This window comes from Balaenoptera ricei, chromosome 21 (genome assembly GCF_028023285.1).
Source record: "Balaenoptera ricei isolate mBalRic1 chromosome 21, mBalRic1.hap2, whole genome shotgun sequence".
Lineage (NCBI taxonomy): Eukaryota > Metazoa > Chordata > Mammalia > Artiodactyla > Balaenopteridae > Balaenoptera > Balaenoptera ricei.
In genome coordinates this window covers 6,509,498-7,086,213 of record NC_082659.1, presented here as the reverse complement: position 1 = coordinate 7,086,213, position 576,716 = coordinate 6,509,498, and the positions used below count along the sequence as shown (strand labels likewise).

General features: G+C 43.5%; 4 protein-coding genes, 2 long non-coding RNA genes, 1 other non-coding gene and 1 pseudogene across 18 annotated transcripts; 2 read left to right on the top strand and 6 right to left on the bottom strand.

Annotated features, from left to right (window-relative positions):
• Positions 1 to 100,023: 100,023 nt before the first annotated feature.
• MCPH1 (microcephalin 1) lies at positions 100,024 to 397,895 on the top strand. Of its 6 annotated transcripts, none has more exons than XM_059909406.1 (12): positions 100,024 to 100,136; positions 101,181 to 101,272; positions 104,522 to 104,640; positions 123,328 to 123,415; positions 126,419 to 126,533; positions 127,708 to 127,851; positions 131,068 to 131,157; positions 132,637 to 133,806; positions 147,157 to 147,266; positions 171,995 to 172,032; positions 198,325 to 198,402; positions 201,746 to 201,863. In XM_059909406.1, exons 1-12 carry the CDS (start codon positions 100,097 to 100,099, stop codon positions 201,765 to 201,767), a joined length of 2,106 nt encoding a protein of 701 aa, XP_059765389.1. In that variant the 5' UTR covers positions 100,024 to 100,096; the 3' UTR covers positions 201,768 to 201,863. The 6 variants fall into 6 exon arrangements, with proteins under 6 accessions (XP_059765389.1, XP_059765390.1, XP_059765386.1 ...); XM_059909402.1 differs by lacking the exon at positions 201,746 to 201,863 and adding an exon at positions 326,636 to 327,012 and having other exon boundaries at positions 100,025 to 100,136; XM_059909407.1 differs by lacking the exons at positions 171,995 to 172,032; positions 201,746 to 201,863 and adding an exon at positions 397,839 to 397,895.
• On the bottom strand, positions 200,389 to 254,896 carry ANGPT2 (angiopoietin 2). Of its 3 annotated transcripts, none has more exons than XM_059909409.1 (9): positions 254,105 to 254,896; positions 225,383 to 225,538; positions 222,057 to 222,178; positions 217,198 to 217,430; positions 215,144 to 215,274; positions 209,883 to 209,984; positions 209,162 to 209,328; positions 204,712 to 204,842; positions 200,389 to 201,492 (listed from the first exon to the last, which is right to left on the bottom strand). In XM_059909409.1, exons 1-9 carry the CDS (start codon positions 254,390 to 254,392, stop codon positions 201,332 to 201,334), a joined length of 1,491 nt encoding a protein of 496 aa, XP_059765392.1. In that variant the 5' UTR covers positions 254,393 to 254,896; the 3' UTR covers positions 200,389 to 201,331. The 3 variants fall into 3 exon arrangements, with proteins under 3 accessions (XP_059765392.1, XP_059765393.1, XP_059765394.1); XM_059909410.1 differs by having other exon boundaries at positions 215,144 to 215,271; XM_059909411.1 differs by lacking the exon at positions 204,712 to 204,842 and having other exon boundaries at positions 201,379 to 201,492.
• TRNAG-UCC (transfer RNA glycine (anticodon UCC)) lies at positions 280,103 to 280,175 on the bottom strand. Its single transcript has one exon. It is a non-coding gene; the product is annotated as a tRNA-Gly (tRNA).
• On the bottom strand, positions 312,343 to 446,885 carry LOC132356552 (uncharacterized). The gene is made up of 7 exons (XR_009499913.1): positions 444,768 to 446,885; positions 317,977 to 318,077; positions 317,112 to 317,221; positions 314,698 to 314,861; positions 314,556 to 314,612; positions 312,827 to 313,038; positions 312,343 to 312,526 (listed from the first exon to the last, which is right to left on the bottom strand). It is a non-coding gene; the product is annotated as an uncharacterized LOC132356552 (long non-coding RNA).
• A 201-nt stretch (positions 446,886 to 447,086) lies between these two features.
• Positions 447,087 to 506,212, top strand: AGPAT5 (1-acylglycerol-3-phosphate O-acyltransferase 5). 2 transcript variants are annotated; one of them, XM_059909481.1, is made up of 8 exons: positions 447,088 to 447,676; positions 465,226 to 465,295; positions 470,498 to 470,613; positions 473,762 to 473,851; positions 483,646 to 483,736; positions 497,408 to 497,569; positions 503,353 to 503,476; positions 505,869 to 506,212. In XM_059909481.1, the coding sequence occupies exons 1-8, from the start codon at positions 447,458 to 447,460 to the stop codon at positions 506,092 to 506,094; spliced, it is 1,098 nt and encodes a 365-aa protein (XP_059765464.1). In that variant the 5' UTR covers positions 447,088 to 447,457; the 3' UTR covers positions 506,095 to 506,212. The 2 variants fall into 2 exon arrangements, with proteins under 2 accessions (XP_059765465.1, XP_059765464.1); XM_059909482.1 differs by lacking the exon at positions 473,762 to 473,851 and having other exon boundaries at positions 447,087 to 447,676.
• LOC132356712 (protein SEC13 homolog) lies at positions 479,335 to 480,418 on the bottom strand (annotated as a pseudogene).
• A 27,525-nt stretch (positions 506,213 to 533,737) lies between the features above and the next one.
• Positions 533,738 to 546,012, bottom strand: LOC132356493 (uncharacterized). 3 transcript variants are annotated; one of them, XR_009499892.1, is made up of 4 exons: positions 545,946 to 546,012; positions 544,583 to 544,685; positions 541,407 to 541,601; positions 533,738 to 536,970 (listed from the first exon to the last, which is right to left on the bottom strand). It is a non-coding gene; the product is annotated as an uncharacterized LOC132356493 (long non-coding RNA). The 3 variants fall into 3 exon arrangements; XR_009499890.1 differs by lacking the exon at positions 545,946 to 546,012 and having other exon boundaries at positions 533,738 to 536,303; positions 536,807 to 536,970; positions 544,583 to 544,799; XR_009499889.1 differs by lacking the exon at positions 545,946 to 546,012 and having other exon boundaries at positions 544,583 to 544,799.
• A 1,032-nt stretch (positions 546,013 to 547,044) lies between these two features.
• Positions 547,045 to 573,004, bottom strand: XKR5 (XK related 5). 2 transcript variants are annotated; one of them, XM_059909268.1, is made up of 7 exons: positions 572,917 to 573,004; positions 569,849 to 570,032; positions 562,996 to 563,180; positions 561,994 to 562,203; positions 560,270 to 560,439; positions 555,278 to 555,389; positions 547,045 to 551,246 (listed from the first exon to the last, which is right to left on the bottom strand). In XM_059909268.1, exons 1-7 carry the CDS (start codon positions 572,972 to 572,974, stop codon positions 550,117 to 550,119), a joined length of 2,049 nt encoding a protein of 682 aa, XP_059765251.1. In that variant the 5' UTR covers positions 572,975 to 573,004; the 3' UTR covers positions 547,045 to 550,116. The 2 variants fall into 2 exon arrangements, with proteins under 2 accessions (XP_059765251.1, XP_059765252.1); XM_059909269.1 differs by lacking the exon at positions 569,849 to 570,032 and having other exon boundaries at positions 572,917 to 572,973.
• Between the last annotated feature and the right edge of the window lie 3,712 nt (positions 573,005 to 576,716).

Genomic DNA, 576,716 nt, shown 5'->3' with positions numbered 1-576,716 from the left:
TGCACATGCATTACAGTCAGTCATAAGAAAAGTTTGCCATTAGAAACACTACGGATTCCATTAATGGAAAAAAATTAATATTGAAGATTTGCTTTTTCAGAAGCTCAAGATCTGAAAAGGGCCTTGGAGAGCATCTGGTCCAGGAGTGCCCAGCTTCCAAGTCATCGTGGCCTGGGGTGCCTCACGCTCCTCACACATGCACCTCCAAACTTTCATCAGTGGTGAAAATCGGTGTCTGCTACAAATAAGGGTAAATAATGTTTCAGCAACGTGTGTCAAATAGAAAGTTGAGAGAAGGTCTCACACCTTGGGTCAGAGTAGGCAAGAACTTGCTGCAAGTTAGGGATGGAGAACCAGAGTAAGTGCACGCTGGGGCCAATGAAAGATTGTGAATCAAACAGACCAGGGTGGAGCTGTACCTGGTGGGTAAGTCAAATGCCTGTCAGGGCAGCAAGCAGTTGGAACCAGAGCACAACCATTTGCTAACGGTTCAAAGTGTCTCAGGGATTCTAAAACTTGCCTTTAGTTTTAGGCTCATGTTTACCTTTCTTTCCATGGCTTCAATCATCCTGCATAATATCCTAATATTTGAAAGTGTGCTAAACCCCAAAAGGATGAGTTCCGCTAATCTCATCCAGTAATTCCCTTTTACAGATCAGGCAAGTCGGGCCTTGACAGATTAAGCTTCTCACCAAAATCACCTCTCTCGTAGGTGAAATTCTGATGGGTATTTTATTCAGAGCTCTTTTTTCCTCCACTTTATAACCTGTAAGAAGCCAAGGCAGTGCAGACACCACCTGGACCCCAACCACTTAAAGAGAACTGAGGAAAACTCATATATTTATGGCACTATAGCAAAGTGCCATAAACTGAGTGGCTTATCAACAACAGAAATGTGTTTCTCAGAGTTCTGGAGGCTGGAATTCTGAGATCAGGGTGCCAGCATGGCCAGCTTCTGGTGAGAACCCTCTTCTGGGGCCTCTTGTCACTGTGTCCCCACTTGGCAGAAGGGGTGAGCTGGTCCTCTAGGGTCTCTTTCTAAGGACACTCATCCCACTCATGAGGGCTCCATCCTCATGACCTAACCAGCTCCCCAAAGCCCCACCTCCCAATACCATCATTTTGAGGGTTAGGATTCCAACATGAATTTGGGGGGACACATTCAGGACCTAACAATAAGTTACATCAAAATTAAGCTATGCCTACAGATTCACTCCCAGAACTCACTTGCTCACCCCATTCCTTGGCTAGGTCTCCCATGCTCCTTTCCTTCTTGGTGAATCTCTATGTGACATCTGCCCTGGCATTGTCCCTGGGCTCCAACTCTCATTCCACACTCCCTGACCATCTATCTTCTAAGACCCTTAGACATGGCGCTCACAACTGAACTTGGCCTTGCTCTGTTCCCCTGGACCATGGCCACCAGCTTCTTCCCCAGAGCGACAGCCTTTTCCAGCAAAGACAATGATTCTATAACAACCTCTGTAACTGCTCCCACCCCACCCCAAGTAGGGCAGCGCTAATAGCAAGCCCAGGGTTCCTGATGGTCACTTTCTCCCACCCTGTGCTGGGGTGGCCCAGGTGCCTCCTTGCACCTGCTTCAAGCTCTCAAGTCCAGCATAAATCATGGATCATTTGGCTTAATGCATTTATATATTTATCATGAATTTATGTCATCGTCTGGCATGTGCCAGGCACGGCACTGGACACGGGGGACCCGGGAAGGATTAAAGCAAAACACAAACAAAGAACAAAAACGGGCCCTGTCTTCAAAGAACCTGCAAACTGAGAGAGAGAGAAGCGAATGCAAGACTTGAAGGGCTGAAGAGTGACCAACCGTGCAAAGTGCAAACGTGCAGAGGAGCAAAGGCAGCTCAGAGGCAGGGACCGTCAGGAGGAAGGTGAGAAATCCAGGAGGCAGGGGCAGCTAAGAGGGCAGGCGAGGCTTCACACACGATATGTGAGTTGAATTTGATAGGAGAGCAGACGTCTCCCAGCAGACAGAGAAATCCCACGCAGAGGGAGCCGCAGGAACGTCCGCAGAGAGGCACCAAGCAGCCCAGTGTGTTCAAAAGACGCCAGGCACTTGAGAGAGGCCTCTGTGCTCGGGGCTCAGCCGCAGGAGACTGACATCGCCTGGGACGCAGCTCTTCTCCATCTCCCTCTCCATCATCCCTAACGATGTGCTGCGGCAGCTGTGAAACATGTCTGCAAAGTCTTGGACACTCATCTCATCCCAAAGCTGGTGCCTGGGGGCTGAGGTCATCCTGAAGTCTTCTTCCCTCACACGGCTGATGCCTGGGGTGGACGATAGGACGGGGGTGGTGGGAAGGAGAGGGGCAGAACCCAAGCCCCCAGGACCCCCTGCTCTCATCGGTTCCAGGGCCAGGCTATTTGCACCTCCCCAGGAATGCTTTCTACTCGCCATCTCATTAAAAAACGGACCAACCTTACAGGGAGGGGTTTCCATTAGCGTCCTCATCATACAGACAAGAATACTGAGAGAGGTTCCTCAGTGGGTAGAATCAGGACTAGATCCCACGTGTCCATGCATTTGGCCGGAGCTTCCCTCGCCCTCTCCCTCCACCGCTGCCCCATCTCCCCTGTCTGCTCCCCACTCCATGCCCCACCTTGTGCCGGTCACTGTCAGAGGGACGGGCTGGGTGACGGTGAGTAAGAAAAACAAGGAGAAGCAAAGGAAAAGCCCCTCCAGGCAGTAAGGGCGCAGGGGAGGGGCAGTGCGACCTGCGCGAGACCACATGGCTCCCCCAGCTCACAGCCACCCCCCTCCCCGGCACCGTCTCCCACCCCCACGGTGGGGGAACTGGCTGAGCAGAGGAAGGGAAGCTAGAGAACACCCCGCAGGGGGCCTCACCCTTCCCACCCCCTCACACCCCCGCTCCCACCCTCTCCTTGGGGACCTGTTTCCAGGCTCAGCTCCTACCAGGAAGCCCCTCTGATGCTCCCCCCGGGCTCCCTGGACCACAGACCAGCCCCTCCTCCACGCCACACCTGCTGGAACCAATTCCAGGCAATTCTAAGCACTGTTCAGGAACCAACTGACTTGCACCTGGAGACCCTACTCCCTGGGTCCCATGACATTCTGGGGGTGGTATTTCCACATCTCTATGACACGGGGGCACTGTTTCCATGTCTCGGGGCACTGCAGCCATTCAGGCACTGCTCGCTTATAGACACACAATAACTTCATTCATTCTGAAGTTAAACTGGCTCTGATGGACTAACTCCCAGCTCTAGAACTACTCCATAGACACGTTTCTGTAGAAACAGGCTTGGTGTTCTAAACACTTTCCAATCAACCACTTGGAACACAGAAAGGCTATACATCATTTGCATGGTTAGTCTCCTTTAAGCTCACTGGCTCCACAAACATGAATTGAGGGCTTAGTAGGTCCTAGGTATTGTGATGGCAATTGGGATGCAAACACCACAGTGAAGGGCTCACGTTTACAGCTGAACATCTACTTCAGTGAAGCACCCTGGAGGGCAGCGGAGGGATGACTGGCTTCTGCTGGGGTTAATGGAGCAACAGTTACCAAGGCGACTGGGGCTAAGCACGGAGAGAAGGGAGGCGAAGGGTCTTCAGGCTGGGGGAGCAGGGTAAGCAAAGCCCAGAGGCACTCACAAGCCGAGCCTTCAGGGAAACAGAAAGTGACCCTGTGTCTACAGCAGAAGTGGGAGTGGAGGACAGAGCAAATGTGGCCGGGGAAAAAAAAGCTTTGAATGTCTTGTTTAGGATTCTGCACTTCACCTAAGTCTGATGGCAACTGAGAGTCATCAGGAGATTTTAAGCAGGGAGAATCATGATCAGCTTGGTGTTGTAGAAATACAGCTCTTACAGTGGAGTGAAGAATAGCTTCGTGGGAAGAAGTCGGTCTGGGAGTCAAGATAAGTCAGGGCCTCTGCAGTCTAAGCCACCTTCCTACCTAGACCCTGAAATGTGTCCTGAACTGATTCTTCAAATTGCCACACAAGGATAACAACCCAGTGAAAATTATAGCATCTGTATCCACCAATTTAAACTCCATTATTATAACCGTCCAGGGCAAAGGGTGTTACTATTTCAAACAAAGGGGTGCCATTGATACCCAAGGCAGGTCGTTGAGCTTCCTGATTGGAGATGCTCACGGCTGCAATGATACATTCACGATGCCGGTGGCACGGCATTTAATCAGAATGTTGTTCCTTCCTCTTGTCTTAAGAAGTGCATCCCTCCTACTCCACAAGTTCCCCCTTAGCGCTAATATTCTCGGGGATTCTGACAGCTCGTGCAAAATGCACTTCTGGTTCAAGGGCTTAAATACTACTCTGGCTGCTTTTTTATTTTTCTCTTTTGTTTCCAGGCAATTGAAATTTATCACCGTGGTCACTTCAGAATGTCAAATTTTCTCTTTCTACCTCTTTCCTATGCATATTTGCAGTCATTTTCATGGCCACCCTTTCGCTGGCTTGCCTCTACTCTGCAGGTGGAGTTGACGGCTGCTACTCTTCTTCGTGTCTCCTGCATCACTTCCTTTTGTGAACCTCCCAGCCCCGCCCCACTCTTCCTCCCTGTAGTTTAAGGGGGGCTGATCCCATCCCCACCCATGTACAGGGGCTGGCCCATGACCCGGGCCTGGCCAATGAGTCTATAATCTCCCGAGACACAGGAGTCCTTCAGGGATGGGCAGCTGACCACGGCTGGGCCAATGAGCGTCATCCCTGGGATCGCTAGAGATACGGAGAGATTTTATAGATTTGGATTCTAAAAAATCATGGAGGTAAAATCCACACCCAAATCTACTTATTTGAATCCTCTACCACATGACATCCCCAGGGGAATACATGTTTCTCACCTTCGCAGTCCTCCTGGGGCACTAAATACATAACACCCCCAGTGACTACCTTGAGAAAGAAATAGAACAGAGATTGGCAGAACTCTGGAGGAGCGTGGGAAGCCCAGGAAAGCAGGAGGTCTTCCTGGAGGAAACTCTTTAGGAACATCGGGAAGCGGGAGGTCTTCACGGTAGATCAGAGGTTTTCCTGGGGTATCGGTGTTCAGGAAAGTTTTTGCCAAGGAGATTTGGGGTTTTGAAGACTAAAGAAGGCTGTTAGGTGAAGAAAGATTGGAAAAAGCATCGCAAAGAGAGAAACCCACTCAGCAAAGACAGGGAGGAAAAGAGAACACCACAGTGGATTGGTAGACTCAGCTCTCTCGCCACATCAAAAGAACCGGCAGTTTGGAAGAAACGTCTAAGAAGCTGGTATGGAGGGAAGGAGGCACCATCTAGCCACCTAAATCAGTGGGCATGGCCACCAGATGGCCCTCATGGCCCCCAGCTGACACCTGTCACCTGTCATTCAGAAAGGTGACCCTTTGAGGAGAGGGAGTTGCAACAGGGAAAAGAAGTAGTGGCTGGACCAGTTAAGAGGCTGTTTCGACCGTTGGAGGGGATGCTGGTCAGACGCTGAAGAAGGTAATGGACAAGGAAACAAAGAGTGATGCATCTCCTGGCATCTTCTCCTCACATCCGCCAGTCCCCCGCCACAGTGCCAGGGCCCCCGCCATGCAGGGACTGAGACCCCCGGGGCTCCACTACCTGTTCCAACTCCATTTCCTCTGCAGACTTCAAACAGAAACTCACTTCTTCAGGGAATGGCATTTAGAATCTCTCACCTTCTAAAGGTGAACCACACTCTCCAATACTCGTTTGGATTTCTTACTCTCTAGCAATGTGAAGGGTCTATGCTCCTCCTAGACTTACTCAAGGACATCCTTAGTTACACTGTTTTTTAATTCCGTATTTTTAAAAAATTCGCCAACATGGAAAATCCTGACAGAAAGACACAAATGCACACACAAAAAGGCAGTAGAAATTTCCATTCTCCCTAAAAAAAAAAAGAAAAAACCTTAAGAGATGTACGACAACCCACACCATGACACAGAGCCTTGATTTAATATTAGTAATTATGGTATTGCATCTTGAGTCCAACACATAGATTGAGATATCCATTTTGGATATAAAATCATTTAACACAATTTGACAACTCTATGCCCCAGCAATTAATTAATTTTGTTAAAACCCACCGATCAATAAGCACAGAACCAGCGCTAACTGACGATGACATCACAGCCCCAAGGCCATTGCTGGGCTCTTCTGAGGAAGAGGCTGGACCGGCTCGTCTGCCGGCGTTGTCTGCAGTCAAGTCAATAGCCAATGGAAGTGCCAAGTGCAGTGGGAAGATGCCCAGCTGGAGTCTTATCCTCTGTCTGGCCCCATTCGCTTTGGTAATTACATTCTTCCTATCTAATTTCCCCACCACCAACCCCCTTGAGTCTCAGCTGGTTAAGACTTTAACTGACTTCGTCAGCTTTCCGAATTTTTCTATAGCTCAACTCAGAGGGGAAGAAAATGGGAAGCATTTGATACATGCAGACACTGGGGCCAAGGCTTCCTCTTGCTCCCTCCCACACCCCTGAAATTAAAATGAATCTGAGTGGAGGCTTTGCAGAGCAAGGGAAGAACGCAGAAAGGATGCAGCAGGAAGGACAGAAGGGCATAGTTTGCAGACGATGGAGTTAAAGAAGTGAGCAGATCAGCACTTCACTTCCGGTTATATAAGGTTATATAAGAAATGAAGCTGATATTTCACTCCAGACAACACTCCCTCCCGGTGGAAAATCCACCATCCCATTTGTGGAGAATCTAGAGGACTTTCTGATTTACCATGTAGTCAGAAATTGGGCTTACACTCTGCGTCAAAGATGGAAATTCTAGGAGCCACTCCAAACAGAAACATGAGTAATAGTTTCTGTACAGACTTAAAGAAGTGCAGACACAGACTTTCAGAACCACATCTGTGGTGTCTGAACTTACACTGTTGTATTTAACAACATTTTTGCTGTTAAAATAATCACATGGGACAAAGTGAGGGGCTCAGGACCACTAGGGCCTGAGAAGCAGGCTTTATCTCAGCTCCTGAGGACTTTTCTGAGGGCGTCTCGCTGCTTTCCTTTCCCCACCAGATGATAAATGCCTCCAGGGCAGGAACAAACTCCAATTCATTTTTACAGCCTAACCTCCCTCCACCCACTCCCCACCTCCAGCGCTAAGACCCCCCACCCAGCATGTAACACGGGCCTTTTATAAGAGTCTTAGTAAGTACATGTTGTTTGACTTGCCTCAAACACTAAAAATTGCAGTCATAATTTTATTTTGTGAGGTATGGCAGGCTTAGCAGAAAGAAAGTGCACTTTTGTGTAGACGAATTATTCCAAACCATCATTAGTTTTCCAGTTCAGTCCATGAACTATCAGGCCTGTAAGGTGGTTGCAACTGTTCTGCAATGCCTTTCAAATACCCACAATTAACCAAACTAAAGGATAGTTTACCATGAAAGAGCTGATTTTAAATGCCAACAGTTGAGTAATAACGATCAAACTAGAAAATGATTTGGCTGAAGGAGGACTTCTGCGAAGGTTCTGAATCTTAATGAGCCTCTTATATCTAATGTCCCCTATAAATGCCTGACCACACTTTCCCCAAGCTACACACTCGTCAACCTATCAGCCGATTACAGGCACATTTTACTCAGTCGTGGAAAGAACAGAGAGAGAAGTTTCAGAAATAAGTGGAGAAGAGAATTTGAGAGAGGAAGCAGATAAAAGACATCACGTATGAATGTGAGTGACGGGGTTAGCGTTAGTTGTGCTATGAGTTCTCAGAGAGAGAGGGGCATTTGGATAGAATCCTAGAGCGAGGGAAAGACGAGTGAACTTCCCCTGTACCAACCAGCAGGTAGGTGAACTGACTGCTATTTGGAGGTGGAGGTGGGTAGAGCTTGTACCAGCCTCCAGCCTCAGGAAGATTTGCAGAGGAAACTGTTCAACTGGCAGCAGGGCAGTGAACACTGCTTTTTTGCCCAGAAATTCTGTAGGAAGAAGCCTTTCCCCATTCTCAGCTTATGCGGTTCAGGTGGGGCTAACCTCTCCCTGATGCCAAGAATGAGCACGTGACCCAGGCCTAGCCAATCAGAACATGCCACCTCCTGGGCCATAAGGATCCAGCAAGTGGCCCCAGCCCTTCCTTGGGGAAGCATCTTGGGATGTTTCTGGAGTTATCTGGAAGAAGCATGCTCTATCTTCTGAGGTCAGTTTGGGGACCCTGTAAACACACACTACTTGGAAACCATGTGGAAAGCGTGCCTTGAATATAAAGGTAACCCAGAGGGAAGGAGAGCTGATAGAAAGGCCAACCCTGATTACATTCGCTCTATGAGATCCAGGTGTGCCTGGCTCAGTACGGCTGTAGCCCTAACTTCCTAATCATGGATGGAAATAAGTTCTTTTTGCAGCTTGTGATCATTTTAATTGGGATTCTTTTATTTAAGTAAAACTGTCCTACTAATATAAGGATATTCAGACTGTGGGTGTCCACAATTAAAAGAACATCTGTAAGACAAGTTAAGTCCACGAGTGGAAGAGATCTAGAGGGAAAACCACCGGAGCCATTGCTGGGCACACATTAAAAATCCTCAGTAGATGCTTACAGAAGAAAACAAACTTTAGGAAAAGGGATAGAAAGCCGTGAGATTTCAAACTGCAGAAAAGAAAACTTCCATGTTCTAAGGAAGAGGGAAATTAATTCCTTAGAAATCAATCTACAGTCAATTAAAATATTCAGTGATAGATCTCTTGGATGTAATATGGAAGAATGTCAAGGGAGATGGTGAGCTTCTTAAGGGCTTAGCCTGGGTCCTGTTCATCGAGGACCCTCACCCCCACCATTCAGCACAGTTACTATCTTGGTCAGCAGAACCTTCCTTTCCTTTCTGAGATAAATAACTTCAACTATTTTCCAAGTTCCTCTGGGTCCCTGAGCTGATTCTCTGCAGCCCTTTCCTAATAGAGTCATCATAACTCTTTCCATGATGTTAAAGTCCAGATAAGAACCCAATCCCGGGCTTCCCTGGTGGCGCAGTGGTTGAGAGTCTGCCTGCCAATGCAGAGCACACGGGTTCAAGCCCCGGTCCGGGAAGATCCCACATGCCGCGGAGCAACTGGGCCCGTGAGCCACAATTGCTGAGCCTGCGCGTCTGGAGCCTGTGCTCCGCAAAAAGAGAGTTTGCCATAGTGAGAGGCCCGCGCGCTGTGATGAAGAGTGGCCCCCACTTGCCGCAACTGGAGAAGGCCCTCGCGCAGAAACGAAGACCCAACACAGCCATAAATAAATTAAATAAATAAATAAATAATTTAAAAAAAAAAAAAAAAAAAAAAAAAAAAAAAAAGAACCCAATCTCCTCCTTCATGACAGCAAATGCATTATCCATGTTACTAGCTATTTCCAGTTTGAATTTCCAGAGAAACTGAATAACTTCAAATAGAAGATGCTCACTGGTGCTCTCTTCCCCAACACATTCTCAATGTATACACACTCCTTTGCTTTAAACAGCAATGAAATTCTCTGTCAGGTCGAACCAAAATTCTAACACTGTAGGACCCTGCTTGAATGATGGTCAGTCCCCTGTGTAATAAACTCACATCATGTACACATTCAGAAGGGTTCTTTGTTGCTTTGTTTATTTTTACTAAATAACTTGAGGTAAAACATAGTCTTGCTCTAGATTGCAGGCAAAAATGTTTCACCTTTAATATTCCAGTAAAATCATTTGTACTCTATACCCTAAATCCCACTCCCTACCTCTATAAAATGATCCCTGAACTCGGATTATTATGTGAAATTATACTCTCACTGTCAAATAGGCAAATATACATGACATTTAGTTTTCTGGTGCTAATAAGTCAGTAATCACACTCTCTAGGAAAAATTCTCTGGGTTGGCAATTTGGATACGCATTTTTAGATCATGAGGCTATCACACCTGATTTCTTAAAGAATTAATTAATTCCAAAAGAAAGATATTAATTCTGGAAGGCTTGTTTTTAATTATTAAGAGTACTGTAAACCATCAGTAAAGCTTGGCAGACTGAACACATGTACTGACATGGTTTCCTCCTGAAATCCCACTAACAGGACAATAAGTAGATATCAGAAACACACACCAATTCACCTGCACAAGGAGAGGAGAGGAGATTGCAGCAGTGAAATGATGGAAGCAGAGACGCTGCTTGACCTGGCAGACCAGGACACCTGACACTTACCAGAGGCGTTATTCAGAAGAGGTGATTCACGTTGCCTCCGAAGTGGAAGTGAGTGTGTAGGTGAAGTCAGAATTGCTGAGTCAGCCCAAGGAACCGAGACGACCTGCCCTCCTTCATGTCCCAGAGGAGTAGAAGCTTATTTCATGCAGCCTATGCCGCAGTAGCTGTGTCCTGGCATGGTTACCATGTTAGAAACAGAGGGTTTTGGGGGAAACCTGCACACTGACCCTTGAGAACCCCTCTTGCCCTCACATCACTGGCCTCCAGGCTCACGCCCTTGAAGGATGCTAGAGGACGTCTCCCTCCAGAAACTAAGAGCTTAAGAGAAGAGACCTACAGGTACGACAATCAGGAAGACCCAGAGCAGCTGTTCATCATAAACACCTTGGAGCACCGTCAGGTCATAAAGCCCACCACACTCACACATTTCAGTCAGCTTCTCAGCGCCTCACTCTAATATCAGATCACCACGTAGGAGAAAATCCTAACACAAAAGAGACAAAAAATAGCTCTCGGAAGAAGCATCCATGAAATCATGAAATCAAAGCAGGAGACCTGTTTCTATTACAGTATCACTCACATCTGGTAGGTATCTGGTATAAAGAACATTAAAATCAGCATAATTTTTATAAATGCTGCTTAATGACATTGAGAGTAACTAACATCTCGAGGGGCCAAAGCTGAGAAAAAATGAGAACTTATTAAGAGGAGACAAACACTCTGTCGCTCTTCCTCTGAAATGCCTGTCAATTCAGAAGCATTGCGGGAGAGGCTGAGAAACCAGGCAGAGGGTTGCAGCTTAGGGCCTGCAGTGTCCACAGAGATGGGAAAACAAAGGCTGGAGCTCATAGTTATCCAAACAGCCAGGATTTTAGTGAGGAAGGTCTTGGAGAAAATAGGAGGCTTGTAGCAAACTTACTCCAATAGTCCTCTAGACAGCGAAGCTAAGCAGAAAATAGCAACCAAAAGACTGAAAATCAAAATGGAGTGTCAGCAGTCTTGTATGTTGGGAAAACAAAACCAGAGTTCAAGGTGAGCACAGGCAATGCCCTGGGAGCAAGGGCAAAGAGGAAATTGATCAGATCCCACAAGGACCTCAACATCCTCAACTCACCTTGGCTGATTAGACCAGAGTGAGCTACACTCCTCTAACTGCCTGCCAGAAGGAAACCACATCCTTTTTTGGAGGAAGATAACATCATCCAGAGGCTCTTACATTTTTTTTATACCCAAAACCTTGCATTCTGTAAGAATTATTAAAAATCAAGAAAAAATAAGTAAGGAAAGCAGACACACAGTTATTAGATATGGATATTAAAATACCTGTGATTAATGCATTCAGTGAAATAGGTGACAAGAAGAAGAGTTTTGCCAGAGAACAGAAATTTATTTTAAAAAATCAAGTAAAAATTCTAGTACTGAAAAATACAATAACCAAAATAAAGAATTAAGTAGAAAAGTTTAAGAGCAGAATAGACCCAGTAGAAGACAGTACTAATAAAATTAAGGTAGCTTTAAATAAAATATACTTACTGAATACATAAAAATTAAAATATGGAAAATACAGATAAGAGCAAAATTTACAGCAGTCACTAAAAGGTCAAGGGTGCATACTTTAAATTCTAAAATAACCACTAGAGAGATCATAAATCTTGTTTAAAATAATAACAAGCTAATTGAGAAAAGGAATGGACTAAGAAGAAGCTTATTATCAATGCTAATTAATACTGCTAAACCTCCAAAAGTCTTAAGAATTGGAGGCATGCATAAATCACCTATGAAGCAGAGGTGATAGTGTGGCTAAAATCAGGAAGTTTACAAATTTAAAACAATTATAATAGGAAAAATAATAAAAAAGAGTCGGAACAAATAGAACACAACTAATAGTATGGTCAACTTAAACCCCAAACTCAAATATATTGATAATTACATTTAATGTAAATGAGCCACACCAGTCATTACAATAAATATAGAAGTACTAAATTCTCTAATTAAATGAAAAAGATTAGTTGGCTACATTTTTTAAAACAACAATATTATGCTTACCTATTTAAAAATGGAAAATTTAAGTACACAGAGATGTTGGAAGTAAAATGATTAAAAAGATACATCATGCAGACATTAACCGAAAGAGAAAAGATATACCTACACGAGCATGAAACACATTAGAATTTAAGGCAAGAAGCGTTAATAGAAATAAAGAAGGATATATTTCAAAATGATAAAAGCATTAATCCTCCAGAGAGATAAAATCATTTAAAATTATTACACATAACAACTTAGCTCCAAAAGCTGAAAAAATTAAGATCCATGACAGACTAGGAGATTTTAATGATTCTCTCTCAGTAAATGATAGATGAAACAGACAAATAGAAACAAAAATATAAAATATTTGGCAATGCAATTAACAAATTTGGACTAATCTACATATATTGAACACTGCACTTAATAACTGCAGAACCACATGCTTTTAAAATGCATACAAAACATTTATCCAAATTGATTACATGATGAGACATAAAACAAGACAATAAATAACAAGGATTTGAAAGATATAGAAACTGTTCTTTGACTATAGTGAAATTTGCCTAGACATCATTAACAAAAGGATAATTAAATAAATTCCCATGTGTTACAGATTAAGCAACATTTTTCTATATGACCCATGGATCAAAGAAAAACTTGCAACAGAAGTTAGAAAATATTTTGAACCTAATGATAACAAAAATAAGATACGTCAGAACTAAAATAGAATGCAGCTAAAGTCACAGTGAAAGTTACTGCCTTAAAATGTATATTTGATAAAAGAAGCTGAAAAATTAGTGATCTAAGTACTTATCACAAGTTAAAAGGATAGAAAAATAAACAGAAAGATATCAGAAAGAAGGAAATAAAGATAAGAGCATAAAATAATTTCATAATAGAAAAAAACCCCACAAAAGCCGAGAGTTGACTTTCTGAAAAGACCAATAAACTGATAAACCCTGGCAATTTGTATCGAAATATAGAGATAAATAAGTAATTACAAATATTAGGAATGAAAATAGACAACACTTAGGGTTCTAGAGGTATTAAAAAGATAATAAGAGGATATTATAAACAATTTCATACCATTAATTTAGAAATTTTAAATAAATTGGACTAATTCCTTGCAAAACACAAATTACTGACACAAAAAGAAATAGAAAAGCCAAGGATGATTACATGTATTAAAAGAATTTAATTTATAATTTAATACCTTCCCCAAAAGAAAACTGCAGACCCAGATGGCTTCACCAGTTTATTCTTCCTACTATTCAAGGAAAAAATAGTATCAATAGTATCAATCTTATCTTACATAGGAGTTTTTAAAAAGGAAAAAGTTGAGAAGCCAACTCTTTTAATGAGGCCCATGAAACCTGGATTCTAAAACCTAAGAAGGACACTGCAAGAGAGAACAATGAGAGGCCAGCAACAGTCATGAACATAGGTGCAAAATAATAAATAAAGCCATAATGGATCAAATCCAGCAGTACACAATAATGATAATACATAACACTGAAGTTGGGTTTATTCCAGAAATGCAAGATTAAGATTAGAAAACGCTGGATAGAATTCTCCATATTCACAGAATAAAGGATGAATCCAGGATCGTAGTTGGAGCCTGCACCATCGTTTATCAGAAAGGAAGACACAGAAATCTGTAAGATCCAGCAAGCAGAAATCAGTAAGACCATAGATGACTCAACAACTCCATCAGTCAACTGGAGATAATGGACATCTATAGGCTACTTCATCCAACAACAGAATCCACATTCTTCTCATGCTCACATAGAGCATTCACCAAGATAGACCACATTCTCGGCCATAAAACACGCCTTAACAAATTCAACAGAATAAAGAGAAACCAGAATAGTCATCAGCACCAGAGTCTGCACGTGATAGTGGTGGTGACACCTATTCCACGGCTAAAAATAAATTTGAGAACCACTGTCTTACAGAAATTATTAATAACTGTCAAATAACCCCATTACAGTTCCTTCCCTTGGCAGTCTTACCTCCACTGGAAATGATAACCTCTCTTTGATTACAGAACAGCTCTGTCCACCTTCCTACCATCATTCAATTCCTTTTTAAAGAATTTTAATTGACAGAGCATGAGATTTGGAGTCAGCAGACTTGGAGGGAAGTCACAAGGCTTCTCCAAATTGAAGATTCCTCATTACTAAAAGGGAGATGCCAGTGTCTGACCTGTTACATTACAAGCAATGAATTGAATAATGCTTGACTAATGATGAAACAGTGCAAATACTAATCGTTATTATTTTACCCTTCCAAAATTTAAGTAAAGCAATTAACGGTGACAGAGATTGGGTTTCACCCAGGATATAACCTCCTCAATAAAGATTATTTTTATCTATTTTACATATGGAAATTAAAAGGGGTTATGGTCCTAGATTGAAAAGTGGGTGAATACAGATGATAGGAATGCAAACAATGAAATGAACCAAGTAATGATGCCTCAGTCGTTTAAGACCCAGAATCCCCTCCCCTCCCCCATAGACAGCCACTCTCCACCCCACCTCCCTGCGGAGCTCGGTAACTGCTGTCACCTCTTTTACTTTATTCATGCAGGCAGGCTCAGCACAGAGAGACAGTGTTGTACAGCAGTTAAGAGGTTAGGCTTCAGAACTAGACAAATCCGGTTTAAATCCCTGCTCCATTACACAGTGTAATCTCAGGTAAGTATCTGGTTACTCCAACCCTATTTATAAAAGTGAGGATTTTGAAACTTACCTCACAGACCTTTTGTAAAAATTATTCCGAGAGAGGGCATGTGATAAGCTTTGCATGATGCCTGGCAAACAGTCATCACTTTATAATTTATCACCATCATTATAACTATTTCATGCCAGACCCAGATTTTTATGAGATGAAATAGGGTAATTTAGATAAGGGAGATTTTACTGAATTGGAAGAATCAAAAAAGATTTTTGAGGCAACGGTCACCAAAAGGATCCAAATGCAGTTTACGCATTCTTTTTTTTTTTTTAGTTTACACATTTCCAAAAAAGCTTTGATACAAACGGATTTGAGCAATCTTTTTTCTTAGGTTTTCTAAGTGATTTATAACTAAGGGATTTTTTTTTTTTTTTTTTTTTTTTTTTTACAACTGCTTGGCTAGAACTGAAAGTTAAGGGGATATAGTACCCACCTAATTATCAAATGCCTGAATATATTACCTTGGGGCAGCCTCCCTAGAGGCCGATGAACCTACCAGGTCCTAGGGAAGTGGCCTTCCATGATGGGTACTGTGGTTTGTCCATCCAATGACTTTTCTCTTTGAAATCAACCCCCACCCCACTACTGCACAATGTCCTGGGGTGAGGGTGGAGATGTTGTATCAGACTCACCCCAACCCCAGACAGCAGGACCAGAATGCAGCTGGTCAATCAATGAACTCCATCTCCCTGGCAGGGATGATTAGAGGCCATTAGAATCTTGGGATTTCCTATGTGGACTCTGGGAAAAAAGAGTGGCTTTCTCTTCTTTTTAGAACAAGTCTGGGACTCCCACTGGGCCATAGTCGTCTTTGCTATCATGCAACCAGAACATGCCTGAGGATGAAACAAACACATAGAGAAACAGAGCCAAGGTAAGAAAAGAGAGCCACGGGCCCAATGACACTGAACCCCCAAACAAGTCACACCGAAAACTGATCACATTTACCCCCTACCCCATCAATAGTTTTATAAGCAAACATATTACCTTTTCTACTTAAGCTACTTCAGTTTCTATCACCTCTAACCAAAAGAGTCCAATGAATGTACTCATTGGATCAAACATTTCCCAGAATTTCCATTGCCTCTCAAGAGGCATTCTTCCCATCTATATAATAGCCCCCAAAACCATTTTGACCAAAATATTTGCAAGAAGATCTATAGAAAGATCTAGAGTCGGCCGGAGTTCTCGCTGTTAGTTTGTAGGGTTTTTTTTTTTTCCTTCAAGTTAGGGTCATCTTGATGGTGCCTTAACTTTGTATCTCCTTATAGAGAGTTTTTTTTTTTCTTATTGTGTGTAAGAGACAACACTGCAGTAGCACATAAATATTAAACAGCAATGGAAAATTTTAAAATTTCAAGTATATTGTCATTTAAAAATCACTCAAACGCTAGCAAAAGGAATATCACGTTTTCAATGTCTTCAAATTCATTTCTGAAAATGTGTAACAAATGCATTCAGAGGCAGAAATGGCTCTTTCCTGCACCGTGGAGTTTTGTACTCAAAAAAAAAAAAAAAAAAAAGAAATTCCCAGTGGATCTAACAACCATTCTATTACAGAAGAATTAGGACTCCCAGAAAGCAAGTAGAAAAACTGAATTGGACTTTGACTCAATTAAGTTATAGCTCAGAGGAGACTGACGTCTGAGATGAATAACTGATCTGGACTATTTAGCCAGCTTTGCAACTGTTTATGCACATCGTGAAAATATCTCACGATTTATTATCAGAAATGTAACATCTTCTTGTGGTAAGAATAAATGAACCATACTGAAGCTTATGAAATAGAAAATAAAACTCTACCCCTCCTCAATTCATCCCTACTCCCCAGTGATAACCACTGGATTAATATCAATTTCCTTAAGCATCATTTCTTTAATTCAGTTGCACAGATGCTGGTCATATACAACAGAAGAATTCCGTCTGGAAGGTACCTCTGATTTAACAAACTTAAAAGATGTATAAAAACCAGAGCAAAATTCAATGACTACAGCAACACAATCTATATAACTATAGCTAAGAATCCTATCTCAAAAAAATGAATATAGGGTGATGTCACAACTGGGCAGCTTTGCAGGGTCCCTGAGGATAGTTTCCTGTGACAATAACATGTATTCTGTTTAGAAATAGGAAGGAGATTGTGGTTTAGTTGATCTCTAAGGGAAAAAACCCTGCAGTGTCAGTTTGTAATAAAGTCTCTGAGAGCATCCGAGGCTGACCCTGGTGCTTAAGATCTAAGAGAAAAGTTAGAAAAATGTAGTTTATGAGATTGTCCCTCCTACCAGAATGGTGAACCAAACTGTGTCTTGAATGACAGCAGGAAAATGCAAAATAAGTTCAGGGAGCACGTGAGCCTCCTGGCAGTTAAACCATCCATTGAGTTAGAAAAACCTCCTGAAGTGGTGAGGGCAGGAGGACAATTTGCTGAAACATCTGCTGAAGGAAGAGGTTCCAGCTCATTGGAACTTCACTTCCCGTGCACTTGAATGAGTCCCAGAAAAACAGAAGTCTATGCATCATTACATATGCAAGGAAGAAACATGCACAAAAGTCACTGAGCCGACAGCCACTCATAGCCCAAGATCAGCCAGTTTAGTTTTATCTCCCTCAGCGCAGCCCATGTAAAATGAAGCGGGTGCCAACAGACAGGGCTTCCTGTGCTTGATCTATGACAGGTGCACGTGTCAGGACAAGAAATGGAGCCCTGATCCCTTTCCCCAACCGCAAGCAAGGTAATATTAACATGTGCCTCTATTTCCATAAGGCACCGTCCATTCATCCAGGCAAAATAGCATGCAGACATTAGTGTATGTCACAAGATGTCAATGTAACACATGTGTGAAATATGTCTCAACACTATAAATACCAAGACAGCTTCATCTTCACCTTTTTTGCTGAACTGTGCTCCCAAAATGAAAAGGTCTTAGTGGATCACATTCTCTTTCTATCAGTGGGCCCACCTGCCGATCGCAGTAGGGAATTAAAGAGACTTAAGGGTTTACTATAGATATACTGTCTATGCATCATTTACTGCCAAAAGAATTTTAATTTCTTTCTTTCACATGTCAAAGACATTATCCAGTGAGTCATTTCAAGATAATAGAGGTGGGACTTCCCTGGTGGTGCAGTGGTTAAGAATCCGCCTGCCAGTGCAGGGGACATGGGTTTGATCCCTGGTCCAGGGAGATCCCACATGCGGCGGAGCAACTAAGCCCGTGCGCCACAAGTACTGAGCCTGCGCTCTAGACCTGCCAGCCACAACTACTGCACCCGCGAGCCACAACTACTGAAGCCCACGTGCCACAACTACTGAAGCCTATGTGCCTGGAGCCCGTGCTCCTCAACAAGAGAAGCCACCGCAATGAGAAGCCTGCACACCGCAACGAAGAGCAGACCCCGCTCGCCGCAACTAGAGAAAGCCCGCGCGCAGCAATGAAGACCCAACGCAGCCAAAAATAAATCAATAAAATTTTAAAAAGAAAGGAAAAGAGAGGTGAAGGCAAAAATGTCTTCTCAAATTACAGGGAGTTTCTGAGAACCCCATAAACCATACTGGTTTCGTACGACGCTGCCACAACTGCTCCTGGAAGGAAACAGGATGCATAATTATTTTCTAGCCAAGTCTGCGACGAAAAGAGTTTCGTTTTTGCTTACTTTCGGGCTCCTTTATCAGCTAAGCTTGCCTGGTTATTTTCTCTTCAGTCGGTGGCTGCTATCTGTCTAGCAAATCCGAGAACAGAGGCTGTTCTTTCCTAAAATGCTTCTAGTTCTTTTCTTAAACTTTGGCACAGACAAGCACAGTTTCTGATGCACCTCCTGGCTGAAGAGCATCGTTTAGGAATCTGGAGAGACACTGAATTTTGGCAGACGTTAAACAAACAGCCGGATGGATCCCTTTTTCTGCTAATCACAGGGAGAACCCTTCTGCCCCAGGCCCATGTCTCTCGCAGGGAACTGAATACAGCAGAAAGGAAAAGGAAAGGTTATTGACAGCTGGGTTTGGAAGAACTATGTTAGTAATCAAGTTTATGGTGCATAATTAGATTCCTATATCTCCCTTCCCATCAGATTAAGATTACCCCATTTTATATTCATTGCGTATCTGTACAACATCTTTATAAATATATGTACTGGAGAGATGGATTTGTGCCTGAGTTGGCTGTTGCTTATTATAATATTTTAAGCGTTAGCTGTCTTTTCCAGAATCTGTATCAGGTTTGAGCTACCAAAAATTAAAGAGGGGGCCTCTGTGTGATGTGACCAGGATCCCAGGAGGCCTAGGGAAACTCAGTACACAGCCTGGCCTGGTTTAGGGCTCAAACTCTGGCCACTCCAGCCACTGACCCTGCAGGGGCGAAAGCACTGATTTGGCATCAAAAAAACTTGGGTTAAACTTTTATCTCTGACAGGTATTAGTTGTTTGGGTTTTCCCAGGTCACTGGATGCTCCTGAAGCAACTTTTCTCATCTGGCAAATTGGAGACACTAATACTTACAGGGCTCAGAGCTCATGGAAGAGAAGGTGAGTGAAGGTTCGCCATGAGAATGGCGTTTTCCTAGGAATCAATGTACATGAGTTGAGGTAGATGGTGGTCTCTGTTTTGGCTGAAGGTGGAGATTTTTACATGATAGAGAAACAGGGGAAGATGCAGAGGCGAGAGGGAGACAGAGAACAGGATGTCCGCCAGCCGACCCAAAGCCCGGGAGGGCCACTAGTCCTACACACCCAGTCTCCACGTGGGGTCAGCCTGGAGACCCTGCCACATAGTAATAAGGTCTTACAAGGATGCAACACTGCCACAGAGAGCATGGGTAAAGCTAGCAAGGCCCAAACGCCTGTCCGGAAAGAGCGACAGGCCAAGGACATTCCTACAGGGGCAAAGCAGAAGTGTCAGAGCAAATGTGTATTTACACGTATGGTCTCCAACTGCTGTTACTCTACGTCAGCAGGTAAGACCTGTGGCGGCGGGAGGGAGCCTTAAAAATAACGGAATCCCATCTGTACTCACAAACCGTTAGGGCCCAGGGAAATCGCTGTTGCAATTATATGTAAAATATTTAGGTTATAATGACACTTAAGAAGAAATTTCCAATCTTCTCTCAAGAGTCTTCCTTTGGCCCTGGGGCAAGCAGTTCCCAAATGCAGTTAACACGGGGAACTCATCCATTCTGGAGAATCAGGGAAGTGGTGAGCAGGGCTTGGAACATTCCCTGCATGTGTGCTCTCCAGTTCTGCCACCATATGGGCCGCAAGCCAAAAATACATCCAGGGTAACTCCAATAACATGTCCTATAATTGCTGGGAAAAGTACACACTCCAAGTTCCCAGGCAATATTGATAAGAGGGGGCATTTATGAATGAGAATGAGGGAGATAAAACCGCTGCTGAACTAGGACCCATAACCACATATGTCAGCTTATTCAGATTAACCTCATGCGTTCTAATGCTGGGGTTCAGAAAATATGGTCACTGTGCCCAAGATATGCTCATTCATCACTGTGAAAACTTGTAGTTTGTGTTCCTAGTACTTTTCACATGAAAAAGCCATTATCTTAGCCCTGCAATCACAATACCTCCCCTTCCCGTAGCCATCCATCCTGCACTGTAATGATTCGAATCATTTCCCCCATAAGGATATTTAGAGTAATTCCATTGTCAGGGTTTGGAAACCAAACTGGCACCACCTGCGCTGTCACCAAAAGAACCCCAGGAAAAGACTTGGCAAAGCGAGCGTATATAAAGGCAATACAACCAGCTGGGCCCCATTTAGCCCTTGCCAATTCTAAGTTGTCGTTATTTTTATTGTTTTGGGCTTTCTATGGCTAGCTTTATGAGTTCAGGCAGGTCCTGAGGATGATTTCACATTTAGGAATGAAGAGATAATACTAGAAGCATAAGATTAATGGGAAATTAGATTAAACATTATACTCCAATAAAGATGTTTAAAAAAAATTTTTTTTAATCAACATTTACTATAAGGAAAAATCGGTTCCTCTGCTGTTCAATATCACATCGATCAGCAGCAGTTCTATTTCTGGAAGAAAATTCTTTGAGATAGTCGACAGTTTCATAGAGAAGATTTCATCTTATTTGTCAGTGTGGAGTGTGAGGTAGAGAAGAATCAGTTCAGCTGGGAGTGAGCTGATACCACAGAAATATCAGACTAATACAATAAAGGGTTTGTTTAATTGTTTCTAAATCAGATCAGTCAAACCCATAAAACAGAAAATAATTAACAGTTAACGATTCAGTGATGAAAAAATGTAAGCAAACAAGCCTTCGTATATACAGACATATTTAAAACTGATCATTCTATGTAAGTTGGTACAGCCGCTATGGAAAACACTATGGAGGTTCCTTAAAAAACTAAAAATACAGTTGCCCTATGATCCAGCAATCCCACTCCTGGGCATATATCCAGAGAAACTCTAATTCAAAAAGATACACACACCCCAATGTTCATTGCACTATTCACAATAGCCAAGGCATGGAAGCAACCTAAATGTCCTTTGACAAATGAATGAAGAAGATGTGGTATATATACAATGGAATATTACTCAACCATAAAAAAATGAAATAATGCCATTTGCAGCAGCATGGATGGACCTAGAGATGATCATACTAAGTGAAGTCAGAAAGAGAAAGACAAATACCATATGATATCACTTATATGTGGAATCTAACATACGACACAAATGAACTTATTTACGAATCAGAAACAGACTCACAGACATAGAAAACAAACTTATTGTTACCAAATGGAAAAGGGGGTAGGGGAGGAATAAATTAAGAGTTTGGGATTATAATACAAACGCCTATATATAAAATAGATAAACAACAAGGTCCTACTGTATAGCACAGGGAACTATATTCAATATCCTGTAATAAACCACGATGGAAAAGAATGTATAACTGAATCAGTTTGCTGTACACCGGAAACCAACACAATACTGTACATCAACTATACTTCAATTAAAAAAAAACACTGATCATTCTGAAACCATCTTTTTAATATTCAAATTCTTTACTACAATGTTCCTTACATCACTTTCACTTAAATATTCAGGAGTAATTGTCTGTATGTATTAGGGTTCTTCAGAGGAACAGAACCAACAGGATATATTGAGAGAGATCTGGAGGATATCTGAGAGAAAGAGAGATTGATTTATTATGAGGAATTGGCTCAAATGACTATGGAAACCAAGCCCCATAATCTGCTGCCTACAAGCTGGAGACCCAGGAAGGCCGGTAGTTTTAGCCAAGTCTGAGGGCCTGAGAACCAGGAGAACCAGTGATGTAAGTCCCAGTGTAAGGGCAGGAGAAGACCAATGTCCCAGCTCCGCAGTCAGGCAGGCAGTGAGCTCTCCCTCCTCCGTCTCTTGTCCTGTTCAGGTCCTCAGTGGATGGATGAGGCCCACCCACACAGGTGAGAGTGATCTTCTCTACACACTGATTCAAATGCTGACCTCACTGGGAATCACCCTCACAGACACAACCAGAATAATGTTTGACCAAATATTGGGCACCCCATGGCCAAATGACACATAAAAGTACCCATCACACTATAGAAAACTAAAAGCTAAAAAACTAGCTCCCAGATAAGGTTGCTCTGTGAACATGTTGGAAACTCACCCTCTGGAAAAACGCTGAGCATTCTGGGAGCACATCGATGTGCTCAAGGTCCCACAGAGAGAACCACACCAACAGACACCCTTGTTCTCATGCCCCAGCTGCCTCCGGTCAGTAGGGCAATGTACACAAGGCCCTTCTGGAGGGAGTGTAGTCACCGGGGAGGTGTGATGTGCTAAGGTTTTCCCACCAAGAAACTCTTGGCTCCATCCTGTACCAAAGTCCTTATTTCTGTGAGTTTGTGTGTGTGTGTGATAAAATATACATAATTATATAATGTAAAATGTACCACCTTAACCATTTTTAAGTGTACAGTTGAGTGATATTAAGTACATTTACATTGTTGTGCAATCATCACCACCACCCATCTCCAAAACTTTTCTATCCTCCCCAGCTCTGTACCCATCAAACACTATCTCCCATCCCCTCCCCCGGCCCCTGGCACCTGCCATTCTACATTCCGTCTCTATGAATTTGGCTACTCTAGGTGCCTCACGTAGAGGCACCTAGACTCCTACAGCCTCTGTCCTTTTGTGACTGGCTTATTTAATCTGGCATAGTGTCCTCAAGACTTAGCCATGTTGTAGCATGTGTCAGAACTTTCCTTTTCAAAGGTGTATGATATTCCATTGTATGTATGTACCGTACCGTGTTTTGTTTATCCATTCATCCATTGGTGTGCATTTGAGTTGTTTCCAACTTTTAGCTATTGTGAATAGCGCTGCAGTGAACATAGGTGTACATGAGAATTTTTTAACTTTTAAAACTTGATGGCATGGGTAAGGCAGGCTCATTTGGGAAACAGTAGATGGTAGTGGTTCAGAGGATGGGCTCTTAGGTGAGATGAGCTTGAATCTCAACCCTGTCGCTTACTAGCTGTGTGACCTCTGGTAGGCTACTTGACTTCTCTGTGCCTTAGCTGCTGAATCCTTAGTATACGATAATCATGTCTATTTCCTAGGGCTGAAATTGAGCAATGTGTGCGAAGTGCTTATCACAGATCTTTGCACATAGTAAGTTATGTGCAATATTAGCTGTTATCTTTACATAGAAAAATTAGGGAATACAAGCAAGCTAATGAAAGAAAATAAATTTTTTTTTAAAATCCTCTATCTTGAAGATAATTCTTATTACACATTTTAAGGTATATCCCTCTGTCTTAGCTCAACTGTTAAAACAAAAATACCATAGAGTGGGGGGCTTATAAACAACAGGCACTTATTTCCCACAGTTCTGGAGGCTGTGAAGTCCAGGATCAAGGCACCAGCAGATTGGGTGTCTGGTGAGGGCCCCTTCCTGGTTGATACATTTTCTGACTGTGTCCTCAATGGCAGAATGAGCCAGGGAGCTCTCTGGGGTCTCTTTTATAAGGACACTAATCCCATTCACGAGGGCTCCATCCTCATGGCCTAAACACTTCTCGAAGGCCCCACCTCCTAACACGATCACATTGAGGGTTAGAGCTTCAACATATGGATTTTAGGGGGACACAGACATTCCGCCCATGACACCATCCTCAACTTTTCTTACAAAAGTTAAATACCATATACACTGTTTGGTCAACTGTGTTTTCCACCAAACCTTTGTGAATCCATAATTATATTTCTAAATCATCACTTCTAATCCTTTGGGGGGAACCTACAATTTATTTAATTAATTCTAGGTCTGAGGTCTGTCTTAGGTTGGGTTCCTCAGAAGCAGATCCTGAGGTAGGGAAATGCTCCCAGAGGACACCAGTAAGAAGGGGAGGAAGCAGGATAAGGAGAGGAAGGCAGCCGAGCCAGCGTGTGACCTCTGCAAAGCCCACAGTGGTGGCTCCTGGCTGATCCGTGGGTGTGTGGCACCTTGGAGTATCCCAGGCCAAGACAAGGATGCCGGATTTCCATCCTCATACAGCTTCCAGGCATTGGGTAAGACCCACCCAGGGCCCTTTGAGCAATGCCAGCTCCAACAGCCTGAAGGTCCAGGTGATGCTGCCGAAAGCAAGGGTTAGGGTTAGGTTAGGGCTGTGCTCAAGGCCCTACACACACACACATGCACACACGCACAGACACATGTATGCATGCACATGAACATGAATGTGCAAGTACACATGCATACACGCTCACACGCATCTATGCACACACACGTGCACGCACATGCACGTGCATGCACACACACATACACAGTGAAAAGAGGTCTGGGCAGAGCACCAACGTCATGGATCCCCCAGGGGTCCCAACGTGTGAATGAAATTGACACAAACCAATAAACGTGTGCAAAGAACATATGCAAGTCCAGCCGTGGGTTTTATACCCCTTTTTCCAGAAATCCTCCGGAACACCTCCTGCTCTCAATAGCCACACTCGACTCCTTTCCCTCACTCCCTGATCATACAGCCCTGCTGGTGTCACAACTCAGCCTCTTGTCTGCAACTAAGAGACCGCCAGCCTCATCCCAGCCGAGAGCAGCGATCAGACCAGGTCAGTGAGTTACCAGCTGCCCTCTCTCTTCAGAACTACGACTGGCAGAACAGCCACCCTCTGCCCAGATCAGGGAGCCGTAAATACCAGCTAGAAACGCAGGTCCTGTCAGATTCCTCCCAGAGTCTATAAATAATCTCAAAAAATACCCAGGGAGGGACACTGGGAATTTGGGGTGGCATTAATTTTTCTTGTCATTATCAAATTACTTTTAATACTTTTTTATCACACAAGGGTCTTGCTTTTCCCAGCTTCCAGGGGTTGGAGGAAGATTGAATATAGCACGATAGGGACTTCACACCCTGGCACTGTGTCCACACAGCACACGGACACAGGCCAGGCCGCCTGCTGGAAGGAAGCCAGGTTCCTCGGGAAGAGCAGGACATGTGCGTGTGAACCCCAGCTTTGCACCCCACTCAGCCTGAGGCTGGGCACCCAGAAAGGAGCTTGGAGAACTAGCAAAGGGGCAGCCTCGATGTGTTGTGTTACAGGTGGCACTCGGTCCACTTCTCCTGGATTAGGGACCATGGCTCAGAGATCTGGAAGGACTGGGAAAAGGCAGAGACCTGTTTCCATGGCACCGCCCCCTAGCAGAGCACTAGGAGATGCACTTGGACAAGAAGCAATGTCGCTTGCAGCCCCTGGGCTCCTGCTGAGGCACTGAAGCCTGAAGGCTCTGCTGGGTCCCTGATATCATCCTCTGTTAAGGCTACTACCATTACGACACCGCCTGGATGCGACCTGTGTTAGTGCGGGAGAGTGGGGGGACACAGGGAGACAGGAGGGACACTGGGCAGGTGGAGACGCACGCACACGCACACACACACGCACACGCACACATGCACACAAAACATGGGAATGAGCACAACTCACGCATCGGACCAGGAAGAGAGTCATTTGACATGGAAGCTGTAGGCACAGAGGAAGTGTCACTAGATGGACGATGAGAACGGCGAGGGGTAGTTCCTGCTCAGCTGGGTGACCAGCGTGCCCTGGGTTGCCTGGGACCTTCCCATCCTGGCAGCGCCCTCAGTCCAGGGCCAGCGTCACCCCCCCTGACCCCAGTGCATGATGTGGTTGGTTAGTACTGTGGACGGAATGCTCACGTCCCCCCAGGTCTGTAGGCTGAAGCCTTAATTCCAAACGTGGTGTTTGGAGGTGAGACCTTTGGGAGGGACTCCCTCCTGAAGGGATCAGTGCCCTGATGAGAAGACACGAGTGACCTTGTTCCACGCTCTCACTCCTCCCCACGTGAGCCACCTGCAGCCCGGAGAATGCCCCCACCTGAACCCCACCAGACTGGCACCCCAGTCTATAGTTTTGTCTTTTCCAGAACGTCATTGAATTGGAATCACCTCATATGTAGCCTTTTCAGATTAGTTTCTTTCACTTGGTCATGTCATGTGTATTCATGGTTCCTCCATCTCTTTTCATGACTTGATAGCTCATTGCTTTTGGCACTGATTTTTCTCATTTTCTTATGTGTGTTATGGGGATACATGGTGATGATAATAATCATATCCACCTTGCAGGCTTGATGGAAGAGCTAAATGAGTTAATATAGGTAGACCATTTAGACTGACAGCTGGAGCACAGAAAGTAAACCAGGTCAGTCGTGGCTGCTGCTGTTATGAGCATGGCCGTGTGTAGTAAGAACCTGGGCTAGAATCCCAGCTCCACCACTCAGAGCTGAGCAATGTACTTAATCTCTTAAAGCCTCGATTTCTCCAGCTCTTATATGGGGATAATAATACTTGTCTCATAAGTTCATTTTGCTTATTAAATGAACTGGTGAGTGTAAACCGCTGAGTACAGTCCCTGGTACACTGGAAACTTCCTCATCAGCAGGAGAAGGCTTGGTTTTCTTCTCATGTCTTTCCATTCTATGATTCTGGTTTCTCCTCTAATTCAGGTAAATCATGTGGAAATAGGCGTTTTTACCCCACCCCCGGCAATGGGAGATACAAGACGGAAAGCAGAGCTGTGAGGCTATCAACCAGAGTACTGAGGGGATGTTAGCTTCAGTCAGTGGTCCAGGACACAAAGCCCAGAGCCCATCACAGTTGAAGCGGGAGGTCGCCAGGAAGAGGCACCCAGACGGAGGTGAGGGCAGAAGAAAGAGCTGGGGGTCAGGGACTCACCATGGTGAGAAGGGCGGCTGTCTGGGAGCAGTTCTAGGATGATCTGCTAATTGGGTCAGGCTGCCCTCTTTCCTGGAGCTCTCCTGAACGAGGATGTGCCCTCTTACAGGTACGTCTGAAAAGGACTCAGGGACCTGCTGCCTTGAGAGGCTTGTCATACAAAGTCCAACCGTGGCTCGTAATTGAAAACTCTACACTCAACACAACCGACCTACAAGCAACCTTTTAGATCCTAACCCATCTTAAACTGAAGACTAGGCTGATATAAAATCCAGCCCACTTAGGTTAGAAGTTAAAGTCATTGTTCTCTGAAGTCAGTAAATAATTAAACACTAACATTTCTACAGGTATTTTCCATTTGTAGAGAAGATAGGTAAAATTGTTTTAGACAACTTTGCTATATACTCCAACAAAGAAAAAATACGTATAACATATTTCTCAAGGTTAAAGAAAATATAAAGATTTGAAAAATAATCTCTGATGATTTCTAAAAATAGAACCTGTGTTTCCTAGTCTCCATCAGGATACTACCTCTGCTTCATAATATATATTATCTATTTAAACTAAATAATCTGAATTGAATTTTATATTACAAATTAATTTTTAATCCACATATATTAAACCCCTACTGAGTATAATGAGTTTCACTCCTAAACAGTAATGAAATCAAAATTTCCATTGGGATGCTGAGCATATTAACTATTGTTGTCCCATTTTTCTTTTTCTTTACTTTCCTATCCTTGACTTGAAAGTATTCCAGACCACAAGTGCAAAGAGAGGCAAACATGATCCTCCTTTTGCATTTTCTGTAAAATAAAATTGAAATATAGAATGCTATTTATCATCTCAGGGTTATGCAGACTCTGTCTCTCCTTCCCTCAGCTGATTCCCTGTAAATCAACCATTTAGCTCCATGAAATTGTCAATGGGACAACCATCAAACTTTCTAACTTAACATTTGTGCAATATTTCCTGTGCTATCACTAGCTTCTGAGAGGGAAATGCTTATAAATAGGTTAGTAACAGCTGGTGTCACAAGAGAGAAATTTTAGTTATGGGGGTAACTAGTAAGGGGACCATGATCAATTTGCCTTATGATACAGACAAAAGCTAGTCATCCAATTAACAGCCTGATATTTTACTTTTTAAATATTTCATTGTTCAAAAATAAAAGCGGCATCCCCTTTTGGTAGGGGATGAGTGTCCAAACACACAGGGCAGATATCATTGCTCCAAATTACAACCAGAAAAGAACCAGGAAAAGCAAAAAAAGAGAGAGAGAGATAGAGAGAGAGAGGGAGCCACCTTGAAACTGATTTATGTGTGTGTCTGAGTCAGCTTGGGCTGCTATAACCAAAATACCACAGACGGGAGGACTTAAACAACAAACATTTATCTCTCATGGTCTGGAGGCTGGAAGTCCAAGATCAAGGACCAGCAGATCTGGTGTCTGGTCCCAGGACTTGCTTCCTGGCTGATAGATGCTATCCTCTCACTATGTCCTCACATGGGGGAAAAGGTGAGGGGGCTCTCTGGGGTCTCAGAAGGGCACTAATCCCATTTGTGAGGCCTCCACCCTCTTGACCTACTCACCTCCCAAAGACCCCACCTCCCTATATCTTCACTTTGGGGATTAGGTTCCAACACATAAATTTGGGGGAACACAAACATTCAATCCACTGCAGCATGAATTTCAAAATACTATTATTTAGGCATATCTTCTCTATGGATGCTCTTTTACTGCTTTTGCAATTAATATACGTTGCATGTCTAGGCAAAATTGCTACAGAATCAGAAGATGATAATATTAAGAAAAGAAACAGGATACTCCATGTGTGAAATATATGTTTTTAATATTGTGGGGCAAACTAGCCTTGCAAGATCTTCCATCATCTTGACAAAAATTAAAATATTATAATTATGAATTATCCACCATCCCTCATTTCTCTCCAGGCTTTCCTCCATCTCTAACCCCAGGACTATTACAATTGATTTTTCAGACTCACCATTCTTTTTTTTTATTGTTCTAGGCTATGGGAGCTGGAGAATGGAAAATGGAGTGAAAGCCCATTCAGGATATAGGTCCCCAAATTAGGGGTGCTGTCAACAACAGAATACTGTCAGGAAGGATGTACATTGTGAATCAGATTACCCATGGGCCTCACACTCAAACTAGCACAAAACACCAACCACTGCTTCCATTTGTCAGCTCCAAGCCTGTTTGGAGTCCTGGAAGCCAAAGAAGTGACAATAGCATCTATGATAGACAGAATTATGATCCTCCCAAAGACAGCCAGGTCCTAACCCCCAGAACTTGGGAATGTATTACTTTACATGGCAAAGGGACTTTTTATGATTACGTTTAGGACTTTGAGATGGAAAGATCCTCTGGGTGGGCCCAATGTAATGACAGGGGTCCTCAGAGTCAGAGAAGGAGATGTGACGACAGAGAAGGTGTTGGGGTGATACAAGGAAGGGGACAAAAGATGAGAAATGTGGGCTCCTCCAGAAGCTGGAAAAGGCAGGAAGCACTTTCTCCCCTGAAACTCCCAGGAGGACTGCAGCCCTGCCATCTCCTTGACTTGAGCCTGGTGAAACCCTTTTTGGACTCTGACCTCCAGAACTCTAAGATACTAAATTTGTGTTATTTTAAGCCACTAAGTTTGTGGTAATTTGTTACAACAGCAATTGGAAATTAACACAGCATTTGCGGGTCCAGGGAAGTTGGGCTGGACAGGAGCTCTTCAGAAAAGGTGCTTGGGGCAATCAAATTTCACATTCCACCCTCGATGCCTGAAATGCCATTAGATGTGAAGAGTCCTGGACACCACCTGCAGGAGCTGCGGCACTGGCCTGTCTCCAGGCCTCAGTGGGGAGGACTCACACCCATTTGTACTATGGGCAGTACTCTTTCTTAGTGCCTGATACATGCCCACATGAAATGACACTGTCCATTGATGGATGACTGGATAAAGAAATGTGGTACATGTCCGCAATGGAATGTTACTCAGCCATAAAAAAGAATGAAATAATGTCATTTGCAGCAACATGGATAGACCTAGAGACTATCATACTAAATGAAGTAAGTCAGACAGAGAAAGACAAATATCATATGATATCACTTATATGCAGAATCTTAAAAATAAAAAAAAAGAGACACAAATGAACTTTTTTCTAAAACAGAAAGAGACTCACAGACACAGAAAACAAACTTATGGTTACCAAAGGAGAAATGGGGGTTGGGGGAGAAGGATAAATTTGGAAGCTGGGACTAACATATACACACTACTTTGTATAAAATAGATACCCAAGAAGAACCTACTATATAGCACAGGGAACTGTACTCAATATTATGTAATAACCTATAAGGGAAACGAACCTGAAAAAAATATATATATGTGTGTGTGTGTGTATGTGTGTGTGTGTGTGTGTGTATAACTGAATCGCTGTTGTACACCTGAAACTTATACAATATTGTAAATCAACTATACTTCAATTAAAAAAATTTAAAGAAAAAAGTGACATTAATCATGGCCAGCCCCATCCTTCACTTATTTTCTTCAAAAACATGTTTTAATCATCAGTTATGCACATGGCCCTGTGCTTGGTAACACAAGAGAGACAAAGATAGATAAGTCCTGAACATTAGGTGCAAAGAACTTTAAGTTTCATTGGACAGAAGGGTCACAAACATAACTAACCAGAATGCGAGGTAGATACTGCTAAGTGCCAGCAGCAGGGTGAAGAAGAAGAGAAACATGCAAGAAAAGCATTGCTGTGAACCACGTGCCCAACAGACAGGGGACTTAGAACTCCAGTTGGAGGAGTCAAGGATGATTGGGAGAAAGTAGAATTAGAGCTGATTGTTAGAGAATAGCAGCTTTAATTATTGAAAAATGAGAGAAAAGAACATTCTACGGAGAACATGAATAAAGACACAGAATCAAAACAGAAAAGCATGGAGCAAGTACATACAAGACATGTGCATTAGATTTTAGGATCCATGAGAGCAGGGACTTTTGTGTGATTTGTTCACCGCTTGCTATGGAATGAATGTTTCTATACCCCCAGAATTTATAGTTAAATCCTAACCACCAAGGTGATGGTGCCAGGACGTGGGGCCTTTGGGGGGTGATGAGGTCATGAGGGTGGAGTCTTCATAATTGGGATTAGCGCCCGGTAACAGGGACCCCAAAGAGCTAGCTCCTCATTTGTACTGGGCGTGGTGGCATCAAGAAGATGCCATATACGAGGAAGAAGAGTCTTCTCGACACCAAATCTGCTGGCGCCGTGATCTTGGACTTCTGGCCTCCAGAATATGAGAAATAAATGTATGTTGCTTCTAAGCCACGCAGTCTGTGGTATTTTTGTTGTAGCAGCTGGAAAGGACTAAGACTCCACTCCATAGGCCTAAGGCAGCTCCTGGCACAAGTAAGTTCTCAGGAAATGTGTACGGAAGGAAGGGAGGGAGGGTGAAGAGAGGAAAAGGAGGGGAGAGGGAGATGAGATAAGAAGATCCACATGAGGATGGTACATGGAAATTGCAAACCAACTCAAGTCTAGACATACACCAGATAGATGCTCTTTAGAAGAGCATGGTGTCCAACACAGCACGATCTGTTCAGGAACCTAGCCCTAGAAGTGCATGCCCGAGGGCGTGGAAGAGCAGGTCACAGTGCCTGAGTGTTTGCCAGGAGCCAGACACGAGTCTCCATTCTTAAGGTTTCCCTGGTGGAGCAGTTGTTAAGAATCTGCCTGTCAATGCAGGGGACACGGCTTCAATCCCTGGCCCGGGTAAGATCCCACATGCCACGGAGCAACTAAGCCCTTGAGCCACAACTACTGAAGCCCGCACGCCTAGAGCCCGTGCTCCGCAACAAGAGAAGCCACCACAATGAGAAGCCCGCGCACCACAACAAAGAGTAGCCCCCGCTCGCCGCAACTAGAGGAAGCCTGCAGTGCAGCAACGAAGACCCAACACAGCCAAAAATAAATAAATAAAAATTTAAAAAAAATGTAAGTGTTAAAACGAGCAGATTGAAGTGGGTGTATTTAAAATTCAATTCAAAAAGAAAAAGGTTTCCAAGTCCAATGCATCAATCACTGGATCTTCTCCAAAACTCTAGGAAGTGCAGATGCCTGTCATGCCCACTTTTAGGTGATCAACTGAAGCACAGGAATGCTAAGTAACCTTGCCAACGTCCAACAGGCACCAACTGCAGGGCTGGAATCCAAATGCAGCCCTGGACCTCAGAGCCGATAGACAGTACCTAGCAGACAGGGGTCGCTCTCCATAGCACCTGGCCACCCTGCCCCTGTCCTCCACTGGTCGGCCTGTCTCGCCTACTCAAAGCTTCCACTTACTTTACTCCCCCACCTCTTTCCACTGTCTCCCTCCACGAGATCTGGGAACACACCTCTCCAAAATGTATATGCCTAGTCCTGACATGGCCTGGCACTCGGGGTGCCCCCTCCAGAGAGCCTAGGCCAAGAACGTCTCAGTGTCCAGACAGTTACTGTGATCTCTCATGTCATCAAAAAACGTTAATTAAAAAGAGTTCATTTGTCCATTCCATATTTTTAATAGCATTTAGTATTGATAAGTGAGTAGGAAATTAACTACGTCACACGCTGCCTGAGGGGTTCTAAACGGGTGGACATTTCCAAAGAAGCAACTTGACACGAGGCTACAAAACTGTTAGCAACATTCATGATCTTGACCCTGGCTGTCAAATGTCTGAGAACAGGTCCTAAGAAAATAAGCAAAGATGCATATGCCAGAATGACCATCACAACATTTCTTATATTAGCAAAAAATTAAAATCAACCTAAATATTCAAAAATAATATAAGAAGAATTAAATAAATGATAGGACTACATATTAATAATGTGGAGAAGTACACACAAGTCATTTTTAGGGAGAAGTAGAGGCATACAAATGATTCCTCAATTTTGAATTAAAAATGTATGTGCATGCACAGACCCATTTTAGCTATATATACATATAACTATATATATATGACTGTATATATATATCTGTGGCGTGGATAAGCATGTAAAAGAAATATATATATATATGAGAAAAGAGAGCAAGAAAATGGTATGGAGATTCATCTTCATGGAACATATGTAATGTATGTATCCTATTAGCAGTTATTTGGAGCATAGTACCTGGCACATGATAAACACTCAATATTAGTGTGATTGTTTAATGTTGGGTGGGTTTTATTTTTTTCCTTTACTATTTTCTGTTTCTTCCATGCATTCTCCAAGAACATGATTTCTTTCACAGTCAGAAAATTAAACGATTATAAAAAGATATCTGGGAATGCTGGTCTTAAATATTTAGTGGTCATTCAGATGTAAGGCTAGTCTGCAAACGTTTACGCCCGAGACACGGATACAATGGTAGTATTTTTAAAAGACCTGTTCCATAAGGAAATAGAAGAGAAATTCACATAAAGAACCAGAACCAAAGAAACAAGGAGCATGTAATAAAGGTGATTGCCAAGATTTCATATATAAAGGGAAAAGAGAGGATTTGACCAAGAGATTGGTCACTGTTTTTCCACCAGCAGTTTTCAGGGTTTTGTGTCTTCTCCTCCTCATGAAGTTTCCCAGCATGAAATGTAGGGAGATATCCCACTGGTGACCAGTTCCCAAGACAGTCCCACATTTTCCAGTGTTTGATCATTAATATGAGGTGAGGCAGTTCTCCAGTCCATTTTCAGCTTTCCATTACTCAAACACTGCACCTCAGCACACTTCTCTTCTCTCACAGACTCCACAGTATCTTCATAGACTAAAGATTTTAAGAAGAAATATCGAGTACTCCAGAAGATGGCAGAGGAGTAAGACGTGGAGATCACCTTGCTCCCCACAAATACATCAGAAATATAACTCCATGTGGAACAACTCCTACAGAACACCGACTGAATGCTTGCAGAAGACCTCAGACTTCCCAAAAGGCAAGAAACTCCCCACGTACCTGGGTAGGGTAAAAGAAAAAAGGAAAAACAGAGACAAAAGAATAGGGACGGGACCTGCACTTCTGGGAGGGAGCTGTGAAGGAGGAAGTTTCCACACACTAGGAAGCCCCTTCGTGGGCAGAGACGGATGGTGGCAGAGGGGAGAAGCTTCAGAGCCATGGAGGAGAGCGCAACAACAGTGGTGTGGAGGGCAAAGCAGAGAGATTCCCGCACAGAGAATGGGTGCTGACCAGCACTCAACAGCCTGAAAGGCTTGTCTGCTCACCTGCCAGGGCGGGCGGGGGCTAGGAGCTGAGGCTCGGGCTTCAGAGGTCGGATCCCAGGGAGAGGACTGGGGTTGGCTGCGTGAACACAGCCTGAAGGGGGCTAGTGCACCACAGGTAGCTGGGGGGGAGTCCAGGAAAAAGTCTGGACCTGCCTAAGAGGCAAGAGACCATTGTTGCGGGGTGCGCGAGGAGAGAGGATGCAGAGCGCCGCCTAAACGAGTTCTAGAGACGGGCACGAGCCACGGCTATCAGCGCGGACACCAGGGACGGGCATGAGATGCTAAGGCTACTGCTGCCACCACCAAGAAGCCTGTGTGCAAGCACAGGTCAGTCTCCACACCGCCCCTCCCGGGAGCCTGTGCAGCCCGCCACGGCCAGGGTCCCGTGATCCGGGGACAACTTCCCTGGGAGAACGCACGGCGCGCCTCAGGCTGGTGCAACGTCACGACGCCTCTGAGCTGCAGGCTTGCCCTGCATTCCGTACCGCTCCCTCCCCCCGGCCTGACTGAGCCAGAGCCCCCGAAGCAGCTGCTCCTTTAACCCCGGTCTGTCTGGGTGAGGAACAGACACCCTCAGACGACCTACACGCAGAGGCGGGGCCAAATCCAAAGCTGAACCCCAGGAGCTGTGCGAACAAAGAACAGAAAGGGAAATCTCTCTATGCAGGCTTGGGAGCAGCGGATTAAATCCCCACAATCAACTTGAGGTACCCTGTATCTGTGGAATGCCTGAGTAGACAACGAATCATCCCCAAATTGAGGCAGTGGACTTCAGGAGCAACTACAGACATGGGGTTTGCTGTCTGCGACTGACTTGTTTCTGATTTTTATGTTTATCTTAATATACATTTTAGCGCTTGTTATCACTGGTGGATTTGTTTATTAGTTTGCTTGCTGTCTTCTTTTTTTAAATTACTTTTAATTTTTTTTATTTTAATAATTTTAAAAAGTTTTTAATTTTAATTATTTTATTTTCTTTTTCTCTTTCCTTTTTTCTCCCTTTTCTTCTGAGCTGTGTGGCTGACAGGGTCTTGGTGCTCTGGCCTGGTGTCAGGCCTGAGCCTCTGAGGTGGGAGGGCTGATTTCAGGACACTGGAGCACCAGAAACCTCCCAGCCCCACGTAATATCAATCAGTGAGAGCTCTCCCAGAGATCTCCGTCTCAACACTAAGACCCACTCCACCCAATGGCCAGCAAGCTCCAGTGCTGGATGTCCCATGCCAAAAAACTAGCAAGACAGGAACACAACCCCACCCATTAGCACAGAGGCTGCCTAAAATCATAATAAGTTAACAGACACCCCAAAACACACCACTGGACGTGGTCCTGCCCACCAGAAAGACAAGATCCAGCCCCATCCACCAGAACACAGGCACCAGTCCCTTCTACCCAGAAGCCTACACAAGCCACTGAACAAACCTTACCCACTGGGGGCAGACACCAAAAACAACAGGAACTACAAACCTACAGCCTGAGAAAAGGAGACCCCAAACACAGTAAGTTAAGCAAAATGAGAAGACAGAGAAACACACAACAGATGAAGGAGCAAGGTAAAAACCCACCAGACCAAACAAATGAAGAGGAAATAGGCAGTCTATCTGAAAAAGAATTCAGAGTAATGATAGTAAAGATGATCCAAAATCTTGGAAATAGAATGGAGAAAATACAAGAATCGTTTAACAAGGACCCAGAAAAACTAAAGAGCAAACAATAAATGGTGAACAACACAATAAATGAAGTTAAAAATTCTCTAGAAGTAATCAATAGCAGAATAACTGAGGCAGAAGAACAGATAAGTGATTGGAAGATAAAATAGTGGAAATAACTACCACAGAGTAGCATAAAGAAAAAAGAATAAAAAGAATTGAGGACAGTCTCAGAGACTTCAGGGACAAAATTAAACACACCAACATTCGAATTATAGGGGTCCCAGAAGAGGAAGAGAAAAAGAAAAGGTCTGAGAAAATATTTGAAGAAGTTACAGTTGAAAACTTCCCAAACATGGGAAAGGAAATAGTCAATCAAGTCCAGGAAGCACAGAGAGTCCCATACAGGATAAATTCAAGGAGAACATGCCAACACATGATAATCAAACTTTCAAAAATTAAATACAAAGAAAAAATATTAAAAGCAGTAAGGGAAAAGCAACAAATAACATACAAGGGAATCCCCATAAGGTTAAGAGCTGATCTTTCAGCAGAAACTCTGCAAGCCAGAAGGGAGTGGCAGGACATATTTAAAGTGATGAAAGGGAAAAACCTACAAGCAAGATTACTCTACTCAGCAAGGATCTCATTCAGATTCGAAGGAGAAATTAACACCTTTACAGACAAGCAAAAGTTAAGAGAAATCAGTACCGCCAAACCAGCTTTACAACAAATGCTAAAGGAACTTCTCTAGGCAGGAAACACAACAAAAGGAAAAGACCTACAAAAACAAACCCAGAACAATTAAGAAAATGGTCAGAGGAACATACATATTGATAATTACCTTAAATGTAAATGGATTAAATGCTCCAACCAAAAGACATTGACTGGCTGAATGGATACAAAAACAAGACCCATATATATGCTGTCACAAGAGACCCACTTCAGACCTAGGGACACAGACAGACTGAAAATGAGGGAATGGAAAAAGATATTCCCTGCAAATCGAAATCAAAAGAAAGCTGGAGTAGCAATTCTCATATCAGACAAAACAGACTTTAAAATAAAGACTATTACAAGAGACAAAGTATGACACTACACAATGATCAAGGGATCAATCCAAGCAGAAGATATAACAATTGTAAATATTTACACACCCAACATAGGAGCACCTGAATACATAAGGCAAATGCTAACAGCCATAAGTGGGGAAATCGACATAATACAATCATAGTAGGGGACTTTAACACCCCACTTTCACCAATGGACCGATCATCCAAAATGAAAATAAATAAAAAAACACAAGCTTTAAATGAAACATTAAACAAGATGGATTTAATTGATATTTATAGGACATTCCACCCAGAAACAACAGAATACACTTTCTTCTCAAGTGCTCATGGAACATTCTCCAGGATAGATCATATCTTGGGTTACAAATCAAACCTTGGTAAATTTAAGAAAACTGAAATCATATCAAGTATCTTTTCCAACTACAACACTATGAGACTAGATATCAATTACAGGAAAAAATCTGTAAAAAATACAAACACTGGAGGCTAAACAATATGTTACTAAATAACCAAGAGATCACTGAAGAAATCAAAGAGGAAATCAAAAAATACCTAGAAACAAATGACAATGAAAACACAATGACCCAAAACCTATGGGATGCAGCAAAAGCAGTTCTAAGAAGGAATTTTATAGCAATACAATCCTACTTCAAGAAACAAGAAACATCTCAAATAAACAACCTAACCTTGCACCTAAAGCAATTAGAGGAAGAAGAGCAAAAAAACCCCCCAAAGTTAGCAGAAGGAAAGAAATCATAAAGATCAGATCAGAAATAAATGAAAAAGAAATGAAGGAAACAAGAGCAAAGATCAATAAAACTAAAAGCTGGTTCTTTGAGAAGATAAAGAAAATTAATAAACCATTCATCAGACTCATCAAGAAAAAAAGGGAGAAGACTCAAATCAACAGAATTAAAAATGAAAAAGGAGAAGTGACAACTGACACTACAGAAAAACAAAGAATCATGAGGGATTACTACAAGCAACTGTATACCAATAAAATGGACAACCTGGAAAAAATGGACAAATTCTTAGAAAAGCACAACCTTCTGAGACTGAACCAGGAAGAAATAACAAATATAAACAGACCAGTCACAAGCACTGAAATTGAAACTGTGATTAAAAATCTTCCAAAAAATAAAAGCCCAGGACCAGCTGGCTTCACAGGTGAATTCTATCAAACATTTCGAGAAGAGCTAACACCTATCCTTCTCAAACTCTTCCAAAATATAGCAGAGGGAGGAACACTCCCAAACTCACTCTATGAGGCCACCATCACCCTGATAGCAAAACCAGACAAAGATGTCACAAAAAAAGAAAACTACTGGCCAATATCACTGATGAACATACATGCAAAAATCCTTAACAAAATACTAGCAAACAGAACCTAACAGCACATTAAAAGGATCATACACCAGGGTCAAGTGGGGTTTATCCCAGGAATGCAAGTATTCTGCAATATATGCAAATCAATCAATGTGATACACCATACTAACAAAGTGAAGAATAAATAACATATGATCATCTCAATAGATGCAGAGAAAGCTTTTTGACAAAATTCAATACCCATTTATGATAAAAACTCTCCAGAAAGTAGGCCTAGAGGGAACTTATCTCAACATAATAAAGGCCATATACGACAAACCCACAGGCAACTTCAATCTCAATGTTGAAAGACTGAAACCATTTCCTCTAAAATCAGGAACAAGACAAGGATGCCCACTCTCACCACTGTCATTCAACAGTTTTGGAAGTCTTAGCCACAGCCATCAGAGAAGGAAAAGAAATAAAAGGAATCTAAATCGGAAAAGAAGAAGTAAAGCTGTCACTGTTTACAGATGACATGATACTATACATAGAGAATCCTAAAGATGCTACCAGAAAACTACTAAAGCTAATCAATGAATCTGGTAAAGTAGCAGGATACAGAATCAATGTACAGAAATCTATTGCATTCCTATACACTAATGATGAAAAATCTGAAAGAGAATTTAAGGAAACACTCCCATTAACCATTGCAACAAAAAGAATAAAATACCTGGGAATAAACCTACCTAAGGAGACAAAAGACCTCTATGCAGAAAACTAGAAGATACTGATGAAAGAAATTAAAGATGATACAAACAGATGGAGAGATATACCATGTTCTTGGATTGGAAGAATCAACATTGTGAAAATGACTATACTACCCAAAGCAATCTACAGATTCAATGCAATCCCTATCAAATTACCAATGGCATTTTTCACAGAACTAGAACAAAAAATTGCACAATTTATATGGAAACAGAAAGGACCCCAAATAGCCAAAGTAATCTTGAGAAAGAAAAACGGAGCTGGAGGAATCAGGCTCCCTGACTTCAGACTATACTACAAAGCTACAGTAATCAAGACAGTATGGTACTGGCACAAAAATAGAAATATAGATCAATGGAAGAGGATAGAAAGCCCAGAGACAAACCCATGCACATATGGTCACCTTATCTTTGATAAAGGAGGCAAGAATATACAATGGAGAAAAGACATCCTCTTCAATAAGTGGTCCTGGGAAAACTGGACAGCTACATGTAAAAGAAGGAAAGTAGAACACTTCCTAACACCATACCCAAAAGTAAACTCAAAATGGATTAAAGAGCTAAATGTAAGGCCAGACACTATAAAACTCTTAGAGGAAATCATAGGAAGAGCACTCTTTGACATAAATCACAGCAAGATCCTTTTTGACACTCCTCCTAGGGAAATGGAAATAAAAACAAAAATAAACAAACGGGGCCTAATGAAACTTAAAAGCTTTTGCACAGCAAAGGAAGCCATAAATAAGATGAAAAGACAACCCTCAGAATGGGAGAAAATATTTGCAAATGAAGCAACTGACAAAGGATTAATCTCCAAAATATACAAGCAGCTCATGTAGTTCAATATCAAAAAAAGAAACAACCCAATTCAAAAATGGGCCAGAGAGCTAAATAGACATTTCTCCAAAGAAGACATACAGATTGCCAACCAACACATGAAAGGATGCTCAACATCACTAATAATTAGAGAAATGCAAATCAAAACCACAATGACGTATCACCTCACACAGATCAGAATGGTCATCATCAAAAAATCTACAAACAATAAATGCTGGAGAGGGTGTGGAGAAAAGGGAACCCTCCTGCACTGTTGGTGGGAATGTAAATTGATACAGCCTCTATGGAGAACAGTATGGAGGTTCCTTAAAAAACTAAAAATAGAACTACCATACGACCCAGCAATCCCACTACTGGGCATATACCCTGAGAAAACCATCATTCAAAAAGAAGCATGTACCACAACGTTGATTGCAGCACTATTTACAATAGCTAGCCAGGACATGGAAGCAACCTAAGTGTCCATCGACAGATGAATGGATAAAGAAGATGTGGCACATATATACAATGAAATATTACTCAGCCATAATAAGAAACGAAATTGAGTTATTTGTAGTGAGGTGGATGGACCTAGAGTCTGTCATACAGAGTGAAGTAAGTCAGAAAGAGAAAAACAAATACCATATGCTAACACATATATATGGAATCTAAAAAAAAAAAAAGGGCTCTGAAGAACCTAGGGGCAGGACAGGAATAAAGACGCAGACATAGAGAATGGACTTGAGGACACAGAGATGGGGAGGGGTAAGCTGGAACGAAGTGAGAGAGTGTCATGGACATATATACACTACCAAATGTAAAATAGATAGCTAGTGGGAAGCAGCTGCATAGCACAGGGAGATCAGCTCAGTTCTTTGTGACCACCTAGAGGGGTGGGATAGGGAGGGTGGGAGGGAGACTTAAGAGGGAGGGGATATGGGGATATATGTATACATATAGCTGATTCACTTTGTTATACAGCAGAAACGAACACACCATTGTAAAGCAATTATACTCCAATAAAGATGTTTAAAAAAAAATAAAGATATCTGGATATGCCTATCAATATCTTAACAGCCATTTCTATTTGCTCTGTCCTGTGCAAACATGAGTGCTTCCAGAAGGGAGCGGCCACTGAGGTTGAAATGAATCCCCCTACAGGGGGCCGTGGAGCGGGTATGCAGCTAAGAGGAAGGGGAAGCGCTAAGTGCTGGTGTCTGATCTTCCTCCACGCCCACATCCCTGCAAGTTGCCTTCCCTCTGATGTAAGCGGCCCCTGCATTGGGTCAGCCTGAGAGGCATGGGGCAAGCCCTGCTGTTCTCTCTCCCCCACAGAGCTAGAGGGTCCCGTTCCCGGAGAACATGCACAGCCTGGGGAGACACGGAGGCTGCAACACCCAAGCATGTCTGCTGTGAGATGCAAACAGCAGCGTTAAGAGTTTATCCAGGTCGAGAACCTCATCAGATGTGACTTCCCAGGGTAGATATTTGCATTCTCAATATTGATCACTAAAGCTTTCACTCTCCTCATTATTTCTTTCCTAATAGTTTACATTGCAAAGCCCACTCCGCAGACAAAAAGGATCAGAGGGTCTTTCTCTCAGACTCTCCCCTTCAACAAAGGGGGGTGGGGTCCATGTGCCCCCTGGAACCACCCTCCAATTTTAACGCAGCCGATCTGGAAAGGCTCTCTGCCTCCCCGCCGTCACAGAAGAGTGATTCTCTTTCTCCACCTTCCCCAGACATTTGTATTCCTGGTGCGACATACGGCACACGAGTCAGGAGACGATCCTGTCTGAAAGCAGCCTCACTTTGCTGTAGCTTTAAAGGCAGATGAAGCAGACCCATGGAGGAAGGGCTCCCTCTTCCAAACGTGTATTATCTGGATCTACAGGACGGTTAATTTGTGTTAATTGGCTGGGTCATGGTGCCCAGATCGTTTGCCAAACAGTATTCTGGGTGTTCCTGTGAAGGTGCTTTGGATGAGATTACCATTTAAGTCAGTGGACATTGAGTAAATCAGAAGGCCCTCCATCATGTGGGTGGGCCTCCTCCAATCACTTGAAGGCCTGATCAGAGCAAAAGACCAACCCTCCCCTGAGTAGGAGAGAATTCTCCAGCAGACAGGGTTCAGACTTGGACTGGGACATAGGCTCTTTCTGGGTCTCCAGGTTGCCAGCCCACCTGCAGGTTTGCACTTGTCAGCCAATTCCTTATAATAAACCTATTTCTCTCTGTATATATACATCCTATTGGTTCTGTGTCTCTGGAGAACCCTGACTAATACACTCTACCACACACACTCTCTAGATTCCTTTGCTTTGTGTGTCCTTGGCAACCCCTGAGGACCTCAATCTTAGACTGTTACTCAACCTAACATCTTTGTACAGACTGTATGTGTCTTGGATATCTTGTCTCCTGACCTGAGTCAGTCCCAGATCGGCTTTTGCCCTAACGACGGCCCCACCTCAGTGTCTAACCTCGGCCATGCCGTGTTTTCTTTTCAGATACCTTGTCTTGCATGAAACAGGATGACCCACTAAGAGATGCCAAAATAAAGACGAAATTCCTAGGAGCGAATTTCTCCACTGTTGTATATAATTTCCCTGTTGTGTTCACACTTTCTATCCACATCAAATGATATTCTCAGACCTGCTACTTGATTCCACATAAGTGGAGAGCTCACTCAGCACGGATTCTGCTGCCCTTTTGGTAGTGTCCACAGCAAACAATGCAGAGGAGCAGCGTGTCCTGGAAAAGGCAATCTGATAGTCCTTCTGAGGATGAGAGGTCAGGGGAAAAGGACCTCTGTAATCATGACCGTAGATTATTTTACAGAGAACTTCAATGCCTCAAGGATTTTCCAGTGTTGACATTTTTTTGTCTTCACAGCAGAGAAAGATTTTTCTGTTTGCTGGTTTTGTTTTGTTTTGTCTTTTGCACTACGGTAGCTATAGTAACTAAATTTTCATTAGTGTGAGCAGCTTAATTGTCTTAAAAAATCATGAATTGATTATAATAGTGATAGAACACAGCATGAATAACTAGGCATTGACAAAAGGCATCATTTTTTCAGGGCTTAACGCTTAGGGGGAAATGCAGAGTTGAAATATTTTTTTTAAAAAATAATATTTGTGATTTTTACTCATTTAGTTAACAAATACATATTGAGTATCTTTCGTATATAACCAAAAATAAATACGCCTTTCCTAAGTCTGGCTGAATATACATCATACATTAAACCTCATCTTAAATAATATAATTAGAAAGTCTTTATCATCATCTTAATCAACACAGGGTTACTTAGACCAAAAAAAACAGGGGGAGGGAGAGGATTTCTTAAAAGAATACTTGATTAACATTTTAATCCTGCAGAATCCTTGCCTTTAAAGGAATCAAGTACCTATAGGAATTATATCTAATTCAAGAGTGTACCTCATAACTTGCCATCAATGGGTAATTTCATCAGAGCCTTGTATAATACTAATTTATACTCCTTGGCTGAATTAAACCTAAAAGAAACACTCTCCAGAATTTCAATACCTATTATAGATCCAAAAATGCGATGGTGCATAGCACGCAAATACTATTCCTCAAACCTTACAGTCAATAGATCCAGAAGAGCCCATAGGATTCATGTAATCAACTGGAGACCCAACGCAATAGCTCAGGGGTAAGATAAAGAACAATAGAAATTCATTACCTGATAGAATAGTTTTCCCTGAGGTGCCTGCAGGTCCTAAAGGGCAGGTTTGTACATAATTAAATATCCAGGAGTCCAAGGGGCTCTGAAGAACTCCCCCTCTATCTCTTCTTCAGCTGAGTACTGCTTGACTAAGGTTACATCTCAGAGACAATCATCTACTTCCCTGGAATTCTCTTCTCTACACCACAGTGAACACAGACTAACATGGAGTCTGAATTACCCAGTAAAATTCAGAGTCAGAGAGTATAGCTGGGTCCCAGGGAACTGGCCACAGCCCCGCCCACTGGCTGGGCCAAAACCCTCCCCCAGAGCCCCTCCCCTTGTCACCAAGCCCAGGGTCTGTTTCCGAGATTCTCCTCCAGCACATCTTACCCACTCTCACCTCTCCCCCACTTGATGGGCCTGACTGTGCTTCCCCACAGGGCGTCCTTCCTCAGACCTCAACATCAACACCCTTTGTCCTGTGTCTGGTGGACAGGCCAGTCTCTCCCATTCCAAGGCCCATTCCTCTGTTCCAGAGACTCCAAGTTGTCTATAAGGAAAAATGGGCAGCTAGAAGCAGGCAATAAATAATACATCTACAGAACACTTTAGATATGAGTTCTGAAGCAACTGTATTAAACTGGGTTACCATGGAGCCCTGGGGTTAAATTCAGGTGCTTCAGGGCACCGAACAATGTATCTTGACCTCTATCTCACACAATGTATTAGTCAGGGTTCTCCAGAGAAACAGAACCAATAGGGTGTGTTTCCATATATACAGAAAGACGTTTATTACAAGGAATTGGCTCATGTGATTAGGAAGGCTAGCAAATCCAAAATCTGACGTGACTGGAGACCCAGGAAAGCCAATGGTACAGGTGAACCCTGAGGGCATCTGCTGGAGGATTCTCTTTTGCTCAAGGAAGTTAATCTTTTTATCCTATTTGGGCCTTCAACTGATTGGATGAGGCCTACCCACATGTTGGCTGGCAAGGTGCTTAATCAAAGTTCACTGATTTAAATGTTCATCTCATCCAAGAACAAATTAACTATCACACATCCTAATATTGCAGGTCTAAAAGTAAAAAATAAGACAATAAAGATGTTTTAAAAAACATAGGACACTCTCTTCTTGCCCTTGAGGTAGGGAAATATATGAAATAAGATACATACACATTTTTTAAAAGTGCTATGCAAAAAGAAAACATTGAAAAACTATGTTGTATCACTATACGCTAAAATTAAAAATTTCTGTTCCTCAAAGACACCATTAAGGGAGTGAAAAGCCAAGTCCCTGGATGGGAGAATATATTTGCAATAAATATATTCAATAGAAGTATTCACATCCAGAAGACATTTTTAAAATGTCTGTGAATTGGTAAAGAAAAGACAGACAACCCAATAGGGGGGAAAATGGACAAATTACTTTAACAGGCATGATACAAAAGTAGTTACCTAATTGGCAAGTAAATAGCACAGTGTGATCCCACAACCTGTCACCAGCATGGTTAAAATGAAAAAGGATGATAGTTCCAGGTCTGGGGAGCATGTAGGGCAAAGGGAACTCTTACACAGTGATGGGAATATAAATTGATCTGACTCCTTTTAGGGAACTATTTGGTATGTAGAAGTCAAGTCGTATATTTGCATATTCTGCACCTTAGTCATTCAGCATCTCTATATAAATCCAACAGATAGGCAGGCACATCTGTATCAAAAGATTTGTATAAGAAAGTTGATAGCAGCACTTTTCATATTAATCAAAAATAACCCAAACGCCCAATAGCAGAATGGAGACATAAATTGTAGTGTATTTCAATGAGAATAAAATGATCTACAACCACAAGCTACACATGGGTGAATCTCCCAAACATAAATCGGACTGAAAAGAAGCCAATACAAAAAGAGTAACTACTGTATGATTCCACTTATAAAAAGTTCAAAAGCGAGGAAACCGTATGGGAAGTATTAGAAGGCAAGAGCAAGGTTACCCTTGGGGAAGGTAGCTGTTGACAATAAGTGGCTCAAGAGAGCTTCTGGGGTTCTGGCGTGTTCTTTTTCTGGGTCTAGTTGCAGTTTCCATAAGTCTATTCACCTTATGAAAACACATTGAACTGTGTATTTTTTCAAATATATTTTATACTTAAATTTTTCACAAAATTATCAATACAAACGTTATAGGAGAATACAGGGCAATAAACAATATGTCACTAGAGGAAAAAAAGACAACAGAAGATCTACATTCAAGATAGATTGCTACAAAATTCAGAATCTGAATACACTCTATACCTAGCTTCTAGATAAAGACACAGAAAATTGCCAGACACTCAGAGGCCCCCTGGTCCCATTCCAGTGACTCCCCTTAAGGTTTACTATTGTTCTGGTATGTAACAAAAAGATCACTTTACCTGTATTTTGTATTTTATATAAATGTTATGACACAGTATAACCACTTTTGGATAGGGCTCTTTTATTCCTTATGTTGTTTGTGAATATACCTATATGGCTGCCTGTTGTTGTGATTATGTATTGACCCTGTTGCATAGGATTCCATAGTGTAACCATTTAACTACTAATTAATTTATTCCAATGTGTATTACAATATGAGTGATTTTTAGTTTGTGTCTGTTGAGAATAGCACTGGTATATAAATTCTAGAACTTGAGATTTGGTGGTATGTGTATAAATTATTGTTCAGTATACATGTAGTAGTAGAATTTTCGAGTCATAAAAAAAAAAAAGATAGATAGCTACTACTGCTTCCTTTAAACCCACTAGGTCTGTCCTGTCAGGGAGCAGTTACAACCGCAGGGTAAAATTGAATTAATCTGCATACAAGTTGACAAGGTTTAGGAGGCTTCATGTATTGATTCTGCTGATAGATGGTGACAGGCCAGTGAAAGCACTTCTTAGTAACTCTCTTTTATTTTTTTTATTAAGGCAACAAAACAGCACTTAATAATTTAGGAGTACATTTTCCTGGGGATAAGAAAGTCCTCCATGGACTTCATTTTTAAATGACACTCACAAATCACCTAATCGTTTTATCCCAATTGGTGCCAAGAGTGGAACCATTGTGCTTCTACTTATTTCAGTGGGTCTAGTTCATCTCATATTGAAAAGGAGATCAGATTAGGTACCAAAGCCTCAGGAGGCGTTTAAGGAGATACAGCCCTAAAAGGAAACATTATGGAGGCCCTTAGCCCTTTGGAAAAATCAGACACTAATGGAAATACAAAAGACCACTCAAATTCAGAGACCTGCCATGTATTTCTTATTTTAATATAATTTACTTAATTGTAGTTTTGTGATAATATATACAAACAGAAAATTTACCATCTTAACCACGTTTAAGCATACTGTTCAGGGGCATTAATTACATTCACACTCTTGTGTAGCCATCACCACTAACCATCTAGAACTTTTTCTTCTTCACAAACTGAAACTCTGTCCCCGTTTCCATAATCCCTCCCCATGTTTCTCCCTTCCAACAGCCCCTGGCTACCACCATTCTACTTTCTGTCTCTATGCATGTGACGATTCTGGGCACCTTGTATCAGAGGAATCCCACAGTATTTGTCCTTTTCTGACTGGCTTAGTTCACCTAGCACAACCTCTTCAAGGCTCATCCATGCTGTAGCATCGTCAGAATTTCCTTCTTTTTATGGCTGATTAATATTCCACTGTATGGAGAGACCACGTTTTGTTTATCCATTCATTCACAGATGGGCATTTGGATGGTTTCCACCTTTTGGCAATTCTGACATATTTTTATTTTGGGGTTATTTGTGATCAAATAAAATGGCCACAAATTCTTGGACACTTCTCCCATGGAAAGGTGGGATTGATGTCCCCTCCCCTGGAATCTAGGTGGGCTCTAGGCTTGCTTGACTGATATAAGAGAGCAGAAATAAAATGGCTAGTGTCCATGCCCAGGCTTAAAAGCTGATGGCCCTTTCCTGCTCCCTCGGGGGCCACCATGCTGCAGAGACCACAGGCAGGTGTCCAGCCCACAGTGGCAGCTGAGCCCTGCCCTCCAGTCATCCCAGAACAGGCACCAGACATGTGAGGAAAGCTACTCTGGACCCTCCGGACCAGCGCTTCTGCCAGATGTAAAAGAAACCCCCATCAGGGCCACCTGTAGCACAAGAATCCCCAGGCTGGACCAGGCCCAAACTCCTGGCCCATAAAATCCTTAGATATAATAAAATGGCTCTTTTAAGTCAGTAGGTTTGGCGTAGTTTGTTATACAATAATAGATAAACAGAACAATCTTGACTCTAAAACAACAGAACACCTGCAGCCTTGCAGTGGAATCTCCCACTTAAGGGAGGATCAGCTCTTTCAACACGCAAATCAACGCAGGGCAAGGCCACCCCAGGGCCAGACTGTGAAATAACTGGGCGATCCCAGACAAGTTGGAAGGATCATCCAGGCCACAAGAAACATTCTGGAACTGTGACCCTATGTTCCTGAATTCACTCATTCATTAAATAAAGTATCAGTGAGATCCTTTAGGCATTGTGCTCAGCACTGGGTGATGAAGGTGAGTAAATCACACACCTGCCCTCGTTTCCATTAATGTCCACTTCTGCCCAACACCACACACCTGGGCTATTTTTTTTGGCTGGTTCACCATCCTCCAACCCCCTCCCCCCGCCAAACGTGTTGCAGAATCACAGAAGTGCTCACAGCTGCGGTGTGTCCCTACAGCCGGGACATTGTGTGGGCCTTCCTGTTATACTCAAGTGTAGCTTCTAATATCACGTATCTCTCCCAGACAAGAGCCACCTAGCCTACCAACAAAAGAAAAGAATGAAAAAAAAAAAAAAAAAAAAACCGAGAGAGAGAGCGCCAGGTGCTACATAAAAATAGCATTTTCTAGTATTTTCTAACGACTTTAGTTGGGTACATTTTGATTGTACAGACGGCTGGAAGTTACCCACGAAGCATTTAGAATTCATGAGAGAGACAGACACTCACTGTTACTTCGGAGTCTCCGAGAGTATCGCGAATTCAAAGGGAAAAACCGAGCAGAATACCAATAGCTCTTGGAAAAAAAAAAAAAGAAAATTCTGACTTTGTACCAGAAGACACACCAGATCAATTGTTTCCAATAGGGTTTGGACGGCTCCCCAAGCTTCGCGCGACCAGCTTACCGTGTTCAGATTTGTTCCAGTTCAGAGGGAAGCCCTCGGAGGTTCGCCGGGTGAGCTAGCTTACCTGACGTCGCACCAGGTCGCTCCGAAGTCCCGAGCGTGCACCTCCGGGCTCTCCCTTGGGGGCTGTCATCCTGCTGCGGCAGTGACGTCAGTGCGGACTCAGCCCTTCCTGTCCCGAGGCCATCAGGCGGACACTGGCGCAGGTGAGGAGCCCCGGCCGCACCGGGGCGCGTGTCTACCGTGAGTCTCGCTGATATGCGCCAGCCCTGGGCCGGAAGGAGGAACCCCGAGCGCCCGCGCGCCTGCAGACCTGCACAGCCGTCTCTCCTTTCCGGCTGATGTGCTCAGCCCTGATACAGGAGCTTCCCTCTCACTTACAATTTACCTCCAGTGAGTTGGAATAGAAGCCCTGTCGCGAACTTAGCTCAGCTTAGTGCCCCCCACCAGTTAACAGTGACTGTAGGTATTTAGAATTCCTACAGTGTGCCGGAGACCCCCTCATCCCAAGTACCCCAAATTCAAAACATGGGGCTGGCGCTCCCCCAAGCCTGGCAGAACTCGCAGCCCCAACTGTGAACCCTTTCACACTCCTCACGTCATCCCTGAGCAATGCCTTCAGACCCACATGGTTGCTCGAGTCCCTCCAGATCAGACCTTAGATATGGGCACAAACCCAGATGAAATAGAGCCACCACCGCCTTTGACTACAGGTTTGGTCAGCTGGCTTTGGAATCGTGTCTAGAAGCAAATCGGCTCCTTCAGCTCTGTTTATGTCTAATTCCATCTTCCCTTTGCCATGAACCCCACCACTGAGATTCGAGCATCCTTCCCAACAGATTCTTTCCAAGTTATGGCTGGTGGATCTACCCAAAAATAGGCTTGCGATTAATATGCGTATTAAAGTAGAGGAAAATGATCACTGACAACCCTTGGCTTGGTTATTACGTGATGATGGTAATAAAGATTTTTTTTTTTTTCTTAACTGTTTACTAAGAGTTTCTAGCCAGGTCCCTAAACTTGAAGGTCTAAGCATAAGAAATGACTGGTGACAGATGAGTGAAGAGGCTGATTTGGAGCCGGGGGTGCCTGAGTGTAAATCTTGGCTCCACAGATCACTAGCTATGGAACAAGGGCAGGGCCGTCACCCTACGCCTCACCCCTTCCCATGTGGAAAGGAGTAGTGACACGTTTCTATGGGAAAGCTGTTGTCAGGATGATATATGAGTTGGCATAAAGCACATACACAGTGATGGAATCTCTAGTCATTTTTATCATTATCATCATTAGCCAGGTTTTTCTTAGTCACATTTTATTAACCTCACCCATGTGCACTATACACAGAAGGACCAAACGGTGACTAGGAGTTTCATTAAAGGACATTAGGTGTTGGGACTTCCCTGGTGGTGCAGTGGTTAAGACTCCACGCTCCTAATGCAGGGGGCCTGGGTTCAATCCCTGGTCAGGGAACTAGATCCCACGTGCATGACACAACTAAGGGTTCACATGCCACAACTAAGGAGCCCTTGAGCCACAACTAAGGAGCCCTCTGCCACAACTAAGACCCAGCATAACCAAATAAATAAATAAATATTTTTTTTAAAAAAAAAAAGGACATTAGGTGTTATTTGAGCAAAGTATATTTTTCCTATTCCAATAAGATGTCCCATTAGGGCAACAGCAGAATGAAAGCTGTTTATGTAACAAGAACCAAGGTTTTATATCCAAGTCCTCCAGGCCTCCCCCCAGGGGAAAGCAAAGATGATTCTGAGTTTTAGAAACGTAGGTAGTTTTGCAAACTTATGGTTACCAAAGGGGAAACGTGGTGGGTGAGGGATAAATTGGGAGTTTGGGATTAACATACACACGCTACTATATATAAAACAGAAAATCAACAAGGCCATACTATATAGCACAGGGAACTCTACTCAATATTCTGTAATAACCTATGTGGGAAAAGAATCTGAAATAGAATGAACATATGTACATATATAACTGAACCACTATGGTGTACATCTGAAACTAACACAACATTGTAAATCAACTATACTCCAATATAATTAGTTAAAAAATAAAATAAAATAAATTTAAAAAATAAAAATTTTTAAAAAGAAACTTAGGTGGTTTTTGATATCACTGGACTTTATATTAGGTGGACAGGGAGAGAAGCATTCCAGTTCCAGAAGACCATCATAAAATTCTCTGTAATAAATAAAATACTCTGTAGGTGGAATGAGAGATTCCACAAAGAAAATCTGTAGTAAGTGTTTGGTCATTTAATGATATCCCACCTTCAGAAATGACTCCCAGATGCTGGCAGAGAATAGGGAAGAGGTTTGGGGAAGGAAGAAGCTGAAATTCAAATATTTTCCTCTTGGCCTGCGTATCAAACTCCGTTTGAAATTCCTAAACCTCTGAGGTTTTAACCGGAGGGGCAGCTCCCCGGAGGTACCAGTTCTGAGAGATTCTGTAAGAAGGATGTATCTTCTTCCCTCGCCCCCTGTTTGCGAACGCCTATTTTTTTACATAAAGTCCCCACTCCCACCCCACATTTTAAGTATCGCCTTTATAGAAATGTAAAAACATACAAAGCTCTTCTGGTAACGTTGGTTGGAATCGAACGTGGAGAAGGTGCTGGTTCACATACCCCCTCGTCAGTGGGGGGCGGAGACAGACGGTGCAGGGAGGGGTGGGGGGAGGTGGCAGTGGGAGGTGGCAGGTGGCAGAAGGAAGGAACTTACACTTGAGGCTTGTCTTGGGCGCCGTAAGACCAGGAACTCTCCACGCCCGCCCGCCCGCCCGCCAGAGCCTGCAATTTCTGTAGGGGTTTTTTGGGGGTCAGTCCCGTCCCCATCCCCGTGGTCTCGGCATCACCTGCCCACTGGGGGCTGGGCTGAGGGGACAGTGGGCAGAGCTGCATCCCCGGGACGGGCGGGGCAGGGAGGGGCTGGAAGCCTGGAGCTGGGGTCCAGCTCTAGGGTCACCCAGCGGTCGTGCGCTCCCAGGGACCGCCCCACAGAGGGGTGCTGGTGGTCTGCGCACTGCAATTTGTGATCCGGCCCCTGGTTCAGTTTCAGACTGAAAACAGTTCTAGCCTGTAGCCCTCCTTTTTTCACCCCATTTGAAGGAGTGTTGCCGAAATCCAGCCTCTGTGCACCGGTGCCGGGTTAAATCTCGGAGACAGAGTTTGGGGTGAAGTGGAAAGAAATAGCTTTATTGCTTTGCCAGGGGAAGGGGGGCCACAGCGGGCTACTGCCCTCGAGACTGTGTGTCCCCCCTGGAGGGGTAGTGAGGAGTCTTACAGTGTCCAAGGAGCAGGGCGTGGTCAGCTCGTGGACCTTCTTCTGATTGGTTGGTGGTGAGGTAATGGGGAATCACCATCATCGGCCTTCTGGCTCCACCCGGTCCGCGGTCTCCGTGCTGGTGGGCAGCATGCAGTTAACTTCTTCCACCTGGTGGGAGTTTCAGTATGTGCAAAACAGCTCGAAAGACATGGCTCAGAGTGTTATCTACAGCCCTTGAGGACGAGCTAAACGTCCTTGACTTTGTTCAGTGGCTAAAGTATTATTATTTTGTCTTGCTTGACTATTTTCCTTTCTTTCTGCGTTTTCTCGCTTCTCTGAGGAAATTTATTCTTTGACCAAAGTTTTTCTACAGACAAAAGGCAGGTGGAGGACACAGGTGGGGGTCTGTTCTGGGAAGACCTCGTAGGGTCCTGCTCGGTTACAGGAGACGAATAAGAGGTTCAGGGTGTGGAAGAACAGAAAGCAGAGGAAAAAATTGAGTCCAGGGTGAAGCCGTTTACATCCCCTGAAAATCTCTGCACCTCTTCCTCTTCAAGAGGATATATTGGGCATCTTTGGTGTTCAGATGTGTGTAAGGCTCCAGAAAAAACTGTGAATGACACCCCATGCTCTTGCCTCCTGGGGGAGGGTGGTCCCCACTTCTCGGCTATCTCAGCCCTGTCACCATTCAGTTGCACAAAACTATTTCCAATGAAAGAGCTGGCTTTTGTGAGTCTACCTGAAAAGATCTCAAGGAGAAATAGCCTCCTTTAAGATACTGACTATACTGGGAAAACAGGAGGCTTAATTGGTGTTGCAATATCACTATTACACATTTTTACCACTAACTGTTTACAAAGATTTTAGATTTCTGGTGACAGATATTCTTTAACAAAACATCTTATAATGAATACTTCGGAATGGTTCCTGTCTCTTTTCCCAAATAAATATTTACCTTGATTTCTGCTCATATTAACACAAAGATTTTTCTCCATCACCATCCTGAACACTATGACTTGCCTCCAACAAGAATTCTGGTTTTATCGACTCAAGCCCGTGGGGGAAACTGTGTCCTTTTATTTAGCTTCTCAGGTGCTAATCAACTACTAATTGCCCTGAACCCTATCGACCTCCTCCCAGCGCTTTCACCATAGAGATTAATGAGTGACATTATATGGAGTGCAATTTCATGCACTGAAAGGAATGGGTTCATGCATTATTCACTCCACATAAATACATGCACTTTTATTTGGAGCTTTCAAAGTTCTCAGAAAGAAACACGGAGGAGACATACAATCTGACAAAGGCAAGAACTGGGACAGAAAAATTATATTCGAAGGAAATGGAGAAAAACAGACCAATCTGTGCAGAAAAGAAGCTGCTGGAAAGGAAGTAAGAACATGAGGAAAGACGAGACCAGTAAATGCCTCCAAGTGTGTGTTAGACGCATGATGTGGGCCACGACCTTGACCCCTTGACCCCTGGGCAGTCCTCCCTGCTGGGTCCCAGTGAGGACATCCACAAAGAACAATCCAGGCGGTGGGCCCTCTAGGACCATCCTGAAACCGGTCCCACCCTCTCTGGCTTTCTACTCTACCAGCCAAGTCAGTCCATTTTGGGTATCAAAAACTTGCGTACTTTTGTGACATAAACAGCATAGCCTCAAAACCTATACAAATAACAAAACACAATACAAAACCTATACCAAAAAAATATTGAGAAAATTACAAGGAAAATGGTCAAATCTACAGTCATGGTGGAGATTGTAATATACCATTCTTCACAAATGATAGAACAAGCAGAAAAAATAATTAAAGGATAGAGAAAATGTAAACAAAACAATAAACAAACTCATGCGCACATATTGAACCCTGCACCCACCGATTAGAAAATACATTTTCTTTTCAAGTACACATGGAACATTTATAAAAACTGATTAGGCAGGGACTTCCCTGGCGGTCCAGTGATTACGACTCCGTGCTCCCAGTGAAGGGGGCACGGGTTCGATCCCTGGTTAGAGATCCCGCATGCCGCATGGTGAGGCCAAAAAAAAAAAACTGCTTAGGCGCTGAGTAGCGCAGAAATTCTCAACCAGTGTCATTGAATCGACCATGTTCTTTGACCATAAAGCAATAAAATTAGAAGTAAACATCCCAAAAGTACAACAAAAAGAGAGCCATATATTTGGAACTTAAAAGCTTCTGAGCGTCAATGCAAACAAAGCTTTGTGAGTCAGCATTTTTCTCCTCTCCTCCTGGAAATCATAAAAAAGCAATAAGGAGAACAGAGCCATCTTGTAAACTCCATTTTTTTTCCAGTGAAACTAGAAGACAGATCTAACCCACAGACTGCAAATTATGTATAGACTGCAAAAGGGACTTCCCTGGTGGCGCAGTGGTTAAGAATCCGCCTGCCAATGCAGGGGACACGGGTTCGAGCCCTGGTCCAGGAAGATCCCACACGCCGCGGAGCAACAAAGCCCATGCGCCACAACTACTGAGCCCGCGTGCCTAGAGCCCGTGCTCCACAACAAGAGAAGCCACTGCAATGAGAAGCACACACACCGCAACAAAGAGTAGCCCCCGCTCGCCGCAACTAGAGAAAGCCCGCGCCCAGCAACGAAGACCCAGCACAGCCAAAAACATAAATAAATAAATAAATAAATAAATAAATAAATAAATAAATTTATAAAATTAAAAAAAGTAAAAAGAAGAAGAGGGCACAGCAGCAAGAGGTGAATGTTAAAAAACACCAGCACAAATGCACCTTCTGAGGGTGAAGGAACAAGGCACCAGTTTCTATCCATTCTTTGCATCTTGGGTGGGAGCCGAGAAGAGCAGGGCTGGCAGGGGGAGATCCCCAGGGTGGCGCAGGTAAACCAAAGCATCAGGAAGCACTCAGGTGAGGCAGGTGTGCAGTCTGTCTCCTCAGCAGCCAGAATTTGTCCTAAGTACGAAAACTACTCCAGACAGCATTGTTCCCATGAGACTTCCCGAGGAAATTTATAAAGGCTGAAATTCAGCCAAATGAGTTAGGCAAATACCAGCAAAAACAAAAAACTCTGTGGTGTTTAAATAGAGAGCTAAGACGTAAACAAATACAAGGACTAGGGTACTAGACTGCGATATGTATGTTGTAGGCCCTGAAACAACATAGAAAGCGTCCAATTAGGAGAAGTGTGGCAGAAAAGGGAAAGAAAGATGGGAAATGAGAACAAGTTCATTGAGTGCTTAACCCTCAAGAGCTGGTGGGAGGAGGGGTTAAAATATAGCTTAAAGCCGATAAGGTAACTAAAGCATAAACATATATAATTGTGCAAGACAAAACTAGGAATAATCATATTAATAAATATAAAGTAAGTGGCTGAGGAGTGAGATTGGGCTAATTGTATCATTGTTCTTTGAAGGGAACTAATACACGTTAGTTAAAGAAATAGAGTCCTGAGGTAATTATAGGATGCTATAAAAGTAATCTTTGAATAAAAATACCAGCGTTACTAATTTACAAAATAATTAAACAGAGAAACGAAGCAAAGAGGTCACGTAGTTAATAGTTAATAATACGCTTTTAATGGACTACCTTTTAGTGCAACTTGGAGTTTACAGCAAATTGGAGCAGAAAGTACAGAGGGTTCCCTCACCCTCCCCACGTGCACAGTCACCCCTCCTGTCAACATCAGTGACAGTCAGAGAACCCCGCCAGCATAATCACCCAAGGTCCACAGTTTACATTAGGGTTCACTGGGTGTACGTTCTATGGGGTTTGATGGATGCATAATGACGTGCGTATGGTCAGGCCACTCGGAATGGCTGCTCTCTTGCTCTCTGTCCGTCCCCTGCCAGGCCAGGGCCTGCTTCACCTACACCTCCCCACACGGCTGACCTTCCTGCCTACTTGCCCCAGGTCCCAGCTGCTGTTGTTCCTTATCAAAGGGCCACCCCTGCCGGTGTCCCTGGTAACTAATGAGCCCACCCGATGTCCATTCCCCTGTAACTGGTGATCTCCTGGTCCCCGTCCCCCCCCAGGAGCAGAGACAGCCCCCTTGTCCTGCCCGCCATCCGCTGCCCACGGGGGGTGTCACTCCAGGAGCTGACGTTCCCCCACCCGTGAAACCACTGCTGTCACTGATGCGGACTCCGGGCTCTTTCTTCGGTCTTGAAGCTGGGCGAGCGCAGGCCTTGTAGGTGCCCTGTAGACCTGCGGCGTGCAGCCCGACAACATGTATCCGTCACTGTAGTGTCATACAGAGTACTTTCACTGCCCTAAAACTCCTCTGTCCTCCACTTATTCATCCCACCTTCCTCCGCACCCCTGAGGACGCTTGATCTTATACCGTCTCCAGAATGTCAGCTGGTAGGACTCACGGAGGGGCTACAGTGGGGTATTTCCCTTCCTCTGGATCAGTTAGGCTCTGATATAAGCCCAGCACGTTCTGGTCTAATAATGTCTCCTGAGGGCACACATTGCTGAGAATCGAGTGCTCTGGCATATTTTAAACCATTCCTTTTCCCTCCTCCTGCTGTAAGCACGAGGGAATTTTTCCCTGATGTTCACTGTGAGAACCTGGTAAAGGTCCACAAGGTAAAACAACAGGGTAGGGGCTCCCAGTGACGGGGCTTCCTGGGGTGTTTACCTGTGAGTGTCCACACAGCCTCCAGCGCTTCATCAGTAACGGTCCAGGTTCTCCTGCCCCGGCCCTGGTTCCCACAGCTACTTCAGCTCCTGAGTCCATGCTCTGGTAACTTGTGATTCTCTGTATCTGTCTGTTGGTCTTTCCAAACCTGGGAGCAGTGGTTTGCTCTGTGACCTCACTTGTCTCACATGTCTAAGAAGAGTTGTTGGTATTTCATTTCGTTCAGCTTCTTACTCGTTGTTAGGAGGGAGCAGGGACTTCTAAGCACCTTACCAGCTGGACTGGTAATGGAAGTCCTCCCCCCGGTGTGCAGTCCTTTAAATTTACCTTTTTCAGTCCCTAGCAAATCAAATACACTAAAGCAATAATGATAATGTGTATAGAAAATCCATTACATAATGAATAAGGTATATCTTATTGATATATCTTAAATTCTATACCCAATAATGGAAAATAACTTTCCTTTTCAAATGCCATAAACCATCAACTCAAGAAGAGATCATCTGTTAGGACTTGTTATATGTTATCAATAATCAACACATTAAAGGTGAACTTTACTACAATTGGTGCCAGAACTGTAGACTCTCCAATGGAAATGTATAAAATTCAGTCACTACACAAAGTTGTAGAGTCATTCCTAGAATAGTCAAATTCATAGACATAAAGTAGAACGGTAGTTTCCAGGAGGAGAGAAGAATGGGAAATTGGCATTTAATGGATATAGAATTTCAACTGGGGAAGGTAAGTCCTGGAGATGGATGGTGGTGACGGTTGCCCAACAATGGAGATGTACGTAATGCCACTATACTGTACACTGAAAAATGGTTAAAAGGGTAAGTTTTATGTTATGTGTATTTTACCAAAATTTGAAAAAAATAAGACATCAGTACTTCAGTCATGAATGACTATGTTTTTAGCTCAAGACAGATAGCAGGACTGGGGAAAGCATGGTCCCATTCATTCCATAAGTATTGTTCAAATGCCCAGTCTACACCCCATGCTATGGTGGGTGCTTGACAGTCCATTTGGAGGACAAGCCAGGACAAAAGCAATTATAAAGAAGAATGATAAGTGCTATGGGGCAGGGGGGAAAAGGAGAAATTGCACATTGAAGATGATTAAGAGGATCTGCCCCCCACCAGCCGCCGACAACTGTACATGCCATGTGTACGTGGCACAGCGAACCTGGCCTTGATGCCGTGTGCATGCGGCCCAGTGAAACCGGCCTGCAGCCCTTGCCTTCTGAAGAGTGCTTACATGGCTGCGATGGGGAGGGGAACCAACCAAGTGACACTTTCAAGCGTCCATGTGTAGATGAGACGCTTGCTTAAAATCTGGATCTTTCATGGTATATTGAGCTTGGTGTTTCCTGCAAAAGAAATATGCAAGATCTTTTCTCCCTTAAGCTACAGGTAAGGAATCTCATTAATAATAATGTTAGTTGGCTTTTTGCAAAATACTTGTTAGTGACCCAGAAAGGGCACTTCCCTCACATCTTTTAGAGATGATAGGGACCTTCCTTTGTTGGTGCCCCTATGCAGGTGGAGTGAGAGTACACATGGAGACAATTTCCCTTGATATCACCCTTTCCTCTCACAGAGGACGAAACAAAGTTGAACATGAGTACAGAGTTCTTGTTCCCGCCTTTGATTTAATATTAGCATCAGTAATATCATGTGTGGTCCAGGAAGAAGAATACTTTTCTAGATTTTCTTTCGGATATATTCGTCATCTCTTGGTACATCATAGGAAAGCGTTGCAATCTACTCGTCATGGCATGAACACCGTAGGCACAGTTCTTGCTTTAATAGTATTTGTGAATTTGGGGATCCAGAAAGGTCTCTGGAAGTTCCTTCTAGAGGATCAGGAATCTCCTATATTCTGGACCATGTTCTTTTTAGCGAGTAGGGCCTGTCTTGCTATTTAAACCATTTTGCCTGGATATGTCACATCTTCCCTTCTTGGTACTAACTTCCCAGGGCAGATAGGTGTTAGATAGTCAAGTGTTAAGCCTCACTTTATATTCCTATGTCCCTGAGTGCCAGCACTAATAAACCACAGCGTCAATAAGTGCCTTCCCTCTCTGAGGTACCAAATAGAGGCCTCCAGAAAAAGGTACACAGATATGGGAGAAAATAAGGAAACTGAATAGTGCTTCATAAAAATCTTGGGAGGTGTGACACAGAACAATGATATTTCCAAATACCAAAGAAAACCCCACTATCAACAATCGAGAGATATTATAAATAACCTACAAAGAAGATTTTAATTATATTTAGAGAGTTTTTTCTCCTAAATTGAATAGTATATGTTTGATGTTAAAAATAATAATAATACATCTCTCCATCTAAAAATCACTTATAATCTCAGCCTAAAAGTCATTAAAATCTCAGTATATGTCCTTTTAATATTTTAAATGTTAAATATTTAATATTTAAAAGCTTGTGAATGTGTGACTATATATATGTGTATGTATATATATATATATATATATATATTTTTTTTTTTTTAGAGATATATGACCATGTTTTTGCCAGTTGCTTTCTTTACTTGGCAATATATTATTACTATTTTTCCAAGTCAAGAGACAGTGCCCTTTAAAATAATTTAAATGAATGCATAATATTCTCTTCCATATATTTAGAAAAATAGTACCATAATTTACTTAACCAATCCTCTATTGATAAAAATTTTAATTATTTAAAAGTGTTCCACTTTTATAAATCAGGCTATGATAAATGTACTCACACATATATCTTTATACAACTTTACAATTATTTCCTTAGGATAAATTCATAGAAGTAGAATTACTGAAATATCTCTCTTTTTCAATGCTTTATTTAGAAAAATGACCAACCTACAGAAAAGTTGTACGAACAGCACAAGAATCCTTACACCATTCATCTAGATTGACCAACTGTTAACATTTCTCTCCATTTACCTGTACTTCTCTCTTATCTGTTATTTCTCTCTCTTTCTCTCTCTCTCTGTCTCTCTCTCTCTCTGTCTCTCTCTCCCCGTCTCTCTCTCTCAACATTTCACACCTAATATACTTTAGTATCTTTTCCTCGAGAACAAAGATATCCTCCATAACCACAATAAATGATGAAGCTCAGGAAATTTAACGCTGATACCACACTATTATCTAACTTGCCCACCATGTTCAAACTTCCTCAGTCGTTCCAAAAATATCCTCCACAAAACAAAGATCCCTCCTTGCACCTGTCACTCCTTTAACCTAGATCAGTTACCCCCGATTTTTTTCATGAAATTGATCTTTTTCAGATCAATTGTTTTTCAAAAGTCCCCTCAATTTAGGTTTATTTGATTGTTTATAATTTGATTCAGGTTAAACCTTTTTTGGCACCAATATTTAATAGGTGATGTTGTGTCCTCAAGACACACATCAGGAATCATGTGATGTCAATTTGTTCCTGTATGGTTGATGCTCAATTTTTGATTGTTTGGTTAAGGTGTTGTCTGCCAGGTTATTTTTCCAATTATAAAGATATCTTTTCCCCTTTACAACTAAAAAATAATCTGTGAAATGACACGCACTCCTTTTGGGAGAGGGAGCTTTATTAGGTTATTCATGGGTCAGGCAGCATCCCATCTAGTGACTACAAGGGCATTCCCTGACATGCACTTTTTAATGTTTTGGTTACGTGTTGCCAAGTTCCCCTCCGAGAGGTTGGCCCATTCCTAAATGATAACTAGGCATTAGAAAAGTGATTCACTGGTTTCCCTGGTGGCGCAGTGGTTGAGAATCTGCCTGCCAATGCAGGGGACACGGGTTCGAACCCTGGTCTGGGAAGATACCGCATGCCGCGGAGCAGCTCAGCCCGTGAGCTACAACTACTGAGCCTGCGCGTCTGGAGCCTGTGCTCCGCAACAAGAGAGGCCGCGATAGCTAGAGGCCCGCGCACCGCGATGAAGAGTGGCCCCCGCTTGCCACAACTAGAGAAAGCCCTCGCACAGAAACGAAGACCCAACACAGCCATAAATAAATAAATAAATACTTTAAAAAAAAAAGAAAAGAAAAGAAAAGTGATTCACTGGGGAAGACTGTGAGACAATTGGTTGGAAACCTTGGGTGTTTCTAAAAAGATAAATTCACTGAATTTATTTGAAGAAGTGTACGTACTTCTATTTTCTCCCCAAGAAAACCAGGAGCTACAAATGATTCCTTCTTCTTCTTTTTTTTTTTTTTTTTTTTTGGTTGCACCTTGTGGCTTGTGGGATCTTAGGGATCAAACTCACGCCCTTGGCAGTGAAAGTGTGGAGTCCTAACCACTGGACTGCCAGGAAATTCCCATGGTTCCCTTTTAGCTCTTTTGATGTGAGAGATGAATGATGCTTGTGGGTAGGTTGTTGCTGCTGTTGTTTTTATTGCCTTTTCCTATAATAAGAGAGTTTGGTAAGTCAAGAATCCTGGGCAGCTATGGTCTGAGTCTCAGGATAACAGCGTGTGCCTGGGTAACACACCCTCTAACAACCTAATCTTCAGCTGTTCTGGAGGCTGGGAATCCAGGGTCATTGTGCTGGCAGATCCCGTGTCTGGTGAGTTTTCTGGTTCGTAGATGGTGATTCTCCCTGTGTCCTCACATGGTGGAAGTGGCAAGGGAGCTTTCCCAAGCCATTTTTATATGGACACTAATCCCATTCTGAGGGCTCCACCCTCATGACCTAACCTCCTCCCAAAGACCCCACCTCCTAATACTATCACCTTGGAAGTAAGGTTTCAACATGAAGTTGGGGGGGGACATAAGCATTTAGACCATAACATAGCTCTTTCTCTCATCCCAGGATATGGTCTCCATGACAGACTGTGGCTTCAAAAGACTGACCCAGGATAACAAGAGTTGGCTGAACTCAGCAAATATGGTCAAAACACACTTGCTAGATTATGAAGTGAATGATATAGAATAAGATATGGTAGAAAGACACTGGTTTTCAAAAACTTGGTCCAAATTTTCTTCTTATCCTACAAAAATTAGGACCTCCCCCCAAAAAATGATATATAGAAAGAGGGAGAGACAGAGACAGACTTTCTGGTTTTTGAACTAAATTACATGTATAACCAGACTCAGAATTCTTGTTAGGCCACCTCTCTGTAGTCCAGGGCAAGAGTTTGGCTTGTCCATACTGGATACATACATGTTGTCCATCTCCTTTTCCTCCAGCACCAGGGCATCTACCCACAGCTTCTTCTAGCTTCTACCACCCCTTAATTTCCACCTGTTTTCTCCCCCTGAAGCTAGTGATCCTAGCTAACTTCCAACCACAAACCCTGTTTAGCTCCTGTCATGAAGCAAACTGTTGGCCCAACTCCAAACCCCATTCCTGTGTTGGGGTCTCTGGTTCACTGAAGCCTGGTCCCTGCTAGTTGGGTCTCTGACCTATGTTGTCCAGTGTTCCTGTGTTGGGGTCTCTGGTTCACTGTAGCCTGGTCCCTGCTAGTTGGGTCTCTGACCCCATTCCTGTGCTGGGGTCTCTGGTTCACTGAAGCCTGGTCCCTGCTAGTTGGGTCTCTGACCTCTGTTGTCCAGTGTTCCTGTGCTGGGGTCTCTGGTTCACTGTAGCCTGGTCCCTGCTAGTTGGGTCTCTGACCTCTGTTGTCCAGTGTTCCTGTGCTGGGGTCTCTGGTTCACTGAAGCCTGGTCCCTGCTAGTTGGGTCTCTGACCCCATTCCTGTGCTGGGGTCTCTGGTTCACTGTAGCCTGGTCCCTGCTAGTTGGGTCTCTGACCTCTGTTGTCCAGTTACTGTTCTGTCCTCCTGCTGACTTCCTGTTTGCCCACCCTCTGCCTGACTTCCGATTCAGAACACACTTTTTCCTAACCTGGCTGGCCAGCTCTTATATGAATGTTTGTGAGTGTCCTAGCAATGACTAACTCATGGTCAAGTGATTAACCTCATAATGTAGTTTTCCACTGTGAGAAAAATAAGCCATAAACATATGGCCCATTCTCTCATACTCTTCATGCATTATAACGAGAGTTGGCAAACTTCTGTAAAAGGCCAGATAGGAAATAGTAGATTTTTCAGGCCAAAAACCAAAACCAAAGATATTTTGTGGGTATTATATAATAAGAAGTAAAACAAATTTCTACAAATTTTTAATTGATGAAATTTAAAATATAATAATAATCCTTTTTTGAAGAATGGATAACCGTTCACTTAATTAGGAATCAAAGTTAGTATTCCCTATCATCAAAATTTATTATAAATGTTAGTGTTGATCTGTAGTGAGATTTCATTAATCTGATCTTTGAAAATGTCTTTTCACAGAAAAATAACATGTGTTGGGAGGATGGGAAGGTGTGGAGAAAAGGAAATCCTTGTGCACTGTTGGTGGGGATGTAAATTGGTGCAGCCACTATGGAAAACAGTATGGAGTTTCTTCAAAAAAATTTTAAAAATAACTACCATAGTACCCAGAAATTCCACTTCTGGGTATCTATCCAAAGGAAATGAAAACACCAACTCAAAAAGATATCTGCACCTCATGTTTATTGAAGCATTATTTTCAATAGCCAAGACATGGAAACAACCTGAGTGCTCATCGATGGATGAATAGATAAAGAAAAAAAAATGTAGCATATATATATATACACACATATATATATGAAATATTATTCAGCCATAAAAAGGAAGGAAATCCTGCCATTTGCAAAAACATGCATGGGCTTTGAGCACATTATGTTATGTTAAGTGAAATAAGTCAGACAGAGAAAGACAAATACCATATGATCTCATTTATATGTGGAATAAAAAGAAAAAAAAAACTGAACTCATGCATACAGAGAAGAGATTGGTGGTGGCCAGAGCCAGGACATGGGGCATGGACCAAATGGATGAAGGTGGTCGAAAGATACAAACTTCAAGTTATAAAATAAGTAAGTCCTGGGGATGTAATGTACAGCGTGGGGACTATAGTTAATATTACCATATTGTATATTTGAAAGTTGCTAAGAGAGCAGATCTTAAAAGTTCTCATCACAAGAAAAAATATTTTTTAACTATGTGTGATGACGGATGTTAACTGGACTGAGTCTGGTAGTATTTTGTAATATATATTTTCATCAAATCATTATGTTGTACACCTGAAACTAATATAATGTTAAATGTCAATTATACCTTAATAAAAAATAAAATAAAATAATTTTAAGGACTGGAAGAAAACAAAAAAATGCCTTTTCACACAGATGGGAACTACCAAATACTGATATAAATCCATGAACATGTAATTTTAATTGAGGATATATATCACTTGAAATCATTTTTTTAGAATTCTGTTAGATTCTTCTCCCGATAGCTTTAGCATGTTAATATGTTACAGATGAATCACTCCCAGTTAAAGTTTAGGTGGATGTTCCTTAATTGCACAGTTAAATGGATTTTGAAATATGGAAATTTCCTTTGTTCTTTCATCAGGGTTCAAAAAATGCTGCTGGAACTGCCGATAGCCCCCAACTTACAATGATTCGACTTACGATTTTTCTCCTTTACAATTGTAAGAAAGTATGTGCATTCAGTAGAAACCGTACTTTGAAGTTCTAATTTTGATCTTTCCTGGGCTAGTGATCCTCTCTCATGATGCCAGGCAGTGGCAGTGACCACAGTTCCCATCAGCCATGAGATCATGAGGCTAATCAGCCAATACACATACAACATTCTGTACCCAGACAACCATTCTGTTTTTCTCTCTCAGTATAATGTTCAATAAATTACATGAGATATTCAACATTTTATTATAAAATAGGCTTTGTGTTAGATGCCCAACTGTGGGCTAATATAAGTGTTCTGAGAACGTGTAAGTTAGGCTAGGCTAAGCTATGATGTTCGGTAGGTTAGTTATATTAAATGCATTTCAGCTTAACGATATTTAATGAGTAGCCCCATCATAAGTTGAGAAAGATCTGTATAGTTTGAGCTTAAAAGTTATATCCACTACAAAATTGTGTAGGACTAGAGATCTTACTTCTTGCTTTAACTTTTGACAACTCTGCAAGTGTTCTAAGTAGGTTGATGGTATTTGTGACTCAAATATTAGTTGTTGTCAAAATTACTTTACAGCAATGTAAGGTTTGCATATAAGCCCCATTTTGCCTTGTAATTTTAGGCTGAATTCATTTTAAAATGTCATCAGGTCTGCAGCAAAAACTAATATTCAAAGCCATTCAGTGTTCCACAGTAGTGGTCAAGAATAGATCTTCTTATTCAAAAATATTTCAATTTTGACCCTAAGCTAAAAAATCACAATAAAACTTAACCACTGCTGAGCCGTCAAACCGCTATAAGGCAGCACAAGTCAGGATATTCCGCTTTAATTTCTAACGACATTTTACAGAACTGACAATGGTTAAGCCTATGAAAGCAAATGAAATTTACCACTGATACGACTGGTTCAATAACATATGATATGATATATTCAAATATTTTCTGCATAGTACTTGCTGAAGAATAATAAAATAAATAACCATAGGCTTTAAACACTTCACATTTTCACAAGCTTGTAAGTTTGTCCAACTATGACTTTTGCTCCATACATATTTTACCAACCTCAGTTGTAACACATCTTAATAGATTCCCCTTCAGGTTGTACTTAGTGTTCTCTCAATTTCTTTTAATGTATTCTCATTAGAAGTCATCACACACACACACACACACACATACACAAAAGAAGTCGTAACACAAAAACTATTCAGAGGCTAATTCTTTCTCACTCTAAACTCAGAGTTGATTCCTCAGAAAACAATAACTGAGTAGTATAGGTAACATCTGTCAACTCACCAAGAGCCAAGGGAAGCTACTTAAAATCACTTGCTTTGTTTTTTGACTATTGATGTTACTACCAAATTCCTCAACACTTCGTGCAACTATTCTTGCTAAAAGGCTGATAGTCTTAAAAAGGTTTTTTTCTCTGACACATTCCTTTGACTGCCAATAAAACATGATGTCATTCACTCACCATCGGTAAACAGCTTTCCTTGCTTAGCTAACAACTGAGCCACTCAGAAACTTACTTTTCCTGCATCCTCACTTTCAGTGTTAATCTTTGCAAAGAAATTCTGCTGTGATGAGATATAGTTTTAAATTTTCTAATTTTTTAGACCTTTGCTTTCCTGTGAGTTAGGAACATTGTGATGAGTGCTTAGTCTGATAACGACGGCCCACAGTATATTTCTTAGCTCATCTGTAGTGCCATTCTGTAATAAATACAATTCTTCACCATCTAAATCAATAAAGTAATTGGCACTCTACTGTGCCTTGAAAGTGTGACATTCAAAGTCCACTTCTGCCTTCCTTTTTTTTTTTTTTTTTGAGATGAAGTGTATGCATTGGGTAATAAAAAAAAAAAAAGATGTCGTGGCATGGTTGAAATGCTGAGGTTATAACTGAGTTCACTATGATGTGCACTGAGCTTAGCATGAGCTAATGAGAGGTCCACATATCCAGACTCTGCTCTTGTCACCCAAAAGCAACCATAGACAAACATAAATGAATGACCATGGCTATGTTGCAATAACACATTATGCAAGGATGCTGAAATTAGAGGTTCATATAATTTTCATATGTCACAAAGTATTCTTTTTTTTCAACCATTTAATAATATAAAAACCATTCTTAGCTCATAGACCATATAAAAACAGTGGTGAGTGGGATCTGGTCCATAAGCTGTAATTTGCTGACCCCCATATTAAAACAAAGAGTGAGCAAAAGTTAAAAGGATATCACGTCTGGTGACATTATATCTTTGCCAAAGTGGGTTTTTGAAAGTTGCTCTGATAAACAGCAAGCACCGTACTAAATCAATATGGAATAAAAAATGAGGGTGATGGTGTCTAATCTGATTCCAACATTTGAGAAATTGTGCGGTAGCAGTGCCCAACAGACATACACATTCCATTTGTAAGTAATTGCTGTTATTTAAGAATGAAATATATTATTTTTCAACTTGTTTGTCTTTTCCAGTGGGTGATAAATTGGTAAGTTGTAAAAATTAATTTATTTGAATTTTATATAAAAAAACAGAAACGTTAGATTTTTTTTCAGACCTTTTCTTTTTTAGAGCAGCTTTAGATTTACAACAAAATTGACAGGAAGGCACAGAGATTTCCCGTATAGCCCCTGTCCCTCCATACACACAACCTCCCCCATTATCAACATCATTCACCAGAAGGGTACATTTTTTACTAAGGATGAACTTGCAGCGGTGCATCATAATCACACAAAGTCCATAGTTTACCTTACAGTGGACTCTTGGTGTTATACATTCTATGGGTTTGAACAAATATAATAACACGTATCCATCATTATAATATCATACAGAATAGTTTCAATGCCTTAAAAATCCTCTGTGCTCCACCTATTCATCCCTCTTTCCCGACAAACGCCCACCCCTGGCAACCCCTGACCTTTTTACTGTCTCCATAGTTTACCTTTTCCAGAATGTCACAGAGTTGGAATCCTACAGTATGGAGTCTCTTCAGATTGGCTTCTTTCACTTTGTCATATGCATTTAAGGTTCCTCTACATCTTTTCATGGCTTGATGGCTCATTTCTTTTTATTGTTGAATAATACTCATTGTCTGGATGGACCACAGTTTATCCATTCACTGACTGAAGGACATCTTGGTTGCTTCCAAGTCTGGGCCATTATGATTAAAGCTGCTATAAACGTCTGTGTGCAAGTTGTCTCATAAGTTTTTGACTCTTTTGGGTAAATACCTAGGAGTATGATTGCTGGGTCATAAGGTAAGAGTATGTTTAATTTTTTTAGATCTATTTTTGAGCCTAGGAATTCCATGAAACAGTTACTGAGACACTGAGGGATCCATAAATCTAACAAGTTTGGGAACCTCTGGTCTAGACTGTGACTTAGGAAGAGCCAGCTCCTCCAGAAGAGGCAGGTCCTCCTGGAGACGTGCAGCATCCTCCCTCACAACTCGTAACCCAGGAGAAGGAAGCAGCATCCTTGTGCCTGGGACTCTTCTTTTCCTAATAACTTGGAACCTGGGGGGGAGCAGGGGAGGAATTGGGAAAGAGAAATAACCCAAAGAAAATAAATAAGAATAGAAAGGAAAGCAAATCAAAAAATGAAGACAGGGGAACCATTATCTCTCTGCTATCATGCTTCCTCTTTTCCATCTCCATAGATGCCCTGCCTCCTCTGCCTTGTGTTTCCCAACCGCTTCTCATCTCAGGCTTGTTTGTTGATTTGCTTAGGCTGTTACAGTGGAATTTGGTTTTATTGAATTCTCAGCATGAAAACAATCCTTGCTGAAAGCAAAATGGTGTGAACAACTGTCTCTTCCTTCGAGACAAGCGATATGAGCAACTTCCAGGAGCGAGCCTAATCCCTTTGCGGTAGGTGGGTCACTGGACGTAGATATTGGATGGGACATCCACACTCCCCTTGGAGGTGTTCATGGTGCCTGAATATTTCCACAGTGACAGAGCAGCAAGGAGAGGGGGCAGAGTGGGGCAGAGCCGTGGGAGGACTCACCCCTCTTGTGTTTATTCAGGATGCCTTGCCCCCTCATCCACGGAGGTCTGGGTCCACGTACCGTCTGGAGTGTCAAAGAGCCCTGGCACCCGCGTGTCCTGCCCATGGACATGCGTGTCGCGCCTCTGCCGTGTCAGTCGTCATGCAGCCCAGACAGCAGCGTGACATGCAGTGCTCTCTGCCTAGGACACCATTCCTCTGTCCGTCTGGTGAAAATCTAGTCTTCTTCCAAGAGCAAGCACAGGGGCTGCTTGACCCCCGTAAGCCAAATAAATGGTTGCTTCTTTCCTGCCACAGCCAATGCTCACACTGGGTACCTTCAGCTGGTGCAAGTCGCAGGGAACTGCAGTCTTCTGCTTATGTTTCTGTCTCCTCTCTTTGGATTTGACCTCTTGATGACAAGCCTCTGTCTCTTCTCTTTGTCTCACAATTAATTGCCTAGAACAGTTACCAGCACACAAGAGACTCTCAGTGAACGTCTGTGGATTGAATAAATGAATCATTGAATGCCGTCAGCAGCTTTCCAGAGCCCCGTGCTGTAGGGGAAAGCTTAGGAGGTGGTCAGCTCTCCCATGGTATGATGATGAGGAGCTATTGACAGAAAGGTAGAGCCTACAATACTCTGGTCCACACGCATCCATTTAGCTTTTATAACAGCTCTAGACAAAGGAAGTACTCTTATGGCCATTTTAGTATAATTTCTAAAATGAAGTTTAGAAACATTATGAGACCTACCCAAGGACACACAGTTATTCCTTCAATGATAACATTTGCTTTATGAAATCATCCTCCTACCTTGTGCGAGTAGCATAAAGCTGTGTTTCAGTCAGGGCTCCTTGGTTATAAGTAACAGCAACTGACTCAGATTAACTTAAACAAAGGCCATTTATTATAAGCATGTTGGAGCTTCACAAAATATATGAGAGGCTGAAGAACAGGCAGCCCACCCAGGGAAACTAGGATGCAGAAGCCACAGCCAGCATCTCCCAGCAAAAACACCTGCAAGACACCCAAGGTGGTGAGACCGGCACAACTTTCTTTCATCCTTGAACCACTCTTTCAAAGAGTCAAAGTCTTGGGAGATGGTCCAATTGGCCAACCGACTGCTTCTCTCTAGCTGTTCATGGTGGGGAGAGAAGGGACACGGACACTTCAGCTCCAGGAGTGGGAGAAGGGCACCTGGACCCACTGCCACCCCTGACGGCACAGACTGCGGGATGGTGATTCCCCAAAGGGAATTTGAATTGGTTGAGAAGGGGGCAAAATGCCAGATGACAACAAACAAAGGAACAAATAAATACAGCACTCAAGTTTCACGTTATTATTGGGGGCATTTTACATAAAAGAGAAAGGACAATATGTTTGTATTGATTTTTTTTTCCTGGATGGACCTATAATAGTCATAATTACCAACATAATCACTTATATTTAGAAGTCAAATAATAAGATTAAAATATACACATTACTATATATAAAATAGATAACCAACAAGAACCTACTGTATAGCACAGGGAACTATACTCAATGTTTTGTAAAAACCTATAAGGGGAAAGAATCTGAAAAAGAATATATATATATATATTTTTAAGTGTAAAATTCAATGGTTTTTAGTATATTCACAAAGGTTTAAAAACATCACCGCTATCTAATTCTAGGACATTTTCTTCACTCTAAGAAGAAACTCCATATCCGTTATCATTTTCTCTCTAACCTCAGCTAATTTCCTTAACAACAACTAAATTTACTTTCTATCTCAATGAATTTACCTATTCTGGACGTTTCATATAAGTAGACTCATACACTATGTGACCTTTTATTTCCGGCTTCTTTCCTTTAGCAAGCATAACCTTTCTAAGATTTATCCCTCTTGCAGCATGTATCTCTGTATTTCACTCTTTTTTATTATTAAATAATATTCCATTGTACAGGTTAAAAAAATAAAAATTAAAGTTAAATAACGTTGCTCTCAACTCACCCATGAAATGTCAAGAGATTGGGGCTGCTGTGCCATGGAAGCATAATGAAGTACAGTTCTTTCTTTGTAAGGTGTCTACATTACATGTTGTAGTCGATGGAGAGTTTATCTCTCTAGAACTCTTGCCTCATTTGATAGTATCTTTTTTATAAATACGTAAAACTTTCTGGTTTTTATTTACTTGACTTTGACAAGTTTGTTTTCTGAATATCCAGATACTTTGGAGATTAAGTTTCTTCCTTTTCTTCCCAGAAATCATCAGGCAGCCCTAGCTTTGCAATACCCAGGATTGACTGAAGTCCCAGATGCCCCTTGATTTAGGTGTCCGTGTCTCATGTACCTGTAACCTGGATGTGACCTTCAATAATTTCTAATTGGGGAATTTTTTTTTTCTTTGCTTGAAGCGTTATTGTGGAGTTTGTTTTGTAGATACTGGCTACAGCAAATGAGTCAGCCTGGGTACCGCTCAAGTTTCTACTGATCAGTGAAATCTGGAGGGGGAAGAGTCAATAATTAGCAATTTCCTTTTCTTTCCAACATATTGAAGAAAAGAAAGACGTGCGATCCTTTATTTACTATTCCAGTTAGTACACAGTCCTTGAAAGTTTAACCTACAGTCACTTAATCGTTTTGTGTTTAATGAGGCGCCTGCACTGGCTTCAGCATCAGGTCAAGTTGACTGATAGCCCTGGGACTTCCCAGATCCCTTACCCTCAGTTGTTTAGTTACAGGAACTGGAAATGACTTTGGAAGGTGCTTTACAAGGAGGACTATTGTCCTCTGAAGTCTGACCCATCCCAACCCCTGCCATCCTATGAGAAATAGGAAGTAGGACTGGAATCAGGGGGGTTTTAATTTTTTTTTTTTTTTTTTTTTGGCTTCCAAGTTTTGCTTTAGTTGTTTTTTTTTTCACACACACACACTGTATTTTATTTTTACAAGAGATAAATAGACTGACACCAAGCATTGTACGTGGATGACCACAACAAAAGCAACAATGATTGCAACTACCAAACACGAAACACACTCTTACTATGTCATAATATTGACATTCAGTCCAGTAATCCTCCACTGTAACAGCTCCTTTACCTTGCAGTGAAAATTGATTTGTATATTTTTTGCCTCTGAGTCCTTGTGGGATTTTTTTTTTTTTTAATTCAAACAGAAAGTCACAAAAATTATAACCATCCTCATCAGTTCACTCAGTCCCATGTAATTATTTTTTTTTTCATCTTGATCTTTTGTTAGCACTTTTAGGAATTCATCAGTTTTCCATTAGAGTTCTGAAAATGCTTATTCATTCAGTTCAGCAGTATAATCAGTTACCAGAAACCTGTACTTGTCAGAGTCTTTTCCATGAATTCCTTGAAGATGAAACCCTTTTATAGGAACATACTTGCAAAAGCATCAGAGTACACCCAGAACTGTCTGTAAATGACAAAAGACTTAGAAATGACCACGGTTAAAGATTTGATGAAAGTTCATAATAATGCAGTTGACAAGGAAATTTAGTTATTTCTGAGATATACATCTTAAAGTAATAACTAGAATTATGACTTATAACATTATACCAGAACATATAAGATTTTTAGAAATTTCATGTAATGTCTGAAACATTTATATTAACATATTTCCATACAAATAACCCAAAGAAAGTTTAGTATTAGTTGTTTTTTGTTTGTTTGTTTGTTTGTTTGTTTATACTGCAGGTTCTTATTGGGTTCTTTTAATTTTAAAAGACTTACTGCAGGTATTTCAACATCCATAAAATATGCATAAAGCATCTATTATAAACAGGAATTTGGTTACACCATGAGAAATTGCCATTTTCGTGGGTTAGGCCCAGTTATTGGCAATTTCATGGGTTGCAGCCCAAATAAAGCTATCCAGAGGACAGAGCAGAGAGCAAAGCAGCAGTGAGGGTTGCCCTTACGGCAGGGAAAGCTGACCTTGGACATTGTTACAATTATGTCGCGGGCGTTGCCACCGAGAGCAGGTAGCAGAGGAAACTTCCAGTGACCGGGCAGAAGCAGGGGCAGATGGGGGCATTTCAGGAACCACTCCAAGAAGGACTGGCTGAGGTGTGCAAGGACTAGGAAAGATGTAAGAACACATCAGAGTGTTACATAAGGTTAGTTGTGAGGCAATAGCCCTCAAGTAAAACTCCAAGTGAAACATTATAGAATTTTGAATATTTTATAACGGCATTTATCTCCAGAAGGAACGAAAACGCTATGGTTGGTGGAAAGACCAAAGAGAACTAGCTATGCCATCAATAACTTTGCATGGTACTGAAATATCTTACAGAGTTAATTCAGGGTTTACAAAGGGGAGATCTCAGTCCCTCTGATTTAGGAATTTTACCATTTATAGATTAGAGTGTAGTGATTTTTCAGGTGCAATGAACAGAACAGGAGGAAGCCAAAATCAATCTTTCTAACAAGATTCACTATGCTGCTTCCAAGCTTTTATTGTTCATCGAATAGACGTTTGGGGTTATTTTTCCCCCCAGATGAATTAATTCACCATTTTCTGGTTTAAAATATTTCCTTTCCCGCTCAGCTTTCTGATCTCTGAAATTCTGTTTTTTGTTCTTTGTCTGCTGTTACTAAGACTGTCCACCTAAAATGAGCCCTCTAACACAAATTCGTACATACCTCCTCCAAAATCCAGACGCTTCTTTTCTTTAGGAAGGCCACATAACAAAGGGCTTAAAAATAAAAACAAACAACAACAACAAAAACTAACTTTGGAATCAGCATCCCTGGTTCTGGTTCTCGCTACTATGTGATGTGATTTTGTACAAAACACTTGATCTCCCTGAGCCAAAATTTTTTCATTTATAAAAGGAAGATAATTTTTTAAAATATTAAATCCAAATAATAGAGTTTTATGAACAGTAATTGTGATAGTGCATATATTCACTTCATAGAAAACTTGGCATGTATTGGGCTTATTAAACAGCAATCATCATTTTCTTAAATATTATGTGTCACTTTTCTTATGATTTTTCTGGATAATATAATAATAATTACCTTTATTGAGCATATACTCTTGGGCTAGACTCTACTCTGGAAATTTTACGAGTATCATCTCATTATTTTAAACCCCTTCAAGGTTGATCTTATTTTTACCAGTTTTACAAATGAAGCAGTATAGTGCAGTTTCAAAAGCAGTTTTCAGAGCCACACAGACCTGGGTTCCCTTACAGATTCTAAAATTTACAATTTATAAGACCTTAGGTAAGTTGCCTAATGTTTCTAGCTCTTTGTCTCCTCATTTGAAAAATAGGTTATACTACTCAGAAGTTTATTTGGACTTTGTGGGAACTGAATGTGATATCATATGTAAATAACAAAGCACGGCTCTTAGTGTGTAATAAACATCAACAAATCTTAACCATTTTTAAAAATTTTCACAAGGAAATTGAGTCTCAATGAGAATAAGTAATTTGCCCCAGGTAGCAGAGCTTGTAAATGTCGAAGCCGAGGTCCAAAGGCAGGTACAAGTCCAAAGTCTGTGTTCTTTCCAGCATATCACCGGCTGAGGTCAGTAAACTTGACCCCTGTCATTGTAAATACTGAAAAGCTTTTCTACTTGCCTTTACTTTTGGATACAAGTTGGTTAATAGATGGTGGTCATTCAGCTCCCATATTCACTTAATTTATCAGCTGCCTGTTTTTCTCCTAAGGGTGGTTACTTATGCCTTACAAAGTCATCTATCTTAACTCCAGGCCTTTGCAATAAGAAGCTGGATGAGAGACAAAGAATACTCTAGCCACGGAGAGAAATACACGAGGCCAGGAATTGGCTGACCTCCCACAAAGCCCATCATCTTAATAAAAGTGATATGAGCGTGCCATAGAGAAGGAAGAGCTATTCTGCTTAGAATCTTCCAAATAAGGCTTACTACCTATTATTGTTTTCACACATTAACTGAAATAAAGGCAGGTCTATGTTAAACATGTTCATATTGTCATTAGTTATTTATTTCAAATACGTATATCTGCGAGACAGATTACATGGTAAAGAGCAAGGTACCCTCAAATGTGAACTTGAGGTTCAAACCTACTTTCCCTAATAAAATTAGAGGGAAGGGCTTGTAATAAATAACCCCAGTCATGTGTAGAAGGAATTACCTGTCCCAAGTGATCATTTGTACCACTGGAAGTCATCTAGAAGATGTTGCTTATAATTGAAGAAAACTTACGTTGTACCCTGTTTGAAGAATAGTGCTGTCTTAGAGGATGAAAAGTTAGGATAATCTAGGTACCAGTCGCCATGCTAGGATTTTCCTATATTCTTTTTCATTAAATTTCCACAACAATTTGGGAAGACCTCTACTGCACAGGTGAGAAAATGGAAGTGCAAGAAAGCTACGTAATTTGCCCAAGAGCACAGAGTTGAAATTTAAAGCAAGGTCTGACTCCAAATTCCATAACCTTTCAATAGAAAAGTAAGAATTTGAATGTCTCCAAAACTGTCCAGAGAAAAGTACAGTCTCAGTGGTGGATTCTGGTTCCTTTAGAAGGTAATTCTCTGTAGCAAAATTGGAGTTCTCAAGCTCTCATTGCTTGGAAGTCACTGACCAGCGGGGCCATCAATTGCTCAGATTCCCAGAGCATCAAGCAAACATCTGTCTCACATAGATGCTCCACGTGCTTTTCCAGAGGGCAAGACACCAATCCCCTTAGCACTTTCACTTTCATGGTTAATTAGCAAACGGTCTTTCTGATTTATCCACCACCTTCGTGCTAGCTTGATCACCGAGAGTCATTCTCCAGACTCTGTGAGTCTTGATGAAATAAAATTTATATTTTAAGGCAGGACAAGAAAAAATTAAACATAAAATTCTCTCTCTGTGTTTGTTTGTGCCGTGTGCATCTGCATTACACCTTAACCAGAGCTCCTCAAAGATGGGAAGCCCTGCTCAACCGTACAGATCAATTTTTGTCTTTCTTCTGACACTAGCAATGTAACTTCTTAGAATAATAGTGTTCTTTCCCAGCTCTGTAGGGGGTCATGGTGACCTGCTGTTCACTTTGCATGTGTTTACTTGGACTCTGGATCCTTGATGAACTTTACGTAAAATAGCATCATGTCATTTTGATGTGTGATCCTTTGTCTCAAAAATGTATATGACTGTGCCTTCGACTGCTAACAGGCAGAGCAGTTCTCAAAGCTTTATGAGAATCTGCTTCCAGAGTTATAATCCTCAGTTTGGCTCCAATAAAAATTCCCTTTTTTCTTCTTAACTTGTTAATTAATTGAATTTTTGTCAACAGTTCTCCCCCCCCCACCCCCCAGTAATGGAGTTTCCGGGCCTGTGAGAGCTTCTCTATGGCACTTGTCATCACTGCAGCCAATTTCAGTGGTGGTAACAGGGAAATCCAGCCTATCTGTCTAGGTCTGTCTCTACAGGACATGGTGCTTAGTTGGTTAGTGTAAAGTCAGATCCCCTAATGCTTAAGCAACACTTACACTTTCAACAGTTCCATAAAGAAGTCAACTAATATTTTTCAAGCATCTGTGGGCCCAGACATCATACTAAATACAAAGAACTATTTAGACTCTAATTCAAAGAGATTCACTCTTGGAATCCACTCTGGAAACCACAGTCTAGTAGAGGAGCTCATAACTCCTCATTAGAAGATCACAAGCCATCTGAAGGAATCCAGGGAGGTCAGGTGTTCTTAAGAACAGAATAGAGGGACATCCAGTTCAATAGCTCCAACGTAACCCAAGGCTGCCACAGGCAGCAAGTGTAAAACCCAGTGTCAGGGGAAGGGGGACGCCACTCTCTTCCTTCCAGGTGGAGGTGGAAGTCTGGGCTCCCTACGCAGTCTCTGTTGACACCCCAAGGTGGGAGGAACCCCTCATTACCGCTGGGTGGGAGATGGGGTCCAGCTCCCTCTGTGAGCCTGTGCTGATACCACCCTGGCACCATGATGTCCCAAGGTTCCAGGTCCTAGCCAGTCTGCCTTCTCCCCACCTTCCAGAGTCTCCTCAGGTTCATTTTATAGATAATGTCCAGTGTTTTTAGTCGACTCAGCAGGAAGAAGAGAACAAAGTACTGCTACTCCACCTCCTGTACACCATGTGTCAATCCAGAAGCCAGCCTGCCCCCCGGGGACTCTGCTCAGCCAGGGTTGAAGGTTGTGTCAAGGTGATGTATCCCCTGAGGGAGGGCTACCCCATGGGTGTTTCCCTCTCCTACTCCTATCTGGACCCTCGGTCTCACGGCCAAACCACATACCGTAAGGACCCAGTTCCTGGCAAGGTGGAAGCCCTGGGAATTGGATGAGAAAACAACCATTCATCTCAGCATTTAACTTCTGTTCTCGCCAACTACCACAATAATAAGCCATATGCCGTACTATATTCCTGGCTAATAACCAGCAAGGAGGAAATGAGCACATTTATGTATTATCCCATTGTTGTTCTTCAATGTGCAAATCCAAGTGTTATTTTAAGTAATTTCCTTGTCGAAGTAATCATTTCCCACCACGGATGTCTCGTTTTGAAAATAACCTTAGAGATTATCTTCTTTATATTACATGTACATCTTTACATTGTAAATCTCCTTTCAACCTACAAAGTTTGATTTTGCAATGGCCACTGGCTTACAAGGATCAGTGCAGCACCAACTAGATAAAAAATACACTTGCTCACCTGTATGCAGTGAAAACAGAAAAGCAGTTACTACCAAAGTCTGTTTGGAGAGTCAACGTCTTTGTAAATACATCAAATAACAGTTGTGACATGAAATTAAAGCACATTCAGATATATTGCTGAAAAGACTGTCTTTGTAGTAGAAGTCAATGCTAAATCCTCACAAACATGATAAAGTAAAACAAAACACCCTCATGAATGAGAAAATGTAAAAAATCAGGAACTGAACAGAAAACTTGGATTTACTCTTTATTCTTCAGTGTCTTCAGATCTTGTCTATTTGTCTTCTGCATGACCACTGAAAATTGCCCAGTCTGGTTCATTTTCCATAAGCTCCTGAGTTATGGTATCTTTGTTATTATATTTTGTCAATGTGCAAAACCTTGGGGACATGCTTATTCCTGAAGAAGCCCAAGCCTCCTCCTGCCTTCCTTCCCACTGAACTTGAAGACATCCACCGTACAATGTAGGAAATGATGTGAACGTGAGCCGCTGGGGGAAGGCAGATGCCAGCCAAAGAGAAACAGTCAGGTTATGTTTGAGGTCTTTTCATCTCTTGTGAAACCTTAACAAGAGCAGTGTGTCTAATTTTGAGTCTTACAGCTGTGAGAAGAGGATCCAAAAAGAAAAGCTTTCCACTCCTACCCTCTAGCTAAAATTAGCAAATAAACAAAAAAATCTGTCATGGCTTCTGATTGGCTTGCAAATTCAAATACCTTTTCTGATTCTTTGCCACCTTTCCTAACGCAGCCTCACGACCGGACTGCCTGATCCACAGGAAGCCTGAGAATCCAGTGAGCCAGCTCACCAGTCCCTGTGCCCCCTATGCACCATCCACAGGCCACCGTCATTCACCCACATTTGCTTAAGGTCACTTTTTTGCAAATATAAACAAAGCATTTTCTCTATGTCAGGTACCATCTTAAGTGGAGGAGATAAATATAATAAAATTCAACCCTGGAACTGCGTGCCTCACACTCATTTATTCTGGAATGTTCTCCACCCCTGCCCAAATGCCACCCTTCCCCAGAAGTTCTATTCCTTCCATGCAAAACTCGCTTTGATATCCTGTATTATTTTCATGCATAAAGGAGCTGAAACTCCCCACAAACACACACACATTCTTATGATGCTGTAAAGGGGTATCGTGTGTGTACCACCCCTACCCCGCATCACACCTCCACTCCCGACCCTCCACAAAAGAGCTCAAGGGTTATTTTAGGAGGAGAGTTTATGTCCTACAGCAGGTGGTAGAGTGGAAGTCCAAATCCCAAACTCTAAGACTGTCCCCTTTCTAGACAAATAGGATCACCAAGTTTTATCCCTGGGACAGGATAAGGGGATTAACGTTTCTTGAGACACTTTAAGTACATATCTCATTTAATCCTTTCAGCAATCCTAATAGATACCATTATCTCCATTTTTTACTCTTATTTTTATTGTGGTAAAACACACATAACACAAAATTTACCATTTTCACCATTTTTAAGTGCAGTGGCACCAAGTCCATTCACATTGTTGTGCGACCATCACCACCATCCATCTCCAGAGCTTTTCACCTTCCCAAACTTAAACTTAGTACCAATTAAACAATAACTTCCCATCCTCCTTCCCCAGCCCCTGGTGACCACGATTCTACCTTCTGTCTCTGTGAATTGACTGTTCTGGGTCCCTCGGATGAGTGGCATCATAGAATATGTGTCCTTTCATGAGTTTCTTATTTCACTCAGCATAATGTCTCTAAAGTTCATCCATGGTATAGCATGTGTCAGATTTCCTTCCTTTTTAATGTGAAATAATATTCCCTTGTATAGATGGAATCCCTTCAAGCTTATCCCTTCATCCATCTATGAACCTTTGCATTGCTTCCACCTCTTGATTATTGTGAATAATGCTTCTACAAACATGGGTGTGCTATTATCCCCTCATTTGAAAAGTGAGGTTTTCTTACCATAGCTCTGGGGATGGAATTCAAACTCAGGAGAGTCAGACTCCAAGATACACATGTGGCTCTCACCCAGGTTGCCTCTCCTGCATTTATGCAAAGGAATTTATCAACGCTGTCCTCACCAGGCTGCAGAGGAACAAAAAGATATAAGTGTCCCCTGCAAGGTGCAGAGGTAGAAAGTACACTGGTGGTTACCAGGGGATGCAGGGGGTGGGGGGGGGGGTCTGTTTAATGTGTATCGAGTTACAGTTACACAAGATAAGTAATTTCCAGAGATCTGCTGTACATCATAGTGTCTGTAGTTAACTCTATGGTACTGTGTGCTTAAAATTTGTTAAGAGGGCAGATCTCATGGTCAGAGTTCTTACCACACACACACACACAAAAACCCACAAACGGACACAAGGAAACTTTTGGAGGTGATGGATATGTTTCCTTCTCTGACTGTGATGATGGTAACACATGTGTATCCGTATATCCACACTTACCAAATTATACACATTAATGATGTGCTGGGTTTTCGTATATCCATTATACTTCATTAAAGCTGAGGGGAAAACAAAGTAAAGAGAATGAACAATGAGACACCTTCTTGCTGAGATGCTGGGTTGGAGAAGAAATGAAGGTCATTGGCACTGAAAAAGTCTGAATTTCATAAACAGGGAGGCTCCAGACTCCTGAACCCAGAGCCCGGAGTGAAATGGGAGCCTGTGCGTGAGGTGAGATGGAAAGATCAATACTTTATCAAAGATGAAAACTGTATAAACGTTGTTCTACAGGCAAAGTATTCATATTCCCATATTTTATTCTTCTCTCCAAAATATGTCTTAGTCAGGCTACTTTGTGCTCAGTAGAGAAAGCCCTTGATAACCATTATCAGAAGAAAGAAAAGCTAAAATCCATTGTTGTACAGGGAAAAAATAAAATGAGATGGGATGGAGAGAAGGAAAAATAATACTTACGTGTAAACCAAATGATAATAAAATTACAATATGAGTCAAATAGTCTGTGCATAGAAAATTTTTTAAGTAATACGAAGTGGGGACTTCCCTGGTGGTCCAGAGGTTAGGACTCCGTGCCCCAAATGCAGGTGGCATGGGTTCCATCCCTGGTCGCGGAACTAAGATCCCTCATGCCTCGCGGTGCAGCCAAAAAATAAATATTAAAAAAAGTAATACCATGTGGTTGTTTTGTATCCTCCCAAACAATATTTTTAAGAAAAGAGAGTGTTTTCTTAGGGATTTATTCTGATTAAAAATTTGAAAACAGAATTTATAATCCAGAGACAATTAGTTTTATCCTTTTATTCACGATAAAGGATACAGATTGAATAATAATAATACCTTCTCATTAATATATGAATTTTTAAACAATAAATATGTTGCCTGCATTTGAACTCTAGATGGCCACTTACTGATTGACAGTAAAGGAGGACAAAACGCTCCTGTCCACCCTCTCTCTTAATCGGCCACCGTCCTTATTTTGAGAAACATTCATTGAAGACTTTTTGCTTCACCCTGCCTCACATGTAACTTGTAGGAGACACTGCAGCTCACAATTTCACACCCAATCGTCTGCTCACTTTTCCTTCCTTGCAGAAGTGGGTTACCTACTACACTGTAATCAAAATACTGAAGAAATGGGAATCTTAGTTAGAAAAAGGCAGTAACTCTGTATATGAGATAGCTTGGCCTAAATACTTTCACGATTTAAGTGAAATTAAAAATAACTTTAGATCCCTTTGCAAAGGCTGGAAACTCAATGATTTAAGGGCAACAGATGCGGTCAACATGAATCTTTCTAGCTTTACCAAGGTGAAGCTAGAGCAGCCATAGCTGCTCTAAGCCATAAGCCATAGCTCATAAGCCATAGCTTATGGCTGCTTATGTGAGCAGCCATAAGCTAGAGGGACTCACCCTGTATGTCCAGGAGGAAAAACAGAATTCTCCTGTGTCAGCAACTTTGAGTAAAGAGAGAGAGATATACTTTGCAATGTCTCTACCTATGAACCCCTGATATAAAAGCTGGGAAAGAAATTATTAATTAGTAGCCAGTGTCTGGACCAAGGCTCAGGCAAGCTAAACTAAAGGTTTTACAAATACTTTACAAAATTTACAAACAGTTTTACAAATTTTACGTCAGTCCTGTTCTGGAACACCCAAGAAATTTTCTGCTTTGTACAACTCTTCTACCAGAGTCGGATTCCCTGGGAAGCCAGGTGAATCTGGGGGAGATGCAGGAGAGACAAAGAAACTAACATTTGTTGAGTGTCTTCAATGGTCCAAACTGTCTCCATATGCATTCTATAATTCCCAATAAAGAAAAAATCCTTCTATTGATACATTGGTAATATCACTCCCACTCGGAAAAGTTGGGTAACTTGGCTGAGACCAACACAATCTCACTAATAGTAAACTACAGAAAAGAATCAGACCCAACAAAGCTGCTTGCCCACCTCACTGACCCTGCCGTGAACAAAGGCATCACATGTTTGCCCTTCCCCATGAATCATTAAGTGAAAAGACACTCCTGAAAAGTAAATTAGTCCAGGAGTATCATCAAGGCCACGGAAGAGAGATCAACACTTTACACGTCTCCTAATGTATGTCTTCATGGAAATGGTGATAAACACACCTGATTTACATTATATCTTCAATATGAGTTTCACTTGACTTTGCATAATGAATTTTAACCTTCAACTTTGGGCACATGAAATTTAGATACAAAAGTCAAAGCAGTGGAGTAAAGCATGTCTTAAGGAAAGGAGAAAACAAAAAAATCAGCCCTTGCCAGACTCCTGGAAGATATGAAAGAGAAAGAGCAAGAGTTCTTTGGCTCCTAGAGAGGTGAAAATGAGAAAGCAAGTCAGAGATCATGACAAAGATGAAGCAACTGGAGGTCGAACTAGATAATTTCCAAGGTTTCTTCCCACTCAACAACCTATGATTCTATCGTATGAAAAGGGAAAATAGAGAGTAAGGGTCCCTTTGTAGTGAGACTTCAGTGAGCCCCCTGCTCCCATATCTCCTTCCTGAGCTCGAGAAGCCAAGCTGAATCTCTGAATCCTTCACTCAGAATAATGAGCTATTTTGGCTCTTTGTCCAAGGAACCCAATCTTCCAGAACCCAAGGCACTTCCTGATACCTCAAGAAAGAAATCATGAAAAGGATAGAAAATATTAACCCAATTAGATTCAGAATCGGCCATATTTATTGAGCATTTTTAAGAGCCAGATTCTTACAGATGTTCTGATGGTAATTCTGAGTGATGAGCACTCCCTATTTTCTTTTTAAATCATCTATATTGAGGTATAATTAATATCCAATAAAATACATCCATTTTAAGTGTACAGTTTGATGTGTTTTGATAAACGTAACTACCAAGACAGGAAGACACAGAATATGTCCATCAACCCATAAAGTTGCCCCATGCCAGCCCCAGGTGACCACAGATATGCTTTATGTCACTGTAGCTTATTTTTACCTTTTCTAGACTTTCATATAAATGAAACTGTATATAATAATGTTTTCAATGTTCACCCATGGCATTTCATTTATCAGTACTTCATTTCTTTTTATTGCTGAGTAGTATTTCACTGTACACATTATATGGATATACTGTAGTTTATTTATACATCCATCTGTTGATGAACAATTTGGGTTATTTCCAGTTTGAGGCTCTAATGAAGTAACATACTATAAACATTCATGAACAAGTCTTTGGATTGACACAAGTTTTGCTATCTCTTAGGTAAACACCTAGGAGTAAAATTTCTGAGTTTTATGGTATGTGTCTGATTAATTTTATAAGAAACTATTTTCCACAGTAGCTGTGCCATTTTGCACTCCTACCAGACGTGGATGAGAGTTCTAATTGGTCTACAGCCTCATTGACATTTCATATAGTTAGTCTTTCATCTTGGCCGTCACTGTGGGATCACATTGTGGTTCTAGTTTTCATTTCCCTGATGACTAATGATGTTAAGCATCTTTTCATTGGCCACTTCTTTATCTGTATTCAAATCTGTTGCCCATATCACTTTTTTATGTTATCTTACTAAAGAACTTTAAGTTATTTAAATATTTTTATATACATCCTGTGTCAGATATACATATTATGAATGTTTTCTCTCAGCCTGCGACTGCTTTTTTGTTTTCTAAATAGTGTCTTTTGAAGAGCACAAGTTTTAGATTTTAATGAAGTGCAATATGTCATTGTTTATATAGTTCATGATTTTTGTATCTTATGCAAGAAAACTTTGCCTTCTCTAAGATCACTAAGATTTTCTTCTATGCTTTTCTTCTAAATGTGTTACAGTTTTCATGTTTACATGTAGTCTAAGATATATTTTGAGTTCATTTTTGTGTATGATGTGAGGTAGGGCTTGGGGTTAATTTTCCCAAATGGATATCCAGTTGCTCCAGCACCTTTTGCTTTCAAGATTATCCTTTCTCCCGTCACATTATCTTGGCCTCTTTGTTGGAAATTCATTGATCACATATCTGTAGATTGGCATTTTCTTCTTGACAACAAAGAAACCATCTGGAAATAAAATGACTTCCCCTGGGTCACACTATAGTTCTTTTACTTGTAAATTTGTTTATATTCCCAACCTTTTGGAAAGTTTTGAAGCAGCTTACTGAAATGCTTACAGCATAAAAACCAACAGCTACTAAGTACAGCTAAGATTCAACCCAGGTGTTTTCATTTTAAAATCTGTGCTTTTTTTCTTTTTCCTAGACTGCCATACTATACAGACTACTACTTCTCAGGCTCAGTCCGTGAATAAGTCCCCACCATATTCCAACATTATTCCAGGGGCTGAGGATGGAATCGTGAAGAAAGCAGAGACTTTTGCCCTTAAGGAGTATATATTCTACTAGAAGAAGTCAGAAAATAAACACACAGTGGATATATAGAGAGCTAGAAAAAAAAATAGAGATAGATTAAAAATTCAGGCACTGACAAATTCTCTGAAAAAGATAAAATGAGGTATTATTGGTAATATGTTAGGAGAATGGCTGAATAAGTGTCATCACCTCTTTATGAAAAGATGACATTTCAGGGGAGACTGAAATGATAAACAGGAGTAAGAAAAGCTAAGGGAACACAAAGTGCAAAGGTCCGTCTAATCAGAATGGTGTGTTGAAGACACAGAAAGAAGGCCAGGATTTGTCACTCCTGGCTGCCCTGTGGGTCGTGGGATGAGAGAAGGAGGTGTGCTGAAGCCAGGAGGACCGACCGTGAAGGAGGCTGCGGAAGCTGGCCATGAGAGATGAAGGCGGTGTAGACTGGGGCTTTAGCCGTGGAAATGCTAAGTGTGCAGGGTCCATATATACTTAGAAGGTAGAGCCATCAAGATGTACTTCCAGATGGAATGTCGGGAAGAGGGTAAGAGAGGGGTCGGGGTGTCTCCTAAGTGTGTGGATAGTGCTGCCTTTTGCTGAGACGGGTCTGTTTAGGTGGAACTGGATTTGGGGAAGGGAAATGAAAGCAAATCATCTCTGTTTGGACTGTATTAAGTTTAAGATACTTGAGATGTTTAAACATGGATTCTGAGTAAGCAGTTTGATATATAACATGGGAGCTAAGGGGAAGAGTCCAGCACAGAGATGTAAACTTGAGGGCATCAGCTAATATTCGAGGCCATGGGAACAGATGAACTCACCTAAGAGTGTTGCTGAGAACTTATCTTCTCACATGAAGATTTGGGGAAGAAAAAGAAGATTTTTATAAGAGACAACTATGGGTGTGTTATGGAGTAGAGTTCAAAAATTATAGAATAAATTGTGTCTACCATCAGCCATTTCTGGTGATGTTCACTTGCTCTAATGTCTAACTATTAGTGAATTGTCAGCACTCACTGGTGTATACTATATGCCTGAAACAATAAGTGAATTATACAATATCTCCTAAGGAGACAGATACTGTCATTATCCTCTTTTACGTGTAAGACAGTTGAGCACTAGAGAAGTTGAATGATGTGTCTCCCACAGACAGTGTCACTTCTGAGTCTAAAGTTGGCAAAATTTGACCATTACTCTGTACTACCATCAGTATAAGTGGTTTACATTTGCTATCTTAATTCCATCTAATCTAAAATGTCATTGATCATAGAATGCACCATTGTTTTATGTTCCATGGAGACAGAAAAAATTTCTGCCTATTAAACTGTGGCACAGTTAGGCTTGGAATTTTTATATATAGTTCTTGAAAGAACTCATTTAGAATTAATTAGATCGAGATTGGTTTCATGCTAATTTTATAATACAAGGGAAAATAAAAACAAAATATATCATTAGGGTTTTTCTAAAACTTTTTCATGTTTGAGTCCAACTCTTCTGAAATACTTTTTGTCTCAGAGATACACATTTTTTTTTTTTTTACCCCAAATCACCCTTTGTACCATTTGAAGTGCTGGTGATGTAACACTTCTTAAAAGAATCCATAACTCAGCTGAAAGCTATTATTTCTGAGCTTTGAAGCCTGCTTTGCAATTATGGAGTACTGGTCTACTTTTGATCCTGACTCAGGAATGTTGACAAATACACCTCTTTCCCCATCTTTCCCACTTTCTCCCACGACTGTTTTTTCTCAGGAAGTTACAGATGGAGACCTTGGCTTCCGGTTTTTTCAGCAAAGGTTGTCACCTCCTGCTCACTGATAGCCATGCCAGCACTGCCCCCTGGCCCTCAGAGGCGGTAAAGCAAAAACCAGTAGTAGACTGTACCCCAATTTCAGAGATGCAAAAGGTAAAAACATGTCTGCAACGCAGAACTGATGAAATCCAGTATTTACAGCAGGAGTAAGGGGGAAAATTAGGAAGACTAGCACTGCCCCAGAACAATATGAAGGACCAACAGTGTTAAAAGCAGGCAACGTTGAGGGCTCTTTTGCTTTCCTTGATTTGCAATATTCCAAAAGCAGCCAGGCTTGCTTTTGTAAAAGCTGTGTTGAAAGATTGTAAATAAATTTGTTATTTTGATAATCTGAATTTTCTAATTTTCCTAAACTGAACCTAGATTATTTGTGTAATATTTTTAAAGCAATATTAAGTGATTCAATGTTTTCTTGTTTCATCCCGGTTAATTTCACTAGTTCTTGTATATGTCCTAATCTATATATAACATATATATATATATAGTTCCAAATATATAACATACATATTTACATATACATATATATCATACAGTGTGTGTGTGCATATACACAGCACAAGGGCATCTGCGTACAGAATGCTGGAGGTTGAAATACGTGCTTGTGACACACTTTTCCACAATGGTCACCTTAATCGTAACATGCACGATGTTGCTAAGCGAAAGAAAGTCAAATACATGTTTACAGGTAAAAGGCGCTGGTTATACGTCTGTTTCTTGATGAACTCTTGCTGTGCGTGCTTTCAGTCCTTAAAATTGTCAAAGCGGAGCAGCGCCATCTGGCGGTGAAAATCAGAGCTGCAGGCAACACATGCCGTGACTCCAGGGCAGGTCCTCGGTTCTGCGTCCCTTTCGTCGAGAAGAAAATTATAGCCGAATTTGTGTGTCTGTTAGTGATCCAAGTCTTATAAACGATCACCAAAATGTCAAAAGCCCCAAACTCTTCCTAAGTGGTGGCTTTACGTATCCAGTATTTCCTGTAAACGGTCGCAATAACTTTTCAAACCTTTTTACAAATTGTTGGATTATGTTGGCAAAGTCAGACACATTTTGCCTAAAGATAAACATGTTGTGATGATGAAAGGATTGTTTGTCTTATAGAATTACATCACAGTGACTTTTAGCCTATAATTCACTTGTTCATGTTATTTTACAAATTACTGATACATGCAAGAGTTATCACTATGCTGATGGGAGTGGGGAAATCCACCATCATTTTTGGTCTGGTTCACCTCTATAGCTTTCAAAATACTTTCTTCACATACGTCATCGCTCTTCTCCAATGCAGCCGCTAATGTGATCTTTTTATCACCCTCAATATTGTTATTACTTTCTTTTAAAATGTAAGAGTGGGACTTCCCTGGTGGCACAGTGGTTAAGAATCTGCCTGCCAATGCAGGGGACACGGGTTCAAGCCCTAGTCAGGGAAGATCCCACATGCCGCGGAGCAACTAAGCCCGTGCGCCACAACTAGTGAGCCTGGGTGCCACAACTACTGAAGCCCACACACCTAGAGCCCGTGCTCCGCAGCAAGAGAAGCCACTGCAATGAGAAGGTCTCACACCGGAACGAAGAGTAGACCCGCTCGCCGCAACTAGAGAAAGCCCGTGTGCAGCAACGAAGACCCAACACAGCCAATAAATAAATAAATGAATAAAAGTTTTAAAAAATAAAATGCAAGAGTAATACATGAATATGTGCTCACTGTCAAAAATGATTTTAAGCACATAGGGGAAAAGTGAGCATCTACCTTGACTCCACCATAAAGCCATTCCTCTCCCCAGAAGGGATGTCCAGTTTGGATCCTTTTCTGTGCGTTTCCATGTGAAGGTGAAGAAATGAACATACCATCAGCAGAATGTTTTGGGCCATCTGTTTCCACATGAAGTTGTCGTTGTAACTATATACCCATCATTACCAAGGACTGTTGTAGCTATGCTTACAACATAAAGTCTTACTGGAAATATCACAAGGATTTTTTGTTTTGGAGTCCAAAGTATTTAAAGAACTTCCTGCTGGACTTGAACTAAAGCTTGGACTCTGTTGACCTTTCCCCAATTCCATGCTGAATTCTCCTCAGCTCAAGCCCCTCCATGAACATGCATGTTCCCTTAGCTTAAAACTTGCATATTAAAAACTGAACTCACTTCTTTACTGAACACAGACCTTAAGTCCCACATCAGCCATTCTGCTGAGTCCAGCTGATCCTGCAATCTGTTCGTCTCTCCACACTTGAGCTGTGTAGCTCTGCAGGCTGAGAGAAGGGGTCCATCATAACAAGTAGTTCTGGGATCCCCACGTCATGCTCTGATCCCACCTTGCAGAAACCTTGACATTCACTTCTGTAGAGTACTCAACAGAACTGAAGGAGGTATCAATAGTTCTAATAAAGTTACTTCGATCAGTGCTCAGATCATGCATTTTCTGTCATCAATCTCATCCCCTTCCCCAAGGAGGTATCAGAGTGCAGAAAGCAGGGTCCCAGGTGATCTCATGGAGCTGGCCACATGTCTGATCCTCAGAAACTGATCAGCTTGAGTTTTTAAAGTCTATTCTGATACATCCCTTATTAATTTTATAATTTTATGAACAATTTTGAAATATACTATCAAAACCATTGAAATTTTTGCTGCCCTAATTCTCCAATCAGAATATTTTAAAAGATTGCTAGGAAAGTATGAGCCCTCTAGGTAATTCCTCTTCTAGAAAATATTAGCAAATGAAATTGAAAGAATAAAAAAATATTGACTCAAAACATAAGTGATACTGTTCAGTGTTTCTGCCCCCCAAAAAATTGATGACGATCGTTGTTCCCAAAGGCATTTCCAACAGCGTTTCAGGGAAGAGCTCTATCTAACGTGTTTTGTAAAAGCACTTTTATATAACTTTTTAACCCAGATCTTATATGAAAAGTCACCTAAAATTTTAAATGGGAACATAGATAACACTCTCCCCCGCAATTTAAAAGTAGTCTTTTCATTTTCTCTCAATTTTTTGGCTTCAAATCTTTCCATTTTCTACCCACTTTTTATTTGGTCGTTTTCAGTTCTTCAGGGCTGTTGAAACTGAATACTGCTCCCTGAGGTGTCGTATTTATACTACTCTTACCTGGCTGACTTATTGTACCTCCTCTTTACCACAGAGTTAAGTAGTAAAAAGGCTAAGAGACAGTGACTGGAGAAAAAAAAGATGTCAAAATATAATCCTGACATTTGTATTTGTATGAAATAATGTCCAGGTTTCTTTGTTTGGCCCAGGTGATCATTTATTTATCAGCAATTAAAACATGTAGAGAACATACCCTTTTTAAAAATATTTTTAAAAGATTCGGTGACTGGACTTCCCTGGTGGTCCAGCGGTTAAAATTCCACGCTTCCACTGCAGGGGTCGCAGGTTCAATCCCTGGTTGGGGAACTAAGTTTGATCTTGCATGCCTCGAGGCATGGCCAAAAAAAAAAGAAGGAAAATATGAGGGAACTAATTGTCAGAAGATCCAGCAATTCCAACTCTGGGTATACATCCAAAAGAATTGAAAGCAGGATTTCATAGAGATGTTTGTTCATAGCAGTGACAGTCAAGAGGTAGCGATCCAAGTGCCCATCGAAGGAAGAATGGACAAACGAAATATGGTATTTCCTTATGATGGAATATTATTCAGCCTTAAAAAGGAAGGAATGGAAATATAAGAGCTAACACCTATCCTTCTCAAACTCTTCCAAAATATAGCAGTGGGAGGAACACTCCCAAACTCATTCTATGAGGCCACCATCACCCTGATACAAAAACCAGACAAAAATGTCACACAAAAAGAAAACTATAGGACAATGTCACTGATGAACATAGATGCAAAAATCCTCAACAAAATAAAGCAAACAGAATCCAACAGCCCATTAAAAGAATCATACACCATTATCAAGTGGGCTTTATTTCAGGAATGCAAGGATTCTTCAATACATGCAAATCAATCAATGGGATACACCATACTAACAAACTGAAGGAGAAAAACTATATGATAATCTCAAAAGATGCAGAAAAATCTTTCAACAAAATTCAACACCCATTTATGATAAAAACTCTCCACAAAGTAGGCATAGATGGAATCTACCTCAACATAATAAAGGCCATACATGACAAACCCACAGCCAACCTCGTACTCAGTGGTGAAAAGCTGAAACCATTTCCTCTAAGATCAGGAACAAGACAAGGTTGTCCACTCTCACCACTATTATTCAACATAATTTTGGAAGTTTTAGCCAATTAGAGAAGAAAAAGAAATAAAAGGAATCCAAATCTGAAAAGAAGAAGTAAAACTGTCGCTGTTTGCAGATGACATGATACTATGCATAGAGAATCCTAAAGATGCCACCAGAAAACTACTAGAGCTAATCAATGAATTTGGTAAAGTAGCAGGATACAAAGTTAATGCATAGAAATCTCTTGCATTCCTATATACTAATGATGAAAAATCTGAAAGAGAAATTAAGGAAACACTCTCATTTACCATTGCAACAAAAAAAATAAAATACATAGGAATAAACCTACCTAAGGAGACAAAACAACTGTATGCAGAAAACTATAAGACACTGATGAAAGAAATTAAAGACGATACAAACAGATGGAGAGATATACCATGTTCTTGGATTGGAAGAATCAGCATTGTGAAAATGACTATACAACCCAAAGCAATCTATAGATTCAATGCAATCCCTATCAAACTACCAATGGCATTTTTCACAGAACTAGAACAAAAAATTTCACAATTTGTATCTAAACACAAAAGACCCCGAATAGCCAAAGCAATCCTGAGAAAGAAAAAAGGAGCTGGAGGAATCAGGCTCCCTGACTTCAGACTATACTACAAAGCTACAGTAATCAAGAGAGTATGGTACTGGCACAAAAACAAAAATATAGATCAATGGAACAGAAGAGAAAACCCAGAGATAAACCCACACCCATATGGTCACCTCATTTTTGATGAAAGAGGCAAGATTATACAATGGAGAAAAGACAGCCTCTTCAATAAGTGGTGCTGGGAAAACTGAACAGCTACATTTAGAAGAATGAAAATAGAACACTTCCTAACACCATACACAACAATAGACTCAAAATGGATTAAAGACCTAAATGTAAGGCCAGACACTATAAAACTCTTAGGGGAAAACATAGGCAGAGCACTCTTTGACATAAATCACAGCAAGATCCTTTTTGACCCACCTCCTAGAGAAATGGAAATAAAAACAAAAATAAACAAATGGGACCTAATGAAACTTAAAAGCTTTTGCACAGCAAGGAAACCATAAACAAGACAAAAAGACAACCCTCAGAATGGGAGAAAATATTTGCAAATGAATCAACGGACAAAGGATTAATCTCCAAAATATACAAGCAGCTCATTCAGCTCAATATCAAGAAAACAAACAACCCAATCCAAAAATGGGCAGAAGACCTAAACAGACATTTCTCCAAAGAAGACATACAGATTGCCAACAAACACATGAAAGGATGCTCAACATCACCAATCATTAGAGAAATGCAAATCAAAACCACAGTGAGGTATATTACCTCACACCAGTCAGAATGGCCATCATCAAAATATCTACAAACAATAAATGCTGGAGAGGGTGTGGAGAAAAGGGAACCCTCTTGCACTGTTGGTGGGAATGTAAATTGATACAGCCACTATGGAGAACAGTATGGAGGTTCCTTAAAAAACTAAAAATAGAACTAGCATATGACCCAGCAATCCCACTAATGGGCATATACGCTGAGAAAACCATAATTCAAAAAGAAGCATGTACCACAATGCTCACTGCAGCACTATTTACAATAGCCAGGACATGGAAGCAACCTAGGTGTCCATCGACAGATGAATGGATAAAGAAGATGTGGCACATATATACAATGGAATATTAGCCATAAAAACGAACGAAATTCAGTTATTTGTAGTGAGGTGGATGGACCTAGAGCCTGTCATACAGAGTGAAGTAAGTCAGAAAGAGAAAAACAAATACCGTATGCTAACACATATGTATGGAATCCAAAAAAAAAATGGTTCTGATGAACCTAGGGGCAGGACAGGAATAAAGACGCAGAAGTAGAGAATGGACTTGAGGACACGGGGAGGGGGAAGGGTAAGCTGGGACGAAGCGAGAGAGTGGCATGGACATATATACACTACCAAATGTAAAATAGATAGCTAGTGGGAAGCAGCCACATAGCACAGGGAGATCAGCTTGGTGCTTTGTGACCATCTAGAGGGGTGGGACAGGGAGGGGGGGAGGGAGACGCAAGAAGGAGGAGATATGGGGATATATGTATACGTATAGCTGATTCACTTTGTTATACAGCAGAAACTAACACACCATTGTAAAGCAATTATACTCCAATAAAGATGTTAAAAAAAAAAGGAAGGAAATTCTGACACGTGCTACAACACGTCTGAACCCTAAGAACATTCTGCTAAGTGAAATAAACCAGTCACAGAAAGACATAGTACACGATGCTACTTATCCGAGGTCCCTAGAGGAGTCAAATTCATAGAGACAGAAAGTAGAATAGTTGCCAGGAGATGGGGGAGAAGAAGGAAGAGAGAGTTAGGGTTTGATGGGTATGGAGTTTCAGGGTTGCGAGATGAAAAATGCGAATACCTTTAACACTACATCTCGCACAGCAAATTGTCGTGCAAAGCGCAACTTATACTTGACACCACTGAACTGTTTACCTGCGATGATGTGATTTGGAATAAGAATAATCAATTTGGTCTTTGTCCTCATTTCCACGGCAAAGCTCCTAAAACCTTGGAATTTCCTGTGATGAGAGTGACAAAGTTGTCTTTTGTTGTGTTAACGAGGTGACTTTTGGCCCTGAGGGTGGGAACTGGTTGCAGGTAAGCCAAACAGCGTGATTAGAGGTTGGAGTTTTCAGTCCCAGCCCCTCGAGCTACTGTTGATGTAGCACATCTGTCATTTGCATTTAGATTGTTTCCAATAATTTCTTAGGTCTTGACACTTGCAATTACATTAGAAATCAGCAAATCCCACTGTCTATATCCAAGATAGACCTATATTCTGTGAAAAAAATCTCCAGCATGGGCACAAAAATACACTGAGTGTTCACCGCAGCGCTGTGATTTTTCTCCTTCACTAGTGGTTTGCTGAGTGCTGGGGGCTTTGTTGCTGCCATATAGTCTCTGCAAGCAGCAGAAAGTGGCAAAGCAGTGCCCCATCTCTTCAAGGGACAGCCCGGCCTCATTACCACGGCCACTCTTTGCCCGAGCTGTGAACACGGCCCAGGGTAGTAGATAAGGTGGCATACAAAGGAGCCGGGGCACTGGATCAATTACACTCCCTGCAGTTGGAGGCCAGTGAAGTGTGCCATTTTTAGGGTGCAGTGTAAACCTGGATCCAGTGGCTCTTTTACGGTGCTATGTCCCCTTCTAGTCTATCTTTTGATAAATACATGGATCTGAGAACTAAGGGGTAAAAGCAGGAGTGGCCTTGCTCCCCATCACTCCCAACGACTCGCTCAGGGAATTCGTGTGTCCCATCCCCCCACAGGCCTAAGCTCTGTGGGTCTGGAGGTCCTGCTCCCAGAGGGAGGGTGTCTCTAACCAGGGCACAGTAAGAGTCACACAAACTTTAAACTGTAAGACTCACACTAAACAAACGTTGACAACTTGTGCCCAAAGACTAACAGGATATTGGTAGGGAAAAGAAGCATAGGATGGAAGTCAATGACGGAAGTCAATGACGGATAACCAACTGAAGACTTAAAATAGGATGGAGAATTTTTCATGAGCATATATGCTTCAAGATATTCAAAGCAACAACTCATGAAACTGCGAAGGAGAAGTCATTGGCAACCATAGTTAGAGATTTGCACACACCCCACTCAGAACCGGATAGAACAAGCAGAACATAAGATTGTAGGAAACTATCACAATCATTCAGTGCCCCTCTCTTACACTCAACCCCTGTGCATACAGACATCCATCAGGGCCCTTTGCAACCTCCCGTGGGAATCAAAGGGCATGGGAACCAACCAGCTCAGAGCTTTGGTTGACGCTTTTGTTGTGAGTAATAAAGTCCTATGTCTCTGACTCAGGAGTCCTGTGTTTTCTGCCAGCATCCATGAGGCAGTGCAGGCTAATTTGTTGGCTTGCAAAAAGATAAAATCCCAGACCCTGCCCAGTTCTTCACACAGGCTCAGAAGGTTCATCTACTCAGACCTTGCCATCTCGAGTTTCAGATCCCATTCCTTCCCTGTCAGGCATTTACACCCCTGTGTAGCCCCTTCTCTCGAGTCTGGCCTGGCCCTGTGAGCCATTGCCTACCAATTAAATATGGTGCAAGGGGCACTGTGTGTCTTCTGAGACTATGTCACAAGAAACCTTGCAGCTTCTGCAAGGGTTTCTGAGAACACTTGCTCTGGGGGAAGCCAGCTTTCCTTTAAGAAGTCCAAGTAGATAAAGAAGATGTGGTACATATATACAATGGAATTTTACTCAGCCATAAAAAAGAATGAAATAATGCCATTTGCAGCAACATGGATGGACCTAGAGATTATCATACTAAGTGAAGTAAGTCAGAGAAAGACAAATACCATATGATATCACTTATATGTAGAATATAATAAAAAATGATACAAATGAACTATTTATAAAACAGAAACCAAATCACAGATCTCAAAATCAAACTTATGGTTACCAAAGGGGAAACGTGGGGAGATGTGACAAATTAGGAGATTGGGATTAACAGGCACACACTACTATATATAAAATAGATAACTAATAAGAACCTGCTGTAGGGCACAGGGAACTCTACTCAATACAATACTCTGTAATGACCTATATGGGAAAAGAATCTGAAAAAGAATGGATATATATATATGTATAACTGATTCACTTTGCTGTATGCCTGAAACTAACACAACATTGTAAGTCAACTCTACTCCAATAAAAATTAAAAAAAAAAAAAGAAATCCAACTATCCTGGGACCACCGGGTTTGAGGAAGCCCCAAGCCAGCCACATGGAGTGGGAAGGAGATGCCACACAAGAGCCCAGGGACTTCAGCCACCCCAGCTGAAATGCTAGGAGGATCCTTGAGAGGGTTCTCAGGAGCCCAGCTCCACCTGCCATCTGAGGGTAACTGCATCGGAGAATGCAAGTGAGAACCACGAAGCTGAGCCCGGTCAACTCACAGACCATCACACACTGTCATAAATGGTTGCTTTCAGCCACAGAGGTCGGGGGTGGTTTGTTACATAGCAGGAGATGCCAGGAGCAGGGAATGAGGGGGCAGGATCAGCAGAGAAGCCAACCATGGGCGAGCAGGTGAAGCGCAGCTTCAGCCTAGCTCCACAGGGAGCTCTTGAGTGCAGATCATTCAGTGCGTCTCTGTCCCGGCTTTTGTCCAGGGCTTTTGAACTCAGCCTCCCTCACCGGAGGGACGGTCATTGGCCAAGGGGTGGGGCTGGAAGGTGATGCGCCTCCCAGCGGTCAGGGCGTCAGGGGTGTGAGCGCATCCCCCGGAGCGGGGCAGGTGGGAGCCCTCAGCCAGCGCACCTGTGCTGTCAGGGGAGGGGCACAGCAAAGGAACAGCGAAAGGGGGTCAGGACACACCAGCAGTGTCTGCCACTCTCCCTCTGACAGCACCCTCTTCCAAACACCTCCCGCCTGGGTCCCGGAGGTAGCATCTGACTTGTCTTCCCAATTCTACCCTCATGGTCCCCCATTCTCCACGCAGCATCCAGAACCATCTCTTGCCCTGAGTTTAATCTGGGCACTGGGCTGGAAACCTTCCGCAGTTCTCCCATTGTGCTTCGATAGAAGTCCGAACTCCTCGCCCCGCCCTACAAGGAGCCCAGTGGCCTGGCCCCGCCCAGATCTTCACTCCAACCTGCACCGCCTTCCCCACTGGCCTTCCCGGGGCTCAGACTCCCCAACCTCCGCACAACTGTGGCTCTTCCTGCAGAATTTGTTCTCCAGCTGTCCTTGCATGAGGGCTGGGGGAGTGAGGTTGTGAGTCACAGTGAGGGACGGAGGAGGAGAGAGAGAGTGAGAGAGAGAGAGGGAAGGAGGGAACTAAGGGGGGGGGGGGACAGGGAAGGAGAAAGGAAGGGAAAAGTGAGGAAAGGAGACGGAGAGAATGAGTGAGTGAGTGAGTGAACAAAAGCATTTTTATTCTAGAGAAAAATTAAAATCTGTCTTAGGAGGCAAGAGTCATTGCTGTTAGGTTGGGTATTGGGAAAAAATCCCAATGATTTCTGCATATAAAGAGGCATAATATATAAAATATATATTTTAAAATAATATATAAAATATATTTAAAATATTTATAAAAATATTTGCCGAGGCGGCAACCAATGGAAATGGACATTAGTAGAGGTTTAGAGCAGATCCCAAGGTCCCCACACTGGGCCCGGTGTTAATCCATCATGGGGAAGCAAGATGGAAAGGGGCAGAGGTAGTGCCGGGAGAGAGGAGACAAGCAAAGCCTAGGGAGGTTCAAGACCACAGCTGTTTTCCAAATGATCCAGAAGTATCCAGTATTTCAGGAACCAGTATCGCTGTACTGATGTGCCTTGGCTTGAATATGTCCCCTGAATAGAGACTTTTTAACAAATTTGAGGTCATACCATATATAACTTGGTGCCCTACTTTTTTCAGTTTAACGGTATATTGTGCACATTTTTCCATGGTGGACACTTTTTGGGTTCAGCCCTTTGCTTCCAAAAAGGATTTCAGGCAATTTCATTTTGAATCAGAGTGTTCAGGGGCACTTACTTCAGGCCACAGGAAATTCTTTTGAACGACCTGCTTCCAAATGGTGCGTCTACTCCCCTTTGTAAGTCGCTGGTCATTGGACATGGTAAATAACTGTCAATAAATGAAGGAAGAGGTAGATACTAAGTGCAGTCGAAGCACCAAGGGCGGGGAGAGGCGCTAACTTACGTTTTATAATTGCAGCTACTGGGGTAACTGAAAACAACAACATTAAAAAAAAAGCCAGCACTGGCAGAGAAGCAATTCCCTGGAGATCTGTCTCACTGTGTTTCATCTGTTCTACTCACAGAAGGGCAGTATTGTTCGGTTTTTCTGATTGAATTTTACATAGATCCTGGGAGCAATAAAGATAATGAACAACACATTTCCTGGCAATTAAGCGAAGCGGCTGGTCTAGGTAAAAACTCCCCTCGTAAGGAATCCTTATATTATTTGAACACATATTTGAGTTTATTAGGATAAGAACATTACTTATTCAGTCAGCTATAAAGTTCTATTTTTATTGCTGTAAAACATGACCAAGACACAAAACTAAAATAATTCATTATTGTTCTTGCAAATCATTTCAGTTCTTCAATTTTTCATTGCGTTTTTTTCCCTTCTTCCTTTTTCAGTCATTCACTTAATTCATGTATTCATGGTTTTTACAATTTTTTCATGTTTTTGAGGGCAAGCATGTTAGTTATTCTGTACCATCAAATAATAATTTTGGAACACATCAAACCTTTATTTTTAAGAATTTTAAGTTTGAGAAAAGCATATTTTGCTATTATTAAAGAAAATGCTAAATTCCCTTTTAATACTAATAATTAGAGATTTATATTTTCACTAGGAGATAAAGTTTTAAAGTTTTCTATTACATTTAATGTGTTCTAGTCAAGTCTCTCTCCACTGTCTTTTTTCCTTTTTGTTGTTGTTTTTGTTTTGTAGAAACACCACAAAGGAAAATGTAACTCAGCGATCTGTGCCTCACCTATGAAATTCATGAACTCCTAGGAAAACAGATCCACTTCTGCCCTAAATGTTGATGCAGTACTGTTAAGAATGGAAGATTCCAGGGCTTCCCTGGTGGTGCAGTGGTTAAGAATCCTCCTGCCAATGCAGGGAACACAACACAGTTCGAGCCCTGGTCCGGGAAGATCCCACATGCCGAGGAGCAACTAAGCCCGTGCGCCACAACTACTGAGCCCACGTGCCACAACTACTGAAGCCCCTGCACCTAGAGCCTGAGCTCTGCAACAAGACAAGCCACTGCAATGAGAAGCCCATGTACCGCAGCAAAGAGTAGCCCCTACTCGCCACAACTAGAGAAAGACTGTGCACAGCAACGAAGACCCAACACAGCCAAAAATACATAAATTAATTTATTAATAAAAAAAAAAAAGGAAGATTCCAGAGGGAACTTCATACTCCGGGGCACCAGGGTTTCCTTCTGAAGACCTGGGCCCTGTATCTGACTTGTCTGCAGGATTTCTCAGAGATGGGCTCATCCCAATTCCTGTCCAAAAGTGGTCAGTTGTCAGAAAGGAACCTCTGAACACCTACCACCTGCTGAGCTGAAGTGTGCATCTCAGGAAAGTCAATATTTTCAGCTTCCCTTTGTCCTGAGTGTGTATAAAGGGATTTCAAGTATTTATCCCTTTTATTGTGAGTGAGTACTGGCAGAGAAAAATGGCTTTCATCTTTGATCCTTTTGCAGAGAGCAAAAACGTAGAAGCACGGATAACTTATTTTAGACTTTACTAGATCCTTTCTTTGGGTTATTTTATTAAAAACCCCAAATAGAAATACAATGACAAAAAATAAAACTACACTATATTAGTGCCAAGGTCACGTTTCTTTGAACCCAGTAGTTTAATTAACTTTGTTCTTAATGGTGAGGTGTACATCAACTTAGATGATAGGGTCTCCTTCTGATGTGAAGAGGTAGTCAATCAAATCAGAAGAGGGTAACTAAAAGCTTGGAAATTGAAACTATGGATAAGGGGGGACTTCTGTACACTGTATTTTAACCTCATGAGACTATTATTATTGTTTTATACAATCCATTTTTGTTATTGTTATTTAGACCAAGTGCATTTAGATTTACCCATATTTTAACGCTTTTTGTTATTTGCTATTCCTTCTTGAGCTGAGTTCACACTCCCAAGTAGACTGTGTCCCCATTTCCTCAGAGTAGAGTTTATTAAGTCAACAATTTGTGATAATGATACAGTTATTGACCAGAGATTTGAGTCCAGGAAGTGGGGTTTGGCAGCTGCATATACTCAAGGTGATTCTTTAGAACCACAGTGGGCTCGTTGGATCCTGTTAACAGCTGATATAACAACTAGGGATGAATGAAGGAATGAAGGAATGAAAGATGAGCAGTCAATATTCTTGTACACATACCCTGCCACTGGATGTAGTAGAAAGAACTAAACTTGTATAGTTTCCAGTTCCAACCAGCATCATCTGTTACTAGCTGTTTGTTGCCTTGGACTAGTCAGGTAACCTCTCTTGAACCTGATTACTTATGGTATAAATTGTATAATATTGCTTACTTTCTACCTAACAGGGCCCATTGTAAGCATCAAATGACACAAAGTATAAAGTAAGAGAAAGCTTTTTTAATTGTAAAGGAGAGGGGGGTGGGCAAAGGAGGGGTCCACTGTTAGTCTCCAGGTTACAATAATAAATACCTATAAAAATAGCAGAACTTTAGTGAGAATCCAGGAGGAAATACATATAAGTGCTATATAATAACAGTCACCTCATAGGAAGGATTAACTTTGATAATACATCTAAACTTGGATCATACATCACTTACATGATAAGTGCTCGCTAAACATTAGGTATTATCTCTACTATTATTATTGCTTTTTTATGAGAAAATGAAGCTTGGAGAGTGTTAGTAACTCATCAACATCTCATAGCTAGTTAGTGGCTGATATTAGCCTCCAAACTCCAAGTCCAGTCTGATTTCAAAATGAAGCCTGTTCTAACCATTCGGTTATAAGGGAATCCCTTTAAGATTACGCTTTTCTTTAAGCTTGGGAATAGATTATATCCTACATGGTAGAACACAAAGATGGTACTCAGGTCATTGAAAATGAAACTTTTTACACTACAGACGGCATGGGTCCTTTAACTGATTCGGTGTTTCAGGGAGATTAAACAGAGAACTTATCAACAGGTGGGCAAGACCTTCCCCGCCCTAAACGTCACCGCCGGGAAGCTGGGGGCTGGGACAGTCTCCCCCGGGGCGCATGCGCGCAGCCCTCGGGGGGGGGGGCCCCTGCAGGCGGGGGCGGGGCTTGCAGGGGAGCGGGCGGGAGGTTTGAAATCCGGAGGCAGAGCGGCCGGCGGCCGGGCTGCTCCTGAGAGTCGGGCTCGCCCGCTCCAGCCAGGATTTATCTGCTCCGGGATTTGCGGGCGCAGAGCTCGAGGGGGCGGCCAGGCAAGCGGGACACCCCCTCCCCCGGGCGGGAACAGGAGATCCGGGGCCCCCTGCGGATATCGGAGGCCCGAGGTCCCCGTGCGTGACCTGACCCGCAGCGTAGACCTGCGGGGGATGCGAGTCTGGGCAAGAAGAGCTTGTCTCCACTTCTCGCGAGGGTGGGCCTTAGTCCCCCCCCCCCTCCGCGCCCTTCCATCGGCGGTTTAGAAAACGCGGAGCAGCGGATTTCCGCGCAGCCGGAGCTGAGCGGCGCGCGCCCGCGCTGCGCATGCTCAGCGCCGCCGCTCCGTCAGGCTCGCGGCTCCGCAGCGGCGCGCTCCCCGCCGCCCCTCATGGCGGCCCCCGGGACCCTCGGGGGCCCCGTCCTGAAAGGTGAGCGGGTGGGGGTCGAGCCGGCTTAAGGACGGGTACCGGGGTCGGGAGGTGCGGGGACCGGGCTCGCGGGACGCGCGGGGCCTGCTGCCCGGCCCTCCCGGAAGTCGGCCCGGGGGGTGGGGGCCTGTCCCCGGCCTCGGCGCCGGGACCACCCGTGTGGGGTGGGGTGTGTCTCCGAGCCCAGTGCCGGGGTCGCCCCACGTGGGTTCGGTCCGGTGGGGCCGGCGGTGCAGACGCGCGGCGGGGCGGGAGACGTGGGTGGATTTGATTTTCAGCGTTTTCTGGGTTCTGGCGTCTCTGGCCAGGTGGATTTGGGGGGGGGGTAGGGGCAGTAGTGAGATCGGGGGAAGAAAGGGTAGCGCCCCCCGCGTGCCTCTGTCAGCGTTGGCGTCTCGGCCGCTGAGTGAGGAATCACCGCCTCCGGGCACACCTGGAGAGCATCAGGGTCGGAGCGGCGCCCGTCAGCTACGCTCCCTGCCCCTTGGATCCTGCCTGATGCTCGTTTTCTGTAGGGCCTGCCGGTGAAGAATGCTTTTTGCCTTTTTTACATGGCTTGGGGCGGGGGAACAGAAGACGGGAGGACAGATGAAAATTATATCAAACCCAGACTGCCTTGTTCGCAAAGTTTTGATGCAACACAGCTATGCTTGCCCATTAGTGTGTTGTCTTTGGCTGCTTTTGTGCGACAGCCGTGAAATTGAGTGGCTGGTATGGCCCTCAGAGCCTCAGCTGTTTGCTCTCTGGTTCTTTACAGAAAACAGGCTCTTGCACTAGAAAAGGTTCGGCTTTGGTTTTAGGAATTTGGGAAGACCATCCAGTTGAGAATGTAAACGGTGACGTGTGTATGAGTAAAGTTGTTTTCCCTTTGAAATTTTAAAAACTCTAATAGCACTAATACTATTTTGAATAGGCTTTTAACAGAAGAAATGTAAAACTTACTTTTGAATGTAAATAGAACAAGAGAAAAATCTATCGAAACCCTTGGGCGAGGTATGCTGGAATATCAGATATATTTCACGCTAGTATCTTGTTTATTTTCAGATGTTGTGGCGTATGTAGAAGTGTGGTCAGCCAGTGGAACAGAAAATTATTCAAAGACATTTACGGATCAACTTGCGGACATGGGGGCAAAGGTAGGAAATTCATTTTACTAGTGCCCCGTCTGACAGCCCTCTGAAACATACGGAGATCTACTTGCATTTTCTTATTTTGAGAGTTTTTGCTTAGAACACGAAGGACAAAGAAGACAGTGGGTAAATGGCAGGAGGAAGAAGAAAGCCATGGTATGAAGAATTGAGAACAGTTGGGCTTGTGGGTGATGGGAGAGGAGAGCTTGAGGATAAAAATATCGGTCCTGCCATTGGCTGCATGATGCTGTTGATGAAAGTGCGGGATACAGGAAAAGGAACTGTTCTGTAACGGAAACGTTGTGGATTTGGGGTATACTGGAAGTATCTGATGGACATTCGGGTGTACAAACCTGGAGCTTGAGATTTTCAGGGCTAGAGATGATGGTTTAGGCGTCAAGGCCTTAAGGGTCAGGTGAAGCCACTGGTGTGGTGATGACCCAGGTAGTTAGCGTGGAAAGTGCTGCGGGTGGAGCCTATTTAGTATTTCAGGGGCCGCCGCCGGGGGGAGCCATGGAACCAGGCGGAGAAGGATGCCAGGAGAATCCAGAAAACAAGGCTGTAAGTTGGAGGAGGGACGGGCTTCAAAGATGGACTTTTAAAACACTATCGAATCTTAAGATTGGGAAGTATTCTTCAGGCTTGAGAACTGTAAGGTCAGTGCTGGGCCTATCGCAGTTGTCAGTGAACTGGGTGAAGCGGGTGGAAATTAGCCCCGGAATCATGGAGACCCGAGGAACGGAGATGGTGGAGGCAGACGCTCTCCGAGTGGGTTCAGCTGTGAACAGAGTTTGTGTGTGTGTGTGTGTGTGTGTGTGCGTGTGCGTGTGTGTGTGTGTGGATGTTGGGATCTGGGGGAGGGTGGCCGATAGGCTGGTGAAGGGAGAGATTAATACGGGTAAGATAGCATTGAAGGCAGGGCAGGGATTAGGGTGAAGCAAGGGCATAAGGTAAACTGCAAGGCGGCATTCACCGTCAGGCAGTACGTGCTCCCGAATTTCCCTTGACTCACCCTAGTCCCTGCCCTGACGAGACCAGATGTAAAGGCCGGGAGCAGATAGGGTGGAGGACGGTCAGAATGCAGGGTGGGGCTTGCTTGTGAACCTGAGAAGACACCTTTTCTCTGACACTGGAAGGTAGGAATCCGGGAGAGCTTCCGCCTGATGATACCGACCGCAGACTTGGGCTGTACATGTTACTGTGGCTGAGAAACAAAGCCGTGGGACACAGGAATTGGCAGAATGGCTTTTGAGAGTAGTGCTAAGGTCTTAGATCTCTTGAATCTTTTTTTTTTTTCCACCTTTATTTAGAAAATTTTCAAATAGAAAAATTGAAAGAATAGTGCAGTGAACATAGATCCAGCAATTAACATCTTTACATACTTGCTTTGACTCTGTCTCTCTGAACAGTATATTTATATGTGTATTTTTTTCCTCAGCTATTTGAAAGTAGGTTGCAGGTAGGATAATTTGCCCCTCAGTATATTTCGTCTGCATCTTTAAGAACAAGGACATCTTCTGTGTGATGGAAGACCGTTGTCACATCTGAGAAAACTATCAATGATTTCCGAGCATTTTTCTGCAGTATTTGAATCAGTTTATCATTCTGCCAGCATATAAAAGCTCCACTGCTGTATCTGCTTGGTTAGGTCTGTCTTTACCTTCAGTCATCCTGGTGCATTTCTGGTGGCATAGCATGGTGGTTTAAATTTGCATTTTCCTTCACATCTTCACATATTTATTTTGAAAACCCTGTTCAAGTCTCCAGCTAATATTTCCATTGGGTTTTTCTTTTTCTTCTTGATTTGTAAGCATTCTCTATATTTTTCCGTTGACCCTTTTGTCAGCCATGTGAATTGCAGTATTTTCTGTCACTCTGTGGCTTGCCTTTTCACCTTCTTAACGGTGTCTTTTGATGATAATTGTAAAGTAGTTTATTCTCTATTGTGAGCTTTTGTGTGTGTATCTTGTTTTAAAAAATCTGTTTCTCCATCGAGGTTATGAGGATTTTTCTCCGTTATTTTCCAGAAGCTTTATCATTTTGCCTTTCACATTTAGATTTAAATTTTTGCATATGGTGTGAAGTAGTTTCATTTTTTCCCATGTGGGTGGTCATTCATCTCAACACTCTTGATTGAAAAGACTGTCCTTTAGCCAGGCTACACAGTAACACCTTTGTCATCAGTCAGGTAACCATGTTTCTGTGTCCATATAGTCTGTTCTCACGACAAACCACCTTGTCTTAATTACTCTTTATAATAACTCTTCATAAGTCTTCTCCTTGTTCTTCAAGGTGTCCTGGCTATTCTTAGCCTTTTGCCTTTCCAAATAACATTTTAGAGTCAGTTTGTCAGTTTACAACATGAAGCTTTTTTGGGATTTTGACTGGTATTGGATTGACAACAACAGACTAGTACGGAGAGAACTGACATTTTTATAACATGGAATCTTCTAACCCATGAACATGATGTATGCCTTTGTTGATTTGGGTTTCTTTAATTTTTTTCAGGAATGTTTTATAATTTTCTCCAGTTATTTTTGATGCTGTCATAAATGGTATCTTCTGAATTCTTTTTTCTAACTGCCACTGTTACATAGAAATAGTTCATTTTTGCGTAACCACCTTGTGTCCAGAAAACGGTAAGTTTTCTCAGTGAGTTTCTCACAAACTCATTTATGAATTCTGTGGTGTTTTGGGGATTTTAACAGTGTGCACAATTGAATGTTATGTGCACAGGACTGTTTTATTTCTGTTGTTTCTACTCCTAACACTTTTTATTTCTTTTTCGTGCCGTACTGCACTGGCTGGGGCCAGTTGAATAGAATGGAGATACCTGGCACCCTCATCTGGATCCTCTTCTCAACGGAAGGCTTTTAGCATTTCCCATCATGCAGTTTTGTACCAACTTTCAGATCCTAATTTACTATGAATTTTCCTCATGAATAAACTTTTAAACTTTAATGCGTTTTTGGCATATATTGAGATGGTTGTGATTTTTCTCTTTTACTTTGTTAATGTAGTGAATGATAGTGATTGACTTTTTGTTGTTAACCGACTTTGCAGTCCTGGAATAAACTCAAGTGGTAGGAATGTATTATCCTTTTTGTACTTTGATACTGTTTGCTAATTATTTTGTTGCTTTTTTTTTTTTTTGCAAATGCAGTGTCACAGGAGTGACACTGGCTTGTACTTAAGAAACTGTGTGAAAATAGTATAACAATAATTTACCTTTCGTTTTCTGCATTTTGTCTGCAGGTTTCAAAAACTTTCAACAAACAAGTGACTCACGTTGTGTTCAAAGACGGGTACCAGAGCACCTGGGCCAAAGCGCGGAAGAGAGGCGTGAAGCTCGTCTCAGTGCTCTGGGTTGAAAAGTAAGTCGTTTCTTTTGTTTTTTCACCCTTAAGTTATCTAGTATGGGTAGAGTATGGAGGTATTTTGCGTGAATCACTGAACCAGATAAAGTTTGATTGCCATCTTTTCTCTGCCTCTTACTAGGGTCTTTTAACATCCTCAGTTTCCTGAGTCGCAAGATGGGTGTGGTATAACTCCTAGCCTGCCCAGAGGCCCTGGGAACGGGGTATGTGTGGTGTGTTCAGGAAACAGTAAGGAAGCAGATTGTGTTAGTCTGGTAGGGCAGCTGTAACAGAATACCACAGACTGCAGACTTAAACAGCAGAAATTTATTTCTCACAGTTCTGGAGGCTAGGAGTCCAAGACGAAGGTGTCCACAGGGTTGGTTTCTTATGAGGCCTCTCCTTGGCTTGCTGATGGCCATCTTACTTCTGTGTCTTCACCTGGTCTGCGTGTTTCTTTGTCCTCATCTCCTCTTCTTATAAGGACACCAGTCTCACTGGGTTAGGGCCCACCCCAATGACTCATTTAACCTTCACTGTCTCTTTAAAGGCCCCATTTCCAACTACAGTCACATCCTATGGTACTGGGGGATTAGGACTTCATGTGAACTTGAGGGACACAGTTGAGCCCATGCAGGAGTGGTCGAGAGAAAGCTTAGGAGGAGGTTGAGGTCAGAGGTAATGGGGTTTCAGATGATGTAAATCGAGTTCCCTGAAATCCAGATGTAAAGGAGTCATACTGCTGCTTTTCTAGAAAACTAGAGTGAATTTACATGAAAGCAGTGATGTAAAATGTAAGGCATAGACTTTGGCTGTTGATGTGTAAAGCTGCTCTAAAAGGATAAAGGCTATTAATTAAAAAAACTCTAACAGTAAGGCATGGCCATTGATTCCATTTCTTTATCTTCTATGGCCTGGGCAGTTTTGAAAACTCCAGCCTCACTCTCCACCCTTTTGTTTAAAATGAGATGTTCTTCATTTTGGACGTGACCTGTGCCCCATGTTTAGACTCAGGTTATGGTTTCCCACCCAGAAGGCTCCACGAATGAGGTGTGCCTACCCAGAGACCTGCAGTGTTCATCTGCATGTTAACTTTGGTCACCTGGCAAGGTGTGTGCTGCTTTTTCCGCTGTGTAGTGACTGTTGTTTCCCTTGAGACTGATAAGCTACCTGTGGGAAGGCAACTGAAGATCATGCAGACATTCTGCTCCCCCTACCCTCCAGGTGTAGCGTCGGTGATGATTCTTGCCTGAACCAACCTTAACTCTGAATCTCACAAGACAACTATTTTCCAAGTTCGGCACTTCCTCCTGTTTCCCCCGGCTGTGCCCAGCTGTGTCCAGCTGTGTACTATAGTAAAGAGCGTTCTCTTCTCCCACACTGATTGATTAACTGGTTAGTGTCAACTGCCAGGTTCCTATATTTTTCAGGGGCTTGTAGTTCATTACTGTCTGTTTGGTGCTCAGATTGTTCAGATTTGGATAGAGGGAGCCCCTTCAGCTGATTCTTGTGTCATTGTGACATGTCCCGTCTGACACCTTGTACCTGCTCTACCCCAGCCTTGGCGTCAGCCGTTTCTGCAGAGACCGTGATTCCTTTGAGTGGGGAATCGTGTCAGAGACTAAGATGTGGTGCTGGTGGGCTCGCGGCCGGGGAGGATCACTGCTTCTTGGCCTTTCGAGCAAAGGCAGGAAATAACATTTGTTCCTTTCTTCCCTTTTCCTTCCCTACTTTGGATTATTTGATCTGTTAGTTTTTAAACTAAAACTCTTTCCATTCTTTTTTTTTATTTTTAGTGATTGCTTTAGGGATTACAAAATAGATGCTTAACTTCTGAGTCTACTTAGACTTAATATTGTACCACTTCACGTAAAATATAGAAACCTGGTAATTGTGTCCGTTGCTTCCGCCCTGCCATCCTTTATGTTAGTGTTGTCATGTGTTGTCATATTACATCTATATGCATTATAAGCTCACAGGGCAGTGTTGTCATTTTGCTCTCAACAGTTGTCTGTATTTTAAGTAAACTAAGAGAAAAGATTGTCTCGTATTTATCCATATATTGACTCTTGCTCTTCATTTCTGAGGATCTGAGTTTCCTCTGGTCTTATTTCCTTTCAGTGTGAATTATTATGTTTAGCATTTCTTCTTTTTTTTAATTAAGATAAAGTCCACATACCATAAAACTCACCCTTTGAGTGTATAGTTCAGTGGGTTTTAATATATTCTATTCACAAAGATTTGTAGCAATTACCGCTACCTAATTCAGGAACATTTGTGTCACTCCAAAATAAGCTCCATAGCCATTAGCAGTCACTCCCCATTGTTCCCTCAGCCCCACCCCCTGGCAACCGCTAATCTACGCTTTGTCTCTCTGAATTTGCCTGTTCTGGACATTTCATGTAAATGTAATCGTACAATATGTGGCTTTTTATGTTCGGCTTCTTTCACTTGGCATATGTTTTAGAGGTTCATTCGTGTTGTAGCCTGTGTCAGTACTTTATTCCTTTGAGTGGCTGAATTATAAGGATGTACCATGTTTTGCTTATCTTCAGCAGGTGGACCTTTGGGTTATTTGCACTTTTTAGCTATTATGAGTAATGCTGCCTTGAACATTTGTGTACAAGTTTTTGTATGAATATATATTTTCAATCCTCTTGGGTATATATGCACCTAGGAATGAAATTGATGAGTCGCATGGAAACTACTTGTTTAGTTTTTTGAGGAACTGCCAAACTATTTTTTGGATTAGATGCATCATTTTACATTCCCACCAGTAACGTATGAGGGTTTTTATCCCTCTTTTATGTTTATAGACATTGTCGTGAATGTGAAGTGGTATCTCACTGTAGTTTTGATTTGTATTTCCTTAATGAGCAGTGATGTTGAGCAGCTTCTCGTGGTTTTACTGGCTTTTTGTATATCTGGAGAAATGTCTATTCAAATACTTTGTCCATTTTTTAAAAATTGGGTTATTTTTCTTGTTGAGTTGTAAGAGCTCTTTATCCTGGATATAATACCCTTATCAGATATAATATTTACAAACATTTTCTCCCTTTCTGTGCGTTATTTTTTCACTTTCTTGTTGATATCCTTTGAAGCACAAAAGTTTTTAAATTTTTCTTAAGTCCATTGTATCTATTTTTTTCTTTTGTTGCTTGTGTTTTAAATGTCACATCTTAGAAATCATTGCCTAATCCCGGGATGTAAAGATGTACACCTATGCTTTCTTCTAAGTTTTATAGTTTTATCCTTACATTTAGGTCTGCAGTTATACTTGAGTTAATTTTTGCACATGGTGTGAGGTAAGGCTTCACCTTCACTGTTTTGCATGTGGTTGTCCAGTTTTCCCAGCACTATTTGTTGAATAGACTATTCTTTCCCCAGTCAGTTGTCTTGGTACCCTTGTTGAAAATTAATTGACCATAGATACATGGGTTTATATCTGGATTCTCAATTCTGTTTCATTGATCTGTGTGTATCTTTATGCCAGCACCACAGTCTGGATTCCTGTAGCTTTACAGTAAGTTTTGAAGTTGGGAAGTGTGGCTCCTCCAATTTTGATTTTTCAAGATTGGTTGCTTCTTCCAATTCCCTTGCATTTCTGTATGAATTTTAGGATTAGCTTCAACTTCAGGGGGAAGAAAAGGGCAACTAATATTTGATAGAGATTGCATTGAGTCTTTAATTAGGTAGGTGTTGCCATCTTAACAGTATTTAATCTTGCAATCCATGGCCATTGGATGTGTTTTCATTTTTTTGGCCGTCTAATTTCTTTCAGTGATGCCTTGTAGTTTTCAGGGTGCAAACCTTATACCTCTTAGGTTAAATTTATTCATAATTTTTTTTTTTCTTTTTGATGCTATTGTAAATGGAATTGTTTCATTGTTTAGTTGTTAAAATATAGAAATGTAACTGACTTTTGTATGTTGATCTTGTATTCTGCAAGTTTTCTGAACTTGGTTATTAGCTCAAAGTGTTTTTGTGATTTCCTTGGGATTTTCTGTATACAGTGTTGTGTAATCTGTATTTAGAGATGGTTTTACTTCTTCCTTTCCAATCTGGATGCCTTATATTTCCTTTTCTTTTCTAATTGCCCTGACCATAATCTCCAGCACGACATTGAATAGAAGTGGTGAGAGTAGCCATCCTTGTCTTGCTCCCAGTCTTCGGAGAAAAGCTTTCTGTATTTCTCTATTAAGTGTGATGTTAACTTCGGATTTTTTTGTTTTTTATAGATGCCCTTTGTCAGGTTGAGGAAGTTTCCTTCTATTCCTAGTTTTTTTTGTTTGTTTCAGTTTGTTTATCATTAAAGGATGTTGGATTTTGTCAAATTCTTTTTCTGCAATTATTGAAATATTCATGTGGTTTTTTTCATTCATTCCATTAATGTGGTGTATTAGATTGATTGATTTTATATGGTGAACCAATCTTGCATTCCTGGGATAAATCCTGCTTGGTTATGTTGTATACTTTTTTTTTTTAATTGCTGGATCAATTTGCTAGTACTTTTATTTACTTTTATTTTTGCATCTGTATTCATAAGGGATATTGGTCATACTTGTGATGACTTTTTCTGGTTTTGGTGTCAGGCAGTATTGGCACCATAGAGTGAGTTGGGATGTGTTCTTCTGTCTTTTGAAGTTTGTAAGAATTGATGTTAATTCTTCAAGCATTTGGTAGAACTTCAGTGAAGCCATCAGGGCCTGGGCTTGTTTTTGTGGGAAGGTTATTGATTACTAATTCAAACTCTTGTTATAGGTTTATTCACATTTTCTATTTCTTGAGTCAGTTTGAGTAGTTTGTGCCTTTCTAGGATTTGTTCACTTCATCTAGGTTGTCTAATTTGTTGGCATATACTCGTTTGTAGTATTCTGTAATAATCCTTTTTATCTTGATAAGGTCAGTAGTGATTCATTCTTGATTTTAGTAATCACTTCTCTTTTTGTCTTGATCAGTCTAAGCTAAAGGCTTGTCAATTTCATTGATCTTGTCAAAGAACCAACTTTTGGTTTGTTGATGTTCCTCCATTGTTTTTCTGTGCTTTTTAAATTTCCACTATAATTATTATTTCCTTCTTTCTGCTTGTTTTGGGTTCAGTTTGCTCTTATTTCTTTAGGTAGAACATTAGATTATTCATTTGAAATCCTTAGTCTTTTTTAATATGTGTTTATAGTTATAAATTTCCTTCTAAGCACTGCTCTAGCTGCATCTCTTGAAATTTGGTATATTGTATTTTTGTTTTCAATTATTTCAAAGTATTTACCATTTTTTCTTGTGATTTCTTCTTTGACCCATTCGTTATTTTGTAACTTCTTGTTTAATTTCTACATATTTGTGAGTCTTCCAAAGTTCATTCTGTTTTTGGTATCTAATTTCATTCTGTTATGGGTAGAGAACATATATTATTTCAGTTTTTTTTTTTTTTAAAGTAGTTGAGACTTGTTTTTATGCCCTAACATTTGATCTGGCCCAGAGAATGTTGTATGTGCACTTGAGAAGAATGTGTATTCATTCTGTTGTGGATGGAATGTTCCATATATAGATGTCTGTTAGATCTAGTTGGTTTATACTGTTTTCTAAGTTTCTTGTTTGTTTCTTGATCTGTTTAGTTCTTTTTTTTTTAAATTAATTAATTAATTAATTTATTTTTGGCTGCATTGGGTCTTCGTTGCTGCACGTGGGCTTTCCCTAGCTGTGGCGAGCGGGGCGTACTCTTCATTGCAGTGCACAGGCTTCTCATTGCGGTGGCTTCTCTTGCTGCGGAGCATGGGCTCTAGGTGCACGGGCTCAGTAGTTATGGCTCGTGGGCTCTAGAGCGCAGGCTCAGTAGTTGTGGCGCATGGGCTTAGTTGCTCCGCGCCTGTGGGATCTTCCCTGACCAGGGCTCAAGCCCGTGTCCCCTGCATTGGCAGGTGGATTCTTAACCACTGCACCACCAGGGAAGTCCCATTTCTATCCGTTACTAATTGGGGTATTGAAGTCTCCAAATGTTTTTGTTAAATTGTTTATTTCTCCCTTCAGTTCTGGCAGTCTAGCATTTCTTTTAATCAGATGACAGTAGATTTCCATGGTTTTCTCCATCTGAAAATGTCCTTATTCCATCATCATTTGTGAATAGTATTCTCAATGGATATAGAATTGCAGGGTGACAGTTTTTTTTTCCCCCCAACTGCTTAAAGGTGTTTTCCCAGAGTCTTCTGTCCTCTGGTATCTCATGAGAAGCCTGTAGTCTTTTAAATAATTTCTGTGTTGTAAGTAATGTGTCCTTTCTCTCTGGCTTCTTTCAAGTTTTTCTCCTTATCTTTGGTTTTCAGAAGTTTCAGTGTCTAAGTGTGGTGCTTTTTAACTTATTCTGTGAAGATTTTGCTGAGTTTTTTAACGTATGAGGTTATACATTTTTTTTCTAAAAACATGATTAGTTTGGGCTGTTGTTTCTTCACATATCTTTCCTGCCTATTTTTCTGGTACTACTCTAGCTGCATATCAGGAATTGGCTAAGTTTCTCTGTAAAGGGGCAGATAGTAAATATTTTAGGCTTTGTGGGCCGCATGGTCTTTATTCAGCTGCTCCCTGCCCTGCCCTGGAGAAGAACAAACAAATGGGTGTGGCTGTGTTGCAGTAAAACTTTATTACAAGACCTTGTGGTGGGCCGGGTGGCCTGCGGGCCATGGTTTGCCGGTCTCTCCTGGGTGATAAAGTTCTTGAAATTTTCCCACTTGTCCCTAATGCCCTGGTTTTTGTTTATTATTTTTCAGTCATCTTTTTTCTCTCCAAGTTGATCTTTCTTCAATTTCATTGACTCTTTTTTCCATCAATTCCATTCTGTCATTAAGTCCATTAATTAAATGAATTTCAGTTCGAACATTTCCATTTGGTTCTTTTTTGTGTTTGTATGTTTTGTTTTTCAGCTGAGATTTCCTGTCTTTGCTTTCCCTGTCTTGCATTACAAGTGTACCTTCCATTCCCTGGTGGAGGATAGTTGTAGCCATTCCTTGTCTGGTCCTTTCAGCATCTTGAGGCTGGTGGCTGTTGATTGTTTTTTCCTTGAGCATGTGTCACATTTTCCTGACTCTTCCGTAAAACAACTTTGGGTTGTATTTTGGGCATTGTAAATGTTATATAGACTCTGGGTTCTTTTCTGTTACGCCAAAGGGTATTGATTTTGTTTTAGCAAGCAGTTGAATTGTTTCGCTGTAAACTGGGGACTGTCATTTTACAACCTGTGCTTGCATTGCTTGGGTTTGCTCAGTTCAAGCCTTAGCTGCAGGTGTGTTTGTTTGCCCCATGGACATGTAGATCAGGGTCAGCCAGGGACTTGGACTTTTATGCTCAGAATCTGAGGTTCCCCTTCTCTGGTTTTTTGCTTCCTGGATCCTTGCATCATTTCCTGGTGGCCTTAGCTGCCCAGGCTCTTTATCTCCAGTTCCTTTGGCCAAGACAGCAGCTGCCCATCACTACCACTGCCATAGAGATTGTCATGTTTTACTTCAGGGTAAAGCCCCAGATTTTTTTTTTTTTTTTTTGCTTCCTTTCAAAATGTGCTTGTTTTTGTTTTTTGGTTTTTGGTTTTCCCTAGCCTCCAAAGCCTTCTGGTAGTTGGAGGCTTTTTTTGGTATTTGCAGAATGTGTGGCTTATAGTTTATAGTGTATTTATTTGTGGGAGATTTGGTTTGTTGGGAGTAAACACAGTGGAACTTAGTATGTTCTTTTTGAAGCATCTGGTGCCAGTCTAATTTTTTTCTCCTTGTAAATTATTCTTTCTGCTTGGGGGCTGTAAGGATTTGGTTTTTTTCTTTTAAAGTTTAATGGTCTTTTCTTACTGTGTCTCTAATTGATCCAGTTGATCATTCTATTTCTAGATTGGCCTTTTCAAGAGATTCAGGTCTTTATTTCTGAAAATTTTTCTTGGATGATTTAAGTATTACTCTGTTCCATTGCTTTGCTTTTCTTCTTCAAGGGCTTAAATTATATGTATGTTGGTCCTCCTTTACCTGCTTTTTATTTCAGCCATTTTGACTCTGCTTCCTTCTCCTTCTGCTTCACCCTGTTTTGGACTTAGCTCCTTCATGTGTGTCCCATTTCAGGGTCACCTTCCCTGAAGTGCTCTCTCTGTTCTCCCATCTATAGTAGAGCCCCCTTTGTTACTCTCTTTTGTGCTGGTATAACTTATTTGTTCATTTGTGTGTCTATCTACCTACCAAATCATGCATTTGGTCTTTCCATTATGATGTAGACTGTACGCACAACCTCCGTGTTTGTCATCTTCTGTAGTTGTGTTTCCACTAAGCACCTAACACATAGTAGGTGCTCAGGAAGTATTTGTCCCAACAACTGATGAACAGAGGACATATCAGAGCTACAAGTAAAATGTTGTATGGATACGTGTGTACAGAAAAATAGACCTTTACTGAAAGCTTGAAGTTAATGGAGAAGCTTGGGCAAACATGTAACCTGACAGCTGGGCACTCCTGTCCTGAAGTGAGGCCTCCAGCCAGTCCTGACGTGGGACCTCTCACCAACAGTTTTTCTCCTGCTATCCTGCTCCTTTGCTGGTCTGTTCCCTAATTTCCTTCCTCTTTACCCCCTTTCTCATCTCTGCTGCTGCTTAGCTCAAGGGGTTCATAGAAACTACAAAATAAGTGTAACTGTACCCGAAGGCAATCTCTTAAGGTCTCTTTAATTTAATCACATTTTTAATACAAATTCTTTTCTTCTTATTATTGTTTGTTGTAACACAATCAGATTTTAACTATTACATACAATTAATTACTGATTTTTAGATTTCCTTCTGCTATCTTGAAAACAAACTTTCTTTTGAATTAAATATATTTATATTTAAATGTGTGCTATTTTTAAAGTGAAAAATCCCTACTTAATCTACCTTATGCCTTATCTTCCAGCACTCCCCTCGGTTGGGGGAAACCTACCATTGAGAATTTGGAGTATATAGTTTCAGATTCTTTTTTACTGAGCATATAAAAAATGTGTAATCGTGCATGTATACACTCACATTTATATATATACATCCAAGTAAATAGGTAGGTTTTTTTTTTCATGGAACGCAAATATGCTTTTTTAGTTAACAGTATAAGAGAGAACATTTTTCCATGTTTTTACATAGAGGTATATCTTATTTTTTAAAACATATATTGGTCTTTTGTAATAGATACCCAGTAATTTATGTAAAGTATCTCCTATTAATGAGTATGCAGTTTTCCATTTCTTTCTTCTTTTTCTTTCCAATCAGAAATAGAGCAACATTGAACCTTTGTGTACATTACTTTCTTGCAGAGGTATAAGTCTTTCCATAGGTTTAAATTCCAAAAATGGACTTTTGGGTTCAGAGGGCTTACATAGTTAAACTTTTGATAGATGCTATCAAGTTACATTCTGGAAAGAATGTGCCAAATTCCGTTCTTTCTAGCAGTGTGAGTTATCAGACTTTTTAATCTTTCCTACTTTGTAGGTGAAATGATAAAGTTGATTTCATTTGCATTGCCTTGATTTTTAGTGAGCTTGAACTTCCTTTGACAGAACTTGGAGGTAACAGCCAAGCTGACCTTTATTTTTTGTGTCATGTATCCGTTCTTCTTTCGTTAACTGCCTGTGCAGACCATTGCTCGTGTTTTCCACTGAGGATGTGAACTTTCATGAAATACATAAGGTCACTAGGTGTCACTAGAATCCCGTTTTGTTGGGTTATTTCTGGGTGTGTTCTTTCTAAGAGCAGACAACTGTAACTGCAGTTGATAAAATTCTGATGTTTCCTTTGGACACACATTTCCATATTGAATGAAGAAGAAATAAAGGTGAAAGGAATGAAGGTCAGCTTGACCATCACCTCTAAGTTCAGTTGGAGAAGGTTGTTGAAGTTACATTTTTTTAAACAGTCACAGACAAACAGAAAACTGGGGACACAGTTCTCAGGTGACATCCCTGCGTGTTTGAGAGTCCGCCCCTCACACCTGCCTTTAGTGCTTCCTACACACAAGCATGTTTCCTTGCACAACCACAATGCGGCCGTCCACGCTGATCTCACCGGCTGTTCAGTCACACACTTGATGGCCATTGACTCCACTCCAGAAACCCACGTTGTGTCCGGTTGTTGCATCTCCCCGTCTTTCTCCCCCGGAGCCCTTCCTCGGCCTGTCTTTGGCTTTCCTGCCTGTGATGCTGTTGAAGGCTATGAATGGGACTGAGTCGGGGACTGTCTGGTGCTTCCTGGTGAGATGATCCAAGTTCTGCGTCTTGCAGGGATGACCTGGGACTGGTGATGGGTGGTCCCTCTCTGTGATGGTGGTGCCTTCCAGGCCGCTCCACTGGGGTGAATGTGCCCCCTTGGCAGTTAGTCAGTGTGGCTTTTGACGGAGGGACTTTCACACTCTGTAAATAACTCTCCCTCATCACACTGTGTCTGTCTGTACTTTATCCAGTGGGTTATAATCCGTTACTATCATTGTTCCTTTTAAGGTTTGAATTGTCCTCCATTGGCCAGTGGTAGCCCGTTCAAGTTGACTTTTGTCATTGTCATTATTTTATCATTTCTCCATCATTCCCTGAACACTTCTTTTCTCTTCTGGCACAGTTTAGTCCAGGCTCAGCTTGTACTTTCTCTTTCCCGGCCCTGCATGCAGCCTTTTCTCCAAGGAGCGTTGGTTCCTTTTAGTGGAAAAATAGTACTTGAGTCCAAAACCTGGGTGGTGGGCATGCTCATTGCCGAAGGGTGCTGGTCCCACGCCTTCTTGTGGGCAGAGTTGGTGATACGTTCCTGTATCCGTGCCACGCATTTGTTACTGCAGCCATCCGTGTATAAACGAGTCAGTGAGTTCCCACGGACACCTGCCATTCCAGCCCAAAGATGCGTTTCCCGCCAGCTCGTGACATGGCATTGCGAAGCGGTTTTGCGGTTTGACACATGCGGGGGAAAGGCCCCTTGAGCACCAGCCACTTGCTTTGCTGTCCTGGGTGCCCCTTGGTCTGCGCAGCATTTGATGCAGCACTTGGGAGGCGGAGAAGGCAGTCACCCCCACCCCACTCTACAGGGGGTCTGCACTGCCGTGCTGGCCAGGGTACGTGGTTTAAAGCCTTATTTCACTGTTGACAGCAGTGCTGGTGATAGACCAAGGCATGTGTACTGGGATTTGACAAAGTAAGGCGGGTCATCACACCAGTCACATAAATTGTCCCTACTTTGTGCCAGAGGTTTTTATTTCCCCAGCATGTTCTCTGATACGGTTCAGGACGGAGGTGGTCGGCCTTTTACCGGCAAGTCCAAAGGCCCCGGGGTGGGCGTCCGGGGGCGCCTGGCGGAGGGGCCGCGGGGGTCCGCGCGGCCTGGGCGGAGTCGGGGCTGCGGGTGGAGAGCAGAGGGCCTGCGGGAACCGAGGCCTCCAGGCAGCCCTCGGGAGGCGCCTAGCGGCGGCGGGGCTGGAAGGTTTCCTGCCGCCAGCTCTCCGGTCTCCCCGGCATGCACCCGCTCTCGTTCCAAGATCGGCGAGCAGCGGCGGGCACAGTGACGAGCCGCTCCTGGGAGAGGACGGGGACCGGGCCGGGCCTGGGGCCGACCTGCTGCTGCGTGCGCATCGCGCAGGCGCCCGAGGGGCGCGGCACCAGCTCCTGGGGCCGCCGGCGCTCCTCCGTGCTCTGCTGCTGCGTTTCCCCTCCGGTGCCCCTCCCTCAAACCCAGGTCTGAAACTCCTCTTCTCCCCTTACGGCCTCGTCCAGTCCTGCCTCTCCTCTGGTCGCTTTCCAGCCAGCAGCCTGGAGCGCAGATCCAGGCCGCGGGCTGTGGCGCCCACCGGGCCGGCTGCTCCCCGCCTGCGCCGTCGGCGGTCGGTGCTCTGCCCGCAGCGCTGCCCCCCAACTTCTGTGGCCCCTCGCCTTCTCCCCTGCGCCGCTGGTGGGGGTGGGGACGAGACCTGAACGCTCTGTCAGGACTGTGTGCTTGGAGCCTGGCGCCTCCTCAAAGTTGCCCCGGTCCTTCGTCTCCCCTGGGCGCGCAGCCCTTCTGCTGGGCATCGAGACCCTTGTGCGGAATGACTGGCTGACCGGGCTCGGGGTGGCCGGACCCGAGCAGGCGGGGCGGGCAGTGCCGCAGGTCCCGCCGCTCCCGCCGCTCGGCCCCGGGTCCCAGGCAGGACTTCCCGGGGCAGGGCCCGCGTGCTGGGCTGAGCCCAGGGCTCTGAGAGTGGCAGCCAGAAAACGGGTGAAAGGCTCGTCCTGCTTTTAGGGGCATCTCTTGAAACTCTTCTCTTCTTAACCACTAGGTGGGGGGATGATGTCATCATTGTACATTTCTGAAGAAAAGCAGAAATGCAGCTGGTGAGCTTTTTCTGTTTATTCAGTAGATTTTGATTGCGTGCCTGATAAACGTGCTTTTGAGGTAGAGGCTTCAGTATTCTCCTCCGCGTGTGGGCGCACGTTATGTTTGTATCGTGGAAGGACCGACGTTCAACCGAGTGGGTTCAGGGAGTGTGTCCACGCCAGGCTCCATCCTACCCCGTGGGGGGCGGGTGGTCGGGAGCCTGGGGTCGGGCGCACCTCCAGCCCGATGGCTCGAGCCTTTCCAGGTTCCTGACTAGTAGAGGAGGCTGGTGGTTCTGTAAACTCGGGCAGATGGTCTTGTGTGAGCCTCCGTTTCCTCGGTCGTTCAGTGGGGGGAAAGGTACTGCTTCCCCACCAGGCTGGAGTGAGGCTTTGCAGGAGCTGACTGCGCCTCATGATGCTGCCGGTTATAACTTTCCCGTCGTCTTGGTGATGATGGGATGATCCCAGGTCTTCCCATCCGAGTCTTCCATCCGGGTGCTTCCGGCCACCCCTTTTTGGCTATTTTGTTGCTTATAACAGTGGGAAATGGGTGACATTTCTCCTGAGCGGGAGGAGCTGGTAGACACTGCTTGAGGTAAAAATTGGTGATCAAAGGATTTTTTTTAAAAAAAGAGGCATCCTTAAGAAACCTCTCTCCCCTGGTCTTCTCCATCCTTGCTGCCCGTTTCTCATCTTTTTTCATTAGATCCATAATTCTGCCCAGCTCTTAACTGTAGGCTTCCTACAGGCTTCGGTGATTAGTTGGTTTTTTAAAAAATCAACTTTATAAAAATGATTTTCATAGATGAAATATTTCCATTTTAGGTATATAGTTCACTGAACTTTGACAAAGGTACATACCCATGTTACCACCATCACAGTCAAAACACAGAGCATTTTCATCACCCCAGGGGTTCCTTTGTGTCCCTTTTTAGTCAGCTTCCCCGCCCACACTCCCCGCTCACCTGGTTTCTGTCAGTATTGATTAGCTTTGCCTGTTCCAGCATCTCGTATAAATGCAGTCATCCGGTGTGTATTATGTTGTGCCTGGCTTCTTTTGTTTAACGTGATGTTTTTGAGATTTATCCATGTTGAGATTTATCCATGATTTATCCATCATCCCCCCATCGATAATTTCCTTTCTTTTCTAGCAGAATAGTATTCTCGTGCATGGATATACCAGTTTGTTTACCCATTCACCTGTTAATGGACGTTTGGGTAGTTTTCAGTTTTTGATTGTTACCAGTAAAGTTCCATGAACAGTCATGTGTGTGACCTTGTATATCTTCCTGCTCCTGGGTCATTACCCAGACTGTTTTCCAAGGCGGTTGTGTCACTTTACGTTCCTACCATCAGGGCACGAGTCTTCACCAGCACTTTGAGTTTGTCAGTCTTTAATTTTAGCTTTTCTAGTGGCTGTGTAGTGGTATTCATGTGTTGTGGGTTTTTTTTGGTAGTGGTTTTTTGGGATAAAATTCAGCCAGTGTACAGTTCAGTGGTTTTTAACATACTCACAGAGCTGCGCAGCTACGACCACGATCAGGTGAAAGCTTTCTCGTCACCTCAGAACAAAACCTTTGCATCGCTGATCCCTCTGTGCCGCCCAGCCCAAGGTAGCCACTGGTCTACTTTCTGTCCCCGTGGATTTGCCTGTTCTGGATGTTTCATGTAAACAGAATCATACAGTATGTGATCTTTGGGCCTGGCTTCTTTCTCATGACCTGATGTTTTCAAGATCCATCCATACTGTAGCCTGTGTCAGAATTTCATTGCTTATGATCAAACAGTATTCCGTTGTATGGCTGTCTCACATTTATCCACATTGTATACGATATGCAGATATTTTCTTCCATTCTGTAGGTTGTCTTTACACTTCCTTTACAGTTTCCTTTGACGCAGAAAGATTTTAATTTTGATGAAGTCCAGTTTATTTATTTTTGATTGTTTCTTGTGCTTTGGTGTCATTTAAGAAACTATTACCAGATCCAAGATCACAAAGATTTACTATCTCTTTTCTAAGAATTGTATAGTTTCAGCTCTTACATTGAGGGTTTTGTCCATCTTGAATTAGTTTTGTGTACGGTGTGAGGTCGGGGTCTCATGTCTTCTTTCTCATGTGGTTGTCCCACAGTTGTCCCAGCCCCATTTGTTGAAAAGATTTACGTTGTTCTTTCCCCAGGGACTTGTCTTGACCCTCTTGTCAAAAATCAGTTAACCATAAATGTGAGGATCTCATCTGGTTTTAATTATATTTTCCTGATGTCCAGTGCTGAACATAAGATAATGTGCTTAGTGAATCTTTGTGTATTGTCTTTGGTTTAAATCTTTTGCCCATTTTTTTTTTAAAGTATTTTTTTTAATTAATTAATTTATTTTTGGCTGTGTTGGGTCTTCGTTTCTGTGCGAGGGCTCTCTCCAGGTGCGGCGAGCTGGGGCCACTCTTCATCGCGGTGCGCGGGCCTCTGACTGCTGCGGCCTCTCCCGTTGCGGAGCACAGGCTCCAGACGCGCAGGCTTAGTAGTTGTGGCGCACGGGCTTAGTTGCTCTGCGGCATGTGGGATCTTCCCAGACCAGGGCTCGAACCCGTGTCCCCTGCATTGGCAGGCAGATTCTTAACCACTGCACCACCAGGGAAGCCCCATTTTTTTTTTAAATTGGGTTTTTGTCTTCATAATATTGAGTTGTATGTGATTTTTGTATATTGTACATACTAATTTCTTTGGTCAGATTCACATATTGTAATTATTTTCTCTCAGTCTGAGACTTTTGTTTTCTTTATTGTGTCTTTCAAACTATACAAATTTTTTGTTTTGTTGAAGTCCAGTTTTTCATTTTCTTCTTTTGTGCTTTATGTTTTAACATCCTATCTGAATATCTTTGCCTGCTTCAGAAGCATGAATTTTTTCGTGCATTTTCTTTTAGGAGCTTTAGGTTTAGCTTTTGCGTTTAGTTCTATGATCTGTTTTGAGCTTCTTTTTTTTTTTTCTTTTTCTTTTTGGTGTGTATGTACACGTATGGTGTAAGATAAAGAGCTCAACAGTGTTTGTCTTTCTACAAACTACTCATTATTCAGAAAATATTTTTGAGTGCTTACTCTCTGCCAGTCATTGGGGTTACAGCTCTAACTAGACAGGCATATTTACTGCCTCCCGGGAACATACTTTTAATGAGGAAGACAAGTTTCGTAAGTGCAAGAAAGGTTTTGTAAAGGCCCTGGAGGGCACAGGAGGCCCCCTGGAGTGGGTTGCCCTGCTTGGGCAGAGCGCTTTTGGGGGGGCCAGGGGGCTCTTGGAGTCGGTGGGAAGCTCTGAGCTGAGGCAAAAAAGACAGCAAAGGAGCCAGTCTTTCCCTGAACTGGGGGACCGTGTCCTGGGGGCAGAAGGTCCGGCCCGAGGCCGGACAACGCCGGAGGGTCAGTGGCTGGAGTCTAGTGAGAGAAGGAAGCTTTGGGACAGAGACCTGCTCCTTCAGGACCTGGGTGAGGGATTAGAATTTTACCCACATCTGTCTTTATCCTAGTACATCCCCTAAGCGTCAGAGCTACGTAAGGGGTTGCCTGCTAGATGGATTTGCTTGGATGAGTCATCGGGGTTTAAATACGTCCAGAACTGAACTCATTCCTAACCGCTTCTAAACTCCATCTTCTGTCTTGGTCTGTGGTGCCGTTTTCCTGCCTGTTGTGTAAGCCAGAACCCTTTGAATCAGGGTGCTTAGTTTCCCATTGCTGTCCTGTTAGGAAGGGAGAGCTGGGTCCCACACACACCGCAGAGAGGAGAATCAGCTCGTCTTACAAGGCTCACAGCGAAAACACTAGCCCCTTTTTGTCCCAGTTCCTGTTCTCTGGAGGTGTCTCCTTTCCACTCCTGCAGCTGTTTCTAGAGCTCTGACTTACCTCCGGATTCCTCATTACTGTGGCTCCACCGCTGCCTTGATGTTCGTTTTTGATGTTGTCTAATGACTTTTTGGTGTGGAGGTGAGACTTTAGCTTTCCAACTAGCTGCCTTTGGGGGACACACCCCGATGTCCCCATGTACATGCATTTACCGCGTGCATATACTCTCCACACCCCCCTCCCCGTGATTGTTAATCCTCTCATTATTCCAGTGTACGCGATCAATTAAATCAGTAGTTTTATTGACATTATTATGACTGTGAAAGTGGTTTTAGCTGAATCTGAAAATGCACCACAAATACATTTCGTTTCCTGCACATCTTTGTCCTGCCGGAGCTGGACCTGGTATCCTTAGTCCAGTGTGTCTTCGGTCCGCGGCATCTGAGAACAGAACCCATCACCTCTGCTCCGCTGGAGGAGCGAGTGGGGTGCAGCGGTTAGGAGTAGAGCTGCTGCTCTTCAGACCCACCCTGGCCTCCCTTGAGGTGCGAGGAGAGGAATCCGGACCCTTCTGGTCGACCCACCACCCCCAGCTGCAAGGCTGGGGTTTCCTGTTAGTTTCTCAATCCCCCAGATTCTCTCTTACCTACTCTTTACTTCTGTTGGTTTGTGTCCCTTTGTTTTCTTTTACTGTCATTTGATTGGGGTTTGGCGGAGGGAGGAGAGAGACATGTGCTCAGCCCATCAGATCTAACCAGAGGTCAGGCGTGCGCTGTTTTTATTCCGAAGTGTTGCTCAGTTATGGGTCCCCAGCCCAGCCCCACAGCGTTGCTGAAATCTTTGGCGTCTCCTACCCCACTAGCCCTGGCTGGTCTTGGTGTCCCTGTCCTGGAACTCGTCCCTCAGAGGCACCTGTCCAGGGCCCCTGACACCTTCTCAGGCCCGGGAGCCCTCAGGACGAGGGTGTCATCTTTGCCACTGTCTCCTGACTCCTGTTCATTCACTTCACTCACGCCGAGTGCTGGATGTTTTCCCGAAATTATCACCCTCTTCACTTCGCTGTGCTTTCGTCTCTGCTCCTCCTCCAGACAGAAGACCTGCGTCCTCCCACGTCTGCGTCCTCATCCGATTCAGCCTGGTGGTGGCCTCTGACCTGCAGCCTTTCGTGACCCTGTCCTGTCACCTGCGCCGTCTGGCTTGTGCTCCACCTTGCGGCTCTTCTCTTGTCCCAATAATTGTGCTGCCTTCTTTTTTTTTACATTTTTGACAATTTCTTTCACGTCTGGCTTAATAGAAGACAGTTGCATTCTAACATCTTCTAACATCCGCTTCTGCATCTGGCGTGTGGGGGTGACCCACGTCATGCAGCTTCAGCTCCACCGTGTGCTCTTGAGGGTGAGGAGTGGAACAGGCAGGGGATGTATGCTTATCATGATAGCAGTAGCTTTGACCTCGCATCAGGCGTCTTCTGTGTTCACACTTTGAGATTCACAGCTGTTGAGTGCTGTTGACATTTTGGTGTGTCATCTTCCAGACTTTTCTTAAAGTGAGAAATACTTCACTGTACAATACCATACACATGCACATTTCATTCTTATTTTAGAGACCTTTCTATATCATTAGGGATAGATTTGCCTCATTCTTTTTTTATTGCACTGTATTTTATTATATTTTCAGCTATTATTTGTGTACTAAATGTTGAACAGTAATAGTCTTATGAAATATAGTTGGAGACGGGGTTAGGGGCCTTATTTTAAAAAGACTTAGATTGGTGACATGATTTTGTAAACATGGGAGTGATTGATCTGGGTTATGGAGAGATGAATAAAATGTTTTAAGATGAATGTTTCAGTATTATATGAATGAATCAGAAGAGGAGAAACCGTAGGGAAGGAGATCATTTAGAAAAGCATTGTAATTGTTTAGATTTGAGCAGCTGAGTGCTTAGAAGTGGGTAATGGTCGAGGGATTCCCAAGGCAGGTAGGGAGGTGAAGGGCGATGCGGGAGGGGAAATGGCAGATGTGAGGACAGACGGGCTGTGGAAGCAGGAGGTACAGCTCAGGGTCGCTGGGACCGCAGAGCTAGGTCTCCAGGTGATGGTGGTGCCTTGACAGAAACACACAGGAAGGAGAACTTGGTTTTGGAGGTTAGATAAGCTTTCTGGCCTCAATTTCTTTAGGACCCTTCTAGCTCTAGATTATTCATTTTATGGCCTGTTTACTCTTAAGTTGTGCCTTGAATAGCGTGTGCTTCATGAGTGCCACACAGTGACCATTTTGGAGTGTTTCATGTCTCACATTATTGCATAAAAATTGTACTTCCTGTACCTGCCTCTCACTTCTCTTCTGCTCTTACACTCAAAAACACCAAATAGAGAAGGTTTTGGAAAATTGAATTTTTATTGCCTTTTGTGTTTGGTAATAAATGTACTTATTTTAAAGGACATGTCTGTTAGAATGACCTGTGTAGGGATTTCTTTCATTGCTAACTGACACGTGTGCAGATTTAATGTTGTGTGACTCTAATAGGAACATGCCCATTACCGTTTGTTTTGATCACACAGATGCAGGACAGCTGGAGTGCACATTGATGAATCGCTGTTCCCTGCAGCTAATCCCAGTGAACACCTACCAAGCCTAATGAAAAAAAAAGTAAGTACAGGACTTCAATGTGGACTCTGGCAATCATCAATTTATTCATTTTTTTCTTCCTAGAAAATAAAACTTTTAGAAGTATGTTCAAGAGTTGTCTGAATATTGCTATTGATGGTATTATTCTTCTCACACAGCATTTTTTAATGAGTTATAGAGCTTACTTTATCCCATGAATGCTTTGATGTAGTTTGTGATAAATGGAAGAGAGTGCTTGTCCAAAGGAGAACTAAAAGTTGCCAAGAAACCAGCATCCTTTCAGGTGCTCTGGTAACTACTTCAGGATTCAGGTTGTTAACGTCTGTAGTAAAATACATTTGATCTGTTTGGCTGGAAAATCTCAAAAGTCTGAGGCAGAAATAGCCAAGTGTGCACAGTTATTTATTACAGAAAATCTGTGCAAATATAAAGATGCTGCTTTCCTTTGAGGTCTGGTTCACATTTGAACCACAACCCTTTTGGTTTTTTATTATTTGAAAGTTTTAATTGATTTCTGTATCTGAGGGTAAACTGTTCACTGTGACACATCAGTCACTTTGTTGTCACGTGAGAATCCCTGTTGGAGAGAAGATTTACAGACTTTCTCCACACTGAGTGAGGCAGAGGAGAGCTGACGATTAGGGAAGACATTCCCGTGGATGTCTCCAAGCTTTCTGAAATAGTAAATCCTGTGTCTCCATCACATTTCATCTCGGACAAGCTGGAACGCACCTGTGCAGTGATGGAAACTCACTTGTCTCCGTCCAGATTGTGTCGGACGGTAGTGAAATGGAGCGTCTCATGACTCTGTGATAGACCAGCAGCAGCTGGTAATACGTTGAGTGAACACAGATCAGGCACATCGCTCCTAATTTCCCTTCCCTCAAAATAAGCAGTTTTCAGTTTGACTTGGGTCCTTGCTGATCAGGTGGTCTTCAGTACATGTGCTTTGAGTGAACGAGGTTCTACTACGTTACGTGTACTGTTTGGTGGGTTGCTTTTTCTCCTTCACTTAACCGTGTGTTTTCATATCAGTGTGTGTACGCGGCTCCACTTCCTTCTGCTTTGTGTTAAACAGCGTGAATGTGGCTTGGATTCATGCACCCTTAGATCATTGACGAGTTTTACTAAGTATGTTGTCTGTGTGATGTATTTGAGTTTATTTCTGTAAGCGGAATATCTAGAAAGGGACTTAGAGTTCCACCAACAGTGTACAAGGGTACTTTTTCTTAACACTGACCACTGCTGGATATTATTCATCTTTTAAATTTTTCCTAATCTGAAGCATTAATAATGTCTGCTCATACCCTTCACCACTTAAGGTTTTATTAGTCCCTACAAGCATTCCCTTTCCTTCCTTTCTCCAAATGCAGTTGCAGGTTAAACCTGACTCCAGACCTTATTCTTTTGGTCTTTGGGGAGGGTCTCTGCTTCGCTCCCCTCACTCTGCTGCCAGCCTGACCCTCTTGCTTGCTGTTCTTCAAACATACCACGTTTGTCTGTGTTTTAGAGCCATTGCATTGTCTGTCCCTCTGTCTGGAACACACTTCCCCCCATCCATCCACAGACGGTTCTCTGACTTCGACAGGGCTTTGTACTGCTGGTCCTTTCTCACTAAGCACCGGCTCACTCCCCTGTCTACAGTGGCAGGTCCTTCCCACCACGCCAGCCGTCCTGAGCCCCCGGCCTGCTTTTTCCTTGTTATAGTACTTGGCCTTTGCTAACATACTGCAGAAGTGTGGGCAGCCGGGCTCTCGCGAAGACCCCAGAACCCCACGTGGCGGTGCTTCCGAGCCCAGAGAGCGCCTGCTGGTCACCTGCCCCTGTTCTAACTGCGTTACCTCTGCCAGCGACGGGGCCCTCCCACTGGTGATGGGCAGTGTTGACGAGCTTTGGGAGTACAAACGCCCCGAGCGCCAGGGGCCCATAGTTACAAAGCAACGCTGTTAATTAGTGCCTTGCATGCTGTCCAGGTACTTTGGCAAAAACAGTTCAGGCCGGCTCCAGGCCTGCTGGAACTAATCCTCCTGACACACATACGATGTAGTTTACTTATTTGTTATGTGTATTTTCTGTCACTCCTTCCTAGAGTATAAGCTCCCTGATGCAAGGATCTTTCTTTGTTTCCAGACCAGTGACTGACACACAATAACATTTTTGTTAAATGATGAACGAGTGCGTTACTAACAGATAGAGCAGGGTGCTGAACAAGAGCACAGTGTAGCAGCAGCCTTGACTGGCTAAGAAGTCCTTCCTTTAGACTGGGACGCACGTGAGCACACTTGGGCTGGGCGCCTAAAGAGGCCTGGACAGAAGACACGCTTCCCTAGCGTCCTTCAGAGACCCTCGGGTGTAGGAGTAACCGTAGGTGAAATCGGTGTCAAGCTCAGCTTTTGTATTTACGGTGGCGACCTGCCCAAATGGGCTCTTCCACAGGGGACCTGGGGGCCTGCGGTGTAAAAAGTGCTAGGAGATGTGAGGACGGTAGGGTGAGACGGTGACCCAGACGTCACGTGTCCGAGGTTTCCTCATTCCCTACACTTTGGACGTGTGGTCACAGGTTTTGTTTTTTACTGGCTGAATGGAGTTGCTGTGATGTAAAGACAGTAAGACAAGATTAAATAATGGTTCTCTTCTTTGGTAGTTATAATTACTTTTGTGTTTTGTTACTGTGTCATGACTTTTTGGGGGGGGGAGATAGATGTAAAAGTAGCAAAAAATAAGGAAAAGGAGACTAATTTCGTTTAAGAATCTTCATGGAAACTAAGAGTGCTGGGGTCCTGAAAATGCCTCAGAAAACATAGCCACTTAGTGTGTAGCTCTTTATTCAGTCTGAAAATTCTGTCCATATTCTTAAGAGTTATAGGAAGAATAAACATTACAAATTCACATATAGTGAAGAAATATCTCTTTAAGTAGGTTGTATTATGGATGTTACGAAAGATATCAGGAATGTGTATGGAAGGGTTCTTGTCTTACACAATCACAATACAGTATTATTTTTTTTATGTCCTTTTTGTACAGCGCAAGTGTATGCAGCCCAAAGATTTTATTCCTAAAACACCAGAAAATGATAAAAGACTGCAAAAGAAGTTTGAGAAAATGGCTAAAGAGCTGCAACAGCAGAAGACCACTCTGGGTAAGCTGAGAAATGTAGGGCAGTCCCTGGTGCTTGTGTCTGTACTTCTGAAGCAGCAGAACTGAGCAGAACCCTTAGCCTGCATGGTGCTGCCCGATGCCTTTCCAGAACATTGGCTGAACCCTTTGCCCTTGCGCTCGGGCATCCCACTGCCTGATGAATCGAGCCTCTCGGTGCCGTGCTGGTGCCTCCCTGACAAATCCCGCGTGACTGTCTGGTCTGCTGCCCCAGACAGACATGGAGTTCTCCTTGGCATCTGTCCGCCCTGATGCCTGTCACCCGCCTGGACCCCAGACCTGCTCTGAAGTGGTCTCCCAACTCCTCCTCTGCCCTCTTCGCCCAAGCCTGCAGCACCCCATGCGGGCGTCCGGCAGCGCCTTGGCTGGCCTTCCCGCCGCTGTGTCCTTAGCCTCTGTCTCCCTGCTTCAGTCAGAAGGGTGTACGTCCGAGCTCACGTGGACACCCCGCCCGGGCTTTAACGGTCCTCAGTGTCGTCCTAAGGAAAAGACACTTAGGGTAAAATTCTGTACTTCACGTGTCCTACAGCCGCCCACGTCCTCTCTGATCTGCCTGCCTTGCGGCCTCACCTCAGCTCTGCCCCTCTCTGCTGTCAGCCTTCACACCTCTGCCATTCGGCCATCTCTCCTGCACCAGCGATAGTGTAGTTGAAAAGAGTTCAGCAAAATGGTAATGATAGATTTTAAAAAGTTCTCTTTTTAGACCAAATTTATGTCTGAATTGTCTCTTAAAAACTACAACTATAAGGTATTAAAGATTCAACTAATGTATGTCTGCATATTGCCAGAAGTGCAGTAAAAGTTGTGCAGGCCTAAGAGTTGCAAAGGAGAGGCTACTGAATGATTTGTTGTGGTCTGTTTTTTAAGCGGGGCCGGACAGCTGGTCAGGGTCCTAAAGTTCTTTCATTACCTGCAAGTTGTGGATTCCAGGAAGCACACCACTGTTCACCCCACCACTGAGCCCCTTATTTCATGGCTCAAGGATCCTCTGACCCCCTTCCTGCCGCCGAGTTCACGTGCGGGACTGTGTGTGTGTCTGTCAAAAGGGAAGAGGAACCCATGGAGTAGGGAACAAGGGGTGTCCTTAAGAGGAATCATATTGTTGAAGGAGGAAGGCATTTTTTTGAGATTAAAACTGGGTTTTTGTTTTTTTTCAGGTAATGATGCTCCTGTTCTCTTGTTCGAATCTAATGGCTCCCTGGTGTACAGTCCCCCAGTTAGAATCTGCAGTGGCCACCACAGTGCAGCGGGGAAGAGACTGCAGGCGATGCAGGCGAAACGGGAGGATCTTTTCCCCACCTGTAAGTGACACTTCGTACGATGGAAATTATGAAGTAGGTGAATACAGTGTGGAAAGGCTTTTTTTTTCCTTTACATAATATTTTAGTGAATTTAGATTATAATTTTTTTTTACCTCTATCAGTGTAGGCTTTGTTGATATTTTTTTCCAGAAAATCTTATGCTTTGTTAAGATTTTTAAAGAGTATATTGGGTATGTAGTATTCTCCAGGTTTAAAATCCTGTTGTTCCTTTGTAATTTTTCATATATTCGGGATTTTTCTTTCTTTTTTTAAAATATTAATTGGTCCCCTCTTTTGAAGGAGTTTGCTTTAGATTAAGTATCTAATGCTTCAGTTTATGTTTTCCTTTATTTCTTTTATCTTGAAAATTTTTAAGTAATATACAGGCATATTTTCATAAAACGTTGACCAGTAGTACATCGTTTGTAGTAAACATCCATCTTGATTCCCACCTCATTCTCCTCTGCCCCTGGGTAACCCGTGTTTTATGTTGATGTGTTTCTCCAGATCTTTTTCAGTGGGTCACATGTCTGTGTATACGTGAAAAAGATAAGGCTTCTGTATTTTTCTCTGTGGTGGTATAACTTTTCTTTACCTAAATTGGATCATGGCATACCTCTTATTTTCAGCTTTCTTTTTTTACTGAAAAGTGTATTGGTGTGGACCTACATCTTTTTAAAATTTTTTATTTTTAAAGATGTTGCATAGTAGTCTAGAGTGTTGATATTGAATCATCTGTCTGTTGGTGGATATTTTTCCATTTTTTCTTTCTTTTTTTTTTTTATTTTTGGCCTCGCCTTGCAGCTTGCGGGATCTTAGTTCCCCAATGAGGGGATTGAACCGCAGGCCCCAGGAGTCCTAGCCACTGGACCACCAGGGAATTCCCCCAATTTTTATTTATTAGAAACAGTGCTGCAGTTTTTATTCTTTTTAAACTACACGGTATGGTGGTTCTTGCTTTTTATGTAACCGTTTTCCTCTCTGGACATAAGGCTTTCCCCCCCACTGTTTACTGTTATAACCCACACGCCAGTGGACATGCTTCTATATGAATCTTTACGTTCCTCTGTATTTCATGTATTGCAATAATAATTCATAAAGGCAGAATTTAAAATTTTTGATAGATATTGTCAGATTGCCCTTCAAAAAGTTTGTGCCATTTTACCCTTTGCCAGTTGTTTATAAGAACTGCAGTTTCACACCCTTGGGAAACTAGATTGAGTAAGATACACGAACTCTGTGTTGTTTGTCATAATGCAGTGACTTTTGAGAAACAGAAATATTACGTTTAAGGTAGACAAATCTGTTCCGTTTGTCTTTTCCTTCTGGCCTCTAAGATTCCTGTGATGCTTAGAACTCCTCCACCACAAGGTGTCAAAATTGTTGTATTTTCTGCTATTACTTGTATGGTTTATTTTTAAGGTTAGTTGTTTCATCTGTCCTGAATTTATATCTGTATATTTATGCAGTGGGCACGTGTATCAGTTAAGGTTAGTTGTGGCCGCCGATAACGGATAAATGCAAAAACAGTGCCCGCGCTTAGATAGAGTTGTGTTTCTCTGTCCTGCCAAAGAAAGAGGCCGGCAGGGTTTGGGGAGGCTTCCCGCCTGGCCTCCCCGGAGCCAGCTGCCTGCAAGCAGGCGGCCCCACCAGCTCCTGCCTCCTGCTGCTGCCGAGCGCCGCCGGCCAGAGCGCGGTCCTGTGGCTCTTCCTGCTTGCAAGCTAAGTGCGGCCATTTATGGCCCAGGAGCTGCAAAGGCAAAACACCGCTCTGGACGAGCCAAGAACTACAGTACAGTTCTTTGTGTCTGTACATCTAATTTAATCTGCCAGTTTAATTTATAATGGGCAGTGGCATTCAGGATGGCATGGCTAAGGGGACTGCAGTAGTTTTAGCCTAGGAAGTAGGAAACAAAATACAAGTCACCTACAGGGCACTGCAAGCAAGACTGAAGTGTAGTCTTAACTAGGGTGTGTGTCTGCGCTCATAAAATCAGGGTCTGTTGTAAGAGGCAGGTGGGAATGGCCACTGAGCTAGGTAACTAGCAGCGTTCCAGGGGACTATCCAGATTGTTTCGACAAATCATTATATATGTGTGCAAACTAATTTGCCTTGGACTTTATTCCACTACTTTGCAGTGTTAATTCTGCTACGTAACTGCCTCCCGCAGTTAAGTTTAAATTCAGCAGTCGAAAATGTTATCTGTGTGCTTACCTTTCTTAACTTGGTTTATTCTCATTTTCTAATTGTTCACCTAAGTTTTCTCAGAAGTGTATCCTTTTCAGTCTCCTCAAAAAACATCTCTGACCGTGAGACCGAGATCTCTCTTTTGTCTCTGGTCTGTTGCATGCACAGCCTTTGAAGGTGACGCCTGTGGCCTTAGCTGTTGAATCGCTGATCTCCTGGATGTTGTTCTGTGAAACCTCCGCCCTCCGGACACTTGGGGCTGCATAGTTCTTTGTTGCTGGGGCCGTCCTGCGCCTGGCAGAGCGTTCCGCAGCGTCCCTGGCCCCTGCCCACTGGATGCCGGCAGCATGGGGCCGTCCTGTGCCTGGCAGAGCGTTCCGCAGCGTCCCTGGCCCCTGCCCACTGGATGCCGGCAGCATGGGGCCGTCCTGCGCCTGGCAGAGCGTTCCGCTGCGTCCCTGGCCCCTGCCCACTAGAGGTCGGCAGCATGGGGCCGTCCTGCACCTGGCAGAGTGTTTGCAGCGTCCCTGGCCCCTGCCCACTAGAGGCTGGCAGCATGGGGCACAGTCCACCCCAGCCCCACCCGCGACGTCCAGCAGCATCCGCAGGCGCCAGGCCGCCCCTGGTAGAGAACCACCGCTCTGGTCATAGAGGCAGCTGTCTGTGATCATCATGAGAAAAGCCTTGATCATCGAGCAGTGAGACTGACTGAAAGGTTCTCTTTACCCGTATCGAGCTTCTGCTGAGGTCTAGGCCGGCCGACTTTCCAAGAGCCCTTCCAACTTTTATTATCCTAGGATTCTGTGCCTTTTTTATGGTATGATTTGTATAAATTATATTTTAATGATTCTCATCATCTGTAATAGATTTGAGTAAGAAGTCTAGAATAGCACGTATTAGGAATAAGTCCTCTGTGTGTGTGTGTGTGTCAGTGACACAAGAGTGGAATGAGTGGACCTAGTACTGGCTTCATCTACTACCAGAGATCAGAGCTGTCATTTAATGAGGAGTTTTGATTATGTTTTCAGCTTCCCAGATGGTTGAAAAGTCTGACGATAACACCGTTAACTCTCTGTGTGAAGCATCTTTGAACCTTTCACATGATACTTTGTGTTCAGGTAAAACTTTTTAACAAAAGCTTTGTTTTGTGCATGGTTTATTCTTTAATATCTTTGGTGTGTGTGGAAATTATTTGCCCACGTATCTTAAATAGTCGCCATCTTTTTATTTCATACCTGATGCATGCGTTGCCTGTAAGTTGGAAACAAGTGACGACAGTCACTAGCTCAGTTTCATCGTTGGCTGTGCTGTGGGCGGGCGCTGCTCGCGTGTCTGTATCTCGTCTGATTCTCCCGTTAGCCCCGTGACGCAGGTGCCGTCGTTGTCCCGCTCCTGCCGGTGAGAAAGCCCGGCCAGAGAGAAGTCAGACGGCTCGTAAGAGGTCACACCATTTGTGAGCGTCTGACCCGGGCTCCGAAGTAGGCAGTCTGACTTCAGAATTTACTCTCTTATGCCGTGTCCTGCTGCTTGCCAGCCTTTTGAAAAGTGAGCTAAGCTTATTCAGCTGCTAAAATTAAACATGTCCTATGTCCCAGCTGCCGACTTAGAGACACGCAGCACCACCCGCCCGCTGGGCTTCTCTCTGCTCCCTGGGGGCTGCCCCTCCCCTCCCTCTTTAAAAGCAGAGCCTTAGCGGTGTCAGTCAGTAAGTTAAGACACCTCTGTTGCCTCTGGTGTGGAGTTTCTATAAACTGGGGCTCCTCCATCTGTTCAGCAAGCGCCAAGCCCCTATCAGAGGAGCCAGTGCTGGGCGAGCGGCTCCAGATTCCAGAAAGCCGTGTCTGTGCTGGGGGCGTCTAGGCCGGGGAGGGGGGCGGATAGGAGTATAAGCGCAGGGTGCTGACACACACGCTCTTCAAGGTTTGGGTGCAACTCTGGGTGGCAGAGGAGGGCGTGGGTGACCAGAGCTGGTGGAGTCTGGGAGGATTTGCAGGGGTTCTGACGTCCGAGGTGGGTTTCGAAGGAAGGGTAGTGTTTATCCAGGTTAGAGCGTGCAACAGGGGGAGTATAAACCCAGCTTTCAGGAGCTGGGCGGAGCTTCACGTTACCCTTAGGAGACGTGTAAGAAGTTGTGTGCAGAGTCAGAACCCTGAGATACGCCAGGCGGCTCCTGGCATATGAATACAGAGTGAGGCCTTCGGCAGGCGGCAGGGAGTCTGGGTGGCCGAGTCCATCGTGGTCGACTAGAGCCTGAACGCATGGTCCTTCCTCCTAGGACAGCGGGCCTCCTCGAGGCTTTAGTGACGGGGCGCGGCGCTCTTCGTGGAGCGGGGCACCCGGGCGTGAGAACGTGCCGAGCGCTACTGCCTCTCGGACCCCACCTTGTTCCGCGCCCACGGGGAAGCCCGGGCCCCTGGCTGGCAACGCCGGCCGGGAGGGCGTCCTCGCCTGTCGTGAGAACTGGGCGTGGGCGCTGCCCTTCCGAACCAGGAGCTGGGCTTAGCAAGTGCCGCTTTATCACGTTGCGGGCGGACTGAGAATTAGTTTTATAACAGTGTAAACCATTAAGAAGTTGCTTCTTTATTAATGTTTTCCAGAGGACTTCTTTGCTGGTGTTCTACACTTGTCTTTTGATGATCTTTGTGGGAGCTCTGGATGTGGGACTCAGCAGAGGAAATTGGGCGGATTCCTTGACGAAAGTAGAAGCGCTGCGTGTGCTTCCTCAGCTGTGCTGAAAACGAGCAGTGTCCGTCCGCCAGCATCTCCCGGTTCCCGCGGTCAGTTAACCCTTCACCGGTCCCCCGGCAGTCTTTCCGAGGGAGACACCCACGGGCAGAGGGGTGCTGCGGGCCGAGCCATCACCCCCGACGCGAAGCCAGCGTGGGAGCCGGCTCGGGGGGCGTTCGACGGGAAGAGGGGCCTGTCTCCTACGTCATCTGTAACAAAAGAGCCCCCCAGGGGCCCTTCATGTCCCCAGAGCTCCTCAGCCACGGGAAGAAGGGTGTCGGCGAACTCCAGGCCACCCCCGGAGGAGAGACTGAGGAAGAGGCGGTCCCTCGGGTGGCCCCCCGCGCCCCGGCTGCAGCCGGAGAACAGCCCGAAGTGCGCGAGCCCCTCTGCCGTTGAGACTCTGGGCCGCGGGGAGTCCTCGTACGATGATTACTTTTCTCCCAATAATCTCAAGGAGAGGGACTCGGAGAGCCTCCTTCCCGGGGTCCAGCCGCCCGCCGGCCCCGCCCTGCTCCACTGCACGAGGAGCCTTTCCAGGAGGGAGAGGACCAGCCTCCTGGAGAGGGCTGACTTCTCCTGCATCGGCAGAAACCCCCGGTCAGCCGGTGGTACCTACTCAACAGTGAAGGCTGGCTTCCGTCTCCAGAAACCTGCAAACTACGGAGCTGATCCGGGCTTGAGCAGTGTGACTTCTAGGGAAACGCCTGCTGCCGAAGGGACCCCAGGGGACTGTCCCCGGGCCGAGGCTCAGAGACGGGGAGACGCCTGCCCGGGCGGGAGTGACTCTCCCCATACCCTCGATGGACTCACTCCTCAGAAGGGACGTCGAGGTGATTTTACTCCTTTGAAAGGAAGCAATAAAGAAATGAAAGGATGGATTGACATAAAAAGCACACAGAAAGAAGATACTCCTTCTAAAATGGTGAATTCCCCTGAAGGTGAAGCACTAAGTGATTATAAGCTAAACTGTGCAGGCGACTGTCATGTGGAGAAGTCTGCAGAGGCGAGGGAAGAGTTACCCCGAGGACGCAGTGAAAGTACGTGCATCTCCTGTTACCGGTCTCTCCACTGTAGGAACATGCAGTAGTGCGTCCGCCTTCCACGCTCATCACAACTGTTTCATAATTAAGATTTCCTTTTTTCCCTTTTTTTAAACTTTAAAGAATGTATGTTTGATATTTACAGCGATAAATTCTTTAACTTCTTGAGGAGTAGACGGCTTACTGCCCCATGGAATTTCTAGGTTCCTTGGTGAAACCTGTTATTAGGAATACATTTCTCTAAGTCTTATAGGTGAAAAGAAGAAGTGGTGTCTGGATGTCTTGTGTGAGTAATGGACTAGAGTGAGCGCTTTTCCTTGTTTCAGCGCAGCCTGTCACTGCAGCATCACTGCACAGAGGCACGCGAGTGGAGGTCTTCTGAAACTACCAGTTTGTAATGGTGAGGCTGTTTATTTTAGAAGGGAAATTGAGGAGTGTAAGCCTTTCATTCTGTTAAGAAAAGATAAATAAATGTGGAAATAAGTTATCAATATTTATTTTTGAAGAAACTGGGCAATGTTAGCTATGAAGAAATTTTTTTTTAAGTATTTTGTTTAAATAGTTCATTGTAACAGGCCTTATTAGATTTCTATTTATTTGCTTTAAGCATGTCATTTAAATAGATATATTCCTATCTGTAATTTAATTGTAACCATAGTAATGAACTATGTCATTATAGCAAAAGTAGCAACAATTTTGCACTTTCTGATTATAAGCACAGACAGGTTTCAGCAATCAAAAGTGAAGAAATCTTGAACTTAAACCATCTTCACCTAAAGATTGGGTTAAAATTTCGATAAGGCCAAGTTTATTCTTTATTGTTTCTCTACTCCTTGAATCATTTTAACCACGCTTTTCAAGTTGGAGAAGTTATATGGATTGAAATAATCACAGATGTATTGCATATCTTTTCCTTGGGTATGAACTCCCCGAAATCATCTCACAAAAAGAATTTAATTCGTATATCATTAACCTTCTTTTTATGTCTGAGCTTTCTGATATATATAAAACTTTATTATATATTTATAAAATATATAAAATTTGACATAAAACTATGTTTTATGTTCCATTAGGGTTAGTATGTGTTTTCAAAATATTTATTTTAAAATTATGTCAAGGCTAAAATTAATATAACACAGTGGGTGTACAGAATTATTTCGGTAGCTAAGAATATCCTGTTCTTGAAGCTTACATTCTCATTCTTCTCAGTTTTCATCTTGTGGTTCTTTCAGCTTTTGAATAATACCTAATGATGTGCAAACATAAGTCAAGTAAAAAAAAAAACAAAAAAAACCTGCTTTCAGGTGGTGTGGAGCACCGTGCAGCCCAGCGTTGCGCCCCGCGTGACGGTCCTGCTCCGGGGCTCACCGCCACGCCCAGGGCCCCGTGGGGTCTGGGGCACGTGTGCTGAGGGGTCACGGGCTGCAGGCAGGGCCCTGGCGTAACTGAACCTCAGAGACGGAATCGGATATTCTGTGTGCCCTAACGTAAGGACATGTAGATTCGCCTTGTTTTACGTCATCCCAAGAGAGAAAATCATTGAATTTAGGACAGGAAAAGACTTAGCTATTGTCTAGCCTAAACCTAGCCCTTTGTTTTATGGTGGTAAAGTCAAGACCCACCGATGTCTTAGATGGTCCACAGTCAGCCCACCTGGCATCCCACCTCTCTCTGGGACCCCCCCCCCCCAGGTAAAGGCACATGGCCTGCGGGCTACCTTAGACATTCGTAGATGCCGAAATTGCGAAGCGGTGAAGCCCACTCTACTTCAAGCTGTACCTCTCCAAATCTTTTATGTTGCAATAAAAGTCTTTTTTCAATTTCTGTTTCCGTTCACTTTTACTCATCGCCCTTGTCAGTGTCTAAGATAGATAGTGTGCAGCAAAGGTTGTGAGAAGAGGTTACAAAGACACTCAGTGATAAACGTTAACAGAACAAGAATGGAGAGAGAAACTTCTGATTTTTAGAAAAACAATAACCTTTGAAATCATATTAACCAATAATTGTTTTCTTTCTAAGCTTTTCATTCTCTAGTTTCATAAAAATACACAAATACATGCTCAGTGTAAGAGAAACTGCTAAAAAGGGTAAAATCATCCTGTCCTGCTCTCCTCATCTACCCCTTTTCGTTAGTTCATTTAACAGGGGTTTTTGTGCACCTGTTGTGTCCCAGGGTCCCTTCTAGTTCCCAGGGAGACGGCAGAGAAGGAGGAAGCACCCCTCCCCCCCAGGGGTTACATTCTAGTGAGGAGGGGACAGTAAGTGTACGTCAGCATCATGCCAGGTAGCATGCCGCGTGAGACAAGTGCGCTGGTTAGGTTAGGGAAGGCCTCTCGGAGGAGGTGACGTTGGCTCACAGGCCTGGGCATGGGAGAAGAGGTACCTTGTGGCTGGGGATCATGTTTCAGCCTGAGGAAACAGCAAGTGCAAATGTCCTGAGGTAGAAAATGCCCACAAGCGCCGCAGGGAAGCCACCGTCGCGACAGCTCTCTGGGCTGAGGGAGACCGGGAGGAAGTGCAGTCAGAGAGGCCCCGACAAGCCTGGGGTGGCTTTGTTTTGTTTTCAGGTGTGATGAGGAGCCACTGGCGGGTTTTAAGCGGGGAGTAACCAGTTGTGATTTTTGTTTTGGACGTAACCCTGAGAGTGTCCGCTAGAGGCAGTCCGCCAGCAGTTGTGTTTCCTTCCAGACATTGTGTGTGTGTGTTTGTGTGTGTGTGTACAAACACACAAGTGCAAGATGATGTTTTAGGGGAATTTTTATCGCATACATAGGATTACATTATCCTATTGCCTTAAAATCTGGTTTTTTGAAAAATATGTTGTTTCCATATCAGTATCAACAGAGCAATAGATCTACCTCATTTTAAAATATGTTTGAGGAGTCAATGAAATTTTTCTATAATGAGTCATATAGTAAATGTTTTAGACTTTCTGGGCCAGGAGGCAAAATCAAGGTACGTAGGTAGGTATACAATGAGAAAAAGACATTTTTACAAAATTTTTATCGGCTAAACTCAAAGTTGAGTACAACTTTTTTGTAATACAAGTCTAATGAGAGTAGAATTCTACTTTGGGGGAGGAATAACTTAATTGGGGTTCAGATTGAATGATCTCATCAAAATTGATTGCAAATGTTTATTAAGGCTGACGTGTAATAAGATTTTACGTATTTCACCTTGGAAAATGCCGTTTCACACGGATAGGCTACCACCCCCAAAGCAGGCGGGTTTCATCGAGCACATGCTTGCCTAGGAAAGATCTACAGGCTTTTATTAGCGTGTCCCCTGCGTGTGCCCTGTAGCAGGTCCTCCTGGTGCAGGTGAAGCTCCTCCGTGTGCAGTCGTGTGGGTTTTGAGTAAATCCCCTTTGCTCTTGCCTCAAGGTCTGTAAAACGTTGCTGGAACTGGAGCTTGCTTGTGGGAGATACATCCACATCAAATTAGCACGACACTGGAGATCTTCTAACTTCTGGCACCGCAGGACAGGAAGTATGTAAAGCTGCTCGATGTCACTTACGTGTGGCAATGGCTTTCCACCCCCTGTGGCATTGCTGACCACAGCTCTTCAGATGACCACCTGAGGTCGGTTTTCACTGTCAACTAGTTAAAGCCGATTCATCATCCTGAATTAGCGCACAGCTTGGCCGATGCTCGTTTCTCTGTAACAAAGGTGGCTGGAGTGGTTCCACGGGTGCCGCGTGGCCACCGGCAAGAGCAGAAAGAAATCCTTTCCACGCCCACGCCCTCACTCTGGTCCCTTGGTCTGAGAGAGGCTTTGCTGTGGATGATGGAATTGCGTGTCAGCACAGACACGTGCCTTATCTAAACAGTTTGGCCATGTCCAATTATTAGGTTCTTTTTGGTGAATAATAGTTGCCAGTAGAGGTTGATGAAGACTAGTTTGCCCTCTTCTGCAACCTCTGTCTACCAGCTCTTATTGAAAGCAAGTCTCCAGACACGCAGATATTATAAAACATTGGCATGCAGATGGGGTACTGTCCACAAATCAGACCTATAAGCTGAAGTCCCAGGTCTTGTCCTTTAAGTTAACTGTACCTGATGTGAAAGGTTTAGCAGAGGCAGACGGGATTCTCGGGGCTCATTTCCGGGAACTGGTCAGCATCAGGCCACTAGATAACCCTCAGCCCTGCAGTTTCTCATAGGACCATTTAGGGACCAAGTCTTGCATATGACCCCTAGGTACCAGCTATGGCACATGCCCTATTCATACGTGGGTAGGAGGGTCCTGTGATATTTTAGCCAATCCATGAATTTAACTGACAAACAGTCCTGGCATCCATTACTCTGATTAACAAGCCGATGATATCACCAGCTACCACTCATTTCTTTCATCCATTTTGCCAGTTAACAAAGCATCTAGTATTGGGCGGGAGGGTTTATAGGAGTTGTCTCCAAAGTGTGATGTTTCTGTGAGCTCACCACTACTGGCGGGGGTGTCTTGATAGAGAAGCACTAGCACACGTACTTCATGTCATACGGTCTGTGATGAAATGTGCTAACTTACAGCCTTCACGACACTATGTTGCTCTGTCTTAGTGCACTAATCCTTGGGACAGAAATGGCAGGAGGGGTCTGTGCTGGCTTTGGTGGGTTTGTTGGTGGTCACTGCCTGTGTCTCTGAGTTGGGAAGGATTATGAGGCTTGGTCTTGGCTTTGAAGGACAACGTGACATGAATAGTAGTGTCTGCTTAGAGAAGTGATTAACATGCTTCAGTAGGGGGTTTATCTGGATTATCACTTTATTTAATTGGTGGAGAATTATAGGCAAAAATGCTGTAGTAATTGTCTGTAGAAGGTATTTTGTATATTTCTTCATTCGTAACCCCAGGCAGGGAATTGCTTTTATAGTTTCAGATTTGTTTTGCAGCCTTTTGAGAAAGTGATAATCTTATTTTGATGTAATTGATACATCTCATTGAAGTCATCAGCAGATATACCATTTTCAATTGAATTAATTAAAAATATTTCATACATGTTTTACGAAAACAAAGCCCAGCAAATTATAAGCACTTAGATATTCAATGTAGAATACTTTGCATTCTGAATATTTCTTCATTTAAGAGAAAGTATGATTTACTATTGTACCAAGTAGGTAGGCATACGTGTACATGTATTCCTTAAGTATTTAAAATTGAAGATGAATTATTGTACTTCTGGGTAATTCAAGTAATATACAAATATATTCAGAAGAGTGTTTCTCCTCACCCTCTTCTCCAGAACCTCCCAATCCACTCACTGGATGTAAGAAGTCCTAACAGCTTGACGTAGGTTACTCAACCTATGTGGCTACAAGGAGGGTATTAGAACCCACTGATTATTTGACTGCTTGATTTGTTTATTTGTATATTTATTCATTTATTCGCTAATCACCTATGTCCAACACATAAGCACACGGGGAGTTAATGATGTAAAGCTCTGTCCCTTTTCCTTCAGGAGCTTAGATGTGCAGGGAAGACGTAGTCAAGTTAATCCATATACGAGGATCAGGCAATTCAAAAGATGGAGAGATGACCCCCCAATGGGAGAGGTTGTATGGTATTAAAACTGATATACGCATTTAAAATCCAGATTTTAATTATCTCTACAATGATTATAAAGGAAAAGGTTCCACATCATCATTTGAAGATCGTGATTAGATTTTATTTTTGTTTTCTTGGTTAACAAAGTGAACTTGATATTTTAGCAGATGAATGTGTGTGTGTGTGTATTCTCTTGTCAGCTGAGTATTGCTTGTATAGAACTTGTGAACTGGCAAGTATCCAAATCCCAAAAGTATATATGGAAAGGATTTTTCCTGGGTGTCTTTTAAGGCGCTTGCCACAGTCTTAAAATTCTGCATTCTACATTGTTCTTAAATAATTCATTTTTCAGATTTTAGGAGCTCAGAAGAAATTTCCCACTGGGACTGTGTTAACATTTTGTATTGATTAGTGTATGCCTTTATTGTTAAAATTATAGATTCTTAAATCAGCCTTCAGAAGCCTTTTTTTCTTTGATATAGTTGATCTTACAGAGTGTCTTGTACCTGTAAATATTAATTGCTTTAATATATTATTAGTAATAGTATTATTAGTCTTAATTCTGTGTCTTGGAAGTAGGAAAGTAGGATATGCAGGAGGATAGATTGTTGGGAATAAGTTTATTTTGTTTTTCTCTGCCCTAGACAAAACTTTGACATGGACCAAGTTTCTTTTTTTTTTTTGTAACATCTTTATTGGAGTATAATTGCTTTACAATGGTGTGTTAGTTTCTGCTGTACAACAAAGTGAATCAGCTATACATAAACATATATCCCCATATCTCCTCCCTCTTGCGTCTCCCTCCCACCCTCCCTATCCCACCCCTCTAGGTGGTCACAAAGCACCGAGCTGATCTCCCTGTGCTATGTGGCTGCTTCCCACTAGCTATCTATTTTACATTTGGTAGTGTATATAAGTCCATGCTGCTCTCTCACTTCGTCCCAGCTTCCCCTTCCCCTTCCCCGTGTCCTCAGGTTCATTCTCTACGTCTGCATCTTTATTCCTGTCCTGCCCCTAGGTTCTTCAGAACCTTTTTTTTTTAGATTCCATATATATGTGTTAGCATATGGTATTTGTTTTTCTCTTTCCAACTTACTTCACTCTGTATGACAGTCTCTAGGTCCATCCACCTCACTACAAGTAACTCAATTTCATTTCTTTTTATGGCTGAGTAATATTTTGTTGTATATAATATGTGCCACATCTTCTTTATCCATTCATCGGTCGATGGACACTTATGTTGCTTCCATGTCCTGGCTATTGTAAATAGTGCTTCAGTGAACATTGTGGTACATGCTTCTTTTTGAATTATGGTTTTTTCAGTGTATATGCCCAGTAGTGGGATTGCAGGGTCATATAGTAGTTCTATTTTTAGTTTTTTGAGGAACCTCCATACTGTTCTCCATAGTGGCTGGTATCAACTTACATTCCCACCAACAGTGCAAGAGGGTTCCCTTTTCTCCACACCCTCTCCAGCATTTACTGTTTGTAAATTTTGTGATGATGGCCATTCTGACCGGTGTGATGATACGTCATTGTAGTTTTGATTTGCATTTCTCTAATGATTAGTGATGTTGAGCATCCTTTCATGTGTTTGTTGGCAATCTGTATATCTTCTTTGGAGAAATGTCTATTTAGGTCTTATGCTCATTTTTGGACTGGGTTGTATGTTTTTTTGATATTGAGCTGAATGAGCTGCCTGTATATTTTGGAGATTAATCCTTTGTCAGTTGCTTTATTTGCAAATATTTTCTCCCATTCTGAGGGTTGTCTTTTCGTCTTGTTTATGGTTTCCTTTGCTGTGCAAAAGCTCTTAAGTTTCATTAGGTCCCATCTGTTTATTTTTCCATTTCTCTAGGAGGTGGGTCAGAAAGGATCTTGCTGTGATTTATGTCATAGAGTGTTCTGCCTATGTTTTCCTCTAAGAGTTTGATAGTGTCTGGCTCCATTGTATATGCTTGCCTCCTTTATCAAAGATAAGGTGACCATATGTGTGTGGGTTTATCTCTGGGCTTTCCATCCTGTTCCATTGATCTATGTTTCTGTTTTTGTGCCAGTACCATACTCTCTTGATTACTGTAGCTTTGTAGTATAGTCTGAAGTCTGGGAGCCTGATGCTTCCAGCTCTGTTTTTCTTTCTCAGGATTGCTTTGACTATTCGGGGTCTTTTGTGTTTCCATACAAACTGTGAAATTTTTTGTTCTAGTTCTGTGAAAAATGCCATTGGTAGTTTGATAGGGATTGCACTGAATCTGTAGATTGCTTTGGGTAGTATAGTCATTTTCACAATGTTGATTCTTCCAATCCAAGAACATGGTATATCTCTCCATCTGTATCATCTTTAATTTCTTTCATCAGTGTCTTCTAGTTTTCTGCATACAGGTCTTTTGTCTCCTTAGGTAGGTTTATTCCTAGGTGTTTTTTTCTTTTTGTTGCAGTGGTAAATGAGAGTGTTTCCTTAATTTCTCTTTCAGATTTTTCATCATTAGTGTATAGGAATGCAAGAGATTTCTGTGCATTAATTTTATATCCTGCTACTTTACCAAATTCATTGATTAGCTCTAGTAGTTTTCTGGTACTATCTTTGGAATACTCTATGTATAGTATCATGTCATCTGCAAACAGTGACAGTTTTACTTCTTCTTTTCCAATTTGGATTCCTTTTATCTTTTTCTTCTCTGATTGCTGTGGCTAAAACTTCCCAAACTGTGTTGAGTAATAGTGGTGAGAGTGGACAACCTTGTCTTATTCCTGATCTTAGAGGAAATGGTTTCAGGTTTTCACCATTGAGAACGATGTTGGCTGTCAGCTTGTCATATATGGCCTTTATTATGTTGAGGTAAGTTTCCTCTATGCCTACTTTCTGGAGAGTTTTTATCATAAATGGGTGTTGAATTTTGTCGAAAGGTTTTTCTGCATCTCCTGAGATGATCGTATGGTTTTTCTCCTTCAATTTGTTAATATGGTTTATCACATTGATTGATTTGCATATATTGAAGAATCCTTACATTCCTGAGATAAACCCCACTTGATCATGGTGTATGTCCCTTTTAATATGCTGTTGGATTCTGTTTGCTAGTATTTTGTTGAGGATTTTTGCATCTATGTTCATCAGTGATATTGGCCTGTAGTTTTCTTTTTTTGTGACATCTTTGGTTTTGGTATCAGGGTGATTGTGGCCTCGTAGAATGACTTTGGAGTGTTCCTCCCTCTGCTGTATTATGGAAGAGCTTGAGAAGCATGGGTGTTAGCTCTTCTCTAAATGTTTGATGGAATTTGCCTGTGAATCCATCTGGTCCTGGGCTTTTGTTTGTTGGAAGATTTTTTTTTTTTTAATTTATTTATTTTTGGCTGTGTTGGGTCCTCGTTTTCTATGCGAGGGCTTCCTCCAGTTGCGGCGAGCGGGGGCCACTCTTCATCGCGGTGTGCGGGGCTCTCACTGTCCTGGCCTCTCTTGTGGTGGAGCACAAGCTCCAGACACGCAGGCTCAGCAGCTGTGGCTCACGGGCCTAGTTGCTCCGCGGCATGTGGGATCTTCCCAGACCAGGGCTCGAACCTGTGTCCCGTGCATTGGCAGGCAGACTCTCAACCACTGCGCCACCAAGGAAGCCCTCTGTAAAGGTTTTAAGTTCTCCATCACATCTGAATGAGATCCTTGCTGGGTAGAGTAATCTTGGTTGTAGGTTTTTCCCTTTCATTACTTTAAATATGTCTTGCCACTCCCTTCTGGCTTGCAGAGTTTCTGCTGAAAGATCAGCTGTTAACCTTATGGGGATTCCCTTGTATGTTATTTGTTGCTTTTCCCTTGCTGCTTTTAATATATTTTCTTTGTATTTAATTTTTGATAGTTTGATTAATATGTGTCTTGGAGTGTTTCTCCTTGGATTTATCCTATATGGGACTCTGTGCTTCCTGGACTTGACTGACTATTTCCTTTTCCGTATTAGGAAAGTTTTCAACTATAATCTCTCCAAATATTTTCTCCGTCCCTTTTTTTTCTCTTCTTCTTCTGGAACCCCTATAATTTGAATGTTGGTGCGTTTAATGTTGTCCCAGAGTTCTCTGAGACTGTCCTCAATTCTTTTCATTCTTTTTTCTTTATTCTGCTCTGTGGTTGTTATTTCCACTATTTTATCTTCCAGGTCACTTATCCATTCTTCTGCCTCAGTTATTCTGCTATTGATTCCTTCTAGAGAATTTTAAATTTCATTTATTGTGTTGTTCATCATTTTTGTTGTTGTTGTTGTTCATCATTGTTTGTTTGCTTTGTAGTTCTTCTAGGTCCTTGTTTAAAGTTTCTTGTATTTTCTCCATTCTGTTTCCAAGACTTTGGATCATCTTTACTATCATTACTCTGAATTCTTTTTCAGATAGACTGCCTATTTCCTCTTCATTTGTTTGGTCTGGTGGTTTTTTACCTTGCTCCTTCATCTGCTGTGTGTTTCTCTGTCTTCTCATTTTGCTTAACTTACTGTTTTGGGGGTCTCCTTTTCACAGGCTGCAGGTTCGTAGTTCTCATTGTTTTTGGTGTCTGCCCCCCAGTGGCTAAGTTTGGTTCAATGGGTTGTGTAGGCTTCCTGGTGGAGGGACCTGGTGCCTGTGTTCTGGTGGATGAGGCTGGATCTTGTCTTTCTGGTGGGCAGGACAACATCCAGTGGTGTGTTTTAGGGTATCTGTGAACTTATTATGATTTTAGGCAGCCTCTCTGCTAATGGATGGGGTTGTGTTCCTGGCTTGCTGGTTGTTTGGCATAGGGTGTCCAGCACTGGAGCTTGCTGGTCGTTGAGTGGAGCTGGGTCTTAGCGTTGAGACGGAGATCTCTGGGCGAGCTCTCACCAATTGATATTACGTGGGGCCGGGAGGTCCCTCGTGGACCAATGTCCTGAACTCGGCTCTCCCACCTCAGAGGCTCAGGCCAGACAGAGCACCAAGACACTGTCAGCCACATGGCTTTTGGGAGGTCTGAGGTCTTCTACCAGCATTCAGTAGGTGTTCTGCAGGAGCTGTTCCTCATGTAGATGTGTTTTTGATGTATTTGTGGGGAGGAAGATGATCTCCACGTCTTACTCCTCTGCCATCTTGAAGCTATGTCCCCTAGTCTTCATGGACCAAGTTTCTCTTAATAAATTTAATGGTTTTCTCAACCATATGTTCTCATGCTGCCTTCGCCTGCTTCTGCCTCCAGAGAGATCTTCCCTTAGTATCAAAAGTATCTCTTAATCCTGCTCATTTCCATTGGGTGAGGGAAGGTAGTGATTTAACTAATTCACTCTGAGAGGCGAGTGAGTTCACTTTCTCACCTTGATGTATCAGTATTTGATGATATTGATGACCCAGACAAATTTCTAAATGGTGAAAATTCAGGCAACATAACAGTGATAAACAGCCTGGGGTTGTGAAGTTCTTTTCTCTCTGTATTTGATCATTTTTTGAAAATGGAGGCAGTGAATCACTTATATAATGAAGAATGAAAATGAGGGGAGAGAAGAGTCTAGCATTTATGACTTTGGTCCTGGATGGTTGATAACCCTCATCACCCTGGGATATGTTGAAGGAAGAACAGCTACAGGGTGGACCGTGGCACGTCAACTGAAATGTCTCAGGGGCATTCATGATAGATGTCCGTTAGGTGGTTGGGTTTATCAAGTTGCACCTCAGGTGGGAGGTCTTAGCAAGGGACATTGAACTAGGACCCTTCAGTAAAGGATGACTTCATGGGCTATGGTGAAATCACCTTTGAGGCGATGACAACCCACTTAAGGAGCAACCATAGCAAGAGTCTCCACAAGGCAGAGAGCCAGGAAGATGGGGGTCAGTGTTTGCTCAGTGATCTGCCTGTTCTCGCCTTCCTTGGCACTCTCAGCTGCTTTGGGTTTACTGATGACATCCTTAAAGAGAACGTGTTAGTCAATGACTGTAGCTGTTGTGAAATGCTGTTTTAACGTAACCACATAAGGAATCATTTGCTTATATCATTTTGTGACTGCGTGATTGTGAAAACACGTCATTAGCAATGTCAGTCTGTCTTAAGTTTTAAATGGCTATAGTGCGTACTCTGGATCTTTATGTCTACAAAATGCTTTACAGCCTATTTCATTGTTCTCAGCTAGGACTGAGGCAAAATGAGTATAAGTGGGAAACTTAGCATAGCTAGATCTTAGCACAAACTGTTGTATGCAGAATGCCCTTTTACGTGGCAGCTAGATCTTACCACAAACTGTTGTATGCAGAATGACCTTTTACGTGGCAGCTAGATCTTAGCACAAACTGTTGTATGCAGAATGCCCTTTTACGTGGCCTACTAACCCATCCACTCCAAATAAGGTCTCTATTTAGCTAGCTGCAGCCATCGCCGGGGTTGGCCAGTCACCTGGGACTGAAATAGGACTGGGAGGGAAGTGAAACACAGGGAAACATATGAGGTTGCTGGGGAGATGGTGGGGTCTGCATGTGACTGGTTCAAGCCTCCGAAGGAATCCAGTATTGGGGTTTATAGGTGGGTCAGAACCTGACCTTAAAACATTTTGGGGGACCAAGTTGAAGATAACTAGTTTGAATTCAATGAAATACTTAACAACTGTTGTTCTGCATTTTGTTTTCACTGAGCTAAAACCCCATTTTTGAAAGAAGAGTTAAAAGTTTCAAATCAGATCCTCCAAACTTAATTATATCTGTTTTATCAGAGCATCCTATTTTATGGAAATACCTGCACAACAGTCACTCTCATGTTATATGATTTTTAATTCCCAAAGGCTCTTAAATCATTTTAGCCTTGTCTCATGTTCATTTCTCTATGTCTACATTTTGTGTTGGGTTGTGAGCTCCCTAAGGGCGGGGACAGTATTTGTGTATCTTCGCATCTCTGGTGGGCAGCCCCTGAGCACTAGATATTTGTTGATAAGCCCATCAGTGACAGAGGGGGATGGCGTGGAAGGTGGGTGTGTGGCATGGCAGTGGCTGGGACCTGAGCATCCCCGAGGCTGCTGTGTGCCCTTCGTGTCAAGGTGCGAATTATCCTACCGAGACCGTGTAAGTGGTGGCTGGTACGCTTAGTCCTTCTTCAAAGTATCGACTAAGTCAGACATCAGGCAAACTATTTGGGGAGGAAAGAATGAGAATAGGGAGCACAACATAAAAGTAGTAGCAGTGAATGAATCAAACATTTCACACTCCATCGTTGGCTACTTAGGGTTTCTACACCGTTTAGCATCTGACAAAACCGAATTTCACGTGATGAATATCTTCTTTTTGGTTTGTGTGTCTTCATGACAAGAGGTTGGTCTAAGGTGGAAGTTTGTGGGGAGTAAAATCATCACCTGTCATTTGTAGATTGTAACCTGAAACTTTGTACTGAAGACTGTTGGCTGGAGTAACTCAGACTCACCCCCAAAGCTAAGGTTACTTATTTCCTCTAACACAGAACTGCCTTCTCTGAGAAGCTGGGTTTTGATCATTACGTAAAAACCTAAGAATTGGAGTTTGAATAGTGCATGAGGTATAGGCATCATTTTGCATCATTCATTGGATGCATGGGTTTCTGTCAAACTAGTACATTTTCATGTGACAGGCACAGTTGTTTCTGACCCTTGAGTTAGTGAATTGCTTGGGATACTGGAGTGGAATAAACTGAATGTTCTAACTAGATCTCAACAAGCAAGGAGTATGCAATGTTTATTTTAAAAGGCTATACTTTCTTATTACCAGAATGCATAAGTAAATTAATTAAAAGTTTTTCATTCAGCTTAAGTTGCGTTAGTATTCAGTCCATGTAGAGTTCTAACTAATCTTCAACCCACTTGGGTTTTAGGTGTTAAAAGAGGACCAACAAGGCATGATGTTTTGGATGGCTCATGGGAAGGCTTCAAGGATCTCATCAGACCTCGTGAGGAATCAAGGAAGAGAGAGAAAGGCCAGAAGGTTGGTGTGTGAAAATATTGTTTTAAGCTTTCCGATGCTGAGGCATCATGATGTACTGCTCTGGGTTAATGAAACATAAACTCCTCTGCCCAGCTTGTATTTGATTTTAAAAAATTGATTATGGGTGGATGTTGGGAAACTCCAACAATAAAACCAAGAACGTTGGTCACATTCAGGGCAGAGAGTTACTATTGGTGGAGCAGGCCTCCTCTTGCCCCTTTGCCAGGGCATTTCTCGCTTGTAAAAATGCCACCAGCTTCCCTCGAGCAGGGAAGGTTGGTCGTGCCAGCAATTGCTGTTGTTCTATAATCTGAATAAACAGTCACTAGGTAGGAGGTGAAGAACCCAACCATCTTCCATTTGTGAGCTAATCATGGTTTGACCCGAAGCCATCGGAGGGAAAGGTTTTTGTACTGAGGCTTGGGCACCCACTCCTTTGTGGCTGCAGCCTCGGAACCCGGCTCTTTCTCTGAGGCTGTGTGGTGCTCTCATTGCACTGGAGGCTTACTCGGATAATGTGGGGAGGACTTTACATTTGTTGATTCTTCAGCATCTACTCTCATTGCTGAACTTTTGAATTAGCCACTCATGATCTTGGTACAGCTTTTGTACCTGCCCCGTGGGTGACCTCGGTAGAGAGCTGGTGCCCTGCGGCTGCATTTAGGTTTTGTTGTCCTGTGTTCCAGTCTTCTTCCTAGTTGCAGCGTGGCCACTTAATGTTTTTCCTTTGGAAAAATTAGGGAAAAAACCTGTTTGGCATTCATTCCACTGATACTTATGAAGTGTGCGGTACTATCTATGTCCTGCTCCTTCGGAGGTGTTCCATCAGTGCTGAAGGGAGTGGTCACTGCTGGTTCGGTGTGAAAGAATCGCCCGGAGGACTTTTTTTTCCCAAACTCCTAATGTGCCTCTCACCACCCCTCCTTCCCCTTTGGTAACCATAAGTGTGTTTTCTACGTCTGTGAGTCTGCGTTTTGTAAATAAATTCATTTGTGTTTTAGATTCCACATGTTTTAGATTCCACATGATTCCACATTCATGTTTTAGATTCTACATATAAGTGATATCGTATGATATTTGTCTGTCTCTGTCTGACTTCATTTAGTATGACAATCTCTAGGTCCATCTGTGTTGCTGCAAATGGCATTTCATTCTTTTTTATGGCTGAGTAATATTCCATTGTATATATGTACCACATCTTCTTTATCCATTCATCTATTGACGGACATTCAGGTTGCTTCCATATCTTGGCTATTGTAAATAGTGCTGCTGTGAACATTGGGGTGCATGTATCTTTTCGAATTAGAGTTTTCTCTGGATATATGCCCAGGAATGGTAACTCTATTTTTAGTTTTTGAGGAACCTCCATACTGTTTTCCATAATAACTGCACCAGTTTACATTCCTACCAACAGTGTAGGAGTGTTCCCTTTTCTCCACACCCTCTCCAGCATTTATTATTTGTGGACTTTTTGATAATGGCCATTCTGACCAGTATGAGGTGATACCTCATTGTAGTTTTGATTTGCATTTCTCTAATAACTAGTGATGTTGAGCATCTTTTCATGTGCCTGTTGGCCATCTGTGTGTCTTCTTTGGAGAAATGTGTATTTAGGTCTTCTGCCCCTGGAGGACTTTTTAAATGTGCAGATTCTCTGGTCCTACTTGAGACCCTCTGAGTTGGCATTTCCCAGGCGATGCTTACATCACAGCAATGAGCTGTGAAAGCCCCACATGGAGTAGAATCTCCTTCTTCACAGGAAGGAAACCAGTACTCAGAGAGGGCAGAAAATTCACTGTGGGTACCACGTCTCCCTCAGGGCAGAAGGAACAGAACCTGGATCTACTGTCTTCCACGTGGCCTTCTTCCTAATCCATTTCTTATCCCCATTCACTGCACAGCCTTTTCTCTGATGAATCAAGAACTCGTCATGCCTGAGGGCAGTGGCCCCCAATGTTGCCCCACATTGCAATCACCTGGGGATCTGAATTTTGTCAAGATTCCTGGCTCATACCCCCAGACAGCCTGATGTCATTACTATGGGGTGCATGTTGGGCACTAGGATTTTTTAAAACTCCTGAGCTAATTCTAACATGAAGCAAAGTTTGGAAACCACTTTTGTGCCTTAGGGACTTTGTCCAGCATAGTTCAAACAAGTAATTTATCCTGGAAGAAGTTCTGTTTGTTTCTAAACACGTCTCATATAAACGGATTTTATTGTTTAGACTTGTAAAAAACAAAGACAAAGACTTAAAATCCTGATTTGTTTGCTTATGGGATAAGCGTTTTTAAATTTAGATACCAATATAGAGATGAACGGTCATGGTTTATCATTGCACAGGTTAAAACAAAGGACAATAGAAATTTCTTAAAATGCAATTTAAAATTTTAAAGATATAGCTTCCTGGCAGTTTGAGATCTTGGAGTATGGGTGTGGGGAGTGGAGTTTATATTGTTATGTTATAGCAAGTCAGCAAAAACACTAAGTTTAATTGACTGGTATTAAAAGTCTACTATGGAGCTGCACAAGGATTGTGAATTGGTGAATTAAATACAGGTCTCTGATCTGTAACTTACAAGTATAATGTTAGTCTTGAGGGTTATGATAGTATCCAGTCATTCCCTTTTTTCCCTACCAAAACTGAGGTCTTACCTGCTTGCTTTTGTTCCTTATTAGATTTCAAGACAACCTGTGTTAAACTGAAATTTCAGACTTTTTAACATAGTCATGTTTTTATGTATAAGTATATATAAGGGATTAGATTCCATCAAGCACAGCAATTGTTGACATTTCCTAAAAGATATCTTGTAATTGGATTTTAATGTTGAGTAAAGCAACTTTACAGGAAATATCTTTCGTCAGCTAATTATTAAAGCACATGCCTCTACTGAAATGGAGAACTCTTGGGTCTAGAGTATAGGATCGCATTTTTACATTTTCACATGGGAGCTGGCGTCCATGCTGTTTCCGTCATTATGAAAACGGTTTGAAGCGGATGTGTCCCAGGACCCTCGTGATCTTTTTAATCTTAAACTTGACGTAGCACCTACGGGTAATGTCCTTTCTGGGCAGCCCTGGAGAGCAGGCCTGTGAAACTGTGAATCCTAAGTTCTGTGCTGTGTAACAGTGCAGCGTGGAAAGCGGGCAGCCTGTGGGTAGGGACCACAGCCTGGGTAGAAGGTGTGGCCTGGGAAGGATGCTGGTGCATCCAAAAAAGATGCTGAAATCAGCCCCAGCAGGTTCTGGGTGAACTCTTCTCATTCTTGGTTTTCTGTAGTTTTGCTGCAGCTCTGCCCGAGTGTTGCTTTTGTCGTCAGCCTGATGCAGGGTCGCAGGTCTTCAGGTCTTCCATCTGCTTTGGAGAAGTCTCATTTCTCTTTCTTCCACTTCTGGAAATTCACTCACATGTGTTACCTGAGCCTTCTGTATCCCATGCCTCATGATTTTTCTATATTTCTATATTTCTCTCCTTTTTTATCTCATTTCGTTCTGGGTATTTTCTGCTGATTTCCCTTTCACCTCTCCCTCTTTATATTATAGGTGTACTCTTATGGTAAACCTATATATTGCATTTGAAAACTTCATTATTGTATTTTTCAGTTTTCGTTATTCTATTTGGATTTTTAAAAATTTCTAGCTTTCTGCCAAAATTATTAATTTTGTCTTTTATTTCTTTATGCATAATTAGCATATTTATTTTGAAATCTAAACCGGGTAACTCCATTTTCTGGATCCCTTAGTTTCTGTCTTTATTATCTGTTGTTTCTCTTAGTTTTCTGTCGTACGTTCCTCTAATATGCTTTATTATTTTTGGCATGTCTTCCTACCAGGAACTGAGATGATCTGAGGCTGAGCCTCTCTCTCTGTGAGGCCAGCTCTCCCCTTGCTCACCTGAGGGTTTCTCTTCCTCCTGTGATTCACTGTCTTATCAGCTCAGCAGTGTCTCCGAATCGTGGGTTTGTGTCCGTCCAGCTTTACTAACTGTTCACGATGGGGAGGTTGTTCTGAACTACTTAGTCGATCCTTCCTGGAAATAACGGGTGAATTTTAATGGCCATTAAAAAAGGGTTTTTTTCTCTAATTAGAGATGGGATAAATCCTTCTCTGAGAAAAGAACAATGAGAGACCAAGTCAGCAGAATTTTTCAGATGAACGTGCAAGTCATTGGTTGCAAAAGACACACTAACCATCTCTTAAAGAGGGAAAACAGATATAATTCAATAAAGAATTACAAAATCTCAGAGCTATAATTTCCATTAGAGATGATTTGGTTTAGTACCCACTTTTAGTGGGAAGAGTCATTTTGTACATCAGTGGGAAACTATCTTTTTTAGACTTATTACTTTAAACATATGCTTATAAATTCATTGAACCTTTTTTATTTTGAGACTCCAGTTAAGCAATATCATCACCTCCATAATCTTAGCTTACAATACATGGGTCATTGACAAGGAAATCTATTTCTGCCATCTTTTCACAGGGAGAAATATAAAATTTTATGACAGATCATAGCCTGTCTTGTTTGTTGCTTGTTTAATATTGTCAGACATAGAACCTGAAGAAGGTAAATATAACATTAATGCTAGTGATACGGTGAACGCATATGAAAATGTGGGGTTTTTCTACTACAAAGTGTTTATTCTACTACTTCTGTTATTCGTGTTATTGTTGTTCAAATATTATTATCATTAACAAAATTTTTCTTCTTTTTTTAAAAATTAATTAATTAATTAATTAATTTTTGGCTGCATTGGGTCTTCGTCGCTGTGCGCGGGCTTTCTCTAGTTGCGGCGAGAGGGGGCTACTCTTCATTGTGGTGCACGGGCTTCTCACTGCAGTGGCTTCTCTTGCTGCGGAGCACGGGCTCTAGGCACACAGGCTTCAGTAGTTGTGGCTCGTGGGCTCAGTAGTTGTGGCACATGAGCTCAGTAGTTGTGGCTTGCAGGCTCTAGAGCGCAGGCCCAGTAGTTGCGGCACACGGGCTTAGTTGCTCCACGGCATGTGGGATCTTCTCAGACCAGGGCTCGAACCCGTGTCCCCTGCATTGGCAGGCAGATTCTTAACCACTGCGCCACCAGGGAAGCCCCCAAATTTTTCTTTTAAGGTAAGTCATCCACTGGACAAGAAAACCCAGCTTTCCTTAGTGGCTGTGGTTTTAAATCTTGCTTTGGGGCCCTCTCTGCCAAGCAGGACTGCCCGTCATAGGGTGAACTCTGGGTCAGAGCACAGGAAGTGTCCAGGTGGCTCTCACAAGCTTGGAGGCTTAGACAGACATGAAGGGCCAAATACTTCAATTTGTACAAGTAAGCTTATTTTGACCGTGGTTTTAAAAATAAAAAAAAAGAAGACACTACACACTAGATCAAGTGCTTAAATATCCAAGTTTCTTAAACAGAGTAGAAAACAAATGATGAATAACGGTTTTCATATGTTCCAATAATTGCTTGTTCTCACATTTTTACTAGGATATGAGCCCCCTAGGACACAAGCTTTAATCTTTTAATACTCATCGTAATACAGTATAACACACAAAATTGGTGTTTAGTAAATATTTGCTGAGTGAATAAGGGCTGCACGAATTTCCCTTCTGCTTTTTGAGTTCATATCTTACACCCTTTCTGGTGCTTCTAACCATCACACAGTGATGTTGTAATCATCATAGTATATACCTCATTTCTTTTTGAATATTCTTCCTAAACTTGTGAAATGGCCTCGTATTAGTGAAAGAAGGAAGGTTTCCATTGCAGGACATTGTTGCCACAAGCGTTGATTCCTGAGCCAGACTCCACTATGTGGTGGTTCTGTCACATTGAACAAGTAAATTAGTATTTCTGTGCCTCTGCTTCCTTTTATATTAAACAGGCATAATAATAGTGCCAATCTCAAAGGGTTTGTGCTAATTAAATGAGTCAAAACCTGCAAAGAGTTGAGGACGATAGATCCCTGATATTCATGGGCACTCAACAAAAGTTAGCTCTGTTTTCCAGCACAAATGTGGGTGAAGATGACATCCACATACGGACTCAAAGCAGACTGGGGGGGGTCACTCTGCCACCCGCTTCCCTAGCCCCCCCAGAGACTGGCACGTGTCTGTAATGAGAATGGCCCTCAAAGTTCCAGTATGGCCCAAACTATGTCTCTTCCTGGATTCACTGACCACAGTCATGCGCGGGCCAAAACAGCACCTCAGGGCATGGGGGGGAGGGAGAGCTGGGGTGCATTTTTGAGAAGCCCCCCACATGGTTCAGACATGACGATCCTCCTCCCAGGTGAGAACCTGTGTTACAGGGTTAGGTGGAGCCTCGTCTCTTTACGTCTTTAGCGTGAAATCAACCCCCGTCACCTCACCCGGAGGCAGGCGGTGTGCGTTTCCCAGTCCCCGATCCCTGCTCTGGCGATTTGCTTCCCTCTCTCTTCTGGTACCATTACAACTGTCTGAAAATACCCGGGCTCTCCTAGGAGACCTGCGTGAGGTGTACATAACGTGCTCACTGTTGCTACTCATAGTGGCCGTTCCTCAAGCACCGAGACCTCTTCCAGAAAGAGCTTTCCATCTCGCCATCACGCGGAGGTGCTGGAGAGAACCTCGAGCGAGCCCTTCTTGGGAGGGCAGTAGGTTTGGAATCACAGCTTATCCGGGTCGGCCTTCTCCGAAGAAGGAAGCTTGCAGCCAAGAGAAGGTAGAAGAGAGGCCACAGGGGCGCAAGAAGATATGCTGGGCCGTAGGGCGGACGTGAGGGCTCGAGCGCAGGTCCAGCCTGGGTGGGCTGTCTGGGGGCAGGGACCAGGAGGTCTGGGGAGACGGAAGCCTTCCGGAATAAAGAAGTCGGGTATCTGAGCCACGTTTTGTGTTCTTTTCCCTAGTGTCTCCTCTCCTCGAAAAGGTCCCTGAATGAGCACTTCACAGCTCTACTGGAGACTCCACGATTTCATGAGTGTGCTTTTACAGTCTGCAGTAATTCCAGGACTTTGGCTCTTTGCCATTAGATAGTGTGCTTGGCTGGAAGCGTATAATCTGGTAGGCCGCTTTGTTTTTAAGTTTAACTTTCAAGTTGAAATAGCAGTGACTCATCCACATGACAGGTGATATTTATTTTGTTTCTTGACAATTCCGCACGAGCATGTTGTTACTACTCGGGGGAATTGGCACACTTCCTGGAGGATGACACCCTCTGTAAATTCCACGGAAATAACTCCCCAGTGTTCAGACACCTCCTGCCTCCCCTGCCGATGGGGCCTGTCTCCTGGGGGGGCCTTTGAAGACAGATAATTAGAGAGATGAGCTGGCAGAGACTGCAGGCATTCTAGATTTCTAGCACGGGTGTTTCAAGGATCTGCCATCCCTTGGATGAACCGTTTCTGGCAAAGCGCGCCCAAAGCTGGCAATGGGGGCGTGGGAAAATGTGTTCGTTATGACAGGTGTCGCTCCCGCCCCTAGATGTGACTCCGAAGCCCCGGAAACCCGCGGCCTCATGGTGGTGTAGCAACTGCTTTTGGCTTTGTTAGCGTGTTGTTTTCTTCTTGTTGTGTATGAGAAGAAAATATTTATAGAGAAAACATTCAAAGAGCATCTTCAAGCGGCAGCACCTTTTCTTTACTGTATTTTCCGTGCCCCGTGGCTGCCGTTGTGTGTGGTCTAAGGTGTGTGCTTCAGAAACCCTCAGATGTGTCCCGTACGGGAGGTGGTTGGTGTGAGGGCCACTGGGCTGGCGCTGAGGCCATTCTCCTGGGCGCCCGCGGTCATCTTGGGCCACGTCAAGGTAGGGGCCAGGGTAGAGCCCCCCACCCCCTGCGGAGGTCACGAGGCCGAGAGAGGAAACTGCCAGAAATCCTGTTACCATCTGCCGGCCGTCACTGGGCAGGCTGGGCCAGTTTGAGATGCACCTTCCAAATGTGAACAGTCACAGCTGCCGGTTCCTAAGGTCTAGCTTGCTAAGTAGGACCTTTGGGGGATGTTAGCCAAGCGATAGTAAACCACGGTAACCTAGCTTAGAAATATCAAATTCATCTCTGTAAAATATGCAAAACCAATGGGGGCTTCCCTGGAGGTCCAGCGGTTAAGACTTCGCCTTCCAATGCAGGGGGTACCGGTCCCATCCCCGGTCGGGGACCTGAGATCCCACCTGCCTCGCGGCCAAAAACCCGAAAACATACAACAGGAGCAACATTGCAACAAAGTCAATAAAGAGTTCAAAACGGGTCCGCATCCCAAATAATCTTTCAAAAACATATGCACAACCTCAAGCAAAACAGTAACTTGCCGAAGTAGCAAGCGTGAAACTTTAAAAAAAACCCAACAGAACGGCTTCTTTGGGAGTAAAGGAACCGAAGAGAAGGAAGAGAAAGACACGGGTGCAGTCCCGGGTCCACCTCCGCCCCCCCCGCCGCCCTCCCCGTGTAAATACTCATTCTTCACCGAGCTGCGGCGCGGGCCATTCCTGCCGGCGAGTCGGTTACAGGCCCTCGGCCCTCGCCCGGCTCCCCGGCTCACACCCGCTCTCTCCTCGGACCGCCCGGCCACTGCCCCCCGGCTCACACCCGCTCTCTTCTCGGACCGCCCGGCCACTACCCGTGGTCGCTCTGCTTCTCTTAGCAGCAGCTGGTTTGGGAATATGACTCACTTCGGCCCAGTGAGATGCGAAGGGAAGTCTTGCTGGGAGGTTTCTGGAAAAAAGCCTCCTCTCACTTGAGACAGCCCTGGGAAGAGAAGCCCTCCTGGTCCTCCGAGCTTTGTTATGGCTGGACGCGCCCCGGGGAAGGAACCGCGCAGCCCGAGGACCCGGCCAAAGAGCGGGCCCCGGGGAGGAGGCGGGAGGGGGCCCTCCGATCTCACGGCTTCTTTCCACTGACGTCAGAGGGATGTTGCGACAAGGGACCCAGGGCTGCGTCTGAGATGTTGCTAGGCTACGCCAGGACGCACACATAGGGAGACGCAGGGCTGCACCCATTTGTCCGCAGAGCTGGAGCTCACTTTAAACGTGGGTGGTTTTCCCGAGCAGGCTTTTCCTGTCTTCTCTGTAGGAGCGGCGCTGTCCTCTCCAATCACCAGATATTTATTACTTCTTTCCTTAAGTCTCTTCAGCTCTCTCGACTCGGGTTCAAAGTTATTGCTTTCCAAATAATACTTAAGAATATGAATTATGGGATATTAGCAGTTAAAAAAAAAGAAATGAAAACAGCATTATTCAGATGGAAAGGAGTTAAGTGGAAGAATGACAGATGAAACCACAACTCAGAATCAATGAGGCATTATTACAGACTGTTAGAAAATAAAATAGGAGGCATTTCAAATAGATTTTGGCATATGCCTTTGTGGCTTTTGGATAGGAGTTCAGATTTAGTTCATCTATCAATGGTGAGTCAGTGTAACGTACAATGGCTGTGAAACGGGGCAGCCTGGTCTGGGGGGGTCCTTTCTCTGGTCTTCATCATCAGTGACTTTAGTTTCAAAAACTGTTCTTTTTGAATTTATGCTATCTTATTTTTCTGCAGAAATGTCTTCTGCTTTTTACTTCTGAATAAATTCACGAGTTAAAATCTAATTCTGTTCATTTTTAAAAAGGCTCTGAAATCTTTCTCAGCATTGATCAGATTGCAGCTTTTTTCTTTGTTTCTGGTATTTTTTACCATGTTCCTCCAGCTCCTCGGGTGAAGTTTGAACACAAAGGTGGGACAAAGGATGGGAAACTAGGAATCAAAAACCACGGCGGAGGCTGCGGCTGTGGTGGGAGCCCGAAGGACCAGGGCCGGGGCGGGGGGTGCCTTTTCTTTCTTTTTTCTTTTCTTTTCTTTCCTTTCCTTCCTTCCTTCCTCCCTCTCTTTCTTTCTTTCTTTCTTTCTTTCTTTCTTTCTTTCTTTCTTTCTTTCTTTCTTATTTTTATATTGGAGCATAGCTGATTAACAATGTTGTGTTAGTTTCAGGTGTACACAAAGTGTGTCTTTGTCTCAAAGTAAAAGCTCTAGCCTGGACATCCCATGAAGTTGCATGTTTTCCCCAAAATCTACCCCTCTTATTTCCTAAGGGCCAGACTTGGTGAGTTTAGGGTATATTGAGAGTATATGGTGAAGGAACTTCTGCCCTTCACCGGACCTGAGCAATTAGAGCAAGTTTCTTTCAAAGGCCACACGGCAGGGGTCGAGCCCTGAAGCCCGTCCTTGTCTGCCTACTGGAGACGGGCAGGGGATGAGAGCCAGGCTCAGGCCAGCCATCTGCCCCTGCCCTCCTGGATGCTCCGTATGTCCCTTCTCCCTCCACGCGCCCCACGGACTCAGATTCTCCCGTCATTCGGCGGGTTGTCATTTTTTCAGGTGGGTAGTCCCAGGTTGAGCCTGTGTGAGCTCCTTGGAGCTACCCTCTCCCCAGCCCCTTTCCCCTTCATGCACTTCCTTCCCTTCTAGAATACTCAGATGACCTGGGCTCCTGCTTCCTTTCCTTGCTCTGGCCCCGTTTCTCCATGAAACTGGTTCCCTTGAGTGGAAAATGGATTGCATAAAAACAAGATGGGGCGCTCTCGGTGTCTTGGTCTGCTCAGGCTGCTGTAACGGAATTCCACAGACCGGATGGTTTATAAACAACACTTCTGGAGGCTGAAGTCCAACATCAAGGCCCAGCAGGTCTGGTGTCTGGTGAGGGCTGTCTTCTTGGTTCATATCTGGCTCTCTTCTCCCTGGGTCCTCATACAACAGAAAGGACGAGGGAGCTCTCAGGCGTCCCTTTAATAAGAGCATTAATCCCACTCATGAGGGCTTCACCCTCAGAAACTAATCACCTCCCAAAGGCCCCACCTCCTAACACCATCAGCTTGGGGTTAGGATTCCAACATAGGAACTTGGGGGGACACAGACATTCCGTCCATAACGGTGTGCTCCTTGATATTAGGGCTTCATTGCCTCTAGTCCCCCATACGTTCAGGGCCAGGAGATGGGTAGACGCATAGACCCCTGGGAGTTTCAGTGTTAGATGTTAACTTTGTTAGATAAAGCATCTTAATAAGTGAGGTGATATATGTGTATTTTTTTTAACAAATTGGGTATTGATGCATACCTCAGATGTACATTTTCTCTATGCTTGTTTTTTGTACTGTAAACATTCATCTTTATCCAACATATGAGTATTCAAAACTGATACTGATGCTTTACTGATCAGTTTTATTATTGCATTGTTTGAGAACATTTAGAAAGGTATTACATTGTTTAGAAAAAAAAAAAACCTGAATATTAAGAGTCTCTATAATTCTCTGCAAAAAAAGATATAAGGAAGGGATAATTAAGTTACAAATAGATTTACATAAGAACGTTAAAGATTTCTGCCCCAACTTCCTGCAGTGAACCCAGCTTCAGAGCATAGACTTTATCATCAAATTAAAGAGGGGGAGAGGGGTATCAACAGTATGAAGGACACATCTAGTGAGCTGCTTATTTTAAAACGCTGGGACCTCTTGTATCCGTGGATTGAGTCTTTCTGAAGACACTTAAATGACATAGCTGCCAGGGATCTAGATAATAGAATATCCTCAGGATGTGATTTGAAGACATTTTCTAGAATCTGTTTTGTCCTATTTGATTTGCTCATTTTTACTTTTCTCTATAGTCAGAATTCACGCAAACATGCTATTCTGGCAGCGCCCCTGTATCTAGATGGGCTTATATTAGTAGTGAACAAAATCAATAATTTCGGCAAATGTGTGGATTATCTCTTCACTTCTTTTTTTAGGAGAAGCATTTCCACTGTTTACTTATGAAGTGGTACCTAAAGCCAAAACATTTCAAAGAATGTTTTATTTTTAAAGTTTCTTTTTTATCACTAATAAAACAAGTACGTTTGTTTAATTTGACCTCCCTTTGATCTTATTAAAACAGAATCAACTAGACTATTTCCCAAATATTCATCTTCAACACCCCCCTCTCCACTCACCACTTTAGAACTTCCAGAAAATGCTTTTGCTAAAATTAAGTACAACGTTTCATATTTGTGAGTTGTTCCTCACTGGTTAGTGGATTATTTCACATGATTACCTCTCAGTGTTTGCTTTGATTACCTTTTGTTACTGCATAGCTGTATTTGGACAAGTGTTTTCCTTTTAAGGGACAGGGTGCTATGTTTTCTTTTGTCACGAACAAACAACAATGTTAAAAACATAAAAGGGTTGTTTTTCTTCTTTGTAATGTACATTCTATAATAGAAACCCTGAAATGCTTAGCCGTGCTTAACCGTGAGTAGATGTGAGCAGAATAAGAGTGGGAAGGTTACATTTTATATTAATATGCTGCACATGATAAGATAAAGGTTTCCACTTTTCTTGAGGTCGTCCATATAATACAGTTTCACTGTATTTTTTTCATTGGTGAGACCTTCATGCTTATAACTAAAATGTTAAGATCCATGCTTTATGCTTCTGTTTCTTCTCATGTCTGATGAATGCAACTAAACCCATGGATAACCCACGAATACACGTAAACTTCCTGGACCTCCAAGCCATGTCCCGCTAGAGGCAGTGCTGGAAGACATCAGAGGTTGTACCTTGAATTGTCTGGTGGTTTTGTTAACTTACCATCATAAGCTATAGCAGATGATGAAAGAGTTCTTAATGTCGTCTCAAAAATAAGGAGAAAATCAGTGGTACCTCCCACAAGACATATAAACTAAGGGGTATCATTTCCACCGTCCTATTAAGAATTAGGAAAAGTCTTCCCTCTGTGAACTCCTACCATTTCCAAGTGATTTGTCTTATTCTGAATGTTGGTCTCCTAAGTGACATCTTGGTGCATCCATACAAACTACTCTCAGATTCCCAAAGGAGCCACTTCCTGTCACATCCATTTCTTTGTGTAGTTGTCCTCCTATCTTACCCTACCTGCCAAACTCCTCCTCCTCCTCCAAGTCTTAGCTTGGTCACATTTTCCTTCAAGATTTCCTGACCACTTTCCCCCTTCAGGCAGACAGTTTTCTTCCCTTTGTACTCTCAACTATACGTATATCTGATGATACCTGTAATTTGACTGGATTATAATTTATATCAAAAAGCTTGTCACCCTCTTAAGGGCGGGAATCATTGTTCTTTGTGTCTCTGGTGTCTGGTTTTGTGCTTGATAGATTATTCTGGCTTATTTAGTATTTATTGACTAAATGAATATTTGGTATCTGACTATATTCTTTCTTAAGGATAGGATCATTCTGTTTCCATTAATTATTCAAGGATTTCCTCATGTTTTCATGGGTTTATATTCAAAACTGACCAAACAGGACAAACTTGACATTTGAAATTAAAACACTTCAGTAGAAGATCTAATGTGACAATTGCATCTTGGGTATTCACAGCCTTTCTCAGAACTCTGTGCCCAGGCAGTTAAAACAAAACTGTAGCAGTTGTGAGAGACAAAATGCACTGGAAATTAGGGAGCTGTTTGTATTCAGACTGCTGTAATATGGAGCTCGTTCTTTAATGGGGAACACTCAAGGGAAGGAGCGGGCTGGGGTCTCACAGAGCCGGGTAAACAAGGGCGTCACTAGGGGTCTTTGGGAACGAAGACAAGAATGAAGATGGTCTCATCTGAGTCAGTGGAGGAAGAGAGGTGGTGCAGGTCATGGAGAGCAGAGTGGTCCTTTGGGGTTAGCCTCTTCAAACATGAGGGTGGTGTGTTTCTAGCCAGTACTATTTCCCAGGAGCTCAGGGCTCGGGTTCCATGTTCTCAGTCCCAGAGCAAAGGATGTGGTTCCTCAGCAAAGAACTTGGAAGTGATCATAAACCTTCTGAGTGAGGCAAAGCTGAGTCTCATAGTCTCCAGGGGATTCTTGCTGGTGTTGGTTCCATCTGTTGATGGCAAATGTTGGTTGCTTTAGGGTCCTGGATATCAGACATTGTGAAAGAGGGATTACTAAAGTGAAAAGGAGCAAAACAAATTGATGTAGAAGGTTGTATTATAGTGAAGACTCAGGAGCTGAGCCCTGAGGGACCTGGTCTAGGGGGTCTCAGGGTTGCTGGAGGAGCATCTGTTGGTTTTGCAGGACAGCTTGTCAAGTGTCCTGAGGGTCTCGAGTGAGGCTGCCACAGGCATGGTTACCTCTCGCACAAAGGCATGTGCCAGACTATCCTGTGGCCTGTCCAGAGAGGACCCTGCCCACCTGTGGTCATGTTGTTGGGCTGCAGTGCCCAGGGCTCCTTCAGATCCTGGGGAGAAGCGCCAGCTGCAAGATAACTGGAGTCCAGATGGGGAGTCCGGGCAGACTGGTGCCAGCTCCTGCTGGTGCCAAGACATTAGTTTGGGGGCCTGTAGCCAGATAGTGAAGGAAACCCGAAGAACTGGCAATTTGGTAAGAATGGGCAATTTGGGCAGGGTAACAAGATCTGGGCCAATATGCAGATAGGGGTGGAAACTGGTTTTTCCCTAGAGGAAAAGGAAGTCAAGTAAATCTCTACCAGACAAAACAGAGTTTTCACATGCATCAGGTCCCTGCAGTCTACACAGAGGTGCAGAATAACTCAGCGAACATGGCTAGACTCTGAAGTCCTGGAATGGTGTGCTGTAAACAGTGCAGAGTTTCCCATAGAAACAAAATTTTTTTCTATAGTCCCTCCCCCAATAATCAAAGAAAGATTATTTATGATCACAGAATAAGGCTGGTCTCATTAGCTGTGTTTACATAGGGGCAGCAAGAATGGTAATTTACCATCTAGGCCTTAGGTTTGATTTGCAGGATGTTTTCATAAGGAATCTTAGATTGTAACATTTAAAAGCCTCTTGGGGCAAGGAAGCCAAGCCAAGGGCTTGCTGTCAGATTTCACCTGCGGTGCCTATAAATTTGGGTGAATTCCTTTCTTCTGAGGTCCCCACTGTATCCTATAGTTCTTGGGCCTGCTGCAAAGTTATTCCCTTACTCTAAGATCCCTGTAAGCCAGGGACCCGGCTCGTCATAAACAAGCTGCAAGGATATATTGTACAGCACAGGGAATATAGCCAATATTTTATAATAACTTTAAGTGGAGTATAATCTATAAAAATTTTGAATCACTATTTTGTAACCTGAAACTAATATAATATTGTAGATCAACTATACCCCAATTAAAAAAAAAAAGAAAATAAGGAAATCAAAAAAAATTTTTTGAAAGAATACTCTTTTTTAGCTCTGTTTAAAATACTGAGAGTTCAATTTCCTTAATATTTGAGAATTTTAGGAATATTCAGTTTATAGGCAACTTATTTCTAAGTCAAGAGCTTCTTTAAGAGATTTTATAATCTCAATTGGTAACAACATCTCAGGATGCTTTTCTCAGGATGAGGGAGAATGGCCTTTCTGAATTACAGGCACGTGCGTGCACACACACACACACCCAGAGCTTGTAATTTCAATTTTAAAATTTCACTCATAGCTCAAAATTTCTCTCATGGCATAAACACAGAAATACAAAACTCAGTCCAGATATCTACTCCCTCATGGCATGAAATTCTTAATAGTTTTGAGCTGAAAGTAGGAAAATAAACAGAAAAAACTAAGAAGGCAGATTCTCTGTCATCTATCAGGCAACAAAGACAAGATCTCTGTGAACCATCAACCAGTTTATGGTGATCAAACCATGAAACCAAAAGAAGCTGGCACCAGAGTGAACACTCAGAAAGAATAAAAATCAAATTCTTACCATGGTATCAATGGACAAGAATCTGGACTTCAGGACAGGATCTGGACTTAACACTGGGACCCTGGGTCACCACTCAGGAAAGGTGCACAAGGACACCTTCAGCCCTGGTTACCTGGGTGGGGAGACGGGGCCAGTCCCTTCCAAGTCACAGCACCAGAGCCAAGAAAATGGGAATGCACAAGACAATGAAGATCATTCTATTCAGACTGATGTAATAGGGAGCATGTTCAGTAATGAAGAACATTGCAAAGAAAAGGCGGGGAGCCTGGGGCTCTACAGAGACAGGTAAACCAGGGGGGTCATCAGCAAGTCTCGTGGGAATCATGGGGAGGATGGAGGAGGGCTTTTCTGAGTCACTGAGGAAGAGTGCTGGTGGGTCCTGTCTCGGAGTAAGGAGAGAGCAGTGTGGTCCTTTCAATTATGCTTTTCTAAGAACATAACAGGGTGGGAAGAGCTCTTTACCAGTGTTCTAGGTTCTGGGGCACAGGGATCAGATAAAGTTCAAGTTTGTTATGGAGAATCAACTTTGTTTTTTTTTTTTTAATTTTTATTTATTTATTTATTTATGGCTGTGTTGGGTCTTTGTTTCTGTGCGAGGGCTTTCTCTAGTTGTGGCAAGCGGGGGCCACTCCTCATTGCAGTGCGCGGGCCTCTCACCATCGCGGCCTCTCTTGTTGCGGAGCACAGGCTCCAGACGCGCAGGCTCAGTAATTGTGGCTCACGGGCCCAGTTGCTCCACAGCACGTGGGATCTTCCCAGACCAGGGCTCGAACCCGTGTCCCCTGCATTGGCAGGCAGACTCTCAACCACTGCGCCACCAGGGAAGCCCAGCCAATCAACTTTGAATAGACTGGGAATGCATCTTATAGGACAGGTAGATCCAGGTCTCAGTCTTAAAGGACTATTTAATTTTTCAACACTGAATATGGTTGGTTCTAATAAATGTTAGCTGGTCTTTCTTGGTCTTTTCCAATAATTTTAAATAAAATATACTTTTATTAGATTTGTATGCTATGAATATCACCTTACATACAGATTTCATGGCCGGGGTGGAGGAGGGTCAGATTATCATCATTAACAGAGAATAAAGTGGCCGAACTTTCTCCCCATTTTTATTACCTTCGTTGAAATGTGACATGTAGCAAAGGTTACATAGATAAAGGACTAACTTAAGAGGTGGCTTGGGACTTCCCTGGTGGCACAGTGGTGACGAATCCGCCTGCCAGTGCAGGGGACATGGGTCTGGGAAGATCCCACATGCCGTGGAGCAACTAAGCCCGTGCGCCACAACTACTGAGCCTGCGCTCTAGAGCCCGCGAGCCACAACTACTGAAGCCCGCGTGCCTAGAGCCCATGCTCCGCAACAAGAGAAGCCACCTCAATGAGAAGCCCACGCACCGCAACGAAGACCCAACGCAGCCAAAAATAAATAAATAAAATAAATAAATTTATTTTTCAAAAAAGAAATGGCTTGTATTCTCATGAAATTACATACTGTGAAGGTTCTAATTTGAAAAACTGCTAGGGTTAATATCTGTTCTCAACAGAATTATTAATCACGTAGCACCCTAGGAGTAATTCATTGTCTCGTTTCTTAGATGAGACATGTGAGGTAAGGAAAGGCCAAGTGGCCTGTCAAATACGAAATCGCTAACAAGTGAGCTGCAAAAAGTTGTCCTGAATTACAGTCTTATTCTGGGTCTACTAGCATCTGATTGTATTTCTTATGCTTCATATATTCTTTTTGTATAATTGACTGTTATAAGGTATTTTCCAGTAGTGATAGCATTCTAAGAGGAGGAAAAATACCTTGACTTTTGTGTATAGAAATTCTGTTCCACTCAACAGAGCACGCTGAATGCTTGCTACACCTCAAGTACTATAAGGGATAATGTGATACTTGACCCTTTGAGTTGTTTTTGCAACAGTTGTCATATGCCTTGCCAGTTAACAAAATATTCACCTGAATAATGGTTTAAACTTTTTTCTTACAAAAATTTTCAAACAGAAAAAAAGTGAAAGATTGTACACTTGTTATCGAACCAAACTTGGGTCCACTCACCCACCGCATAGCAAAGCCAATTTACTGACACTGGCTGTGGTGAGGGAAAGTCCAGCATCTGTTGCAGGGCCCAGCAAAGAGGACATGCTCGGAAGACCCGAGCTCCCCGATGGCTTTCAGAGAAGGGATTTTAAAGGCAGCGTTTGGGAGGAGGGCTGCAGGATGCGTGACTTTCTTTTGATTGGTTGGCGCTGAGGTAACAGGGCGGTAGTTTAGGAGTCTTAATCACCAGCCTCCTGGTTCCAGCCAGTCTGGGGTCTAAGTGCTTGTGGTCACCATCCTCCACCTGGGTGGGGGTGGGAGGGGGCTTAGTTCTTGCGGAACAGCTCAAAGATACGTGTCAGATCATTCTGTGTGTCCCTCGAGGAGGAACTAGGACCCAGTTTTATTGTTTCTTGACTGATTTTCCTTTGTTTCTGCATCCCCTAACTTCTGTAATTAATAACTGCCAGAGTCTGCTCTTTGGAGCTCAGGGAAGGCCTAGGAGACTGAAGCCTTTTTCTACAAACAGGAAACAGGGGACACACAGGGGATTTTGTTCGCAGGAGGGCCCTGCAGGGTCCTGCTCAGTTTCCACTGTTTCCACTGATAGAGAATAATTTAGCTATTAATGAAATGAAACAGACAAAAAACTAGCAGAGAGGACAATTAAAATAGAAAAACGGAGAGTCAGCAATGTTCTGTTGCCACTGAATTCACCTGTGGAGCCAGTGAAAGGTGTGCCTGGAGGTAAGCTGCCCATGGACTGTCCTTCACTGGTGATGACGTTTACCGACCTCTTCTGATAAACCTGCTGGGCATCTCAGTGGGAGACCTTCAAGACTGTTGAAAGATAAGTTTTTCTAAAGGCACATCATAACTCTCTTAATAACAGAAAGTGAATGCATTACTTAACTCATTAATTAGTGATGGAACCAGAAAGCTCTTTTGTCCTGTTCAGAGGAGAATCCACAGAGCAGACACATGGATGGACCACAGGAGTTCTGAAATGGCCTTGTTAACACATCCAGAGCTGGCTTTCTTCCCCAATAGTCAGTTAAACCTCCTTGGGACAGACTTTGCATTTCTATAGATAAGAATTATTTGCATTACTTTCAGTTTTCTACACTAAACAGAGTTGTAAAGTAGCTCAAAAACAACGAAAGGCATAAACCCCATAGAATCAGGCAACCCTGAAGGGTAAGTGTGACAAACAGTGCACAGTTTTCCACTGAAGACACCCAACAGTCTTTTGTTCCATTTAAAAGTATTTCTCGGGGCTTCCCTGGTGGCTCAGTGGTTGAGAATCTGCCTGCCAACGCAGGGGACACGGGTTCGAGCCCTGGTCTGGGAAGATCCCACATGCCGCGGAGCAACTAGGCCCGTGAGCCACAGCTACTGAGCCTGCGCATCTGGAGCCTGTGCTCTGCAGCAAGAGAGGCCGTGATAGTGAGGGCCCCCCCGTGCACTGCGATGAAGAGTGGCCCCCGCTCGCCGCAACTAGAGAAAGCCCTCGCACAGAAACGAAGACCCAACATAGCCAAAAAAAAAAAAAAGTATTTCTCAATTTTTTCTTCCAGCCTTGATTCTACAACCAACTCTCTTTTTCTTTTTTTCTTTTTCTTTTTTTTTTTCTGACCGTGCCACGAGGCTTGTGGGATTCCAGTTTCCCAACCAGGGATCAAACCCGGGCCCTTGGCAGTGAGTGTGTGGAGTCCCAACCACTAGACTGCCAGGGAATTCCCAACTCTTTCTTATATTGACTTTATAATATATCTATCCATTTCTCCATCAACCATCTTATTTTATTGTTCATTTCTAAGTAACTTGCTGATATCAGTACAGGTCATTTTTTAAGGAGCTTCCTTGATTAATCAAGAGAATTATAATGGATATACTTTCCAATTTCTAATTTATAAGATCAGATAAGGGGCTTCCCTGGTGGCATAGTGGTTAAGAACCCGCCTGCCAATGCTGGGGACATGGGCTTGAGACCTGGTCCGGGAAGATCCCACATGCCGCGGAGCAACTAAGGCCTTGCGCCAGCCATAACTACTGAGCCTGCACTCTAGAGCCTGTGAGACACAACTGCTGAGCCCGTGGGCCACAACTACTGAAGCCCACACGCCTAGAGCCTGTGCTCTGCAACAAGAGAAGCCACCGTGATGAGAAGCCGACGCACCGCAACGAAGAGTAGCCCCCGCTTGTCACAACTAGAGAAAGTCCGCGTGCTGTGCAGCACTGAAGACCCAACGCAGCCAAAAATAAATAAATAAAATAAATACATTTTAAAAAATAAGATCAGATAAGCAGATACATTTACTCTTGTAAAGGGCCTTGTACTCAGAGTGAGATGTGACGCCATTGGAGTGAAATGATCTAAGTCTAAATAGTACGACTCTGGCTTCTATGTTGAGTATTGAAATTGGAGGCTCAGGATTTTAGCAAGGAGGTGATTTAAGGGGCTTTGACAGTAACATCACTTCATCTGTGTGAGACATGGGATGTTAGGGGTGGAGGTGATGAGAAGGGGTCTGACTTTGGATACATTTGGAAGGTTGAGTTGATAGGATGTGTCAATGGATTGTACATGAAATTAATAAACAGAAACCCCATCACGCCCTGCAGTGATAGCAGAGCCCAACAGGAAGAAGAGGGACTCCTTTTCTTTCCTGGCAGGGACTCAGCCAGGGACAAGCCATGGACTCTGTTGAGATAGCTCTCCCAATTCAGCTTTCGCTCTATAAAAGCCATTCTCCTTTGTTTGCCCCAAGGGGACTTGCACGTGACCCGCCGTGGTTGCCCACGTGGAATTGCAATTTTCTGCGGATCCTGAATAAACCCCTCTTTGCTGGAGAAATATCTGGCAGCCTTCTTGTTTCAGGTCACAGTTGCATATGTGGGGCATGAGAAAAAATTAGAGAGTCAAAAATGATGAAAATGCTTTTGACCTGAGCAAGAACAGAATTGCCATTAACAAATGAAGCTGTGGAAGAAATAAGTTTGGGAGAGAAGATCAGTAGTTTCATTGTTTTCTTTTATCATGATAAAATATATGTAACAGAAAATTTTGCCATTTTTAACCATTTTCAAGTGTTCAGTTTTGTGGCAATGTTCAATGTTGTACAACTGTCACCGCTATTTCCAAAACATTTTCCTCAATCCAAACTAAAACTCTGTACTCATTAAGCAATAACTCCCGGTTCCCACCCCACCCCCAGACCCTGGTAACTTCTGATCTACTTCCTGTCTCCATGAACTTACTTATTCTAGGTATTTTATAAGTAGAATTACACAATATTTGTCCTTTTATGTCTGGCTTTTTTCTCTTAAGCGTGATGTTTTCAAGCGTCATCCATGTTGTATATATCAGAACTTCATTCGTTTTTGTGGCTGGATAATATTTCATAGTATGTATCTGCCAAATTTAGTTTATCCATTTACCTGTTGATGGACACTTGGGTTGTTTTCTCCTGTTGGCTCCTGTGAGTAATACTCTTGTGAAAATTCACATACAAGTATATGAGTCCTTGTTTTCAATTCTTTTTTTTTTTTTCCCTTTTATTTATTTATTTATTTATTTATTTATTTATTTATTTATTTATTTTGGCTGTGTTGGGTCTTCGGTTCATGCGAGGGCTTTCTCTAGTTGCGGCAAGTGGGGGCCACTCTTCATCGCGGTGCGGGGACCGCTCTTCATCGCGGTGCGCGGGCCTTTCACTATCGCGGCCCCTCCCGCTGCGGGGCACAGGCTCCAGACGCGCAGGCTCAGTAGCTGTGGCTCACGGGCCCAGCCGCTCCGCGGCATGTGGGATCTTCCCAGACCAGGGCTCGAACCCGTGTCCCCTGCATTAGCAGGCAGACTCCCAACCACTGCGCCACCAGGGAAGCCCTTCAATTCTTTTTGATGTATTCCAGGAGTAAATTTGCTGGTCGTATCGTAATTCTATGTTTAACTTTTTGAGGAACCACCAAATGTTTTCTACAGTGGCTGCATCATTTTATATTCCAGCCTGCAGCATATGAGGCTTCCAACTTCACACCATCATCAACACTTGCTGTTTTGGGAGGTTTTTTTTTTTTTGGTTGTTGTTTTTGTTGTTGGAACCATCCTGGTAGCTAGAAAGTGGTATCTCATTAGGTTTAGGTTTGAATTTCCCTAATGACTAGCGGTTTTCATGTGCTATGGGCCATTTGCTTATCTTCTTCGGAGAAATGTCTATTCAAGTTAATTTTTGTATATAGTGTAAGGCAAAGATCCAGTTTTATTCTTTTGTATGTGGATATCCAGTTCTCTCAGCATCATTTGTCAGAGACTATTCTTTACCCATTAATACTCTTGGCAACCTTGTAAAAAATCAGTTGACCATGGATGTGAGGGTTTATTTCCGGAGTTTCAATTCTCTTTTCATATCTATCCTTATGACAGTACCATACACTTTGAATACTGTAGTTTTGTAGTAAGTTTTGTTTTGTTTTTATAGATTTATTTATTTATTTTTATTTTTTTTGGCTGCGTTGGGTCTTCGTTGCTGCGTGCAGGCTCTCTCTATTTGCGGCGAGTGGGGGCTACTCTTCGTTGCGGTGCGTGGGCTTCTCATTGCGGTGGCTCCTCTTGTTGCGGAGCACGGGCTGTAGGCGTGTGGGCTTCAGTAGTTGTGGCTCGCGGGCTCTAGAGTGCAGTCTCAGTAGTTGTGGCACACAGGCTTAGCTGCTCTGCGGCACGTGGGATCTTTCCCGACCAGGGCTGGAACCCGTGTCCCCTGCTCTGGCAGGAGGATTCTTAAGCACTCTGCCACCAGGGAAGTCCCTGTAAGTAAGTTTTGAAATCAGAAAGTGTGAGACCTCCATCTTTGTGGTTCCCTTTCAAGACTGTTTTGACTACTTGGGTTTCCTTGGAATTCCATGTGAATTTTAGGATGGATTTTTCCATTTCTACAAAAATTGCCATTGGAATTTTTATAGAGATTACATTGAATCTGCTTTGGCAAGCATTGTCATCTAAATAATATTAAGTCTTCCAATTCATGAACACAGGCTGTCTTTCCATTTATTTAGGTCATCTTTAATTTTTTCAGCAATTTAAAAAAAAATTTTCAGTGTACAAGGCTTGCATCTTCTTTATTAAATTATTCCTAAGTATTTTATTCTTTTTGATGCTATACAAATGGAATTGGTTTCTTAGTTTCCTTTTCAGATTTTTCATGACTAATTATAGAAATACAACTAAGTTTTGTGCATTTTTTTTGTTTCCTGCAACTTTGCTAAATTCATTTGTTAGTTCTAACAGTTTTTCTGGATTCTTCAGGGTTTTCTGCATGTAAGATCTTCTCATCTGTGACCAGAGGTAGCTTTATTTCTTCCTTTCCCATTTGGATGTCTTTTCTTTCTTTTTCTTGCTTAATTGCCTGACTAGAGCAGTGGCTTGGGTTTGGGCATGTCACATTTGAGATCCTTATTGGCCCTCCTGACAGAGGAGTCAGATAGACAGTAGAGTCTTTGAGTCAGGGCACCAAGGAGCAGGTCTGAGCTAGAGACGTGGAACTGGGACTGCTCGGCCTGTTGCTGCTGAATAAAGCCCAGAGGCTGTGTGAGAGGCCACGTGGGGAGTGAGTGTAGGTAAAGAAGAGAAGCAGCCTGAGGTGCGGTCACGGAGACGAAGCCTAGTGATGCCGAAGTCAGGAGAACTTCCTCTTCCCATTCCCCTTCATCCCTTCGTTCTAGAAATGAGTATTTCCCACCGATGAAACCTTACAGGCGTCCTTTGGATGGTTCCCCAGAAGAAAGTAGGTGCCTTGGAATGGCCTCCTTCTGGGTTTTGCTTGGATGTGGCCACACCACTGGGCCTGTGTAGTCATCATTCCAGGGTGACACTGAAGCCAGACTCTTACGAAGAGAGACTCCTCCGTGAAGGCTTTGTCTCCAGACTCGACCCAGGGAGCTGTGCTCACGTTCCACGCATACCCGAAACAGAGGAGAGCTGACACAGGATGATCCAGAGGGTTATCTAAAGGATAGGGCGGCGCCATCCATTGCTGGGTTGCTCATCTGCCACTTGTGAGAGGGCCTCCTTTGAGTATCTTTTTCATTCGTCTTATCTCTTCCTCCACGCTCCCTCAATACACCCTTGGGGCTCACAGGCCCTTCAGTCCCATCATGTGTCCCCAGGTCCTCTGGGTGTCTTTGGTTCCTCCTCATTCATGCACAGGACCATTCAGGGCACCGACACGTGTGCCATGGTGGGTTCGTGGTTATACCAAGCAGCTGGATGCATTTGAGGTACATCATATGAGCTGAGAGAGTGTATGAATAAGGTGTGTTCACATTTGTTTTTTAAATAAACAGAACATTTGGCTTAATATATACCAAATTATTGATATTAAATGACTGTCATTTCTGGCTGGTGGAACTACGGGGGAGTTTATATATCTAATTACATATTTTTAAAGCATTTAATTCTTTGCCATCAGCATGCATTTCTTATACAAGTAAAAAGTATTTTTAAACTTTTATTTTTAAAAATTTACATTTCCAGTTAATAGGAGATGCCAACACATAAATAAGCAGTCCCATTATCTGTGCTTTTGTGTGGAAGGAGTTAAAGAATTTGCTTGACTCAGGTACACACATTACTGTGTACCTGTGTCCAAGACAAGAAAATGGTTGCCTAGAAGCCTTAGGAAAAATGGTTTCTAAGCCTGCAAGAAAAACGCCTTTCTTACCCTCTCCTTCCTTGGAAGGTTATTCACAGTTTGGCACTTTGGGAGGTCTGCTAGCCAACTGGTAGGACGAACTTCAGGAGGGAAACTTTTTTTCTCTTCCACCTCATGTCCTGGATTATTTTGGGTTGGTTTGGGGATAGTATCTGAGTTTCTATCTCTTGGGCTGTTTTTTTTCCAGGAATATAAAGTTTTTTTCCTTTGATATATGCTTAAATGTTTACTTTTAAGTGATGTAACTTTTCAGAAAACATATTAAAGTTTATTTCTGTGGGAAAAATATTTTTTATATTTTTGACTGTTTTTTGTTCCTTCTCTTTTGACATCTCTAGCCAACAAGAACATTAGTCATGACAAGCATGCCATCTGAGTAAGTACTCATTGTTTTGATAACTTTCTCCTCAATATAAAATTTTAGAGTTTTCGTTCATATACTGTGCTGCTGTGCTCTTGGGCGGCTCATACCTCTGTGCTGTATTGCTGTGACTCTAGATACTTAGTATTGGAGTTAGAAGATCACTGGAAATAAAAGAGGTGGTTAAAAGACTGTGAACAGTTTAGCACTGAAGACCTCTTGAGTGGTTTGGACAGCATTTGGAGGCGTTATAGTATTTACTGTTCTCTTGCTTGTCTCGTACCTATTGGCTCTGCATGTCCGCCATCCCCACCCCATGAAGGCCCCGTAAGCGGAGCCTCACTGGTGGAAGCATTTCCCTTAAAGGTCTTAAAGAAACGCTCTGGTGGTAAGCTTTCTACCGCTGTGTTAAAGCAGCTGTGTGCACATCTTGTGGGAGAGTTCACAGCTTGCTGGCGTGCTCTTATCACCATCCTTAAACTTTTAGCACGATATAGAACATCCAACAAAAATACAGTGCCATATTCTTCGCAACAGATTTTTGAATTCTCGTTCAAAGGGGAAAATTGTGTTTTTTATATCTATCAGAGGTTTTAGGGCTTTAAGACATTGATCAAAACATTGGGGCATCTCAGTGAAAAACAGGCTGCAAAAAGAGTGCATGCTTCCAACACTTTCTGTAGTGGGATCCCTTTCCACCTGTGGCATGAAGTTAAAAGGACTGGTTGTTCAAACCACATTATCTAGTGAAAAAGGAGCACACTCACAATTTCTGTTAATGTCTTGTGAAATATATTGGTCATCCTAAATAGTCTAATACAGAAATGAATATTGAATACAGGTCTAGCATTTTTAAGAGTCTATATTTTTGCCCCAAATTAAAAAAAAAAAAAAACTGATAACTAGTTATTTTCCCAGTTGAAGGTTTGAAAATCAAACTCTTCATTTAGGCCATATTCTCTTTTTTATTCTTTCTTGCGCCACATATACTTCTTGTCTGAAGGTAAGAACAAGACCTAGACGTTCTGAGGCCATATTGATTAGCCCTGTCTTGAAAAGATCCTTGTTATTGATTAGCACATCTACAAATAGCCAGCAGCTCCCAGACTTGGAATGAGAAAATCATAGATATGCAGGAACAAACGAGGTTTCTGAAGAGCCTCTGGGTTAGAGGTTTTCACTTCTTTTTGTTTTTGTTTTTGTTTTCTTTGCCTTTTGTCCCCCCAATTTAATATTTTCCACAACCCCAATAAGCACAGATCCTCTGGTTGAAGGGGTGATGGGACCCGACCTTGACCCATCCATCTTCTGTACCCTGGGGATCCCTGAGAACTTCTCACCAGGGTAGAGGTCAAGCCTTTCATTTCACAAGTGGAGAAACGGGTCCTTGTGATTGGCAAACCCAAGTTCATTGGTGATAAAAATAAGAAATGCTGTAAAGTGATGGGGGATTGTCAGAGACGGTCTGCACAAGCATGGACAAAACTGCCTCCTTCCCTTTGGAGTATAATTTTTGGAGAAGAGAGAAGTTTATTTCTTAACTCACTGTTCACGTCATAGTGTGGCTCAGAAAGCCTACATATTGTTTGTGTTTCATCGGGGATTTCCAAAGCTTGCCTGGAGACCGAGGGAGAGGAAAAGTGGAGAGTTGTTTGGGAAGGAAGTTAGAGAGGAAGACTATTTAAAGAGAAAAAAAGGGTTCTTAAAGCATTAGTGGAATGACAGACCAGAAGATAAACACTGATGAGCTTTGTGAAATTTGCCCTGAGATTTGATCCGATGACTTAATAAAAAGGACCCCTTTTTCCCCCTCTTAGTAGAAAAGCGATGTGTTTGACTCTCAGCAAATGTTATATTTTCCAAATAAAACGAGTGAGAAGCTTGGTCCTGACCATGCACAAATTGGTTCAAGCGGGACACAGAAGTAAATAACTGCCGTGGTGTCTGGGCAGGTGTCAGGAGGTCTGCTGTGGGATGCTGGCCTGCCCCACCCCGGGCACATGGGGAAACCCCTGGTAGCGTTGGGGCCACCGTTTTCTCAGCCATTAGAATAGATGGTTGGAGTTGAGATCTGAAATTTTTTATCTCCCCACATTTCAAGTCATCGACGGCAAAGAAATTGACATGAGCGCCATAGCCGACATCGATGCAGAATTCTTCCGGTTTTTTACGTTTTAATTCATTGCCATCACCTCGATGTTTCTGCTCGGGAAGCACATCCATTGCGTTGGTTTTTCTTCCTATCTGGCAGAAAGCAGAACGTGGTCATCCAGGTTGTGGATAAACGGAAGGGGTTCTCCTTGGCGGGGGAGGTGTGTGGCCGCCCCACGCACGTGCTCGCCGCGAAGCCCCGCCGCACCCAGAACGGGTGCGTTCTCTTCGCACGCGGCGGCTGGATTCTCTCCTGCGAGTGGGAAAGCCGCTGCGTCAGCGAAGCACGCGTCTGGGTTAGTGTCCTGAAACAGGGCGTCCGATGGCTTTGGTCAGGCCGAGTGGTGGCCCTGCATCAGTGTTATCACGCTTCCTCTCCTCCTGCTCTGGTCCCTCTGGCTCCTCACCGCCAGCCACTGCTGGTCCCCAGGAGGACGGGCAGGTAGCCTTTCCAGACACAGACCTCGCAGCCGCGGGCAGACACAAGATCAGGGCAGACTTGGACGGAAAACGTCCAGTGCATGTTCTCACAGTCAAATGCACTTTCTTCCGTTTTTGACCAAGAAATAATGTGACCTATGTTAACGATGGTTTAAAAAGCCAAAGGAATTCAGTGATTGTTTTCACAGATGGATTTACTTAGGGTGAAACATGTTCATTTAATCCTGTTTGGATATGTTTTATCTTATGCATATCTATCTTTAACATTACTTGCCCTTATTTCTCTGCGTTAAATGTAGGGTTTGGGTTTGTTTTTTTTTTAATTATTATTTTTTAATTTTTTTTAAGAATTCTTTTAATTTATTTATTTTTATTATTTTTTTTTAGCTGTGTTGGGTCTTCGTTTCTGTGAGAGGGCTTTCTCTAGTTGCGGCAAGCGGGGGCCACTCTTCATCGCGGTGCGCGGGCCTCTCAGTGTCGCGGCCTCTCTTGTGGAGGAGCACAGGCTCCAGACGCGCAGGCTCAGTAGTTGTGGCTCACGGGCCTAGTTGCTCCGCGGCATGTGGGATCTTCCCAGACCAGGGCTCGAACCCGTGTCCCCTGCATTGGCAGGCAGACTCTCAACCACTGCGCCACCAGGGAAGCCCCTGGGGTTTTTTTTTTAAATCATTGTTTTCATTATTCTTGAAATTGAAATTGTTTGTTACTCTTTCTGTTTTTACTTTGATCCCCAACCTGTGGTCACTCCGAAGCGTTGCTGTCTGAGGGTAGCATCATTTGTTACTTGCGTTTCCATTTTGCATCCGCTAAGTACCCACCCTCCCTTCTCCTTCCCCTAAGCATGGTGTTATATTAATACTGTGTTAATTTAAACTGGTAGAATGATAATACACAAGCAAACTGTAGATATATTTTCAAGAACAGCGGTGGTCTTTTTCCCTCGTCATGATTTAACCCTGCATCGGTCCAGTACAAGAGGTTTAGGACATTAGTGCTTAGAGTCATGAAGTGGAGAAGGCTGAAATTCCCCCCAAAAGTCCTATTTGCATAGGTGGCAATTGGGGATTACCTTACCTAATTATGTCTGAGTACCGATCCACATTTATTTGTATGAAATGTCACTAATAACTCCAGCTTCCGTGCATGAATATCCTATTTGCCTTCTCTCCAGTTCACAGTGTCTCTGTCTGTTTATCAGTCACCTCTTCCTTCCCTGGTGTCTCAGAGGGAGAGATGTTCTTTATCTTTTATGAGGCCAGGCAGCTGTTCTTGATTCTGTGCCCAGCCTGTTCTCCTGGAATGTAGAGCCAGCAGAGAGGTCAGGCATGAGGGCCGGCGTTTACTGCTGCCAGGCGTGGAGACCGCTGCCTGGGTGCCCCCTGTGTTTCTGCTTCGTGTCCTGCCAATGTTCTCCCACTAATCACACATGGAAACGGAGCCAGGTGCACATTTAACTTCTGGTAACCATATGTGGAATTAACCACTCTCTGTGGGATTAACCACTATCTGTGAGCAAGGCAGGAAGTAAAACATGTTATTTGATAAAATTCCAGTGCTCGGACAAGACTCCCCGCCTGGGCCTTCCTGCCCTGAGGGAGGAGCCTTGCCCACATGACGTAAGTGAATTGATTAAGTGCAATAAGGCAAGAAAACGAAATAAAAGGCATTTAGGTTAGAGGGGAAGAGGTGAGACTAGCTCTGTTCTTAGACAGTATGATTGTTTATGTAGACAATTGCAAGAAATCTATACCAAAAAGCTCTCAGAACTAATAAGTGAGTTCAGCAAATTGTCGGGAAACAAGGATACAGTAATACAAGGTCAACAACGAGGTATTTATGTACAAATCTAACAGAAAAAGATGTGCAGGACCTGTGTGCTGGAAACGACAAAACGCTGATGTAAAACAACAGAGAGACATACTGTGCGCATGGATTGGAAGACTCGGTGTGGTTAAAATGCCACTCCTCCCCAAAATGATCTGCAGATTTAACACATTCCCACTCAAACTCACGGGAGAATTCTTTGATGATATGGACAAGCTGACTCTAAGATGTGTATACGGAGAAAAAGGAACAGAGTAGATGAAACAGTTTTGGAAGAGAAGGACAGAGCTGGAGGCATACGCCCCCGGCCCCTGGCTTCCAGGAGTAGGAGCTGCTTCCCCTCATCTGGAAGGTGACGGAGCTGGGAGTGATGACCCCTTCTGGAAGGGGACCCTGTCCGCTTGGAGAGCCTTCACCCAGCCTGACCAGCCAGAGAGAACAACTTCAGACTAGAGAGCCCAGCTGGACGGGGGTGGGGAGAGGCTCCGACTAGCAAGGTTGGCTGGACTTTGTGTGACAGCAGGACGAAGTGGAGCAAAGGAAACCCCATCTACCCCTCTACCCAGGTGTCCCTTCCACCCTTGCTCCTTGTGCCCATCCTTTCCTACTGGCCTCTCCAGGTGATGCCCTAAAGTAAATTCCTCTTCAGGGAGAAGGTCACAAGGAAGGTCCCATCTGAGCAGTCGTCCCCCACTCTTGTCTTTCCCTGTATTTATTTCCTGAGTCTGGCCCAGACTCTGGATTCAGGGATACTCGCCTCTGCGTGGGACCCTCAGACCCGCCCGCATCTGCGCTTCTCCCCCTGAGGTGGGGAGTCACAGAGCTGAGCCTGCCCGAGGGAATCAGAGCCGCCTGTGCAGACTCAGAGTCCAGGCGCTCCTCCCGCTGCAGTGGGAGCAAAGCAGCTTTCGCAGAAGCTGCGGCCCCTCCCCACCCCGGTGGCAGCTCAGTCTCTGCACTGACCTCCCACCAGGCAAAGGTGGTCATGGGCTCCCCACGCGCAGCCCCAGAGCAGGTTGCAGGCCCCATGGCGTTCCAGCGGCCCCTGCTCTTCCTTCCCTCACTTTACTTTCCAGAACAGTGTGTGAGACTCAGCTCAGACCTGTGCAGGCAGGAAGTTCTCCCGTCCATCATCCAGGAGAGGTGGGCTGTGGGATGTGACCCCCTCTGGGGCATCAGGCGGTGTAAACCTGCCACCCCCAGCTCCTGATCCGGTCTCACTCCTGGGCTCTGGTGTGGTTCAGCCTTGGCCCAGTCTCCCGGCCTGAGATGGTGGCTAAGTTCAGGGGCTGCAGGAAGCTGTTTGCTCTGTTTGGGGGCAGGAGGTATGTAGGGAGCTGGGTCCTAGTCTCCATTTATGAGAAACAGAGAGATTAGGGGCACGCAGGTCACTGAACCCACACTTCTGCAGGCTAAGCTGGATGTGTGCGGGACTGCGGTCGAGGGGGTGGGCGGTCTGGGTCCACTCGCAGACTGCAGAGGTCGCTCTGTCCCTGGACCTCGCTTCCATCCTTTCCCCCCCTCCTCGCTTCACTGGCCACGGGGTCTCCCTCCAGCCCTGGGTGTGCGGCTCTGCCATCCTCACCCGTCCCGGGGCAGAAATGAGGAGCAGTAGCCTGGGAGCGCAGAGGCAAGCAGAAGGCCAGGGAAGGACCAGGCCTGGAGGGCACAGGCCCGTCTGGGCGTCCTGCAGAGGGGCCCACAGAGACCAGGAGCTCCCCAGGAGGAGGGTGACAGCCACTGCCATCCAGGACAAGCGTCCAGCCATCTGCTTGCCTCTCCGATTGTCTCCAGTCTTCCCACTCGGCCCAGAGATGGGGCCACGTGAAGGTGTCCTTGGCTTCATCCTGCTTCCCCTTCCCCACCCTGTGATGTTTATACACACAGCCTCAAGGAGCAGGGCCAGCGATGAAAGGACATACCTGCCGATTCATAGCCGACATCCAAACGGATAAAACCATGGAGAGAAATGTGTGCTTCATTAGTAATTAATGAAAGGAGAGCACTTTTCCCGTAGCAAAACGTAACAAAAAATAAGACGCAGTTATCGGCAAAGTAGCACTAAAATAACACCCCACACATTGCATATGGGGTACCAAGTGGTCCAGGCTTCCTGATGTCAGTTTGGTGATAGTGGCAAACATCCTAAAAGTTTCCATGGCCTTTGACTTCATAATTCTACATTTGATCATTTATCTTAAGGAGATCATTAAAGATGTACTTATAGGATGTTCATCCCAGCATTGCAATAGAGAAGAAAAGGAAAGCGACTGATTGGGGGTTCGTTTCTTTTCTGCTGTAATGAAAATTTTCAATAGGGAATTGCTGAAGTAAATTATTGTGTATCCAGCCAGATGGCGGAGTACTGCACAGCCCTTAAAAGTCACGTAGAAGAACATTTGACTAGAAAGAAAAATGCTCTTTGAACATTAAAAAAGGTTATAAAAGTAGTGAGTATTATGTAATCTCAATTTTGTTTTTTTTAAATATAGGTGTGTACTTGTGTACATAAAACAGATAAAAAGACTGAGGACATATTCCAGAATGTTAACAATAGTGGTTATCTGTGGATGGTGGAATAAAGTAATTGTAATTTTCCTCTTTGGTTTTCCTGTTTTAGAGGAAAATTTTCTAATATAGAAAATTATAGAAAATTTTATAGAAAATTTAGAAAATTTTAAATAAAATTATTTTCTAAATAATATAGAAAATTTTATTAGAAATTTTATATAGAAAAAATTATTTTCTAAATAATATAGAAAGTTTTCTAATATAGAAAATTTTCCAAATTTTCTATATTACTTGTGTATGACTTTTGTATAATAAATAAAATTTAAAAGAAAAAAAAAGCAGTTGGAGGTATAACACTACCTGATCTTAAGGTGTCCTTTGACACGTCAATAATCAAGATGATGTGGTCTCAGCAAAAGGTCAGACATAATGGAACAGAGAGTCCAGAAATACACCCAGGCAAACGGCCACTGGTTTTGATGAACAGGCAAAGGCCATTCAGTGGAGAAAGGACAGTCCTTTCAACAAATGGTGCTGGAGCAACTGGGCGTCTATATACAAAAAAATTAACCTATAACCTTACGCTCTGCACAGAACTTACCTCAAACTGGATCACAGACTAAAATGTAAAATGATCAAAACCATAGGATAAAAATCTTCATGACCTTGGTTTACAAGAAAAGTTCTTAGATACAACACCAAAACCATGATGTGTAAGAGAAAAGATTAACGTTATACTTCATCAAAATTAAAAATTGTTACCCTGTGAAGAATATTATGAAAGGACCAGGAGAAAATACTTGCAAATCTCATCTGACAAAGCACTTACATCCGAATATATAAGCTGTCACAACTCAAAAATAAGAACACAAACTACCCAGACAAAGGGTGGTTCTGCTTAGAGACTCCTGTATATTTCCACGGCACCCTGGGCCTCCAGGTGTTGGGCTGTTGGCATTCCCAGATGGGTCCTGTGAAGTTGGCACTGCAGACCCCGACTGAGAGCCCCCAGGCGTTATACCAGGGCAGAACCCCTAAGCAGGAATGGTGTCTTTGAGGAATAACAAGAAGGTCGGATTGCGGTACGCCAAGAGAAAAAGTAGCAGAAGATGAGATGGGACAGCCAGATCGTGACGGGAACGGTGGTAAAGTGCTTGTGTCCTATTCCTTGTGTCGTGATAAGACAAGGGAAGGTTTCTATCCTGGGAGTGACGTGATCTGACTTGTGTTTCTCAGAGGACGTGGCTGCTGGGGGGAGAGCTCCCTGCAGGGGAGCAGGATGGCATCAGGGAACCCGCTGGCAGCTGCTGGGGTCAGTATTCCAGTGGGAGAGACTGCAGCTCGGAGTGGGTGGCAGGAGGGCTAGCGGTGGCAAGACGCGCTCTGATCTGGATGCGCTCGTGCCGGTCGAGGTCAAAGGCTTTCTCATGGATGGGCTGCAGGTTGCGAGGGCAGAGGAGTGGGATAATCCCGGGGTTGTTGACTTGGACGACCACATAACAGTTGATAAGAAGATGACTTAGCAAAGATCCATAATGATTTAGAGGGGTGCGTGTGGAGGCTTCTCTTTCCTCCTACGCACCCAGGCAGACGTCACGGAGCTGTGAGAGGCACCAGCGCAGGAACGAGCCATCCACCCGGCGCCAGGCGTCACCGGATCCACGAATCCGCCATGAGTGGCCCTGCAGTTTGACACAGCGGCTGCCCCTGTTCCCCCCTGACTCCCTGCAGCTGAGCACAAGTGACGGTAGCCCCAGGACCCCCCGTGTCACCCACGGGACCCTTGCCAGATAGTCAGCCCACTTGGCCGATTTTCTTAAATAACACAAGGTAGCATCACCTTGAATAATTTCTTCTGCTTCAGGATCCATGGTACTGTATTAGTTTTCTCTGGCTGCTGTAACAAATTTTTCAGAGGCTAAAAAAAAAAAAACCCACAAATCTATTTTCTTACAGTTTCAGAGGTCAGTAACCTGAAATAGGTTTCTGGAGGCTCTAGGAGAACAGTTATTTCCTGCCCTTTCCAGCTTCTGTAGGCCACCCATGTCCCTGGGCTCGTGTCCCCTTCCAGCGATTAGGTCATGACCTCTGCTTCCATAGTCAAATCTGTGATTTCCTGCTTTCGTCTTTCACTTATTGGGACCCTTGTGGTCTCATGGAGCCCACCTGGATAAACCAGAGCATCTCCCATCTCGAGGTCAATAACTTCATCACATCTGTAAAGTGCCTGTCACCGTGGAAGGTAACACATTCACAGATCCTGGGGACCCGCCTGTGGACAGCTGTGGGCGCCATTATCCTGCCTTCTCCCACATGCACAAATGCATTAATTCTATAAAGGCCATGTAACACTGTTTATTGTGTCCCCGGCTGATGACTTTTAATTGATTTGAATTCTGTAAGGGCAGGCTTTCTAAAAGTTTAGGAAGACACAGAAGGAGGAAGACATGTGAAGAGTAGAGCTTGGAGTGACGCGTCTGCAAGCCAAGGAGCCCGAGATTCCTGGCAGCTCCAGGAGGGAGGCCTGGACCACGTTCTCCCTCAGAGGCCCCCCCCAGCAGGGACCCTGCCCACGCCTTCATGTAAAATTCCTAGTCCTCAGAATGGGCTTAGGTCCTTGTAAATAAGGAGACAGACCGTTCAGAAACAGAGCACATTGAGAAAAATTAAAAAGGAAACGCTTACAGAAAGAATAGAGTAGGTTGCCCCGGGCCTCCAACCGTCCCCAGTCTGTTCATGTCCTTCCTGACGCGGTGCTCACCGGCGGTGCTGGCCCAGAGCGAGGCTGACCCACGGGGGAGGGTGGGGTGTGGACCCCCCAGGACAGGAGCAAGGGCAGGACTGGGGTGGGGCTGTCATAGAGCTGAGCCCGGAGCCTTCCTCGGGGTTTTAACACTAGTGCAGGAAAGCATTCAAGTGGTAATTTTAAACAACACATTTTACTTACCAGTATAGTGATTTCAAACAGTGGCAAAGCAGCTGCCTCAAAATCTAAGAGTATTTTGCCCTTGCTAAGGCACTAATTAAGCCACTGGTTCTTCTGTAAGATCCAACTTCCGACAGGTCCTATGTTTTGTCTGGTATCTCATACATCCAGTGCCTTCTACTAAGAAGACAGGAATCAGCAGGTAGCTGTTCAGAGAGAAAGAATGGGATGACAAGGCCCTTAAATGATTGCATTGAAAACACACATCCGCACACAAATGTAAATCCATACGTGCTTGCTCTGTGTGGAGGTTCCCATATATTTCCATTATGTCGTCATCATTTTCCACGTATAAATCGGCAGTGCGTTTACCTTATTTTGAAATAGAGGAAGGCCCATAGAACTATAACACAATGTCCAGGCCTCCAATGTTTTATCGGTTGCAATAAAAAAAAAATAATTCAGTACGGGACAGTTAAATGGTGAGCCACCTGGCTGCCCCGGGATTTGGGGATTTAAAGTTAATCCATCCCCACATAAAACGGGAATAGACTCTGCTGGGTGGCGGGAACCTTCCCGCAGGGCAGCCTTAGGTAAGACGCTGCATCTCACTGAGCTGCAGCTCCTCATCTGGGAGACGGACCTAGCAACAGGATGTCCTTCACAGGATTGTGTGAAAGCTAAGAGTTAAAGGTGTGTGGTGCGCCTCACGGTGACTGGCAAAAAGTAAGAACCTAACATATGTTAGCCTTACAACAGAAGTAACTTATTCATCCCCTGCAAGAGCTGTAAAAATCACTTCTTACATCCTGTTCCCGTGGTCTTATATACGGAAAGAACGTATTGACCCTAAAATTGACAAAAGACACTTGCTCTGGACCAGTGAGCCCTTGGCCGTGGACCCGTCCGTTCCACGGCTGGTCCTGGGGAACATCCACAAAAGCTTGTAAACGCTGTCGGCGCTCACAGGAGAAGAGGCTCCGGGGCCCCTTTATCGAGGAAGGGGTTGTGAGAGAAGGCTGGAACAGGGGTGGTCTGGGTGGACAAAGGGAGGAGCATCTGCGTCTGGCCTTTGGGGGACCCAAGAACAGACTCTTTCCTGATCCTGCGGATTTCAGTGTATTTGAGACACCACTTCTCCTAAAGCCACCGTGGTACTGATTTTCATATATTGTTATTTTAAGCTTCTCCAGAACCATCAGAGTCCTAGTACTCCAAGTGAGAGCTCTCAGAGTTTAAGGATAGTTTTGGGATTTGTGTTTCTCTATGAAAACAGCTTACCAACGATGCCCAAACACTCACTATTTGTGAAAAGCACCAACCCCTGGGAAATCAAAAAGCACAGGATGCACTGTGGCTTAAAGAAAAATGCCTGGTCATGTAATTGTGATGACTCACAGGTTTCCTCTTGCGGGCATGACGTGTTCATTGATACTAATATAGATTATTGCCTTAAAAAAAAACCCGTAGAAATGAACTGAATCCCTTTCCCTGTTCAGCTCCATCTTAAATAAGACAGACATCCTCGCTGCTTCTTGAATGGCCTCCTCCATTAATTTTCTAAACAAAATCAATCGGACGAACATGATAAACTCTTTTGAGAGACAGAAGTTGCCCCTGCCGCTTACAAAGCCACACCAGCTAGTTTCTAAAGCTTAGTGCACAGTTTAAAACTCATCTGCAACTTGTTCACGACTTTGGACAGGAGCTTCACAGGCGGCAGCTTCTTTTAGGGTCAAAGTTTGAAGACTCCACACACTTACTTGAAGGGTCATGTTGCCTTTGTGCAAAAGGAGTGACTCTCGCCCTGTGGTCTGCCTCCTTTTTCCTTGTCCCCAGTGCAGTTTGGGGGGTTCTTAAAATACTCCTCTTGGCGAGCGCCATGGACTTGCCTCCAAGAAAAGCATTGCTGGGAATGCTTTTATTCCAGGGTTTGTGTGGTATTCTCTGGAAATTTTTTGTGAAGGAGAATTCTAGCAGCTCTTCAAAATTAGACAGTTGTATGTGGTCCAGTTAGTCATAGCCAAAAAATCATGGTGATTTTATAACACAGTTCAGTTTGAATTTTTACTTAATCTGGTGTGTGTGTGTGTGTGTGTGAGTGAAAACTCTGTTGGCGATTTCTGCTTGTTTACGGTTCCCACTTCCATTGTTAACTCTGCTGTTTTCAGCAAAGAGAATAACTTGTGCTTTTCCTGCTTCGTGACTGAGTTGTCTATCAGAAACAGAAATTAGGCCTATGTCCTGTTCACAGGAGACAGGAAGTAACACAACAGAAAAACAGAGAAATCGGTTTGACCAAAGTGTCCCTTTAGACTGAAGTGTGTTTGTTAGTTTTTGTTCAAGCGTGGGCTCTTCGAATTCTTTAGCAGAATTGCCTCACTTTCACTTGTTTGGTGTCTGCCACACTCCTCCTGACTCACCTGTGATTCCGCTCTGCCTACTTGCCACCTCTGTCCAGGGAGGGGAGGGGCCCTGTCACCTCTTCTCCCCTCTGCTCCCAGTACATGTAGCTCTGTACCCCTTTCAGAGACACGCAGAGGAGTGACTCAGCCTCTATGTTCAGGTCTAAAAGTGTTGATTCTGACTGCTTTTGAATAAGGCTTGATAGAGGGTCTTAGAGCTAAATCACCTGTAAATGCAAATCCAGGGCTTAGAAGCTAAATCAGTTCTGCAGCCACATTTCAAGGCAGTGAACTCAACAGAAGAACAGAAAAACACTTTATAATCAAGTGTTTCATAAATCAAAAAATGATGTCATAGTGGGTCAATTGTCTTGAAATAATGTGATTCAGTTTTGGCTTTCTCACACTGAACTCAGTAGGCAATGAGTTTGATAAGACGTATTGTACGTTATTGGCGTGAGCACGGAATAAAACAACCGAATTAGAATGAAACATAGTTCCTGCAGCCCATGCCTGTCGTGTTGCTCTGAAGACTGCTTAGTCACCCTTCTAAAATTACAGCCAGTGGTAGAACCAGACTGGAATCTGGGGTTTTCACTGGTGTTCTGGTACATCCCTGCCTTCCCGGGACTGTTCAAAAGGAATCGTCTTGAAACTATTTTCTCTCTTACTCTTTTTGTTTTTTAAACCTTAGGTTGGCGTATTAACTTTGAATAATTTTTAGACAGAATGTACTTTATACACCACACTTGTCACCAGGGTTTGTGAGCTGTTTTCTTAAGTTCTCCAGCAAACATTTATTGGCTGCAACCACATGCTGGGCGTTGATGACATAAGATCTCCAGCTTGGGTCTTTGAATCTTCATTGGCTTAATTCAAGTTATTTTCACTCTGCCGCAGATTATACCTCGATGAAGTACTTATACTTTAAAAAACGTTTTCCCATCCACTGTCTCCGGGACCCTGTGAGATAATAAACATTGTTCTGTTTAGTGGTGGAGACACTAGGAAAAATAGCTCACCTGACTTGGATGTGAATCTTTGAAACAGTCTTGATAAAGGTATTACCCTAGGCACTGGCTATAAACAGTCATCTCAAAGTATACCTAATTTAAAAGTTTTCCTCATTAAAATAATGGATTCTGTTTGTGGACAGACACAGAGCCTGCCGCCCTCTGCTCCTTTCACTTGCAGTGGATCCTGGAAGGTGCCCAGGGTCCTTCTCTGCACACCCTGGGGCCACGGGAAGTAGTGGATCTGTAGGGATCCTGCACCAGCTCTGCCATCCTGTCGTCCCAGCCAGACCTGGGGTACTCTCTCCACCCTGGAGGTGCTGTGCTCTCCCAGCTGCATAGCCTCACCACTGAGGACAGATAGGAAAAAGTGATTCGCCTAGAAAGTCCGGGGCTTGGGTGTTGCCCTTCTCGAGAACCCTTGGAAAGTTGTGTGAACAGGACTGTGGGTGTCACCTTGGAGTGACCCGTGCTGGAGTTTAAGGGGTGAAAGTCATCTTTAGGGGGAGGAGGCTGTGAAGTCCTGGACCACAGCCGTTGACTGTGTTATGAGTGAAGTTCCACCGTCATTTTGGAATTCGTAGCTTCACATCGATAATTGGTTCTTCTGCTGTGCAGAGGTGCTGGATAGGTCCCACGGCTGAGACTGCAGGAGACACAGCCCGGGGCGCTTAGTTAGGACGCAGAGGACAGGTCTTTGGCTTCGTAGGTCATGGCCAGGAGCTTGGGAAGCCACCGGGGTATTTTAACAAGAGGGCGGCCGGCTTTTTTCTCTCTGGCTTCGTGTAAAGAATGGATTGCAGGGAGGCAAGAACAGAGGGACCTGAAGCAGGCAGTTAACGATCGTCCAGGTGAGAAAGCACCATGGCCGTGACCGGGATCAGTTTGGTGCGCTTTCTAGGAAGATCTGACAGGGTTGGAGAACATAGGTGTGTGGAAATAGAGAAGTCAAGGTGCCTCCTGCCTAAATGTTTTACTTGAGCAGCTGTAAATGATTGAGAATTCTGTAGGGTAGGCAGCGGTACCAGTTACTGAGATGGAGAATACTGGGGGAGAAAAATGTTTGCAGGGTTTGGGGTACGATAAAAAAATTCTGGGTTATACATATTAGGTTTGCGATTTCTATTAAACAACCACATAGAGATATCACATCAAATTGTATAAAATATAAATATCAAATTATATTTTCTGTAATTCAGTATTTATTTGTTTGTTTATTCAGGGTTAGGGCTGTAAATATCCAATTGGGAACCATTAGCACATAGGTGGTATTTAAACTGTGGTACCTGGGGAGTGAGGAGGGAAGTGAGCTTAGGACTGGGCCCTGGGCTGTGCCAACCTGTAGAAGTTGGGGAGAAGGAAGAAGAGCCAGCAAGCGAAACCAAGAAGGATCAGGTGGTGACAGAGGTGGACCACCAGGAGGACTGATTCTCAGGCAAAATGGGAGCCGTCTCAGAAAGCAGAGCGTGTTCAGCGGTGCCAAATTCCACTGAAAGGCCAAGAGGGTAAGGACAGAGAAATGACCATTAGGTTTGACCAGATGGATGTGGTCAGAGACCTTGGAAGCATCAGGCTTAATGATAAGGAGGGCTGAAGAGTTAACAGTAAGAAAAGAAGTGGAAACAGTGAGTGTAGAACTGTCTCTGCACCTCCTGGTGTCTGGACGGGGCAGCATGAAATGTGACTCAAGTCTCGTAGCGTGGCACATTGAAAGACAGCATTCCTGGGGCCTGACAATTTGGTTTTGTTATGATGAATTGGAATTGGTCTGGTGAAGCACCTGAATCTATTGGCTTTAGCAGGGGAAAAAAAAAATACTAGATTAAGGTTGTGTATGTTAAAGCAGAAGTTACCGTATTTGGCAAACACTGTAAACGCACGAGGCTACACATGAGAAAACCCAGTGATTCCCCTTGTGCGGGGCTTGTTGCTTTTCAAAATACGGCCTTCCGGGGTCTCACTGCTTCTGTTTTGTTTTGTTTAACTAGGGGCAGCTAAGTAGAGATGCCAGTTCTTACCTTTTCTTAACCTCAGATTATCTCTTCCTCGCTTTATGCTTGAGAATTCTAGGACCTCAACTTAGTCCATGTGGAATGGGATCACAAATTCAAAGTTCATTTTTAGAAAAAACTTCAGTTATACCTAAAGGTACATATTTATTATTTAACCTTTGCAACTTTGAGTTGAATTCCTGAACTTTCACCTGTGTTTCTGGCATCCCAGTGAAGCAGTGCTCTCCTTAAACAGCAGCACAGAATATCTTACCTTCAGGTTCTCATCAGAAAATGCAACCATGATTTCATTCTGTGGAACTTTTCGAAAATTAGGGTCAGCTCTCCATCACTGAGATTATCTGTCGGTGACCTTGGGGACATTGTTAACTGTGCATTCTTTTAGGTTTCTAAGCTCTATTCCTGAGTTAGAATAGATTGCCACAGAACATCATACTTGAGCTCTGTTCATCCCTGCACAAGTACCCTCTGTGAATTGGACTTTAGTGGAAATATTAGGTTTTTGAAGAGAGAGGATGTAAGAAATACTGGATTTTAAAAAACTATTGTATGTTTTTCAAAAACTGTAATTGACAACATTTTGCTACCTGATACTTTTTATGTATGATCCACACAATGCGTTTCTCCTAAAATTCATTGCCCTGGAAGGTTCTCTACAGAAAACCTTTTAGGCTCTTTTTTTTTAACTGGAGAATAAGAAATACGTAACTGAAAGTGATTTTGTCGGGCTTCCCTGGTGGCGCAGTGGTTAAGAATCCGCCTGCCAATGCAGGGGACAAAAGTTCGAGCCCTGGTCCGGGAAGATCCCACATGCCGTGGAGCAACTAAGCCCGTGAGCCACAACTACTGAGCCTGCGCTCGAGTCCGCGAGCCACAACTACTGAGCCCGCGAGCCACAACTACTGAAGCCTGCATGCCTAGAGCCCGTGCTCCGCAACAAGAGAAGCCACCGTGATGAGAAGCCCGCGCACCTCAATGAAGAGTAGCCCCCACTCACCACAACTGGAGAAAGTCCGCGTGCAGCAACGAAGACCCAATGCAGTCAAAAATAAATAAATAAAATAGTTATTTTTTAAAAAAAGAAAAAAAGTGATTTTGTCAACTGAAATAGCAGCTTGCCTTAGATGCCTGATAGACCTACTTCTTAGTTCTTTTAAATTGGTCCTTGTTCTTTTGCAAGAACAAATATCCTGTGCTTGAATATTAAAGTTCTGCATAACCTAATAATTTATCAAACACTGGTGGTTCTCAGGGAGTTCACAGACTTGAGACATTAGCCTTGACACATAAATGCAGTTGTGTGATCTCTGGTTGTGGGCTCTCGTGACGCTGGGGCAGAATGAAGTGCTTCCGTCCTTCACGTGGTCCATCCTGCCTTCCTTGCAGGCTGCCTGCTATGTGCCATATCGCACACCATTGGAGAGGGTCCTTCAGTGAATAGGGAAGCACATCTCCACTGAACTTTGTTTCCTATAACTCTTTTTTATTTTGGTTTCGTTGGATGACAGCAAACCAAGAAAGACTAGTATACAAGCATTAATACTATGCACAGGACTTTTTTCCTTTTAGGCATTTCTAATATTCTGTGGATGCCTATCGAAGTAGAACACTTATTTCAACGGTTAAACTGTGGACAGTATTTTTGGTAGTAAAACTCACGTAGAACAAAAAACAAAAAAACCCCAAAAACAAAACAAAAAGAAAACCTCGCATAGAGACAGCCATACCCCTTCTTAGCCCAAGGGACTGGGGCGAAACAGAGACGGTTTGAAACATTAAAGCAGCCCCTTTTTAGCAGACCCTGGTTATTTATTTAGTGATTACAAGCTCTTTGAGGGCAGAGGCTGTGCCTGTCTTTACTTATGTGGCCCAGGACTCAGGATGGGACGTGGAACACAGCACTTTCTAGTTGAATCAATGTGTGAGTTGATGGATGACTAAACCTACTGTTATTTCTTTTAAAAATCTTGGAATTTATTCTTGCCTCTGATGAGCTAAAAATGTCGTTTAAAAATACTGTACATCATTATAAATTACAGAAATGTCCATGTAGTTCATGTGTTTCTCATTAAAATTCATGAAAATAAGATGACCTGATGCTCATTTAAGAAAAAAATCTCTAGAACTCAAATTCACATAAAGAACAAAAAACAGAGATTGCTGTTAGTAGCCATAATATTTGGTTTATTGTCAGGGATGGTAATAATAATTTCTACTCTGTTTTCATACGGCGAAGTGATGTTTCTGCTATTTATTTTAGTTACATTGGAATGTGTTATATTTATTTCTTTGTTTTCGTTTTGATAAGAAAAGTGGAGCTTGTGTTATTTATAAAGATGTTTGGACTTCACATTTAACTACACTGGTAAAATTCTGGGTCACCCTGCTCTCTACTTAGCAATATGTAAAAAGTGGCTAATCATGAGCAGTGAAGCTCTGAAATCCAAGAATAATCCGTTTTTCATTTTTGCAGCCTGAAAAGATGGGGTAAAATATAAGCGGAATAAATCTAACTTGAATGCCTGCATATGATATAGCCAAACTTGTTTGTAGGAAGGTACATATCAACATGTAGCTTCTCTTTCCTCTTACCATCTGGTATTTAGTCTCTGTCAGTTAATATCTCTTAAAAAGAGAGAAGAATTCTTAACTACTTATTTTTAGTACTTTATTGCTTATTTTTTCCGTCTTGGTTAAATACACTGTGTTAAGTTCTGGGTTTCCTTCTGTGCTCCTCCCACCCCCTTTTCTGAGACAGCTGGAGCAGTGCTTTTTAAACCTTAGTAACATGTGAATCACTTGGGGTTCTTATTAAAATGCAGATTCTGATTCGGTGGGTCTCGGGTTCTTCATCTGCTCACAGCTCCCAGGTGCTGCTGGTCCCAGGACCACGTAGGGAGGGGCTGGCGCCCAGTGAGCGTGTCTGACGGTGGAGATGGTGCTGCTTCCAGAAGATGCTAGTCACGTAGAAAAGTTAAAGAGGTGGGGCCGTCTTGTCAGGAGACTTACCTACGCTCAGCTTGTCAGTATAACAGTCCTTTGTGGAAACCGAGACTTGAACAGTTCTGATAAATTGCTCACGATCACAGCGCTTGAACATGGTGGATTTTGGATTTGAATTCAGCTTTCCTCCATTCGTAGCCCACAGACTTTCTGGCATCTACTTCCAGAGATAGCCTAGGGGATATTTTGATTTTTGCTGCCTTACACTTTGATGTACTCATTCTGGGACTGCGCACCACCTTGTGTGTTTTTAAAAGGTTAACGGCTAAGAGAGTGAATTTTGCTGCCACCCTTGCCACTCGCCAGCTGTGTGACGAGGAAGACAGTGAGTGTCCAGTGGGCACTCAGGTGATATTGATTTACTAATATTAGTAGACAAGACTTTTTGACACCCGTCACTAGTCTTCATTCAAATCATAACGCGTGTGAACCTTGAAAGCACGATGCCAAGTGAAAGAAGCCAAAAGATCACATACTGTGGGGTCTCTTTCCTATGATGGGCCTGGAAGGGGAAGATCCTCGGACAGAGGCCGATTAGTAGTTACCGGGTTGAACCGGAGAGGATGAGGAGTAATCACTTAATGGGTGCGGGGTGTATTCCTGGGCTGACGCAACAGTTTCGAAACTAGAAGGAGGTAGTGGTTGCACAACGTGGTGAATAAACTGAATGCCACTGAGCCGTACACTTTAAAAGGGTTACTTGTGTATTATGTGAATTTCACCTGAATTTTAAAAATCACATGGAAAATTGCCTCATTGAGGGAGACTACTTAGGTTTGTATTTTTAAAATGACTTGATGGCATTATAGAAAGCATTTCTTGGTGTTCTGAGAAGTGTTGGAAATACTTATTTTGGAACAAACATAACATCGTTACCTTGAAACTTTGCCAGTTCACGTTGGTCCTTCTGGGAGACTAGACCTCCTCTGCTTTCTGGCTCCAAAGTGTTCAGGACTTAAGCACCCTATTATATGGTTATTAAAAGTTATGCTATTGATAGCCCCAATTTTTTCTCCTGAAGCTTAACCTAGAAACAACTTTATTGCCACAGCAATTTCATTAACTACACAGATATTTTTGTAATCTATGATGATGTATAATGTTTTCGTGTGACAGAAAGGTTAACTGACTTGCTTCTTGTCACAAAACTGTGAAGAGATGGACATTGCTTTAACCCAGTGGCCTGGGTTCTGTGTTCTTAACCAGTACATTATACCATCTGTTTGTGGAAGAAACACAAAGATTGCTATTCTCCCTCTAGAAAAAGTCGAAACAATGGACCTAAGTAGCAGATTCTCTTAAAGTTTTGTTGTTTGAGAGAATCAATTACTCTCATAACTGAGGCAAAGAGTCTATGAGATCTGACAGGAAAAATATAATTTAATTTTTATAATTCTGTTGTTAGCTAAAAATAGCAAAAAAATTAGTGAGGACCGTTTTTGTTACTCTTGGATAGGAAAGAAGAAATTTGCAAATGCTGAATATATGTTTCTATACCTCCACAGACTCTCACAACCAAGTTTTTTACCCCAGTTGGTGTGGGGAAGGGTGGAAGGGCATAGGGTGATGAAGACAAGCCCAATCTCTTTTCAATGAGTAAAGGAGAAAATAACGTGTACTTTCGACCTGTTTGAAATTAACAGGATTCCCATTGGTTAAATCTGTGGCACAAGTTTCTAACCACCAGATTTGAATTTTAATCGCTCAGTTGGCATTTTATACAATATGAAGTCTTCTGTATGCAAAGAATATTATTGACTTTTCCCACAAAGAAGCCCCCCCCCCATTTTTTTCTTTAGCTGCTATGTTCTCACTGGTATTCTTAGTACCAAAACTGCAGTTGAATTTAACAATTATATATGGTAGGTAGTATGGTCTGGAGAGAAGTCCAAAAATAATGATTGGTTACCCTGGCTATTTAGAAACTTGGAATAAACAATATTACAATTACAGTAAGACATTGTGAATGTTAATAAATGGTTTCAACACGATTAGTAATACTCTCAAGTAAGTTAAATCAGCTTCCTATTGAAGTTGTAATTATCGACACCAGCAGTGAATCATCATCATTCAGTTTTTCAAGTGCAACCTAATATCCCTCTTACAGGTTACTTTCTGCTCATCCTTCTCACATCACTTGTACATGGAAATAACTGTTATTTTCCCTCTCTTTAATTTTTTTTTTGAGAAACCAAAAATTAAGGGTACCTTGTTTAGTGTTTTTGCTTATTAAATGCTCTGTGAATAAATTAATTTTTAAGACAGCTGAAGAAAATTTCTTGGGAAAATTTCTCAAAATATTGAGAAATGAAAATGAATGTTAAAGAAAAAAATTAATTTGGTTCTGATCCAGAAAGTGGCATTTAGTTCTTTTGATCCTTCAGAATGTTCTAATTATTCTATGAGGAATAGAGAGTTGAAGAACCTAATAAAAGCTTGTGACAGTTAGCCAGCACCAGTACCAAATAACAATAGACCATTTTTTACTTAAACAAACAAACAAAAAAACTCCTTGTGCTTTACATAGACACATTAATTTATAAACAAGAGCAATTTGGGTTTATGCTATTATAGTAAACCAAATTAATCTGCCTCACAAAGTTGTCCAAGCAACTTTAATGCTCTCACTGCTCCTCTTCTGCATTGTATTGGAAGTTCTAGCCAGTGCAATAAGGTAAGAAAAAAATATACACACAGATTGGGAAGGGAAGAAATAAAACTGTCTGTTTACATAAGACATGATTGTCTACCTAGAAAATATCAACAAGTCTACAGAAAAGCTCCTACAGCTAGTAAGTTGAGTTAAGCAAGGTTACAGGATACAAGGTCAATATACAAAATTTGGTTGTATTTCTGTGTACTGGCAATGAACACCTGGAATTCTAATTTTTTTTAAATGCCATTTATATTAGCAACCCCAGAAGCTGAAATATTTAACTTTAGGTCTGACAGAATATTTGCAGGATTTGTATGCTGAAAACTATAAAATTCTTGAGAAAGAAATTTTAAAAGACCTAAATAAAAGGAGAGAGATACTATGTTCATGAATTGGGAAACTCGGTATTTTTTAAAGCTGTCAGTTCTCCCCATTTTGAACTCTAGAATCGACTCAGTTCCAGTTACAAGCCCAGCAAGATGTTTTTGTAGATATTGACAACTGGTTCTAGGTGCAAAGCACTTTTGAAAGAGAAGGTTGGAGACTCACACGATAGAGGAATCTAGGTGACCAGTAAATGAGAACTCTCTGTACTGTTGTGGCAACTCTTTCGTGAGGGTAAAATTACCCAAAACAAAATGTTTTCAGAATCAAGTGTAATTTATGAGGCCTCTTATAGAAATGGCACTCTCTGCCCTGCTGTTTCCCAGCCCAGATTCTCACCCCTACAATATCCTTCCGATATTTAATTTACATATTTCTAAATAAAATGCTTTTTCTGCTTTTTTTTTTTTTAATTATCACTTTTAGACGTTATCTATAGGCTTCCTTCTATGGAAGATTAAAATATGACTGTATAGCTTTCACTGTGACATACACGTCCCCTCCCCATCTAGCCAGTATGGTTCTGATTTTTGTTTAACATGTTATATATGCATATAAAGACATACTTGTTCACATTTACATGCACACATGGATGACTATGTGAATGCTGTTTGAGCTGAGCCATAGAGTGTACTATGATTCTATTCCATTTCTGGTCATTTTTGTTTGTTTTTTGTTTGTTTTGTTTTGGTTTTTTTTAAATGGGATTTATTTATTTATTTATTTATGGCTGTGTTGGGTCTTCGTTTTCTGTGCGAGGGCTTTCTCTAGTTGCGGCAAGTGGGGGCCACTCTTCATCGCGGTGCGCGGGCCTCTCACTATCGCGGCCTCTCTTGTTGTGGAGCACAGGCTCCAGACGCGCAGGCTCAGTAATTGTGGCTCACGGGCCTAGTTGCTCCGTGGCATGTGGGATCTTCCCAGACTAGGGCTCGAACCTGTGTCCCCTGCATTGGCAGGCAGATTCTCAACCACTGTGCCACCAGGGAAGCCCCATTTTTGTTTGTTTTTGTTGAGCTAATCATTGACAATCATTTTCATTGCTTAGTTTTCTATGTACCTATCACTAACTCACCACAAGAATTTCTAAAAAGCGTTGTAGTTTTTCTCCAAAACTGTCTACACATTAAATAATCTTCCAATCCCATTTATTTCTCTTGGAGACACCACCCATGAACCCCTTTGTTGCTCTGCTCCCTGTGAGACTGGTTCTCCCTAGGTCTACAGAGCAGCTGTTATCCTGGGACTTCCCATCACTGTGATCCCAGGAATCCCCTTTTTGTTTGGTCTGGTCTCTGTTTGCATGCTAGAGGCTTTTATCAAATGGGTAGAAAGTTATGTTTAATATTGAGGACTGAAAAGCTGATTGAAATTCTGTTTATCTGAGTGTATAGATCATCTGATATGATGGAGGTATTTGATAGAGGGGGGTCCACGTGTCAGTATCTGTAGGTCTTTTTTCCCTGGGCTGATTTGTTTCTCCAGAAAAGAAAGGCCCTTGTCCTGCCATGGGGTTCTGTGCTCGTGTCTCGGGGTGAGGGCTGTGCTGGAGAAGTTTCCCCTGCTACTTCTCACCACTGCTCCCAGAAAAGCCTGTCTGACTTTACTTTTGTCTTATTCCAGAGGAGGGTGCGCAGGAGGGTGGAGGTAGGAGATTTCTCCTTTTCACCCTGTTCTACACCGCATTTTCAGAGCTTTCTAGTACCCCCAATGTCCTGGCCTTTCTGGGAATCTGCGGAGGGAATTGGATGCTTCCTACTGACTCCCTCTCTAGACGTTTAAGCTCGAGATTTCTTTGCTCTTCTAAGTCAGTTACCATTTATCCATTTACTTTGCAACTTTCAAAACATCATCAGCTTTTATCTGCAGTGGGCTCTTTTCCCATTCCTCTTAGCTCCATCATTTTAGCTGAGTCTTGTGAGATGGTGAAAATAAGTTATGCTCACTTTGCTATGTTTACATAGTTGGCTTCGTTTTCTCCTTTGTGTTTGATGCTATTCTTGACTTGCATTTACTCTCAGAGCCCTTGTCTGGCTTGGGTTGACTCTAGTTACTCTCCTCACCCTGTTCAAGGAGAACGATTAGGTGGATATAAAACGAGAGAAAACCATTTGCATTTTGCCTGGTATGGAATTAGTTGCAAAGTCAGTCTTACATTATGGAAAGCTGTCTCATCATTAACTATTAATCTAATAATAAGGCAAGAAAATGGGTCCTATTTAAATTCATCAACAAGGTCCAAGTTTTACAAGTGATAATTTTACAATGCCAAAAATATCATATTCATTTGCAGTGGATGCTGAAATAACTCAGCCCTCATTTTAAGGGCTATCCACATGGGATTTGATCCTCTGTATTCATGCAACCCCATTCCTTGCTTTATATAGCTTCTCAATTATTTTCATTCTATCACGTATATTATTATAAATATCTCAGGTTAACCTTTTATTTTTAACTACACTTGCAGCCTTAACTGCCATCTTGCAGAGTAGATTTTCCCTATTTTGAACACTCTAGTAAGGTAAAGATAAGTCTAGCTAATGAAAGAACTAAAGCGAAAAAATTTACACTCTATTTCTGATTTGATGATTTCATTACAATCAAATTAGTGTTTTTTTGCTATCTCTGTACAGTACTCATTCCTGGGATGCCTACATAAATTAAATTTATTAATTTACTTACCAAAATGCTACTGTAGATGCCTTATGGTTTTATTTTTATAACATTTAGAAGTGGACAAATTCAGAGAACATACATTTTCTCCAAGAGATTGTTTAAATTCAGTTGATATTTTAATGTGGCTTACATTTGAACTCAAATGCCACAGCCATTTTTAAGACTGGTTCCCTGGACTCTCTCACTACTACATTGTGTTTCTCACTATACTAGTCTTCCACATGCCTCATGTCTTGAAGTGAACCTGATTTTGAAACTTTCCACAATTTACTTCCTGGGCTAATCACATGAGTTTGTAGGGAACTAGTGTGTCTTCTGTAAATGATAATATACATCGACTGATAAGAGTAAAGTAAACACTGTTACTTCAATGGGTTATTTTAACCACCCATTAACCATGTTTTCTGTGTGTACAAACATGATTTCAGTGTAGAGTTACCAATTTTCTAATACCTTCTCTCATTGGACTTATTAAGGTAAGTTTTGTTTGTTTTTTTGTAATGTTTGTTAGACAGTAAAAATCAGGGGGAAACCAAAAGGGACTTCAATGACAAAATGCTTGTCTACACACAAATCTATTGAAGATTGAACAGGGTCCCTGAGAACCCAACTCATTGCTTTCCGTCTCTCTATATCATCTTGGGCCCAGTGCCCATGGAGCTGTTTGTCCTGTCTTTCCTGGCTTGTCTTCTGATTCTCCTGCCCAACAGTTGTGCTTGCACTGATGTCCTCAGCACACAGGGGTAGGACAGGGTATATTATCATACCTTCCCTACCATATGCAGCCAGCCAACCCTATTTTCTTAGCACTTCTTCCAAAGCTCCCTCTACTGCAGCCAAAAAAATAGAAGCTACTTTAATCCTGGCTTGGCACATGGTATTCTCCCTCTTCCAGAATACCCTCTCCCCTTCCCACTGTCTATCTCTTTGCCTGATGAGCTTTTACTCAGTTTAAATGTCGGCCCCTCTGTGGACCCTTTCTTGGTTTTCCTAGCCCGAGTTAGTTTGCTTCCTACCACAGGTTTGCACAGCCCTGCTTTGGAGGAACCAGCATTTGGTTGCTGCCATGCCTCCTGCAAGAGGGTAAACCCTTCTAGGTTTGGGTTTGGGTTTCCAGGACCCAGCTTGGACTCTTATTCATGGTAGGCTCTCAATAAGTTGTTCACAGATGAATGGATAGTGAGCAGAAAGAAATAGTTGTTGAACAAGTAAATGCATCTATTGAAAGTAAGATCCGGGCCAGTGCTGAGAATGATCATTCAGATTCTGTATTCCGTTCTTGTCTTTATTCCATTATCATGCTCACTTTTTCTTAGAAACAAAACATTGCTGTCTCATGTTGGATAAGTATTAGGTTTAATATATAAAAAAGGAAATATTTCAGACTGATAGCCCATAGATGGTTCTGAACTTTAGGAACTACCAAAAAGGAAGACTTATACCTCATTCCTGGTAATTCAGCAAAAAAACCCTTGAGTTTTACATAGCAACTCTAGGGCCAAAAAAAATAAAATGGATTTACTGAATGTAACAAAGAAGGAAATTGCAGATAAAAGGATCAGTGTGAGTTATGTAATTCAGCTTGATTATTTTAGTTATAAAATTCTACTGGTACATAGAAACATACAGCTTTTCAAGGAGTTTGGTCATAGAGTAGAGATGAGCGCAGAATCTCAAATGTTGAATTAAAAATGAAAACATTGTTTTGATTATTTAAAAATGTGTGGGTTCTAACGATGATGATGAAAGCTTGTTTATGAGACATTTTACTCTTCCAAAGTGTGAGAAGGATTTCCAAACATGTATGTGGAGAACTTCTCCTAAAAACATTAGCTAATGATAGAAATAAAGTTACACACCAAAAGGTTTGCTTTTTGAATTTAGACTTATGATCTATCTTCTCCTAATACATGGGTTTTTAAAATTAATAAAACTCTGTATTATTTACTAAGGGTTGTCTATAATGACTCCTTAAATTGGAAACTGGAATTTAGGAAGACGTAGTATTTCATATGTTTAGAAACGGGGTGGTTATCCTCACTAGGATAATAACCCAGACTTCTAGCCATCAGGAGACTTTTTTCTTAACCAAGCATTTATTAATATTTGTAACATTTTTGCAAGCTGAAGATTCTGATGGCACTTTGGTGTTCAAGACACATGTACTTCAGATCGATGTAGTATGTAGTTACTGCTAAGGTTTTTTTGTTTGTTTATTTTGGTTTTGCTATATCTTCAAAATGGTTTATTGTCCACTAAAAGCCTAATAAGTCTATAAAAAATGTTCTGCTTCTTCTGTCACTTATAGGTACTGTGGTCTTTGGAAATGGGTCATCGGATTTCTGAGGAACCGTTCGAACAGTCAAACTACTTCCCTGCAGCTCCTGTAAGTCACATATTATTTTATGGTGGTAAATACAATTTGGTATTTTCAGGAAGTCATTATTAGCATAGTTATACGCTCAAGCTTTTTAAATTAAATCAAGAGCAATTATGCCTATAACTAAAAAGACATATTTGCAGAACTTAACACATTTTGTGTGTTTGTGAGAATAAATGTGAGAATGTGAGGACATGCCTCAAAAAGTTGTGACAAATGTAATCTCAAAAAATTTAATTATAAAAGTTCTCAGGATTGAGAAAAACAAAAATGAAAAAAGACTAGATTCTTGAGAAGATACAATTATATATTGCTTACTGCCTCAAAAAATAATGCTGTTACTGTTAACAGAGATAGAAGTGATAGGTATAAAAATTGTGGCCTGCTAGCATTATGACGTGGTCTTTCTGTTTTGATATTTTTCCTGAAACTCAGCTTCAGCTTTACTGATTTTCAGGTATTTCAAATGCTTAATGGGAAAGTTCCAGGTTCTAATTGTTTTAAAGATTAATAAGTAGGTAATTTCAGATTTAGTTGGAAGCAGGATTGTGCAGAAGTTGGCTTTTGTTTTCAAATGTTAACCAGTTTGTGACGTTTTATCCTTTCAAAAGATTAATACCTGAAAGGTAAATGATGATTTGTAATCTGTGAGTGGTCTCCATGTTTTTTAATTGTTTGAGTATGCCATATGACTATCACATAGTGAGAAGTTGAACTCTGCCCTCCAGTCGCTGTGGTTTTCTAGTTGTTGGGTTGTTTTTGTTTTCATTTTTGAGATTGCTGTTTTGATTTGCTCTGGACTTTATAAATGTTTTCTTAAGGAGAGAAAAAATTCCTCTCAGCAAGACTCTTTGTTTGAAATACCGGGTAAGGAGTTGAAGTGTAAAGTAAAAATGCAAATTCTCCCCCACTCGCTGTCATGAGAGAGTATACGTAACTCTGAATAACATAGTAAGGTTTGTCTTTGAAACTCACCTTATCTGCCTACGTGGGCAAGTGAATATAAATTAAGTGTGTTGTTGCCAATTTTTCCTGTATTATCATTTCCCCACCTTGGTGTCTGTCATGTGGTCATTGAGATGTCATGGAAATTTATTGTTTCTTTTGAGGCGGTGATATTTTCTTATTATCAGATGTCTTTTAGCTTGATACAAAGCTGTGTATAAATTCAACCTCTGTTAACTTTATGATGCCTTCTTACATGTAATAAGAGGACCTGTTCTGGGATGGGAGGTTATGTTCTCATTAATATATTTGTTGGGAAAGTGCAGCATGGTGGAAAAGCAGAGGGCCTGACTTGTCCAGAGTCCATAAGTTAACTCAGCAACACCTGAGTGTCATAAAACTAAGCTGGGAAGAGGGGGGTGTGGGGATAAAATAAATTAGATAAGAAAAATGGAATAAAGAAAAAAAATAGTGGTAGAACAGTATAAGGTGAAGACAGACACAGGTAAACGCTGGCTGCAAATTTGGCTCTAAGCGTCCTAGTAGCTGACTCAAAAGCGAATATATGAGAAATTGCTTCCAAATTATGAAGCATTACTCAAATGTTCATTAGTATTAATTGTACGATGAAAACTTCAAACGGAGTTAAAACTCTAGGAGTTTAAGGTTTCGCAGTCCTGAGCTTGAATCTGTGCTCTCAAAATTTTCTGTAAACATTTGAATATGCTATAAATATCAGATTTTGGTTTTGCGCCCCAGAACACTTTTATTTTTTATTTTTTTAAATTTGCTGGTGGTTTAAGCCTAGTAAGATTTAAGTTAATGTTACTAACGCAAATTATTTTTTCCCCTAAATAACTTCCGGGGTGAATCCAGCTTGAGAAGTATAGCTTTGTAAGTGTTTTAAATGGAAGGGTTTTCTCAACCACAAACTACATTGTAGCCTACTTCCCTAAAATACATCTTAGTAGAAGAGAAAAAAGACTTTTGTATTAGAATAGTGAGTAAAATATAGGAAAGCCTCTTTGTCATGAAATTAAATGTATAATTTTCTTCATCATTAAAAGTCAAGATTTTCCTTGTCACAAGGCACAATCATTTGTTTCAGAATCATGTTACAATGTTGTAAATATCATAAAAGTTAAATGCGGTCATCTCACCTAATAAGTTATATTTAATTACTAAAAATCCCTTCATATTTAACAGCGAGGCTGAAAAAAAATAGTACAATCTTCATATATACTAAAAGAACACGTTTCTATTAATAATTTCAGAGATCCTGAAAGTTTTCACCATAGAAACTTGAAATATATATATTTGAGCATTAACTTAAAACTAACCTATCAATGCCTATGCAAATATGCTGTTCTCAAAATGAAAATTTAAAGCACCTACGAGGAGGAGTAAAAATGCATTAAGTATGTTTTTCCTTCTCCAAATATTAAACCGCTAATAACCACTTCTCATAAAAATCCCTGAATATATAGTATATTTTTATGGCTTCGAGAATTTTTCCTTCCTTTTAATTACGATAGTGGTGCTGAATTCAGGACATATGGATATTTACACAGTCTATAAACAGTGCTCAGAAGAATGCAGTTCCAAGGTTATCTCTACTATATGGCATAAGTGTTCTGTTTTCCAGTTATTTACTGATCGACTCACACATAACATTCTTGGTTGTGACAACAGAGCCTGTAAATTGTCAGTCTCATTCGCAAGCTTAAATTTATCTTCCCGTAGGCTTTCTACCAGGTCACCATGCCAGGCTGTGGCTCGTTGGGGGTTGTGCTTCGGTTCGTTGAGTGATGCGGGTTTAAGGGGTGATGTTGATGGGGCTCTAACTGGGAGCTCGCGGGTCCCCTCGGTCTGGAGCGCGGGCAGTCTGTCCGAGCTGGATAGGGAGGCAGCATGCAGCTGTGTCTTCCAGAGCTTTGGGATTAAGTCTTTGAAAACTGGAAGACACCGTTCCTCAGGTGTGCACAGGCATTTAGAAATCTGCTGGGCGGATCATCATGGTCGTGGCCTTGAGCGAGTAGCCGGACCCTTTCCAGTAGTACCACTTAATACCATTGAATTTATTTGTGTTCTGCCTCTGTGGGTAGTACATTCCGTTCAGGTTGGAAGGACCACAGGCATCAAACCACCAGCCTGTGAAAGTGAAACACAGAAGGAATTAGGAGCCAGGTGGCCCTATCTCACCGCGGAGTTACAAATCCTGGCTAATCCGCGAGTCACATCCTGCTCATTTTAAGCAGGTGTGTGTGGGCCTTCTTGAGAGTGGAGGGGGCCACCCTGGCAGGTGGCAGTGTGGTTTTCCACCTCTACACTGGCGGAACCGTAGCCCCTGGGGCACATGTTTTTACGCGCTTTCTTACTCCTCTTCCCCTGTGCTGTGGGAAAGGGCCAGTCACCCACAGACATGACTAGGAGACCCACGGGACAGTTGGAAGTGTGGAAAAGTCAGAGCCCGAAGAATCGATGGGTGGCTCTCATCGGCCCAGGAGCACCTTCCATCCAGTGCCAGCAACACGGTGGACCAGGCTGCTTCAGGCTCCCCTCCGCCTAACAAAGAAAGTCTTTTTGGGACTTCCCTGGTGGCGCAGTGGTTAAGAACCCCCACTGCCAATGCAGGGGACACGGGTTCGAGCCCTGGTCCGGGAATATCCCACATGCCGTGGAGGAACTAAGCCCGTGCGCCACAACTACTGAGCCTGTGCTCTAGAGCCCGCAAGCCACAACTACTGGAGCCCGTGAGCCACAACTACTGGAGCCCACATGCCTAGAGCCCGTGCTCCGCAACAAGGGAAGCCACCGCAATGAGAAGCCCGCGCACCGCAACTAGAGAAAGCCCGCGCGCAGCAACGAAGACCCAACACAACCAAAAATCCATTAATAAATAAATTTATTAAATAAAAAAAGTCTTTTTGTTTCAAACGTAACCCCAAATTTTAAGTACTCAGTGGAGCTAGATAAAAAGGAAACCTTTAAGTCCCAGAGACAGAAAGGAAATGTAAAGCTATAGTGGTGTGTGCACTAAGGTAAGGTGGGGACCTGGGAGGCCGCTGCATGGCACAGCGGTGGGGCAGTGGGCATCCGCACCTACACCTGAAGGACTAGGCTTGGGCTTTTAATACCCTTACCTAGAGGCCCGGGGTTTGGGAGGGGAAGGAATGACCTCAGTCTACAAGCATTAATCCAGATAAATCTTTGAAAGATTGTGTTGGAAGGACACATACAGTATGATGCCATTTATATAAAATTCTAAAATACAGAAAAAATAACTATTATCGATCTCTCCATACCTAGTAAAAGAAATAAATAATGTGAACGTTACAGGTATTGGTAGGGCATGTTTTATTTCTTTAAAAAGGATTCTGATGCAGTTATTATATTATTTATACACTGGAATGTGATCACCAGTTATTACATCCAAGTGCCTAAGTTTTTTCCTGATAGTAACAGCTCCATGACTTGAGTTGATTCAGATTAATGTTGATTTGATAAGACATTTGTGTGTGAGACTCATAAACCTTCAAAATATTCAAGAATATTGCAGATTTATAGATCCGTCCATTCCAGAGCCTGTTGTCTGACTCAACTATAGAATTTACTGTCTAGGCAAAAATCTAGCTGGTCATTAGGCTGGTTTATCTGTGGTCCAGACCACGGCTTGGAATCTGACCTCTACAGTCGGGACCGCTCTGCTGTCTCTCTTGGGCTGCGTTTCTTCTCCCCAATCTCCTTTCCACTTCCACTCTCAGCCCTAAATCTTGATCTGAGTAAGTAAATATGTTGTTTCCTTGGTTATTAATGCACTGATACTCTCTTGAGTAGCTCTTGACATTCGGGTGGTCTGAAAACCGCCACCCTCTGCGTGGACAGCTGGGCTCAGTGTGGGAATGACAGGCAGGAAGAAGGATTCGGCTCGCTCCCTCCCCTCCCCCCTCCCCCCTCCCCCCTCCCTGCCTCTCCCCCCTCTCCCCCGGCTGGCTTCAGAAAGGATTACTGTGGTGGGATGGGAGAGACAGGCAGCTTTTACACGATCAGCGTAATAGCTTTCTCTGGTCGAAATAATTACTGAAGTTAAGTATGGCTAATAGGGAAGACCTAAGTCACCAACATATATTTATACATGAAATATATTCTCTAAGGAACCATAGGACTGATTTTCTTAATGGAGCCTAATTCTCTCAGTATCATTTTAACGACTTGAAAATTACTGGGTTTCAAATTATTTTTGTAAATAAATCCTTCCTTTTGTCCGTAAATGATTCTTAACTGCAGTACAAACACATGACAAGTTTAGACCCTTTACTTGTTTATGCAGTACCTCGTATTTATAAGATACATTGACTGCAGCTCTTTCCTCTGGTTTTCCTGGGTGAGTAATGAATGAATTTTTGGTGATACAATTCATGGTCTCTACAAATTAAACCCTGCCAATTTCCTGTTTGCCTCTGCATTTAGTCTACACTGTTGGCAGAATTTTTGTTGCTGATTTCAACCTTTCAGTGTTTTTAAGAACTAACTCCACAGCATTTGCCCGACTTTTTTCCTGGTCTCAATCACAATTAACTGGTTTTGGTTATTCCACGTTTAAACTTTTAGGAATCGGAAGAATAAGTTTTCTAACAGTTGGTTCCTGTCACTAAACTCTGAAACGTTTCTGAAAACTCATCTGGCCATTAAGTGACTGTTATATCACATTTTCTTATGGGTATGGTTTCTTTTTGTTTGTTTGTTTTTTGTTTTTAAGAGGTCTAACATGAAAGATAGAAGGCAAGAAGAGCCTGAAGATAAAGGCCTTAAACTGGACAATCATTCATTCGAATTTGATGCACAGAAAAGGAGCTTGGTTAATTAGTTTCTGTGCATTATTAGTATTTGCTGTATATTAATGAAATACTTTAAAAAAAAAAGACAACTGAAAAATCCTTGTTTGAACAATAAATTATTAATTGGAAACATTTCTATACTAATGAATCTATATCACTGTTTTGGTAGCCATTTTTAATTTTTAACCTTTTTAATACAGCAGAATGGAATTAAACCATCATGCCAACATCTGATACTCAGCACAAACTCCAGAGAGCTTGCTGAGTATTACATGGCCCCTCTCCTTGCCAGGGGTAGGTCCTGAGGAGACACAGTTGGCCTGCTGACAATTCTAGCTCAATATCACATTTGTGTGTAAAACTCAACAGTCTGAAAAAGCGAAAAACCAATCTCCTTGTATTGAGCAAGTAAGTCTATTTATGAAATTTGGACATTGTCACCAATCACAGGTTGAAGTCCAAAGAGCCAACCTTTCCCTCTATGAAATCCTTCCTTGCCAATACAAATAGGAAGAGAGAAAAGTCTTCCCACCTCCTGTGAGCATTTGTGAACATTTGCAAATACATTTGTCGTTGTCTGCGTCCTTTGTGCTAAAATCATTTCCTGGTTGGCTTATGCTGCTTATTTTGCCGGCTGTCCCCGTGAGTCCTTTAAGGTGAATCCTGTAAGCATGCAAAGAAAAAAAAAAAAAAGGCAAAACATAATTGGCTTGGGTGGTTGATTTATCATAGTGGAAAGTTTTTTACAATGAAGAATTTCATTCTACAGAAACACGTGCTATGCTGGTTAGTGCACTAATGCATACTCCGGACAAAATGTTTTTGCGCTGGTATAAACAGGAACCAACTTATCATCAAATCCTTAGGCAAAGAGGAATGTTTTCATGAAGCCTTCAACGCATATCACTTGCACAAGCATCAGCGGGGACTTCGGGGCCCTGTAATTTATTTTCCTGCTGCTTTTAAGTAAACAAAAGAGGGGAAAACACATCGTGATGGGATCCTCTTTCCACGTCTCCAGGAATCATCCGTATGTTGTAGAAGTGAGAATCCAGGATGACTGGTGGCTGTGGGGAGGACAGCAGACAACAAGGGATGACCACTGAATGTGGAGTAGAAATCTAGTGAACTGCGTGGAAAAACAAACCCTTGTGGCTGCTTTGCCTTGTTTCTGAATAGTATTATAATAAACCTGCCAGACATTGAGAAAGAATAAGCGTCCTATTAAGTTAGACCCTAGATAATAGCCCAGGCTTTTAGAAGATTGCGGAAATCTGGCTCGCCCCAGCAATGTGCCTGCCAAGGAGGAGGGGAGAAGGGCAGGGGCAGGTCTGTGAGCCCGACTCCAGGAAAGCCCCAGGCAGACGGGCTCCGGAGCTCGGAGCAGGGTCCAGGGGACGCGGGTGCCTGTGTCGAACTCCATGTCACAGTGTGGCACTTGGAGTGTGGAGACCTGGGGCGTGGGGGTCTCCCCGTCCCAGGGACCCTCCTGCTGTACTTTAAGCCCTGCCGACGCCGCTCATCTAGGTAACACCTGCTCACGTTTGCTAACAGCTATCTGGGAGGGAATAGAATCTCCTGGAATTCATGTTGGAACAGAAGGTGGAGCCGAGAGGAAAGGTTCTCCAGGGGCGTGTCTCTAACCCGCCCGTGCCACTCGCTCTCCCGGGCCTGTGCACGGAATTCCCAGACCAGCCCCGAGAGGCAGGCGTCACCCCCCCCCCTTACACGTAAGGTCGCTGAGGTTCGGTTCGGAGGCGGGAGCTCGTCCACAGTCACGCGCTGTAAGTGGTGGAGCTGGGACTGACAGCAGCTGGGACTGCACCCCGGCGAGGGCTCCACGCTGGTGCCCCCCTTCACAGGGGCGCTTGGTTATCGAGGAGGCAGTTGTGCAAAGGGGGGCACGGGGGCATATCCAATGAGTTCCATAAAGCGTTGGTCCTGAGTAACGTTTGTGTTGGTAACTCAGATTTTTAATTGTTTGTAGTACTGTAGCTCTGGAAGCCTCATCACAGGCATTGGCCGAGTTTCTGAATTTCAGGGTTATCCTCATGCTTCAGAAATGACGCTGGGCCCTAGCTCAGCCTCTGCATACCTGCTGCAAGGTGTTCCTGTAAGTTCTCCTCACCACTGGGATTTTGAAACACTTTAATTTCTGTCCAGGCCCTTCTCATTAATCGTAGGTGGGACTGAGATGAACTACTCCCCGTGCTTTTCCTCCTTTGAACTCCTGTCTCCTTTGAACAATCTCAGTTCTAGTGGAACGCATTAAATTTCCCCAAAGCAAAAGAAGGGAGAGTACTATATTTTATGAGTCTCTATGAGAAGACTTGTATCTTTTTAGATCCTTCTGCTGTGTGGCCCATTGTTTCATTTTATTTTTTATTTTTATTTTGTGGCTGCGTTGGGTCTTCGTTGCTGTGCGCAGGCTTTCTCTAGTTGCGCTGAGCGGGGGCTACTCTTGGTTGCACTGCGCGGGCTTCTCATTGTGGTGGCTTCTCTTGTTGTGGAGCACGGGCTCTAGGCATGTGGGCTTCAGTAGTTGCAGCATGCAGGCTCAGTAGTTGTGGCTCACGGGCTCTAGGGAGCACGGGTTTCAGTAGTTGTGGCTCGTGGGCTCTAGAGCACAGTCTCAGTAGTTGTGGCGCGTGGGCTTAGTTGCTCTGCGGCACGTGGGATCTTCCCGGACCAGGGATCGAACCCGTTTCCCCTGCACTGGCAGGCAGATTCTTAACCACTGCGCCACCAGGGAAGTCTGGCCCATTGTTTTCAAGTTGCCTTCTTGTACAATTTGATTATTAAGAATAGCCACGTTCTTGAAATTACTTTAAATTGGTACCCATTGCTTTTATATCACAGTGGAGTGAAGGGAGAGGTAATGCCAACGTTTAATAATTAAATCTCGGTGTTTGTATAGAATTGCCAGAATGTTTGTGAAAAGTGACCAATTCTTAAGGTCTAATATACAAATAGTTTTTAGTTTTAGTAAAAATAATCATACTCTATTGATGCATTTATCCCTTCGTATAACGTGTATTTTTTCAGTTTTCCTACATTTGGGAAAAAATTCCTTTAGTGAAAAACAACTTAGCTGCTACATACAATTGGCATTCTGAAACATCTGTAGTTATTGTAAGTTTTAGTCACATCCCAGTTTTCTTATCACATTGACATGTTTTATTAGGATAATAATTTTTTCAGTGTAGTATCTGTTTTATACTGCCAAGTAAATTAAACTGAGCTTTAAACAACTGTGTGCTTTTTAAAATGGCATATCCAAAAATTGATTGCACTTCTAAAGGAAATATCTGTTAAGAAGCATCACAGTTTAAAATATTTTTATAATGTCAGCATATAAGGGTAATGACCCATATTGTAAAATCTTCTTATATAAACAGTCTAATCCTTAATTTTCGTGTTTTTTTTTTTTTTTTTTTTTAGTTCCTGTGTTGTAGATTCCTAACTGTTGCCAGTTGAAAAAATATTTAGCTTGGAGGTCAAACAATGACCAACCACTCATGTCTAAAAATTCATTGAAGTTTTGATCTGTGGAGTCAACTCTGGGCTGCAGTGAGGCCCCAACACCTATCTCTTCACTCAGCTGAGCTCCTGTCGGCCCTGGACAGCCGGCTCTTTCTGTAACGAGAGCTGATGGGCTGTTTCACTGACTTCTTAAAAGTCGTGTCGAAGCTTGTCGTACGTTATCTGTTTTCAAAACATGCTTCTGAATTTCGGTCCACTGTTTATAAAGCAGGACACTGGACATCGTGCAGTTCTCAGGTGGCTCTCAGTAAGCCGGCTTTCAGCCCGTTTTTCCATGCTGTCCATTGCGAGCCTCCCCAAGGAAGCCAGCTCAAGGACTTCGAAATCCTGGGTTTTTCCCAAACTACTCAGATCTTGGAATTTCTGTCGAGCAGAGGGTCTGAGTCGGGCATCAGCGGGATTTAGACGGGGCGGCAGGCCAGTTGATGCCTGTCTCCTGTGACGTTCCTATGGAACTTGGCTTGTTTATTTCTGACTTCAGAGTTGGTGTTTCATAACGTGTGCTCCGTGATCACCCAAACCCCCAAACACCACCAGTCCGAGCTCTCTAGACTCCCTCAGGGTGTGTTGGTGCCTGAACCCTTGTGTTGTGCCTTCTCAGACCAATTCCCGTGTGGCCACCGGGCACCCCATCGCCCTGCTCTGCCCCGCCGTCGACACGCATTTCTGAGCCCCTCTCCCTGTAAAGCACAGATGCACGTGCCTACTGCCCTTGCCTGGCACAACAGGTTGTAAAGATCCCTCTGCTCTGTCTCCACTCTCTGGGCGTTTTAGAGCCAAAGCGTAAATTCCCAGTCAAAATTGCCCGTGCTTTTCTTGGAACATTCAAGATTAGCTGTGTCCAATGGGTGGGAGGAGGTAGGTAAATACTGAGGCAGTGCTGTGAATCAGCTGGTCTTCCTATAGCAGAGGGCAGAGGGTCTTGCTACCTACTGCCCACCTAATCCTTCCTCTTTTGAACTTGGCAACTCATCCTGACTTTGGGATGAAACATAACAGTTGAATGTGTTTAAACTTCAAAAAGATAGATTTAACTTTGAAAACCTTCTGGAAGAAAACAATATAGTCATGGGTATACATCTGTTGTGATATTGGCATGGCATTTTGTAATAGGGACACAACATTCACCTGTTCTACAGATAGTTGTTAAAGGCCCATTATCTGCCAGGCAGGGTTCATCTGTGCCCTGAGGATACACAGAAAACACACCAGGCAAAAGTCTGTCCTCATGAAGCCTTCCTTATATTGTTGAAATTAAAGTTAGAATGTTGAAACTAGAGAAACTTACCTAAAGGCAGCAAAGAACTCTAAGAAACAAGATGTTTTTCCCCCTTAAGGTAGCCTATGAGTAATTTAGATTCTGGTTAATACAATGGGGTTCTGACTTTCTGGAGTCAGCAAATCCTTTAACTTTTTTCAGTGATATATAATTTCCTTACCTGTAATTGAGTTCTTCGCTTGAGAGATAGAAATGATCGTACAACGAGTAAGCCTCATTCCCTTCCCAGTCTTTCAGGTGTATTTTAAGCACGTAGCGTTTCTGATTAGTCACTTGTGAAACAAACTCATTTCCCAGCCAGTGTTCGCCTGAAGGGTTCCCAAATCCCTGAAATCCAAGTTGTAAAATTCACTTACTTCATTTATTTTTTCTTCATGTATTTGAAATCAATAGTCCATCAATTTGACATGGAATAACCATTCAATATTCAACAGAAATCCCTTCCCGTACCATGAAACTTTGGGGTCTTCCATATAAGAAAGATTTTTAAAAGGTCGGTTTTAGGAAACTAAGCTGTTACCAGAAGGAAATTAGTATTGGAATAATTAGAACAACTTGGGGAACCACCAATATCATAAACAGCTCAGTTTATAGACGTGTGAAACACTATGAAACAGTTTACCAAGAAATGCTGAGCCCACTGTTAAAAATAAGCCTAACTTTCGCATGCCTTTGTTTTGATATATAGTTTACATCACATTGGCAGGACCATTCTTTAACGGGGAGACTGAAACACCAGTTAAAAAGAACCCTTTGGTTAAAAAAAATGGTCAAAAGTCATTGGTTGGTTTTAGATTTGTGGGTGGTAAAGTTCCTGCACATTCTCAAAGTTAGTTTTCGCAAAGAAAATTATTTTCAGATGGTTTAAAGAGTATTCATACCACTTTATATTCTTTCCAAGTCCTCTGAAAATCAACACTGCCATCTTCACGTCGCTGAATAACTGTCCACCCACCTCCAGCTGTTTCCATGTCACAGTAAGCCTGCAAACAGGAACGCACAATTACTGCCTGGGAAACGTCCGTGACTTGGGTCTTTGTCTTAAATAACAGAAACGAGATGAACGGAGATACTTATAATAAGACCAGGGCTGATGGGGTTCTCTAGGGTAAATCTTTGTGGTCTTCCAAGAGGCAGAGGATTTTAAAGAAATTGAAAACCATAAATTTAAAATGATGGTGAGAAATAAACAGTAATATAACATGATGTGTCGATGAAACTAGGACCTTGTCATCATCTGTTCTAGGCTAAAGACCCACCCCGATAGCTGACCCTGAGATCGCTGTTCCTTAGAGATTTGTTGGGAACGGGACATGTTGGCAGATTGCCCCAAACCTCTCATCTCCAGCCTGTAGAAATCCATCGCCTCGTGTTCACAGCCCTGAAAACCTTTATGATGGTTGCCAGTCCCGACTGACTCTCCAGAGAGGGGTGTAAAAGGGAGACTCTTGCATTGTGGGGTTTCCAAGACTCCTGTGATGCCGTGGGGCTGTTTGGCGTCCTCCATGTGTGGGATCAAAGTCAGGTTTCCTGGTTCATCCCTCAGAACAAGGGACCGGGGGCTCCCGTGTACCCAATGCGCGTGTGTGACCTGAGGGGGCCTGGCAGCTCCACCCCACAGACCCTGACTTCATGCTTCTCTACACTTTGCTCACTGCCCCTGTTATTTCTCTTCCCAGCTCTTTTGATTTCTGCTTTTAAATGGGCTTGGTGGGTTCAAACTTTGTTCACTACACAGGATTCTTTCTTGGGCTAAGAACATGCATGCTCAATTTCAACTCAGCTGGAGTTTTATTATGAAATTAAAAACCCCTGAAAATAAGATTACACAAATAGTTTTAAATAATGAGATTATAGTAGAACGAAGGAGTTTTCCAAAAAGTTAAGATGCATTTCCTTACAGGTTATAAGGTAGTAAATGTGAAAGTTAAGGTTCAAAAACAATTAGAAATAGTCTTCCTTTGTTGTCTTCCATGGTCTTTGGGGGGAATAATGGAGATAATTTTGGCAGAGTAAGTTTACACGTCAAATCTACTGCATTTGTGAGCCGAAATCCTGGAGAATGGGGGCTAAAGGAGAACCCAGAGTGCACCTAGACCTGCCCTTTCATTGTAAGCGCTCGTTGGCCGTCCTGTTTCCAGTGGAACCAAGAGCAGCAGCTGGAACCCAGCACTGGTTCTCCTGTTGCGCTCTCTGCACCTCCATTCCAGACTCTCTCCAGGATGGACACTCGGCCCATCATCACTTTCCCAATGATCCTCATGTTTCGAAACATGTGTTCCATGAAAGAAAATTATATTTATCAAGAATAAAATGATTTCCCCATTTTAAATTAATCAGCCATATGAAATTGATCTGCTTAATATAACCCCTTACTATCTCTCTGTGTTGACGTGATTATTATTATTATTAATTATCGTTGTTATCATTGCTATGCATCACTCTGTTCCAAGCACCAGGCTAGGTACTTTCCGTATGTTATCTGTAATCTCACGGCAACTCTGCTGTGATGCTATCATTCTGCATGTTTGAAAGGAGAAAAGATTTGGTAAAGTTAGGTTAATTTGATCAGAGTCATTCAGCTATTAGGTGGCATATAGGATTTGAATAAGGTCTCTTTAATTTCCTAATTCTGCAATGTGTTTTCTACTCCCCCACGCTTCCGAAAACAGAGAAACCTGACTCTTTTGTTAATAGGTCAGAAGTCCCTCCATGCAGCTCCAAGTTGAAATCAGTTCATGAATAATACTGCCTCTCACTCGCCTCTGGTCCACAAGATGGTCAGTACTGTTCACTTCTGTCAACGTGTCTAGTAAACTAGCTGAATAAGCTCCATTGATCTGAGCAGTCCTGCGCACACACGTTAACTCCCCTGTATCCTAAAAGGCGTGCTAGGGGGTAAAAGGACTGCACACTGTCCTCAGTGAGCCTGTCCTCATTCTAATACTTGCTTCTTCAATGTCAAAATCACCCTGATGAAGTTGCTGATATTCAAATCAGAGAACAAGTCCATCTTGTTGTGGAAATCAGTGGAGACCAAGAGCTGGGGTCTGAGCCATAGTATCCTCTAACCGCATTAGGGACAATGACGGGATCATGAGAACGTTTTCTTAATATTACTTTGTCCAGCTTAAGAAAAAGAACAGAGCGTTTATAAAAACTGAAGTATTATGGTTAGTTGGCTCGTGAGGCTTCCAGAGGAAGATAGTGTTCAAGTAGAGTTCTACACGTAGCCAGAAGGTACAGATGAAAATGATGAAGTAGATTATATCAGGGTCGGAAAAGCATAAGTCCTCGGATAATGCCTATGACCTCACTGCTCAGTTACAGCAAACCTGAGGGCGGTTAATACTTTTGATGAGCACACCATGGTGTGGTCCAGGGACCTGATACCTCGCTCTAAAGCTTGATTTCTTTCAGCAAATAGCGCTTGATTGAAATGTTATGCTTCGGCTCTGAGGCCATGGTGAATGCGTGATTAAAGATCAACATTAGGAGTCAGGTATCCTGGGAAATTTAGGGAAGGAAACTATTATGTCTCCAACAAGCAAAAACGTAACCCTAATGCTTCTGATAAATGCCATCTTGCAATGTCTATCTTGTACAAAAACCTAATGAATTCTTCAAAAATGAAGTTGAAATGATATTTAGGCCTCTTTGGGAAAGATCTGCGCAGAGATCTGTTGAACGTTCTTTCCTTGAGTTAGACGAAGCAGGCCAAGCTCGGGTGCCCTGGCCCACGGAGAGGTCCTTGGGTCCTTGGTGCTTGGGTGTTGCATGGATGGCAGGCACCGAGCCCTGTCCTGGGTGCTCATCTCCATCATCTCCCCGAAACCGCTCTCTAGGACAGGGGGCACCGCGTCGCGTTGCAGATCAGGAAGCGGAAGCCTCACGCAGGTGCAGTGACGTGCTGAGAGGCACACATTGGCAGAGTCAGAATTTAAACCCAAATCTATCGGACTTCCTCAGATTGAATTATGGAGTCTGAAGTCTGGAAGGGAATCCAGAGGTAACTCATCTGGACCATATATTTTAGAGATGAAAAAATTGAGGCTTCAAAGATTGTTGTTCCCAGCTGTGTCAATGAGTTGTTTTCACTGCGTATGTGTAAAAGGCATATATAAATCCTAATGTTTCCAGCCGTGGCCTGAGACCACATCACCCCAGAGCTGTATATCTTCTTCTCCCGGCAGTGAGGCCTTTGGGGTTGGTACGGCGAGCTGGGGCAGGGACGCGCACTAAGGCAGGAAGCGTTACACAGCGGTAGGAAGCTGATGGTCCCTCTGGGTCTGCATCGGGGAGCATTCCCACTTTACTCTCCATCCTCCTCCTCCTCACGTCACTCCTGTCCCCTTACCTCCAGACCAAGAACAGACCAACATCTGGTGGCAGACAATAGCATACAGAGAGCTGCCATGAGAACCAGATAGCAGAGGGGACTGAAGGGCTTAGTATAGAGTCTGCTCATTACTTGTTCATCTGCAACAGAATATTTGGGTTTTTTCTCCCCCCAGTACACTGCTTTTAGGGTGCTAGGGACATTAACTGATTTTCAAGGTTGATTTAAAGCAGCATGAATGAATTAGAAAGATTTCTTTGGAAAGTCTTATCGTGAGTAATAGCACAAGAATATTGTGCTATTATTCAAGATAAATCGAATATTTATCTTTTAAATTCAAAATCAAGTGTATGTTACTGTTTGAAATTCCATGTCTTTAAGCCCTTGTTTGTATTTTTAAAGTGTTTTTCTTTATTACCATGTTAAATACTGAGGATAGCCCTGAGTTCAAAGAGATGATACTTTCAGGAGCCTTTAAAATTTCCATTTTGATACAGCGTCGAGTGCCTTTTCTGTAAGTGTTTCTGTTCATTCAGTGTGTAGCTGCTTTTACAGTTAGACGTAAACATATTTATAGGCATTTAACATATACAGTCATCCCAGAGTTATATAACACTTCACACTGATTCTCATGTAATGTTGTTTTACCTTATCAAAGCCACATTGAAATATTCCCTGGGGAAGTGACTTTTTTTTTTTTTCTCATCTAAAGCTTAACATCTCCCAAAGCAAGTTCAGGAGGCATGCTCCCTGAGAAATCCAGAATATCCAAGAAAAACCGAGCTAAGCTGTACACTAGCTTCTCCTGATGGTAAATTCTGATTCTTGGTTCACTTTTGGGCTTCCACCTTGAAGGAAACTCCAGGTACTTGGGAAGAAAATGACCTGCTCTCATTGATGGTGTGATTTAAGTCTTCCAGCCCATCAGATGGGGTAAGAACGGCCCACCCAGGGAAGCTTTGAGCCCCCTGCAGCAAGTTCAAAGGGTTGGAACTGTCTCCATAACCATGTCCTTGGCCTTTGGGGCTGTGACAGCATTTGCACTGATGGTACGAAAGCACTAGTGGGTGAAACTGCCAGCGCCCTAGAATGAACTAAGGAAACAGCGCAAACCATGCCGGAGTCACTGTGTTCCTCAGTCACACACTTGCAGTTTGGGGGGAAAAAGCCAATTTCACTTCAGGATGTCTCTGACAAAGCAGTACAAAGTATTAATTTTATTAAACCTCTACTGCTGCAGGCACGTCTTTTTATATTCTGTTTGATGAAATGGAAATGAGTATAAATCACTTCTGCACATCAAGGTGCCATGGCTGTCTCAAAGAGAAATTTTGTGTGACTGTGTTAGCTGCAAGTTGAACAAGCCTTTTGTTTTTTGGATGGAATACCACTGCTGCTTGAAATAACGATTGAAACATAAACTATGGGTATTCGAACTCTGGTATTTTGGAAGACATTTTCTTTAAAGTTAATGATGCGAGTCTGACACTTCAAGGCAAACAGCTGACACTCTGCATGACTAAGCCAAATGCAAGGAGAAAATACGTAGATTATCTTATATATTAGGTAGACACATATAATAAGATGGATATTTCTACATCGTTCATACGTATCGTCAGTGTTCTCTGCCCAGTGGCTGGACTCGGAGCCCTTGGTGAGACCTTTACGTGGGTCAGTGTTTCTTGCTTTGCTCTGAGTGGAGCTGGGATGCATCCGGGGTGTGTGAACTATGTCTGCAGTTGCTCCACTTCTAAAACGACTTGCTTCAAGCCAGGGAGGTGAAAATGGGAGACACTGCCTTACCTTGATCTCCTCCGTGGAGTTAGGGAACGTCAGCGTGTAGATGCCACTGGTGGTCAGTCCTGATTTGAAAGCTTCCGCGCAATCTCTGAAGATGATTTGTTCTTCCTTAGCAATGAGGGAGTGCTTAGCTGCTTTTTAAAAATAGGAAAGCTTTTAAAAGGAGTTCGTGGAAAGATAAAAGTATGTTATTTCGAGATGCACTGATTTGCTAAGTTTTATTACGTTTGAATTCTTACAGTAAGTAAAAGGGAGATGCTAGTATTTTAGCCTTTCAGAAGTTACTCTTTCAGCCTGTTTCGTGTTAACTCTCAAAGATTGTTACCAATAATCCATACTTCCTTTTTCTTCTCATCAACTATATGTAATGCAAGTACTTCACAATCAGCCTTTAATAAACTTTTACTTTTTAAAAAATCTTCCATCTTGAGTAGAATCAGATAAAGTTATTACAGAAGAATAAAAAAGAATGTACCTAAAACTAGTGTTGTCTCTACGGTGGCTGCATCCATAACCCACTAGCCACGTCCTATCTAGGCACTGGTGTGGATGGTTTTCCTTTCTTTTTGTGTCTCTGAGGCCAAGTCTTTATACATTTCTTTAGACCGTTGGGTGAAGACATTTAGTATTCTTTGGATTTTTAGCAACCGTCTCATAATAGCTTGCGTTAAAGAGGAACCTAACATTTATTTATCTGCGTCTTCCTTTTAAGTCTAAAAAGTCTAGGACTATGAAATTCTTTCAAATTTTTATCCTGCTCTCAACGTTTAGACTTCCCAATCCCTTTTTTGCCACATTGAAAAAGTGTTTGTGTGTATGTATTCTTGCAGGTATGTGTTTGTACGTCATTCTAGAGACGGACAAAAGCCTAGGTGTCTGGACCAGGTGGCGTGGGCAGGCATCACAGGTGGGGGCTCCCGTCTGCACACGAGCCGGAAGCACACGGGGCAGACGAAGCCTGTTCTGCTGCTCTTTCTCCTGTGCTCATTCGTTCTGCCAGGACCTGAGCTGCGTGATTTTCTCTACTTTGGCTTATCCAGGCTAATACCTCACACTGTCTTGGTCCCACCAGACATCAGATAATTGTCTCTTCCTTTTCTCTGAACGTGAAAAAATATATGATTTTTTTTTAAATTATAAGAGAGTGAAACTCTAGTTGGAAGGCATACGCTGCACACTGGCCACCTGGTGTGAAACCTGCCACTTAGCACAAGGTTGTGCTACTGTTTTTGTTTGTTTGCTTCCTTGTTTAAGTAGAAACCTTGTTTAAATGTTTCTGTAATTAAAGTGGGGATAACTGTATGAGTCAAGGAAAATGTGAGAACATATTTCTTAGGGAGGTGAAGAGGGTCTCTACACGAATCATATGTAAAGTGCATCTGTGTCAAAAGAATACAGTTGAAAGGACACTATGAAGCAGACCATAGTAAGAACTAGACCCAATGTTTAAGAGAAAAAAAAAACAACTTAAAAATACCACACAGGTTGTGTATCATGTCTCTAATTAATGACTGAAGATGCATCCCTCCTTCCCTCTAATATCGAAGAGAAGTTGAAAGGTCAAACAGGAATAAGGAAGGCAAGATGTAGTTAAGGATGTGGTGAGAGAAGGAAACTGGCATTTCTTGGGTACCAATCTTATGCCAGTTACTGCAAGTACCAATATTATCTCATTTTATCTTCACAACAACCCTACGGGCTTAGGATTGTTTCTCCCTCTTAAAAAATAAAAAAAATGTCCACTATGGTTTAGTAACTTACCCAGCCCCAAACATCTAGTTAGCAATGGAACTAACTAAAAGTAGACTCTCTGAGCCCATGAACAAAAGTACGTTTGGGTTGGTTTGCCTCATAATAATTAGTATAAATATATATTCCCCTTCCCCTCTTCCTCCTTTTTAATCGATTCCATATTGAGACCCTATAAAGCATTCATATGAAATATGTAAGAGAAATGTGCTTTTTCTGAAAGATGAGAGTTTTTTTGTAATTTTGAAAGATTCGTCGACTATTGGCAGATAAAACTGAAGAAAAACGTATATGTAAACTTTACTTACAGTTTGATGTCGATATCATAGTCAGTAAATTATGCACTGTCTCCATCAGATCATGTTGCTGCTTTTGCAGAACTGAGTTATTCACCGTGGCCGTCACCAATTGTTTTTCTAGTTCTTCAATGATGGAATTTTGCTTGGATACTAACACCTGGAGCTGATCTTTCTCTTCTTTGATTGACCGAAGTTGGACTATGTGCTTGTCTTCCATATCTAGAACTTTCTTTTCCAGGAAACTTGTAAAGGGAAATAATTGTTAGTTAGTGAAGGGTTCTCTGATCACCATCAAAGCCAAGTGCTTTGTAAACAGCTAATCAGTTTCATAATCCTTATACAATTGTTTATATTTATTGAATTTCTGCTTCTCCAAGGCACTCTGTTAAGATGTTAAAGGAGTTATAAAGTGACAAGATGTTGCCACAGCCCTGAAGAAGCTCTCAAACTTGCTGAGATCAGATAGAGGACATAGATATGACATGAGGAGAAAGTACCCCAGTGAAAATGTAAGGTTCATAACTAGAAGTTACCGCATGCAGTGCATTTGAAGACCATGGTTCCGCTGAAGAGGAATGTGGACAAGGACAAGGAACCCTTGGTTTGGGGACACCTGTGGGTCAGTGGGGGGAGCCCCGGGCTGAGGACCTTGCCTCTGCACGTGACCGCCTGGGTTACCTGGGGCAGGCCATCCCCTCCTTGGATCTCAGGTGTATACCTATCTAAGGGAAAGTCCACCTCCAGCAATAAATCTCTATCCATAGTGAAGGCATTAGATTAGATGATGCTCTCTGAGACCCCTTCTAGTTCAAATAATCCATGGGTCTGTTGTTCCTTTTTGGGGGCAGTAACATTTCCTGAACCTTTAACCCTGGAAACAACATTACTCAGCCAAGGGACAAACTACCCATTACAGGTCTTACCTATGAGCATTAACAATCAGTATTAATAATTATTATTATTAGAAATCAGTTGCAGTTCTTAAATTTATCCCAGTCCAATAGTCATTGTAAACCAGTGTGTGACAATAAGTGTACTGTCAAAGTACCAAGTCAAGAAATAATCCGTTACCGTGATGCAGACATTTGCTTTCGACTTTCATCAGGTTCTCCATATCCATTTTTTCAACTATTATTTCTTAATATTTTTACTGATATCAGCTAACTTATTTTTTTTAACTTGTGTATCACTTTCATTGATTTAAAAACCAAGATGACTTACCATAAGCAGAAGGTAACCTAAAAATAAATGCATAATTTTTTTCTTTTCTACCTAAAATCATTTCTAGGACCATCAGCGTACAGGCAATAGGATATGCTCCTACAATGCTTCACATAGACAATTAACATAAAATGTACGGACATTTTAAAATCACTAATCTATACTGCCTTCAAAGTGATGTTGCTGAAATTTGTTATCCAGCCAATCTTTTGTTGTCTTTAATATTCTATGAAGAGGCATAAAAGAAAGATGTGATGATCACACGGTCCACAGTGTGAATGAGAGTGTGAATACTCTGGGATGGATATTAAAAAAAAAAAATTTGTTTCTTTCTGCCAAACCTCTACCAGTATAATCCAGAGGTCAATCACATCCTGATCTAAAAGATTTAATCTTAAGATTAAATACGAGCAGGTACTGAAGAGTTAAGCCCAGCATCGGGTCATCCCAGACCAGGCTGGTTGTGAGCAGCACCATGTATCATTGCAGTTAAGGCTGTAAGGCGTCTCAGAGATCAGATTTTAGAGCAACGTTTTGCAAAATGCACATCTGGACCTGTTACTGGCTTGTGCAGTCAATTTAGTGGGTTGCAATAAGCTTTTCTTTTTTTTCTTTTAATAAAAGGGCGTTAAATAAACGGGATAAAACAGATGAGAATAGAGCAGAAACTCATAGCAAGAACTTTGCGCAGCGCAGCAAATGCCATGGTCAGTGTTGACGGGTGATGGGAGGAGGGTGGGGCAGGGTGGAGAATGCCTGCATTGCCTGACACTTTGCTTATTAGCATCTTATTTGAGTTTCTGATACAGGATGATCAATTTGATCATCACCATAACAGTTGGACTTAGGTACAGCTTAACTTTATATTAACATAATTCACGGTCTGTTGAGAAATGTGGGGAAATATCCTTGTTGGTGGAAACATCAAGGCTGAATCATGTTTCTTTTATGAGTTTGTTTTTTTTTTTAATTATTTATTTATTTATTTATTTTTATGGCTGTGTTGGGTCTTCGTTTCTGTGCGAGGGCTTTCTCTAGTTGCGGCAAGTGGGGGCCACTCTTCATCGCGGTGCGCGGGCCTCTCATTATCGCGGCCTCTCTTGCTGCGGAGCACGGGCTCCAGACGCGCAGGCTCAGTAGTTGTGGCTCACGGGCCTAGTTGCTCCGCGGCATGTGGGATCTTCCCAGACCAGGGCTCGAACCCGCATCCCCTGCATTGGCAGGCAGATTCTCAACCACTGCGCCACCAGGGAAGCCCCCCTTTTATGAGTATTTATTGCCTCTCTTCAGAAGGGGACAGTGTCAATGACAACATTTTTCAATAACAATAATCATATAACAATATCACAATTTAACTGAACTGGTACAAGTAACCCCTAAATCAATCACTTATTTTAGAAGAAAAAACAAAAAAGGATGACAAGATGAAAAAGGCATAGTAATTTTCAACTTCAGCTGGTGAATCAGAAAGTGTTATAGTGGCAATTTTCAGAAAAATGTTGACTCTAATAAGTACTTTGACTTCATTGGAAACTGTTCCATGAAGAAGGCAATTGTACATTGGGGGAATTATTGAAGATAATTTAAAATGTGGTTTGTCAAACGTGCAACACATTCACATATTTTTGTAATGATGTTCCTGCAGATGAAATCTTAGGCTAGTCAAAATTTAAGGCACCTGAAAACAGCACGCCAAACTCACTGAAAGATGTAGAATCATCAACACAATTTTCTTATTTTTATTTACTTACAGTTGTTGATGAAAAAAACATTATTATTGCCATTTCATTTCATATTTGTGACAAAAGAGAGCGTGATTTCTGCAGCTGCTAAAATGATTATTCTTCCTGCAGGTATAGATTTGGATTTGTTACATATGGTTTTTATAAGTCAGCTGATAAAAGCTATGCCTTTCAGTGTCTGCACTATGGCAGCTCATTCAGAAACAGTTCTTATGCAACTCCAGTCTGAGTTAGATGTTTGCTGTCTAAGCTGTGGTGCTCTGGTGCTGCAAGTCATGTAGGATTTTAGTTTGTTAGAGATGTTTATTCGACAAGGTAGTTTTACGGAGAAAATGTTGGGATGTTTAAATATAATTTCATATAAAAATGGAGTGAAATTATTGGAAAAGCACACTACTGGTCAAATGTCAATTAACCTGGGAAAAATTGTGAAGGATTAAGGAGAAAAAAATGTGAAGGATCATTTAAGCAAGAATTATCAGAAAATACAGCAGGTTTCTGTGTGGTTGCAATCACTATTTTGCACATTGTAAAGCTTTAACATACAAAGGAATTTCATCAAATCGTGGATGATGAAAAAACGTAGTGAAAGTTGTCAATTGTTTTTTACAGCAATTCAGGTTGACTTTGTATAGGAAAGTTTGCACCTTGTGGTAAATGAAAATATTAAGCAGTGTGTCTTGATTTGGGAATAAGATGCACACTTTTTTAGGCAAAGGGCAATACAGTTTGACAAAAATTTACAAAGATGGTGCCTGGGTAACGTAACTGACGTGTGTAAGTGATCATTTTAGCATCCTTGCGTACTAACTTAGAAAATTATGGTGGGAACCATGTCCAATACCAGGGCGTCCAGCATTACTGCAGCCCACTCAAAAGAACATTAAATAAGGCCATTTTAACAACATGAAACTAGAGAGACTGTTATATCTCAATTATTGGTCTCAGACTTTTATTTATTACTTTGCAGAAGAGAAAAATTTGGAACGTTAAGATATTTGGAATAAAAATCTACTTGATTTTCAAAACCCTAAATCATAATGAGTCCAACTTGTTACTCAAAAGACAGAATTGTTTCAGCTTCGTTCTTGATTAACAGGAAAGAATGATTATAAGACAATGAGTTTACAGTCATTTTTGGTTAAGAATAAAGAATCATTTAATTGTGAATTAGAGTGTGTTGTTGCCTGACCATTCTCTATGTCATATGTACATATCCCGATTAGAAACAAGGAGGTAAGCACACCTGGAATGTGAATAGAATTATCCTCATATGTCCCCACCTGGAATAAACCTATGAAAACCATCCCCATTGGTCATCCATAATCTTAGTTTTTGTATTGGTTTTCTTGGGATTTTTTAATATTTATTTAGATATTAATATAACCATATTTAGTATTAACTTTTGTTTTTACTTTATCATATGCTTTAAGAGTAAATACTGCATCATGAAATGTGCATTGGTTTACAATAAAGTGTAGTTTTCCTGCTGTAGACGGTTTTGCATTGGAATAAACTAAGTCCTCAGAGGCAAAGAACTTGGTAAAGTTAATATCAAAATGCCCCAGCCAGTGTGACTTTTACTGCACAACCCTGGCAGTAGTTTTCCATAGATTCATGCATAATATTGAGGTAGAATTTGGAGGATTAGTGTAAGAGAATCCTTAAGGGGCCAGAAGATTAAAAAACAAAGTTGAGGACTGTTTTAGAAGGTGATGCCCTTCCAGTATTTTTCTCCAAAGCCTCTCCCTACCTTCCCCTCACAAGGTTTCTGATCCTTGTATTATACGTTAAGAAATTCAGCATTTTGGAAGCCACACTTATAATTAATAGTCATATGAAATAGGCTTTCATATCTAGAAAGTGTACAGTTCTGGATTATACATTTCTTTGTATTTTCATTACCTGTTCTTATCTTGCAGTTTGTTTATTTCACTGGTCTGATCCAAAATCTGTTTTTCCAATTTGTTTGTAGATAGGGAATGTTCCAGAAGCTGAAGTTCAAGTCTTGTTGTCTGATTTAATACCTAAATGTAACAAAATAAAATTCCTATTTATTATTTTTTAATTAGATATAAAGTTATCTAAATTATAGGAAAATATAACTAAAATGTTACTTACTTACCCAAGCATCTTAATTTGGCATATTTTTCATTTTCAGAAAAGGCTTGTTGTGCTGGATTATATCAGAGTGTGTTAAACATTTTTTTCATCACGTATTTTGGAAAGGGTTTAATAGTTCTGAACAATGGTGTTTGTGTCAAATAATGTTCATTTTCTTGTTCTGCCATGTTTTACCATTTCACACAGTGAGATAATTGAGAGTATAAAATGGTCATATTTAATATATCGGAAGTTGTTGATAAATGAAACAAGGCTTTTCCTCTGCTCAAGACAAAATGCTGTTTTCACATCTGTCAGTAGACAAAGTGTTCAGAAGTCACATACTTCCATTCTATAAGAACGTAGCTCATTTTTAGCCCAGCATTTCCTTGTTTGTATTCACTTGTTTAGTCTTTCTTTCTTCCCCCCCCCCACCCCGCCTTTTCTATTGCTCTTTTTCCTATTTTAAAAATCATGTAAACCCATCAGGAAGCAAGAACATCAATATGAAGTAGGAGCTCAGTTTTGCTTTGTGGGCCTTTCTGACATAGACCACGTGCGGTATCTCTGTTCCCATTGTGTTCAAACAACTTAAAGAATGAATTCTTTCGCGTTTGGCTGCGTTTTAGCAGGAAGAGTCCATGACTCACATCCTCTGTGTCATGGTTACTCAGGATGTGACATCATGTGTAAGTGTCAGGCAGAATTGTTGCCCAGAATGAGGGTCCTTGAAAGAAGCATTGTTTGCTCGGGGTCTGTGTCATTCATGAAAGCGGCAGCCCAGCCCCACCGTGCAGGTTTAGGGACGGTCTGGTCCTTAGTCAAAGCTGGATGCCTTCATACCATGAGCACTTCTGCACATGAATAAAGGCATTGGCCAACCTCAGGGTGTGATTTAATATTAACACCCGAAATATAGATTTGGCCTACATCTTCTCTGGGCCCAGACATTCTGTGTTGGTTATTGATAGAAGGACCTGGAAACTCGGTCTTTTATTTAGCTCCTAAGAGCTATAAAATGAGTTCAGTGGGGGAGGGGTGGGAGGATGGCGTGTGGGTCCTGACCCACCCAGGACCAGTGGCAATGTTTTCCATCACTTTTCCGAAGGCCTCCAGCTGCAGGTGACTCTAAGTTACCCAGGTCACGTGGTTGTCTGTTCTCTCTGAGTTCTCAGGCCTCCAACCACCCCTCACAGTCTGGTTTAATAGTCTGACACCCTGACAGGCTGGAAGAATCTTCATATCAGAAATTTTCATGTTTGGATTTAACCCATTTCACATAGTAACTACCCAGCAGGTGCCTTAAGTAAGTTGGTATGTAATTCGGCCCCTTGATGTCCTTGCTTGGGCTCTGCCGTCTTAATGTATTCAGTTGGACATTATAGGCTGTTTTCTTTCCAGCCATCTTCCTATTTTCCTGTTATCCTGGATCAGGTGATATCTAGTTTCACAATAGATTGTTTATATCATGTGACCCAACAAAACCTCATTAAATGCTAGTAAGCCTAACTTACACAGGATGGCAAAGATTTACATCATTGCTCTGTATCTTATACTTTTTTATTTCTCTTATCTGAACCATAGGCAATGTTATACTTCCAGGACAGCTTTCTGAAGGGCTTAATTGCTCATCAGTTTTACTACCCAAAGGTGGGATGTGACCTAAACATTACTAATTTATTCTAATAATTGGCAATGGATATGTTGATATATTTACTTTTAGATTTTTGTGTCTTCTCCTTTTTGGATTTTATTACCTCTGGGGATTACAGTTTTCAGTACCTTGTGACCTGTTGTGTAAGATACTTATATTTGTCCTAAACTGCTCTGATGTTATGGAAAGATGTGGTAAGCAAATAACTTCTTATTCTATATTCAGATAAAAATCTTTTATTCTCCTACCACCCCCCTGCTGTTCTCTCTACCTTATCCAGTAGTTCTCAGATAGACAATGAAAGAATGCTGGTGCCCTTCTCAACGTGGGCTTATTACAGTTGGAAGGCTTATCGGTTCCTTTATTTCTTATCCCCTCCTGACTGATGTTTGGCATTTCTTGGTCTTTTAGCTTAAGTAGCACATAAGACTATGTCATGGGGATCGTTTACAATTAAATCTACATTTGTTTGGTTTTTTGGTTTTTTTTTAGCATTATTTATAACTCAGGGTAGGAAGATACTAACTTCATAAGCCTATAAAGAAGCTAGGGTTAGGACCCAGAAGGCCATTTCACCGATGACAAGGCTTGAACTTGAAGCATCTCTGTAAATCCCCCCAGCAGCACTTTTTCCCCACCCGGACTCTTCTTATTGGGTCACATATCGCTTGTCATTCAGCATGGCTCCAGATGAATTTTGTTTTAATGTTTTGCTGTTATTCTTCTAATATTTTCATATTTCATATTCTTCTTTCCTACTACTATTAATTGATAGCTCATGGAATCTTAAAGCTAAAAGGGAACTTGGCAGTCAGTCACCTGGCCAGTCTCCCCATTTCATAGTCACAACCTTGGAGGCCAGGGAAAGCTAGTGCCTTGTTGAGATTTGTGCATCCAGTTAATCATGGAACTCAAGGCTCTGGGCTGATGGCTAAACACTCTCCGTGCCTCAACCACTTCTTCTTACTTTTCTCTTTGCTTCTCTCTCTATAAATTCACACCACAGATTGTACAAACACACACCACAAATTGTTTTGGCAGTTCTGTGAGACTTAGCTTTCATCTTAACTCAAGAGTTAGGGTTAAGCACAAAGCTTCTAGCACTCTGCCTCAGTGCTTTTCATGTCTCAGATGCACAAAAAAGGGAAGGGCTCAGAAATGGAAAGTTTATCTCAAGTCCAGAAAATACCAGTGAGGCAGAGGAACATCTCTCTTGTAGTCAAGTATGAATAACATGAAAATGGTTTGTATGTCCTCGGTAGAAAAAAGGTAATATAACTTCAGTAGTAAAAATGAAAATATATTTCCTGATTTTAAATTTCTATCTAGACACAAATTCTTAATTTCCTATCAATTCATCCTTTTTTCCGCGATCCTCGCGCTTTCTCTGCTTTTCCCTTGTTTCATCAGGTCACGATGTTGCGCTAGTATTTGTCTGGCTGGGCCAGTCTGTGTTTCCTATTTCACGACTTACTTGGGCTTCAACATCAGTTAGCTTCCGGGTCTGCTCTGCGGTTTGATTTAGCAGGTTGGTTCCTATTTCTATCATCACAGCGGTCTGGTTCTGCACTGCGTTCTGTTGTATCTCCACCATTTCCTTCTTCATGTTGTCCTGGATGTAATTCTCAAGCTAGAAGAGAACAAGCGTCAGGAAGACGGTCATGAGTCGAATGATCAGAAACCTTATTCCTAATTAGTTTCCCTGCCTTTTAAAACACCTCTTGGAAGTCTCGTGCCTTGCTCTGACTTCGCAATCTTGCTGGGTTTTTTTTTATCACTAGCAGTAAAAGACAGTGTGATTTTATGTTAATTCAAAATCTGGCAGCTCAGTAACAGCATGTGTGGGAGAGAGACGGTTCAGATAGCCCTAGAAGTGCACACAGGCAAGGGAGGTGGTAAGACCACAGCTCAGAGGTGGGCAGATGGCCGTGCCGTGCGGCAGGAAGGGCCACCAGGATTTCGCTGTGTTGCATCCACGTTACGCAGGAAATGAAAATCTGGTACAAAGAAGCATCACTATTGCTACCACTTTCTAGAATTGTGGTTTCTCAAAATACAGGCTTCAGAAGACTCTCTAAATAGAGTATGAGGAGGGATGCACCTTTGGATTTTCCCTGTAACTCAGGGCCGCGTTCTGCAGAGACCACCCCCCTACCTTCCCTCTTACTGAGGTCATCACACATTAGACCTGTTAAGTTCTCCTAACGTGTGCATTTTTCACGGTTTCGTCATTTTCTCTATCAGGCAGACTTAATCCTAGTCTAGTCTGTTCATTATCTCACATGACCGTCAGGATTGGTTCTTCTCCCATGGACCGAGGGCATGCCTGCTCATTTCAACACTCGCTTACATGCAAGAGCGTCAACAAGCTAATTCACTGCCATGGGTATAGATGCCTATGTCTTTGGCAGTAAAAATATACAGTTAAATACAAATGCAGGGACTTCCCTGGTGGCGCAGTGGTTAAGAATCCACCTGCCAATGCAGGGGACACGGGTTCGATCCCTGGTCCGGGAAGATCCCACACGCCGTGGAGCAACTAAGCCCATACGCCACAACTACTGAGCCCGCAAGCCACAACTACTGAAGCCTGAATGCCTAGAGCCCGTGCTCCGCAACAAGAGATGCCACCACAATGAGAAGCCCGTGCACCGCAACGAAGAGTAGCCCCCGCTCGCCGCAACTAGAGAAAGCCCGCGTGCTGCAATGAAGACCCAACGCAGCCAAAAATAAATTAATTAATTAAAAAAAAAATACAAATGCAGGCCAGCCAGGTGTGTGGGAAGGAACATGTGGGCTTCAGGCTGTGCACACCTGCTCCCCTATTTTCCTTGGACTCTAGGTAAGTCGCTCAACTTTAGGGGGGGCCACAGTGTCCTCGTATATATAATAAGGGTTTCGGTTTGGTCAGAGGAGTGTTTTAAGGATTAATTAAGCTCTGCTTTTAAAGGCATTGTGCATGTATAACTCTAGGTACTTAAAATTTCATTTCCTTTCTTTGTTTTTCTTAATGATCCAATCATGGGAGCCACAATTCCAGTCATTGGTCTGAACTATAAGGTCATGAGGACAGAAACCTTATTTTAATTTTCATTTCTTTTTCACATAGTTATAACTCAAAAAATTTTTTTTATTAAATTGGATACTTGAAAGTTGATTATAAAACTGCTTATTTATAAACAAAATCTGCTAATAGTGCCTTTCTTTACAACTCATGATTCTCTGCAGAGAAACCATTCATAGAGCTAGTCATCAAACCTTATTTCTCCTAAAGTGTTAACCCCTGAGTAATTCTATGCTTCTGCCTATAAGAGTGAGAAAATGGAACGGACAGGGTCGAGTTTCTCCCGACAATCAAGGGCTTCTTTGTTGGTGCAGCTTACACACTGTGTCCTGAGTGGTGGTGCAGGGTCGGGGTTGGTGTGAGAGCTGTAGGGCTACTGTTTCCATGTTGGTTTGCATCGGCTCCATCCCACGCACTGCCCGTCTCCCTCTGTGCTGGTTATCTTGATGGTTCACAGTCACCCCCTGGTTCTCCCTTGGTTTGGGCAGATCAAATATAGCATGAAACCTGACAATTACTAGAATCCTGATCATTTGTAAAATCTTGTAGTTGAAGCCTTTACTTCTTAATATGAGAAGTGGTCAAAATAGAAAAGACCACCGTAGGAAAAAAATCAGGTACTACTACTTGGCAGTCCAACAAACATGTATAATATAGACTTCATATATTCTGGAGCGTGATAACCCTTGTTACCCTTTTATTAACTAGCTGGTACTAACTAGCTCAGGCCTTTTGGCGGTTGTGGTCTTTCTTTCTTAATTCATTGTTTCCTTTTTCCTTTCCCCCGCCTTTTAAAAATTGTAACTTTTTACAATTTAAATACATGATATAAAACAGCTCATGGATAGAAGTTTGTAATTTCTCCTTCCCTCCCTCCCTCCCTCCGTGTCTCCTCCCTCTCTTCCTCTCTCTCTCTCTCTCTCTCTCTCTCTCTCTCTCACTACCATGGGAATAATGGAATTTTTGAGGTTAAAGTTAAAGCTATGTAAGTCATCCAGAAGAGTTGTCTTAGTTACTCTTAACACCCAGCAAAGATAATATTTAGAAAGACTTATTCTGGGAAGTTTCGAACTAGTAAAGATATACTTAAGCTGGGGTTTGGTTTAAGTACATACTCTGAAGTAATAAGTTACAAACTAGTAGAAGTAAGTCTTAATCTTCTTGTTGATTTGAGTACTTAAGAGCTAAATAAAAACGGTTCTATCTTGTTTCGCTCTAAATCGCATAACTCGAAGGGGAAAATGAATCCTTCATCATCCTCAACCCCGACTGTAGAACTAATGAGTCAAATGTGGTTACAATCAACAAGACACATGAGAGGATTGTTTATAATTTGACATTTTAAAGTCAAGTTCCAATTTAAAATTAGACTCAAGAACTTTAAGACATAAAAGACCTAACTTTTTAAAATAAAATTTCTTAACTTTATGGCCACATCTTTCTCTAAGCTTGAAAACAATAGAATATAAATGCTTTTTAAGTCACTATTTTTTCAGCTTTTCAGGATGACGAAGTCTGTGTACGAGTTATGTGTGTGTGAAAGTATATGTGTATGGTATGTTGCGGGGCGGAGGTTAATCTTACACTGAAGCAAGTTACAGATCTGTGTATACACATGATATGTGTATATAGATATTATATATAGTATATACATATATAGTTTCTTTATATAATATGTACAACTAAAAAAAGTAAAATTCTATATGATACTGACCCAATTGCTAACTAATTGAAGTCTTTGAGAGAAAAGTAAAACACAAACAGGAATATCAAGTATTAGATACTTTGCGTTGATTCTCAGCAAGATCTGTGCTTTCACACTTGACGCAGCAAAATTAAATTAAGGTTTTAAGAGAGATGGGTGATATGACAGTTGAGTACTCTAAGAATTAAGAACATACTTAGGGGCTTCCCTGGTGGCGCAGTGGTTGAGAGTCTGCCTGCCAATGCAGGGGACACGGGTTCGAGCCCTGGTCTGGGAAGATCCCACATGCCGCCGAGCAGCTAAGCCCGTGCACCACAACTACTGAGCCTGCGCATCTGGAGCCTGTGCTCCGCAACAAGAGAGGCCACCATAGTGAGAGGCCCGCACACCGCGATGAAGAGTGGCCCCCACTTGCCACAACTAGAGAAAGATCTCGCACAGAAACGAAGACCCAACCCAGCCAAAAAAATAAAAAATTAAATTAAATTTTTAAAAAAATTAAAAAAAAAAAAAAAAAAAAGAACGTACTTAGTCCCAGAAACGGTAGCAGCAGTAACAACCACAGTAACTCTAGTTGATGTTTGTTGGTTGCTTCCATGTCTCAGTTACCGTGTTCATCTCTTTCCATGGACCACAGGTGCCCAGTCTCACATGGGCACTTCTGGACTGGGGTGCCTGGAGCAGACTGGTAGTTCAACCCCGAGGGCACACCGCACTTCCTGCCTTTTAACAGCCAAGAGTGGTACATCCCAAAATTGATGTGAGCGTGCCTTCCAATGTCCAAGCTTCTCAGTGCCTTAAAGAAAAAGATAGACCACCTACCACATAGTTAAGGAAGGAGAGGGGGTCATTTTTACTAATAGAAAAGCCTAGATGTGAAGACTACCAATGATGATTTTTATCTCCTGGGACATGACAAATGGGTATTTTTCACCCCCAAAGACTAGTAGTAATTTTTAGAGAGAAAGGCTCTGAACATTCATTACGTAGTGTGAAAATTGCCCATTTAATGCAGGCTTTCCCTAAATCACTGCATGTGCCTGAGCATACGACCAAATCTAGAAATGAAGCCAGTTTGGCTGATCCACACGGATACATGTGCTTTGAAATTCCCCCATCTCTTGAGGTTGACAAATTAGTTCTTTTCTAGTTTGTTGCCTAAAAACGTCTTTGTTTAGTATCTCCTGTATTTAATTGTCTGCAACTGAAACCCAGAAATCTAGAAATCGGCCCAATGAAAGTTCACTCTAGTATAAGGAGGTCTCAGTACAAGAAAGAATATGAAGCAAATGAGATCTTTCCTCTCGCTGGCAGCGTCCAGCTCCCCCTCTCCTGCAAATGTTTCCCGTCCTTGTTGTTTGCGCTTAGCCACTCTTATCAAAACAGTTCCAAGACACTTGAGCCTCCCCAGGGAGGGATATGGTTCTTTCTCGTTTCACATGGGTGGCTTCACATACTCATATTTTGCAGGAATGTTTGACATTGCCCTCATGTCTGAAGATGATTAGGCAGTGATTCTCATTTGTGGGTCCAAGTGCCTCGGAAAGGTTCCCATTACAAGTTAGAAAGAATTGTGTGGACGTTCATTTTGTCCTCATCTTAATTAATGGTCCAAGCACGCTTCCGTGTGTGGGTCCTTGAGCTCTTTCTGTTTCCTTCGGGTTCAGATGGATTATCCAAACTTAAATGAACCTCGTAAGGCTATTGCTATGCTTATACTTGCATAGATTCTTGCTTGATATTATTTTTTATTCGCTAAAAAGAATTACACCCTAAACACCATCTTTTAAAAGTTGGCCACACATTGAAATTCAAGCAGCCAGAAGAAAATATTTTAACACAACATAGGCATATATATTTTTTTCAATGTAAAATATGTCCTGAGGTTTTTCATTACTCCCCAAACATTTGGAAAGATCAAATTTGACAGGAAAAATAAGTCCATTTACGAAGCAACTGTGGCAGATTGATTACACACTAAAATATTTCCCTGGCTATCTTCCTTTTCACCAAGATTATCATCATCATTTTTTGTACCAAAAGGAAAGTAATCTCGGAATTGGCTGGGGAAAGGAAAACATAGATAGTATACAAAAATCATCCCTAACTTCAAGATTTTGATGTTGGTCCCTTACCAACTATATAGATCCTGGTTGAGAGATCACTTCTACTTAAACAAAGCTCCGTGTCCTGATGCCTTTTAGTTCATTAGGTTTTGTCCATCTGAATAACCTAATTTCCATAGGAAGTTAACAAATAACTTGAGGTTTCATTGGAAACATTTTATTCTATAGCATTTCAATTTGGAAACAAGATACTATAACTGTTGTCTCTTCCACTCACACCCCTTCTCCAAAAAGGATGTTTTTTCCTACCTCACTAATCCCTCCGACTTGATCCCTTCTTCCCACCAAGGTCTGCCCTCCTTTGTCTTCTGGGTTGTGACGCAGCCCCTAACTCTGCTTCCATCCCGCCTGAGAGTCAGGTCGCTGGGTGCAGCTTGATCCCCCTGCAGCTCACGTACTGCACTGCACCTGCTCCCGTGAGGCAAAGCGCAGCGCACACCCTTCTTGGCCTGTGCCCTGTGATCTCCTTGCCTCACGTCCTGTGCTCACCTGCCTCCTGGATGTGCCAGACCACGTAGGCTGCTTCATCCCTCCGGCCTTCGTCTGCGTCTCCTTTGCCAGGAGGCCTTGCCCTTTCTGCAGTCAGATGCTACACCATTGCCCGCTCTCTTCAAAGAGCCCCACGTCCTTGTGTGTTGCGATTTGATATCAAAAACATTTCGTTTTTGTCTCATTGATTTTTAAACCTCCTAATACTACAGGTTTACGTTCTTCTTTGCTTGGGATACAGCAATCCTGAAGCCGCTCTCCAGCCATCCGCACTAGTAACAACGAGCAAAACATTTGCTCCGATAATTAGTTTGGAAATGTGAACGCGAGATCATTAAATCAAAGGATATTCTGTTTGGAAGGCTTATGACCCAATGTTCTTGGTTCCCTGTCATGAGGAAACTAAAACATCTTTGGAGGTCTTCAGACAGAAAAGTGGCAAAACTGGGCTTTCTTCTCCCTCCATATAAGGTTTTGTTTTGTTTTGTTTTGTTTTGTTTTTTAATCTGGACATTTGACTGCCCAAGCAGTTGTGTCCTCAGCAGTGTTTAAGGAGAGATGCAGATGTTAAAGGGGGAAAGGCTGGGAGACGCACGTCTCAGGCAAACCTTTGTCATCTCAGACCTTGCAAGGGACTAGGGGCAAATGCGTTGCTCCACATTTTGGAGATGATGATCAAATACCCCATGAGCTGGGGAGTCTCTCCATGTCCTTTTTGTATTGATGCCATACTTGAATTCATGTCTCCCAGAAGAGCCCATATCAAAGCCACTTGCCTTCCATTCTGGCCCTTTCTGTCCTCTCCAGGGTCCGGCAGACAGGATATAAAGGGAAGCTAGGCCCTGACAGCACAGGTTTTCTGAGTGGTTAGTAAGCACACCTGCTTCTGTCCTCCATAACTGCATGGACCCCACCCCACAGAGGATCATTCAAGCACTTCCTACAACTAATTTGTTCTGACCTAGTTTTCACTTTTTTCTATTTATCATTTGTGAATGACATTCTGTTCTCTGATCCTGTGTCTAGATAACCCCGTTCCGATTTTCACTAGTACAGAGAGACTAGAAGTGTGCCCTGTGCTCACTGTAAACTTGGAAGACGTGATAAGGCAGAGCACCGTAGTCACTAGTTGCTGCCGTACTGAAGTTCATAGCTTGTCCCCCTCCTCCTGGGACAGATAAAGTTGTGAATAATCTGAGTTCACCAGTATATCTGTGCTCCATCAAGTCATATGTCTTTGCTTTTATTTGTGGGCGTAACTATATATTCCTTTTCATTATTTAATTGGGGTTTTTTTTTTTTATCACATACACTATCTCTTTGCCTCTTTGTATGTTGCCCTTACCATCACTCCAAAATCTAAGGAGAAAATGTATTTTTCCCCTCAAAATGTTCCAGTCATTTCCTACTGATGAAAAGGCTATTTTTCATCAATAGCATCCCTTTTAAATTTAGGCAAGCATAATGAGGCTGGTATAGCAACATAAATTTGTTTGGGCATTTCATATAGGAAAAGGGGTCATGTTTTACACAAGATACAGCTCTTAAGTGGGCTCTTAAAGTACATACCTATTTACCCAAATATCTGCTAGGGCTCTGGTTCACAGCACTCACAGATACTTGTAAGTCAAGGAGCAAATAAAATGCAGCAGATGCTGTTAGGTCATATATACACTCATATACAGCAAGGCTAGTTATAGCAATTGACACCTGTAAAATGCCTATCTGTATCTACATCTATATCTTATCTATCTTTCTATGTATATCTATATGTGTATGCTTAATCTCCTTTGATTCTCATGCTGCCTTAGCTTGGGTTTCCCCCAAAGCGGAGCCCGAGACAAAGGCACACATGCAGGAAGTTTACTTGGGAAGTGGTCCCAGGGAGCAGCCTAGGGGGACAGGCGAGGGAAGGTGGGTGGAGGAGGCCGGCACACAAGCGGACACCCTTGACCACCGCGGTGGCATTGGTGACAAATCCCGCAGGACCTTCTGAGGATCCGTAGGAAATGTGTTTCAGAACCTTCCGCCTGGGGCAAGAGAGAGCGCACTCCCATCGCTCGCGGGGCAGGGCGACCCCCGTGCTGTGCTGCAGGGGCCCGCGGGTGCGCCGGCGTCCCCACGGCTGGGGGTCAGGCGGGGAGTGGGCGTCCGGGGGCCTGAAGCCCACTGACCGCTCCCTGTGAGACTGGCTGGCAGGGGGGTCGCCCAGAGGACGGGCCGTGGTCTCCAGATGTTCTGGGGGATCAGGGGCCACCCCCGGGCCTCATTCACAGAGCAGAAACCCCAGGCCGGAGCCCTCCCAGCCTCACCCGCAGCCGCGTGCACCTGACTGTGCTGTGATGGGAGGTGAGGCCAAGGTGAGCGGCTCCAGGCCCCAGGTCGTGTGGGATCACTGGCTTAAAGCTCTGGCATGTGCAGTTTGGTAACGTTGCTGACAGAGCGGCTGTGAAAGCAGCTCTCCTGAAAGTGGCAGTGTTTATAACGGATTGGAGAAAGGGTGGAGCCGGAGACAAAAGCGAGGCCACGATCACCGATCACGTATGCAGAAGGTAGAACATGAGCTTAGCAGGCCAACGCAACTGAGAGGACTTCCCTTCAACCTCAGCAAATGCCCGACGGCACAGAAGACATTCTGCAGGCTCCGTCATTGGGCTGGTGCCTGGGACACTTTGTTCTCAGCCTAGGAGATGCAAGTGATGCTTCCTACAGAGGTAGAAAGGGAACATACGGCTGTTCTCTCGTTTATAAAAGGAACTGAATTGTCAGTTATTACAATGGGAGCCGTTGAAATTCAGCTCTGGGAACGAGATTTGATGAATTTAGATTACAGTATACTGAGGATTTCTTTTTTAATGAAACTAAAGTGTTCTTGCCTCTCTGAAATTAAGGTGCACCGAGAAAAAAATAAGGTAAGTAAATTATTTCAGTGTCTTTCTACGGCAGGCAGAATCTTTGAAACATTATGTGTATATTCATGAACATACATATTTATAAACATGTCCTCAGGTGTGGAGATAAATGTAGATACAGATATATCCATCCATTGTCACCTGGCTCTTGGGTGACAGACCTTCAAAAACTGGTTGGGGAGGAAGGCTTTGGAAATCAATAACATTGTTGAACTTTCTCATTATATGAATGAGGATTCTAGGCCCTGGATCACAGTGTTAGCTGGTAGCGGAGTGACAATTAAAACCCTGGTGACCCAATGCCCAGTCCAGGACTCTTACCACTGCACTGGTGTACCTGTACTTACCTGAAAACTTTGCTACCAAGTGTTAACAATGTTACTTTTTCATTTCTGTGATGAAGTATTCAGATCGCAAAGGTTACTTATGCCTGTCCCATTTCTGCTCTTTCTGTATTCTGTGGGTTTGCAAAAATCCTGGGTAGATTTCTAGGGACAAGATAGTGTGATCGGGCTTCCCTGGTGGCACAGTGGTTGGGGGTCTGCCTGCCAGTGCAGGGGACATGGGTTCGAGCCCTGGCCCGGGAAGATCCCACATGCCGTGGAGCAACGGAGCCCGTGAGCCACGGCTGCTGAGCCCACGTGCCACAATTCCTGAAGCCTGAGCTCTAGAGCCTGCAAGCCACAGCTGCTGAGCCCACGTGCCGCAACTACTGAAGCCTGCGCGCCTGGAGCCCGTGCTCTGCAACAGGAGAAGCCCCGACAGTGAGAAGCCCACACACTGCAACGAAGAGCAGCCCCCACTCACCACAACTAGACAAAGGCCGCACACAGCAACGAAGACCCAACACAGCCAAAAATAAAATCAATAAAATCAATCAATAATTTTTTTAAAAAAATGATAGTGTCATCATCTTTGGAGCAAAAGCAGATTTTTTTTTTTCCTTTTTAACATGAAATAAAGGTACACTGTCACAATTACTATACTAGATGGCTATGAAAGGGAAAAGACTTAAAGAATTTAAGTGATTTTTTTTCTTGAAGATACTTTCAAGACAAACTAGTGTTTTAGAAGGAAGGCAGGAAGCTTGTGTTGTTTCTTTAAAAGAATGGGGGGAGGCGCTGGGAATGCAGATGGGAATGCCTGGGAACTGTCAGAACGGGGCCTTGCACGTCCTGCTGAGCGCGGCACAGCGGAACAGAGCCCAGCCAAGCCCCTCTGCTGCCTTATCTCCTCTGCTAGCACAAGGTGGAGAGAGTTCCAACGGAGAACGCGAGGGTACTACTGGAAGGTGCCCAAAGTACACTCGATCGATTTGCATGAAAACAGCGATAAAGTCTTCCATCCCTTGTATATGATGATGTGCTACTGATGTACCATCAGCAAAAATGTGTTCTTACAGTATTTTCTCGGTACGGCTGGCAGCTCTCCTTTGAACTGTTCGTGTTCTCTTGCCCCAAAACCATTCTGTCTACTTTATGGTGGATTTGAATAAATGGACACAACATGTATGTGTATACTCTCTCCACCGACTGACGTTTCTAAGAGCCGAGTGTGTGTGACGGTGCCTTGTGTGTGGTGAGGAAATGGAGAGCTTCATCCAGCATCACGCTCTAGTCAGACTTGCTGCAGTAACAGTGCTGGGAAATATTTAGACAAGTGTGTTCATTTTGCTTTTCATGTTCATAAAGCTGTAGCTGCAGCTTTTTTAATTTTATGATTGTATAGCAGCTAAAGTTCATGCTTTTCTGAACCATTAAGGAGGGAGAGTTTACCTCATCTAATATATTAGATTATCTCTAATTTGACCTCTGGTTCAGTCCTCTCAAGGGTTTAAAGCTATAAAAGTTTTCATATTTTTACATTTATTTACATAATTCAGTGGCCTGTGTGCGCATACTTTAAGGAATCGTATTACTTGCCGGCGCTTTGCAAAAGCAAAGAAACTTAAAAGTGATCAATCCTTTTTTTAAACTCACATTAGAAATACAGATTATTTGTTTAATTAGGCTATGTTTTGCAGATTACTCTTTAAACTGTAATGCATTTTTAAGCATTTTAACAACTTATTTTAAACCTGATAAACAGAAAAAAAATTTTTTTTCTAATCGAAAACAATGCAACAAAAGCAGAACAATATTCAATGACCAAATTAAGTGGCAAATAGAATAGTACAGCTTTTTTTTTTTTTTACTAATTGTAACTCATCTTTATTTCTTGATCTGAAATTTGATAACTGTATCAAGTATATATCAAAGTATTTACTGTTCACCGATGAAATATTTTGCTAGTCCAGCTGGGACTGCGGTTCACTTTGCAAGGCCATGGGGAAGCTTTACGCATGTCCCCCCTTCTGGCTGTGGCTTGCAGGCCCTCAGAGCTGCGGACGGCTGAAGTTTGGCTCCACAAGAAGAGAACCTCCACCGGGAGCTGCAGATAGTGACTATGACTTCGGACAAATCAGTGACCTTCTAATTATGTCTTCCAAGACCTCCAGACCCAAAATAAGAGTGTCTTGCTACAAAATATATGTTGTATCAATCTTCTCTTTACACAATACCAGTTCTAGGGATGGTGTTGTTTCTGACTCATTTTTAGAGGGAGTTTATTTCTGTCATTTGTTTCAGCGGCATGTCATTCATGTGTAGGGAAGTCACCTTCTCTCCAGTGGTTAAGTAAGAATAGAGATGCAAAGTTTGGCCATAAAGTGAAGATGTCACTTTAAATGCACATTATTATATTTCTACATGGTTAGTTACTTATCACCCTAATTTTTGAATAAAATTTCACTCTAAGAAGGAATCCATTTAAATAGACACCCAGGGACTTCCCTGGTGGCTCAGTGGTTAAGAATCCACCTGCCAATGCAGGGGACACGGGTCTGATCCCTGGTCTGGGAAGATCCCACATGCCACGGAGCAACTACTGAGCCCGTGTGCGCCACAACTACTGAAGCCCATGCGCCTAGAGCCCGTGCTCTGCAACAAGAGAAGCCACCGCAGTGAGAAGCCCGCGCACCACAACGAAGAGTAGCCCCCGCTCACCGCAACTAGAGAAAAGCCCGCGCACAGCAACAAAGACCCAACGCAGCCGAAAATAAATAAGTAAATAAATTTTTAAAATAAATAAATAGGCACCCATATAGATTTACACCTTGTCATAAAATGAACCTTTCTTACATACTAACTTGCTCAATATAAAACCTGTCGAGCTGCCCAAATCATGAGGATTGGGAATGTTTTGTGGCCAAGCCTATGATACCAAATTGAAACTGCTAAATAATATTCCTTTGTGAGCACTTTTCACTGCTTTCTTTCTCACAATAGAGTATTATTTTGACGTGTAAATATTGCTCCCTGGGGACTGGTTTGATGTGTTAGTGCACTACGTCTCAATTTTTTTAAACAACAGATCGCGGGTAAAATTAAACACATCACGGGCAGCCTGTGGAGCAAAAGGAGCCCGTGCAAAAGAGTACCTACTATATGATCCCATTTATATCAAGTTCAAGAATAGACCAAACCTATGGATGGTGACAAAAGTCAGAATAACGGTTTCTGGTTGGGAGGCGTTTAGGAGTGTGCAAGAGAGATTATTAATGGGGAAGGAGCACGAGGGGACCTTCTGGGTGCGGGAGATGTTTTATATCTAGATCCCAGTGCTAGATACACAAGTAAATTCATATTTTAAAAGTTCACGAAGCTGTCAATTTAAGGTTAGTACACTTTATACACTTCTCGTGTTTTAGACCACCTCAATAAAAATATTTTTAAAGGCACGGGTATTAAAAATGAAATGTTTGATAACTTTTGCCGTGACACTGCAACCCTAGTTACTATAAGTGATTTTATTTACCTCTGTCTGCAGCTTTCATCTGGTTGTACCTAAGTACTACCTAAAGAAAAGAACTTTGAAAAAGTGGTTTTAAAGTGACTGTCTGCAGAGAGTGTAGATTAAACCGTTCCAGCTGCCCAAAGAGGGTTAAAAGTATTCAGTTAGGTAAGTTAGTAATTTAACATTCCGAAACTCGATTCTTTCCGGATCAAGCATAAAAGGCATTTGCTCTCGGAAGACCGAGAAAGAATTCATGCAGTTCCCATTAGTCTAAAAATAAATAATAAATAAATAAATGTCTGAGTCATGGGTTGCATTTTGATGGAGTTCAGTGGCTTCAAGCATAGGAAGAAAATGATTTATCCTTTGAATAGCTGTGCTACCCATTGGGATGAATACAAAATTACTCTGAAAAAAGTAAAATAAATGAATTAATCTATTGAATTTAATTGTATTTTGAGTTATTCCAATTAAAGCAGCTCTTGCTTTTGAGCAGCATTATAAAAACTTGAATAAAGTAGCTTTGTGTTGGATTCAGGTTGGAGAGAAGTTACATGTGTGATTTTTGAAGCTGTTGTAGGGCCATCATTATGGCACAGGTTTTGGGACTCGGACACACCTGGGTGTGAATCCTAGCTCAGCTGCATACTAGCTGCCAGGTCAACTTTTTTAACCTCAGATTTCTCGTTGGTAAAATGAGTATATAAATGCATTCTGTGCTACGTTCGTCTGAAAATCAAATGGGACAAATGAATCAGAGCTCCCAAGCTGTGTGCCAAGCCTCCCCAGGTCCCTGCAGCAAACTCCTAAGAACACTGGGGACAGTTCAAATATTCAAGGGAAATCCCACAATATTTAACATCTGTCAGCTACTGGAAGAATTAGTAGCCCAAAGTAGCTCAGTTTCAAAACTATTAGATGGTGCCACCGGGCAAAGCTGGGTTTTTAGTGGTTTGCTGTTGTTAAAAGCAAGAGCGCTACAAAAATCAGCATGGAACTTAAAATGGGGGTGGCAGTGTCCGACCCGATTCCGAAGTTTGAGGAGCTGGGCAGTGCCTAACTGGCAAACAGAGTCCATAAGTATTTGGGGTTACTTGAGTTTTAGAGCATCCTGTATGGAACCTTGCATTTGGTAGGGTGTAAGCCCAATCCAGATACTGCCTTTAATTGCCCTATGATTTGATAATATTTATCGGAAAACCAGTAAATCAAAAAGACTTATTAAATCATATAAGACCTTCATCAAGACGTGTACTTGAACAGTTTCCCAACCTCAGAAACCATTCAGAAAAACAGCCACGCTTCTCGCAAGCTTGTTGCTCGGCCCGGTGTCTGCTTTCAGGCTAACAACTTTCGTAAGCGCCGTGCACTGGGGGAGAAAGCTTCTTAGAGCACACGGTGCGTGCGTTCTGTGGACGGCGTGGCAGCCTCAGGCCGACGTGTTTCGGGTGGTGTAGTGGGAGTACCGAGTGCGTGCCAGTCTCACGAAAGTAACGTGGTCCATTTCTGCGTGTAATTTACAGCTTGCATGCCTGCCACCCTCATTCGTTCAAAGTTGAACTCGTTTTACGGCGCGCAGAGAAGCCCAGCTTACTCGAACACCAAATGTTCAGCGTGATTCTTCAAACGCTTGTGGTAAAAGTACGAGGGGCTTGAGTCATTTTCCCATAATTAGTCTCAGTTCTGTAGGCCAGGCCCCTCTCCCCAACCCTGCTGCCTTGCGTGTACGTCTATTCCAGTGGAAGCTAGTGGAAAATTCCTATCCCCTTTCACTCCGCTGCCATGAGTTATAAAAAGCATGTCATTCAGGATTGACTTTTTCTTCTGCAATGTTGAATTTTTACTCCAATTTGAAGGGGAAAAAAAAAATAATCATTTTAAGAGAGATTTCTCTGTCAGTGGCGGGAGGGGCCACGGCATCACTTTGAGCCACCGGAGAATGGCTGACTCACTTTCCTTCATCTTTAGGGGGTCGTGCATTTATATCAACGAGTGCTTTCTGAGGGGTAGTATATCAGAGTGCAGCATACCGCCTTGTCTTTTTCAGGGTCCCATGACACTCGTTCACACAAGTCACTTAAGATCCACATGTCACTGAGTAATCAGTGGGCACAACAAGCTCACATGCACGTGCGGCTGGGGAGTGAGGGCTCATACAGGAGGTGGGAATGAGGGGCGAGGGCTCACATAGGAAGTGGGGGTGAGGGGCGAGGGCTCACACAGAAAGCAGGGAACAGCGGCAGAAGTTTTCCTATTGTTAGGGTTCATTTGTTTGTTTCAATCAAAATATGAGTCATCTTACCCCCATTTTTAACCAAAAATCACTGTGGTCACTGCTGTGATTTGGTCTTGACGCCTACAGGCCGGTTTAATTTTATCAGTGGTAGTGAATTCTTGAAAGCTTCCCTCAGTCGTAGAAATCTGGTTTCAAATTAACGTGGTCCACATGCCAGCTTAAACTTTGTGGCTTAGCGTTTTTGTTGAATCCCCTCGGCGGAAGGACCTACATTGGAGTTTTGGCTGCTTTTTGGGACTCAAATTATGAGTAGTTGGTTCCACTGGAATCTTGGCCCTCTCCTGGAGTGACTCTAGGAGCATTTTGGCTTAAGGAGGCCAAAGATAGAACTTAAGTGAAGGTTTTTTCCCAAAACGCCTATCCTGCATCCCAGCACTTTCAGGTGGTATGTGTAGACCTCTTTTAATCGTTCCTGAACCCCTAAACCATTGGTCTGCTGGAGTGTGATTGGCTTTGGGGGGGAAAGTCCATGCTAGCCTGGGAAATCTCCTGAAAATGACAGTGGTAAACTCAGAACTGGGGTACGAACCCTCATCTTAATCCTTCTCCCTGGGGGCCACTAGCTCTCCTCCGGCCGACCTCAGGGAAGCATCTCTTGGTTCTTCATGGCCCCGTTGCTGTGGTCTCGGTGGTCCCCATAACTGCTCAGGAAGCAAGATGAGGCCGCCCACGTGGAGAGAGGGGCCGACATGCCCCATGATGCAGAAAGTACACCTAAGGGGTTTTCATAACGATGACCGTAAGTCGTATGCGTTCAAGTGTAATACCATTTAGAAAGATTTGAAAAAGGAAACATCCGGGTGCTCCCAAAAGCAGGCGCCAGTCTGGAAAATGGTTTTGTTTAGAACCGTCTGTCTCTGATGCTGGAAAAGAAGGTGTTGTCAGGGGAGAGGCGAAGGTAAGGCCAGAGGGAATGGCAGGTCGTACTGGTCAGGCCTGTGTTTTACGTCCAGGCTTTCTTTTCCGTTGAATGTTTATACAGCTCCTTCTTTCCTCAGGTGTCTGCTGTACTATTATTGAATTATCTCTTTGTTAGCCTCCCATTGTAACCTTAACGGAATTATGTTTGACCAGTACTTAAAATACTCCTCAGAAGTCCTTTCTGAGCACCTCGGGAATAAACACCAAGACCACTCTGCAACGTATGGAATATTTTCTGAAGAGCAGGTTTCATTAGAAGGTAGATTAGTCTTGGAAATCATTCAAGGAAGCTTTAAGTCAGTCCAACTGTACAGGTTCCAAAGATACAAGAAAGACAATACACAATACTTGGGTTTGTCCAGTTAAGAAGTGTCAACTTCCATAAAAGAACACAAGTATCCATCTACAGTAGTACGGTGGGCACATAAATTGTGTCATGCTCCTACAGTGAAACACTACACAGTAATGGAAAAGGGCAAATTTTAATACACACAACAACATGGATGAATCACAGGAATAATAATTTTTAAGAAAGACTCAAAGAGAATACATACTGTATTCCAATTACGTGAAGTACAAAACTTAGCAAAATTAACCTGTAGTGGCAGAGGGCAGAATAGAGGCCAGCCTTGAGAGGAGGGGCTGCAGGGTGGGAGGGGCAGGAGGGAGCCCCCTGGTGGTCATTACACAGGTGTGTACATCTATCATCAAGGTACACGCTTCGGATTTGTTAATTTTATTCTAAGTTATACCTCAAAAAAAAAAAGAAAGTGCTGGATTCCATAAAACAGAGCCAGCTCAGAGTCTGAGGCATGTCTAAGCCAGCGTCTGAGTGAATGAAAAGCAAGGGCTGAACTGGTCCAGTCGAGTGTTTGGGGGAGCAGAGGTGCATGTGTGAATGGACCGAGTTCCTGCTCTTCAAAGCTTCTTATTTTGCCCGTCCCTTGCTCCGACAGGGCTGTCTTGGGAAGAGTTACATTTCAGTTTCTTATTCACTTGCTTATTCATGAATCCCTCCCCATGTCTGAAAACAGAGCCATGTGTGTGCCACTGTCTGCAGATTCAGCAGGTGCCATCTTGCTGTGTCCTGAGATGCCAAAGGGCGACGGCAGCTGCCATTTATGCAGCGTCGCCCTCCTAGGGAGGCTTAAATCATCCGGGATTGACTGTTCCGCGTATCAGCCTCGGTTCCAGTCCTGAGAGTGAGAAAGCAGAGCTGGAAGGAGGGGAACAGTGCTCGGAAACAGGACAGACGTGGGTTTAAATCCCTGCTCTGCAACCTCACAGCTCTGGAAGCTAGCAAGTCACTTAACATCTCAACACTTTTCAGCCTTCCCCGGGGTCAATGAAAACAATAACGTCGACCCAAATTGGTCTTCTCACAACTTCCAATATTTGTTCTTACTCCTGGCGGTGGACACACTCAGGGCGTGACCGTTGTGTATAGTATCAGAATGGCAGGTGTTAGGGGACCCCCGTGAAGTGATCCACGCAAAAAGATGTCTTATTATAAGAAGCTCGGAAATAAAGACATTATCCTAGTATTGCTAACTTTCTGCCATCTGATACCACTCTGAGCTTGAGTTTCCTCAAAAGAAGAACAGGGTATCTACCTTCAGTAGGCTGTCACGAGATTAAACGAGCTGACGTCAGCAGGTCATGTGCACCTGGTAAATGCCAGCTGCTATGCTGACAACCGGCAGCACCCTGCCTCCGTCACTTCACAGTAACGACTACACCACAACAAAGGGGAGAAAGAGGCCTTCTCTGTTGTGAACTCTCGTGACTGCTGTCATATGAACAGGATCCTTTTTGCAAGAAGTCTGTAGACTTTTTAAAGAAACCAGCAAAGTATGCTGGCGTCAAAGTAGAGCCGAAAGCCCCTCCCTTGTTTGGGAAGAGGTGAGGGCGTGGTGCTGGGTTATCTCCACAGCTGCTGTGGTTGACCTGTGTTCCCGGTTTAGGATTTTGAATCACTTAAAATTGAAATGGATAGAGAAAGGGCCCCAAATAAGTAGAGAGAGTTGTTTATTCACCAGATATTTTTATCCTTTTTTTCCCCTCATCCAGAGACCATTTATATTAATGGTAGTGGTATTTCAGGTGAAGAAGGGAAAGGAAAAGTAGCATACTGTCAGACTACAACTGTAAAACCTAAGTGGCATAGGGCAGGCTAATCATGTAGCAATAAATAAATGATGCATAGTAAACATCGTCCAATTAGAGGGAAAGCACATATAGATTTATTGTGCTTGTCATAACCGAGAAGGGAACCGTATTGGAAAATATGGACAATTAACTACACATCACAAAATAAACAATTGTTTTTGAGGGGGTGGTGTTCTGATTAATGTTGATTCTTTAATTTGTAATATAATTATCCCAACCATCACTGCTTTTAAGAGCATTTCACTGTTGAAGTTAAGTTAAAACCAGTTCGGGTCAGGAATTCCTGTTACTAATACTTTCTTGAATTAAAACTGAATAAGTTTATTTTATTTTATTTTTTTAGGAAATTTAAGAACCTATTTCTTAGTAGCTAAAAATAATAAGGAATTTCATACACGAAAACCAAATGTTAAACATAGATAATTGGCTTGTGGTCGGAATCTGATTATTTTACGTTACTCAGCAAAATATCTTCTCTCCAGCAGCATTTTTGTACCAGTATTTCCCATTAAGAAGACCATTTTGCTTAGAGAAATTTTAAGCTACATCTGTATGTAATAATTTTTCAAGATTCCAAGGACTAGATAGTAGTTAATAAAACTCAAAAGAATTCTTGAATTATCTTCAGACTAATGATTATAATTATCCAGCAAGTAAACAAGAGTTGATAATACCTTGTTGATTCTACAAATCTAATGGCAGAGAAAGTGCTTGCAGGAGCCCAGAGGAAACGATACCTCTTAGGAATTTTGAATCTTTTCTACCAAGATGTGCAGGTTGACTAGTGAACCCCAGGCCACCCGCTGTTCAATATTCATATAGTTCCTGCCACTGTCTTCTATAAAAACGGAACATACAGAAGAGTAACATTGCTCTTAGCTTACTGAACGCGGAAGTGATAATAATAAGTTTAAGCATAAAGTCTGACTGTTTTAATGGGCTCATGGCATTACCTGCAAGCACAATGGGGCACAAGTAGGGTGGTTTAGGAGAAGATGCCACGTACGATTTTGGAGCTGCGTGTTTCAGGTACTCAACCACCTGTTATAATCAGGACCGTCTACAAGCACACTTAACAGCTGTCCTTTTCCATGATGAAAGGAAGTTCATTGTCTTACAGAGTGAAGATGTGCCTTGAGGCATAAAGTCAGATCATTTAACCTGATAAGATTGAATGGAGTTACAATCTTTAATGTGAGATAATAGTACAGATCTTGATAAGTATGTTTCTGGTATCATTATTAAAATTAATTATAATGATAGTCCCCGAGTACTGTGACATCTGACAGTTTCCAGCACACTTGTGCATTCATCATCCTATTTGAAACACGTAATAATCCCCTGAGGTCCCTGCTGTAGGTAGGAAAACCTTACGTTTCTGAAGGTACACTGTGAGGGTTTTAGCTAGTTAATAACTTAGTTGAATAATCAAGGTAAGGGGTCACTGAACAAATGTACAGTTAATCATGCTTTAAAAAAAAAAAAAGTCATTTACTAAGTGAAAGAAGGCAACTTGAAAAGGCTGCATACTGTGTGGTTACAACTATATCACATTCCGGAAGAGACAAAACGATGGAGACAGTAAAAAGATTCGTGGTTTTCAGGGGTTGGAGGAGGTGGGGATGAAGAGACAGAGCACAGAGGATTTTTAGGGCAGTGAAACTACTCTGCATGATTCTGTAATAGTGGATACAACGTCATTATACATTTGTCCAGACCCATCGAATGTACACCACCAAGCGTGAACCCTAATTATCAACCGTGGACCCTGGGTGATGATGTGTTCGTTGATTATAACAAAGGTACCATCTGGTGGGGTCATTGATAACGGGGAGGCTGTATATGTGGGGGGCAGTAGGGAGCATGTAAGAGATCTCTGTACCTTCCCCTCACTTTGGCTGTGAACCTAAAACTGCTCTAAACAATTCAGTCTTTTTTTAAAAACTATCATTTGCTACATATAAGGAGGAACAAATGAAATGAAAAGCTTGCATTCCCTAGCTTCAGACTGCACCAGTTAACCCAGCCAGCTCTCCCTGGCTATATAGTTGTTTCATGGAGACACAGAGACGCAGGAAAATAACAAGCCCGCCCAAAGGCACGCTTGTTAACAGTGATGGCATGGACTTCACGCGTAACCACGGTTTCTTTTAGATTTAGATTTCTTGGAATCTGACCAAGTGTGTCCAGGAGATCTCTTCTGTTGGTATAGAACCCCTTTATTCCAAACTCAGGAGAGCAGGAACACATCATTCCCTTTGCTCTAGTTTGGCTCAATTCCTGGGGCTGCCTTGGGCCAGAAATGAAACCCCTGGAATGGTCTCAGTTTTTTTCACCTCTATCCTTTTCCTTCAGGGTGGTGGTCTTGAGGGCCCCAAAGGCTCCTCAGACAGAGGGAAGGGGGCAGCTCCTGGTGTAGGAAAACTGTCCTTATCAAGTCCCACACGACTCAGCAGGTTATACCAAAGAGCGTGGCCTGCTTCCTGAGGGTTCATGACATTAGACAACTTTGCTGTTGAACCCAACCACCAAGGTGTGCTTCTGGCGGCCACAGTGGAAATCTCCCATGTGACGCACGCTCAGACCATTCCTAAATGTTAATTAGCGACATACAGAGGCTGACCCACAATTCGGTTTAACCTTCATCCCCGGAATTTGCTGGAACTGTCACAATGAATGTGCTCATATGTATGTCCTGAGTACTTATCTTAAGATGGGGAGATGTCGGTGGCAGGTTTTGTCACCAGGTTAATCAGTAGATTAAGTCACCCGGGTGGAATAGTCCCTCTCACATCAAGAAGACTTAATATGTGAGAAAGTGTTAATATGGTCTAGATAGAATGTAACAAAATCGAGAAATGGAGAGGTTGAACGCTTGCTTCCTTTTAAGACTTGATTAATATTCTCTACCTAAAAGACCAATAACTACTGTGAATATTCAGCACATACAAACAATGGGAAACTCTAGGAAACTGTGTCAACACAATAAAATAGTGTATTTCCCAAGACCTCTGTATCTGAATATCTCTTCCCTTAAAAATCACAATTGTCCATGAAAAAATATAAAGTCACATATTTTCTAAATGACAGGTTATATTCTTAATGTATACACTTAGTTTGCTTGATTGCTAGTTTTTTAAGTATTAAACATTGGAAGTGAATACTTGGTAGTGTTAAGTTGTCAGGTTGATAGATAGATTCTGAAAGTAATTCTCAGCCGGGTAAAGGGGTGCTCAAAGGAAGGAATGAGGCTGATTTTGGAGGAAAGTAATTACCGGCCAGGCACCCCCCCCGAGGTGGGTCCTACAGAGGTTTTCATTAGGTTCTACTTGAATTGCCAGGATAATGGTTTTAGCTGGTTGAAAGGGTGGTGATGGTAAAAGGACCAGGCCCACTTCTCAGAGATTTCTAGTGCATTTCACATCTTTAGTCAGCGGTGCATGCCAAGATTAGGATGAGAAAGAAAGGTGATTTCATGGGCAAATATCTAATTAAAATATTAATTTAAAGACAGCTAGCACACCTGACTTTCAGTTCAGGTGGCTGAGGAGAGCTCATCCCTTTATTTTCAAACCGTATATAAAACAGTCATTTTAATCCTGATAAATGTTGAAAGTTCTATTCTAAAACAGTACCCATGAATTTTTTTTTTTTTACTGTAATCAAAAGATCACATCAAATTGTTGACCTTGACATTACTTTCTCATTTTAAACATTAACAGCATGCATCAAGGTATTTTTGTTTATATCTACTTGTAGAATGCTAAATGAGAGATACACCCTAGTTGTTTTTTAAAATCAAAGAGAGGCTAGGGCAGGTCACACGTTACTTTCCTGGGACTGAATTTTATTTGCCTGGACTTTCAGGTGGTACTGGGAAATTCAGGCTGTCGCCCTCAGTCAACTTCCAGAGAAGGGTTGTTACTGCATGTACGGTTTGTAAGAATTTGTATACTTTCTCTTGGTTATGATACAGTTTGCTTTTACTCTTCTGAACTACAGAGTGGAATTTCATGTGATTACTTTACACACAGGATATTCCCGATTGCTTTTTTTTTTTTTCTTAGCAGCTTTGGCACCAACCCCACATAGGAAGGACTGCGAATGTTACCCGATGACCAGGTTGTCCACAAGCTGGTTGGGCCCCAGAACACCTGTGCTTGTCCTCAGACAGGACTCACAGGTGGTGGCAATTGCCTCTCTTACTGACTTGGGATGTCAACCAAGTTACTTAACCTCTCAGACCCACTTCTTTTTATTGTTATTAGAATAGATAAAAGTTATCAGATAGGTATAGGTGTATATAATGTTATAGCATATACAGCGTGTTTTTAAAATAGTCATCCCTGTATAGGCGGATTTATGTACTGAGTAGTAAGGTGCTTATTTCAGAATGCTAGAATTATACATAATATTTTTAATGCATGTTCTGTGTATGTGTTATTTCCTGCAATAGCCACCTATTACTGATGACTTTGGTGATCAGGAAAAATGACCATTCTGAAGTAGTTCCAATTGATTGTCCTTTTGTAAAAGAGGTTTCAGTGGAGTGACCACGCTGTCTGGCACTGCTCCCCACTACCCTCACCCTCCAACACTCCCCATCTCCTGCACCCGCTCGTCTGTCTCGTTTCACCCGATGTTCTGTGGGGCGCTTATCACCTTCTGACCCACACGTTCCAACAGGATGTGGTGGTGTAATGCCGCGTATCCCCACCAGGGCAGACCCTAGTCTTTGTCTTCGCCCCAAGCACCTAGAGCACTGCCTGGGCACACATGGGCCTTCAGTAAATATTTGTTGAACAAATAAATGAACTTCAGTGACGCCTGCCCTGAACTGGAAACACCCCAAAAGGAGTGGGAAGGGTACAGCAGTGTTCACTCATTTATGTTAATGAGCTAAGAAATAACACGATATTCATATTCACTCACACTTCTCCCAGTGATTTTCTGCGGTCTTTCCAGCCCCGTGGAAAAGTCTGCTTTTTGTCAGAGGAGGGATGTGCGTGCTCTTCCGTGTTTGTTTTTCCTCTCTGGGTAACGCATGCAAGACTCCTACACTGCAAAGCACTCTGACGTTCCCTGACCCGTGTTCATGAGTGGTTTTAAAACAGGTGGGGTTATATCCACCATGTCTGTGCTCTAGAGGGGTTGCTGGGACGGAATGAGGTAAGGTATGGAAAGTGCTTTAAAATTATTCAGTACCACTTGATTGCCATCCCCCAATTACTACTACTGCTTTAGTGATAAAAGTGTCACTGGAAAGTTGAGTGGCTCTCTTTTTATCAGAAAAGTTCTAGAAAGATTTAGAAGAAAAACATTATCAGGTTCCTTCAAGTCAAAGAAGGATGTAGTGAAAAGAGAAAAAAAAAATACACACACACACACACACACACACACACATATACACATACACAGTGGACCCTTAAACAACATGAGTTTGAACTGCATGGGTCCTCTTATACTCAGATTTTTTTCAATAAATACATACTACAGTACTACACAATCCACAGTATTTAATATATATATATATGACTCATATGAATTATATTTTATAGGTATAGATGTGTATAATGTTATATAATATATACTTTTTGTATACATTTACAATAAGTATGTATACATATATAATTATTATAAGTATATATGTGTATAGTTATTATAACAGAGAGAATAGTTTGATGATTTGTCATTATCAGTAAGTAATATAGATGCTCTGCCAACTATGAGCATCTGATCTGGAAACAATCTGTATATGTTCATGATTCATTGCCTATACCCTGTTGATCTCAACCCAGGAAATCCAAAGCTGTCCAGGCCCTGGTACCATTTGGTGTCCAGAATATGGAACAATATAAGCCGCCACCTTTTTGTCAAAATAGCCATCCCATTTACTGCCCCCTTTCCTGTGTTGATAGGTGATAGATTCCATCACAGGTAGTCTCTCCTTTTTCTCCTTCCCCCCATGTCTCCTTTTCTCTCTAATACATACACACACCCCTTTGATCCATATTCTCCTTTTCCTTAGTCTTCCAAATTTTGCTCTTTTCCCCTAAATAAAATCTTTCTTTCAACCTCTTTTCATGTCACTTGTGAGCCAAAAAAAAAAGAAAAAGAAAAAAAGATTTTGATCACTGTATAATACCACTGTACAGGTTTTAAGAAGAAGGAAATTCGTTCATTTTGATATTAAATTTGTCACAGTAAAGGGCTAGTATACATCTCTAAGTGTTCATCTTGAAGAAAGGGGCTGAAGTTTGAGAGGAAGGAGAATTTACGTCCTATTTTCTACTGTTTTAAAGGTTTGACTTTGTAATTTTACATGGCCCATATATTACTCTCATATTTTTATTTTATTGTTAAGTTATCCATCTGGTGGTAGGGTTGATTGGAACTGTTGTTCTTGAATTACAAATATACAAAGTTTCAGTTATTGTATGGATTAAAATAAGCACTATTTTAATCCATAAAAAAAATGGGCCAGCTTGAGCATCTGATCACCATTTATAAGATTAGTATCCTCTTCAAGTTCCATATAGTACAGTAACTGGCTTACAGATAAACTCCTGGATTACAACCTGTTTGTAAACTGTAGAGGACCATATTGGTTAAAATCAACCAATTTTCAAAATACAGTAAGGAGACTATATGGATTATCTAGTGTCTAAACAGAAAGTCAGATATGATGGAAGGTGTATGCACAAGCCCATTTCCTACTTCGTGACTGCAGGCAAGTCTTCATCTCCCCACAGTGTGATACCTGCATAGTTAATCCAGGATGTCACACAGCCCCGTTCAATAAGCAGAGGCCACTTGACCATGGAAAACAAATACTGTATATATACTATATATATATATATATATATATATATATATATATATATATATAATATAAACTATATATAGTATATGCATATCTTATATAATATATGTAGTACGCACATATTGTACTATACATCGTACATAGTATATAGTAAACAGTATATTAAACTTGCATTTTCCAACCTTAAATATGTGTACTTCTCCTACCACAGTGAAACTTTAATCATCTCTTCCTTCCTTACAATAATGATATTAATAGATAATTAAATAATAGTAGTAATCATTTTCTTGCAGTCTTAAATAGGAGGTTTAGTCAGCCTATCTGAATGCACAGAATTTGCTTCTAACACTAAACACAATCATGTTTCATGATTCAGGAGACAGCAAGGCAGTACAGGAATGGTGGGTTTATTCCAGTACTGTAGTAGAACATTGGCTGTGGATACAGTGGGAAATTTTTCCTTTCCTTTATTGAACCAAGCTCTGGTTTGTTTGTTTATTGTTTGTTTGTTTGGATATACAGCTAAGGAGTGTTTTGCCACCACACATGATCACACACACACACACACACACACACACACACACACACACAATCAGTCCCTGGCAGGGGTAGGGAAGGGGCTGACGGTCTGAGTTCATCTGAGCTTTTCTCACCGTCAGTTTTTCCCATTGACAACAGTTTTGGTTTTAGGAGCAAAACTGGATTGTTCCCTATACATCAGCTGATGAACAGTTCTCCTGCTTTATTAAAAGGATATAGTATTATTAATTTTAAAGAAAGAAAAGGATCTCAATTCAGGTTTACAGCTCCCAGCCTGTGCTGCTGTCGTTAAAAGAAAAGTAGGATTACGAGGAAATGTTTACATCAACTTAACAGGCATTAGCTTTATTTTTCAAAACACTGTTTTAAAGCACAATAGACTTTGCAGTTGTTGATAACTTTAAAGTATTCATCAGTGTGAAATAACTGTTTATTTCCTTTCCCTGTTTCTTCTGATCGGGGGGAAAAAAAAAATCTAGTCTCCTAGCAAGATACAATCCATTTTGCTAAGTTATTTGTCAGTTTTTATAAAGTGTGTTTACTATCACGGGGGCAGAGGTTTACAGTAGTTGCGGGATTAGCAAGGGAATGTGACATATAGTGTTTTTTAGGTCACTGTGGTGTATTTGGTGTCCTAACTATCACTATTTATCTTGTCCTTGTTTAACCGCTAACCAGAAAGTGAGCCTTCCCTGTATTGCTCCATTCATGTTCCTCTGCACTCATTCAGAATTCTGACACTTCCTTTGCCTGGCAGATTAAAGGGGCAGAGTGGCATCTTTTGATGATGTGCGAAACAGCTTTCTTAGTCCAGGCTGCTGACGGAACGCCAACCACTCAGACGTTGAAATGCTATTCATCTACCCTGAGGTTAACCAGAAACTCGGTCTTATTTTCCTTCTTGACAAGTTTTCTTAAAACCTTAAAAGTGTTTTGTGTTTTTTTTTTCCCTCTCATTTTTAGTGTTGATCAGGGAGAGAAAGGAAATATGGAATCATAAAAAGCAGCCCTAAAGAAAAGGAAATATGCAAAACACAGAATGGTGCTTTTTCTTCCTGTCATAATCTATCAATAGGGGTTTGATGGTGATGTTGATCATGGTGGCTTATCTATCATCCCATTATATATTATTTTCTCCCTTATGAGAAAAGCAGTGTTTATTATCACAGGTGACAAAACACAGGAATAAAAAACAAGCAGAGAGGTTACATTCAATCACTTTAGGCGGGTTTCATGTTTGCTTTTTTGCTTTCATTCCCAAACCAGAAGCCAGTAAACCAAGTGAGAGCACAAACTGACTTTCTCAGGTGCACGTTACCCAAGAGGCCCACAGGACAGGTGCTGAGCCCGCGAAAAGATAAACATGAAGTCATTCTTGGTGATATTTAGCTAGATGGCTAAAGAAAGAATTTAGAAATACCATTGTGCTACTGTTCAAATATTTACTGATTGAACCTGGAAAGGAAAAAATGTTGGTCATCTCATGTAGAATTCCTTGTCCTTTTCCTTCTTTAAACAGCCTCTCAAAGATCGAAAAGAAGGGGGTTATTTATCTAAGAAAGAAATACGAGCTCTGTATGTGGAGTTTCAGGTATACCTAATGTGGGCTTCATTAAGCAAATACAATTCAGCGGTCTTGATTTGGCAAAACATTCTTTTATGTTCCTCGACTGTTTATTTTACGAGATGACTTACCAGTCGGGCAGATTAGAATGTTTACTACGAATGACGCGTCTTTCATCTCTCACCGTGGCCGTCAGCCCTGGCATTAACCGTGCCATGGGGAGCATGGCAACTCAGGGAGAAATGGGAAGTCAGAGTGAGCAGATGTTGAGGATACAGTTTGTCTTCCAAATATTCGAACCTGTGTTGCTGCGTACTTTTTAAGTTTAACAATATTATTTGCACATCTATGAATGTTAGGAGATTTTTAAAAGCACCGCAGGGAACTTCTTAGGAAAAGAAAGAAAATTCTGGAGAATTTGCTCATAAGGGCTAGTGCTTATAGATACGACTGATGAGTTTCATATTACAGGGCGAGTCTTTCTGATACGTTTTTGTTTTCTGTTCTTTGATTTGAAGCGACCCCTCTTGTTATACTGAATGCAGTGCCGAGGGCTTTCATTCATCTCAGCTCAGGACCAGAGTAATAACTTGGTCATTTCCCCTCTGAAGGTAGGAGAGCTAATGAGAAACACAGATTCGGAGCCAAGATCTATTCTGAGATTAAGATAAGGTGTCCTAACAGAAGGTTTATGGTGAAATGAAAGACAGGGGCAAAGTTTTGAATGAGGGGAATCGGCTTGTTGTTAAAGTTCCCATATGGCTTTAAACCGTCACGTTCTCTGCTGTGTAAGCGTTGTGATGTGATGTCATTGTAATAGTTAATGATTAATCTATTTATGCAATTTGTCTAAACCTCCTGCAGAATATATAGAGTCCACATCAAGCAAAATTCCAGGGTGATTTTGGGGTTTGTATAAATAGCTTTACATGTGAAAACGATGGCTTGTAAAAGAAAAACTGAGCTTTCAGTGTCCTATTTCAGTTAAACTCTCTATAAAAAGTCTGAAACAGTGGGATCGTGGTAACCCCGTGAACACGACTGTCTTGTCACGGCGTAACTGCAGCAAAATGCCCTGCACGCCTGCCCCACGAGGGGTCCCCTTCAAAGCCCGTGGTGGAACTGAAGGGGCCGCAGCGCCGAATCCCCTCGGAGGCTTGGAAAACCCACCCCTACCGACAAATGACACACCCTCGGGGTAAAGCCCCCCGGGTTCTGAGAGACGGAAGGTCTGCTTTATTTAATTTCCTCTTGTTTACCAAGAGCCCCAACGTATTTTAGTAAATAAATTCAGGAAATTGGTAAAGCACTTCAGTCCATCCGTTATGGATCAGTAACTAAGGTGATTGTCACGTTTTTCCGGGCTCCGTCGCTGCTCTTGCGCGCAGCTCCCCTCCCGCGCCTGCAGCCGGTTCTATAACGTCCCTGGCAAAGGATAGCACCGCGTTTCAACCACTCGCACAAACGAAACAGGCTACACGCTGTGCAGAGAAGTGCACTTCCTCTGTGCGTGAAGACCCCTGACTTTAGGGGCTCCCCTCCATCGACCCTGGCACTCCCTCCCGGCAGTCCTTGTCGCTTTTCACCCCCGACCACTGTACGCGGCGGGACAGACTGCAGCAAGTGGCAGCTCGTGCGGAGGCGCCAGCCACCAGCTCTCTCCCGCTCTCATCGCCCCCCTGCCCGCCCCGCCAGGCGGGCTGTTAAGCCCGAGCCGCTCGGAGCCGTGCACGAGGGGCGGAGGCTCCCTTACCTTCATGAGCCACTGGGTGTTGTTCTCCATGATGTTCTCCAGCACCTGGAGCCGCTGCACGGAGTCGTCGTAGTCGAGCGGCGCGTCCCTCTGCACGGCGTTGGGCACGTAGGCGCTGGGGGGCGAGCGGCAGTTGTCCGTCTCCGGCAGGAGGAACGTGTAGCTGCAGGAGCCGTGCCGGACGTGATACTGCCTCTTCCCGATGCTGTCCATGCTCTTGCGAAAGTTGCTATAGGCTGCGGCTAGGACCAGATCACAGCTCAGAGTAAAGAAAACAAGCTGCCACATTCTTTCTTTCTGTCGGTAATAAACCACCCAGCTCAGCAAACTGCAAGGCGCATGAGACTCCCGGGCGCTAAGCTGCCCTCTCAGACACGGGGCTCTGCGGCCATGGCTCAGGGTCCATCAGTGAAAGTCTCCTCTTCCCTCCTTTCCCAGCGGTGACCTTGATTTCTAAGGCTGTCTTCTCCCCGGTCCCGGTCCCGCAGTAAACTGTCAGATCGCAGGAGGAAGAGTAATCCTGCTCCCTCGTGAGGGCTGCATTCGCCTTACAGATCAGCCTCAATGCTCCTTTGTCTCTCTTCCCCCAGATCCTGCGGTGTCAGGATCCGAATCAATCACTTTCCTTTCCTCATATGATAAGTTGATAACAGCAGCTAGACATGTGTAGCTGGCTGCTCCGCCCTCCCGGCTTGTCCGTTATCTTCCTGTAGGGGGGTCACTAGCCAGGCCACAGGAAAAATCTCTGCATGATGTGTACTGTCCAACCAGGACTGTATATGCTGCAGAAACCCTCTGGGAAAAACCGATCAGTTACAGGACCCCTGGGCATTTCAGAGGCACCACCCTAATTGAGTATTTCCTAGAGAGAGCTTGCCGGTCTCTTGTGTCTGAAACTGATTTCACAGGGCTAAGCTGGTAAAATATCTGGGGCAATAACTTTAAAGTACAATGAAAGTTCCTGTTTTTTCCTTTAGGAATAAAAATACTACAAATATGTCAGGACTTTGGTTTATTTTTGTTATTACAAACAAAGAGGAAGAAGTCTCGCTCTTGTAAACGCTTTGCCTTTTCATAGGGAAAATAGTTTTCGTTGGTATTACTTGATTTTTGAACCATTAGCCAACTATGCAAAACTTTCATCTTAAAACAGTTGGATAGGAACATCTCGCTTTATTAAATCGTGTTAGGAAAGTCAGTTTCTGAGCTCTGACATTTCATCTTTTAAGCAAAATATCCACTTCAGTATTCAAAGTAAACTTAAAATATACTGGACTGATTCATGGCCCGCTAAATTATAATCCATAGAGAAATCAGAATTTAAATAAGGGGAGGTTGAGAGAGGCATGCCTAAACTTCTCCTTCGTTAGGTCAGGATTTGCTCAAATCCCGTCATTTTGTAACACGTTATCCAGGATCAATTAAATCAGCCCCGCTCAGTGTTGGACTCAGGCAAGTCACTTCTTTTTAGTTAAGCTATAAAGTCCTCATCTGTCAAACGCAAGGGTTGCATTAACCCCCAAGATTTTTCTATTTCAATTCTGTGGCTCCGTAAACCCCCCAGGGTACTTCCTCCAATGGCTAAAACTGAACGCTGCGGAGACTGACAGTGTGCTTACTCACCAGCCAGCTTGTGCAAGGAGGCGGCCGGGGGAGGGGGGGCGGCTTGGAGCCCTTGCGGTGGTCTCTTAATGCTTCAGTGCACGAGGTTTCTCTCCAGGCAGTGGCAACCTGTTCAGCACTGACCTGATGGACCTCGTCCATCCATAAAGCCAGGGTCAGTCTAATCATGCAAGAGCAGATTTCAGGGGACTTTATGATTTTAATTCTTGGATGACTGAGATTTGTATAGTGAATTGTTTCGAGAGACCTAATTGTACCTTTAAAAACGTCCCTCCTATGCATGGCCTGGCTCCGAGGTTACCTCCAGAGCAGGGGTTCTTGACCCGAGGTCCCCGGACAGAATTCCTGGGGTCCACGAACTTCGACAGGAAAAGACAACTTTATTTTTCACTGAAGTATAATTGAAATATAGCCCTTCTTTTAGGTGTGAATAGGTCACAAACAACAGTGGTCAGTAGCTATGGCTCTCTCACAAATAGGAATTGCAGATGTTTTTATTACGATATCTCAAGCTATTACGTGCACTCAGCACTACATTGTCATTTGATCTATCCCAAGATCCTGTTATTTAATCTCCAAATAAAACAGCCCGTGTCATTTTCTGAGAAGGGGTTTGTAGACTTCCCCAGACTCTCAAAGGGCTCAGTGGCTCAGGAAAACTAGAACTTGATTCTGGCACATGGTTTCCACTAAAGGAACGAATTAAAGAAGATATACTCAATTCAGACTGCTAACTGTAGGCGAACGCATGTAGGATTTGAAGACGGGACCTGCGTTCGAACCCTGATTCACTGAGATCTGAAGCAAATGCTTAACTTCGCTAAGCCTCAGTGTCCCTACTTGTGAAATGAGATGATTCTTTCTCAGTAGCACCTTTAGAGTTATAATGATACGCAATAATGCATGTTCCTTAGGAATATTACTTTCCTTTCTTTATCAGCACTTCCCATTAAATGAAAATTAGCTCTTGCACCATCAGATATTATAACTGCGTTATTCTCTGGCTGAACGTGAAGCAGAAACATGGGGTGCACCTTTTTTCTTCTTTCTTCCTCGTTTGAAAGCGCATATTATAAGGCATTAATAATGCATATGTGGTTTTAAAAATCATCCATCAGCCTCGCAGGCAAATGTGGTGGTTTAAAAAGAAGCCACCGGAAGAGCGTGTACCACAAGTACTCCTTGTCTTCTGGGTACTGGGGACCATGACGGAGTGTCAGACATAGATAAGCAAATAGAGGGCGGGAGACCCCCTCACCAGCGGGATGTGGTGAGAGGATGGTGAGAACACCCAGCAGGAAGACAGCACTGCTTCCAAGGGCACTGGTCCTGCAGGCACTTGGCTTGGATGTTCCTTATCCACCCTCTCAAGGTCAGATGTGCAGCGAGCAGCTCTTTGTAGGTACCTAAATGGAAATTCTTACCCAGGAGTTGGGGGGAGGCTCTAGTTAGACCAGGGGTTGGCAAACGTTCTCTGTAAAGGGTCAGATAGTAAATATTTCAGGTTTGCGGGCCACACGGGCTCTGTCACAACGACTCAAGTCTGCCGTCATAATGTAAAAGCAGCCGGAGACAATCCACAAACGATGGGAGGTGGCCGTGTTCCAACAAAGCTGTATTCGTGGACACTGAAATTTGAATTTATTATAATTTTGACATCATGAAATAGTCTCTGGATTTTTTTCAGCCTTTTAAAGATGCGAAAACCATTCTTAGCTTACTGGCCGTTCCAAAGGGACCACGGGCTGTAGTCAGCTGACCAGAGGGAGTCGCCAGGGGGTGTGACATGCTCGCAAGGTCACTCTTAAGGCACAGCTAGTGTAAACAGGGAACCTCCCATGTCTCGAGCACCGCCCGGCTTCTTCAAGAGTTGAGGAGTGTGAGACAGGCCAGGGAAAAGGGACGTAGGGAAGGGGCAGGAACGTTTGACCACAAAGACGGTGCCACTTCGAAGCTGGATCTAAACTGTAAGACGAGGCAGACGCACTAGGAGAACTGACCCCGGTGTACACATCCACCTGTGCAGGGCCAGCGCGGGCGGGGCCCCGAGCAGAAACCGATGCCTTCCGTAGTCAGGGCTGGACACGGGGCCGAAGCGAGGCGTCACTGAGGAAGCATAGAGGAGATGCGCCAGTCCGCTGTGGCCGACGTGGGAGAGCCAGACGGGGGCAGAGGTGGGTGGGGGGCTCTGAGGGCAGACCGGCGGGAAGACCGCCCCCCCCTCGGTTACAGACCCGCCCCCCCGTACTTGTTTGTTTCCTAAGCACCAGGCAACCGGCAGCTGCAGGCTACTTCCATCCAGGCCTAGGGACGGAGGCTAAACACAGCCTTGACTGTGGTTCTCAGAGCTGTTCAGTTTCAAAGAGAATCTTGAGTTTCCTTCAGTGACTTGCTGACAGGACCGCTAAAGGCAGATGGGACTAGAAAACGAGAAATATTATTACAGCCTTCCCAAAAGCTGCCTTCCTGCCCAACCATTTTTTTTTTTTTTTGTCCTAACAGTTCTGCCGAACAGCTGTGTGTGGTGCTATTTATTTTCTTAATAACGTTTGTTTTCTCCCCCATACTGTATGTCATCAGCTGAAATTTCGGAGGCTCCCATTTAATCACCTTAGCACGGCCTCAAGTTCTCCTTTTAAGCTTTGCCATCATGACGTAAATCTTCATTTGATGGCACCAGAAAGACCACGTGACCCTCTTCCCTGAAAGAAAGAGGTCAGCCTTACAGAGAACTTTGACGAAGGCCCCTCCGCTTCAGTGTGCCCTGTTGAACAAAAGGCTTAACGTGTGGCGAAAGCCCAAGCATCTCCCGCTGGTCATGGCCCCAAAAATGTAGGTCAGATGTCGACGTGGATCCACTTCTGTCTGGATCATGGCATCCGACTGACCCCAACCTTCCGGAGGCTCCAGGTCACCCAGAGCCACCTGTGAGGCTCTCTCTGTGTAAGGGTGGCCCTGGAAGCCAGAAACCAAGATATGGTGCCAGCTGTAAACCAGTGCAAAGTGGGGCAGCCCCCGAGGCGTGGAGCACCAAACAGGATTTGGGGAGGCCTGCATGACCTCTGCTCTTTCCAGGGGGCCCGTTTAATACTCAGTATCTACCGGAATGCGTACACGGCTGGACAAAGGAAGGGATGGAAGTGGGCCGGCTGGCCCGGGGAGGCGGGGCTGAGGGGGCTCCTGCCTTCTGAAGAGCCAGCGTAGAGGCAGCTGTCCCCGTCGAAAGCCCGTAGCTAATTGGGAAACACGGGGTCACCACTCAGACGTGCTCGGAGAGGCACACTGGTCTCCCGCATCTACTGACGCTCTGTGCCAGGGTCTTTCTCCATCGCATCTGGGCACGTCCCCGGACTCGGTCTCACACCTGCCCAGTCACCATCACGCCGCGCAGTGACCGCCGTCCTGTCGCCACTGGCCGCAGGCCTTGGAGACAGTGATTGGGGCCGGCTCTGGGGCCGGCACGGGTTTAAGTTCTGGAAAGTGCTGTGTTGTTGTAGGAGGAGCTCTCAGTGCCGAAATACCCCACGAAGTGAGGCTGGGGCGCTCTTGGGTTTTGGCCGTTTCCAGGCAGTGGGGCTACTTGGGGCTCCAGGCCCCTGGCAGGCTGGGGCTGGAGGGGCTGTAGAGGCTTCTCACTCATCTGCCTCCCTGTTCCGGCCTCTTTAAAACTGGCCAAATTAGATCAACATGTTTACAACTTAGTGTGCAGTGCACGGGGAAACCATTAGGAAGTTCACTGGACATAAAATTGTTGCTAAAGAAGAAGTTATTCTTACTACCTTTTTTTTTTTTTTTTTCCGAATTGTGGGCAGCAACTAATGAGAGCTGAAGAAGCAGCCACATGGGCAACAAGGAAAGAAAGGCAAAGGAGGGAGGGAGGGAGGAAGAGGGGAAGGGAAAAGGAAAAGGAAAAAATGAGTATTTCAGCTTCCGAAAGCAGGCTCCCTCTGTGGTGATTCACAGAAGAGCTCTCTTTCCACTACATTCTGATGTTTGTCAAACTGAACCTGAAGAACCGTAGGTGGCGTCTGGAGCCGTTTTGCAGAAGCTTTGGTGCGGCCTCTCCCCAGAGCTACTGACCGTGTGGAACCGATATTAAACCCTGAGTCTGGCAGGCTGCGAAGGATAATCCCCAGCCGTGGGATCTGAAAACAGTACCAAAGAGAAAGCCCCTTAAAGTTACCGTAAAAACAGCAAAAAGAGTAAAAGCGTAAATATCAACACGCACACGTGTAGCCGTGGAAAGTAAACCTTGCCCCGACGATGGACGTGGAAACCACGGCTCCGTGAGGCACGATGACAAGGATTCCGTCAGACTCGCTTGTGCCTTTCTTTTACATTCATGCATTTTAAGGAGAATTGAAAGCAACGGGCGTCTTCATCCCGCTTTTACCATGGCAAAGGTCAGCCTTCTTTGAGACTCTGGCTGTCGCCTCTGTGCTGCACAAACACACACCCCGGAGACAGAACCCATTTCACTGCCAGACCTTTGGTGGCCTTTGGTCACCTGAGCTGGGACAGCCAGTCACAGGCGGGGCCGCCACGTGCCCGCTTCAGTATCCTGGACCCGCGGCATCTGTGAGCGGGGATAGTCCGCTCAGAAGTGCACAGGGCAATGCAGGCTTAGAGTCAGATTGAACTCCTCACTGAGGACGGAATCTCTGGAAATCCAGCCTCCTGTCTGACTGCATTAGTTGTGCTTTATATATCCACTCTTGCCACCTTTCTGATTTTCTGGCGTTGACAATTTTTTTTCTGTCTTTGCCTCTTTAATTTCATCTGTTGTAGCAGGCTACAAGAGTGCGATATACCTTTGAGAATACATAGTTTCTGAAATGAAGTATGATGCCTAGTTTAGCACGGTTCCCTGTGCTGGTTGCAATTAAACATACATAGCGTTTGCCATAAAATAGCTGGCCCGTGCTATTTAGAGGAAAATTGTCATCCACTTAGAATAGGGCATTAACTCCACAGAATTCACCTTGACAGGAGGTGAGGAAATGTATATTTTGTTAAAATAAGTGTCTGCCTGCCAGAGGCGGAGAAAAAGCCTTTGCCAGATGTGTTTTCAGGCAATTTCCTTTCCTGGGAAACAGCCATTTCCCCTGCATGACCCTCGTGTTTTCATTCTCGGAGCAGACAGAGTAAGTGCCGGGCAGTAAAGGGCAGAGGCCTAGATACCATCGCCTTATCTGGGACAATTATCTTCCTTCTCGCAGCTGCGTAACTTCTGTTTGACAGGGAACCATAGGAATCTACGTGTCAGGGGTTAGTATTGATGGAAGAATCAGAGTTAATATGGAGAAAAACCTTTATTTGTCATTCTTATTTAGGTTATTGGCTGTCATTCTTATTTAGGTTAGTTTAATTAAGAAGGTACCAAATACTCATTCATTCTAACTTATCTGAGTGTTTATTGCGACATTATGTCTGAAAGACATTTAGAGAAGACAGTTTTGTTTTGTTTTCTTTTTTTAAAGGAAACCTAAAAGATTCCTGAACCTTTTACAGTTTGTGCGGCCATGAACCAGCGCAGCACCTGCTCAAGAAAGTTTGTTTTGTAAAGCCACATTGTATACAATACGTAACCTTAAGGACTTTGACAAGCCATAAAGCTTTTTATTTGCTAGAAACTTGGGAAATATCCAAGTTACTATTTTTTTTTAAGATTTCATCATGAATTCCCTGAATTTTTAGGAATATTTTAGTTTTTATAATTCTCCTGTTAACACGAAGTTATCGCAAACGCCGTTTGATTTTTAAATATTTTCATCCAATATTTTTGTGGAATATTTTATCTTTCCATCAAAAAAATGCCTAAAAGGTCAAGATACAAGTCATAACTGTAAAAAGGCAGTGGATGAAATTCTAAAACAATAGATGAGTGCATTAGCCTGATAATATTTTTGCCAGTAATTCTGTGTCCTGTTTTCTGCCCGTACACAGAAAAAAAATGCTAAACATTCCCTTTCAGTGGATTGATGTCAGTGATTACTGTTTTGCCCATGACCAACGAAAAGTCAATAATATCTTTCCTTTGACTAACACTATTGTGTTAGTCATCAGAGATTTTGAGGTGGGCCTATGAGTTATAATTTTATATTAAATGTTCCTAAATTCATTTCAGCAAAGTTGTAGAGAATTCAAATCCTGCTGCTTGTGAAAAATGAGTCTAGTCTCTTTGTCATAACCATTCTACTAAAGAACTATCCAAATTCCTCTCAGAATGAATTTTCTCTTGAAAGTGGCCTAATGCCATCTAGATTAATCTTTGTGTAATCTAAATTTATAAAAATTTTATCTTAATTATTGAGAAACCTTTTAAAATAAGAGAGATAAAAATGTCATGTGTGTTATTTCCATTAAGATATATTATCTCTCTTGGTTATAGGTTAACATAAATAAAATTGCTTATGTCAAAGAAGTAAAAAAAAGTAAGAGCACATGACCCCCTTTTGGTATTCCTGTCTGTCTAACTGACTTGATATAAAAGATCTTCCTGTGGGAAATTAGGCTTGATTATGGAGTTATTTGTACTAAAAGTCATTTTTGAAGAATTATAAGAAATAGTTATGCATAAAAGGAAGTGATGTTTGCATTCAAGTGTATAAAAATACTCCCCGCCATTCTTGTTCCTCCGTGAATCTAATTATGGTATCTACTGGATGATTTAAGTCTTTCCTAATAATCTCATATGTATATGCTCTACTTTTTCTCTTAACCCCTATCTCAAGCAATCTCTTTGGTACTCCTTTAATAATGAACTGTACTTCCAAAAGTGTTTCATTTTAAGGAAAAGGTCTAAATTCAAAGAAAGACTGATACAAAAGAAAAAATGAAAGGAAGTAAGCTGTACAAAGCCTGTGAAGAGAGGACATTTATAGCAGGATTAAGATACCTAGTTCCTGGCATCTGTTTCCCTCAAGAAAAAAAATTTCAACAATAGTTTTTGAAAGCCCTAAAACTATTCTAGTAGAATATTTACAGAAAAAAAAAATATATATATATATATATTATTTACCTTTCCCCAAAATCCTGATGTATCTTTCAGTGAGCTTTTTAATTTAGAGGTCAAAAAGTCTTGCTTGACCATAATAAAAATTAACAAAAAGCTGCTAGAGATGATACCTATAAAATACACATCAGATCTGCTTGTACTACTCACCTGCCCCCTCTGCTGGCCTCATAACAGGTAACAGGCAAAATTGTCCATGTTGTTATTAAAGTCATCAATACAAATGATAGGCAATTTAGGACATAAATCAGTAGCAACTAATACACAACCCAGAATGCTTTCATTATAATTTTAGTGCAAAAGAAGACCACACCAGACGTTAAACACCTACTGTGCACACCCGCGTGCACATGCACACACACACATACACACACACACACACACACACACACAGTGAAAAATACTTTTAAGCATTTGTTTAGCACACACAGAGCCAGAAGCTGTTTCTCTATCATCTGGTGATCAGATTGCTGCCCAAATGAGTGAAGCCATACCATTCCAACAGTAGAAAAAGTAGAGGTCTGTGCTGTCCATCTCTGTAAAGGATGAGTTTAGAGACCTGACCCTGTTCTTAGCAAGTTGGTAGAGTCTTAATGAGGTAGATCTACTTCCCAACACGCAGGGACAGTGCCGTGACACCTCCGTGGTGATCCTGGGTGGTATTGGGCAAGAGTGCCCCATGGGGAAGGCTCCTGGATGGAGTGAACAGCCAGAAATACTTTCAGTGATTGTCTAGACCTAAATGCCTCACTTATTTAAAAAGAGCCTTCGCATCCCTTCCTCAAAATAAAGAGACTAGAAGTGAAGGAAATTACATTCCAGGCAGTGGAAAGCTAGTGCAGTAAATAGGAGACCATGGAACGGATGGGAAATTAACTCTGTAATTCAGCAAAGAGCCAGGGAAGGCAGGAACCCTGGAAGACCCCACTGGAACTAGCTCCAAAGCGTCCGCTTAGGCATTTGGACTTTCCCCCGAGGGAGTAGACTAGCCTGCTATTGAGAGGCCCCTGGAGAGCCGTGCAGAGTGAGGTTGGAGGGAGACCTGGGGAGAAGCTACGTGGTGACTCAGGTACCTGAACTAGAACATCAACCCAGGGCCAAGGGTGTGTGAGAGGGAGAGTCAGCGGGACCAGGTTGATTGGCCGTGCAGGTTCCAGTGATGGGGTTGGTTTGGTATTGGGGTTGATTCTTCCCCTTAACTAAAAATTCTGGGTAAAATAATTTCAAAATCACTTTAACAGCATCAGTGTAATGATAAGATGATAAGAAGACATCAGGCTTAAATTTAAGTGGAGGCAGGAACCAAGTGCATCAAGTGGGATGTTAAACAGCTGGCCAACCCGGGCCTCAGTGGGTGGGGGGCGGAGCCAGAGGCCAGGGCCCTACATGGTGGAGAGTCTGAGAGACTTCCTTCCATGAACGTGGGACCCCAGAGGACTCCACCCGCAGCACCCAGGGAAGCAGGAGTAAACCTGTCCACCCCACCTCTGCAAAGAATGCAAGAAAACAGAACAGAGGCGGACCTGATGTTAAATAGAACGGGGTTGGAGGGGGGGGATCCGCCCCTGGGGATTGTAGCCACGAGCTCACCCTTTTAGTTTTACAGTAAAAATTAGGTGGTCGGAAAGAACCTGCAGCCCTGGAGCATTTTTCTAAAGTGGTCCCCAGCTGGTGCTGTTAACTCCTCCCCATCTCCCAGTTCCATGGCAAATGTGAATCCTTTCTAAAAGAATGCACCTTCACCATAGGTCTCAAATTCTTACAGATAATCTCCCAAGGAAAATGAGCAACTCGTAGACAGACTAAATGAACGTACAGGAAAACGTATCGCTAGCAAGTGTCAGCAGAAAGAATAGCAAAAAGAGACTGGCAAGAGCTTCGTGATTGGAAGCTGTCGGCCACATTTTATAAAATAAGGATCCTTACTGTATATGTCTCTTAGGGCTGCCGTAAATACAGTCATCCCTTGGTATCCACGGGAGAATGGTCCCAGGACCCGCTGCAGACACCACAATCTGTGTACGCTCCAGTCCCTTATACAAAACAGCATAGTATTTGAACATAACCTGCACGCATCCTCCCATATACTTTCAGTCATCTCTAGATTCCTTATATTACCGAATACAGTGTAAATGCTACATAAACAGTTCCCAGTACACAACAAATTCAAGTCTTGCTTTTTGGAACTTTCTTGAATTTTTATTGCCCGAATATTTTTAACTCCCGGCTGGTTGAATCTGTGGATGCAGAGCCTGTGGATATGGTGGGCAGACTATTCCACAAGCTGGGAGGCCTAAAGCAACAGAAATGTATTATCTCACAGTACTGGAAGCTGGAAGTCTGAAATGAGGGCCTTGGCAGGGCCATGCTCCCTCTGAAGCCTGTCAGGGGAGTCCTTCCTTGCCCTGCCTGGCTTTTGGTGGTCTGCTGGCAATCTTCGGCATTCCTTAGCTTTCAGCTGCACCTTTCCATTCTCTGCCTTCATCGCCACATGACGTCCTCCTGTGCATGTGTCTGTGTGTCCTCACGTGTCCCTCTTCCTGTAAAGACACCAGTCAGGTTGGACTAGGGCCCCACCCTATGCCATTATGACCTCACCTTAACTAGTTACATCTGCATCAGTTCTGTTTCCAAACAAGGTCACATTCTGAGGTACTGGAAGTTAGGACTTATATCTTTTGGAGGGTCCCAATTCAACCCATAACACCATGCTTAAAGATATAAAACTAAATTTTGTAAGTACCTAAAAGAGGCAGAAAACTAAAGTAGAAAAAATCTTGTAGATTTTAAAAGAAACTTAAAGAAAAAAATACAATAATTGAAATTTAAAATTCAAAGATCATGTTTAACAGAACATTAGACACATATGAAGAGAGACTCACTGAGCTAAAAGATAAATCAAAAGAAGTCTCCTGAGAACAGCAGAGTCACAAGGAGATGGGGACTAGGAAGGAAGGGGAGGGACCTGAAGGATGGAGTGAGAAGGTCTAACCAAACTCCAGGAGGAGGACGGAGAGAGAACAGGGCAGACGGTATGGGAAGAGACAGTGGCTAAACATTGTCCCTAAATGATGAAAGACACCAAGCTACAGATTCAAAAATTCCAGTGACTGACCAACAGGATAATAACAAGCCTGGATAAAGGAGTAAGAGATGGGTGATGCTGGCAGCTGGCTGCCTGGTGACACATGAGAGTTCAGGCAGGGAGGTGACGGATACACCTTTGTACAACCCCAGTTTTAATTGATTGTGTAACACCCAGGTGGAGTTTTGCTGTTGAACACGTAGGTCTGAAGCCCAAGAGAGTGATCTGGGCTGGAAGCAGCAAGACCTATTTTCATGATCAATATTAGTGCCAGTTTCATTAAATAATCTTAACTAATATTAAGTAGTATATGAAAATAATGAAAAAGAACAGCTTTGTAAATTGCATAAATCTTAACAGTCTAGGTTTTTCTAGATAAAATTAAATAGCTAAGTAACCTCCCTCCACCTTGACCCTTGGAGTTTCAGTGGTGCCAGTTCTGTGGATTCTGGCATATTGTGCTGTTCTCTAGATTTCTGCTCTGGAAGAGATAGATAATGATAGTAAATAAAGAAAACCCAGTCTGGTCAGTAAAAAGGTACTTCATAGTGTCATTGAGATGTTGCAAGTGATTGAAATAAAAATCTGCAAGATATAATTAGTAGCATGTAAGTTTTTGTAAATCTGTCATTGCTTTGAGAGTCTTTGTCATGGTTGAATTGTGTCCCCGAAAAATTCATTGATTGAAGTTCTAACTCCCGGTATCTCTGAATCTGGCCTTATTTGGAAAGAGGGTCATTGGAAATGTAATTAGATAAAATGAGGTCATACCGGAGCAGGATAGGCCCTGATCTAATATGACTGGTGTCCTTATGAAAAGGGGAAATTTGGAGACAGACATATCCACGGGGAGAACACCATGTGAAGATGAAGGCAGATATCAGGGTGATGCTTCTGCCCACCACGAACCACCAAAGGTTGCCGGCCACCACCAGAAGCTGGGAGAGAGACTGGGACAGATTCTCCCTCACGGCCTTCAGAGGGAACCAGCCCTGCAGACACCTTGATCTTGGACTTCCAGTCTCTAGAACTGTTACAGAATAAGTTTTGGTTGTTTAAGCCACTCAGTTTGTGGTACTTAGTTACACCTGCCCTAGCTCCCAAAAAATATCACCAGAAAGGGAATTAAAATCTGTCGCTGCCTTGCAGGCTTCACCAAAAACTGTTAAGTATTTGGTGGTTTTGCTTGCTATTTAATCTAACAGGGGGGAAAATCCAGGCAGCCCAGATATTTTAATGTGGTGGTAACCATGCAAAGCTTCATTTTGCAACAGTAAAACGATTTCTTAGAAATCCTAAGGCTCTTTAATTGCATCCGCCCTTATGTAAGGCTGTGCTCCTTCCTGGAGGCCCCGTGCCATTTCCTAGAGGAATCCTCCCTCGGGTCTGCAGGAAGAATGTTGGATGCCACCCTTAGGAAGGCCCCTTATCTGTCCACGCTGGTGGTACAGTGGGGCTCCTTGACAATGGCTCGTTACCCCCACTGACCGTGAACTCACTGAAGCCCGAGGCCACGCCTCCTTCAATGGCTGCTGCTGTTTCAACGTGGCATCTGTGCGTTCACCCCAGCCACACCTGCTCAAAGACAACGGCCTATAAAGATGAGATCTGAGCCACGCCCCCATCCTGCAGATTCTCTCTCTCTGCTGCCTGTTGTGACAGGCCCCCTTCCCCACCGAGCCGAGGGTCCTGCCAGCGGATCCCACTCTGGACGAGGTGCAGGATTCTCCCCTCTGTCCCAGCCGTCCTGCTCTCCTGTTGCAGTGGAGGCGGCCTGGATGTTGGGAGGTTGGTGCCAGTCCTTGGGCTAAGTCTTTTCTAAGTAGTTGGATGCCTTTCCCTCAGACCATCTGCGGTGCTTGCGCCATGGCCGCCTTATTGGCGGCCTTCTGTTCTTTAAACTGAGGTCCTGCTGGAGTTTTTTCGTGGGGCCTCTGTCCTATCACCTCATTTTCTCTGGAGCCTGTTGCATATGAATGAAGCCTCTAAAAACGCAGGTAAACACCTCCACATTGGATTAAATTATCACACGCACAGCACCTGATACAGAGTAAATTGGCCCCAAATAAGCACATTCACAGATTCTGAATGCACAGAGCATGACTGAGTGTCTAATAAACATACTAGAACTAACATCGAAAAGAAAGTGTTGTCCTTCAGGATAACTTTTAAGACTCTATGTGCTTACCTTGCTGCCCCTGTTCAAAACATTTCTTTTGGGCTTCCCTGGTGGCATAATGGTTAAGAGTCCGCCTGCCAGTGCCGGGGACACGGGTTCGAGCCCCGGTCTGGGAAGATCCCACATGCCGCGGAGCAACTAAGCCTGTGTGCCACAACTACTGAGCCTGCGCTCTGGAGCCCGCGAGCCACAACTACTGGAGCCCGCGAGGCACAACTACTGAAGCCCGCGTGCCTAGAGCCCGTGCTCTGCAACAAGAGAAGCCACCGCAATGAGAAGCCCGCGCACTGCAACGAAGAGTAGCCCCCGCTCGCTGCAACTAGAGAAAACCCGCATGCAGCAACGAAGACCCAAAGCAGCCAAAAAATAAATAAAATAAATAAATTTATTTTTTTTAAAAAAAGCATTTCTATTTTTTTATTTGAATTTTATTTTATTTTTATACAGCAGGTTCTTATTAGTTATCTATTTTATACATATTAGTGTATACATGTCACTCCCAATCTCCCAATTCATCCCACCACCCACCCCACCCCACCCGGCTTTTCCCCCTTGGTGTCCATATGTTTCAAAACACTTCTAGAGCTTCTTTTCAACAGCCGCTATAAAATTGCAGTTTAGTAGGTGACTAAACACAATAATATTATTATAATCCTATCAGTTTTCAGTGTTTTTCCTTTTATTCAATTCAACAAATACGAAAGACTGTGCTAGTTATTAAAAAAAAAATAACAACACACAAATTAAGGAATTCTCGATTCTCTTATAGTCTAGAAAGAGCTTAGGATGACTCTCGTGAATTTTCGTTGCAGGATCTAAGTGATCCAGAGCCTAATTAGTCCAGAATCTATGTCTTCCACCTGCTGTCAAAGTAGCTGTACAAACAAGCCAAACCAGCCCAAGATTGGGTGTCACCAAGGTCTCCTTTGCGTGAGAACCCTCCCATGAGACACAGAATATCTCCTATTTCTGAATTGGAGATGAGTGTTTTCCTGCCGTGTTGGGGAGACCCTCACTCACCCTCTGGGTACATCAGAAGTGGCCTCTCCTTTCACCAACAGCTAAAGATACCACCCTGGCATTGCTTCCCAGATGCTCGACTGTCCTGATAAACTTTTGGGCCAGGATCTTGGAGAAGAATAAGTTTGAGCCACTCTGAAGGCTCATGGGAGAGGGAAAAGGGTGGAAATTCTTTCCCAAAGTGGTATTTCTAGGAAAACACTCAGCCAGGACCTGCAGCTGTTCGCTATCCAATATCAGTTCTAAACAACATTTGAGTTGGCAAAAGAAAAGTGAGAAAACAATAAGGCTTGAAGCGTAAAACTTTGGGAAACCCCTTTCTATAATGTGCTTGTTTAGGGCTTAAAATATTACTGTTTTCAGAACATAAGATCTATTTTCCAACTTTTCTAGGCCTTTTTTTTGTTTGTTTTTTAGAATATTATTAAGTGCTTTAACGATTAAAAGAGAAAAATACTTCTTGATCATTTTATAAACACAATCTAAATCTCACTATTTAATTGGAGTTTTTCCCCTTCTTTTCCAGAATAGACTAGTTCATTACTACCAGAATGCCAATATAGGTGGGAGAAAATAGAAAGAATAGAATTAATGTAATTCAGTCAGAAACCAAAACTCTGCATGCAAGATGTATACTTTGGGCATCTGCAACCCAGGGATGCTAACAATTTCAAAAGCTCTGTCATCCACAGAGAGGAGAGTTCAGGGTAAACAGACCCATCTGAAAGGTTCTCAGTGACAAACTTGGGCTCATTTCAGGGCCTGAGGAGATGTGTAGCTTCTCAGGGGAAGCCGGGAAGATGAACAGAAAAGACAGATGACGCCTCGTATGGTTCAAATTCTAATTCTAGCTCATTTGAGATGGGTTAGGTGTTGGGAGTAGAGTTTGGCTTCTCTGGCCCATAGACTTGATTATTCCTGGAGCTACTTCACAGGGCCAAGTCCATGGGTTTTAAGCAGAAATGACCCAGGAATCCTAGCAGAGGGCCAGCCCTCCAAGAACCAGCATGGGAGTTGGGTGATGGGTCTGGGATGTTTCACACCAAGACAGAATTCCAAGACTCTAGTGGACCGGGGATGCCTCAGTCACTAGGACCTGCCCCAGATGGAGCTGCCTCCAAGGGTAGAAGGACCTCTTTCGTTTCCTCCAGACCCTTGTCCGCCTCAGTCTTACCCACCTGCAGCCCCTGCCCTCTGCCTCTGTTCCATGGGAATGAGCGGCAAAGTGATCTGGAGAATTCAGTGCCGTTGATAACATGGGGCGCCGTGTCTGGTCCGTCGGTTAGAGCCCTTCCTCAGCCCATTCCCCATCTAATTATCAGAGAAAGATGGCCTTCACGAATGCGACATCTTGGATCATCCCCTTGAGACGTGACAGCAGTCAGCCTGCCCATGGGTCTGACTTTAGGTGTTGAAACCCCTCTGTCCTAACGTTGGCAGTAAGTAAAGTATTCCTCTTGGGTTTCTTTATGAAAAGAGCTGTGCATATAATTAACAGGTAGATTTTGGACACTTTATATATACTTTTGTTGTTCCTGTGAGTGTGAAATTCACCCCTTAATTCAGCACTCACTGCCAAGTGGTTTGCCTATTATCCTGACTGAGAAAATAAGATAATGAGATGGTTTTAGCAAGATAAGACAAATGAGCAAAGGGTACCCGACAGCGCTTTATGTCCCCAAAGCACACGTCACCAGCAGTTACAGAAAGGGTTCTTAGTTATAAGTGAGGGAAACCGATGCTTTCTGCTTTATGTAAAAATGGAATTTTTTGAAAAAACACTGGGTAGTTCTAAAAATAATCACAATAGTAATGAGTCTGTGTAGCTGAAGCCACAGTCAGCTCCCACCCAGACTGGCCCGGGGAGGTGTCACTTCCCCGCTACCCAAGCAGGAGCCAAGATGTGCAGCCAGCCCCAACCAGCACCACCAGCTCCGAGCTGGGTCCTTCTGCCCCTGCCAAGAGCCTCGCCCCATGCCTGCTTCTTTGGGTCACTGGCATCAGATTCCAGCCCCTAGGTGGGTGGGTCTACTTGGCTCAGGCTGGCTGGTTGACTGGACCCTAGCAGCCAAGTGAGCAGCTGGGCAAGTGAGAATCTGGCATCTTCAGACTCCACGGTGGGCAGGCGGCCCTACGTCCCACCGAGACTCATGAGATGGGGGCCGTCCCAGCAAACAAGGGTGCTCAGATACCAGCCAGCCACAGAAAACGGTCCCCTGTCCTACTGAAATGACGCGATGCCCGCCAACGCTTCAACACTTAGTCGCGCGATAATTCAAACGCGAACTGGTATCAAGTGCTAGCTCTTTCTTGTTTCAGCTTATGGCCCCTTATCACATTAAACCGAAAGAATCTCAGAGCTGGAGAGAGACTGAGAAAGAGCCCTCATTTACAGATAGAAAACAAAGATGCAGGAAGGCAAAGTGACTTCCCCAGAGGGCGTGACGCTACCCAGTGTGTCACAACTGCACGTGTGATACTTTTGTACGTTGAGTGTAAGTATAGTTATTCCCTCACCGTCCATAGCTGCATTACTGTCATTAGTTTTTAAGGCGGGGATACAGTTGCTGATAGTACTTACTTGCTGTCCTGAAATCTAATGCCCCTGTACTGTTTGTAACCACGGGACCAAGAAGGGCAATTGAACAGAACACATGAATAGAACCCAAAAGAGCACAATTTAGGGGTAAAAGCAATCACTCCCTGTCGTTCCCTTGGTTTTCTCTTTGATCATTAGCGTGTAACACACATCAGGATCCCGTGTGAAAACACAGCAACGTGTTCTAACAGTTCTTACGAGACATTCTTACAGGAAAGGAAGGTTTAGGAAGAAAACACCCTCACTGTGTGTGGTTGAATGTTTAGTACCTGGCCGGCATTGGCTCCGATCCGACTCCCACTGGCCTTGGGCAGCCTCCAGCCCTGGGCTCCGTGATTGCCGGGACGGGGTCTGAGCGGGAGGGAGGGGGTCCCGTGCGGACACCTCCGCCATCACATCCAGTGTCAGCATGCCGAGAAGCATACGTGGCCGCTGTGATTCTTTTGAGCATGTAAAGCACTTGCAGTGATGCCTTCTTCGTAACAAAGTGCTCCATAGATGCTGTTACTGGTCGTTTACCAGCCACTTTACTTCCATGATCTCTCCCTCCCTCAGTCCTCACAATAACTCTTCCAGGCCCCGTTTAACAGCTGAGGAAACTGAAGCTTAGCGAAGTTCAGTGACCTTGCAGAGCGAAGTTCAGACCCAAGTCTGACTCCAGAGCAAATAACCAGTCTGTGTGTGTATTTACTCGCTCACCCGCCGATGCGCAGAGTGGGATTAATCACAGTCTTGACTTCATTGCTCCGTGCATGGCCTTCCTTTATCTGTGGATTTTAGGATTCTTGGTTTGTTTTTAGTAATGCAGTGAATACTGTGAACTCACGCTAGACACAGGAACCGCAGCTCTGACGCCCACCTCTGTCCCCGTGCTGCCCAGGCCCTGCCTTCTCCCCATCCAGGGACCCCGTGGTCGGGGTCCCTGTCACCCGGGCCCTGCCGCCTTCTACTTCTCTACTTCTTTCCCATCACAACACTGTGTTTCCAGGAAGTCATGGCCCACCCGTCTCCCGGCCTTGGCTCCTCTACTGCTCTTTCTTCTAGAGCCTTTGTCCACATGAGGTCATTCTCTGCTTCCAAGGCCGTCCCACCCCTCAAGGCTCTACTTCTTTCCCACGAAGTCTTCTCCAGGGGCACAGTCCTTGGGGAGAACTCGCCCTCTCCTCTGAAGGGCTGCGCTCACGGGCACAGCCAGGCATTTGGGCCCATATGGTCTGGTTGTGTAGTTCAACTAAAACTCCTCGGGGAAAATGCTACTTTCGCCTCTGCACACCCCGCCCTGCCTAGCTCAGTGCCGGCTGATGATTGGGCCCCCCCGGGGCTCTGGTTGAGCAGGATTCAAGGAGAAAGGGTTGAGGCCGAGAACAACTGACAGAGTGTCCCATGGCAGATTTTCCTTGGGTGTTAACAGGTACACACAAACACGCACGCATGTGTACTGAACGTGGAGCGTGCACCCGCAGGGCACTGGTTCTAGAACGATAAACAAAACATACGAAATCCCTGCCGTCCTGGGGCGCTGTGTTAACACTAGAGCAGCGGAACAGATAAACGAATAGAAATACACACACAAAGTGAGTGGCATGGACATATATACACTACCAAACGTAAAATAGATAGCTAGTGGGAAGCAGCTGCATAGCAAAGGGAGATAAGCTCGGTGCTTTGTGACCACCTGGAGGGGTGGGATAGGGAGGGTGGGAGGGAGACGCAAGAGGGAGGGGATATGGGGATATATGTACACGTATAGCTGATTCACTTTTTTATACAGCAGAAACTAACACACCATTGTAAAGCAATTATACTACAATAAAGATGTTTTAAAAAAAAAAACACACACACACACACATACATATATGATGTCCAGAACGGTAAATCCTTACAATAAAAAGAAGCCGGTGAGAGGAATAGAAAATGATGGAGGTAGGTGCCGATTTGCAGCGTGTGATCACCGGTATCTCAGGTGAGACCCCTGCGTGAAGGACGGGCTTGAGGCACTTGGTGGGTTCCCGGAAAAGGACCTGCGAGGAGGAGGCGGAGCAGGAAGCCAGCTGGGGGACGCTAGGAATGGGTGAGAAGGGAAGAAGTGAGGCCGTCTGGACACAGTGGTCCTTCCTACATCGTAGAAATAGAGTCTGCTGAGGCGGGCTCCTCTGTGGAAGAGGCGCCTAGGCCAACCTGACCCCAGAGGCCCATGCGTACAGCATCAGTGTCTCCAGGTCCTGTTTCCTCTAGGTGGCTGTCGGGTTGGTTGGTTTGCTTGTTTTTAGCATCGTCTTCTTTGGCACTTTGTACGTACCTTCTGTTCTAAATTTTGAGTTTTTACCACCTTGACGTGGGTGCACTTTGTTTTGGTGGCTCTCGCGGTTCATTGTATAAACTTGTTTCTACTGTGAAGTTCTCACCAGCCTAATGGATACATTGGTTTTCCTGCAAGACTTGCTCTCCATACACTGCCTCTGATCACCTTCAAACCCCCCTGGGCTTCCTGCCGTGGTCACTTCTCGGAAACTCTTGCCAATTCCCAGGCTTGTCTGCGATTGAAACCCTCAGATCTGCATGTTGGATTTGTCGTTAAAATTACAAATTGAATTCAGAATCAATACACACTTTAAAAATAATACTACGGATTTAGAACCTCTGGTAGGAAGGAACTCTCAAGTTCATCTGTGATGTGAATTCCTCCTCTTCCTAAATGTTTGTATTCCTATCACAATCCAGGGTTTAGTGAACCATAAAAAGTTGGAAGTTAGTGCAAACAAAGTCACCCACAAAAATATTTCAACTGATTTAAAAGGAGACATAGCAGATGGAGATTGTTGTTAAAAGAACTCTTACGGCCTAATGCTTTTTTATTTTAATCTCTACTTATCCCAGGCCTTTTTGTCTGCATGTACTGATACATCCAAATCTACCATAAACTTACTGCTAGGACACAGTTCCTTCTAGCCGGGTATAACTGGGGGAGGAAATTTTTTTAAAGGTTATCTTACAAAGCATTTCTCAGTGTTGGCTACAGCTTCACTTAGTCTTTTCCAACATTTGACAATACCCGAAGCATTTCGTAGTGACTTTACAATAAAATGGTCCTGTCCTGCTTGCATTTTCCAAATACACTCATATTCTGACAAGAAGTGGCTACTTTGGGCAGCCCCTGAAGGCAAACACGGTTCTCCCGCTCAGCAGGTTGGGTCAAACTGTGTCCCCCAGTTACAGTTACCCCACTTTTGATTAACAAATAGGGATCAGAAGACAATCTCAGAAGTGCCTAAGAGTCTGAAAGCCCAACTAAAATATAGAAAGGTTCCTGCGGAGTCTAATTGGCAAATTTGATTAATGGGTCCCAAGAATTACTAGATAGCCCCCCATCACCCTACCCCACTTCCAGCATTCTTGACAGCACGGGAGAGTGATATTTTATAGACATGGACGACCCTCCAGCAGTTCAGTTTTGAGGACTGGGGGTGAAACTGTGTTTTCTAGCATGTCCAAACTAGTCCACAATGTCTCTGTGGCAAATGAATGACTTCTCCGCCACGCACAGAGGGGTCTTTGCCCTGCCTGGGACTCCACGGGGAAGGAGGCCTGGGTTTAACCACACAGACACCGGGCAAACACAGTGTGCGTGACGTGGCGGGCTGTGCCCACCCCTGGGCAGCGTGGCCTGAGGTCGCCCCGCCGGTTTCCTGTTTAAATGAGGCCCTTTGGGTGAGCGCTTCGGGAAGTCGAATCTGACTGTGGTCGCCCCAGCCGGAGGTGCGCCCTCACGCGGACGCTCCCCCCTCCGACTTGGGGCCTTACGGGGCCTCCGCCCACCCACGTTTGCACCTCATGTTACTTCCAGTAAATAAGACATGTAATCACGATATCTTAGCCCTAAAGTCCTGGAAGCTTTCCCTTCCCCTCCACCTCAAGGTTGCCTCTCTCAGTGTTACAATACGGGAGATCACTCTCGGTTCTTTTTTTTTTCTTTTATTGAAATTTATTTGTGGCCTTAGGTGTCGCTTTCACCCCCATCATTCTGCGTGGATTCTCCTGCACACTTACACGTCCCTCTTCTGTACTGCCCGTAAAAAGAGAGGGAAATTGCTGTTTTCTCCTCTTTATAAAATGAAGCCTGCTGGCTGAGAACCTCAGTCTGTATTTTATCCTTTATGACCGCTTATGCCTGGGGAGTTGCAGGGCAGATTTAAAAAAAAAAAAACAAAGGTACCTCCAGTTTCTGAGCAAAGTTACTGAGCGTCTGCTCCGTGCCGGTCCTAGGGTTTAGAAGTACGCGCACACTTTGTTTTGTGTTCTGGGAGAGAACACAGAACTAAGGTGAACAGGAAGAGAAGTTCAGGGTAGAGATAGGAAACCATGAGCCCCCCAGTATGGGCCTAGGGACAGAGATAAATCTGGAGAAGGAAGAGGCGGGCCGTTCATGTCTGTGGGCAGCAGGGCCTTGGAAAAGCCATGGGCACAAAGCAGTGAGCTCGTCTGGCAGTGCTGTTTAGGGTGGGCTGAGGGATGAGAGGTTTGGAAACATGCCTTCCGAGTCCCATAACTGGCTCTGCCGACCGTGACGCACCTCCTTGGTCCCACAGCCTCCCGTGAGCCGGTCATCCTGGCTGGAAGCCCCTGGTGGTGACCCCCCTCTGAAGGAAATACTCCCAGAGTGAGGGAACCGGGGCCTGCACACCCAGCGCTCTTCACCAGCCAGGAGCCAGGACACCTGCGCAGTTCCCACTGGTTTGGGTTGTGGGGGACACGTGTGGATGGGGTGTGAGCAGGCCTGAACAGCTCTGGTGGTCTGAGCTATGGAGACCAGAAGTCTGTACTATGGCCCTTTCTTTTACGAAACAATCTGAAAGGAAAAATGACTCACTGGAGTCTGGCAGATGTAGGGCCCTCCGAGCTGACTTCTACCTCGGCCACGTGGGATTTCAGCTGGATGTCCTCCGACTTTGCTATCCCAAGATCTCCTTCTGGTTTAGATTTTGGTGGTTGCTTCAGCTCGTGATTTCTTTTCTCCCAGCCTTATCGAGGTTTGACTTCCATGCAGTGCGATTCACCACTTCCAGGGCCTCGTCGATGACGTCTGGCAGCTGCACGGTTGTGTGAGCGCCACTACACCCGAGATCCAGAATGTTATTTGTTTCCCATCTAGTGATTGATGGACTTCTGAGTCGTTTCCAGTTTTTGATTGTTAGGAATCTGATTACAACTTTTGGCATACATTTGTGTGTGGTTGCATATCACTTGGTAATTTTTCAGGAGGATAGCAGTCTTGGGACTTGGGTGGTTCACTGTGGTCTTAAACATCCCCCGGTGATAAGGCTGAACTCAGGGCTTCTCTGTAAGAATGCATTTTTACTGGCAAGGGAGCTTTGGTAAATGAGAAAGAAGGCGAATGCTTGTGGAGCTCCTGTCTGGAGAACCCAGACAGAGGGCTGTGAGCTAGCCATCCCCAGAAGCATACGGCGGGGATGCTTCGCTCTGTCGCCTGAGCTGATGGCGTAACTTGTGCCGAGCGTGAGCTCTGAGCAGGTGAGCGTCCTCTGACTGACGTGAGTCTAGCCCACTTGACAAAGGCCTTCCGGGGACAGGGGTGCACAGAGTTCAGGCTCCCTGCCGTCCGGGTTATCTCTGAGCCATTCTGTCTCAAGCTCCCCAAAGTCTGGCCATTTTGGGAAACAGAGGTGAAGGAAGAATTTCCACTTTGCTGAGGGAGGCTATGAGGGGACAGAGCAAGGGGCACGTCCATGGCAGTGAGGGGGGTGCCGACCAGCTCAGGGCCGGTCCTGAGCAGACTGGCCTCCACCGGGGGAGGCACGGGGGCCCCTCACCTTCACCTCCATGGGGAGGCGGCTGTGTCGGCAGCTCCCAGGCTGACCTTGTGCTTGGGAACCAGGAGGAAGTTTGGGCCGAGCACGAAGCTGTCAGTCTATAACGGGCAGCAACCTTTATTGGAGCAAGAACTGAATTCACTTAAACTTTAAAAAAAAAAAAAGGAAAGAAAGGAAAAAAAAAAAAAAACGGTTTGGAAAAGGAGAACTCTGAAAAGAAAGTTGCATTCATGAGAATGTCCCTGGGAACACAGGCCTTGCGGTTGGAAGGAGGAGTTGAGCAGCTCCCTGCGGGTAGGAGGACACCCGTCCCAAGGGAGGGTTCCATCGTTTGCGGGGTGGAATGGGTCAGCGTGGGCCAGCACCGGATTGCTTAGGACAGTAGAAACACCCTGAGCCCTGCCCTCTCACTGTCCCCCAGATAGACGCTGAGCAGAATCATTCGTTGGTCCACATGCTTGAGACATTCCTGGTTACTGGCCTTCCCAGGACACTGTGAGCCTTGGCCAGCCCTTGGGCTCATGGTTTCTATCTCTGCCCATCTCCCCCAGCTGTTTGCGGTCCGGAGTCATGCCTTGCACCGCCTACTAGCACCATACTGAGAGGGCAGGAATCCCAGTTCTAGTGGAAGGGACTCCAGTGGGAGACTTCACATAGTTTGTAATCGGCTGTTACTTATAGGACATCAGAAAAAATGATCCACTGATGTGTATAAAACTGATGCCTAATAAGAACCTGCAGTATAAAAAAACAAACAAAACAAAAAAAAAAAAGAAAGAAAAAATGATCAAAAGGGTAAAGGGACAGAAATTGCAACATTGAAAGAATGAAAGGGCAATCACTGAAAGCAGACTTTTGCTTTTCCAAGCAGATTTTTCTTAAATAATCAATGTGTGAAAAGTGGAGTATAAAAGTCATCAAACTACCTAGATAAATCTACAAGAATTTTCCCCAGACATCTGTCTTCCTGCTGGTCTCAGGAGGGCAGGTTCGTTCTGTAGCGACCGACATTAGAGAAATGTTAGTGACACAGAGGTATATTTAATGATGTTTTTTCACTTATTAAGGATTTCTTTTTTTTTTTTATTTTTCTTTTTTTTCCCTTCTTGAATCACTGACACCTCAGTTTATAGGAATCTTTTTCCATGTAAATTGAGGCTGGGATAGTGAGTGAGGAACACTTATATGCTATACTTCCTCTCTTTCCTCATATTTTATTACTAAGGATATTGACATGAAAACAGGATCTTAGTATCCAGTGAGCTCACCTACTGCTGGTTTCCCACCAGACATTCCAGGCTTTGTGACATCAGTGTGTATTGCTCTGGATGTCATTTGAAGAGCAGGCATCTGGAAATGATGAAATCCTGAACAACAAAGTTTTGTTTTCAGGAAGACAAGTTCGTGGGGGAGGGAAAGGAAAGGAAACTTCCTCTGAGTACCTACTATGTGCCATACGCTTTGCCTGTCTTCTGGTTGTGATGCTCTGCTAAGGTGTCCGATGAGAACAAATGAAAGACCCAGTTTTCCTCAGTAACTTTTCAAATGTTGCTGTTGTATTTGTCCTAGCTAAATAAATTACATGCAAAGTATCAAGGATTTATGAATTCTTAAGTCAGTGTACAGCATTTGAATGCTTTTATATCTTATTTGTCATAAAACCAAGGTGTGATGATGCAGCAGTATCTATTGGATAATTCTCAGTATATATGCTTATTGAAATGAAAATAATTCAAGAGAAGTTTCCATTCATAAATATTTTTACTTTAAAATACCTGAAAGACATGCATTAAAAAGACACACGTGGTCCCTATGAGTTATCTTGTTCTACTGAATTTCAAATGCTACCCTCATTTTAAAACTTTTTGCATTAGAAAGTTCTTTAGGAGAGCAAAAAGTCAGGCAGTGAGGGACAAGCATTCATTACCAGAAGAATGACTGTAAATTATGCAGAGTTTGAAAAATTATTTTTGCAGAGGGTTTTCAATAGCATGGGAGTGTGTTATGACAGCAAGTAAAAAACTTAAGGTCCCGACTGTATCATCATTACACATAGAAATAAGAGTGAAACATAAAGCAAAAAGGTCAGTAGTGGAAGGAGGGGAGGGGAATGACATTGTCTTAAATGTTATCAGTCTGCAATCGTTTCAGGCATGGAGAGAGTGAAAAACATTCGGTTTATGTTTTCTGAAAAGTTTTGTAAGCCAGTGCAGCCGAAGACAAAGCAGTGACCACGAAGAGCAAGACATCCTGGGTGGGAAGAGGAAGAGGTGGGCTCGTTCTCAAACTCAAGTCCAGTTGGCCCCGGGCCACTGGAGGATCTATTGGTTTCTGGGTTCAGATTGACAAAGGGCTGAATCTGGAATGTGGCTCTAAAACCAATTTTCCTCATGTGGCTTGTCGGGTGCCAATCTGTGTTGAGACGTCGTCACAAGCAGTAAGTTATCACAGAAACGTGACAAAGCGAACTAGAGGAGCCTACGGAAAGGATTTGGCGTCAGAGCTGTGAGGTTCCAACGAGCAGGTCGTAATCTCTTAAAGGCACTGATAGAAAAGATCTCTCACAGCCATCTTCTGTGAAAGACTGCCTGTTCTTTTTTTTTTTTTTTTTTTTTTTTTGCCTGGACCACGCGGCTTATGGGATCTTAGTTCCCCAACCAGGGATCGAACCCGGGCCCCCGGCAGTGGAAGTGCCGAGTCCTAACCACTGGACCACCAGGGAAGTCCCCAAAGAGCAGTTGAGAGTTTCCAAAGTTCATCCTCGCCCCGTGTTCCCTGATTCAGCTCCTACAGTAATTCTATGGGGCGGGTATGAGGATGAGCCCCGCCTCGTAGAGGAGGGAGCTGGAGCTGCCTGCGGCCACTCTGACCCTCCTGGGGCAGTGGAGACCGGCCTCAGACCTGGGCCTTCCTACCCCGCGGCCCCTCACTCGGTGCCGTGACCGACTATCCGCCACTCTGGTCGGCTGCATGCCTGCCGCTGACGTTAGCTGGGCCCGCTGTGCTGTGGGCTCTGCGGCGGCCGAACGCTGGGCTGTTTGATCACTAGGGTCTTGCTCTCCCGCGCTGTGTACACATTAGCAGACGTCGAGGAACAGACCCTGGTAACAGCGATTCCTCACTCCTGGCCCCTGAGGTCAGTATATGCGCCGATAATGGAAATTTCCCCCCTGAAATCAACCCCGGTGTGGGATGAATGGTTAGACTGACAGGTGTTTTTCTCTCCCATCCTCTAGGCTTTAAAAATTCCTAAATGTCCTTAAACACAATAGTATTTTAAGAGCCCTTTAGAAACCTCTTTGGGGGTCTCCCTTCCAGCGTGCTTTGTCAGCTGGGTAATAAGCTATAGATAAACACTGCGTTCCAGGACATATGGCCCTTAGAGAAGCAAGTAATTCTGGCACCTCCTGCTTCAGGATCACTGGTGAAGTTTGATGGTTGAATTTCACAGAAATAACACGAAGAGACTCAGCTTCTGCTTTGGGTTTCAATAGAAGGGCATTCAAATTCGACTAGTGGCAACTTAGTCTAAAACCCAGAGAATTCTTCATTTTGATCCGTGGCAAACTCTATGTTTATTGAAATGCAAAAGAAGGAGAGGAAACTTACTTTATGTATATATATCTAGGTAGTGGGTAAATTGTGTTCACGGTAAAATTCTTTCAACTTCCCTGGATGTTTGAAATTTTTCATAATAAAATGCCAGGCGAAGCCTGCGGGACAGAAGGGGGAAATTCTATGAGGCAAACTGAGAACAGAAAACTGTGAACCTCTACCAGAGTATTGTTAGTAATTTTTTCCTTTATACATACATTTGATGAAGTATTTCAAGCTTATAGAAATAAAATAGTAGAATATAAATGTCCCCACCACTCAGCTTGATCAAATTTTAATATTTTATTGCCATTGCTTCCATTTTTTTGTTTGCTTTTCATAAATAAAATATTGCAAATTTTACAAAATATTACAAAGTTAGAGCTCCCTTTATATCCCCCCAACCCCATTCCATTCTCCTCCCTCCCTCCCTGAATGCAACAGCGAGCCTGAATTTGCCGGTCATCACAGAATTTTTCTGTGATTTTTCAGACAAGGCGGTTACCTGCATCGGGAGGTGGGCGCTGGTTTGGAGTCCAGTGTAGCCGGGTAGAAAAGCAGATGTTAGTACTTCCTAGAAAACGAGTAAGTTTCTTCAGAGCCTCGGCTTCTCCATCTGTTAAATGGGTATGATAACCCCAACACACAGGGCTGGTGCGAGGATTAAAGGAGACGTTTGAAAGCACCTGTGCAGCTCCTGGAGTGATAAGCACCTGGTGAGTGGTGGGACAGCAAAGCCTTAGGTTCTGAAAGTCATTTCAAAAGGAAACAGCACAGGACTCTGACTCGATGCTCGTAAATCCCGAGGGGACCTTCTCAGTATCAGAGTCCTTGAGCTGCCCTCTCGGTTTGCAGATAAGGAAACTGAGTCCCAGGAGAGGAAGGGGCTTGGTCTCTGCTCAGACCTCGGTTGGTGGCCCAACAGGATGAGCAGTGACCCCCTTCTCAGGGCTCTGAACCCCAACACAGAACCACCAACCCAGCAGCCACGGAAGGGAGCATCTGCTGAGAAACCCCCTACCCACTCTTGCTTCTGGTTTACACTGGGCTCCGTACCACGGATGTAAAGATTTGCTATCATCTCATTTGCTTTTAATTCGAAGATAAAACGGTTTCCCTGCAGTAGTCAGTTTCTCTTTCCTCTTTTTAAGTCAAAGTCAATCTATAATGTTTAGGCTGTACTTATTTACTTTTAAAGTGATGTAGACCCTTGTTTTTCTTTTGTTTTGTTTTGTCTTGTTTTTTTGTTTCTTTAGGGCCTTAGTGTTCTCAATTGGCTGCCTCAAGGCTGCGGTTCAGACGCTATTTTTCACTGAGGATTTCTGTCTTTGCTCAGACTGAGAGGAGGTCTGGGGCACCTTTATAAACCCAGTGTGGGGAATGTTATCAGTATATGTTTACAGAGCCTGTGCAGTGCTGTGGAATTGCCGCTGAGGGCTTCTCGAGTGGAGAAGGTCGCCTTTCCCCCATGAAGGTTTTTCTCTGCTAAGATGGTAGTCATCTGATAAAAGCAGGCTCTGTTTCTTGCTTTCTTCTTCTGCGAATGCGGATCCTGGTCTGGAACATCTGAGCTGCTCTGCAGTCTGTCTGCGGGCAAACAGAAGGTCTGGAGAGAAAAGGGGTGATGGTCCCCGGCCGGCTTCACGACATCCTCATCCCTGGGCCCCCGTTTTCTTGAGTCGCTGCTGTGACCGGAGGGAGATGAGGAGAGCCGGGGTGAGGCCATGTGCAGCGCCGGGCCTGTCCCCATGGCCTCCCTGCCGCGTGCTCTGCGTGGACCTAGTCGGGCATGTTCCTTGTGCAGGATCCCGGAGAGGGTTTATTGTAAAGGATGGTTTGTCTTAAGAAAATTCACCAAAGCACATCCGCAGAGCAGCGAGAGCCAGGTGACGACGCACGACCAGTGTTTTACCCAGAACACCTCCTTACGATGGGAGTTGCAGTTACAGAACGTTATCGCTTTCACTGCGATCCGGCCCTGAGATAGGACCCCACTCCCAAGGGTCAAGCAAATCCTTCCTTGTGGCCCTACCGACTCACTCAGAGCCCCTCCAGGCAACTCCTAGGGCATTACCAAGAAACAAGCACCACTGCTTATGTCCAACTGATTTTGAAACAGTGGTCAAATGGGAAGGTTTCTTTTCTTTTTCCTCTTTTACAAAAAAAAAAGTACATTTTTGTGTCCTTCCAGACACAGTTTTTTCACATGCTGTTAGCATACATTCCCCAAGCGCCGCTTCTGCTGTGTTATACTGAAGGGGGTAAGCCGCGAGTGACGTATTTTTAACCTAAATGAAGAGGAGGTCGGAAGGTACTTTGATAGTTCTATTGGACTCAGATCCTAGCTCTGCCTCTAACAGGGCCTGTGCCCTTTCCCAAGTCCTTCATGGCCTCGGGGTTGAGTTTCGTCGCCTGGGAGGCCAGGGGAAGAATGCAGTGGGTTCTCCCGCTGTAGCTCAGGCAGCTCCGGAGGGCCTCACGGGGCGGCCCTCTGCACCGCACGCCCACGGGTTATACACAGTAGAGGAGGTGAAGGCATCTGCTGTAGCTCAGGCAGCTCCGGAGGGCCTCACGGGGCGGCCCTCTGCACCGCATGCCCACGGGTTATACACAGTAGAGGAGGTGAAGGCATCTGCTGTAGCTCAGGCAGCTCCGGAGAGCCTCACGGGGCGGCCCTCTGCACCGCACCCCCACGGGTTATACACAGTAGAGGAGGTGAAGGCATCTGCTGTAGCTCAGGCAGCTCCGGAGAGCCTCACGGGGCGGCCCTCTGCACCGCACCCCCACGGGTTATACACAGTAGAGGAGGTGAAGGCATCTGCCTGTTGAGGGGAGCAACTCCACATCCAGGACGGTTGGCCCCATCGCTCATGACAGACAGGGAGGTCCAGGCTTTGGAACAGTAGTGACCCCGTGACTGAGGACGGACGAGGCAGTAGCCAGCGGGAGGGGGCAGGCGCACAGAAGAGCCCGCCTGCGGACGGGCCGTGGACTGCAGAGTCTAACACGTATGCCCAGCGACCAGCGCGGAGCCTGGAACACAGGAGACGCCAACAATCTAGAACTGAAACAACCCAGCCAGATCCAGGCCAAAGAAGCCCCTCGTGTGCTGGGATTCGCAGTCTTCTGGAGGGTGATACAGTGCAGTGGAAGATGATCAGTATCAACCGTGAGACGGCCAAGGCCCAACCCAGGCGACGTAGAAGGGCGAAAAGTGAAGAATGAACGGTAGGTCTTAGGTGTTCCCACCACCCACAGTGGTGGGTGTGTTAACCAGCTTCCTGCGGTCGTCGTCTCAACGTGTACGTACACAAAACATCACATCATACAAGCTCAGCGTATACAGTTGTGTACACAAAACATCACGTCATACAAGCTCAGTGTATACAGTTGTTGTTTGTCAGTTATTCCTCGACAAAGCTGGAGGGAACAAAAGCAAAGGATGAACACAAAAACCCTATTATGTAGATGCTATGGTAAGTCGTAGCTTTACAGTTGGTCCCATAGGTAAATTCAATCAGCAGAGGACCTGAGAGGATCCTCTAGACCTCTCCGCACACCCCCGCCCCAGAGGACAGGAAGGGAGCGAACCGCCCCCAGAAGGTGACAGTGGCCGGGAGCACCGGGTTGGGTGCCCCACGGCTGCACACAGTCCCCTCAGTTCCCGGGTGGACCAGCACCCGCCGTCACCTCCCTGCACCTTGGCGAGGCCACGATCTCACCTGCTCTGAGAACTAAGCGGACAAGTCGCTGTGCTAACCTTGGTCCCGGGCGGCGTGCCGGGTGCCCATAAAGGCTCCGCAAAGGTTATCTTTACCATCATCACCATCAATAGGGAGAAAACACTGAGGAAAGGAGACAGAGGCAGGGCGCGGCGTTTCCCTCCGTCCTCTTCCTGGGCCTCGTCACACAACTGGAGGGGCCTCATTCCAATCCAGTCCGGAATACAGACTCTAGAGCAGGGATTGGTCACTTTGTTCACAGGTGGTAAGCCTGACACGTCAGGTGGACTTTACGTGCCGGTGGCAGGTGCCCCTCGGCACTGAGATACCGGGGATGAAGGAGAAGAAACGCCCCGGGCCAGAGCTCACTCCCTCCCGGCGCTCACCCGCCGTTCTCTGCCTGGATTGTCTCTGGGAGCTGCTGGCGGGAGCCCAGCGCTAGTGGCACCTGGAAGGGGGACGGGGTGAAGGAGAAGGAGCTCGTCTCTCTTCCTGGTTCGTCTGGTTCCGGCAGCGTGTCCTTCAGGATCGTCAGTCCCGCTCGCCTCGGACTCTGACTTCGCTGCGCTACTTCCGAACTCACCGCTTCCCTAAGCGCGCCGTGTTTCGCTTAGTGAACCCGCCTCCCCACCCCCAGGTGGGTACTCACCCTGCATTTAGCAGGAAGGTGAGCTTCCGAGGACAAGTCCTTGCTTTTGGTCTCTCTGCCCCCAGCACCTCCGGAGAGTCTCACATGTAGCAAACGGTGGTCAGCGCGGGCTGAATAATAAACAGTCACGTTGCCAGGGTATGCGGCCCTTTTCCAGCCAACACGAGCTTAGCGCGTCTGCACGTGTGTAAGGGCACACCTCGTTTGATTGTACTTCTCAGATACTGAATTTCTTACAAATTGAAGGTTTGGGGCCGCCCTGCGTCGAGCAAGTCTGTTGGCACCATTTTTCCAACATCTGCTCACTTCGTGTCTCTGTGCCACATTTTGGGGAAATTCTCACAGTATTTCAAATTTTTATTATATATATATATTTTTTAATTTATTTTTTTGGCTGCGGTGGGTCTTCGCTGCTGCGCGCGGGCTTTCTCTAGTTGCAGTGAGCGGAGGCTACTCTTCGTTGTGGTGCACGGGCTTCTCATTGCGGTGGCTTCTCTTGTTGCGGAGCACGGGCTCTAGGCGCGTGGGCTTCAGTAGTTGTGGCTCGTGAGCTCAGTAGTTGTGGCTTGCAGGCTCAGTAGTTGTGGCTCGCGGGCTCTAGAGCACAGGCTCAGTAGTTGTGGTGCACGGGCTTAGTTGCTCCGCGGCATGTGGAATCTTCCTGGACCAGGGCTCGAACCCGTGTCCCCTGCGTCGGCAGGCAGATTCTTAACCACTGCGCCACCAGGGAAGCCCAAATTTTTATTACATCTTTATGGTGATAAGTGATCTTTGGTGTTACAATTGCAAGGTGTGCCTGTATTTGCCCCTGAGTCCCCCAACGAGAATGTCTCACACACAGAATTTGCAGAGGGGCAGGAGGAAGGTACATGAAGGCAGCGGGTCACCGGGAGAGATGGCATGCTCCTGCCCCTGGCCGGGAGTCCGGGTTGGAGAGTCTGTACTCGCCCGGGAAGCAGTGCCACCTCCAGCCTTTGGGAAGCCACCATCGGGGCAGAGCTCAGAAAGGGAAGAGGGGCCAGGAGAGAGCGAGCAAAGCAGAAGCTCCCGACACCAGAGACAGCCCGGCGCCAGCCCCAAACAGCAGAGAAAAGGAGTCCGGGCTCCTCACCTTGAGAAGCTCGTGGGTCAGCAGTGAACACTGTCGGCCAGGCCCCTCCCGTGCACACCGCTCGGGCAAGTGGCCGCGCAAAGGAAGCGGAGGAGTGGAGGGCACTGCCCCCAGAAAGACTGCCTGCTGAGGTCGGTGCTCTCGGTGCTTTAGGGCAGGCCAGGTAACTGGTGCCGGTGACCCCAGGTGACCCCGTCTCTGCAGCCCTCCCAGCTGAAGCGCGCACGTCTGCACCGCGTTTAGCTTTGGGTCTGCAGGCAGAGGCGGAGGGACACCCGCACCTTGTATGTTGCCGCCGCGGCACATCCCCCGGGGAAGGAGGGTACAGGGTGGGTGCAGAGTGAGCAGGTGGGCTTTCCCTTGCCTGCTGTAACCCAAGAATAGCAAACTGGAATCTGAAAAGGGTTGGCAACAGATGGGAGTGGAAAAGCCTCGAACTTTCCAGTTTCTTATTGCAGTAAGAACTTGCTCGTTTCTTATTGCAGTCACACCGGAACTGCAGCTTTCCCCTTGGGTGCAGCTCAGATTTTGACTTTCCAAAATACAGTGGTTTTAAATTAAAAGAAAAGGAGCTTTGGCTCTCATTTGCATAAAATGCACACGTGTATACACAGGTATTCTCACGCGTGCACACACACACACCCCCTACTTAACTGGGGAGGAGCAGGAAAGCAGTGAGATCCTAATTGTGATTCAACCATGCATTTTAAAAAGCATTGCACCTATTTAGATGGTACTTCTTAGAGCGAATATATGGCTTTTAAAAGTTTTGATAAACGTGAACATTTAAAGACTCCTGGGAAATGAGAATATTCCTTTCAACTTGGGCTTGCGTGGTTATAAATAGGAAGGCCTCTTCTAATCTCGGAATCTTAAAAAGAAACCTTGATGTTGTTACGTGATGACCTAAAGGAATGCCTTCCTCTTCGGCCCGGAAGGATATTTTTAAGAGAATGTTAAGCTTGTGACAGGAATTATTGATACCTTTGGAATTAATTCTATTCTGCAGTGACTCAGGCCTGCTTCAAGTCATTACCTGGGAATTAGCCTGGGACTACATGACGCCAGTCCCACGCTGTTCAAAGTGGGGCAGAACCGCGAAAGAATGAAAAAACGAGGATGTGCTTTTGTGCATTATTCTTATCGTGATGAATGATGCTTGTTTTCCTCTCCACTTTAATTAGAATGTTTCTACATTTGCCAAAGAAAATGTTGGAATGGAGACAAAAACCTGAGATTATAGGAACAGGGCTTGATGTAATAGCTTATTTATAAAGGAAACACAACTTGTTTGGTATTTTATTGAAACAGGAAGTTCAGAACCTCGGCACATACAAGTACAACAAATTCTCAGGTGCTCGTTGAGTCATCTGTTGTTGGAAATAGTCTCCTGGTAGTTTTCCCCTGGATTTACTTTTTATCTTCATTTTGGTATTTTTTAAGCAGTGAGACTGGATGGGTATAGGAAATTGCATAGAGATTCAATTAGAGATTGTGTACTTTTTAAAAAAAATATCCGCTATCAAGACTAAATAAGTAAAGCAGGGGGGAATTCTCTCCTTATACATTTGTATATATGCATTTTTGGTAGCTACCTGTGTACAAAACATAAGGGAAAACAAAGTGAAACAGACATTTACCTCAATGCTATTGCTATTTCAAAAGTAACCCTTGGTCAGGGGAATGGATTTGAGATTAATAAAGGTGAAAAGCATTGTGGATTCATGTTCTAGTTGCTATTGTTTAGTAAACATTTAATAGCAGAAGCTAGATAGCAATTTGATTCCTAGTATTAAAACCTTATAGGAATGACTTGAGCTGAGTTTGTGTCGACACAGAAATCTTTAGGTTTAATTTCCCATCCTTTTCTGGAAGATCAGGCTGGGACGGTGTTTTAAAACAGGCAGAAGCTGCAGCCACCCTGGCAAGCGCTCAGGTGCACTAACAAGCCAGGTGCTGCTGCCAGGGGAGCTTCGCAAGGAGTGCAGGACGGGGTCCCCGGAGAACGCCTGGGGGGTCAGGATTCCTGCCGGAGGTCCCCAGCCCTTCTCTAACTTGTGCGCCCTGGGCCTCAGCCCTCCGCCAAATTCGGACGGTTAACAAATGCGCTATCCATTCAAAGCCACCTCAGAAAGATGCAGAGATACAGTGGGACAGGAGGCCTTGAAAAGGGGCAGGTGCTAAACAAGTGGTACCCCTCCCAGAAGCAGCTGTGCCGCTCCTGTTTTTAACTAAGACTTCTTTTAAGAGCAATTTTAGCTTCAGAGCAAAACTGAGGGGAAGGTACAGAGGTTTCCCATACACCCCCTGTCCCCCCCCCCCACACAGACTCCCCCTGTTAACAGCACCCCCACCAGATGGTACGTTTGTTACAGTTGATGGCCCTCCATTGACACATCTCATCCCCCAGAGCCCATAGTTTACGTTAGGGTTTGCTCTTGGTGTTGTACATCCTACGGGTTTGGGTACGTGTATCCATGATTACAGTATCGTGCAGAGTAGTTTCACTTCCCTAAAAACCTCTGTGCCCCACCTATTCACTCCCCTACCAACTCCTGGAAACCCCTGATCTTTTCGCTCTCTCCATAGTTTTGCATTTTCCAAACTGTCATAGAGCTAGGATCATACAGTATATAGCCTTTTCACATTGGCTTCCTTCACACAGAAGTATGCATTTAAGGTTCTTCCGTGTCTTTTCACGGCTTGATAGCACACTTATTTTTAGTGCTGGATAATATTCCATTGTCTGGAGGTACCCCAGTTTATTTATCCACTCATCACTGAAAGATATTATGGCTTCCAGGTTTTGGCGATTATGAACGCAGCTGCTACAAGCATTCGTGTGCAGGTTTTCGTGTGGACATAAGTTTTCCATTCCTTTGGATCAGTACCGAGGCGTGTGATCGCTGGACTGGACAGTAAGAGTATGTTTAGTTTGATGAGAAACCAGCAAACTGTCTCTCAAAGTGACTGCGCCATTTCACGTTCCCACCAGCGGTGAGTGAGAGCCCCTGTTGCCCCACAGCCTTGTCAGCCTTTGGTGCTGTCGGTGCCTGGAGTGTGGTCATGTTAATGGGCGTGCAGGGCTACCTCACTGTTGTTTTAGCTTGCATTCTTCTGATGACACATGATGCGGAGCATCTTTTCATACGCTCCTTTGCCATCTGAGGACCGTCTTTGATGAGGTGTCCGTTAAGGTCTTTGGCTCACTTTCGAACCCAGGCAGTACCTCCTTTTCAAGTCTGCAAGCCCGCTGCCGTGGGCACGTTTACGAGATTGCAGCACCGTGGACATAACCCTGAGGTGCGTGTCCTGCTCACACTGAGCGGGGCCTCAAAGCCTCCGTCCAGCAGGAAGGTCTGGGCTTGCAATGTCTCACCTCCTGCTCTTAGACTCGCCCGAGACTGTAAATGTGACAAGGCAGAAACTTTATGGTTCTGTGTTGAAAGATTTCTTTTGGTTTTAGGTTTTCTTTTTTCCTTCATTGACTGAATAACACTGAACAAAACAATATTACTATGAAATGAAAGTAATACACCCCTCTGAGTTTGTATAAATACACTTTTTTTTTCTTTTTATCATTGTTTGGATCGATAAACGATGCAAGAGATACCTAAGATAATTCCCAAAATGCTATGAGGCAATATGGAAAGGTCTGGAAGCCCACCCCTCCCCCAAGATGCTTTCCGGTTGCTTTTACAGCAACAGACCCCCCACCTAAAGGTGGGCGTATTGCTAAGACTTAATCTCCACCTCAGCTACACTGCTGAACAGAAGCGCCACCTGGAAAAAGCGCAGCACGGCGCCTGTTAACACGGCTGGATGAGCAAACCTTGAGGTGAGAGAAAAGCAGGGAGCGGCAGTCCATAACTGCTGAATGCGCCCACGCAGAGAGAGAGAAAATGGCCATTAAGAGGTGACGAGGAAGAGACGTGGGCTTGCGCGCCCCGGGAAGGAGGGGCTCCCGGAACTGCATCCGGAGCCCTGCAAGCCACGCACACCAGAAACCCCGGCGGCGTCTTGAACCCCCGGGGGCTGCAGGGCACGCCAGCTGTGTCCTCCAGACGTCGCCTCCCTCCACTTCCGCTGTCACTGCTTTCTGTCCCCCTTATAGATGCGTCTCTGGAAGACACAGATCTCATCATGTTACGTTTCAGGCGACTCACCTTTGCCTGCAAGATCAAGTTCAAACTCTGCAACAAGGCATGCAAGACCTTTCCCAACACTTGTTCTCAGCCCACCTTCCCACCATCCGTTGCCTCCCGGCCCCTCAGTGCCAGCTGGCTAGCCGGGACCCACTACCATGCCTGACACCAAGCTGTGTGTGTCTGTCTCTCCCCTGCCAGGCCACACCATCAGCATCCCCCATCACACCACAGACACACACACACACACACACATCCTTTTCCTAATTATCCTGGGACAAGCCTTTCTGGGAAGCAGTCCCCAGACCTTCCAGGAAAAATTAATTTCACCCTCTATTATGGTTTTACAGTATTATTTTCATATCACCGGTATAAATACTATAGTATAAAAAGGATAATTCATATAACTTCGTTTAATTAATTGTTTATGTATGTCTCTTACTGGGAGATTATGAGCTTCTTGAAAGCAAGGTCCACACTCTTGCTTTCTTTTTTTTAATCCCCTGCATCATACATTGAAGACACCTATAATATCTTGGGTTAAAACTGAATCCGATTGGAAGGGGGTGACATGGCAGTGGTTGCCATACGGGTCGAGGTCTGGAAGGCCGGTCTCCTTGAGCAGAGAGATTCAGGACAGGTGCTTGTTGGGAAGGATGGAAGGTCTTCAGGGGCCACATGGTAGAAGCCTGAAGACCAAACCAAGGTCGTTGCCAAGGTCCTTATACTTTTACCTGCAGCGTTTGGAGCCAGAGAGGGACGTGGTCCCCACAGTTTTTGTGAGGATTTCTGGGCAGTGGAGTGAAGGCAGATGAAGTTAGATCTGAGAGCCCTGATGGGAGGTGGCCTGACAGCCACGTGCCATGTGAAACCAGGATCTTGATGGTGGCCCTGCAAAGGGGATGAAGAGCACCAGGGAGCTGGGGAGAATGGACGGGCGGGAGTTGGGGGAGGAGGGCCGGGCTTGCCCATCCCAGCGAGAACGCGCCAGTGGGAAGGTTCCCCTGCCTGTCTACTTCCTTTCCTGAATGCACAGCGAATTCCTGGGCCGCCTTTGTTGTGAGCTGGTTTAGTTTGTCACTCTCCCGTTGTTTACAGCCTCCAGGTATTTGTAGACAGATCTTATCTCCTTCCCTCTTAGTCACCACTTGGCCCAACTCTGCATGTTTTACTCTTTTAAACTCTGCCCCTGGGGCTGACCTCTCACTACCCTCTCAAGGAGACTTGTTTGTGCTGTTGGAATCTATTCCATTTTGATTATTTTAAGACAAGCGGTAAGCTAAATATGGCCCAGCAAGTATGGTCTTGAAGTAGAAAAAATAAATCTTATGCATGTATATGTTTATATATATTTGTGTGTATCAAGTGTGTTATAAGCCCGAGGCAGCTGTGGCGCTTCCCAAGCATTAGTCTGCAGCCTGTGTTCTCCCAGTTGCCCCACGAATGAATTCACTCTAAATTTTTTTTTAAAGGAAGAAAAATCAGAAAGTGATAAGTGCCTACTGCCTCCTGATTCTCCTTTAGGATACATCTGTTTCTGTGAGGTCTTGGGGTTTATAGGACTGTGCTTATTTTCATGATCCCATTAATATGCATGCTTATCAAGAGGGCCAGCTCTATTTTGTCACCAAATTTCTCATCCTTTTTCTTAGTTTTTCCCTCCTCTTCCCCATTCCATGTCTGGTCTCTAGTGAGGTTTCCATACGTTACACTTTTGTCAAAAAATGCTGGTTGAAAACACTTCTAGAAAACAATGTAGGAGAAAATCTTCATGACCTTTGGGTTGTGTATTTCTTAGGACACAAACCCAAGCACAAGCCCTGACCATAAAAGGAAAATTGATAAGTTGGACTTCATGAAAATGAAAAGTTATGTTCTTTGAAAGACACCATTAAGAAAATGAAAAGGCAAGCTCCAGACAGGGAAGAAACATTCATATTCCATATTTTTGAAAAGGAACTTGTATTTAGAATGTATAAAGAATTCTTAAACCCTATCCAATTTCTTAAAAATGGGCAAGATGTAAGAACAGAACCTCACAAAAGAAGTTATGTCCATGACAAAGAAAGCACATGAAAAGATGCTGAACATTATTAGTCATCTGGGAAATGCAAATTAAAACCACAGTGAGCTATGGCCACACTCACCCACCATGGACAAATTAACGCCAAAACTAAAATGCCAAGTTACAGCGAAGACGCAGAGCAACTAGATCTCATACTTTGCTGACAGGAGTATAAAACACTGTAGAGAACTGTTTGGCAATTTCCTACTAAAGTTCAATATATACCTAGCAAATGACCCAGGAATTTCACTTCTAGGTATTTACCCAAGAGAAAGGAAAGCATCTGTCAACAAAAAGATTTGTAACTGTTCATAGCAGCCTTATTCATAATATCTAATAGCTGGAAAAACCCAGATGTCCATCAGCTGGTGAATGCATGAAAACTATGGTATGTTCATCCAACAGCACAACAATAAATACGACCGTAAAAAGGAGCAAACAGCAACGTAGCTGAATCTCAAACACTTGTGCCGAGCCAACGAAGGCGGTCACGGCGCGGGGCCGTGTCCTTCCCTTTATGGGACCTGCAAGGACAGGCCACATTAGTCCGCTGGCCCGTGGTGGTCCAGGGATGGGGGCAGCAAGGAATGCAAAGGGACACAGGGGACGTTGGGGATGACACGAACACGCCCACCCTGATGGAGCTGTGACTGCGTGGGTGTACACGCCTGTCAGAAGCATCAGACTCTGTGCGTCCAAGCTGGGAACATTTTATCCTTTGTAAATTATACCTCAATAGAGTCCATTTTTAAAAAGCTAATCACAAAAGAATAAATTAAGCACGTACGCGTTGCCAGAAAATGAGACCGTTGGTGGTTTACGCGTTCACGTGAATTTAAGGCAGCGCGTGCCCTGCGCCAGGGACGTTTGCATTGTGAGATGTAGTTGACGGTGAAGACATTGGTGGGGGGTTGGGCTGGGGATTTGGGCGTGGAAGCATCTCCCCACCTTCAGTAAGTTACATAGATATGACTTATTTACAAGGTTGGGCTGGGTTTCCAACAAACAGATGGGAAGTAGGCTGCCGGTAACTCTGAAACCATCCCGAGTCACCCTCGTTCCTGAACTTGGCGCAGTCACTATTCCGTATGCGGTGATTCTATGGGACACTAGAAAGCAGGTGTAATAAGGTATTCGTATTCAATCTCCGTTGAAGTCAGTGGGCATTTTGTAACGATTGGGCTGGAGACCTGGGCGTCCTGGTCCTTGGACCGCCCCCCCAGCTCAGCCGTCCCCACTGCCTGTCGCTGCAGCGGCACACACGGTGGCAGGCGCCACAGGCATCGCATGGCTACCATACTGTGCCTTCCGAGTGACAGCTCTTGCCAAGGCCAGCGGATGTGTGCGCCCACTAGCCCGCGATGTTTTAGCCAAAAGCAAAGCCTTTGAAAGTGCAGCAGAAACAAGACCATTCAAATCTGGTCTGTGTAGGGACTCCAGTACCCAAATGATGAATTCAAGGGAAAAAAAAATAATTCTGTAATAAACCTCCAGGACTATTAGCTTGAGTGGGTTACAATACGATGAAACGTTCCAGTGAACATCTGAATTCCCCAGCGTATTTTTGTAATCCGGACAGAACTTCTGAGAATTATAAACTTAAGTGCAGTAGAAGCTTTTGGAATTAGCTGGGGGGGGGGGGGGGGGGGTGAAAGGAGTCGCTATAAGTACAAAGGAGTAACAGCAAAGAAGTTGATCAAAAGGAACCATCGAATCCAAAATAGCCACACGAGAGAGCATTAGGAAATTATCCAGCACCATCGCTCCACGTTATAGGTGAGAACTAAGCCTGGAGAAGTCGTTCCACCAACTGCAGCCCCTTGTGCTGTTTCCTGGAAAGCCGATCACTCCTTTTCATGCTTACGCCTCCCCTGTAAGGAATGCAGGGTCAGGTGAAGCGTCGGGACCGTGACCCCGCAGCCGGCTGTGAGCAGAGAACCAGAAGGAAGCCCGGCCTCCCGGCACCCAGCCCCCCGTTCTTCTTGGGCTCCTACAATCTAGAACCATCATCATGTTTGGGACATTTTCTATCCCTTTTTCCAACTGTTGACATCCTGAAGGGATCTTTCCTTCCTGTGAGTTTCTCAGTTGCCCTTTTTCTCCTCCCTCCCTAGGCCCCTACTCCATTGGGGCTTCACACCCATTGAAGAAGAACTTGTTTTGTCCAGGGATAACTGTTTTGAAACTTAAGAGCCGGGGACCCCTGGCCTTTCGCTGTGACTTGTTCCCAGAAACCACACAACAAGGCAGATCATCAGAAAGATGTTACGGCCCGGGTTGCATTTCTGACCAAAGACTCAGCAGCAAATAAATCACAGATGTGAACAATGCTTAAACCCCGGCGTAACGCAGCAAACCACTAGTATCTTCTGAAACAATCCTCTTATGCTCTGAGCAGCTGGACCCCGCGTGCTGGCCTCTGAAGGGAGACATTTGCCTTCCAGGTTGTGTCTTGGAAGGGAAGGGGTCTGTGGACACTGGCCTGTGCCGTCATTCGAAGGATATAGAGAAGTCGTGTTTCATTCTTAAGCACTGGGAATTAAAGAAATTGTTTCCATAAAATAAAAAATGTTAATTTGCTTTGTAAAAAAATAAATCTAGATTGGTAAGTTTTATTTTAATAGGAAAAAATGTGTAAACAAGGTTTTAAATATTTGGTAAGTTCACTGGTGCCTGTCGGCAGCCCACAAATTACTAAATCCAATAGCACTCCAAGATTCTGGAGGCTGCTATTTTCCCTCATACTCTGAAGAATATGCCTGATTGTAAGCATAAGGAAAGATAAGTTTTTGAAACCTGCAAATGACAAAGTTCTTTCATTTGTCTGTATGTGGAATAAAATATCTAAAAGCATCTAGCAACCCTCAAAGAAGAGGGGGAGGGACCTTTTGAGAAAGCAAATGTAATCCATCTCAACTCAAACCTGCAAACTCACAATAGTGGATTTTAAAGTGAACTAAAAATGAATGGTGGATATAAGTTGACCTAAGAATAAAATTCACAGTAGGTCATTTCATAAATCTCAATCCAAAATATGGCTTTGAATAAAAGCTTCATTAAAACACCTGACCTACGTCAGGTGCCACGGTCATTTTCTATGAAAACGCCGTGGTGCTCCAGTTAGAGGACTTCCCCAGTCAGGCGGCCAGTGATGGTCCCCCCCAGGGAGGGGACAGAAGGAAACGCCTCTTCTCTCCCCACAGTGAGCGGCAGCATGGAATGGAGCTTCCTCGGGGGGAGAAAACGTGGAGACCAAAACGAAACCCAGAAAAGGATTGACAACCGTGGGAAACCAGGAGGCCCATGTCACAAAGCTGGGTCCTGTCCAGGATGCACTTGGCAGGGAAGCAACCAAGTATGCCCGCGAGAAGCTGGGCTTCGGCCGGGCTCTGGGCGAGGAGGGCCAGCCAGGTGGATACCGGCCCTGGTCGGGCAGTCCCGGGAGGCGAGGGCTGGCCGGAGCTGCAGGGAGGGCAGGCCTACCTGCCAGGCTGGCACAGCAGCTCAGAGCCACCCCGGACCCCTGAGCCACCAGCCCCAGACCGTGCCTGCTGCCGGCAGAGAGCCTGACTCCCGGGCCTGAGGACGCCTGACTAGGAGAGGAAGGACGACCCAGAGAGAAGACCCCGGCGAGAGGACACCCCGGCGAGAGGACACCCCAGCGAGAGAACACCCCAGCGAGAGCGGAGAACAGAGCCCTACAGAAGGAAGCTCATCTCTGCCCGGGTGCTGATTTGCCTTGGAATTGACATTGCATTGGCTGAACTGATTTAATGTCAGGATTTTTCCCCCCTCCTCTTTCAAGCTTTTTGAGTCATGGACCGTATTTTATTCCTCTCTGGGCGCTGGATCAATGTAGGGCGACTAGGGCCCACTTGCTACGCATTTAGTACAGATGCCTTCTCAGCCCGTGGCCGCTGGAACTGCACACGGGCCCGTCCAGCGGGAAGCCGCCCGCTCTGCAGAGCCTCTAGGATTATAATACGGTGGTTCTCACCCATTAGGATCACCTGGGGGGGGTTGTTGTGTTTTTTTTTCAACTCCTGCTACCCAGGCCACAGCTCTTTAGTGAAATCAGAATGTCTGGATTGGGACCCGGGCACTGGTATTTTTAAAACTCCCCAGGTGGCCCGCAGGATGCAGGCCAGTTTAAGAACCAGGGTTGTGATCCTGTCTCAGCCCAGCAGCCCACCGGAGTCACCCAGGGGGCTTTAAAACTTCCTGAGGCCAAGGCCTGCACCCGCCAGGTGCTCTGACCCGACTGCCATGGGGTGACGCCCTTGCAGTAGTATTTTAAAGCTTCCCAAGTGATGCCGGCACGCAGCCCAAGTTAGACTGCTCCGTACAATCAAGACCTACGGAGCCCTGCCCGCGCACTTGGTTTTTCAGCCCTTTCCAAAACTTTGCCAAGAACCCCCAACTTTAAATTACACTATGGACTTGCTCTAGTGTTCTTATAAGTTTGCAGATTTCTTGCCAACTACCTGACAATTTTTAAAGGATCAAATTAAGAAGTTCTCCAAAGCCAAGGAGTTATCTCCATGTGTATTTTATCAGGATTTTTTTCTTTTATATGAGCGTTAGAGCAATGAAAAGCCATCCAGAACCAAGTACAGCTTGAGAGCTGATGTGGTGGCCGGTAAAGCGTGTGGAGCAGGCCTGGGGCAGCCAGCCCGCAGACACGGGAGGGAGAGAACCCACCGTGTTCCAAGCTTTGACCTATTTCTTGCAGTTGTTGAAAACTATGAGGCGTGAAATCCAGATTTATGACTTTTTAAAAAGTTAGTTGTGGATTCCCTAGACGATTATGTTCCCATCACTTATGTAGCTTTTAAAACTCAAATGACGCTTTGAAAAAATCCAAGTTTGGCATGCTCCGAGCTCCAATGTCGGTCGTCTTAATTCAGTAAAAGGAAGGGGAAAAATGCCTCTGCCTTTGCTTAAACTACGGTTTGTTGTGAGGGGCAGACAGGAAGTCTCATTCATGTGTAACTTTGGGGAAAGCTAAGCCAGGGGTGATTCTCCTTGGGCACTTTATTTCTCTGTCTGCATAAAATGAGAATTTGAGGAAAACGTCTTAGGAAAGTGGAGGCTTCACGCTGATGTGCGTTTCCTTTCATCTTTTCCAATTTTATGTTGACTGGGAGTTTCATAACCGAGAGATGTCACCCGTCTCTGCCAGGGCCAGGTGCGCCAACACCAAGGGTTACTGTATATGCCTCTCCTCTACCCTTATCTCTCGTTCGTTTGTTTGTTTGTTTTGGTTTTTTTGTTTAAATTCTTCGGAATTTCTCTCAACTGTTTTTATAAAACATTGTAGTGTGAAAACCTCTGCTGATTGCATATCAGTTATATCTCAATAAAGCTGGAAAAGGATAGAAAAGAATGTTAAAAGTTCAAAAACCAGCGGAGATTTATAGAAACCATTCTGCATGCCTGGCAACACACGCTTCTGCCTGAGGCTTTTTCTGCCAAGAGCCCTAAGGATTCCTGAAGTCATTCGCACCGTTTTTTACTGGTCTCCGGTCTCCTTGCTTGGTGGTGCTCTGATCTCCCCATTGCCAGACTGTTACAGCTGCCTGCTTCCACTTCTCCTAAATGGACGCAGATGTGAGGGTGACTGGCCACCAGGTCGCCTCACCCACCGACAGGAGCTGCACCTGCACGTCCGCAGTCAGACGTGGGGAATGGCGGGCACAGGGTGTGCCAGCCGGCTCACGTGCAGGCTGCGTTCTCCGCCATGGGCTCAGCACGTTGCGCAATGCGAGGTTCCTTAAGGACGTGGATCTTGTTCTGACCCCCCGGGGGTGCTGTAATTTTCTTGGAGCGCAGGCTCCGAGCCCCAGTTGCCTCTGTCTCCCTCGCGACACCCCGGCCAGCTCCCTGCCCCGCCCTCGCGCTGTGCGGGGCCCGTCGGGTACCAGGCACTCTCTTGGGCTCCTGTGTGACGGTGAGAAGAGCGAGGACAGAGACGTCGCGTAGCCTTGGGATGAGGAGCCGGGACTCCGCGTGCAATCTTCGTAAATCCCAATCCCACGTTAGCAAGGAAATCGAGCTCCAGGTTGGACTAGGGGAATGTCATGATTTCAGACCTACCTGAAAGGCAAAGATGGCTCTAGAATAGAAGACCTGAGCATCCTCAGATAATTCCTGTCACAAGGACTGATGGGCGTGAAACGACGGCTCTACTCTGGGCTTCCGAGGTTGCTGGTCCTCCCTGGGCGGCGCAGGGGTGTCATTTAGAGCAGCACACGGTGCGGTGAAGGGCATTAATGCAGTGAAGGGCTCTGCGTCTGTCACGACGCGTCTGGTTTGGATGCCCGTCCGTCCACCTGACGACACGGCACCTTGGCCACGTTCCTCAGAACCCCGGTTTTCCAGCTGTGGAATGTGGCTAATGATGGTCGCTGCCTCACGGGACTTTTGTAGCAATTAAAATGGGATGCTCTTCGGAACACAGCTGGAACAGTTTAACAAACGTGCTGTATGCAAATGCTCGGCAGATGTTGACTATCACTTAGCATCTCCATTGTTAATTTGCACAACCGCTGCCTCCCTAACCTCCACGAATGGGACCCCTAGTCAGCCAGTTATGCCCACCGAACTCCTCGGCGCCCCGCTCTCGGGGACATCAGCCAGAGAGGAAGCAGGGCCTGCACTGAGGTGGAAGGGTGACAGCTGGCCTTTATTAGCAGCTCCCTGGGAACCAGGCATTGTGCTGGCACGGACTTTCACTCTGCCTTCCAGCATTTCTGCTAGGTAGACAGGATGACTGTGGACACTTGTAGAAGCTGAGACTTCAGAGATTTCAGGGCGCACGCGAGGCCACTCGAGCCTCCCTGGCGGCCGACACTTAAGCCCAGGTTCTTCCTGGAGCCCGGCCTGCTCTGGCCTCCCCGTGTCCCTTGGCCTCCGGGGACGGGCACTTGCAGGGAGGTGACGCAGGAGCTGTCGCAGGTAGAGGGAGAAAGCAGAGGCGCTCCTGAAGTCTTGAGACTGAGTGACTGAGTAAGGGAGACAGGAGCGGAAGGAAGAGGGCTCATACGGGAGATGCGTTAAGTGAGACGTCCGCAGACTTGTGCAACGGAGCCCGGGGATGTGTCACATAGGACTGAGTTAGTAACAGAGCTGTCGCCTCGCGGCTAGTTTTATAGCTTCAGCTTCCAAGTGGCATCTCACCAAAAAAAACCAAAATGTGCCCCTGCAACATTATAAATACATACACATGTACATATACACACGTACACACACACACACACACACACACACACACACACACATTCATGGCCACCAGTAAGCTACGAGGTACCTGGGCTGTGTCAGCTGAAAGTAAGAGCCGACGCCCATTCATTCATGCAGCTGTTCGTTGAGAGCCTCCTGTGGGCCAGGCACCTCGCCTGGAGTGACAGGTGCGCGCATCCTAGGGGAGCTCGAGGGGAAGCAGTGTGGCCCCGGGGGCCGCTGGATGCTCCAGCAGCTCCGTACCCGTTAGCTTTGCGACCCCAGGCAACTTACTTCCTCTCCACGTCTTCGGTTTCTCGTATAGAAAATGAGGAATAATAATAACATCTGCCTCGTCACATTTTTATGAGGATTGAAAGTATTCTTTTTATTGGAGTATAGTTGATTTACAACGTTGTATTAGTTTCAGGTGCACAGCGAAGTGATTCAGTTATATATTCTTTTTTAGATTCTTTTCTTATTGTAGGTTATTACAAGATATTGAGTAGAGTTCCTTGTGCTGTACAGTAGGTCCTTGTTGTTTATCTATTTTATATATAGTGGTGTGTATATGTTAATCCCAAACTCCTAATTTATCCCTCCACCCCACCCCTGGCTAGCCCCTTTGGTAATCATAAGTTTGTTTTCTCTGTCTGTGGGTCTATTTCTGTTTTGTAAATAAGTTCATTTGTATCATTTTTTAGATTCCACATATAAGCGATATCACATGATATTTGTCTTTCTCTGTCTGACTTCACTTAGTATGATAATCTCTAGGTCCATCCATGTTGCTGCAAATGGCATTATTTCATTCTTTTTTATGGCTACTATTCCATTGTATACATGTACCACATCTTCTTTATCCATTCATCTGTCGATGGACACTTAGCTTGCTTCCATGTCTATTTACATGGCTATTGTAAATAGTGACGCAGTGACCACTGGGGTGCATGTATCTTTTCAAACTAGAGTCTTCTCCAGATATAAGCCCAGGAGTAGGATTTCTGGGTCATATGGTAGTTCTATTTTTAGTTCTTTAAGGAACCCCCATACTGTTCTCTATAGTGGCTGTTTCAATTTACATTCCCACCAGCAGTGTAGGAGGGTTCCCTTTTCTCCACACCCTCTCCAGCATTTATGATTTGTAACCTTTTTAATGATGGCCATTCTGACTGGTGTGAGGTGATACCTCATTGTAGGTTTGATTTGCATTTCTCTAATAATTAGCGATATTGAGCATCTTTTCATGTGCCTGTTGGCTATCTGTATGTCTTCTAAAAGTTAGTATTTATAAGACGTTTAGGACAGAGCAGCGTGCTTAAAGGCCCCGTGGCCAGAAGGAGGCTGGCAGGAGACGGGTGTGACGGAACAGAGGCGGGGCGGAGGGTGGAGATTCAGCTGCAGGTAGAAGTAGGGGCTGGTCCATGGAAAGCGTTTAGGAGTTTTGGTTTTTGCTCCAAGTAATGGGAAGCTGTTGGAGGGTTTAAGAGTGTGTGTGTGTGTGTGTGTGTGTGTGTGTGTGTGTGTGTGTGTGTGTGTATACACAGCGTGTTGAGCAAAAGAAGCCAGAAACAAAAGAGTATGTGCCACATGCCTCCATCGTTGTGGTCGAGTCTCAGACGGGAAGCATCGGCGATGACAGAGCTCAGAAGAGAGGTTATGTCAGTGGAGGAAGCAAGGGGAGAGTTCTCTGTGGCGGGCCCGGGGGAGCCCCCTGAGGCCTGGAGACCACCACCTTGGTGGCCGTGGTTAAACAGGTAGATGCGTACGTAAAAACTTAGGCTGTGGCTGAAGATTAGTGTACTTTGTGCACTTAACCTGTATGCATTTAATACCTCAACGTAAAAAAAGAAAAATGGTGAGTGACGAGGATGTAGGGGTGCATTCCCGACCCAGTTCGTGGGCTCTTTCAGTCACCCGGAGCAGAAACTGGAAACAGGGACGAGGTTTCAATGAGCTACTTCACATCAAGCGCTTAGAAGGGCTGCACACGGTAGGCTCTGAGTAACTGTTAGCTGTTATCTAATGGGACCGGGCTGGGGAATGAAGACCTGAGTTAAGTTAGACGTGTGGAGTGTATAGTGCCTGTAAGTCGTCCAGAGAGAGAGTTGGTGGGGCGTTGCTCTGGTCGCAGAGCTCAGGGAAGGTCAGCAGCGAGGACAGAAGCGAATCGCTGGTCGTCTGTTGCCAGGACGGCTCTAACCGCCTGGGCTGTGAGCCGTCCTCGGGACCTGATGGCCCGGTGGGGAGGACGAGCCCAGACAGGGGAGGGGCCCGGGGAGAAAACCAGGGGTGACGGGTCCCAGGGCCAAGGGGACATGACACGAGGTTCAGAGCAGGGAGGGGACGTCTCCAAGTGTCGAAAGCTGCTGAGAATGCAGCCAGGATGAAGGCGTCTTCTGCCACTGTTCTGAGCACCTTACCTCCATGGCCGTGGCTCCCGCCCTGTCCCCACCCCCGGGCAGCCCTGGAATCGCCCAGGCTGCACAAGCTGAAGCTCAGGGTCGGCCGTCGGTGGCAGAGAAGGATCTGACTGGGGGGAGCGTCCTTGTTTTATCCCCGTCGTCTTCCTCCCACCACGAGCCCGGGCGCCACCCCAGTGGGGACCTGGGAATCGGGGTCCCGGGCCCGTTGTTCCGCACGCATTTATCTTACTCAGATGCAGTCCCGTGCACCTGCCTTGCTCTGCTTACCAGTCAGATGAAAAAGGTGGACTCGAATAATCCTTTTCGTGTTGGAGTCTTCCATTGTAAATGTGAGCAGCTTTGAGAAGTGTGCTACTTGTAGACGTTACTGCAACTGTGCTTTTTACACTGAGCTCTGTGCCCGATCTCTCTCGTGTTTGTTATGTCTACTTACTGAGAAGTAATTTAAAACATGTTAATAGTAAAACAAGCAGATATATTACAGGGCAGAACAACTACATACGAGAGCCTACAGGAAAATTACTCTACAAGGGCTGCTCTGTGCTCTGCTGTCACAGGGTTTGGGGAACACTAGCCCCGGTGAAATGAAACTAAGAAATTGTTCGTTACAATTAGGTGTGTTTATTCATGGGTTTTGACCTTTTTCTTAACCCTTTCAAACCGTCTTCTGGTTACTGGTTAGAACACACTGTCCTCACGTACCCTAAATCTTCTGTGTCCCAACGCTCTCAGAGTTTAGGGTCAAGGCTCACGGTACGCAGTTAGCTGGTCTCTACAGCCTTACTAGTTCAGCGTTTGGCCAAAGCCATAATCTTCCTTAAATCAGATTCCTCTCAGTGATGACAAAACTAACCAGAGAGGGGAAAGCTCCTACTTTCCTTCTTTCCAGCTCCCTGGTTTAAGACTGTCTTCTTTCCTCATGATAAAAGACAAAAAACAAAAAACTAACATCATCTGCTTAGAAAATACAGCCCTCTAAGACCATTTCCAGCCGAAGGAAGGATTTTTATCAGCTTCCCCGTGGGTCTCGCCAGCCCGGAATCAGCAAACCCATTTCTTATGTTCCTGGGGTCATTTAAGATATCTCTTAGCCCATTTCCCCAAATCTGAGAATATGAGGCATGGGTTTTTCTTACAAAAACCCTTTCTAGGCCTTTTTAAAAGTGTTTCACTAACAGTGTTACAAATTACAACATCCAAACCTCAAACTTCTGAACTTCCAACTAAAGCAGGAAACGATCCCATCCCCTCACGGCTCTGCTGTCCCCTCCGTTCAGGTGGCTCCTGGGCCGGCTCTCCAGTTGTGAGCTACCTTCCAGAACCGTCCTCCCACCCCCCCGACGTGGTGACGCGCTGCCCCGTCCGATTCCGCGTACCTAGAACCGAGCCCGCACCCTCCCGCCGGCTCCCCGGTGCCGGCCCAGTTCTCCCAGTGGAATCACTGCCCTTAGGATCGCCCGACCAGAGAATTAATCAGGAGCTCCCCTTCCCTCTGCGATCCTCTGCACGCTGCGATCGATAGTTCTTGTCTCCTAAGATCTACCTTAGAGCCACTGCCTTCTCTGCTCCGTCTGCGACGTTTCATCCAGACCCTCACCCACTCTGCACCTTCCGCACCAGAACCTGCCCTTTTTTAACATCTTTATTGGAGTATAATTGCTTTACAGTGGTGTGTTCGTTTCTGCTGTATAACAAAGTGAATCAGCTATATGTATACATACATCCCCATATCTCCTCCCTCTTGTGTCTCCCTCCCGCCCTCCCTATCCCACCCCTCTAGGTGGTCACAAAGCACCGAGCTGATCTCCCTGTGCTATGCGGCTGCTTCCCACTAGCTATCTGTTTTACATTTGGTAGTGTATATATGTCCATGCCACTCTCTCACTTCGTCCCAGCTTCCCCTTCCCCTTCCCCGTGTCCTCAAGTCCATTCTCTACATCTGCATCTTTATTCCTGTCCTGCCCCTAGGTTCATCAGAACCATTTTTTTTTTAAGATTCCATATATATGTGTTAGCATAGGGTATTTGTTTTTCTCTTTCTGATTTAATTCACTCTGTATGACAGTCTCTAGGTCCATCCACCTCACTACAGATAACTCAGTTTCGTTCCTTTTTATGGCTGAGTAATATTCCATTGTATACATGTGCCACATCTTCTTTATCCATTCATCTGTCGATGGACACTTAGGTTGCTTCCATGTCCTGGCTATTGTAAATAGAGCTGCAATGAACATTGTGGTAGATGACTCTTTTTGAATGATGGTTTTCTCAGGGTATATGCCCAGTAGTGGGATTGCTGGGTCGTATGGTAGTTCTGTTCTTAGAAGAACCTGCCGTTTCTGCCGCATCCTCTGCAGATTCTATTCCGGACTCCTAGACCACCATCTCCCCCAGCGGAGGATCTGCTCCAGCAGCCCCGGCCCGTCCTCTGCTCCGCTGCCCACCTCCCTGCCCACGGTGTCTCCCTCTTCCCCACCCCTGAGGTGCTCGATCTCCTCTCGGTGCTTCTCCATTTCCTGCTGCTTCAGGCTGGCTGAAGGCCCTGCCGCCCGGTGGGACTCTCTCCGGGCTCCCGCCCACCCTGAGTGCTGCCCTTGTTCCGAATCCTTTTTGTCTGGTCGCTGCTGCCCTGATCCCCCCAGGGGGTAAGTTTGGCTTCCCTAACTGGAGTGGAAAGCGAGTCTAACTTAGAAGCAGGGAGACCCGTTCCGCGGCGTTGGTCCAGGTAAGAGGTGGCGTTGGCCGGTCTTGGAGCAGAGAGCACGGCACCGAGAACGCCCTGGTCCGCGTGTATTTGGAGGTTTCCGCACAGCGCGATGGGAGGTGGGAGGAGTCACGGCGACCTCACGCTTCGGGCCTGGGCGCCTGGAAGGATGGCCCGGCCAAAGCTGAGCTGCAGAAGGCGCAGGTGGAGGCCCGAGGGCGGGGGAGAGGCCGGGACGGGGTCTGCGGCGTGCAGGTGCCCCGAAGAGAAGGCAGCCGGGCCTGGGGTCTGCAGGGAAGCGGCTGCTCGAGTCACCGAGGGTGGGTGAGCGCGGGGAGGGAAGGACCAAGCCCTGAGCCCGGCCCTTGCTGTGGAGCGTCGGGACGGAGGCAGAGACCCAGCGCGGCGGCAGCCGCCGGGGAAGCGGACGGAAACCCGGGGCGTGTCGTGTCCCGGAAGCGACGGAACGAGCGGCCTCGGGGTCCCCGTCCGGATGGCGGCACGAGGTCCTGGGGAGGAGACAGCTTCGCGGCTGGCGCGAGCAGGAGGGGCTGGGCGAGGACAGGGCAAGGAGAGAGGCAGGCAGTGTGGACCACGCGCCGCGGGGGGACGCAGGGACGCGGGGCCGGGGGCGTGGAGGACAGGGAGGGAGGGATGCGGCAGGACGACAGGCAGCGGGGCCTCGGCCTGGGAGGGGCCGCCGGGGGCCGTGGGATCCGCTCAGGAGGGCCGGCCCGTCCGCGGGACCAGGTGCAGCAGGGAAGCCGCGGATGTCCGGCACGACGTCCCCATCCCGGGCCGCGGGGCCGCGGTGTGCGCGCCGCCGGCCAGGAGAGGGACGGGAGGGAAGGGACAGCGGCAGCCGGCCGCATTGAGGGGCGGCTGGCCCCCGGCTACGCTGCTGCAGGGCCGGGTCAGCTGGCGGCTGGGGTCAGCCAGGGCTGCGCTTCGACCGCGTCTGGGGGTGAAGGCTGGCGTCACAGGGGCTAATTACGGCCACTGACCACGGGTCGGGGGGCAGAGGGCACCACGGGGGTGACCGTGAGAAGGCAGTGGCTGCCGGCAGGACGGGGGCGTGCGCCTGGGAGGGAGGAGAGTCTGCAGCTCCCGGGGCTGAGGCTCGGGTGAGGGGCCGTGGACAAGGTCACCAGGAAAGAGGGGTCCTAGGAACTGAGAGGACAGGAGCGGTGATGGAGGGGACAGGGAGCCCGGAAACAAAAGGTCAGAAGTGAGAGGTTCTGAGCTGGGGAGGGGGGTCTGGAAGCTGCAGAGAGTAGCAAGGACAGGTTTACATGGAAAATTGTGGGGATTTAAGCAGCATTTTAGGGATCATTATCTTTTCCTCATTTGAAGACCTTGTCTTTATTTTTATGGGATTTAGGCAAATATCAGAATTGTTAAAGGTGTGTTCCATTTGTTTCTTCAGCTTTTTAAAAATTTCCCAGGACCACAGACGTCATTTGTTCTTTCTCTCTGGCACAGGCAGCTCACTTTACCTGTGATCTATTCAGTCCCCCTAATGCGGTCAAGTGTAGGCACTGACATTTTTTTTTTTTTTTTTTTTTGGCTGCATTGGGTCTTTGTTGCGGTGCGTGGGCTTCTCACTGCGATGGCTTCTCTTGTTGCAGAGCACGGGCTCTAGACACGTGGGCTTCAGTAGTTGTGGCACGAGGGCTCAGTAGTTGTGGCTGGCAGGCTCTAGAGCACAGGCTCAGTAGTTGTGGCACACGGGCTTAGTTGCTCTGCGGCATGTGGGATATTCCCGGACCAGGGCTCGAACCCGTGTCCCCTGCATTGGCAGGCGGATTCTCAACCACTGCACCACCAGGGAAGCCCGGCACTGACATTTTTAGAAGGTGAAGCTTCTAACTATATTTTGTGTTTCCAAACAGTTGCCTTTGGGTGTACCTTTTTCTACTTTGAGACAGCACTAGGATCTGTTTTCTGAGATGTGTCCTCCAGAGCTAGCGGTTTCACTGGGGCCGATTGCCTGGGGGAGTTACAGTGAGAGCCACTCAGGTCACTGTTTCAGAGATTTGCCTTCTCGGTGGGTGTCAGAGAGGAGCCCCATGTGTTCCCATGGTCTCGTGCCGCCTCCCCTCTCCGCTCCCCCCCCAGGAGGGGAAGACCAGCTTCTCACACTGGAGGGTCTGCAGGGAGGAGTGGGGCACTCTGACAGCCCCTGCAGTTGGTCCAGTGCCAGCTGCGGCCCCGGGGTACCTCCTTCCGGGCAGGGCCAGCAAGCTCACCGCACCGCAGGTCTAAGGCCCAGGTGTCCAGCCGGCTTTACGAATGATGAAAGCGGGTTTGATCTCTGTTAGACACCTGCGTCTGTCTCCCGGCTGGTATTGAACCCAGGGGGAAAGAGAGGCATTATTTATTGGAACCTTTAGAACCGCAACAGCTGAGCTTCCCTACAAACGTGTGCACCTAACCCCACACAGTAATAGGAAGCTTGAAACAGGTTCATTGCATCTAGAATCCATGCCCTTCCCGCTCCCCGTGCCGTGCCCGACTTCATTTCTTGCTGAAATCACTGCAGTCCTTTCCTTGGAGTCTTCTGTCTCTGACCTCAGCCCCTCTGTACCGTCTGCAGCATGATCTTCCTAACATCTGGATTTCGTGCCCCGATCTGCCCACGGTTCTCATGGCTCCCCATGAACTAGATGTCAGGCAGTAGAATCACGGTCCGTCTGGTGCCTGCTTACTCAGCCTCATCACCTGGGTACACACTTACAGGCTTGCTTTTAACAGTGAACTTTTGTCATGGTGGCCCCCGCCAGGCCCTTGGTCCCACGCACTTCACCCCCAGTGATCTGAAGCTGTTGGTGCCAGCGTGTGCGATCCCAGACACCCCCGCCCCACGCGCCCCTCCCTGAGCAAATATCCTCCTGTCCCATCTCCAAATCACATGCCGCCTCCGGGAAGCCTGCCCGGCTCTCGTTTCCCATCCCACGAGGTGACGTGTCCTGTCCTGCTGTGATTTCTAGGATGTCCTGGGGAAGCAGACACTGTGTCCTTGCGTTGCTGTATCCTGGTAACGTAGCCTGACACTCAGACAAAGGAATAAACAGGTTACGTCGTGGACCCAGCCCTGATGGTAGGATAGCGGGCGGCGGTTCCAGGATTTTGTACCTTAGGCAGTGCAGGCAAGCTCTGCTGTGACGTCAGATAAGGAACTTCGTCTCCTGGGCCTCGGGTTCCTCGTCTGTGAAGGCGAGCCGCGCCGTGGCTGGGGCCATCTCCAGGATCCTTCCCGGCAGTCGTGGTCCCTGCTGTCGTCTGTGACAGCCCCCCAGCCAGAAGGTACCCAGCTGAGCTAAAGCGTCCACCGTGGCTCGTGGTCTGCCTCTGCCCCCTGTCTCCTCCCGGGCCCTCTCATGTGCATCTCTGGGCTCAGCAATAAAGTGCAAGGCCACGTGGGACACGGGTGCAGCTGTCCTCACAGCGAGGGGACACTTCACCGGCTCAGCCTCCTACCTGGACCCTGCGACGGGGCCTGGCACTGCGTGTGGTGGGTGAGCCACGTCTTCTGGGGTGGGCATCTTCAGCTATCTGAACTACGTAGTCACCTTTTTATTATTGGAAAGTACAAAGGAAAAGATCGTAGAATCACCCTCCCATGTGACGCGTCTCCTCCGGCGGGCACCCTTCTTCTGCCTGGCTCACCCCGTTCCTCCTTGACTCTGCTGTGTTCACAAGGGTTCTCGAGGACCAGAACCAGTCGGAGAGACAGATACACACACAGAGATCGCAGGAGGAGATTGATTATAGGGGTGGGCTCGCACGATTCCGGGGGCTGAGAACTCGCAGGACCTGTTGTCTGCAGCCCAGAGAGCCAGGAAGGTTCAGCCCAGGTCCGAAGGCCCAATGCCAGGAGCTCCGATGGCCCAGCTCAAGCAGAGAGAACAAATTCGCCCTTCCCTTGCCTTTTTGTTCTATTTAGACCCTCAAAGGCTTGGAAGTTTCAGAGACACCCTCACATACACATCCAGAAATCATGTTTCACCAGCCCTCTGGGCATCCCTGAGGCCTCCTCCCCCACCAAGCTGACACATTAACTATCACATCAGTCACGCGTTTTCTCTCCCTCGAAACCTCTGCAGCTACAGCAGCTACAAATGCCCTATCGACTGTCGTCACTGCGAGCCTGGCCTCTCTGCACCACTACGATTATGGCCACTGGTATGTGCTGAGTTCCAGTAAGTGGACCAGTCTGCGCTTGATAGGATTTTAGAGCAGTGCCCTTCAGAAAAGCCTCCACAGAGGAAGCACTTAAATTGTCCTTGAAAGAAAAATGGGATGTAGACAAACATAATGCTAAAACAGTATACTTTTTAACTGTTATTCTGTCTTTTAAGTTAACCGTAAAAATTGAGTCTTTTTGGTGTACAGATAAGTTTTAACATACATAGATTTGTATAACCACCCTAACTAAGCACGGGGAATTGAAGAACACCCAGGCACAAATTAGAGAGTTCTGTGGTCTATTTGGCCAATCGGAACCACACCCCATGGTGCGGTGTCAGCCCCATCCTTATGTTATGGTTGCTAGAATGTGGGAGAGTGCGTCTTAGCTCTGAAGAGGTGTGGCATCATTTCACAGATGGGTATTCCTGTCCCTCTGTTGCCACAAAGAGCAGAGATCATGTGAAGTTCTGGGAAGGGCCAGGGCTTTGGGGCCTGACCCCTCAGTTCTGTGGTGTGTGATCTCAGGCAAAACAGAAAAAGCCAACCTCGCTGAGCTGCGGGTCCCACACACGGGAAATAGTTTGCCAGGAGAATTCCACAGTGAAGGATGTGTACCTCCTTTTCCCCATACGGCTCATAACTACCTGCGGAAACTAACTCGCAAGGTGCGCTCTACCCAGAGGGAAAAGCAGAATCGCTAGTGAACTCTAACACCCACGTCCGGAGTAAATGAACCATCAACACCCTCCTCCCCTGTTTGGGGTTCAGGGTGGGGATACGTCTGGGTCGGGGATGAATAGCCGGGCGTCACTGAAGCTAGAAGCACAGGGTTGGCAGGGGGCGGTTCCGCTCAGCTTTGCTCTGTAAACAGCGTGGTCCCCCTTGACTGACTTCTACGTGAACAGGCTGGAAGGTTCTGAGCTAACCTATTAAGTCAGTATAGCTTTTTTAATGAAGACACAAATGCAAAGGCCACTTTTTATAAAGCAGAGCCAGTGGCTCTTTGGCCTTAACTGAGACCCTTTAGTAGTAGCCCTGATCCTCTACAACCAAGGGTTCAAACGAAGATCTCATGACAGAGAGAGATTTCTGCCTCCTACCAGCTGCCTCCTTGTCATACATGTACACATGCATCCGCACACATATCTGTGTAACGATCATCTTATGCCGCCATTCACAGAGAAAAGTGGCAACTCCACCCCAAATTCACCCAGACTACTGACCTGTCCTGTTACGTTGGAGGCTCCTTTAGTCCAGAGCTATCAGTAAATTCCACTTAATCCTCTTTTCTTCCATGATCTCCTTTAAACAAGCATCCTGGGCTCTGGAGGGAAAAAGTTGTGCTTCACTGGAAAACTATACTTCTTAGACCACGCACCCTACACCCCATCCCCAGGTTATCTGATTCCAGCTTTCATTGCCTTTGAGCTGTTTCACAACCCTAGGCCGTAAAGGCCTACTGGCAACGCACACGATTCTTGTTTGTGGGCTAGAAGTCAATTCTGTCTGGTGAAGGGAATATCTCCCTACCCCACGGAAAAGCCAATATTTTGGTCCGTTTGCAACTTCATTTCAGTATTTCTAATCTACAAATGTGTTATCTGTTTCTCCTTTGAACCAGTATAGCGTCTGTCAGAGTTAAATAAAATGAACACATCTTAAATGTTCATTTTACACTGATATGAGTTATGATTTTTTTAAATTGTCTTTTAATCCTTTTTAGCCAGAACCTTCTAAGTCAACATGGATAAACCTGGTTATCTCTGAGGTCACCTTAGAGGAAAGCAATAACACACCACCATCCACCACCCTGTAATAATGCCCACATGCCCCACCCACACTCCTTTTTCTGGCAGTTGGTGGCGGGGGTGTGTGTGTCGAAAAGTTTGAAATGAAATTAGGATTTAGAGCAAATGGCCATGGATTGTTGTACCAAAAGGCTTGCAGTGAAAGCAGGCCTGTCGGGGGGAAGCTGGATCGAGGCACATGTCAGAGGGCATGTAGAGCTTTCTCGGCCACTCTGTTAACCTCTGCTGCTTGCAGCCTCACAATTCTCATTTTTTACAACGTACCCGTGGGGACAGAACGATGCTTTGCTAGACAGGAAAGTTGACTGCCTCAGTCAGAACCCTTAAGGCAATGTCAAGGGCAGTAGCAAAGCAATTTTATGATCTGTGCCTTCAGAGCAGAGCGTGGGCTCCAGGGTGAGGTTGCACTGGTACATCTGAGGCCCATCAATCACGAGGACCCAGGAAGCAAAAGCGCGGGGACTGAGGACAATAAAGGAAGTATTGGGGGAGTATCCCATACTTAAACTCATTTCAGTAAGCGGAAGGTTTTAACTAAAGCTCAGCAATAAGAAGAATCAGGTGTCCTATTATATTTATAAAAAACCTTGCCAATCATCTGTTTCTATGGCAATGAACTCCTATACACACATGTCCTTATATACATCAGGGAGTGTATTTGGAGGATAAATTCCCAAATTTAATTTTAAGTAAACTAAATCTTGATTAAACTTCCCCAGAAATTATTTTACTTAGGATTGGAAAGTCAGCATGCACCTAGTCTCAATTATTTTGAGTGAAGAATCAGATCCTTGTAATTCTTTGCTTCCTCTGATTCCAAGCTGAATAAATAAATAAAGGGAAGCATTTTCATTTATTGACTTTTGCAGTACGTGCTTTAAACTGAGGTCAGGGACTGCGTCTTAATCAGCTTTGCTTCCTGGCACTTTGCACGTGCCTGGTAGACAGTAAGTGTTCAATAAATGTGGGCGGGAGAAGAAGGAAGCATCAAATTAGCTTCCGAAGTCACATTCTAAACATGAGAAAGGCTCACTTACGTCCTTTCTGCTGGATTAAAAACAGGTTGAGTTACTGCTTTTCTGTATACCAAGATATATCCTTGATTAAGAAAAACTGTATCCCAAGTACGTGTGTGCGTTGTACAGAATTTAGAAAAATACACAGCAAACTCTCACCTCTGGTAAGGGGCAGGGTCGTGAGAACTGCAGCATTTGGTTGCTTGGGCTTCTGCAAACAAAAACCTCAACAAAGAGTAGCTTAAAAATCAAGATTTTTTTTTTCCTGACATTAAAAGGACAAGAGGAGGACAATTCCCGGTTTGGTCAGGCCAGTGACTTAGAAGCATTTGTTACCTAGGATGCAGGCCTTCCCCTCTTCCCACTTGGTTGTTCTCAGGGTGTCCGGGGTCCTCGGGTGGCTTCAGGAATTCTGGGTGTCCTTTGTCGACAGGACAAAGTTGCTTATGTTAGTAGGTGAAGAAAAACTGCCCCCAGCAGGCTCACTCTCAGGTCCCATTGGCCGGGATCGGGTCCAGCCCACGCTTGACCCTGTCCTTCGAAAGGGGATCCCTGTGGTTGGCTTGGACCCAGCCAGGGCCTTCCCCTTGGGCTGGGAAGGGACCCCTATCTTGAACACATGGCCCTGCAGAAGTCAGCACCCAAAAAACCACCACGCCTTGCCGTTAAGGAGGAAAAGACAGGAGTGGATTTGAGTGACAGAAAGCCCAGGAACACTCACCTTACTGTATTCCTTTCTGTATCGTTTCAGTTATCAATCTCTGCAGCTAGTTTTTAGGACGTGTGACTACATCCAACTTTAGTAAGATTCTTGATCCCCAGCTTCAGGGCAGGGTGGCCCAGTGACGCACTGAGTTTACAGATGGTGGGTTTTTCCTTGCAGCTCGAGTCACGTTTAACCAAAGCAAATCTCTTCTGCCCCAGTATCTTCACCTGCAAAAATTAAAGGAATAACCCTTTCCACTCCCTGCGTCTCAGGGATGTTGGGAGTAACTGACAGAGTGAACGAAGGTACCCCACGGGGAGAATGGTCATTTGTCCTGTTAGGTACCCAAGTCGAAGGGAAGCTGTGAAATGTATCAAAGCTTATGGCGAAATTCAAGGCTGGGGTGAGAAGAGAATGAGTCCACGGCCTTGTTTAGCAAATCAGTCCCAGTGGTGTTGCAGTGGGGTTTCGGGGGGTTTTGTTGTTGCTGGTGTCACTGTTACAGTAGGATCGGCTTCTTCAAAAGGAAAGGAGCGTGAAAACCTAGTAGGGCGACAGTTTCTTCTTTCTCGGACTTTGTCGGAGTGAAGGACTGAGGAACACCTTCTTCGCTGCCTGCCCCCCCGGGGTCACCCCTCTCCCGTGCTAGCCACCCACTGTCCTCTGGGTAACAGGCGCTCCCTCCACCCGCGCCCCCGGGCCCCTCCTCTGAGAGGCACCCCTTCATCTCTCTTCCCACAGGCCTCCCGTCAAAATCCTTAATTTCTCTGAGCCGCTGACCTCAGATGTTCAGTTCTGTCCTCAGGGAAACCTGCGGGTTAAAGCCCTCAGATGTGGATGGCGGATAACCGTCAACATGTCCCAGAGGGCATCTGCACACAGAGAAGTCTTTGTGAACCTGGCTGTCCCTCGGGCCAGCCGGCCGACGTGACTTTATCAGCACAGCAGGGCGGGCAGTTTAGGGCCCGTGTCTCTGAGCCCCGTCCCAAGGTCCCCACACACTCGCCTCCCCCTCCGTCAGGATCCATCCCTCCCCAACCTGGCCTATCAGGGCCCAGCGAGGACTCCTGCTCTGTGCCTTGCCATTTACACCCTTGACACCATGAGGCTGGATTTACAGCCCTTCGGGGCTGTGGCGTCACTTGCTCCGGGAACCCTGAGCCCGGGACGAAGATGCCGTCCCGGTGCCGAGGGCACTTGTGTCCGGCGAGGCCCCTGCCTTCACATTCCTCTGGGTTACTCAGAACGCAGAGGCCGTTCTCCTCCCTCGGTTGAACAGTTGATTACTTTTCAATAATTCGGTTTAGAATTTGTAGTAATTCAAAGGCCTAAACTTTTTTTTTTTTCCCCTATGCATTTGTTTGCTTGGAGTTCTGCCTGTAGGCTGCTTCAGAAAATGTCACTGCTCGTCATCCGTCGTTATCATTAAACAGCATCGCCTCCCCTGGATCCTCAGAATTCACTGAGAGTGTGCAACCTCACCTTCAGTTTGTTCTTTTTCTGAAAAAGGACGTGAGCCTTGCAGTCGGCCTGTTGTGAACGGTGAATTGGTCTGGAGTAACCCTCCCCCCGCCTTTGCCCGCAGCTCTGCTGCCAGGAGCGCCTCTCGTCCGCCGGGCGGTCCCGGGGAACCCTGTTGGCCCATCAGCTGACCGTGTTCATCACCCCGGCCAGCGGCCCGCCCAGAGCCAAGCTGGGGGAGCTGGTCGTGCTGTGTGGGGTTCGGGTCACGCACGTCCCTCACCAGGCCAGCGTCTTCGTCGGACCCGTCCCAGGAAGGAAGAAGGCGACAGTCATGTACCTGTCGGAAAGGTGGATGTTAGGTGGGAACCCACGCACAGGACGACCCTGTGTGCTGGGGGGGCTCGGGGGTGACAGGGAGGTACCTTGTGATTGCAGTAGCCATGGGGGTCCCCTTCAGAGCCTCTGTTGTGTGTTCCTGGCCACTGGAACAGGTTTCAGAGGGGAGCATCAGGCCCATGCCCCCGTGCACGCAGCCTGGGGGCCTCTGCCGATATCTCAGTGTCCACGTATCTGCCTTAACAGAGTCCTGTAAAAAGAAACAGACGCTCCTGTGACTTTCATCTGTCACAAGCCCACCTAGACATTCCTGCTTTTTACTGTCAGCCCAGGTACAGTTCGCGGGGACAAAGGAAATCCTGCTAGACTTGTGCCACTTGACCTCCCGGCTCGTGTGAAAGACCCGGTCGACCCCGAGCTCCCAGCCGTGAGGCCACGGCACCGGCCTGGCCGCCCCCAGCTCCTGGGTCCTCCCCCCGCGTGCCTGCCTCGCTCTGCGTCCCGGGTCTCGGCCAGCGCCGGCTGCCAGGACCCGCCACTGTCCCTTTCAGGCACTTCTCCGGATACTCGTTTGTCCGCGCGCTCAAAGTGGTACATTTTAGCGCAAAAGGACTGGGGCTTTTATTTCTAAAAGCAAGTGTGGTGTAAATGTGACGTGTGTGTCTGGCGTCGATTCCGCTACGTTGTGCAAAACACCCCCCTCGAGCCTGCAGGGGAGGAGGTGGTGCCAGATGAGCCCCGATTCCTGGGAGGCTGGAGGCTGACACCAGCAACGAGGGGCTTCGCCTGTTACCCCAGCTCTGGGGGCTGCAGGGGCGCAGGGGAGGCGGACTTGGCAGCATATGTGATGTAGTCGAGCATGGTGGGGTAAACTGCCGTACAGTACCACAGACCAGGGGGCTGAGACAGCAGGGAGGTATTCTCAGCCCTGGGGACCAGACGTCTGAGATCAAAGTGTCCTCGGGGCTGCTTTCTCCGAGGCCTCGCTCCTGCTTGCAGGGGGCCGTCTTCTCCCTGTGTCTTCACGTGGCCTTCCCTCCGCGTCCCCATCTCCTCTTATAAGGACACCAGTCACTGGATTAGGGCCCACCCTCATGACCTCAATTTAATTAGCTCTTTAAAGGCCCTTTTCCCAAACACAGTCCCATTCTGAGGTCCTGGGGATTCGGGCTTCAACCTGTGGGCTTTGGGGGACACAGTTCAACCCGTGACATTGAGTGAGCCCTGTTTCGGCACTTTGGGCCAAGATCCTTACTTTTAAAGTGTACTCCCTCTCCCTCTCTGCCTAGGTTTCTTTTCCAATCTTCCTATTTGCTTTCCTTGTCTCTAAATCCCAAACTTCTGGCTTTTCTCACCCCTGCCGAGACATTATCCTTTGACACATTAGCAGAGACCATGTTTGCCCAGGTTGCATTCGTTTATAATAACCACATTTTATGAATATCTTTTAAGTGACAGATGGTCATCCTTTGATATATTTTTAAAGTATGACAATCAAAAGTCATTTTTTTACTTTCTGGGGCAGAGTAATTTATCTTTTGCCTGGAAACTAATTTCAAAATACCTATGGTTTTAGCTACAGTCCAGAAGCCAAGAGAGGCTGTTTACTCTTTTCTAAATGCCAAGAATATAACCTTCAAAACATCCAATATTCTGAAACAGAAGTTCTGGTTTTGGTTTTTAGAAAAGTGCATGTATCAAAATGACACCGACTAGAGACCAGAATTGTGCTTTAAAAAAGGAGCCTCATTCAGCTAATGGAACTGTGCACATGACTGATATCAACAACTAGTCTTTCCAAAGTCTGCAATCATGCACCGTGCGGAGGGCCGAAGCCTAGGTCTGCACTCTTATTATTTCCAGGTTGGGGAACTCAGCCGGCCCCTTCCTGGCCCTGGGCATTTCTGTGCACGGATTGTGCACAAGTCAGCTGTCTGCCTGGTTCCTCCTGGGCTTTGGCCACTTGGCGCCCCTGCTGGTGGGTTTTCAGGCGGCGAAGCCCAGGGTGCAATTTCCACAGGGCCCTTTGGAGTTCTTTGAGTCTCAGAGCTGGAACTGCGGACCTAGGTTTTTGTTTCTTTCCTCTCCCATAACTCATGTCCTGTTTCTGATTTGTCATTGATCACACCATCTACGTGTGCCCTTGGCAACTCCCAGGTACTGTGTGTCCTGGAATCCTCGGCTCTCGGCATGGTGAAGTGCTCACCTGTAACATCAGTCCCGCTGCCCCGTCTGCGCTGGGTCCTCCCCAGCCTTGTCGTGTGAATGTTAAATACTTGAAAAATACATGTTCTATTAGTTTATGTGCATCTCTTTCCGAATGGAGTTACGATACAATAGCTCCAGCTTTGTGCAGATGAAGGAGATTTCATTTTTCTGTCTCTACACATATGCACAGACCTACAAAACATACAATCTAGGGCATCACCTTTTCTGCCACTAGCTTATTCTCTGACCAGACGCAAGTCACCTGGGTCTCTCTGGACCTAATTTTACTTACTTCGTGTACAAGACAGAGTAGTAAACACAATGATCCGAGGAGACAACACCGGGGTGCGAAATCCCTCCCATCTGCAGGGGGCAGTGTCCAGGACCGCTGGGCAACGGGACCTACTGACATGCAAAAAATCATTCCTGACCTTTTGCCAAAGCAGCATTTTCTCTCTTGGAGACTTTTATCCTTCCCATTAGCTTTCAGTACAAACACTTCCAGAGAATATTTTATTGTCAAAATGTGAAATTAAAATTAGCAATAAAACCACTTTTAAATTAAAATTAAAACCATGTTAAAGCACCAGTTTAAAAGTTATTTTGTGATAACTTATGAAAAGCAGTACTCAGAATTTATCAACTAGAGTTGTTCCAACTAGAATATCAGGTGCCGTGTGATGTCGAATCCCTGAGAGCTCGTTATTCTATTCAAACTGTTTTTAAAATCTTGAACGTAGCTTGGTGTGCCCACTTTCAGATTTGTAATTTACCTTCCAAAATAAAGGTTCTAGGATTTTTTAGTACCTTTACACTTATTCCTATATTATATGGGGTCTTTGTTTTTGCAGACCTAATAGAGTCATGGGGGATGGGCAAGCAGGAGACTTTTTTGGCCATTGGAAACTCCCCCTTGGCAGGGGGAAATGTGGACACTTTCCCCAGCACCTCTGACATCCTAGCACTGTAATCTATCCGATAAAACTTTTATCCCTTCACTGTATCTTAAAAACAATGACCCAATGTTTTTGAATACTTTTTTTAAAAACTGTTAAATGATCATTCTACCGCCTGGTGTTGCTGGCCTAGAACGGTGTGAACTTAAGAAGTCTCCCCTTAGGGTTCCACACGTGAAACTTAAGCCACGTCTTACTCACTCGCTCCGAGCAGAAGCTCACACACGCCGAGCTGCCTTCTAACGAAGCCACTGGACCAGTCCCGCTTGTGTTCCCAAGTCATTCCCCAGAGTCTGTTTTCCCTGAAACAGCAGCAGACTTAGGCCAAGATTCTTGATGAATCATTCACGCAGGAGGAGGGACGGGGATTTTTGAGAAAGACCACACTTGCGGCGCTTGAATATGTATGAAAATAAACGGGAAAACAAAAGTCAAATTTCCGGCACCAGGAAGCAAAATGTTACCTTTACCTGATGTTGGTAAGACGTATTATATTTTGAAGCACTTTCCAGTACTTTGGTTTCCCCCGCATGCCCACAGAGTATAGTTCCCATCTTACACATTCAGAGACGAAGACCCTGTGGTCTGAGGTACCCGCTGGCGTGGAGGGGCCCATGGGCGTCCATCGCAGGTCAGCGGCCTGAGCTGTAACCATTTCTCACTCTTTTTATCCCCGCTGGTCTTATCACTGCAGGTTGGTTTGGCCTTTCTCATAGGCACGTTTCCAGTCTCCAGCACCCTTTTATTGTCTGGGCTACACTCAAGTGATAAAACATATATTTTTTACTATTGTGGGAACACAATGTAATAGTCTCAACAGCCTTGCCAAAAAATAAAAAAGTCTTGCCTCAGCATGACTTCCTTATAACTTATAAAAAAGCATTTGATTTGAATGTCTCCCCATGTCAGTGTTTTCAGGGAAAAGATCGCTGATAGCGTGTGGGCCTCGTGCACGCCGGCAGGATGGCCGTCTCCACTGAGGGCTGACACGAGACTGGCTCAGACCCACGCGCTCTGAACAGGGCGTTTGTTACAGCCCCAGACCCTACAGGGTTTCCTGATCAGAGAGACACCGTCAGGGATCCTAGGAGCATCTCATCTGTGTTCCAGGTTTGCGCTGTTGTTGCACGTTAGGTTTACGATGTTCGTCACTAACTGCCTAAGTGATGGAGCTCGTGCTGTGGACTGAGTTGGTCCTCACAGAGTCCTGTGCTGAAGTCCTAACCCCACACCTTAGGCTGCGACTGTGTGTGGAGACAAGGCCTTTAAAGAGGTGACTAAAGTGGAATGAGGTCATAAGTGTGGCCCTGATCTACGTGGACCGATGACCTTATAAGGGGAAGAGACACCAGGGATGTGCACACAGAGGAAAGACCTCGTGAAGACAGAGAAGGAGCGAGGCCTCGGGAGAAACCCACCCGGCTGACGACCGTGAGAAAATAACGTCTGTTGTTCAAGCCACACGATGGGCAGTGTTTGGTGACGGCAGCCCTATCAGACTAAAGCTGCTCGAAATGAATTCTGAGATTGTCGACAGAAAACTACTCCTTTTGGAGGAAAGTGAGGGATCTGAATTCCTGGGCCAGAGCCACGTGGTGAACTGCAGACCCAGAGTTCCTGGTCGCCCACCTCCCAGCCCAGGGTCTGCGTTTGTGAAGAGTCAGATCTCGTGCTGCTCGGTCACCACACCTTCTCCTCACTCGTGCACCCACCACCGCGGTGGTTCTCAAACTGCGCGTGATGGACCCCGACACCCCACAAGCTGGGCTGAGGTCAGCGTGTCCACGTCAAAGCACAGGCACAAGCAGCTTTCCCCAATTTGCGGGAAGAGGGAAAAGTCATTGGATTAAATTATCTCATTTTACTTTTTGAATCAATTTTTCTTAAACTGTGGTGCTTGAAGATGAATATGTAGCAAGAAATTAATACAGAGGAATGTAGGAGAAAGAAATAATAAAGATAATATCAAACATTAACAAAATTGAAGCAAAGAAAAAAATTTGAGAGAAAAAGTTCTTTGCGTGGGGGGGGGAGAGGAAAACTTAAAGTCAAAATTCTAGAAATAGTGAAAAAGAAGAGTCCAATGAACAAAACTAAGAATGAAATCGGGGCTACAACTACAGATACAGTAAGGATATCTAAAAATCATGAGCTCAGGATGAATAACTTTATGCCAGTAAATTTGAAAATAGGCAAGATGGATAATTTCTAGAAAAATGTTACCAAAATCGATTCAAGAAATAGAAAATCTAAACAGTTTCAACCATTAAAAAATAAATGAATCATAATCTGAAGTATGCCTCTCACCACCCGTCATGAAAGTTGCCTGCAGAGTAATGTCAGCAAGATGGCAGACTGGGAAGCTCCAAGCCCTTGTCTCCCCACAGAAACATGGAAAAAACAAGCAGAAGCCATCTGAACCAACTTTTCAGGAGCTCTGGGAAAAAAATCAAAGGTTTACGGCCACCAGGCAAACGCCCAACCAAGCAAAGCCATGTTTACAACAGTAGGAAAGTCCTGTGCCATTTACTCACCCCGACAGTCTTGGTTTCCCAGTTCCCCTCCCTGAACAGAGACCTTATTTGCTCTCATAGGCCTGGGAGACCTGAAGGACTGACTCGTCCGTCTCTGTCTCGAGTGACTTGGACACATGCAAGAATAAAGGTGACCACCACTCTTAAAAGCTACTTGGAAATAATAGTGGTTAATATCCGAAAACTATAAAGAACTCTTACAACTCAACAACAAAAAAACCTGAGTAAAAAATGGGCCAAGGAGTTGATTAGACCTTTCTCCAATGACGACATTAGCACAAGAAAAGATGTTCGTCATCACTAACCATTAGAGAAATGCATATCAAAACCACAGCTATTATCAAAACAAAGCGTGGAGAGAGTGGAACCTCGTGTACTGTTGGCAGGAATGTAAAATGGCAGTTCCTCAAAAAATTTAAAAAAAAAAAACTACCATATGACCTAGTAATTCCAATTCTAGATACATATCCAAAAGATTTGAAAGCAGGGACTCAAATATTTACACACCCGTGTTTACAGCAGTATCGTTCACAACAGCTAAGAGGTAGAAGCAACCAAGTGTCCATTAACAGATGAATGGATAACAAAATGTGATATATACATACAGTAGAATACTATCCAGCCCTAAAAAGGAAAGCTATTCTTAAACCTGCAACATTAATGAACCTTGAAAATATTATGTTAAAGTGAAATAAGCCAGTCACAAAAGGACAGATACTGTATGATTCCACTTTTATGAGTTACCTAGAATAGGCAAATTCATAGAGACAGAAATTATAATAGAGGTTAACTGCATCTAAGGTGGGGGGATGGGAATGGGGAGTTATTGTTTAATGGGTACAGAGATCGTGTTTGGGATTATGAGAAAGTTCTGGAAATGAGGGGCGGTCATGGGTTGCACAGCATTGTGAATATATTTAATGCCACTGAACTGTACACTTAAAATGGCTTAAATGGTAAGTTTTAGGTTATGTCTGTTTTACCACAAGAAAATCGTTTCTAAGACACCTCCCCCTAGATAGTTTTAACAGTAAATTTTACCAAACATTACACATTACTGCATAGAAAATCTATTCACCTCATTTTACGAGGCTAGCCCAAACTCGTTTGTGAATATGGATATAAAAATTCCAAACAAAATATTTGCAAATTAAATTTATCAGTGTGTTAGGAAACATATAGTCAGGTAGGGTTTAACCAAAGAATGTAGAAATAGATATCATTCAATCTTTTTTCCTAATCCATTGATTTTTCTCAGTAGATGTTAAAAAGCATTAGAGAAAATCCAATACCCACTCATGATAAAAACAAAAAACTCTTCATCAACTAGGAATAAGAGCACTTTCTTAACATGATGAAGGGTATCTATAAAAAACCTACAACATATATTTAACAGTGAAAATCTTAGTTTAAGGTTTAAGTCAGGTACAAAATACATATGGCTATTACCCTTGTGTCTCAACAGTGTTCTAGAGTTCCTAGTCAAGGGGATAAAATAAGAAACGCAAACGAAGGATCAGAATTAGAAAGGAAGGGACAAATCATTTTATTTGCCTACGATACAGTTGTGTATCTAGAAAAATCTAAGAGAATCGTTATAACCAATTCAGCAAGATTAGTCTTTATTTATGATCCACTTACTAAAATCATTAGTATTCCGATGCCCAGTAGTAAATATAAAATCTAACAGAAATATAGCGAACTCAAAGCTAGCCCTGTAATATCATTTCACTCATGTTTCTTGGGTGGAAAGGAAAAGTTGGCATGCTAGGAATAAACTAGACTGTCTTGTCTAAGACACAGTGCAAATTCGTGCTATACCCTTAGGAAAAGTATCAGATATGTGAAAGTCTCCAGCCCAATATCAGAGCAGAAAAAAAATGCTGAGAACTGCTATTTCCTTCAGATATTCTGTGTGGCATCCAGTCATTCACTCATTTACTCAGTATTTATTGAGCATCTCTCACGTGCCAAGCATGTTCTCGGCACTCCCAGAATAGCAGGTGACAAGGCAGGTACAGCCCTTTTCCCGTGGGACTTACATTCTAAAGACGGACATTTCTTTTTAATGCTGATGGTGATAAATGCTATGAAGAAAACAGGGTGTGAGTGTGGAGAGAGACACTGAGGTGGGCTCCTTACCAAGGAGCTGTGTTTGAGCTGAGCTCTGAATGTGGTCCAGAGGGATGAGCTCGTGTGGAGCTAAGGGAACAGTTAGGGTCAAGGATGAGAGGTGGGCAGAGGCCGTGGGTCTGGAGCACAGAGCGATGGGGGGGAAGCAGCAGAGCCTGCACCACGCAAGGCCTGGTGGACAGTAGTCAGAGGTGTGGTTTTTGTTCTAAGGATAAATAGAAGCCAAAGGGTTTTAAGAAGGGGAAATGGGCCTAAGACATATTTTTAAACAGAAACAGAGAGAGTGATCTTAGGCTCTTGCAGTGACTCAGGTGATAACCGACGGTGGATAGGACCAGGGTACTATCGATGGAGATGGTGTGAAGCTGTTTAATGTGTTAAATAAAAACTCTGGAGCCAATTGCACTTGCTGGCAGATTGGACACTGTGCTGTGTTAGGAAAGAGAATAGAAGATGAGTCCTAGACTTGGGTTCCGAGCCCCCGGGAGAACGGTGAGGGTCCGTGAAGAAGCAGAGAAGGGACTGGTTTATTCAGAAGAGGAATCAACGTGCAGAGGGAGAAAGACTTGCTCGGTGTGGGTCCAGAGGGAAGTACGGGCCGGGCTCAGCATCAGAAAGGACTTCAGGAACATTCGGCGTCTGCTGGGGGACCCTCGCTCTGCAGAGTAGCAGAGGTGACCCCTTATGCTACACAGATGCTGAGGTTTCCCAGCCCTAAAATTCATCGCTCATTCTGGCAAGTCAAGATAAAGCTCCCAGCAGGGCCCTGAGGGTCCCCAAACTCTGCACACAGGACCGTTAGCCACACCTGGCTGTTGGCGTTTGGAGTCTTAGTTCAATAAAGCGACTTGCCTGTCCCACTATTAAAAAAAAAAAAAAAAAGCATTGGTGGCACGTTGACTCCACATCCCAGCCACACAGAAGCACGGCCAGTGAACTTTAGCGTGTGCAGATACGTGCGCCAAGACCTGCTGAATAACTTTGTTAAACAAACACACACAACCTGGGGTTTTTTCTTTCCAATTTAAATTTCATGGGAGCTGCTTGTGTACTATTTGTCTCACTTTCCGCCGGCTGGGACGGGCATTGCTCTAACATCTGTCTCGTGGTCATGTTTTATGGGGTGTTTGAGGATCGTGCACCTGACGTGACACTGGAATCTGGGGACGTGGCTGTCTTCAGATGCCAAATGAACTCGGATAGAAATCACTCTCCGTGCGTGTGTTTACAGCTGGGAACTTGGAGCCGAGAGGCGCTCCCTGGACACAGCTGTCCTGACTCTCAGCTCTTACTCAGTTCTCAAGTGTTCTCCTGGTCCCACTCTGCACAGCACCACGTGCAGGGGGGTGAATTCCTCAGGCAGCACCATCGAAGAGCTGGGAGGCGCCAGCCACAGGCTTTGTTGTGGCTTCTGTTTTATCTGAATTTAAAACTGGATCCTTCTCCAGCCAGTCTTTTTTCCCCACCACGATGGATGGATGGATGGATGGATGGATGGATGGATGGATGGATGTGTACAGTGACGCTTGATTTCATGGTCAAAGAATTCAAACAATAGAGAAATACATAAAGTCCCAAAATCTTACTACCCTTCCCTAAAGTAACGACACTAAAGATTGAACTGTGTGTTTCAGATTTAACACGTATTTACATAGAAATAAATGTATATAAACATATGCATTGAGGGTTTGTTTTCTATAAAAGGAGGATCACATATCGTTCATGAGTTTTCATCCCAACTCTGTGTCTAGAAGATCCTTCCGTTTTAACACAAGCAGTAACCTCATTCTTTTTAACCATTGGAGGTGCTTAATTTACACACTCCTTACAATTAGACATTTGGGGTTATTTCCACTGCTTCTGCTACTATAAATTCTGTGTGTGTTGTCTGTGTGTGTGTGTGTGTGTTCTAACTGGAATGATTTGAATTCAATTTCAAGAGACTGTCTTGAGCTATAATTAGTGTGGCCCAGTCCCAGGCGGGAGTATTTCTGTAACATAGATTCGTAGAAGAGGAATTACTGAGCCCTCAGGTGTGTGTACCTTAAACCTTGATCCACCCAGCTGGACCAGCTTACAGTCTTACTAACAGCACCTGGATATTCCCGTTCCCCAGACCCTCACCAGTACCAAACTTTACCCATGTTTTCAGTATTTGGTGATCTCATTACTTAATGTATGTGCCGTAATTACTCAGTTACTCATGAACATGAGTACCTAGAGGGGGGAGTCATAGGTCAGGAGCAGCCGATTCTTATCTCTTGCCTGTTTTTACATTGGGCTGTTTCTCTTTTCCACAGTTTCCCAGCATATTTGTCTAGTACGGACTCTAATCTTTTGTGATGAATATAAGATCCTCTCTGTCTCCTATGTTTGTTTATGGTGTTTTCTGTGGGTTTTAATTTTTAATTATCATTCTGGATGGAATCAAATACCTCTGTTTCTCCACAGCACCTACGCTGAGGTTTCACTCAGGAAGGTTTCCCTACCCTGAGCTTCAAACTCATCTCCTGTCTCTATTAATACTTTCACAGTTTTTTAATGTTTAGAGCATTAATCCATCTGTCATGCAGTCATTCATTGTGGGATATAAGGGATCATCCCATCTCTTTAATAACTTATCTATTCTCCACTAATTTTTAATGCCCCCTTGAATCAGCTCTTAAACTCCCACATATGCACGGGTGGGTTTCTGGAGTTTGTTCTCTTCCACTGATCTATTTATCTATTCTGTGCTAATTACCTACTGTTTTACTACCGTAATTTTATAGTATGTTTCACTATCTAGTAGGTCAAATTCTCTCTCATTCTTCTTTTTCAAAGTTGTCTTCCCGTGCATTTTTCTCCCATGTAAACTTCAGAATAAGCATGTCAAGTTTTTTTTTAACAAACATTTGGAATTTGGGGATTATATTGGATTTTTAGATTAATTAAGAAAGAGCATCATACTTTTGGCACTCTTCTCTGGCTTTTAAAAATGACATCCTGTCAGAAATCTAAATGTAAAAATTGAATCAACAGGTTTTTTAAAACCTGGAAGAAAATATGGCTGAATTATTTTATAACCAGGTACAGGGAAGGCTTTCTACCTGTGATTCAAAATCCAAATGCAATAAAAGATTGATGTAATTTGAATATATAAATAAACGTTTGCATAAGAGAAGTCAAAAGGCAAGCAACAAACAGAAAATATATGCAACACAAATTGTGAATAAAGGACTAATATTAAAATGTAAATCATAATAATACTTCAGTGTTGCAGAGACAGTTAAGTGGTATGCTGGGTATCAATAATAATTGTTAAGGTTCTATTGTATGTATTAATTATAATTATATAATGTATATAATATATATAACAAACATTAATGATCCTCTGAGATTCAGCTACCAGGTCAGACTGCCTGTGTGGAAGTGCATTTGTAGCGGGAGGGCTGTGATTAAATTCTGGGGCACCGGCTTGAGCTGTAACTAAGATAAGCTATTTTTTTTCTTTTATTCATAAAAGAAACCCATTTTTTCTGCTTTGTATCTCACAACCATCACAGCTTTCCATGTCCTATCGCTCATCACCCTGACTTCTTAAGGTCCTTCGAATATACAGTAATTGTTCACCCTCTGGATAATAACAGGAATCAAGAAGTTAACTTTAATTTGTCCGTCAGTCAGCACCGACAATCCACTGCACATCTCTCTCATTCCAACAGCAGCAGGAGGGTCGGAAGCAGCCCGCCGTCCAGCATTAAGACTAAAGGGCCTGCCTGGAGCCGGCTGCAGGCGCAGCTGTGTTAGCCTCTTCCCCTGCACCTGTGGCTTATCCCGGGCCAGGGCACTTCACGGGATTTTCATAAAATAATGGAGTTATTTATACTCTGCCTTCTACCAAAGAGTACTTGCTGTAGCTGAGATTAGAGTTTGGATCTCCCACATCGTGACGTTCTGCCATGAAGGGCATGCCCTGTGTGTGCTACATCTAATGGGATACGTGACGCCTGAGCATCTGAGATGTGGTGGTGTGACCGAGGGACTGAATCATGTATGTTATTTTACTTCATTTTAAACAGCCACATGTGCCATATGGACCATGCTGCCCAGGACCACTGACGATTTTAAACATGATCTGTGTATCTGTGATGAGTGTGTCGTCTTACCATGTGCTGGCCGCTGTCAGTGCTAACCTGCTTCTCTTCCTCTAGACTCGCTCACTCAGCACAAGGTCTGGGCCTCAGAGAACCGCCCGCTGCTGCCGTGAAGGAGACACCGATCAACCCACGGCTGCTGCTAACAGCCCACCCCGTCGTCCTCGGACGCTCAAGTGAGGGGAGGGGTGGACGCAGGAAGGATGCCCTTCTATACCGTCACGTTTGCCGCCTGTGGGTGTTGTGGTTTTCACGTGAAGAAAGCTCCTTCGTGCGGCTTTCTGATGCCTGAGTGTGTGTCTCAGAGAAGCACTGACCCGCCCTGTTGGGCCTTTTCTACTAAAGCCAGTCTGTGTGTCCTAGTGATCATAATTGAGCGGCCCCAGAACCTTTGTCATTGAAGTGCCATACTGTTAAATAAAGGATGGAAATTACATTGTTTTATTACCGAGAACAAGGAGCCCCCTGAGTTTCTACGTTTCTTTATTAACGTATCATCTACTAGGTATGAAGGATGTTGGTCCGTTGTCACCTTATGTACCTGAGATTCTTCTCAAAATAATCATGAGGACAGGCGTGAGGAGCTGCAATTAATGATAATTAGTGCCATCAAAGGAGCCCCGCTTGTGCAAGCTTAGTTTCTGGTGAGGAAAGCATCACCCACCAGAGACCAGGGCCCCTGCAGGCTGCCAGGACGCTCGCCATCCCCTGCCAGAAACGGGCATTCGGGCCAAATCGTACACACGCTGGCTGGTCACCTTGTGTAGGAGAGAGATGCTAAATCCCAGCAAGTCTGAAGGTGCCAGTTAAGACTCCCTCGTGATACTGTTCCCTCCGCGTTGTTTATCTGTCACTCTTCTCAGCTGCTCTTTCTACCTCAAATAAATGTCAAGTCCCCAGCAAATACAAGGGATCAACTTCTAGAATAACCCTCCTAGAAGGGCAGTAACGATGCACATGGAAATAATGAAGGGTTTTCTCTTGGTGTTAATATAACGTATACCCCAAGTCCCCTCGTAATACTCCTGCCTCAACAACGTTGAGCCTCAGCGCAGCTCGGCAGGCCGGAGGCCTTCCTCCCACCTTGTAAATCCCGTGTCACTACACCCACTGCCTCCTGGGCTTGGCGACTTTGAGGCTCAGGTATCAATACTATGGCAGAGCTCCCATCGCACCAAAAGTTCCCGAGGTGGCTGACAAAATTGTGCAGACTCCCGGTGGAGACGAGCCACAAAGAACTCCATCCCACGGCCACATCAGCCACAGAGTGCCACCCAGGTCACGTGTCCCCCCAGGCCTGCATCCTCACAGCTAAGATTCCTGATGCCAGCCTGCCAGGAGCCACTGAAGATTCTCTCTCTAAAAGCTAATCTCTTATGAGGACACATTTGTGCCTGGCTTTAAGCATTTTCTATGTGGTACCTCATTTAATCCTGCCAACAATCCTAAAAGTTAGTTACTAGAGGTTTGCAACCCCTTACCCAAAACACATAGGGCTAAAAGTGTCTCAGAATTCTGAACTTTTTTTTTTTTTTTAATTTTGAAAGGTATGTGGCTCTCACCGCTTCTATTCAACATTATATCAGAGATTCTACTGAGAGAAGAATGCCAGGAAAGGAATTAAGGGCATACAGACTGGAAATGAAGAAGTAAAACTATTCTCAGATCACATGATACTATATGTAGAAAATTATAAGGAATTAAAGAAAAAAGTAGATTAAGCATGTTTATCAAGATTACAGAATACAAAATCTATATACAAAGCTAACTGAATTGTATTTCTATATACTATCAATAAACAATTCAAAAATGGAATTAAGAATACAATTCCATTTACAATATCATGTAAAAATAAACTAAATAGGAATAAATTTAACAAAAGAAGTATAAGATCTGTCTACTTAACAAAACATTTCTGAGATAAATTAAAGTTCTAAATAAATGGAGAAATATACCAAGTTTATGGATTAGAAGACTCAATATCGATAAGATGGCTATTTTCCTCAAATTGATCTACAAATTCAATGTAATCATCAAAATACCAGGTAGATTTTTTTATAGACTTTGAAAAGCTGATGCTACAATGTATATGAAAATGCAAAGAACCCCTAGTAGAAAATAGTAATTTCTTTAGAAAAAGAATAAAGTTGGGGGATTTATACTACCTGATTTCAAAACTTATTGGCATAAAGGTAGACTACAGATCAAGGGAAGAGAATAGAGACTCTAGGTATAAATCCTCATATTTATGGTCAAGTTGATTTCAACAAAGGTGCCAAGTCAATTCAATGCAGTAGGATAAAACAAAACAAAACAAAAAAGCACACTTACATCCTTACCACACTTACGTCATTACCTCACTCACAAAAAGAAAATGCACATGGATCCCTACCTCACACCATACACAGAAACTCAAATGGACCAGAAACCTAACTTAGGGTTTCTCAACCTCAGCACTATTGGCATTTTTGGACCAGATAATTCTCTGCTGCAGTGGCTGTCCTAGGCATCATACTATGTTTAGCACCATCGCTGGCCTCTATCTATTAGATGCCATTAGCACACCTCACCCAGTTGCGACAGTCCAGACTGTCTTCAGGTATCCCCAGATTTCCCCTGGAGAAGAGAACCGTTCCCAGCTGAGAACCACTGACCTAAAATTATAAAATGTCTAGAAGAAAACATAGCAAGAAATCTTTCTGAAAGGTCAGGCAAAGATTTTTTTAGGTAGGGCACTAAAGGCACAGTTCATAAAAACATAAATTGGACCTCAAAGTTTTAAAAAGTTTTGCTGTTCAAAAGAAACCATTAAGAAAATTAAAAGACAAGTCAGAGACTAGGAAAAATATTTGTGAAGCATATAGCTGATGAACTGTATCCAGACTATGTATAGAACTTCTATTCATTAACAAGAAGATAAACAAAGAATGGGCAAAAGACATTTCACACAAACACATATAGAAATGATTAATAAGCACATGAAAAGATGCTCAACATGAGTAGTCATTAGAGAAACGCAAAGTAAAAGCACAAGGAGACGCTACTACGCACCCTCGGGAACGGCTGCAGCCAACAGTTCTGACAATACAAGAGTTGACCAGCACGTGGAGAATCTAGGACTCCCATGCACTGCTGGTGTGGCTGCATCATTTTGCAGTTTGGTTTAAAAACTAAGCATACACTTGCCATATGACGCAGCAACTTCACTCCTAGGTATGTACCCAAGAGAAATGAAAATGTGCCTGCACAAGGACTTGTATGCAAATGTTCACAGCAACATTATTCACACCAGCCAAAAGCTAGAAGCAATCCATCAACTGATAAATGGATACACAAAATGTGCTATATCCATGCCATGGATTGCTACTCAGCAATAAAAAGGAGCAAACAACTGATACAGGCAACAACCTGGACCAACCCCAAGAACACGGTAGTTGAAAGAAGCCAGACTCAAAAGACTACATATTGTATGATTCCATTTAGATAAAATTTCTAGAGAAGATAAAATTATAGAGACAAAAAAACAGATCACTGGTTTCCTGCTGCTGGGGGTAGAAGTGGGAATAGACAGCAGACATTTTGGAGTGATGGAAATATTCTAAAACTCGATTGTGATTTTAGTTGTAAAACTGTATCCATTTACTAAAATCGTTGAACAGTACACTTGCCATGGGTAAATTTTTATGGTGCATGAATTATACACCAATAAATTTATTAAAAAAAAAAAACTATGTGGCAACCTTGGAGCTGTGCCTCTCGGATCCCACTTTAAGAAAGAATCTTCTAGGACTTCCCTGGCTGCGCAGTGGTTAAGAATCCGCCTGCCAGTGCAGGGGATGTGGGTTCGAGCCCTGGTCCGGGAAGATCCCACATGCCGCGGAGCAACTAAGCCCGTGCGCCACAACTACTGAGCCTGCGCTCTAGAGCCCGCAAGCCACAACTACTGAGCCCATGAGCCTAGAGCCCGTGCTCTGCAGCAATAGAAGCCACCACAATGAGAAGCCCGCGCACCGCAATGAAGAGTAGCCCCCGTTGGCCACAACTAGAGAAAAGCCCACATGCAGCAACAAAGACTCAGTGCAGCCAAAGATAAATAAATAAATTTTTTTAAAAAAGAAAGAATCTTCTGCTCAGCTGGAATGAATACAGTTAGCTGACGGCTGTTAGTGCCTTAAAGATCCACTTCAGCTTTCAAGCCGAGGCCACTCTCTTCCTGGGCAGTCATCCCCGGGCAAGGATCGGGCCCAGCGGGCATCAGGGGCCTGGCTAATTCTGCTAATATAAGACCCCTAACAGGCACCCGGGCTCCAGAACCTCCGTCCCCACCTGCAGTGTCTGAGGCCTCTCTGCCACCCTCTCTTCCTTCTCCTGTCCTGTCACAGCTGCATCCGCAAGCGATCCTTATGAATCCCACTTCCTCCCATTTGTATTTTTCTCGGGAGTTACCCCCAGCAAACCTCTTGCTCTCTTAACTCCCATCAGTGTCAGCTACCCGAGGCCCCCCGCCCCCCCCCCAGCAAGGATTGTGATGCATGTGACCCCCCCCCCAGGCACTCGGGCAGCAGCCTGCAGCCTCATATTTCTTCCATGACACATACCACATTGAGTGGAACACAGAAAACTATTGATCGTCTCGTGTGTTCAGGTCTGATTTTGCCTCTAATTCAGAAAAACCTCTATTTTAGTGCCTTTGGCTTTGGGAATTGTGGATTAGGGACTGTGGGACTTGTATTCTTATCTGTGGCTACTCGGCTTTCTGGCGATATTACACCAGTGGATGGAAGGACTGGGGTTTGAACACGGAGTCCCTACATGGCACTGCAAGTTCGTCAGGCTTAACTGCAGCTCTGAGAATGTCCAATGGACTGGTAATGACGGATATTTTAAATGTTTCCTAATGCCTACCACGTGCAGCTAACTACCCTCATAAAACACAGGGCCTCAAACTCAATCAACGTGTTTCCAAGAAGCTGTAATTAGCGGTTGTTTTCAGCCTTTGTTAAATGGCAAAACCCGTTAAGTGAGGTTGCATGAATGTTTCAATAGATACGTCAGGTGGCAACAGAACTGCTCCGGTTAAAGAGTGGGGAGGGAAGAGAGGGTTCCAGATCCTTGCCCAAAGATCCATTCCTTCCTCCCCATGGGATCACCGCCGCAGTGCCTCTGTGGATACTTATGGGATCATCTCAAAACCACTACATCTGGTCCAATCCTCCACTTCACTTGCAGAGAAGCTGACACCTTCAACATCATTCAACTAATGAGCAGTAATCTACAAAAACCATCTAAAATCAGAACTCCCCACTCACAATGGCACAAACTGAAATTGTCTGTGAGTAAGGGACACCCTTGATCAAACTCAGAATACTGCTTTGAAAGGCAAACAACACTGAAAAGTAGAGTCACAAATGAGACTTCATTTGATGTCAGTTAAAGCTGCTTTGTGTCATGCCGGCCACTCCCATTATCTTGTACATCCAGTGCCACATTTTTTAATAAAACATTTTTCACCATGCGTTACATTAAATACTATTATCCTCTCAGGTGTTTAGAAGTGCCATTTAGGGCATTAAAAGATTTAATTTCTAGATAGTTACTTACAATCATGCCACCTTGTAATTGTGTTTGAAAAGCGTATGAGAAAATTCTGAGCTGACTTCTCGAACTTTAATGTGAATTCGAATCATCTGGGGATATTGTTAAAGGTAGATTCTGATTCAGTAGATCTGGGTGGGGCCCAAAACGCTGCATTTGTAAAAAGCTGCCAGATGATGTCATGGAAGCTGCTTGAATTGCAAGGATTTGGAATACTCAGAGGGATAACTTTACATACCATTTAGTTCTGTACAGGAATTAATGATTTGGAGATTTTAATGTCTTTTTTTAAACCAAATTGCTGCTTCTAGCCGTGTGTTGCAAACACGTTGTAAAATTCGATCAAGGTATTTCTTAGAAAATGCTTAGGGCAGTGACTCTCAACCCTGACAGAACATCAGAATCACCTGAGGGGGTTTAAAAATACACAAACACCAAGGATTCTGATTTAACTTGTTTGGGCATCCATATATTTGGGTGGGGCGGGTGGTATTTGTCTGTTTAGTTCTGTGCAGTTTTTTGTTTTGTTTAATTTTTGAATTTTATTTATTTTTTTATACAGCAGGTTCTTATTAGTCATCAGTTTTATACACATCAGTGTATACATGTCAATCCCAATCGCCCAATTCATCACACCACCATCCCCACCCCCCCCCACGGTTTTCCCCCCTTGGTGTCCATACGTTTGTTCTCTACATCTGTGTCTCAACTTCTGCCCTGCACACCGGTTTTATCACGTGTGAGGTTCACCTATCAACCACCACAGTGAAGATAGAGACCACCTCCATCACAATGATCCCTCATGACCACATTCCCCTTTGTAACCACACCTACTTACCCCACTTCCTTAACTCCTGGCAACCAGTAATCTGTTTTCCATTTCTATAACTTTGTCCTTTCAAGAATGTTATGTAAATGGAATGGAATGTTGTGTAAATGGAATCATACAATATGTATCCTTTGGCATTGGCTTTTATCCCTCAGCAAAATTCTCTGATAACTCATCTAGGCTGTGTGTATCAATAGTTGGTAACTTTTTATTGTTGAGCAGTACCCCATGGCATGTTTATTTAACTACTAAACTATCCCAAGTTTACTTAACTATTCACCCCTTGAAGAGGGTGAAGACATGCCCCAGGCCAGTGTGATGTTCATGTATCAACTTGACTGGATCATGTGATGCCCAGATATTTGGTCAAACATCATTCTGGGTGTGTCCATGAGGATGTTCCTGGGTGAAATTAACATTTGCATGGGTAGACTGAGTAAAGCAGGTTGCCCTCCCCACTGTGGGTGGGCCTCATCCAATCAGTTGAAGGCCTGGCTAGAACAAAAAGGCTGAACCTCCTTAATAAGGCGGATCTCCTCCTGCCTGACTGCCTTGAACTGAGACATCCATCTTTTCCTGCCTTTGGACTCAAACTGAAACATCGTCTCTTCTTGGGTCTCGAGCCTGCAGGCGTTCAGACTGGAGCTCACACCACCAGCTCCCCTGGGTCTACAGCCTGCCAAATGTGGATCTTGAGACTCTCCAGCCTCCAGCAGCACACAAGCCAATTCCTTACAATAAATGTCTCCTATTGGTTCTGTGTCTGTGGAGGACCTTGACTAATACACTCAGTGTGTGACACAAAGTAGGTATTTGAATATTTGCCGAACCTGGATTTGAATCCACGGGAAGTTGACAAGCCCTTCAAGTCTTTGAAGGAAGTATGGTGGCATATTGTGGTGGATGATTTAGGAGTCTAAGCAGCTTGGCGGGGTGGGATGGAGGGTCAAGTGTTGACGGGGTGGGTGGGGGAGCAGAGCCCAGTCTGTCATCTCCCTCCACCAAGGACGGTTCCTGGAGCAGGATGAACACTGGGGCCTACACTCTGACCCGGGTGAAGCCGTCAGGCACAGGGCTCACCAGCCCAGAGAGAATCCATGGAGTATCATGGAACCTCTTGGTAAAACTGGGTTCTAGTCTTCACCTACCACTTGGTAGAACCAGGGCAGGTTGACTTAAGAATCCTGGGAGTCAGGGAAGTTATGTGTAAAGTGGTGATGATTCTGCACTTACTGCACATGTCATAATAATACAGGGGTCTTTGTAAGGATCAGAAGAAGGTGTGAAAGGTCTTCATAAGCCACCAGGCACTATGAAAATGTAACCTATGACTATTCTTGTTCTAACAGAAACACAGGAGCTGGTTTGCATTAATCATGAGGAAACAAAAATCAGAACAAATTGATGAGGTGTCTGAGAATAAACCACTGGCAGAGTTTCTCAGAGCACTGAGAGGGACCTTCTGGCCCAGGGTCACCAGCAATGCCGACTCCTGAGCCACTTCAGAGGACCAAATCAGGACCCCTGGGAGGAGTGACTAGTTAAACCTAAAGTTTGAAATCTCTCAGCTCTGCTCTTTAAAGGGAATGCAATAACATCCAGTGCTCCTGGATGTGGTCAGGCCAGTGAGGGTGAAACCAATATTCTACGCTGATCTTTGGGAAGGAAAGGAAAACAAGGGTATTTACTGTGAAGCATTAAAAAATTAGATCCAAAGCATGAAACTAAAGCAAAATGTGTAAATATCCACCTCTCCATGAAATAGCTCTGTTTTACAAAATGTGTCATTCTGTATTGTGTAGAGGATCAATGTAGGTTGATAACTAAAATAAATAGCAAGCTTATCTCTCCTTCTATGTTTATATTTAAAGCCACTATTTTATTTCATGTAACAAGTGGTGACTTAATTGCAGATACAGTGAAAAAATGATCATAAACATTTTTGTGTTCTTGTCATTACTTCCTTACACATAACCTTTCCCTTAGTTAGAGAGAATCATATTGAGGAGAATAGGCTTTATTTAGGAAGAATGCAAGGAAAACAGATAATGGCCAAGTTTTTGACTTCCAAAATATTGGGGAAGAAATAGAATAGGCTTAATAACCTAAAAACACTTCTGCTGCAACATATCTAGAAAACTAAAGAAAAATATTACAAACTTCTTTATAAATGTATTGTAGAACCCCTAAAAAAGAAAGGAAATTCCAAGTGGGTGGGAATCAGAAAGGAGCCATAACATGAGAACCACCTGAGTCTGAGGGCTGAAGGCTGCTGCCCGGGAATGGGGTGGGGGGGGGGGGGGCGGGGAGTGGGCTCTGGGAAGCAGGGGCTTGTGTATAACGGAAAACAGGGTCAGCAGATGAGGTTATGGGCCTGTGTTAGTGAGTGGTATTGGAGTGGAGACCCTCCAGGTAAAACTGAAATTCTGTCCAGTACACACTCAGTGAAGGAGACTAGGAAAAAATTCTATACTAGTTGACAAGCTAGACTATCTGGCTTGGAGTTCCAATCAAGGAGAAAAAAAATCATTCCTTTCATACCATGTTTTATGAACTAAAATTAGAAAAGCAATGACATGAGTATAAAAACTGTACTTATAAGTTCGAAAACATACTTATAAATAATTGATACAGAAAAGAAAGCATAATGGAAATAAATAAGATAATATTTAGACCTGAAGTAAAAACTCCTTGCTTCAGCTAAAGCAAGATTTAGAGGGAAATATATAGCTCTAATTGCTTACATTAGTAAAGAAAAAACTCACTACAAACTAATTAGCTAAATATTCAACAAAAGAGGTTGGGAAAAGAACTATATAGTAAATTAAAGAAGCGACAGGAAGGAAATAATAAAGCTAATAGAAATTAACAAAATAAAAATAAATGAAAGAATTCATCCAACAAAAGGTGATTCTTTGGAAACACTGATAAAATAGGTAAATTTCTGAAAGCCTAATCAAGCTAATTAACATCATAAAAACATAAGAAGGCAGTGTGAAACTCACCAGTAATGTTATATAGTCAAAGATTCTGTAATATGATAATGGTGGTGTGTAATTCACTTAAAACTCCACTTTAGGTTTTAAAAAAATGTAGCAAAAATAACCATAACTACAATAATCTGTTATTAGTTATACAATATAAAAATACATAAATTGAATCATCAATAACCTAAAATGTGAGGTGGGGAAAGGTAAAAATGTAAAGCATAAGAACTCTATTTAGGTTAAGCTGTTATTAGTTTAAAATAGGGTGTTATAATTTTAAGATATTTTATGTAAGCCTCATGGTCACCATAAGGGAAAAACCTGTAGTAATTACGGAAAAACATAATAAAGAAGACAAAGCATAGTGATACCACAAGACATCAAAACACACACAAAAAGACAGCAGGATAGGATTCAAGGAAGAATGGGTCTACAAAACAACCAGAAAAGAAGACCAAAAGGGCAAGAGTAAGTCTTTAGGTATCAGTAGTTACTTTAAATATAAACAGATTATATTTTCCAACCAAAGATATAAAATAGCTGGAAGGATAAAAAGAACAAGATCCAACAATACGCTGCCTACAAGAAATTCACTTTAGTGTTAAGACATGCATAAACTGAGAACAAAGGGCTGGGAAAAGATATTTCAAGTACATGGTAACCAAACAAAAGCAGAGGTAACTATACTTATGCCAGATAAAATAGACTTTAAATTTAAAATGGTAAAAAAAGCCAAATAAAGTCAGTATATAATGATAAAGGAGCCCATATATCAGGAAGATATAACAATTTTAAGTATTAATGCATCCAACATCAGAGCACCTAAATACATAAAGCAAAAACTAACATAGCCAAAAGGAGAAATAAACAGCAATATAATAATGGTTGGGGACTTTAATATCCCATTCTTTACAATGGATAGAGTATCCAGACAGAGAATCAGTAAGAAAACAGCAGACTTAAGCAACACTTATGAAGGTAATAGACATATACTGAACATTCTATCTGACAACAGCAGAATACATGTTCTTCTGACATGCACATGAAACATTTTCTAGAACAGGCCATGTATTAGGTCACAAAACAAGTCTTAGCAAATTCAAGAAGATTGAAATTAGTCAAGTATCTTCTCTGACCAAAATGGTATAAAACTAGAAATCAATAAGAGGAAAAGTGAACATTTTACAAATACATGGAGAGTAAACAATACTCTTCTGAACAATCAATGAATCAGAGAAGAAATTAAAGGAGAAATAAAGTATCTTGAGACAAACAAAAATGTAAACATAACATACCAAAACTTATGGGATGCAGCAAAAGCTGTTCTAAGAAGGAAGTTTATAGCAATAAATGCCTACATTAAGAAGAAATATCCCAAATAAACAATGTAAATCTATGCCTTAAGCAACAAGAAAAAGAACAACAAACTGAGACCATAGTTAGCAGAAGGAAAGAAATAATAAAGATTAGAGCAGACATAAATGAAACAGAGAACAGGAAAACAACAGAAAAGATTAACCAAGATAAGAATTGGTTCTTTGAAAAGATAAACAAAATTGACAAATCTTTAGGTAGACTAACCAAAGGAAAAAGAGAGAGGAGCCAAATCAATAACTTATAAATGAAAAATAGACATTACAAATGATACCACAAAATTACAAAGATCATAATAGGCTACTATGGACAACTATACACCAACAAACCGGACAACTTAGAAGAAATGGAAAAATTCTTAGAAACATACAAACCACCAAGACTGAAGTGGGAAGAAATAGAAAGTCTGAATAGACCAATTATTAGTAAGGAGATTGAATCAGTAATCAAAAATGTCCCAACAAAGAAAAGTCCAGGACCAGATGGCTTCACTGGTGAATTTTACAAACATTTGAAGAATTAACATCAATCTTTCTCAAACTCTTTCAAAACATCAAAGAGGAGGAAATCCTTTAAACTCATTTTATGAAGCCAGCACTAGCCTGATACTAAAACCAGGTAAGGACACTACCAGAAAAGAAAACCATAGGCTAATATCCCTCATGAATATAGATGCAAAAGTTCTGCAAACTGAATTCATTAGCACATTAAAAGGATCATTTACCATGACCAAGTGGGCTTTATCCCTCATGTGTAAGGATGTTTCAACATAAACAAATCAGTGTGATATATCATGTTGACAGAATGAAAGAAAACAATCATATGATCATTGCAGTTGACACAGAAAAAGCATTTGACAAAATTCAACATCTCTTTATGGTTTAAAAAAACTCCAACAAATTAGGTACAGAAGGAACATACCTCAACATAATAAACAACATATATAACAAGCTCACAGTTAATACCGCTCAATGGTGAAACGTTGAAAGCTTTTCCTCTAAGATCAGGAACAAGACAAGGGTGCCCACTCTCACCACCCTGTTTAACATAATACTGGAAGTGCTTGCCAGGTCAATCAGGCAAGAAAAGAAATAAAAGGCGTTAGAATTGGAAAGGAAGAATAAAATAGTCTCTATCTGCAGATGGTATAATTTTATATGTAGAAAATCCTGAAGACTCCACCCCAAAACTGTTATATCTAAACAACAAATTCATTAAAATTGGAGGATACAAAATTAACATACAAAAGTCAGTAGTGTTTCTGTACACTAACAACAAATTATCTGAAAAAGAAATCAAGAGGGCTTCCCTGGTGGCGCAGTGGTTAAGAATCCACCTGCCAATGCAGGGGACAGGGTTCAAGGCCTGGTCTGGGAAGATCCCACATGCCACGGAGCAACTAAGACCGTGCACCACAACTACTGAGGCTGCGTGCCACAACTACAGAAGCCTACACACCTAGAGCCCGTGCTCCACAACGAGAGAAGCCACCACAATGATAAGCGCATGCACCGCAACAAAGAGCAGCGCCCACTTGCCGCAACTAGAGAAAGCCCGCCCACAGCAATGAAGACTCAACGCAGCCAAAAATAAATAAATTAATTTTTAAAAAAAGAAATCAAGAAAACGATCCCATTTACAATGGCATCAAAACAATAAAATTCTTAGGAATAAACTTAACCAAAAAGTTGAAAGATCTCTACTCTGAAAACTACAAGCCATTAATGTTTAAAAATTAAAGACAAATAAATGGACAGGTGTCCTGTGTTCCTGGATTGGAAGAATTAGTAATATTAAAATGTCAATATCACCAAAAGCCATCTATATATTCAGTGCAATCCCTATCAAACTTCCAATGTCTTTTTTTTTTTTTTTTTTTTTTACAGAAGTAGAAAAACAATCCTGAAGGCTGTATGAAACCACAAAAGATGCCAAATAACCAAAGCAGTCTTGTTAAAGAACAGCAAAGCAGGAGGCATCACACTTCCCAATTTCAAGCTATACTATAGAACAGTATGGTACTGGTATAAAAACAAATAGATCAATGAAACAGAATCAGGAGCCCAGAAATAAATCCAAGCATATATGGTCAACTGATATTTGACAAAGGAACCAAGAATACTCAATGGAGAAAAGACAGTCTCCAATAAATGGTCCTGGGATAATTGGATATTCACATGTAAAACAATGAAATTTGACCTCTATCTTAACACCACTCAAAAATTAACTCTAAATGGGTTAAAGACTTGAATGTAAGACTTGAAACCACGAAACTCCTAGAAGAAAACATAGGGGAAAAAAAGCTCCTTGATATGAGTCTTGGCAATGATTTCTTGGATATGACACCTAAAGCACAAGCAACGAAATAAAAAATTAACAAGTGGGACTACATCAAACTAAAAAGCTTCTGCACAGGAAAACAATCAACAAAGTGAAAAGACAGTCTATGGAATGGGAAAAATTGCTTACAAACCATATATTTAAGATAATATCAAAAATATATAATGAATTCATATGACTCAAAGCAAAAAGATGAATAATCCAATTTAAAAATGGGCTGATGATCTGAATACACATTTTTACAAAGACAACATATAACTGACCAACAGGTACAATGAAAAGGTGCTCAACATCACTAGTCATTAGGGAAATGAAAATCAAAACCACAATGAGATATCGCCTCACACCTGTTAGAATGGTTGTCATAAAAAGATAAGAGATAATAGATGTATTGATAGATGAGGATGTGGAGAAAAGAGAACCCTTGTGCATTGTTGGTGGGATTGTAAACTGGTACAACCACTATGGATAACTGCATAGAGGATCCTCAAAAAATTAAAAATAAAATTGCCATATGACCCAGTAATCCCATTTCTGGGTATACATCCAAAGAAAATGAAATCATTATCTCAAAGAGGTATCTCGCCCCATGTTCACTGCGAAGATATGGAAACAACCTAAGTGTCCATTGATGAATGAATAAAGAACATGTGATACATATATATACAATGGAATATTATTCAACTGTGAAAAACTAGGATATCCTTCCATTTGTGACAGTATGGATGGAACTTGAGCATTATGCTTTGTGAAATAAGTCAGACAGAGGAAGATGGATACTGTATGATCTCACTTATATGTGGAATCAGAAAGAAAAAAAAAAACTCAAAGCAAAAGACCTAGTTTGTGGTTTCTAGAGGTTGGGGGCGGGGGCATGGGAAGATTGGAGGAAGGTGGTCAAAAGGTAGAAACTTCCAGTTATAAGAGAAATAGGACTACAAATATAATGTACAACACGCTGACTACAGCTCACACTGCTGTATGATACATATGAAAGTTAAGAGAGTAAATCACAAGGAAATTTTCTTTTTTGCTTTCTCTCTTTATTGTATCTATATGTGATGATGGTGCTACCTAAACTTATTGCAGTAATCATTTCACAATACATGTAAGTAAACCATTATGTTGTAAATCTTAAATTTACACAGTGAGGTATGTCAATTATATCTCAAAAAAACTGGAAAAGATTAAAATAAAGAAATGAAATCATCTATTCATCAAAAGATCACTGAGAATGCTGTTAAAATAAGTAACTCTCTGAAAGCTTAATCAAGGAGGAAAAAAGAAAGTAATAAAAATAATACTAGACTTGAAAAGGGAAACACACACATATACACAACTCTAATTTTTCAAATTTGAAGTATTTTGAAAACTTTTATGAAATTGATAATAAACAACTGATAGAAAACCAGAGAAAGTTGATCTAATGTTATGTTAGAAATGAGTAGACATAATTCAGCAAAAATAGGCTAACACCAAAAATCAAAAGTATAATAACAGTAGAGAATAGAATATAAGCATGTGCCAAGCAAACCTCTGTCTGTAAGAAAAAATAAAAGATAGCCACTGGAGAAGGTGTGGAGAAAAGGGAACCCTCCTCCACTGTTGGTGGGAATGTAAGGTGATGCAGCCACTGTGGAAAACAGTGTGGAGGTTCCTCAGAAAACTAAAAATAGAATTACCATATGATATAGCAATCCCACTCCTGGGCATATACCTGGACAAAACTATAATTCAGAAAGATGCATGCAACCCTATATTCATAGCAGCACTATTTACAATAGCCAAGACATGGAAGCAGCCTAAATGTCCATCGACAGATGAATGGATAAAGAAGATGTGGTACATATATACAATGGAATAGTACTCAGCCATAAAAATAATGAAATAATGCCATTTACAGCAATGTGGATGCAACTAGAGATTATCATACTAAGGGAAGTACGTCAGAAAGAGAAAGACAAGTACCATATATCACTTATATGTGGAATCTAGAATATGGCACAAATGAACCTATCTACGAAACAGAAACAGAATCACAGACATAGAGAACAGACTTGTGGTTGCCGGGGGTTGGGGGGGGGGGAGAGGGAGGGATGGAGTGGGAGTTTGGGATTAGCAGATGCAACTAGTATATATAGGATGGATAAACAACAAGATCCTACTGTAAAGCACAGGGAACTATATCCAATCTCCTGGGATAAACCATAATGGAAAAGAATATTAAAAAAAAGAATGTATATATGTGTAAAACTGAGTCACTTTGCTGTACAGCAGAGATTGGCACAATACTGTAAATATACTTCAATTAAAAAAAAAAGATAGCCAATATAGGTTAATCTCAGACATATATTTTATTTGCCTACAATTTGGGGGGGGGGGGAACCTTTTCAGCAAGGAAAGACTGCACAGGTAAGGAGCAAAATAGGACAGTCTCAGTCATCAAACATTTCTTATTAATTGCTGGTGGGAATGCAAACCGGTACAGCCACTTTGAAAGACAATTTGGCAATTTCTTATAAAACTGAATATACTCTTACGACATAAACCAGCAGTTACGCTCCTCAGTGTTGACCCAAAGGAACTGAAAATTATGTCCACACAAAAACCTGCATGCAGATGTTTATAGCAGCTTTATTCATATTTGCCAAAATATGGAAACAACCAAAATGTCCTTCAGTAGGTGAATGACTAAACTACAGTAAATGCAGACAATGGAATATTATTCAGCGCTAAAAAGAAATGAGCTATCAAGCCATAAAAAGACAGGGAGGAACATTAAATACTAATTTCCATGTGAAAGAAGGCTACATTCTGTATGATTCCAATAGAGTGGACCCTTGCACAACGTGGGTTTGAACTCTGAGGATCCACTTATACACGGAAATTTTCTTTTCTCGCTAAATACGGATGATAGTACTACACAATCCGCGGTTGCTTGAATCTGCAGATGTGGAACGGCAGACATGGAGAGCTGACTGATGTTATACGTGAATGTTTGACTGCAGGGATGGTCACTGCCCCCAAGCCCCACATCGTCCAAGGGTCAGGTGTATATCACCTTCTAGAAAAAGGCAAAACTATGGAGATAGTAAAAAGATCAGTGATTGCCAAAATATAAAAAAAAATTTTTTTAAGACTAGTGGTTGCCAGGAGTTGGGGAGAGGAAGGCTGAATAAGTGGGGTACAGAGAATTGTTAGAGCAGAGAAAATACTCTATGACACCATGTTGATGAATACATTTCACCATACATTTGTTTAAACCCACAGAATGTATTGAGTTGGCCAAAAAGTTCGTTCTGGTTTCTCCATAACATCTTATGGAAAAACCTGACCGAACTTTTTGGACAACCCAGTACAACACCAAGAGTGAACCCTAATGTAAACGATGGACTTGTGTGATTATGACGTGTCAATATAGGTTCATCGGTTGTAACAAATGTACCATCTGATGCGGGATGTTGATAATGGGGAGGCTGTGTACTTCAGGGGACACATGGTAAATCTCTGTACCTTTCAGTCTTATGGTGAACCTCAAAGTCCTCTAGAAAGAAAACAAAAACAGTAAATGTTTTACTTCAAGATAGCAATGTAGAAGGACCCCGAACGCATTTCCTGCCACCAGACGCATCAAATCTACTGCTACCTACGGGACAATTTCATGTGAAAGAAACCCCAAAACTACATAAGTGACTCCTACCCACCAGGTGAATGAGAGGGGAAAAACACATCCAATCTGTAGGACAGGCTGAGACACAGTCTCACCATGAACCCCACTCTCTGTGCAGCGACCCACAGTCGGGAGGAAACTCACAACCCTTCTCCCTGACGAGTGAAAGGTTTGCACCCCGCATCTGGAACCGCAGCTTTTAACACCTGCCCCTGAGAGAGAAAACCGCCAAACATCAAGCTTTAAAAGCCAGTGGGGCTTGTGTCCCCAAGACCCCCAAGGCTATAGAGGTCTGAGAAACACTTCTTGAAAGGCTCATACACAAAGACTCAGACCCCGGCGAGCAGAGCAGAGCAGAGGCAGCCGACTGAAAAGCACCCAGTCTTCCTGTGCAAGAGGCCTATTTGCTTACAGGACGCTTATGGCCTGCAGGGCAGACCTCCAGTTTGACTCACATCCAAGAGTCTGACTGAAGTACTCTCCAAAGAGTACTGGGGGCTGGGGGGCACCAACTTCCTGACCCCCCCTGACCTCCCTCTGCCTCACTCCAGGTTGCTGGTACCTTCCAGAATGGAGCGTGTGCACTGCATACTCCCGGTGCCCCAGCCCAGGGGTCGCCCCCTGATCGCCTGCTTCCGGTGGCCAGCAGGGCAACATTCACAGGTCCCCCAGGGCTGTAACAATGGAGAAACCACTCTTAACCGGCTACACCCAGGGTACAACAGAGTGGCAGCTGACTGAAAAATGGAGTCTTTCTGCAAAAGAGGCCTGTTAGCTTATCTTCAAAGCTGGGGCTGGAGGGGTAGGCCTCTAATTAAAATCACATTTTAGAGCAGGCTGTAATCCTCTCTTCAGAGGCCCTGGATGGCAGGCACTACATCTGCGCTCTCCCTCTGCTTTATTCAAGGTCATTGGTACCTCCCAAAAAAGAGTTCTTGCATTCATCTAGCACCCTGGGTTTTATGTCTGGTGCCTCGGTTTTTGTGGCCACCCAGTGAGATGCCCCTTCATCACATGGCTCTGGTAGCCGGTGGGGTTATATTCGCTGGTCCCATAGGACGGTAACAAATGGAGAAATGGTTCTAAACCAACCATCATCCCCAGGGCACAGTGCAGAGATAAGCAGACAGAAACATACTAGGCATTCTGTGAAAGAGGACTATTAGCTTATCTTTATAGCTGTGGCTTGAGGGCCAGGATCCTAATTAAACACACATCCAGGGCCCTACCATAATTCTCTCCAGAGACCCAGAGAGGCAACAGCTGATTTCTCCTGGAATGGAACTTGTGTGTACATCTGGTGGCCCATTTATTGTGGCTGCTGCCCAGAGGACACATCCCTTGATGGCCTGGATCTGGCTGCCAGTGGGGCTGGCATTCACAAGTTCAACAAGACAGTAGCAAAGAAACAGATCTTAACTATCACCCCAGGGTTCAGTGCAAAGGGAGCAGATAGAGATGCCCGTATCCCAGTCTTCCCTTTGAAAGAGGTATATATACACATACTTTAAAAGCTGCTTCCTAAGGGTCTGACTTCCAATCACCAAGAATCTTGGTGCTGACTGAGATCCTCCCCTTTGGGATACTGACAGGTCTTAACACACCCTCAACTCCTGGGAGCCACTAATAATAAAGTAGGCTGCTTGAGCAATCACAAAGGTTTGAGTTACAACCAAGAGCTAAGGCAGGGTTGAATGATAAGATTCATCTCCTACAAAAGGATGCTCCTTCAGGAATGAGGGAGGTGGCTGAAAACTTCTCTGAACTGGGGAAGGAAACAGACATCCAGATGCAGGAAGCCTAGAGAGTTCCAAATAAGATGAACCTAAAGAGATGCCCACCAAGACACATTTTAATTAAACAGTCAAAAGTTAAAGACAAAGAGAGAATCTTAAAAGCAACTAAGAGAAAAACAACTTGTTACATACAAGGGAACCCCCATAAGACTATGAGCAGATTTCTCAGCAGAAACTTTGAAGACCAGAAGGAATAGGCATGATATTCAAAGTGCTAAAAGAAAAAATTGCCAACCCAAAATACTCTACCTAGCAAAGTCATTCTTTGGAAACGAAGGAGGGATAAAGAGTTTTCCAGACAGGCAAAAGCGAACAGATTTCATCACCACTAGACAGGGCTTACAAGAAAAGTTAAAGGGGCTTCTTTAAGCTGAAATGAGAGGTGCTAATTACTAACAGGAAAACGTATGAAAATATAAATCTCACTGGTAAAGGTAAAAATGTAGTAAAATTCAGAAGATCCAATGTTGTAAAAGTGGTGGGTTAATGACCTATAAAGCTAGTATGAAGATTAAAGGACAAAAGTAGTAGCTCTATTATAACTACAATTTGTCAAGGGATACACAATATAAAAAGATGCAAATTGTGATATCAAAAACATAAAAAGTGGTGGGGAGGAGTAAAAATGTAGAGCATTAGAATGCTTTCAAACAACTTGATATCAGCTTAAAATATAGTTATAAACATAAGTTATTTTATGTAAGCCTCATGGTAACCAAAAAGAAAAACATACAGTAGATATATACATACATACATCCTCAAATCACAAAAGGAGAGAGCAAGAGAAGAAAGGATCTACAAAAGACATATGTGACAATTAACAAGATGGCAGTAAGTACATACCTATCTATAATCATTCTAAATGTAAACAGACTAAATTCTCCAATCAAAAAACGTAGAGTGGCTGAATGAATAAAAAACCAAGACCCATCTTTATACTGCCTACAAGAGACTCATTTTAATTGTAAGGATGGACAAACACACACACACACCGAGAAAGTGAAGGGATGGAAAATGATATTCCATGCAAGTGGAAACCAAAGAAATCTGGGGTAGCTGTACTTGTATCAGACAAAATAGATTTGATTTAAAATTTTTATTTATTTATTTATTTATTTTTGGCTGCGTTGGGTCTTCGTTGCTGCACACGGGCTTCCTCTAGTTGCAGAGAGCGGGGGCTACTCTTCATGGCAATGCGCGGGCTTCTCATTCGGTGGCTTCTCTTGTTGCAGAGCATGGGCTCATGGGCTTCAGTAGTTGTGGCACATGGGCTCTAGAGCACAGGCTCAGTAGTTGTGGCGCACGGGCTTAGTTGCTCCACAGCACGTGGGACCTTCCTGGACCAGGGATAGAACCCATGTCCCCTGCATTGGCAGGCAGATTCCTAACCACTGTGCCACCAGGGAAGTCCCCAAAATAGACTTTATAACAAAGACTATCTGTTGTAAAAAGAGTATTTATTATATAATGATAAAGTAGCCAATCCAACAAGAGGATATAACATTGCAAATATTCATGCATCTAATATAGGAGCACCTAAATATACAGAGAAAATATTAACAGACATAAAGGTAAAACTGACAGCAATACAATGATAGTGGTGAACTTTAATACCCCACTTTCATCAATAGATAGATCATCCAGACAGAAAATCATTAAGAAAACTCTGGCCTTAAACATATTAGACCAGATGGACTTAACACACATATATAGAAAAATCCATCCAAAAGCAACAGAAACATATTTTTCTTAAGTGTACACAGAAAATTCTCCACGGTGGATCACATGTTATGGTAAAAAAGAAGTCTTAAGAAAACCGAAATCATATCAAGCATCTTTTCCAACCTCTATGGCAGAAACTAGAAATCAATTATAAGAAGAAAACTGGAAAATTCACAAATACATGGAGATTAAAAAACTGTTAGTGAGGGCTTTCCTGGTGGCGCAGCGGTTGAGAGTCTGCCTGCCAGTGCAGGGGACACAGGTTCGAGCCCTGGTCTGGGAGGATCCCACATGCTGTGGAGCAACTGGGCCCATGGGCCACAACTGCTGAGCCTGCGCATCTGGAGCCTGTGCTCCCAACAAGAGAGGCCGCGATAGTGAGAGGCCCACGCATCGCAATGAGGAGTGGCCCCCGCTTGCCGCAACTAGAGAAAGCCCGCACACAGAAACGAAGACCCAACACAGCCAAAAATAAATAAATAAATAAATAAATAAAAGCACACTTTCTAAATTACAACAGAAGGACTCACATTAAAAAAAAAAAAAAAACTGCTAGTGAGTAACCAATGGATTAAACAAGAAATCAGAGAGAAATCAAAAAATAATTCGAGACAAATGAAAATGGAAAAACAACATACCAACACTCATTGTATGCAGCAATAGCAGTTCTAAAAGTTCATAGTAATAAATGCCTACATTAAAAAACAAGAAAGATCTCAAATAAAACAGTTTTTTACCACAAGGAACTAGAAAAAGGAGGACAAACAGCCCAATGTTAGAAGGAAGAAAATAGTATCGATCCGAGCAGAAATAAATGAAATAGAGATGTAAAAGACAATAGAAAGGATCAATGCAACTAACAGCTGGTTTTCTGTAAAGATTTAAAAAAAATAGACATTTAGCTATACTAAGAAAAAAAAAGAACTCAAATAAATAAAAGCTTAAATGAAAGAGGAGACATCACAACTGACACCACAAAATACAAAGGATAAGAGACTACTCTGAACAATTATATGCTAACAGATTAGACAACCTAAAAGAAAAGATAAATTCCTAGAAACATACAAGTCTACCAAGACTGAACAGATAACAGTCTGATTACTAGTAAGGAGACTGAATCCATAATTTAAAACCTCCCAACAAACAAAAGTTCAGAACCAGAAGGCTTCACTGGGGGATTCTATCAAATATTTTAAGAATTAATAGCAATCCTTCTCAAAACTCTTTCAAAAATGACAAGAGGAAGGAACAATTCCAAATTCATTTTACAGGCCGGCATTATTCTGATAACAAAAGTAGACAAGGACAATACAAGAAAATTACAGACCAATATCCCTGATGAACACGGATGCAAAAATCCTCAACAAAATAATAGCAAACTGAATTCAACAATACATTTAAAAGATCATATACCATGACCAAGTGGTATTTATTCCAGGGATGCAAGAATTGTTCAACAATCCATAAAATCAATGCGATGCACAACATTAACAAAATAAAGGATAAAAACCATGTGATTATATCAATAGATGTAGAAAAAGCATTTGAAAAATTCAACATTCATTCATATTAAAAATTCTCAACAAAATGGGTATAGAGACAAGTTACCTCAACAAAATAAATGCCATATATGACAAGCTTACAGCTAACATTATATTAAATCGTGAAAAATTGAAAGCATTTTCTCTACAATCAGGAACAACACAATGATGTCCACTCTCACCACTTCAACATGGTATTAGAAAACTTTGCCAGAGCAAATAGGCAAGAAAAGGATATAAAAGGCATCTAAATGGGACAGGAAGCAGTAAAACTGTCACTATTTGCAGATGACATATTATATGGAGAAAACCTTAAAGGCTTCATGAAATAATCATTAGAACTAATAAACAAATTTCAGTAAAGTTGCAGGATATAAAATCAATGTACAAAAATCAGTTGCATTTCTATACACTAATAGTGAACTATCAGAAAGAGAATTTAGGACAACAATCCCATTTACAATTGCATCAAAAAGAATAATATATCTAGAAATAAATTTAACCAAGACACAAGTAAATGGAAAGATATTCCATGCTCATGTGTTAGGAGAATATTGTTAAAATGTCCATACTACCTGAAAGAAATCTACAGATTCAATACATTCCCAATCAAAATTTCAATGCCATTTACACAGAAGTAAAACAAACAATTCTAAAATTTGTATGAAACCACAAAAGACCACAAATAGCCAAAGCAATCTTGAGAAAGAACAAAGGTGGAGGCTTCATGCTCCCTGACTTCAACTATATTACAAAGCTATAGTAATCAAAACAGTATGATATTGTCATAAAAACAGACACGTATATCTACATAATAGAATAGAGAGCCCAGAAATAAACCTTCACGTACATGGTCAATTAATTTACAACAAAGGAGCCAAGAATATACAATGGGGAAAGGACAGTATTTTCAATAAATGGTGTTGGAAAAACTGGACAGCCACATACAAAAGAATAAAACTGGACCACTACCTTACAACACACAGAAAAATGGATTAAAGACTTGAATGTAAGGCCTGAACCTATAAAGCTCCTAGAAGAAAACACAGGTCGTAGCTCCTTGACATTGGTCTTGGTGATGATTTTTTGGATAAGACACCAAAAGCAAAGGCAAGAAAAACAAACAAACAAAAAGCCCAAGTGAAACTACATCAAACTAAATAATTTCTGCACAGCAAAGGAAACCATCAGCAAAATGAAAAGGCAAAATTCTGAATAAGAGAAAATATTTGCAAATTATATGTCTGATAATGGGTTAATATCCAAAACCACAAAGAAGTCATATAACTCAACAACAACAAAAAATTAAAATTAAAAAAATCTAATTAAAAAATGGGCAGAGCATCCGAATAGACATTTTTCTAAAGAAGACATACAATTAGCCAACTGGTACATGAAAAGGTGCTCAACATCACTAAACAACAGGGAAATGGAAAATCAAAACCACAATGAGATCACCTCACATCTGTTAGAATGGCTATTATAAAAAAGACAAGCGATAACAATTTACTAGAAAGGATGTGGAGAAAGCAGAAGACTTGTGCACTGTTTGTGGGAATGTAAGTTGGTGCAGCCACTATGGAAAAAAGTATGGAGGTTCCTCAAAAAATTTAAAATATAACTATCATATGATCCAGCAATTCTACTTCTTGGTATTTATCTGAAGTAAATAAAAACACTACCTCAAAAAGATATCTGCAACTCTGTGTTCACTGCAGCATTATTTACAATAATGAAGACATGGAAACAACCCAAGTATCCATTGATGGATAAAGAAAATGTAATAATGTGATCCACACCCATACCCACACCCACACTGGAATATTATTCAGCCATAAAACAGGAATTCCTGACATTTGTGACAACATAGATCGACTTTTAGTGCCTGATTCTAAGGGAAATAAGTCAGATAGAGAAAGCCAAAAACCTGTATTATCTTGCTTATACATGGGTTCTACAATAAACAAACAAATTTAGAGATACAGAACAGTTTGGTGATTGCCAGAGGTGGGGGTGGGTAGTGGACAACATGGTTGAAGGTGGTCAAAAGGTACAAATTCCAGTTGTAAAATAACTAAGTACTGGGGATGTAATATACAGCATAGTGACTACAGTTAATGTCACTGTATTGCATACTGGAAAGTTGCTAAGAGAATAAATCTTGAAAGTTCTCATGATAAGAAAAAATTATGTAACTACATGTGGTGATGGATGTTAACTAGAGCTGTAGTGATCATTTCACAATTATACATACATCAAATCAGTATTGCACAGCTGAAACTAATATATCATATGTCAATTATATCTCAATAAAAAGGAGAAAAATAATAAAGTAAAAACTTTTTCTAGTACCCCTCCCCTTCAAAACAAAAAACTACACAAGGACAATACTCTAAAGGAATATTTTGTTCAATCATATAATACAGTACAAGACATACCCATATACACACATGACGATCAACCCAAGAACTGCAAGATGAGTACATTAACAAATTAAAGGAGGAAATAATGTGTGATTGTCTCTAAATAAATAGGAAAAAAATTTAAGTCAACACATAGTAATGATAAAAATTCTTAGTAGCAGTGTTATCTTCTGATAAGGGGTATTTTCTGACACCTATACCAAATACAGTTAATGGTGAAATTAGACATATTCTTTTAAAAGTCAGGAACAAGGTAAGGATGCTTATTCTCATCCCTGCTATTCAACACTTACTGGAGGTTCCAGCCAAATGACAAAACAAGAGAAATAAAAAGTCTAATGATGATGAAGAAAAAATCAAAACTGTCCTAACTTGCAAAAGCTAGAGTTATCTAAATAGAAAAGCCAGGACTTCTCAAGCAAATTATTAGAGTTCAGAAACATTTTGGATACAAAAATCAATGTAAAAAATAATGTATTTCTATATACTAGCAACTTTTAAAAAGATAATATGTGAAACAGCACCAAAAAGTATGAGGTACTTTAAAAACATATCTCATAAACTTTGCGTAGAACATTTATTGAGGAAATTATAAAACTTATTGGAATACCTTAAGAAGATCTAAATAAATGAAGATATCATGAGATAGATTAAGGACACAAAAAGGGATACAATGTATATGTATAGGAAGACAATATTGTAAAGATGTCAATTTCCCCCCAAATAATCTATAAAGTCAATTCTGTTGTATGTGCATATGTATGTGTTCTGACAAGCTGATTCTCAAAGCCCCCAAATAGTAATATTTAAAACTCTCCTGAATAGAAGAATATATGATGAGGCTTGTTCCACCAGATAAGATGACTCAAAATACAGCAACAGTAATTAAGACAGTGTGGTAAACATAGATGTAAGGGCAGATACACAGATCAACAGAAAAGAATAGAGAACCAAGAAATGGACCCACACATGTGTAGAAACTTAGTATATAACAAAGATGGTTTGACAAGTTAGTAGGGACATTATGGAAAATTGTGTTATTCATATGGGGAGAAAGTCTTACTACTTCACACCATACACCAAAAAAAAAAAAATCAATGCCAGGTGGACTGATAGTTCAAAGTCTAAAGCTTTAAGAATAAAATATGAGATAATTCAAAAAAACACATGCACCCCAGTGTTCATTGCAGCACTACTTACAATAGCCAGGTCATAGAAGCAAACTAAATGCCCATTGACAAGACGAATGGATAAAGAAGCCATGGCACATATATACAATGGAATATTACTCAGCCATAAAAAGGAACGAAATTGGGTCATTTGCAGAGACAAGGATGGATCTAGAGACTGTCATACAGAGTGAAGTAAGTCAGAAAGAGAAAAACAAATATCGTATATTAACGCATATATGTGGAACCTAGAAAAATGGTACAGATGAACCAGTTTGCAGGGCAGAAGTTGAGACACAGATGTAGAGAACAATTGTATGGACACCAAGGGGGGAAAGCGGCGGGGGGGTGGGGATGGTGGTGTGATGAATTGGGCGATTGGGATTGACATGTATACACTAATATGTATAAAATGGATAACTAATAAGAACCTGCTGTATAAGAAATAAAATAAAATTCAAAAAAAGAATAAAATATGAGAAAAACTTTATGTGGGAAGGATTTCTTAAAACACAAAGACACCACAATCCATAAAGCGAAAACATGAAGTAAATTGTATTATATAAATTTCAATGAATAAATATTAAAAGTTAAGACATCTGTATAAACAATAACACCAAAAACAAAGTTAAAATACCAATCACATAGGCAAAACATCTTATAAACATATTGAATGTGGGAAGGCTTTCCCCCAATGTTCACATAGGAAAGAACATGAGAGAATTTATAATGCAGAAAAAAACATAGAACATATATAAATACTGGAAGGCCTTTTTCATACTTCAAACCTTATGCAGTATCAGATAATTCTTATTGGAGAACAAAATGCATCTCCTAAGCTTCCCCCCACCCACTTAAAGCCTCAAAGTTTACCTCCTCTGTGATATAATCAGACACTCAAGGTGTAGCAACAACATTTTTCATGGCTCAAAAGCTAATGAGAAGGAGTGAATTCAAAAGGGGGTAAACTCCCCAGCACGAAAAGTAAATTTGAATATACAGATATCCAAGAAGCAGAGGGAATGTGAAACAATTTGTCTATTCTGAACACATTGCTTTAACTGTCCTGTTTGTAGTCAGTGCAATCTTTGGAAGGCCAGGTAGCAAACTCCACTGATACATTTCAGCTCTGTCCTCATGATCGACATATTCCTAATGGGATGCCCCTCTCCCCACAAGCCTGAGAGAATAAGGGAGGTGGGGAGGTGGGGGAGGTGGGGAGGTGGGGAGGTGAGGAGGGAGAGAGAAAATATTCACTTCTCTCACCCCTGAGCTTGGTAACAGGGGTGTTAGTTGTAGGGACTGGGGTGTGGGGCATCTAGGGAAAGACTGGCTGGGGAGAAGTGCTAGAGACGGAGGGTCTGGATGACTGGATGGAAAGGCTTAGGGGAAGAGCAAATAGCACAACAAAAGCCCGTCTCCAGGCACACTCCTGATCTGGCCGGAGATACCTCATCTAAACCTGCTCTGAGAACTGAACCATCTTCTGTGCCCTCTCTTTTGGACAAGAGCAATCTGCTACTTACTACAGGGAAATAGCTTGTTAGCCATCTGCTTACTCTGTTAATGAGAAGTGGAGGCCTGGCATCATGGCTTGGCAGCCTCTGTGACCAGGCTGGGGAGGGAGGGTGTCTGGGGAAAGCAGTGTACTAGGCAAAGGGAAGCCTTACGGTATGGAACACTAAGTGCTTCCCTTGACCCAAGTGCAGCCAAGACAAGCACCCAACAACGGAGATCCCCGAGATTAGGGTTAGTTACAGGCCTATTTGTCTGCCAGACTGCTTCTTTATGTGGCCTGCCCTGTATCCCACCTGCTCACGATCAAAAGATTCATTCACTCAACAAATGTTTACTAAGCCCCTACTGTGTGCAAGGCTCTGGGGGAAAACACAGTGACCAAGACAACTACTGTCTCTGCCCTCATAAAGGAAACATTTCTACAGGAAAGGCAGATTAAAATATGTAAGTTTAAGTAAGTAAGAAAAGGAACAGGAATGGAGATAGAGAACTGTGGAGAGGAGAACTACTTCAGATAGTGTGGTCAGGAAAGGCTTCTAAGATGACAACATTTAAGCTCAGAAATAAAGAAAGAGCTAGCCATTTAAAGAGTGACAGGAAAAGCTTTCTAGATGGAGGAAATAAGACACACAAAGACGCCAAGGTAAGAAGGGGCTGATTGTATCTGAACAACAAGAGAAGGGGAGTGTATCGGAGCAAGACAAGTAAGGAAGAGGCTGGTATGTGATGGGGTTGGAGACAAGCAAGGGACAGACTAAGTATGACGTGTAAGTCGTGGAAAGAGTGTTCTACTTCATGTTAAAGCTAATGGAAAACCAGTGAGGGTTTTAAACAGAAGAATGATATCCAATTTGTCTTTCCTGATGACTTTTGCAGCTCATGTAGAGAATGCATTGGAAGAGGACAAGAACAGAACTAGGGACCAGTTAGGAGACTTCGGCAGTAATGCAGACAAGAGGTGACCATGACGGTAAAGATTTTGAGAATGGATTTTTGATATATTTTTGAGATAGAAATAATAGGATTTGCTAAAAGATGGATTCAATGTGGAGGGTGAGGGAAAGAGAAGAATCAAGAGTGACTCCTAGGTTCTTGCTGAGTGACTAGGTAGATGATGCCGTTTAATGGCTTTATGAATGAAGAGGTAAAGGAAACAGTTTGGAGCATCGATATGTCAGTTTGTGTTGTGTTATACTGCTGTAGCAAACAACCCACAAGTTTTAACAATGGCTTACAGTGCTTTACTATAATGATTTATCTTAACAATTTATTTTTTGTTCCCGCTATATATCCAAAACTATAAGACAGGGCTTCCCTAGTGGCGCAGTGGTTAAGAATCCGCCTGCTAAGGCAGGGGACACAGGTTCGAGCCCTGCTCCAGGAAGATCCCACATGCTGCGGAGCAACTAAGCCCGTGCGCCACAACTACTGAGCCTGTGCTCTAGAGCCCACGAGCCACAACTACTGAGCCCATGCCCCTACAGCCCGTGCTCCGCAACAAGAGAAGCCACTGCAATGAGAAGCCCACGCACCGCAACGAAGAGTAGCCCCCGCTCACTGCAACTAGAGAAAGCCTGTGCACAGCAACAAAGGCCAACGCAGCCAAAAATAAAATAAATAAATAGATAAATTCATAAAAAAAAATATATTAAAAAAAACAAACTATAAGACAGATACAGCTCTGCTGTATATGTTTTGCTAGGACCCAGGCTAAACGAACAGTTCCCATCTGGACAGAGAAACAGCACAAGAAAGCTAGAAATACGTGATAGCTCTTAGAGCTTCTACTCTGATACCCCATCGTTCCCATTTCACCAGCTGAAGCAAGTCTCATGGTGTTCTCTTCCCATACCCATGGGAGTGGACTTCAACCACCTGTGACACTAGCTAGCCGGAGTCAGCATCAGACTCCACAGGCTTAGGGACTAGTGCTCCACAGGGCTGCCCTTTCTTCAGGCACAAGCCACACATCGGGGGGAGGGGTCCCAGGTCACCTGTGTTTCCCAATCACCTGGCCACAAATCTGGGTGGTTCCCACAACTCCATGTTTGATCATTTGCTGGAATGCCTCACAGAATTCAGAAAATTGCTTTACTTACAATTACAGTTCTCTTATAAAGGATACAAATCAGGACCAGCCAAATGAAGAGACACATAGGATGAGGTCTGGGAGGGAACACACAGCTTCGATGCCCTCTTCCCATGAAATCAAGGCATGTAACCCTCCTGACACATTAATGTGTTCATCGACCAGGAACCTTCAACATGCTTCAGTGTGAGAGTATTTATTGGGGTGTTGTTACATAGGCATGATTGATTAAATCACTGGCCACATGACTGAACTCAAAGTCCCAATCTTCTAATCACATGGTTGGTCATTCTGGTGACCAGCCCCCATCCAGAAGTTATCTAGGGGCCCACCATGAGATAGCTCATTAGCATAGCAAACATACTCCTATTGTTTCTAAGAGTTTTTAATGCTCTCTGCCAGGAACTAGGGACAAAGACCAGATATGTGTTTTATTATACCACACATGATAAGCCTATGCATGCTATATATGTAAACATATAAGTAACTTGGTAACAGGTGGGGATATCTTATCTTCTTTCAAGGAGAAGAAATAGATAATTGAAAACAATAATACAAACCATCTATATGAGGGTTCTCCAGAGAAACACAAGCAATAGAATACACATAGATATATGTATTTTTCAGAATGGGGAACACCTTTCTAATTATTCCACCAAGGTATCAACTATAAAAGGACATTTGTTTTCAAAAGTCTGCAGGAAAAAAATAAATAAAAACAACCAAGATCAAAAGAAAAGCAACTGGGGAAAATATAACTCAAATCACAAACGGTAAATAGTCCTTAATATACACAGAGCTTCTACAAATCAATAAGGAAAGACTAATCAAAGGATTTGGACAGCTAATACACTGAAAAGAAAAATCAAATGGCTCTTTCACTTATGAAAGTATGCTCAACCTCCATCATGATACAAAAAAAAAAAATGCAAAGGAGAACCAGGAGTTCCTATTTTCTCTTATCAGATTTATGAAGATCCAAAAGTTTGATAACTCTCTTGATAATACATTAGTGAAGATGTAGAAAATAGGCAATCTATATTTTACTATTGAGAATGTAAATTTTACAACTTTGGTAGAAGACAATTTTATAACACCTTTATAATTATAAATGTATATACCTTTCACCCACCAAATCCCATTTCTATTAATTTGTCATACAGATAGACTAAAAAAGGACACATTCAGGTTTTGTGGGGCCTGAGGTGTATACACTTCTCAGTGCCATCTCTAGGGAAAAGGAATCAAAATTATAAAAATAAAATGAGGTACACAGAGAGCCCATCACAGCCTCACTTGGGCAGGGAACAAAGCAAGCAGTCCTATTCAGATGTTCTTAGCTAGCAGCACACTTGCCCACCCTTGACCTCACCCCAAAATACCTTAGATCAGGCCCCCACACCCAAGGACATTACCAGCAGGCATGTCCAGCTCAAACTGAGCTGAATGGTGAAGAACTGGCTCTGTCAAAGCAAATCTGCCAAGTCTGAAAGGGAAGACCACCTGCTTAACTGTGGAGATACCACTGTAAGAAGTAAAAGATCATTAGAAGTCGGGTAGATATTGACACCATCAAAGGAAACAAAGCTCTAGTAACTGACAAAAGAATGAAGATTTATGAACTCTCAGACAAAGAATTCAGAACAATTTTCTTAAAGAAGTTTAGTGAACCACAGGAACACAAAGACAACTGAACAAAATTGGGAAAATAATGCATGAACAAAATGAGAACTTCACCAAAGAAAGAGAAAACATTCTTAAAAACCAGAAATCCTAGAGCTAAAAAATATACAACAACAGAACTGAAGAATTTAACAGAGAGCTTGAAAAGCAGAATCAACCATGGAGAAGAAAGAATCAGTGGTGTGAAAGATAGGACATTTGAAATTATCCATTCAGAGGAGCAAAAAGAAAGAATGAAAAACTGTGAAGAAAGCCTTTGGAATTTATGGTACACAATGAAAAGAAACAATATTTGTGTTATGGAAATTCTAGAAGAGAAAGTGTCAATAAGAATATTTAAAGCAATAATGGCTGAAAACTTCCCAAACTTGGGGAGAGAAATAGACATCCAGGTCCAAGAGGCCCAAAGGACTCCAAATAGGTTGAACCTGAAAGGGGTACACTGAGAAACATTATAATTAACTTGTGAAAAGTCAAAGACAGAGAAAAAACTGAAAAGGCATCAAGAAAAAAGAGAGAAGTTACATAAAAGGAAACCCCATAAGACTATCAGAGAATTTCTCAACAGAAACTTTTAAGGCCAGAAGAGAATGGGATGATGTATTCAAAATGTTCAAAGAAAAACACCTGTCAACCAAGAGTACTATGCCCAGCAAAGCTTCCCTTTAATAATGAAGGAGAAATAAATATTTTCCTAAGCAAACAAAAGCTGAAGAGTTCAACACCATTAGACCTGCCTTACAAAAAATACTAAAGGGGGTTCTTTAAGCAGATGTAAAAGGATGCTAAATAACATAATAAAGAAAGCAGTGTAAAACATTCTGGTAATTGTAAATATATAGTAAAAATTAAATTCTGCTATATGGTAATGGTGGTGCATAACACACTTACAGCTCTAGTTTAAAAGTTAAAAAAATAAAGGAAGTAAAAATAACCACAACTACAATAATCTGTTATTACTTACACAGTAAAAATTGTAATATCAATAACCCAAAATGTGAGGAGAAGGAGAACTAAAAGTGTAAGCTTAGGAATCTATAGAAGTTCAGTTGTTATTTGTTTAAAATAGGGTGTTATAATTTTAAGATATTTTATGTAAACTTCATGGTAACCACAAGGGAAACTCTTGGTAATTACACAAAAGAACATGATAAGCCAAAGTATACCAATACCATAACACACTATATCACAAAAAAAGACAGCAGAATAAGAAACAAGGAACAATCTATGAGACAACCAGAAAGCAAAATGGCAATAGTTAAGTCCCTACTTATTAATAATTACTTTAAACATAAACAGATAAAATTCTTTTATCAAAAGACAGAAAAGCAAATCCAACAATATGCTGCCTACTCATGTTAGTCTTAAAGACACACATAAACCAAGAGGGAAGGGATGGAAAAAGATTTCAAGCAAATGGTAACCAGAAATAAGCAGGGTAACTATATTTATATCTCGGACAAATAGTATTTAAACTAAAAATGTTAAAAAGAGACAAAGAATGTCATTATGTAATGATAAAGAGGTCAATACATCAAGAAGATGTAGTAATTGTAAATATTTATGCAGCCACCATTGAAGCACCTAAACACATAGAGCAAAACTAACAGAGCTGACAGGAGAAATAAACAGCAATACAATAATTGTTGTAAATTTAGTACCCTACTCTCAACAATGAGTAAGATCATCCAGGAAGAGAATCAATAAGAAAGCAGTGGATATGAACAACATTATAAACCACATGAACCTGAGAGATATATATACAGAACATTCTATCCAACAACAGCAGAATACACATTCTTCTCAAGTGTGCATGAAACATCTTCTAGGATAGACTACGTGTTAAGTCAGAAAACAAGTCTTAGCAAATTCAAGAAGACTGAAATCATATCAAATATCTTTTCTGATAATGGTGTGAAACTAGAAATCAATAATAAGAGAAAAACTGAAAAATTCACAAACACAGGAAAATTAAACAGCACTCTCCAGAACGACCAATGGATCAAAGAAGAAATTAAATGAGAAATTAAAAAGTATCTTGAGACAATTGGAAACTTACCAAAACTTATGGGATGCAGTGAAATCAGTTCTCAGAGGGAAGTTCATAGCAATAAACACCTATGTTAAGAAGTAAAAAGATCCCAAATAAACAACCTAACTTTATGCCTTAAGGAACTAGAAAAAGAACAAACTGAGACCAAAGTTAGCAGAACAAAGGAAATAATAAAGATTAGGCCAAAAAAAATAAAATCAAGAATAGGAAAATGATAGAAAAGATTAACCAAAAAGACAAACAAAATTGACAAACTTTTAGCTAGACTAACCGAGGGAAAAAGAGAGGATCAAAATCAACAAAATTATAAATTAAAAAAAGACACTACAACTGATACCACAGAAATGCAGAGGATCATAAAAAGGTACTATAAACAACTACATGCCAACAAACTGGACAACCTATAAAAAAAATTGAGAAATTCTTAGAAACATACAAACTACCAAGACTGATTTAGGAAGAAATAGGAAGTCTGAATCTAACTATTACTACAAAGGTGATTGAATCAGTAATCAAACTCTCAATGCAGAAAAGCCCAGGACAGATGGCTTTACTGGTAAAATTTACCAACATTTAAAAAAGAATTAATGCCAATACTTTTCAAACTCTTCCAAAAATCAAAGACAAGAGAACACTCCCAAACTCATTTTACAAGTTCAATATCACCCTGACACCAAAGCCAGAAAAGGATACTACCAGAAAACCACAGGCCAATATCCCTGATGAATATAGATGCAAAAATTCTCAATAAAATACTAGCAAACTGAATTCAGCAGCATATTAAAAGGATCATCCACCATGATCAAATGGGATTTCTGCCTGGGATACAAGCATGGTCCGACAAACACAAATCAATCAGTGTGATACATCACATTAATAGAATTTTAAAAATCATACAGTCATCTTAATAGATGCAGAAAAAGCATTTGAGAAAATTCAACATCTGTCCATGGTAAAAACTCAACTAATTAGGTATAGAAGGAATGTCCCCAACATAATAGTAGCCTATATGATAAGCCCATAGCATATATCATACTCAATGGTAAAAGGTTGGTAAAGTTGAAAGATCAAGAACAAGACACGAGTGCCCACTCTCACCACTCCTACTCGACCTAGTACTGAAAGTCCTTGCCAGAGCAATCAGACAAAAAAAGAAATAAAAGCATCACAATCGGAAAGAAAGAAGTAATACTTTCTCTATCTATTGTTGGCATGATTTTATTTGTAGGAAAATTCTAAAAAGACCACCAAAAAACTGTTACATCTAGTCAACAAATTCAGTAAAATCACAGGAAACAAAATTAACTACAAAAGTCAATATCATTTCTATACACTAACAAAAATTACCTGAGAAAGAAAGAAAACAATCCCATTTACAAGAGCATAAAAAACAATACTCAGCAATAAACTTTAAAAAGGAGGTAAAAGATCTCTGAAAATTGTGAGACACTGATGAAAGAAATAGAAAAAGTCATGAATAAATGGAAAGATATGTTGTGTTAGTGAATTGAAAAATTATTAAAATGTCAATACTATCTCATGGTAACAAAACAAAGGAACTACAATGAAAAAACACAGGTTGGCTAAATGGATAAAAAAGAAGACCCATCAATATGCTGCCTATAAGCGATTTACTTCAGATATTAAGGATACACACAGACTGAAAGTAAAGGGATAGAAAAAGACATTTCATGAAAATGGAAATCAAGAGAAAGCTGGAATAGCTATAATTACTTCAGACAAAATAGACTTTAAGACAGACTAATAGGGGACAGAGTTGTTCATTATATTATTATTAAGTGGCCAATCCAACAAGAGGGTATAACATTTGTGAATATTTTAGCACCCAACATAGGTTCACTGAATTATATAAAGCAAATTTTACAAGACCTAAAGGGAGAAACAGATTGCAGTACAATAGGAGGAGACTTCAATACACCACTTTCATCAATGGACAAATCATTCAGACAGAAAAATCAATGAAAAGCACTGGCCTTAAATGACACATTATTCCAGATGGACTTAACAAACATACACATAGAACATTCCATCCAAAAGCAACACAGTACACGTTTTCTCAAATGCACATAGAACACTCTCCAGGATAGAACAAATGTTAGGCCACAAAACAAGTCTTAACAAATTTAAGAATTGATATCATATCAAGCATCTTTTCTGATCACGAGAGTATAAAAGTGAGATCAACTACAAAAAGAAAACTGAAAAATTCACAAATATGTAGAGATTAAATGACATGCTACTCAACAACCACTGGGTCAAAGAAGAAATCAAAAGAGAAATTTTAAAAACCCACTGAGACAAAAGAAAATGAAAAAAATAACAAAATTTTTGGGATGCTGCAAAAGCAGTCCTAAGAGGGAAGCTCATAGTGATAAACACCAACATTAAGAAACAAGATCTCAAATAAACAACCACAAGCACTAGAAAAAGAAGAGCAAACTAAGCCCAAAGTTAGAAGGAAGGAAATAAAGATCAGAGCAGAAATGAATGAAATTGAGACAAAAAGACAATAGAAATGGTTAATGAAACTAAAAGCTGGTTATTTGAAAAGATAAACAAAATTGACAAACCTTTACCAAAAATCAACAAGAAAAAGAGAGGGCTCAAATAAAATCATAAATGAAAGAGAACACATTACAAATGATACCACAGAAATACAAAGATTGTAAAAGACATGCCAGCAAACTGGACAACCCAGATGAATTGGATAAATTTCTAGAAACATACAACCTACCAAGACTGAATCATGAAGAAACAGAAAATCTGAACAGACCTATTACTAGTAAGGAGATTGGACCAGTAATCAACAACCTCCCAACAAATCACTGGACCAGATGTTTTTACTGGACCAGATGTTCTCACTGGTGAATTCTACAAAAAATTTTAAAAGTAATTAATTCTCAAACTCTTCCAAGTAATAGAAAATGAGGGAACACTTCCAAACTCATTTTATAGGATCAGCATTGCTCTGATACCACAAAAAAAGAAAATTACAGGTCAATATCCCTGATAAACACAGATGCAAAATTCCTCGACAAAATATAACCAAACCAAATTTTAAAAATACATTTAAATATCATACACCATGATCAAGTGGGATTTATTCCAGGGAAGCAAGTATAGTTCAACATCTGCAAATCAATAAGTAATACACCACATTACAAAATGAAGGATAAAATCATATGATCATCTCAATAGATGCAGAAAAAACATTTGACACAATTCAAGATCCATTCATGACAAAAACTCTCAACAAAGTGGGTATAGAGGGAAGGTACCTCTGCAAAATAAAGGCATATATGACAAGCCTATAGCTAACATCATACTCAACAGTGAAAAGCTGAAAGCTTTTCTGCTAAGATCAGGAACGAGAAAGAATGCCCAGCCTCATCACTTTTATTCAACATAATAATGGAAGTCCTTGCCCCAGCAATAAGCCCAGCAAAAGAAATAACAGGTATCCAGTTGGAAAGGAAGAAGTAAAATTTTCACTTTTTGCAGATGATATTATATATAGAAAAACCTAAAAACTCCACCAAAAAACTGTTGGAACTAATAAATGACTTCAGTAAAGCTTCAGGATACAAAATTAAGATTCATAAATCTGTTGTGTTTCTATACACTATTAACAAACTAGCAGAAAGAGAAAATAAGAAAACAATCCCATCTATGGTTGCATCAAAAAAATAAAATACCTAGGAATAAATTTAACCAAGGAGGTGAAAAACCTGTATACTGCAAGCAATGAGACACTGATGAAAGAAACTGAAGACACAAATAAATGAAAAGATATTCCATGCTCATAGACTGAAAGAATATTGTTTAAATGTCCATACTATCCAAAGCAATCTACAGATTCAATGTAATCCCTATCAAAATTTTAATGGTATTTTTCATGGAAATAGAACAAACAATCATAACATTTATACGGAACTGTAAAAGACCCTGAACAGCCAAAGCAATCTTGAGAAAGAAGAACAAAGCTGGAGTCATCACGTTCCCTGATTTCAAACTATATTACGGTGCAATAGTAATCAAAACAATATGGTATTGGCATAAAAACAGACACATAGATCAATGGAACAGAATAGGGAGTCCAGAAATAAGCCCACACCCATATGGTCAATTAATTTATGACAAATGATCCAAGAATGTACAATGGAGAAAGGACAATCTTTTCAATAAATAGCGCTGGGAAAACTGGACAGCAGTTTTCATTAAAGAATGAAACTGGACCACTATCTTACCCCATAAACAAAAATTAACTCAAAATGGATGAAAGATTGTAAGACCTGAAACTATAAAACTCCTGGAAAAAACCATAGGGGCTATGTTCCTTGACATCAGTCTCAGCAATGATTTTTTGCATTTGATGCCAAAAGCAAGTTCAACAAAAGCAAAAATAAACAAGTGAGATTACATCAAAATAAAAGCTCTTCACAGCAAAAGAAATGAAGAACAGGGGCTTCCCTGGTGGCACAGTGGTTAAGAAGCTGCCTGCCAATGAAGGGGACTTGGGTTCGAGCCCTGGTCCGGTAAGATCCCACATGCCTCGGAGCAACTAAGCCCGTGCGCCACAACTGCTGAGCCTGCGCTCTAGAGCCCACGAGCCACAACTACTGAGCCCGCGTGCCACAACTACTGAAGCCTGTGTGCCACAACTACTGAGCCCACACGCCTAGAGCCCATGCTCCGCAAGAAGAGACGCCACCGCAATGAGAAGCTTGCGCACCGCAAGGAAGAGTAGCCCCTGCTCACCGCCACTAGAGAAAGCCTGCACACAGCAAGACCCAGCACAGCCTAACATAAAATAAATTTATTTAAAAAAAAAGAAACGATGAACAAAATGAATATGCAATGTCCCAAATGGGAGAAAGTATTTACAAATCATTTATCTATTATGGGTTTAATATCTGAAATATATAAGAAACTCATACAATTCAATAGCAAATAAACAGTCCAATTTAAAAATGGGCAGAGAATCAGAATAAACATTTTTCAACAAAAGCATACAGACTACCAAGTCCATGAAAAGATGCATCATTAATCATCAGGGAAATGCAAATCAAAACCTCATACCTGTCAGAATGGTTATTATCAAAAGACAAGAAATAACAAGAGTTGGTGGGAATGTATATTGGTGCAGCCACTATGGAAAACAATGTAGAGATTTCTCAAAATATTAAAGGCAGAACTACCATCTGATCCAGGAATTCTACTTCTGGGTATTTATCCAAAGGAAATGAAAACACTAACTTGAAAAGATATATGCATCCCCATGTTTATTGCAGTGTGATATACAAAATTCAAGATGTGGAAGCAACCTTAAGTGTTCATCATTTAAGGGATGGATAAAGAAAATGTGGTATACGTATACAATGGAGTATTATTCAGCCTTAAAACAGAAGGAAATTCTGCCACATGAGAACATGCATGAACCTGGAGGACATTATGCTGAATGAAATAAGTTAGAGAAAGACAAGTACCATATGATCTTACATGTGGAATGTAAAACAAAACAAAATTAAAAAACTGAATTCAAAGATATAGAGAATATATAAAGCAGAAACTAACACACCATTGTAAAGCAATTATACTCTAATAAAGATGTTAAAAAAAAAAAAGATATAGAGAATGGATTGGATTTGTGCTTGCCAGAAATGGGGGCTGGGAGGAGTGAAATGGGTCAAAAAGTATAAACTGACAACTATTAAAAAAAAAAAAAAAAGTCCTAGGCATATAATGTACAGCATGGTGACCATAGTTAACAATGCTGTATTACCCATTTGAAAGTTGCTAAGAAAGATCTTAAAATTTCTCATCACAAGAAAAAAACCAATTATTTGTGGTGATGGATATTAATGAGATTTACTGTGGTGATCATTTCACAATATGTACAAATATTGAATCACATTGTACACTTGAAACTAACATGTGATATGTCAATTCTATCTTAATTTTAAAAAATAGCCTGGGCAAGTGAAGGTAGCAAGGAGCACGGTGGGGTCAGAGGATGGAAAATTACTAAGAGGAAACATCAGCGATAAGGGGGATTCTGAGTAAACCAACCTAACAGGATTCTTGCTGGAAGCAGACCAAGCGGTTAACCTTCACCTGTGAGATGAGGAACCTGACCAGGTATCAAGAGTGGAGGTTCTCATTAAATGGACTTAGCAGGGCTATTGCTGAAGCTGGATTTGACGAAGGTGGGCCTAGGAGAAGGTTCAGGAGATGGACTGAAGTTGAACCAAGCAAAGAAACTTTGTCACTCCCTGTCTGGATACCTCAGAGCCCAGGATGAAGGTCAGTGTGGGAGCAGATGCAGCCGAGTTTGCATTATCTTTCCCAACACACTGTCAAACCTCCAGGTGATAGGAATTCCCAGCACACATTAAGAAACGCTTGGCAAACAGGCCTCACTCCAAACAACTGAAACGATGAAGAGGGTCAACAACGTCTTTGCTTACAACTCTTGCGTGTGTTTAGCAATCAGTTAACTTACTTGACCATACTGTAAGAAGGAAATGTATCTATTTTAAAGTGACCTGTGCTTATAATTAAAGTCTTATGTTCCCTGTTGTCTATTTTGTTTCATCTTTTACTTTAAAACTATAAAGTCTATTTTCTTTGCCTGGAGAACAGTGTCTACTTTTACCCCTGTCATATTTGTACTGTTAACTGAGACAAAAATTTAAATTATTGAACTGAAGCTAAACAAGCCCATGCAAAGATTCTTCAGGCTAAACTAGTATTTTGTTTGGTATGCGTTCCCAGTTTAGGCGTTGATGTTTTCCCAAAGCCTTGGGACCTTCCAAATCCTAAGCTCCACCTAGAACTCGGAGACACTGGCCCCCATCATTCCGTTATTAATCTGGTTTCAATTTTTCAATTGCTCGGATTCACAGCTAATCTATGGGAACAAATGGCTTTCCCTCTTTAATATTTCGGAGAGAAGATTTACTGAAAGAGTTTAATATCCCTAACAGCAAGCCAGCTGATGAAATCCCAGCCAAACCTATGGAGAGAGGAATTGTCAGGAGGAGCCCTTCCTGGGGATCGCCCAGCTGTCTGTCCATCCGTCTGTCTGTCAACATGAGCACAGGAATGGGGCACATTAGTAGCTGTTCTATCAGCTCGCAGCCGCCACAGGGGCCCAGACAGAGCAGGAGAGGAAGCGACTGCCAGACCCAAAGCTTGGCATGAAGAGCCAGCTGTCAGCCAGATAATGTGCTCCGCCAGCTACGTGAAACCCAATCACTAAGTTTTGGGGGAAATGGTCAGAGAGAGAAAGACTCTTTGTCCTGAGTGTGTGGAGCTGCTGAGGGCGGAGGGCAGGAGAAGGGCTGTGACTCATGATGCCACAAGGTTTGTTCCCAAAACAGATCTGGGGACATTATGTCAGGGATGGGGCCAAGGGCACTGTAGGAGGTAGAAGGCTCAAGACAGACCTCACTGCAGAGGGGTGACGAAAGACTGTCACCTTGTCTTCGCGGCCACAGAGCCCAGAAAAGATGATGGGGGCAGCCCGCCAAGGAGGTTGGAGACAGAGGAATTTGGTCATTTTCAACTCATTGGAATTTTGCTTTTCTTGAGCAATTCCCACCCCACCCCCCCTTTTGGACTTATTGGATTCAGGGGCCACCTTGTAATAGCCTCTGAGACCAAATTAGACTTGGACGGATAACATATCCAAGTTCCAGGGCTTAAGAGTTCACTTCCTGCACTAAAGGAGTGAAGAAATTGGGGAAAATGACCCCTCTAATCCTCAGTTGTTGTTTTCATTTTTTGGTTTTTTTAAATTTTTGGTTGCGTTGGGTCTTTGTTGCTGCACGCGGGCTTTCTTTAGTTGCGGTGAGCGGGGGCTACTCTTTGTTGTGGTGCGTGGGCTTCTCATTGTGATGGCTTCTCTTGCTGCGGAGCACAGGCTCTAGGCACGTGGGCTTCAGTAGTTGTGGCACGAGGGCTCAGTAGTTGTGGCTCTTGGGCTCCAGAGCACAGGCTCAGTAGTTGTGGTGCACGGGCTTAGTTGCTCCGCAGCATGTGGGATCTTCCCGGACCAGGGCTTGAACCCGTGTCCCCTGCATTGGCAGGTGGATTCTTAACCACTGCGCCACCAGGGAAGCCCGTGATCCTCAGCTTTGATGGACCCACCATCAGAGGCAAAGCGATCATAGTTTTAAGACGTGGGAATCTTTTCCACATTGTTGCTTGGGCAAGAATTCCGTGGCTTCTTGCAGGCTGTGTCCACCTGCTCTTCTCCACGTGGTGGCCACAGTGTTTGCTGTCCTAATTCTACCATTTACCTTCTAGCACACATCTAAGGTTTGCTCACACCCAACACAAAGAGCCCAGATCCACAAGATATTGTTTGAGCATCCATTCCACCGCAGGTACAGATATATACCTGGCTCCGGGGACCAGAATAAGTGACAGAGCAGTTGCCCTCAGAGTTGACAGCCTTGGAGGGAGGGAGTTGGGTCAGAAAGCAAATTGCAGTGCAGTGTGATAAGCTCACCAAAGGCTGGGGAAAGAGACAATGCTGAGAAAGGGGTGATTCATCCTAAACCCTTCTCTTTCCCTCTAGGAAATGCTTCTGGGAGAAACTGACATCTGAGATAGGTTTTAAAGGAAGCTGAGGTGTCCACCGATGGGAAAACACAGCAAGGAAGAGGTTGTGGAGGTGTCGGGAAGCCTGCTGGGTCACAGGGGCTCTGGAGCTTTGAGTGGGAGGGGAGATGGAGGATGTGCCATAGACAGACGAGCCCGGGCCAGATGTGAGCATCTGCTAGTCGTGAGAGGCTCCTGTAGTTCTCCAGGCAAGAAATGCTGGGGTGCTGGACTAAATGCTCGTGGAGATGCAAAGGAGGAGATGGACTTGAGGGCTATTTAAGAAATGGAATGAACAGAACTTGCAGACTGAGTAGCCATGCAGAGTAAGAAGACACAGCTGAGCAAGGATGAGTCTCCGGGTTCAGGGATACAGTGTTAGAACGATCAGGAAGATCTATATTTTAAGAGGAATCATGTCCGTAAGCTAACGGGACAAAATGTATCGGAGTGCTTTAGCCATGAAGGGAGTATGCCGCCCAGTGGATATAAAGAGGTCCAGTTCTCACTGCTGAAGACATTGGTCAGAAAGATGGGGGTGGGGAGATTAACGCACAACTCTGTTTTAGAACTCTATCTTAAGCTTGTTAGATATTCCAAGAGTAGTTGCCGGGCTTCTAGATCTAGCTATTTGTGCGATCCAAAAAAGTAAAGAAGTGACTTCCATTTTCAGCAAGATAATGAACATTATAATGGACATCTAAAAAGGCAGAATGAAATATAGAGAATTTCCTTTTGAATAATGGATAAACTCACAAACTCTAGGGCTGGAAATAAAGGGGAGAGGCAGGTCATCACTGAAACTGGGAAGACCCTACTGATCTAGAACCGTGTGTGTGTGTGTGTGTGTGTGTGTGTTTGTGTGTGTGTGTGTGTGTGTGTGTGTGTGTGTGTATGTGTCTGTGTAGGGGGGCAAGGGGAAATTGGAATGGAGAGCACACCTGATAAAGTGGGGGCTCAGGAAGGGTTACACTCCTGGAAATGCACTCATCAGGGGCAATCACTTCTTTCCCAAGGCAAACAAGAAGGAGGTTTGTCTTTATCAGCAACATCCTTAGGCATCTGGAAGAAGTAACACATACCTTCCAGGAAGAGTGTTCCTTAACCTGGGCTTCTGATAATACTCACAGATAAAGTGACTGCAAATATGAATGCACAGACACTTGCAAATAAACCATCATGATCGTCTTTAGGAAAAGCAAATAGGACCAGACTGACCAAGACTTCAGAGACTGAATCAGACATAGATTATAAAATAAGAATGTTTAACATGTTAAAAGAAGTAGGAGGACAAAAAAGAGAAAGGAGCAAGAAATGTCACAAAATGATAAGATAGAGTTGAAAAAGAACCAAACAGAACTTAGCGAAATTTAAAAAAAGATAAACAGTGTTTAAATCGTTTTGAACCTCCACATAAAAATGATGTCCTGGATAGAAAAAACAAACCAAGGTATTCTCATGAACTCCAATACACAAGCATGTGGAGACAAAGCACCCTCAGCCACAAGATCTGTGTGGGTAACAATGTCTATATAGGAGGAAAAAAGGAGGAGGTTATGGGTCAGTGGCTGATGACCTAAGAACAGACAATACCTAAATAGCTAAGTTATTATCAGAACGCACAGCAGGGCCAATTTGAGAACAGCACCTGGGTTTTGCCCAATTCAATAGCATGTGAGTACAAGGGGCCTACAGTAAGAAGGGCTGAAGGGTCCTGGAGCAGTCTACACCCTGTGAATTCTCAAAACTGACCCACCTGAGTGCACTTCTAGGCTAGGGTCCTACACTGAGGAGAAATTGCTGGGGGTGGAACCAAAATTGATTAAGACAGGCACGACAGAGACAAAAGAAAGAGAGGGTCAAGATCAGGGATCCACAGATTCTTCTGTAAAGGACTAGATAGTAAAAATTTTAGGCTTTGAGGACCAGACAGTCTCTGTTACAACTACTCAGCCCTGCAGTTATAGTGCCAAAGTAGCCACACATGATATGAATGGATGTGGCTGTGTCCCAATAAAACTTTATTTACAGACACTGAAATATAAACTTCATATAATGTTCATATGTCCAAAATATCCTTTTGTTTTTGTTTTATTGCCTTTGATGTTTCAACCATTTATAAATGTAAAAAACACTCTTAACTCACAGGACGTACAAAAATTGGCGGTGGGCAAGATTTACTTTTCCAAGCCCTGGTATCAATCAAAATAGGGTAGAGGAAAAGACACAAGGAAGTTCAGATGCTCCACATCACTAGTCATCATGAAATGCAAATCAAATGTACAATGAGATACCACCTCACACCTGATAGGATGGCCTTTGCCAAAAAGGCAAAAGATAAAAAATGTGGCAAAGATGTGCAGAAAAGGGAACCCTTATACACCTTATTGGTGGGAATGTGGAATATAAAATGGTGGAGCCACTATGGAAAACAGTATGGAGGTTCCTCAAAAAATTAAAAATTGACCTACCGTATGATCCAGCTATCCCACTCCTGAGTGTATATATTTGAAGGAGTGGAATCAGTATGTCAAAAAGATACCTGCACCACCATGTTCATTGCAACATTATTCACAATAGCCAAGATATGGAAACAACCTCAGTGTCAGTCAACGAATGAATGGATAAAGAAGATGTAGTATACACATACAATGGAATATTATTCAGCCAGGAGAAAGAAGGAAATCCTACCATTTGTGACAACATGGATGGGCTTGAAGGTATTATGCTAAGTGAAATAAGTCAGAGAAAGAAATACTGTAAGATGTCCACTTATATGTAGAATCTAAAAAATCAAACTTGTAAAAGTAAATAGTAGAATAATGGTTACCAAGAGAGAGGAGCTGGAAGAATTAGGGAGATGTTATGGGTCCAACTTTGCAACAAGTAGATAAATAAACTCCAGAGATCTAAGGCACAGCATAGTGATTACAGTCAACAATACTGTATTATATAATTCAAAGGCATAAAAAACTAGATCTGAATTGTTCTCACCACAAAAAAAGAAATGATAATTATGTGAAATGATAGAGGTGTTAGCTAACACACAGTGATAATTATATTGCGATATATAAGTGTACCAAATCAACACGTGTATATCTTAAATTTACACAATGTTGTATGTCATTTATATCTCAAAAATAAATAACATTTAAAAGAAAAAAAGAAGCTCAGAAAGCAAGCCACCTTATTTTTGAAGACTACCAAACAACAGCAGTAGACGGTTCAGTTAGAAAAGCCACCTTAAGCCATGCTTCATCCTAAAAGTTCAAACTAATTTCACAAAGAAATAAGATATAGTCAACAGAAAACTATCAAGGTGAAATCCCATACAAAATTATTATAGGAAAAAAGAGAAGGAGGAGTAATCCTGCACAGACAATAAAAGCATGAACAAAGACATGACCACAAAATAGATCAAGAACTATTATGACTTTAAGAAAATTATGTAAGACATAAAATAACACATAAGTGAGAATTAGAAAAACTCAACAATGAGGCAACAGAATTCAGGAACGATTTAAAAATAAGGAAATTAATTTCAGAAGCAAAGGCTAAACTAAAAGGAACACAATAATAAATACAAAAAAGAAATGAAGAAATATTTTTTAAAATGTCAGAGAAAGTGACAAATATTAAAGACAGGCAAAGGAGATTACACACAGGAGCTCTTGAAGAAAAAACCAAATCAAACAAAAAAATCTGAATTAGTACTAAAAACTACAGTTCAAGAACCTTTCTTGAATTAAAAAAAAAAAAAAAAAAATCTGAAGCTCTGTATTGAAAAAGTACACAACATACCTGAGAATACTGACCCAAAATGGTAAAAGTACAAAAGTTTAAAGAAAAAGGAAAAGATCTGTTGGACATCCAAAAAAAAAAAAAAAAAAAAAGAGCATGGTGACTATTAAGAAAAAAGTAGATTATCAAACTTTTTGACAGCACTGCTTTAGGAAAAGAAAATGAAATAACATATTTAAGATACTCAAGAAAGAAATGTATAAGAATTTTATATCCAGCAAACTGACTTAAGTATAAAAGGCACCAACTGTTACCAATATGCCAGAACTCAGAAAATATATTCATGAGTCTTTCCTGAATAATCTATTAGAGATCAAGGTTCAGACAACCAAAATGACTAAAGAGATATTGAATTAAGTACTGGTGAGGTGTACATATATAATACACACATGCACACATACATCACACACACACAAAAATGAAGCTTAAGAGAGAGACAGTATAATATCTACAAGCTCTGACAATGTAGCTATAGTACAACCATTTCAAAAATGGTAGAGGGAGAAAAAAAATGGAGGGAGAATGGGAGAACACATGCCAAAAAACCCAAAATGTAGTGTTTTTAGGAATCATATTGGTGGTAGCATTGGTATTATTATTCTGAGACTTCTGTGTATATAATATGGCATAAAACCAATGAGTTTTTATGGGATATTCTAAGTCTATCATCTTCTGTGTCTTTGAGAACTAGGTTCTCAGGTATGAAAGAAAGAAGATACAGATGTAATTGAGAAGAGACTGATTAGAACTGGACTCATAGGATATTTTACTTTTAATATATGCATATATTTCTTAGCTCTGTTCACTAAATATCCCTTAGGGACAAAACCGTGGCCTGGAAATATCATTTCACTTTAAGAAATCAAACCTTCTTGGAGAAATGGCTTATTTCATGTCTATAAAAGGAAAAGTGTGAGTGTGGGACATCTTGTCATACAAAACTGCAAGGAAGACGTCCAAGACTGTTAAGGTGATCTCAAAAGGACCTAGAAGCCAACTAGAAGAGGCTCCCACTGGATGAAGTGAGACACTTTGAGTTTTAATAAGAATAATTGCAATGGATTAAAGCCCTTCAAAGATGTTTAAATCCATGGGTTCTTAATGCTCTGAAAAATGACAGGAATGAAAAAGAACAAATTTATTTTCTTGAAAACTGATCTTGAAGCAATCAAACATTTATTCTACCACTTCTTTATAAACCGTACCACTTGGTAAACAAAGAATTATGAGGGAAAGTGTATCTTTATAAACGTATTCCAAATAATAAATGAAAAAGTACTGATAGACTTAGAAACTGCCCTTTGGAAACCCCTATGAATGGAAGTAGATGTTAAGTATCAGTATCACTGACTGCTAAGATCACAAAATAGACAACCAGGCATTATATTCTTCCAATTGGCTTAACGAAGGCATTGAGCCTGAATGATCCAGTCAGTGGTTTCAGCTGCCAGTTATCAGGAAATGCAGAGGACAGAGGAACATGCTGAACTGCACCATAAGTCTGCAACCACCAAAGTCCACATGGTGGGAAACGGTATAGATCAAATTAATTGGGTTCTTCAAAAGAAACTGGACAAACTGCAAGGGAGTAAAAGGAGGTAAAGGAGGAACATATGGATATTTAAAAGACTTAAAAGAGATGGTGAAAAAAATTAAATGGCCAAGGGTAAGAAAAAAATATTTAAAGGAAGTGTAGTTTTCAAATTAAACACAACTCATGAGAGAATTAGCAAACTGGAAAATACTGTCCAAAGAAATTGCTCAGAACGCCTCACACCTTCTTTATCCACTGATGGGCACAAGTTATTTCCATATCTTGGTTATTGCAAACAATGCTGCAATGAATGTGAGGGTGCATATATCTTTTCAAATTAGTATTTCCTTTTGGGGGGGATAAATACCTGGAAGTGGGATTGCTGGATCATATGGTAGTTCTATTTTTAATTTTTTGAGGAACCTCCATACTGTCTTCCATAGTGGCAGCACCAATTTACATTCTTATCAACATCCTCACCAACACTTGTTATTTCTTGTCTTTTTCACCTACCATTCTGACAGGTGTGAGGTGATATCTCATGGTGGTTTTGATTTGCATTTCCCTGATCATTAGTGATGTTGAGCATCTTTACATGTACCTGTTGGCCATGAGAACGTATCACAGAAGGACATGTAGCGCATATAAAAGAGAAGTTAAGAAAAAATGAGAAACTCCAACATATGTCAATTTCAAGTGTCAGAACAAAATGTTAAAGTGATGAGAGAACAAAGATATTTAAAGAATATTTAACATATTACTTAAAAAAATAATGGCCAATCCGGCCAGGTGTCAGGCTTGAGCCTCTGAAGTGGGAGAGCCGAGTTCAGGACACTGGTCCACCAGAGACCTCCTGGCCCCTCATAATATCAAGCAGCGAGAGCTCTCCCAGAGATCTCCATCTCAATGCTAAGACCCAGCTCCACTCAACGACCAGCAAGCTCCAGTGCTGGACACCCCATGCCAAACAACTAGCAAGACAGGAACACAACCCCACCCATTAGCAGAGAGGCTGTCTAAAATAATAACTTCACAGACACCCCAAAACACACCACCGGACACAGTCCTGCCCACCAGAAAGACAAGATCCAGCCTCATCCATCAGAACACAGGCACCAGTCCCCTCCACCAGGAAACCTACCCAACCCACTGAACCAACCTTACCCACTGGGGACAGATGCCAAAAACAATGGGAATTATGAACCTGCAGCCTGCAAAAAGGAGACCCCAAACACAGTAAGTTAAGCAAAATGAGAAGAAAAAGAAACACATAGCAGATGAAGGAGCAAGGTAAAAACCCACCAGACCAAACAAATGAAGAGGAAATAGGCAGTCTACCTGAAAAAGAATTCAGAGAAATGATAGTAAAGATGACCCAGAATCTTGGAAATAGAATGGAGAAAATACAAGAAAAGTTTAACAAGGACCTAGAAGAACTAAAGAGCAAACAAACAGTGAAGAAAAACACAATAAATGAAATTAAAAATTCTCTAGAAGGGGCTTCCCTGGTGGCGCAGTGGTTGAAAATCTTCCTGCCAATGCAGGGGACACGGGTTCAAGCCCTGGTCTGGGAAGATCCCACATGCCGCGGAGCAACTAGGCCCGTGAGCCACAATTACTGAGCCTGCGCGTCTGGAGCCTGTGCTCCGCAACAAGAGAGGCCGCGATAGTGAGAGGCCCGGACACTGCAATGAAGAGTGGCCCCCGCTTGCCGCAACTGGAGAAAGCCCTCGCACAGAAACGAAGACCCAACACAGCCATAAATAAATTTTAAAAAAAAAATTCTCTAGAAGGAATCAATAGCAGAATAACTGAGGCAGAAGAACGGATAAGTGACCTGGAAGATAAAATAGTGGAAATAACTACTGCAGAGCAGAATAAAGAAAAAAGAATGAAAAGAATTGAGGACAGTCTCAGAGACCTCTGGGACAACATTAAATGCACCAACATTCCAATTATAGGGGTCCCAAAAGAAGAAGAGAGAAAGAAAGGGACTGAGAAAATATGTGAAGAGATTATAGTTGAAAACTTCCCTCATATGGGAAAGGAAATAGTCAATCAAGTCCAGGAAGCACAGAGTCCCATACAGGATAAATCCAAGGAGAAACACACCAAGACACATATTAATCAAACTATCAAAAGTTAAATACAAAGAAAAAATATTAAAAACAGCAAGTGAAAAACAACAAATAACATACAAGGGAATCCCCATAAGGTTAACAGCTGATCTTTCAGCAGAAACTCTGCAAGCCAGAAGGGAGTGGCAGGACATATTAAAAGTGATGAAAGGGAAAAACCTACAACCAAGATTACTCTACCCAGCAAGGATCTCATTCATATTCGATGGAAAAATTAAAACCTTTACAGACAAGGAAAAGCTAAGAGAATTCAACACCACCAAACCAGCTTTACAACAAATGCTAAAGGAACTTCTCTAGGCAGGAAACACAAGAGAAGGAAAAGACCTAGAATAACAAACCCAAAACAATTAAGAAAATGGTAACAGGAACATACATATCAATAATTACCTTAAATGCAAATGCATTAAATGCTCCCACCAAAAGACACAGACTGTCTGAATAGATACAAAAACAAGACCCGTATATATGCTGCCTACAAGAGACCCACTTCAGATCTAGGGACACGTACAGACTGAAAGTGAGGGGATGGAAAAAGATATTCCATGCAAATGGAAATCAAAAGAAAGCTGGAGTAGCAATTCTCATATCAGACAGAATAGATTTTGAAATAAAGACTATTACAAGAGACAAAGAAGGACACTACATAACGATCAAGGGAACAATCCAAGAAGAAGATATAACAATTGTGAATATGTATGTACCCAACATAGGAGCACCTCAACATATAGGCAAATGCTAACAGCCATAAAAGGGGAAATCGACAGTAACACACGATAGTAGGGGACTTTAACACCCCACTTTCACCAATGGACAGATCATCCAAAATGAAAATAATAAGGAAACACAAGCTTTAAATGACACATCAAACAAGATGGATTTAAATGATATTTATAGGACATTCCATCCAAAAACAACAGTATACAATTTCTTCTCAAGTGCTCATGGAACAATCTCCAGGATAGATCATATCTTGGGTCACAAATCAAGCCCTGGTAAATTTAAGAAAATTGAAATCGTATCAAATATCTTTTCCAACCACAATGCTATGAGACTAGATATCAATATCAATATTATGGGGAAAAAAACTGTAAAAAAATACAAACACATGGAGGCTAAAAAATACGCTACTAAATAACCAAGAGATCACTGAAGAAATCAAAGAGGAAATCAAAAAATACCTAGAAACAAATGACAATGAGAACACGACAACCCAAAACCTATGGAATGCAGCAAAAGCAGTTCTAAGGGGGAAGTTTATAGCAATACAAACCCACCTCAAGAAACAAGAAAAATCTCAAATAAACAACCTAACCTTACACCTAAAGCAATTAGAGAAAGAAAAACCAAAAAAACCCCCAAAGTTAGCAGAAGAAAAGAAATCATAAAGATCTGATCAGAAATAAACGAAAAAGAAATGAAGGAAACAATTGCAAAGACCAATAAAACTAAAAGCTGGTTCTTTGAGAAGATAAACAAAATTGATAAACCATTAGCCAGACTCAGCACGAAAAAAAGAGAAAAGACTCAAATCAATAGAATTAGAAATGAAAAAGGAGAAGTACCAACTGACACTGCAGAAATACAAAGGATCATGAGAGATTATTATAAGTAACTATATGCCAATAAAATGGAAAACCTGGAAGAAATGGACACATTCTTAGAAAAGCACAACCTTCTGAGACTGAACCAGGAAGAAATAGAAAATATGAACAGACCAATCACAAGCACTGAAATTGAAACTCTGATTAAAAATCTTCCAACAAACAAAAGCCCAGGACCAGATGGCTTCACAGACGAATTCTATCAAAATTTATAGAAGAGCTAACACCTATCCTTCTCAAACTCTTCCAAAATATAGCAGAGAGAGGAACACTCCCAAACTCATTCTACAAGGCCACCATCACCCTGATACCAAAACCAAACAAAGATGTCACAAAAAAGAAAACTACAGGCCAATATCACTGATGAACAAAGATGCAAAAATCCTCAACAAAATACTAGCAAACAGAATCCAACAGCACATTAAAAGGATCATACACCATGATCAAGTGGGGTTTATCCCAGGAATGCAAGGGTTCTTCAATATATGCAAATCAATCAATGGGATAAACCATATTAACAAACTGAAGAATAAAAACCATATGATCATCTCAATAGATGCAGAAAAAGCTTTTGACAAAATTCAACACCCATTTATGAAAAAAACCCTCCAGAAAGTAGGCATGGAGGGAACTTACCTCAACATAATAAAGGCCATATATGACAAACCCACAGCCAACATCGTTCTCAATGGTGAAAAACTGAAACTATTTCCTCTAAGATCAGGAAGAAGACAAGGTTGCCCACTCTCACCACTATTATTCAACATAGTTTTGGAAGTTTTAGCCACAGCAAGCAGAGAAGAAAAAGAAATAAAAGGAATCCAAATTGGAAAAGAAGAAATAAAACGGTCACTGTTTGCAGATGACATGATACTATACATAGAGAATCCTAAAGATGCTACCAGAAAACTACTAGAGCTAATCAATGAATTTGGTAATGTAGCAGAATACAAAATTAATGCACAGAAATCTCTTGCATACCTATATACTAATGATGAAAAATCTGAAAGAGAAATTAAGGAAACACTCCCATTTACCATTGCAACAAAAAGCATACAATACCTAGGAATAAACCTATCTAAGGAGACAAAAGACCTGTATGTAGAAAACTGTAAGACACTGATGAAAGAAATTAAAGATGATACAAACAGATGGAGAGATATACCATGTTCTTGGATTGGAAGAATCAACACTGTGAAAATGACTATAGTACCCAAAGCAATCTACAGATTCAGTGCAATCCCTATCAAACTACCAATGGCATTTTTCATAGAACTAGAACAAAAAATTTCACAATTTGTATGGAAACACTAAAGACCCCGAATAGCCAAAACAATCTTGAGAAAGAAAAATAGAGCTGGAGGAATCAGGCTCCCTGACTTCAGACTATACTACAAAGCTACAGTAATCAAGACAGTATGGTACTGGCACAAAAACAGAAATATAGATCAATGGAACAGGATAGAAAGCCCAGATATAAACCCACGCACCTATGGCCACCTTATCTTTGATAAAGGATGCAAGAATATACAATTGAGAAAAGACAGCCTCTTCAATAAGTGGTGCTGGGAAAACTGGACAGCTACATGTAAAACAATGAAATTAGAACACTTCCTAACACCATACACAAAAATAAACTCAAAATGGATTAAAGACCTAAATGTAAGGCCAGACACTATCAAACTCTTAGAGGAAAACATATGCAGATCACTCTATGACATAAATCACAGCAAGATCCTTTTTGACCCACCTCCTAGAGAAAGGGAAATAAAAACAAAAATAAACAAATGGGACCTAATGAAACTTAAAAGCTTTTGCACAGCAAAGGAAACCTTAAACAAGACCAAAAGACAACCCTGAGAATGGGAGAAAATATTTGCAAACGAAGCTACTGACAAAGGATTAATCTCCAAAATATACAAGCAGCTCATGCAGCTCAATATCAAAAACACAAACAACCCAATCCAAAAATGGACAGAAGACCTAAAGAGACATTTCTCCACAGAAGATATACAGCTTGCCAACAAACATATGAAAGGATGCTCAACATCACTAATTATTAGAGAAATGCAAATCAAAACTATAATGAGGTATCACCTCACGCCAGTTAGAATGGCCATCATCAAAAAGTCTACAAATAATAAATGCTGGAGAGGTGTGGAGGAAAGGGAACCCTCTTGCACTGTTGGTGGGAATGTAAATTGATACAGCCACTATGGAGAACGTATGAAGGTTCCTTAAAAAACTAAAAATAGAACTACCATATGACCCAGCAATCCCACTACTGGGCATATACTCTGAGGAAACCATAATTGAAAAAGAGTCATGTACCACAATGTTCATTGCAGCACTATTTACAATAGCCAGGACGTGGAAGCAACCTAAGTGTCCATCAACAGATGAATGGATAAAGAAGATGTGGCACATATATACAATGGAATATTACTGAGCCATAAAAAGGAACGAAATTGAGTTACTTGTAGTGAGGTGGATGGACCTAGAGTCAGTCATACAGAGTGAACTAAGTCAGAAAGAGAAAAACAAATACCCTATGCTAACACATATATATGGAATCTAAAAAAAAAAAAAAAAAAAAAAAAAAAACCAGTTCTGAAGAACCTAGGGGCAGGACAGGAATAAAGACGCAGACGTAGAGAATGGACTTGAGGACATGTAGAGAATGGACTTGAGGGGGAAGGGTAAGCTGGGACGAAGTGAGAGAGTGGCATGGACGTGTAGATACTACCAAATGTAAATTAGATAGCTAGTGGGAAGCAGCCCCATAGCACAGGGAGATCAGCTCGGTGCTTGGTGAGCACCTAGAGGGGTAGGATAGGGAGGGTGGGAGGGAGACGCAAGAGGGAGGGGATATGGGGGTATATGTATACGTATAGCTGATTCACTTTGTGATACAGCAGAAACTAACACACCATTGTAAAGCAATTATACTCCAATAAGGATGTTAAAAATATAAATATATAACGGCCAAGAAGTTTCCAGAATTGAGGAAGCACCAAAATATACAAAGCAAAATAAATTCACGCATAGATATCTCTTAGTGATGCTATATACCATCAAAGACAGAGACAAGATTACAAAATCAACCAGATTATCTACCAAAGAATATCAATTAGGCTGACAACAGTTTTTTTAATAGCAACAATGGAAGCCAGAGGAAGTAGAATATCTTCAATGTGCTAGAAAATCATTATAGATCTAAAGACACTCTCAGAAATTGAGAACATTTACCCCCAAAAAAAACTCAGGGAAGGAACATCCAAAGGGTGTACTTCAGGAAGAACAAGACAATCCCAGGAAGAAAGTCTAAAATGAAAGATTTGGTAAGTAAACAAAACAGTCAACATATGGGTAAACTTAAACACACATTAAGTTAATGACCATAGTAACCTAGTCAGCAAGGTTAAAACTGGAGAAATATGAGAACATTCAAAACATGGTATCCCCATAGCATGTAAGGTGGAAGCAGTAGTCAGTGGAACCAAAGCATCTTCAAATCCTTGTACTACTCAGGAGGATGGGAAAATAGACATTAACTTTGGACTGTTAAGTATGTATAAAACGTTTCAAAGGTAACCACTAAAAGAATAGAAATATGCATCTATCTTCTAGAGATGTGAAGAGAAATAAATGAAATGCAAAAGCAGATGAAAAGCTAAAGCTGACAACTGCTTTGAGCAGAGAGAATTTAGAGTTAGTAAATCAACAAGCCTCAAGATTTTTCATGGGGGCTTAGGACAGTATTAGACTATTCAGAAAAAGCAAGTGGCTGCCTTTTTGATAGGCTAGGGTAAAAAGGAAATGAAAGCAACGATTCCTTATGCTTTCCTACCGGGAACTATAATTTATAACATTTGATACATCTCCTCATTATTAAAATATTTTAGGTTAATTTTTAAATCTGCATCCAATTTAAAAGCTCCAGCAGGGAAAATGGACTTTAGATGGTTACCTCCTTCTCTCCCTTCAGTCTTCTCAGACGAGCAGCTGTATCTCCCTCCCCCCGATACCAACTGCCCCCTCACTACCTGAGCAGCACCTGTGTAAGGACCTGATGGTGCCCCTGTGCTGGGGAACAGGGGTGCTGGTGTGGCCCAGCTCTGGCATTCACTTCAGATACTGCAGGGAGACTGCTCAGATCTTTTAACAGCCAAAAAAAAAAAAAAAAAAGATACTTTGTGATCGGACTTGAATGGAGATGATACCAGAAAAGCATCCCTTCTTTCAGCTGGTAGCATGGGGCAACCCTTCAGCTCTCACAATGAAAAACTTTCCTCAACCGTTTTCTCTCCATCCAGCCAGCTGATTCCTTCGTAACTGTTTTTAAAATTTAAACCGAATCATCTGTTGTTTTATTCAGTTTTACATTGTAATTTTGGCAGACAATTTGTTTTTTAACTCCTGGACCAGTGGGTTTTACCACAAAGTTCTTATTTCATCAGTTCTAGAGAAAAACCACAAAACATGGTTGTAACTCTTCAAGTCTTACTGACCAGCTGGATGCTATCCTTATTGACAGACAGTACCTCCAGACACCTTCTTGAAGTAAAAGTGACTCAGAAGAAATCACTTGAATTTGCATCTTACTAGTTACAAAACGCCAACAGTCCCCAAATTACAGTGTGTTATGAGTTTGTGAGTCAGGTGTTTGGAATTCTACAGAAACAGTCTTAGCTGGTACTTGCTTCCTGGTCTTACCGTTATATAACTATTATCCATCGCATCACTGAGGTATTGTATATTTACAATAGGAAATAATGCATGGAGCATCTATCTTTCTTAACCATATTACAATACAGACATAGTTCACAGGACCTGGTCAGCTAACCCAGTCTTCAGCTCTGTCTCCTCCATTCTATTTTTTTCTGCTTTTGGCCAGGCAATTTGGATTTTGTCCTCAACTGACCACTGGTCCAAGGAAAGGGTGTGGGAATTGTAGGACCTACTCCAGAAGGGGTGAGCACTGTTCACGGCGCAGGGAAGGTCTGTGGTCTCCCCCAAAGGAAGGGGCACTTACCTCTGGAGCTCTCCCCCAGCCTTCAAAAGGAGTGGAAGAGGAAGAGAGCGAGGGGAGCCCCCGTGGCCTGCTGGGCGGTCAGCCAGTGGGCAGACAAAGACTGCCGTAGGGGGCCAGAGCCCTCCCTTCCTGGGGCAGGAAGGAGGAATGTCAGTTCCCACAGGGCAATTCCTAGACCCTCCAAGGACATAAAGATTGGGAGCCCCCAGACACTTGACTCAGCCCCATCACTCCGGCCCCCTGTCCGGTGTTCAGAGTCCGCTCACAGTATTCAGTGTCAGCGGAAACTCTTCCTATGTCAGGCGGACTCCGGTTTGGGGCACCCCTGGGATGACACCCCTTGGGGGGGGGGACTAAGAAACAGGCCCCCGAGGCTGTGGGAAGAGGAGAGGGCAGAAGAAACGCGTGTGGGGAGGAATGAGAACTTCTGCAGCCAAGTGAAGAGGAGGAAAGCATTCCAGAGTTGGGGTATTCCTGGTGTTTGGGGGGCCACGGGCAGGCCGTGGACGGGGCGGCCATGGTCCGCCGGGGAGAGGTGTGGGCCTCGGGACCCAGGTAGGATCTACCGAGGATGGACGCCTTCACAGGGTTTTCAGGCTGGAGTGTGGGTAGCCCAGAGTTTCTTAGTGTCCCTTCTACACCCTCCCCAGAGGTAAAATGAAGCTCATGTGGCATTTGAATTGTGCCTGGGCCGAGGGTTCCAAGGAGCAGTGCAGCTGCGATGGGGAATGGGTGGGAATGCCAGCGAAATTCTGCCAACTTCCACCGCAGCAAAGACGATGGGACCACCTCAGCCAGGACCTCCCCTCCCACGGCTGGGGGGCTGAGGCCACCGGGGGCTCCCAGGAGGGTACCGGTGACGCAGGCCTGGGAAGAGAAGCGGGGAGGCTGCTGGTCCGGAGTTTGTGCGAGTCCCCAGGCCTGGGCAACTACGGTCATATGGGAGCCACCAGGCAACTTGGCTTTGAGACCCTCAACTACTCAGTTGCCTCCTCAGAAATGGGCTTTAGGACTTCTGGGGGTGCCCCCGGCGCGGTGGGGAAGCCAGGGAAGGAAAAGGAGTTCCCTGATCCCAGGGAGGCCCAGAAAAGTAGTGAGAGGTCTGTTAGCCCTAGACTCACAGAGTTGGGAGGGATCTGAAGGTCTTAGCTGGGGCCTCTGTGCTACTCTCTGCATATTTATTTGTGCATGGGGTCCAAGCCTTGAGCGCATCTGTTCAGCTATGTTCATCCCACCTGCCAATGCTCATCAAGTCTAAAATAGTGGTGAGGGGCTCCACATCAGCTCAGAGACATTCGTTGCCTTTTTTTCCGAAGCTCAAATGGATGAAGGGTTATGATGTAAAGCATGTGTGTTTTTCATACACCGTGTCCTTGGTCCTGCACCCTAGCTTCCTAGCAGCGCTCGTCAGAGAGACAGGGAAGCCCTCGGTGCCTGGTGCACCAGAAGGCACCGTACAGATGAAACGGGGAGGAGGGGGATTGAAGACCCAAGGGGAGACTTAGTTCTCCTCTTTCCTCATCTTCTCCCTCTATGGGAAGAAAGGCAAGCTTTGGATCGAGAAGACTGGAACAATCTAAGGAGGGGAAAATGGGCTGCATGGAGACGGTTGGCTTGCAGCACTTACTGAACCTAGTGATGCCACCTGCAAAGAGGTACCTGATCAAAACTGCAAAATCGGAGTCCTTTTCGGGCCGGCCCCGGTTCCCTTTGTGAGACCCCTCCCGCCGCCTCCCCTGGGCAGCTCTGTGAGGACTAAAGTCACCACCCTACTCTGGTCAGCCTGCCATGGCCAGATTTCTATTCCCTAATCAGATCTTGCATTCCTTGACCATCTCCATCACTCGCCTGAGTAAAGTAATTCACAGCAAGGTTGAAAAGCCAACTGCTTTTTCAGAGATGGAGAACACAGATGAAAGGGACCCACGTCATAGAAGGAATGTCTGTCCTTGTGGGTGAAACCACCTCCTGAGGGTGCCCACTCCTCAGTGGCAGAAGGGAGATTCAAATCCCACCGGTCTGACTCCAAAAGTCACATTCTTTCCAAACAAATTTCCAAAAACCGACTATGTGCGAGAACCCTTTCCTTAGGGATGAAGGGGTCCTTCCCGAACCAGTTACTTCAGGTTCATGGTGCTTTGCCTCCTGTTTCCCCTCCTGCCCATGAAATAAACACATGGGATCTGTATTGCAGCCACAGGGGACTCCCAAGCACCCCAGGGAAATCTCCGTAACAGAGGAATTGCTGGAGGAGGGAACATGGGTTGACTCAAGAAAAGCACAATCGCAACTCACAAGAGTGCCAGCCCTAAGTGGTTGTTCCAGTAAGGCTGGTGTGCGAGTTCCTTCTTGCAGCGCCTACTTGAGATGCCTTACCAGCAGGCACCAGTTAAACCATGGTAACTAATAACGCTTCTGAAGGAAAAGGGAAAACGGGAGAATTTCAATCAATTCGATACATTCAGTTGTTATCACGTGAATGTTCTCAAACCAAAATACTAATTTTGAGATGATTTAGAACTAATCAGATAATGCTACCTCTGCCAGACAAGATAAATTATCCCTCGAGGATTAAAAACAACAAAAACAAATAAGTTTATATGACTGCAAAGTTCTCATGAAATGGATGAGATTCTCAAACTCACGAGTATAGGCAAAAAAAAAAAAAAAAAATCAGACAAGAAAAGTTAAAATCATGTAAAGAAGTAAAGATCCCATCTACATTGAATTATGTTAATATAGTAAAACTAAGCTGTAGAGATTTGGTGAAGGAAGTTGAGTTTCCAATCTCACGTTCACAATTGTAACTCCACAGCCCGCTAAGAAATATGCCCCATTATTTACTGCTTTCAAATTTAATAAATCTTCAGCTAACAGTGATATTCAGAGACAGGAATGTCATAGTTCTCTGAGTTCCCCGGTTAAAGTGGTTAACCAGAAACCCTTTTTGAGTTCAATCCTTCCTTTTGAAAATCTTTCACGTTTTTTCCTCTGTTTTCTTGTCCTAATAAGTACAATGTACTCACCAGAGAATCTTTCTTCCAGAACCTCAGAATTATTGTACCATGCTGTGTTTGTGGGAAGTCTAAGAGACTGGGCTCAATTTGTAACCACCCTGGAAAACAGCCTGTTGCTTTTTTGATAAGTGTCTGGTAGGAATTCATTGAGTTGTGAGTAAACTCTTCCAAGTGACAAAAGTAGGAAGTAAAGCCAAAGGATCTAGTTGAAGTTTCACTGAGTTCTGTCTCAACGAACAAAGGTCTCCTCCAGTTTCCCAGCCTGAGCAAACACACACACAACACCTATTTGAGATGGAGTTTTCAAAAAGTAGATAGAATCCTTGCATCTGAGGCAGTCATAAACTAGGATAAATATTGATAGTTAAGTCTATCACATAGAGTTGTATTTAAAGTACAGTGAGGATAGGAATTAAGTGGATGCAGGAGGAGGGAGAGTGATAGGGCAGATGGCACTTGAATTAGCCTTGGAAAATGTGAATGGGATTTCTGGACAGAGGGAGGATGGTGGAGAGGCCATTCCAGAAGAAGGAAACAGCATTGATAAAGGCATATAGATGGAACTACATGGCACTTACAGGAAATAGTAATGCATCCATCTACATAGACTAGATTGTAGGGTTCAAGATGCAGAAAAGATGATTATGATGCCAGAAACAGAGACTAGATGGAATAAGTGAGTGATAACTTGGGTGTTTCATGCTAAGTGTGTAATTTAGTAAGCACTGGAAAGTCGCCAGAAGTTTTAAAGCAGGAAAACAATGGTGTGATCAAATTTGTGTTTGGGGCAGGTCATTCTGACAGGAGAGTGTTGGGTGGCTTGGGTGGGGCTGGACTAGAGGTGAAAACCTGAGAGGTTATTGCTGTGGAAAGACTAGGAGCATCTGAGCTGCAGCAGCGACAGAGAGAACAGAGACAAAGGGCGAGATTAGTGAGTCGTCTTGAAGGAGGATTGATCGATAGGACCTGTTGATTGCCTGATTTAGATAATCGGGATTCTCAGTGGATAGAGGGATAATTTAGTCCCATAAACTAGGGAGGATACACGGATAAAGAGGCTTAGAGGAAAGAACATGAATTTGAATACTAGGTAGATCTGAGGAGCCTATAGGATTTCTGGATTAAAATCTCTAAGGACCAGTTGGATGGATCCTTACATGATTGAATCCCCCAAAGAGCATCTTAATATCCATGCAAAGTTTCATGACTAGGCAACCCTCGACAGCACAAATACTTGACATTAAACACATAGTCTGCAAACAGACAATGAAGGACCACAAAACCCATTCACCAAGACCAACCAAGAAGTCTGAAGATGGATGCTGTGCTATGTTTGTTATTTGGTGCTCAATTTCCCCACCATCCCACGGTGCCATTGAACCTCTAAGTTCGCCCCAGCAGGACCTCATGAAATAACTACCACTCCTGACTCCAAATGATCGCCCAGGGGAGGCTTAAACTTGGGACTCAAACTCAACAAGGAATCCTTTCTGATTCTATGAAAAATATGGTAGACAAGTGATCTTATTCTGTTTAGTGGACATCCTCTCTCTATCCTCTGCTGACCACGTGCAGTTCCCCAAGCGATTCAAGGCCTACAGCTGCATAGCCTCCAACCACATTCCTTTGTATGACACACGCCTGAATACAGGAAGATTCCGCGTGCTGTACAAACCACCCCTCTGTATGAGCTAAGACTTTGACTCCAACTCTAAGCCAGGTTTCCCCCATCACTACCAATGACATGTAGCTGTACTGGGTTGCTTGTTGACTCAAAACAAACAAACAAAAAACTGCTTTCTTATCTGAGCACACAAAAGAGTTTTGTCACAAATAAGCGCCGTGCATAATCAAATTTCCCATATAAAATTAGGGTAGTTTCATGATTGCTTCGGTGGTATTGTTAAATTACTTTGATCTGAGGTACAGTGTACATCGTGATTCCATCAAAATCTCTGCCAAAGCAGCCAACAGGGTAGAGTACATGAAACATCTATCCAGCATGAAACAAGATTTGTTGGGAGATTAAACAGGAATGAGGCCAAGGGCAGAAGATTGAGAGCTGAATCATTTGTTGTCTTGTCATAATGCTAAGGTAGTGAATTTCAACTCTGGCTGTGGCTTGGAGTTACCTGAGATTATTTCCCATCCTCACCCCCCAAAAATACTGTGCCTGGGCTCCAGTCCCAGAGATTCAGAAGCAACCCCCCTCCACCACGTGCACTTTTAAATGATTCCTTCTTGCGGTGTCTTTTATTCATGGTACAAGAAAACTGATGACCTTCCAGAAGAAACTGAAAATGACCATGAATGTGCATTCCCTCAGCCGACATGCGATACCCAGAGTGTGTCAGGATTGGAGGGACTGGGGAATAAGGCCTGGATGACAAGGGGTGTGCGTGTTTCTGAGAGACACTTGGACTCCTCGGGATTCCCCTGGGCGTTTCTGAAGCTGCGACTGGGATCAAGCCTTATGAGCGCCCCCGTCCTCTCCCCGTCAAAATAACATTACCCAATCTACTCAAAGACACTCCTCAGCCTGCAACAGGAGAGGCGGGAGGTACACCCCCAACCCTAAGGGACAGGGGACAAGGGAGCTGCTACAGTAGGTCAGGGGGAGGGTGCGACAGTGCCCAGAGGTTGGCCATCATCAGGAGGGGTCTGTTGGTCCCCAGGTCTCTCTTTCCCCAAAGTTCTGTCACAGTAAATGAAGAATGAGGGCCCAGGGACCTTGGCCGGCAACGCTCGTAGCTGGGAACTGTGACCCCCAGGCCATCACCAGTGAGCACAGCTGGGACCCAGGTGGAAAGGGATGCGGCTCTCGGACCTCAGCTCGCAGGACCCCAGACCACCCCTCATGGCCCCAGGCCTGCCTTCCCACATGCCTCTGACTCCACCCATTGGCCACCTGGACGCCGCCCCACTGTGACCGAGAATCATCGTGACCAGCCCTGCAGAAGGCCAGCCTGCTCGTGCCGACAGGACGAGGCCGAGTCAAGCAGATGTGAGTGGCCAAGGTTCAAGGGCAAGGCACATTGTCACAGGCACGGCTCCATCTCCTGAGGATCTGCCCTGCGACGCCTCTGGGCGAGATGCTTTACGTGCATCTCGCATCCAAATACGGAAACGAGACTTAGGTTCAACGCATAGGAAGGTCAGATCCTCGGCCCTTCAGGGACCCTGCAGCTTCTGGGTGAGATCTTTCATTGGTTCATTAACCCACTTGGACCCTCTTACAGTACTTTGATTTGGGGGTGGGCTTGTAGATTTTCCTGCACGACGGGTGGAAGGTGTAAGTCGGATGATCCCCTGGTCCTCGGAGTTTAGTCCAGTCAAGAGGGGCGAGAATGAAGCCTTTTAGAGGCAGAGCGACTTCAGAGATTACCTGGCCCAAACCTTCATTTCAAACGAGAGGAAACAGACTTAGAGAGGTGAAATGATTGTACAGAATCACTTGGAATTTGATGGCAGAAAAGGGTGAGGACCCCAGGGCCCTGACTTGTTCCCCAGTTTCCCTCTGGTGAATGCAGCATATGTGGTTTCCAGGGAAATCAGTCAAGTCCTCAACAGCAGATAATGAGGTCGCTGAGGCTGGGGTCCCAGAGGTGGACACAGAGGAGCCGCAGTGGCCGCAGGAAACAGATAGAAAGGACAGTGGCGCCAGAGGTGGCATAAGGCAGCATGGGGTTAAGTGACAAGTGGACGGCTTAGCAACTACTGCTTTGGGAACTGAAAAGGTGAGATCACGACGTAGGTGGATGAGAAAGAAGTTATTGGGTAAGTTTATCCTCCAGATGAAAAGGCATGGACGCGTCAGGGTCCCAGGGAGGTGTTGACCTTGCTCTTAGGTGATACCAGGATGCGTTGCCTGGGCAACAGGATGGACTTTGATAAAATGTGGCCACAGGAGATGAAATGCTTCCGTGCATTTTGGAAGCCTGATTTTTCTGTCTAAAGTGGTTGACACGAAAGCATATTGGGTTCTACAAAAGTTCTGCTTACAGGTTTGAATTAGGGATGATTAATAAATTCCCAGTTGGGTGGGATTTCGTGTGAGGCGTATGCAAAGAAAGTTGAGGCAGGAACACGACCTTGTTGTTTACCCACTGCTGTATTAATTCGTTCTAAATTATCTCTAAGATTTGTATCCACAGCCAAAGGTCACATTATGATTGAGACAAAGTTTTCCTTTTGGTTGGAAGTTCATTCTTAGCACCCGAACACCTTGGCAAGGCCTCCCCCTCAGGCTCCTGACCACTGCCCTGGGCCACCCTCTCATGAGCTCTGGACATTCCACTGCAATAACCTCCTAACTTGTCTTTTTCCTCCAGAAGAACATATTAGGAAAACCACCATCAAGCTCCTAAGGGTCAAGAGAATATACAGTTCATGTTGTGTATGTGCAGATCCTGTGTCACATATTCGAGGCCAGAGTTTGCTGTTACGGGCTGGTGGAATTTCCAGAAACTGGTATTCCTCAGAGGAATGTTTCAAGTCTGCTGTTTGAAGCTTGGTAATTTTACCTGGCCGTCTTTTTTATTCAGATTAATCAACCAGTGTTGGGAATTCCTTCATAAGCCCACTCTCTTGCCTCCTTTACATTAGATAAGCCCACATACTACAGACAGAATCCAACTTGCACTAAACTAGAAAACACAAGAAAAGCAAGTAAGAATCACTTACTCAGGAAAAACATCGCTCTTTTCGATTTAAACAGGTTTTTCTCTCCTTAGTCAAGATATATTTATTATCATTTCCAGAATTACTCTTGTAAGTATCTGGTTATCATAACCACAGAAAGACAGCTGATTAGTTTCAACTGCTGGATAAAAGCATGCAGCATTTTCAAGATTTCTGGTTTCACCCTTTTAACCCAAAGAATAACTATAAATAGATGGTAGAGTCTGGGATTTCCACAGCTAAGTGCTGCTATAAATAGTTTTAAACATTTTCCCACTTCATGTTTTCTAAAAGAACATTCTTCGCTTCCTTTCTTGGATAACCTCTGGGAATAAAGTGAAATCACATTCAGAATTTTATTGAGGGAGTTTAATGAAACTCTTAATGAACCTATTAGCAATTCTAGACATTCCTCAGAGATTGAAAGAACTGAAAATAAAATGATTCTACAAATTAATCAAATAGTCCTGAGGAATGTATTTTTAAAATAAGCTTTTAAATCGTCATCTCTTCTCTCTCAATACTGGGAATTTTCTTTGTAAAAACATTAAGCCAAGACCTGGACCCCTCACTTACAGTTGCGATTTAACTTAAGTGAAATTTATTCTCATTTTCTTGAGAACTTAGCTAGATTGGGAACTGTGGAGGCTACAAAATGAAAAGAATTTCTTTTTCTTTCAACTTTCTTTACACATAAACATCCAGAAAGAAAGATGTGAGTTCACTTCAGCTGTTCAGGCATCCAGACTATTTATCTTCTTGCTTCAAGAATATTCATAAGGCACCCTATAGAACACACACACAGATTTTACATTCTCTGAAAAATCTCTGCCATTAAACGCTTTCCCATGGTGCATGTCCGTAGCAGTCAGAGCAAAGCCAGAGCAGCACAGACGTGCCTCTCCTGAGAGGGATGCCTGCATTCTAGCAGCCTCTGCTGGTGGTTATTTTTGACAGTGGAGAAAGCAAAATTAGCCAGTCTCCTAAGTGGCAGGAAAATTAACAAAGAAAGGACAGCGATGAACACAGGTAATGTTAGTAAATCTTATGTTCCTGTGTTATATTTTGGTTAGAGAAAAGAGGTGGGGGGGGGGGAGAAATGAGATGCTATAAAATTGTTTTAGAGATTTACAAAAATTAAGACAATTTTTACTTTTAGATTTACAAAAAATATTGAGCAAGAAGTAGAGAGTTCCCATATATCCCCTCACACACCACCCATTTTCCCCTATTTCTAACATCTTACATTAGTGTTGTACATTTGCTACAAGTGATGAACCCATATGAACATTAACTAAAGGCCATAGTTTATATTACAGTTTACTTTTTTTTTTAATTATCAGCATCTTTAATTATTATTTATTTATGGCTGTGTTGGGTCTTCGTTTCTGTGCGAGGGCTTTCTCTAGTTGCGGCAAGTGGGGACCACTCCTCATTGCGGTGCGTGGGCCTCTCACTATCGCGGCCTCTCTTGTTGCGGAGCACAGGCTCCAGACGCGCAGGCTCAGTGGTTGTGGCACGCGGGCTTAGTTGCTCCGCGGCACGTGGGATCTTCCCAGACCAGGGCTCGAACCCGTGTCCCCTGCATTGACGGGCAGATTCTCAACCACTGCACCACCAGGGAAGCCCCTACAGTTCACTTTTTGTGTTGTACATTCCATGGGTTTTAACAAATGTATAATGACATGTATCCGTCATTATAGTATCATACAGAAAAATAGTTTTACTGTCCTAAAAATTCTCTGTGCTCTCTGTATTCATCCCTTCCTCGCTCCAACCCTGGGCAAGTACTGATTTTTTACTCTCTCCGTAGTTTCGCCTTTTCCAGAATGTCATATAGTTGGAATCATACAGTATGTAACCTTTTTCAGATTAGTTTCTTTTACTTTGTAATATGCATTTAAGGTTCTTCTATGTCTTTTTGGGGATTGATAGCTCATTTCTTTTTATAACTGATTAATATTCCATTGCCTGGATGTAGCCTAGTTTATTTATCCTTTTACTAACTGAAGTACATTTTGGTAGCTTCCAAGTTTTGGCAATTATGAAATAAAAACATGCATGTGCAGGTTTTTGTGGGGACATAAGTTTTCAGCTCCTTTGGGTAAATATCAAGGAGCATAATTGCTGGATCACGTGGTAAGAGTATGTTTAGTGTAGTAAGAAACTGCCCGCTGTCTTCCCAAGTGACTACCATTTTGCATTCCCACCACCAATGAATGAGAGTTCCTGTTACCCCACATTCTCACCAGCATTTGGTGTTGTCAGCGTTACAGATTTTGGCCATTCTAATAGGTGTGTAGTGGTATCTCCTTGTTTTAACTTGCATTTCTCTGATGACATGTGATGTGCTGCATCTTTTCTTATGCTTATTTGTCATCTGTATATCTTCTTTGGCAAGGTGTCTGTTAAGGTCTTTGGTCCATTTTTTTAAAACTGGGTTATTTGTTTTCTTACTTCTGAGATTTAAGAGTTCTTTGAGTATTTTGGATAACAGTTCTTTACCTGATGTGTCTTTTGCAAATATTTTCTCTTAGTCTGTGGCTGGTCTTCGAATTTTCTTAATATTGTCTTTCACAGAGCAGAAATTTTAAATTTCAACGAAGGGCAGTTTATCAATCATGTCTTTCATGGATTGTGTCTTTGGTGTTCTATCTAAAAAGGCATCACCATACCCAAGGTCATGTAGGTTTCCTCCTGTTATCTTCTAGAAGTTTTCATAGTTTTACATTTTACATTTAGGTCTGTGATCCATATTGAGTTAATTTTTGTGAAAGGTGTAATTTCTGGGTCTGGGTTTATTTTATTGCAAGTGGATGTCCAGTTGTTCCAGCACCATTTTCCCCCAGTTTTATTGGGATTTAATTGACAAATAACACTATATAAGTTTAAGGTGTTCAATGTAGTGGTTTTATATATGTATCTAATCAGCACCATTTGTTGAAAAGACAATCTTTTCTCCATTGTTTTGTCTTCGCTTGTTTGCAAAGATCAGTTCCCTTCTGTTATAGGTTGAATTGTGTCTGACCCCAAAAGATATGTTTAAATACTCACCTTAAATACCTATAAGTGTGATCTTATTTGGAAATAGGGTCTTTGCAGATTATCAAGTTAAGATGAAGTCATTAGGTTGGGTCCTAATTCAATATGACTGATGTCCTTATGTCTTAGTACATTTGAGCTGCTATAACAAAAACACCATAGACTGGATGGCTTAAACAACAGAAATTTATCACAGATCTGGAGGGTGTTTAGTCCAAGATCAAAATGCTGGCTGATTTGGTGCCTGGTCAGAGACTGCTTCCTGGTTCATAGACAACTGTCTTCTTGCTGTGTCGCACTTGGCAGCAGGGGTCAGGGTGCTGTCTGGGGTCTCCTTTTTTTTTTTTTTTCTTTTTAATTTATTTATGGCTGTGTTGGGTCTTCGTTTCTGTGCGAGGGCTTTCTCTAGTTGTGGCGAGCGGGGGCCACTCTTCATCGCGGTGCGCGGGCCTCTCACTATCGCGGCCTCTCTTGTTGCGGAGTACAGGCTCCCGACGCGCAGGCTCAGTAATTGTGGCTCACGGGCCCAGTTGCTCCGTGGCATGTGGGATCTTCCCAGACCAGGGCTCGAACCCGTGTCCCCTGCATTCGGCAGGCAGATTCTCAACCACTGCGCCACCAGGGAAGCCCTGGGGTCTCCTTTTTGAGGGCATAATTCCATTCATGAGGGCTCTGCCATCATGATTGAGTCACCTCCCAAAGGCCCCCACCTCCAAATACCATCACGTTGGGCATCAGAATTTCAACATATGAATTTTGGAGGGACACAAATATTTAGTCTATAGCATCTCACATAAAGGTGAAATTTGAACACAGACATATACAGAGGAAGAAAACATAAACACACACAGGTAAAAGACAGCCATGTGAATGGACAGATTTATCTACAAGCCAAAGAACAAGGGTTGCCAGCAAACAGCAGAAGCTACAAGAGGCAAGAAAGGATCCTTCTGTAGAATGGTTAAGACTAACCTCCAGAAGCATGAAGTAACAATTTCTGTTGCTTTAAGCCACAGTTTTTGGTACTTTGTGCAGTAGTGTTAGAAAACTAATACACTGTCTATTCCTAGTTTGCTGGAATCTTTTGCTTCTGTTTTTTAAATCAGAAATGGATGCTGAACTTCACCAATGCTTTTTCTGCATATATTGATATTACTATATGGTTTTTATTTTTTCTATATGATGAATTACATTGATTTTTAATTTTTTTCCGAATGTTTTTCTTAATCTATTGAGATTACCATTTGGGTTTTCTTTTTTATTCTATTAGTAGGGTGAGTTATATTGACTTTTGAATGTTGAACTAGTCTTGAGTTCCTAGAATGAACCTCACTTGGTTGTGATATATTATCCTTTTGACATATTGCCAGATTTGATCTGCTAATATTTTTCTGAGAACTTCATGACTCTGTTCCTGAAGGATATTGGTCTCCAGTTTTCTTCTCTTGTCTTCTCCTTGTATGACTTTTTTTTTTTTTTTTTTTTTACCGGCCACACCATGCGTGGCATGTGGGATCCTAGTTCCCCAACCAGGGATCACACCCTCATGCCCTGCATTGGAAGCGTGGAGTTTTAACCACTGAGCCACCAGGGAAGTCCCTCTTTATATGACTTTTGCATCAGAATAATACCTTGTAAGATATGCTGGGAAGTTAGCTTTCCTCTTCTGTATTCTGGAAGAGATTGGTAAAATTCACCAGTAAATCAGGGCATTTAGGCTTGGCGTTCTCCCCAAATGGGGATTTTTTTTTTTAAAGCTATATATCCAGTTTAATAAATATAGAACTATCCAGTTTCTACTTCTTCTAGAACAAGATTTGGTAGCTTGCGCCTTTCAAATAATTGGTCTGTTTAATCTAAATTGTTGAATTTATGAGACTAGAGTTCTTCATAGTGTTCCCTTGTCCTTTTAATGTTTATGGAATCAGTACTGGGATCCCATCTTTCATTCCTGTTATTGGTAATCTGTGTATTCTCTCATGTTTTTCTTGGTCAGCCTAGTTGGTAGTTCATTAATTTTACTGATCTTTTCAAAGAACTAGTTTGGGGTCAAATTTCTCTAATGTCTGTTTTGAATTTCATTTATTGTTATTATTTCTTCCTGCTTTGAGATTACTTTTTTGTTGTGTTTTTTTTTTTTATATTCCACAAATATGCCATATTGCATTTCATTTTTATTCAGTTCAAACTTTATAATTACCCTAGAAAATTCCTCTTTGCCCCATTGGCTATTTAGAAGTACACTGTTTAATTTACAAATATTTGGGAATTTTTCAGTTATTGATTTCCAATTTAATTCCATTAGGGTCAGAGAAAACAACTGGAATAATTTCCATTTATGCTTTTAAATTTTTTAAGGTATGTTTTATGGTCCAGAATATGGTTTATCTTGGTAAATGTTTCCTATGCACTTGAAAAGAATATGTATCCTACTGTTTTGGGTGACGTATTTTATAATTATCAATTTTATCAAATTGATTGGTAATGTTTTTCTGGTCTTCTACATCCTTATTGATTTTTGGTCTATTTGTTCTATCAGTTACCAAGAGAGAGGTCTTGAGATCTCTAAGTATAATTGCAGACTTATCTCTTTTAAATTTTCTCATAATTAAAAACATTTTTAATTGCTTAATGTGGTAAAAATACATATCATAAAGTTTACCATTTTAACCACTTATAGGTGTACAACTTAGTGGCATTAAATATGTTCACAATGTTATCCAGCCATCACCACCATCCATTTCCAGAACTCTTTCATCATGGCAAACAGAAACTCTTTACCCACTAAACACTAACTCCCCAGGTCCCCCTCCCCATAGTCCCTGGTAACCTCTGTTCTACTTTCTGTCTCTAGGAAACTGCTTACTCTGGGTACTTCATATTAATGGAATCATACAATATTTGTCATTTTATGTCTGGTTTATTTCACCTAACATAATGTTTTCAAGGTTTATCTATGTTGTAGCATATATCAAAATTTCATTCCTTTTTAAGAATGAATAATATGCTAGTATATATATATATGTGTGTGTGTGTGTGTATATATATATATATATATATATATATATATATATATATATATATATGCTACATTTAAAAAAAAAATCTCTTCATATGTTGATGGATGTTTGGGTTGCTTCCACCTTTTGGCTATTGTGAATAATGCTGCTGTGAACATTGGTGTGCAAGTATTTGAGTCCCTGCTTTCAATTCTTTTGAATATATACCCAGAAGTAGAATTGCTGGATCATATGGTAATTCTGTTCAACTTTTTGAGGAATCAAACATTTTCCCACAGTGGCTACACATTTTACATTCTTATTGGCAGATACTTGTTCATTTTTTTCTTTTCTTTAAAAATAGCCATCCTATTGTGTGTGAACTGGTATCTCACTGTGGTTTTGATTTGCATTTTCCTAATGACTTGTGATGTTGCGTACCATTTCGTGTGCTTTTTAGCCATTTATATACTTTCTTTGGAGAAATGTCTATTTAAGTATTTTGCCCATTTCTGAATTGTGTTGATTTTTGCTGTTGAATTGCAGGGGTTCTTTATATATTCTAACTTATTTTTTTTATCAAATATATGATTTGAAAATATTTTCTCCCACTCTATGTCTACCTTTTCACTTTCCTGATAGTGTCCTTTGATGAATAAAAGCTTTCAATTTTGATAAATTCCAAATAATGTATTTTTTCCTATTGCCAGTAGATTTGGGGAGGGATTTTATTGAACCTGTAGATAATGTTGGGTAGTTTGTCATGTTAGCAATATTAAATCTTCCAATCTATGAACATGCGCTCTCTCTCCATTTACTTACGTCTTTAATTTCTTTCAGAAATTTTTGTAGTTTTCAGTGTACAAGTCTTTTGTCTCCTTGGTTAAATTTATCCTTAAATATTTTACTCTTTCTGATTCTATCATAAATGATTTTGTCTCTTAATTTCCTTTTTTGGATTGTCTAGTGTATAAAAATAAAACCCATTTTTGTGTGTTCATTTTTTATCCTGCAACTTTGAATTGTTTATTAGCTCTAGCAGGGTCTTTTTGGTTGTTTTTGAAACAGTGTAATTCTATCAGAATTTGCTCCATATATTTCGATGCCCTGTAGTCGGGGGTATTCGCATTTAAGATTGTTATGTCTTCTTAATAAACTGACCCCTTTATCATTATGTATTTTGTTTTGGCCACTTCAGCTTTCTTTGGATTAGTGTTCGGATATTACTTTTCCCATAGTTTTACTTTTAAGCTATCACCATATATAAAGTGGGTTTCTTGTAATAATGGAGTCTTGTTTTTATCTAATATGAAAACCTCTGTCATTTACTGGATGCATGTAGACTTGTCACATTTAATGTTATTGATGTGTTTGAATTTAGGCTGATCATTTTGTTTTCTGTTTTTCCTGGTTTTTGTTGTTGTTCCTATCCTTCCCCTTTCCTGCACTTTTTGAATGTATTATTTGAATGTATTTATTACTATTCCATTTAAATTTAAATTTATCTTTTTTTGAAAAAAAAACTCCTATGGCATATTTTTTTTTCTGGTAGCTCTATTACAACATACATACTTTATAGTCCAGTTACAGTTAATTTCTCTTTTTAAGCAAGACATAGATGCCTTACAAGCGTATCAGTCCCTTTAGCCTCATCCCTTTTATATCACTGTCATATGTATCACAACTACGTACATTGGCAGCCTCACCAAGCAATGTTATAGTGTTTGCTTTCCATCACACACATTTTAAGCAGCTTAAAGAAAAAAATACTTTATCCAGATATTTATAATTTCTCTTGCTATTCCTTCATTCCTTAAGTTTCAAGTTTCCCTTAGCCAGGAGAATTTCCTTTAGCATTTCTTTTAGAGCAGAAGTGCTGGTGCCAAATTCTCCTAGCTTTTTTCATTTGAAAATGTATTTTGTATTTCCAAAGGACATTTTTGGTACATATAGAATTCTGGGTTGATAGCTTTTTTTTTTTTTTTTCTTTCAGCACTTTAAAGATGTTTGACAGTCTTCATGCCACCGTGGTTTCAGATGAGAAATCTTCCATCATATGTAATTTTTGTCTATATGTAATGTGTTTTTATCTACTGCTTTCATAGTTTTTCATTTTTTCTTCTTCTCTCTGTCTCTCTCCTCCCAGTCTGTCTCTCCTCCTTTTAGTCTTCTTTTCCCCTTCCTCTTCTCCCTTATCTGCTTTCCACTCTATCCTTCTTCCTTTTGCAGTTTGATTATGATGTGTCTTGGCATGGTTTTCTTCAACTTCTTCCTGATTGAGGTTCACTGAGGTTTATGTTTTCCCTCAAATTTGGTAAGTTAAGCATGCCAATTATTTTCTAAATATCTTTTCTGCACCAATCTTTTTCTTCTCCTTCTGAGACTCCAATGATATAAATGTTAGATATTGTTTCGATATTGTCCCACAGGTCCCTGAGGCTCTGTTAATTTTGTTTTAAATCTTTGTTTGCTGTATACTTCAGATTGGATTATTTCAATTAATTATTTTCTAGTGTGTCTCTTTCTGATGTGTCCATTCTATTGAGCCCATCCAGTAAATTAAAAAAAAAATTTGTATTACATTGTATTTTTCAGTCCTAAAATATTCATCTTGTTCTCTTTTTTTTTTTTTTTACTTTTTTTTTGGGTTTATTTATTTTATTTATTTATTCATGGCTGTGCTGGGTCCTCGTTTCTGGGCAAGGGCTTTCTCTCATTGCGGCAAGTGGGGGCCACTCTTCATCGTGGCGCGCGGGCCTCCCACTATCGCGGCCTCTTTTGTTGCGGAGCACAGGCTCCAGACGCGCAGGCTCAGTAGTTGTGGCTCACGGGCCCAGCTGCTCCGTGGCATGTGGGAATCTTCCCAGACCAGGGCTCGAACCCGTGTCCCCTGCATTGGCAGGCAGATTCTCAACCACTGCACCACCAGGGAAGCCCCCTCATCTCGTTCTTTTTAAAAATAGTTTTTCTCTCTCTGTTGAGAACTTATTTGTACCTTTTGTTTAGCTCAAGCATGGTTATAATAGCCGCTTAAAGACATTGTCCACGGATTCCAACATCTGAGTCATCTCACTGTTGGCATTTGATTGCCTTTTCCCTTGAGAAATGGTCATACTTTCCTTATTTTTTTGTATGAAGTAATTCTGCCTTATATCTTAGACATTAAGTATTTGTGATATGAGACTTGGGTCCTGTTTGAGCACTTTGCGAATGCTCATTTTGTGTTGTCTGTTTTAGCAGGCCATCAGCCTGGTTAGGTTGAGACTGCAAGTCCTTTTTGCCTTCAGTGGGCAGTGTTTTCCATCTCGGTTCAGTTTCCCAAGCCTTTCTATTCTTCACTGGGTCTGTTCCGTGCATTCACAGCTCTGGATGAGCATGGGGCTTGTGCAGATTCCTACACAGACTTGGGGGATGACCTTCTCAAACTCACTTCTCTCTTGGATTTCCCTGACAAAGTCTGACTCTCCAGGGCCTCTTTCCCCAGTTCCTCTGACCATAAAGATAGTTTTCCCTTGGGATTTTAGGTGCCTCTGAAAAGTGAGTTAGCTTTATGGCTGAGCCAAGAGAGAAAAAAGGCAAAAAAAAAAAAAAAAAAAGAAAGAAAAGAAAACAGCTTTCCCATCCCCACTGCCCTCTTCAGCTCACAGGGTCCCCTTTTCTTAGTTCTCTGGCCAGAAAAAATAGGATTTCTCTTGGAGGTTTTGCAGTCTGCACGTGCTGTGTAGTTCTGCAACTCAGACTGCTCAGGTGAAAGTCAGGAGATAAAAGAAAAAAACTCCTGGACACTCACTGGTACTGGTCATTTTTCAAATTCTTACTTCCCCCTCAATCTGCCTGATGTTGTTTACTTTTCAGTCCTCAGGTAGTTGCTATTTGTATCCTTTTTGGAGATGTTAGCTACAATCAACTAGAGAGTTAAGGAGTAACAAATGTTTGTTAAATGAAAAAAGTAAGTCTCATCTATCTCTCTTACTGGGCTCTCAGCTCCAGGAAGCACGGACTGTGTCTCTTCTCCAATGTGATGTGATGTGCCTGATCCAGTGTGGTACATGGTGAGATCAAAATAGGTTTTGAACTAAATAATATTGGGCAAAGAAGAATGAGGAAGAAAATACTGAAATGACTAAGAAAAAAGAAGTTAACCAAGAATATGTATAGGGTGACTAAATATGAGATAATGATACAAGAATGATGGATCTTTTGCTTAAGACAGGAGATTAATGATAAAAACTCTGTAGACACACCAGGGTTTTGAAAGATATAAGTAGAGGAATTTTGCTGTTGTAATATTAAATAATAAATAAAGCTCTTGGCAGAGAAGGCAAACCTGAAAGTAATATACTGTTCGGTAAACAATAGAAATTGGCATGGATTTCCAAAAAAGAATAAAGCAATCATTTAAAAATCTGGGCTTTAGGTTTTGATAAGACAAACAGTAATAGCGTGAGGTATAGAAAATAAAGGAAGAGAGGAAGCCTACTGTCCAACTCTGAACAATGCCTAATGAAAGGTTTGAAAGCCAGAGACAATGGGAGATGTCCTTTCTAACTGCTCTATGAGGTGTCAGTGCTCGTCCAAATGTAGCCTCAGAAAGACACTCAGATGCCGGATAACAAAATGGTCACAGGTCAAGGCAAGTGACCCATACCGAGGGTCATCAGTACAGAAGAAGTAACATTACGTAGGGTGGCTGCTGACATCCCTTGGCAGGTGACAAGGGGAATTATCACGGGGACTCTTCAGTGGAACGGAAGAGTGACTGATGTTTAGCCGCACAGAGCTGTAGGCCGTTCAAATGGTCTGTCTCCAGGGGTAGTGTTTTCTTTACAAAAATGAAAGGGAGCAGGGGGGAAAGGAACATTTCCAAAATACATATCTTTCAACAGAAAAAGAACAATGTGTTTAAATCCCGTAAATTATTAGAAGAGTACCGATTCAAGAAATGGTATGGTTGAATCTTAACAGTCTTATTTCTTTCGGAAATTTTGAAGCTATTTATAGGAAAAAACTTTTAAAAATAATTTAAATGATTTTCAATATTTGTTTTAAAGCATGAAAGGCCTTAAACACTGAATATAACAATATGGTCACCATTTCTAGCCAATGTGGTAATTATTATTGGATTACAGACATATAGAAAAAGAGGTGAGTGGGGGAGGTGAGGAGGGAGAAACGGCACTAGCAACACCAGTGATAAACTGTGAACGATGTCCAGTAACTTATGAGGAAAGCTGGGGAGAAACCTTCCATGCTCTAGTGATCTCTGACGAATGGAACGACCTTTAAATTTATACTTTATTGTTTGCAAGTTAATAATAACTTGTAAACAAGTCTAAGTGTGATTTTTGTCCTACTGGATGAGCTATAATAAAATTGAAGTTAAGCTGCAGAGAAAGAAATCAGAGTGCTCACTCTAAAGTCCATTTTAGGGACTTCCCTGGTGGCACAGTGGTTAAGAATCGACCTGCCAATGCAGGGGACACGGGCTCCATCTATGGTCCAAGAAGATCCCACATGCCTCGGAGCAACTAAGCCCATGCACCACAACTACTGAGCCTGCGCTCTAGAGCCTGTAAGCCACAACTACTGAGCCCACGTGCCGCAACTACTGAAGCCTGCAAGCCTAGAGTCTGTGCTCCGCAACAAGAGAAGCCACCGCAATGAGAAGCCCATGCACGTCAAAGAAGAGTAGCTCCCGCTCACCGCAACTAGAGAAAGCCCACACACAGCAATGAAGACCTAAAGCAGCCAAAATAAGTAAATAAATAAATAAAAATTAAAAAAAAAAAAAAGACAAACGCTCTGATAGGGTGTGTCGCTCTCAAGAAGAAAAAAATAAAGCAAAGTCCATTTTATCTGCTGAGATAAACAGAAGCATATGAAGCCAAATTTAAATCTGCGTGAAGAATATTCTTGATTGAGCATGTACATAAACACATAAGCCAAATGCAAATAAAGTATAAGAGTGGGGAGGAGTGGGAAGCCCAGGTTATGTAGTGTAGCTTAGTCTCAGCATATACTAGCTGTGTGATCTGGGCAGGCTCAGGATTTCTTAGGCTCAATTTCCTCACCATTAAGATAATAGACACTTCCCTGGTGGTCCAGTGGGTAAGTCTCCATGCTCCCAATGCAGGGGGCCCAGGTTCAACCCCTGGTCGGGGAACTAGATCCCACATGCGTGCTACAGCTAAGACCTGGCACAGCCTAAATAAATAAATAAATATTAAAAAAAAAAAAAAGATAATAGACTAGCTCAACATTTCAGCAGTACTTCCTGGCTCCTCTTATTGTAAATTTTGGATGACTGGGATGTTTCTCCTTCTAACATACAAAATAGGAGGATGCATATTCCTGACATGCAGATGACATTGTTTATATCACTGGCCCTGCAACCTAACTACCATTAGAAACACAGACAGAGGTCAATTATCCTAAAACAAAACTTGTCATTTTTAGTAGGTACCTCCCAACTTGTAACTGGTTTTTAGGTAATAATAATTATTATTATTAGGTAAAAATAATTATTAGGTAAAAAAAATTATATTAGGTAAAAATAATAAGGCAACTTAATCTGTTATCCACGGATAAGGAACTAGCTCATTCCAGAAAGTATAATAAGTTACTTTCTTCAAAGCTAAACATTTAAAAATAATTATGAGACTATGTAACTAAAAGCTAATAGAGAAAAATTGGGAAAATTTGGTTAATTAAAAAAGATCCAAAAAAGGGCAGGCAAATGCAATGTGGTACTCTGGATTGGATTGTGGAACAGGAAAAGGACATTACTGGAAAAACTGGTGAAATTCAAATAAAGCAAAAAGAGAAAAACAACTTGTTATATACAAAGAAATCCCCATAATCATATTTTTAAGCAGAAACTCTGCAGAACGGGAAAAAATAGCACAATAGATTCAAAGTACTGAAAAGAATAAAACTCCCAAACCAAGAATACTCTATCCAGCAAAGTTATCATTTAGAATTAAAGGTGAGATAGAGTTTTCTTGACAAAAGTTAAAAGAGTCATCACCACTAAATTGCCCTTACAAGAAATGTTAAAGGGAATTCTTTAGGGGAAAAAGTAATGGCACTAATTAGTAGCAAGAAAACATATGAAAGTATAACTCTCACTGGTAAAGGTAAATATATAGTAAATGTAGGGAATTAATCACCTGTGAAGCAAGTATAAAGATAAAGGCAAAACTTGTAAAAATAACTATAACTACAATAATTAGTTAGGGGATACACAAGATAAAAAGATGTAAAATGTGAATTAGAAACATAAAACGTGGGAGAGGAAGAGTAAAAATGTAGAACTTAAGAGTGCATTCAAACTTGTTATCAGCTAAAAAACAGACTTATAAATATAGGTTATTATATGGAAGCCTGATGGTCATCACAAAGCAAAAACCTATAGTAGATATACAAAAGATAATGGGAAAGGAATATAAGAATACCAATAAAGAAAGTCTTCAAACCACAAAAGAATAGAGCAAGAAAGAAGGAACAGAGTGGAACTACAAAAACACCCAGAAAACAATAAAATAGCAATAAGCATATACCTATCAATACTTGCTTTAAATGTAAATGGACAAAATGCTCCAATCAAAAGAAGGAGTGGTTGAATGGATTAAAAAACAAAACAAACAAACAAATTAAAAAAACAAGACCCATCTGTATGTTGCTAATGAGACTCACTTTCAGATCAGAGCAAAAATAGAGTCTAAAAAACAATAGAAAAGATAGATGAAACTAAGAGCTGGTTCTTTGAAAAGATAATAGACAAACCTTTAAGCCAGACTCATCAAGAAAAAAGAAAAAGCATAAATGAATGAAATCAGAAATAAAAGAAATTACAACAAGTAACACAGAAATACAGAGGATCATAAGAGATTACTGTGAACAACTACTGTATATGCCAACAAATTAGACAACCTAGAATAAATGGATAAATTCCTATGGTATACAACCTACAAAGATTAAATCATGAAATGAGATAGAAAATCTGAACAGACCAATTACTAATAAGGAGATTGAATCAGTAATCAAAAACTTCCCAACAGTCAAAAGTTCAAAACCAAATGGCTTTAATGGTGAATTCTACCAAATACTCAAAGAATATCAATCTTTCTCAAACTCTTCCCAAAAAATAGAAGAAGAGGGAACTCTCCCAAACTCATTTTATAGAGCGAGCATTACCCTGATACCAAAACCAGACAAGGACGACACAAAAAAAGAAAATTACAGGCCAATGACCCTGGTGAACATAGATGTAAAAATCCTGAACTGAATATTACCAAACTGGATTCAACAATAAAGATCATACACATTATCAAGTGGGATTTATTCCAGAGTTGCAAGGATGGTGTAATATCCACAAACAAGTCAATGTGATACACCACATTAACAAAATGAAGGGAAAAGAAAAACACATGATCATCTTAATAGATGCAGAAAAAGCGTTTGAAAAAATACAAAGTCAGTTCATGATAAAAATCCTCAGGAAAGTGAATGTAGAGGAAACATACCTTAACATAACAAAATCCATGTATGACAAGCTTAGAGCTAATAGCATACTCAATGGTGAAAAACATTTTACAGCTTTTCCTGTAAGATCAGGAACAAGACAAGAATACCCATTCCCGCCACTTTTATTCAACACTGTATTGGAAGTCCCAGCAACAGCAATTAGGTAAGGAAAAAGTGAAAGAAATCCAAATTGGAAAGGAGAAACTAAACTTCATTATTTGCAGATGACATATTATATATAGAAAATCCAAAGACTCCATCAAAAAACTATTAGGGGGCTTCCCTGGTGGCGCAGTGGTTGAAAATCTGCCTGCCAATGCAGGGGACACGGGTTCGAGCCCTGGTCTGGGAAGATCCCACATGCCGCGGAGCAACTAGGCCCGTGAGCCACAATTACTGAGCCTGCGCGTCTGGAGCCTGTGCTTCGCAACAAGAGAGGTCGCAGTAGTGAGAGGCCCGCGCACCGCGATGAAGAGTGGCCCCCGCTTGCCGCAACTGGAGAAAGCCCTCGCACAGAAACGAAGACCCAACACAGCCAAAAATAAATAAATAATAATTTAAAAAAAAAAAAAAAAAAAAAAAAAAAAACTATTAGAACTAAAAAATTCAGTAAAGTTGTGGGTTACAAAATACACAAAAATTTGTTGTTTTTTCCATACACTAATAACGAATATCAGAAATGGAAATTAAGAAAAAAACCCATTTACAGTTGTATCAAAAGAATAAAATACTTAGAAATAAATTTAACCAAGGAGGTGAATGATCTGTATATTGAAAACAAGACATTAAATAAATTGAAGATGACACAGATAAATGGAGACTTCCACGTCCATGGAATGGAAGAATCAATATCGTTAGAATGTCCATACTCCCCAAAGCGATCTACAGATTCAATGCAGTTCCTATCAAAATTCCAATGGCATTTTTGCAGAAATAGAACAATCCTAAAATTTGTATGGAACCATAAAAGACCCTGAATAGCCAAGCAATCTTGAGAAAGAAGAAGAAAATTGGAGCCATCATGCTCCCAAACTATATGACAAGGCTATAGGAGTTAAAATAGTAGGTATTGACATAAAACTGACACATAGATCAACAGAGAGCCCAGAAATCAACTCACACATATGTGGTCAATTAATTTATGACAAAGGAGCCAGGAATATACACAGGGAAAGAACAGTCTCTTGAGTAAATGATGTTGAGAAAACTGGTCAGCCACATGCAAAAGAATGAACTTTAACCACTATCTTACATTAGACACAAAAATGAACTCAAAATTGATAAAAGACTGAATGTAAGACCTAAAACCATAAAACTCCTAGAAGAAAACATGGATGATAAGCTCCTTGCCATAGATCTTGGTTACGATTTTTCAAATCTGGCAACAAAAGAAAAAGCAACAAAAGCAAGTAAACAACTGAGACTACATTTTTCAATTTAAAAAGCTTCTGCACAACAATGAAAACCATTAACAAAATGAAATGGCAACCTACTTAATGGGATAAAATATTTGCAAATCATATAACTGACTAGGGGCTAAGATACGAAATATATAAAGAACTGATAGAACTTAATAGCAAAAAACAGACAATGATTTAAAAATGAGCAGAGGATCTGAATAGACACTTTTCCAAAGAAGATATAAAGATGGCCAACAGGTACATGAAAAGATGCTCAATATCACTAATTATCAAGGAAATACAAATCAAAACCACTATGAGATATCATCTCTCACCTATGAGAATGCCCATTATGAAAAAGACAAAAATAACAAGTGTTGGTGAGGGTGTGGAGGAAAGGGAGCCCTTGCGCCCTACTAGTGGGCATGTATATTGGTGCAGCCACTATGGAAAACAGTATGGAAGGGCCTCAAAAAATTAAAATTAAAACTACCATATGATCCAGCCATTTACTTCTGGATATTTATCCAAAGAAAATGAAAATACTAACTCAAAAATACATATGGACCCCCATGTTTATTGCAGCATTATTTACAATAGCCAGATATGGAAACGAAGTGTCCATCAACAGATAGATGGATAAAAGAGATGTGGTATACACACACACAATGGAATATTGTTCAGCCATAAAAAAGAATGAAATCTTGCCATTTGCAACAATATGGATAGACCTCGAGGGCATTATGCTAAGTGATATAGACTCAGAGAAAGGCAAATACAGAAAGAGCTCTCTCACATGTGAAGTCTTAAAATAAAAAAAAAAAAAGCTCATAGATACCGAAAACAGATTGGTAGTTGCTAGAGGTGGGGATGGGAGAAATGTTTTCTTTTTTTTAGTTTAAATAAGTAGAAAAAATAACTTTAAAAAGCTAATCTATAATGTTAGAAGTTAGGATAGTAGTTATTGGGTGCAGGCAGTGAATAAAAGGGATTGGGTGCTGCGAATTCTGCCTTGTTATCTGGGTATTGATTACATGGAATTGGTTTGTAAAAACTTTCCAGCTGTATGTTTATGATACGTGTACTTTTCTGTATGCATATTATAACTCAATAAAAAAAACTTTAATGCTGAAAAACTAGCAAGATCTTTTGGGTGGTGCCCCTAGAAAGGGAGTGCTAGCTCCACACTCCTGCCCCCATACCTGGTTTCATGCATCGTTTCCTTATGGGTGCCCCTGAGTTGTATCCTTTGTATTAAGCTCATCCTCTAGCCCAGCTAGAGATACAGTCAGTTCAAGACATCGCAGTCTAGGCTACCTCCCCTGCCAGGGCAGCACGGATGCTCAGATACAATGACGGGGCCATGAGGGACCCCCTCAGTGCTGGGGGTGTGGAGCCAACGTGAAGCACAGTGACAAAGAAAAATATTCTCTTTCTCAAAAGCACAGTTTAAATGCTCTTTGCTGGCAAAGGCAATACTCTTCCTAGAACCTTCTCCCCAGTTCTGGTGCCACTGCAAAGGGAAGTTAAAGAGCTTCAAAATCACCTAGTAGAGGTTTGATGATCCACATGCTTAATAGAAAAAAAAAAAAAAAGAAAAAGAAGAAGACTGGTTATGGAGTTGGGAGACAAACCTGTCTGCATCTACAGCCTCATGGTGGTGACCGTGAGGCACCACTTTCAGGTACAAACTTGGACCTGAATGGCATCACCCAGTATCCAAGAAAACATTTTTGGTTCAAGATGGCAATGTAGGGGGATTCTGAACCCCACTCCTCCCACAAACACACTGAACCTACAGCTACATATGGAACAATTTTTTCTGTTAAAAAAAAAACCTAAAAAGTAGCTGAGCGATGACTACACATTAAGCAAGTGAAAAGAAAAACACAATGAAACTAGCAGGAGAGGCTGACACACAGTGTTACCACAAACCCACCACCAGGCCGGGCCACCCCCAGCTGGGAGGGAACACACAGCCCTGAGCTTCTCCTTGTGGGACAGAGGGTTTCATCCTCCCATCAGGCATTCCAACTTCTAAGACCTGCTCCCGAGAAATAAGCCCCCGAATACCCGGCTTTGAAAACCAAAGGGGCTCCTGTGCCTGGGACCCACAGGCTACAGCCATCTGAGAAACGGCTAATCACACCCAGACTTCATGTGAAAGAGGCTCACTGCCTAGTCTTAAAGCACCGGCCCGAGTGGCAGGCTTCCAACTTAACATGTCCCTAGAGGCCTGCAGGGATAGTCACCGGGGGCAGAGGCTGCTAGGGGCCACCTACCCCTGCCATCTTTTTTTTCCCCCCAAACCCAGGCCTTCTCCCCGCACCTGATGTTCCCCTCTGCCAAGCTCCAGCATGCTCCAATTTTTTTTTTAGCTCCAGGCCTTTCTTTGTGCTTTCCCCACACGGCAGCACGCATCAAGCTCCCCCCAACCGCCTTGCCCGAGGCATCAGGCATGATCTGCTCCCTCTCCCTGTGCAGCGCTCCAGAGCACAGGTATGTCCCCAGGGGCGGGGGGGAACCGTCACCCACATCCGTGGCCCTGACTTTCGTGTCTGGTGCTACAGCTTCTGTGACTGCCACTAAGGAGAAGGGCCTCGACTGCCTGGCTGGGGAGGTCAGGAGGCCTCACGTTCCTGGCACCCAGTGGCCTGTGACAATCAGGGAGACAGTCCTTGGCAGACTGCCCGCCCCCAAGGGCACTGCACAGGCGGCAGACTGAAACACACCCCTCGTCCTTCTGAGAAAGAGGCCTGTTTGTTTGCCTAGGAGCTTTGGCTGGGGGCAGGATTCTGGGGCCTATGGAGTTGCTCATGGGAAATGGGGCCAGCGATGCAATCTTCATGCTCTCCCTCCGCCTCACTCCAACTTGCCGGATCTCCCTGAAAGGAGCACGATTTTTGTAGCTACCACCAGGGGACACCCTGTACATCACCTGGCCCCTGTGGCCAAGGGGCTCGTGCCTGCAGGTCCCACAGGGTGTAACTGATGGAGAAAGAGTTCTTAAACAGCTACCAGACTCAGGGCACAGCAAGAGGAAACAGACCCAGGAGTTCAATCTTTCTGTGAAAGGGACCAATTAGTTTACCATCGTAGCTGCAGCCTGAGGTGCTGGCTTCTAATTAAACACACATCTAAGGCTGACTGTGACCCTTTCAAGAGACCTCGGGCGGTGGCACTGTCCTCTCACTCTCTCTCTACCATGCTCCAGCGCACCAGTATCTCTCAAAGGGGAGCTGTTACAGGTTGCTGGTGCCCCAGTTTCTGCAGCTGCCCCCCAGGGGATGTCCCTCGAGCGCCTGGTCCTGGTGGCCAGGGAGGTTTGCTCCCGGCTCCCGTGAGACTATAACAGTTGGAGAGACAGTTTTGGGCAGGTGACCACCCTGGGGGCAATGCACAGACCGCAGCAGACTGGAACACACTCCCAAGTTTTCTGTGAAAGAGGCTAATCTGCTTATTCTGGAGCTTCGGACTGAAGGGCAGGCTTTAGCTTTAACACACATGCAGGGCCCTATGAGGAGCTCTCAGGGAACATAGGTTGGTGGACGTCACCTCCGAGCTCTTCCTCTGCTTTGCTACAGCCCACCGCGATGTCCTAGAATGGAGCTTATACACACCTCTGGAGCCCTGATTTTTGCGACTGCTGCCCAAGGGACACCTCCCAAGATCACTTAGGTCTGATGACCAACAGCACAAACACTTGCAGTCCCACAGGGCTGTGGATATTTGCCCACTTGAAAAGCTGCTGCCTGTGGGTCTGGCTTCCAATCAGCCTGAATCTAAGTGCTGACCGCGATCTTCCCCTCTGGGACATGGACAGGTCTTCGCACACCCTCAACAAGTGGGAGCTATTACAAATAGAAGAGACCACTTCAGCAATAAATAAGGTTTGAGAGACAACCAAGAGGTAGAACATGGTTGAACAAGAGGGTTCCTCTCCTACGTGAGGACACTCCTTCAAAACCGGGACAGGATTAAAAGAGGGCTTCCCTGGTGGCACAGTGGTTGAGAACCTGCCTGCCAATGCAGGGGACACGGGTTCGAGCCCTGGTCTGGGAAGATCCCACATGCCGCGGAGCAACTAGGCCCGTGAGCCACAACTACTGAGCCTGCGCGTCTGGAGCCTGTGCTCCGCAACAAGAGAGGCCGCGACAGTGAGAGGCCCACACACCACGATGAAGAGTGGCCCCCGCTCGCCACAACTAGAGGAAGCCCTCACAGAAATGAAGACCCAACACAGCCAAAATAAATAAATAAATAAATAGCGTTCCCGTTAAAAAAAAAAAAAACCAGGAGAGGCGTCTTTCATCTAATGCACAGAAGCAAACACAGAGTGTCAAGCAAAGTGAAGAAAGAGAAGAGTGTGTTCCAAACAAAAGAACATAAAACCATGAAGGAAAAAAAACACATAATGAAATGGAGATAAGTAATTTTCTTGATAAAGAGTTCAATGTCCTGGTCATAAAGGTGCTCAGTAAACTTGGGAGAAGACTGGGTGAATAGAGTGAGAACTTCGACAGAGAGAAAATATAAGAATGTACCAAACAGAAGTCACAGAGATGTAAAATACAATAACTGAACTGAAAAAATGCCTTAGAGGGGTTTAACAGCAAACTAGATGAAGCAGAGAAAACAATCAGTCAACTTGAAGACAAGGCAGTGGAGCTCACCCAATCAGAGCAGGAAAAAGAATGAAAAAGAGTGAAGATACAGGACAGCATCAAGCTTACTAACATGCCTATTACAGGGGTCCCAGGAGAAGAAGAGAGGAAAAGGGGCAGAAATCTTTTTTGAAAAAATAATGGCTGAAAACTTGTCTAACCTGGGGAAGGGAATAGACATCCATAACCAGTAAGTCTAGAAAGTGGCAAGGGAGAGGAACCCGAGGAGACCCACACAAAGACACATCATAATTAAAATGTCACAAGTTAAAGACAAAGAATATTAAAAGTAGTAAGAGAAGAAAAACTTGTTATGCACAAGGAAGTGCCCATAGGACTATAAGCAGATTTTTCAACAGAAACTTTGAATATATTCACTCCCTTATGGCCTGCAAAGTGCTGAAAGAAAAAAACTTCCAACCAAGAATAGTCTCTCCAGCAAAGGAATCACACATAATTGAAGGTGAGATAAAGGGTTTTCCACACAAGCAAAAGTTAAGAGTTGAACATCACTGGATTGGCCTTATAAGAAATGTTAAAGGACATCTTTAAGCTAAAAAGAAAGGGCATTAAAGAGTAACAAGAAAACACATGAATGTATAAATCTCACTGGTAATTCTAAGTACATAAAGAGGTAGTGGGTTAATCACTTGTAAGGCTAGTCCAAAGATTAAAAGACAAAAGCAGAAAAATAATTTGTTAATGGGGTACACAAGATAAAAATGTAAAATGTGACATCAAAAACAAAATGGGGGGTTATAAGTATAGAAGTATAGAATACATTTAAACGTATGTTGTTATTAACTTAAAATAGGCTCTTATAAATATAAGTTGTTATGCGTAAGCCTCATTATAACCACAAGCAAAAACCTATAGTAGATACACAAAAGATAATAAGTATCAATGCATACCACTAAAGAAGGTCATCAAACCACAAAGGATGAGAGCAAAAGCAAGGAATTACAAAACAGCTAGGAAAGAATCAAAATGCTGATAAAGTACCTATCAATAATTACTTTAAATGTAAATGGAGTAAATTCTTAGAAGAGTAGCTAAATGGTTAAAAAACAAGACCCATCTATATGCTGCCATCAAGAGATTAGTTTTAAGTGCATACACAGAGAGAGAGAGAGTGAAGGGATGGGGAAAGGTATTTCATGCAAAGAGAGAAACCAAAAAGAGAGCTGAGTAGCTTTACATATATCAGACAAAATAGACATTAAAACAGACAGTAATAAGAGACAAAGAAGAGCACTGCATAATGATAAAGGGATCAACCCAACAAGGGGATATAACATTTGTAAATATTTAGGCAGTCAACAAAGGAGCACCTAAATATATAAAGCAAATATTAACAGAAATAAGGAGAGAAATAGCAATACAATAATAGTCAGGAACTTTAATATTCCACATACGTTAATGGATAGATTTTCCAGATAGAAAATCAATAAGAAAACACTGGCCTTAAATGCTATGTTAGACCAGACACTTAAACAAAAATATACAGAACATTTCATCCAAAATCAACAGAATACACATTCTTCAAGTGCACATAGAACATTCCCCAGAATAGATCACATGTTCAGCCACAATACAAGTCTTAACAAATTTAAGTAGACTGAAATCATATCAAATATTTTTCTGACCACAACAGTATAAAACTAGAAATTACAATAAGAAAATTGGAAAATTCACAAATATGTGGAGATTACACGTTATAAACAACCAATGGGTCAATGGAGAAACAAAGGAGAAGTTAAAACCTACCTTGAGACAAATGAAAATGGAGATAAATCATATTAAAACTGATGGGATGATGCTAAAGCAGTTTTAAGAGGAAGTTTATAGCAGTAAATGCTTATATCTAAAAACAAGAAATCTCAAATAAATAACCTAACTTTACAACTCAAAGATCTAGAAGAAGAATAAGAAAGAAACCCCAAAATTAGAGAAGGAGGAAATAAAGATAAGAGCATAAATAAATTTTAAAAAGACAATAGAAAAGATCAATGAAACTAAGAACTTATTCTTTGAAAAGATAAACAAAATTGACAAATCTTTAGCAAGATTCACCAAGAGAAGGGACTCAAAATCAGACATGAAAGAGGAAATGTTATAACTAATACCAAGGAAATAGAAAGGATTGTAAGAGACTACTATGAACCAATATGCCAATAAATTAGACTACCTAGAATAAATACATAAATTCCTAGAAACATGAAGAAATTACGTGAATTTGGAGAAAATATAAAATTATGAATTATGAAGAATAGAAAATCTGAACAGACCAATTACAAGTTAGGAGATTCAATCAGTAATGAAAAAACTCCCAAAAAACAAAAGTCAAGGCCCAAACGGCTTCACTGGTGAATTCTAACATTTAAAGAAGAATTAACGCCAATCCTTCTCAGTCTCTTCTGAAATATTTAAGAGGAGGGAATGCTTCCAAACTCATTTTATGAGGCCAGCATTGCCTTGATACCAAAACCAGATGAGACACCACTAGGAAAGAAAATTACAGGCCAATATTCCTGACAAACATAGACGCAAAAATCAACAAAATATTATCAAACTGAATTAACATTAAAAGGATCATACACAATGATCAAGTGGGATTTCTTCCAGGGATTCAAGATGGTTCAACATCTACAAAAATCAATCAATGTGAGATGCCACATATGACAAAGCCACTGTATCATACTGAACAATGAAAAGCTGAAAGCTTTCCCTCAAAGATCAGGAACAAGTCGGGATGTCCACCCTTACCACTTTTATTCAACATAGTTGGAAGTCCTAGCAAGAAAAAATAGGTAAGAAAAGGAAATAAAGTCATTCAAATTGGAAAGAAGGAAAATTGTCACTAATTGCAGGTGACCTGATGTTGTGTATATAAAACTCTAAAGACTCCACCAAATAACTGTTAGAATAAACAAATTCAGTACAACTGCAGAATACAAAATCAATATACAAATGTGTTGCATTTCAATACACTAATAACGAACTATCAGAAAAGAAAACAATTCCATTTATAATTGCATCAAATAAAATGCCTAGGAATAAATTTAACCAAGGCTGTGAAAGACCTGTACACTGATAAATAAGATATTAATGAAAGAAACTGAAGACACAAATCAATGGAAAGATATTTCTTACTCAGGGATTGGAAGAATGTTGTTAGAATATCCATACTACTCAAAACAATAAACAGATATAATGCTATCCCTATCAAAATTACAAAGGCATTTCACAGAAATGAAACAAACAATTCTAAAATTTGTATAGAACCACAAAAGACCCCAAATAGCCAAAGCAATCTTGAGAAAGGAGAACAAAGATAGAGGAATCACACTTCCTGGTTCCAAACTATATTACAAAGCTAGAGTCATTGTATTGGCATAAAAATAGACACATAGATCAATGGAACAGAATACAGAGTCCAGAAATAAACCCATGCATCTGTGGTCAATTAATTTAAGACAAAGGAGCCAAGAATATACAATGGGGAAAGGACAGTCTGTTCAATAAATAGTAATGGGAAAACTGGAGAGCCACATGCAAAAGAATGAAACTTGACAGTAATTTAAACAAACTTTAAACACAAAAATTAACTCAAGGACTTCCCTGGTGGCACAGTGGTTAAGAATCCTCCTGCCAATGCAGGGGACACGGGTTCGAGCCCTGGTCCGGGAAGGTCCCACATGCCGCGGAGCAACTAAGCCCGTGCACCACAACTACTGAGCCTGCGCTCTAGAGCCCACGAGCCACAACTACTGAGCCCGTGTGCCACAACTACTGAAGCCCGTGTGCCACAACTACTGAAGCCCTCGCGCCTACAGCCCATGCTCCACAACAAGAGAAGCCACCAGAATGTAAGCCTGCGCACCACAATGAAGAGTAGCCCCTGCTCGCTGCAACTAGAGAAGCCCGCGCGCAACAACAAAGATCCAACGCAGCCAAAAATAAATGAATAAATAAATAATAATAAAAAAAAGAAGATTAACTCAAAATGGATTAATGACTTGAATGTAAGACTTGAAACCATAAAACTTGTAGAAGAAAACATAGAGGATAAGTTTCTTGATGTCAGTCTTGCTAATAATTTTTTTTAATTGACACCAAAAGCAAAGGAAACAAAAGCAAAAATAAACAAGAGGGACCACCTCAAACTAAAAAGCTTCTTCACAGCAAAAGAAGACAAAGAAAACAAACATAAACAAAAAGAATAGGCACTCCAAAGAATTGGAGAAAATATTTTCCAATTATATAGCTAATAAGATTAATATCTAAGGTTAATATCTAAGGTATATTAAGAACTCATACAACTCAATAGCAAATAAAAACCCTATTACTATCTATTTTTTAATATATTAAAAAAATGGGCAGAGCCTCATTTTTCTTAAAGATGTACTGATGGCCAAAAAGTAAATGAAAAGATTTTAAACATCATAATCATCAGGGAAATACAAATCAAAACCACCATAAGATATCATCTGACATCTGTTAGAATGTCTATCATCCAAAGACAGGAGATAACAAGTGTCGACAAGGATGTGGAGAAAGGGGAGCCCTTGTGCGCTGTTAGTGGGAAGGTAAGTTGGTGCAGCCACTGTGGAGAACAGCACGAAAGATCCTCAAAAAATTGAACTACCATATGATCCAGCAACTCTGGGTATTTATCTGAAGAAAACATCACTAACTGGAAAAGATATATGCACCCCGACATTCATTGTAGCATTATTTATAACAGCAAAGATATGGAAACAATCTAAGTGTCCAGTGACGGATGAATGAATAAAAAAAAGTCATATATATATACATACATACACACACACACACACACACACACACACACACAATGGAGTGTTATTCAGCCATAAAAAAGAATGAAATCTTGCCATTTGCAACAATACAGATGGACTTTGAGGGCATTATGCGCTAAGTGAAAAAAATCAGGCAAATACCATATGATCTCACTGACTGTGGGCAAAAACACTGAACTCATAGAGACAGAAAATAGATTGGTGGTTGCCAGAGGTGGGCGTGAGGCTGGGGGTTGGGAGAAATGGGTGAAGGTGGTCAAAAGGTACAAGCTTACAGTTATAAACAAGTCATAGGGATGCAATATACAGCAAGGTGACTATTGTTAATAATAATGTATATCTGAAAGTTGCTGACAGTGGCTCTTTTTTTTTTAAATTAATTAATTTATTTATTTTTGGCTGTGTTGGGTCTTCGTTTCTGTGTGAGGGCTTTCTCTAGTTGTGGCAAGTGGGGGCCACTCTTCATCGCGGTGCACGGGCCTCTCACTATCGCGGCCTCTCTTGTTGCGGAGCACAGGCTCCAGACGCGCAGGCTCAGCAGTTGTGGCTCATGGGCCTAGTCACTCCGCGGCATGTGGGATCTTCCCAGACCAGGGCTCGAACCCGTGTCCCCTGCATTGGCAGGCAGATTCTCAACCACTGCGCCACCAGGGAAGCCCTGACAGTGGCTCTTAAAAGTTCTCATCAAAAAAAAAAAAATTTGTAACTGTATGGTGACAGGTGTTAACTAGACTTATCGTGGTGATCATTTTGCAATATATACAAATAGCAAATCATTATATTGTACACCTGAAACTAGTATAAGGTTTTATGACAATTACACCTGAATGAAAAATAAAAGGGTGACTCCAGATTTCCTCTGTGGTGTGTCTCCAGGATGACTCTGGGACCAATGAATCTAGTGCCTTTTACATGTATCCCATCTTTTATTCCCTACTATTGCTTTTTTCAGGTAACCGTTTGTGCACTGGTGACTACGTTTTGTTGTTGTTGTTAAAGATTGTTTTTCCCTTGAAAAAAATGCATTCTTCATTCTAATTACATTCACAGCGTGTGCATATCCTCCCACCTCCAGCCCACACAGGTCTGAAGACATTCTCCACAGGCACGTAAAGTCCTACTTTAAATATCTGTTAGGAAGTCAGAGCAATAAGTAGAATAACAGTCTCTGTGATTGATTTTAAGCAGACTGATTTAATTTTGAGCTTTATTAACCTATAATGAACCCTTTATTAACCTATAATCTAAACCATGAGCTTTGCTGATGTCCATCTTATAACTGAGCTCCATTCTCCCCTGCGGGGGGGTAAATGTTTGCTTTATGTTGTGTTTTTCTGGTGATTTTATGGTATGTGGCAGAAAATCAATTTCCACCAGTGTACTTTGGGGCAAAGGTATCTATCTACATTGGGGGAGGGGAGGGAGACAAGGAATGATCCTTCAGTCGTGCCTTACTTTGAGCCAAGTCCAAATGCAAAAGGTTTTAAAAGGAATGTCAGATGACTCTCCAGGTAGTAAATAATCTATAAATAATGACAAATGGGAGAATGAAAGGAAAACCTTTCTGTGTAACCTGAGCCATCCACTGCAGAAGAATATATGATGACTTAATATTAAATATTTTAATTTGTCAGTGAATTCAAAGTATAGAAAACATCTTCTATCCAGAAAGTGATAACTGATTTGTATATGTCACAGGATACATTGTCACTTAGACTGACAGTCACCCAAGCCCGGGTACAGACCAGGGAATCAGAGAATCTCATTATCTTTGTCCTGATATAACATTAACCCATGGCTGTTAGGCACACATATTTTAAAGCAATGCCATTACGTATTAAGTGGTAACTGAAAGTTAAAATTATAGATGCTTATTTTTCTAACTGTGATTTAGAGCTACTTGCTGTGTGTGTGTGTGTGTGTGTGTGTGTTCTTTTTTGTTGGAATTCCTTGAGCCTTTTATCCATGCTATAAAGCCCAATTTGTTTCTAGAATCAAGGATTCCAAATAAATGGGAAATTTTTCTTCTAAAAAAAATAGCAAGGTGGTAGACTAAACATTCCAATTAAAAGGGAATTGTCAGAGGGAATTTTTTTTTAAAGGCTCAACTATGTACTATTTATAAGAGACATATATACTCTAAATAGAAGGACAGATTGAAATGAAAAGGTAAGAAAATCAGCAGACATGAAGCAAAAGAAAACTGCTGGGTCTTCACGAATATCAGGTAAAGTATCAATATTTCTAGAGCTAGAGAGATGTCCCAGTAATTAGAGGAGTAAGTTCAATGGGAAGATGAAACAGTTTGACTGCAACTAATACTATAGCTTTAAGAGATAGAAAGCAAAAAGTAATAGAATAAAAAAGAAATAGATACATCAGCAACCATAATTGGAGATTTTAAGACACATCTCTTAGTAAATCATGCATTGAGGAAACAAAAGAATCAGTACGGATATAGAATATTTGACCCGATACCCTAGTTAACCTAATCGACATATACAGAACATGATACCCAACAGCCACAGAAAATACATCATTTTTGCCATTACTTGGAACATTTATCTAAATAGATTACATGTTGCACCACAAAGCAAATCACAACAAATTCAAAAGATCACTATCATACAGAATAATTTACATGACAGTAATTAAGTTGGAAATCAACAAAAGAAAATCGCTAGAAATTTTCTGAATGTATGGAAATTAAGTAATGCGATTCTAAATTATCCTTGGGGATGAGTGACGTCACTCAAGATGGCAGAGTAGGAGACCCCCGTCTCTGTCCTCCCACAGCAAACTACAATTAGATGCTCTCCGCAAATGAACATCGCTCGGGGAGAGCTCAGGGATTCACTTAAGAAGCTTCATCAATACAGTGGAGCAAAAACCCTGAGAATAACGGCACAAAAAGGGTAAGAAGAACAGTTTCATTAGCCTGCATCATCCCACCCCTCAGGCTGTCACTGCTCAGTGCCACGAGGGAGCTCAGCGGCTGGAAAGGCTTCCCGCCTCTGGGAAAGGGAGAGCTGGGTCAGGGACCAGCTTCCCCGCCTTTCAGGGCCCCTCATGAAGGACCTGCTCCAGTGTCGCCGCCCAGAGACTGGCATAGCTGAGACGTCTAGAGATGGCTAGGAACAGGGAAGAAGGGCAGGGGTATCCGTTACCGGCCGTGTGGTGTAAGTGATGGAGTCCCCAACGCAATGCTCTGCAGAAAACCCAGTAGCTGTCACCGCGGAGCAGGCCAGGGGCCAGCATAAGTGCAGTGGACCCTCTGCAGAGTCCGCTGCTGGGGGCCTCACAGCAGTGCACATGTGTAGACTCCGGCTGCCTGAGCTGATGCAGCTCGCGCCACGGGGGGCACCCTGGGTGCGAGGATCCAAGCCAGCGGGCAGCCCCGGCCTCTGGCGGAGGGCATGCTTAACAGCGGTCCAGTCCCCTGGGGCTGCCTCACAGCGGTGCCCGCACCCGCGGCTCAGCCCTGTGACCGCACGAGTGCACACCAGCAGCCCAGGCTCCCACAGCTGCTAGGGCGCCCAGACTCAGCCCGCACCACCACCGGCACACGAACAGAGCGAGGCCCTGCAGTCGCCCATCTGTAAGGAGCCGCCCTGACGCCTGGCACAGATACTCACAGCTAGCCCTGCAGCTGCTCAAGTGAACACTGGCACAGCTGGGGTCCCAGCAGCTGCCTGTGCACCCGAATCCAGCCCCAGTGACGATCCTCTCACTGGCCTACCCTGCCACGTGTGCCCACAGTGAAGTCTTGCGTCTTTGTGCCTGCGTGCAGCAAGCCCCGATCCCCGCCACCAATTCTCACCGTCACGCACACACCTACACCCAGCTCCTCCAGCTGTGTGAGCGCACACTCACAGCCCCGGCCCCTGCAACTGCTTTCGCATCCGCAGCTGGCCCCAGGCCTCGCCGCCGGACCTGGCCCTCACCACAGCCTGTGCGCCAGCAGCCCTTGCCATGACAAGTCACCTGCGACCCGTCCCCACAGCCGAGCACGTGCACGCTGCTGACTCTGGCCACCGGTGCTGCCTGCCCTGAACCCACACCACTGATCTGGAGGCTGAAAACCACAAGTGAAGGCATGGACCCTGGTGGCCTGAGCCAACGCGACACCATGCCCACCCCCCAACTCAGCGCTGTCGCATGCCCTCACGCTTGGTGCCCTGCACCACTAGACACAGGGCCACAGTATGCTAAAGCACGTCCCCACCCGCAGAAGACGGTCTTTCCTTCCTAAACTCAGTCCATAACGTCTGGAAGAGGTGACTGCTTCTTCAAATGCACAGATACCCATGGAGGGTTACAGGGCTCATAGGAGTCACCGAAACACACCACCAAAGAAACACAATAAACTACCAGTGACTAACCACCCCCCCCCCCAAATGGAGTTGCACAAATTGCCTGATAAAGAGTTCAAAACAATTGATCTAATGAAGCTCAGAGAGCTACAGGTAACACAGATAAACAATCTAAATTTTAAAAATACAAGACCAAAATAAGTTTGACAAAGAGATAGGAAAAAAAACGACACAAATTTTGGAGACGGAGAAGGCTCATATTAGAAGGGTAAGAGGAGCAGCTACATTCGGACCACGACGCCCCTCCTCCAGGCTGTTGCAGCCCTGCCCTGAGAGGGCATCCCTGGGCCTAAAGGTTCCCCAGTGGGAAAAAGAAAGCCCAAGTTGGACACCCAGCGTTGTGAGTTGCTTCCCAGGAAGCCCATTCATGCCCACCTCTCAAGGGGAGTCCTGTGGGGCTCGGTGACTGCAGATCGGACTGTGGCAGAAGGAGATGGGGCTTTACGGCAACCAGGTCTCAGATCTTGACAGAATGAGTACCTACTCACTGCGCCCAAGCAGTCGTGCGTACCAGCAGCTCCGCACATCTACAGAGCCCAAGTGGTGGCTCAGTCTGACCAGGGAACTTCAGTCCTGCCTGGTTTAGGACCCCAAATGGCTAGCCTTGCCAGCCTTGGAGCCTGTTCTGCTGACTTTCCCAGGTAGGGAAACTTAATTCATAGCCCCATCTACTGCTAAGTATACACTCCCTGTCCCACACGACCAGGAAGCCTGGTTGGAGCACCTGAGAAGCTGCGTAACCCAGCGTACTCAAGCTGAGAGCCCGGCCAGCAGCAAAGCCAGGACGGTGGCCCTGTCTGGCAAGGGAACTCAGTGCACAGTTCTGCCTGCTTTGAGACTTTAAACAATGAGCACTGCCAGCCTTGGAGCATGTTCATTGCCATTGCCGTCTTGGGGCCTGTTCTGCCAGCCCACCCCAGGCAGGAAAGCTCATTCATAGCCCAACTTATTGCTTGCTGCCGTCCCCAGACCTGCCTGATGAGGAAACCTAACCAGTGCACCCAGGAAGCTGAGCAGCCCCTCCTTCAGCCCCACTTAAAGTGGCAAATGAGCAGAGAGACCAGCCAGCAGCTCTGTCTGTCTGCAGAGCAAAGTCGGTAGCCCCAGCCGGCCAGGCAACTCAGTGTGCAGGTCTGCCGGATCTGAGTCCCCAAACAATGAGCCATGCTGGCCTTGGGGCCCATTCTACCACCCTCCCCCAGACGGTGAGGCTAATTCATACCCACCCAACTGGGAAGCCTGACCAGAGAATCCAGACAACTGCAGGGCCCATCCACATCCTGTGTGTGGGCAGGGAACCAAGCCAGCAGTGCTATCTACCGGTTCTCAGTCAGCCCCACCCACCCTGGCCCCCAGACCTCAGAGCTCAGGCAGCAGCTTCACCTAAAAATAGGTCCCAACAGCACACGCCATGTGCCCGAGGACGCTGCCAGCTGCCCCATTCAAAAACCCAAGCAGAGTGGACTGGTGAAGAACTGTCTCTGCCAAAGTGAACCTGCGAAGTCTGGAAGAGGAGACTGCTTAACTCAGATGCTTAGATACCAATGTAAGGAATCAAGAATCACACACACACAAAATCAGGTGAAGATGACGCCACCAAGTGAAACTAACAAAGCTCCCATAACTGACCCTGAAGAAATTGAGATCTATGAACTGCCTAAGAACTCAAAATAATCTTCATAGTGTAGTAAAATACAAGAACACAGAGACACACAAATAAAAGAAATTAAACAATGCATGAACAAAATGAGAAGTTCAACAATGAAACAGAAACAAAATGAGAAATTATAGACCTGAAGAAGTCAATGACTGAAGAATTCAACAGAGAGCTTCAAAAGAAGATTCAACCAAGCAGAAAAAAGAATCAAACTCAAATATTAATATATGTCATGTAAAATTATTCAGTCAGAAGAGCAAAAAGAAAAAAAGAGTGAAGAAAGCCTATGGAACCTTCTGGATACCACACACACACTAGATACATATAGTGCCAGAGTGCTGAACTGCAAGAGCCAAAGTAAACAAATAATTCCTTAATGAAGAAAAGTGTTTGCTACATCAAATGTGAAGGCAAAGGCACATTTCATCAAACATTTTGAAAAATCATGGTATTATGGCATCATAAAAAGAAAATAATTCTACAGCAACTGAACTCAAAGGCACAGAACGTTGAGATCTAACAGATAAAGATTCAAAATAGCTATCATAAAGAAATGCAACAAGCTACAAGAAACTCAGAAATGCAATTCAATGAACTCAAAAATAAATGTACAGAAGGAGTTCTTTACCAAAGACATTAAAATTATAAAAATAAACCAACAAATTCTGGAGCCGAAGAAATCAATGAATGAGAAGAAGAATTCATTAGAGAGCATATGTAATAGGGCAGATCAGATGGAAAAAAGAATAAGAGACTTGGAGGATGTGAATTTAGAAATGATTCAGTTGAAAGAGAAAAGAGAACTAAGGTTTTTTTAAAAGTGAAGAAACCCTATGAGAGTGATGGGATTCAATCAGAAAAGCAAATCTAAGAATAATTGATGTACCAGAAGGAGAAGAGGGCAGAGAGTTTATTTAAAGAAATAATAGCTGAGAACTTCCCAAACCTGGGGAAGGAACTGGACATTCAAATCCACAAAGCCAGTAGAACACCTTATTATCTCCATGTAAAAAGATCATCCGGACAGTTCCAGTTCAAGATGGTGACGTAAGAGGATTCTGAACTCACTCCCTCTCACAAACACAAAATCTATGGCTACATATTGAACAACTTCCTCTGAAAAAGCCTAACACCTGGCTGAGTGACTCCTACACACTGGACAAATGAGACAGCCCACCCTGAAGCAGGTGAGAGGGGCTGGGACACGATCTCGCCATAAAGCCCCACCTCCAGAACCGAAACCCACGGTCAGGAGGGAACTCAGCAATCCCTGAGGAGTGAAGGGTTTAAACCCCACATCAGCACTCCAACTTTTAAGACCTGCCCCTGAGAGGCAAGCCCCCAAAACATCTAGCTTTCAAAACCAGTGGGGCTTGTGTCCCCAACAAGGCTATAGACAACCTGAGAAACAGCTCTTAAAGGGCATACACACCTGGACTCATGTGCCCTAGGGCCCAGCGTGGAAGTGGCTGATCGAGGGGTGGCCCAGACTTTGTGTTGGGGAGACCTATCTGCTTGTCTTGGAGCATCAGCCCAGAGCCAGCTTCTGACCTGACATACCCTTGGGGGCTGCCTGGTGACAGAGGACTCGGGCACCATCTCTGGCTCTCCCTCTGCCTTGCTATAGCTGTGGGTGCCATTGTCTTCTTTCCTGGGGGCACCATCTCTACACTCTTTCTTGGACTTGCTCCAGCCAGTGGGCAACATCTTCACAATCACCCTCCATCATGCACTAGCTGGTGGAGGCCTTTTTTCTTTTTTTCACTTTTGTTTCCCAGCAGATGCCATCTTGTTGCTCACCCTCTGCCTTGCTCCACACCCAGTGGGTACCATCTTTGCACTCTTGCTCTGTTGCACTCCAGAGCACCAGTTACTCCCAGAGGGGACCTTTTACATGAATCTGGTGGGCTGGTTTTACGCCTGGTGCCTTGTTTTTGCAGCTGCCACCACGGGACATCTCTATTTTGCCTGGCTCTGATTTGTCAACGGGGCTTACACTCAGGGGTCCCACAGAGCTGTAACCAACAGAGAAAGGATTCTTTAAAGGCTACCACTTCTGTGGCACGGCAGGAGTGAACAGACCCAGGAGCTCAGTCTTTCTGTGGAAGATCATTAGCTTATCATCATAGATGCATTAATTAAATTAATTAAACACATCTAACTATAATCCTTCCCAGAGACCAGGTTCTATCTTCACACTATCTCTGCTGTGCAACAGAATACTAATATCTCCTAAAGAGAAGCATTTGCACTAATATGGTGCCCTGGCTTTTACATGTGGTGCCTCAGTCTTTGCAGCTGCTACCCAAGGATGCCCCAGCATATTTTGGCACCGGTGGCCAGGGAGCCTTGTGATCCTGGGTCCCATGGGACTGTAACAACCTGAAAGATAGTTCTTGGCATGCTACCACCACCACGGCACTGTATAAAAACAAGACTGAAACACATCCTTGGTCTCTCTTTAAAAGAGGCCTATTTGCTTATCTTGGAGCTTCTGAGTATGGGGCAGGCTTCCAGTTTAGCACACATCTAGGGGACTGCAGATGTGCTTTCAGGGGATGTAGACCAGTGCATGCCACCTGTGCAGTCTCTCTCACTACAGTTCATTGGTACCCCCAGACCAGAGCCCTGACTTTTGTGACTGCTGCCCAGGGGACACTTCTAGTTCATCTGGCACTGGTGGCCAGAGTTGTGGTCCCATAGTACTGTATATATTGCATATTTAAAGAACTGCTGCCAGAGGGTCTGGCTTACAATCAGCCTGAATCTAGGTCCTGACTGAGATCCTGGGACACTGACAGGTCTTGGCATAACCTCAAATAAAAATAAAATAGAGCGAACCATTAGAAATAAAAGAATGTTGGACACTCCAAAGGTTTGAGAGACAACCAAGTGTGAGGGTAGTGTTGAACGATAAGGTGTACCATCTATATGAAGCCACTCCTGCAAGACTGGGAAAGGGAGCTGTTTTATCTAATGCACAGAAACCAGAACAGAGAGTCAAGAAAAAATGAAGAAACACAGGGTGTGTTCCAAGCAAAAGAACATAATAAAATCTCACTAAAAAAAAAAAAAACCTTAATGAAATGGAGAGAAGTAATTTACCTGATAAAGAGTTCAAAGTAATGGTCACAGAGGTGCTCACCAAACTCAGGAGAAGAATGGATGAACACCGTGAGAACTTCAGCAAAGAGAGAGAAAATATAAGAAAGTACCAAATAGATGTCAAAGAGCTGAAGAACACAATAACTGCACTGAAAAATACACTAGAGGGGTTTAACAGCAAACTACATGAGGCAGAAAAAATGATCAGTGAACTCAAAGAGCAGTGCAACTCAGAGCAGCAAAAAGAAGAATGAAAAAAAGTGAAGATGGCTTAGAGGACTTCTGAGACAACATCAAGTGGATCAACGTTAGCATTGCAGGGATCCCACAAGGAGAAGAGAGAACGGGCAGAAAACTTATTTGAAAATATAGTTGGTGAAAACTTTCCTAACCTGGAAAAGGAAACATGCATCCAGATCAAGGAAGCCCATGGAATTCAAATAAGATAAACCCAAAGAGACCCACGCCAAGACACATTAAAACTAAAATACCAAAGTGAAAGTCAAAGAGGGAACCAAGAAAACAACAGCTTGTCATGTACAAGAGAACGCTCCATAGGACTATCAGCAGGTTTTATAAAATAAACTCTGCAGGCCAGAAGGGAGTGGCACAGTATGTTTAACCTGCCAAAAGGAAAAAAACACAAAGAAAGAATGCTCTGTCTGAAGAACTTATTCAGAATTGAAGGAGACAGCAAGTTTTCCAGTCAAGCAAAAGCTAAAGGAGTTCACCACCACTAGGACCAGCCTTAGAAGTTAAAGGGACTTCAAGTTGAATGGAAAGGGTGCTAATTAGTAAGAGGAAAACATATGAAATTATAAATCTCACTGGTAAAGGTAAGTATAGTAAATGTCAGAATAATCTAATGTAGTAAAGGTGGTAAATTAATGATTTATAAAGCTAGTATGAAGATTAAAAGACAAAAGTAGTAAAAATAACTATAACTACAATAATTTGTTATTGGATAAACAGGATAAAAAGACAAACTGTGACATAAACAAAAGGGGGGAGCGAGTAAAAATATAGAGCTTTACAGAACATTAAAACTTAAGTTATTATCAACTTAAAATATACATTGTTATATGTAAGCCTCATGGCTACCACAAACCAAAACCAACGTAGATACACAAAAGATAAAGGAATTTAAGCATGCCACTAAAGAAAATGATCAAATCACAAAGAAAGAGAGCAAGAGAAGAAAGGAACAGAGAGAAAACAATAAAAATGGTAATCAGTACATAACTATGAATAATTACTTTAAATGTAAATGTACTAAATTCTAATAGACATAGAGTGGCTGAATGGATTAAAAATAAAAAACAAGACTCTATGCTGCCTACAAGAGACTCACTTCAGATGTAAGAACACACACAAACTGAAAGTGAAGGGACAGAAAAAGACATTCCATTCAAATGGAAACCAAAAGAAAGCTGGAGTAGCTATACTTATATCAGACAAAATAGACTTTCAAATAAAGACTGTAATAAGAGACAAAGAAGGGCATTACAAAATAATACAAGGGTCAATCCAACAAGAGGATATAACTGTAAATACTTAGGCACCCAGCAGAGGAGCATCTAAATATATAAAGCAAATATTAACAGACCAGAAGGGAGAAACAGACAGCAACACAATAATAGTAGGTGAGTTTAATGCCCCACTTTCATCAGTGGATAGATTATTCACACAGAATAAGGAAACATTAGCCTTAAATGACACAGTAGACTAGACTTAACAGATAGATACAGAACAGTCCATCCAAAAGCAGCATACACATTCTTCTCAAGTGTACACAGAACATTCTCCAGGATAGATCATATGTTTGGAGACAAGCCAGTCTTAATACATTTAAGAAGACATATCATATCAAGCATCTTGTCTAACTACAATGGTATAAAACTAGAAATCAATTACAGAAAGAAACAGGAAAATTCACAATATGTGATTATACAACAAGCTCCTGAAAAATCAATGGGTCTAAGAAGAAATCAAAAGAATAAAAAAAATACCTTGGGACAAATGAAATTAGAAATACAGCATTTCAAAACTTTTGTGATGCAACAAAACAAGTTCTAAGATGGAAGTTCATAGCAAAAATACCTACGTCAAGAAACAATTTGAAATTAACTTTATACCTCAGGAACAAGGCAAAAAGAAGATTAAACAAAGCCCAAAGTTATTAGGAAGGAAATAACAAAGATCAGAGAGGAAATAATTAAAGCAGTGTTTTAAAAGACAATAGAAAAGATCAATGAAACTGAGAACTGGTTCCTTGAAAAGATAAAATTGACAAATGAGTAGCTGGACTCATCAAGAAAAATAGAGAGGACTTAAATGAAAAACATGGACCTGAGAGAGGAGATGTTACTGTTGATAACATAAAAATGCGAAAGATTAAGAGACTACTATAAAAAGCATTATACGCCAACAAATGTGATATTTAGAAGAAATGGGAAAATTCCTAGAAACATATGACTTACCAAGACTGAATTAGAAAGAAATATAAAATATGAACAGGAAGATTACTGGTAAGGAGATTGAATCAGTAACAAAACCTCCAAACAAAGTTCAGCCTTTACTGGTGAATTCTACCAAACATTAAAAGGAGGATTAATACCAATCAATCCTCTAAAACTCATCCAAAAAATGGAAGAGGAGGGAACACTTCTAAACTCATCTTCAAGGCCAGCATCACCCTGATATCAAAACCAGACAAGGATGACACTAGCAAATTACAGGCCAGTATCCCTGATAAACATAGTTGGTAAAATCCTCAACAAAATATTACCAAACTCAACAATACATTAAAAGGATCATACACCATGGTCAGTGTAATTTACTCAAGGAATACAATGATGGTTCAATATCTGTGAAATCAAGGTGATATACAACTTCATTAAAAAAATGAAGGATAAAAATTATACGATCAATATGATTTACAAAATTAATGTAAAATTGGTGCAGTCACTATGGAAAACAGTAGGGAGGCTCCTTAAAAAATTAAAAATAGAACTACCATATGATCCAGCAATTCCACTCCTGGGTATTTTTCTGAAAAAAATCGCAAACACTAATTTGAAAAGGTACATGCACCGTTAGGCTCATGGCAGCATTATTTACGATAGCCAAGATATGGAAACCATCTGAAGTGTCCATCAGCAGATGAATGGATAAAGAAGATGTGATATATATATTTATGTATATACAATGGGATATTACTCAGCCATAAAAAGCCATTTGCAACAACATGGCTGGATCTCGATGGTATTATGTTAAGTGAAATAAGTCAGAGAAAGACAAATACTGTATGATTTCACTTACAAGTGGAATCTAGAAAAACAAGTAAACAAACATAACAAAACAGAAACAGACTCATAGATATATAGACCAAATAGGCGGCTGCCAGAGGGGAGATGAATGAAATAAGTGAGGGAGATTAGAGATACAAAATAAACGAGTCGTGGGGGTGTAATAGGATACAGTCAATGATAATGTAATATGTCTGTGTGGTGACAGATGGTAACTAGATTTATTGTGGTGATCATTTTGTAATGTACAGAGATACCAAATCACTGCTGTGCACCAGAAAAAAAAATCATACAATCATTTTAATAGATGCAGAAAATCATTTGACAAAATTCAACATACGTTTATAATAACACAAGTCTCAACAAGTGGGTATTGAGGGAATGAACCTCGACATAATAAAACCATACATGACAACCCATAGCTAACACCATACTCAATGGAAAGCTGAAAGCTTTTTCCCTAAGATCAGGAACACAGCAATTATGCTCACCCCTAGCACTCCTGTTCATCATGGTACCGAAAGTCCTACCCAGAGTAATGAGGTAAAAAATAAAGAATAATGAAAGGCATAAGAATTGGAAAGAAATAATTTAAGTTTTCTGTATTTGATAAAATAATTTTATATACATATGCATATATATATTCATATTCCTAAAGTCTCCAAATCAAAACCAGAATGAGACATCACCTGCGACCTGCTGAATGACTATATTTTTTGTTTTCATTTTTGGCTTCACCACACGGCGTGCAGGATCTCAGTTTCCCAACCAGGAATCCAACCTGCGCCCCCTCAGTGGAAGCGCAGAGTCCTAACCACTGGACTGCCAGGGAACTTCCATGAGTGACTATCTTTAAAAAGGTAAAACATAACAAAACGCTAGTAAGGATGTGGAGAAAAGGGAACCCTCGTGCACTGTTTTGGGGGATGTAAATTGGTACAGCCACTAGGGAAGACAATATGGAGTTTCCTTGAAAAATTAAACATAGGTGGATTCTGGTTCAAGATGGTCACATAGGAGACTCCTGAACTCACTTCCTCCCGGGGACACACTGAATCTACAGCTACAGATGAAAAGAATTTCCTCTGAAAGAAGTCCAGAAATCCCCTGGCACAGTGACATATATTCGGGAGGAACTCACAACTCCCAGCTCCTCTCTGAAGAGTGAAGGGCTCTGAGAGGGACGGAGTAAAGGGACAAAGTAGATGATTAAATACTTAATCCCATGAGGGGATCATAAGTAGAGAGGGAACTCTGGGAGACCCCTGTAAGTTAATGATCACTCAAGAAAGCAGGCCTGCTTAACAACAAAACTAACAACAAAACTGTAAATCACAGCAATGACACCTGCCCCCTGCTGGTTGAGGTCACTCTATGCACACTAAAAATAAAAATAGAGGGGAAAGGTGACATTATACTGAGACCTGAGATGATGTACCATATTTTAGTATATGTTACCACCTTTTTGCTTATTTCCATAGCACCATGACAGTCCCGGTTGGGCCATATAGGGTCAAAAACTCCCCCACCCAACGTGTAGGAAGAGTTAATGATGGAAGACTCAAAGAACAAGGAAGAAGGTGGTCTCTTTCCCCTCCCCACTTTTCCTTTGATTATAAAACTGTAGCCCACTAAGTTCTCAGGATGGTAGGTTCCAGTGCCCGCTTGTATCTCTCACAAGCATCCTATACTAATAAATCACTTCTTTTGCCTGTCAATTGGCCTCTCGGTGAATTCTTTCTGCACTGAGACAGAGGAACCTGGGCTTCATTAAGTCCTGAGTTGAGTTCTGCGGTTTCAGACCAGGTGAGTGGTTTTAATTAAAAGACAGTGGTTTTGAGTCCCCTCCTAAGTCAGGGATGGTGGGTTCAAGACCCAATCCGAGGTGCGGCTGGGTTCAAGTCCCATCCAAGGAGGAGTGTGGGTTCAGTCTGAACTCAAAATTTAGCACCCCAGCTTTTAAATTTCCACCCAAGGGACAAGTCCCCAAATACCTAGCTCTGAAGGCCAACGGGGCTTGCATCCACGAGACCCACAATGTATAGGAAACCAATGGGCTCGCAGGACTCAGTGGTGATCCTCCCAAATCTCAGCACAGAGGCCGCAGACTGGCACGTCCATCTCACGGTCTTTCCATGATCTAGGCCTATTTATGTATCTTAAAAGCCGCAGTCTGATGGTCCAGCTTCTATTTAACACACATGTAGGGGCTGACTGGGACCTTCTCTGCAGACCAGCAAGGCTGACGGCACCACCTTGCCACTCTCCTTCTCCTGAATCCAGGTCACCAGTGTCTCCCTGAAAGGAGCTTTTGCACATGTCTGATGCCCTGGCTTTTGCAGCTGCCACCCTGTGGTCACGCCCCCTGGCTGTCGTGGCCAAGAGAGTTTACATTCCCACAGTCCCACAGGACTGTAACAAATGACAAAGCAGTTCTTAACTGGGTATTCCCCAGGGCTCAGTCCAGAGGGAGGAGACGGAAAGGCCCACTTCCCGGTCTTTCCCTTAAAGAGGTCTATCTGCATTCTTTAAAAGCTGCTGCTTGAGGGTCTGGCTTCTCCTTTGGGACGCTTACTGTTCTTCGAAAACCCTCAACTACTGGGAGCCAGAAACAAGAAACAAACAACCCCCTCTCCCCTCGTGTCCCCAAACACAAAGAAGAAAGCTTGGTCACTCACACAGGTATGAAGGAATCAAGAGGTAGGGTTGGGAGGAAGGATAAGTTTCATTTCTTACACAAGACCACTCCCTCAAGACTGAGACAGGTGGCTGTTTATCTAACGCACAGAAACTAAAACAGATGGTCGAGAAGGATGAAGAAGCAGGGGACTATGTTCCAAACAAAAAGATAAAACTCCAGCACAGACCTTAGTGAAACAGATAAGTCATTTACCTGGTAAGCAGTTCAAAATTATTGTCCTCACCGAGGTCAGGAGGGAAAAAAATGCATGAACAAAGTGAGAATTTCAACAAAGAGATAGAAAATACAAGTACCAAACAGAAATCACAGAATTGAAGCATTCAATAACTGAACTGAAAAATTCCACAGAGGGGTTTAATAGCAGAATAGATGAAGCAAAGGAAGGATCAGCAAACTCCAAGAGAGGGCAGTAGAATTTGTCCAAAGAGCAAAAACAAAAAAAAAAAGAAAAACAATGAAGACAGCTTAGTCTTACAGGACTTCAGCAAGGGCACCCACATTTGCATTGCAGAGATACCAGAAGAGAAGAGAGAAAGGGATAGAAAGATTATTCTGAGAAATAATGGCTGAAAACTTCTCTAAACTGGGAAAAGAAACAGACATCTACATCCAGGAATTCTAGAGTTCCAAAGAAGATGAATCCAAAGAGACTCATACTGAGACACATTATAATTAAAATGTCAAAAGTTAAAGACAAGGAGAAAAATCTTAAAAGCAGGAAAACTTGTTACATATAAGGGGACCTCCATAAGACCATCAGCAGATTTTTCAGGAGAAATTTTGTAGGCCAGAAGTGAGTTGGGCTTCCCTGGTGGTGCAGTGGTTGAGAATCTGCCTGCTAATGCAGAGAACACGGGTTCGAGCCCTGGTCTGGGAAGATCCCACATGCCGTGGAGCAACTAGGCCCGTGAGCCACAACTACTGAGCCTGCGCGTCTGGAGCCTGTGCTCCGCAACAAGAGAGGCCATGACAGTGAGAGGCCCGTGCACCGCGATGAAGAGTGGCCCCCGCTTGCCACAACTAGAGGAAGCCCTCGCACAGAAACAAAGACCCAACACAGCCAAAATAAAATAAAATAAATAATAATTAAAGGTGCTAATAATTAAAAAAAAATCTAAAAAAAAAAAAAAAAAAAAGAAGTGAGTAGCATGATGTATTTAAAGCGCTGAAAGAAAAATATTGCCAATCAAGAATACTCCACCTGGCAAAACTGTCCTTCAGAAATGGAGAGATAAAGTGTTTTCCAGAACAGCAAAAGCTGAAGGAATTCATTACCATTAGACCTGCCTTACAAGAAATGTTAAATGGATTTCTTCAAGCTGCAATTAAAGGTGCCAATTACTATGAACGTATAAATCTCACAGGTAAAGGTAAATGTATAGTTAAATTCAGAATACTCTAATGTTTTAATGGTAGTGGGTAAATTACTCAAAGTGAGAATAAAAGTTAAAAGACAAAAATGTCTTAAAAATAACTATAAACAACTTGTTAAGGGATACACAATATAATAAGATGTAAATTGTGATATCAAAAAGAAAATGGATTAGAGTAAAAATGTAGAGCTTTTGTATGCATTCAAACTTAGGTTGTTAGCTGAAAATATACTATCATAGATATACGATATTTTATATAAGCCTCATGGTAACCACAAAACAAAAATCCGTAATAGATACACAAAAGCTGAACAGAAAGGAATCTAAGCATACCACTACAGAAAATCATCAAATCACAAAGAGAGCAAGAGAAGAAAGGAACAAAGGAATTATAGAACAGCCAGAAAACAATGAACAAAATGGTATTGTATATGTCCACCAGAGGGCAAGTATAAGACTGTTCAACTGTATTCATGACAGTTCAAATCTGGACTCAATACAAATGCCCATCCACACAATAGGTAAATAAATTGCAGTCTATGCATATAATAAATTACTACACCACAATTAAAAAGAAAGAACTACTGATCCGTAGAATAAGAATGTCCCCACCAGGAGAGCAATAACATCTGTGTGAAGGGTACTCGCTCTGGCCTCCCTCCATCTAATAGTTCTGAGGATGCAGAGAACGGTTCTCCCCTAGATGTGTGACACCAGCTCTCAGGAACCAAAAGACCTCTGATTTAGCCCAAACTTTTATAAAGTCTCTCACTAAAAAGGTTCTTCTAGTTTCTGAGAGAATTCTAACTTTGAGGACTCAACCTCCTCCAAGGTGCCAGGTGGGAAACAGATGTCAAATCATCCCCCTCCATTGACCTTAATCTTTCACAGTCACCCACTGGGGGCCATGGACTCCAGCTTCCAAACAACATCCTCTTTCTCTCAGTTAGGATTAGCTTTAGCTATAATTCTCATACACACTCACACTCAGCAATGGCCCTAGAAGCTCCAAGATCCCAGCTCTTTCCATCTTACTCCTCTGCCACATGGCCCAAAGTAGCTCTTCAAGCTCCAGCCATCACTTTTTCATTCCACCACCCAGAAGAGATAAGTGGGAGAGAAGGGAAACACCCCTTTTTTTCTAAGCCCATTTCCCAGCGGTCTCACAACAACTATGCTTATGTCTCATTGACCAAAATGTAGTCAACGTGGCCACACTTGGCTACAAGTGGAAGTTAGGAAAGGCAGTCATCTAGCTGCATGGCAATCTTCCCAGATTGACTCTGGATTCTTTCTACAAAGAAGAGAACTGATATCAGGGATCTCTGCTACTACCTCTAACCCAAAATTAATGTTTCCAAGCCTATCAGTAGATGCCAGCAATTGTTACTGCAGCTGCTTGTGTGTGTGTGTGTGTGTGTGTGTGTGTGTGTGTTTCCTCTTCTGGGGTGTGGGAGAAGAAAAATGGTTGTCTACCTTATCGATGTGTAAATCACAGTTCAGCTGGCTCAGATGCCTACTTACAGTAACTCCCCTACATACAAACGAGTTCCGTTCTGAGAGGGTGTTCATAAGTCCAATTTGTTTATAAGTCCAACAAAGTTAACCTAGGTACCCAACTAACACAATTGGCTATATAATACGGTACTGTGGTAGGTTTATAATACTTTTCACAGAAATAATACATACATAAAAAACAAACAAAAAATAAAGAAAACACTTTTAATCTAACAGCACAGTACCTTGAAAAGTACAGTAGTACAGTACAACAGCTGATATACAGGGGCTAGCACGCACGTTTGCATCTTTGAAAGTTTGCAGCTTGAAGGTTCCTCTGTAGGGGACTTACTGTATACCTGGATTTGGCAAGACCATTAAAGAACCTTCTACTCAGTCACCATCCTGTGCTGTGCATGGTGACCACAAACTGTGTATGTCAAGGGCAAGTGTTGCTGTGTTACTTATTACATATTTATTATTGTCATTCTGTAGTGTTAAATGTAAAGATGACTTGTACTTCTCTGTACTCTTGGCTCCAAAAGCTGAGAGCCTACTTCAGGATAAAGCTGTCGTCTCATCACGAAGAGGTCTGCAGGGCACCAACCTCATCTTGCTATCAGGTACCCACCTCTCCTCAGTGTTCTCATTTTATTACTTGTTCTGTTCTACAGGCATCATTGTAAGTTGCCACAGAGTTTATTTGTAACAGACCAAAATGCACACACAACGAATGAAAACAAGTTATCACCATATGTCAAGTTTAAATATTTCACTAACAGACAAAATTAGAAAAGTCACGACTGCAGCGTCCCGCCAAAAGCATGAGTCATATCTGAAACGGGGTCCAGGAGAAACAGGTGGCCGGACGTTAGTGTCTGCAGAAGGGTTGCTGCTAGCAGGGCAGCTGGAAGGTGGCCGTAAGTCAGGCCAGCGCTTGGGTGTGGAGCCAGCGACTTACATGGTGCTTGGTACAGCTGCAGAGCAAGCGGGGCCAGACTGCGAAAGGCCTAGGAGCCCGTGAAGAGTGTGATTTTCACCTTGGAAAAGAGGAGTCACTGAAGGCTTTCCAGAGGGGAAGAGTGAGATCAGACTGTTTTAGCGAGGTGGCCCTGGCAGCAACGTGGGAAGGATTTGAAGCAGGGCAGCAGCACAGCGGTCCCGACGGGAGGAGGTCAAGGGCTCAGCAAAGTCCCTGCTACCAGAAGACAGGAGAAGTCAAAAGGCATCTCTTAAAAAAGGAACTGGAATAAAGGAAGCCCGCCAGCCAGCTGGATAACATATAGGGTAGGGTGTGCACGGACGAAGCTGAGGGAAGATGGAAGGGTGACGTCAAGTCTTCTAGCAGCAAACTGAGAGGATTCAGGGAAAAGAGTGGGGTGGTGGTGTTGGAGATACTTTCTGCTAAGAACATTTAAAATTCTTGTAGAATTTTTAGGCTCGGATGTCAAGAAAGCAGATTTTTAAAAAAAAATTTATTTTTGGTTGCGTTGGGTCTTTGTTGCTGTACGTGGGTTTTCTCTAGTTGCGGCGAGCGGGGGCTTCTCCTCGTTGCGGTGCGCGGCCTTCTCATAGCGGTGGCTTCTCTTGTTGCAGAGCATGGGCTCTAGGCGCGCGGGCTCAGTAGTTGTGGCACAAAGGCTTCAGTAGTTGTGGCTCACAGGCTCTAGAGCACAGGCTCAGTAGTTGTGGCTCATGGGCTTAGTTGCTCCGCGGCATGTGGGATCTTCCTGGACCAGGGCTCGAACCCGTGTCTCCTGCACTGGCAGGCGGATTCTTAACCACTGGGCTACCAGGGAAGTCCAAGAGAGCAGATTTTTTTAAAAATGTTTGTAGCTCGGGAGAAGTAATCTGTGGATTTGGGGGCCATGAGCAAAGAGTGGATGAGCCAAACCCACAGACGGAAACTCAAGGACGTCTGGGGAACTAGAGCGGTGGAGTGCGGAGAGACATTTTCAGTAGGCAAAGGCTGATCACAGACAGGCTTAAAACGGTTGAGTGAAGGACTGAGCATCTGACACAGGGACGATGGTCTGGGTGGAGGCCACAAAGAGGAGGAAGAGATGGCTTCAAAAGCACCTCCTCGGGTAAGAGAAGCACCAATGGGTATTTTGACAAATTGCAATAACTTAGGGTAAGTTCTGTAATAGAGGCACCTTCAAGGGAGTGTTGAAGGTCAAGGGGCGTTTACTACAGTCTGGGGGCTCGTTCAGCAGAAAGAAAACTTGAGCTAGGTCCGGATGGGTAAATTAGAGAGGAAGAACATTCCAGCAGAAACAATGGTGCTTGCAAAAATGCTAAGATACCAAACAGCATGGCTGTTTTAAACCATGAAAGGGGTCTGTGGGAATGCAGCTTAATTTAGAAGGCGGCAAGCAATGGTAAACATTGGCAGAAAGGCAGGTGGGGACCAGACTGGAAGAGCTTTACAGGTGTCCTTAAGAGCACGTACCCCAAAGAGATGTAAGAAGTCTTAGCAGGATTGTTCTTAAACAACGAACGCAAACCTACTCAGAGTGGATTAGGTAAAAGTGAATTTATCATGAAGAATCAAGGAAATTGCATGAAGCCAGGTGCTGGAAGTCAGCTGGAAATCACAGGAGAGACAGTGGGCAGCTTGCCTTTCTTCTCTCCCCTTCTTTCAGGGCACATGAGCTGCGTGCAACCTGCACTCATATCTCTGCACGTTCATTTGTTCTTCTCCCAAAGCATCAACATGTGTGTTTGGGGTTTCCATGGCACCAATTATGACGGCAATTCCTCATGACTTCTATGCTCTAGTGTTTAGTCTTGTCTGGCTCATAATCTGTACCTGATGGTCTGTGGCTTCATTACCTAGGATCCAACACTGGAGGCCAGAGAGAGGGCTTCCCTTGTACAAACCTGATTTTATAGATCTGTCTCACTTAGTCGTGCCTCTGGGGAGCACTGCCAAAGAAGGGGGCATGGAGTAGGAAAGCACCCCCCATGTTTCTACATAGCGGCAGTGTGCTGGGGGTATTCAGTAAATCCTAGAGAAAAAACATGGCACATCTTCCGAGAGTGCAGATTTCCTCTTTAATTCATCAACTTTTTATTAATTATTTCTATAGCCTGATCAATGCGTAGCGAATAAAGTAAAAACACAAAGTCCTACCTCTCCAGGAGCCTACCTTATTACAGCAAGGGGGAGACAGATAATGCATACTGTGTCACATAGAAATAAATGCAATATAATATCAAGCGGAGTAAGAAGGATTATATTAGGATCAGATTTGGCTGCAAATAACAAAAACCTAAAACAAGCTTAAACAAGTTAAAAGATTTTTGTTGTTTTGGTTTTTTTGCTTTCAAGAAGTCTGGAGGTAATAAGTCCAATGCTGGTATGATGTTCCATAGTGTCAGGAATTCAAGTTATTTTCATATGATTGTTATGCCACGTGTGCCTGCCAACATGGCTGATGCTCCAGCCATTACATACGATCTTACCCAGTAAGAAAGAAGAGTACACAACGCATCTTATTCCCCACATACGCCACTTCCTTTTACATTTCATTGGCTAGTCAAACCATCTAGGTGGAAGAAAAGCTGGGAAACAGTCTTTATTTTAGGCAGCCATATACCTAGGTAAAAATTAGGGATCTACTTATTATAAAATGGGAGGTGGATATTGGGGAAAAACTCGCAATGTCTGTTGCAAGGTAAACAAGTAATAACAAAAGGGCACACGTGGTTAAGAGAGAGTTTCTTTGATGACATTCAACTGAGACTGGCAAAGAGAGGACAAGCATGTCCATATATGGGGAGGAAAATTCCAGGTTCTGGGAAGGCCTGTCCTGCTCAATGCACAGTTAGAACAGCAAGAGGTCAGGATGGCTGACTCTTTAGAATGACCAAAGTAACTCATGGATCGACTGAAACCCATTCCTTACTGCAGTAAAGAATGTCACCCAGATGGGAGAAGAGAGGGCATTTGTGGGTCTGGGGGGGTCTGGGTTTGAGGAGGGCTCAGTCCTGACGGCCACTGCACAGCTGAAGCTGGGAGTCCGAGGCACAGCTGTGGTGCACACAGTGGGGAGGGTCTTCCTGGTGAGGCCTGGGGTCGGGGAAGCATCACAGGCAGGACTTAATTTGGATCTGACTCCGAGATGGGAGTGCAGTTGACCCTTGAACAACACAGGTTTGAACTGCAAGGGTCCACTTGTTCTTGGACTTTTTTCAATGGTAAACACTACAGTAGTGGAGGAACCACCTTTACGTTATACTCGGATTTTTGATGGTGTGGAGCCCCAGAGCCCCTAGCCCCAAGTGGTTTAAGGTCAACTACCTCGAGCAGAGAATTAACAGAAAGATGGCCTTGGCTGCTGGTTTTGTTCGCTCAGGTTGCTCTAACAAAGCTCCACAGACCGAGGGCTTGAACAACAGAAACTGTCCCTCAGTTCTGGGGGAGAGAAATCCAAAAGCAAGATGTTGGCAGGGTTGGTTCCCCCCGAGGGCTCTGAGGAAGGATCTGCCCCAGGCCTCTCTCCTTGGCTTGGAGATGGCCGTCTCCTGTGTTCCTTCCCATCATCTTCCCTTTGTGTGTCTGTGTCCCAATTTCCCCTTCTTGCAAGGACGCCAGTCATGCTGGATTAAAGCCCACCCTCAGGACCTCACTTTACCCCACCCACCACTTTTAAGACCTTATCTCCAAATACAGTCACACCCCGAGGTGGGGGGCGGCTAGGACTTCGCCACATGGATTTTGAAGGGGACAAAGTTCATCCACAACAGCTGCTGTGCAGAAGATACAGTGACTGGGAAGGGGGAGGCGGCTCGAGGGTGGAAATAGGGAGGCTACGACATTCACACAGGTGAGACGTGACAGCACCTGCATGAGGTGGAGAGAGGGGGTGGGTTCTGGGTGACTGTGACGGTCACACTAATAGTTTACTGAGGGATTGGATGCGGGGTGGGGTAGAGCAGAGTCAAGAATGCCTGAGGATTTTAGCCACCGGTAGATTAGAACTGCTGCTTACTGAGCTCCTTCCTTCCTGCCTCAGGACCTTTGCACTTGTTTCCTCAGCCTGAAATGCTCTCATCTTCCTTTTGCTCATCATTCCAGTTTTAACTTAAATGTCCCCTCCGTACAGAGGCATTTCCTGACCTTATGATTTAAAGGAGGTACTTCACAACTCTCTCTCACACCTCCCTATTTTAATTCACTGCTTGCCCTTGTAACTGGATCCATCTCTCACTACTGACATTGAGACAGGGACCTTATCTGCCTATATGACCAGGTCCTAGACCAGGGCCTGGTACATAACAAGCACTCAGTAACTGATTGAATGAGTGAGCAAATGAATGAATGACCCAGTGCCAATGGGTGTAGCTGGTGAGGAGCAGGGAAACAGAATAACCTCTAGGTTTCTAGCCTGGAGGACTGAGTAGATGAGAGATGAAACCCACCTCAACCTGGCTTTAATAGAGGCTTCTTTGTTCGTTAACTAGAAGTCTGAGAGATGGGCTATTGAATCAGATCAGCTGTGAAACACACCCTAAGGATTTCAAAGGCTTCGTGTCCTTTTAGCTCTGCCTTCAGGTTGAAGCCGACTTCCTGGGCTGTAGAGTTCCAAGTTTCACCCCAATATTAATTCATCAGCCCAAAGAGAGGAAGGAACATTTCTGGTAATATCTTCGGCAGAATCAACAAGCTTCATTTCCAGAACCCACAATAACCTCCACTTGAGTCTCAGAAGCGCTGAGGGGGTTAGTTCATCCCTAAACACTTTTTTTGTGGAAACAGAAGTAGGGCTACTTTGATTGTCCTAGAGGAGTGGTTCAGGAACCCGTTACCCGTTTTTTACCTTGTTTTTTTAAACCCAGGTTATACTTACTGCTATTTACTATACTGGAAATTAAAGTGAAAAGTTTAAAATATTTAGTAAGTCCTTTTAGAGAACAGTAAAGTACATTGTATGTTAATATTTATGGAAAAAAATTCAAAACAAAGAATTTAGAAGAGTGGCATTGTTTTACATTTTTTGTTAAATCTCTTTAATGTCTGGCTTAATTGAATACAGCTGGATTCTCTGCATTCAATCTGCTGCCATGATTTTTTGGTTGAGGCATCTGAAGAAAATCCAGCCTCAATCAGATATGTGATTAGAAAAGGCAAAGAGTTTAATAGCCTTCAGACAGTGTGAATATTATTTTGTATTATACTAAAACTCAGGAACTGGTAATTTCTTAAAGGTTGTTAGCAATGTGGAATTTGACATATCAAATTTTTGTACCCTGTTACATTAAAATCCATTGGTCTGTCTTGCACTTTGAAATAACCATTTACCCACACATGATTTTTAGAGTCCAAGCACTGATTTATAAAATATTGGTTCACTGAGTTATGCAGATATTCTAAATGTTGACATACAATACTGAAAGCACAATAATTAATATCACCACAGAACTAAAGAAGTCCAATTACTGAGAACATGTCAAGTTCATGAGAGCAAATCTAGGTTTTCCAAAATTCTAATGTTCATTGAAAAGCTCGAGTTTATTATCAGCAATACTATCAGTTGTTTTTCCTTGAAGTGACAGAGCCGGTTTGTTCATTTTTGATAAAATATCTGCCAGAATAACCATAGCTTATGTTATTCAAGTAAAATTATGGTCTATGAAAAAACTAGCTAGTTGAGCTCACAAGTCAATGTTTTTCCTCTAGAGAACTACTGTACATTAATCAGGGTGCAAACATGCTTCATGCATACTTACCTTTTACTCACACATGTTAAAAGGATGTGTACTCAGGGCTTCCTTGGTGGCACAGTGGTTGAGAATCTGCCTGCCAATGCAGGGGACACAGGTTCGAGCCCTGGTCCGGGAAGATCCCACATGCCGCGGAGCAACTAGGCCCGTGAGCCACAACTACTGAGCCTGCGCGTCTGGAGCCTGTGCTCCGCAACAAGAGAGGCCGCGATAGTGAGAGGCCCGCGCACCGCGATGAAGAGTGGCTCCCGCTTGCCGCAACTAGAGAGGGCCCTCGCACAGAAACGAAGACCCAACACAGCCAAAAATAAATAAATAAAAAATAAAAATAAAGGAATTCCTTTAAAAAAAAAAAAAAAAGGATGTGTACTCAAGGGTCAGTATTTAATAGATTTATGTTTATCGCTTTGTCAAGGGTATTCTTAAGTGAAATGAGTGGTTTTTCACCGAGAGCCCATGGCAATGAACGCATGGCCACCTTGCACTTTGGTATCACTGCCTTGATGCCAAGGTGCCAGCAGGTTTACCCACCAACATTACTCCAAATTCAATGCAAATAATGTTTCAGTGTCATTGTGAATATACTTTTGACTTTGGACCACCTGAAAAGGTCTTCAGGAGCTTCAAGGGTTCAATGTCCAGACTTCAAAATGAAAACAAGAAAACCAACAAGAAACCACTGCCTTACATGGATCATGGCCTCTCCTGAGACAGTGGATGGAATCAACTTTCCCCAAAGCACATGAGTTCTGTTGGGGAGCGGTGGATATCTGATCCACATGGAAATCTTAGGGCTCTCAAGAGGGGAACAGGGCAGGGCATGCACAAACATCCACTGACAGAAGCACGAGAAAATAACTATAAAGTTATGTTTATTACAACCATAGCCTCTAGGTGTTTATTACAACCATAACCTCTAGGTGAGTAAGTCGGATTTGAGACAGCAGTGAGAACTTCATTTCATTCAATATTCAAAACAGTGTTTAAATCTTTTAGAACAAGAATGCCTTCTCGTTTTAGTTTTACAGATAAAAATAAATGAAAGCTCCAATGGAGGCTGAACAAATAGAGGCAGTACTGGGCTACATTCTAAGTCGTTAGTGAAGAGAAAGTATTCTTGTTCCCGAGTGTTCCATTCGTTCACACCGAGACAAGCTTCCCTTTGCTTCTACGTTCAGATAGCACCCTTCCGTTCCCACTTAACCGTAGTCAGTTTACAGTACAGCTGATCATGTTACAGCTTTCTTTAATTACATTCCACACCTGAGTTCAGGTAGGATCAATTTGGGTGTTCCAAGGCCCTCAGACACGCTAAGACCTCACAGCATGCAGGGTGAACGTTCGTGGTTATTCAGAGAGACACAAGTTTATTCAATTCTGCTGTCAGATTGCTCCGTGGAGACGCCAAGATCACATGAGACTCAATACTTTGTCTTAGTATCATGCCAAGTAAAATCTCCTCCACGTGAAATTTATAAAACGATTACCCTGCATTTTTTCTAGTATGTTTTTTACTTTTTGAAAAATTTTTTATTTATTTTTGGCTGTGTTGGGCCTTCGTTGCTGCGTGCAGGCTTTCTCTAGTTGCGGCGAGCGGGGGCTACCCTTCGTTGCCATGCGTGGGCTTCTCATTGCGGTGGCTTCTCTTGTTGCAGAGCACGGGCTCTAGGCGCACGGGCTCAGTAGTTGTGGCTCACAGGCTCTAGAGCACAGGCTCAGTAGTTGTGGCGCACGGGCTTAGTTGCTCCGCGGCATGTGGGAGCTTCCCGGACCAGGGCTCGAACCCGTGTCCCCTGCATTGGCAGGCGGATTCTTAACCACTGCGCCACGGGGGAAGCCTGTTTTTCACTTTCTAGATGAATTTTTATGTTTAAACCCTCCCGTCTGGCCTTTATTTGGGTGTAGGTTGTCGAGTTTGTTTATATAACATTTTCCCCAAATGTACAGAGGTCCTAGCATTTTTTGACTAATTCTTTTCCCTCAGATTTTAAACGCCACTTTCATGAGACAATACAAAACACACAAACACAGCAGCACGTGTGTCTCTAGACTCTTCCTTCTGCCCCGCTGAGCCGTCCGCTTCCTCACTAGCAAGACACTATTACTGTAGCGTTACACTATGTGGCGGTACCCGCAGGAACAATCCCTCCCTCCGTGCACCCGCTTCCTATCGTTGCTATCAAAAATCACCACCTACTTAGAAACTTAAATAAAACCAACGTGTCTTACGGTTCTGAGGTCAGAAGCTCCAAGCAGGTGTCACTGGAGTCGGCACGGCACCGAGCAGGGCCGTGTCCTCCTGGGGCTCCGGGGACAGCGCGCACCCGCGTCCCTTCCAGGCTCCGGAGCCTGCCTTCCCTCCCCGGGCCCCTTCTCCATCTCGGAAGCCAGCGAGGGCGGGCGAGCCCCGCTCCCAGCGCGCCGCTCTGAGCTCCGTAACTGCCCCCTCCCACTTCTAAGGCCCCTCGTGACTACATTGCGCCCACCTGGATGACCCAGGATTAGCTCCGTAAGGTCATGCGATTGGCAATCCTAAATCCATCCGTGCCCTAAAGTCTCCTTTGCCAAGCAAATCAACGTATTCCCGGGTTCCAGAAATCACGCGGACGTCTTCGGATGGCCATCACTCCGACTGCCATGCTCAGTCGTCCGCCTCTTCAAAAATTTGTGAGTTGTTTCCCTACATGAATTTTACGATGCGTTTGTCAAGTTCCCACTATATTCTTCTCCTTCGCACCTCCCCCTCTTCACGAAATAAACCTAGTTTTACTGAAAATGTACTACGGTCATAGGGTGAGGTTGAATATCATGCATCCTGACAATGAATGATAAAAACCAAGTTTACATTTATCATGCTAGAAAGGCAATTACTTTTCTGTAGAGAAAATGCAAAATGGTTTTCACAATCAAAAGAAAGGTATATTTATCACTGATCTGTGATAGTTACATAATAAAAGTTATTTTTCTGAATATTTTATTTTTGTGGTATGTCAGCTTGTAAAAATTTATATACTTAAAAATTATTTCTCTCATTCTAAATAAATATCCATGTTCAAATCCAATTTTGTATTTGTAAACTTGTGTTCTTTTCCTTATAGTGCTCTCCGCTGCACGGGCTGAGGAAGTTCTATGCCCCATAGAACCTGTTTCCACCCCTCATAGATGAAACCAAATTCCACCCGGTTACTCAAGCCTGAAGCTGGGGACGCATTCTTCACCCTCCCTCCCCCTCCTTATCACCAAGGTCAAGTAACTCCCGTGGATCCCACCTTCTAGTTATCTCCTGCAAAAGTCATCTCTTATTTTTCTCCTTTTTTTATTTGCCTCTGTAATAAATTAATCCCACTGCCCCACCCCAGACCGCAAGGGTCATGACCTCAGGGCCTTTATCTGTTCTCTCTCTTTACCTCTGACACCCAGCATGAAGTGGGATGTGGAACACTGGATACATATTTGTTGAATCAATATTTCTTTGTAAAAACTTGAAACAATACAGGAAGTCCAGCTGAACTTCATCTAATCTTACTTCCCCTCCACTGAGAAAACCACTGTCATCAGTTTTTAGACATTTGCATCTAGAAATATATTGTTTTATTTTTTACAGAAATGGGGTAATAGTGCATGTATTATCCAGCAACTTGGTTTTTTCACCTAACGTGCAGATCATTTGGGTACATTTGGGTCTACTTGTTTTCTTTCTAACTACTGCATAACATTTCATGTGTCATCTTTGTGTATTCATGTAACCACTCTGCTACTGACTGTTCATTTAAGTAGATTTCTTGATTCAAAAGTATCTGTCCATTTGATGTGCCTGAGAAGATTCGTGGAGTACAGACCCGCCTTGCATTTCACAAGCGTCCTGCCCACTTGCTCCCCAGCCCCCAATCTTACCACACTGTTCTGCAGTGAGGTGGGAAAGGTGTAATAACTTTAGGACACCAAAGGATAATTCGCCAATTTCTTTCAATTAAGGTACCATTAAGACAAGCATTTCCAATCAAACTTTAACTTTATTTACAATAATCAGATTTTGTGATATACATTGATTAAATTGTATATTGCTAACAACAGTCATAGCTCAATCCAGAAGAAATTTTAACTCTTGGGACCCTGATGACATAGTCTGATCAATAAAAGACTTGGAAGCATAAAATATATTCCATTAAGATAAAATTATGTGGCAGAAGTGGAATGAAAATGTTTTCAAGGAGACCAAGGATCAATGTAAAATTCTAACTGGTAAAAATCTTTTTTAAATGGAGAATGGTGGTATTAAATCACTACGGTACTTATAACCCATGGGGTCCACTTAAAAGATTTCTGTAAGTTTATTTTAACTATTTTTTAATTCTGTAATTAATTTTATTTTAAAATTTCATTTACAACTCATCAGAACTTATTTCTTTTTTAACTAATTAAACTTATGATAAAAATAATTTTAGGGCTTCCCTGGTGGCGCAGTGGTTGAGAATCTGCCTGCCAATGCAGGGGACACGGGTTCGAGCCCTGGTCTGGGAAGATCCCACATGCCGCGGAGCAATTAGGCCCGTGAGCCACAATTACTGAGCCTGCGCGTCTGGAGCCTGTGCTCCGCAACAAGAGAGGCCACGATAGTGAGAGGCCCGCGCACCGCGATGAAGAGTGGCCCCCGCTCGCCGCAACTAGAGAGAGCCCTCGCACAGAAACGAAGACCCAACACAGCCATAAATAAATAAATAAATAAATAAAATTAAAAATAATAATAATAATTTTAGATATTAACTTACAAATGTGAGGGAAATACACAGCATACTTCTAGGGGGGCATCTGGATAAAAAAAGAGAAGAGCGCCTCATTACCATGCTGCACACAGGCCTCTGCAGCCTTGAGAACCTGTGGGCTCTCGGCTTCAGTCCTTCCGACTCGCTGTTCTCACTTGGAAGGCTCTCGTCTTCCTTCCCTTCTCTAGCTCTCACCTAACTCCACCCTCAAACTTCATCTCAAATCTCTCTCTACCTGAGAAGCCTTCTATGTGCCCCGACTAAATGAGATCTCCTCGGTATACGTCCCCATGGTATCCCGAATATCCCCCTTTACGTAAAGCTCACCCCACACCTGTCCCTGCTAAATGCAATCAGTCTTCTCACTGTTATATCCCAGAGCCACTGTATGCAAGCTGGGTTAGACGCGCTCTTTACAAGGAACCGTTTCAGTAGAGAGGTGGAAAAGGAAGTCAGACTGCAAGGGGTTAAAAAATGTACACCGTAAGGAAGTAGAGGCAGAGGGTGTGGGCTGAGTACAGCTTAAGAGAGGGGAAGGCAGAAAGGAGGGTAAATCTGTGACCAGCAGGGACAGAGGAGGCTGAACAGCACAGGGGATAACTGAGTGTGTCGGGCTGGGTTTGGATATAAACAGGGGACAAGAGAGGCTCACGTGCTCAGTGTCCCCATGTCAGAACCGGGCACAAAACTTTACAACCGGGTGACTAACAGTAATATGGGGGTAATTCACAGGAAGTAACATACTTACACATATCACAACATTTACTGACTGCATGTGTACAGACTGTAACATTAACACTGAACCAGCTTTATCTCTTCATACATTTTCCGAATTGTAGGGCTGTCTGGTCTCAGTTATTTAAAGGAAGCGTAAGCAGCATCTGTGCACAGTATTCGTACCCATGACTTTTTCCCTCCGGAATGAGTCTAGTTCTCACAGGGCATTACTTTCCACAGGAAGAGGGGAAACCGCGTTGAAAATCTTTTTAGTGTTCAATGCTTCCTGTCGGCAATATACCTGTCCAAATAATTGTTCCTTGAGCAATCTCTATTCACCTGGATTTGTCCCTCAAGGTCACCGTTTACCAATCACGTTACATGATGTCAATCATGTAGAGATAGTCAAATCGAGTAGCCACCGTCCTGGCCCTGATTAGAATTTTCCGCTAAAATGCCTTCCTGCATAAAGCTACACCACAGGCTTGCATTCAGGCAAAAAAAAAAAAGAATATTTTTTTTTTTTTTCACTTAAAGCATTCGGCAGTCTTCTGAAGTGCAACTATCCCTGGAAAGGATTACACAGTAAACCACACTCACTGTAGCCAAAGGGCAGTAGAAGGATTCAGAAGGCCTCAGAGTCTGTTTTTACATCAATAAAACGGCTGCCCTGATTTCCTAGATTTTTGTGAAGGTCATAGAAGTAGGTTAGTACTTTATCCCACATGTGCACTCAAGTACCTTCAAGAACTACTCAAAAACTGAGGCTTATCCTAAACTACCAGAAAGAAGTTAAAGAGCCCGGCCTGGCGAAGTGAAGCAGGAGTGAATTTGATAAGGCCTGATAAAATAAAAGTGTGTCAAGAACCTTGTAAAAAAGCTGTCCGGCTGTGCGTAAACTTGTAGTGATGGGAAGGCAGGGACCTGACTCGGAAGCATGCTGGTGGGCGAGTGAAGGGCAGGAGAGGGGGTCCTGTGCACCCGGCTGGGAGAAGAGGAGGAAGCCGGGAAGGCGGAGGGGGTGAGAGCCACCTTGAAGAGGAAGGTGAGCCCGGCCCGATAACCCAGGGCTAACGCCCTGACAGCGCTTATCGCGCTGCTGTCACTGCGGGCCTTCCCACAGCAGGCCTGACAAGTCCCTGTTGCCTGCAGGAGTCCTCTTAGCCGCCCGAAGCCACGGTCTGCAGCACCTGCGAGGCACCGCGGGTCACCGGTGCGCCCCACGGAAGGGGACATCTCGGCTTAAGGGCGCATCCCGGGGTCCAGGGGCCCTCAGGTGTGCAAGCAGGAGGTGGGGCGTTCCCTCAAGCCAATCTGCGCCCAGAGCTGGACCGAGGGGCACAAGGCCGCCCGGGCCCTTCCTCGACTAACACCCACCTTCAACCAGCTCCGCCCGGAAGTCGCCGCTTCCCTTGTGGGGGGTGGGGGGGGCGGGGCAAGCTTTGGAGCATGCGCAGTAGCCAGAGCGGGCAGTCCACGCGTCCGGGCGGCAGTTGAGCGTCAACTGTCAGCAGCACTCGACCAATCGGGAGACGAGTTCTTGCCGCTGAGCCCCGCCCCCGGAGGGGGACTATGGTAACGAGCGGCCAATCAGGAGTCGTGTTGTTGGCGCGGAGCCCCGCCCCCGGCAGGGGCATAGGGTGACGGGCGAGGGTCATGGGGTGTGAGTGATCCTGAGCTCTCGATCCCCCGAGGGCCGCGGCTTCCCCTTGCCCCGCGGCCGGGAGCAGCGCGCCGGGCCCCTCACTCGCCAGCCCGCCCACCGTGCAGCGGCGGCGCGGCCCATGCGGCTGGGGGCGGAGGCCGGATCCGGCGCGGGCTGGGCGTCTCAGGGGCGGCCGGCGGCCCGGCGAGGTGAGGGGGCGGCGGCGGGGCCCGGCCCAGCCCGGTGATTGGCCGCCGACTGAGGGCCGCCGGGCGGCCGGCGGCGGCGGGGCGGGGAAGAGCCGGCGGAGCCTTCCGCGTGCGGAGCCGGGAAGATGCTGCTGTCCCTGGTGCTCCACATGTACTCGATGTGCTGCGTGCTGCCGGCCGCCGTGCTCCTGGGCACGGCTCCCACCTACGTGCTGGCCTGGGGGGCCTGGCGGCTGCTCTCCGCCTTCCTGCCCTCGCGCTTCTACCAGGCGGTGGACGACCGGCTCTACTGCATCTATCAGAGCATGGTGCTCTTCTTCTTCGAGAACTACACCGGCGTGCAGGTGAGGCCCCGCCCGCCCTCCGGGCCCGCCCGCCGCACCTGCCGCTCCTCCCTGCGTCTGGGGTCCCGGGGGGTCGCAGGCGCATCTCCCAGCTGCCACCCACCCAGCGTCCGTCCAGCTAGTGTAGGCTCGCTCCGCCCTGGCGGGCAGATCCGGCCCCGGGAACACGTGCCATTACGCCGTCCTCCCACCGTGGGGGCAGTTTCACGTTCTCGCTTGGGGTTTGGCCAGGTGCTTCCTTGCGGGTACTCCAGGATTACTAGGTAGCTGCGGTAGCGCTGCTCTGCGGCCCCAAGTGGGATCCACCGCCCGGCCTCCCCCTCTCTTGCAACTGTCTGTCTGGGTGCTGGGAGAGGTAGGTGCAGATGAACGTTTAAATAGGGCAAGCAGTTGACAGCTTCTGGCGCTTGGTCTAGGAAGATGGTAATGGTGGAACTCAACAGTGCGCTTTTAAAAGTCGGAGACCTTCTCTTGAAACAGATTGATGTTACTGTTTGGGCGAGAAGTACAACTTTGTTTTGCATTCTTCCCCAGTACAAGTGAAAGCTGGGCAAGGAAATTAATCCATTTGTTACTGTAGAAGCCTTACCGGAGATAAAATTCTTGCCAACTTTGACTAGGCTTATATGTGTGGCTAATCTTTTGTCTGCTTACTTTCTGTTATTTTCTTTCTCTGTAGAGATTGGATTTGTAGATTAAATTTGTAAAACAAACAAAAGTAGAAGGCCCTTTTAACTCCATTTAATGATTTGAAGTCTCTTACACAGAAATAACAGTTGTGTTTTCCTTCTGTTCCCCAATTTGAAAAAAAAAAAAAGAGAGAGAGAGCTTAATTCTTGGTTTTCCTTATATTCAGTTAGTCCTCGTCTTTTCTTTTCTTGGTGGGGGTGGGTTGGAGTGAATGGGATGGCATCATTTTGTCTTTTTGTCTTTTTTTTTTTCCCCCTTAGAGCAGCTGCTTTCACCCTTTTGTCCACCAGCTACTATTAAATTTGTAGTTGCATTGCTGTTGATTCCTGATGACTCTATGAGTTTCCCGTAGTTGGAGGTTTGGGGGAAGAGAACTAGAAGCCAGGGACTGTGTTTAAATCAGTATCTATAAGTGTTTCCTAGGAAAGAAAGAAAGATCGCTTTTCCAGATACTGGTTTCCTGATCATTGACTTTTACAGTGGGCCACATTTAAAATTTTCACGAATTCAGACCAGTCATTTCCCCACTCTGTTCTTACCTCACCACGTTTGTCTAAATGTATGGTTTTATCATGGTGAGTATTTAATTTCACATCATATGACAACTGGCCTGGGCTAGGATACAGGATCAGAATATACGACAGTCATTTACCTCTTAGAAAAATAATTCTACCTATGGCAGGTTTTAAATTTTTCGTTAAAAGCATGTAATATGTCCCATGCAATGTAACATATACCATTGAAGTTATTTGTGTTTAGCAAGTTTCTTATTTTTAAAAAATGACTGTAAAATTTCACAGTATTTCTCAAATTGTATATCTTACCTTATATCTGTTTAGTATAGACCTCCAATTTGTTGTTTGAGTTCTCAGCACATGGTTTTTAAAAAGTCTAATCTGATGATGACCAGCGGACACTCAGTTCTAGGATTCCTAACAAACTTCATCAAGGGACCTGCGTGAAATGAAATTTTGAATTATGTTTGAGGACCATCAGACATCCTTTTATAAATACATGAAGCACCAGTATCCAGTGATAATCTTCTAAATGTCAGAATTCATTTTTCTTTGTTTATTAAAAAAAAATTTTTTTGTTGCTCTTTCCTGTCCTTCTTCTGGAATACACCAAAAACTGATCATTGATATTTGCAGGCCAAAATATCCAGTGATATTTATTTCTAGGCATATGCAACATGCCTCCTCATTAACACCCTCCAAATATTTTAGTCACCATTTTCTTCCTGCTTAAATCAGTACTTTAAAATATATTTTACACTAATGGCTCTGTCTGCTAATCCCCACTTCCCCAAATGCTAACATGATACATTATAACAATCAAAAGTAAAATTTGATAAAAAATAAATTTAGTTTTTCAGCTGACCTGCTTCAAGTATAAATTAGTTCAAATAACACTGGGAGAATAACGTTTATATAATGTGTTCAGTTAGAATACCCTTAACTTCTCTAATAATTCATATGTTTACTTGAAAGATTGTTTCAATTTCCTCAGAAACCCTCAAGGCCTTCATGTCTAGAGGCCATTTATAACTAGTTCTTTCCTTTGGTAGCACTGTGTCCTCAAAAATAGTCCTAAACTCTTAATGAGTTAAATTTGTATTCTGTATCTTGTTGTAAAAGCAGCTAAACTATTGTGTTTGAATGAAACATGTTTATTTAGAATCAGAGAAGGGACCTTACAAGTCAAACACCTTTTTTTCAAGTCTGGATTCTTTCTGCATTTCTGCTAAAATGTTGCCCAGATTCTTCTCAAATATCAGTAGTTCTAGATAGAATATAAATTGTTGCTTGTATCCTTAATTTTTTTTTCTCTGCTTATTTATCATTCATGTTGAAACCATTAAAGACCTTTCTACAGTTTAACTGGGAGTAACAGAGCCAGGAAGATCTGGATGTGCTTCTGGGTTTGCTTAAGTAGAATGACACGAACCTTTAAGAGGAAATTAAACATTTCTCAATCAAATATGATTCCAGTCTAACACAATTTAAGTCTGGCCAGGGGACAGACTTATAAGAAAATCTTAGAGAAATGTAATTAGAACCTTGTTTTTATACTTTCTATAAATGTAAATCCTGGGCTGTGAGCAAGACAGTTATTTTAGGTTGCATTTGTATAAGATTTTTTAAAAATACCTTATTTTTCTGTTATGAGTCACAGGTGCAATAAAATATTCAAACACTGCAAAAATATTTTGAGAAAGTTAAAAGTTCCCCTTACCTACACACACCTCGCCTAGGCCTGCAACAGTTTGGTGTGTAACTTTGGATTTCTGCCAAGAGCTTTTATATAAATGTATGAATTGTGGGAAGACTCCTCCATTAAATTAACTTCTTGGGTGGGTTTTATAGTAGCACTAAATATACCATAACCTATGGGGACACATCTGTGCCATTGTTACGGAAAGCAAAAGAAAATATGACTCTCAAAAAAAAAAAAAGAAAAAAAAAGAAAATATGACTCTCTATACCCAGTTTACTTTCCCTCTTTCGTAAATTTGTCTAATTTTGTAGAACTGAAGACACTGAGAGTGGGTTCTTCTTCAATGGAATTCTAAGTTAATTTTTCCTTTAATATTGTCTCATGTTATTATGGTTTTTTAAACAGAGGTTAGTATTAGTAGTTAGACAATCCAAAACTAAGTAGTAACGTCTCAGAGCCCACCCTTTATTCATTCATCTGGTATTGGAGTGTGCCCTGAATGCCAGATCCTGTGCTGGACTGTATGGGATGGAATGAAGAAAAACACAGACAAGGTCCTGCCCTCGTGGATCTCACATTCCAGTGGGACACAAAAAATAAGAAGAAAGTTAAAAGGCACTGTACTCTGTGACTTTGTTAACCTAGTGGGTAGAGGTTGGGGGTTTGGGGAAACGTCCCTGAGCAAGTGGCATATGCGTTGAGCTCTGAAAAGGGCCAGTTTGGGAAGTATTGTAGTAATCTAGCTGCGAGATGATGGTCAGAGTCGTGGAAAGAGTGGGCATGGAGAGAATGGAAAGAATCCCAGAAGTATTTTAAGGTGGCTGATGGAGCTTTGTAATAGGATACGGAGTGGAAAGGAGAGGATGGAGTTAGCAACACACCTAGCATTTAGTGAGCGCTGACCGTGTGCCAGGTACTGTTGTCTTACGTGAGTCATTTCATCCTTACCAGATAGGCACTGTTTTTCCCACTTTACGGATTAGAGAACTAAGGCACACGGAGTTCACGCTTGTAATGGTCAAGCCAGGATTTAGTCCAAGGCAGTCTAGCTTCAGGGTCCGTTTTCCAAAGATGCTTTGCTAGGTGGTGTGGTTATATTTGTTGAGAGCACAGCCCCGCTCTCAAGGTGTGCCTTCTAGGAGAAACACTGGCAAACAGAGTAGAGGATAATACTGCAAGTGGAGTTTTTGTGTTTACTAGCTTTGTGATACAAAGGGAATGTGACTGCTGGTTATTCAAGAAGGCCGTATCAGTTGTTATGAACCACTGTGAGCTTCTGCTTCAAGCAGGAGTAGCGTGGTGTGTTAAGGGAAAAGAGGTTCTCAGCTGAGAACTGAATGAAGATGAAGACCCCTAAGCATGGCATTCAAGGCTGTCTGAATTCTGCCCTGGCCGGCTTTTGCATTCATTGGTTTCACTGTCGCCCAGCTACTGCTTCCTCACCAGTCCCTCCCCTAAATTACCAGTGCATTCTCCAGAATGTGCTTTTGGACTGCTCTTCTCTGTATACTTCCTTCCAGCTCGGGCAACTTTTCCTCATCTGTCATGATCTCACCCCATCTCCATGTCAGGATCACTTGTATGTAATATTAACATAGCATTAGCATATCTTAATGTAGGTATTATCCCCTTTACAAGACTGTAGCCCCATGGAGGTGGCAGTAAAGGGGAGAGTGACTTGACTTGATTGTTCCCTTTTAACGAAAGGGCAGAGCACTCTGCAGGGAATAGTGATCTGTGTTTCTGCGGAAATGTGGGTGAGAATCTCACTTTCAAGGCGTGGGGCTCTTGGATGGCCCTCTAGTTGACAAGTTTTGGTCTAACAGGGTCAACAGGTGGAGTGAGTCAGTTTGCTTTCTTTACTTAATAGACAGGGGAGAAAACATGCACTCTACCCACAGAAGTAAGACTGAGAAAAGGTCAAAGACCTTATAAAAGAGGGGATTCTGGAACAGCTAGCAATGCAGAGAAGCCTTTGTTTACTTGTCAGTAAAAACCTGTACTTTTGGCAATGTTTAAAGATAAGCAATTCTGTAAGGTTTACTTTGTTTCCTCTGCTTCTTTGCATGGAGTAGCAGTGAGAACCCCAAGTAAGCAGGTGTTGCGTGGGGTTTACAGGGCTGTGTTTGTGTGTGAGTGTAGGTGATAGTCGGAAGCAGAAAGAAGTGAGGCGGGTGGTACCTGGAAAGGGGAGTGACGTTAAGTGCTAACCACATGCGAGGCGCGAGCATTTCCATTGATAAATTAGTCTCTACTCTCAGCACACAATTTAGCAGTTAGAAAGAGGTCAGTTTTTGGTTTTTTAATTAATTAATTAATTAATTAATTATTTGGTTGTGCCAGGTCTTAGTTGCGGCAGGTGGGTTTCTTTAGTTGTGGCTCGTGGGCTCCTTTAGTTGCGGCTCACGGGCTCCTTAGTTGTGGCACATGGGCTCCTTAGTTGCGGCATGCATGTGGGATCTAGTTCCCTAGCCAGGGATCGAACTCGGGCCCCCTGCATTGGGAGCGCTGAGTCTTAACCATTGCGCCACCAGGGAAGTACCCTTTTTTTTTTTAATTTAAATTGAAGGTATAATGAGATGTTACAAAATGACAAAATGAGCAAAGAGCTGAGGAAATACAGGAGTACTACAACTGGATGCAAGTGGTTGCTTAACTGAGGGGAGGTGTGTGAATATAAGGAAATGATTCTTCCACGTTAGATGTGTTGCAATGAATGCCAGCTCTTCGTGTGCTTACATGTTGCTTTGCTCTCATTCTTACTTTGTATTTCTGTAGGAAAGTATTTTACGTCAGTTTTTAATTTTTTCTCGAGTTTCTTATCTCCTTGTGGTTAATGTTCAAAGTGAAAGAATTATATAAGCTTCTAATATATGGGAAGCCTCATTTGACATTTTTTATTTGGAATTTTTGCAGATAATAATTTTGTTGTTGTCAAAAGATTTTTGGATCTTGGGTGAGAAACCTGGGTGTAATTCCTAGTTCTTTGCTATTCTCTGTCAGCTTGAATAAATCAACTTTTCAACTCAGCATTCTCATTCTTAAATGGAATACTTATTGTCATGTTATTTTGTGAAGACTAAATGAGGTAATATGTGAAAGTGCTGAGCTCAGTGACTGGTACATCATAGATGCTCAGGAAAAACACACCCTGTAAATGAGGACAATACAGAGAGACAGATATGACGAATGTATAAAAGGAGGTTTGTGATTTGTAAGGTTCCATTTAAATGTTGCATAATAATTACTTTTGTGTACTGATTATTAGACAAATGACTATGTTTATATTTTAACACTGTTTTGGAAGGGTGTCATACTTTTCCTATTCAGAGAAGGGTTTCAAATTGGGCAGAAAAAGACCATAGTTTTGTGTGTATTACGGTAGAAGTCTTGTACTTGATCTTGAAATGATATATTTCATTGGCACAGAAATACATTTAAAAATCATTTCAAATAATTATAAACGTCATAGAGTGTAAATTATGTCTGCAGACTTATTTATGCTGCAGTTCTTTATGGCTGCATTTGTACATAATCAGAGACCTTTTTTTAAGGAAGAGAAATTAGATAGGTGTTTCTCCTATCCATTCATCATTTAACACGATTTTGAGTAAACAATCTGACTTTGTTGGATAATAATAATAATAAGAGCAACAGCTAACATTTTGGGGGACAGTTCCTATGATCCAGGAGTTGTGGCAGGTAGCTTACGTGGTCTCGTTTATCTCACCACACCTGTGGTGAGTAGTTACCATTATTACATTCACTCTACAGGTAAGGAAAACTAGGCATGGGGAGGTGAGGTACTTCTGCTGCAGTTCACATAGTTGGTAAGGGGGTGGGCTAGTGCTCAGGTCCGAGGCTCAGTTTAAACCCAGTGTTTCTGCCCGGGCCCTTAGTGACTGGTGTGCTGTGCATAGAGGAGATAGAGCTGTCTGTAGCTGGGCCCGCAGATCAAACTGACAAGGCCAGATCCGCAGGAGAAGAGGCACACAGATTTACCGGGCGTTGATACTTTACACGTAGTTTAATATTTTACACGCTAGGGTTTTTACCGGCCCCTCTCAGAAAAGAAGGGCAAAGAGGCAGTTAGAGTCAGCCCAAGGCAGTAACCTGTGGAGGCACAGCTAGGTGCAGGAAAGGTGGGTTTGGGCTCCTAGGGCTGGTAAATTGTGGGAAGGTCCCTAGGAAATGTATGGTAGATAAGGACTGTTAAGTAAGGTTTGCTGACTCATCTCGGTGCTGTCTCTGATCTTCCTGGTCCTCTAGGAAGGAACAGCTTTACGAGTGTTTTTAATGTCACCTTTACAAAGGGAAGTTTAGGCCTCCTTTAGGCGGAAAAGGGGAGGGCAGAGAGCTGCGTGTGCTGCTTCTCAGTTGCCCTCAGCTCAAAATAATCCTCATGTCAAAGTGGCATGTTTTGGGGCGGCATGTTCTGATCCCCTTCTGCAGCATCATCTGTATCTAAGGACAGTGAAAGAAGTTTTTTTAAAAAATGACATTTCAGTGTGCATGTGGAAAGGAAATGAATTTTATTGAGATAAATGAAGATTTTTTTTTTTTTTTCTTGAAGAGGAAGAATGCTGTACTTTATGTCCCCATGGCGGTGTTGGTTAGATAGTCCACTGTGTTAGACATGTGATTACTTTAGATTACCACCTCTTTTCAGGATACAAAAGAGGGAGTCTTCAAGTAGTTTATCAAATCATGGGAGCAAATTAAAAACAAGGTGAAGATGAGATCCAGGTGAGAGGACAGTGTCTACATCTAAATCCAAGTCTTCTGAAAGGCGCTTTGTGCAAGATAAACAAGCTTGTTTGACTAAAGCGGAATTGTAACTAGTGTGTCAGTCCAATGAAGATAATCATTCAAAGAGCATTTTTACTGAATTAATAAAATGAAAGAGAGAACATTGTTATTTTTCTCTAGAGGGACTTTACATGAGTGTTTTAAAAATGGAGGAACCCCAACTTGAACAATTATGATGACTTAAAATTACTTAGAGAATGAGGAAGAACCAAAAGGCCATGTTTTTCACATGCCTTGTTCGAAGGAACAAATTACCTGCCGAAAAGTGATTGTAATTTGAAATACATGTACTAGAAGATTCACAGAATGATGCCTTTAAAAAGTCACTGGTGCATTTAAAGTATTTGTTTATTCCCCACCTCTTTACTGTTGAAAATGAGGTATAGCTTTATCCACTTGTGAAAAATAAACGTGCAGCTTACTGATGCAGTGGACATCTGTTGAAAAGCATCTGAGTGCTGGGCTCTGGGTAGAACAAGGATGAAGTCCTTGCCCCTAGGAGCCTGTGGGCCTTGAGGGGGATGTGATGTGAGTTGGAAATAAGAATGCACAGCGTGACCGCGTTCGTTGTAATGCAGAAGGGGGAGAGATTAATTCTGGGGTCTGGGTTAGAAGGCAGGAGGGCTTTGTGAGGAGGTGAATAAGCGGAAAAGCTGATCTAAGACGACTGCAGTGAGAGGGCGCAGGTGGCTTTTAGGTAATCATAGAGTCATTTAATAATTTATTTGTAGGGGTATTTTATAAGTTATTATGAAATTTTTGAATTTGGAAAACACTACAGTTATCTTATTAATTCTATACTTGTTAGTAAGATAGTAGTAACTATCTTATTAAGTATTTTGAGAATCTGTACCCTTAAATGAAAACTTTTACTTGCCCTCCATGTTAGTAAATTTAAAAGCAAATAAACTTTTCACTTCAATGAACAGAAGAAATTTGATAATTTTAAGTTGGAGTGAAATGCTTTTTCTTTGAAGCCTGGGAAATAAATTAAGTGAAGGGCCTTAAAAACTGCATATATGTGGTACATAAACATTGTAATCATGCATTCCTTTCTTTGGATAATCAACATTTATTTGAAGTACTTAATAATTTGCGTCTATTGCAATAAGATTTGCAGTTCATCATTTCACTTACTTTGCTTTTAGAGCTTTTAAATTTTTAAATATGAAGGGCTATTCTTTGTAACTTTTTATTTCTGTTGAAATCCAAATAGGTGATAATGAAAAATTAAAAAGAAAACAACTTAAGAGGCAATCAATCCAAATATCTACTTTGAGATCCTAAATTATATGTCAGAGGCTTACCATCTTCTTTTGCATCTTAATTGGAAATAGCTTTTATTTCAGTGAGATGCATACTGAAAAATAAACTTTAAAAGTATGAACTATGTATTTATTGTTTTCCCTTCAATGGCTAGGAATTAAGATTTTGTTCCTTTCACATTTCCCCCATCTGTTTTGCCCACCAGAATTCATTACTTATCTTACTTTCTCTAGATAACCACTGAAGATCTATTCTTAAACACTGGGCATGTTTAACTTTGTTACTGAGATAAGCTAAATATAGAAAATGTCGATTGTTTGGAAGCCATTTAGGGATGGGGAAAATTAGTGAGTCTTACAGGGATTGCAGAGGTGGCTCTCCTGCAAAGCTTTTCAGTTCATGTTTGTGTCTATAAACAAAGTGGAAAACTGTGGCATTTTAAGGCCGGCGTGGTATATAGTATATGGACTAAGCCCAAGTAGTGGGGGTCTGGCATCTTAAACTGGTGGTGCCGTTAACTGATCGTGGGTCACTGAACAAGGCAACTTGGTTGTTCTGTGCCTGAGCCTGCTAAAGGGTGAAATCAGAGAGCTGGACTAGACGGTGGCCAAACATTGTTCTGGTGGCAATGCGTGTACTGATTATATTCATTGTTGGGAATTGTTTGTCATGACATTAGATGACTGTGCTTATTTTTGTGGTTTCCTTTTCACCCTCACCATGCTTGTTTTATTTTAAAGTGGGATATATTGGGTTTTATAGGAGATAAAGTTTTCAGCGCTGTGTTTTCTGTATGATTGACGCTGTAAATCCTGTGAAACATGCCCATTATTTAAATTTTTTAAAAATAGATCTTTATTGGAATATAATTGCTTCACAGTACTGTGTTAGTTTCTGTTGCACAACAAAGCGAATCAGCCATATGCATACACACGTCCCCATATCCCCTCCCTCTTGAGCCTCCCTCCCACCCTCCCTTTCCCACCCCTCTAGGTCATCACAAAGCACCAAGCCGACTTCCCTGTGCTATGCTGCTGCTTCCCACCAGCCAAATATTTACATTCGGTAGTGTGTATATGTCAATGCTACTCTCGCTTCGCCCCAGCTTCGCCCTCCCACCCCATGTCCTCAAGTCCATTCTCTATGTCTACCTCTTTATTCCTGCCTTGCAACTAGGTTCATCAGTACCATCTTTTTTTAGATTCCATATATATGTGTTAGCATATGGTATTTGTTTTTCTTTTTCTGACTTACTTCTCTCTGTATGACAGACTCCGGGTCCATCCACCTCACTACAAATAACTCAATTTCGTTTCGTTTTATGGCTGAGTAATATTCTGTTGTATATATGTGCCACATCTTCTTTATCCATTCATCTGTCGATGGACACTTAGGTTGGTTCCATGTCCTGGCTATTGTAAATAGTGCTGCAGTGAACATTGTGGTACATGACTTTTTCAATTATGGTTTTCTCAGGGTATATGCCCAGTAGTGGGATTGCTGGGTCATATGGTAGTTGTATTTTTAGTTTTTTAAGGAACCTACATACTGTTCTCCATAGTGGCTGTATCAATTTACATTCCCACCAACAGTGCAAGAGGGTTCCCTTTTCACCACACTCTTTCCAGCATTTATTGTTTCTAGATTTTTTGACAATGGCCATTCTGACTGGCGTGAGGTGGTACCTCATTGTAGTTTTGATTTGCATTTCTCCAATAATTAGTGATGTTGAGCATCTTTTCACATGCCTCTTGGCCATCTGTATGTCTTCCTTGGTGAAATGTCTATTTAGGTCTTCCGCCCATTTTTTAACTGTATTGTTTGTTTTTTTGATATTGAGCTCCATGAGCTGTTTGTATATTTTGGAGATTATTCCTTTGTTGTTCATTTGCAAATGTTTTCTCCCATTCTGAAGGTTGTCTTTTTGTCTTGTGTATGGTTTCCTTTGCTGTGCAAGAGCTTTTAAGTTTAATTAAGTCCCATTTGTTTATTTTTGTTTTTATTTCCTACTCTAGGAGGTGGGTCAAAGAAGATCTTGCCGTGGTTTATGTCACAGAGTGTTTTCCTCTAAAAGTTTTATAGTGTCTGGTCTTACATTTAAGTCTTTAATCCATTTGGGGTTTATGTTTGTGTATGGTGTTAGGTAGTGTTCTAATTTCATTCTTTTACATGTAGCTGTCCAGTTTTCCCAGCACCACTTATTGAAGAGGCTGTCTTTTCTCCACTGTATGTTCTTGCCTCCTTTGTCGTAAATTAGGTGCCCATATGCACGTGGGTTTATCTCTGGCCATTCTATCCTGTACCACTGATCTATATTTCTGTTTTTGTGCTAGTACTGTACTGTCTTGATTGCTGTAGCTTTCTGGTATAGCTTGAAGTTGGGGAACCTGATTCCTCCAGCTCCTTTTTTCTTTCTCAAAATTGCTTTGGCTATTCGGGGTCTTTTGTGTTTCCATACGAATTGTTAATTTTTTTGTTCTAATTCTGTGAAGAATGCCATTGGTAGTTTGATAGGGATTGCATTGAACCTGTAGATTGCTTTGGGTAGTATAGTCATTTTCACAATATTGATTCTTCCAATCCAAGAGCATGATAAATTTTTCCATCTGTTTATGTCATCTTTGATTTCTTTCTTCAGTGTTTTATAGTTTTCTGAGTACAAGTCTTTCGCCTCCTTAGGCAGGTTTATTCCTAGGTATTTTATTCTTTTTGTTACAGTGGTAAATGGGAGTGTTTCCTTAATTTCTCCTTCTGATTTTTCGTTGTTGGTGTATAGGAATGCTAGAGATTTCTGTGCATTAATTTTGTATCCTGCAACCTTACCAAATTCATTGATTAGTTCTAGTAGTTTTCTGGTGGCATTTTTAGTATTCTCTATGTATAGTATCATGTCATAGGCAAACAGTACAGTTTTACTTCTTTTCCAATTTGTATTCCTTTTATTTCTTTTTCTCCTCTGATTGCTGTGGCTAGGACTTCCAAAACTATGTTGAATAAGAGTGGTGAGAGTGGACATCCTTGTCTTGTTCCTGATCTTAGTAGAAATGCTTTCAGTTTTTCACCATTGAGTATGATACTTGCTGTGGGTTTGTCATACATGGCCTTTATTATGTTGAGGTAGTTTCCCTCTATGCCCATTTTCTGGAGAGTTTGTTTCATAAATGGGTGTTGAATTTTGTCAGAAGTTTTTTCTGCATGTATTGAGATGATCGTGTGGTTTTTATTCCTTAATTTGTTAGTGTGCTGTATCACATTGATTGATTTGCGTATATTGAAGAATCCTTGCATCCCTGGGATAAATCCCACTTGATCATGGTGTATGAGCCTTACAGTGTGCTGTTGGATTCTGTTTGCTAGTATTTTGTTGAGGATTTTTGCATCTATGTTCATCAGTGATATTGGTCTATAATTTTCTTTTTTTGTGATATCTTTTTCTGGTTTTGGTAGCAGGGTAATGGTGGCTTCATAAAATGAATTTGGGAGTGTTTCTCCCTTTGCAATTTTTTGGAAGAGTTTGAGAAGGATGGATGTTAGCTCTTCTCTAAATGTTTGATAGAATTCACCTGTGAAGCCATCTGGTCCTGGACTTCTGTTTGTTGGAAGATTTTTAATTACGGTTTCAATTTCATTACTTGTGATAGGTCTGTTTACATTTTCTAATTCTTCCTGGTTCAGTCTTGGAAAGTTGTACTTTTCCAAGAATTTGTCCATTTCTTCGTGGTTGTCCATTTTATTGGCATACAGTTGTTTGTAGTAGTCTCTTATAATCCTTTGTATTTCTGCAGTGTCAGGTGTGATTTCTCTGTTTTCATTTCTAATTTGATTGATTTGCGTCCTCTCCCTTTTTTTCTTGATGAGTCTGGCTTTATCTTCTCAAAGAACCAGCTTTTAGTTTTATTGATCTTTGCTATTGTTTTCTTCATTTCTATTTCATTTATTTCTGCTCTGATCTTTATGATTTCTTTCCTTCTACTGACTTTGGGTTTTCTTTGTTCTTCTTTTTCTAGTTGTTTTAAGTGTAGGGTTAGATTGTTTCTTTGAGACTTTTCTTGTTTCTTGAGGTGAGATTGTATTGCTATGAACTTCCCTCTTAGAACTGCTTTTGCTGTGTCCCATCGGTTTTGGGTTGTCGTGGTTTCGTTGTCATTTTTTTCTATGTATTTTTTAATTTCTTCTTTGATTTCTTCAGTGATCTCTTGGTTATTTAGTAGTGCACTGTTTAGCCTCCATGTATTTTTGTTTTTTACAGTTTTTTTCCTGTAATTGATTTCCAGTCTCATAGCATTGTGGTCAGAAAAGATGCTTGATATGATTTCAGTTTTCTTAAATTTTCCAAGGCTTGATTTGTGACCCAGGATGTGATCTATCTTGGAGAATGTTCCATGTGCACTTGAGAAGAAAGTGTATTCTGCAACTTTTGGGTGGAATGTTCTTTAAATATCAATTAGATCTATATGGTCTATTGTGTCTTTTAAAGCTTGTGTTTCTTTATTTATTTTCTGTTTGGATGATCTGTCCATTGGTGTAAGTGGGGTGTTAAAGTCCCCTACTATTATTGTGTTACTGTCAATTTCTTCTTTCATGGTTGTTAGCATTTGCCTTATGTATTGAGGTGCTCCTATGTTGGGTGCATAAACATTTATAATTGTTATATCTTCTTCTTGGGTTGATCCTTTGATCATTATATAGTGTCCCTCCTTATCTCTTGTAACGGTCTTTATTTTAAAGTCTGTTTTATCTGATACGACTATTGCTATTCCAGTTTTCTTTTGATATCCATTTGCATGGAATATCTTTTTCCATCCCCTCACTTTCAGTCTGTATGTGTCCCTAGGTCTGAAGTGGGTCTCTTGTACACAGCATATAGATAGGTCTTGTTTTTGTAACCATTCAGCCAGACTGTGTCTTTTGGTTGGGTCATTTAGTCCATTTACATTCAAGGTTATTATCAATATGTGTGCTCCTGTTACCATTTTCTTAGTTGTTTTGGGTTTGTTTTTGTGAGTCTTTTTCTTCTCTTGTGTTTCCACTTAGAGAAGTTTCTTTAGCATTTCTTGTAAAGCTGGTTTGGTGGTGCTGAATTCTCTTAGCTTTTGCTTGTCTGAAAAGCTTTTGACTCCTCCATCGAATCTGAATGAGATCCTTGCTGGGTAGAGTAATCTTGGTTGTAGGTTTTCCTCTTTCATCACTTTAAGTATATCCTGCCACTCCCTTCTGGCCTGCAGAGTTTCCACTGAAAAATCAGCTGATAACCTTATGGGGATTCCTTTGTATGTTATTTTTTGTCTTTCCCTTGCTGCTTTTAATATTTTTTCTTTGAATTTAATTTTTGTTACTTTGATTAATATGTGTCTTGGTGTGTTTTTCCTAGGGTTTATCCTGTATGGGACTCTCTGTGCTTCCTGGACTTGGGTGACTATTTCCTTTCCCACGTTAGGGACGTTTTCAACTATAATGTCTTCAAATATTTTCTCAGATCCTTCTTTTTCTCTTCTTCTTCTGGGACCCCTATAATTCGAATGTTGGCACATTTAGTGTTGTCCCAGAGGTCTCTGAGATAGTCTTCAATTCTTTTCATTCTTTTTTCTTTATTCTGCTCCTCGGCAGTTATTTCCACCATTTTGTCTTCCAGCTCACTTGTTCGTCTTCTGTTTCAGTTATTCTGTTATTGATTCTTTCTAGTGTATTTTTCATTTCAGTTATTGTGTTCTTCATATGTTTGTTTGTTCTTTAGTTTTTCTAGATCTTTGTTAAACATTTCTTGTATTTTCTCAATCCATGCCTCCATTCTGTTTCGGAGATTCTGGGTATCTTTACTATCTTTACTCATCTTTACTATCATTACAATTCTTTTTCAGGTAGATTGCCTATTTCCTCTTCATTTATTTGGTCTTGTAGGTTTTTACCTTGCTCCTTCATCTGTGACATATTTTTTTGCCATCTCATTTTTTTTTTTTTTTTTTTTTAAGGAGTGGGGCTGTGTTCCTGTCTTACTGGTTGTTTGGCCTGAGGTTTCCAACACTGGGGTTTGTAGGCTGTTGGGTAGGGCTGGGTCTTGGTGCTGAGATGAGGACCTCCGTGAGACCTCACTCTGATGACTATTCCCTGGGGTCTGAGGTTCTCTGTTAGTCCAGTGGTTCAGACTCGGAGCTCCCACCGCAGGAGCTTCGGCCCGACAAGGGGCTCGTGAACCAAGATCCTGCAAGGTGTCTGAGGCAGCAAAAAAAACCAAAAAACAAAAAAAACAATAGTAAAGTAAAAAATAAAATTAGACTAGGAAACTAACAGATATGTTAGGAAGAATATAAAAATAAAAATATAGATGAATCAACAACCGGAAGGTACATTAGTACCACAATAGTAAAAATGAGGAGGAGGGAAAAGAAAAAAAGGGGGCGGGGGGAGGCCTTGGCTGTGGAGGGCGGGGCCTAAGCAGGGGCAAGGTTTGGGTGGTGGGTGGGGTCAATGCTCAGGACCCACAGGGCTGGAAAAGGCCCTGGGGGCTGTGGGCAGTGGGGCTTAAGCTCAAGGAACAAAGGGGCCCGGGTGTGCCCCCCACCCCTGGTCTCAGAGGGCAGGGGACCTCACCTGGGAGCCCAGCAGGCTTCCTGGGCTCGAGTGGGCGGGGCAAACGCCCTCCTCTCCTCTGCTGCTCCTCCGGTCTGGGAGGGCCCCTTCTGCTTGCCTCTCCTGTTCTCCCCTCTGCCTCCTTCCTATGCCCCCAGGACCCACGCAGACTGGAGGGGGTTTTGGAGGGCAGGGGATCGGCCTGGGAGCTCACCCATTATTTAAATTTTTAGTTTATTTTTCAAAATTATAAAATTATACATATTTAAGGTGTTCAATGTGATGTTTTGATATATGTATGCATTATGAAATGATTACCACAATGAAACTAAAAAAAAATGCCTTTTAATAGCTTGTATGCCATCTACCTTCAAAGGCTGTAGTCTCTAAATGAAGCTCAGAGCAAGAAAAGGGAAGGAGAGTCTCCTAGTGGTTCAAGTACTGTCTTCAGCCTGGGGACAGGCAGGTCTCCAAAGAGTGGTATTCAGATTGAATCAGTTAAACCACAGCCTTTCATTGTGAATGTCTCATCCACGGAAGTCAAGCCAGAAGTGCTCTGTCGTGTAGCTGCAGTACTTTAAACCCAGTGCGTTCCACCCAATGGTCTCAAAGCAATTCTGGCTCGTTGGTAGGAAGGGGGATCGCTCACAAACCAGGACTCCACTTTTTAACCCTGCATAGATCAAGTTATTGATTTCACTCTTTTGTTTTGGCACTGATAAGCTTTCTTAATAAAAAATTATTGAGCAGAAATTTAAACTCATGTTACCTGCGTAGCGCTGTATAGTTTTCTGAGGAAGAGATAAGAAATCTCAGTCTGAGTCCCTGGTCTCCAGAACTTCGTCATCTAGCTCCATTTATCTACAGAGGAGTTGGCTTAATGTCTTTTTCTTTTTTCTGTTGTTAAGATGTAAATGAGTAGTGGCGTGATCAGAAGATAATCTCTGTGGCTATCTAAAAAGATAGATCTGTAACTAATTCATAATCTTGAATAATCTGTGATGATAAGATACAGAAACAAAAACGCCCTGAATAAAAAAATACCACTGTTAGGAGTCATTTCCTTTGAAGTCTTTAAAAATATACTTCCAATTTCTTTAAATAATTTATTATGAAATATTTGAGACATAGAGAACTACAGAAAGACTCATATAAGGAGCACCTGTGTACCCACCTCCCAGCTAAAGAAAGGAAACATGACAGCTGGAGTTGAAGCCTACTGTGTACCCCACCCTGTCGTGCAGCTTCCCCTTCCTAGAAGTCACTGATCCTGAGCTCCCTGTGCTCTGTATAGAGATGTAAAGAGTCCTAATCATGGGACCAAGTTTCCCCATTACTTACAGAATAAAGTGCTCATCTTTAGCTTGGTATTCAGAAGACTTTGTACATATTCTGGTTCAGATCTCCCTCCGGTCCGCCTGCACCAGCTCACCGACTCTAGGTGCAGCCTGGGTTTGCCGGCACCCTGCCAGGTGCACCCTTACTGGCCTCAGACGCTGCCGCTTCCATTCCTTTGTTCCTCTCTTCATGAACATTCTTTCCTTCACCTTCTCTGCTGAAATCGCACCTAATGAATGCTACTACTGCCTGCAGTTGACAGTTCTTTAAAATAGACTGGATTTTCATAATATTTGCATATGTCTCTTCACAGTTACTGTATGCACGCCTGTCTCTTCCACTACACTGTAGGCTCTTTGAAGGACGCTGTACCTTATGAACAGTGTTTCAGATGTTGTGAGCAGTCAGTAAAAACTCAGGAGGATACTGATCATTGCTTTACTTTATGACCATTAACCTGCCCTGCGCTCAGCTGCTTTATAGGCATGTGCTGTTCATGGTCTCTGAGGCTCCTAAGAGAAGTCTAATAGTTGTTAATCATGGATGGGACTATTCATGACATCGTGTATTTGTCAGTTTTTTGACGTTGTCATATTTTGTATGTTACAGTAGTACATGTTTTAAAATAGCAAAGTAATGTTTCTCTTTATTTTATCTTTTAGATATTGCTATATGGAGATTTGCCAAAAAACAAAGAAAATATAATATATTTAGCAAATCATCAAAGCACAGGTTTGTATTTCATTTGCATGAAACAGGTTTCTCTACGCACAGTAGGGAAGTAATTCAAAGCAATGTGATATTTTTAAATGGATTTGTTGTTGTTGGTAAAACATGAATTTTCAATGCAGATATTATATGTGACCTCGTATTTTTGTGATTTTAGTTTTTTGGAAAATCAGAAATGTGAAGGCTATGAATTTTCCTTTTCCCTCTGCTGGGTGTATATAAGCTATTTTCTTTCCTTTTTTTCTCTTTCTTTGAATATCTCTTTAAATAGTCTATGTATTCTTCCTTTTTAAGTTTTGTTTTTGGAAGTGGAATTTGTGGATCATACTGTATAAACATTTTATATTTTTGATTGTTAAGCTGCAGAAAGGTTGTACTGATTTGTGAGTACTCATTTCCTTAAACACAGTATTAATTTCTAATGTCTGCAGTTCCTTTTGCATCTTCAAACGTTTGGGTTTAATTATAGCTTGCTCTTCTATCAGAGGAATGACAGAGGACTCTGGTCTCCAATACAGCACAGTATATACTTTAAATTAGCTCAAGGTACTTTAAAAAAAACTTTTTATATTGAAATAATTGTAGATTCACAAGGATTTACAAAAATAGTATGTAGAGTCCATTGACCCCTTCACCAAGTTTGTCCCAATGACGGCATCTTGTACAGTAACCAAACTAAGAAATTAACAGGGGTTAAGGTACTTTTTAGTTCTCCAAATAATTCAGTCCAAGAAACATCCCACTTCATATTTTTTCAAAACTGTAACTGCTTTTGATGCACACTTCCTAAATTCTATTTTTATTACTTTAAAAAATGTACTACCCAGAAGTTCAAAGCTAAAAACAAGCTGACGAATGGTAACACCTGATTGGGAAATCAGTAATGCCTGTGGCTGTCCTTTATCTTCCTCCTGTCAGCTGTGTTTCTTCAGGGTTACTTTTATTACTACGTATACCTTCTGGAAGGTAAAGAAAGGTAAAGAAGTTGAGGTGCATCTTTCTCAACTTACCTTGTTACTGATTACACTCGGTTTTCTAGGGCAGGAGCTGATGCTCCGAAGGGGGAGCGGGAATTTGATGTATCTGTATTTCCCTGACGTTATTACCGGGACTGCTAAGACTATTTGATTTAATTACCTTTGGCTTTAGCAAAGCAACCAGCCCTGTGGTCAGGGTCTACTTCTAACTCTGGCCTATAAAGCAGCCTGACTTCCTCCTTTATTTTGACTGTTTCTCCAGTCACATCGGGCTTTTTACTGCTAACACAGTCTTGCTCTCCCTGTTCTGCTGCTGATGGCATGTGTCTACCAGGGTTCCAATATCCAAATAAAAAGGATTTGTGGGTCTAGGGCAGGGAGTGGCTCATGATAGCCCAATTTCCTTTATATTGAGCCCCTGGTGAATTGCATTTAGAGTTTTCTTTCTGTTTAAAGAATTCTCTCTTAAAATTCCTTGTTCAGGTTCCATGCCAACTTTCCTTTTCCAGGTTTCAATGGAAATCGTGTTCTGCTAACAGAGCTTTGGTACTAGCACAAACCTGTGGAATAAGTACTCCCTGAACATTCCTGGAGGCGGGAGTAGTAGTAATAAAAATAATAATACAAAAATTATAGCCACTGCTGTCATTTGTCTGCTTACTATGTGTTGGCCTTTATATCCATTACTGCAGACTGAGGACTTCTGGGAAAACATTTGGAAGGACACAGATTTTTCACAATTCTTCTGTGTTTGGACCTGGAAGGGTAAAATGGGAAGCGTGATCTCCTTAGGCAGCCCACGGCTGCCGTGCAAACGTTACATGTCTCATCACAGAGAACCAGTCTGCATTCCCGTCCTCTCACCTGACCTCTGAGTGCCTGGACTTTTAGTACCGGCCCCATACCAGTCCGTCGTTCGGAGTTGAGAAGGTTACTTTTTGAATGCTTTAAAAAATCCATAATTTAGGAACATAACTAGTGATTTTAAATTACTTTAGAATTATAGGCTTCAGTTAGAATGTGATAGAAGATACGTAGCCTTTTCCCAGAAAAATGGGCACGTAAAACTTTGCCTAGAGTTTGAAGTTCCAGAGGCCCCTAAAGCTTATCCAGGGACATGGCCCGTTGGCCTGTTATGTCTAGGTACCCCTTTTAAAATCCTTTTGAGGTATTAAAAACCACAACCGAGTAATCTGAAAATGTCAGTAGCAGAAAGAACATGTCAAGGACTGCTGTTCAGCTTAGGCTTCCTTGCTCACCCTCTACAAGGCCTGCCAGAGTACAAGAGTCTTTTCTTGGCCTGGCATGCCAAAGAATTGGCATTTTAATTCGTCCCTCTGGTCCCCTGTTTTCACTTGATGTGCCCTTGCTGTCTCTGCATTCGTAGTCTCTGTTAACTTACTTCTCTCCAGAGTCAGCAAGCCTGCAGTGACCACTGTTCCTTCCTCTCGGCATTCTTTAACTCTCTGCTTTGGACACTCTGTACCTTTGTAATCTCATGAAGTGTTCCCTTTTCTTGGTTTAGGTGACATTTGTCTTGACTAACAACATGTATGGTGAGGCCTGGGCTGTGGAGTCAGACCCCGGTTCGTAGGCTATTCTGCAATAGGCTGTGTGACTGTGGGCAAATGACTTAGCCTCTCTGAGCCTTATTGGTCAGGTGTGAGTCATGTCTACTGGTCAAGGCTTTTAGGCAATTTCCACAGGCTAGCTCATCATCTCCCAGAGAGCCCGGCTCATACGGGCAGCGAACAGTAGGGCTGATGATGACGACAGCTCATCCCGAGGGCACGCCGGATCCGTGTCAGGCGAGGGCTCACGTGCAGGGTCTCCTTCAGGCTGCGCTATGCCCTTCGGAGTTGGGAGCTGTTGTTACCTGATAACACAGATGAAAAAGCTGTCATCTTCTCTTGCTGCCTCTCCTCACTGCCCTCCCCTCCTCTCTTCCCAGTTAATGGGAACAACGGCTTGGGCCGGATCACCATGGAAGAATTCTTACACAGCTGCATTTCTTGATCTCATGCCAGAACACAAAATGTGAATAGTTATTATAAAGGTAATACGTTAGCATCTTAGGCGTCAGTAACTCAGCTGTAGTCTAGTGTCTCCTATCTGAAACCTAGTTGAGAATTTAAAAAAGTAAAAAAGATAATTGAGTAGCAAAAATTGATGACACAAAGCTTGTGTCTTTTGACTACTAAATTAGTTCTTAAAACTTTTCCTCTAAATATTTCAGAAGTCTAAGGGTATAGCCAGGACAGTTCGTTACAACATGACATACTTTGTAAATTTTACACTTTCTCTTAAAAGTTATTGGAAGATGTGTCCTAGGCCACCATATAACCTTGTGTGTTTTAATATAAAACTGCATTTTCAAATTCTTCCACATTTTAAAAAATGATTGTTCCCGGAAAAGATACCAAATCTTGTTTTTAGCCTTGTATCCCAAATATGTTCCAGAATATACTGTAGCCTGGAAACCGTACGCTAAGTTCTCAGAATTTATTCTGAGTCTGTTTACTTTTACATTAGGTATAGTTATAACACTAGCTTGATTATTTAGTTTCCAAGACATGGTTAGAAAGAAATGTGTTTATCAGTGACTGTTTAATTGATCTGAATTACAGGGAAGGGGATAGGGAGAGGGCTTCTATAAGGAGGTACATACTTTAGAGAAAAGTGATAATTGATAGTTCCATAGAGTAGGCGTTGCCAACTGATAGATACCACTGCTGGGGATCATTTACTACAGGGGAAAATCTTTGCATCACTCTATTTAAAGGAGCCATAATAGGAATTATAGATGTAATCATTGTACCTCTTAAATCATCAAGAAAGAGTTAATTATGAAAGATAAAAAAGATTAAAGAGAAAGATTTATAATTATTGACAAAACATTTTTCCAAAAGGATAATTTTTAACGTTTAAATTGGCTAATATACTTCTTTAGGATATTCTGTCCAGTGTGGTGCATTGTCTAAAGAATTTCACACAGCTAAGAGTTAATCTTCCTGTAATCCTGTGGAAAACTGTCCCTTTTGGTTGAAATTTTATTGTAACTCCGTTATTTTCTTGGTTTTTATTTCCTACAGGGTTTTTATTTAAAACAAAAAAATTTTTCCTCTCGAATTTGCTCCTTTTGTTTTCATTTCCCTGGCCCTGAATACACTTGTGATCCTATGACTGAATCCTTTCACAGATTCTTATTAATTTTTTTTCAAGTATCCCATCTTCCAATTCATCTGTAGATACTAGAAAAGTCTCCCTCACATTTCATTTTTATCATTTTCATTCTTATGAAGAAATAGGGTAGTTTGCAGCCATTTATTTTCAAATCCAGATCTCTCTGGTCCTCCAGACCCGTTACCATTTGCTGCCTTAACTTCATTTTATTTCCTCTTGATCTCTTTAAATCATCTCTTCTGTTTGCCATTTTCTGTACCGTTTGCTGGTCTCCAGTTCTTTGCTTTGGCAGGAAGGCTAGTCCCAAGGAAGGGCTACTTCTGTTCGGAATTTGCTCTGCTTGAAAGATCAATTAACAACCTATTTCTTCCTATAGGTTTTTTGAGTGTTTTGTTGGCACCTCACTCGTGCCTTCTTATTTTTGTTTTTTTGAACTTTTAGTCACAACACATCTATGGAATTAGAGTTATTAGCAGCCTGGCTACGTGTCCTTTGATTATGTAAAGAACACATATGTGCCCCGCGTAGTTGTAAGCTTTGAGAGCTCTTTGTTTCGAATTCCATTATAACCTGTTATTGTGTCCTGAAAGTCATTGGTCAAGATAAAATGTCCTCGCCTCTTGTTGAACATATTGGTATATACAGAATATTTACTTGCACATGACAGTTTCATTTAGCCATTTTTTTGCTTATAATTTCATGTTTTCTAGACGTCAAGAATGAGAGAAGCCTATTTTATTTTGTTCATGCTGCTTTTGGATTACTCTGATGGTTTGTGACTTTTGCATTTTATCCCTGAGACGAGAAGCTTTTCAAGACCGTAAAAACAAAAAAACAAACCAACAAAAACAAATCTAAAAAACTCCACAGAATGTATATTTTGCAGATGTCTGGGGTTGTTTTAAAGTAATTAAAAAATTCTAACCCTAATATTTTCAAAGCATATCCTCATACAGTCTTGTGAAGAGGCATTTTGTGTTCCTGTGGAGGGGATGCTGGAGTTCACCCAGGGTCACTTATGCACTAATTGATTCTGTCTTTGCAGTTGACTGGATCGTTGCTGATATTTTGGCCATCAGGCAGAACGCTCTCGGACACGTGCGCTATGTGCTGAAAGATGGGCTCAAATGGCTTCCATTGTATGGGTGTTATTTTTATCAGGTAACTTTTCCATGCTTCTTTCTTTATATATATGTAGCTTATGAAAATTTTAGATTTTAAAATTTAACATACATTTAATATGAATGCATGAGTTTTTTCGGTTTATTTTTATGGCTTTAATAGTTTATTCTAAATTAACATGATTTTGTCTGACATTTTTAATGGTGTGTATTTATATTTATATATATATATATCTGATTACCCAGATTGTTAGATTAAATAGAAAAAAATGCAAATGTACAAAAACCAAACAAATAGAAAAATTTAAAGACCTAGAACTTGATGGACACTTACCTTAAGAGACTAAAAAGTAATTATCTGTAGGATATAAAAAAATAGTGAGCTATATATGTAAAGTGCCTAGCATGAGTGTCAGGTACATAATAAATATTCAATATATGTTATTTTATGCAAATCCTTTAAAATTACATAATAACCATCAGGTCATGGAACTATATAACAGGCTCTTTGATATTCAGAAGGGGATTACTAGCATTTTTCTATGCCTTTTCTGAATAAATTATTTGATATGTAATTTTCTAAATAGTAAGAATGAAATTTGTATGGAAGACAGAGTTGTTAATAAGACTTTAATAATCGATTAAAGAAGAAAAGCTAAAGTTACGGTGAGCTCTGAAAATACATAAATCTGAAAGTCATCCACTGGACACAAGACAGTGGTGCCACCGATCCGTGCTGCCCCAAGTCCCATGATCAGTGTCCCTGTGGTGTTGGAGGTTAGTGTACTTACTGCCCGTCTCCTTTCCTCTTTTCCTGAGTCTTTTAAAGGAAAACAAAATTCATATATATTTTGACGAAAAGTATTTTAAACTACTGGGTGCATGTATAAACGGGAATAGATTAATAAGTAGTGGACTTTATGCCACAAAGTAAAATTTTCTTTTAAAAGGATTTGTTTTTTACAGTTTGTATGAAACAGAAATAATGCTATTCAAAAATAGTTATTTACAAGCAAAATACGAGGAAACACCCTCCAGTTTTATATTTCTTATAATTATTGTATTTATAAAATATTAAGTATTTTATATGTGTAGAAAAATGCATATTAACATATAGACATTCAGAAAACTAAATATTTCCAAACTGCCAGCTTGTGAACATTATAAGGTGTAGATTAACTGTAGAATTCAGAACAGAGATCTCTTTGCTCCCTCATCCCAACCAAAAGCAGGTGTTTTGGGAACCTTACTGTTGGGTTAAATTAAAAAATAAATAAATAAAAAGGGCAGTAGCGAGCTTTTGCTCATTTAAGCCCTGTGAGTATAACTAGAGGTATGTATGACAGCTGTGATTGACCTCCACTCAGTACTCTCTTTCCTCCACTCTGCTTTCGTTTCTGGCTATCTTTATTATAACACTTATCAATTCTCTTTATATCACCCACGTATACACATTTTGCTTCCTCACTAATCAGGGAGTTCCTAAGGAAAGATACCTGGTCTTCACTTCTGTAGCTTCCATATACCTGGGAAAGAACTCAGATGTTTTGTAATTAAAATAGACTTTAAGGGACTTCCCTGGTGGTGCAGTGGTTGGGAATCCGCCTGCCAGTGTAGGGGACATGGGTTCGATCTCTGGTCTGGGAAGATCCCACATGCCACGGAGCAACTAAGCCCATGTGACACAACTACTGAGCCCGCGTGCCACAACTACTGAAGCCTGTGCGCCTAGAGCCCGTGCTCCGCAACAAGAGAAGCCACCGCAGTGAGAAGCCCGCACACCGCAACGAAGAGTAGCCCCCGCTCACCGCAACTAGAGAAAGCCCGCGTGCAGCAATGAAGACCCAACACAGCCAAAAATAAATAAATAAATTTATATATTAAAAAAAAGAACAAAAGATGCTCCTAGTTCTCTAAAAAAAAAAAAAATAGACTTTAATAAGCAAATTAAATGACTGGGAGGAAATAGTATGTGAAGAATAGACATCACGTCATTGAAAGCTTGGGGAAGTTTCACACTGCAATATGTGCATTCTTTGGCTTTAATTCTAAAGAGTTAGTGAAGAATGAATTCTGTAGAGCACTTTGAGTTTCTTCTCTGTACTCAGGCAAGCCAGTTCATATGTGGAAGGAACCATGACCAGAATCTAAGACCACCCTTCCTCTCCTCTTTATCCTATCCCCTCCTTGCTTCTCTTTATTTCCTTTTACTCATATTCTTGATTAAGACAAAGTCAAATTCATCCAGTCGGTTAATTTTACAGATGCGTTCAAATTAGTATAAAGGAGTACAAAAAAATAGCTGACCTGATGCAAAGTTTCAATGAAGTGCACTTATGAGGTTTAATTAAGGCTACCTTAATTTTTATGAAGGTGCCTGTATTAGCCTGCTAGGGCTCTCATAATAAAGTATCACACTGTGTGGCTTAAACAACAGGAATTTATTTGCTCACAGTTCTGGAGGCTGGAAGTCCAAGATCAAGGTGTCAGCGGGCTTGGTTTCTCTTGAGGCCTCTTTCTTTGGCTTGTAGACAGCTGCCTTCTCCCTGTGTCTCTCCTTTGCATGCACTTGTCTGTGTCCTAATCTCTCCTTCTAAGGTGCCATTCCTGTTGGATCAGGGCCCACTCTTATGACCTCATTTATTTTCCTAAAAGCCCCATCTCCAAATACAGTCACATTGGGGGTTAGGGCTTCAACATAAGAATCTGGCGGGGAGAACAGAATTCAGTCAATGACAGTACAACATAAATATGTAGCAGGGTCAGTTTCTAAAATTTCAGAAGATAGTGTTTGTTGAAAGGAGAATTTTTAGTTATTCCATAATAAGTCAGTGGAGAAATTGAGAGCTAAGATCCATCTGATTGAATTTTTGATTTTAAAAAATGTATTTTTAAGAAAGAAAGCATTTTTAACTGCCAACAGAACTAAATATTCATGTATTTTCCAGTAAAATGTCGCACACAGTTTTATTTGAATTGTATTGAAAGCGTAGGAGAATTTTCAGCTAGTGTTCTCTAGATGCTAACATATGAATGTATTAAATATAATTTAATTCCTAAAATGTAATTTTATTCTTCACTCTTTGGGAATAAAGTTAACCCTTTTGATGACTGGACATTGGATATTTTAATGGTAAATACTTTTTTCCCCTCTTTTTTTTCCTGTTTTTTCTTTTTTTATGTGGCAGCATGGAGGGATCTATGTAAAGAGAAGTGCCAAATTCAATGAAAAGGAAATGAGAAAAAAGCTGCAGAGCTACATCAATGCAGGAACTCCAGTAAGATTGCACTCATTTTCATTATTTTTCTTATCAACTCTCATTTTTTAATTTAAACATTAAATTAGCGTTTAAGAATTGTTTTGAAAATATAGTATCCCGGGTGTAATAAATAATTCGGAGTTTTTGAGGCAACAAAAACCCTCTAAATATAGGTAAGCAGTTATTTTTGGCCACCAGAAAGATTGCGGCAGGCAATTCGATCCTTTGCTGGTAGTTGTCAGTATTGACCTTAAAGAGGAGTAACGAGAATATTTGTTGTCTTCAGTCTATAAATAGAAAACAGAACTGCACTTGTAACCTTACGCTTCAGCCACTTCAGAGCTCCTCTAACGCCGCTTCTTCAGAGTCACATGGAGTTTTAGAACAGCTGTTTTCTGTCAGTATAAATTTGGATTTCTTGTATCTGTTGAGTTATTTGAAAAGTCAGAAAAAGTATGAATATCTACAAATGAAGAATCATTGAGTGTAAATATTATTTATAAAACCTTGCTCGTCCCAGAAGAAATCTCAATATTCTCTTTGAAGAATGCTGATTGCTGCCCTATGGCTTTTCCCCGGCCCTCTCCGAGGACAGAGCAACACGATTGCAGTGACTCCCTGAGCTTTATTCCCCAGTGCATGGCATGCTTTTCTGTCCTGGTGCTCAGAAACTTAGCTCACAGTTACCAGTTCTTTTCTTGTTTCATTCCCTCTCTCCTCCTCCTCCTCCCCGCCCAGTTGCCCTCTCTCTCCACCTTCCGCTTCTTCTCTTCTTGCTCACGGTGCCTTCTTTCCTTGTGTGCTTGGTGATCTTTGTCTGCTCCTGATTGTATCTGGAAAATTATTTGCAGAAATCAGCTCAAGCTTAAGATGAAAGTGCCTTCCCCCCAGAGAACATTGGCATTTGCTTCAGCTGGGCCCCTTGAGGCTCCTCTCGTCTGGGCCCACCCAAACCAAATTCTGAGCTTGAGGCCAACTGGACCACCCAGGCGACGCAACCAAGGTGGCAAGTCCACGTGAGGCCTGGATTGCCTGCTTTACTTTTTTACGCCAGGAGTGAAGCCTTCGGTGCTCCCTCTCACTGTTTGCAGCAGAAGGTCTGTGGCCTTCCATTTCAATTCCCCTCACCGTTTGAATCTCTTAGAACGAAAGTTCTTTTCTGGGCTTACTTCTGCTTTACTGTGTTTGCTTTAATTTTGGTCTTACCATCTTGTCAGCTCTTGGATACTTTTAAGATGACGTTATCTCCAGCTTTTTAAGTTGTTTTCAGTAGGAAAGTCAGTTCAGATAACCTAATCTTGGGCTACCGGAGAACTTTTCTGTTTTTCTAGTGTTTTGATGTTCATGCAGTGGTGCTGGATGGCAGGCTCGTGAGGCAGTGCTGTGAGCCGCTGTCACTTCAGGCCACTATAGGTCTGAGGCCGGTTTCTTAGCATCTGGATGAATCTCCATTTTTTAATATTAAAGGCTATGAAACAGATACATAATCTCAGACTCTTCATTATGCTCTTTTGTTTCTGAAAGTTAATCACATAATTGACAGGGTGGAATATATTTATCAAGTCAACTTCCATATGGCTTAATTTTCCTCACAGAAATCTATGGTTAATCATTAAATCAGCTCTTATTATTCACTACTAGTATTATTTGAGAGACTGCAGAATTTTGTTTCCAAAAATATGTCTGAAATATAAATTACTAGGAAATAACATCTTCTCCATAAATATTGCTGAGACAATATTTTTACAAGGTACTTATCAGTTGGTGGTGCAAATGAAACATTTATGATAAAAATAACTACTTCATCTATAGAACTCACTTAGTCAGCATTGGAGCCATGCGGTTTACAGCACAAATATGGAATCTTGTGCTTTGTTTCTTCCCAAATTTAACTCAAGTTCCTTTTCGAATGTGAGGCAACCTAGTGCATAAGATATTGGCTTTGAAATCAGATTTGAGTTTAAATTCCAGATCTGCCATTTAAACTTTGTTACTTTGTACATCACTTAACTTCTCTAAGCTTTAGTTTCCTTGTATGGTAAATTTGTTAATAATTACTTAGTTTGGTAGATAGGATTAAATAACATGTTTGAAAATTATGCTTATTGTATTTTCCTATTGCTGCTGTAACAAAGTACCACAAACTTACTGGCTTACAATAACACAAATATTATTTACAAATTATGTAAAAATATACAATAACACAAATATAACAGCAAAAGCACAGGTAACAGAAAGATAAACAAATGGGACTACATCAAACTAAAAAGTTTCTGCACAGCAAAGGAAATAATCAACAAAATGAAAAAGCAGCCTACGGAATGGGAGAGAATACTTGCAAACCACATATTCTATCCAGTAAGTTGTTAATTCCCAAAATATTTGAGGAACTCATGCAACTCACTAGCAAAAAAACAAATAACTCAATTGAAAATGGGCAAGGGACTTGAAAAGACATTTCTCCGGAGAAGACATACAAATGGCCGACAGGTGCATGAAAGGTGCTCAGCGTCACGTATCATCAGGAAAATGCCAGTCACAACTACAGTGAGGTATCACCTCACACCTGTTAGGATGGCTATTATCAAAAAGTCAGAAGATGAAAGTGTTTGTAAGGATATAGAAAAGTTAGCCGATGTTGGTGGGAATATAAGAATTCCATAGTGGTACAGCCATTATGGAAAACAGAATGGAGGTACCTCAAAAGATTAAAAAAAGAACTACCATATGATCCAGCAATTCTACGCCTGGGTATATATCCAAAAAAATAAAATTACTTTCTTGAGGAGACATCTGCATTCCCATGTTCATTCACAGCAGCCAAGATATGGAAACAACCTAAGTGTCCATTGACAGATGAATAGATAAAGAAAATGTGGTGTGCACAGACACACACACACACAAAATGGAATTTTTTCAGCCTTAAAAAAGAAGGAAATCTTGTCCTTTGCAACAGCATGGATGAACCTCAAGGGCATTATGCTAAGTGAAATAAGCTTGACACAGAAAGACAAACACTGCATGGTCTCACTTACATGTGGAATCTAAAAAAGCTGAACTCACAGAACCAGAGGGTAGAATGGTAGTTCCCAGGGCTGGGAGTTGGGGGAAATGGGGAGATATTGGTCAAAGGGTACAAACCTTCAGTTACAAGATGAATAAATTCTGGAGATGTAACGTACAGTATGGTGACTATACTTAGTAGTAACATATTACGTACTTGAAATTTGCTAAAAGAGTAGATTTTAAGTGTTCCTACCATAAAAAAATATGGTAACTATGTGAGGTGATGGACATATAAATTAATTTGATTGTGGTAATCATTTCACAGTGTGCATGTATAGCAAGACATCATGTTGTACACCTTAAATATATACAATTTTTATTTGTCAGTCATACCTCAATAAAGCCAGAAAAAAATAATAACACTAATTTATTATCTAAATCATTCTGGAGGCCGGCAGTTCAAAATGGGTCTCACTGGACTAAAATCAAGGTGTCAGTGCACTGAGGTCCTTAGGGAGATTCTGAGGGAGAATCCATTTTCTTGCCTTTTCCAGTTTCTGGAGATTGCCTGCCTTCCTAGCTCACGACTTCTTTCTGTCTGCACAGCCAGCAGTGGCCGGTCTGGTCTCTTTCATGCTGGCCATGTCTTTGGTTCTGACTCTTCTGCCTCCCTCTTTCCTGTTCTTGTAATCACGTGATTGCATTGGGCCCCCCCCCCCTCCCCGACGTTCTACGATCAGCCCTTACCCTGAGGTCCAGTGGCTAGTAGTCTTAAATCCCCCTTTGCCATAACCTGCCCTATTCACAGGTTCTGAGCATTAGGAGCTGGACATTTGAGGGAGGGGCCATTATTCTGCCTGCCACACTCGTGTGCATCTGTGTGATTTTATCACTGTTTTCTGATCATACATAGAGCACGTCCATAATTAAATAATACACTCTTTGAGGAAAGAGATAGATACTTTGTATCCTCCACATTTTTGTATTCTTTCCTCTGTAAATGTACAATGGAATTTTTAATGGGTTGAATGTTTCTGATTATAAATATAGAAAACTTTGTAAAGAAGTTATGCTGTGCTAGACTGGTTTAATTTGGGAGACAGAAGGCAGAGAAGAACCATCTTATTTATATTCTGTTCATCAGTAGGAAATAGCTTTTTATTTAAAGAGAAAGCAAGTAATTAAATGATGTCTAGCTAATCAAAACTTATTACGTTCTGAGATGTTATTTCTGTATAAATGTGCCTGCTTTGGAACTCTTTAGTAAACTAGTAGAATTTTTAAAAACCAGAGGGGAAGGAAACAGTATGTTTTAAGAGCCTGCCACACAGGGCTTGATATTTTCACATATTTCCTTTAATCCTCACAGCAGCCCTGAGCCTTCATTTGGGAGTGAGAAACTGAGATTCACTTAAAAAGTAAATTAACTTTTCCAAAGCATGGAGAAAAGGCTGCTTTTAGTAGAAAATCATTGGTTCCATAGTTGGTTACAATTTGAATATATTTTAAACTCTTAAATAGCTCTTTTCTTTTCGAATAGACTGTTAATGTGAAATAGCCTGCTAATTTTCCATTAGAGGCTAAAGTACGTGTGTTTAAAGTGGTATATCACATCTTGAATATAGAGTTTTCTTATGTAGAAGGTCATCACTAAAGAAAAACAGACTCTCTGGTTCCTTCCAAACGAAAATTTAGCAGAATAAAAGAGTTATAAGAACAGTAGCAAAAATCTTGTACATAATTTGATTGGTTTGTGACAGTTTGTCAGTTTTTTCCTGTCCTCCTCATGGCTTCCCTGTCCTTGATCAGGGATTTCACTTGTATTTTCCCTAATTGAGAAGCAGGTCCAGAAATGTCAGACCATGTGGTCATTCTTCTCTTGCCCTACCTAGTGCTCTACTTTTAGTCCCTCCACTTCCTCTGCTGCCACCCTCTCTGTTTCCAGGGGAACTGAAGAAGGGAGCAGGCTTTTGGTCAGCAGTTTGAAAGCCATAGCAAGGAAGTTACCAGATGAGAACACCTCTCCGTTGTGCTGGGCTCTCATTCCTGAGAGAAGCAGAACTGCTTTGTCTCATGGCCTTTGGAGGTAGTTATTGAGAAGGCAGCACACAAAGCTGGTGGCAGGGAAGGCCGGTCCCCTAGGTCAGGGTGATGAGCTGCTCAGGTCGTGTTCTTCTTCTTCCCACCAGATGCACCATCGCAGATTTCTAAAGCAGATCTGTTTTCACTGTAACAGCAAATTGCAACGTTATTTTGCACCAGGCACTGTACTGAGTAGATTACATGACTTCCCACCTTTTTTTTTTTTTTAAGAAGCAATATGAGTTTAATTACTCTGGAAACAATCACCCCGCAAATGATGCCTGAACCTAAAAGGTACATAAAAATGACCAAAAATATCTTAAAATAATAGAGCTGAAGGTTAATTGTCGTTTTTCCCTCAGAGCAAGTGTGTGTTCAGCTGGACAGTAAATTACAAACTATATCGAACCACGTTAAGGCAGATGATAAATCTGGTTGCATTTGTTATGACTCCCAGAAAGTGATCTCGTGGGAGTTGGGCGTTCTTCCCAGCCGTTTGGTCCGTTGGCCGGGAAGGGGCAGTCCTGGAGGCAGCAGGTAGAGACCGGGCCCTGCTCGTTCTGCTGACCCTCTGTGACTGAAGTGGACACAAGACCCTGGCCCTTGTCGACATCACTGACGCACACCCACTGCCCATCGACCGACTCCTTCCACAGGGTCACCTTATTGTCTCCACCTGAGGCGGCCAGGATGTTGGCTGTGATGGACCAGCTCACATGCCATACGACATCATTGAACTTGTGCAGCAGTTTGGGGGACCACGCATTGCCCGAGGCATCGTCACAGGTCCAGATGAACACCGGACCATCCTGGGAGCAGCTGGCGATGGTGCTGGTGGGCAGGCCGATGGAGGGGCCCGGGCCGCGTCTCAGACCCAGTCACTGCGCTTCCAACTTCTGCCCTTCCTCCCGCTGGCCCTCCTCCTCCTCCTCCCACAGTTTGATGAGGTTGTCACAGCCAGCTAATGCAAACTTCTTGGTGTAGTTGGGCTTCTGCCCAGATGGCTGGTCTGTGAGGCTTCCAGGTCCGACAGCAGGGGCCCAGCTGACGGCATTGCAGCCAATACTGTGAGCACTGTTGGTCTTCCTCACTTCCCACTGGCCCAACCTGGTGTAAGTCAGCAGAGAAATGGCCCCATCCCAGCTCCCACAGGCTAGGATCAGGCCGTAGTCACGGGGGGCCCAGCACACGGAGCTTACTGTGTGCTCATGCGTCTTCTCCCAGGTGCCATTTTCCTCTTTCCAGATGACGGCTTTCCGGTCGTAGGAGCAGGATGCCAGGACATTGCCGTACGTGGGGTGGGCCCAGGCCACTGGCCACACAGGGCCCTCGTGACCCCGAGGTCGGCGATGAGGTCTGCCCCCCGTTGCGCACGTCGCAGATCTTGACGGGCCTGTCTGCTGAGCAGCGTGCCGGGCGGGTGCCGCCGTAGTCCACCCGGGCGTCGTGCTGCAAAGGGAGGGCTGCTCGGGAAGCCGGCAGGGACCCTGTCCTCATGGGCAGTGTCCACAGCGGTAACTGCTGACGCCGTGGTCACGGCAGCTCCAGGCCTCGGACGTGGCAGGTCCCGGCGGCGCGTCGACTTAGCACCTTCTATCGTTGTAATATCCCAGTGAGGCGTAGGTACCACTGTCACTTCATTTTATAGATGAGGAAGCTTACGGTGCAGAGAGGAGGAGGTCATCCAGGGTCTCGGGGCCTATAAGGGGAGAGTCCGGGATTGAAGTCAGTTATTCATACTGCTTTGTGCTTTCTCTAGTGACAGTCTTTGTAAATACAGTTTCCTATAGAAGACCACCTACTTTGTGGCGTAATGGCCATAAAATAACTTTATTTATTGTTTAGCCAGTGACCTTAATAATTTAATAATAATTAATTGTGTGACTGTCATATTTTACTTTTTTAATGTCACTTTTATTCTGTGTAATGATCAGTTTCTTTTAAAGTTTGGAACCCATTCACTGACTTGTGGAAGACAGTAATGGGCTTTGGCCTGTTTATTTGTTTATTGAGATGTGATTCACGGACTGTAACATTCACCATCCTATAGCATATAATTCAGTGGTTTTCCACGTGTTCGCCAAGTTGTGCGGCCATCAGCATTATGTAATTCCAGAACATCTCCATCGCCCCCAGAAGGAACCCTGGCCTCCCAGCAGTCGCTCCCTGCTTGCTCCTCTTCCCATCCTGCGCCTAGAAAATCTGTAAAATTCGTGCGGTCTAATTTTGTTTCATGCTATTCCTCCACTTCCACATTTAGTTACATTGGCTTTTTCTTAGTCCCGCAGTGCCCCAGCTCTTCCCCACCTGAGAGTCTGCACACAGCGCGTCTTCTCTCTGGCGGCTCCCTCTCTCTTTTTCACTGAAGTACTGTTGGTGAGGTGTGATTGATGTGCAATAGGCTGCAGACGGTTACTGTGTAGAATTTGATGGGTTTTGGTGTCTGTGTACACACCATTGCCACAGTCAAGATACTGCACATATCCACAAGCTCCGAAAGTGTCCTTGCGCCTCTTTGTGCCTGTTCCGTCTCAAGGCAGTCACTGAGTTGCTTTCTGTCACTATGGATTAGTTGGTACTTTTTAGAATTTTATATGAATGGAATCATACAGTTTGTACTCTTTGGGAGTGAGTTTGGCTTCTTCCACTTAGCATAATCATTTTGAGATTCCTCCAATCAAACTGGTGAGGGTGGGCGTCCTTGCCTTGTTCCTCGTCTGCTGGGGAAAGCACCTGTTCTTTTATCATTCTTTAGACCTTAGACCCATCATCCATTCTGGTTTCCCTCGTGTCATTTTCTTTCATAACACTTTGTTCTTTTTCTTCGTAGTCACATAGTATGTAATTATATATTTTTATTTGTTTAGTGTACTTTTTTGTCACTTGTCTCCAAAGACCATATTGTTCTGTTACTCTGTATATAGCACCTCGCACATAATAGGTGTACAAGAAATATTTCTTGAATGAACCCTGAATGAATAGTTCTTACTTACTTTCTTGCTAACCATCAGTGTTTTTTAAGTAAAACATCTGAGAGACAGAAAATAATACCACATGAGTTATAAACCATTCCAATCATGAATTGTTTTATTTAGAAATGATTGAGTGAAAAGCTCATAACCTTCAGTAATTGCTTTTATGGCTTTGAATACAAACTTACTAATTTAAAATGTTTTCTCGTGAGAATGAATTTGTGGTTTTTGGAACTAATTTTAGTATTTTTCTTCTGGTTTTTCCTTCTGGCTCCTGGAACATAATAAGGAATCCTTAATTTAAAAAGTTTTTTTACCCAGTTTTCTACATTTTTTGACCACTCTGAAAAGATAACCAAACACAACCTATTAATTTCTAAGTTAGGCAAAGATAGTAGGTTCTAAGAATTATATATATGGATGGATAAAAAGCTTCTGCATTTGCATGGAAGCTGAAAACGCAAAATTGCAGAGCCACCATTATACCTGCTTTTCAGGTGAAACTTTGGAAGAGAATGATCATATGTTTATCTAATGAAAAAATTCAGATTTTCACATAGGTTCATTTAGATCTGTGTGAAAATCATAGATCATTCAGATAAAAGAACACTTCTGTGCTGGACATCTAGATAGATGGCCTTACCTGGGATCTGGTAAGGATGGATAAAATGAGCATACTTTTCTCTCATGAGCTCCTTAAGTTTAGACTAATTGATGACTTAGTAAACATCCAGCTTGATTTATAACTTCATTTATAATTACATTGTTTTAATTTATGAGGCCACTTGTAAATTGAGTCATTTAAAATGCGTTAAGGGAGTCCTATAAAATAAGAATACTGTGTGAATCTTTTGAAATACGAACAGCTATTACCTTTTATATTGTGGAAATTTATATATTTATGTATGGTTTCCCTCAAATGAGATGTACTTAGGGACCCTGATGTCTAAAATTTACACGTTTTCTTTTTATTTATTTATTTATTTATTTAATTTATTTTGGCTGCTCTGGGTCTTCGTTGCCACGTGTGGGCTTTTCTCTAGTTGCGACGAGCAGGGGCTACTCTTTGTTGTGGTGTGCAGGCTTTTCATTGCGGTGGCTTCTCTTCTTGCAGAGCACAGGCTCTAGGCGCGTGGGCTTCAGTAGTTGTGGCGCACGGGCTCAGTAGTTGTGGCTCGTGGGCTTTAGAGTGCAGGCTCAGTAGTTGTTGCTCGTGGGCTCTAGAGCGCAGGCTCAGCAGTTGTGGCGCACGGGCTTAGTTGCTCCGCAGCACGTGGGATCTTCCCGGACTAGGGCTTGAACCCATGTCCCGTGCATTGGCAGGCGGATTCTTAACCACTGCGCCACCAGGGAAGCCCTAAAATGTACACCTTTTCAAAAGTCATTTTGCAGAATCTTAGGGGGAAAAAAACCTCTTTCATTGATGAATTGAGGCTTTGTATGAGTCATTTATGGCCAGTTTTTAAATTAGTGAATATTTGCATGTAATTAGAAATGTTGGATTCTTAATGACTGACCTACAAATGAATGTAGGACTGCATTTCACATATAGTCTATGTTATATTAAGACTTAACTGAATTTGTGCATTTTGGTTGTTCTGCTTGAAATGAAGGTCATAGGTAATTGAATAGACATTTTTTTTTCCCCACCATGGGAAATACTCAGGATTAATAGGGTTAGCATTGATAAGTTAGCAGCAACAATAAAAACACTCACATAAAACAAACCAAATTTTCTTTATGGCTTCACAGATGTATCTTGTGATTTTTCCAGAGGGAACAAGGTATAATCCAGAACTAACAAAAGTCATTTCAGCTAGTCAAACATTTGCTGCTCAAGAAGGTAAGTAAAAAATTACCTATATTTGAAAATAAAATTTTTAAAGATAATGACCTTTTAAATTTTTGTTCCTAGAGAAGATATTTATGTTTTACAACAGATGAAATGAATGAATGTTTTTATTCCGTGAATGAATGTTGTATTATTTCTTAGGAAATGAAGTTTCTTCTCATTAATTCATATGTATGTTATTACATATGTCTGAGAGATTAAATTCAAGTGCTTCCCACAGTACATATTTTGGTACTGTGGATTTAGGCACAGTCTATCTGGGCACATGATTACTTAGATGGAACCTTCTTCTGCAGTATGGGTTCTGTGTGGCGGACAGAGTTTCTGTTTTGTAGGTTGGCAGACCTAGATCGGAATCCGAATTCTGACATTTATTAGCGGTATGGCTGCAGCTGCCTGATGTTACTGAGCGTCAGTTTGCTCATCTCTTAAAAAAGATCTGTGGATTCTGCATCGATGGATTCAATCAACCACAGATGGAAAATATTTTTAAAAAATTTGTTTCAGGGAGTTCCAAAAAGCAAAACTTGAAATTGCCATGCTGGCAACTATTTACATAGCATTTACATTGCCCTTACAACTATTTACATGGCATTTGTGTTGTATAGTTATTATAAGAAATCTAGAGTTGATTTAAAGCATACGGGAGGATATGCATAGGTTATATGCAAATACTAGGCCATTTTATATAAGGGACTTGAGCATCTGTGGATTTTGGTATTCAAGGGGTAGAGTTGGGATTGGGGGTAGTCTTAGAAGCAATCCCCTGTGGATACCAAGGGGTATGCCTAAGTCTGTGTAAGAATTAAAGTAGAAGATATGTGAAGTTCCTACTGGAGAATATTACACACAGTTAGTTCACAGTACTTAAAAGCTCTTAATGTCCCCAATAATGAGAATGTTCTTAATAACATCCATATTTTAGAAAATTGGATAACTGATACACCAATAAGCTATACAATTTAACCACATTGGCTGTGTTCTCAAAGGTGTCTCTAAAGATTGACTGTAGATTAGCATGTGATCTGCCTACTTTGATCAGCAGCGCTACCTGAGCTGATGCCTTGTTGCGGCGCTCTGCCAGGGCCTCTGAGGTTACGAGAGCCTGCTGCAAGGGTGGTACTGTTCTGTGTCTGCTCTGACCCATGTGGTAGTGAGCATTCAAAATGTGGCTGGTGCCTCAGAGGAAATGCATGTTTAATTCTAGCTGGTTTGAGTTAACGCATCATGATCTGAGACGGAATTCTCCCCCTGGACTTCCATCTGGCTAGTCTCCATTTTCCTCCTACCCTTCTGGTGCTTCCTGCTTCGTCTCCTTTCTGGCCGCCTCTTCTGCTTCATTCTTTCCTGTTTCATATGTTATTTCTGGTGTCTGACTTCGGTCTTTTTCATTTATTTCACTTTCTATGTTTTTCATGGTGGCCTTCATCTAAATCCAGAGCTGTCGCCACCATTTATTTCACTGCTGATGACTCACAAAAAGCTTTCTCCCATCTACACCTCTCTGCCTGACTCAAAACCTGTATTCACAGTTGCCCAGCAGAGAGCTTCACCTGACTGACTCAAAGGCATGTCCCAAACTTGGTGTGTCAAATACAGTATTTACCTTTCCACTCATACGCTATATCAGCTGGGCCTCTCTCTTCAGGGTTCCTTCAGCTTTTCTTTACAGAATATACAAATATCCCTCTTGAACTAGTATTTAGTCTTAGATGAACATTACCACTAGCTTTGGGCTGCATTCCCAAGCATATATTAATTCATATAACCTTAGACAGGTTACTTTATTTCTTTTGGTCTATTGCCTTATTTGTAAATCAGGAATCATAATATCTCCTTCATAGGGCTCTTGTGAGATTCAGTGATATAATGTTTATAGAAAGCCTGGTATGTAATATGTATTTACTAAGTCATTACTGCTAACTTACAAAGTGGAGGAGAGGTACCACCACAGGTAAATCTATTAATAATGACAAAAATTGATAGCCGATCCTGAGGGATAAAACAGAAGGGCTAATAAAATTGGACATAAGAACTCAAATCATTACCATTTGGAGCTATTATGTAAAAGGCAAGCAAGGCTTATGTCTTGTAACCACATTCCTTTAAGAAATATTTATTACAAAGCAGGTATGAGTCCTTATCCAAAAGTGGATAGATAAGAACACACGTATATGATGTACAAAGAGATGAGATGTGAGAAGTACAGATAATGCTCCGTGGGAGTTGAAGGAAAAGAGAACTAGTGACACGCAGGGTGTCTGGATGACTGCCAAGAGGAGGTGACGTTGGAAATGTAGAATTAGGGCCGACACGTATGGGGAAGGGAGGGAATTTTAGGTTTAAGAAATAACAATAGCAAAGACATGGAGTTACGAGCAAAGAATTTGATGTCTTCAAGCAAAAGATGAGTGAAGGAGAGCTGTGTGAGTTCAGTGCGTCAAGTTGGCGTGAGTATCAGTCACGGAAGGCGGCGAATTTTAGGCTTAGTGGTCTGGACGTCACTGCAGAGTTGAATGGAAGTCATTGAACAGTATTCTTTTTAATTAGTTCATTATGTTTTATTTAAGAAGTCACAGTCTTAATTCCATTTTTCTAAAAGCATGTTCTATAACTGAGCCCACAAGATATTTGGGGGGAAAAAAGGGTTTCATGTCCAAAGGGGTTTAGAAAGTGCTGCACTTTATATCCTTTCCTTAGGGAGTTATGGTTCACATTCGTGTATTAGTCTCAGGAAAGACTATTGTAAAAATGTCTTATTTTGTTTAAGGAACTGTTTTCTAGATTTGTGTAAGAAAACGGTGATCTAAAATGGTGACACAAAATTTGGGGTTTTCATGAAGTAAATTTTTAGGGTTTCAGAAAATTGCGGCTCTCCTGAATTATTCCTTCTCTAATGATTCTAGATTGCTGAGCCCTGACTTTAACAAAATATATATTTTACTCTTTGAAGCTTAAAATAGTTTATAGATGAATTAGTTTGAGACTCTTCATAAAAACTTGAGTTATGAAGGCCATAAACTATATAAATTTTCAGTTACACTTGTGTGTCACCTCTTATATCCACTTTAATTCGGTTTAGGAATTACAGTTTTATGTTAGATGAGATGAAAGGGAAACAATAAACTTAATATTGGGGAATTTTTTTTCTGTTACTTTTCATGTGTCTTGTAAAATCTGGTGCATTTTGTTGTCATTAAATAATCAACTACATCTTGGAACACATGTTTTTAATGAGTTGAACAGAGAGCTGAACTCTGGAGAAGTTGACCCAGAGTGCTTTAAGTCCTCACAGACTGTGCTGATTTCATTTTTGATTTCTAATATGTAACACATTCTGCTAAGGTGGTACAACTAGCTATAATGTCTTCTAGGAGTTTATAATTTAATAGGAGAGATAAAACATGATTGTATTTGTTATCTATTGAGGTGTAACATATTATTCCGTACCTTAATGGCTTAAAATGACAAACATTTATTATCTCACGGTCTCTGTGGGTCAGATGTGTTTAGCTGGTGGCTTCGTGCTCAGGGTCGGTCTGAGGCTGCAGTCAAGGTGTCCGCCGGGGCCGTGGTCACATCCTGGCTCCCCTGGGGAGGAACTGCCCCCGCGCTCATCACACGGCTGTCCACGGGCCTCGGGTCCTCTGTGGCTGTTGGCTGCAGAGTCCGCTTCTTGACACTTGAGCCTCTTCACAGAGCTCCTCACAACAGGACGGCTTGCCCCCCTGGAGCGATGGATCAGGGAGGGGCGGGGACAGGAAGAGGGAGAGGTGGTGACCGTGCGAGCCTAGGGGAGGGTGAGCGAGACAAGCAGGGTCTTCTCAGAACCTAACCTCAGAAGTGCCACCCCGTCGCTCTTGCCATGTTCTCTTCGTTAGAACAGTTCACCAGGTCCAGCCCACACCCCAGGGGAGACTGTACAGGGGTGTGGCTACTAGGAGGGCGTGTTAGAGGCTGCCGACCTCAGTGATGCCCAAGTAGGAGTTTTACGTAAGTAGTGGCATCACGCTGGACTGTGATGAGACGCGGATGAGCAGAGTAGCCTCGAGGTTAGCTCAGTTCCAGGTGCGGGTTCGGCAAGGCTTCCTGGGAGCGGAAGCAGCGGGCGCTGTGAAGGGTCTCGCTGGAAGAGGCGGTGGTCGTGGGGAGGCTGCCTTTCAGTAGGAAAGGGTGGGCGAGCCCAGGAGCGCTGCGAGCCCTCTGCTGTCTCAGGCACAGTCAGTGTGGGGCGTGGGGCAGGGTGAGAGCCTGGGGGGCGTCCCGCTACTGGCAGGACGGCCTGAGCGCCGCTCAGCAGGAGCAGTTGAGGTCTTCACAGTAGCGATCAGATGTCCAGAAACCAGTACGCCGTTTTCAACACCTTTGCCTCTTACAACCCTTTTGTAATGTGTGATGGACGAATTCATTAACTTTAAATATATTAAGCAAGTCAGAATTAGCCCTGGACGTTTTACTGTATCTTGTCACTGGTCAGATCACTCGTTATTGTTGAGGTATATAATAAGTTTGCATGATGGAATGAGTATAATCCTAGGTTATTGTCTGGGTGAAGAATAGCATAGAATTATTGTGTGTTTTGGCTTTGAAGGACTAATGATTTCTTTTGTACAATTCACGTGTTTGTGTGTGTGTGTGTGTATTCCTATTTAAATATTGGTGTACTTTTTTCAGTTGGGTAAGACAAATGGTTATTTGCAAATAGATTTATTTACTGTGTTACGTTTATTCAGATTTGTCGTTTCAGTCCAGGTTTTAGGGCCTGTGTTAGTCGCCTCAGGCTGCTGCAACAAGCCACCACAGACTGAGTGGCTTAAACAGCAGACATTTATTTTCTCCCGGTTCTGGAGGCTGGATGTCCAAGATCAAGGTGCCGGCAGAGTTGGTTTCTCCTGAGGCCTCTCTTCCTGGCGTGTAGGCAGCCACCTTCTTGCTGTGTCCTCACATGACCTTCCTCTGTGTGCTCGCTCACAGAGCGGGGTCTCAGGCACCTCTTCCTCTTTTTATAAGGACATCAGCCCCGTTGGACTAGAGCCCCACCTTTATAACCGCATTTAACCTGAATTACCTCCCTAAAGATCCTTTGGGGTTAGGGCTTCAGAATGAATTGGTGGGGCAGGGGTGGGGTGGGGACAGGGACAGACACATCAGTCCATAACAGGGCCTTAAATTATTTTTCTGTATGTAATTACATTTAATACTAATATTTCTTAATTTATCATTTTAAAAACAATGTAAGATGACTGCCTTAAAGAATACATTATATAAATATTATTACCTTATAAATTTAATAGCTTATATATAGCTACTAAAAGTTACCTATTTTTTAAAATCCACACTAATTTTGTAATGCTAAAACAAGTTCTTTTAAGTAATTCTTAAAATAGCATAATAATGATATATACTGTAGCTTTTTAAATCTAATAGTACCCTAGTCACCAATAACTGACCATTATTGGTCTGTCATTTTTCTGTGAGTTGTAGATCTTTCTCAAAGTTACCAAAAGGGGAAAAAAATGAATAATTTGTCTCATGGATATAATTTTTAACTGCTAAGTATTCTTTCTTTAAATTCTATAACAGGGAAAACTTGCTCTCTATTAGAAATATATTTTCTTGTAACTATAAAGGTAATTATTTCCCACCACACATAAAGGAAATTGATTTGTGAACAGTATAGGTAGAAAAAGTGTTTCCTGTTTTCTTTCCTCTTAGGTCACAACTAAATGACATTGCTTGAAAATAAAAACAAATGAACTTGTTTTTCCAGCTGTTAAGCTAATTTTTCTTCAGGAAAATTGAAACTTAGTAGGACTTGTTAGTCTGTGATATGTTTTGCTTCAAAACATTATTAATTTTGCTCCTAAAGTACACCTTGATTTGAATCTGACTTAATAAACAAATAGAAAAACAAACCAAAACGAACCTTTTTAATTTTGATTTTTTAAATTTGATACTTGTTTACATGTTTAAGTCATTATACCATATACCATTGACAGTGGTGATGGCTGGTTTAAGAGGGAGGAGTGGTGGGTGTGGTTGTGTCTGTTTGTCTGTCTTATAAACCCTAAATATTTCAAGCCCCTGGATAACACTGTTTCCTAGAAGTATATGTTGCTTCAAAAAAATATTAGCCACAAAATATGTTCATTTATTATTAGAGTTGTTATTTCAGGTATGTCTGTGTTAGAGCGTCATGAATTCTTAATATTGTCCACTTCAAAGGTTGTCAGATTAATGATCTCTAAATTCCATTCTTACTTGAAACTAAATGTTAGTCATTCCTTTAAAAAAGACTTACTCATATTTCCAAATAAATTAGTCAAGATTTTGTTTAACTACAACCTCTCCAGGACAAAAATTAAGATTTCGAGAAGTCTGAAATATCGGTAGAGTCTTCAAGAAACTGCTAAGCAACGTATATGTTGAAGGCTGCTCAATTCTGGGAATTGAGCAATTCCCTCAATTTCCTACATTTAGGGAAAAGAGAATTGTTTTTTCAGAAATGCTAACATAGAACTTGTCATTTCAGAAAACTATGGTAAAACATTTAGTAAGGAAAGCTTCAACATAATATGTAAATATAATAGAATTATATGATATAATAGTATTATAGAAATGTAAATAAAATAGTATAAATATAATAGTACTATACAGTATAATAGTACTAAATAAATATAAAGAAAATAACATGGCAGGTAAAAATGATCTTTTTGTGTTTCTAAGTTTATTTTGTTAAGTAACCAATTAGATTATTTTAATTTCAATCCAACAACCTATCACACAGTGACCTCTTCCTCTTCTGACTTCCCGAGGAAGTTCATTTTCGGCCCGTTGTTGAGCAGTTATTGCTGTTTTGTGTCGTCATGCGTCTGTTAATCTTTGCAGCGATTTGTGGAATGCTCTTGTTCCTAGAAAGGCCACAAAGTAAATCTCATGGATCTCAATTACTATTGAGTCAGAGATCATAGATGGTTCGGGATATACAAACAGAAAAGAATTATATTGGAAAACCACGCTCGAACCTTATATTCCCAGCCTGGAATGTTTTGTTCTTGTGTGCTAGTCATTTTTGAAAAAGAGCAGGAATGAAAGAAGGGAGTTGAGAAGGCTTTCGAATTATAGTGATAGTCACCATCCTGCTTTACCGTCTAAATCACAGCTGTCGTTATTTCACTTCTCGATCCTTTGGCCTCTTGCTTCCTTTTTCTGTAGCATGGCTCCCGCTGGCACCCGCTCAGGTCGCAGTCTCAGGGGAACGGCGGCAGCGGGGAGCAGTGCTTGTAGATCTGGGAAGAACTCGGGGTCGGGGGGAGACCAGGTCACCTGTCACAACATTCCTGTGGGGCTTTGGACATCGCAAACGTTCAGGGATTTTGAGAGCTTTGGTTTGCCTCTTTGAGGTCATTTCCATACCATTTACTTAAAAATTTCTACCAGAATAAATATTGCTGTTTACTCCTCCTGCCTTTTCACAGTCCTTTCAGCTGCCCTTTTGCGAATTCTTGATCCACTCAAGCCTGGTCCCAACTCTCAGTCAGCAGTTCTCAAATTGTCCGGAAACTGGCGTGAAATCCACATTCTCAGGATCCACCCCAGACCCACTGCCTCGGAAGCTCTGGGGCTGAGGCTCAGCCTTGCAGATGACCCTGAGACATCCCAAAGTTTTAGAACCACTGGTCCAAGTAAGATGAGTTTTGTGCTCAACAGGCTAGTTGGGTCAGATTCTGGTGGTTTAACCAGAACATGTGGATCTAATATTTATTGGTAAACTTTCATTTTATACTTGTTTCATTAAGAAAAAGAAAAAAATAATAGCAGTTACTTACCCATTATAGGGAACAGACATGGGGAATAGGGAAGGGGCTTTCCATCTGGGTCCTGTAAACATTCAGGTACTGCTTTCCTAATTTAAACCTTTCTCAGTTATGGTGAGGTGTTTCATTTGAACTCATTTTCCTTAGAAGCGTTTTAGATATTTTGCTAGGAAAATTGGCTTCCAGTGGTTGCTAGGAAATTTGGCATCTTATGTATCTTAATCTTCCCCCTGCAGCTATTAAAGTGAGCTCATAGTGGTTTTTACCACAGCAGCCAGCAGGATGATAGACATAAACTTTTAGAACTCTAGTAGTAGAAGACAGAAATTTTAGTGACACACCTATAATGGCAAAACAGATACCTAGAATTTTCATGTTATTGAGCAAGTTATATTATTGATCAAGATCTTTGTAGTTTTAAAACTCTTTAGGATTTGTGGAATTCAGCTTTCATCCTTTGAATAACACTGCCTATTGTATAGGTTTAAGGGTCCTTTCAAAACATAAAAGGAAAAGGATTTTTTTTGGTAGACTTCACTCAGTAAAAGTTATTATTATATCTGGAACATCATATAAACAAATTTAAATGGCAAGCTAATAATATTTGTAATATATGGCATATTAATAAAGTTAGTATAGAAACAGATCTTGCTAATTAGTAAGAAAAAGACAAATGAAAAAATGGGGAAAAGGACATGAATAGGAAATTTAAGAGATATGAATGATCCACATCAGTGAACAAATGTCCTTCCTCCCTAATAATCAAAGTAATACAAATTAAATGAGCATTGTGAAAGCAGCTTTTGAAGGCCAACCTGGCAGACATTAAAAAAGAAAGTTACTGCCCAGTATTGGCCCAGGTTTGGTGGAAAAGACACACTTATCCTTCTACTGGGCGCTAAGATGACGTATTTGTTTCCCGTGGTGCTGTAACAAATTGCCACAGACTTGGTGTCTTAAAACAATACAGATGTGTCCTCTTACAGTTCAGGAGGCTGGGAGTCTGAAATGGGTCTCATGGGCTGAAATCAGTGTGGGCATAACTGTAGTTCTATTCGTAGGCTCTCAGTGAAAGTCCGTTTTCTTGTACAGGATCCGGTGATGGTTTAATGCTCTGTGTTTATAGTCTTGAAATCGCACTGGGTCCTGCAGATTATGTTGCTGGCTCTGGCTCTGCCTCTTCCTTGCTGTTCCTTCCTCTGAACCTTTTTCTTTTTTGGCTTAATTCTGACCTGTCTTTCCTTGGCCCTGCTGTAACTCTCAAGGCCTTCGGGAGCTCTCCGGTGCCTCCTGGCCCTGCACTCTGCTCCCCCGCCTTGTATTCCCATCCCCTGGCCTTCCGACAGTTCTTAGCGGTCAGTAACCCGGCTTTTTCTACCTTCTCAGCAACTGGGAACGTGATAAAAATCCATGCTGATTGCCGTCTGCAACCAATCCACACCGTCAAATCTCAGCTGAGCCAATCACGCTGTGTTTGGCGATTCTTTATTTTTCTCTTTTTGACTATCTGTTCTATTTTTCAGATTTCCCCCCTCACATCTCAGGGTTTCTCTGCCTTGAAGAAGTTATGTTTCTCTGACAAGATTGTATCATGCAGTCATATTTATCTCTGTTTCAAAATCTTAATATTGCTGCTTCAGCAGTTTCCTTTTGCTCACATTACCGCCACACCGTTCCCCCAGCTCACAAGCACAGCCTGTTTCTCACATGGATGGATCGTGTGTGTGTGTGTGTGTGTGTGAGCGTGTGCACATATACCCCACCTAAGGCTTTGCTGTTGTCTCTCTCCTTTGCTTTGGCACTAAAGAAGTGTGGGCCCTATGCATGCTCACATTTACTCCATCCAGCCTCCAGAAGCTAATCCCAGTGAGCTCTGACTTAACAAAGTGTCACGTCACTTTGGTCACTTGTCGTATTTGTTAATGTGCACGTAATATACAAAGTCATTATTTATGATCGCCTTTTCATCTCTCCCTTTAGTATTCTCGGTCGCTGCCGTTACTTCAATTGTCATGTCTATTCAGGTGATTCCCAAATGTTCACTTCTGCCATTTTATAGACCATATTTTCAACGACTTCTAGAGGGTTCTCTCCAACTTCAGCTTCAGCACCCCAACTTGACTCAGGTTTTCCTTGTTTAGCTGCCTCCTGCTCCGCCACTTGTGCTCTTTCTGCATGATGGGTATCTGCACACACGCTGACACACGCACACCCTCCCCCGGCTCTTCCTCCTGCCCATCTCTTCCTATTGATGGCACAGCCTGGTCCATGTTTTCTAGGGCAGAAGCCTGGTTACTTTTTACTCCTTTTTTTTTTAAACTGCCACATTTAATTTTTGCTGAATCGATGTATATTTGGTTTTTAGAACATCACTTGACTACGTTTTCTCTTTTCAGTTGCACTACTTCAGTCCTAATTCAGGACCTCATTGCCTATGACCTGATGTCCTAAACTATTTCTGAAACCTAAACTGTTTTTCTTAGCACCTAGATAGTATTTCTCCTTTGGCCTAAAAGCCAGGGAGTCCCACAGACCAACCTAAGTACATCCGCCCACCGTTCCAAAGCCTTCAGCAGTGTTGCCCAGTGTACTTTTCAGTCTTAACTCCTTACTGGCTCTGGACATGTGCTCCACAGACCTTCCAGATCCTGCCTCTCTTCCCTCCTTCATCCGCTGGGCTTTCCCCCACTTTCTACCCTACTAGCCTCCATCCTGGCCTCACTCCAACGTGCTGTTTTTCCTGAAGCCTTTACCAGTAAGTTAGAGTGACAGTATCTTTAAGTGTGAGTAGTATTTTTATATTCTGAGGATATTTTTAATCTCTTTGAAGACATTCTACCATGTACTATAGCTATTTATTTTATTGTCTCATTAACCTCTAACCTACATGTTTATAGTTTTAGAGTAGTATCTTGTTAATAATTACTGAATAAGAAAGTACTGAACAAGACATTATAAAGTCTTGTGAGCTGTGTGACTTTGAGCAAATGATTTTATCTCTCTGAACCTTGGTTACTTAATTTGTGGGAGTAAAGTGAGATGATAATACATATGTGTGTGTGTATGTATATATATATATTATATATCTATAAAATGTAGAATCTCCTGCATGGATCAATAAAGATTTTCTGTCCAATGAGTATCATTTATTTATGTTTCCAATCTATAATACTAACAACAAAATTTCAGTTATACCAAGCATCACTATAATGGCCCTCAGGGAGAAGCTTGGTCAAAAGGTAAGGTAGAGTATCCTTAGTACCAACTAGAAGTTCAGGAGATCTGGAGATGGAAACAAGGCACAGCAGATACTAAAATAGACTAGATATTGACCGGAAAGAATTAATTTAATTAGCTACCCTTTTCCTGTTTAGGGCTCAGGGGTTTTCTTTTCCATAGAGGCAGAGGCAGATCTCAGTATGGTGGGCTCAAGCTCGAGCAGTTAATTATAAATGCCTGTTATTTGGCTCTCTCCATATTGAAATTCTAATTGGTCTCTATAGTGTTATTATGAAATTGGTTTTATTTTTTTATTTTTTATTTATTTATTTATTTATTTTTGGCCGCGTTGGGTCTTCGTTGCTATGCGTGGGTTTTCTCTAGCTGCGGCGAGTGGGGGCTCCTCTTCTTTGTGGTGCACGGGCTTCTCACTGCGGTGGCTTCTCTTGCTGCGGAGCGTGGGCTTCAGTAGTTGTGGCTCGCGGGCTGTAGAGCGCAGGCTCAGTAGTTGTGGTGCACGGGCTTAGTTGCTCTGCGGCATGTGGGATCTTCCCGGACCAGGGCTTGAACCCGTGTCCCCTGCATTGCCAGGCGGATTCTTAACCACTGCACCACCAGGGAAATCCCTATGAAATTGGTTTTATAATAATGACCCAAGGTTTGCAGATAGTGGAGCGGCCCCTAGTACATTCCTTAATGAGAAGACTTTGCCTTCACTTTGTCTACATAATAGTGATAGGTATTTCTTATTCATCTGCCACAAAGTTGATTTTTCCAAACCTTCACTATAACTCATTTTTAGGGAAGTATTACTTTTCTGTCTTCTTATCTTCTTACTGACTTAACTTAGATTCTAATAATTGTTCTTACTGAATACCACAGAGTGATTCTGTAGAACTATGGACGTAATAAAACTGGGTGAGTTCCAATAGCAAAGAAGGAAGTATTAACTAATTTAATTGACAAACCAATGTTTCCCAGCCTGGTATACTATTCAGATTTTTGTTATAAGTTTGTGAATAAATTAAACTGTTTCTGCCCTAGGGACTCAAGTCAGACATGTGATTGTGGGAATCTTTGTCTTTCCCACACCACTCTGCATTTTAAAAATTCTTCTGCAGGAAGATCCCAACATACTATAGCTGTTCTTTCTTATGCAGCTAATTTTCCCTGGAGAGAAGCCATAGAAAATCCAAGTCAAGTTTTTTTCTAGTCTATTTTCATGTCACTTCTTCAGAGAGCTACACTTTTCTGTTAAATTGTCAATAAATATTCTAATCCAGGAAAAGGGGGACAGTAGGAAATAGGAAGGGGAAAGGAACAAATTCTTAGCACTAGCAGGTACACTAATGAATGTGTGATTAATTGTTCTATATAGATTGCAATATTTTCTCACTTAAAGAAGCTTTTAAAAGTATAGGTGTGGTATAACTGATTCACTTTGCTGTACCCCTGAAACTAATACAACATTGTGAATCAACTCTACTCCAATAAAAATTTTTAAAAATAAAAGTATATGTGTGTGTATATATATAAATAATATACTCAAGAGAACTGAAATCGTATGTTCATACCAAGACTTGTTCATGTGCAGCATTCGTATGCAGTTTATATGAATGTTCATAGCTGCATTGTTCATAATAGCCAGAGGGTGAAAACAACCCACACGTCTGTCAGCTAGTCAGTGGATTTACAAAATGTGGCATAGCCATACAATGGAACATTATTCAGCCATAAAAAGTAATGAAGTACTGACACAAACGTCCACATGCTGTGATTTCATTTGCGTGAAACGTCCGTAATCGGGAAATCCACGGAGACTGAAAGTAGATTTGTGGTAGTGGGGTGGGTGTGTGCCGAGGGGGGTAGTGTGCGGTGTCTGCCGGGGCTGAAAGGTGTCTTTGGAGTGGGGGAAATGGTCTGGGATTTGATAGTGGCGAGGGTTGTATCACTCTTTGAATAAACTAAAAACCATTGAATTGTATACTTTACAATGGTGAATTTTAGGGTATGTGAATTAGAGTTCAGATTTTTAAAAAAGTTTACTGAGGAACTAGATTCTTCGATTACCCTAAAAGTATCAGGCCAGTATTTCATGTTATATAGACAACATCAGTTCTTAGTTCAAATATTGTACACAGTGGGGGTCATTTAGGTAATCCCACTGCATCTCTATTTGAGTAGAAATAGAACTGAAAGAATCACGGACTTGGAGTCAGAAATTAGGGAATTGTTCCTGAATCTTGAGTAACCATGGGCAAGGTGCTACCACCTTTATTCTTTTGCCAGAAATGAGGATCATATGTTTACTCTTGTCAGAGATTTCCAAATCAAAGGGTTTCTGAGAGACCATAAGCTTCTTGAGGGCAGGTTTTCCAACAGCTTCCCACCGGGTCTTATACATGTAGATGTTTAATAAATGTGTATTAAATGAATGTTGATTTAAATTGAGAAAGTCATGTGAGAGTGCTGTCTAAACTTTCTTAATGTCCTATAGGTATGAGATTTAACCAAAAGTATATACTGGTCTATTAGTGGAAATTTAAAAACAATTTAGATGTTATATTCTATTTCCAAGGTGTTTGGTAACTAATGTATGGCCACACTGAATCAACTTCTTTTCTAGGCCTTCCAGTATTAAAACATGTGCTGACACCAAGAATAAAGGCAACTCATGTTGCTTTTGATTCTATGAAGAATTACTTGGATGCAATTTATGATGTCACAGTGGCCTTTGAGGGGACCGTGGATGATAAAGGGCAGCGGAAGGAAGCGCCGTCCATGGCTGGTGAGTTGGTTTTGAGCGAGTTATATGTTTACCCAGGTAGAGTTTATTTTTTTAAAAAGGTAGGTGTATTCTACTACATTACATTGATATGGTTTCCAAGTATATATACTTGTATTTCTCACATATTTTTTATTAATCTGTAACAGTTGAAATTTCATTAGTCCTGCTAAGTTTGGTGCTTCTTGGCTGTCCTGTTAGTCCTTGAACTTGCCCAATATCGTTAGCTCAGCCTCCTTGCGCCCAAGGTTTACACAAAGAAATGGAAAAGTTCCATAAATCTAAGGAAGGAGTGAGGCAGGAGAGCGCTGGCCTAGCCACACTGAGGTGCGCACTGGTGCTCAGTTTCCATCTTTGTACGTGTTTTCCATATAACATTGGTGAAATCTAGTATCACTGACAGTTACGTGTGACTTTTTCTTTTTTTCAGCCACGTGCTAGGTGTTAGGGACCTTTGAGCTATTGTTTATGTCAGAGTAACCAGAAAAAACCAGAATTTTAAGCGAGCGGCATGTTGTAGTTAGACAAACCCACAGACGCTCGTGATCGCTGGCGACGTTTGCATGTGGCGTGGGCACAGAAAGCGTGTGGAGCTGCCGTCCCTCCTCAGGGTGTCAGTTGCCAGGGCCTCATGCTTCGCCGTGGCAGCCGCCGGCCGTGGGACTAGCTCGCTTGTCAAGGTGCTTCTCTCCGTAGCAGCTCTTGAAGGCGGCCGTTCAGAACGTGTTCAGGGCCACAGAGGGTAGCTCCCAGAGGTTGGGAGAGAGGACAGAGGGCTGAGGCAGGAAGGGACTAAAAGGTGGTACAATTGATGGTGGTGGGAGGAGCTCAGACCTGGGGCAGCTGCACCTAAGGCAAGACCGACCGACCGCTCTCGTGACCGCCTTCAACTCCGAGTAAAGCAGGAAGCTCACGCTTTTTAAATTTTATTTTAAGTGTAATTCTTTGGCATGTATTATGCATCATACAGTTTAAAAATCAAAAGTACATAAAGTATACAGTTGAAATGGCCTGTTTCCACCCCGTCCCCTTCCACCTGGTCTCCCCCTTCCCCTCCGCAGGGGTAACCACTTTTCTTCCTTACTTGTGTATCGTGTGTACAAGTTTACTGTCCATCCCTCTTACAGAAAAGGCAACATATAGTACTTTTTTATCTTTTTTAACCGTGGAAGGAGTCATTCACCCAGTTCTACATTTCAGGACAGTGCATTTAGTTATTCAGCAGTATTGCCATTCGTTTATCAAACGTTGTTCAAAAAGTAAGATTAAACACATTTTTATTGTTTATGAAAACCAGATCTAATTCCCATAATAACCTTTTAAAAATGCTGCTTTATCATGTCACCGTCCAGTCCTAGGAACTCGTGGGCTGGGCCGCGCCCACGGGATCAGTGCTGACGTCCCGGGACTCAGCATCCTGGTCCCCAAGCTCCTCCTCCACGTCGTTTCCTCCTACTCTGTGCTGCTCGCTGGGTGGGACCGGTTTCCTCACGGTTACTGAAACCCTCCTGCACCTGCATGCGGGTTCTGACCGAGGGCCGTGTGTAGGCCAGGCCACCTTCCCCTCCGTTGCTCTCATCCAAGTCTGCAACCTTGTCCCCGTGAAGGCTTCCCTCGCTCCTCTGCTTGCTGGCTCACAAAGCTTCCTCTTGCTTTCCACTCCCGTGGCACGAAGTGCACCTAAGGTTAGCACTTGGCGTGTGGTTACTCTGTCCCCTCCCAGGTAGATCAGAAGTGCCTTTGGAGGCAAACCATTTTAGGCTGCGTCTCCCGGGCTCCAGACCCAGCGCCTCCTCCCGTTGCTCCACTTGTTCTGCACCGTAGCCGATGGGGCTTTGTGCATTCATGACGAGTGTCTCTGTTTTTGAAAAGGCTGGCTTTCCTGGCTGTCACACTCAGAAGCCATGTGGAAAACAAAATGTGTCATTTCAATAAATTAAGAGTAAATGTTTCCGCAAGGAACGCTACAGCAGAGTAAAACCAAAAGACAAGTGGAGAGTTGCAGAGAAAAAGGCTGATTTCCTTAATGTACAAAGTGTTCCTATAAATTGATATGATCAGTACCTCAGTAGAAAAATGGGTAAAGGGTAAGAACAGACAGTTCACAGAAAAAAATTGTTCAACCTCATTCATAATAAGAAAAATTCAAATTAAAACGTACAGTGAGATACCATTTTTTTACTATCAGACTGGCAAAAATCCCCATTAACAGGTTAGATAACAGGCCATGTGGGTGAGATTAAAGTATCTCAGAGACTTTCATACTTTGCTGATAGGAGTGCAATACAGTACAACCTCTGTAGAAGTTGTCCAGACAACGTCTATCAAATTTACAAAAGCATTTACATTCCCACTGCTGAGACATTATTCTACAAATACACCTGTGCACGTAAGAGATGACATCTGTTGTGTGTTGATTTTGAGTTGAGACCTGTAGCTTGAAAAACTCTCATTATTACATGAATTGATTGATACGCTGCTCTACTTAGTCTAGTATAAATTAAGATTCACTTTAAACTTAAATTATGATGTAAGTCGGGTTAGGTATAAAATTCCATAACTTGGAATATTGTAGGTACCTTGTGGCTGAATTTAATAAGTATTAAATGTTATCTCCATACACAGTGGGCTGTTATTTAATACTCATATTATATAGCCCAATTCAAAAATTTTTTTCCATAAAGTTGCTAGATTGTTCATAGATATGCCATAGACCAGTGTTTCTCAAAGCCCTGTGGGAGGACCGCGCTTCCATCAGAGTTACCTGGGTGGCCTCAGCTGCACTGCAGACTGCCAGCGGGCTCGCCGCAGCGGGGTGAAGCTGCGTGCCGGGGACCCTGCCGGGGCTCTCGCCGTGGCCAGCGTCTAGTAGCGTGGGTCTCCTGAGGCCTCGTGTCGGAGAGGGCGGCGGCAGGTAGTGAACCGTGAACCGTATCCTTCCCATTTCGTGGTCTGTTTCATTAGAATGTGGGTATGGCTCAGAGCCATCCGGGCGTCCTCTTGTGGTTCATCTGGACGTTTCAGCAGAGTCTGAGCGCTTTCATGGACAGCGTCCATTGGGCAGAGGTGAGACAGGGCAGTTTGACTGTAATTGATTTATAAATCCTGTTTTTAAAATGGGTGGTATACCAGAAGACATTGTGAGCTAAAGGACAACAATTGATATTCTGTTTAAGCGTTTTATATGGTTCTAGGTAACTTTTGTGTCTTAATATTTTCTTATACGAAAAGAAAACATATTCGGAGGGAAAATTACAGGTAACTCTGAAGAAGGGAAAAAACTCTACAAACTCACCTGTCCAGATGCAGCCCCAGATAACAGTTCAGATGTTTCCCTCAGAGTCTTCTTTTCTATAATGTCTGTATGTTGGCGTGTGTATGTGCCTTTATGTATTTTTTTAAATGAGATTTTATATATGTATATATATCTTCGTATCCTGCTTTTTTTTTTCCCCCTTAATAGTGTGTCATGAACATCTTTACATGTCAGTATATACACTTACGTAATTTTTTTATAAGGCTACGTAGTGTTGTTCATTGGTGTGAATATACAACAATGTATCTATCCAGTTTGTGTTGGATTTAGGTCATATTGTTTTTTTGTTTTTGTTTTCAGAGGGAAGGGGGCAGGTTGTAAGGCGGACAGCAAGCTGTCTGGGCACCACCCGAGGGCCTGGCGTGCAGAGGCTCACAGCTCAGCCCGCAGACGTCCTGGGCCCCGCTGTCTGGGCTCTGCCTTTCTCGCCAGGCTCCCCAGGCACAGAGCACTCGGGACTCGGTCTCTCCAGAGACTAGACCTGTGACGTGTGTGGATACTGGGAAGACTTTCTGTTTGGCCCTAGCGCATCAATATACTCTAGGGACCTGCTGGAAAAGCTACAGTTAGAAAACAGTTGCACCTTAATTTCTCCAGAGACTAGACCTTGTGACGTGTGGATACTTGGAAGACTTTCTGTTTGGCCCTAGCGCATCAATATACTCTAGGGACCTGCTGGAAAAGCTACAGTTAGAAAACAATTGCACCTTAATTTGAGTACTTTTCCCTACGTTCCCTAAATATCATGGATAATTTTTGCTCATGCCCTATGAAATATGCCCCAACTAAAAGGGTTTTTACTAATATAGACACAAAAGCTTTACCGACTATTGAGGAAAGTATTTGTTACTCATTTCTCATCTTTGGTGGGAGAACCTCCTGGATGCGCTGAGAGTTGATCTGGTGCGTGTATGGTCTGTGTCTGGATGCCCGACCACAGGGACCGGGCCAACCTGTTTCCACTACTGACGACGCTGGGCCTCGGTTCGTTCATCCCCACGAGGAGGCAACAGTCCTTGCCTACAGAGGTGCACGAAGGTCCAGTGAAGTGATGTGCACGAAAGCGTGGTGTGAATACCACAGTACCGTGTACATTTTAGGTGGGAAAACCTAAAAGCACCCATGCGAACTTCAGGGCCCTTTTCTCACGCCAGCATCTTACTAGAGGCCTTGCTGACACGTCCCAAGCACTTGACTTCGCAAGCATTCGTTTCTGACAGTGGAAGAAAAATATTGAAAAAGTAAAATCTTCCCTGTGGCAGTGTTTTTGCACATTTATCATCAAAGCCAATTCACTCCTAAAAGTGTAGGAAAAATGAGAGAATTTTTGATGACCTGAATGCAGCATGTTACTCAGAGCAGTTGTAGCGAGCACTTAGCAGAAAGAGGTGTGTGTGGTCCAGAGGCGGAACCTTCTTTAAGGGTTAGCTTAAAGTCTTCCTCAACCTCTGCAGCACACTAGTGACCGCTTCTCAGAACGCGTCTTTGGACACATTTCGGCTTGAGATAAAAGGCCTCGGCCTCCTACTTGCGTACCCACCCAGGGAACATAGCCTTCTCTTAAATGTCGTAGCAATATTTCCTTGTTCTCCAGGAATTTAAGTATGTTAATATGCTCATGTCTCCACAGAAAGCCACCTGCAGAAAATGGTATTTCCGGACTCAAAGTTCTGTCTTATCTTGGAATAAATCCTGACCTTATCCCTTGTGCCATGTGGGCTGAAAAAAGGACCGTCTGCTTTTTTCAAATTAGCATGTTTTGGGATCTGTAGTTATTGAAGGGCTCATAGCTATTCCACGGAAAGAAATCTGGTTCCCGAACCGAGTAGAATATGTTAAAGTACAGCAAGGATCAGGAAAGCAGGGAGTACCAGTGAGAAGAAACCACTGGCAAGTCACAGAGGGGCGGGGAGGACTGTGGAGTCGTGGAGGGAGGGCCCGGGCCGGCTCGGCGCTAGGACTGAGGGGCTCACTGCGCCTGTGCGCCCGGTGCTGCCAGCAACACCCCTCCGTGTCCTGCGGGGCTCACGGCCTGGTGGGGGCGGCAGGGACGTGTGGCGAGCACTGGGCTTGGGGCCGGAGGCGGTGGCCCCACGAAGGGGGTCGCTGGGTCTGATGGTGCTGGGCATCTGGGGACCCCTTCAGAGGGGGGCTCCGTGCTTCTAGTAGAGGCCGGCCTCCTGACCCTGGGCTGCCTGTCGAATCTATTACAGGTGGTTGTATGAAAAGTCACATTTGGTTGATTTAACTCGTGACCTAGGTAACTGTGGAAGACTTGGAAATCATACGACTTCAACTTGAAACCCAAAACCACCAGTTTATAATCTTTGTTTTCTTCTTCTTTTTTTTGTTGGCTAAAGAAAGAATCCGTTCTTCTTCATTGTTTTTAAACTTTTTTAAAGCTCATTTTCGTTTTATGTAACTGTGAATTCTAAAATAATAAAAGTGAAATCTTTTTGTTTCTTGTTAGAATTTCTCTGCAAAGAATGTCCAAAAATTCATATTCACATCGATCGTATAGACAAAAAAGATGTCCCAGAAGAACAAGTATACATGAAAAGATGGCTTCATGAACGTTTTGAAATAAAAGATAAGTGAGTAACGACAGTTCTAGCCCCTCAGAAACAGTGGCTCAACAGTCACTATAGTAAACAGCGTGAGACGAATGTAAACAGTTGTATTATCTTAAGAATGCCTTTTATAAACTCAAGTCAGATCTCATTCCGTGCCTCCTCTGTCCGTGTTTTAAACTTGACTGTTAAAGTTACTGTGAAAGATCTTGTTATGGGGGCTGTCCTTTGTTATTTACTGCATTTCAGTAATTCGCGTATAAAGATATAAAATTTTTTAAAGAAGAGAGAGACACACAGAAAGCTTTGCACTGTTGAGATACCCCAGGCCCGCCCTCCCGGGTCCAGGGGAGTGTGTGCGCGCTGAGGACAGGCCGTCAGGCCGGCGGTGCGGAGAGAATCGGGCTGTGGGTGGAGGACGGTGTCTCACGAGTACGTGGAACTGACCCCTTTGTATTTGTTGGAAGAAGAAGGGGCAGTTGACATTTTCACAAGAAAAGTGTCCTTTTGCTATTAGCATCTTGGGGCCTAAACCGTTTCTGGGGTTGGCCTTGTGTTTCTCCCACCAATAACATGACTTGGGAGCTAGTGCGGTGTTGGCCCCTGGCTGAGAGTTGCTGTGAGTAAGTTCCAAGCGGGCCTCTGGATGCCTCTGGGGCAGGCGGAGCTCGAGGTCAGGTGAGGGTGAGCCTGTTAGTCTCCCTGCGATTCACACAAATTTCTAAAGGTGGAAATTTTAGAATTTTCTTCTCTTTTCAGGAAGATAAAAACTGGGTCTTAGGTTTAGATGTAATACTTAGAAACTGAATTTCCGTGGATGAAAATTTCAGGATATATTATTTATTTACTATTTGTTTTGTTTTCAGTGGAAATTTTATCCTTTTTGTTTTTTGAAAGATGTGTTTTAAACATCTATACTTTTTTTCCTCTTTCTGAAAAAAATGGATCTATGAGTTATAGGATGCACCATTTAAATTTATTAGGACCACATTGAAAAGTATGGTTTTTTTAAAGGCTTTAGAAAATACTTCCAGGGCTTCCCTGGTGGCACAGTGGTTAAGAATCCGCCTGCCAATGCAGGGGACACGGGTTCGAGCCCTGGTCTGGGAAGATCCCACGTGCCGCGGAGCAGCTAAGCCCATGCGCCACGACTACTGAGCCTGCACTCTAGAGCCTGCGCGCCACAACTACTGAGCCCGCATGCCACAGCTACCGAAGCCCGCGCGCAGAGAGCCCGCGCTCCCCAACAAGAGAAGCCACCACAATGAGAAGCCCGCGCACCGCAACGAAGAGTAGCCCCCGCTCGCTGCAACTAGAGAAAGCCCGTGCGCAGCTACAAAGACCCAATGCAGCCGCAAGAAAAAAATACTTCCAAAATTCTGTTTATGTTCAGAAATTGTACCTGTGTTTTAGTCCCTAAAATGCTTCTTCTCAGGAAACTGCCACTGTTTCTCCTCTCCTTGTTGTATGGCAGTAAAACACTTCCTAATTAACCCTCCTAGATTAACAAGTGAAAGCTATCTAAAGTATATTATGTTGAAAATGAAACTATATGAAGTTTATAAACACATTTCTGTATTTCATTGACTCTCAATTGTGCATGACAATGTGTTAAACCAATTATTCAGCACCACCCACTTTGGATATGGAAGAAATTTTAAAAGTAAGATTTATGTGTTTTGACATGAAAATCTGTTATCAGAAAAAAACCCTGAATAATATGATTAATATCCTATGTATTTTGTGTTATAGGTGTTTATATGTATATTTAGAATGAGTCTGGACGTTTTAAAACAGTGATTTTCTCTAGGGAATGTGAGTTGTAAGGCAACAGAAAGACTTTCCCTTTTTGTACTTTGTGTTTCAGATTTTTATGTTGAGTATATTCTGCTATTATAACTTTACATTTTTAAAATAAGGAAACTGCATTAACTATGCTATTTTTCCTTCTTTTACCTGCTTTTGTAATTCCATGCGAATAGGGGCTTTGGGGGGTAACTCTCCATTTATAAGAACTGCTGATCTTTTCTCTGACTTCTGGTAGAACAGGACCTGCGAGGAGGAGGAGTGTTTGGAGGGGTAAAGATTGGGAAAGGCAGAGAAAAAGCCCACGTGTGTGTCAGGTCCCTGTAAAGTTTTACAGATCTAAAGTTTAAAAAACAAAAACATCCCCATAAAATTACTTGAAACCATCTGTTTATAAATATTACATATAATTCATTTACATTAATCATAGAGCATATTAAAGATATTTTTAATGTCTAGGAACTCCAATTAAACCAACTCTCTGGGTGTTTCCTATAAGGACCTATAACTTCTCTAGCATATAATAGGCAGCCAATAAATATTTGTTGAATTAAAATATTGAAATGGCTAAACCTGAAAGTTAACACTTTTTTTTTCATTCTGGCTATAGATTGCTTATAGAATTCTATGATTCACTGGATCCAGAAAGAAGAAACAAATTTCCCGGAGAATGTGTTAATTCTAAACTAAGTCTCAAGAAGACCTTACCATCATTCTTGATCTTAAGTGGTTTGACTGCTGGTATGCTTATGACCGAGGCTGGAAGGAAACTATATGTAAAAACGTGGATTTATGGAACCTTAATTGGCTGCTTGTGGGTTAGTATTAAAGCGTAAACGCGTAGCTGTCTCCAGGCGGTGGGATGTGCTACGTTGTTTATTACTGGCGGCTGCACATTACACCCGATTGTTCCTGAATTTAATGAGAAGCGTAAATAAAGCCTTGTTGATTGAACATTGGATGAAATAGAATTTCTGACTAAAGCCAATGTGCAGTTGGTCTTGGGCAAACATACATGGTTTTACAACTTTAGTCCAGAAGCTGCTGGAAAGGGAAAAGATAAACAGAGTTTATGTTATAGTTGGCATTTCCTATGAACTAATGTCAACTTCAGAAGACTGTTAGGATTATATATTTTGTTACTGTTTTGTAATTCCGATAGCTGCATTCATGAACATTAATTTGCAGTATTTTTCACTGTATTTGTTATCTTCAATTTTTTACAACTTGACTGGTCCAAACTCTTATCACTGAAATATTTAGTATCTTGCAGCTGTGTAATATTTTGCCTTGTGTTTAATTTCTCCAAGTCGATGAAAGAAATTATAGTTAAGTATGGAGAAGGACACGAGGAGAGGCTGAGGAATGCTGGTGAGGGGAGCTCTGGTTAGCGCGGACTTCTATTGTATTGTGGTGTTAGCTGATTTCACTTTATATTGGCAAAGTGAGTAGCATCTCTGATATTTACTGAAACAGCTTCATTTGCACACCCTGTACTCTATACAAAAGAATAATGTATAAAAATACGAGAATTAAGTTTAAGTTAAAAATTGTGATCCTGATTCATTGTAGCAGAACTTTAAATTGCTCAGCTTTTTGAAGATTTAAGCTAAGCTCCTAGCACTTCATGACATTTGTGCCATACGTACTTGAAAACCTTAAGATTTCCTGTTATTTTTTATATCGAAATAATCAGTGTGAACCTTTGTTGGACCTGAGTCCATAGATATTTGAGATGGTGGGAGCTCTCAAACACCTGACTAGGTTTATTAGCATGTGCCTTTAGCCTGTTACTCTTGGGTTTAGCAAAATATTTAATCCCCAAATCATTTTTTTTATGTCATCATGGTCGGTTTCCACCGTCTTCGAGTTCTTTTCCTTTGGATCACCGGCAGGGCTGCTGCTCGGGGCTGGCACAGGGGCTCACGGGAAAGCACTGTGTCGCCAGCCAGCGTTTGTCCTGATGCAGAGTTGAACCATTTAAGCTCTCGTGAGCCAGCCCACCATCCACAGCAAAGGCATTTTGTATTCGTCTTATGTCAAGAAATCACCTTCCTCAAGCCAGTGAAGTACAGACCTAATCCATCAGGACGGAGTAAATTTGTTTTGTTCCCATTGGTATTAATGGGGCCACACAATTCATCTGTATCACCTGAAAAGAAGCTTTGTTTCAGGAACCAAATCACATAATTTGCAGTCATGGAACAATTAATCCCCTAGAAGAGGACCTTTTTTAAAGTGTGATCTGCTCTACTTTTAATGTTACAATTCAAGCTTGATTGCCTACTGGTCATTTAAGATACCAGTTCTGCTTCTGAGTAATGGATTTTTATCACCATTTAAATCATGATAAACAAAATGGAAACACAAATTAAGGGAAATTTGGTCTGATTTTCCAGAACCAGAGTAAGCCATTTCAAGTAACCCCTCTGAAGAGTTGGGTGGTATGAATTGGTTTGTGTATGTTAGTGTGTGTATATGTATTGATACACACATTCCCACAGGATACACTTGGCCTCATTATGAATGGGGGTGCAGGTGAAACTTCTGTTCTCATGCCAAATTGCAATTTTCTCTTACCCTGTGAAGTGCAATTTAGATCAATCCCATGTCTTCGTTAAATACTCTTTTTAACAGTCCTAAACTTAGAAACTATTTCTAATTAGATCACAATAAATGTGAGTTGTGTAACTTACTTTGAATGTCATGGATATGTTCTCAATTTAAATTTTAAGAAGCAGTACCATTGGAATCATGTTGATTATAACTGATTTGGAGAAGGCCAAGTGAACTGCATAAGATCACTTGAACAGCATGTTTCTTGTAACTATCCTTATATTCTTCTCACAAAAGGTCTATAAAATATTTGTTTAAAATTTTTTTGTATCAAAATATTTGGAAAATTAGAAGCTTCTTTTTAACATGTATTGATATGATTTGAATTATGAAATTAAGAGCCCTATATACCTGTAAATCTTTTCACATAATATCATTTAAGCTTTTGTTTGTGTTACTGTTGATTTACAGCTTAGTTAGTACTTGGTTTATCTTTAAAAGAATGCAATCAATGTGCATGCTTTTATGTTTTTCGCAGAAGGGTGTGTTTGGATGAAAGTAAGAGAAAAAATAAAATCTTTCAGTGTCTCTAATGTCTGTGCTATTTTGTGACCCAAAAATTCATCAACAGTCTCTTATTCCATAAAATAGGCTTCATGGCTGGCCTTGGGTTCTGAATATATAAAACTATAATAATTTTTCTTAAGTATTGGGCAAGTTTTTTTAATACATTAAAATCTTCAAAATTGTGAAGCAGTATATTAATTTGGTTAATTCATCCATATACTTTATAAGATGTATGGCAAATATTAATTGCTTAACAATTCTGTAATAATTAGGATACCTCACTGAAACATGTCAGATGCCTAAAATTAGCCAGGTTGGTGAGTCGAGTGTGAATCTGACTAATCCTTACATCACACGTACCAGTGATTTCTTTCATATGTATCATTTCCGTGTGATTTTTTTTTTTTCACTTAGAGTGGTACAGTTCTCCTTTATATCCAGATTATGTAAACTTTATCGTTCCCTTAGTAATATTATGTGGTTTATACTTAACGTTCACTGAATAGGTCCATGTCAATAAAATGATCTGAATAAATTGACCATTAAAACAAAGAAATAATATATGAAATTTGCCCATCAAGTGTAGGCACAAAGTAACTTCCAGATATACATCAGACTCCCCATTTGAGAAGACAGAGAAATGTCTATCATAGGATTTCGTGTGTACAATTGCAAATTTATATAGTAAAATTAAACTGTAACCCTAATCATATTTGTTCTTGAAGTGTCAGATGAGGAAGAGGTTTCCTTGGCCCCTATTCCAGATGTCATCTTTGCTTATAAGTAGGTTTTCTTTTTTGGGTAGGGGCGTGTTTTTATTATGAATTACACATATTTTTAGATTAAAGATTGGCTAACTTGGAATATTATGTTACCATTTAGTATAACTGGCATTATAAACACACTAACTTAACCTAACACCTAAGCATTAGAATGAAAATCGGTACTTGGCCAAACTGATATTTGGAAATATTCAGATATTTGATGTTATATAGGTAAAATCTGCATTGACGGAATCTAAAACTTCATTCAGGTATTTTGGAGTGCCATGTTTGCAGTCACTAATTTATGTCAGTTCAGAGTAGTTACGATTTGACATTATCCCTGAGATTTCATTGACACCTTTTCCAATTTGTGGATGATAAAGTAAGTCCATTACTTCTACCAACTGGGGGGTCATTTTTGACCTCATTCATGCCTGAGGTCAAAGAGACAGATTCCTGGTTTTTATCCTGAGCAGAAAGAAAAAAAAAAAAAAAGCTGTTTTTCAGAAGGCCACTCTAAATAGAAAGCTCAGTACCTTCCACTGTGTGGGAGAAAATCTGATGTGGGCGGCAAACTCTCAATAAATATTTACTGATGGGGACGAGACAGGTCAGTCATTCATCCAAATTAGTGACGATTCATAATCTTATATGTGACTATGTAAGGAAGACGTGTTCTACAATTTTATTTTTATAAATCTTTACATCTGAAAAAAACAGAGGAAGAAGATGCTATTGATGTTCTCCGTGTGTCCAGCAGGAGAGAATATTTACTAACAGTCTTGTCTCCTTATGGTATGTTCAGAATAAATTCTGACTTACATTCTTGGGCTTATTGGTGTTTCCTTATTTCAACAAAAAGGAAAATATAAATCTCAAAAGTCATTCGGTGATATATGGGATGGTAAAGGATATATTTGGTTACAGTTACTTCATATATATGTGATATGTAGGTATGTTTTATTGACAACTGTAGCGATAGAATACCATATATTGTTTTAAAAGCTCATTTTGCTTTTATCCTTGCCAAGACTTGTTGAGTGCTTACTATGTGTTGGGCACTGTGCTTAGCCACAGGCATGATCTCCTCTAATCCTCATAACAGATCCCGTGCAGTGGGGATCTGTTGGCCTTTGAGAGTAACAAGTCTGTAGGCGGACTGCCAGGTTTTGGGTCCTGGTTTTACCACTTGATATCTGACCTTGGGCAAGTTAAAGTTTAAAGTTTCTGTGACCCAATTTTTTCATCTGTAAAACAGCGATACTAATCGTGTTTACCTCAAAGAGTTGCTGAGGACTCAGTAGGTCAGTGCATCTGAAGCACGATATGTAGTGCATGGAATGTAGCCGGTGCTAAGTAAGTCGTGTTCTTGGAAGATTCCTCTGCTCCCAGTTTTACAGATGAGGAAATTGAGGCTCAGAGTTTGAATAAAATAATACAAAGTCACATAACTAATACTTCGGGCGGAAAAAAGTACTCCCATTCTTTTCTGCTTAAAGAAGATGTAACACAGTATTTCAAGCTACTTAGGTGCCTTTAAAGGTGGATGATCTTAACTCTGATCATAGTTGTTTAAACATTACAGGTTTCGTTTTAAATCTGGATCAGATAATCCAGAGATCACAAAAGGAAAGAGTCTCCGTATTTTCATAGGAAGCCTCCTGGTCTCTCCAGACTGACTCCACGTCGGTCCTGAGGGCCGAGGAGGTGCCCGTCAGGTTGGGAGCACAGCATCCTTCCCACGTTGGTACAGGTGAGGTGTAACAGCCGGTTCAGAGGGCTTTCCTTACAGTGGCACACAGGGGCGCAACGTTTGAAATTATCCCACCTAAGGCCCCTTACCAAGGGAAGTCACAAACTGTACAATCATCTGTGCTTTATCACTACATGTTTATAATCTTAGAAAAATTACCTTCCCTGTTCGAGCCCTCCTTTATCTATAAAATGAAGAGAATACTTAACCTACCTCACAGAGTTTAGTAAGAGTCAATTGAGATACTAGTTGTAAAAATGCATTCTTACAGAGACTTCCCTGGCGGTTCAGTGGTTAAGACTCTGTGCTTCCACTACGGGGGGCCCGGGTTCAATCCCTGGTCGGGGAACTAAGATCCCGCACGCTGCACAGCGCGGCCAAAAAAAATTCATTCTTACATAAAGTTCATGAGTGAGGGATCATTATAATTCTTCCTAAATTATTTCAGCTTTACTTTATAATGTGTGAATAAATAATTATTTTCTGATGCATATAGGAATATTTATCATTAAACATTTTTGAGCCATTCAGGATCGTATTTATGTTGTGTTCTGTCCATGCATCCTTGAGTTACTTTTCATCTGCGTCACAGGACAATTAGCCGGTTTTCATTTGTTCACGACTGTCTTCATTCTTTTCTCTCTCTTGCACCCATCTTTTATGAGGTCTTTGGAAGTTCGTTTCAGGGAAGGTGGCAGAGAAAGTTGTGTTTTTCCCACTCACCACCCCATCCCAGTGTCTTATCACTGCTCAGAATGGGAAATACCAGTAAGCGCATTTGGAGATCATTTCTTGCTGTATAATGGAAACCAGGATGAAGAAAGAAAGAACCCAACTTAGAAGGAAGAGCACTTTCAAATTGAGGACCCGCTGAAGAGAACTAGAAGTAAAGGAGCATTTCCCTGTCGAGCTGCTGTGTATGGGGTGTGAGGAGCTGACGGAGAACCTTCTGGAACCCTGGAAGGTGTCTGAAAAATATCTACGGGGCTTTGTCCTGTGCCTGCTTTGGCTGATTTGATTTTATCCTTGGTGGTGGTGGTGGTTACAGTTTGACCTTCCAGCTGAAAGGCGATCTCAAGAGCTAGCAGTACAGTGACTGTCACTTAAAGATGTCGGGGGTGTGACTGTTGTTCCCCAGATTTTCTACAGCTGCAGCCAGCATTGCACATTCACCTCACAAAATATCACGGAGCACCTGCGAGGGCTGAGCTGACACAGCTGTTTCCAAAGGAGCCTACTTAGGGTGCAAGGGGAGATGGTGAAGAATCCAGCAAAGCCAAAGACATCTGAGGAAGTAGGTGATACTGGACATGGCCACCCTGCCACGTCCCTCGTCGGGTTTTTGCAGAGCACGATGACGCCCCGAGGACCTGCGTGGATGACAGCTGTTGGTGACACCATCCATTGCTGGCATGTTCTTCCGAGAGGCAACTCACCTGGAACCAGGAAGAGTGAAAGCAGTTGCTGCTCTGACCTCGGGGACCTTGAGGATGCTGGCACCTCGGGGGGCGTCACAGCACCCAACACTGTCAGTTATACACTTCGCGTCTCTTCAGAGAGTGGCTTTGTGTAGCTCTTTAGCATCCATTCTGTCTCTTAATGCTTTTTGTTTGGGGGGAGATTTGGGGAGGAGGGGGGCGTAGTGAGTGGAGAGGCAGGAGTAAGAGCATGGATTCTGGAGCCAGGCCACTGGGGTTCGAATCCTCCTGTTTCTCACCAGCTGGGCGACCTTGGTCCGCTTCCTAGTCTCTGTGCCTCCGTTTCCTTAATTATAAAATGGCAATGATGAGAATGGTCCCTACTGCATAGGGTGGTTGTGAGGGTTAATGAATAATTAATGATGAATGAAGTTCCTGGATGATAAAGTACGCCTGTCACGTTCTAAGCGCTCGATGTTAGCTGTTGTTATTACTAGTGTTCTGAAAACTCAGAGCCACGAGGATGGCAGGCACCCTCCTGCCCAGGAATCCCAGTATTAAATTGGTAGCTAAACTACGTACAAGTCTGGTGTACCTGTGCCTTTTATTGTAAACTACCTCGAATACTTTGTCCATATATATGTCCATAACTGGCTCTGCCTTATACTAGAACTAATCGCATTCTTGTTTCAGGTTTTTGGTGTGCTGGTCTAATTTGGCATGTGACAGACACAAGCTTCACATTGTGAAATGAAATAAAGGATATTGAAAAGGTCAACCCAAAAATGTATCCCTCTCTCCTTGTGCACTAATGTCTTTATTCTTTTTTTTTTTTTTAATATTTATTTTTTTATTTTTGGCTGTGTTGGGTCTTCATTGCTGCGCGTGGGCTTTCTCTAGTTGCGGCGAGCGGGGGCCACTCCTTGCTGCAGTGCACAGGCCTCTCATGGAGGTGGCCTCTCTTGTTGCAGAGCACAGGCTCCAGGCGCACAAGCCTAAGTAGTTGTGGCGCGTGGGCTCAGTAGTTGTGGCCCACGGGCTTTGCCGCTCCGCGGCATGTGGGATCTTCCCGGACCAGGGCTGGAACCCGTGTCCCCTGCATTGGCAGGCGGACTCCTAACCACTGTGCCACCAGGGAATTCCTTTTTTTTTTTTTTTTGGTCTCTGTATTCCTTCCCCATTCTCTTTCTAGAAGTTGAGATAAATAAAGGATTTTAGATCAGAAATAAATCCAATACAGAGCATCCCTCCATGTGTCCTTTTCTCGGGTACCTCCTGGCTCTGAGGTTGTCTTTGACATGCTCTTCTTCCTGCACTCTGGTTACCTGCTGGTCCTCTAACTTTATCAATTGTGGCACTTTTTTTCCTGATATATTTTATTACTGACTGCCGGCCTCACTGTAACATGCGTTTGTGTCTGGCGTTGGTTTCTATTGGACAGACTGGTCTACAAGATGACAGAGGCCGGGGCTTGTGGGTCCTGAGACCCCACCCCAGTTCCCAGCACGTTAGGTACCCAGCAAGGTTTGCTAAACTCACTCAATAGGTACACATCCGAGGCTCGACAGTTTACAGTTAATCATCGTGACATCAGATTGAATATCAACTGAAGGTTTTTTAAAGCAATTGTGTCTTAATTTTATAGTCTGAAGTCAACAAATTCTTTTCTAAAAGTAAATGGTATAACCAACATTCACTAAGTGATAGGGTAGTTACTATTTGGAAGGATCATCCAGGAATTGACGTTCAAGACAGTAAAGCACAACCAAGAAACAATCTGAGGCAAAAAGGACAATATTGAAATGTGTTCATTCTGGATTGGGCTTAGAGTGGATGCTACATCAAACCATTTTCTGTGTGGGGAGAGGGGGATTTTTTTTTTTATCTTTAAGTTTTTCCAAATTAAAAAATGTTAAATTTTATCAATACTAGGCACATAGGTTCTTTTGTTTAGCAATATTATCTGAACATGATTCCATATGGTATCATGATGACTAGTTAAATGTCAACACTTTTTCATCATTACTAATCAGTAAAGTCTTAAAATCTGCAGTAATTGAAAAATCCTCTATCTGGTGTATCTAAATGAATGTAATCAGTTAATGTTATGTGGTACGGTGTTTCCAAATAGTTATTGGAAATAGGTGTGTGCTGTTGCGTCGGCTTCTAATGAAGAGCTAAAGTCTTGTCACTTCTGTCTGCTCCTTTCATTCTTCCCAGAGGGAATTACTTGGGATGAATTGTGTTGAAAGGCAGTGTGTTTATAATGGCCTCAGAAGGCACATTAAAAATGCTGACAGCAAAAGAATGAGACTTTTTAAGAAGGTTGCGGTTAATTTCCAGAAGTGTATAGGAAACAAGATAATTCCCCCTGAGTTCTTCTTCTTCTTCTAACAAGAACAATCTTGTAATCTCGTGAATAATGTCCCACTGTAGGTTAAGGCTAATAGTTACAATATAAGATCAGTTTCTAAATAGCTCAAGGCAGTGTTAACAATAGGGAAGCTTGAGTTGGAAAAACCAAAGAGAGAGAGAGTCAAGCACTCTGGCTCACTTTACAGAAATGACTGTGACGACCAAGGAAGCCTGGGGACTGGACTCAGATCTCACAGGCAGAAGGACGAGTGGCGATGCCAACCAGAGCCAGTCTGAACTGTAGGCACCCATGTTGGTGGGACTTTATTAGCAGTAGAGTATGTTCAAAAGAATGTATAGGATGTAGAAACCTGAGTTCATATTAATGAGATGTATGTGCGTATATACGTGCACGTGTATAAAAATATATGATTTACAATTGATGATAAGGATTCTCAGGCAATACTGAATTACCTCTCTTCACATCTTTAATGTTGAATCCAGAATCTTGGGGACCTTCTCTGAAGAGTCCTTTCACGCTTTTTGAGCTGGTGACCTCCTATTCTATTCAATGGCATAATAAACTCTTTAACCAACCTCTGCCCTGAAGCCTCCTAGTTAATTTGGAGACGGCTGACTTTTTTTTACATCTTTATTGGAGTATAATTGCTTTACAATGTTGTGTTAGTTTCTGCTGTATAACAAAGCAAATCAGCCATATGCATACACATGTCCCCATATCCCCTCCCTCTTGCGTCTCCCTCCCACCCTCCTTATCCCACCCCTCTAGGTGGTCACAAAGCACAGAGCTGATCTCCCTGTGCTATGCGGTTGCTTCTCACTAGCTATCTATTTTACACATGGTAGTGTATATATGTCCATGCCACTCTCTCACTTCGTCCCAGAGACGGCTGACTTTGATACATGACTTCTTGTGTTCTCTAATATCCATCCATGCCCTGTTACTGTCTCTCTTACCTCGCAGAAATCTTTCTTTACTAAAACATACTACATTTATATGTATAGTCATGCCATGTGTATCTGTCTTCGCTAAACTAGGGCAAAAATGTTTAATCAATAAAGGGTTTCACAGCTGGCAAAATTCGGAAATTATCAGCCATACCCATGTTCAAATAAAAGCTCCATTCATAATAATTAGAATAGCTCCGTTATTATTTACTATCTGATAGACAACGTGCTAAGTGCTTCTCATACATTCTACTTAAATTCTCACAATAACCTTGGGAAGTAGATAGGGGTCCCTAAAATGTCCTATTCATTAGAATGAATATTTATTACCTTTGAAAAATCTCATCCAGAAGCAGAGCTGGGTCCTAAGAGATGCGTGACATTTGCTCTTATGTCCATAGAGGATGAAACAGGTCTGCAGAGACAAGGCCAGCTGGAAAAACATCTCCCCTGCCTCTGGGAGGGCAGGGGTTTACAGGGTAAAAGAAGTCACCAATAATTTCTTTTGAAACCGTAAACATGTAAGAAAAGAAATGGACTAGTCCATAGACAGTATTGCACGATACCTTAGATTTTCACGATACAAGTTACTTTGAAGCCTACTTCCAGATACCCTGTGGGTAGTGGTGGGTTCCTCTAGGTTCATGGACTTTGGGGTAAAAGGCGGGCATCGAGTCAAGTGTAGACAGGGTGAGCGGGAACCGGGAACCCCGCCCTCGGGCCTTTGTATTCCAGCCCCTCCTCCATGACTGTTCGACCCCCGCCTTGGTGGCCACTTGCCGGCAGGAGCCTCGGGGGAGGCGTTTGCCTCGTCCTCATTCACGCCGACGCCGGGGCAGGAATGGCGGCGGCCCCGTGCCTTGGTCGGATGTGTTTGCAGCCCCCCAGGCGACACCTGGGCTCCTGTTAGGTCAGGGGTGATCTCCTTCGGCCAGTGGGTAGACTCGGCCAACAAGGCTTCGGGGACCCCGCGGGGCCGCCTCCGAGCCGGTCAGACGGAGTGGAGGGGCCTCTCAGGTGAGGAGCCGGAGGCCACGTGGGTGAGACCCTTTCCCGGCTCACCTCCTCCGGGGGCCCTGCCTGTCCTGAGCCACGTGCGCCACGTGCGCCACGGGGACGGGGACGAGGGCAAGAGGCCTCAGCCTGGCCGGGGGCGGTGGGGGGGGGCCGTGATCAGGTCTCCCCGGATGCCGCCGCGGCCGAGGGACAGCCATCCCGGGGCAGTGGTCCCCCTGGACCCAGGTGGCAGGGTGAGGGGCACAGCGAGGGCGTCCCGGCACGAGCCCCCCCCTGTGGCCCTGCTCAGGCCTGGGCCGGCGGGACACTCGGGCTCCGTCTGCCGGCCCCGGGCCGCCCTGGCCGGCAGCCGCTCAGCCCGAGGGTCCTGGACGCCAGGGTGGCAGCGGGGCCGGCCCGCGGTGGAGGGCGGTGGAGGGCGGCCCCGGCGCGCGGCGGGTGAGGTCCTGTGCTCCCGGCGGGAGGACTCCGCTCCCAGACGCAGTGTCGCCCGAGGCCACCCCAAGAGCGCCGGGGAACGTTCGGGCGCCGAGCCCAAAGCCTGGCCCTTCCCGTGCTCGGCCCTCGGTCCGCCGCTTTGCGCCGAGCGACTAGAGGGGTGGCCGGGCCCGGGCGGCGGGAACACCCCGGGGCGCCTCGCTCCGCAGGGAGCTGGCAGGACCCCCGGGACCCTGGCCTCCGTCTCCAGGCGGCGTTTCCAGGCCGATCTGGGCCTTCGTGTTAACCCTGGGGAGAGAGCAAGGGGGTAGACGGTGCGTTCTGCTGAATTCTCCGCATCCCCCCGAGGGAGGACCTCAGGCAAGACTCCTGCCAATTTGCGGCTGAGCAGGTGTTAGGCAGGTTCCTGAATAACAGGAGGGACAGGGTGATGGCCCCTCACCAGACGTCAGTGCCACCTGAAGGGACAGTGACGCCTCTGGAGAACGGGCTGGCGGCCGTCGGCCGCGACAGCTGGGCAGTGAGGGTCACACTCGTCCTCCCGGTTCCCGCTGGGCCACCTCTGGCCCACGGGTGCCGTCACCACACAGCCCGGGGGTGACACGTGACCAGCCCTGGAAATGACCCGAGACCTGTGAGGTGTCAACTGTTTCTCATTTCCAGGGGGCACTTAGGCCTGGCAGAGCAGACGGGTCTTGAGCTAAACTCGAGGAATTACAGCAAAAACCACTCGCGTCTGTCGTATCTCGAGTGCCAACCGCACGTCTGGTGTTTGACATGTTTCATCCTCACCGTTTTATAAAGCAGGCATCACTGTTCCCACTTTACAGATGAGAAAACTAAGTCTCAGAGCTGGGAAGGGACACGCCCGAGGCTGTAGAACTGGTCATAGATGAGAAGCCCTAGGAGGCAGAGAGATGGAGAGGGACGGTCGTTTCCGGCAAGGAGAGCACGTGAGGTCGGGCCCAGGCCTGCCGGTGGGACAGCATGTGTAGCGGTGACACCACATGGCGCTGCGGGGACGGAGAGGGTGTACGGCTCAGGCCCGGGACACAGCGGCGCCATGCTGGGGACTTAACGTGCACTATCCCACTCATTCCTTACAAAACCCCAGTGACACAGAAGTTTGTCCTGTTTTCACAGCTGAGGCAAGTGAAGCTCACACAGATTAAACAACTTATGCAAAGTTCCTGAAAGAGTCAGGGGCTGAGCCAGGTCCAAATTGGTGTGTCTGACCCCAACACCAGGGCTTTCCCCACCCCCGAAGCCTCTGATGAAGCGCCACTGTGAGGCCTCCAGAACCATCACCAGCTGGAAATGAGGAGAAGCAGCTCTGGTGCCCCTGGCCTTTGCTCGGCTTGGCCCGGCACCCATGGCTCTGGGCTGTTTCCCTCGTCCATGGGAAAGTTGGTGGCTTGAGATCATCCGCAAGGTCACTTTCATCTAGAAAAGTCATCCCAACCAATGCCTAATTGAGAAGCTCTTTGGCTGTGGGCTGCACTCTGCCCATAGAGCGAGCCTGGGCAGGTGACCTCGGTCATAGCCCACGTGCTATTGTGGAGCAGTTTTGGTTTTTTGGTTTTTTGTTTTATTTATTTATTTTGGCTGCGTTGGGTCTTCGTTGCTGCACACGGGCTTTCTCTAGTTGCGGCGAGCGGGGGCTACTCTTCGTTGCGCTGCACGGGTTTCTCATTGCGGTGGCTTCTCTTGTGGCAGAGCACGGGCTGTAGGTGCGCCGGCTCAGTAGTTGTGGCTCGCAGGCTCAGTAGTTGTGGCTCGCGGGCTCTAGAGCGCAGGCTCAGTAGTTGTGGCGCACGGGCTTAGCTGCTCCGTGGCATGTGGGATCCTCCCAGACCAGGGCTCGAACCCATGTCCCCTGCATTGGCAGGCGGATTCTTAATCACTGAGCCACCAGGGAAGTCCCTGTGGAGCAGTTCTGATTGTCCTCCTCCCCCTTCTCCAGGATGGACCTGCCCGGCAGGACTGAAATCAGCCTTGACGAGGGTCCGATTCTTCCTGATGTCAGACATCCTGCTTTCTTATTGTCCTTCCTGTTTACAAAGTGTCTCCCTTCAGGGGAGCTGTGGCTTGGACCACCATGACCTCATTGTACCAACTCAACCAGACACGCAGAGAGGACAGGCTGTGACGTGCACGTTCTCCTTCAGGGTTTCTCAGCTCTTCTGTGCTTTGGTTCGCTTTCTTCGGACAAGCTCCTGCTGTGCGTAGGGGTGTGTGTTGGGGGGCGGGGGGAGGTTTGCATGTACAGAGAGGAAAGCAAGCGAGGACAATGAGGTGACCCCAGGGCCGAAGCATCGACTTGGGTGGAGGTGAGTGGATCCACGTGCACTCCCGCTGGGCATCTGCCTGCCGGATGGCGCCATGCCGTGCGGGTGCTCGAGGTGAAACCTGGGGCGAAGCAGCTGTTTGGACACCGGCTAGGCATTTCCCCAAGAAGGGGCGTCTGCAGAGGCCCAGAGGCGCTCCTGACTCTCCCCTCCCGTGCGCTCGACCCTGCCCAAATTCCCAGCCCAGCCCAGCTCTCAAAACGCCTGCGGTGTCTAGTCTGTGCAAATCCACTGTTGACCTGTCAGCCCTCTTTTCTGGGGCCTATAGGCGTCCAATGGAAGCAAAGCGACCTGCAGGGTGAGTGAGCGAATATGTGTCAGTCCCCTCTGCCATCACAGATGTGCCGGCTGTCCGTGTGTCTGTGCTTGATTGTGGAATCATGGGGGTTGTTATGGGCTGAACTGTGTCCCCCCAGATTTGTATATTTAAGCCTAACCCCCAGGACCTCAGAATGTGACTGTAGTTGGAGATAAGGTCTTAAAAGCGGTGATTATGGTAGAGCGAAGTCATTAGGGAGGAGCCCTAATCCCAGAGGACTGACGTTCTTATAAGAAGAGGGATGCGTGTGCACAGAGGAGAGGCCAGGGGAAGACACAGCCAGGAGACAGCCGTCTGGAAGCCGAGGACTCAGGAGAAACCATCCCTGCCAACACCTTGATCTTGGACGTGCAGCCTCCAGAGCTGTGAGGAAGTACATTTCTGTTGTTTAAGTCATCCAGACTGTGGTACTTTGTTATGGCAGCCGAGCAAACAAACACAGAGATCAACAAGACATCATCGCTGGGCTCAGAGACTCCCTGTCCAGCAGAAGACACTGACACCTAAGAAACACCTGGTCCATCAGAAATGCAATGGGCTCTCCTCTGCCGCTCCACTCCCAGCTCCACTGCTGCTGGGGTCGGAATACTCTCTCAGGTGGGTCAAGAATACACAGAAACTGTCTAGACAGAAGTGAACTGAGATGCCCTTGAGGCTTTTACGTCTCCCTTCCATCCTAAAATTGCTGAGATCTATAAACTTCTTATTGTTGACATTCTAAAAACAACTCAACAACTCTCAGTCTTGAGATCTCTTAAGGTCCATTATAGGGGAACCGTCACTCTGGAGATTCTCCAAGGACTGACTTCTGTGCTGGTCTCTGAGGGACACCCACAGGAGCTGAGGCAAATGCTTTTTGGAGGAGTGATTTATTGGATGGATTTGTTCATTGTTTCACTCTTTGAACAACTGAGAGAGATTGATACTACTTACACCCTTGGGTGGGATCCCCTGTCCCCTGGTCTGTAATGTCCTTGGCAAACTCCTACACGTCTCTCAAAACCCAACTCGGGGGTTTGTCTCCCCCAAGTTGAGCTGACTAGTCCCTTCTTAAAACTATCCCTCCTTGTTAAACCTGATGACCAGGTCGCTCTGGACTGAATGTTTGTGTCCCCCCAAAATTCATATGTTAAACCCCTACCCCCCGAAATGTGATGGTATTTGGAGGTGGGGCCTTTGGGAGGTAATTAGGTTAGATGAGGTCAAGAGAGTGGGCTCTCAAAACGGCATTAGTGCCTTTAAAGGAAGAGACCGGAGCAGGTGCTCTCTCTACCATGTGAGGATACAGCGAGAAGGCGGCCGTCTGTGAAGCAGGAAGCAGGCCCTCACCAGACTCCTGATCTCAGACTTCCATCCTCCAGAACCGAGAGAAACAAACGTGCGTTGTTTAGGCTCCCCCAAGTCTGCATTTTGTTACAGCAGCCCAGGCTGACTGAGATGGTCTACGGGGACCCCTGGGGGAAGCAGTTTTCCTCTCCGCATGGGACACAGGCCAGGCGTTGGAAGGATTTCCATTAACACGAAGTGAATTAATGAGTCCCCAGGACTAGGGATCCCGCCCGCGAGCCTGGAGCAACCTAGGAGGTGACGCTATATAAACTTAGGGCCTCATTGTTTGTGTTCATTTTGCTTCCGAGGCAGAAGCAAACAAACTGGTGATGTTTTAGGAGGCGAGGAAAAGCCTCGATCCCCTCCGTGATAAGCAGACCGCTCTCAAGGGTGATCAAGGTGAACTTCGGGGAAGCTGGGAATGTTGCTTCTTCAGACCTCTGCCCAGGCCTTCCTGTTCCTCCTGGGAGGGCAGCAGCCCGCGGGCGCTGACGGCGCCGGATGCAGGAGTCACAGCTGCCCGGGCCAGTTCCCCTGCCGCCTGCCGCCCCCTAGGGCCCCACTCAAAAAGTCACGGCCCGGAAAGGCAGTTTCCACAGGACGGGCCACAAAGGTGGCAGCTTTCTGCTCTTCAGGGGATGAACCTGCCCGAGGTGCTAAGGGATTCACAACCAGCCTGGTGAACACAGGGGGCCGGCGCCTGTGCCCTGGACGCAGAGGCACCGACAGCTCGGGTTTCCTGCGGGGGGTGGAGCGGCCAGAAGGACCAGGCTGATGGGAAAACAAAACCAACCGCCTGCTTCCCCCCGGAGCCCCGGGAGAACCCGACTGCGGTGGAGACAGGGAGTCAGGGAGGCCCGTGGGCGGCCCCGCGGCTTCCTGGCGGTGGGGGGCCCCCGTTTCATGTAAGGTTTTCACCTTTGGGGGCCTGAGACGATGCTTCCCATGGAGAGCATCCCAGCCTCTGTGACCCAGGAATTATTTTGGCTCCATACTCTTTCCCAGACGGGCTTCCAGATGCAGCACATTTGCCTTTGGCTCTTTTTTCCTGGATGCTTTCGAAATTCTCTCCTGGATTTCACTCCCCTGCCCGTTTCTCTCCTCTAACCTGCCTTCCCTGCTAGGGTGGGAGCTGGCCCGCAGCTCCCGGCGGGCGAGGGGCAGAGCCCGGGGTGGGGCCCCATCTAGCGGCGAGCGGAGAGACGACTGTTCGGCCCCTCGAGGCGGCAGCTCTGCCTGAATCCAAGTCGTTAAGTAAACACGAAGATGCAGAGAACAAAACAACAGCAGTGACAACAAGAGGCCATCCTGTGAACACGGAGCGACCCTGTAGCTGCCCCAGGTCTTGGGTTCTCTCCTGGGCCCTCGCTTGCCCCAAGGGTGACTTGGTCCTTTCGCCGTCTCCCTCCTGCCTCCCAGTTGCTGGGAGGACAGAACTGACCTTCTGGCAGGACAGCTTCCCAGCCCTTAGCAGTCACCCCTGCCTCGCAGTGTGGGGAGAGATGGGGTGGGTCCCGGGAGGTCTGGTCCTTAAGCTCCCAGGCCCATCCTCCAGAGACGGGGTCCGCAGGTCTGGGAGGAGCCCAGAAATTCACTCTGTTCACCACCTGTTGGGCGATTCTGACACAGGTGGCCTTTGGATGTAGGAATGCGGCCCGTGGAGGAGGGGAAATGGCTCATATGATAAACGCCGAGGACAGAAGTTCCCTTGTGTACTGTTGACCTCATACTTTGGGCCGGAACCTCCCACGTTCACAGTCTCGCACACCAGTAACGCGGGGCCCGCTCTTCAGTTAGGATACACCCCCGCCTCTGGGTGGCTGGGGGCTTCCTTCTCCCAGGAGGAGACCTGCTGTTGCTGGTAAGTGGTGGAGGCCCGGCCAACACGTGCTGGGGAGACTGGTTTTCCCTCTGTGCAGAATACCTATAAGTAGAGATGTCTGCTTTCTCTTTGGACACCAGAGGAAAGATATTCACTGCAAGCATAGAGCAAGGGGACAGTTTCCAAGAGCTGCAGAGAGGGGAATCACAGAGAGCCTGGCCTCAGAGGCCTGCGGTGCTCGGGGATTTCAGAGGCCAGGAGACACAGAGGAAACACCCCTCGGTAAATCCCCTTCCACAGACTAGTGGAAAATCGTGCCCCTAAATGCACACGGCAAGGTCTGAAGAAGGTCTTGGGAAGAAATGCATTGTGGAATGTTATTAAAATGCTTAGGGCCCCATGTCTAATCTGCAACAGCTCCTAATTCTTGGGGTTACTATTGAAATGCGTTCCTTTCCAGATTGAACGAAGCTGGCATAGACAGGAGGGTCATGGAGTGCGGGCTTTTGCTCCCATGTCTGGTGTCCGGTGGTCCTATAAGCCTGGGCCCCCTGCCCTTACTGAATGGCTCCAGGGAAGAGTCTCTCTGAGGCCTGGTTTCCTCATTTGCAACTACAGAAGGTAACAGTTCCTTCCCCGTTGGATTGTTGGGAGAATCAGAGGAAACGGCGCATCAGGGCTGGCATATAAGTGCTTGATAAATGTTTGCAATTATGACCTGAAGACAGTATAACATTCAAAGAAGTTCATGGAAATCAACGTAAATTTTAAGCTGGTGTGTTTTTCGGTGACTGGGAAGCTATCATCTTTAGGCTAAAAAAAAGAACCATGTTATTTTTCTCTTTTGGTTTGGATTTTCATGAAAAAAAAGTAGAGAAATCTCTCCCCAAACTTAAATGAGCCAATGAACTGAAGGAAATTTACAACTGCAGGAGCCATTAAATTTCAAGGCCTCCCTGGCGGCCGGGGAGAAGCCATTGCTCCATTGCCCCACCTCATGGAATCATTCGAGAATGCCCTTCCCGGGACTGGACAAAACGATGCAGGCCAATTTTCCATCTGCCGTGCTGTGAGGACAGTTCCCGCTGGCCACTGACCAGTCTGAGGCCTGTGGCTAAGTGACAGCTTTCTTTCCGCGTGGAAAAACCGCATTGAATGGGAGAGATCACGGTCGTGGAATCCTTTGCATCTCGCAATGGACAGAAGCATTTCCTAGTTCATTTCCCTGGAGTCCGACCGCCAGAAGGCACTGACCCCGTTGCAAACACGAAAGTCCACCTGATATAACGAGAGTTTTCCCCAAGCCGCAGTCATCTGCCTCAAGTTGGGAAGCGTCCTTAACGTTATTGCTACGGGGGCTGCTGCCCAGGGTATGAACAGGAATGGCCTTCGCACAGGCCGCTCGTTGAAAGAGGGCTGGATCCAGAGAATCCAGTCTTAAATCCTAACGGTTACTTACAAACCGTATGATCTTGAGAAATTCTTCTTTTTCAGCTCCTGTGTATTCATCAGTAAAGGAGGTGATTAAACTATCTAACAGGGCTTCCCTGGTGGCGCAGTGGTTAAGAATCCACCTGCCAGTGCAGGGGACACGGGTTCAAGCCCTGGTCCGGGAAGATCATACATGCCGCGGAACAATTAAGCCCGCACCCCGCAACTACTGAAGCCCGCGTGCCTAGAGCCCATGCTCTGCAACAAGAGAAGCCCCAGCAACGAGAAGCCCGGCAACACAACAAAGAGCAGCCCCTGCTCTCTGCAACTAGAGAAAGCCTGCGCACAGCAACAAAGACCCAACGCAGCCAAAAAAAAAAAAAAAAATTAAAATTAATTTATAAAAAAAAAAACAACAACTATCTAACAGAATAAAACCGAGGAAAGTGGCATTTTGTTATACAATGCTCGATGCATAGATATTAGTTGAATATGAGTATGTGGGAGGGGAAGGGTTGACGTGTTGGTGAGTGTCAGTTAAGAGGGTCGTGGAAACCGTAAGAGCAAAAGCTTGTAGAACATTCGTAACTAGATGTCAAAGGCATATAGTCATTTATCCAGTAAGACAGGTCAGCACCAGGCAACATGGTCCGTATGGGCTCAGGAGGAGTAAGTCTGTTTCCTGGAGACATCCAGAAAAGTCTCTGAAACATTAGATGCATGTTATACATGAAAAATATGTAAGTCCTAATTGTATTTCACGTACATAATGATAAACGCACGTGCAGCAGGAGGGTGAAGTGAAGACACACAGGAGACACACACAATTCTCCACGTGAAACCGGAGGATTGGAGACTGGCACACACAAGCCAAGGAACTCCAGAGCTCACCAGCGAACCCCCAGGAGGGGTTTCAGAGGGGTCGTGGCCCTGCTGACACCTTGAGTTTGGATGTCCAGCCTCCAGAACTGAAAGACACTACATTTCTCTTGTTTAAGCCCCCAGTCTGTGGTTCTCGGTTATGGGAGCCCTAGGAAATGCATACAGGTTTGGGGTGGGAGGTTTAACTGATTTAATGAGGAATTCTAATTCAGAATAAAATTAGGTGGAGAAGTTGAGATTCTCTTAGGTCTGATCAACCATTCTTATGCGTAGCAAAGTTGTTGGACCAAAGAAAAACCTACTGCCAAACGCAGTTAACCCTACTTTCAGGTGAAGTTTCCAAACACAGATAAACATGCAAGCTGGCTGGGCAGACCAATATCTATGAAGGGACAGGATTCGAACATACATAGTTTTCTAGATGAAGTAAAACTGATAAATTAGAAAATTATTGTTTGCTTTCAAGATACTAGCCAGCCCACAAAAGATATAAAGGATGCCTTTAAATATAAGTTTGCTAAAGAATCAAGATTACCTTGTTACAAATAGTATTTTATCTATATACAATATTTGAGTTGCATGTCTAGTATATTTTTTTAACATCTTTATTGGAATATAATTGCTTTACAATGATGTGTTACTTTCTGCTGTATGACAAAGTGAATCAGCTATACATATACATATATCCCCATATCTCCTCCCTCTTACGTCTCCCTCCCACCCTCCCTATCCCACCCCTCTAGGTGGTCACAAAGCACCAAGCTGATCTCCCTGTGCTATGCGGCTGCTTCCCACTAGCTATCGATTTTACACTAGCTATCGAATTAATTATAAATAAATAAATTAAAAAAATTGTTACAATTGCGCTCATTAAATCCTCACCAAAAAATTGTAAAAAAAAAACAAACTCATTTCTTTAGCGCTCCCTGCAAGTGGTATAGGTTATCTCATTCAATTATCTTAGTAGTTGTTACTCTTTCCCCCATCGTTTTTATTTTATTACTTTATTGTTAAATAACTTTATTGACATGTCATTTACATATAAAAATTGTGTATATTTAAGGTGTACAACTTGATGTTTTGACATATGTATGAATTTTGAAAACATTCAAAATTGGCTAAATAATTTATCCATCACCTCTGCATAGTTACCGTGTGTGTGTTTGTGTGTGTGTGTGTGTGTGTGTGTGTGTGCGCATGTGTGGTGAGATGACGTAAGAGCTATCCTAACCATTGTCACCATGCCGGAGCATCTCAAGAGCTCCTTCCTCCTGCATAACTGAAACTTTATACCCTTCGGCCAGCACCTCATTTCCCCCTCCCTCCATTGTTTTAAGTAAATGACATCAGAGAAGCTGTGAGAGATTAAAGACCTTGCACAGAATCACAATGTTACTAACTCTTGGAGCTGCCAAAGCCCTTTGCATTTTAGTGTAAAGGGAGGGTAACAGGTGAAGCAATTTCCCAGTTTCTACCCCAACTCACATCCAACCATATACCTAAAAGCATTTGTCCGGAGAGGGTAGTAGAAAGGACTCAGAAACCAGTGCTGCACAGCCCTCGGGCAGTGGTGTGCCGAGCTGGCTAGCATCTAGTGTATACCCTTAATAAAGCTTCCAGTGTCCCCCTCTTTGCTCCGTTTCCCGGGGCGGGGAGGAATGGCTCTGTAGGGAGGAAGGTGGTTGGGAGAGGAGGGACCACAGGGCATACACACGCCCGGAAGAGGCGTGGTACCCAGAGCCAGGTAGAGGGTGGTGTGCGGTGAGCTGGGGCTGGTACCACTTTGAACTTTGCACGGCCTCCTGCCTGTGGTACCTGCTCTGGGAACGTGAGGAGGCCTTCCCCAAAGACCAGTAACCACGTACCTTTCTTTCCTTACTTACTTTAAAGAAATTATGGTAAGACGTACATAACATAAAATTCACTCTTTTAACCATTTCTAAGGGTACAGTCCGGTGGCATCGGTTATATTCACACTGTTGTGCGACCATCACCACCACCATCCCTCTCCAGAGCTTTTTCACCTTCCCGAACAGAAACTCTGTCCCCATGAAACGCGAACTTCCCTCCCCCTCCCCCAGCCCCCGGCCCCCGCCACTCTGCCTCCCGTCCCTGTGCATCGGATTCCTCTAGGGGCCTCTCGTAAGTGGACTCATGCAGTATTTGTCCTTTTGCGTCTGGCGTATTTCATTTAGCTTAATGCCCTCGAGGCTCATCTGTGCTGTAGCGTGGCTGAGAATCTTCTTCCTTTTTAAGCCTCCTTAATATTGCAGTGTATGGACAGACCATATTCGTTCATCTGCCCATCGTTTGGTGGACACTTGAGTTGTTTCCACCTCTTGGCTGTTGTGTATCTTTAAGACCTCACTCACCCCAGGACCAAGTGCTCTAGGGTGTGTCACCCTTTTCACAAATCATCACGTACAGTTACTAGTCAACTTGCCATTTATAAACAATGCTTTTTCCTTAGAAATGACTTTAGCTCGTGAAACTAGAAACAGACGAAAAGCAGGAGAATGATAAACCCAGCATTTGTGAGTGAAGTCCTGTCTTGGGGGGGCAGTGGGATGGGTGTTCGTGGGTGGTGATGACCTAGTTCTTGGGTCAAGCAGTGGCCTTACCACGATCACTATTAGGTACACACCCTTGTTTTCTCTATCAAACACAAAAGCAGTAATATAGGAAATTTTTCTCCAGCCTAGTAATTTTCCACATTGGCTCTGAGGTGAGATGTAAATGGTACAAATTACTGGCGGACTTGGCTGAAGTTCACCTAGTTTTGCTGCGGGAAGGGACCACCCCGAGCTCAGTGGCAGGTGGCAGGGAGGTCTGTGGGGTCTCTTCCCTCCCAGCTGTCTCTCCCCTGGGGACCGTTGAGCCTCCAGGACCCCTGTGGCCAGGTTCAGGTTCAGCCGTAGGCTGGGGTCCTCCGGAGGGTCAGCTCCAGTCTCTGTTGGCTCCGGAGGGTGGCCTCTGGGGTCACCAGCGCCCACCTCATGAGCGCCTGCATGGTCCCGGCATCCCTCAGTCCCATCCCTCTCACCCCGTGTTCTTGGCCTCAGGAGAGAAGCGGGAGAAGCGTCCACAGCCCTGGGCAGTGCTGGGACGAGCACGTGATCTCCAGCCCTGTCTTCCTCTGCAGCCCACGTGCCGGCCAGTGGGCAGGTGTGATGCTGGCAGGAAGTTTTCTCCTTGAGGACACCCCTCAATCCTGCTTCCAGCTCCTTGTACAGCGATGCCTTCTACTCACTACATCTTTCCCATATCCGTGGGCTGTCAGCACCTGCCCTGCCCTCTCAGTCCCAGCGTAGTGAAATTCTGCAGATCTAGTCACTCCGTCTTCCTTCAAAAATCAGTCCCTCCTTAGATTGGGATTGACACATACACACTACTATATATAAAATAGATAACTAATAAGGACCTGCTGTAGAGCACAGGGAACTCTACTCAATACTCTGTAATGACCTCTATGGGAAAAGAGTCTAAAAAAGAGGGGATATATGTATATGTAGAACTGATTCACTTTGCTGTATACCTGAAACTAACACAACATTGTAAATCAACTCTACTCCAATAAATTTTAAAAAATAAAAATTCAAGAAAAATCAGTCCCTCCTTGTTGGTTATGTAGCACAGGGAACTCTGATCAATATTCTGTAATAACCTAAATGGCAAAAGAATCTGAAAAAGAATAGATACATGTATATGTATAACTGAATCACTTTGCTATACACCTGAAACTAACACAACGTTGTTAATCACCTCTATCCCAATATAAAAAAAAGTTTTTAAAAAAATCAGTCCCTCCTCTTCACTCACCGTTGGGCTGTGCTTTGGACTATCTCCACCACGCACACTCACACACACACACACACACACACACACTAACATGTACACACACAGACACACTCCCAGTCACTCTCACACCCCACGGGGCATGCACTATCCATTATCTCACTTCTTCACACACTCTTCTCTCCCTGTTTCAGAGTCAACACAGGTCCCTCACCAGCCGAGAAAACTATGATTTGCCAATCCCACTAGAATTCTTCTCGTCAAACAGATTTTTAAAACCACAATTCAGTCTGATGCCTTAACTCCTTTATTCTCACAGATGCTGCCATCATTAGGATGAAATAGTTATTCTTAGTGACTAAGTGGTGATGCCCAGGGTCATAAGAGGTTATCGGACAGCTTATCATTAGCCTGGGAAAAGACTACAATTCAAAATACAAGGTGCGGTTTGTGCTGAATACCTATGGCTGTTGCATCATCGTAAAGTCAAAAACTTTTAAGTAGAGTTGGGGACCATCTGTGTACATATCTATAGATAGAAAGATAGATAAGTTTTTTTCTCCATTCATCCACTGACGGACCCTTAGGTTGTTTCCATGTCTTGAATGTTGCAATGAACATGGGGGTGCATGTATCTTTTCAAGGTAGTGTTTTCCTTTCCTTGGGATAAATACCCAGAAGTGGGATTGCTGGTACATATGGTGTTGTATTTAGTTTTTTGAGGGAACTCCATACCGTTCTCCATAGTGACTGCACCAATTTACACTCCCACCAACAGCGTACAAGGTTCGCTTTTCTCCACAACCTCACCAATGCTTGTTATCCCTTGTCTCTTTGATGATGGCCATTCTGACAGGTGTGAGGTGATATCATTGTGTATTTGATTTGCATTTCCCTGATGATTAGTGATGTTGAGCACCTTTTTTATACCTGTTGGATATCTGTATGTCTTCATTGGAAAAATGTCTATTCAGGTCCTCTGCCCATTTTAAAAATCAGATTGTCTGTTTTTTTTGCTATTGAGTTGTATGAGTTCCCTCTCAAACATTTTAAGGGTACAGTTCAGTGGCATTAAATACATTCATGTTGTTCTACATCAATTATCACTATCCATCTCCAGCCTTTCTTCTCCTTTTAAATACACTTTATATTTTAGAGCAGCTTTAGAGTCACAGCGAAATTGAGGGGAAGGTACAGAGGGTTTCCATACACCCCCTGCCCCTGGGCTCAGCGAGTTCCGAGTGGTTGCTTCCTCACTTCTCCTGCCGTAAGGTTTTTTTTTTTTTAACATCTTTATTGGAGTATAATTGCTTTACAATGGTGTGTTAGTTTCTGCTTTATAACAAAGTGAATCAGCTATACATATACATATATCTCCATATGTCCTCCCTCTTGCGTCTCCCTCCCACCCTCCCTATCCCACCCCTCTAGGTGGTCACAAAGCACCAAGCTGATCTCCCTGTGCTATGCGGCTGCTTCCCACTAGCTATCTATTTTACATTTGGTAGTGTATGTATGTCCATGCCACTCTCTCACTTCGTCCCAGCTTACCCTTCCCCCTCCCCGTGTCCTCAAGTCCATTCTCTATGTCTGCGTCTTTATTCCTGTCCTGCCCCTGGGTTCATCAGAACCATTTGTTTCTTTTATTCCATATGTATGTGTTAGCATATGGTATTTGTTTTTCTCTTTCTGACTTACTTCACTCTATGACAGACTCTAGGTCCATCCACCTCACTACAAATAACTCAATTTCGTTCCTTTTTATGGCTGAGTAATATTCCATTGTATATATGTGTCACATCTTCTTTATCCATTCATCTGTCGATGGACACTTAGGTTGCTTCCATGTCCTAGCTATTGTAAATAGTGCTGCAATGAACATTGTGGTACATGACTCTTTTTGAATTATGGTTTTCTCAGGGTATATGCCCAGTAGGGGGATTGCTGGGTCATGTGGTAGTTCTATTTTTAGTTTTTTAAGGAACATCTATACACTTCTCCATAGTGGCTGTATCAATTTACATTACCACCAGCAGTGCAACAGGATTCCATTTTCTCCACACCCTCTCCAGCATTTCTTGTTTGTAGATTTTTTGGTGATGGCCATTCTGACCAGTGTGAGGTATCTCATTGTAGTTTTGATTTGCATTTCTCTAATGATTAGTGATGTTGAACATCCTTTCATGTGTTTGTTGGCCATCTGTATATCTTTTTTGGAGAAATATCTCTTTAGGTCTTCTGCCCATTTTTGGATTGGGTTGTTTGTTTTTTTTGATATTGAGCTGCATGAGCTGCTTGTATATTTTGGAGATTAATCCTTTGTCAGTTGCTTCATTTGCAAATATTTTCTCCCATTCTGAGGGTTGTCTTTTCGTTTTGTTTATGGTTTCCTTTGCTGTGCAAAAGCTTTTAAGTTTCATTAGGTCCCATTTGTTTATTTTTGTTTTTATTTCCCTTTCTCTAGGAGGTGGGTCAAAAAGGATCTTGCTGTGATTTATGTCATGGAGTGTTCTGCCTATGTTTTCCTCTAAGAGTTTTATAGTGTCTGGCCTTACATTTAGGTCTTTAATCCACTTTGAGTTTATTTTTGTGTATGGTGTTAGGAAGTGTTCTAATTTCATTCTTTTACATGTAGCGGTTCAGTTTTCCCAGCACCACTTATTGAAGAGGCTGTCTTTTCACCATTGTATACTCTTACCTCCTTTATCAAATATAAGGTGACCATATGTGCATGGGTTTATCTCTGGGATTTTTATCCTGTTCCATTGATCTATATTTCTGTTTTTGTGCCAGTACCATACTGTCTTGATTACTGTAGCTTTGTTGTATACTCTGAAGTCAGGGAGCCTGATTCCTCCAGCTCTGTTTTTCTTTCTCAAGATTGCTTTGGCTATTCGGGGTCTTTTGTGTTTCCATACAAATTGTGAAATTTTTTGTTCTAGTTCTGTAAAAAATGCCATTGGTAGTTTGATAGGGATTGCATTGAATCTGTAGATTGCTTTGTGTAGTAGAGTCATTTTCACAGTGTTGATTCTTCCAATCCAAGAACATGGTATATCTCTCCATCTGTTTGTATCATCTTTAATTTCTTTCATCAGTGTCTTATAGTTTTCTGCATACAGGTCTTTTGCCTCCTTAGGTAGGTTTATTCCTAGGTATTGTATTCTTTTTGTTGCAGTGGTAAATGGGAGTGTTTCCTTAATTTCTCTTTCAGATTTTTTATCATAAGTGTATAGGAATGCAAGAGATTTCTGTGCATTAATTTTGTATCCTGCTACTCTACCAGATTCACTGATTAGCTCTAGTAGTTTTCTGGTAGCATCTTTAGGATTCTCTATGTATAGTATCATGACATCTGCAAACAGTGACTGTTTTATTTCTTTTCCGATTTGGATTCCTTTTATTTCTTTTTCTTCTCTGATTGCTGTAGCAAAACCTTCCAAAACTATGTTAAATAATAGTGGTGAGAGTGGGCAACCTTGTCTTGTTCCTGATCTTAGAGGAAATGGTTTCAGTTTTTCACCATTGAGAATGGTGTTGGCTGTGGGTTTGTCATATATGTCCTTTATTATGTTGAGGTAGTTTCCCTCTATGCCTACTTTAGGATTCTGCAGTATACCTGGATCAATCAATGTGATACACCATATTAACAAATTGAAGGATAAAAACCATACGATAATCTCAGTAGATGCAGAAAAAGGTTTTGACAAAATTCAACACCCGTTTATGATAAAAACTGCTGCAAGGTTTTAATGCAGGCAACATGATGGCCCCTCCAGCCGATGCCATTCTTCCTAGAAGCTGCCATGGCCCCAGCTCATGCAGGGCTGTGCTCCAGCAGACACCCAGACCCCCACCAGCAGGAATTTTTGGTTAGGTTTTGTGAGGGAAATTCAAAGGCCTGTCTGTGTGGTTCTCTGGCAAAGATCCCAGGCCCCAGGGAGGCCTTTTAAACTGGGGGCCTGGCGGGAAATGAAGCACTGAAAGCAATTACCTACTGGCAGAGAGTGAGACCAGTTGATTAGAGAACCAAACATACAAATCCATTTACACCTGGTCTTGATGCTGACCAGGTGGGGCTGCAGCAGTCAGGGCCGTTGGGGCGGGCATCACTGTGGAAGCTGTGTTTTGCAGCAAGCGTCTGGCTGGGGTGAAGGACAAGCTAAAACCCAGCCAGACAGGGCAGACTTTTCCTGCCGTGTAGGATGGGGCGACAGGAGCTGGTGGCGGTGAGGGCGGGGGACATGGAACCGAGTTAAGGGCTGACAATCCAGAGAGACGAAGAAACTAACATCGGGGAGGTTTACTGCTACAGTATTTCAATTTAGTTTCTCTCTTTCTTCCTTTTTTTGGTAATTAGTATGTATTGCGAGCCTCACATGCCGAACACCATGGTAGGCCCGTTCCTTGTGTGACCTCAGAACTGCTTACAACCTCCCTGCAAAACAGGCGCTAGCGTTCAGCCCACTTCCTGGAGGAGCAGACTGAGGCAGGAGGCAGGAACCCTGGCCGAGGTCACGGCAGGCCTGCTGGACGCAGAGCCAAGCACTGCCCTTTGCATTTGCCTGCCCCTGTGGAGGTCCAGGTCGTGCTGCTCAATGATGCACTTATTTTCCACCCTGAGTTTATAGATGTTGTGTACATTTTCAGATAAAAATAGACTCTTTCTGGGAGATGGCCAAAGCATGATGAGAAAGTATCTTGAAAATTGCCAAGTGTTACAAAGAAGGTATTTTAAACAACCTCATTATACATTTCTGCACAAAGTGTTATTGTTTCTATTATTAGGGTGCAGTGGACAAGTCCTAGAATTCTTCTTTCTTTTTTTTTTCAGCAGGACTGTCTTGGGGGTATGTGGGGAGGGAAAGAAAAAAAAAAAACATTTCCCTGACTAGCTCTCTAAACAGAGGATGTCTAAGTCTTATGCAGCAGGTACGGTGGTACTGCATCCAGCATATCTTCTACGGGACAAACGTACGGTGGTGCTTTAACTCAGGACTTGAGACAGATGCGAAAAGAATTTTGTTGAGGATGTAAATCTGCCCTCTGGAAAGAGAACTATATTCTGTTTAAAGGAAATTATGAAAATATTCACATTTAACAAACTGATCGTTGGATAGTAAATTATTTTAAAATGTCTTTTGCCTCAACCCTTTTCCCCACTGTCCAAGGAACACGAGCTCTGTCTGTTTACACTGTCTTCATCATTATTGCAGAAACGCAATGAGATGGGAGAGACTCCCCACTTCAAGAGCAGAGCCTGGAGAAGTAAATGCAGAGAACTGGTTCCCTGTGTTGAATCACAGGAGGAGAGGAGCGCTGGCGTCAGGATGAAGTGTAGGGCTGGAAGGGCTGGCTAAGGGGGAGCTTGGGGGTAGGGAAGAGTTAGTGTCCAGACGGCAGCATCCGTGGGCCAGTGGGGAAGGGGTGGGCGGGGGAGGGGACCAGCCCAAGCAGGAGCCTTCGGAGAGGCAGGGAGAGAACCAGGTGAGCTGTGGAGTGGGAAGTCTGCTGGGCTGAAATGTGCGAGGTCCCGGGATGGGGAGCTGAGTGGGAGTGGAGAGCACTCTGAACGGAAAAGGGGAGGTCGGGGTCCTGATCCTGAGTCAACCTTAACTCCTGCGACTCTGGGCCGGTAATGTCACCTCTGTTGTCTTTCAGCCTTGAAAGGAGAGGGTCAGGTTCGATGGTCCCTGAGACTTCTTCGAGACCAAATGCATTCTCTGTGTCAACTGGAGGCCGTGCATCGGGTTAGGTTAGGGTTAGGGTTGGGGTTGGGGTTGGGGTTGGGGTTGGGTTAGGGTTAGGGTTGGGGTTGGGTTAGGGTTAGGGTTAGGGTTAGGTTTGGGGTTGGGGTTACGGTTAGGGTTAAGGTTAGCCTCAGGGAGAGCCCAAGAACGGGGGCAGCCTCAGGGGCTGAGCTGGACTTGGAGACACAGCAGGGAAGGGAGAGAGGGTGGTCTGAGGAGGCGGCAGGGCCGGGGAAGCGTTAGAAGCAATATTTCTTTGTGTGGACACTCAGGTGTGTTTCGAGTCTTATCAGAAGCATCTAGAGAGAGAGGTGGTGAGGATAACTCGTGGAGGGAGGTCGGGGGAAGCAGGAAGGGATGGAGGTGCCAGGGTGGGAGATGGGATCTTACAAGGAAGAGGACAGGAGATAGAAGAGAGGGTGTGTGAAACTCCCCACCCTTTTCCAGGGGAAAACATGGGAAGTTAAGAGGGCTCCCCTCGATGGGGTCCATCTTCCCAGCTCGGTTAGATTGAAGCACAGAGGAAGGTGTCAGTGTCAGTGCCGGGGGTGACATCGCAAGGCAGAAGGGGAGGTGGACCCAGCATCTCCGAAGAAGAAGCACAAAGAGCCCCTCTCAGAGTGAAGAGGGGGGATTTATAGTGAAGCTGGTTTCCTGCTTTGTGGGTTTTCTCCCAGAGCCTAGATAACAGCTATCAGTGTTGGAGGGTGAGTTAAAGTTGCCATCAAATCTCTCAAACTTCTGGGCCACGGTCTGGCCTTTGGGGACCAGGGGGAGGTGGGGAGGGGCTCGGGTCCCTCAGCAGCTGCACACGCATCCTCTGGAGAGGGGAGCCCAGGGGGCCCCTCTACAGCTGCTGATGAGGGCCTTCTCTCCTCCGGCTCTGGAGATCCTCCTCACTCCAGACTCCCCGTGCCGAAGAGGAACAGCTGGGGCCTCCTTGCTCCTTCACTGCACAGACAAAGACATCGAAAAGTCATTGATTCAATAAATGCATATTGAGTACTTAAGGTATTAGAACCAGCCAGGGTCCTAAGGCCTGGGGTGCAGTGCGGGGCGAGGCCACCCCAGGCCCACGTCTGATGGGAGAGATCAGAGGCCACGGGCATCACTTGTGCAGGGAAACAGCTCACAGGAAGGAGAACCTCCAGCGGACCGTCTTCACTGCCCGCGCCCCCCGGCCCTTCACTGAGAGCTTGTTACCGTCCCTTGTGGGGCAGGGACGGATTCCAGGAGGCCAGCGGGTTCTCCCTCGCTCGTCGGCTGGGCTCTGGCCAGGCTCTGCTCTCACTCCAGACGAAGCTGTTTTCCGTCGGGTGGGGCTCCCGAGTGCCCAGGTGCGGCGGCTTTGACCTGCGTCCTGCTTTCAGCCCAGCCTTGTAGGTGAAGCGGACAGGCAGGTGGTGGTCACCGCTGTTGGAACAGACACACCACCGAGGGTGTCAACACCTTCCCTTGAAGAAAGGGGACCATTGCTCGGCCCCAGTGCCTTTGCTTCAGGCAGTGAGCCTTTCCAAATGTTGGGGAACTCTCTGGAGGAGGAAAGAAAGGAAGACACCAGGCACCCTCATCACCATAACCCCTGACAGGGCAGTTGGTTAAAAGCAGGAGACAGTGGACAGGGGGTCACCTTCCCGCCCAGGCTGGAGCAGGGCCTTGGGGACCAGCCGCAGCGAGAGCACCAGTGGGAACCGGTTTGGAATCTCAACTGTGATGCCCGAGACCCCTTTGTCTGGGCAGGAGCTGCGCCATCCAAGCTGGGAGCGGGGACATGGGGTAGGCTGGAGCCCCGGCCAGGGCCACTTGGACTTATCATGTTTTCCTCTAACCCCGCTGTGGTCCCCACCCCCGGAGGCCTCTAATCTGGAGGCTGTGCTCTCTGGAGCAGCTCCCAGGAGACCGAGCTTTCTCCCAGGGCTGGAAGACCTTCCTCTGTGTGTGATGCTGGAAACATCCCAGCTGAGGCGGGAGGAGTCCCCCCCACGGCCTGTTTGTCCTTCCTTGCAGACCCGTGGAGAGTGTGGTCCCTCGATACCTGCCACCCGGGCCCTCAGGCCTCTGAGGAAGGAGGGAGGAGAGACCATCTGCAGCGCTGGCTGAGAACAAAGTGTTTCCTGTGCACTTTGCTGGTCATGTTCTGTGAGACTGGTTTGTATTCAGTGGGTATTTTCCTTGGCTCGTCTCCAAAACACAGCTTGCCTGGAGGTGGAAGAAACCAATTTGTTAACAATTCTCAGAAAAAAAGAGGCCAGGGCGGATAGCCGAGGAATCTAGAGGCAAAATCCCAGGGCAAAGACCACAGCCAGACGAGTGAGAGGCCCTGGTCCAGGCCCGGCTTTTGCCTCCTATCCAGCCATGGGCCCTCATGCCCTGCAAGGCCTCCTCCACCAGGAAGGCTTCCTGCCGGTCTCCATCTTGTGACCAACACTCTTTGCCCTGCAGGATGCGTCCTGCACAGCAATGAGCCGGATTGCTCATTTTGATTTGCTTTTATGCTTGTTAAGATGGTGCAACCCTGGGGCTTCCCTGGTGGCGCAGTGGTTGAGAATCTGCCTGCTAATGCAGGGGACGCGGGTTCGAGCCCTGGTCTGGGAAGATCCCACATGCCACGGAGCAACTAGGCCCGTGAGCCACAACTACTGAGCCTGCGCGTCTGGAGCCTGTGCTCCGCAACAAGAGAGGCCACGATAGTGAGAGGCCCGCGCACTGCGATGAAGAGTGGCCCCCGCTTGCCGCAACTAGAGAAAGCCCTAGCACAGAAACGAAGACCCAACATAGCAATCAATCAATCAATAAATAAATCTTTAAAAAAAAAAAAAAAAAAAGATGGTGCAACCCTGCTTCAAGGTGCCTGCTCTCAGGCCACTGGGGTCAGCGTTCCCTGAGTCCAGGGCATCTTTGATCATTTGTTTTGTTTTTCTTAATAGTCTTTATTTTTTGAGAGCAGTTTTAAGTTCACAGCAAAATTGAGTGTAAGGTGCAGAGATTCCGCATAGATCCCCTGACCCCTCTACACACAGCCTTTCTCACCAATCACATCCTGAACCAGGTGCTACACTTGTTTCAATCAATGAACCTCCGCTGACAGATAGATCATCATCACCCAGAGTCCGTAGTTTACATTAGGCTTCACTCTCGGGGTTGTACATCCTATAGGTTTGGACAAATAGGTAACGATGCGTATCCACCACTATAACATCCTACAGAGTATTTTCATTACCCTAAAAACCCTCTATGTTTCACCCCTTCATCCTTTCCAACTCCCAACCTGTGAGGACTACTGATCTTTACCATCTCTATAGTTTGGCCTTTTCCAGAATGTCATAGAGGTGGAATCATACAGTATGAACCCTTTTCAGATTGGCTTCTTTCACTTTGTCCTATGCATTTAAGGTTCCCCATGCCTTTTCGTGGCTTGACAGCTCATTTCTTTTTATCACTAAATAATATCCCATTGTCTGGATGGACCACGGTTTATTTATCCATTCACATACTGAGAGACATCATGGTTGCTTCCAAGTTTTGGCAACTATGAATAAAGCTGATAGAAACATCTATGTGCAGATTGTTGTGTGGACCTAAGTTTTCAACTCCTTTGGGTAGATACCAAGGAGTGTGATTGCTGGATCACGCGGTAAGAGTGTGTTTAATTTGTAAGAAAGTGCCAAAGTGGCCGCACCATGTTGCACTTCCACCAGCAATGAACGAGAGTTCCAGCTGCTTCGCGTCCCCGTCAGCGTTTGGTGATGTCAGTGTCTGCATCTGGCCATCCTCACAGGCGTGCGGGGTGTCTCGCTGCTGTTTTAACTTGCACTTCCCACATGATGTGCAGAGCACCTTCTTTCATGTGCTTATTTGCCATCAGAGCATCGTTTCTCCCACACAATGACAGCATCGTACTGGGCAGTCATTGGGATCTGAGCACTGGCCTTGGTCTCACGTTCCTTCTTCCTGAAAGTAGGAAGAGAGCTTACTGAGGGCAGAGTCTACGTCTCCTAGGTCGGAGCTTGATCCCGAAGAGTCTGGGCACCTCAGGGCGAGTAAGAGCATGTCTGCTTGTGTGGTCACGGAGAAGCTACTTCACCCACCTGAGCCTGGGAGAAGCTTAGGACCTTCTTTTTTTCCCTTTTTTTTTTGTTGCGTTGGGTCTTCGTTGCTGCGCGTGGGCTTTCTCTAGTAGCGGGGGCTACTCTTCGTTGCGGTGCGCGGGCTTCTCATTGCGGTGGCTTCTCTTGTTGCGGAGCACGGGCTCTAGGTGCACGGGCTCAGTAGTTGTGGCTTGCAGGTTCTAGAGCGCAGGCTCAGTAGTTGTGGCGCACGGGCTTAGTTGCTCTGCGGCATGTGGGATCTTCCCAGGCCAGGGCTCGAACCCGTGACACCTGCATTGGCAGGTGGATTCTTAACCACTGTGCCACCAGGGAAACCCCTAGGACCTTCTTTAGAGGGTTGTTTCCAGTGGTAAACCTGCTGATGTATATAGCATAGCTCAGAGCCTGGCACATGGGCGACCCTAGGAAAGATTAGTGGACGGTGATGAGGATTGTTCAGTTTGCATTTTGGAGGAATGACCAGATTCCATTAGTCCAAATAATAGCTGAGCTGGGACCAGGCAGCTGAAATCATTTCCCAGGAAATCTGAAGCCAGCAACCAGGGTGCCTTCTTGTGTTGTTTCATTATGAATATTTTGTTCTAAAATGGGTGCCTAGGAGTTTGGGGGTGATGAGTAGATAGAAAAGGTTAAGACAAAGCAACTATGCCATGGCCACAGCTCAGTAAACTCCAACTCCTGAAGCACATATTTGGATGGAAAAACACAGTTATGACTTGAGAATTAAATCTGGAGATTAAGAGAAATTACCTACTGGGGCCTTCACCCAGGAGTCAAGCTCAGATATCAGCAAAGGGACTAATAGAAGGGGTTAATAGCTGGTTAATAGAAGACTAGTTCCCGCATCCCTTGCTCACTTTCTCGACTCCAGCCAAGGCCAATCCTGGCCTGGCGTCTTTCCTCACACCATCAACATACAATTAATGAAATGCTGGAACAGGCCCAGACAAAAACTTGTTTAGAACACTTCCTCCCCACTTCACCAGTACAAACATCTATTCTGGGTTTGGGCTATTTTCCAAGTTAGGTTACATGATAATAAACAAGTTTTTTGTTTTTTTTTTTTTTTTTGGTGAGTGAAACTTTAACTGGGCACTTTGCAAAACACAATTTAAAAAATTATTTGGAGAAACTATTAAGTGGAAAAGTTCAAGACGTAAAGAATTGCATGCAGTTATAAAAATGTTTTTCTCTAAGCTCTGTTTATTCCTTGGCATTTGGAAAGACCTGCTTGGACATATTTCTGACCAGGAATATGTGTTTCCCATAGATGTTGGGACTTTCTTATATAGGCTATCAATAATTACCTATCTTATTTTAAGGATAAAAATGGGAATTGAAAAGTTCAAGAAATTGACAAGCTGGCTTAAAGTTGCTGAAAAGTTCAGAATTCATGACTGAAATTTACAAAGTAAATCAACACACTGCAAAGAAGTAAATTAACCCAGAATGACAAAATGAAAGGATGGTTCCCATGTAACCTCATAAATTTCCTGCTTGATGCATTTCAAGTCTCTGATTTCTAATAAAATTCTCATGAGAACATAGTATCGCTCCATAAAAACTCCTGAACTCTCCCCATGAGAACGGGCTGGTTTATAAGGGCACATGGGTTCAAGCCTGTGGTTTATTTATTAAAAATTTCTCAGTAAATATATCATGGTCCACTGGAGAGCACACCACGGTTATGGGGCGGCCGTGTGTCATTTCTGCTGTCCCCAAGTACGAAGAAAAACAAGAAGAAGCACGTCAAAAACTCTGAACCATGAAAAAATTATAATCTTTCTTTTCCCCCTAAAGAATGTTCTATGTGAGCTACTCCTGGCCTTTATCTTTGGCCCCAAAGACCTTGGAGGAGTTTCACCTTTGCCTTATGAGAGTCTGAATGGTGGACAGTGAGCCCGCAAGGTACAGGGTGGAGTCTTGGTGTCCTTTCCCCACCATGGGGCATCCCTCCTGGGTCACCTCTCCTGGGAGCACACGCCAGACAAAGTCTGCCAAGCGGGTATTGCACATTTCTAGGGATTTCAAACGTCTCAGAGAAAAGATGTAGTTTTAAATGTAGGCAAGAAAATAATGAGTTCATGGCTTACTCAGCTCTCCCCACATGCTTACCACCTGGGAAAGTAATCTTCAATAACCTTGTGTTTTTCATCTGTGCCAAATACTTGGCCAGAAGCTTTATGGGTCTTACCCCACTCGATTCTACACACGATCCTTTAACACGGGCTGTTACTATCACCCTTGTTTCAGAGCGAGGGAAACTTCACACAGACAGGTTAAGCTGCAGGGATCACACGCTCTCTGGGATGGAGCAGGGACCAGAACCCAGCTAGGCTGACTGCAACGCTGACCGCTAACCACCAGACTGGACTTGGAGGGGATGCCAACCAAGGAGATGGCATGACTCCTGGGAGACTTTCCAGGTTTTATCCTACTCGCCCCAAGATCCTCTTCAAACAAACTGGCAGGTTTTCAGATCTAACATTTGCAAAGCATCTGTAATCGGTTAAAAATTTTGCTGACCTATCCACGGGTGGGCTGCGTCTGACGCTCACAGCCAGCAAAGGAGACAAGCCCTCCGCCTTTTTTGTGACCCTCTTCGCCTGACTCCAGTACTCGAGCACTGGACCTCGTGTTTCCAGCACTTGATGGAGGGCCTGGCACATACAGGTACTTGATGAAACGTTTGGAGAGATAAAAATAGGTTCTGCTTCATGGCTGAGAAGAGAGAATAATGAAGAATTTTTAAAAAGTAGACTTCGAGAGATGGATTGGGAGGTTGGGGTCAGCAGATGTAAGCTTTTATATATGGAATGGATAAACAACAAGGTCCTACTGTAGAGCACAGGGCACTATATTCAATATCCTACGATAAACCATCATGGAAAAGAATGTAGAGAAAGAATGTCTATGTATGTATAACTGAATCACTTTGCTGTACAGTAGAAATTAATGCATCATTGTAAATCAACTTTTGTAGATAAAAAATATTAAAACTGAAAAAGATAGACTTCTTTTAAAGAGCAGTTTTAGAGTCACAACAAAATTGAGAAGAAGGTATAGAGAGTTCCTATTTAACTCCGGCCCCCGCCCAGGTACAGCCCCCCCTGTTATCAACATCCACACCAGATGGTACGTTTGTTACAACTGATGAACCTACATGGGCACATCATAATCAGCCAAAGTCTACAGTTTCCATTAGGGTTCACTCTTGGTCTTGTACATTCTGTGGGTTTGGACAAATGTATAGTGACGTGTATCCATCATTATGACGTCATGCAGAGTAGTTTCACTGCCCTAAAAACCCCCTGTGATCCACCGATTCATCCTTCCCTCTGCCCCCATCCCTTGGCAACCAATGATCTCCATAGGTTTACTGTCTCCATAGTTTTGCCTTTTCGAGAATGTCAAGTAGTTGGAATCACACGGTATGTACCCTTTTCAGGTTGGCTTCTTTCACTTAGTCATACGCATTTAAGGTTCCTCCACGTCTTTTCATGGCCTGATAGCTCATTTCTTTTTAGTGCTGAATAGTATTCCATGGCCTGAGAAAAGCATACTTTTCACTGCATAGAAATGAAAAGCCCTTTCTAGGTCCATGGGATTTAGCCTGAACCTGGGAGCTGGGGACACCACAGAACCAATGGCCCATCACAGAACTCACTGTCGCTGAAGAGACACAGAAATGACTTTTTTTTTCCTTAATGACCATAGCAATGGGAACCTGACTCATGGGTCCCCATAATAAAAAAATCACTCCTTTGGCCCTGTTATATGAAATGCAGGTGAGGAATTGTGTACGTCTATCCCATGAATGAACTCCATGAATAAGTCATTTCATAAGTGCTGACTTCTAAGTTAAGGGCACTTGCTATTGACAATGGACATTTATTGTACTCCTTCTATGGGAAACGGCTCTGCCCTTAACACTTAATTATCTCAATAAACCCTCAAGCCTACAACTTACAAGGGCAGGGCCTCAGCTGGCTGGGAAATGCAAAGGTCCTGCATAACCTTTCAGAGCTGCTGATACCGTCCACGCGGGACGTTTGTGTGCCTGACTGAAAGCAACGGATTAAAAAAGCAACCAACTAAACTTATACTTAAGGGATGAAAGATGGAGCATTAAACAGAACAGGGTCTCCAGGCCAGGATGCGGGCTGATGGAGGGGCAAGGGCGCCACCTAGTGAGCCCACGCTGCCCTGCAGGTGCGGGGAGCCAGCCTGCAGCTGCAATTAACAAGTCATCTGTCCGCTGCCCCCTCTACCCAGCGTTGAGGATCGTGTGAGATTACAAGAGCATTCACTCTTAAAACAGAACATGGATATACAGTATGCTTAAATCCATAACATACACCTATTGAAACAGCCCAGCACAGCACGTGTTCATTGCAAAAGTCAGTAAGATCTATGGCCGCTTAATGCATTAACATGTCATGGGATGTTGATCTCTGCATAGACCGGGCTTTTTGCAGCTTAGAATTATGGCTAAGCCTTGTCATGAATTAAGTGAGAGAAGAAGGCAGTTGGCCATTTATTTCCAACCCAAGTCAAAACTAAGCCAAATTAAGCTTTTTAGCTGATAGTTATTTAAAACAAATGACCCAAATCCTGAAAGTTTTTATAACCTTACAAAATGCAACTTGGACCTTTGTCCACCTAACTCCGTTACTCAGATTAGTCACTTTGCTTCCTGACTGCTGGGAAAAAAAATATTGACCTCCAAATTCTTCAGACGTTTGAGAAAGGAAGGTGGGGTCTGAATATCTAAGGAAAACTTTACCATTCACTTTGCAATGGCTGTGATTTAAAGCAAACACAGGATTGGCAGCCAGAATCAATCTCTTTCCCTCCTGTATTCCTAGAAGTTCTGGGGTTATAAGAGGCGAAGGCTGGGACCTAACATTTTGGGAATTCCTGTTTTGTTTGTTAGTCGTTTCCTAAGGGCCATTTTATCATTGGTCCTGACGATAACCCTATGAGCCTACAAGGCCTGAGAAGGGTCTCGGCCCCCGCCCAGCAGGACTCTGTGGAGGAAATTTTTGCCCCTTGTGCCTTGCAAGGTCACAAAACCATGGCAAGATGCCCCAAGATGAGTTTATGGCTTTGGAGCAAGTACTGCAAAACTTTTTAGTAAAAACAAGCTTAAGTCTCCATCAGGATCCAGGGTGCATTGGCTCTGGGGTAACTCAGTATCCCAGGGGTGGGGGTGTCTCCCTCCTTCCACGGTCTGAGGGACAGAGGACCTCCACCCACACAGGGTGACTCAGGCTCCACTCTCTCTGGAGGGTGGCTGGGACACTCGGCTTGGGAAATGGGACGAGCCAACAGAAGGACCCTGTCCCTTGGGTAAGAGAGTTCATCTCCCATTGGTTTTGAGGCCATACACAAGAACTCTGTAAGTTAGCCAGACCAACAGACAGTATCCCCGATTTACAGAAGAGGAACCTGAGCCTCAGAACGATGAATTGACTTCCGTACAGTCAGAGAGTTAGCTGGAAAGAGAGCTGGAAGAGGACCCAGGTCTCATGCCCCCCACCATCTCCCCAGCTCAATGCTTCCCACAAAGGCACAGTTGGCCAAAGCTCATCTCTTCAGCGACTGACAAAACTTCAGGTATAAGAAAAAAAAAAAAAGCAAATCTCTGTTCTCTTATCGAATGCTCCATCTTTTAAAGTGAATTAAAGACAAAATGTCACCTTGAAATCCAGAATTTTCAGATCTGGATGACATCCTCAGTTGACACTGGTTGGTTATTTTCTTGTTGGTCTCTGTTCTCCTAGTTTCAGCTTAAAGGACACACTAAGAACAAAAATCCATATGGTTTATTCTATTCCTCTCTCTCCCTTCCCCCACTCCCATCCAATTTGTAAACAAATCAGAAAAATCCCCAATGGGCTGGAAACCTGTCCACGGTTTGCTCCAGCTAGAATGAATTGTGTTCCACCAAGATTTAGACCCTATTTATAATGGAAACCCTGATGGGCATTGTTGTAATTCTAGTCTTGCCATAATGAAGTGGTCAAAGTCATGGATTTTTCCATAGTATTTTTCCACTGGAGATTTCCTTCCTGAGAGATGTTAAATTAAAATCTGGATTATAGCTTTGACTTCAGAGCAGGACCTCTCCTGGCATTGGTAGAGATTAAAGTTGACCATTATATTGGCTTTGGTAGTCATGATTAGCAAGGGGGACAGTAGTCAAATTGATTTTTGCAAGATTGATGGGGGTGTGGGTTAGGGGTTTGGTGCTGGAGGACCTTATTTCGGGAAACTTGCATTGTCGCCCAGATTTTTAACCAGGGAATGTTTTCTCTGCTCTCTGAGTGGCTACATAAAATAGAAAAAGTGACTAGGGTTATCAGGCATCAGGGTGACCAGCCGTCCTCATCAGCGTGGGACTCCCGGGTTTTAGCCCTAAAATCTCAGATCCCAGGAAACCCCCAGTCTTAGGGAGACAAGGATGGTTGGTCATCTTAAAAAGTATGGAAAATTGAATCAAACTCTGGAGGACAGAAAAGTTAACAGTCTATTTTATTTTTTAACTTTTTTATTTTTTAGCCGTGCCGCGCAGCATGTGGGATCTTAGTTCTCCAACCAAGGAACGAAACCTCATCCCCTGCAGTGGAAGGGTGGAGTTTTAACCACTGGACAGCCAGGGAAATCCCTATAGTCTATTTTAAAGAGAAAAACCAGACTGAGTTTTAAAGTAAAATCCTTTCTTGTTGCTTAAAAACCTTAACCACCTAGGGGGGTGGGATAGGGAGGATGGGAGGGAGATGCACGAGGGAGGGGATATGGGGATATATGTATACGTATAACTGATTCACTTTGTTATACAGCAGAAACTAACATACCACTGTAAAGCACTTATACTCCAATAAAGATGTTAAAAAAAAAAAGTATAAACCATAAAAAAAAAAAACTTAAGTGTCATCCGCCTTTAGCTTGAGAACTGATTCAGGGCAGGTCTCAGAAGGAATGTAGAAATCTCACGCTTGGCATAGCAGAATATAATATGAAAAACCAAAGACACTGCTGCTCTGCCTAGCAACTTCTTACGCTAGTGTATCCTCGGGTCTCTGGAGGCGTGAACAGAACAAGGCAGTTCTTGGTGTGCAGGCCTTCCCAGGAGCTGCTGCCAGGGTCCCTCTCCTCCAAGCCTGTCCTGCAGGCCCTCGACTGCTTGGCAAACACCCTTCTCTCTGCTGGAAGACGAAAAGGATGCAGGAGAGAAGGAGCGCAGGGGCCAAGATGTGAGCTGGGGTGACAGTGCCCTGCCCCAGAGGGTGGCTTTCTAGGTCTTCTCTTAGGTCACTCTGATGGCCATCAGAGTGGAAACCTCTGACTTTTAGGAACTGGTAGGCTGACTGCAATAGGAAGAAAGGAAGGAGTATGGAATCAAAACTAAGGCAAAAATGGCCAACACAAAACCCCCAAACATTAGACACTTCTGCACAGGGGTGAGAGGAAATGTGCGTCAAAGCTCTTCTTGGACTTGTAAAAACAGATGTCTCAGGGCACGAATATTAAATCCATCTTTGGAGTTATAAATGCCGAGACTTCTATGAATAGAAGCTGTTTCTGGATTTATAATTTCAGAGCCTTTGGTAGGTGTGTGTTAAATCTTTCTGCTGTTACAGATTCTGTAGCTGTGAGGTCCAGGATCGTGAGATGGAGAAATGGGACAGGAGTGTAGGGAGGATTTTGACCTGCTGGGGAGACGGCTACTCAGCCCTCGCCCCACAGAACTCAGGCTTGGCCGTGTGGCCTGTTGAGGCCCTGCCCCTCTGGGAGCTCCTGGCTGGTGTGTCCACTGCCCCTCAACCCCAGGATGTGGAGCACACGTGACCTTGACCTGCAGCCTGACGAGGGGACCCATAGATGACCCACAGACCTGAGTGAAAGATAAGTGCTTGTTGTTTTATGCCACTGAGATGTTATGCTGTCTGCTTTGCATCCAAAGCTGACGAATACACCTGCTTTTAAAGAAGGCGTTGCCTCATTATGTCACGTCTGATTCTCTTCCCCTTGGACCAGCCCATGTGTGTCAGGTCTTCAAAGTTGTCTTCATTCTAGGGTCTCTTCTAATGTCAGAGGCGGCAGGAGATGTAAAGCTTCCATTTTTATTTTTCTGTTTCTGTTTTTTTTTATTGAGGTATAATTGATATATAATATTATATTAGTTTCAGGTGTACAACATAATGATTCGCTATTTGTACATATTGCAAGATGATCACAATGATACCACCCATCATCGTACACAGTTTCACATTTTTCTCTTCCTTTTTCTACTTATTAACAGAAGAACTTGCAATGAACTTTGTCACTGTGCCTGCAAAGGCCATAGAAAGATATTAACCAGCAATCCAGAATCTAAGTAAACTAGGCATATAAAAATAAATTGTTTTATTTTCCTTTTGCACGAGGAGTGAGGAAAACAGCGAAAAGCAGACGCACATTTAAAATGGCCACGTCACAGCTCGGGGGTGCTGGGTTTAGAGGCAGGTGCTCTACAGCTTGTGAAAGAAGCTGAGGGCACTGCTGTGGGGAATCGGGCGGTTATGGTCAGTCCCCGCCACCAAGGCTGGCCTCCCTCGCTGCCGGGCTAGGGGCACCCCCTTTTAGAGACTGCACGGAGAGTCCGAGTCCTCTGCCTGCCCGGTGGGTCCGGCCCTGGCAGTGCCAGTGGAGAGTGGGGACGGGCCCTTCGTCCCTTTGGCCTCCTCCTGCCCGGTCAGTGCGGGTTGGCATTGGTCCTCACCCACAGCACAGCAGACCCAGGAGCCCACTGTGGCTACGGGTCCCCCCTTGATCTGGTGGCAGCCCCCCTCTCTTGCCCTGAGGGGCAGCAACAGCAAGCTGGGGCGCTCTGCAACCCCTCCTTGGTTCCTGGAACTCCACCCACAATGCTGCCAACACCCCCTTGCCAGACTGTCAATCCCCCTGTGAGCGGGACACAGAGGCACTCAGGTTCTGAGACCGCAGAGACCCCTGCTAAAAAGGCAGGCATGTGCCACTGTTTTACAAAGACCCACTCCCCAAATGGTTATTAAGATGCTTTGCTTATGAGAGGTAAAATCCCTAGTCATTCAGAAAAATCTAGAATTGCAATTCCACTTACGCGTGTTTACTGAGTGTTTTTGCTGTGAGTGTCCGTCCGCCAGGCCTCACCAGGCAAACAGCTGAGGAAAATAGGCTGCCGCAAGGAGTGAAAAATCATCATAGGAACATTCATGGAGACCAACCCTAATTTCCTGCAGGTTCTGGCTAGCCGGCTTTCCCTCTTTTGTGTCAATGGCTGGGAGGGGACGTGCGGACAGTCTGTAGCACTGAAGGATACTAGGAGTCCTTTTGTTGCTTCCTACGTAGCTTCATGGGAGAAGAAGGGAGTGAGGTAGCCGTAAAAAAAAAATTAAGAAAAGCAGGTGTGACAGCAAATATAAGATAAATGCCCTTAGAGTAAGTACCATGGGGGCAGCAGACACTTTTGAAGTTCTGGGTGAAGGCCACTTACTGAAGCAGTAACATCAATAGGATAGATCTAACATAATGACACTTAGCCTAACAAACAGCTATTCAGCTACTACTAATATTCTGAGGGAGAAAAGAGCAGCCTCTGACATCTGGGAACTCATCTGATGCTCCCAGCCAGGCCACGCGTTCTGTTGGACACAGAGGCTCTCGCAGAATATCAGCCTCAGAAGAGGCCACGTGGAAACGGTGATAGAGATAAAAGCAAGGTCACCTCGCATCCCACACCCCCTTCTACCCAAAGGGGCAATGGCTGCTGTTACCAAATAGGGCTTCCTTCTCACTCTGGTCCGCCCTCTCTGCAGGTGAGAATGATTGTGATGCCCAGTCACAAAACTGCACCCAATCCAGAGCGAGCCCCGGCTTCCGGAGGTCCTCTCCAAATTCACCCCCCACTGTCCCCATCCTCGGTCCTTCCTCACAGCCTCGTCCTGAGGCGCCCCGTGGGTGCATTCTCCCTCGCTGTGATGTCATAAACCCAACTGGTTCAAATTCAGTGTGTTCCCGGTGGTCACTGGCACTGCCATCTCCAAATGTCACACTTGTGCTCCGAGGGTCCCGGCCATGGAGATTCAGACGAGGAGGAGTAATGTAAATGCTCCATCCAATAACCATTTTCTCAAGGTTGCAGTGAGCATGCAGTTCCTGGTGAGCCTTTGGCGTGGAGGGGAAAGGCCAGACGTCCTGGTCAGACAAGGCTCTTCTCCTGCCCTGGTCAGAGCCACCGAGGCTGTTCTCCACGTCCTCCTGACAGATTCTCTCCTTGACCAAACCCTGCTCAGGCTCCCTTGAACTTTTCAACCAAGTCCACTTCCACATTCCTCCCTGCATTGTCCAATTTTAGCAGGAATCCTGTTAAGTCCATTTTAACCAGAAACCCTCACCCTCAATATCTGATTATCTTCCATATCTGGTCAGGTTCCTCACCCCTTCCCACCCTGCAGGTGATGTCTGACCTCCCTGGCCTGCCTTCAGCAAGAATCTGTTAGGTCAGTTTAGCCAGAATCCCCCTTTACCCCGATGCTTCCTCTTAGTAATTTCCATCCACTGAGTTCCACCTGCTCCTTGGCTATAAACCCCCACTTGTCCACAATGAGTTCAGAGTTGTGCTGGTTTTATACTGAGGTCTTTTTCTCTATTGCAATAGCTCCTGAATAAAATCTGTTTTCACCACTTTAACTCTGTTCAGCTCTGGTTTTTCTCTGACTCTCCTTCCACTGGGCAGAGGCCTGATATGTCCTGAAGTTTATCAAGGAATTTCATAAAAGAAGGCAGTTAAAATACATTTTAAAAAACTTGATTAAAAACCAGTGTCAGGAGCTAGCTGTATCATGAAAACCCAGAACAAAATAGGTCTCTGGGTTTTACCTTTGAGTTTCCTAGGAACCACAGTGGGGGACAAAAAAAGGATCATAGAGTTTGTAAATGGAAGCAGTCAATTTTGATTGGAAGGCTTATCTCTACCACCTTCTACACTGTGTTAGAGAATGACTCCTATGTATATGTGTGGCATGTGGTGTTTGCAGGGGATCTTATCTAATCTAATCTGGTTCTCTCATTATCTAGCTGTGTGGACAGAGGTCCAGAGGGGATGTGATGTACGCAAGGGTGTAGGTGTCAGAAGTGGGATTCCTCCTATCCTGACACTGATGACCAGCTTGATCCGCTGGCCTGTTGCTTTATCCCACAGTGACTGTGGTCAGATGAAGAAGCTTGTCTCAGTCTTCAGCCTTTCCCTCCAGCTGCTGTCCCTGTGGGTGGACTCAGACTTGGGGGTGGATGTGAGGCAGGGCTCAACAGCGGGCCTTGGGCTCACCTTCGGCCATGACGTCTGCGTGCCAGCAGTGGCAGGATGGTCCCGGTCCCTCGTGGACTCCTGCCACTCCCCATGCCCTGAGCCACCCAGGGCTCTGCCACTAGGGTGGAAGCTTCTACCTGGGCCGGTGCCTAAGATCGGGCTGATGTTGGCCATGGTGGCGGGAAAGGGCTTGGTGGCCGGCAGAGGTGAGGCAGGCCGGGCAGGGCTGCCCTCCCCCAATCTCCTCCCAGAGAGGGACATCGTCAGAGTTGCCCTCCCACCTTCTTGGTGTGAGGACATGGCCCCTTCAGTGGTGGCACTGAAGTAGAGTGTGGAGCTCTCCTGCCCTTCCCCTCCACCCAGCCACCCACCTGCACCCCTCCCCTGTACCCCAGAAGCAGCCCCGTCTCCTTCCTTTGGGCTGCCCTCCTGCTGCATAGCTGACAGCTTCTGGGCAGGAGTTTTGTCATGATTATCGCTGGCAAAAGAGACGTAATTTGAAGTTTCGTCAGCCTCTGCTCTGGGGACCACTCGAAGCTCAGAGCCTTCCTCTGAGGTTACGGAGTTGTGGGGTGACGATGGGGGCTCTTGCTGGGAGGATGGGGGCTTCCTCTCCTGGTTGCAGTGTTGGCTCAACCCCCATGGAGGGGAACAAAAGAAGCCAGGATTGTCTTCTCCAAAGAGTGCGTTGATCTTCGACACATTTCCCGTTTTCAGGGCAAGCTTCACCAACAGCCAGTGGTGATGGCTGAGGAAAGAGGCCTCCCCAGCCATCTGGATTTCCATCCCAGCCTCTGGGGGACCCCACTGTGGGCTGGGGGGCTTCCCCAGGCTTGTTAGCACATCACTTTCCTCTTGGCAGGTCCCCAGGCTCTCCGGCCCCTCCCCAGCTGGACCCGAGGCCCGGGGAGGAGAGTCTCCCTCTGCTTTATCACCCCCTGCAATGCCACAGGACTTCCTTACAAAGCCCTGCCAGATGTCTGTGGATTTAGGATGTAGCAGGCTGTAATAAATGACCAGCGAGACACTGCCTGAAAAAGAAGAAGAAAAAGAGCACACGGTTATCTTCTTTGAAGTCCTGCGTCCTCGCTGTGGTTTGCAGAGTTCCAGGTTCTGGAATTTTGAGTGGAGTAATGTAATTTGGGATCCAAAACAGGACTCGTTGCAGCACCAGAACTGGATATTTGGGGGGTGTTTAAGTCTTCTCCAGCTCCCATAAGCTGCAAATGTGTCTACACTGGAAAATCTAAGAACAAAGTTTAAGTCCTGTGGATTCTATGACTTCTTCCTTGAGGGATGTTCCAGCTGAGTCCTCTAGATGTGTGTGTGTATGCGTGGGAGAGAGACAGAGAGAGGTTTGGTAGAAATGATCATTTTACTTTCAGAAAACTGGGTCAGATACTCAGAATTCAACCATCTACTCACCGGTTGATGGATTCCAAAGCGAGGGGAGGGGGAGGTAAGGAATTATTTCAAAAACAAGACCCAAGCAGAGGTTAAACATACGCATCAAAAACCTCGTATCAAGGAATTTCCATGAACAGCAACAATACTTCCTTTGTGCATAAACATCTTAATCACATTGTTGTCAGGTTCATTTATTTTGATCAGAAGTGTTGGCTAGGGCAATAATTCATTTAACAGAGCTTTCCAGTAATCCTCCCACGTTATTTCCAGCTTCCTGTTGTACTGGACCAAGCGCCTGGTTTCAGGGCGCTCGTTATAAACAGCATGAAACCTGACATAGGCGGAGGAGGAGGGGGGAGAGCATCGGAGGGGCCAGGAAATTGCAGCAAGGATGGAGCTAGAAGGAACCTAACAGACGTCCCCTTGCATCCTCTCAGAGTATCTTTGGGGGAATGGAGACAGAATTCCTATGGGATGTGACCGAGTGTTGTTTCTGCAGGGGGCATGGCTCCGGCCGTTTCTATACATCGTTCCAAGTTCTCACAGTCAGCGTGAGGGAGGTATTGTCACTCTCCTTCTACAGTGAGCCACCCGAGGCCAAGAAATGGGAGCTGACCCCCTTCCCCTCCATCCTGCAAGTCCCAGGTACACATGTGTCCAGCGAAGGTAGACTTTCCTTGAGGCTGCGTGTTTCACTGGGTTCTTGGTTGCAGCCCCAGGCTGGCATGCAGTAGGTACTCAATAAATGCTTATCAAGGGAGCTCAAGATGGCAGCCAGAGCTGCTGCTTTAAAGCCTGTGCTCCACTGACTATAATTCATGCCCCATGTTCCCACTGAGGACTCCCTCCAGCACCACAGGGAAATCAGGAGTTCAGGCTGCCCCAGGAAGCCGGGGAGAAGGACCAGCAGACCTGGCTGTTTGAGCCCCTCAGGCCTTCTGAGCCCTGGGTGCCGAGCCTCGGACCTGCCTCCCGGCTCCCTGGGCCCTGGCTCAACACCCAGAGAATGAAAACATCTTCTCCTTGGAGCAACACTGGGTGGGTACCCAGCATGGCAGCTCCCAGGAGCCCCACACATGTTAGGAGTGGTGTCAGACATCTCTTTTCCAACTAGAGCGTAAAGCAGATTGCGCGGGGGGGGGGGGGTACATTTTTACTTCCGACCCCGCTGTGCTCACAGGACTCAGTGAGAACTGGAAAATCCGAATGAGTGGTTGGGTTGCCCAACTTCACCGTCCCTTCATCCCAAGTGTCATGGTGCCCACGCCCCCAGGAAGGATTGCTTGAGCAGCAGTGCCATGTGAGAGAGCCCAGCCGCTTCATGCCTGGGCACCCTGGGCACCTACCTGCACCCTAGCGCCTGGCATATATATTATTATTTTAAAAAGGACCAACAAGTTGTCCTACAACAGGCAAATGGTTGGCACACTGAGCTTCAGCCAAACCACGGACCAGTCCTCAGCAACAAAGGAAGGGATATTGATACACACGAGGGCCCAGAAGAATTGCCAGGGAATGGTGCTCAGTGAACCAAACCAATGCCCAAAGCCACACACTGTACAATTCCAGTTGCATAACATCGTTGCAGTGACCAAATTATAGAAACGGAGGACAGGTTAGCGGTCGCCGGGGGGTTACAGAGGAGGTGGAGATAAGAGGAAATGGATATGGTTTTGAAAGAGTAAGAGAAGGGTCCTCATGGCCTCGGAAAAGTTCTCTCTGCATCTTGAATGTGTCACGTCAACATCCGGGTTCTCATGTTCTGCTTGTAGTTTTGCAGGAAGCCACCACTGGGGGGACTGGGGAGGGATGCAGGGATCTCTGCGTTCTTTCTTTCCCCTCCCTCCCTCCCTGCTACCCTTCCTTTCTTCCTTCTTTCCTTCCTTCCTTCTATTCTTTACTCTCTCTTTCAAACTCTCTCTTTCATGCACAGTTTTGAAAATTTTCCCTGTTCTTTACCGTAATACCTTCCATCCATCCTCCTAGATCCGACTCTCAAGTTATCTTCTCGGTGAATTATTTTCATGCATCTCCAGTCACATTAGCCGTCCTTGCGTCATTTCTCACTTTACCCTCTTTAAAATGTTTTTTAAAAAACATTTATTGAAGTGGAGATCTCTGTATTATTTCTGAAAACTTCGATTATCTCAAAGGTAAAAGTTTAATTTGAAAAAGAAGGGCTGACTTGGCCACCGGAATCTCTAACGAGCCTTGGTTCCTGACAACGGAGGGGTCGAGCTTAAAGGTCACCGCTGGGTCGTGGCCCTCGAATACTTGTTTTATGGCCACGTTTATGAATCCGCTCCGTCCCTGGAAGAGTCTCTTCATGTCTCCAAACGCTGGAAGCTCCGGGGCGTTTCCTCTCCCTGGTCAGTGCTAAAAGGACCCTACTCCCCGCCACCCATCCTCCTGCGTCAGGGGCCAGAGCTGCCCGGTGGTGCCTCGACTCCCACGCGCTCCCCCCCGGGACGTGGGTGGCCAGAGGCAAGGCCTTGGGGCGCGCGCGGGAGCTCAGCCCCGATTGTTGCGAACAGCGGGAGGAGCCTGTGCCCTGGACCGTGTTTCAGAAGCGCAAGGCCCCGCGTGGAACATTCGGGTGCTGTCCTGGAAGCTCTGGCAAAGGCCGCAGAATGAGGGCGCCGCCATCGCCGGGCCAGCGCGTGCTGGGGGAGGAGTGCGGGGAGGAGGCCGGCCGCAGGGCTGCGGCTTCTTTTTTTTTTTTTAATTGAACCCAGTGTTTATATTTAATTACTTTATTTATTTTTATTTATGGCTGTGCTGGGTCTTCGTTTCTGTGCGAGGGCTTTCTCCAGTTGCGACAAGCGGGGGCCACTCTTCATCGCGGTGCGCGGGCCTCTCACTATCGCGGCCTCTCTTGTTGCGGAGCACAGGCTCCAGACGCGCAGGCTCAGCAGTTGTGGCTCACGGGCCCAGTTGCTCCGCGGCATGTGGGATCTTCCCAGACCAGGGCTTGAACCCGTGTCCCCTGCATTGGCAGGCAGATTCTCAACCACTGCGCCACCAGGGAAGCCCCGGGCTGCGACTTCTGTTATTTTCCAAGTGCAGGAGAGGAGCTCACACCCGATCCGCTAAGCCGGGGCAGCGCGGTGGGCACAGCGTGGACCTTGGTGCCGTTCCCTCATCACGAGACGTAACCGATCATCTTAAACCGCCAGGCCCTGTGGCTCTGCCCCTCCCAGACCGCCTGACCTCGCGGCATCGCTTAACCTCCCCTGTGCCTCACCCCAGGCTGGGGGGAGCTCAGCCCCTGTCCTAGGGCTCTTGTCGAGATGCCGCACGTGTGTGGAGTCAGGAAGGTCCCTGCTCTGCCCCTCCGCACCCAGTGCCTCGATGCTGGGAAAAGAGCGGGAGCTTACGTCCTTGACCCCTGCCAGCGCGCCAGAGAGGGTCCCACCCCCGAGACAGCCCCTGCCTCACCAGCAGTTCCTCTGAGCACAGCCAAGCAAGGCAGACGGAGGCTGATCCGGTTTCTCCTGCCCCATGGGGGCGGCCTTGCCGCCCGCAGGGCAGGGAGCTCCCCTGGTCTCCATCCAGCTGCTTCTGAGCGCCGTTTCCTACCCTTGGAGGGAGCTCACTGTAAAGAAGCAAGTTGGGGTAGGGAGGGGGGGGCTAGGAAGGAGACGCGGGGTCTTACCGATCAGAAATCCAGACAAGACTCCGGCTACAGCCCACAGGCTGGTCCACGACGCTCCCTGGAGAAAATCCGTGGCCAGCAGCACGAGGATGGTGTTCTCAAGCAGCATAACCTAGGGCACCAGAAGGAGAGTCAGCACGCTTGGCCGGGTGCAGGCGGCCTCGGGACGCTCCCATCCCGCGATCTGCTGCAGCTCCCTTCAGGGTTGGGGGCTCCGTCCTCGTGCCCCCGGGGGCTCCCACTGCTGACCGGGCCCCCCTGGAAGCAGGGTCAGGGACGAGTGAGCCTCTCTAGCAACGGGGGATTCTCCCTGTTCTCAGTGCAACTCATTAAAATGTCTGCAGGGGGGCTTCCCTGGTGGCACAGTGGTTGGGAGTCTGCCTGCCAATGCAGGGGACACGGGTTCGAGCCCTGGTCTGCGAAGATCCCACATGCCGCGGAGCAACTAAGCCCGTGAGCCACAGCTACTGAGCCTGCGCGTCTGGAGCCCGTGCTCCGCAACAAGAGTGGCCGCGATAGTGAGAGGCCCGCGCACCACGATGAAGAGTGGCCCCTGCTCGCCGCAACTAGAGAAAGCCCTCGCACAGAAACGAAGACCCAACACAACCAAAAAAAAAATTAATTAATTAATTAAAAAAAAAAAAAGAAAGAAAGAAAAGCAATTCTGTAAAAAAAAAAAAAAAAAATTGTCTGCAGAATCATAAACGCACAGGAAATGTAAGGGAACAGCTCACAAGGCTGGGGGGTTCCCTTTGGTGAGTCACGTGGGGCTGACAGAGACTTATTTCCTACTTTATATGTTCCATATCCTCATGTTAACTGTATGCGCCTGTTGGCTTTACCATGCAATAATCAAAAGTATCTGCAGGGCTCACTGTGACACTGAATTCCAGTAAGCCAGAGTCAACACACTTTTCGTTAACAACGTCAGAATTTTTTTTTCAAATATTTACCTCTTTAAAGGTAAATCTGGCCCCTGGCCACCAGGTGGCAGCAGGGGAGGTACTCCTGCCGGCTGAACAGGGAGCCTTCCTCCCTGGCCTGAAATAAGGGCAGCTCTTACAGAAGGCTCTCCGTACCTCCCGTCCAGGCGGGCTTATTAGCTAAGGTTTCCAAAGCTAATAATTTTAAACATAAATATAAATTAATATAAAAATATTTTAATATAAAATATATCAATATAATACAAAATATATTTCTTAAAATCAGTAAATAAACGGGATGTAATTCAAAGATGATGTATTTAAAGACTGTGTAGGAGACATTTTTTAAAAACCCTGAATTGCAATACTATTTTTTTTCTTTTTTTTTTTTTTATAAATTGATTAGCACAATGCCCTGGCACTTGGTAAGTAAGTACTTTTTTTTTTTTTTTTTTTTTTTTAATTTATGGCTGTGTCGGTTCTTCGTTCTGTGCGAGGGCTTTCTCTAGTTGCGGCGAGCGGGGGCCACTCTTCATCGCGGTGTGCGGGCCTCTCACTGTCGCGGCCTCTCTTGTTGCGGAGCACAGGCTCCAGACGCGAAGGCTCAGTAGTTGTGGCTCACGGGCCCAGTTGCTCCGCGGCATGTGGGATCTTCCCGGACCGGGGCTCGAACCCGTGTCCCCTGCATCGGCAGGCAGACTCTCAACCACTGCGCCACCAGGGAAGCCCCTGCAATACTATTACGCTAAAAGTCTTCCAGGGTTTGCCATAGCCATTTACTGGCATCATTTTAACTCTAGAAAGGTCAAATAAGGAGAGAATAAAAAATGATATTAGGGGCAGCTTAAAACTCCTAAGAATACCCACCTCCCCATGCCTTAGGCTCTGGGCAGCTGTGCTTCAAGGGTCCAGCAGGTGTTATTTCGGTTCTAAATGGCGCTGCCCAGCAGCTCAGCCTGCAAAACTTGGAGATGCTCTCTCTCTACTCCTTAAATCAACCACATCTCATCAGCTGTCTGGCCCTCCTGACATATACCAACTCTTAGGTTTGTATATGTCAAAACAAAACAAAACAAAAAAACTGGTAGTGCAGACTGAAAAAAAAAAAAAATCCATCCCCTTCTTCCTGTCCTTACTGCCCTTTCACAGTTCTGAACTTGCTACTTCCTGTCAGGGCTCTACTGCAATCTCTCCTCCCCATCATTGTCGGGGTGACCCGTTTCACCTGCAGATCAGACCTTGGCATCCTCCCTAACACACCTGGAAACAGCCCCACCTCCACCCAGGGCCGCGGGTCCACTCCTTGACAACGCAGCGGTCCTCTTGACAGTGTGTCCTGACTCTCCGGTCCAGGGTCATCTTCCTACAGGCTGCCCCCTAAAGGGCTGTGACTGCTGGTGTTACGTGTCTACTCGGCTGGGTTAAGAGATGCTCAGATACCGGTAACGCGTTACTTCCGGGTGTGTCCCTGATGGTGTTTCGGGAAGAGATTAGCATTTGAATCGGTAGTCTGAGTAAAGATCACCTTCACCTGTGCAGGTGGGCTCCGTCCAATTGTTGAAGGTCCGAATAGAACAAAAAAGAGGAAGAGAGAATTCTCTTTCTCTTCTTGAGCTGAGACATCCATCTTCTCCTGTCCTTGGACACCAAGCTCCTGGTTCTTGGTCTTCTGGACTTGGACTAAGTTACCACGGGCTTCCCTGGTTCTCCAGCTTGCGGATGGCAGACCGTGGGACTTCACAGCTTCCGTAATTGCATGAGCGAATTCCTATAATAAATCTGCTCTTACGCATCCATACATATCCCATTGGTTCTGTTTGTCTGGAGAACGCTGACAAACGCAATGACTTTCCACTGACGAAGACCCTCTTCTTGACCAAACGACTCAGACAGGCTCACCTAAGCCCTCTTCTGGACGAGGCCTCAGCCTTGGCCTATAAAAACTGCAGACTCGTAGCGGAAATGATTTTGCCCACCTCTGCACATTAAGAGACCCGAACCAACACTACCATAATTTCTAACAGCTCAAGGCTGCACCCCTAGCATGATGACCCCAGCCTCTTGGGGGAGGGGGTTACCTTAGAAAGTCTGCAATTATAAACCCTTTCTCTGTTCCTTTGAAATGTACATCTTTTACCACCCAGAGCCGTCTTCTCCAGGACCTGAGGACCATCTCTCTGAAATACACACATCCCAGGAGACGACTCTCCCAGCCTGTGAGCTCCTTGCCCTAAGGTGTGTGAACACTGCCTCCTGTCGTGAAGAAACGGGAAGTGTGTTTCTCGCCCCGAAAGCGCCAACTAACACCCCAGATGGTGAGGTCACATTGACCACACCCCTTCACTCCTCGACTCTGCTCGAGCCCACACTGTCCCACGCCATTCTCCCTTTAAAATATGCAGTCGCCTCTGCATAAATTGAGGTCGGGGTCAGTCCACGCTGGACCCCTTTCCTTGTTGCAACTGACTTAATAGAATCTGTTTTCATCACCGTCAACTGGCGTCCGGGTGTGTTTAACTCGGTACCGTCCACACTGGCTTTCCTACGGCCTCCCCCGCACCCCGTGGCCTTCATTGTGCTTCTGCATCTTTGCTCCTCCACGCTTGAAACTTCCGTAGTGTCTAAGTTCTGTCTTTTCCTATTCAATCATTCTGAACTCAGTGGTCCGGTGACTAAGACAGCTGCAAAGAATTAAGCATTTGTTTCCCTTCCTTATGTAACAGCCCCTAGAACTCCTGGGACAAGGGTGTGAACGTGACAAAAACAAACAAAGAAAAGCAGCAAATGTGAAACGTCTCCTTACGTAGTCCTGCTTCTCAGGGCGCCCATGGGCATCGGCACGTGAACACGCTGCTCCGGCAAACGGACGATGGAAAAGTGACCCTCAGCTTTATTCACGGTGCGTGGGGGCGGGGCCCTGCCACACACTCAGCCCTCACCCCCCGCAGCGAGATGGGCCTTGTTACTCCCGGTTTCCAGATGTGGAAACTGAGGCTTGGCGGGGCTCTGTGACTCGTTCAGTATCACAGGTCCTCTTTGGTCTGTGGGCCCCGTGGCCTATGGGGTCACCAAGCTCTCCTAAAACCAGGGGGTGACCACGCCGCCCACCTGCTGCCGGACAGGAGCTGCACCTCCGGGCTCTTCTCTTTGTTCCCACCTCCATCCTGGAGCGCCTGCACAAGTTTTTGTATTAGTAACAGCCACGATTTGTTGGTTATTTCAGCCCAAGTTGTTTATTATTTAATCTTCTCAGGGACCCTGAAAACCAGGTAGGTCTTACATCACTGTCACAGGGACACCGAGAGGTGGGTGGCTATGTCCTGATGTGCTGATGAAAAAATAGGTCCGGAGAGTTTAAATTCTTGGCCATGTCATTTGGTGACAGTTAATGGCAGAGCCAGGGTCCCACGTAAGCCCGTCTGATTCCAAAGCGTGTGCTCCGAAGCCCTGGCTGGTCCTCTCTCCTTTGCCATTTGCAATGCAGTTCAACTTCCCCCTTCTCATCAAAAGTGTCCCTGGTCATCCCAGTGGGAAATGACACTCCTGTGAGATTCAGATGCTGTTTTCTCTGCCAGCATTTGTCCACATTCTGCCTCTTTTTAAAAATTGTTTGGGTAGAAGCTTATCTCCTCCATGGGACCAGAAGCAGCCTGCAGACAGGCATTACGTAATCTTTGTGTTTTTCACACTATCTAGGACCACAGCTGTAACTCAGTGATTGAGCTGATTAACAAGGGCATCGCGTATATGACACAGAATAGAACTGTGATTATATTTATCAGATGGGCTGACATAGAGAGTGGCTGAAAAACACCACCAAAGGCGCCACAATCCTTGCCACGGTAACTACGTGGAAACAACTGGACGTCAGGTTACTATTTTCAGAGCCCATCATCTCTGTTCAAGACTATACTTCCTTTTAGAATTTTTCCTAAAATTAAGCTATTCCTTCTTAATAGATATGTGTGCACAAGTGCACACATGCACACACACACACACACGCATGCACGCACACGTTCTACGTATACAGTAAAAGCTGGGATTAAACAAAACCGTCATCACCACTTGCCGTGTAGAATGTGGCCATCCGGCTTCGGGAAGGGCTGTCCCAGACGTTGAGGTAGCAGAGGATGTACGTGGCACCCATGAGCAGGTTGAACAGCCTCCAGTGGCAGGTGCTGTCCACGATGTCACTCTGCTGAGCCACGAGCCAGAATGTCATCACCAGCCAGTGGGCACCTGCAGAGAGCAGCCTCGGAAGTCAGGGTCCTCGGGGTGGGGGGGGGGGTTGCTGAGGGAGGAGACGGGAGGGGGTAGGGCAGGAACTCGGAAACCAGGGCGTGTAGCCCTCCTCTCTGTTCTGACTGCATCTGACCCGGCACCCAAGAAAACAAATGAAAACCCAGAAGAGATTCAAGGGGCACAGAAAACCCACACTTTCTATTTTTGCAAGTATTATCTCACTTGATCCTCATAAAGGGTAGCTGACCTAATTTGGGGATAAGCAAACAAAATCTAGCTTCAGTAACACTCACCAACTATCGCGCACTTAGGCGTTTTTAGTTCCAGAAAGTGTTTAAAGAGCCAGTGACAAAACTGATTGCTCACTGTTTTTTAATCCCTGCTCGAAGGGCTTAAAAACCTCCACATCCAAAGGAAAGATCTGTACGCAATCCACCTGTAATATTGGTTCCTATAGTTTAGGAGGAATAACGTCATACTGGAGTTTGAACTGAAATTTTTTTAAAAAATGAATTAAAAACAGCTAATGTCTTTTTAGGAACACAATTTCTTTCAAAGATTTCTGCTTTCTGCCAATAAATGTATCCATGCTTGTTCTAGGCTCAAGTCTAAATATCTCTCAGTGCTTCGTGTTCCTTCTTGTAGAGGGTGTTCCCTGATGACCGGAAGAGGTTCCTCTCTGGGCAGGGACACACAGGCCCCCTGCAGGCATCCTGCATCGTCAGGCAAACTCCCTGCCATCACTGGTCAAATCAGGTGCGGCTAGACTGAGGGCTGAGGGGGGCTTTGGATTCAGTGGACATGTCCTGTTTGAAACAGAGAAGGTGCCTAAAACTCAGCATTTGAGTAACAGGGAGGGCTTTTGGAGGCTAGGAGCCACAGCACAGTATGTACTGCACATTTCTGTATCACGTCAGGGCACGTGGGACCCTGTGCCTCCCTCCTGTTTAAGTGCCAGTTTTACTAGGGATTTTCAGCCCATGATACAGAATGTGGAGCCCTCAGCAGCTAAGGCTGTGCTCTGGAGTTGGCTGGTCCTTTGAGGGCTGGGCTGTCTGAGCTGTGGGCGCGTTTCTCCAGAGAGACCCTCCATGCGTTCCTCCTCTCCCTGGACGCTCGTGGGCTGAGTCTATTCCTCCACGTTCTTGAACTTGGGCTGGCCGAGACCGCTTCGCCAGGCAGAATACAGCAGAAGACACGCTGATCCAGTTCCGGGCCAGTTGTAAGAGGACTGGCGGTTTCCACCCCCTTTCTCTTGGGATGCTCAGCTGACATGTCCGAATCCAGAGGACTTTGCCGAAGAGAAAGGGTGGAGGAGCCCTGGGTGCCAGACGTCTGTACAGCCAGCCCAGGGGAGCCTCCCTGTGAATGCAGACACCTGCTAACCTACTGCGACGGTGTGAGGACGCCCTGGCCCAGGCAAGAACCCCCAGCGGGGCCCAGTCAGCCCTCAGAACCGGGGCTGTTGATCATGAATGGTGCTTTTAAGGCATTAAGTTTGGGGTGGTGTGTCATGCAGCAACAGATAGTCGGAACGTATGCTCAACTCACCTGCAACAACCAGAACCCAGACGCGGTACACTTGGAAGAACAGAACCAGACTCAGAACGCGGGCTCCCACCATACCCATCCTCCAGAGCAGCTGGCAGCCGAGGGCCGTCCACGGCGTGGAGAGCTGACCCGGCTTCACGGAGCCCATGGCACGAGCATAGCACACCAGGGCCCAGGACAGCATAGACCAGGAGCACAGAGCACTCATCCCTGGAAGCCAAGCGGACAGGACAACCCCGTGTTTACAGGACGTCTAACCTCCTAACAAAACCTGACTTCTCAGAGGGCGTCGTCACCTCCGTGCAAACACGCACGTCCTCCTCCGCTCTGAAGCAGTGAGGACGTGCAGGAGAGCCTTGCTCGGCTGAACACGTGGGTGCTCGTCCCCTCAGGTGGGCTGGGCTCTCCGTGTGTCCACCCTTTAAGACAAGCATTCAGTCACTGCTCCTCAAGCACCTCCGGTTTGTGACGAAGCAGATCCTAACGGCTCTGAACGTGGCATTTCATCCCAAATGCGCTCTGCCCTTCAATCCATATACAGGAGGTTTAATCAGAGAAATAAGACCAGGACATCAAATGGTTCCAGGCCCGTAGGAGACAGCCTGCGCCCTGGGGTGAGAGCCAGCAGAAGATGCACGTTTGCCGGGGCCTGAGTTGCTCTGTTTCCATGGCTCTCGAGGTGTGTTGCTCAGGCTGCAGACTTAGTCCCGTGAGAAACAGACACGCTGATTTCACAAGCGGCAGCACGTGGCACCTTCCCAACGTGCTTTCAGGCTCATCTGACTCTCTGCAATTTCTGTCCCATGGACTGAGCCCCACGAGGGAAGCCGACCCCCGGGAACTCATCGCCCCAAACAAAAGCCAGTATTAACCATTCCCTTGGGCTGCCCTAATTCTCCCAAACAGGAAATCTTAGGTTGCCGGGTTTTGCTAAATAAGGCGTTTCCTTCTGTCCCCCTTGAGAAGTCGGACGGTCTGAGGCCAGTGGTAGGAGACACTCACCCGGCACGATACCAGTGAAGTCCGAGGCGAGAAAGACGTATGTTTGAAGCAGCAGGTGGGGCCCGACCTGCAGCAGGGCTTCCAGGAGGCGCAGGGCCGACAGGTCGGCCTCCTGCATCCGCAGCTGGCCCCAGGGGGAGGCCTCCCCTTCCCTCCGGAGAACAGGGGCCACGGCGTCCCAGTGCCTGAGGAAGAGGAGAGCCCGGGACTCAGAACCACACCGTGATAGCTTATGCAGGAACCCCCTTCTCTGGCTTATCGTGTAGAGACCGATAGCTTTCCAGGGGTTAACCGATCGCATCTACACCCCAAGTGCCTGAGCTCTGACCCCAGAGTGAAGGTGGCACGTCTGTCCCAAGCTGCAGCAGGTGACTTTGCCCAGCAAGGCCCAGCCCGTGGAACACACTCTGCCCACATGTGGAAGGGGTGGTAGGTCGTGGAAGGGGTGGTAGGCCGGGAGCCTGGACCACACAGGTTTGCTGCGGACTCTCTCTGAGCCCTGCAAAGTTTGGAGCTAACCCTGAGCTACCTCCCCGGCCCCAGGGCCTCTTGGGATGGGAATTAATCCGCTGCCGCCGGACAGCAGGAAGGGCAGGGCGCCATCGTGGGGTGTGCAAGGGCGGGCCGCCCTGGCTGTAGGGACACACATCCAGGAAAAGGAGTCAGTGCGACGGAAGAAAAAGGAGGAAACGTGCCTGTTTCATTCTGCTTCCCAAAAACCCACCCTAGAAACCTTTCTGATGCTTCCATCTTACGAAAGCCGTCTGGAGGTGCCATGGGTCGCTGTCCCGCGCCCCCAGGAGGGTCGTGCACGTATAAAAACGACACCGTTCCCCCCGCACGTGTGGGCTCTGGGGACTTCGGGTTTTCACAGCGGTTTCCCACTCACGCGCCCAGAAGCAGGAACACCGTGATCCCTACACCTGCCTGCAGCAGGGGCAGGCGTGCCTGCCAAGTCCATGTGCAATTGCGAACTTCTGTCCAAGTTCAGAAAAACTGGGAATCATTTTAATTTACCGACTCCTGAAAGAGAGCTGGGTGCGCCTTTCAAGTTACCCCGAACGCCCCCTCCCTCTGATCTCCGGCCAACATTTCTACGGCCAGAGCAGAAGGGGGTCCTCTTTGAAATGGCTTTGTTCAGGGTACAGAGGGCCCAGGAAAGACACTTAAGAAAGACAGCTTTCCTCTTTCATGATTTGGATCCTGGAGTGAACTGATTTCTTACTGAGTCTTTGAAGCCGTGATCTCTGACCCAAATATAATGTTAAGAAAAAGCATATGGGGCTTCCCTGGTGGTGCAGTGGTTAAGAATCCGCCTGCCAATGCAGGGGACACGGGTTCGAGCCCTGGTCCGGGAGGATCCCATATGCCACGGAGCAGCTAAGCCCGTGCGTCACAACTACTGAGCCTGAGCTCTAGAGCCCGCAAGCCACAACTACTGAAGCCCACGTGCTACAACTACTGAAGCCTGTGCTCTGCAACAAGAGAAGCCATGGCAATGAGAAGCCCGTGCACCGTGACGAAGAGTAGCCCCCCCCTCGCCGCAACTAGAGAAAGCCTGCACACAGCAACGAAGACCCAACGCAGCCAAAAATAAATAAATTTATTAAAAACAAAAAGCATATGAAGCTGAATACGGTAGCTTCCCTTTCAGTCCTGAATCCTCCATTGTGGGGACGTGCCAATCTCCCCTCCTACCCTCCCAGCCGCCTCCATTCATTCCACGGGCATCCTTACTGGGCTGATCCCACCTGCTGGAGACGGCAGAGGGTGCAAACGAAATTGAAGACCTTCTCCGGAAGCCCAAGATTCCGTTGTGGAAAGAAAGCCATACACACGCGAAAGGTTTTAAGCAGGAAGAAAGACGTGTGAAAATGAGAGAGGCTGAAGGGGTCCCGGGGAGAGAGGAAAACATGTTCCGGGAAAGGAGGCACGGGCATACTCAGGACAGGGACAAAGTCTGAGGGAGCACGGTGGCATCGGGGGGGCGGGAGGAGGGCCCCTGAAACAGCGGTCCGCCCTGGGGCTGGACAGCGGAGGCCTCTTCTGGCCCAGCTGAGGAGTTGGGTGTCCCTTCTGGACCAGTGGGAAATGGAGAACCAGTGCGAATGCGATTCACCTGGTTTTCTGAATCGCGCTTCTGGAACCTGCTGCGGGGGGAGGGACTCAGGCTGAGATCACTGGTTAGGGGGGTTCGGGGGGCCCAGGTGAAAGTGGAGGTACGGGGCGGGCAGTGGGGGGAGGAGGGCAGAGGTGGGAGTGGATGGTCTCCTTCCAGGTCCTCGCCAGCTCCTGCCCGGATTTCTGGCCGCCTGCCTGGCCCCTGGACTCCCCCTTCTCAGTTCCTTTCCTGTGCTGTCTCTAAGGGCCTTGCCTGACCAGGTTATTCCTTTACTTAAACCTTTCCAGTGGCTCTCCAACCCCTTACCTGGCGGACAAGTTCCTTCACGGTCCAGCCCACTCTGTCTCCGCCCACACTGCTCGTGTCCAGAAAATCCTCAGCCTGCACTCACAGCACAGCAGACTTCTAGTTTTCCAAAACCACCACTGGCAGCGCCTCTTTCTGCATCAGCTTTGCTGTTTCCTGGGTCACAAGTGCCTCCCCCTCCCACGTGCATCAGAGTCCGCCTCATCCTTCAGCCCTCACACGACGGCTCCTGTGTCCGGACGGCGGTTCCAATCGTGAGCGGCATCAGTCACCAGGTGGGCTGTTTAAAGACATCTTGCCCGGCCCCAGGCCTAGAATTTCTGATTAAACAGACGCGTTTGGAGAATTATGAGGAGTTTGCCGCGATGCCATGTGGGTCCCGGTGAAGCTCGAGAATTGCATTTTTAACGAGTTTCGGATGATGAAGACGTCGGTCCAGGGATGCACTGTGGCAAACCTTGGGGCTCCCAGCATCCTGTGAACATCTCCCTCTTCTTCTAATTCACTGTTCCAGCTTTGTTCCCAATTTGGCCTCAGACTGTGTCTTAATCACGTGTCTCCAGCCCCTTTGTTCACACAAGGTTAGTAAACATGAACGAATAAATACCGAGCATATTGAGCTGTGTTAATGATGGTCTAAGATTTCTAGTTGCACTAAGAACAACATACACTAAAAATTGACATTTGTTAACACGTTTAATTAAACTAACTTGGTCTTTGGAATGATGTTTCCCCGCAAGCTCCATTGAACAGCTTAAATAAAAAACCAAACTTATCCGCTTCACCGGGAATAGTCTATTGTAGCCACACAAGGTGAAGAATTAGTGACACCTCTCTCCATCTTAACACTTTATGGTGACGTGAAAGCTGAGACAGAGAACAGTTGAGGTTTCCGCTAGGACTGTACATTTTTTTCAACTTTTTAAAATTGCGGTAAAATGCACGTAACATAAAACGTACCATCTTTACCGTTTTATGGGTACAGTTCAGTGATATTAATAATTTAAATTTCGTAATTTAATAGATTATTGACAATTTGCAATAATTCATAATGGTGTGCAACCATCACCACCATCGTCCTCTGTAACTCTTTTCATCTTGTAAAACTGAATGAAACTCTGTCCCCATTAAACAATAAGTCCCCGTTCCCTCCTCCCTCGGCCCCTGGCACCCCCCATCCTACTTTCTGTCTCTATGAACTTGACTCTATGAGCTTGACTACTCTAGGTGCTGCATGAAAGTGGAATTATATATTTGTCTTATTGCATGGCTTACTGCATCATGTCCTCCAGATTCATCCACGTTGTAGCATATTACAGAATTTCATTCTTTCTTTCCATTGATGTACAGACCACATTTTGCTTATCCATTCATCTGTTAATAGACACTTGGGTTGCTTCATGTTTTGGCTACTGTGAGTAATGCTGCTAGGAACATGGGTGTACAAAGATCTCTTCCAGACCCTGCTTTCAACTTGTTTGGATATATATCCAGAAGTGGAATTGCTGCATTATATTGTACGTCCATGTTTAATTTTTTGAGGAACTACCATTCTGTTTTCCACAGTGGCTGCACCATTTTACATTTCCACCGACAGTGTGCAAGGGTTCCAATTTCTCCCCATCCTTGCCAACACTTGTTTCCTGGGGGATTTTTTTGTTTTTTAAAAAATTTATTTATTTTTGGCTGTGTTGGGTCTTCGTTGCTGCGCGCGAGCTTTCTCTAGTTGCGGCGAGCGGGGGCTGCTCTTCCTTGCGGTGTGCGGGCTTCTCATTGCGGTGGCTTCTCTTGTTGTGGAGCACGGGCTCTAGGCGTGAGGGCTTCAGTAGTTGTGGCACGTGGGCTCTAGAGCGCAGGCTCAGTAGTTGTGGCGCATGGGCTTAGTTGCACCACAGCATGTGGGATCTTCCCGGACCAGGGCTCGAACCCCTGTCCCCTGCATTGGCAGGCGGATTCTTAACCACTGTGGCACCAGGGAAGCCCTACGTTTATATTTTAAGTCCTTGCATTTTTTACAAGCCACTTCATGAGGTTTGTGTTTAATTGGTTTTTTTTGTTGTTAGTAGATTCTTCTGCATTATGTTATGATCCCTTTTAAAATGCTATTTGTATAGGATTGTGCAAACAGAATTGTTTTGGCTCCTCCTACAGGTGCTTTAGCTGAACTGCAGTTTCTTGAGCGGCTTCTTTGCTGGCCCTGATTGGGAATCAGTCTTGCAAAATTCCGTGTGGATGTGCTGAAAGACACTCCATTACCCAGTGTCTTCTTTGTGAAAGCCCAATAAGCTGGTTGCAGGATAAGGAATAGATTTCTTGTTTTCTACTTTAACTTTCAAAGTTTTCTTCTAAGGAAATAGATTTCCATTTGTTTGGTTTATTTTCTATCACAGAAGTATTGCAAACCATGTAGCTTCTTATGCTTGTTGCAAAACTGACAAAATTGACAAAAAAGACAAATTTGTGGTTCACCGTGAGCAAGAGTAATTGTGCATTTTTTTTTTTTAACATCTTTATTGGAGTAATTGTGCATTCTGGCATTATCTTCTTTCCCAACATTCCCTTCCGTTTCCTGACTTTTCTCACTTCTTTTCTTTTCTCTTGCCTTTTCTTTTTGTCCTTTTAAATTATACATATATATTTTTAGTCGCCTTAACTTTTTTTTTTGGTCGCACTGAGCAGCATATGGGATCTTAGTTCCCTGACCAGGGATCGAACCTGTGTCCCCTGCAGTGGGAGCGCAGTCTTAAACACTGCACTGCCAGGGAAGTCCCATTAACTTCTTTTTTTAAATAAGAAGAGATATAGATGACTAGTTGTTTTTCCTAATTTCTAATTTTCCTGTCTCTCTTCATTTACCCATTTTAGTTTTTTAAAAAAATATATTTAGTATTCATGGCATCATCTGAGAAACTTGGGGAAGATGAGTGGGGGTCAGTGTTGGACACCAGCATGGAAGTGGATACGTGCGAGCCTGACGCTGCCCCATCTCTGAAGAAGGCACTGGATCAAAGGGGACCAAGGGTCCCCACGGAGCCCCAGAAGACAGATTTATCTGACAGTTATTCAGGAGGCTTCTCTCAAGTGACTGGCCCTGACTTCAATCTTCTTTTGAGCTATGACATGTTTGCTTAGGGGAGAGCTGATTCATTTTTTTTCAATAGGTGCTCTGTCCTTGAGGTCGCACACTTGATGACTATAACGTACCACGTGGTCCCTGGAAGGACCTGAGCCCTTAATGGTTTTCGTACCAAGTTGGGCACACAGAAGGGTCAGCACATGTGGGTAGCGCCCAGTACAGGCTCCGATCCTCCCTGAGTCCAACGGGAAAGCCACCTCTGCTCTCTCCCCACTGGTCAGAGTCCTATCGTGTCAGAGGAACCACATGGCTTGAACACAAAGGCTCAGCTTTAGGCAAAATTGCTGTAGTTGAAAATGCTTCTGGTGCCTTTGGAGATGTAGGGTTCCAGCTCCGAGGGGCCCAGAGAAATTCGGGTGGTTGGGCGATGTCTTTATCAGAAGTACCCTCTGCCTCCAAGCTGAGATTCAGTCCCTCCTCAGAGGCAGCTGGGAAATCAGAAAACTCACTTCAGCGCCTCCAAAGAAAGCCTTGGGCATGGCTTGAAGGCATAAACCACGCAAAACAGCCAGCAGCACAGCCCGAGGTCTGGGACTTGGCCGTGACTCCTGGACAGCCTTCCTATCCTCAGCGACTACAAGTTCATGTACTCTTGAGCCGGAGGGCTTCACCCATCTGATCTCCCAAGTTTCTCCCTTTTAAAATTCCTGGCAACTCTATGGGATTATGAGGCAGCTGAGAGCTGAAATGTGCCCCAGTGTAAGCTCACTGCCGCATCTGCCCTGACCCTCCAGGAATCCAGGTATCCCAGGGAAAATAACACCTTACCGGCACTGGTGGACCAAAGGCGAGCCGGCTGAGCGCTGGGCCTGTCCAGGATGCCTTTTTATGGAAAAATTTGGCCCTGGCACCCAAATGGCTTCTCCTTGCAATAAAAGCTTAATGCAAATGTTACCAGGCCGACCCCACTGCTGAGTCTGCTTAAATCTGTGTCACCCTCCTGGAGTGAGGGAGTAGGGGTTTACACGGACCGGCCCTAACTGAGTCACTTTCCATGGCTCTAAAGGCGAGACCAACTGAATTAAACAAGAGCACATAGGATTTGGCCCAAGTCAAGAAAAAGCTTTTGAAGGGTCACGGCTCCTTCTGGTAGGAGCCCCTTGAGGATGCTCAAGGAAGTTCAGGCTGGGCGAGGTGACCAATATCAGAGCAGATGTTCAAAGAGGTGGCTTCGAACATTCTCCCAAGCCTGCACTCTTGTGACCCTAAGGATGGAATACGTATGCGCAGAAGAACCCTCCTATCCCACGTGTGGAATCACGCTTCAGGGCTGAAAGGGGCTGCCTTACCGCTTCCACACGCCCAGCTGGAGGAGGTGTAGCACCACCAACGAGCAGTGACTTTGATGTCCATCTTCTCGGAACCAAAGGTAGCTCAGGCCCTGGACCAAGAAGCCAGGCAGTAGCACAGAGAGGGCCAGCCACCCCCAGAGGAGCCGGCCTGTGGTGAAGTAGTAAACCACGGTGCAGAGGCCTGGGGACCAGAGGAAGGACCAGAGCGTTAGTGGAAGGCAGGAAGGAGCCTGGGCAACCAGCCAACACTGTGTCCCTACAGCCAGCAGTGCTGCCTGCTACGCCTAGCCTGGAGTGGGCAGAGCCTGCGGGCAGTCTAGACCGGAATGAGGTTGAACGAAAGCGCCAGAGCTTCCCAAAGGATCCCAAAGGCCCAGACACCATGGCTGTATAAAGGGACTGTTGGATCGCATAGGACAGCATGCAAAAAAAAACACCTGGCACTTAGTATGTGCTCAAAAATGTAAACCCTCCTCTCTGGGGACGGCTTCATTTATTTTATTTTTGAGGGTTGTAGGATAGGGTCAGGGAATGGAAAGAGCTTGATAAATCTAGGTTAGGATCTGCCCTCCCTGATGAGTGACAATAGAGGTGGGTGCTTACCTCTGTCCAGTACTAGTAGGTGCTCGGGGCTCACAGTAATTGTTTTACAGGACTATTGCTTGCGTTTCCCAGGGTTAGAGTTTAACGTGGATTTATGGGCACATAAAGCTGTGAACTGCAGCGGGAAGAGAGCACCGCCCCAGGTACAGACGGGAACCCTGCAGGTTCCCAGAGAAGCCAGGGTTTGGGCACCCATTCCTTGGTGTCCAGGCTCTGTCCCTTGCTCTAATCACCCGGCACACAAGGCAAACCAGGAGCCCCAGGCACAAGAAGCCTCTGGGGGAGTCACGCCCTGCCCAGTCTGAGGAACGCTGAGGCCCAGGCGTTCCTAGCTGGGAGGGAAGGAGGAGGCCACGTCCGCGGGGCCACCTGGGGTGGGTGCCGAGACCCGGGGTCCTGTCTCATCTTAGCCCTGCTCGGTGGCGGCGCTGGACCCCGGAGCTCTGGAGCCGGTCTCAACCTGGGACCTCCTCTGGGCGCCTCTAAAACCTCATGGCGGGGACGACCCCGGGGGACCTTCGCGGACCGCGGCTCGAACAAGGGACCCGCCGACACGGCGCGGGGGCAACTCCCTCCCAGGATAAAGTGCAGAGCCAGCGCCCGCCGGGGTCCCCAAGTGCCTGCGAGCTGGGGAGTGGCGAGGAACGCTGGGGGGGGTCTGGATGCTGAAGCCCCATTAATTCCACTCCCCCCAACCCCTCCCCCCATCTGCGGGGGCCCCGCGAGGAAGAAGCGGCTGCAGGGAGCCGGGCGGCAGCGGGCGGAGGCCTCCGCTCCGGCACCGAAGGAGTTACAAGTTCAAACTGGAAAGGCGCTGTACCGCGCCGCCTGCTCGCCCCGCCCCGGCCGGCGGACCGCGCTCCCCACGCGCCCAGGGCGCCCCGCGCCGGCCGCCTCCGGCCCGGCTGTAGACGGTCCTCCCTCCAGAGCTCCGCGGAAGCCGAGCCCAGTCCCACCACAGCCTGGCCCCGAGCGGTTTCCCCCGCCGCCCAGACCCCCAGGCCGGCCGGGTAGTGGGGAGAGCAGGGCGCCCCCAGGCCCGCGTGCAGCGCCTCGGGCACCTGCAGCACTTTGCCGCGTCCCGGAGGCCTTTCTGGAGGGAAGGGGGGGGGGCACATGTGCCGAGACTCCTGCAGGGGATCACGCACCCGCTGGAGGGGGGTGGGGAGGATCGTGCATCCGCCGCGGAGGGACCTCAGATACACCGGGACCATGCATGCAAGGGGGAGGGGGGAGGATCGTGCATCCGCCGCGGAGGGGCCTCAGATACACCGGGACCATGCATGCAAGGGGGAGGGGGGAGGATCGTGCATCCGCCGCGGAGGAACCTCAGATGCCGGGGGACCATGCATGCGGGGGCGGAGGGGAGAGAATTGTGCATCCGCCGCGGAGGGACCTCAGATACACCGGGACCATGCATGCGGGGGCGGAGGGGAGAGAATTGTGCATCCGCCGCGGAGGGACCTCAGATACACCGGGACCATGCATGCAAGGGGGAGGGAGGAGGATCGTGCATCCGCCGCGGAGGGACCTCAGATACACCGGGACCATGCATGCAAGGGGGAGGGGGGAGGATCGTGCATCCGCCGCGGAGGGACCTCAGATACACCGGGACCATGCATGCAAGGGGGAGGGGGGAGGATCGTGCATCCGCCGCGGAGGGGCCTCAGATACACCGGGACCATGCATGCAAGGGGGAGGGGGGAGGATCGTGCATCCGCCGCGGAGGAACCTCAGATGCCGGGGGACCATGCATGCGGGGGCGGAGGGGAGAGAATTGTGCATCCGCCGCGGAGGGACCTCAGATACACCGGGACCATGCATGCGGGGGCGGAGGGGAGAGAATTGTGCATCCGCCGCGGAGGGACCTCAGATACACCGGGACCATGCATGCAAGGGGGAGGGGGGAGGATCGTGCATCCGCCGCGGAGGGACCTCAGATACACCGGGACCATGCATGCAAGGGGGAGGGGGGAGGATCGTGCATCCGCCGCGGAGGGACCTCAGATACACCGGGACCATGCATGCAAGGGGGAGGGGGGAGGATCGTGCATCCGCCGCGGAGGGGCCTCAGATACACCGGGACCATGCATGCAAGGGGGAGGGGGGAGGATCGTGCATCCGCCGCGGAGGGACCTCAGATACACCGGGACCATGCATGCAAGGGGGAGGGGGGAGGATCGTGCATCCGCCGCGGAGGGGCCTCAGATGCCGGGGGACCATGCATGCGGGGGCGGAGGGGGCGCGGCACTCATCCTCGGGGGGCAATCATGCATCCCCGGGAGGGTCGTGCATTCGCGGGGATCTACTAGGGACCGGGCGGGTGGGGTGCCACCGTGCGTGCACTGGCGCGCAGTGCTGGGTGCAGACGGGGAGAGGCCGCCGCCGTGGCCGGGGTGGCGTGTGGGTCCCCGGGCGTCAGGGTGGGTCGGAGGGGTGAGCGTGGCCTGCCCCGCACTCACGCGCGCTCTGCTCGGCCGCCAGCAGCAGGGCGGAGAGGCCCAGGACCCCCGCGTGCATCCTCCGCGCCCGCCGCGCCGCTGGCCTGCCTCCCGGGCCCCCGCCCCTTCCCCTCCGGCCGCCCCGAGTCGGGGAGGGTTCCGGCCGGAGACCCGGCTGCAGGATGCATTTCGGCTGAGCCTTTAGGCGCGGAGTGTCTCGTCCTGGGTTTTCCCGAGTAACTAGACGGGTCGGAGGGAGGCAGGGAGGGGGGCAGACTTGAGTTGTCTGCTTCCTAAGCGGGGAAAGTACCGATTACACCCGGCCTCTAGATGTGCGCAGAAGCGGTTCCTCTGCCGTCCCCCAACCTTATAACGGGCCCTGGAAAAGTACTGCGTGAACCTTAGGACCGCAGGTCGGTGGTCAGCAGGAAGTTAAACTGGCCACCGCCTCCGGAGCCGCTCAAAGGCAGTCTGGTCAACCAGTAGGCAGAGAGCACATGTAGGTCTATGGAAGGAGTTGAGTTAGAACCGTTAATTAGTCTTTTCAAAATCTTAGAGGGCGTGTAAACTGGTATCTTCTCCTGTATCTCACTCTCAACTCCATCCCGATCTCTGGCCTCACAAAAGGTTTTTTTTCCACATGGGCTTGAAGGTTAATCAAGATTCCCATGTGCAAGAAATAAAACTGCCCACTGGAAAACCTTCTTCCAGGACATACATCTATCTATCTATCTATCTATCTAACTATTGTGTAAAGGAGAAGTGGTATTTAGTCATGGTGATGCTGAGATGAAGTTGGGGTCTTTAACTTTTAAAGCAGGCAATTATCCAAACTATTCCTCCTTTTTATTTGGGGGAGTTTTCCACCTCCATCAAGGATTTGCCACGTCCAAACAATCTTGCTGCGCTGATCCCACTGGTTTAATGAGATGGAGTACCCCCTCTTTCCCTACAAAAGCCCTGCAATAGAAAGAGCCACAGTTGAAGAACTTACATCTTGAAGGAAAAATATAGAGTTGGGTGACCCTATAAATCAAGTGAAGCTACAAAACTCATGATTATTTTCCATTTACCAAATAAAACCTCAGAGTCAGACACCTTTGTCTCTTCCCTGCATTTTCGATGTGATTCTTACAAAATGCTTTATTGCATTGAAGGTGATGTTTGTTTATCCTAAGAGGCTTCCTTCCCTCCCTTCCCCACGACTAATTTTCCACTCACTTTTCAATGCATTTCTGGTTTTCTGGTCAGAACTTTGAATTCTGATCTTCTATGTCTCTCCCCATTTCAGAGTCTCAGTTCTGTGATACAGATGATCAAACCCCCTGTAAACCTTTTGAGTCTCTTCCCTCTAAATCAATACAAGGGAGCAGGTTTAAGGTCTGTGTTTCCATACCTTCGACTTCATACCTCATTGTTAAGAGGCCCACTCCCTCTGGTGTACTACGGCCTCCATTTTTATTAACTTCCAGTCCCCAGATGCTCTTTTCCTGGTTGTCCTGCAAAGGGAGTATGTCATAATGTGGACACACTGGGAGAAGGACCCTCCTCCACTAGTAAAGGAATAGAAAATTGAAGTCACGTACAGAAATTGCGATTGAGAGTAAAGGTGGAATCGTTGTGGTATTCCATACTTTGCTCAAAGTTTCAAGTTTTAGAAAAAAATGTTTCCTGAATTCCTAGGTATTTTTGAAGAATAAACATGTATCCCATTTTCATATGTTAAAAAAGAACCTAGTGATTTAAAGGTTAGGAGGAGGGTCTTTCTCCTGGGACAGCAGCAGTTTGAATAGGAGCTACAGTCAATGTCTTCTGCCTTGAAGCTATGGGAGGGTTTTTGGAAGGAAAGGTAGAAAATAGAAAACTTCATGGAGAAAGGGGTTTATACTGTCCCAGGAGAATAGCCTCAGCTCAGAAAATAGTGGTTCCCACTCTACCTCACAGCCATGGGATGAAAGAGATCATGATGTGGTGTTAGGGGGTGAGGGGGAGGATTCTGCAGAAATCTTGGAAACTAGAGAATCATGTATGACTAAAGTGTAAACACCTGACCCCATATCTAAGCCTTTTGAGTTAGATTGAAACAAATCACCACAGATTCCTTCTACCTTCTCAGGCCCAGGGCTCTGCTGTGTGACTTTGCCGCTTCTCTCATTAAGGGCTGGACCTTTTTCTTTTTCTTTTTTTTTAATTAATTAATTTATTTATTTATTATTTTTTATTTTTGGCTGTTTTGAGTCTTCGTTTCTGTGCGAGGGCTTTCTCTAGTTGCAGCGAGCGGGGGCCACTCTTCATTGCGGTGCGCGGGCCTCTCACTATCGCGGCCTCTCTTGTTGCGGAGCACAGGCTCCAGACGCGCAGGCTCAGTAGTTGTGGCGCACGGGCTTAGTTGCTCCGTGCATGTGGGATCTTCGCAGACCAGGGCTCGAACCCGTGTCCCCTGCATTGGCAGGCAGATTCTCAACCACTGCGCCACCAGGGAAGCCCTTGGACCTTTTTTTCACCCCCGGAATTTGGCCAGCCTGCGATTGGCTCTGAGCAACAGAATGTGGGAGAAGTTATGTGGTAGGAATTCTAAGCCGAGCCCAGTGGCCCTGCAACTGCTTCTCTGTCTCTGTCTCTCTCTCTCTGGGAGTTTCTCTCTTTGTTTCTCTGACTCTGCCTCTCACTGTGTCTCTGTGGGCCTGTCACTCTCAGCACCTGAGCCTGTGAAGAAGCCTGGGTCAGCCCGACCAAGAGAGCCCTGAGTCCCCCCCAGTGACTAAGCTTCAGAGAGGTTTCTTGCTGACTCCAGGCCCCTCCGCCACTCAGACAAACTGCCAAGGTGCCCCCCAAACACACCTCCTTGTGAGATGCTGCCCCGCTGTGGTCACCATTGTAGGGGAACAACTCTGAAATCCCTTGTCTAGCTAGGAATGCCCAGCACAGGCACATGCGTAGGTCAGTGTAGATAAATCCCAGTGGGACGTGCACTCCTCTGGGAAGGGAGTGTGCACATCACCATTCCCGAGGGCCCCAGCACCTGCACAGGCCTCACCCCCAGCAGCACCGGGCCCTTCTCTCCTGGAGACACATTGGGGCAGAAGAGGGCATTCCTGGCTAAGCCACCACATAGGTCTCAGATAAGTGGTTGCCCATAAGTACAGCTAAATTCAAATACAGCTTGTGGGTAAAACACGTTTTTTCTTAGGCCAACAATAGAATTGTTTGCTCATCCTCTTCACACAGGATGTGTTTTTCCACCCTGACTGTCCCCCAGAATCCCTTGTGGAGAATTTCAAAAGTAATGATGGATCAATATCACCCTCGTATGTGTTCCTGTAAGGGGACTCAGGCCTGTGGTTTGGGAATCGTGCTACTTTGTGCTACAAGAACACAAGTCATCCCAGAGGATATCTGGGAAGAATTTCCCTCAAGATTTAGGTTCAATATTGATGTGTGTCAAAGGATAACACTCCAAGTCCTGCACAAAGTGGGGAGATCCGCTTTGTGAGAACATTCATTTTTTCTTGGCGAAAAGTATATTGCACTAACTATTTTAAAAACTGGAATGTGTTATCGCTGATAGTTTCATTCCTGGAGATTTATTCCATGAGCTTATGCAGGGGTATGTGTACCTCTTTAATGAGACTGCTGGGTGCATAATTCAGGAATCAGCTGAATAAGATAGTACGATTATGGAAGGAACTCTTCATCCACTTAGCTCAATTCAGAGGTTTTGGGACAAAATAACAAGAGATTTCTGAGGTCTGGGAGGGCAGAGATGCCTGTCTCTTTAGGCCCCGGTGGTTTCCATCTGCAGAAATATGTTGAGGGGCCTC

Bases quoted from the DNA above. Each gene is read 5' to 3' on its own strand.
- AGPAT5 (XM_059909481.1), top strand. From the start codon at position 447,458: ATGCTGCTGTCCCTGGTGCTCCACATGTACTCGATGTGCTGCGTGCTG. The intron at 483,737-497,407 runs GTAAGTAAAAAA...CTTCTTTTCTAG, and splicing joins AACATTTGCTGCTCAAGAAG to GCCTTCCAGTATTAAAACAT. The intron at 497,570-503,352 runs GTGAGTTGGTTT...GTTTCTTGTTAG, and splicing joins GGAAGCGCCGTCCATGGCTG to AATTTCTCTGCAAAGAATGT.
- ANGPT2 (XM_059909409.1), bottom strand. From the start codon at position 254,392: ATGTGGCAGCTTGTTTTCTTTACTCTGAGCTGTGATCTGGTCCTAGCC. The intron at 225,539-254,104 runs GTAAGGGAGCCT...GTTCTCTTCTAG, and splicing joins ACACCCAGTGGCTCATGAAG to CTTGAGAATTACATCCAGGA. The intron at 217,431-222,056 runs GTAATGAAAATA...TCCCTTTACAAG, and splicing joins AAACTGCAAGATAAGAACAG to TTTCCTGGAAAAGAAAGTTC.
- XKR5 (XM_059909268.1), bottom strand. From the start codon at position 572,974: ATGCACGCGGGGGTCCTGGGCCTCTCCGCCCTGCTGCTGGCGGCCGAG. The intron at 560,440-561,993 runs GTGAGTTGAGCA...TGCTCTCTGCAG, and splicing joins CTGGGTTCTGGTTGTTGCAG to GTGCCCACTGGCTGGTGATG. The intron at 555,390-560,269 runs GCAAGTGGTGAT...CTGGTGCCCTAG, and splicing joins GGATGGCCACATTCTACACG to GTTATGCTGCTTGAGAACAC.
- MCPH1 (XM_059909402.1), top strand. From the start codon at position 100,097: ATGGCGGCCCCCGGGACCCTCGGGGGCCCCGTCCTGAAAG. The intron at 104,641-123,327 runs GTAAGTCGTTTC...TTGATCACACAG, and splicing joins TCAGTGCTCTGGGTTGAAAA to ATGCAGGACAGCTGGAGTGC. The intron at 147,267-171,994 runs GTTGGTGTGTGA...TGACATCTCTAG, and splicing joins AGAGAGAGAAAGGCCAGAAG to CCAACAAGAACATTAGTCAT.